Source organism: Vidua chalybeata, chromosome 3 (assembly GCF_026979565.1).
Source record: "Vidua chalybeata isolate OUT-0048 chromosome 3, bVidCha1 merged haplotype, whole genome shotgun sequence".
Classification (NCBI taxonomy): domain Eukaryota; kingdom Metazoa; phylum Chordata; class Aves; order Passeriformes; family Viduidae; genus Vidua; species Vidua chalybeata.
The window spans coordinates 32560341-33000815 of record NC_071532.1 but is presented as its reverse complement, the minus strand read 5'-3'; the positions used below and the strand labels follow the sequence as shown (position 1 = coordinate 33000815).

At 49.8% G+C, this 440475-nt stretch overlaps 19 protein-coding genes across 48 annotated transcripts; 12 read left to right on the top strand and 7 right to left on the bottom strand.

Moving 5' to 3' along the window:
• Positions 1–2622: 2622 nt before the first annotated feature.
• Positions 2623–6729, bottom strand: VSX1 (visual system homeobox 1). The gene is made up of 5 exons (XM_053938578.1): positions 6360–6729; positions 5913–5991; positions 5526–5649; positions 4459–4639; positions 2623–3843 (listed from the first exon to the last, which is right to left on the bottom strand). Exons 1-5 carry the CDS (start codon positions 6727–6729, stop codon positions 3578–3580), a joined length of 1020 nt encoding a protein of 339 aa, XP_053794553.1. The 3' UTR covers positions 2623–3577.
• Positions 6730–32495: 25766 nt separating this feature from the next.
• ENTPD6 (ectonucleoside triphosphate diphosphohydrolase 6) lies at positions 32496–45966 on the top strand. 3 transcript variants are annotated; one of them, XM_053939097.1, is made up of 14 exons: positions 32496–32547; positions 33984–34325; positions 35528–35604; positions 36110–36253; positions 36689–36764; positions 38014–38049; positions 39209–39297; positions 40545–40624; positions 41557–41621; positions 41980–42081; positions 42570–42710; positions 43589–43645; positions 44220–44332; positions 44619–45966. In XM_053939097.1, exons 2-14 carry the CDS (start codon positions 34067–34069, stop codon positions 44706–44708), a joined length of 1329 nt encoding a protein of 442 aa, XP_053795072.1. In that variant the 5' UTR covers positions 32496–32547; positions 33984–34066; the 3' UTR covers positions 44709–45966. The 3 variants fall into 3 exon arrangements, with proteins under 3 accessions (XP_053795072.1, XP_053795073.1, XP_053795071.1); XM_053939098.1 differs by lacking the exon at positions 32496–32547 and adding an exon at positions 32603–32800; XM_053939096.1 differs by lacking the exon at positions 32496–32547 and adding an exon at positions 32603–33030.
• A 245-nt stretch (positions 45967–46211) lies between these two features.
• Positions 46212–63143, top strand: PYGB (glycogen phosphorylase B). The gene is made up of 20 exons (XM_053937612.1): positions 46212–46513; positions 48589–48690; positions 50562–50640; positions 51471–51574; positions 52880–53011; positions 55086–55197; positions 55579–55661; positions 56542–56685; positions 57026–57118; positions 57230–57376; positions 57494–57657; positions 57963–58077; positions 58788–58889; positions 59021–59168; positions 59683–59741; positions 60461–60602; positions 60927–61134; positions 61525–61659; positions 61769–61835; positions 62075–63143. The coding sequence occupies exons 1-20, from the start codon at positions 46271–46273 to the stop codon at positions 62225–62227; spliced, it is 2532 nt and encodes an 843-aa protein (XP_053793587.1). The 5' UTR covers positions 46212–46270; the 3' UTR covers positions 62228–63143.
• Positions 63144–64892: 1749 nt separating this feature from the next.
• Positions 64893–101678, bottom strand: ABHD12 (abhydrolase domain containing 12, lysophospholipase). 2 transcript variants are annotated; one of them, XM_053937618.1, is made up of 13 exons: positions 101432–101678; positions 82061–82185; positions 78483–78588; positions 76205–76324; positions 73373–73403; positions 70925–70970; positions 69559–69688; positions 68092–68129; positions 67828–67907; positions 67193–67275; positions 66409–66487; positions 65995–66122; positions 64893–65572 (listed from the first exon to the last, which is right to left on the bottom strand). In XM_053937618.1, exons 1-13 carry the CDS (start codon positions 101581–101583, stop codon positions 65533–65535), a joined length of 1158 nt encoding a protein of 385 aa, XP_053793593.1. In that variant the 5' UTR covers positions 101584–101678; the 3' UTR covers positions 64893–65532. The 2 variants fall into 2 exon arrangements, with proteins under 2 accessions (XP_053793593.1, XP_053793594.1); XM_053937619.1 differs by having other exon boundaries at positions 64893–65457.
• Positions 100877–134939, top strand: PPP2R5D (protein phosphatase 2 regulatory subunit B'delta). Of its 4 annotated transcripts, none has more exons than XM_053937613.1 (16): positions 100877–101081; positions 108728–108835; positions 115281–115500; positions 116576–116775; positions 117168–117278; positions 118641–118733; positions 119192–119322; positions 119434–119493; positions 120157–120265; positions 121140–121193; positions 123926–124100; positions 125631–125754; positions 128444–128545; positions 131071–131143; positions 131596–131712; positions 132052–134939. In XM_053937613.1, exons 1-16 carry the CDS (start codon positions 100920–100922, stop codon positions 132187–132189), a joined length of 1977 nt encoding a protein of 658 aa, XP_053793588.1. In that variant the 5' UTR covers positions 100877–100919; the 3' UTR covers positions 132190–134939. The 4 variants fall into 4 exon arrangements, with proteins under 4 accessions (XP_053793588.1, XP_053793590.1, XP_053793591.1 ...); XM_053937615.1 differs by lacking the exon at positions 100877–101081 and adding an exon at positions 107855–107943; XM_053937616.1 differs by lacking the exon at positions 100877–101081 and adding an exon at positions 108195–108278.
• On the bottom strand, positions 134818–136197 carry MEA1 (male-enhanced antigen 1). Its single transcript, XM_053937625.1, has 3 exons — positions 135748–136197; positions 135554–135668; positions 134818–135487 (listed from the first exon to the last, which is right to left on the bottom strand). The coding sequence occupies exons 1-3, from the start codon at positions 136096–136098 to the stop codon at positions 135324–135326; spliced, it is 630 nt and encodes a 209-aa protein (XP_053793600.1). The 5' UTR covers positions 136099–136197; the 3' UTR covers positions 134818–135323.
• Positions 136198–136217: 20 nt separating this feature from the next.
• On the top strand, positions 136218–155686 carry KLHDC3 (kelch domain containing 3). 3 transcript variants are annotated; one of them, XM_053937622.1, is made up of 11 exons: positions 136218–136360; positions 142528–142763; positions 144958–145134; positions 147305–147420; positions 148747–148818; positions 149046–149259; positions 149537–149623; positions 150779–150887; positions 154350–154423; positions 154793–154871; positions 155075–155686. In XM_053937622.1, exons 2-11 carry the CDS (start codon positions 142610–142612, stop codon positions 155139–155141), a joined length of 1149 nt encoding a protein of 382 aa, XP_053793597.1. In that variant the 5' UTR covers positions 136218–136360; positions 142528–142609; the 3' UTR covers positions 155142–155686. The 3 variants fall into 3 exon arrangements, with proteins under 3 accessions (XP_053793597.1, XP_053793598.1, XP_053793596.1); XM_053937623.1 differs by lacking the exon at positions 136218–136360 and adding an exon at positions 136562–136729; XM_053937621.1 differs by lacking the exon at positions 136218–136360 and adding an exon at positions 136562–136753.
• A 95-nt stretch (positions 155687–155781) lies between these two features.
• NPAS4 (neuronal PAS domain protein 4) lies at positions 155782–160972 on the top strand. The gene is made up of 8 exons (XM_053937617.1): positions 155782–157663; positions 158214–158380; positions 158483–158619; positions 158805–158910; positions 159053–159299; positions 159567–159676; positions 160103–160238; positions 160332–160972. Exons 1-8 carry the CDS (start codon positions 157563–157565, stop codon positions 160627–160629), a joined length of 1302 nt encoding a protein of 433 aa, XP_053793592.1. The 5' UTR covers positions 155782–157562; the 3' UTR covers positions 160630–160972.
• Positions 160973–161098: 126 nt separating this feature from the next.
• On the top strand, positions 161099–169737 carry RRP36 (ribosomal RNA processing 36). The gene is made up of 7 exons (XM_053937624.1): positions 161099–161296; positions 164449–164587; positions 167445–167511; positions 168284–168388; positions 168511–168585; positions 168687–168804; positions 169037–169737. Exons 1-7 carry the CDS (start codon positions 161110–161112, stop codon positions 169174–169176), a joined length of 831 nt encoding a protein of 276 aa, XP_053793599.1. The 5' UTR covers positions 161099–161109; the 3' UTR covers positions 169177–169737.
• A 1752-nt stretch (positions 169738–171489) lies between these two features.
• Positions 171490–191398, bottom strand: LOC128786527 (transmembrane protein 121-like). 9 transcript variants are annotated; one of them, XM_053939841.1, is made up of 5 exons: positions 191345–191398; positions 190661–190816; positions 186927–187022; positions 174218–174321; positions 171490–173000 (listed from the first exon to the last, which is right to left on the bottom strand). In XM_053939841.1, the coding sequence occupies exons 1-5, from the start codon at positions 191345–191347 to the stop codon at positions 172067–172069; spliced, it is 1293 nt and encodes a 430-aa protein (XP_053795816.1). In that variant the 5' UTR covers positions 191348–191398; the 3' UTR covers positions 171490–172066. The 9 variants fall into 9 exon arrangements, with proteins under 9 accessions (XP_053795816.1, XP_053795819.1, XP_053795822.1 ...); XM_053939844.1 differs by lacking the exon at positions 190661–190816 and adding an exon at positions 188136–188287 and having other exon boundaries at positions 191345–191356; XM_053939847.1 differs by lacking the exon at positions 190661–190816.
• LOC128786526 (phosphofurin acidic cluster sorting protein 1-like) lies at positions 179822–233224 on the top strand. Of its 3 annotated transcripts, none has more exons than XM_053939837.1 (25): positions 179822–180024; positions 213940–214027; positions 218179–218268; positions 218576–218701; positions 218896–219058; positions 219206–219297; positions 221217–221297; positions 222071–222130; positions 222770–222921; positions 226902–226995; positions 227299–227370; positions 227674–227804; positions 227928–228060; positions 228169–228273; positions 229540–229646; positions 229949–230103; positions 230197–230307; positions 230395–230497; positions 230859–230891; positions 231253–231295; positions 231387–231429; positions 231524–231665; positions 231758–231981; positions 232176–232289; positions 232390–233224. In XM_053939837.1, the coding sequence occupies exons 1-25, from the start codon at positions 179828–179830 to the stop codon at positions 232503–232505; spliced, it is 2775 nt and encodes a 924-aa protein (XP_053795812.1). In that variant the 5' UTR covers positions 179822–179827; the 3' UTR covers positions 232506–233224. The 3 variants fall into 3 exon arrangements, with proteins under 3 accessions (XP_053795812.1, XP_053795813.1, XP_053795814.1); XM_053939839.1 differs by lacking the exon at positions 179822–180024 and adding an exon at positions 180061–180565; XM_053939838.1 differs by lacking the exon at positions 230859–230891.
• A 200-nt stretch (positions 233225–233424) lies between these two features.
• LOC128786525 (cullin-9-like) lies at positions 233425–248706 on the bottom strand. 3 transcript variants are annotated; one of them, XM_053939835.1, is made up of 30 exons: positions 248691–248706; positions 247270–247878; positions 244872–245026; positions 243947–244465; positions 243655–243790; positions 243269–243459; positions 242412–242784; positions 241985–242186; positions 241539–241746; positions 241246–241439; positions 240917–241134; positions 240552–240783; positions 240049–240154; positions 239513–239740; positions 239259–239349; positions 239020–239191; positions 238749–238854; positions 238518–238613; positions 238255–238430; positions 237618–237751; positions 237362–237538; positions 236989–237104; positions 236382–236564; positions 235880–236037; positions 235359–235569; positions 235095–235260; positions 234827–234972; positions 234530–234647; positions 233889–234085; positions 233425–233805 (listed from the first exon to the last, which is right to left on the bottom strand). In XM_053939835.1, exons 2-30 carry the CDS (start codon positions 247862–247864, stop codon positions 233521–233523), a joined length of 5889 nt encoding a protein of 1962 aa, XP_053795810.1. In that variant the 5' UTR covers positions 247865–247878; positions 248691–248706; the 3' UTR covers positions 233425–233520. The 3 variants fall into 3 exon arrangements, with proteins under 3 accessions (XP_053795810.1, XP_053795809.1, XP_053795811.1); XM_053939834.1 differs by lacking the exon at positions 248691–248706 and having other exon boundaries at positions 247270–248371; XM_053939836.1 differs by lacking the exon at positions 248691–248706 and having other exon boundaries at positions 233548–233805; positions 233889–234014; positions 247270–248371.
• Positions 248707–249268: 562 nt separating this feature from the next.
• On the bottom strand, positions 249269–250891 carry MRPL2 (mitochondrial ribosomal protein L2). The gene is made up of 6 exons (XM_053937171.1): positions 250612–250891; positions 250391–250532; positions 250186–250301; positions 249986–250096; positions 249604–249677; positions 249269–249513 (listed from the first exon to the last, which is right to left on the bottom strand). Exons 1-6 carry the CDS (start codon positions 250859–250861, stop codon positions 249301–249303), a joined length of 906 nt encoding a protein of 301 aa, XP_053793146.1. The 5' UTR covers positions 250862–250891; the 3' UTR covers positions 249269–249300.
• A 38-nt stretch (positions 250892–250929) lies between these two features.
• KLC4 (kinesin light chain 4) lies at positions 250930–276504 on the top strand. 6 transcript variants are annotated; one of them, XM_053937164.1, is made up of 16 exons: positions 250931–251085; positions 261592–261858; positions 262047–262277; positions 262590–262668; positions 262755–262980; positions 263279–263366; positions 263671–263772; positions 264079–264252; positions 264408–264507; positions 265000–265052; positions 267539–267606; positions 267688–267796; positions 268577–268726; positions 275363–275487; positions 275601–275658; positions 276025–276504. In XM_053937164.1, the coding sequence occupies exons 2-16, from the start codon at positions 261610–261612 to the stop codon at positions 276112–276114; spliced, it is 1902 nt and encodes a 633-aa protein (XP_053793139.1). In that variant the 5' UTR covers positions 250931–251085; positions 261592–261609; the 3' UTR covers positions 276115–276504. The 6 variants fall into 6 exon arrangements, with proteins under 6 accessions (XP_053793144.1, XP_053793143.1, XP_053793139.1 ...); XM_053937167.1 differs by having other exon boundaries at positions 250932–251085; positions 268577–268699; XM_053937166.1 differs by lacking the exon at positions 250931–251085 and adding an exon at positions 251357–251529.
• A 75-nt stretch (positions 276505–276579) lies between these two features.
• PTK7 (protein tyrosine kinase 7 (inactive)) lies at positions 276580–318288 on the top strand. Of its 4 annotated transcripts, none has more exons than XM_053937691.1 (20): positions 276580–276847; positions 305694–305987; positions 306536–306638; positions 307144–307334; positions 307961–308108; positions 309047–309177; positions 309391–309657; positions 309882–310015; positions 310407–310542; positions 310655–310774; positions 310920–311069; positions 311328–311478; positions 311891–312018; positions 312281–312484; positions 315554–315709; positions 315892–316124; positions 316673–316753; positions 316834–316985; positions 317060–317238; positions 317448–318288. In XM_053937691.1, the coding sequence occupies exons 1-20, from the start codon at positions 276688–276690 to the stop codon at positions 317606–317608; spliced, it is 3279 nt and encodes a 1092-aa protein (XP_053793666.1). In that variant the 5' UTR covers positions 276580–276687; the 3' UTR covers positions 317609–318288. The 4 variants fall into 4 exon arrangements, with proteins under 4 accessions (XP_053793666.1, XP_053793664.1, XP_053793665.1 ...); XM_053937689.1 differs by having other exon boundaries at positions 312281–312505; XM_053937690.1 differs by having other exon boundaries at positions 276581–276847; positions 312281–312493.
• Positions 276948–281284, top strand: LOC128785304 (heme-binding protein 1-like). The gene is made up of 4 exons (XM_053937693.1): positions 276948–278854; positions 279656–279797; positions 279939–280122; positions 280271–281284. Exons 1-4 carry the CDS (start codon positions 278825–278827, stop codon positions 280443–280445), a joined length of 531 nt encoding a protein of 176 aa, XP_053793668.1. The 5' UTR covers positions 276948–278824; the 3' UTR covers positions 280446–281284.
• Positions 318289–323863: 5575 nt separating the features above from the next.
• Positions 323864–336782, top strand: SRF (serum response factor). The gene is made up of 7 exons (XM_053938664.1): positions 323864–324361; positions 325731–325997; positions 331024–331282; positions 333414–333533; positions 334244–334435; positions 334967–335043; positions 335305–336782. The coding sequence occupies exons 1-7, from the start codon at positions 323921–323923 to the stop codon at positions 335398–335400; spliced, it is 1452 nt and encodes a 483-aa protein (XP_053794639.1). The 5' UTR covers positions 323864–323920; the 3' UTR covers positions 335401–336782.
• Positions 336783–341094: 4312 nt separating this feature from the next.
• LOC128785269 (cullin-9-like) lies at positions 341095–366430 on the top strand. Of its 2 annotated transcripts, XM_053937588.1 has the most exons (42): positions 341095–341175; positions 341504–341565; positions 342619–343227; positions 344016–344170; positions 344577–345110; positions 347799–347946; positions 348948–349138; positions 349623–349995; positions 350221–350422; positions 350661–350868; positions 350968–351161; positions 351273–351490; positions 351624–351855; positions 352253–352358; positions 352667–352894; positions 353058–353148; positions 353216–353387; positions 353553–353658; positions 353794–353889; positions 353977–354152; positions 354656–354789; positions 354869–355045; positions 355303–355415; positions 355840–356022; positions 356367–356524; positions 356835–357045; positions 357144–357309; positions 357432–357577; positions 357757–357874; positions 358319–358515; positions 358599–358858; positions 358936–359299; positions 359597–359737; positions 361309–361473; positions 361571–361734; positions 361870–361963; positions 362154–362228; positions 362733–362843; positions 364140–364257; positions 364601–364734; positions 364926–365017; positions 365395–366430. In XM_053937588.1, the coding sequence occupies exons 3-42, from the start codon at positions 342633–342635 to the stop codon at positions 365582–365584; spliced, it is 7536 nt and encodes a 2511-aa protein (XP_053793563.1). In that variant the 5' UTR covers positions 341095–341175; positions 341504–341565; positions 342619–342632; the 3' UTR covers positions 365585–366430. The 2 variants fall into 2 exon arrangements, with proteins under 2 accessions (XP_053793563.1, XP_053793561.1); XM_053937586.1 differs by lacking the exons at positions 341095–341175; positions 341504–341565 and adding an exon at positions 341663–342173.
• Positions 366431–390171: 23741 nt separating this feature from the next.
• On the bottom strand, positions 390172–440169 carry CAPN13 (calpain 13). The gene is made up of 22 exons (XM_053938474.1): positions 440149–440169; positions 435622–435870; positions 424693–424762; positions 423702–423820; positions 419804–419937; positions 417765–417939; positions 416812–416880; positions 414998–415083; positions 413572–413646; positions 411987–412156; positions 410271–410416; positions 407033–407193; positions 405415–405451; positions 403763–403825; positions 402676–402733; positions 402092–402159; positions 400529–400597; positions 399485–399563; positions 396575–396691; positions 394157–394212; positions 393067–393112; positions 390172–390652 (listed from the first exon to the last, which is right to left on the bottom strand). The coding sequence occupies exons 2-21, from the start codon at positions 435859–435861 to the stop codon at positions 393086–393088; spliced, it is 2019 nt and encodes a 672-aa protein (XP_053794449.1). The 5' UTR covers positions 435862–435870; positions 440149–440169; the 3' UTR covers positions 390172–390652; positions 393067–393085.
• Between the last annotated feature and the right edge of the window lie 306 nt (positions 440170–440475).

The window sequence follows — 440475 nt, the reverse complement described above, 5'->3', positions numbered from 1 at the left end:
CCTTGCACAGGACAACCCCAGTAATAACAGAGAATGCCCAAGAGTATTGTCCAAACACCCGCTGAACTGTCGGACTTGGTGCTGTGACCGCTTCCCTGGGGAGCCTGTTTCAGTGCCCAGCCACCCTCTGAGTGAAGAAACTTTCCCTAATTTCTAACCTAAACCTCCCCTGATACAGCTTTAGAGCCATTCTCTGGGATCCTGTTACTGGTCACCACAGACAAAAAATCAGCGTTTGTCCCACCGCTTTAATCGTGAGGAAGCTGCAGAACTGCAATGGGGTCTCTCCTCAGTCTCCTCTTGCCCAGGCTGAACAGACCAAGTGACCTCAGCTGCTGCTCACACACCTTCCCCTCCGGACCCTTCACCATCTTTGTAGCCCTCCTTTGGAAACTCTCTAATAATTTTAATGTCTTAATGCAATGTTTTACATTGCAGTGCCCAAAACTGCCCCCAGCACTCGAGGTGAGGCCGCCCCAGTGCAGAGCAGAGGGGACAGTCCCCTTCCTCATCCAGCGGGTGATGCTGTGCCTGATGCACCCAGGACAGGATTGGCCCGCACCTGAAGCAGTCCAGAGAAAGTAAGAGGCTCCGATCAGCACCTGTGCCCTCTGCCAGAGGCTCCTCGTTGTACCAAATGCCTGTTGGGGATGCAAGACGAGGGTAATGAAACAGAAACCTCGCAGGATTCTTGAATTCTGCATCCACAGCAGACGTCCAGACGCGCCCCTGCAGGGGTCTGTGGGAATAAGGGGAAGGAGTGAGGCTTCCAGCTGCCTCTAGGCTCCAGCCAGCCTCCTCCTTTCCTGGGCTGCTCGCCGTGTCCCATCGCCCCGCTCCACACGAGGGAGCACTTACAAAGCGTTCGGACTCGCTCCCTCTGAGCTCCCAGTCTGAAAATCCAAGCTTCAGCTTGGGAGGATTGGCCAAAGCAAAGTGCCACAGATATTAATATTGCTTAAGTTGTACAGATATGGCACCATGAGGATGCTTCCACAAATGCAGCCCTGCAGCCTTCTCTGCTCTGGGCCCATCACTGGGACATAAGAAAAATATGACTACCATTTTATCTCTGCTTTAAAATAAGGGAAATCAAACAGAAACAGTGGGACACCCCCACCACTGCCTTGCATCCCCTGGGTGCCTGGCAGTCAGCTTTCGGTCAGTGAAGAGATCTGCATGTGCAGAACACTGGCTTTGAATTTACTGACTTCTCTTGCCTGGGCCACTGGGAAGGGATCTTCTGCTTGAGCAAGCCCAGCACTTGTGGCTGACGCATCCCCAAGGCTCCTTACAAAGGGCAGCTCATGGTACCAGGCCCTGATGTGGTCACCAGGACAGCTGTGGGGGTCTCACATGGGCAGCAGTGGAGATGTGTGCAAGTGGCAGCATTGCCTTATGTCAGGGTCACACTCTTGTCACTGGCCCAGGCCTGAACCAGCGCTGGTCGAGCCATGGCTGGGTCTGGCTGACACTGATCTCAGGATGGATCAAACCTGAAGCAACAACAAGAGTGTGCTGCCCTACTCCTATTGCTGCTCCAAGCAGTGACATTGGAGGACAGTGGGCACTTCCTTGCCAGGGTTAGTGCAGGCAGCAAACAGTCAAGTGACTCCGCGCTCTGAGGAGGGCACCAGACCCTGTCACCAGGAGCTGAGTCTGGGCAGTCACTGCCATCCACCAGCATCTGTACCCCACAGTCACCCAGCACGTGGAAAGTGCCACAGCCGGTAACTCTCCTCTTGGCTCCTCCTTCCCAGCATGTGGTGAGAGCTGGGAGCTCACCAGGCACTACCAGGAGCTCGAGTGGTCTGCACCCTGTGCATGCTGGAACTACAGTGTCTCCCCTTGTAGCACTCGTGGTGTGACGTGCTTGCTCTCACAGCGCTGCAGCCAGCACAAGGCAAAGAGCCAGGCCATCTGCACGCAGGCAGACCAAAGGGAAAAAAAAAAAGAAAAAAAAAGGATTGCAAGCATCCAGTGCCAGCGTGGCACAGCCCAAATAAAAGGTTTGCAGATGCTGCTCAGGCAGGATTAGGCCTCCAATGTGCTAAGTCTCGGCTCTCAGTGAGCCTAATTGCTGCTGCAATAAGCCCTGGCTGGTCCTTTCCTGAACTGTGCTCCCCACAGCCCCCCCCAGCAAACTTTTTTTTTTTCCCCTGCAAAGCTTGTATTTGCCATGCATATGTTTCTCCTCCCCCCGGCCGCCTGGTGGGCTCTGGCCAAGCAAAGGAGGGGAAAAGCAGTAAATCTGCACATGCCACTTACTGCTCTGCTCTTCCCAGGAACTGTCCCCCCACTCTCTCCCTATCCAGCACAGCCTGTGGCTGCATCTGTGAGAGCAGCCAGGCCCAGCAGCAGAGGCAGGACCAGGTGACAGCATCAGTACCTGGCCACACACCCCCTGAGCTCTATTAAGACACTTTCCAAACTGGAATTACTCAGATTTTAATAAAACCTTTTGATAATTTTCTGTTATGTTTTGGCTGGTAGATGAAACTGGAGGTGTTCCAGAAGAGCTGTCGAGGCATGTGCATGGGCTGGTTCAGCAACTGCCATGAGATGTGTGTCAAAGGAAGGTATAAATTGCAATACAGAGCATGAAAACAAAAGATACACCACAATTTTATTTATGGATGTGTAATAAATAAATGGTGGACAACAGAGGAAGAGCCACATTCAAAAATCCAGATTACTAAAGTGCTTTTAGACATAAATATAGGGTGACCAAGAAACAGCTCTGACAGTAACACTTTTTACAGACAATTACAAAATATCTTCTTATGTCACTTCACAAAATTGTTTAACTGCTCCAGGGTACTATGGCTTGCTTTTCAAAAAGGTCTGTTCAGTCATGCATAGTGTGGCAAGTGACATTCAAGAGTGTACAAAATCATTGCATAAACAAAAACATCCTTACCCCCTTCTCCGAAATACATATATAGTTAAGGAAGAATATAGTTAAGGAAGATACACAGTGTAAGTCCAGTGATAAGGCTGCATTGGCAGGCTAGATCCTCAGGGAGTATAAACCTGCCTGTCTGTCAGGTTACACCAGCTTGAGGATGAGCCATACCATGTTTAAAAACCCTGCTGCTCCTCGAGGTGGAAGATTTGTGTGTTCGGCGTGGAAGGATTCGCACACAGGCGCTGCGCTGGGGTGGAAGCACTTGGAGAAGGCGTCTGTAAACTCCTGTAAACTCCTGCACCATCCTTGCACCTGTGTGTTGGAGGAGGGAGCAACTCCCAGTGTGTTGCTCCTCTTTGTGCTACTGGCTAGCTGGGGAAGTGGTCCCAGAACGGTGGAGAAAGGGGCTCCTCCCCAGCAGCAATCGGTGCTGATCACAATGTGCTCCCATCCTCGCACTGCTCTTGGCCCCTCTGCCACCCTCCACCCTGGCTCTGATGAGAAGTGAACAGCTTGAAAGTGAGGGGGCGAGGGGGTGTATGTGCCAGTTTTAAAATGCCCTGAATTCAGATAAAAATTCTGTTATTTAAGAAAAAATATATATATCAATAAATATTATGGTCTCGCCAGGACGCTGTGAGGTCTGGCCTCCTCCGGGGCAGCCCAAGCTCAGTGGTCCCTGTCGTTCTGCTCTGTGGGGGGGTCCCCATTGATGTACTGCCTCAGCACACCCCTCTTCTCATGCTTGGCTGTCCTGGAGAGGTCGATGGCTGTGTCCTCTGAGTCTTTTGCAGGCCCAAGCTTGTCAGAGCCCTTCTGGGAACTGGCCTGCATCCCTTTGAGTTCCTCCTCCTCCTGCTCCATTCGCCAGCCATCTGCCAGCTTCTCTTGGCTCTCTGCCTTCCTGCTTACCTCCATGGACTTTTTGTGCATACCTTGAAGAGGGGAGAGAGCAAAGCCAAGGGCACTGGTTGCTTATTTCTGCTTGGGATGGCTCAGAATCACCTCCTGAATTACTGCTGCTTCCTTCAGTTCTTGCCTACATCCCAAGGAAAGCTGTCTCTAGCTACCAGCCTTTCCCAACCCACAGCACTGCCACCTGCTCTCTGCAGCCAGGGGGGATGGCTTGTGGCAAAATTAGTCTGTACCTTCCTTGTAGCAGGGAAGGCTTACAGGGAGAGGTGTGCTGTAATGACCCATTCCAACCTGGATTTTGGCTTTGTATGAGCAGAGGGTAGCTCTGAGGTATCTTCAGTTTAGGGGCAGGTGGTGGTGACTTCTTAGATGCCTTGCAACTCCCATGCTGCCTGCTAGCACTGCAGAGTGATACCCACCCACGTGCAGGCACCTGTCTGACACAGCAGTAAAAGGTTTTCCTTTTCCTAGCTGTTCTTAGCAAGGAGGAAATGGAAAACCGAGGGCACTTGGCAGCCTGTATACAGCTCATGGCCAAGGAGGCCCCACTCCCTTCTGGAAAAAGGCAAGGGCAGCCATATGAAAGAAGAAGCTGAGCCCTGATCCCCCCAGCAGCACCCCAAGTTCCCACTCACCCAGCAGCCACGGGGCGCAGGATCCCACCAGGCCACTCTTGGCGGAGTTGATGATGGACTCGGGCAGGGGGATGGAATGCCTCACCATGGCCCCATAGAGGCCGTACTCGGCCATCACGCTGCTCCGGCCCCAGCACTTCTCCCTCTTCCGCCACTTGGCTCTTCGGTTCTGAAACCAAACCTTCAGGGGTAACAGCCAGGAGAGCACGGAGGGGTGGGGTCGGGGAGGAGACAGCCCCCGTGGCCGGGTGTGCAGGGCCCATCGGGAATGGGGGAATGTCCATCCAGGGCCAAAGGTCAGCCGTGGGGGTGCGTGGAGGGGTTGGGTGTGCAGACACAGGGTGTGGACACGCAGGCGGCACCGGGAGGGCAGCCAGGGCGGCGTGTGGGGAGGGATGTGAGGGAGGACACACACATGGGTGTCAGAGAGGGGAGGAAGGGGGGGAGAGGGAGCACACGTTAACATGAGGCTGATCGTGACACAGGAAGGTGATCCCAGCCAAAGTCACCCTACGCTGCTCTGCCTGCCTGCAGGGCCTCCCTGCCTGATCCACAAAGCACCAACCTCTCCAGAAAAAGGGCTCCATAATGCAGTGACCAATGATGACAGAAGGTGCTCAGGTCCCTCTTCCCACCCCACTCCTCTATTTCAAGGGAATAGATATAACCAGACTGCTGCCCAGACCACCACCTCATTCATAAGCCACTGAGCTGTTCCATAGGGGAGCAGGATCAGGCCCTAAAATGCCACGTGTCCCTCAAAGGGGCAAGCTAGTGAGCAAGCTCCTGTGTGACAGCCTGGCCCAGCAGCTCCAAATTGCTCCCAGCTCCTGCCTGACTGGGAGGACAGAGCCAAGTTGCCAGCAATGAGCAACTGCTGGGGCCACCTCAGTCCCCTGGTTCTGCATGTCCATTTAGAGGCTGTTCCATGCCAGCAAGCAGAAGCTGAGCCTCCCTCCAGGCACCCTGCAGCGTTTCAGTGCCGCCACGTTCCCACCACCTGCACCCACTGTCACAGAGCAGAGGAGACGGCTGGATGGAGAGAGAGGATCGCTGCAGCCACCTACCTGTATCCTGTCCTCCGGCAGCTCCGTCTTCACAGCCAGCATCTCCCGGGCATAGACGTCGGGGTAGTGTGCTTCATTGAAAGCCTTCTCCAGCTCCTCCAGCTGGTGAGCTGTGAATACAGTCCTGCCGAGAGGAGAGAGCATTCTGTCACACCGTCCGGACCCTTGGGCAAACAGCGAGGCTGGCAGCCCCCCCACACTGCGGTTTTCCTCCGAAAAATCCTCCCCCCACCCCAGCTGCAGCCCTCGTCTTGCCTCCTTTTCCTCCCTTTATCCCCCTTGGGGATACTGACCGCCCCAGCCTGGGGATCAGAGGAACAGCGAGAGGATGGTGGCAGCAGCGAGGAGGTGAGAAGGGGGATAGCCTGGCTCCCCACAGGGCGCTACCTGTGCCGGCGTTTCTTCCTCTTGATCTGGGAGGTGGACATCTTCAGGTCGCTGCCGTCCCCAGACAGGCTGTCCTCATCTGGCAGCAGCATGCGGGAGGGGAAGAGTCACGTTCCCGTCGAGAGCGGGGCAACCGAGCGCAGCTCCCCAAACGCGGTTCAGCCGCCCGCGGGGAGCGGGCCCGGGGCAAGGAGGGGTCCCCTCCCACAGCTGAGCCCGCGGTGCCGCACCGGTGATGCCATCCCGGGGCAGGGGTGGGAGCCCACACTTGCCGGAGAGTCAAAGGCTCGGCATCCCGGCGGGACGGGCAGCACGGGAGCCAATCGCGCACCGCCGGGAGGATACCGCGTTGCCGCGGCCGCAGGTGCGAGGCAGTCCCGGCAGTGGCTCCGGACGGGGGTCCCCGTGCGCGCCTAAGCGGCCACCCTCGACCCCGACCCCGCTCACCGGAGAAGTTCTCCTTGTGGCGGCGGGCGGCAGGAGGCGGCCCGGGAGGCGGGCGGGGGCCGCGGGCGGGCAGGAGCGGCAGCGGGGCGGGCAGCAGGCACGGGGCGCCCGGCCCCCCCAGGCTGCACAGCAGCCCCAGCCCCAGCCCCAGCGCCCCGCCGCCCTCGTAGCCACCGGCGGTGGCGACCGGGGGGGGGCCGGGGGGCGGCTGCAGCTCGGCTTCCAGCCCCAGCAGGTCGGTGATGGCGAAGCCCTTGGCCCGCAGCCCCGCGCCTCCCGGCCGCGCCGCCGCGCCGGGTGTCACCGGTACGGGCACCGCCACCGGCCCCGCCGCCGCGCGTCCCCCCGACGGCTCCGCCCGGCCCGGCATCGCCGCCGCCGCCGCCTGGCCCGGCCACCACCGCCCGCCGCCCTTTTTATCGTCCCGCCGCCGGTCTCGGCTCCAATCACACTCCAGACCGGCGGGGGGGGGGGGGGGGGGCGCTCCCAATCCCCGGATTAACAGCCTCTGTCCCCCCTCCCGCCCGCAAAGGTCCCGCGCCCCTCCCCCGGCCCTCCCGGGCCACCGCCCGGCCTCCCGCCGCCCCCTCTCGCCGTCCCTCCCTCCGTCCCTCCCTCCGTCTCCCTCGGCCCCCGCCCCTCGGTCTTCACCACCCCCTGCCGGGTCCCCTGCGGTTTCGGTCAGACCCACTCCAGGACCCCCCCTCAGTGCCTGTCCCGCCCCGGCCCGGTCACCCTGTTCCCCCCCATGCCCCACAAATCCCCCTCACACCCCCTTAGGTTCCCTCTCCGGGTTTCCTCCCAGGAACTCCCTGCTGTGTCCCTATGTCCCCATATCCCCTCTTCCATTGCCCGGCAGTGCACTCCCCAGTACCCCCATTCCAGCTCAAGACCCTTCAGCCCCACATCCCAGATGGGACATCCCACTGGACTCAGCACCCTAGAGATAGGGATGGGAACAGGCAGGGGCTGTTGAGCAGGAGCCTCCCTGACCCCAGGTGTCTTGTCCCTGGGGCCAGGGTCACCTCGAGGTGCCTGGCCTCTGTGCTCCCTTTTGCTCCCAGATTCTTGCACCTGGGCTGCAATTTTTTTCCCTCTTCCCTTCATCTGTTGATGGAAATGATTTACAACCGGCTTACACGGGCCGCCTGATCCAGGCCTTCATTGGACGGTCAGATTAACCGAGGGTCCTTCTGATAAAGATAATTACAAGGGGACTCCGCATTAACTTTGCATTATTAAAGAAAGACCCAAATCTCCCATCGCAAGCTGTTCCCAGGATTAGCAGAACAATAACTTTCATTTAGGATAATTGCCGTGGCCGGCACTGGGGGCTGGCGGGGGGGACCCTCTGGACCATTGTGCTTCTCACCAAGAAAGGCAAATGGGTGTGAGGGGAATGGGAGGTGTGGGATTGTGGTCACACTTCCCAAGCCACCAGTTCGGGGTACTCGTGTGCTCAGGATGAAGGGATGCTTGGGCATCCCCACCCAGGATTGCTCCCTGCCCCGACACTGAGCATCCCGGGATCCCCTTGGGCATCTTTGCTTCTCCAGAGTGGTTTTGCTGCAGTTTTGCTGGAATAGGAGACTTTCACTGCTAGGCAGGGAGGATCTGCCACAGTAATTAGAAGTCATAATCCAGCCACCACCCACAACAAATTTCCTGTTCAAGCAGATATTAGTGGTTAAAACCCTAATTTTTGATGTTGTCCCAGAATCAGCTTGATTTCAGCAGTTTACATTGAGGCTGAGCTGTTGGGAGAGATGATGAAGCCTTAAATATGCATATGGCCTAGGCATTTGGAAAGTTTGGGGATAAAGCACGTATAATTGCTCCTAATCAGTTTATGAAACATAAAAGCTCAAACCCAAGAGAAAGCCGATAGATGCAGAAATGGAAATAGCGATTAAATCTCCCCATGCTGGCAAGGTGGCCTGGATATGGCGCTGCTGCCCAGGGCGAGGGTGACCAAGGCCATGCCCTGGGGGATGGGGACACACCTGCTCCTGGGACAGGACAGTGGGATGGGGGGTGGGGACACTCCTGCTGCACCCCTGGATCCCCCAGCCATGGTGAAGATGGGCACCTCCACCGGTCCTTTGGACAATAAATCAGTTAAAGGATATCTTGATATATGCTCATCAGATAGGATTAGCTGGGATTAGACTAATCAGTAAATGTTTCTCTGCTCATTATTTTCTAAGGAAGATTTTCATCTGATTCTCCGACGCTGAAAGATTATTAATCGCTTAAAGAGCAGAACATCAAACATCGCCCCTTGCTCTAATTTCCCTGGGGTTTGCCCCCCCTCTCCATGGGCAGGGTGCCTGTGCCAGCCGGCCCAGCAGCCTCAAGGTGCCCCAGCAGCCAGAATCTCCATGGGGCTCTACCACAGCAGCCCCAGGCCACAGGACCCCGGCCTCAGTGCAGTCCCATGTCCCACGGGGTAAGTGCTGCCTGCAGCTGATGCTGGAGCACCCCCATCCCTGCTGCACTTTGCAGGACTAGGCACACAGAAAGGTGGGACAGTTCCCACATTGTCCCCTCTTCCCCATGGCTGCTCCACCACCATGTCAGACACCTGCCATGACCAATAGGATGGAGGGCACACATGATGGGAGGGATGCCTGGAGCTGTCCCACTCAGAGCCCAGAAACAAGCCTTGCAAGTCCTTAGGGGATTACAGACACATGCAGCATTTCGGTAGACCCTCCTCAGCTGATGACAACTCTAGAGCCAGCATTTGGTGGGTTTTTGGAGTCCCTGTCTTCACCATGGGCTCAGGGAAAGCCCCAGAAGGATGTGCACTCAGCCTGCAACCACCTGCTGTAGCAATGAGGAGGGGGCAGCAAGGAGAAGGTATTGAAGGGCCTGGTTTAGGGGATTAGTAATGGGATAAGACAGCTTTCACCTCCCTGGTTTAGATATGAATCAGGTCAATAATAAAGGACCATCTGACAGTTTCAGGCAGCTCAGGGTGGAAGAGGCTCCTGTGCCCCAGGCTGGATGGAGAACCCATCTCCAAAATCCCAGCTCTTGCTGCACACCCATCCATGGTACCTGCACCAGCAGTTGCAGCCCAGTGGTCCTGCCCAGCTCCACACCCCGCACCTGCATCAGCTCCTGGCGCACCAGCACGGGAGCAGGCTGGAACCTGCTCCCCAGGGATGGTGCTGGCACCACAGCCCTTGGGCGCCTGCTGTGTAGAGCAAGCTCAGCCAGCCTGTTGGTGGTGGGCCTTGCACAGGTGCAGGGTGACCCAGAGGTAGAGTGCAGCAGGGTGAGCAGCCAGCTGATGGCAACACGGACAATTTGGCAAGGGTGGGAACCTCAATAAGCATGGATGGAAGAAAAAGGGCTTTTCTTCTGCCTCCTCCACATCCTGCTGGGAACAGGGGGAAGTGATGCCTGTTGTGAAAGCATTGTCTCTGACACGTGGGTGAAAAGGAACTGAGAAACAGGCCATAGCTAGGGGAGAAGGCAGCAAAGAGGGGGGTGTTGCAGCCAGTCCCATCTGTTTTACAAGGCTAAATCCCCACCTCTAAGTTACAGATGAGCCTCTTCCTTGAAATGCAGGCAATGAGACTTTCCTCAGGCTGCAGCAGGGCTCAGTGGTGGATTGTGTGTGCACTCCTGGCCAGTTAGGAATAGGTATATGTAGTGGCCCAGTACCGACCATTTTGGGGTGATGGATTTGCAGAGGCAGGCAGCGGAACAGGTTAAATGAATCAGGGAACCTGTGCTCCCTGCACTGTCAGGCTGTGGGAAGTGCTTCGCTTGCAGCTCAACAGGATGTTGGTGAAGCAGAGGGCTTGCAGGGTGAGCGCAGCCACAGCTGGCCATGCACCACCTGCTCAGTGCTGTAGCATCATCAGCCCAGCTTACTGCAAGTGTTGTCAGCCCTAATTTGGCACGGGGGGGGGGGGTCCCTTTCCTTGTCCCACTCAACGAAACGCCCCAGAGACATCCCTACTAATTCCTCTGCACAGATTTCTGTCTTAAGGCATTTGCCTTTGATTAAAACCAGAAGAGCAGTCACAGTTTAAGTGGAGTTTAAGAGCAAACCATGTGCCACTGCACAGGGCGCTCACATCTGGAGTGTCACAGATTTAATCAAACTGCTGGGAAGTGCCGCACGCAGACAGCTGTCACAGCAGCCTGGAGCCCATCTCCTAATTAATTCCTAGCCAACACAGGGCAAACAAATGGCCATCAAGGTGCTACACCTACAGCATCAACCGTAAGCATGGCTGGTAGTTGGTGAGCAAGCAGAGCTCACCCTGTATATCTCCAAGGAGCTATAGGTGATATAGCCCATGGAAAGTGCTGTTCCTGCTCCTAGGGAGGAGACTGGGGCTTGTTCCAGAGGTGTGTGTATGGGAACAGGAGGGACAGAGTGTTCAGGAAGAAACCCAGATGGAGTAGGCACAACAGTGGTAGCTCTGATTTCTGGTTGCTCTGTCAGCTGCTGTTTTTTGCTTCCCCTCCTTCTTGCTTCTGCCAAACTTGTTGCTTTCTAGTACCAGTTACCTGCCCATCTGACATCCCCGTGGGTAACCCCCTCTCCTCCTATACAGGATGTATGAGCTGGGACACAGCCCTCCCTGGAGATGCTCTGCTTGATGCTAACCAGGGCCTGGCACCTGATGCAGGTTCTGGGAGAACTCTGCTGCCACAGCCTTAAGCAAAATCTGAGCAATGGCAAAACAGGTCAGGCCCATACTCGGTTCTCCTTGGTGCTCATTCACAGCTCATTAAAGCTAATTGAAATGACTACCAAAGCTGGGTCTATGTGGGTGTTTGGAAGCTCTGGGCACAAGGCACAACTAGGCTGGGAATATCCAACTGTGAGGAGCCCCAAACTAGCCGATGGACTGTCCACTCCAATTAGCCCCACAAAGGAGCTATTATTCCTTTGCACTATGCTTGTCTGATTACTTTATCTTATTTTTTTTTTTGATCATTTCTCCAAAATGTGCTAATTAAACAGAAATCATCAAGTCAATTAGAGAAACACTCATTAAAGCTGAAAAGAAAAGAAAGTATCGGCAGAAGAAAAACGGCTGGGAGGGTCCCAAACACACACAATAGCTGCCACATTCATTAAATCAGCAACTCCCAAAAGAGGCGTAGACACTGTCCCCTCTGGTCTGCGCCCTGGAAATGAAACTTCCCAAGCAACAGAGTCAGATTCCTCTCCTCTCCCTCTCCCTCTCCCTCTCCCTCTCCCTCTCCCTCTCCCTCTCCCTCTCCCTCTCCCTCTCCCTCTCCCTCTCCCTCTCCCTCTCCTCTCCTCTCCTCTCCTCTCCTCTCTGCTTCCCATGGCTTTCCCAGCTCCCAGCCCAGGAGTAAAGTGAGCTCCCAGGCAGCACCTTCTCGATGTTCATACCCAGCTCCTCACCAAGCAGAAGCCTTCCAGAACAATGCTTCCCTTTGCACCTCCCTCCTCTGGCCTGGAAGCAAGACACAGGAAAACCCAGGAAAACATGCTAACCAGTGATTTCAGCAAGTAAAAAAAGGGAGATCACAGTTTGTTCTGACCCCAGAGTGGCAGAGTGTCCAGCTCAGCTCTGGTGCTGCCCAGCCTTTTCATTTCCAAACCAGTTCAGCCATGCCTAATCATAGGCGCTGTGCTCTGAGAACTAACAGAAGCACTTCTCCTTTAATTAATCTCCAAGTTTGCTATCTGAGTGCTGTGCCATATGGTATTGATTTTTCAGCTTGGTATGACAGCACTTGCCATGAAAGAAACTAACCTAATTAAAGCAGGGGACACCAGCACACAGGCAACTACTCTCACTCTTACCCATAATACGGCTTTCTAGATCGGCTCTCCTGAGAGCGAACAGGTGCTGAAATGGGACACCTCTGCTTGCAGGTGAATTCAGAGGTTTTGGCTGTGCAAAGAGGTCCAGATCCCTTTCTCAGCACTGGCCTGGGCTTGCTGTGACAAATAGCACCTGGGCTTTCCCAGCTATCTCCACTCTGCAGCTGAGCAGGGAGGTTTTGAAGCATGGCTTCCCAACACAAACCATTTCTTTTCAGACAGACCAGGTAAGTCATTAATGAGTTTCACAGTGTCCTCCATCTCCCCCACTAACAACTGGACTCCTAAGAGACCTACACTGGGGTCTTTTAGCTGAAGATTGATGTGGCAGTCCCACAAATCCCATTAGACATTACACAAGCAAATGACCCTTTACCCAAGCTATGTTGTCCCAAACAGACCATCTAAAGGACCTATAGAAATAAGAGAAAAATAACATAAATATATTCATTTACATGGATCCTCCTTCCCAGAAGAGTGAAGGCACATGTGCTTGCCTGTCTCATCTTTGTAGGCAAGCACATTATCTGGTGTGAGAAATGCAGATACAGTTCCTGTAGCTCACTGCACCCATTTTACTTGACCCTGCAAGAAAGCTGTTCCTGCCCAGCTTTCCTCCACACACCTAGGGATGTGTTTTCTGTGCTCTGACACTGCATTCTTCAATTTTCTCTTTGTATGCATAAAGGGCATCTTTCAACATGTGGGGACTTCCCCTTCCTGGTTCTCCTTTTAAAGCTTAGCCTTGCTCTCACCAATGTCACTCCTACACCATCTTCTCCTCTATTCTCTTACACTGGCAGCACTGAATTGTAAAACTTGTAAAATTTTCTTGTGTGACTAATGTTTTTTCTACAATAAAGGACAGATTTTAGTACAGAGGACTTTCCAGCTTTTCTACCAGCTCCTGGGTTTTGCTTTGACAGGATTCCTCTAACATAGTCAAGGTGGGCCTTGATGCCAAAAGGGAACATACTGTACAAAATGAACAGATTGAATGTTGCTGACAATGAATAATTATTTAATCATCTCCAACAGGACTTATATTACTGGTATTGTCACACTCTGTGAAAAAGAGGAGGAAGTAAAGTAATAAGAGGAAGAAATAAACCTCTCCTTTGTGGGATTATTGTCTGCAATCTTCCCTTTTGGCTAGAGGTTATGATGGATTTTGAAAGTAGAACTAATGGATTTTCTTCCTATTTGGAAATTGCAGTGAATTGCAGTGAAATTACTCTTAGTTCCTGTTGTTTGATACCTAGAAAGTTTCCAGTTTCTACAGAGAAAAGATGCCTGGTCACCAGTTTCCTTCAACATCCCCCAGCTCAGCCTCCTTTGCAGCTCCTGCAGAGCTCTTCCAGCCAAAGCACTCCCCAGACTCCTGAGAGATGAACACATAGCAGTGACAGCAGAAACCCTGGGCAATACCCTTCCCTCTGCTCTTGTCTGCCCAGGACAGGAAATCTGTGCCTCAGTCCCAATTTGGGTCCATCCCAGCAGGATGCACAGAAAATCAGGTTACCTGCATCTCCCCTCCTGGCTGGGAGCCCATCATCCATCCTTCCCTCTCTTTTTAAGTGACTCCCCCTTTGTTTCTTTAGCTCACAGGAGGAGATGTAACAAAGAGCCCCATGGTCCTGCAAGGTGGCTGAGTGTTCATTTGTTTGGCAAAGCAGCCCCTTCAGCTGGGGGAAGCCCTGAGAATGCAGCTGAGCTGTGTGGCAGGCTGTGGGGCAGCCATCCCCAGGGGCAACCTGAGAAAAGAGGCAATTAGCCAGCCCCTCACCAGCACAGCAGGGGCAGTTCAAGGGGAAAGAAAAGCCGAGCCCTGGTAGTAATGACATTTTTCCACATGGTTAAATGCATTGATCTGTGACAAACAATACCAGGCTGTGCCTCTGGCTGTGGTGCTGAGGAGGAAAAGATGGGAGAGCTTCCCCATGCCAGATGTTCAAGACAGAAGTTTCCTAGATTCCCTGAACGAAGCTGAACGTCTGTGGAGGATGAGTCCCTGAAGATGTGTCCCCAGACCCTGCTGAAACCACAGCAGCCCAGGTCTTGCCCAGGGCCACACTTCCCAGCAGGTGCCAGGAGCTTCACTTTAAAGGCAAGTGCGATGCAGTTGAGCCTCATCCACAGTCCTATCCCACATCCCCATAAAGTCCTGCAGAGCAGACAAGCAGGGCACAGAGCACTCAAGTAAAGCTTCATAACTGAGCTACCCTGGGTAAGCTACCTATTAATGGAGGCTAAGACAGTGACAAATCCACTCCTGTCCCTGACACCCTAACTCACCATGCCAGTTGCCTTTTACCCACTCCCTGCAGGGCGGTGACAGCAGGCTGATCCCATGCTTATAGAGCACCTGAGGTAACACACCATTTCTGTAATGCCCCAACCCATGCCTGGATTGGGGCATCTCTCCCAGGGCAATTCCTCTAGGAAAAACCTAATCCATAAAGGATGAACCCTGGCAGACGTGGACCTCTACTTTGCTTGGAGCAGTTCCTTCTACTTGCCTGATTCCAAAATAGCCAGGTGACCACATATAAATATTCAGACAGAAGTGGTGGGATGTCCCAGGCACATCATACACACTCCGGACTGGGCATCGTGAATGTCTGAGAAGAAACATATAGGAGTGTGTTATTAGTGTCTTGTCATGGAATGGACAAAGTGGTTTAGGAGAGCACAGGGCAAGGCACACATCCTGTCCAAAGAGCTTAAGTTCTAAGCTTTAATCAGAAGAATTAGGGCTTTACTTTGGCTCGAATTTAATCAGAATGAATAGCAGAGATGGTCGTGCCATTTTGTAGGCAGAGTGCTGTCTGCTCAGGACATTCCCTCCTGTCTCACATCAGCCAAGCTGCACCCCTGGGTGATCAAGGTGTGGCTCTGGTGACAGGCACTGTCCCAATGGCCACAGCTAACCTCAGGGTGCCTCGGGTAGCATGAAAGCCCTGTTGGCTCTGGGGGTGCTTCCCAGGCTGGCTTTGCCCTCCTGCTGGAGGTTTAACTCTAGGTGAGCCCCCATGGGGCTGTCTGAGGTCTCAGCCACCTGGATACACCTGCATGCATCCTATGGCAGCTCCAGCAATTCTCCTCCATCTCTGCTCACTCAGCACTCTCCTTTGGGCCAGAGCCATCAGGGAACAGCCCTGGATGGTCGCTGTATTGCCAGCTGGACTGGAGCCTGGGACCTGCTTTAGCCCAGCTTCCATCGCGTATGCAGTCGCATGGCTGGGCCGTGGGTGGAGCAGGGTTGGACCAGATCTCCCGGCAGCAAGAGTGAGCATAAAGGAAGGAGATTTGTTCTGTTCCTGGCAGGCCTCTCCACTCATCACACAGAGCTTGCAGATGCTTTGGCAGGGCAGGATATGTGCACAGGGAAAGGATCTGGGGCTAAATGCAGGGTGGGCATTGCTCTTTCCCCCAACTTAGCACCTGCCTCACCCACCACATCACCATGGGATCACTCCTCCTTCATTTTTAGCTGCAAAATAGCACTTTTGATTGGCATTTCACCTAGTAAGCTCAAAGTCAAGGCAAAGAGCACCAAACTGCAGCTAGTTAAAGCAAACCACACCATCATCTGCTGAGAGCTGCCATGGTCAGAGGACTTTTGTTGCTTACCTTTTTCCACCCTGCTTTTTTGACACTCTCTTCTGTTCTCTTTTGCAAGCACATCCCTCATTGCAAAGCCAAACCCCAGCTGCTCTGGGCACCATGCCACCCTGCCATTCTCTTCCCTAGCCTAAGCAAATTCCTGACCATGGCAGCAGGCAAATATCAGGAACACATACTGGATGTAACGCTCATCCTAGATCCTCCAACTCCTTGCTGCATTTCCAGCTCACAGAAGTGGCTTGGATCTTCCTGAGCAAAATCTAATCAGGTCTGTGTAAAAAAAAAAAAAAAAAAAAAAAAAAAAAAAAAAAATATATATATATATATATATATATATATATATATATATATTAGGAAAGAAAAGCCCTGACCATATTTTTAAATAATACCAAAACCTGTAAGTATGTGGTCGGCCTGTTTGTTCTTACTGCATGGGATCAGCCTGATTATTCAGGGATTCATTTTTATTTCTGAGTTTTATTTTTTTCTCATTCAACAGCTGCACATTAATAAAAACTCCATTTATTGGAGGATTTGGCTGGGATTGCTATAATAAAATAGAAGGATTTGTGCTGGGCACTAAAAGAACTCTCTGCAAAAAAAGTAGTGTTTTTCCTGTGATTAGGAGCACCAGAACATATTGTTTTGCTGTGTAGCACCATCACTGCCAAGGGTGGTGACAGATGTCTTGTGTTAATGTTGAATGATTAAATGCCATTTCTGAAGCCACTCCCTATCTATGTAGCACGGTGCTACCTCACCCGCACAATCTGCCTTCAATCTGTTCCCTTTGCAGAGAGCATCCCGCCCTGCTGACTGTCATGAAACCCCCTACTACCACCCCACTGCACACTGTGCCCCAGAGCCAGCTGTGTCCAGCCAGAGTTGGGACATCAGTCAGGGCAGCTCAGAAACAGAGGATGCAGCCAGTGGAAACAAAGAGACAAGTACAGCTCTTGAGCTTCTCATCCTGCCATGGTGTTCCTCACCCACATCAACAGTGAGGGCAAGTTTGGTGGGAAATATGAGACCAGCCCAAGAGGTCGCTTTTTCCAGCTCTAACTCTGTTAAAAGAGGTGATATATTCCTGCACACTTGCCTCTCTTCTATACAAAGGCCACTGCTTGTCATCTGTGACCAGTGCCCTTTGATCAAGGCAGAGAGCATCCCACCTGTGGGTGGCTGCAGAGCCACATCCAGCTGCAGTAGGGCTTCCACGAGCCCCTAGCACTGGCTTTCTTGCTTTCCACTGTCCTCAACCTATCCCCTTTTACTCTCTTACTCTCATAAACCACTATAGCCCACAGACTGCACCCCACTCTGCCCAAAACCAGGTAGGTAACTCAGCTCTAGGAAGAAAGAGCCTCTGCCCAGAAGATGGACAGACCAGCAGTGAGGTAGAAGTGTTGGCTCACTGCTGCCCACCTGAAATGTAGTGATGTTCCTCTTCTAAAAGCCTGCTCTGGCTTTAGCAAACACACACAGAGACACCCTGAGAGAATCATGCACATGTGCACACACACAGATCCTTGATCAGGACATCTGTATCCTCTGGAAGAATGCTGTCTTCACAAAACCATCATCTGTTTGGCATCTGTTGCAATGACCAGATGCAGAGACAAGTTGCACACACCACTTCCAACCCACCCCCCCCCCCCCCACACACACAGGTGGCATCTGAGTCCCAGAACCACACAGACAACAAATAAGGTTGTTTCCCCAAACAGAGCTGATGTGGTGAGGGGAAGGTTGAAGTTGGCAGAGGAAAATCTGGCTGCTCACATGCATTCCCACAGGCTGCTACAAGTCCTGTCAGTCAAGGAAGGAAGCATGGTAGGGGGCACTTTGGCAAGCTGGGAGTTGCATGAAGATGTTGAAGAGGGGGATGCCCCTGTAGGAAGCCTAGCCAAGGTGATGCTGCTGCACATGCTCACACCACCTACAAACAGCACCTTCCCCCCTCCTCTGTTCACCTGTCTCCATGCATCCCATGGATTTGGGGATGATGTTCCCCCACTTTGTCCCAGGACCAAGTGCCACTGAAGATGTCATCCCTCTGGCTGCAGTGACCTGGCTGCAGAAGGAAGCTGTTCTGCAAAGCTTGAGGAGGCAGGAGGACAAGGTGGTGCCAAACAGCAAGAGGCCCAAATTGACTTATTTTTACCACCTCTCCTTTAAAAAAAATATGAAGCTCTGCTGTCACTTGTTAATCCATCAGCCTGACAGGTCAAGTAAAAGCAGGTTGCCCACTCGCTTTCACTTCTCTCCAACTTAATCTCTGTGCTAAATTACAAGTTGATAATGGGTTACCATTAATTATTGATTTTCCAGATAATACTTGTTAAAGTAGAATTAACGCTATTGTTTCTGAACAAATACTGCCCAAATACTGTGTTTAGTGGGCTTGTAATCAGCTTTACCCACTTCTCCTCTAATCTGATTGAAACAGATTTCCTACCAAATCTTTTTTATCATTTCGTTGATATTAAAAGGTCACATATTTATGCCTGCCCAAAAGTTTAATTTAAGTTACTGCAATTGATTATCATGACATATTCATGCTCAAACAGCAGAGTGTTGATGGAGGTACTTTAATCTAGAGTGGGAATGAAGAAGCAGAGAGAAACTGCGAGGAGGAACACTTTCTGTGGCATTCAGTGAGTGATGTTAGGCATTGTACATTTTAGCTTATTTTCCCAAGCCCTATATTATGATTCTGTTCATCATAATGCCTTTTGACCTGCTGCATTTACTCCATCATAATTATCCTTTAATACTCTTATAAATGAACTTTTAGCTTATCTTCTGTTAATTCTCAGAACAAGCAAAGCACACACGTAACAAACAAAGCCATCTAAATAAAGTGTTTAACCCTTGTGGTGGCTTTCCCTGATTATTCAAAGGTGGGCAGTGTGTTTAAGAGGTAGGTGGCTTAATTACACTTCCTCTCAGAAGGTACAGAATGTGTGATGGCATTTCAGCCCCTCTTCAAGCCAAGCCCCACTGAACAAGTCTCTGAAAAGAAAGCAATGAATTTAAAGCAAAACAAAACTAGCTGGCAGAAGTAACACATATCAGTCTGGGATTTCTCCAGCATTGGGCAGCCCCCTAAGCTGAATGGCACAGAAGACCTGAGATGAGCTAGTTAGAAAGAGAAGGTGGAAGCGACTTGTCTCGAGCACCTGAGAGGCTTCAATTTCATTTCTAGCTTATCCATGAGCTCTCAGTGATCTCCTAGACAGACGGCTCTCTAGGACATGGAGGACATGGAGACCCCTGCCAGGTCTGTCCTGTGCTCCTGTGCATTGGAACAGAGAGGGTTTATTCACAATACAGCCACAGTACTAAACACTATAACATCTCCCGCCTTGCTTCTCCTCCATGCTCAAGCCATGGTGGGAAATGGGAATGCACCAGCTTGCTCCATTTCTGTGTTGCAGAGTTTGGCACATGATCACATCTCAGCAATGGACTCCACAAAGGTTTCTATACACACAAACATTTCAGCAATACAAAATCTGGGCAGCACAAGACCAACAGTGGTTTGCAGCTGTAGCTAGGTGCAGGCAAGACCTGACTGGAGATGTCATCTGCCAGCAAAGTTCTCCTTGCCTTTCATAATCCAGCAGGGACAAGACTCTCCAATATTCCCAGTGCCTTGGACACCTGCCACTGACCCAGCATGTCAAACTCCCACAAACTCTTCTCAGGTGACAAAACGGCAACCCCTCTCTGCTATGACCTGATTTCTCTGCTCCACCTTGTGAGGAGTGTGAGAGCTGGCACTGGTCAGCTCCTGCCTCCCAAGGCAGATGGCAAACACCTGGACACTCACCCCTAGTACAGCCCTGCTGCCTGTGCATTCCTGGACATCCCAGATGAGGACAAGGTTAGTGAAGCATCTGTGGCACAAAGAGGAAGTGACACAGTGATGCAATTGCAGCTCCCCTTGCTGTGCTTACTCCAGTCTCTGTGCTGTGCTTGTTTATTATTAACATGACAAGCAAAGCAAGAGAAGGTCCCTTTCTTGGAGAGTTTGCTAAACCTGGACATACAAGTGCAGGGAAATTAAGCACTACTTTCCCCACAGGAGCTGAGATCCAATATAGGCTGTGGCTGCCTGGGGCTCAGACTTTAGGTGTCTACATGCAACCCTGGAAACCTTAAACACCTTTTGAGCAGCTGGTCAGTGGTAAGCCCAAGCAGCTGCACATTTTCCCAGGACACATGGCAACGAGGTCCTGCAGGCATAGGAAGGAAGAGAAATGGATGGATGCTTCAACCACCAGGCCGTTGTCCTGAAATGACTCCGCATACTGCAGGGACTCATCTGCTTGCGGCGTTTCCTTCCCCACGCACATCCTGCATCTGCCTGTTCTGAAAACAAACTGCTTTCATTTTCCAGCAGTCCATCAGAGAGTATCTCACCTGACTAATGTAGAGGTAGGTAAAGGACAGATCAGTAGAAAATTCTGAAGATCCTTTTTTATAAACTAGGTAAACTGCAACTTGCCAGAGTAACTCAGATTTTCATAGAAATTGAGTGATATTCAGTGAAAAGCTACTGGCACGCATAATGAGAAAATACCTAATTCTCCCAAAGAAGGTTTTATGCCCTTAAGTGCATCGACAATAACCTGGAAGGGTTAGATTACAGCTAGTAATGTCACGCAGACCTCTAGAGGAGATTAACTCAGGAGTTTTGTTATTAAAGGTGTACCGTTCATGAGCCTAACTCCACTACAGTGGTGGACACTAAACAGTACTAAAAGAGGTTAACAGCCCTCAGCAGCTCCACAAGACAACTTGTCCCTATTGGTGCATATTCCAGTTAAAGAAAAAAAAAATCTTGAGAAATGACAAATGAAACCATCATCCTGTTTGGTCCCCAGCCCATCTTATTTGCTCTGTAATATTATTTGTCCTCACAAAATCCTGTTACAGTCTTTTCCCTTGTTTTGCCAGCAAGATGAGGACTCTTTCAGTCATGGGGCTGGATCCTCAGCTGCTGGGGACTGACCCAGCTTTCTCAGCAAACGGGACTATGTTGACTTACATCAGCTGGGAATCTGTTTGCTCTCCTGCTTCACATGGAATGGACTCACAAAGATTATCAGTTAGCTTTAAGACTATCATGTTTTTATTGTAAAGAAATCACTCTAAAAGCATTTTTCTCTATCCAGTTTTTAAGAATCCAATCCTCTGCCATAGCTTAAGGACAAACAATTTCATGATTACCACCAGCAGAGCCAAGGCCAACTTGAGAAAATTTTATTTATTTCCTGATAACATAATCCATATCCCACTGAATTGCCATGTGAAATATACTCCTGTGTAATACCAAAGTGTTAATGGCACAGAGTAAAATGGCAAGCTGGTTTGAAATGCAGAGATTTTGAAGGAAAAGATACGAAATCACATAATGCAGCTCCATAATCGTTTGACAATAAATTATCCTTTTATCCGATTATTATTTCAGTTGCATGTCTTTAATAAAATGCAGCAGTCACCCATTCCCCAAAGCATTTGGACCACAGTTATGATTGAAGAGCAGTGGCCTGTAGCAGGAAAGCTGCATCCTGATCCTTTTTTACCCCATGCACAGCCCGAGTTCCTCAAATCTCAGGACCGTCAGAGGGTGAGACTTAGGATCACAGGCACAATTGCTTTATAGTGCAGCAGCTCCAGGGAAATCATCACACCAATGGGTACCAACTAGGAGGCAGCAACTGGCAAGGACAGACACTGAAATAAAAAGGCAGCACTGAAATAGACCGTGACTAATAGAATCAAAGAAAGCAAGAAGGAAGTTCCTGCTTTTACCAAGAGCAAACTTATCTTCTGTTTGTTAGCTGGCCTTTCTACAAGATGCTGATTGTTGAGCTGCCATTCACAGTTCAGAACAATTTTCTTTAAGCCAATAAACTTCTGCAGTTTCAAACAAGGAAAGAAGCAGTGGTCACATCTTTTGGAGAAAGCTGCAGGTGACTACCTGCTCCTTAACTTTACAAGGAGGAAAAGTAGGTAACTCAATGTGTAAAGAATTTTGGAGAGCTAACACAGCATCAGGAAGTCCTGCTTTTTATGGTTTCAGAACAGACAAATGACCCTTTTCCATGAGATTATAAGTTGGCTCAAAGATTGCAAACATGCTGATAAAATACTACTACAGCTTCTCAGAGGAATTTTATTTCATTCTGATTTAAATAGAAATGAGTGTAATACAAAATTGGCTGTGCCCATATTGGCAAGTTTTCAGTCTATTTGACTGCTAAATCTTCAAATCAACATCAGCCTTTTCTCAGCCCAGAGGAGTTTGGTCAACCACTGAGCTGCAAAGAAACATTCAATGCTACTGATTTTCAATCACATTTGCAAAGGTGATAAATCAACACTAAATAGCACAGGTCAGATGTGCAAGCAAATTGAACCACTTGCAGAAATAGATTTTTGCTTCCAAAAAACAAATCTACCTCTCCATGGAAAAGATGGTGACTGGAGACAGTCCTTTGGGATGGTACCTAAAATACCTAAGAAAATGTTGAATAGAGTGCCTTGGTTGGAAAACATTGCCTCCCTGAAGCAAGATGAATTTGGGTAAAAAAAGAAGGGGCATATATTTCACCACGGATTCCCCAATTTTATATACAGCAGACCAAAAAATGTGCTGTTCTTTACTATGCCAACTATGAACTTGACTGTTCATACATGGTGTCATGTGCACATGGGGTAGAGTGACACTGTTCACCCTCAGAAAGACATTTTCAGAACCTACAGCATAAAGATATGAAGCAGAGATGGATTTCCTTTTATTATTTTTATTTTTTGGGGTGCTGCTTTTATGTGGCCTCTGGCGACTTGAAGTCTACCACATCAGCTTCTGAGATTTTCCAGAAGAAAAGCAAATGCCCATGCAGGACATTCATATCACCTGACCACAGCTTGCTTCTCTGTAACTTTTCTCAGCCTTGGCAGTTGCCACTGGACTACCAAGGCTCTGGACATCTGGCAGGAATGCAGTGGTCCAGAAGGTCATCACATAGCAGCACCTGAATACTTGTATTAGGGCCTGCAAGGTGAGCAGCTGAGCTAAAACCCAGCTCAGGACAGTGAGAGGATGGTGGAGAAACCTCAGCACATTCAAAGCTGGGCAGCAGAACCCTTAGACACCTGCACAAATGAACAAAGCTGGTGAAAGCACAACCTCTTCAGCAGGCACAGATTAATTGGAGTGTCTAACCAAAATGCTCACATATGACAGATACAGTCACCCCTCACCTATACTGTCCTTCTGCTGATTACGTTGCAGTGATCTGCAGTTTGGGTTTTTGAACTGGAGAACTAAATGTGGTGTGAACACTGAAAAGGACTGTCCATTCAGTTAGATTCCTTTCCTTCCAATGTCACTCTCCACCAACTCCAGCAAATTCAGACAAGAATAAAAGTAATGCCACTAAATCAGTCAGAATATATTGGTAGCTCTGGTGTTTCTTTGGCTTCTAAAATCCCACCGTGTGATTTCTCCAGAAATGAAGTAGCAGTTCAGTTACAGGACTGGGGCCACATCTCCAAGCACAGAGCATGTGCACCAGGAATGGCAGTACAAGCTTACAGCTTGTCATGTGTTTTCTTTCACAAAAAAAAAGCTATGAAATGAGAAAAAAACTTAGCATCAACCCAGAGAATTAGAAACACGAAGAGGCAATATCCCGCAGAATCACTCTTTTCCTGCTAAGGGACTCCACCCTCTGCCTGTCCTCGCCGAGGAAGAGGCTCCAACTTCGCGCTGGTGGGGAGAAAGGCGTTCGTCCAAATTACCTTTTTTATTCATGGGCCTTCCTTAACAGCAATGATAAGAATAACAGATCCTGTGGGAGCAATGTAACTAATTCATGCGCGGATGTGCAAATGGGCAATTTGCAAACTAATTGCTCCTGCACAATGCGCTGTGCAGACAGGTTGTCCAAACACTGGCTCTGCGCACTATTTGTAGCCGCGGCTGCCTGGTAAGAGGCGGTTGAAATACTTTCTGGGCAGACAATGGGCTTGCTCAAGTGTGCAACTATTTCGGAGGGAAGCTATCCCGCCCACCCTGGGTGGCGAAGGTTTGTTCTGCCTTCGTCCAGCTGCCGCGTTGTGCCAGGAAAATACAGGGGCCATGTGCGGGACAAAACAGTTTTGCCTTATTGCCTCTGCCAGCTTGGGAGGACGCAGGGAGTATCAGCAGCATATGGGCCCCGGGGGATTTCAGCCATTTAACAAACATTATATGCTCCATAACAAAACAACAAGATTTTGGTACTTAGATCAACCAAATAACTAAATTAGATGCCCTAGACGGTGAGGACTGGTATGCTAATTGGCTTGCCTTGTGGATTTTCTATGTGGCTCCCCAAGAAACAGATTGGCCCATTTTTCAGGCAACTGATTGTTAATTGGAGTAATGAATAGCAGGCTGGAGGGTCCATCACTTCGCTTGGTAAATTCAAACCCCTGTTATTCATGAGGCTAGGAAAAGCGAGTGATTTCCATGGGTGGTGGGCAAACGGCTGGCCCCGGGTCAACTCCAATTCGGTTTTCTTTCCCTTTACTCCAGGAGCACAAGGGGAAATTTAGCACTTGATTCCACCATCCCTCGGGGATGCTGTGCTCTTCAAACAGCTGAATTGTCCCCAAGAAGGGCTTGCCCCTTTGACTGCAGACAGCCAGTCAGACTGCCTGAAAAACCATGGCCCAACCATTCACCAAAGACAATACGATGAAAATTTCAGAAATGGGTCCCTCTAGGGCATTTCAACTACTATTTCACAATTGATGAGATTTTCAATTTGTTAGCTGAACCAAAAAATAGCTTTTACAAATTTAGAGAGATATGCAACTAAAATGTTATAACTTGTTAAAACATCACCTTTCCAGACAACTGTGGTTATACACTCTACTAAAAAGCAGAGATTGTTTCAGTTATTCATTTTAAAAGACATGCACAGTTTCTGCTTCATGTTGAGCATGAACATGGCTCAAACCAGCACACAGGTGCCTAACATCAAATACTTTTCCTTCTGGAAAGAAATGGAAATCTTGCAGCTTCATTTTTCTTCATCACAGTATCAAAGTAAATGAGCTCATCAGAGAGACTAAGATAACATTTTGTAAGAAGAGACTTATTTTGATAAGTTATGTTAGACGACAGGTGACCCTATTTACTGAGAAAACAAACGTAGCACAATAGACTACACTTTATAGTCAAAAGCAATTAATGGATTTTGGTGTCTGCATTTCTGTGTGCACAGGGTGGGTGCTCCTAAAAGTGCAGTTCTTAAAGAGCAGAGACACTGGTGCTGCAAAGTCTTAAAATGTCTCAGGTTGAAGGTTAGACATTTCCAGTGTTTATTTCTCTGAGCATCATCACTGTTGTTTTATAAGTAACAGTAAATTTATCACTGGAGCACTAGAAAATACATTCATTTATAGGAACTGAACTGCTGAAAATTAGCTTCTTCAAGGAAGTTTAGAAATACTGGAGAAGAGTCCTGCAGATCCTGAAGCATAGATGATTGAAGGTTAACAAGAGGCTACCACCTAATATTTATTTGTCAGTAGCTGGTGCAAGACATGGAGAAACTAATGGAGAATATGTCTTTTCTCTCCAAGGTATACAATGATTACTTTACACACAAAACTTTAGACACCTCCTAACAAATGAGAGGCACATATCTTTTCAGAGCAAAAAATAACTCTTAGGATCATTGTCCCTTATGAGACTCTAAGGATCCATTGCTAATATACAGTGCAATTCCACATGGAGGACTGAGACCAGTGAATTCGTCCCCAAGGGGCAGTGGGACAGCAGAGCACCTCCAAAATGGCTCTCAAGGCAGGAGACTCACCTTCAAAATTGTCTCTTAGGACACAAGAAGCAACATTCAACAAAGAAGAAAATGGGTTATATACATAGCAGAGAATTGGCAACCAGCTGTATTTCCCTATTTCCATTTCTACATGTATCAAGCAAAGGAATATTATGAGTATTAAGGAAAGACAGACACTTTCAGTTTTCTGTTTTTCATAATAACTTCAAATTGCTTCTGACATGCTTTACATAATAGTCATTGAAAATATCACAAGACTCACATAGAGAATTCATCATGAAACTAAACAGTGTGAAAACAAGTAATCATCTGAAGATGCAAATAATTTCCTAAATCCCAGGACTACTGTCTGTAGTCATAATCTAACTGGCAGCTGAATAATAAGGGAGGCTTTTCCCAGAGATCTTCAGTGATAGCACAAGAAGTGAAGGCCACAAACTGGAAGTTTAGCAAGTTCCTGTTAGGTATCACACAACATGTTTCACCTTATGGGTTGTTTACTCCAGGGACAGGGCCCCAAGAGTCTCCATCCTTGGAGATACTAAACACTCAGCTGGACAAGGCTTCGAGCAATCCAATCAAACATCAAAGTTGGCCCTGTTTGGAGCATGGGAACCTTAAGAGGTCAACTCGAAGCTAAATTATTCTGGGTTTCAAATATCATGTTCAGAAAGTTTTATTTATTTTTAATCAGAGCATTTTTATCAAAAGCTGAACCTTAACATCATACATAAGCCAGTAATAGCTTTTAAAAGCTTTATAGGAGAGGTTGGGATCAATCAAAAAGAGGAAGCAGAATGATAAGGCGAGAAATTACTTCCTTCTTCCTCAGAATATTCACAATTGACTCCAAGATTGTGACAAGATCATAAAAATCTTTCTTAACAAAAGCTTGTTAAAGGCATGTCTTTTCCAACAGACAAACCTGTGCCACTCAACAACCAGCCTACAAAATTAATAATATGTATATTTGAATAAACACTTTACCCACCAACCCGCTGGTTAAACAAATATTTTTGACTGCCTGGAAGTCAGGCAGTCAAAAATATATGAACATGAAACACAAGGGACAATTTCTGAAATTGCAAACAGTTAAAAATGGCAGCAACTTGTTTTCACTTTTTTCATCCTCCCCACCTAATTTTTTTCTCCAAAACCAGCTACTTGGAGTCAGAGCTATGTGACAACCCACAGATAGGTGCATTTATAATGAATTTGGAGAAGTTAAAAACACAGTGATAGCAGACACAAAACAAAAATCTGGGGAATTCTCCTTAATTAGATTACACTCAGCACTCCCTGTCTATCTGAATGAGGACACGGCAGTGGAAACTGCCTGACAGCGTCACTAATGCAACCGAGGGGGTCTGTGGCAGCAGACATCTGTTTTAAAACCCTGATCCAAATCTGCCCCTAGAGGTAAATCAGCCAGGCTTTGGACATCGGTCTGAAACGTTAAAAGCAATATTCTTACTTGCTGGGAGCAGGTGCAGTTCCACTAAACTCACCGTATTTCAACGGCACCCTGGATTTCAAACAGCTCCAGCAGTCTGCAAGTGCGGCACAAGCACAAGGAGATATAGACCCATTCATTATAAAACACTCACCTATTAGCAAGGTGTAGTAATGCTGCTTCCCAGCCTAGAAAGGTCTCCAAAAATCGACCAAAGTGCAAAGTACACTCAGCCCCTAAACACTGCCCTACAAATCAAAGGCTTGAAATTTTTGTTGTGTGGTGTTTTCTCCCTCATGCTTAATTTTCTTGCATACAGACCTGTTGGAGGATCTTGCATACATCCCCTTACTTAGAAAAGCAATAAAAACAATTTTCATTTTTTCCCCTCTGAAAGCAGAATCTATTCAGGTTTAATACAACAATCCATGGTACATGTCAAATACGGAGGGACCAAGGAGGAAAATCTGGCAATGATCCTCCTGTACATCATTTCAGACAGCAGGCACACACCTCAGAATAAATAAATAACCGCTAAGCCATCCCCATTCATGTTTATAATTAGTGCAATCTATTTAACAAACAGACACATAATATAGGTCAATTATGTAGGTCATGATAAATTTATTAAGAACGTCAGCCTGTAGGGCACCAAAAAGACCACGTTGAGGCAGCATTTCCAAAGTTACAGTTCATTTCTGCACATGGTTTGTGAGCAGCATTGAGGAACAGCAGAGACCTCCTCAGTTTTTCTGGTTTGTGGTACTATAGCCACAACCATCAAGGAAAACATCAGCAGTATCCCCTGTGAGACACCCCCTATGATACAAGCACAGAACTGCCCCTCCAAAATATTGGACCAGTTACTACTTTCAGACAAAATTGCTAGAAGCATAAATGTCTCAAAGGTATTTAATTTCTATGACTTTGTCAAAAACTGATTGGTATCCAGAGGGGAGATAGAGAAATATGTTATTTATGCTTCCTCCATAGGAAAGGAAATGGTAACTCAGCATTTGTCTGATATGTTTGATCATGGCCCTCTCAACCAGGGACAGATGCAGCTGCAGAGAAGTTGCAGTACATGCTAAGTTCTGCCTTGCTAGGAGTTTTGGGAAGAAATGATGAAGAACCACAGTGGAGGGCATCAGAGAGCAGCAGATGCTGTGTGAGGTTTCAGGTAAGAGAACTACCTCAGAATTACCTGTCCTTCTCAGGAATATGGGGAGGAGACGGTGATAGATGGCCACAGAAAAAGCTACACATGAATGGTTTGCAGCAAGGAGACAAATTTATCGTTCAGGGTTCAATGAACATCACACTTTTCTGCTACAGGTCAGCACAAGTATAATTTGTTCTTTGAGATTAAGAGAGAAGATGGAACCTGAATGGAAATTTGAGCTATAGGTTTAGTTGCTGATCCTTTTCCTTAGTATTTCCAAGTACTGCAGCAGACCAACTCTCTCGCTGGGCACACGTCAGATGGTTGAACACCCATGTGCCTCTCTGAGGATGTAGGGACATGGATCATTCAGTGGGATTTGGCCCATGTTGCTACCTGGCTTGCACAACATGCCATTCACATGCAGTTCATGGGCACACTGTGACAAAAATACTGACTTTGTACTTACAGTACAACATAATCTTGTTACTGTTCACAAGAGTTGTGTCCAAAGTGGTGAAACAACCTTTTAATTATACAGATTCTCCTATCTGTACAATTTGTCTTTGATCTCTGTTTATTATTTCTCATTCAGACATCCAAAACAATTATTCTTATAATACGAGAGTGGCAGAGATAATTTCCCAAATGGTTCCTAAACTGGTTCCCAATAATCTGCATTTTACCTCATGTTTGATATATATAATACGCCAAGCTATGAATCTAAATGTTCAAGTATAAGTAATATCTACAATCATGTTCAAGTATAAGTAATATCTACAATCACAATGGAGACATCATACTTGAAAATTCGTTACAAATCTCAGACTGTGTGGCTTAATTCTAAGAATGACCACAGTACTGCGTGTGACACAGTTTCAGGAATGGATCCAAAACTCTTTAAACCACCTACACTCCATCCCAGGTCTGCAGCTGAGGGAAGAGGGTTTCCACAAACAGCCTGAGAATTGTTCCCATGCACATAAGTAATGTTTTTCAGAGGAGGGAGAAAAAAAAGACCAACTCAGTATTACATTCCTATTTCTTTGGAATCTCTAATCCTAATTGTAGCACTCTTTATGAACATATATGCAAGATAGTTCAGTTTCAACTAAGAGAAATAAATACTGTCCTATTTTGCCCCTGTCGCTGGGGAAATGGCGTTCCTGACAAAATACTGCTCTCTGCTGGCCTTGACCTGCTTTTCCCCAAGGGCCTCACCTCCCGAGATCTGCCATCCCTCGTGAAAAGGGAAAAAAACATATTTTGCTGACCTAGCAATCGGTGACAGGAGCATTTCTTTATTTAGGATTGAAAAAAAACCTATTTTGTTAAGGAAAGCCATACTGATATCACTGAAATCTTCTGTCTTGAAGAAAAAATGCAAGTAGTCCTTCACCCCAAGTAACCCTCTAGAAGAATTCCTGTTTTCTTGCAATCTGGAAGAAGAAACTGGCTGTTGATGTAGCAGGATCTCTGTTGTGGTGAGTTCAGATGACTGTGTGTTTCTAAACAGAAGGAACTCAAGTCCTGTTCTAGGTTTCAGGAAACTTTTTCTTCTACGTGGGAATTTTCACAGCAGCCCAAAATCCCAGGGACAACCACAGAATTTGAGATGGGGCTCCCTAGTCTTTTAATTCAAAGGACAACTCCATTCCAGATACAACTTAGATACAACTCTGAGTAGTATCTTTACTTCCTATCCCCATTTTTTTTTTTGCTGTTTTACCAAAAGGGGATCAGAACAAAGCTAACTGAAAACCAGCTTATTTGCATTGAATTTACCTTTACACTGCCACTAGATATCACTGAGCTACATCTGCATGGACCATAAAAAAAAAGAACCATAAAAAATCTTTTTTAGTCTGTCAACATCTTATATTTTGGGGCAGAACAAGGTGATGCCATGCTGCAGACTCACTAAGGCCAGTGACCATGCCCAGCTATGACCATGCCCATCCTCCCCTCAGTCTGGGAGATAAAGGGCATTCACCCAGCAGTCAGGCCTCATCTTTCCTGATGTTCTCCTGTCTGTCTTCTCCCTGACAGGTTTGCAGCTCCTGAGATGCCGTGACTGACAGGAATGCCACAGCAGCAATTTTGGGATTAACACCTATGGGAATTAGCAGAACATTCTCACATGTCTTTTTTTTCTCCAGCAGCTGGCAAACTCATGTTTCTGTGGTGAAACCACACCAGCAGGGTCTTGCTTACAAACCACCAGAGAAACTTAACATAGATTCTGTTAAAATCACATCACAGAAGAGCCACAAATCTTAAAAAAATTAATTCTTTGTACATGAGGTATGGAGAAAGGTACGAAGCAACTCCCCAAGGGCATCCTTTGCTCACATCTGCTCACACTCCCTGCCTCAGACCCAGCCCAAACTTGCAGATCAAGAGCTTCTGGGAGGGCTGGTTCGCACTGGGGTGCAGAAAGGTGCCCAGCAGCCCTGCCAGCCATCTCCTGGTGACATTATCCCTGGGCCATGGGGCCTCTGCCACCACCTGCACAGGCCCCGCTCTGCTCTGTCCCCCCTCACCTTGAGCACAACTCCTGTTATTGTCCACAAAAATCAGATTCATTACCCAAGTGTGCAACAAGCCAACAGTTACACACTCAACAGAGACATCTGATTATTTGCTTCAGAGTTGCACACGCCCGGATGATTGGTGGTATTCTACAAACCAAGGATGCCCCTCAGGACTTTCCAGGCCATTATTTATACACAGATATTTAGTACTAGTAACCTCCCAATTACCTGTAGATGACAACCCAAAATTCCATACTATATTCCCTATCTATCTGTGCCCCAAATTGTTATTATCTCTAAGACCCTGCAACCAGAGAAGAGAGCCAACCAGAGTGGGAGGGGTCACAGGCCCTTTTAAAGTCTTTGTTCATCAGGGGTTAGTGAGATTTAGCAATTCTGTTTCCAGTGGTTATTAACTTTTTTTTTTTTTTTTTTTTTTTTCTCCTGTTGCTGTTTCACTTGTTGGTAAACTTACTTTTTCACTTACATATATTTGTATTCATTCCTTATTGGTGGAAGGGGATTGACTAAAACTAAAGGGAGATAACTCATTTAGAGCATCCACCTCTTAAATTGTCTTAAACCAAGAGAGTACAGCCCCTCTATTAGGACTGGTTAATAACTATCATACAAACTATGTGACCCACATAATTTCCATACATGCTATGGGGAAGGGTCTTTACCTGCCCAGCATCTTTCTGACCTACAGGCGTGACTTTTTGTCCTGGTTTTGGACAAATTAGGGGAAAACACCTCCAAAGGAGCCCCCTATAGGAAACCAAACCCTCCGCAACCTCCCCCCCACCACCGGGTTCGGGAGGAATTCCTTCAGAGGGGAAGTGGAAAAAACTTGTTTATTAAGGCACAACAAAAAAACACTCCCCAGCACAAGAGAAATAGCCCAAGATGACCACAGATGTTTTCACCAGTCCAAGGGGGTTGAGCTGTATCTCTCTTCGCCGCAGAGGGTACGCAGCTTCTTTCGCAGACCCCGGGGGAGCTCCTGCCCGGAGTAGGTCCGATGTCTTCGGGGGGGGGGGGGGGGGGGAAGGGAACAACGGAAACCGGGAAAAAGGAAAAAAAAATGGCAAAAAAGCAAGCCAGCGAAAAGCAGAGAAAAAAAAAAAAAGAGGAAAGCAGAGCCAGCAAAGCATGCAGCCAGCAAGCAAAAGCAGCAAGCAAGCTAAGCGGCAAGCCAGCAGCCAGCCGGGGGAGGGGGGAAGGAAGACAAAACAAACTGAGGACAGGGAACAGAAACCACGATTGGGATAATGAGCATGAAAATGTCCTGTCCCCACGACACTTTTCAGTACCAAAATGAACATATTTCAGCTACAGGAAACAAGGACCTTGAGTGTTTTGCTAAATTGGCAATGGATACATCAACATCTTGATGTACCTCATCCTTAGAGCTCGTTAGCTCCACGGTGTCCTTGACTACGTGACGTTAACTACCACCTGATTCGAGATAATTTTGACACATTCCACACTGTTTCTCCACACCTTTCTGACCTTGCGGCATTTCACCTTTTTAAAATTTTTTTTAAAGCCATTTCCGCGGAGCTCCCGCACTGAGGGACTCGCGGGCCGCTCGTGGAACCGCCCGCCCCTCCCCTCACGGAGCCGCGCGCCCGCCTCGCGCCTGCGCCGTGGGGGCGGAGCCGCCCGCGAGCCGGGCGGCGGCGGCGCCATGGCGGGGCTGGCGGGGGCGGCGTGAGTTTGGGAGGGAGGGAAGAGGGAGACGGGAGGAAGAAGGAAGTGCGGGCGGCGGGACAATGGTCTGTGTGTGAGCAAGGGACACCCCGCGGGGTGGGCGGGTCAGGCCCGGCCTGTGCCGGGCTCCCCTCTCCCGCCTGCGTTCCCGGCTCCGGGGCGCCAGCGGGAAGCTTCTCCCTTGCAGTAAATCTCGGCGTCCCCTGACAAAGGCAGGGAAGGGATAATCGCGATTCTCTCCAGGCAAACGGCGGTAGGGGGTTAGCGCTTCCAGGCTGCTGTGCCTCCTCGTTTTTCCAGCCTCCGCTTTCCTGCGGTGGAGCTCGTGTCTCCTGGAAGGATCACCCGGTCCTGCGGCTTTCCTCCCTCTTGTGACATTCAGCTCTGGTGTAGCTGCAGCTGAGGCCTTCCCGGCACCAGGAGGATGGGAGTGGTCACCCCATAGACCTGCAGCGATTGCCACCTGCATGTCTCTGCCTGCTGGTAGACGCCAGGAAGATTTTTAATTTAGTTGCAATGCCATCTTCCTGATTTCTGTGTCTTGACAGTCTACAGTTCCCTTTCCCTTAAGCTGATCCTTTCTTTATGTGTATATGTGCCTGTGATTTTGTTTTCCTCCATTTTTATGAAATGTTGTCTTGCCTGTTTTTGGAAATACTCTGTAATCACCCTGATTTTAAATTCCTCTTCTTCACACCTTCTGTATGCTTTCTGAATTCACATCAAAAGGTTACATATGTGTAAAAAACCTTGTTTAACTCAACTTCATCAATTGGTTTCCTTTCTCTTCATTACTCTATCAAAAAAGGAAAAATTGTATGTAATTTTTCTCCCCATAAGTTACCACTGACTGTTTTTTTTAATCATCTGAATGATGATATGTGAAGGCTTGTAGATTTTGTGGGTTGTGCTTTGCTGTGGTTTCTTTCCTGGTGTTGGAGATAGGGGAGGAGGGCACTCAATTCCCTGGATCTTGCATCTTGCCTTTCAAACGTTAATTTTAAGCTGTCCTTGTCCAGTCTTCTGGGACCTCCCTCACCATCCAGAAACTAACAAAGATAACTGCCCAGAGAAGCTGTAGGATCTTCATCCTCAGAGTTTTTCAAAGTGCTCTTGGATATAGCCCTTGGCCACATGGAGGGTCCCAACAGCTGCCCCTGCTGTGAGCAGGGTGTTGGATGAGGTCCCCTCCCACCTTAATACATGGCTTCTCTGAACTCTCCTTATTTTGTACCTTATTAGGCCTCTGTAGAAATGGGGGGAAAGAAGATTTGTGCTGCTCCATGCCTTAAAGTGAGCTGTGGGACTGGAAGAGGTGCTAAAGGAGGATGCTTTCCTTCTGTTCATTGGGAAACTAGTGCCCAGTATTGGCACTTTTAGATCCTTCTATCAGGTTGGAAAAATAAAACAGATCCTTTCTCTTCTGTTGGATGTAGGAGTGATGTGGGAGCCACCTGTTCTGCCTGAAGGACAAGGAATAGTCCACTTGATAAAGAGAAGAAACAAAACATCCCATTAAATGGAAGCCATGAAGATATCAAAGCGGTTCTTCGCTTTTGGGATTTTGACATGCATAGCTGTTTATGTTGCATACGTAAAATGGCACTTGGGCTCCAAACCATTTGTGGGAGCCACAGAAGGAGTTGCTGAAAGCAGGGGAGATAAACTGACCCATCAGGCAGTGACCACAGATCTCTCTGTCTTTTATGGAATTATGTTTGATGCAGGAAGCACGGGAACTCGCATCCATATATTTAAATTTGCTCAGCAGCCAAGAGGTATGTCCTGCTCATTGCATGACAGATTAAGTCTTCCATAAATTGTGGAGGAGATTATTGATGACATTTTCCTAGGGTATACTTGAACATACATGCTTCAGGTCTTTCCAGAGAGCCATCAGGAGGTATGAAATGGTTCAGGCATGAGTATTTGGATGAAATTATGAAAATGTTCAACAAGGAGAAAATGCTGTAACATCAGAATATGAAGTAATAACAGCTGTACTTTTAGAGTAGTGTCTTGAAGAAAGGCAGTTTTTCATCACACTGGTGGAAGAGACAATTATAAATTCAAACTGCCTTATTTCCCCAAATTTTTTAGGTTGTTTGGTGTCTCCAGTTCCTGGCAGTGAGCTGCTCCTCTCTACAGTGTCTGGTTTAGTGTATCCTTGGCTTCAGTGTTAGGTTTAAGCTGCAAAACAAAACAAAAATTGTAAATAGTGTGATTAAAATTGCTGTGTATTGCATCTGGACAAAAACTGCTTCTGAGAATTGAGACAAAGTGTACAAAAAAAGCTCCAGCTTTCCTCTGCAGTAGTAAGCTTCATTGTTTGTATGTTGTCAGTTCCCCTTTGTGAAACTCTTAAAGATCAGAGAACCTGGGTGGGTGCTGTTAGTAGGTGATCTAAAGGCTTTGTTGAGGATTAGCAGTGTGGTGTATGGTGTGATTTGCCTTAGGTTTGCATAATGGGTTGGTGTAAGGCTCAGCCACCAAAGCTGTTAAACAACAGTCCATGGATTTCCTTCTTTTCCTGAACCTCCAAGTTTTTGCTTCTTCCTTGCCTGCTTCATTTGAAACACAATTTCAGAATGTATCACAGCAAACTTTATGGAGTGTAAGTGTTGCCGGGACTGCTGGTTTATACAAGGGTCTGCAGCTTTCCAAAGTACTGAACTTTGCATCCCTGCTGCCATTGAAAATAGTGGAAAAGCTTCCATTAGGTTTTGCTGGAATCAAACTGATGTGCATAGTGGACAGCAGCACCTGACAACCACTGATGGCTTTAAAAGTGGTTTTCTCAGGTTCTAATTCCACAGCCAGACCTATATTTAAAGGTCAGGTGGCTGATAATAGTTCATTAGACAGAGGCTTTAATTGACTTCTATTAGCACATAATAATGGAATTTTTAAAATGGTTTTCTTCTTGTGCATGCAAAATTATTTGTACCATTACTTATTTTGGAATGCCGCTTTTGAACAGAGACTCCCAGATTAACCCATGAGACGTTTAAAGCACTGAAACCAGGTCTGTCTGCATATGCTGATGATGTCGAAAAGGTAATTTAAGTTACTTCTTTCCTGTCTCCCTTACCTTCTGGTTTGCAGGGATTTAGGGACTTTTAAGAGCCAGACTTAGACCCAGCTCATAGTATTTTACAAAAGCCTTTGCTTTCTGAGAATTTGTCTTTTGAGCCTTTTGTAGCCTAAAAAATGTGGTGGCAGAGTTCTGTTTCACTGTTTGAAAAAGTGACTCTGTTTTGCACCAGTTGCTCAATATTTCCCATTATATTGTGGGAAATATTATCATATTATATTATATTATATTATATATATATTATATTATATTATATTATATTATATTATATTATATTATATTATATTATTATATTATATCCTTATATTACCTTATGCTGTAGTGGGATAGTGAGTCCTGCACCTTCTCTTGACCCCTTTTGATATTAATTTTTCTCTGTTTTACATTTACAGTGAATCATAGCTCTGATCACCCTTTTGATCTTTCAAAAGAGTTTTTAAGATTTCTTTTATTGTTCTTTGCTCACAGAGTGGCCAGGGAATAAAAGAACTCCTGGAGGTGGCAAAGAAGGAAGTTCCTATGGAGCTGTGGAAGTTTACTCCTCTGGTCCTGAAAGCCACAGCTGGCCTACGGTTGCTGCCAGGAGAGAAAGCTCAGAAATTGCTAGAAAAGGTATTATCTCTTGTCTTTCCATTTGTTTTCGAGAAAACATGCTCTTGTTAAAAATGCAGCACCCTGGGACATTCCTGCAAGCTAGGGTGTCCATCTCCTGCTTTTCCCATGTATCTGTAATACCTTGAGGGTGACCAATTCCATCAAAACAAACGTGATTCCCTTCCCTACCCATGTCCATCCCTTGTTAATGGCATTTCTGAGCAGTCTTCATGCTTGAAATCCCATCACATCCATCCCTGTTTCTGCACCAAACTGTAGGGCCAGCACATAAAGGCTGCTGCATGTTGGACTCTTGAACTTCAAACAAAGTGGTGAGCAGCAGTCAGGATCTGGCCCAAGAAGAGGAGGAGTAGTGTAAAGCTGGGGTTTTAAAAAGTTTGTTTTCCAGCTGAAAAAGTGTTTCTCTGAATGTAGCTTTTATTTGAACTACAGGTGAAGGAGATTTTTCAGGCCTCCCCCTTCTTTGTGAGGGACAATTGTGTGTCGATAATGAATGGAACTGATGAAGGTAAGCAACTTTATGGAGGCTCTTTCTGCAGTTCTGGAAATTCCTCTGCACTGTGACAAGTCCCTGCCTGCTGTAGTGGGAGCCCATAGCAGCAGGTTTGACAGAAGCAGAGTTTTTATGCAGCCACAGGCAGTGCCTGCCAAAGAAATCTTGTGCACTGTTTACCAATTTGAAGTCCTGAGCTCTGTCCTGATCTTGAAAGCTCTTAGTGTTGAGCAGTTCCTGTAGGATCATCAGAAAGCCACTGTGCAGTCAGCACTTTTGGAGAAGCTTCTGAATATCTGCTTCTTGAAATGGTCTTCAACAATTTGGTTAGCCCACTCTGCTCTTGACAATGTTTATCAGAGCTCTCTGGAAGTACTTGATCATAATTTTAATTACAATTTATCTAATGAGTGGGAATGTGAGTTCAATCTGAAAAAAAAATGTAGTATAGGGAAGAAAATACATGCTGAAGTAAGTTCATGTTCATCCAAAAATATTGAGGACAGAATGTCAAAATTCTAAGTAACTGAGTGTTGAAATGTATTTAAATCTGCTCAGAAACCAAGCTTTAAAATAGCTGAAGCTGTTTATGAGTTTCTGTTCTTGCTGCTTAATGGAAGAAAGATTTTCTTTTTAAAGAAAAATCAGTAATAGCAGTGATAGCCTAGGTTCAGCCAAGGATTGAAGTAGGCCATGCTCTCTGGCATGCCTTGAGTTTTAACCACATTAATAAATACTTGAATTTGTTAACATAAGGCCACTGATTCACCTAATTTATGGGGAACAGTTTATAAAACAAGAAGAGGACAAAAATAGCATAGCTCACAAAATTGCTTTGAGGAAAACAGGCAAAATTAGAACACTGAAAGATGAAAATTCTTAGTATTCATAAAAAAAAGTGGAGTGCCTGACATCAAACAAAAGCCAACAGTGGATGTTTTCCTAGAAAATGAACAATGTGAGTTTCAGTCACCTCTTTGTCTTTTAGCTAAGGACTGAAGCCTTTGTGACTTCCTGCCCAAGTTTTTGACCTGTGAAATACAGAGTTCTCCAGGCATTTCATACATGGGGCTTCTCTCCCAAGTATCACATAAGCTCTGATAGAGAAGGCCATTCTCTATGTTCAAATAGCCTAATCTTGAGTTTGTCAGACACTGACAGTTCTGGAAACCTTGTAATATGACTTGACTTACTTGTTGCTGCTGTTAGATAAAATTAAATGTTATGATCTAAGCATGTGTCTTCTGAATCTTTTCCTTATTAGGTATTTCAGCCTGGATCACAATAAATTTTTTAACAGGTATGTGTACATGAGCATGTGTATAAAGATATGACCAATGCTGTGAAATTCCTGGTTTTTTCTGCCCCTGTGTGGAATTTACTCATTCATTGGGGTGGAATGGGAGAAAGAAGGCTCTGAGAATAAGTCAGGAGTTTGTTTTTGGCTTGGCTTATTTAAGTCATTAGGATTTTGTCCATTTACTTGATGGAGTGAGAAGTTTAATCCTTTTTCCTAGATGTTTAATGTAGCTTTTCTTTCAGTTCCCTGTAGGGTACCAGAGCATTTTATTCCTTTTTAGAGCCTGCTGTGACTCTGGCTAAATTTTTTGTGTGAGTATTCTAGATGTGCTTAGTAGCTGCAGAGAGTAAAAGAAAGTGCTATGCTACTTCCTTACAGATTTATAACACAGAAATGCCATGGGTGTTTATACTGCTGAGTGAGAAAAGGGTAGCTGAAGAGTAGAGAGAAAACAAAGCTGAAGACCTCTCTGACAATACATAAAGCACTCTGCCATCCATGTGCTCTGTTGAGCACGCAGTGTGTGGGGCAATGTGCTCTGGGGCTTTTTATGCTCCCAGGAAATACCAGAAGGATCAGTGATCTTCAAACAGCTGCTATCATGAGGTATACTGAGGTACTTGGCACAAACTGTCCTTGACAGAAAGGTGCATTTGAAGGATCTAACTGAAAAGAACTAGATCTAAATGGGAGCAGAGGTCTTGGCTGGCAGCAGGAAGAATTCCAAGAGAGCTGAGTCTCTTAGGCCAGCTCTTTTCAGTCTGTCATCCCTTTGGCCATAGGAATCTGCAAAATATTGCTAAGGGATCAGGGAGAGATGGCCAAGACAACCACATTCCTCTGTGTTACAAAGTGGTTACCAGAGCAGAGTTTGCAAAAGGTCTTTGCATCCAAAATGTTTAGGAAAGCAATAACCAAAGCTGCTGTGATTAGGGCAGGAAAAGCCACTGAAGAAATAAGACTCTTGTCACTTGAAGATTTTCAGGTTTGATAAAGCCAAAATTAGTGCCCAGTATATAACAGTGTAATTTAATAGTGTGCAAAAGCTGAGAGTGGAGTTAGATTGTTTTCTTTCCTTACCACTGTACTTCTGGTTTTGTTCCTAGCCAGTTTTTCACAGTGCCCACCATGGCTTTCTCTGTTCTGTCACACATTTCAGGCAGGCTAGATGACCCACAGAGGAGAAGTGTAGGGATGCTGGATTTGGGTGGTGGATCAACACAGATCACCTTTCTTCCGCGTACCAAGGTAACGTGAGCATGCACTGTTAGGAAATGCTGCTGCAGGAATCTGTAACTGCTCAGATTTCTTTCCCTTGGAAACAGAGCAAGAGTTTTGTCAGTGTGACACGAAGCCACCCTATTGACTTGGTCATATGTGCCTTTTTATAGTCAGTCCCAGAGGCATTCACAACTCTTTGTCCATCCTCTTCACCAGCTCCACGGGTCAGTAGTGTTTGTGGTGAGTCTGCCAGGACTGCTTTATCTTGTGGAGGACACCACATTCTGAAATGTCTTAATCTTTAACTTTCAGTTTGTACAGTTTATAACAAAGAACACAAAAACCAAGGCTATTAATTAATTCAAATCCAGCATATGGCCTACACTGGGGTTTAAGAACACAATGAGGTGCCTTCTCAATCCTTGTTTCTGATTATCCTTAGTTCACTCAGTTGCAAATGAATGCCATTTTAGCTTCCTGATCTGGCATTTTTACAGCTGTTCTGTGAAGCCCTGTGGTTCTGATATTATAAGGCTCTGGCCTGAGCAGAGATAGTGCTCACAGTAAAGCTGCACAAAAGCAGAGGGAGTGTCCCAGCCTGGGATAATCAACACATTGCACTGTTTCAGCAGAATGGCAAGGGATGTGAAGGGTCCAGGATGTGAAAATTCTGGACATAGAGAAGGAGCCAAGATATGAGCAGCACTGTGGCCAGAGCTTTGCTCCCCACAAACACTCTAGCTGTGCTGATGCACTTGGGGAACAGGCTACCCTTTCATTCCTTCAGACCACAGGCTGATCCTTGCTCTGTTCCTTGGCAAGCACAGGGATGTGCTTTTCCTCTGGCTTGTGCAAGTTCACAGATGAATTCACTCGAGTAGGAAGTTAATGCGTGCCTGGCCTTCCTATTAGTTTGCACACAGTTCCTGTAGTAGGGATCATGTGAAGAGGCAGTTGCTGGAGCCTCTGGACAAAAGCAGTTAAGAGCTGGAATAAGGATTCCTTTTAAATGAAAGTAATTCTTTTATACAGTATATTGTTGTGGACACATACATAACCAGTTTGAACCCTGTCATGTGAAGACACTCTTAGCTCCAGGTTTTGTGGCTGTCTTGTGCATCAGCAGTCAAATTGAAATCCTTGCAAATTCATCATTTCTCTCTGAATCATGCTAGGATTGTTTCACGTTTTTCCTAGTGTGTTGGAAGATTACCTTGTTAATGTTTGCTGCTGGCTGGCAGAAACCTGCCAGTGACATCTTTTTCTCCCTCCAGGCAACTCTTCAGACATCACCATCTGGCCACACAACTTTATTTCAGATGTTTAACCACACCTACAAGCTGTATTCCTACAGGTTAGTTGTGGAAAAGAGAGCACAGTGCTCAGATGGAAGCTTTCTGTGAAGCCGAGGAGACTGAGGTGTTTTTCTGGAGTGGGGTCCTTGCAAATGAATACCATGAAGAAGCAGAGAAACTTGAGCCACATGATTTTAGTGGATTAACCTTGGCTGCCCACCAAGTCTCTCTATCACTCCCATTCTATTAACAGGACAGGGGGAAGAAAATATGACAAAAAGCTCATGGGTCAAGATAAGGCCAGGGAGGTCACCAGTTATTGTCATGGGTGAAACAGACTTGACTTTAATTTGATTTATTTAGTATTTAATTTAGTTTATTGCCAATTAAACAGTAAGATAATGAGAAATAAGAACAAAATAAAAAATGCTTTCCCTCCACCTCTCTCTCCTTCCCAGGCTCAGCTTCACTTCCAAATTTGATACCTTCTCACCACTGAGCAGCACAGGAAGATGGAGAATGGGAGTTGCAGTCAGTTCATAATGCTTTGTCTCTGTTATTTCTTCTTCCTCACTGTCTTCTCTGCTCCTAGTGTTTTGGGCCAGCAGCTTCTTCCCACCTGTGTTTGCCATGGGATGTGGTTGGGCACAGAAAGTCAGTTCTGTATGCAGGTGTCTGTGCTGCCTTTGAGGAGGGTAGGAGTACCCAGTGAGGTACTAGGAGTAGAGTTAGAGAAATGCCATTGCCAGTTCTCCAAGAGCCAGATTACAACTGACAGCTATTGCCTGAGCTTTTTCAAAGAGAAATTATCCTTCTGGATAAGGTAATATGACAGCAGGCTGTCACACTGTTCCACTCATGTGCATGAGCTGCTGACTTGAGCCACTTTGCCATGGCTGTCTGGAGGAGACTGGCATGTCCCAGCTAGGTTGTCAGTGGAGTATCAGAGGAAGGATGTCTGTTGCTCACAGAGGCTTTTCTCCCTTTGCAGTTACCTGGGACTTGGGCTGATGTCAGCAAGGCTTGCCATTTTGGGAGGAGTTGAGGGAAAACCCTGTAAGTTATGGGCAGTCCTCAGATCCTGGTTCTGAGCTCAGGATGTATAGTCCTGTGGTGGGAGGAGGAGCTATGTATCCCCTTCCCACTGGGTCAAGGTTCCTGAGTGACATGTGGGCTCCTGTCACCATGGCTGGGTGCATTTGAGACGAATGCGGGAGGTGGCACTGACAGGTCCCAGGAGACCTGGATTCTTGCCAGCCTTAGGTTGGGGGTGGGCATGGGACATCCAAACCATGACTGGGCTATGGAGGGGCCTTGCGGAGACTGCAGGAGAGTATGGAGCAGGGCTGGGGGTGAAGGATCTGAATTTACTCCTTATGTTTTTTCCTAATGTGGCTTTGTTTTACTTCTGCAGTAGGAGAAGGGGAGGAATTGATCAGCCCTTGTTTACCACCTGGCTTCAAATCGGAATGGCAACACGCTGAGATAGCGTACAAAATTAAAGGACAGAAGGCAGGTATAGTGATTTATCACTCTTGCTTTCTATGTTAGCTGCTATTAGCACAGTAAATGATAACACTCTCGTCCTCTTTCAAAGACACCAGTCTCTGTTTACTGTTCTGTCTTGGCTCCTCTTGATGTGCTGTCAGAGATCCTGCAGTTCCTTTGTCATGTGCCATGATGTGTCTGTCCAGTCAGTAAAGCTGCTAGAATTGATGCAGATGGAGTTGAGCAGTCCTTTCTGCTACAGTCCCTTCCTGGAGTTGGACAGGTCTTTCAAGACCCTTCTGCCTCAAATGATGTTGTCCATCTCTGATCTATCACATAGTCCCAACCTGAGAATGGTAGGTGTCTGCCTCTAGAAGAAGATTCAGATTTCAGTTCTCTGTGAAGAGTTTTGCTATTTTGCAAAAAGGTGCCTGTTTCGTGGCAGATCCTAAATAAATTCTATATATATTTAACTCTCAGCCTGTAATATGGTGGGGTTTTTTTGTCTTCTTTTAGGTGAACCTCTGTATGAGTCTTGTTCTAATAAAGTGGCAAAGATGCTCTACAAAAAAGTGCATAGAGCTGAGGAAGTGAAGGACCTGGACTTTTACATTTTCTCCTACTACTACGACTGTGCAGCAGAGGCTGGTCTCATAGGTATGTCTGCTTCTGGGTTGGTTTCATTTTAAATGGCAAGTTATGGAAGCAGTGGGAACACTTGCAAACATCATGATGCTTTGTTAAGCTATTGCGGAAATTAGTCTGTTGTTACACTGCTGTGCAGCATTGATCTTGACTTGATACTAATTTCTATAGAGAAAATATTGGGGCTGTGAAATAGGACCTACAGCCTTTGGTAATGATTTTTAAACAAACTGCCTTTCAGAAATGGTTGTTGCCTAATTAGCTCTACAATCCAAAATAGAAAAAAAACTTCATTATGATAAACAAATTTATTGGGCAGTAAAGCAGTAAAAATTATTTGGGCTGTGTGTTTGCTTCACTGACCTTTTGATGGAGTGAAGATTTTCAGATATTTCCACATGCATTTAGAATGCATCACATCTCTTTTCCAGTGATGTGCTTGTGTACAAGAGGCTGTCATATTCAGTGGTAAAAAGCAGATAATGAGATCTCAAGTTAGTTTGGACAAACACACCCCCCTTCTCAGCTACTCTCTTTTTACAAATAATTTCAGATTTAATGTGTTGCAGAGCACCACTGCCCTGTCAGATCTGGTCACAGGTGTTCACTGTCCAGGCAGCACTGGACAGGGCAGTGCAGAAACAGGGGTCAGGTGAGATGGTCTGTAAGCTCTGTTTCTGTAGGAAACAAGTCTAAAGGTTCTTCATAAACCAAGGTTTTTGAATCTATATTGAGAATCTTTTGAAGGTTCTTTTACCTTTAAAAGCAGTCTGAATTTTGAGATTGATTTTTCGTGGCTCAAAGGTTTGATTTCCAAACAACTTTTATGATTTGAGTCTACAATTGCCTTTATACAAAGATGGTAAAAAAGTGGATTTTTTTTCTTTTAGATAAAGAAAAAGGAGGAAGCTTAACTGTCAGTGACTTTGAAATTGCAGCTAAATATGGTGAGTAAAATACAAACACACACTAGTAATTGTGTGTAAATTCATTCCAGGTGGCAAATGTGAGACATGCTAAGAAGCCCAATGCTTTTAAGTAAATATTGAGTCCCTCTATATAGCATCTAACCAACATTTCTGCTTATTTCTGAAAATCTCACCTATTTTTATATTAACTTTTGCTTTTGCAGTGGGTTTTATTTTTAGTTTGTCTTCTTCTTTTATGTTGTTGGGCTTTTTTTAATTTGTTTTTGTCAACATTTGTTAAATGCTGGTGCTCAAGAAAGGTAACACAGCTGAGGTTGCTCAGATATTCAAAGATTTGAAGTAGATAGAAGAAAGGCTCTTTTCCTGGAGAGATACAAGAAACTGCTGTCTTAGTGGAGAGACAGAATGTCTTGACTTCTTTACAAAGCTTATGTGCTTATCCTAATCTGTGTATGTCGTTTCAGCACCATTGTAACAGGTTCCATCACTGACAAGAGCTGTTTTGTGGATTCATTTGAGATTTTTCACAGCAGGGCTGTTGTTAGACCTGAGCCCACAATGTGCATTCAGATACTGTTTTCTTTCTTCTCAGTTTGTAAGACCATGGAAATCAGCCCTGGAAACAACCCTTTTCTCTGCATGGACCTCACATACATCACCTTCCTGCTGCAGGAACTCGGCTTCCCGAAGAGCCAAGGCTTTAAGGTGAAGCTCAAAATGGATTTGTGGGCAGAGTGGCCAGGAGGGTGCCAAGGCAGGAGTCATCCTGCCAGGAGCTTGGTTCTTGACTTACCTTCTTGCTACAACACATGGTCTGCAATCTTGGTGCAGCAACACTCTCCCCACAATGGTGGTAACTTTGTCATAATCTTCAGCACTGTACCCACCTTGCATGCTTCAGATTCTCCCAGAAAATTGTGTTTTAACTTTTCTGCTTTTTTTTTTTTTTTTTTTTTTTTTTTTTTTTTTTTTTTTTTTTTTTTTTGTCCAGCTTGCCCGGAAAATTGACAATGTTGAAACAAGCTGGGCATTGGGAGCCGCTTTCCATTACATCGACTCACTGAATAGATTGCAGTACTAATGCTCCTAGAAGGTGACCTTTTGGAATTTCCCATTTTTTGGAAGCCCGGCATGGGAGACCCTATTGAAGGGTGTGCTTTTGGCTTCCAGAGTCCTTTGGAAGATCACCATGAACTATACTACTTTCTCCCACCCCCTGCCAGATCCCCACCATCGCTAGCTCTTTTTTACAGTGCAGAGTGTAAAGGAAAAGCCTTGATTTGACAGCATGTGCTGTCAGCTTAATGTAAAAATGGATCCTTTAGGAAGGAAAACCAGGACTCTGCAGTACATCTATGATCTCTATGAGAAAAACACACCTTTTTTGGAATATGCCTTTACTATGTGCTCACAGTGTGCTGAAGTTGCTGAACGGTCACTCCAGAAGGAACTCTTTTCTGTCCTGATTTCAGGGTGTTTTTTTCCTGTTTGTCAGCAGTTTTCAGTGATGATTTTTATTTTACTACTCCTGTGTTCGAAGGTAAACTTGTGTGTGTGCAAAAATGGTGCATTTACACATTATGCTGCTGACAGACAGCAGCTTCGAAACGCAGCATGGAAGTCACAGCTCTGTGTTCCACTTGCTGAAGGAGAAAAGCTCAGGAAGTCTCTAGAACTGGATCCAGGCTTGGAGGCATGAGTTGGAACCTGTGTACCCTGTAGGTTTAAAATCTAATGTTGATTCCCTGGCTGTTGGGAGGTGGATGATGGAAGGCAACATCAGATTTGCTGAATGAGCAAGGTCTGGGAGTTGGGTACAAGGATAATGATGGATTTGACAGTTCTAGAGCTGGTCAGAGGAAGATAAAGGAACAAGATGCAGCCACAAAAATAAACCCTGAGCATGGCTTACTGGACATTGCAGACTTTTGTGCCCTGGCAAGGTTGATGCAGGGCTGGGGATGAATGCATTTGCATGGTATTTTGGATATCTTTTCCTGCAGACACATCTGTGCTAAATGAATGTATTGTGGTTGCAATGAGCCAGGGCAGGGTAGCTGACTTACTCCACTCTAACAGTGCCTGGTATGTGAGCAGGAAGTGATCACAGGGGCTGGAGGGGTTATGCTGTGCTATTTGTAATCTAATTGTGGATTTGTGATGTTTTTAATGAATGTATAGAGAAGACCCAAGTGGTCCATTGGGGGTGCAGAAGAGCCCAACTTCCCCGAGAGCCCTCACTCATGGGCTCAGGGCAGCACTACATGACACGGTGGCGTTCTGTGTGGGGACACTTGAACCTCGCTGTGCCGACAATAAACTCCCAATTTGAAACAGAACGTGGTTGTGAGGAGGCTTTTAGCGCCAGAGCCCGCACGGGGGGTGGGATGAGAAATCACTGCCCTGACGCCATCCCTGACCCCTCGTGCCATCAGTCGCTCCGCCATCCAAGCCCTCCGGTGCCATCCCGGGCCCCTACACCATCGCAGTCCCCAGTCGCCCTCCCGGTCCCCCTCGGCCCGCCTCGGCAGCGGCGCCGGCCCCGCCTCGTCGCGGGCGGAGGAGGCGCAGGCGCGGCGGCCCCGGCCCTGCCCCGGCCCCGGCCCCAGCCCCGGCTGCAGCGGAGGCAGCGGCGGCGGCGGGATGGCGGCGCCGCTGAGCGATGGGGACCGTCGGAAGCAGATCAGCGTGCGGGGCATCGCGGGGCTGGGGGATGTGGCCGAGGTGCGCAAGAGCTTCAATCGCCACCTCCACTTCACCCTCGTCAAGGACCGCAACGTCGCCACCCCCCGCGACTACTACTTCGCGCTGGCCCACACAGTGCGCGACCACCTGGTGGGCCGCTGGATCCGCACCCAGCAGCACTACTACGAGCGGGACCCCAAGGTGAGCCCCGGCGGGACGAGGGACTGGGGCTGGGCGGCTGTGACTTCACCAAGGGTGTCCCCGTCTCTACCTGGCAGGTATCACTGTGGGTGTGAGCCATGGGCCTTGTCCCTTGCATGCACCTGGCTGTGGGGTGCCTTGCCATGGCCGTGCCCCTCATGCATCCCACCGTGACTTCTTCCCTGCGGGCATCATGACACCTGTATCCCTCACACGCACCCTGCTGTTGCTGTGTCCCCGGGGGCATTACCGTGGCTGTGTCCCCATGAGCCTTGCCTCAGCTGTGTCCCTCACACACATCTTGCCATGCCTGTGTCCCCACGGACATCACCACAGTCATGTCCCTTGTGCAGTTTGCCATGACTGTGTCTCCACAAACTCTTCTGCAGTCCTGTTCCACTGAACCTTGCTGCGGCATTGTCCCCCCTCAGACACCCTCATAACTGTGTCCCCCTGCACCTTGTCACAGCCATCTCCCCTGTGGTCCCACTCTGAGCAGGTCCTTGCTGCTGCCATCTCTGCACGGTGACGTCCTGCACTCACACTGCTGCGGTGGTGTCCCCTGTGGGCATCATCACCTCCATGGCTCTGCACAGCTGTGTCCTGACTTCACTCCTGCAGAGCATGCAGGCAGCTCAGCTTTGAGGCTGGAGAGGAGTTTCTTGCCTTGTGAAAACCAGATAAGCTCTCCCAAGTCACCAAACCCCAGGGTTCCTCCCCACTTCCCAAGTCAGGACAGTGATGCTAGAGGTGTTGGGGACTGCAAGACATAACTCAGACTTAATCCTTTTGAATTAAGACCAAATCCAGCATTTGACTGGAGAGCCATAGAGAGCAGGTGTGTACTGAGAAAGGCACGTACCTTCCCAGGGTGCAGGCAGGCAGCCACCTCCCTGAGTCAGCTCTTTTCCTGAGGTGATGAATATTGCCTTGACACAAGAAACAAAGTGCACTTTCACGGCAGAATGGCTGCATGTGCACTGAGAGTTACACAGGTGCATGGGACTCTCCCTTTTGTCCCAACTCACACAAATGTGCCCTGATCTGTACTGCAGCACCAACAGAAGGGATTGCACAGATCCCATAAAGGCTCAGAGGAGCCTGGAGTGAGTTTGCTTACTGTCCTCTGCACTTACATTTTCACTAGAAATGTGCCCATGTGGGAGACTGAAAGGAGCAGAACATTTGTGTGCAATGATTTCGGTCTTTCTGATGAGTCTTAAGGAACAGACTGACCCTTTCAGACTCCCAGCAGAAGTGGCAGAGTGGGGAATCCTGCTGCTTAGCAGGGAAAGAGCCACACTACAGTGGAAAGAGGAAAGAACAATTTGAAGTCAGGTAATTGCTCCATTAAGAATTTTGGTTTATTTATAAAAATATCCATAGTGATGAATCTGAGTGAGGGCAAAAGTTTGTACAGCCTGCTTCTCATCCTACCAACAGGCTTTCATTAGCATTTGCAGCACAGACATGGCTCCTTTCAAACTTGGAAGGTCACTGCACAGTTGTGCCAGGAACCCTGCCACCGATGGGAAAATTTACTTGTTCAACAGGGTGAAACGGGAATGAAACTCAGTGTGGGGTGAGCAGGAGGACCCATGAGCTGGGAGTGCTGGAAAATTACTCACAGGAAGGTGCTGGCCCTCAGCCCAGCCGGCCTGCATGGGGCAGGGGTCTTGCTCTGGCTTTTGGGAGACTGGTCAGCTCAGCCTAGGAAAACCTTAAAAGCCCAGCGTAAACATCACCTCAGCTGAGCCTGACAGTGTATAAATATATCATTCAGCATCCTAGATAATAGTTGCCCTGAGTTAATTAGGGAAACACTTAACAGGCAGCGAGATTTTTCTATAGAAGGCTGTTGGCAGGGAGATGCGTGGTGGAGGCTTGGCTGGCATCCCGCATGAAATTCTTCTGACAAACAACTCTGGTGCATGGTGTTCAGGAGCAGGCACCAAAAACCAGTCTCAGAAGACATCCCTACTCTGGAAAATGCTTGGGTCTGCTCTTGATTTTAAGCAGCTTTGGTGAAAGCAAAGTGCTGTTCTGTGTTTAAGCGTCTCGCTTTGCTTCCCCAGCGCATTTACTACCTGTCCCTGGAGTTCTACATGGGTCGCACTCTGCAGAACACCATGGTGAACCTGGGCCTGCAGAATGCTTGTGATGAAGCCATTTACCAGGTAAAGTCTTGGGGATACCAGAGTCCCCCTGAGGCTAAACCTCTCCACACAGATGGCTGAGTATCTTCATTTCACAGGGCTTCGCCTGAGAAGGTTGTGTTATTTGGACTACACAAAATGAACCTTGGCTCTTTCTTAGTGTTTTTCATTCCCTAGAGAAGACAGTGGGGGGCCTTGGGGTTCCTTGGAGTTGGAGTACATTTTTTCCAATCCACCATTTCCCTGTAGTGAATGAGAGAACCCAGAAGTATATACTGAAATCAACACCCAGTATCATAAATGACATGAGAGTCACAGGCTGCAAAGAGCTTTCCATTAGTGGGGGAGATGATGGTTTATCACAGGAAAGACTGGGACTAGAGCAGCAAAACAACAAATTACAGTTCATACATTGAGGTACACAAGACACAGCAGCAGCGCTGGCAGGTAGAAGTTAATTGGTGGGAAAGGAGGGAAATAATTTGCTGGAAATAAAATGTCCTCAGATGATTTCCATCTTGAAAAAAACACAGCTGGGTGTCACCAAGGCAATCACTAATGTGAAGCCATTATTACTTACTTATATGGTTATTTGCAGACACCTCTGCAACAGCATAGTGACCTTTTTTGACAGAATGAGGTTTTTGGCTTTCTCACCCGAACCCTTTATTTCTCCCAGCTTCCCCTCTCCCCTCTCTCTGCCCTACCAGATTGATACATGTGACACTTTGTAGCAGAAGTTGGGCAGTTCTCTGTCTCTCTAAATCAGGTACTACAGTTGCTGCTGAAACATCCTGGCAAGCACTGTCCCCGCCAAGAGATCTGAAGGGATTTCCAGGGAGGCACCTGTTTCCTCTCTGAGGTATTGTGCCTCAGAGAGCAGGCTGGCTTTTTTCAGGAGCATCCTCTAAGTTCCTTTGCAAGACACTTTCCAAGTGCAGATTTGGCCTGACATGCCAAGGCTTCCCTTGTGGTAGTTTCCAGCCTGTGGAGCTCATCACGGCCCGTGGCCAGGTTTTTTTCAAAGGTCTCGTATCCAACATGGCTCTGTCACTGAGAGAATTCGTCTCAGTTTTTGTGTCCCCATCACTCTGTGCACTTTCCCGCCTTGTGGTTGCAGACCATTGAAGTGCTGGGAAAACAGTCTGGGGAGCAGCCATGCTATTGGCTTGACAGCCCGCTGTCCCCCCTGGCATTAGGGTGAGCTACTGCTGCCCCCTGAGAGTCTGCACCTCTGGACTCCTGGAGAGTCCTTGCTGCTGGCAGCCTTAGCCTTCTTCTGGCAGGGGCCCCCAGGCCATAAAACAAATGGTTCAAGAGATGCAGGCAACCATTTCCAGCCACAGACTGCAGCCAAGGAGCTCAGTGGCAGGCTGGACAGGATGTGGGAAGCACAGAGAGTGATGGTGAATGCTGCAGTCACTGCTGCCAGCCTGGCCATGCCCTTCCTCAAGGACTCAATGCAGGAGCAGAGGAATGACCTCCCCTGCCCAGGCAGGACTCAGGGGTCCCTTGCACACTGGCTTGACCATTCCCCAGTACTGTCTCCAATGTCAAGTTGGACAGTCAAAGGGCATCCTGATCTGAGAGGCTGCTAGGGCATGAGAGTTTTGTCTGAACTCTGTAAGGAAACCTTCATGGGAAAGCAACATCTGGTGATGCTAAATCAAAAAAATCTAAAGCTAAATTAAAATTAAATTAAAGCTAAATCAATTGGGCTGCCCAAGGACTAGGGCTTGGTGAGATGCTTTGGGGGGAGGGGATCTAGAGACCTTGTGGGTTTCATTTCCCTCAGTGTGGGTGGTTTTGGGATGTGTTTGTTGTCCTTGGAGAGCAGCTCAGGACATGGGGTTTGTTTGGTGACATGTTCTGCTGTGGTTTTTCCCCAATAGCTGGGTTTGGATTTGGAGGAGCTGGAAGAAATTGAAGAAGATGCTGGACTGGGAAATGGAGGCCTGGGCCGCCTGGCAGGTAATACATGGGGAGGGGAGTTCCCTCCTCATGCAGAGTGCATGGGGACTGAAGGTGGTATGGCTGTCACACACTCCCCACTGGCATCTGCCCCATAGGCCTTCAGCAATGTGGGACCCTCCTGCCTGCTCCTGGCTGGCCAGAAACATCCCCTCCCCAGTGAGAGCACCCCAGAGCTGTAGGTGTGTGTTCCGCAGTGCAGCAGGCAGGGCTGCGGCTGGAAGAGTTTGTCTGGAGCCTTTCTCCTCACCTCCCCGTGAAATCTCTCACTTCTCAGTGGCACTCAACAGCTCTCACACAGGCAGATTGTTGGCTGCTATTTTAGTCTGCCTGTCCTGTGGGACAGCTGGAGATGAGAGCTCCCCAGCATGGAGTAAATGCTGGGGCTGATCTTTACCAGAACTGCCTGGATTGAGGGCTGGAAGGGTTTCCTTTGGAAGCAATAATAGTTAAGTAGCTGGTGGTGCAACAGGTCGGGGTAAGAAGCTCTGCTTTACTGGGCAGACAGGCTTAAAGCAAAGCAAGTTTAGAAGAGCTCTCACTGCAACAAAGCTGGATGTGGGGTTTTGGTGACCTTTCCTTGTCACCAACAATTTTGGGTGTTTGTGGTCGCTCAGCAGGACATTAATAGAGTCCTGCTGCAGACTGTCTCCTTGTCTCCCTTCTGCACATCGGTTTCCTCTGAGTAATAAACATTTCCAGCAGCACTCTTGTGGCAGCTCCTCATCTCCATGCATAGCACACTGTAGCACATGCAGCAAGCGAGGAGTGAGGTTCCTTGCAGAATGCTCATGCTCTGCTCCTAGAGCTTGTTTCCTTCACCCTTACAGCCTGTTTCCTGGACTCCATGGCCACACTGGGGCTGGCAGCGTATGGTTATGGCATCCGCTACGAGTTTGGGATCTTCAACCAGAAGATTGTCGACGGCTGGCAGGTACTAGGAAAATTCAGGTCCCTCTTTCTCCCTCTCTTTCATGCTGTGGACAAGGCCTGGGTATAAAAGGCACTGCAGTGCCTTGAGCTGCTTTTAAACTGGGCATTTGAGTCCATCACTGGGCAAGATGATGTGGGAGTTGAGCCACAGGACATGCCTGAGACCAGAGGTCTGCCTGCCTGGGTCTCCACAGTGCAGCTTGCAACAACCCCAGAGTCCCATCCAACTTGGCAGTGAGTCAGCAAAGCAGTCAGACTAAGGATGGAGAAGTGCCTAAGTACCTCAGGAAGGTATCTGGCAAAGGATGTGTTTGATCATTATGAAGCATAGTCAAGTGTCTGGGGTGATTGCTGCTCCTGTGGGTTCCCTGGTCAGTGGCAGACAGGGCTTAAATAAGAATTTTCCTGTAGCATTGGTGATCATACTGTTTTCCAGTGAAAATAGGCTAAAAAACTGCCTCAGCTGGTAGTTTTCCTTAGTGTGTGTCTGGAAATGGTTTTCATTAGGAGACTCACCTTGCTTCGGAGTATAAAGTATCTTTTTCCCCTTGAAATACCACTCCATAAGTCAGGGACGATAAGAGGTTTGAAGGTTGTTTTTTCCTGCTTCTCCACAAAGAAGCTGCTGTGCTAGGCCCCATAAATGGTGAAAACAGGGAGGGGAAAGCTTCCCCTGTATTTGACTTCATGTTTCTTAAAAAAGAACAGGGGTGGTGGCATGCTGGGCTGTGGCCCTTCCCCCTGCCTTGCCCCTCCTTGTCCCACTATCTCCCCCTTCCTTTAAGTTCCTCCCCCTACAGCAGAGAAATGCATAGAGGCACAAAGCATCTCTGGATAACACCAGCCTAGGTGGCTCTGTTGGATTCACTTTGTTCCCATTGCCACAGTTGTGAGCTGAGAGGAGAAACCCTCTTTGGCAGAGAGCAGAGCACTTAACAAGACCTGGCTTACAGGGTGTGGCTTGTGGCCAGGAACATCGCCACTGGGTGCCACATCCCACATATTCCACAATATCCACAGTCAAACTGGATGTAAAAGCCTGGAGACAGACCGAATGCAGTGGTCTGTGCAGTTTGCATGGCTTAAACCTTAACAAAGGTCCATAGAAGCTGATTTATTTATACCAGCTGGGATGCAGTCATCCAAATTTTGGACAGCCTAGCTATCCTCTAGAGGCCTCTGCATATCCATTTTTAAAGCCAGCTTGCTGAAGCTGTGCTTTTAAATGGGTCTCCCTTCAAAGAGGCGTGTTCATCCTTTCCATGGAGCTGCAAGGCACTCCTTGACCCCCGTGTGCCTCTTGCAGGTGGAGGAGGCGGACGACTGGCTGCGCTACGGCAATCCCTGGGAGAAGGCCCGCCCTGAGTACATGCTCCCAGTGCACTTCTACGGCCGTGTGGAGCACACTGCCGAGGGCGTGAAGTGGATCGACACCCAGGTACCACCATCAATCTCCCTGCTGGGCTGGGGAAGGCCAGGCAGGATAACCCTGGGCTGCCTGAGGTCTTCAGGCTTTGTTGCTCTCCCAGTCTGGCCAAACTTCCTCTGCTACCCTTGCAGTTATGAAGGTGACCTATGGGGTTGGAGGAGATAAAAGCTTTTGTTGAATTGTTGCAGCAGGATTTGAGAAAAAAGAGAGATCTATTGATCTCCAAGGCAAAGCCCCACAGTCTTACATGGATTTATGCTGGAGGAGAATTGTAGGCTCCTTCCATGCTGCTCCTGGCCACTGCTCACTCACATCCTATGAATTTTCAGCTGGTTCTGGTGCTGCTGCTGTGCAGAGGCATGGAGCAATCCCATGTGTGTTTAACTCTTGTCATGAGAGCATGTTCCTCTTTCCCAGAGCAGCCCAATGGGCAGAGAGCTGTCAGGGGAAGCTGGAGGTGTGGATTCCAGTCTGCCTGGAGGCTTGTTTTGTGGCATCATGGAGTACAAACACTCCTTCAGCCTTTCCCACAGTTGAGGAGGTAATGCTGTAGTCCAGGATCTCGTGCTTGTTCAGGCTACTGCATCATAGGTGCATTCTCATCTTTCTGCTAAAGAAGACGCAGGTTTATTAAAAGGATCAAAGATGCTTCAGCCTTTCTTCTGTAAGCACTGCTCAGAGTGGAGGAAGGAAGGACAATTAATTTCTCTGTGATTCAGGGAGATGACCTAGCCTAGACCGTAATGTTCAGTGGTCTCTCAGCCTGATGAACCAGCTCAGTTAATCTGAGGAGCTCACAGTCACAAAGCCCTGCCATTCTCTTCAGCACCAAGAGCTGAAGCTCAGTTACGGAGTCACCTGGGCCTGCTCAGAGCAGAAATAAATAATTTTATTTCTGGTTGTCAGAGGCCATGCAGTGATCTAGGCCATTGCCAGGATAACAGTGCAGGAGCTGAACACCACAGCCCCAGCACAGCGAACATCTTGGAAGCACTGTGCCATAGCTCTCTGGCCCCCAAGTGCAGCAGACATCCATTTGGGGACCAAGTGCCATTGCATTTCAACATGTCTCTCTTCTGATCCTGCTGGTAGTCTGGGGTTTCAGGGATTCCAAGCACTGTTTCCTACATGGAGGTGAGTTTTCAGATAGTGCTGCTAAGGGAGCAAGTTGGAAAGGTTCAAAAAAGCCAAAGATACAGTCTCCAAATATAACATGGCTGAGTTCATGTGATGTGTGCCCCAGTCCCTGGGCAGGCTCCCTGGCTGCTTCCATGTTCGGAGTGGGTAACAGCAGCTCGGAGAGCCTGAGCTCTTGCTGATTCTCCCCAGAGGGGAGCTGTTGCTGATGCCAGCATGAAGAGGCTGTTCAGGACCAACATGCTGATCTGCCCAAGTTTTCCCTGCTGTGTGAACTGGGAGGTCCAGGGTTACTTCTTGTAGCTATGTGTGGAGCCTCCTGAGGCTTAAGCATCATCTACAAACTGCACAAGGAGTTTCACACTCATGTTCAGTTCAGGTGCTGGACATCTCAGTGGAGTTATCCAGGCAGGTTCAACAAACCCTGAATATTGGGTGGATGGCTCTGGAAATGGTGCTGCCATTGTAGGGTTTGGTGCTGGCAGGTTGCAGGAGGCTAATGGGTAGGATTCAGGCTGTGGAGTTAATCCCAGATGGAAACACAAAAGTCCAAGCTGCCCTGGCTCTACCCAGCACAGACAGAATCACAGTGGGCAGCTGAGGGTGCTTTCAGTGCTCTGATAGGTACCCCAGTTGGTACAGGAAGGTCAGCAGGTTTATTGCAACTCTCTCTTGCGCGTCATTGATGGGGTGGAAAATCAAGTTGGTCAGTAAAGCTCCAGACAGCTCTGGTTCTCCTATGAATGCTTTCCCAGTAGGTGGTGGAAGTGCCCATGACGGCAGGGAAGTCTGTGAAGCTCAGCAGGTGTATTTTAGTGAGGTGAGATTCCTTCCACAGATAGGACTTGTCTTTGTCCTCTGGATTCTTCTTGCAGAGTTTTCAGCCGCTGTCCTACATTCTCTGAGGTCACTGTGCTGTAACCACGGGGAATACTGTCCTTTTCAGGTTGTCCTTGCCATGCCTTATGACACTCCAGTGCCTGGATACAAGAACAACACTGTGAACACCATGAGACTCTGGTCTGCCAAGGCACCAAATGACTTCAACCTCCAGGAGTGTAAGTGCTGTCCCTCCACTGCCTCTCCTCTGGCCAGGCTGGGACACAGTTGTCCCTTTGTGCATGGCACCTGGCACAGCACTTCACATCTGGCCTGCTTTGTGTTTATCTCATAGCTATCTCCAAAACACAGCACAGTGTGCACATCCATGGATCACACTACTCCCCAGCTGCTTCCAGAGCCCTCATACCCCAGGACACCCACCCATCTCCTCCTATCACTCTAGTGCCTTTCACACATGTACATTCCCATCCTGTTCCATTAATACCAGCCTGGATATTCCTGTTACAAAACCTCTCTACGAGAGAAAAGTGTGGTGTCAGGGATCTGCCTGAATCTCTACAGCTGCTGCGGTGCTGTGTGTACTTCTCTCCCTGCAGTCAATATGGGTGACTACATCGAGGCAGTGTTGGACAGAAACCTGGCAGAAAACATATCCAGAGTCCTGTACCCAAATGATAACGTGAGTGACTTGCTTGCCTCTCTTCCCTGTTGCTTAGAATTATCCTTCCTGCAGTTGTATCTCCTTGTTTGCAAACACTGGAAGGTCATGACCATCTGATGCTTGTTGCTCTGCTTTAATACAGTAGGTTGTCCCTATAATTCCCAGTGAACAGGTATGGCTCTGCTGGCTCCAGAGGGTCTTTTCTGGCTGATTGGCAGCAAAGAGTCTGGCCCATGTGATGTAGCTGTTCTGTTCCATGCTGCAGGGAGGGGAAGATATTATTCCTTCAGCTTCAAGGCAGTTGCCAGTTTGCACAGTGGGGACTCATTTCCATCCCAAATTCAAGGGATTTCTCACTGCAAGTGCTGTCCCAGGCCAAGCACTCCCTGGGCTCTGGGTCCAAAAGGGAAGAGCCTAGTCATGGATTGGCATCTGTTCTGGAAAAGCAAATCCCCTGTACTTTACCATGCCCTATCAAACCTGCTGATGTTTTAAAATAGACCAGCAGAAAGCACGGTGTGTGTGAGGCAGCTGGTGTGTCCAGAGACACTCCTGGCTATTGCAGAAAGCCCAAAATCCTCTGTCCAGAAACCCTGCAAAGGATTTTGCCACGAGGGAGGGAACTGTGCTGGCTCTGTAGGAGTAGCATGGATGGGGCAGGCTCTGTTGCTGTCTTTGGAAGCAGCTGTTTGGGATGCCAAGCCCCTTGTGAGTCCCTTCAGCTGCTGTCCACATCAGAGACATATATGAGAAACATCCACATTTGCCCTGGTGAAAAGCCAAACATGTGAAGCCTGTTGGGGAGCCCCTCGGGGCGGAGAGGAGCATCTCCAGGGCTTTGGCTGCCAGGTGGGGATGGCAGCTGCAACTCTGATGTCTGTGGTGCCCCCACTTGCAGTTCTTCGAAGGCAAGGAGCTGCGGCTGAAGCAGGAGTACTTTGTGGTGGCTGCCACCCTCCAGGACATCATCCGCCGCTTCAAGTCCTCCAAATTCGGCTGCCGAGACCCTGTGAGAACGTGTTTTGAAACCTTCCCAGACAAGGTGAGTCTGTGGGCAGAGGCACTGGGGAAATTTCAGCCAGACCAGCCTCTCATGAGGGAGAGCAGGATGCTCAGGACTAAATGGGGGCATTTATAAAACACCCTGGCAATTTAGGTTGTAAAACAGATGATCTCCAGGCCTATTTTCCCAGGGAAAAATTTGTAACTTGGAGCAAAACTTGAAAAGTTTGAATAGCTCTGTTTCTGAGAGGTCTGTCTGTTTCTGGGTTGTGAGTCATGAGAAGAGCCTTGGGGCTGACCCTTACCCCAGCCCCATGCATGCAGGGCACTGTCACAGTCCTGTCACTGCCAGAACTGAAACCAGCAAGTCTGTGTTGCAGGTGGCTATTCAGCTAAATGACACCCACCCTGCCCTGTCCATACCAGAGCTCATGCGGATCCTGGTGGATGTGGAGAAAGTGGACTGGGACAAGGTGAGCAGAGCTGGGAGAACCGTGCTGAACCTTGCAGGGGAAGGACCTGTGAAATTTCCTTTTCCCGCCTGGCCTGGGTGCACGTGCATTAACCTGCTGTCTGTAATGCAGGCCTGGGAGATCACTAAAAGGACCTGTGCCTACACCAACCACACTGTGCTGCCTGAAGCCCTGGAGCGCTGGCCCGTCTCCATGTTTGAGAAGCTGCTGCCACGGCATCTGGAGATTATTTACGCCCTCAACCAAATGCACCTCGATGTAAGGGACTGGTCCCAGGCAGTGGGAACTCTGGGGATCTTGGTGTGACCACCTTTAGGATGGGAATGCTCCTAGGTCCTGTGGCTGTGTCACTCATGTCCCTCTCCCTGCCTGCAGCGTGTGGCAGCTCTGTACCCAGGGGATATCGACCGTCTGCGGAGGATGTCGGTGATCGAGGAGGGAGACTGCAAGCGGATCAACATGGCTCATCTCTGCGTCATTGGCTCCCACGCTGTCAACGGTGTGGCCCGCATCCACTCCGACATTGTGAAGAACTCGGTGTGAGTTGGGACACGCCCAGGCGTGCACCCTCTCCGCTCACTGGGCTTTGCCTGCCTGCTGGGAAGGGTTAGCTGGGGCAGCTGGGTGTCCAGGTCTGCTTTGGTTGCCTTGCTGGGGAGACTCTCTCCCTTTGGAGCTGGTGAAACTCTTGGCAATACAGCTGAGGAAGGGGGTGAGAGGCAGCAAAGTGCTCACAGCTGTTACAGATTGACATAGCCTGCCCTGAGTCAGGACCACATACTGGGGAGGGCCCAGCTGAAGCTCTGGGTGGTGGTGGGTGGCTCAGAGCTCTCTGGTGTTCCAGGTTCAAGGATTTCTATGAACTGGAGCCAGAAAAGTTTCAGAACAAGACCAATGGGATCACACCGAGGCGCTGGCTCCTGCTTTGCAACCCAGGACTGGCTGACATTATTGCTGAGGTGAGTGGTGAGCACGTGAAGTGAGGGGCTGAGTGTGATCCCTTTGGTCACCTCTTCTTGTGGTCTGGTCAGCCCTGAGGGTGACATCTGGCAGCTCCGTGGGGACAGCCTGGGAGGACTATGCTGTGGTACATGTAGGTGTGAGATTGGCTGGGCTCTAAAGTTGATGATGAAGAGTTGGCCAAAAAAACCTGCAGAAATCTGGATCTGGTCCCTGCCTTCATGAGGACTGCACACAGGCACAACCACAGGGTGTCTGCACAAGTGTTCAGCTTCATAGGCACAAAGGAGCTCGTCCCATGGAGGCCCAGCCCCGGTTCTGTCCCTTGTATTTCCCAGGCCCTTTAGGATAGGTTTCTACATCACACTGCAACATGTCATGGCTGAATATCATCCTGCAATTAAATGTATCTTTATGTCCTGCCCATTGGTTTCTCTAGCTGCCAGGAGGCCATGGCACATGTGCACACATCCTCCCTCTTCCTGCTAAAACTCCTTCAGAAAGGGGGGGCTTGTCTGAATTTTTGCAAGTGCCCTGTTTCCATTGGGCTTCTTTGTGATGCAGAGAAATAATCTCACGATAAGAAACTGTGCCTCTTTTCCTGGCCATACTGCCTCTTCCAGTTCCCAAGGGGACTGTGGCACCTCTGCTGGGAAGGGGCAGTTGTGGACTGGGTGAAGTGTCTCATGACATTCCTGATTTGTTTTAGAAAATTGGGGAAGGCTTTATCACAGATCTGAGCCAGCTGAAGAAGCTACTGGAGTTCATCGACAATGAGACTTTTATCAGGGATGTGGCAAAAGTCAAGCAGGTAATGTGCACTGGAGGTGGCCTGGGGGAAGAAGGCTGAAATGCTGCCGGGAACATACCAGCAGCAAATGTTCACTTCTGATGCAAGCCCTGGGAACTTATTTGAGCCTGTTCCTCAAATTTTTCTGCCAGGAGAACAAGCTGAAGTTTGCAGCCTACTTGGAGGAGCACTACAAGGTGAAGATCAACCCTACGTCCATGTTTGATGTCCAGGTGAAGCGAATCCATGAGTACAAGCGGCAACTACTGAACTGCCTGCATGCCATCACCCTCTACAACCGTAAGTCCCCCAGACTCTCACTGCCAGGGCTTCTCTCCAGGAGGGAAGACAGAGTGTCTGAAGGGTCATACAGAGCTCTGGGGAAAAGCTCACAGCCCAAATCTCCAGCCCATGTGACCTCCACATCTGTTCTGCAGCTGTCGAGACTGACCTGGTGCAAGTTAAGAGCCCATTTCCCATGGTATACTTGGGGCCCCTGCCCATTCCCAAAGGGAGGCAAGTCACTGGAGCTCTGCATTGTTCTGGCTTGAGGGGTTCTCCAAGGATCTGAATCCCCAAGGATTCTGTGGCCGTTTTTTGCCCACCACAGCTGCAGCAGATGTCTGGTTGGGCTTCAGGGTGCTGCAAGGTTGATGGGTCCTTGTGACATAGGCTGAGATCTCAGCCCGCCTCTGAACAGGCAGTAAACTCTGCCCAGTTTATCTTCAGTTTTGAAGATTTTAATTTTTTTTTAAGATCAAATCTGAGCTTTCAAATTTGAAACTATTTTGAAGAAAGATCCCTGCTCTTTCAGGCATCAGATGTAATCCATCCAAATCCTTTGTGCCCAGGACCATTATGATTGGAGGAAAGGTAACCTGCATTCCATTCCTCCCCTGCATGCATTCCTCGATGCATGCGTGGCTTGGGGGGTGGGTGGGGAAGGTCCTGTCCCCTTTCTACGGCTTTGCTGGGCTTGATGTAGATTAGCCAGCATCAGGGAACACCTCCAGGGACTAACTGGACTGAGCAAGGCTCCATCACTATATATACCCCATAGCTCAGGACTTCTCCTCCCAATAGGGTGTTTTTCCTAATTAATGCCTGGGAGAATTAGAATTGTTCAGGCTCTGGGGAGACTTTATTGTAGTCTTTCAGTGCTTGAAGTGGGCCTTTTAAGAAAGATGAGGACAAATGTTTTAGCAGGACCTGTTGTGATAGGACAAGGGATTGTGGTTTTAAATTAAAGAAGGGTTAATTTAGATTAGATCTAAGGTGGAATTTTTTTCAATCAGTGTGGTGACCCACTGGAACAGGTTGCCCTGAGGTGATACATGCTCCATCTCTGGAAACATTCAAGATAGGTTGGATGGGGCTCTCAGCAACCAGGTCTAGTTGAAGATGTCCCTGCTTATTGCAGGGGGTTGGACTAGATGTCTTTCAAAGGTCCTTTCCAACCCAAACCATGCTGTGATTCCATGTGAACAGCAGAGGTGAGGCTTAGACTCACTTCAGTGAGAACCCCACACTGTCATCTCTTATGCTCTCCCTTCCTTAAAAGCCTTCCCTATTTCTGGACTGCTCTTCTTCAGGCAGCCCCTGGCTACCACATGGCCAAGATGATCATCAAACTCATCACATCCATTGGTGAGGTCATCAACAACGACCCCTATGTGGGGGACAAGCTCAAGGTCATCTTCCTGGAGAACTATCGGGTATCCTTGGCTGAGAAGGGTATGTCTGGTCTTCTGTAAGCACATGTCAGAAGTTGGGCATGTCCCAGCTGAGCCCAGGAATGGGCTCGCCTGAGAGGCAGTGGTGGCAGGACACTTGGCTGTCCCCTAGGAAGAGCCTGAAGGCTCCACACAGGGCAGGAAGCCAGCTTCATGCAGGAGTGGCAGCAGCTGCTTGGGGGTCATGGCAAAGCTGAACCTGGCCCCAGAGTTGTGCTATTTGTGCTGAGGGCGAGGTCAGAAGGGCCACTGGCAAATGCCAGTCCTGGTTGTGGGGAGCTGCAATGTGCCAAGGATTAACCCCTACCTCTCTTGCACCTGGCAGTGATCCCAGCAGCGGATCTCTCCCAGCAGATCTCCACAGCTGGCACAGAGGCCTCAGGTACTGGCAACATGAAGTTCATGGTGAACGGGGCCCTCACCATTGGTACCATGGACGGGGCCAACGTGGAAATGGCTGAGGAGGCAGGCGAAGAAAATCTCTTCATATTTGGCATGCGGGTGGAGGACGTGGAGGCCCTGGATCAGAAAGGGTTGGTGAACACCAGGGCTTGTGTGATGAGGATGCAGGGAGAGAGCTCTGGCTCTCAGCTCTGGCGGGGAGAGCTATGTTCTCTGGGAGGGACACCTTCCTCTCTGGGTAGCTCTGGAGCAGGAGAAAGCAGGGGGCTAGAGGCAGTCTTTGCCTTGGGCTGCAAGCATTCAGCTCATACAAGCACAGTGGTTGTGAGTGGGACATGGCACAAAGTGTATCAGACACTGCTGCTGGTCTGAGCCATGAGTAGCGTGCTCTGATGGGCACAGCCCTGGGAGCAAGGCCCCTTACTCAGGAGCTGTACCACATCCTTGCCTGCCCTCCCTGCCCCAGACACAAGGTTCCCAGGAAGAGCAGCAGTGCCTAGAGGCTGTCTCTGCTGGCACAGGTACAACGCCCGGGAGTACTATGAGAGCCTGCCTGAGCTGCGCCAGGCCATCGACCAGATCACCAGCGGCTTCTTTTCCCCTCGAGACCCCGGCTGCTTCAAGGATGTTGTGAACATGCTCATGTACCACGACAGGTGAGTCCTGGGAAGTATCCCTGTGGAGAGGGGAGCCCTGCCTGCTCATGGAAAGATGTCTGTCCTGCCTGGAAGGCAAACCCCAGCCAGGCTCTGCTTTGGGTTTCAGGTTTAAGGTGTTTGCAGACTATGAGGCCTACATTAAGTGCCAAGGGCAAGTGGACCAGCTGTTCATGGTAAGACTCGCCCACTGCTGAGTGGGAAGACTGGGGATAACTGGAATGAGTGTGCTCCAGTGGAGCCCTTCTTATGGACACCACAGCATGTGGGTGCCCTGGGGCAGGGTGAGGCAGGTTTGGCTGCTTCAGCAGCCCCACACCATGGTGTTTTAAACTAGCCAGTGCCCTGCAAGGCTGCAAGCCAGGATGGAGCTGGGTGAGCAACTGAGTACTGACAGTGCCTCTCCTCTTCCCAGGATCCCCGTGAATGGACAAGGAAAGTCATCAGGAACATTGCGTGCTCGGGCAAGTTCTCCAGTGACAGAACCATCACGGAGTATGCCCGTGAGATCTGGGGGGTGGAGCCTTCTGCCACAGCAATCCCCCCGCCCAACCTGCCCCGAAATTGATGCAAGCACCAAGGGAAGGAAGGAGGGATATGCTCCCATCGCAGAAGGCCTCACCTGTATTTCACCACCAGTCAGATGGGCTCAACTCTGCAGAACCAAGGCCTTTCCCTCAGAGGGGTAGAAGGATGCTCTGAGGAGGAGCCCTGACTAAAGAACAAGAGCTGGGGGGCAGGAGAAAGGACCTTGTGTTTGCACCTATCTAGCCTGCATGTGCTGCATAGTGCTTTTAGTGAGATGACCATGAATATGTCTTCCACGGCTGTGCTCCATGTTTAACAAGGGCTTTCCAAGTAAACCCTCCCCTCCCCCTGTGTGCAAGGGCCTGGCCTCCTTGACCCTGCCCCACAAGTACGATTAGCCAACACAGAGTGTGTCTTTCTCCTGCAGGGGTCTGCCAGGCCCAAAGCTGGGGGAGGGAGAGGCCAAACCCTGCCCATCCCCTTCGCGTATCACCTAAAGAAGGAGGGGCTGGCTGTGAAAGCAGCTGGCCCCAGGGCAGCCACCAATGTCAAACACTGTGCCACAAGCAGGAGAGCCTGGGATCAGCCACTTCCTTGCCACAAAGCTTACTGTAGCCTCCTACCACACCTCTTACCTAACTAAAGGCCCAGTAACCAAGCCACTCCAAGGATTTTTAGCCTCCATCTCTGCATAGGGAGGGCTGTACCTGCTACTGCCAGCTAGGTAGCTGAGCCTATTGGCTCTTGGCTCTGCAGATACAGCTGTGTGCTGGGTGCTACTCAGGGGGTGAACATGGATCACATCCCTGGCACTCTTCCATAGCAGGGTCATGCTGCTCCACATGTCCCTCCCAGTGCTGGGGGCCCAGTTTAACACCCATAGTGCTGTGTAGTGCACCAGTACTGCCCTGTTTGACACCAACTCATTAAAACAACCCAAACACCTGCTGGTTTGACTTTGGACTGACTTGTGACTACTCCATGCCTCTGGGTTCAGGTTGCAGCAAGTTCAGGCCACAATGCCTGAATCACTGCTGTCCTTCCCCAGCTGTGGTGTGTAGTCCCTTGCAGCTGGCAGGGTGCTGACACCACCATGGGGGGGGCAACATGCCCATGACAGGCTGAATCTATGCATTGGGGTAGGGGTTAGTGTTGGGTTTGCCCTGCAAATGGCACACAGGGCTCCTGAACTAGAAGTCACACAAGCAGTTCCCATCTCCCCCATTCCCAGGGGAGAAGCATAGCCTCAGCTGCAGCCAAACTACAGGCACAGACCCTCTGGGCTCCAGAAGAGTTGCTCCCCTAGAGCTGGCAGCAGCCACAAAGACTTGCCTAGTCCCAGCTGCAAGCTTACCTCCCACACAACCCTAATGCAGCCCAACCCCGCACCCAACTGACTTGCTCAGTGTGGGGAAAATGTCCCAAAAACTGCCAGGTAAGACTGGTAAAGCTAAAGTGATCAGCAGTCAATGCCTTTATTAAAACTATACCACTTTTAGATAAACATTTCAGTTTAAATTTCCAAGCATATCACTGGGCTGCTAACAGGAATGGTGGTGGTGGGACCACCAGCAGCAGTTCTCGTGCTGGACTCCCAGCTCTGTCCCAGCAGCAGGAAGACAGCCAGCCAGGCCCCAGCTCAGGCTGCACTTTGCCCCAAGCCAGCTGCCAGCAGCAGCATTGACTGGAATGTGTGTGTTACTCTTCAGAGCCAGGTAAGTATTTCTCATTTGTCAGTGCGATAAATTAAGGTTGACGCACTTGTATTGAAGTGGCACAGCTACTTTATGAGTAGCAGGGATCAGAAACCACAGGGACAACTGTGCTAATGGCAGAAGAATCTCGGTACAAGAACAAGCTACTGTCTCTTTTGCAACTAGTATGAGCCTGCAGCTATAACTCTGATGCATGCTGAGCAGTTTATTACTATGCTGTACACCCCTGACCAGATCCTTGGGGCAGCACAATTCCCTTTGAGCACGAGTGACTAAACCTACAGCACCTGGTACTGTCTGTATGGACTGACATGGGGCAGGACCCCAGTGAGGCAGTGTGTGACTGACTCCTCTTTCAGTGCAGAGCTCTTCAGTGGCATAAACCAGCCCCACTTCTAGCCCCAAGCAGATCAAGGACATCCCCAGAACCTCTTCTTGTGGGAAAGGCTCATTTCCACTTCTAACTCCTGAACAATGGCTGTCAGAGGGGCTAAGATGTGCTAGTAGAAGTGCACAGAAGGCAGGGGGAGAGAGATGGGGAATGACACCCCAAACTTATTTTTACATCAAAAACTCTATCACTGTCTGCTTTTCTTTTAACCAGTGGAACAGCACTGCCACCAGGAACAGGAAAACCTGACATAAGGAGTTAAAAAGTAGTTGAGGAAAAAAACCTCTTGCCCTTCTCACTAAAAAGCAGCACATAACTGTCAGGGTTTGTACAGGGGTAATGGAAGACAGCCTGGGCACAAACTGTTCATGGAAGAGGAGGTCAAGCAAAAAAGTAATCTCACAGTTTCTGGGATGCCCACGTCTGCAGTTTATATACATGTGTCATTCCAATTGTAATAGGAAGTACTTGTGAAGAAGGGGAGGAGGTCCACAGAGGACAGCAGGGATTGGAGCAAAAAATTATGTTCAGAAGGAAAAAGGTACAGGAAAGATAAAAGAGTGTTAGCCTTTCCCATTAAATAGATATTTCAAAAGGAAGAACAAAAAAATTCTTTCATTTTATTTCCAAATGCATGTAATTACCCCAACACTTGCAGCACACTGTGACTGAAGAGCTAAATAAAAATACCTCTCACTACCTGGATCCTCCATGTATTTGTAATTACAGCCACTGATCGAAAAGGAAAGGCAAAACATGTATTTTCTAGAAAGAGAACACCTCAAACTCAAGCAAGACACCTGCGATAAGGAGACATGGCAAAAGCCATTTGCCTACAAATGTATCTCTACATGATGCAAAAACAGCAGCAGTGTTTAAAAGTGAAAGAAACATCCTTGGTCATGACACAGTGTCCTAGGAACATATGTCCTCAGCAGTACCACAAGGGACGGGCGAGGCTTTGCTGCGCTTACATTTTTCACGGTTTGGTACTGGCTCCTGGGCTGTTACCACCCCTCTGTCCAAGTCCAAAAGAAGCCAACAGCTTCTTCCTTCTGCCGTCACAGATGCTGATGCCAGAAGCTGGAGTTGCCAAGGGTACACATCAGGACTGGAATGGGAATCCCTGACCTCCTCTAGTACCAGGGATGGAAGAACGGCAGACTGACCCACAGGGAGCGGGGAGAAAAAAGAGAGAGGAAGGAAATGAAAATCGCTGTGCTGACAAGCAGACAGTCTTCAGTGACCATGCTCATGTTCAGATTTTCCCAGGAATTCCCTAGAAAAGGAAATGACAAAGCAGTGACACACTTGGCTCTCCTATACTCGGGTGCATGACCTGCTACAGCCTGCAGGTCTTCCCATTCTCCTGGCAAATACTATGGCTCAAGCATTTGCAGCTACAGGGAACAGCACTGAGCTTTGCTCTCACACCCATCAGAGGCATCCACTGAAAGAGCCAAACTGAAGCAACCACTCTGCAAACAGCTCCTCCAGAGCATCCAGCTCACAGCAGAGATGAGCCAGAAAGTGCTCCCAGATTTCTGTGGCTCCCCCTCCCAAAACCTGCTTTGCAAGGAGGTGGAGAGCTCCGACTCCTGTGCTAAGCCAGCTCTGGTATCTCCCCCGGTGTGGAGAGCAAAGGATGCCCAGATGCCCAGCCCAGCCCAGCCCCGCCCCAGCGAGCGAGCTGGCAGTTACCGCAGTATCCGAGGTAGCTCTGGACTCCTGTAGATGTACTTGTGCCGGTAGCCGAGGTCTGTGTGGAAGGGCACAAACTGCACCTTGTAGTCCCGGAAACTCCGTGACGTCGCTGCGATGTTGTAAAGCTGAACCCAAGAGGAAGCAGGTGAGGGACTCGTGTTACTCCAACCCAGCTCCCCCTGCCAAACCCACCAAACCCTCAGGCATGGGTGAGGGGCTCTGGCTTGAGCAGCTTTGGTAGCTCCAGCCTCATTTCACTACTGATTTGCCACCTCCAACACTACAGAATCTGCAGTCCCTCTGGCCTATATGTTTTACACCTTCCCATTACTGACTTCTTGCCTGGCTGAGATGTTGTTCTATCTACACCAGTTCCTCTCACCAGATCAGTTTGCAGAGCCATGTGTGTACCTTTTTTCCCAGATGAAATGGTACCACTGGATCATCCTCAGCATGAAGGATGAGCAGGGAGCAAGAAATGTATTTCACACTGCAAAACAGAAAACAAAGTCACAGAGGCTCAGAGCAATCCCATCATTCTCTAACACCAACACATGTACATTTTAAAGAAAACTGTAATGACAAGCATGTCCTGTGGGTTATTAACTACAATTTAAAACCTGATCTGGGCACCATTCATTTGATATATAGAAAATTTACTAGTGAAAGACATGCTTATAAAATTTTCTTGCTGCTTAGACCAGAGAAATGTGGCTTACTCCACTGTAAATCATCAACCCCTCCTCCCCTCAGGTCTGGTTTAGTTTCAATACTGGAAACTCGCAAATGCTCAGGCTCTTCAATGAAAGACTCAGTGGAAGGAGACAATGTGATTACAGGCAAGGTGGCTTAGGCATATACACAGCAAAGAAGTCTTCCCAAACCTTCCTTCCATGTTCCAATGCTACTGTTTAACATGTAAGGTACGCTTGAAAAGTATAAATGGCATGACCAAATCAGCATATCCCTGAGCAGTCTTTGTTTTCTCTGTTGCATCTATCCTTACTATGAACAATTAAAAAAGACAGAACTCCACTGTGCTGCTCTCAGGGCTGTGAGATTAATTGAAATCACTCCAGTAAGAGCAATGCAGCAAGAAAAAAAGCCAGAGTGTGCAGCCTCATGTCTGTCCTCATTGATGCTTGCCATGGCTTATTGCAGCCACAGCTGAAACCCCAGCAAAGAGGGAACTCACTTCTCATCATTTGCAAATTTAATTCCACTTGTTGTGATGGGGTCCAGGAAGAACCAGTCAAATCCAGGGAAGTATCTGTATATCTGAAAGGGAAAATGTGCATTAGTGGCAGGCACCAGCAGGCCATTGATACAAAGAGCACTAACAGGGCAGGCCACTGCCATCCCATAACGTCCCTTGGCTGCTGACCATGCTCTTTGCAGTAAGAATGTCCTTGTTCCCACCAGCATTATTTTTCCTACCCTGTTTCAGGCCTATCTTACCAGCCTGCTCAGGAACAGGCCCTGTGGCTGCTTGTATGGTCAAAGTCTCCAGGTATCATGCAGGACTGCTGGCAGTAATTCCTGGAAGAGCTTTATTCCAGGGCACCTCACCAGCTTTGGCTGCATCCAAGGCCTGGACTGGGTGTCTGCTCAGTTCAGAGCCAGTTCATTCCTGTGCTGGACACATGGCTCTGGCACTGCTTATTGTGTGTTCCCAGCAGCTGTCTCAAGTGTAGTTCTTTACCCCCCAAGGTTTACAGATACCACAACTGCCCCACAAGTCGTGCAGTTAGCTCAGCTCCAGCACTTCTGAAGGTTCATTTCCATGCACACAATTCCATGCCACCAGTGTGAGTGTCACTGTGTACTTGCCACAGAGAAGGGATGACTCCGCGCCTCCTCCCGTATGTTGGTGAATGGAGATTCCAGGATCAGGGCATCCGGGGGCGTTTCTGAAAAGCCAAAGGCAATGTGCTGAAATACAGGGGTGCAGACAGTCAGCAAGGTCAGGGTCTGCCTCATGAAAGCAGCTGCCACCGCAGTGCACCAAGGACAGCTCTGTCACCGCCCCAAACGTCTGTGGGAATCTGGGACAGAGGCAGGCTGCTGGGAAGCGCATCCACGTGTCACACTTACCTCTCTCGCAGAGGCGCCGCACCAGATTTGTTGCGACTCTGGAAAGAAGAAGGAGCATCGAATTGGCACAGGCCCTCTGCAGAGCAGCAGCTCCAGAGGTGGCACAGGAGCCACAAGGTCGATCTCGCACACTGCTCAAGGTCCGGGCAGCTGGCCCACAGTGACCTGTGTCCCCACCGGCCTCACGTACCCGACTGCCCCAAGTGACATCAGGGGCCTGTGTTTAAGTGAACAAGTCCAAGGAAGAAACACACCAGGCGGCCCCTCGGATGGACTCCTTTCAGGTGGCTCTCAGGCTCTCAGCACATCCATAGCAGTGTGACACAGCCTCCTACCTCCAGATCACAAGGGCTGAGCAAGCAAGAGGGGAATGCAGGGGTATAGGCTGCTGTGTTCCAGGCAGCTGGAGTGCAGCATCCCAGGCTACACTGCAAGGAGCTTCCCTAACTGGGACAGAAAGCAGTAAGGTCTCCCCTATGCATCATCCTAAGGGGACAGGGATATTTCCAAAGTTGCCAAGTCCTCCAAGCACAGCACATTTCACAAACCTTGAACTCCAGATTGGCTGTGTTCACTAGAGAACTCTGCTGGGGACCAGTCTCGGGACACTCTGACTGCAGTGTTGGGAAACATCACAAGCATGCTCTGACCCAGAAAGGGATTCTGAACAGGGCAAAAAATATAGAGGACGAGCCAAGAAAAAGTCTTTGTCTTCTCTCAAACAAAGCAGGGTGTTTAGTGTCACAGCAATGAAGAGCCACTTCCCTGAAATACCTCCCTGTCCCAGCATATGTTCACAGCCTTTGTGGTCTTACAGTTTATCTGTACACAGCTCAACTCAAAGGTAACTCTTGTGTTTGCCCTCTGCTCCTCCATCAATCACAAGGGTAAGAGCATGTGGTGCTGAACATGACTCGCCTCCAGACAGCCATGGAAAGGGAGGAAGCAGGAAATAAAAGTTAAAAACATGAAGGCAAAGGCACTTGACATCTTGAACTTCCCTGTGCCAGGCTTGACCATGCAAATGTCAGAGGTGGCCAGCAGTGTAGTCATGCAGCATCTGCCCAAGCACTGATTACACACAGCATGTTCATCAGGACAGGAGGAAAACCTTTTGAAAGCACAAGGCACACACAAGTGTGGCTGGTCCGATACACTCTTTTAGAATACCAGAGAAGTCTGATGTTCTGCTCTGAAAGACATTCTGCAATCTATTATTATAAGTGTCTTTCTAGTGTGAACCTTCTGGACAATGAAGGTTCAAGATCCATTGCTGCAGTCATTCACTCTGCAGCCCTTCTCACTCTGTACAGTGCAAAGGGGAAGCCACCCTCCAGAAATTACGCCACAGATGCCAAGCCAAGCCAGCCCAGGGATTATTGCAAAACAGCACCTTCATCCAAGGTCAGTGCTTAATATTCTTCAGAAGCTGTTTCTTTAGAAGTACCACTAAGATTAGATGCTTACCCTGTGCCCAGGGAGTGTCCCCATATATAGACAGGGTTGTCTCCACTCCGTGCTTTTATCCAGTCGAAGACATGAAGGGCGTCGTAGGTCATTCCCCTCTCTGAAGGGCTGCCTATTGAGTCACCCCAGCCTGGAACACAAAGAGTCTTGCTGAGAATCGCTCAAACTGCTCAGCAGAAACAGCCAGCTCCTCCCATGCAGCCCATCTGCAACTGCAACGGGGCTTGGGATATAGGTACTTGCTGTTCACTTCACTGTGCAGCTCTACAATTTGGGGTTGAAAGCCCTGATTGACTCATAGTAATTTTATCCAGATGACTGCTGTCTGCCAAGGAGTTTCTGTGGATTTAGTCAACAACAAAACCAAAGACTGGATCTCAAACACTGCTACAACAGCATTCTTGCACGTACCCACCTGCAACAGCTTAGCTCCCAAACCTTCCCTGCTTCCCTGCTTCTGCATGCATGCAACCAATTTGTAAGTGGAGGCTCTGACAGAACAGGAATGGATGCTTAGGGCCAAAACCCAACCGTGTCTCACAGAGCTGTTGCTCTGATGCAACTGATGTTGCAACATCAGTTTGTCTGTGCTGTTCGATCAGTGCCTGCCAGCAATTTTCCACCCTCCTGACTGTTCTGGCTCCATCATTCTTGCAGCACATCCACACATTGTATGCTCTTAGCAGCCAGCACCCCACATCCCTTCTGATACCCAATGAGCAGCCAGAGAAGCAGCTGCCAGCAGCACTGAGAAACAGGGCAAGCTCCTACAAATAAACTTCTCCCAGGTGTCTTCTTGATAAAAAATGCAATGGATTAATTTCTTTCCTGTATCTGCAGTGGCATTACACTGCAGCCATGGCTTAAATACTAAGAAGGTAAAAAAGGAGCAGCAGATGCCTGACTGCTGGTGCAGAGGTACAAAAGAGTCATGGCTTCTGCCAAGTACTGTTAGCAAATCATTTACTCTGTCTGATCTCACCTATGAGCTTTTAGAAGGAAATACATGCAAGTTCAGTTCCCAGTGTGACCTTAGGAAAGTCAACTAGATCTTATCCAAAAGGACTACACCTAGGCAAGCCCATGAGCTTCCTTATGTGCACCTGGGGGCTGCCTTAAGTGGATGCTGTGACAGCCTATGTGCCTGGCTCACTCTCTGCTCCTCAGCTCCCAAATCAACAAGCCCTGTGCATAAGGACAGACAGGAGCCAGAGCCCACCCAGCTGGACATCAGGAAGCAGTGTTACACAGGAAGGCACTGGAAATAAATTTCTGGAAATTCTCTAGATACCCATGAGGGGAAAAAAGAGAAGCAGTAACCTTCTAATTAGCTGGCAGCAAGGGTTTGTAGAAGAAGCCCACATACCTCGATAGTCAAACGTCACCACGTGGTACCCGAGGGAGCTGAGAACCTGGAAGGCAGAGAAGCACTCAGAAACCCATTACAGAGTCTTGCACACCAACCATGCTCTTGCATTAGGCCAAGGTGCAGGGATTCATTTTATAAAATTATTGACATGTTAAATGGCCAATTTACAGCTTTTCAATGTAGTAGGCACAGAGCTTTCCAAACACTAATCTCAGCCCACTGGTTTTACTCCGTTTGTTTCCTGGACCTTGTATCAGGCTACCTAAGATGTTGATTATCCCTTTAACAGCTTTGACCTTAAGAGCTGCAAATATCCTACTGTTTCCCCTACAAAGACTTTCATGTTTTCCAGTGAAAGAGTACAACTGTTTCAATTATATTACTCAAATTGGCATACAGGAGCCAGTGACAGAAGGCTTAAATGTATAGCTCAAAAATGGGCAGTTGCTCTATTTGAAATATTCGTGTTATAGCCAATGGTAATCCTAACAAAATATGTTATAAGTATGTAAAAAAAACTCCACAGTAGACCAACTTGCTTGGAAAAAGTGCCCTGGCAAAACCAACACAAGCACTCCAAGCTACCATTGCGTGATATGAACCTAACAGCTCCATGGTAGACAAAAATCAACAAAAAGTTACAAAAGGAATAAAATGTTTTTATTGTTGTCTATGTATGATACATGATTAAAAAAAAAAGCAATAGTATTATGCTATACTCTAAAGAGGAAATATAAAACTAACACCCTTCCTAGTGGTACTGGGACTAATTGTAGTCTACAAATGAAATTACACCTATCAATTGAGCATTACTTGTAGCATAATTTTAAGAGATTACATATATTGGGTAGATTTATAAACAATGAAACATTTCAAAACCACTTTGAGGCACACAGTATCAAGTGGAGCTCACAGAGACAACCGGCACATGACTGGAAAGGGAGCGAGCACTTCCATTGTCCCACCAGACAAATTAGATGCTGCAGGACAGCTGTTTCCAATGGAATCACTATATGACATTTTTAGATGTTCATTCACACACTAAATTCCCTGATTGAACATGCAAAAGATGAAGTTTCTTCCTGAAAAGTTTGGGTTTTAGCTTTACAATGTGATTTTACTGCTAAGATATATACAATCTCACCTTTTCCAGGCCATTAAAAATTATTTAATCTGTTGAGAGTTCACCTGTCTTCCAAAAACATTTCATGTGTTGGCTGTGTTGAAGGCCTATTAAAAGCACCATCAAAAAGGAGAGCATCCCAAACTGGTTCATTTTGCTGGAATAAACACAAACCTGGAGTTTCTGGAGTGGTTCTGCTAAGCCCGTGTTTGTGCTCACATTGACTGAAAAAGGCAAACTAAGCAGCTTGTCTGGATGTTCTCAGAAGCAAAGAATACCAGACCCAGGAACAGAAACCTAGGGATTTGGTAAACTGTGTTCTCTGTGTATGTACACACAGAAACACACCAAGTCTGTATATTCTGAAGCACTGCTACTCTTGTCCATCAAAATCAAAACCAACTCCTCTGTCTGTCTTGGCCAGCACAAAATGCATCACAGCACAGATGGTTCCAAGAAAAATGACAAAATAGATCAATATACATGACAGTCTCCTCAACCAGTTTTCTGCAACTTAGCTCATCTTTCTTTTCTTAAAGGAAATGAAGTATCACCTGCCTCCTTGGGGCTGCTACACACTATTTTCTAAGCAATCCCAATTTAAAAGATTTTGCAGCAGGGGATCTTGGATTGAACTGCAATTAAGCTTTATGAGTGCCAACACTGACACAAATAAAGAGAAGAACAGACTCAGACCTCTCTGAAATGAACCAGCAAAACCAATTATGTCTCTTTTAGTAACATGTGACATGAGATCAAGAAATTGTGTGTGGGAATTTCAGCCAATACCGAGTTTAATAAAATAAATTACCCCCAAAATCATTAGACAAAACACTCAAAGAAGTTGTGTTCTCATATAACTCACACCATAGTGCTACATCTGGGGAATTCATTGGGTTTTCTACAAAACCTTCTGCACTTGAGATGGCACCACTCATACAAATGTGCTGTGCCTTGAGTAAAGGGGAAATCCAAGCTGAATGCTCTTAAATGGTACCTTAAATTAGTACACTAATCAATCAAATTTGGGCTGTAATTTAATAAAACTTTTGATTTTTCACAGAAACTGTGTTGGTTAGCTCAGCTGGAGGTGGCAGTTAACAACAGCAAATAAAAGCCTTTCAAAAACATCTTTGAAGATGGGAGAAGTGTGCTTGCTCACAGCTTACAGAGCATTTTCCCATATACAGGCTTCCTATTGGAAGGACACAGAGCCCCGAGGGCTGTGCCTATTGGCAGTGGGCTGTTGGAGCTGTCTTCTCAACTCTGTGCACACCTGAGGTGTTAATGCAGCTGTTTGGACAAGACAGGCAGTCACTTACCTTGTAAAGCTCCACCCGGTGATCCCCTCCTCTGGCGACAGATGAAGAAAAAAGGAGAGGAAAAAAAGGAAAACATAAACCAAAAAGAAACAAACACCCAAAAAACCCCAAACCAACCACATATGAGCATTTTAGTTTCCAGAAATATATTTCCCAATTGCCTCAGGCAATCTAACAAAAAATCCCAGACATAAGAAACACCATAAATGCTTTGTCACAGGCTTCAAGGAGACAGTCAGGCTTTGTGGAGCTATGCAGGACATAATTTTGAAGTCAACTTCTCCATGTAAATCTTGCCTCACAGCAGGTAAAAAAGAACTTTTCAACTCACCCTGCTCTCTGCCTTTTCCAAAGCCTGTAATACATCCAGAACAGCCTGTCCCTTTTTGCTCTGCCTACCCTGATCTCTTGCCACAAGTGCTGCCCCTGCCAGCAGCCCTGACTCTCAAACTTTGATGCTCCCAGCAGAAATCATGACATTGAGCCAAGCAGGTGGCCCTTAGATTTTCTCACCTGGCTCCAAGCACAGGGAAATAAAGGGCATGTGCAAAAATGTGAGCAAAGCAGAACTGAACACTGTAAATAAGTCCAGTGAAAGAATCTGCTTTTATTTATAAAATGAAACCTAGACAATGGAAAGGAATATGAGTGTGCTATTACATACCTTAAAATAGACACACAACATAACATGGCTAATCCATACTCAAACTTCAGTCTAGTGTTGGTATTATAGTAAATGTACTCTCGTACTTATGAAAACTCTAAAACTTTCATACTATGACTGGCTTTGTCAGTGCAGCCTCTAAAGCAAAATGCCAGATCTCCCTGTAAGAACACATGCATTTGCCAGCCAAAAGCTGTCAGCTCCAACCATGCTACAAAATACCAAATCCAGTCAAAAACACTCAAGGCAAAATGCAAGGGGTTGCTTGTAAGTAATTTTGAATCATACAAGCCTGAAGATGATGATCCACTTGCTTGAAACGTCACCTTTCACATGCACACGTTTGTGCTTTTCGTGCTTTCCTTGAAGTGTAACAGGAATTTTTTCTAAGGGGATTGAGTACACAACATTTTTGCCTCAGCCCCAGATCACTCAAGTCAAACCAGGAAGCCAAGGCAGTGCCTTTTACACATGGTTAATGCAGCCTGCAGCAGTAAAGCAGCCCTTGGACAAACAACTGAATGTACAGCACAGAAACAAACATACAGCAACATACATTAAATCTGAAATGGCAAAACTAAGACACCTCCAGCTCCTCCAGAGCACAGAGAAACGGGAAATATGTAACTGAGCCCTAGTTCAGTCCTTTATCTCAGTAGCACTTGGGGGAGTTCAGAAGGAAATCTAATCAATACATACACAGCAGATACTGGCCCCAAGCAGACACCATTAAGCTGCAGAACAGCTTCCCTTAGTATCATTTGCTACACCCAATCAAGGCAAAAAACAAAAGTGAAGAAGTATTTGAAAAACAATGCAACAATTTGATTAAACCTTGCAATGCATCAGCACAAGAAGTTAAGGGCAGTTTGCAAAAAAACCATCTGTTCATGCATTTCCTGGGTTGCAGCACACACCTTCCACACAGTGCCCTTGTACCAAGAAAAGCACACTGCTGAGACAAGAATTGGTGTGAAAAATGTTCTTGTGATATAGAAGCTAGCAAACCTTCACTACCAGCACAGCTAAAACAGTTTCTTTATATCATGGAACTTGTTTTCCTGCAATGTTGCTGCTCTTGCAGAGTATCTATGGGCAGACATCAGCTTCAGAAGAACACGCAATCAAGAAAAAAACATCCCAAGAACTGGCACTCAGAACTCAGCAGGGGAAACACTCTTTTGTAATATGCATATTTTTAAGAGAAAAGACAGTGTTCTAATAAACAAACAAAAGCACTGTAACATGTGGAGAGGTGGCAGGAAGAACATGATCCTGAGGAATATCTTCACACTGCATTAATGGTTTTTAGCATCCAGCAACAAAGTACAGAAAACTAATCTACTATTTTAGCCAATAAACAGTCATATATAAAATTACAACTTTTAGAAGTGCTCCTGGTCCAGACAAATGTCCTGGACAGATGCAATAATGAAACAAGATCAGCACATAACCTTCCTCTTTCCTTCTGATTTTCCTTCCTCAGAACATGTTAATTACCAAAATAAACTCACAAAAGGAACTGGGAGGTTTATTTAATGCCTGTGAGTCACATATACAGAAACACTAATACCATCCCATGTCTCAACTCAGAGACTACTATACTGAAAAGAAGTATTTCTCATCACAGCCTCCTGGCTTCTAGCAGAGGATACAAGGTAAACTATAAGATCAGATATCTCTGATAACTGCAATAAATCTATTCCCACATTCAATAATGGAGAGGGATCATTCCATAAAATGCATGTGCCTTCTTTCAAAAGGAGAAGCACCAAACTAATTTTAGATTTTATTTTGGTTTTAATCATAGAATACTTTGGGTTGAAAGAGACCTTCAAAGGCCATCAAATCCCCTGCAACGAGCAGGGACATCTTCAACTAGATCACTTTGCTCAGACCTCCATCCAGCCTGACCTTGAATGTTTCCAGGGGTGGGGCCTCTGCCACCTCCCTGGGCAACCTGTTCCAGTGTTTGACCACCACCCTGATTGTAAACAATTTCTCCCCTGTATCTGATCTAAATCAACCCTCTTTTAGTTTAAAACATTATCTCTTGTCCTAACACTAAAGCCCCTCAGGAGTTTTTCTTGTCTTTTTTAATGTGCTGAAGCTGTGACAAGCCAGGAAAACACATTCTGAAACAAAGCCATCAGTATTTTGTGCCTCACCTTGTTCCTGCATTGCCGTGCAGATAAAGGATTACAGGGTGGCTGGAGCCCAAAGCCTCTTCAAACCACAGCTGGTCCTTCCCTCGGGCATTCTTCCATAAGGCTGCAGGAACCGTGTGCCTGTGAACAGAAGAAAAAATTACACTGTCATGCTGCTACTCAACATTGAAGTGTCTGCCACTTGAACTCTGAGATTTTCTGTTCAACTCCTTCACTCAGGATTACAGACACACCTCACACACACTTTTCATAAAACTGTCCTGATTAGCAGACAAATGGTCAAATTGTAAAGGCAGTGGCTACACTTATTTCTACATTTTCACCTCCATTACCACTGCCTTCAAAACACAGGGCTGTCTGTGCAAGGCATTGAACTTCAAAGGCACAGTTACTGAACTTCCTGCTGCTCTGGCAAAATAATCACAGTTCCTCAGCTTTTATGGCACTTAATTACTTCAATTAACATACTTATATACCATAAACAAGATTCACTGCTAGGTCAGCAGATGTACAGAATAATCAAAGGCAGTTGGGCTTGGAAAGAATGTTCAGTGATTAAGAGGCATATCTGACTTTACAGCCAATCTGAGGAAAAGGAAGAGCCCAGGCTCTGAGGAGAAGATAATGTGTTTTGTTTTCAGGCACTAGGTTCTTGAAGGTGTGACATTTTAGCTGAAAAAGTTACAATCTACAAGAGGCAGGAATTTTTAAGTCACAGCGGTTCTTCTGCAGATAATGTACCTAGGTGGCCTGCAAGAAAGAATTCAACACTGGTGGAACAGAAAGAGGAATGACAGACTGAACAGAAGGTAGACAATTAAACTGGATAATTAGAATACAAACACAAAGCAAGTACATGCCCATAACCATCTGAGTTGTTGAGAAGGGGGCTGGCTACAGCTATCAGAAGTAACTGAAGTACTCACATGCCTTTTTACCTGAAAGGCAGACAAGCTTGCACCTACCAGACCAATCCTCCCCAGATGTAAAGCTCAGAGGACAAACTAACAGGGGAAAAGCAATGTAAAAAGTCTACTTGCTTGTGTGCAGCCAGCAGACACCAAGGTCTTGAAGAGGTAAAAAGCCTCAGTAACTGAGACTCAAAAATTCAACTGTTCTGCCCCAAGACTTTTGCAAACTTATGAACAAAGCAGGCTGAGGACTTTGTTTCATAAATGTACCAAACACAAGACCCTGCACTGGCTTTTAAAAGCAAGGTTCCAAAGTTTTGTGAAAATCTTCCATAAATATCGAGACAGATGACAGCCTCTGAATTGCCACCACAAGCTGGAAGTTCTGTTTTAGCAAAGATACACAGTACACTTGCAAGGGAAACAAAATACAAATCTCAAGACTGCAAAAAAAACCTTATTTAACAGCTTAACAGGTAGAATATTAATTGTCCAAGTGAAGAATCAAACCACTGTTTATCAGCCTATTCTGGAAAGACTGAAGTTTTCAAGTTTCTAAATGTATCATTCACTAAAATTTACTTAAAGGAAAGAAAATGTCCTAATGATGGTTATAAAAATATCTCTATCCCATTTAAAGGTTATGTACCCAGTGAAGAGAAAATCTCTACTGCATTAAAGGACACATCTAAGGTACACACACAACTGAAAATTCCAAATCCTGCACTTCACTGCCTGTATTAAGGGAACACCTCCTTCCCTCCACACCTGACATGATCCAGGGTAACAAGGAGCTAAAATGAATTGTCCCTACCTGGGGCCAGAAAATCATCTTTGTGAGAAAGAAATGGCAAATGAGCTCTGACACTGTCACTTGTTTTGTGAAGAGTGTAAACTGTGTGTTCCGTTCTCACCCACTCTCCAAATCTTACATATGTTTTATGAACAGAATTTTCTTCCTCCTACTCTGAACACTTTGATCTGTTTTCCTCTCTTCCCCCACATGTATTCTGCAAAACAAAATACAAATCAGAGTTGAATGACAAAACATCTAACTCCATGGGTCTGGTCTGATCTGGAGTCAGGATCTTTGCAGTGATGCAGACCTGTAACCTTTATAATTCCAAATTTTGATATTTCTCTAAATGCACAGGTTGTCTGACTGTGTTTTGTGCATTACTGATCCTAGCTCAGATGAGCCCCAGAGATTTGCATACCTTTCAACATGAACTTGGTCACTTGGCAGAGGAAAATACAAGCATCCACAAACGAGAGCATGCACAGCAAAAAGACTGAATAGGCAACATCTAGAACAAAGAGAAGGATAAAGATGCATGGCACATACTGCACAAAACTGGATTCCTTACCAGACTCCAATGGTTACATCCTCCTCTGGCTGCAAGTAATAATTACAGGTGTGGTTTAAACCTTGATCCTGTGGTCTTTTCAAGTCAATGAAATATGGGACCCTTACTGAAATGAAAAGAGAGAAAGAAAAAAAAAATATTTTCTTACACAACTGCTTAACCAAAGCACTGGAGGGTTGTACTAGCTGGTCCACTCTGCTGGGAAGACCTTTTTGTGTAGAAGGCTGAATTTCCTACAGCTGTGATTTAAAACATGAACATCAAAGAAAGCAAGGTGAGAAAACAGAGGCAACCACCAAAAAAAAACAAAAACCAGGGAACAGGCTAAAATTAAGAGAAGGTGGGAAAGACAGACAAAGCCTCCTTTGACAAACATTTAACCACCTCTGTCCAGTCTGCTTTGTGCATCACTCTGCTGCATCAGTGGCATGGGTTAGCTGATTTGGATTCAGTCTTTTCCCATAAAATGGAGCTCCACTACAGCAGAACCAGAAAGTCTGTCTCCTTGAGATTTAGTGGTACAGCAATTAACACACCAAAGCTTTTGTGCTATTGACACAAAGAGAAATCCTGATAATGGTGACAGCCAAATCTCACTTCACTTACCCTCTAAAAAACTGTTAAACATCACACAGACATAAAAACCAATGCAGACAATAGCCAGTGTTAACCTGACAAATGTGGGCCCTCAGACCGCAAATCTTTATCTGTGCAAGTGTCTGCTCTTATGCAAAAGCATATGGGAGAGTCCCAGACAAGCCATGCATGGCACCACAACCTGCTGCATCTCAGGAGGACCCTGGATCCTCCACGAAGATGGCAGGTTCTGCAGTCAAGGTCTGCACAGGCACACAAGTCACTTCTACCAGTGCTCTGGGAAAATCATGCAACTTCTCTGTGCCTTTGTGGTGGTCTGACATCAGCCAGAAATTCAGGCCTCAGATCCTTTGAATCCCAGCTCCAGAACCCCACAGTTTCTCCTTGAGTCTCTCCAGGTACATTTTGCTGGAGACTCCAGGAAGGACCCTTCTCTCCAGCAGCAGAGCATGGTTTTTACATCCTGTCCTGTCCTGACTGGCCCAAGAGCTACTGCATGGGCAGTCTCCTGTTTGATCTGTTCAAAGGCTTGCTGTTGTTCAAGGCCCTCCTTGGAACCATTCTTCTTCCATGTCACAAGATAGAGAGAGCTTAGAGTCTGCTGTCCTCTGGGATATACATCTTCCAAAAACCCAAAGCTCCTAGGAAAGCTGTATTTCCTTCTTGCTGGTCAGTGGGGACATGGCTGCTATTCTGTTGACCATGTCCATTGGAATCTGATGATGTTCATCTTGCCTCCTAAAAACTGAATTTCCTGGGCAGATCCCCTGACCTTACTTTGTTTTGTGGCAAAGCTGGCTTTCAGGAGGATCTGGATTATTTTCTCCTTTTTCTCAAAAACCTCCTCTACTGTATTATCCCAAATGATCATGTCATCCATGTACTGCAAGTGTTCTGGAGCCTCATCATTTTCCAGTGCAGTCTGGATCAGTCCATGGCAGATGGTGAGATTGTGTTTCCACCCCTGGTGCAGTCAATTCTAGATGTACACCTCTCCAGGTAAAGGCAAATTGTGGCCTGCATTCTGCTACTGAAGGAATGAAGAAAATTGCATTATGGTGGCATCACTGATATTTTACCACCATGACAGGTCAAACCACAGCATGCCTCGTAGCGTGAACCCTCTCTCCCAGGCAGGGAAGTGCCTGCTCCCAATAGCAGAGACTGTATTGGCAGGACATGGGACAATTCCTCCTTGAATTGCCAGTGGTCCTCTTTAATTTGGTCCTCTTAAATTTCTTCTTTCATTTAAATTTTTTAATTCCTTGGACAGTCTTTCCATGGATGAGATTCAGGCCCGTACCAGGGAGGAGATGGTTTCTTCATACAAGCCAGAGTTTGGGAACCACATTGTCCACCTTTTGGTCTCCTCTTTTCCATGACATCAGTGCCAATGAGCTGACACAGGACACTGGTATGCTCCACAGGAACTTCCAACACATGGTTTGTGCACACTGGATGTCATCTGGGTTTACAGGGAACTGCTCCTTCTTTGAATCCTTACAGATCACCTCCAGCACAGCTGATTTTCTCAGGTACTGGCTACCTTGCTCCATGGTGTCCCACTTGTCTCAGTGCACTAAAAGGTCATCCTTGCAAAGATATCTTTCCCTTGTGCTTGACAGGAGCCACTTCCAGATGCTGAGAGTTCCTGGTCTTTTCCCAGTCCCCAGCCAATGCATGCATCCTGGGACAGGAAGCCTAATTGCTTGGCTTCCTTGGAGCAGCCAGGTAACCAGAGACTCACCTCCCAGCTCACCTGGGAGTAAGGACCAGGTGACTATCTTTGGCCCTGCCTCTTCCTCTGGTTGTGAGGGCCCTGCTTCATCTTCATCACTGACTACACAAACTGATTTGGTCTTGGATTTCTTGTTCTGTGCAGGGCCGACTGCTCCTGGCACAGGTTCAGCTCTGGTTCAGCTGCAGTTTGAGTCGCCACGGTGCCTGCTGCCCTGCTTTCCTTCCCCTCCCCCTGAGTGTGCTGTCCAGTAATGAGCAGTGTCCAATAATTAGCAGCTAGGGCCCAAGACATTGCAGCAAATTCCCCCTCTTTGGAACTACCATGGTGATTTTCTTCCAAATATTCTGCCACTTTACCAGGGTCTTGTATTAGTTTCATGGGTGAACTTCCAAAACCACTGGAGCAGAATACTCCTTTAAAAGTTGGCCCATTTTCTCCCACTCTCCATGCTACTCATAACTATCCACCTCCAGGGCAGGTTTCTAGACAATTTCCCTAGAAATCTCTGTCCTGACTCTAAACACGGAGTAGACCATACTGAGGAAACCTGGCAAACACAGCAACAAAAACATGCTACAGGACAATTATTTTGGTCACTTGTCAATGAGCAGAGACAGGAACTTCAGTGAGACCTAACAAAGCTCTGCAAAAGCAAAAACACTGAAACCTGCACTATTCAGGTTATGTAGCTGTCAGTTCTCACAATCAAAGCACAAGAGCTGCCCTGCACATGTGCACGCTTCACAGCAACCATGATCCAAGGTGTGAGAACATGTAAAGCATGCAATCAAAATTAGACAAGTTATGTAAAAAACAATGTATCCATAGTTGGTCCTTCTAGCTTCGACAGACAGGAAGATATTTTTCAAAATTTCATTATAAATGCAAGTGAGGTTTAAATGCAAATTTAGATTGCTGGGTTTAATTTCACTTGCTTGCTGCCTATTCATGCAACTGTGTGGAACTCCTCAGAAAAACACACCTGACATATTGCACAGTTTTCCTGAATGAAAACTCTTCTGACTGAAAATTGGCTTCAGTTTGGTCACTCTATTTATATAAAGACATGCTACAGCAACCACCAGGGCCACACAGAATGCTTTCCAAACTACAGTCTGGGGCAGTTTACAACCTGTGAAAGTTCACGTCCTTCACAAGCTGTTCACATGCAGGGTGAAAGTGAAGGCAAACAAACTGAAGACACCCCTCCCCTTGTCCCCTCACCCACCGAGTCACTTACCAAAGTTTAGGAAGACCAGCTTTGCCTGAATAGCAGGGCAAAGTTTTACTAGAAATGGGATGGCTATGTACATTCCCAGCAACCAGAGTATTAACTTCCTCAATCGAAACCATAATCCGTATCGCCTGTATAAAAGAAAAAAAAAATAGAAATACAGAGCTGAATACAGCAGAATTTTTATGGAGCAATTTTCACAATGATCTGCATGCTTGGTGGTTTTGAAAATCTGGTCATTTACACTTTAAACAAAACCTAATTTCAAACAGTTTGTGTAGCCTCAGTTGTTTGAGAGAAGCAGAACTAGCCAAAACACCAGCTGATGACATACAGCTTAGAAAAAGGGAATAGAAACTCCCTAGTGATTACATTTTAAAAGACTCTGTAACAAGAGCTTTTTATTCCTGCTAACTTAACATATTTCAGAATCTCTAGAATGCATATCACATGCTCATCTCCAAAAAGTAGCCCAACCATACTTCCCATTTAGATCACTACCAGATTTGGTTCAGTTAGATTTTCACATATTTTGAGGAACTACATGTAATGAGACTGATAAAGTTACACAAGATCTCATGTACAGACTGGAGCAGACATTCTGCCTTGTCCAGCTAAAAGGATTACCTCTCAATGCCCTGAAAAGCAAGTCTTTCTAAGTTATAAAATACAATAAATTTCATAATCTGCAGCATTATTTTCTAAGAATTGCCCCAACACTGTACCTCAATTTTCTCTTGAGCATTCTGATTAGGAAGAATAAGCTACCAAAAAAAAAAAAAAAATCCTAACCAACAACAAACAAACAAACAAAAACAACAAAAAAAAAAAAAAAAAAAAAAAAAAAAAACAAAAAAAACAAAAAAAAAACCAAAAAAAAACAAGCAAAAAAAGTAATACACAGCAGGTAGTTAAGCGATGTATCTCAAAATTCCCTTTATTGTATCAGAGTAACTACCAAATACACACTCATACATGTGTCTATATATGCACATATGTTTACATAAAGGTGTAGTTGTAATGATTTAGTTGACCAACATTTCATGTGCACTGAGGTTTCTCAACCAGCCCTGCAATCAAGAACTAAAATCCATGGGAAGCCTCCAGGCGACAATTTCTGTTCCTTTTCAGCAGACAGTCTTGAGCAAGAATCATGTTCTATGCCAGTGAGCAAAGAGTTCTCAGTGTTGGGAACTGCAGGCAGCTGAAATCAGAGAACAATTTTTCCAAAAGGCATGAAATTATTAATCTCCCATTTGGCAATTCTTGGAGCTGACACACTAAACTTGCTCTAGACTAGAGCTAAGAGGGTTTAGCCATTGTCAGCTAGTTGAAATTGTCGAATAGAGCGCCTAAAGACCTGTTTTTTACACATTTGTACAAGAAAAATGAGTGTACATACAGAACTGGGATGGAAATAGCTTAATCATGCACCAAAATTTTCAAAATCCAAATAGCTTTTGTGGTCCAAAAGCCAAGATTCGCAGGAACACTTTTTCAGCACAGCAAAAAAAGAGAGATTCCAATCTCGCCCACTCCCCTGAAGTTTTTGGCATGATTGCTAAGGTGCTCACAGTAAAGAGGATATCCTCTCATTCATCCAAAACCTGCTTTCACCACACTACTACATGCCTACAAGTGCCTGTCTGCCTCCTCTCACCCTGGAACCACATTTTGGACTTCAGAAACACTATCAAAATTAAAGCCCTTTTTTTTCACAGGCTAAAGTAACTGCCATTTTCCAAGAAGGGGAAAAATTTATTACTAAGACACTGTCACCCAGCTGTGGCTGCAACAAGCCCACGTTGAAAGGTTCAACAGATTTTTATACCTCCCACAGCAAATTTGACAATGAAGAGGTAAAGAACTCCAAGGCTTCCAGTGACATTTCCACACCTCAAGCCCAGTTTCCTAAAGTAAGAAAAGCAGAAACAGCCAAGAACTAGTAGAGGAAATTATAAAAAACAGAGGCTTCAGAAGAACATTAGTGAGTACCAAAGCCTCAGACCAACCCACCTATGACCACAACTTTGGGAAAAAAAACCCACACAACATTTTGTTTGGGCTAATTACTGAGCTGATCATTGCTCCTTACTCTCAGATTAAACCCAGCTTCACACAGCCACCCCTGCATCAGCACCTAACACCTATTTTCATAGCTGGAATGGATTTGTGGAAGACAAAGGGAGATCACTAAAGGATAGCTGACATTTAGCTGCTGAGCAATTGAAATGTAACTTAGCTCTCTTCAATGAGAAAAGTGAGTGGTTTTGTTAAAATACATTGTCTAGTTATTTTTTCACTTATATCTACTCTCATTCATCTCTTCTTATTGGCAAGAAGGGAGGGGTTAAAGCTAAAAGGGGAGGTAACTCATTTTGGAGTGTCCACGCCTTCAATTGTCTTAAACCAAGACACTCTATCCTCACCACCTTCCCAGTAAAACCAGAGTACAGGTGAGCAGCCAGGTAGGATGGGGCTTCCCAGCAAGTTTTCCTGCCTGGGGCCTTGATCCTGCTGCAGCCAACAAGAGCTCTCCCAGGGGAATTTTGCATATGCCAGGAGTTTACTCCTACAGAATAAAATCCCCACTTACTTAGGAAGACAATAGAGCCATGTCTTAACTCCTCCAGGCACAACCAGAGCACATCAAAACAGGGGCTCTTCGGAGATCTGGGTGGCAAAGCACTTCTCATAGCCCAGCCACAAGCTGGAACCAGGAACAGAAAACACTGAGAAGGACATTGTCCAAGTGATGCTGTCAGAGCTCAGGAATTATTCCAGTTTCTCCTTTTTGGAGACTAAACTGAGGCATCCCTTTCTTTGCTCCCATGCCCCATATCAGATGCTAATCAGCAACATGACATTTACACCTCATCTCCAGGGAGATGTCTACTTACAATGTAACCAGGGCAAAGCTTCTATCCACCAGACAGTTTTTCTCCTGATAAATCAAAGAATATACGCTGAAGTACAGACATTATGAAATTATCAGGTAAATCTTCAGTGAGCAATTTTGCTAAATTAAACTCCTATTGCTTGGTAGAAAAGCTATTTCAGGAAATATATGCCCTGCAAAAGGAAATTTTGGTGTGCTCAGGTGAAAGCAACATACTTGTCACCACCTTTTCACCAGAAAACTCAGCAGGTCTTAGTTGGAAAATACAAGTGATGTAGAAAATAAGGAGCTGCAAACTGAAGATATTTAAGAATATCAGAAATCAATTTCCTGGAGCAATAAAAGCAATGTCTAAAAAAAACCCAAAACAACGAAACATCTCACACAACACAGAACACTCAACCCCAAGTCAGCCCAAAATAAAACAAAATCCCCAACATCACATTTCCCCCCCTGCATTTACCAAAGGCTTTTTCCCAACAACTGGGTTCTGTCCAAATACAGGCAAAACACTAAGTAGTTTTTGCTTCATGCCCTTTCCTGAAGTGAACATGGAAAAGTACATTCCCTCTCCAGACATATTTAAGTCTGACAGAAGAAGCGTTTCCTGGAAGTGTGACATCAAAAGCAGAAGGTTTTCCTCATAACTTACACCTGGATGAAGGTCCCACATTCACCCAGAACAAGAACATTTTGCATTCGAGCACAGTGTGAGTATCTGGCTGGCAAGGAGGAGCTGGGGGTCCTCTTGTGACAGCTTCTCCTGTGAGTGCAGCCCCCACCTCTCCAGCAAACTTGGGAGGTTTCATGAACAACGTCCAATCACCACAATCCTGTGGCACGCTCTTGCATCCCGATTTAGATTAAAATAATTTCTCCTGCAGATCATCTGAATCATTTCTACACCAAGAGTGTTTTCCATTAGCATCTCCTGATCGGATGTTCTAGCAGGGTGAAAGGGCAGGCCAAGGGTGAAACAAGAGACTAAAACTGATCCCGTCAGAGCTGCAGCAGAGCAAGGACAACATTTATCAGAAACACACACAGGCTGTGCTTGCAGTCCCTAAAGGATCTATAGACAAATGCACCCACAGCCCGTGTGCCCTTTGTGATCTGCCTGGGGCAAGGGTGAGACGCCTGCAGACACCAGAGCATGAGGCTCTGTTTTTCAGAGCTGTCACTCTGGCTTGCTCTGGAGTCCCTCGTGTCCCCAGCTCTCCAAACTGCAACCCAGCAGAGCTCTCCCAGAAGGAACTCAGAGCACAGGATGTGGAAAGCCAAGACCTTGATCACACAAGGTACCTCCTGATCACCAAGGTGACAGAAGTGACTTTATGGGTGGTAGAGGGAAAAAAAAAATACATGGCATAACAAGAACATATCCCCCCATTTTCCTAACACAAAAACATATTTTTTTAAAAGAATCAATAGATTTGTTCCCTCAGACAGGGATCAAGAGCATAAAAGCAGGAGGTAGATAAAGACATGAACAAAAGATTCAAAAAAAAAAAAAAAAAGAGGGCCAAAGGAAATTTAAAGGACTGGGAAGATTTTCTGGGGGTAAACAGAGTTGTATCCAAAACAACCTATTCTAAACTTGGAAACTGCAATGGAGTCCCAAGGCATACAGGGGCACAAAGAAGCAATACAGCAGCCATGCAAAAGGCAGGACAGTCCACACATCAGGTCCCTGGCAAGCCTTCAGCTTTCCTTGCTAGCCTTGTTTTGAACAAGAGATGGTTTCTAGCCCAGGTAGGATTATTAAGAGCACTCATCTTCCTTTTCTGCAGAAAGCCTGGAGAGTGGTGTTGTACAGGACTCCTTGCAGGTCCTGAAAGATCAACCAGTCTCCTTTTCCTCCACCACCTGAGCCACATAATCCAATTAAGCTTCATTTTATTTCACTTGTTCCTTGTCAAAAAGTTAAAAAAGAAAAGGAAGAAACCTATCAGTCTTTCATCTGCACACAGAGACAGCCTCTCAGCTCCTGAATTTGAGTTCACAGGCAGTGTCTCCCCTCTCCACCTGGACTTGGTACCAGCAGCTTTTGGACAGCTTGAGCAGCAACACTCAACAATGTAATTTTCCACTACAAGATTAATATGAGTTCTTAACTCTACAGGTTTGCTGCAAAAGCTGCTTTATGTGCAGCTCAATGACACAAATATAAAGGCATTGCTCCTTTCCCCCTCACCCCAACTTGTTTCATAAAACAACTAAAATATCACATACAAAAACTTCATGGTAAACTGCATTCTTAGAGAATTTTAGTTTTAACCAGTTCCTGAAAACTTTTGCTCTTGGAAAGATCTGGAAAATAAAAAGAAAATTAGCTCTACTAGATTCCTTTGCCATCTCTTACAAGAAGTTCCTTAAAATCTTGAACCTTTGCTCTTTCTGAAGAAATATTCTATTCTTCCTTTCAAAAACTAAACTGCAGTATAGCACTACCCCAGCAGAAAGGAGGCTGGGGTGCACAAGAAGATGGGAGGGGACATAGCTGGAACAGCTGACCCCAACTGACCTAAGGGATATTCCAGACCATATGGCATCATGGATCAGCATACACAGCTGGGGAAAGAAGTAGGAAAGGACGGATATACGAAGTGATGCTGCTTGTTTTCCTAAATAATCACTGGATTGCTTAGGAAGACAACTACTAGTCTTAAAATGTGATTATTCCAAGCAGCTGTGTGGTGCTGAGTTGACAGCTGGGGCCAAAACACAAGTATCTCTTATTCAAAATAATGAAGGTACTCTATTGCATATAGCCATGCAGAACATGGTTTTATAAGGATAAAGGACTCAGCAATTTTTTCAGGCATCCAGCAGTGGAATTAATTGTTACTGACACATGCCATGTCTGCGAAAGACATAATTTGCTTTTTGATGTTTCAGAAGACAATCTGATTTTCCAGCTATTGAGATGAGGTAGGAAAGTCTGGGTACCTTATTTGTTCTTTGACAGCTTCTATAATTAAAGTATAAATCCATCTGCATGTAAACCCAAGCATTAAGAGCTGTTGGATCTGTTGTGTGGAATTATCAGTCAATTAATACAAGGTATACTATTATTCTATGCCATCAAAGGTACAGAAGATGGAAGAGGCAAGTTTATATCTGATCCTACTGCTATCATCATTGTAGCATCCAAAATGTTCATCACTTAAAATAAGCATTTTAAATCAGGGACTGTTTTAGTCTTGCCACAGATACATGAACAGCAAAGAGGCTACAGGAGATCCCAAGGAGTCACCCAGTCCCTTCTCCTCATCCTAGAAAAGTCACACTACCTTACACAGCTGTCTGCTTAATTCCTTCCACAAACACTTGGCAAACTGTGACAGCCCACACTTCACAAACTCTCTCTGCTGACCCAGAGCTGAGCTGAATGGGCTAAAGTTTGCCAGGTTCATGCAACAAATCAGACTAACTGCATGCTCACTGAACAGTGGTTTTTCACAGAAAAAAAAGGCTACCAGAATACATAGAAAGTTGAATAATTTGCCCACAAAGCAGAAACAGAAATGCCTAGCCAAATCTCAAAATCTGGCTAAAGCTACTAAATGTTCCTATTTGCATCAATGGAAAAGTGAGAGAGAGAGAGATGAATAAAAAACTAAGCAAACCTTCTTAAATATTTACCATAAAAACTAGGATGAAGCAAGGTATTCAAGCCTCCATTAGCAGAGACCCAGCCCCAGAAAAGCTACAGCACTCCATAGTCTGACTGTACCCAGAAGCAAAGATTTGGGGTGTTATGCTATTTCTCTTTAAATTAAAAGACAAATTAACAGGAATAATGGGCTTAATAAGGTGGGGGAAAGGTAACAAATTTAAAGCCTATGGGGTTTCATTAAAAAATAACCAAAAAGACAAAAGAAAAGCAAGCTGAGCTTTTTGAGAATCTTTTTAAACATGCAAGCTCTACCTTCTCAGAATATTGTGACAGCTTATTTTTTAAACAGACACACTACCATCAGTGATGGAAAGTGAAGGTGTCCCAACAGAGGAAAAAATTCAAAACCCAGAAATTACAAGATGTCAATACACCCATAATTTGAATTTCCTGCCAAATGCTAACAAACAGTTCTAACAACAAAAAACACTGCTGGCTACTGAAATTTATTCTTCTTTGCTACTGCTACAGATTTTTTTTTTTTTTTTGCTGATTAGGATTTTGTATGTTTAAAGCACAGCAGAAAGCTATCATAAGCACTAATTTATTTCTCTGTTTATAGCAGTATCACAGACAGACCATGAAAGCTTCATACACAGCTCCAGAGAAGTGCTGCATGTCAGCAAACAGAACCACAATACTTGGTCTGTATGCTAACCAGCACTTTTAGCACCTCACCCCTTATATTCCATTAAAAACGCCCCATCTAACATCAATCAAATGACTACTGATGCTGCTTTCAGTTAGGCCCTCTGGACTTCTATCATCTTTAAAAATCCCCCCACATCACTTGCAGTCAGAGAAGCTACCTCAGTTCAGTTGACAAGCTCTCCATGAGTAAACTGTGCAGTTTATCCCACCTTCCACTCACTCCCACACCTATGCAGCCGGAAGCTAGCACTGGTTAGTGGGGCCACAAAAACAACCCTGTACCTGCATTGTAACAGTTACATGGAAATACACATAAAATTAGCTTTTCAAATAGGTGAGTTTGTGGAGATTGTTTAGTAGCTGTGGTAGAAACACCTAAGAAGGTTCCAAAGAAGGAGCCCCCAGGACCTTTTTGTTTTGGCCACGGCATCAGTTTACAGAGATTGTACAACTGCTGCCTTGGACACATTCCTTTCCCTCCCTTTATTGCAAACTATCTATTCCCACAAAGCCTACAAAGCATCTCCTTTTGGCTGGGGTAAGAGCTTCAGTGTTTTTCCACCTACCTGAATGCAGGTGAGGTTTGAAACTTCAAGCTCCTAAATTCCCCCACAGGCCCCCACTTCACTACCTCATTCCCCTCTTACAGCCCAGACTCTGACAGACTGCTTCTGTGCCTCCTTCCGATTAATATCAAGTGATTAAGCATTAACTTAAAACAGTAAACAGCAAGAAGGAAGCCATCTAGCCAGTCAAAATTTAGCTCTGTCCCTCCAAGAGTTTTAACTGCAAAGTAAACTCAATTAATTGAGTTTTTCAGGAGGGGCCATCAAGCTCCAGCTATTGAGACTCTCATAAACACATTTCAGCTTGGAGAAGAAGGAAAGATCATGGGTAGGACCTGAAATAATCGAGATCCTTATGCATCACATGGGGGAAATGTGGCATCAGCACTCGGGGTAAGAGGAAAGCACTACTGATCAGGTCGATAGCACTGAAATGCCAGCAAAGGTTATGCCAGGACTCAAAGCGCTGCAGGAAAAAACAAAAACAAGCCCATGAAGGGAGGGAAAGGCAAGTCAGTGTACAGCATTAATGAGCAGAAATAACAGAGCAGCTTGCAGGTAATGTATGGGTCTTTGTCCATGGAACACATTTGCAAAAAGCAGAACAAATTAAGCAAGGGAGAGAGAGGCTCTCACAAGCATTTAACAGAACAGGGACATGGATCATCTGACTTTCCCCCCATCACCACCCCATCCCTTCCCAATGCCATGGCTTAGGCTCTCCTCTTCACAACCACTGTCTAAGCTGACTACCCTAAATGCAGCAATAACACAGCTTGTCTGATTAAATCACTATGCATTGGCTCATCCTTTGAAGAAAGGAGCTTGGAACATCAGTCTTGATAACTTAACATTCCAATTGCATGAAATCTACATGTTTCACAGGAGACAAGAATGGGCTGAACATTTGGCAACACAGCACCAATTTATATAAAATGTATGCTGACAGCATGGCCTAATCAGCAACTATGTTATTTCTCAGTGTTTAGGTACACTGGTTATTAGCATTAGTGTGAACTGCGTGTGGCAAGATTAACCTGAAAGCTACATTTTAAAAAGGAAGGGGCAGATGCTACTGTCATTTTAAGTATGTAGCAAACAACGAATAATTAAACGCTCAGCAAGTGAACAATTGACTTTTGGGACAGAAGAGTAGGCTTGGGGATTAGGGTTTTAAGGTTGTTGACTTTTCCTGAATGCATCTTCTGCAACACCCTCTTAAGTTTGTGCCCAAACCTTTCTGGTACGAGCCCTTGTTTAAATTCTAAGAACACACTTTCTCTAGAATTCACCAGCAATGCTGCTGACACTAATCAAATCTGAAGTCACCCACATTAGATTTTAGTCAAGCTTGGCATTGAGATACAACTGTGGTGGCAAGTACACTCCCTCCAGAGTGTTTACCGAATTCTTAAGTTTTTCACTCATTTCACAGCTGACAGCTGGTTTATATTAAAGGCACAGAACTCTCACTACTCTGTGAGCCGGGGAACACATTAGCTGTCTGCTAATGAAAGAGGAAAAAGCAGAACATTAACACCAAAAGACTGAAACAGCACTGGAAGTGCAAACAGAAGCTTAAGACCAGCTGAGTCTGGTTTTTCTTGAAGCAGGAAATTCTCATTTCTCCCAACCACACTCACCTTCATGGGGAGGAGTATCAAGGTGCACAAACAGAGGTTCAAGAGCAGAACTAGTTCAGACACACAATGCGCCACCACAGCTCCTAACCTGCATTTAAAGCCACTTGCCTGCTGAATGCATACCATAATTGAGGCAGCACACAGTACAGCCAAGCCAATTCCCCCACCACCAATTACCACTTCTTAACGTGCCGTAAACCCAACAGACCCATGTCTGTTAACACAGCATGCATGTGTTAACCTTGCAGCAAGAACAAGAATCCAAATTCACTCTTTGTTCTTGTGGATACATGTGAGGGAACAGATCTGTATTTCCAAGCAGCACAACTCTGTAAGCATGAAATCATCTTTTCACATAGCAGTTCTTGTGAGGCAGCCACACAGCCTGAGAATTACCACTAGTAGCAGGCTCTGTGGCTCTGGCTTTCGTCTAAATCACCTGAGCAAAAGATTAATTTGTGCATTGTAGACATTTTCCCTTCCAAATACATGAAAATGGTCATCTTATACTTTCAGTGAAAAAGCTCTACTTTTGCTGGCAGAGATCAGAAGCCATTCCTTCTCAGAAGCCTGAAGAAAAAGAATGGTTTTGTGTTAGCAGTGATACTGCCACCTTTTAGATTCAGAACACATCGTTAGCAATACATTTTGATTACAATAGACCAACTGTTCCCCGTTGGAAGCATACAAGCAAACAAGAACATTAAACAATGCCAAAACATTACATACGCTGACCGTCAGCCCAGCACAGTTACATTCAGCTGGCAGTCACTGTGTCCTCTGTAATTGTGACCCGTTTAAAAAGGGAGGCTTAACAAACATACATGGCCATAAAACAACAGCCATAGTTAAAGAACAGATGTATGAGCAGATACAGAACTGCTGTTGACCCTGACATACTTTGAACAGGGGGTCATTTTGCATACAGCCAGGCAGATTAATCTGTTTCTGTGTTCACCTGTGCTTTATTCGGGGATTCCAGCTCTAGCTATTGCCTTGTGAAGGAAAGAACTCCAAAATGACAAAGGCTTAAAAAAATTAAGGACAATTAAAACCAAAGCCATTGCTAACACTACAAAACCTTGAAGAGCCAACCCAGAAAACACAAACTCCAAGGTGAAAAGCAGGTGTTGGAGTTTTTACTTAACTGCAGGAAAACGAAACAGATCCATAGAATATTCTGAGTTGGAAGGGACCCACAAGGACCACTGAGTCCAACTCCTGAGCAAATGGCCCATACAGGCACTGAACCCACAACCTTATTGTCATTAGCAACATGCTCTGACCAACTGTGCTAAGCAGCACTTGTACATCAGCCTGCCAAAGTTTAAAACAAAATGCGGTCCCTTCTCTGGTAGTGAAAGGGGAAAACAACACTTTATAAGAGACAGCACAAGGCTATCAGAAACTGAAAGCAAAGGTCAGTCACTGCATTTCTGCTGGATTTGCAAGAACAAGAGAATGGGCTATTTCCAATGACTGGTGCAATTCACAGTTTTCACATTCAGCAGTATAAAACCTGTATTGTCAGCTTTACTCCTGCTTCCTGAAGCTGCTCTGAAACTAATCAAAACTTTACAAAAAGTGAAACAGGACTGCTTTAAGGGAGAAAAGAGTGCCAGACTTCCCTTCCTGAGCATTGTAAGAAATCTTAACATCTATTCAGTTCTTAAACACCTTGAACACACTTTGCTCCACAAGCAAGGATGCTGCAGCCTGGAAGCCCTGACTCCAAATTTCCAGCTTACATCATCCTCATTAGGGTAGGCTCCTCTGTCTCAGAATAGTCACCCCAGGGGAAGCTTTAGTGCCAGGGGAAGGGAAACCAGGCTCTGGATAGGCTAAATGCATTTTCTGTTCTCTGCTCTGAGCTTGCACAATGCCACTGAAGAGTACCCTTCCAAAAGGGTTTCTTCAGTTATTCACGTATTCTTCAGTTTATTCATTTCTTCAGCTATGCCACATGAAATCCTTTATTCTGCACAATTTAAGTAAAAAGGGAGATGAGGCTTCACATGACCTTTTGGCCCTTATTACTCAACACTAATCTCTTTTTCAAGAGGAATTAGCAACCATTTTAAGTGGGTACAAATTGGACAGATAGTTTTGAACAAGGGCAGCCATGGGACTTATCTCAAATGTTTTCAAGTGTTTGTGTTTTAGAAGTTAATCTTCTAGTCTAACAGTCTTTTCTATTGCTCTATTTCTCAGTAAGAGTTACAATCTTGACATAAATCTGGGTTAAATAAACACTTTGATTTGGAAAGTAAATAGTTATAGTTCCTGTTAGCTCAGTGAATGATCAAGGCACTTGGATAGAGTCTAAAATTAGGAAATTCTGCTTTAAAGTTTGAATTGCCTTCAATAAGAAAGAGGCAGATTTCTGAAGCCAAGTGTTGCACTAGTTTCACCAGCTGCTTAGAGAGAGAGAAAGAGAAGGGAAGAGATGTGTGCCAGCAAGGCAAAAGTCCACAGCCTAGAGCTGCCTGGATAGGGGATATTCAGGGACACATGACAGCTTACAGAGGTGACTTACCTGGAACAGCTTCACACTCTGTCACCATTCCTATCCCTGTTACAACCCGTACCCTCTCTCACACACCATCCTGCCTGCTTTACTTGTGTCCTGGTGACCTTTTCACTATTTGGCCATCTGCTTTGAACTGCTGACTCCCCTATCCATCAACCTTTATCAATCCTCTCCTCCTCCCATGTTTATCAATAGTAACTGATAACCAACTCATCCTTGGGATGATTGATATACAAAATTACACACCTCTGAACCCAAGCATCAATCCCACTCTAATTTCCCACTTGTTTCTCTCTCCATTGAGCCAATTTTCAATAGAGATATCATGCTTTCCATTAGCAGTGCAAGCAATGTCAATAAAACTACAGTACAAAGTGAAGTGCTTTGGAGAAACAATTTTACTGCTGATACTTTGATCAACCAGGCTGTAATCTTGACAAACCTGTCACATTTTACAGTGTCCTTCCACAGGACAAATCTACTTTCATTAGTATATATATTTAGCTGTTAAATCTTCTTCCACTGAATTTCAAATTAACTCTTGCAATTTAAATTGCACAGACTCCACCTCAGGCTAATGGCTTTAAAGTCTCCTAGGTCTCCTGTTACCGTTTTAATACAGCTGAAGCACTTTCTTTTAATCTTCTTGTGGTACTGATTCAGTCACGGCCACATTAACATAGTGCTCTCACATTACACCCTTAGTAAACTTCCCTTGCTTGCAGTCACTCACTCCCAATGTCAGAAGCTGGCCACTGCTGGAGCTCCAACAACAGGACACAGCACAGCTACCCACTGAGCTTACAAAACCCCAGGTTTTAGAGGAAAATTGCTGTAGAAGCCTGTTCACTAATTTCACATCCTGACATGATTACCAAAATAATCTGACCTGCCCTTCAGGCCTAGGAGGCTAAAGTAACTTGGCTGCAGCCTCCTAAGCAGGCACCACTGCTCCTTTCAAAGAAGCCCAATCTCAGCAGGCAGTGCTCTTCAAATACAGCAGAAGTCCTGCCAGGGTACACCAGGACTCTTGAACATACAGCAGAAAGGGCATTCTGGAGAGGAAATTATGTCACCATCATTAGTTTTAATAAAAACACCACAATGTTGTTTCACCAAAAAGAAATGCATCTACATTGCATCCTGGAGAAAACTACAGATTCACTGCAGTGACCTGTGACTGCATCTGCAGAGAACTTGACTTCTAGCTCAGCAACCACATGCCAGAAAGGACAGAAGAGAACGTGACAATGCTGTGAAGACCCTGATCTCCACGGGCACCTTCACTCCAGAGATGACTAGGAAGCCTTGTTGGTCCCAGGAGTTACCAAACCCAAGGGAAGTTTAGGTATACTCAAACAAGCAGAGGCAATTCATACAGCTCCCAGGTAAAAAGTATTGTAAAGCAGTAGCAATTAGCAATGCCATGGTAATTATTAATTCAAACATAAGCCATCAAAGCAGAGCAACTGAACCCAGGGGCAAGTATGATGTCAGAAATATGGCACTGCAAGGAAATCAGGAGTTCAAGGAGACCAACACAAAACCAGAGGGCAAACTCTCTTCAGCCTGAAATGCCTGCTTGAGCAGAGGTCTCCATGAGAAATATGGGGACTTGAGGAAACTGCTCAGAGACTGAAAGACACAACAGAGCAGATGCAGCAGAAAAAATGCTGTGCTCTATTACAGAAAATCCAGAGAGTCTCATGGGTACACTGGATCCAAAGAAAGAAATTTTAGGTCATACAGACAAACCTGCAGGAAGATGCTATGAGTCTCAAGGGATGCTTAAGAGAGAAAACCACACCTAGTTAACACCAAAAAATCTCAAAGTAAGTGATGAAAATGGTGAAAAAAAGATAGGCTATAAGAGTAACACACTGAAGCACAGAACTGCTACATGTCAACACTATGGTTTCACAAATCTTTAAATCCTAAAAAAACAAAAATTACAAAATTAAAATCATCCACAATAATAAAACTAATAATTCCCCACATTGCAGGGAATATTGCTATTTTTGCTGAATGACTAATGCGACATTGAGAAAGAGTGGGGAGAAGATGAGTACAAGGAAAGAGAATTATAATGGCTGGAAAAGATGAGCAAACTGGGAAGAAGCTGCAGAGAACGAATACCTAATGCCCCATATTGGTAACCTGGGAGCAATTCAGAGGCATTCCCCAGCCATAAGCTGCCAGAATGGCTGACAATGCACAAGACAAAACAGGAGACAGAGCTACTGTGATACCATTCAATTAGTTAAATTGTTAATTAGTCAAATAGTTAAAAAAAAAAGGCAGACATACATGTGGAAGGAGTTACACAACCATATTTTTGACATATCTGAGCAAAATATTACTGTGCATGCTCTTCAAGAGAACTGCAACAAAAAAACCCAAACAAAAAACCCAACACAACCAACAACAAAAAAGAGTCCCACACACTAAAAAAAGTCCTCACAAAGGAAACTGCTTTTTCATATTTTACCCATTGGAAGGACTGTGATTCAACCTGTATTTACTATGAAAGAAAGAACAGGCAAGCAATTGGAAACCGTTTCACAGCTCCTTTGTGAACTCTGCTCAAGAACAACTGAAATAGAGGCCAGTTACCCAGTAGGAAGGTGGAATTGGTGAAAAAGCAGCATGATTGATGAAATATCTCTATGCAGGCAGCCTCTTTCCTTTTTTGAAAGCCCTGACAAGTAATTGGTTTAACCTGAAGACAGCAATTAAGAGAGACAATAGCATAAGACTCACTTGAGGAAAAAAAAAAAAACCTTAAATATATTGATGAAGACTTGTAGGAGAACAATTCAAGTATTTGTCATCTCTGCTACAATGGAACAGACTGGAATAATCATAAAAGACTCTGCAAATGCTTCTAAAAAAGTAACATGAGAAGAAAGGGGGCTAGGTCTACAAATATAAGGATGGGGTACTGAGAGGACAGAGGGACAGATAATAGTGTTGGCCAAGTTTTCTGTCAGAGGGATGATACCCCTGGTTAAATCCAAGGAGACATGAGAAGGCATGAAGCACTTCAGCTGCTGGGGCAAGATGGCACCAAGGGTCACCACACATCGCATTTGACACGCTTGAGCACACTCACTGTTCCAGGAAAATTCAGCTGCATCAGAGGGGAAGACACGAGCAGGCTGCTGCACCCTCTTCCCTTCAGCACCTCCCTGCGTTTTCATAAAATACCCAGGAAATGCTGTAAAAGCAACCTTCTGCCTCCCAAGAGCAAGCTGCACCACAGCAAACAAGAACAAGGCTGACTACAGTGGAACTGAAACTAGACCAAATTGTAGTGTCAGCCCAAAAATATCCAGCTTGTGGGGTGCACAGGCTGGACAGCCAGCGAGAGGGTCCCAAACTACCTCTTGCAGGGACTTGTGCCAGCAGCCGGGGGTCCCCAGCAGCAAAGGTACCAGGGATGGCTGAAGGGACAGCAGCTTCTCCAGCAAGGAAGAGCACAGAATTATCAAGGAACAAAGCTCACACACATGGGATTTGAAGAGCTTCACTGCTCCACAGCATGGAGAGAGACAGGAGCAAGTTCTAACATTTGCAGGAAACAAGTGTTTGAAGGAGAATTGGAGAATGGCAAAATTCACACTTCACATCTATAGTCTGACTATTGATTGGGATTAAATGAGGATCAGATAACCATGAGGTCACAGAAGTGAGGGTAACACGCACGTGACCTTTTATCACCAGGATCAGGGTTCAGCAGAAATGAGATAGGAAAGTTTGCTCTGGTATTTAATGCCAGTATTAAGCTTATTTGATTTTCTCTATTCTCTGTACTCCCACATAAAGATTTTCCAGATCTATGGCTGCTCAAACACATTTCCTCAGAACATCACAGCCACGGACCACAAAAATGAGTCACAGCAAATACCCAAAACACAACGTTACGCTAATATCCATCTAGCACTTCCAATACTGTCACCTGAAAAATGCCTCACAACAGAAATATTAGAGGAATGGCCATCCACACAAAACACACATACCAGGAAAAGCAAGCACTGCTTATTATTTCTTTATTTACTGCATTATTGCATTTAATCATTTCAGACAAAACAGCTCCTTTAAAAAAAAATCATGTACTTTTAAAGGAGCAACTTGTAAAGTGCTTAGGTAACCATTGTAGAAGATATTACTGATATCCATGGAAGAAAATTGAAATACCTATATTTGTTCATTTCTGGCCGTAAACCACTTAAGAAAAGCCATACTGACTACACTATGCACTAGCCAAAGCCACATAAATCTTATTTATCAGATATCCATTTCCATTACACTTTGAAGCACATGCACACACTTTCTGTAACAGAGTAGTTGCCAGTCAAAATGCACAGCCACCTCTTTAGAATGAGTTTCAGCTCCTGGATGAATGAGCACATTGTGACAGCATGACTGAACAAAAACTGAGGGGCAAATGCAGCGCTGGTAAAATTCAAAAATACTGCTGCAAGAACAAACTGCTGCCGGTAGTAAGCCAGCACTGTATTCCACAAACATCACCTATGGTGCTATTTAGCCTTTGCTGAGGAGATGGATGCGAGCAGGAAAAGCTGTGCTGGAGAAGGGCACACACCAGCCCTGCTGCTGCTCCACAGCCTCCTGGTCTGCAGTTACAGACACAGCTGCCTCTGCAGCCCCCCCGCCCCGTGCTCCTGACCCATGGAATATGCCACATGATCAGCCCTTGGCTGCACAACTACGCAGCCACTCCACACTACTGGGGATTGGTTTGCCTTCCTAGCCAGTGGCTTGTATCGTTTACAAATAAGAGATGGAAACCCACACATGTGCTGCTTCCCCAAGCCTGCAGAGGCTGAAGAACAGCAGCATGAAATGCAGACAGCCCAACTTCCCCTTTAACACGGCATTCATGTGTTGATTTTAACTGTTTCATGAAGGAGAAAGATAAGAATAGTCTGCTGTGGTAAAAATCTCCAATTTCAGATATTATGCCACCTCCACCATCCCAGAAACCTTGCAGCTGAATTTTCACCTTACAGCTTCAGCAAGCTGGGGAATAAAACTGATGTAACCCATTGAAAACAACAATCAAACACTATTTTTATTTCCAGCGGTATAAGGAATGCTGCAATAACAGCATGACCTTGCATATTAAAATATGATGATCTAGATGGTGTAACAGCAACTTGTTGGCCACATAACTGACCACAGCCAGGGTAACTACCCTGGGGAGGTCACTGCATGCGTACCTTCATGTTCCTCCTTAAACACTCCCTGCTGTCCACCAAAGGTGGGATATGGAGCTAGAAGGCTGTCTGACCCAACTCAGGGTGATTGTTCTGGACAAGAAGCTTATCTCTGGGCATCATACCTTCTTCTGCCTGGACCTCCCCTTCCTGCATGCTCAGATTCACAGTTCAGCAGTGCGTTTGTTTTCCCGTAAAAAACAATCCTGGAAGGTATTGGCAGACAGAGACACTTTGCCTGCAAAGCACTGTCTGAAGGCTCACAAGGAGAGGAAGTCAGAGAAGGTTCACTGAAAGTCAGTAAGAAAGGTAGACAACAGAGGACAGCATGAAAGAAAACAAAAATCACAGAAATACAGATATTTCAAAATGGGGAAAAGGAAAAATCAGCTTCAAACAAGATTCTCCTACAATGTCACAAGTTGGAGAAACACTGCTGTGTGAAACATAGTACCTGACCCAAAAAGGACAGGGGGGCAGAAAGCCAGGGGAAAGAGCCAGAATCCATGTAGGACTTCAAGAATTTCTGAAACAGTCTTCAAAAGCAGAATGTGGAGAAAAACAAGGAAAGCCTGACTGCTGATAATTTTTAAATGTGTAAATGGAGAAATAAATGCAACAATATTTTTTGCAGACAGGATGTGCTTTCCCTATTTTTAGCTTGGCCCTCCCAATACAGCTGTGCTGTGTCTGGGATCCACAAAGCACCTGCCTGCCAGACCAAGCCAAGAGCCTGCACTCAGTGCTCTTAGGGCTTACTCAATGCTCACCACCGACAGCATTTCCATTTGAGTAAAAGGTGCTTGAGTGCCATTCATAATGGTGAAGAAACCAGCAAGCCATCATTCGAGTGGCACTGGTCTAGAAGACATCCACTTGGACAAAGAGAATAGATGTGCCAAATTTTAAAATGTTATAAAAGCAGGGCACTGTCGCAGTTTGATCCACTGCACAGTCATGGAAACTGAGAGATCAACTCAGCGCCATTTTCAATTACCAAAAGCTTGTCATAACATGTACAGAGCAGTGACAGCATCCCAAAGGTTTACCTCCAGGGCACAAAATTAAATAGCTATTACCCAATATGAGAAATCACATTTTAAAGCCTCTGTCTTTGAACATGGCAAGTATCCACAGCTATTTTCAGATGCTAATTTTGTCATGAGAACAGGAAAAAATCTCAGAAAATTTAGCAGAGAAACATCCACAATAGCTGATAAGTACCTTTTTTTTTTTTTAATTTGGCTGATGTATTGCTGAAGCACAGCAATTTGGTTTCAGCTGCCCAAATCACACAACTATTTTGCTCATTACACATTCTTCACACTTTGAAAATACAAAGAATACCACCATACTGGTTTAGGTGAAACTAAAAGGTTGTATCTTGACTCGCAGTCGCAGAGGGCCAGGGAGGCAAGTCTTCATCGTGTATTGCAGCCTCCCAAAACCTTGTACGATGAAGGGGCCAGGTGATAAGCACCTTCTATTGCTACAGTCTTTTTAGAAAGGTACACAAACATTTCCCCACTATAAATATGCACAAAACGTTTAAAACGTTAACACAGGTGGCAAAATGCCACGGCTAAACTCCTTCCAACAGTCACGCATGTCAGCTTCTCCTACTGACCCCTAAATCTGATTCATTTATGGGAAAGAGATGACTTTGACAGCCACCAGCTTCTTCCAAAAACGCAGACATCCTACCTGCAGGGCCCTGCTGCTCCACATACGCTCTCTGATGGAAGGATTCCGTGCTAGCCATTTTTGTTCGGGAGAACGCCTGCCTGCTCCAAAGGGGGCTGGAGGCAGCAGCGCCCAGGTACGAACACCAAACCCCTCCCATCCTTAGCTGGCCAGGGCTGGGTCCGCCGGTCCCGCTACCGCCCCGCTCTCCGACCAGTTCTTTGCCCCGAGAACGGAAGGCACCGCGGGGCCGGCACCTGCCCTCCTGGCACATAGGGAAAGCCAGGGAAGCAGGGCTGAGCTGGGGAACATCCCGGGCCCGCGTACCTGTCCGTCCCGCGGGTTCCTCGGCCGGGCGGCGGCGGCCCTTCCCCTCTGCTCGCAAGACCCAGCCCCGCTGCCGACCCGCTCCCCGGCAGGCTCCCGGTGCCCCCGAGACGGTAACACAGGGATAACAAAGCCCGGCGGAGCGACCGCGGCGCTCACCTGCCCAGCGGACGCTTCATGCCGTCGGCGGCGGCAGAGGCAGGCAGGCGCAGGCTTCGCCTCAGGCTGCAGCCCTTGTCGAGGGGCCCGGGCGCGGCGGCAGCGGCGGCGCGCTCATGCTCCACCGTGACCGACTCGTTGCGTTTCCTCATGCCGGGGCGGGGGCGGCAGCGGCGGCGGCGGAGGAGACGGCGGCAGCGGAGCGGGGCCGCGCTCACTCGCCGCGCGCCCTGCCCGGCACTGCCCGGCCCGGCCCCGCCCCGCGCCCCGCCCCGCCGGCGCGCCCGCCAATTCCCGCCCCCGGCCGCGCCCTTCGCCCCGCCCCTAGACCGCCCCCACCAATCCCCGCCTCCGACGCCAGCCCGCCCGCCAGCGCCTCGGAGCGGCCGCGGCGCCATCTCTACTGCGGGCAAGAGCGCGGCCGCCATTTCGCTGTGGGCCGGGGCGGGGCCCCGCGCCACCGGAGGCGCTCGGGGCGCCGAGGGGGCGGCGCTGCTGAGGGCGGGAGCTCTGCGTGCCCGTGAAAGAAACCCCCAGCTGGCCTGCAGGGGTCTGGAAGGGCCGTGAGACCGGCGGCGAGCGTCAGTACGCACCTGGGCACGGCGATACGGCACGGCTGGTTCGGGGATGTGGGGAGAGTCAGAGCCAACCTACTGATAGAATTGGCGGTGAGAACAGCGGCAGGCAGGAAGCTCTTTGATGGCGCACAAGTGTTATGATACCGGATTGGAAAGTAGGTCCTCATTTGACTTATGCCTAAGGAGGCGCCGTACAGGCAGGGCAAGGAAGTTACAGAGCTTCCCTGGCTCTGCGTGGGTGTTGCAAAGTGTGGAATATGTCAAAATTTTCTTAAGAAAGGAAGTTCTTAGATGTTTGATCTTTGTATACTTTTAAACCTAGTCAGCAAGAAAGGCAATTTTCCACGTGATAGAAAAACAAATTAACTCCCTTGTTAAAGTTTAGGTCTTGAGGTGCTTCAGTGATCTCAGACCTAGGGAGAGGTTAACAAAAATTTGGAAAAAGCATACCCGTTGATAGTGGACACAATTTAAGGGCCACAAAGAGACCTGGTAGAACTCCCAAAGGAAGTAAGGAAGAAATTAATAAAGCCAACTTAGTAATTATCCTGTAATCAACTGCAACTGGGTAAAATGTAATTCTGTCAGGGAATTATATCTGTGGCCACCATGAGGCCAAAAAAGACATAGATCCATAAGAATAGAAAGAGTGTGTGTGCAAGCTAGTTAGCATGAGAAGCATTTCTTCTGAATTGTTGCCAAGTGATCCTATACCCCAGATTCCAGAGAAATACATAAATTAAATAATCCCAGGAGGTACTGAACCAAGAAGGAGGAAGCAATTGTTATAATGCCAGCCTGTACTATCTAGCAGTTACAGATAAATAACAGAAAGTAATGTATAATGAACTGATACATGTTTTATCTTGTTTCTACAAGCTTCTAACAGTTGAGATTTTCAGAAATTTTCTCTTGATAAGATCATAATTGCGAAAACTTTCAGCCAGGCTTTCAGAAAGACTGGTTGTACTTTTGCATGCTTTGAGCAGCAAGGGGTATGTTCTTGTCCATTTGATTTGTTCTATTTTCTAGGTCTCATTGGGAAGACTGAGTTCTGCAATTGAGCATTGTCTGGTGACAACAACATGAGTGGTGGTCACTCCAAAAGCAAAGGCTGTATGGCGCTTGGGAGTGGCAGTGTAGTGCTGTGAGGAGGGAATTGCAAGCTGCTCCACAGGCTTTGAAACAGGGGGAATAGACTCAGCTGTCATAAATCCTCTGAAATGCCTCAGAGTGAAGTTTACTACTGAGGACAACTAAGGAAAATTACTTGCAAGTCAGTCTTTGTGGGCGAGTCTTAATGCCAGTTGGCTTTTTCTCTGTGCTAGAAAGAAACAAGTACTTTCCTGTGGAGCCCTTAAGCTAACCTCAGCATTTCTAAATGCTTCCCTTCCTTAACTACACAGGTGTATAAACAGGTGCTTGCTTGGTCTCTCCCATCATAGAAGATATTTAAGATTAAGGAATCACCACTTTTTTTTTTTTCCTGTAATGTCCTCTGTGCTGCTGGTGCACAGAATATTGAATTGTAGAACCATACAATCATTAGGGTTGTAAAAGACCCTCAGGATCATTGAGTCCAACCATTAGCTCAGCATCGCCGTGTTCACCACTAAACCATGTCCCCATATGCCATGTTTAGACATTCTTTGAATACTTCCAGGATAGTGACTCCACCCTGGGAGTCTGACCCTTTCAGTGATGAATTTTTCCTACTCTAAACCTCCCCTGGGAAAATGGCACTTGAGGCTCTTACCTCTTGTCCTATAATTTGTGACCTGGGAGAAGAGGCCAACCCCCGCCTCACTACAATCTCCTTTCAGGAATATGTAGAGAGCAGCAAGATCTCCTCTGAGCCCCCTTTTCTCCAGGCTGAAGAGTTTATAGGTACCCCTTGCAGCACTCCAGTTGTGTGAGTCATCCCACCAGTATGAAGAGGTTATTCCATTTGGGATCAGTACTTGCCCTTCTGACCTACTGAAAGAGAGTAGTGGGCCTTTCTGTGAGTTATTCTCAGAAATTACCACACACACACACACCCCAGAAATCAATGCACAAGGTCCATTTTCAATTCCAAGTTAACCCCCATGGTGGAATTCTGCTTGACTTGAGAGACTGTTGAGGCAATTGTCCACTACAAACCTTACTTCTGCTGCTGTTAAAAGCAACCCAGGGTGAAATTCTGCCATCTGTGGTCAACAAATACTGTATCTGAACAATGCAAAACAGCTGAGGAAATGTGCTGACACAGGATTTCTTACCAGCCAGTAACTTAATGTAGTTCTACAAAACATGTACAGGAAGAACAGGAAAATCGAGTCAGAGTAAAGGTGGGAAAGAATTTGGGATTTCTTAGCTCAAGGCAAGAACAAAGATTACAATAGAGCAATAGTAGAAACTTGTTGCTATGGGCAAGGACACATTCCAAAGCGTTTTTGTATGTGTGGAGTGATCCCAAAGAGGTCTGGAGACAGACCATGGGGCAAGGATACAGCCTGCTGGACTACACCAGTGTCAACCTCCTTCCCATCCTGTATTCTTCAGAGGCAGCTGCATCTGGATTCCCATCAGAGGAAGACTGATGGAAAGCAAAGGACAGCAAATGAGTAGTGATCCTTAGTAACACTTTCAAGAGAAGGAATGAGAGCTGATTTTGGCTGTGGATGAGCTCAAACAAATCTCCTTAGAAGACAGAAATCAGAGCAGGAAATACTGAAGGGACCTGGAAAGACCAGGAGAAAGTTCTGGTTAGGAAACCACTGTGAGAAAAGTCTCTGAAGAGCACAAGGCTATTCAAAGCAGCAGAGAAATCAGAAAAGGGGCAGAGCCATCTTCGAGACGGTACTTGAAAGGGGAACAAAAGCCAAGGTGAGGTAAATTGAGGCAGACACTGCAACGTGCTGCTAAAGGCAGCCTCTGGAAATGCAGAGAGGCCTGCTAGGACAGCTTTCTCTTCCTCAGCACCGTGGGCTTTTTCATCTGCTTGCCCAACCATCTCCTAGCTGGACCATGTAGAGAAAATTATGAAGAGCTCAGATGGAAGGTGGAGCCATGCTTCCATGCTGAATGCATCCTTCCTGAAGGCAGGAGAATCTGCATGCCCCCACACACCAAGCTGCTCCCAGTCCCCCACCTTGTAGTCCTAGGTCAGGGGCTGACTTTGTGGCAAGACAGGACTGCCGGGTCTGGCCCAGCAGGTGCTGCAGGTTGGTGGCATAACAAGGCTTGTGGCCCCAGAGCAGGGTGCAGAAGATGACCTCAGGACTCCATGTGTTTGCCAGGAAGAGGTCACAGGGCTTCTCCTGGATATCAGTACATGCAGAAGCATAGGATTGGCGGAAGCTCTGGCTCAGTGCTGCCTTGGTGGGCAGTCCCTGATGTGGGGAGACCCCGAGGGACTCCCCACTGACATCCTGCAGTACCACCCTTCTGGAAAACTTGGAGATGGGGATCCTCAGGTTTTCTTCACTGTCCAGGAAGATGTTTTCCAGGTTTAAGCCTCTGCAGAGAATAGGCAGCATGTGCTGTGGGCAGGCAAGGGCAGATGGAAGGTGGGCAGATGCTGGGGCCAGGAAGGTCAGGAGGCAAGGAAGGAGCTGTGGGTAAATGAGGGGTCAGGGTGGGAAGGAGAGCTTGGATTGGTAAGCAGTAGTGTGGAGGGAGAATAGGTAAGAGTGTAGTGCAGCAGTCAGATGTGGAGACAAAAAGAGGCTTCCATGAAGTTCTTCACTACCTGGGCTGGGGAACACAATTCCCCAGGCACCTACTTGGGGATGCTCCCCGAGGGGGCCAGTCCACAAGGAGATAAAAGCTGTCTCCATGCCTTGGCTCAGTGAGATGAGCCATTCGGGATCTGTGGACGCGTGGGCTTGGCATGGGACGGCCCTGCCCCCCGCTGGCTCCCCTTTGCCTTGCACCCCCATCCCCTTTGCCTACCGCTGCTCCCCTAGCCCTTGTCAGTCCCCCACAAAGTGCCCACCATGCCTCCATCCTCCTGAAGCTCCCAAGAGCTCCCTGCCCCTCAGAATCCCTGCCCTTTGCCTCACAGTGCCCCCAATGCCCAGGACTCCCCCAACCACTCCCTGCTCCTTTGAACCTCAAAAAACCCTGCCCCATTGACTCATCCAGTAGCACTGCTGCCCATGAAGCTCCCCGAAGGGTGCTCCCATTTCCCCTTTAGCCCCTGATGCCCTGGGGACCCTTAAATGCACCCCCTTCCCTGCAGAACTTCATGATGCTCAAGGGGCTTCTCCTGCTGCCCCCTGATAAAGCCACCTTCTCACCCTGCCTGCATCCAGCGGGGCAGGAATTTCCTGAGGTTTTCATCCAGTGCCTTCTTTTTGGAGATGACCTTGATGGCCACCTTGTGGCACAGTGTTAAGACAGAAGTTAGGCCCAAACATCAGTCACTTGACACCTGGACAAAGTCAGGGGCCAAATACAAGTTCAGTGAAGCTGAGTTTCACCAACGTCCAGGACCAACGAAAGCCAATCCAGAATTCCATGTGACAGCTTATGACAAGGAATGATGATACCTACAAACTCTTCAAGCAAGTGGCTTTTACCTGCTCATGCTGGCACAGTTTCCTGCTCACAAGTGCCCTGATGGTTGTGCTGGGGCTGTGGCCAGGGTCACTTGTGCACGACATAGAGGAAGAACAACATAAACTAGGACCTTGCTCTGCTCCTGGGGATCCTGTGGAGTGCCAGTGACTGTCAGGTCAATGAAGATGATAACCACGCTAACAATAAGCTGATGCACTGCTCTTTCAAAACACTCTTAGGGAATTTCTTCCTCACATGCCACACCAGGTTAGCTTACCCAATGACTGAAAAGACTGTGCTCCTGCTGAAGCACCTCTGATGCCACCTCTGCACCTAGTCCCCTGCTTTTCTCCCCACTCATGTGCCACATTCCATGAGATCCTTACCACTGGCCTGGCTGAAGTGAATGGGAGCTCTTGCACCTCTAGCAACAAACCAGCAGACACAGCTTAAGGACAATGAGAGGAAGGATTGACATTAGACCTTCAAGACGTCATGAGCCCTAATGAGGTGCCCCTTTGCCAGCAGGTCCTGCTTAGGTCCATGAACTCAAGGGCGGCTTGCTACCTGCTGGTTGCTTTTTGCCCACCTGGACCAACCACCAGGTGGGCTTGAAGGTGACACATAGAGGCTGTTGGACATCATCCTCCCACTGTGAGGATCCAGGACCAGCTGCCAATGAGCTAATCGGGCTGCCCCGTGTGAGCAGGGAAGTGTCCTGACCCCCTGTCCCAGGAACAGCCTTCTCCATATCAGCACCCACAAAGCTCTGGCTGTGCTGGGCCTCGCAGTGCTCAGACGCACATTTCCATTCACCCTTGGATACACCAGCTTCACTCGCCCCCTTATTCCCACGGGCAGCCTCCCCAAAACTGTGTATCGGAGCACTAACAAGCACCCGCCCCGCAAAGCTGGGGTGCAGCTCAAGCTGTTGGGGCTCCTCCGCCTCGAGCGAGGCAAAGGAGAGCCGGGCAGACTAAGGAGCCCAGTCACTTTTCCTCCCGCTCTCCAGGAGCCAGCTGCACGCAGCGGGGACCCGAGAGCCCCGGGCAGGCGCTTGCCGCGGCCCGAGGAACCCGGCATGCCCCGGGTCCCTCCCGCTGGAAGAAGCCGCGCCCGGGCCGCTGCCCCGGAAGAGCCGCTCCCGCAGCCCCGCCCCCGAGGGCGTGCCTGGCGCCCGCGCGCCCTCCGGCCAATCAGAAAAATCGGCCGCCCTGCGTCAGCGGCACGCGGCGGCGGCGGAGGCTGTTGCTAGGCAGGCCGGCGCGCCTGGCCCAATGGGAGCGGGGCGCTGCGGCCGGGCCCGGGCGCAGGCGGCGGCGGCGGCGGCGGGCGCGGAGCGGTTGGGGGCCGACGCTCACCATGCCCTACAAGCTGAAGAAGGAGAAGGTGCGGCCCTGGGGGCGGCGGCGGCGCCGGGGAAGCTCCCGCGCGCGGCGCTGCGGCCGACGGCTCGCTCCCGCCGCCCCTCCCCGGCGCGGCCTTCCCTCGGCTCAGCCCTCGGGCGGGGGCGCGCACGGGGCTGTGGCCGGCAGGGGGCGGGGGCGCGGGTGCGCGCCCGCGGCGGGCGGGTCGGGTGGCGCAGGAGGGCGGCGGGGGCGCGCGCGGGCCTGGGGGAGGCGGGCGGGTGCGAGGGGCGGCCGGCGGTGCCTCCGTGCGAGCCCGGCCCGGCCCGCCCTGCCCTGCGCGTTCTGCCGGCCGCGGGGATGCTCCCGGTGGGGGAGGTACGGCCGCACCCACCTCCTGGCCCCGCTGCTCCCTCCGCCGCCGGGGTGAGGGCCCGGATCCGCCTCTGCCGCCGCCCAGGACGGCTGGGCCGGGGCTGTGGGTGCCCTGGCACCGCATATCTCCGATGAGGCCGCGCCCCGGGGAAGGGCTGGGTGGGCACAGGGCCCTGTCACCCGCAGGTGCCCCGCCGGGGTCAGCTAGCGATGACCGGGACAGGAGATGCCAGCATCTCTCCTGGGCTTGGGAGCTTGGCCTCGCCCTGGGCGTGAGCTGCCGCGTCAGCCGATGAGGATGCCTTTCCCAGGGAGAAAGGGCATGGAGTGGATGTCCAGAGCAGGGTGTGCTGCAGGAGTGGTCTGTGGCAGCACACACCTGAGCTCTGCAGAGAGATGCTAAAATTCTGAACCAGGTGAAGTTTTCTCTGAATGTGTTCTCATCCTTTCAGGAGTCTCCAAAGTCTACCAAAAGCACCACAAAGCCTGGCAGCAGCAGCAGCAGCAGCAGCAGCAGCAGCAGTAGCGGGAAGGATGGTGGGGCAGAGAATTCAGAAGAGGTAAGGCTTTTACCTTGGGTACAGCAGTGTGCTTGTGCAAACTCATCTTTGGGGAGGAATTAAATCTTTCATTTTAGCTGCTTCAAGCTGTTCCACCAGATAACACATGTCACCAGGATCTTAAGAAGTCGGAGCAGAAAATTGGCCCAAAGGGAGCAGTGACTATGGATGAGACCAGATGAGTCTCATACACTACAGACCTGCTAAAAGACATTTGGCTCAAAGCTGAGGGCGAGTGGTGCTCACAGAGGTGGGCAGGGCATAGCGAAGTTGGCTGCAGAAAGGGACACTCTATGATTATCAAGGAGGTGGAAGCCTGACAGATGGGAGCAACTTCTGTGCTCCTGTCAGAGCAAAGTGCCATCAACTCCGTTGTCACTTTGTGTCAGAGTGGGAGAGTAGTGAGAAGCAATAGGAAAAGATCTGTTCTTCTGAGGCGTTTTCTGGAGGAGTGAGATTAGGAAGTAATGGATAGGAACACTTGGAAGAATAAACTGCAAGAGATTAAGTGGTTCTCCTTTGGTATAGCAGCCTTGTTGCTGAATGCAGCATTCCTCACAAGAAGGCACAGTCTGTATTCCCAGATGTGCAGTCTCGCTCTCGGTTTGGATGTTGCCAGGGTAGATACATTAGAATGGCCTCAGCAGAATATGATAGTATGATAAGCTGTCCTTAGAATTAGCGCAAATTTGTGTTCAGTGGAACTTTTCTGGTAGTCCTGAGTTTGTCTGTCATTCAGGCAGTAGTGATGCAATTTGAGAATTTGTCTCAGAAGAAGGTTATACACGTCTGAGGAAGGAGGCATGTATGTGTGGTTTATTTATTTTAAAGCTGCAATTTGGCAAACAAGCTGTGCCACTTCTACATCCATAGAAGCTTATGTGCTCTGCTCTTGTCTGGAACACATTGCACTTGTAATTTGGAGGGTTGGGCATGGGAGAGATGTAGGGCTAATCAAAACTAGGAAGAAATGTGTAGTACAGTGGCATGGTTGTAGTCAATATTATTTTAGAGTCTTCTCCAAAGCACAGATCTGCATTTTAGAGCCTCAGAAAATAAACCTGCTATGAGCCACTCAGTTTTGTGCTCATGCCTAACTTGCCATGTGGCCAGCAAGGAATCAGAGTCTTACTTTCTGTGCCTTGCAGCAGAGAGCAGTTTTGTAGATTCTCCATCCTGGCCTTTGCTTCTATCCATTTTGTTCTGTGTATACAGCTGAAAACAGCTTGGTGGGAGACCTGCCTGCAGACTCCAAGGAAGTGAGAGAGCTCCTGCATTGGCATTATGGGGTCAGACTTACCTTTTATTTATGTGGAACTCTTTGCTGAGTTCACAGCTCTGGAAAGGTGTAGGAAAGTCTGGGTCTTGCAATGGATAGCCAACAAAGCAGGTCACTCTAATGTGCCCATCCAAATCAGCAGTGGGCTGTGGCACTGCTCTCCTGGTTACAACTGGTGCAATAAAAAGGAAAGAATGTCACAAGTGACAAGCTTCCTTTTGTGACCTGAAATGGCATGTAATATTTGCCTGGGTGCAGGAGAAACTTAGAAGTGATGTGTCTAAAATTCCCTCCCACAAAACATACCCAGCCACTTCCTCATACTCCAGACGAAATCCAGCCCTCCTTTAAGATGGAAAGCTGTGTCTCCTTTGATCATAGGAACAGAGAGCGGAGCAGAAAGGAGACACCTCTGCAGTGTGTACTGCCACAGGTCTCTTCTTCCTTTCTCTGTGGAGTCTGCAGTGAAGTTTGTTCCCTCTTGGTGCTTTCCTGTCTCTGGAGTACTCTGCTACAGAATGGAAGAGAGCTCTTTCCTTGATAAGAAGAAATGTATACCAGTTTGAATGCGATTTTCTTGCTCTTCAGGAAACACAGAAAGGTATTTTGACTTTCACAATGTGTGAAGAATTAGGTAATGTGTGCTGGGAGCAAAACTCCTTCCTTATGTCAGAAGCAAGAGGTGGTTTGACTTGTGAAACGCTGGGAGTGGTGTTGTCTGGTGGGGTTGATGGGCTGAGCCCAACCTGGATACCTCTGCTGCCATTGTGAGAGTTTCATGCCCTGTGAATTCCCTTGTGGAGTTGTGGTTGCTTGGTTGCCTGTTCTAGGGTGAAAATTGGGTGCACTAAAGAGATCTTTCCTTTTTCTTCATATCTCAGTAGATGCTTAATGGGCTCGCAGCAGGAGAGTAGCATGTGGGCAGCCCTCTTCCAGTTTGTGCTTTTCTCTCTCACACCATGCTCTATGGAGCAGGGGAAAGAATCAACTTTAATTTATCCTGGTACCAGAAAGTTGTGATTTGTTTTGCAGGCAACTTGTCTGGCTGGTGGGATGAGTAAAGCTTGTTGCAGAGCAGCTCTGTTTTGATGGATCTGGGCAAATGCAGTGGACAAAGAGCTCCTATGGGGATCTCGGTGGAGGGAGATGAAGAGGGTAGGAGCCAGTTCAGAACCCCCTAAGCAAAGTGCTTTGTTCTCTGCAGAAAAGGAGCTCTTAGTGGAGCTGATCTGGAAGGGCAGATATGTTGAAAAGCAGGCACATTCACAAGGGAAGGCAGGTGTTGGATTCTCTCTTAAGTACAGGGGTACTGCAGTGCTCTTAGTTTTACTCCAAGATGAGCATGTCTCTGATGTGAGTAGCCAGCAGAGCTTGGCCAGCCCCTGGCTTTGGGGGGGGGCAGTTTACTATGGAAGAGACAAGGAGCAGTGGAGTAAAACATGAGAGCAGGGAGTGGGAAATTAAAGGTATGTTTAATTCAGTCCCTCTGGGACATGATAAGTATGTGAATGCAGAGAATTTCTGTGTATCTATTTAAGGAGAAAAAATAAATGTCAGAGAACAAGGCAGCATTGAATGAGAGGATGAGGAAGAGTTACTCCTCCTGGCCAGAAAGACTGGGAGAGGCAGCTGGGTGGGGAAAAGAGTTAATGACCTGGAAGTGGGAGCAGGCATTAGCAGCAGTAAAGATGGGAGTTGCTCTGCAGCCTCAAGGGCAGCTTGGAGCCTTGCTGATGAGATTTGCAGCTCTGTGAGAGGGTGTACCTTTTCAGTGAGCTGCTGTATTTTCATGTTTTGCACATATCTCCATGGGGCTTGTTACTGCAGTACCTGGAGTTCATTATTCAGAGAGTATTCAGGCATTACAGCGTGTTCGTGTTACTTCTGAGGCAGAGAGCCTCATTTTAATAGGGAAGCTGTGTAACAGCAGACAAAGAGAACAGGTACTGACTTGAGGGATGGGAAGGGAAGAGTCATCTGAGAAGGAGGAGCTGAGAGCAGATCTGGGCTGGGAAGCTTAGCAAGCAGGGGATGCTCAAGGGACCAGTGAGGCAGAAAGGGCTTCCCGAGTGGCGATGCACCCAGCTGCAGTAGGAGTGCCTGCAGAGGTGAGGTCATGAACGGGTAGGGGAGAGCAGGAGGAGCTAGCACAGCTCAGGATGGTGGGGGAAAGAGGATCTCTGTTCTCTGGGGTGGAGAGGAATGGCACAGAGGAAGCTCAGGGCCTGGGGCTCATTGACTTGTGCAGGCAAGTTCCTAACTAGGAGGAGAGGTGGTGGGAACCAGTGGGGAAGAAGTGCTTTGGAGGCAGGGAGCCTGTGTGCAGGAGTTCTAATTCAGTTTCATTTAGGGGTGGCCTGTCCTGTTGGCACAAGGAGCTGCTCCACTGCAGTGGGGAAAGTGGGGCTACCCCACTGTGCTTGGTGCAAACACCTTTGTGCTATTCTCTGGTCACTTCAGCATGTGCAGTGTAACAGCCACAAGCTGTTGGCTTTGTCATGGTGTGTAAGCCTTGCTTGTCAGGAGGGGGCTGAGCCTGTTCAGGTAGAGAGATGCCTGCAGCCATGGAGCAGTTGGCTGGTGTTGGTGTCAGGGAAAGAGTCTGTACATGAAGAGAAAAGCTTTCACGTTCAGTAGTCTGCTGTGTTTTCAGGGGTGGAAACTTCAGAGAAGAAAGTGTTAGGAAACTTAAAATAAACCTCTACTGATTCATGTGGCCAAGGTAAGAGGTGTTGAAGGCAGCAGGACAGCAGGCCTGCCACAGGAAGCACCTCCTGAAAGCAGAGATTCAACTTGATCCCAGAAAGTGCCTGTACAATCAGCCCATCATAAACCCTCTGAACTCTGCAGCATATATCTGACCTCTCCAACCATCAGGTTTTCTCTAGCAATCAAAAGTGAGGTTTTGGCATGTGCATGACTCTTTCTTAAATAGCTGGCAGCTAAACCTGAAACTATGTTTTGTCTCTCGTCATGCAAGATGTTGAAGACTGTGGACTGTTGAAGACTGGTGGACTTTTCCAGCCCCCTGATACAGCCTGTTCACATGCAATAAACACACCATGCTCTGAACATTTGCCTGTGGTGTTTTTGGGTGGGGCATGTCCTATCAGCTAGGAGGGCTCATGTGTCCTGCTTCCTTCAGTGTTACCTGGGAGGACACCAGTGCATCTTCTGCTTCTCTCTGTACCATCTTTGCTCTGTGGTGGCTCAGCATTCAGATTTTTCCCTTCTTCCCCATGGAAGGAGAGTGATGCAGAGTTGAGGATTCCCAAAGGCATCTGGACAATATTTTGAGTGGCTCGCACTGCCCTGATACCGAAGTATTCAGGGTGAGGAATGAGCTTTTCAGTCTTGGAGCCTGGCCATCAAGGCTTTGTCCTGGCTTAAATGAGCAGAGACTACTCTTTAGTATAAGTTGCCTCCAGTTTGTAGTCTGAGCCTGCTTTGTTTGGCAGACACTGCTGTTTTTATCACAAGCTTATCTGGCTCCTTCCTCTCATCATGGACAATGCTGCTCCATGAAGGAAATCAAAACAAATGTAAACTGTAGAGAGTTCAAATCTTGTTGTCTTCCCCCCACCTTGGCTTGGAGCTGAGCTTGAAACAGAACCACTCAAGATTTCCTTCAAACAGAGCCAGACCAGAACCAATTTTTTTTTGATTTCTCATTCAAAGTAATGGCTTGGCAAAAAAAATGATGTTGTGTGTTGGGCCCTGTTGTCCACGGGAAGTCTTTACACTTGCTCTACAGATCCCAATCTGTAGAGCAGCATCTTCTTGTAGGCAGCTTTCCCTGTTCCTACTTTGTTGCCTTCCCACGTGCTGCAGGTGCAGTAACTCTTGCTCTTGCACTGCAGTGCTGTGCTGCACCTCTTTGGAAACCAGTTTAGGGAAAGGACTGTGCAGAGTAGCTGCAGCTCAGCCAGGAAGAGATTTGCCATGTGGAGGATGGAGAGCTGAGCTCCTGCACTCCCTTAAAACACTGCTGGTCACTGTTCTGATGACCAGCACTGTGTTCTATGTGACAGCTGAGAATTATGGGGAAAGAAGGAGGTGATGTTCAAGAATTTCACTCACCTCTGCTCCCCATCTATTGTGCTATTCTTGCTGTATCCTAAACAGATTCATCCTGCAGCTCCTTGGCTTCATGTACCAGCAGGAAGGAGGTGGCTCATGCAGCACAGCCAGGGTAGGCTGGGTGCTGGTTCCAGCTAATCGCTCTGCTTCCTGGCAGGATGTTGCCCTCTTTTGTGCTGAGTTTTCCACTGGTTGGGTCAGTGTGAAATTAAAGGGTCAGTTACTGAGTCATTATGGTCCAAGTGGGACTTGAACCAGGAGAGCTTCAGCAGGGTCAGAAGAGAGCTGAGCTGAGCAAACAGTGGCTTGAGTTTCTGGTCATGTGCTGAACTTGAGAAAGTGCCTCTTGTTAGTGCAGTTTAACAAGAGTGCAGTGGGAGAGGAGAATACAGGCAGAGAGTTTGTGTGGCTAAAAGGAGTGATGTGGGAAAAGCCCATCGACAGAAGTCCAGACAGCAGTGAGGCAGAAATGGGAGAGGGCTGCCATGACAGGCTGGTAGAGCCCACAGCCTGGGATCTAAGGTTGTGTATGTTTGTATGTGTGGTCCATGTGGTTTGTAGGTGCTCCTGGACCATGAATGCAGCAATGATTGTAGTGGTCTTCACTACTGCCTTTCCAAGGCCTTTATGTCTGCTCTGTACTACATGCTTTGCTTTTTCACAGGTGAGTCCCTGCACAAGGACAAGGAAGCACATTGCTGTTTTTTTAAACTTGCTTGTTATGCTGCAGAGTGCTGCAGAGACAGCAGCTGAGATTTCTGTTTGGACCACAGAAAGTTCTTATTTCTGCTTCATGTAATTTGTCACAAGATGTAACTTTGCTTTCCATATCCATAGCACTGGTTGTGCCAAGAGGCTCCGGTGTCTTTGTGGTACTTTGCAGACATGAGTAAAACTGATGTTTACTTTGCAGGTATGCTGCAAAGGCAACCAGCAGCTCCAGAGCTGGTGAGATGCACTCAACTGCAAGTGCAACAATGAAAAACCTGCCTGGTTTCTTCATTCCAAGAAGATGCTGATGGCATCTGCTTATGAGGCTTGTAGGCAAAAGCTTCTGAGTTGTTTTATTCTTTTCTCCCTCACCAGGCCCAGCAGCCTCAGCAGCAGCCTCAGCAGCCACAGCAGCAGCCACAACAGCAGCCAACGTCAAATAAGCGGCCCAGTAACAGCGCTCCCCCTCCAACCCAGCTGAATAAAATCAAGTACTCAGGGGGACCCCAGATTGTGAAGAAGGAGCGCCGTCACAGCTCTTCCCGTTTCAATCTGAGCAAAAACCGGGAACTGCAGAAACTCCCAGCCCTCAAAGGTAAAGAGGCCGTGGGGTGGAAGTGACCTGCATGACAAGCTGCAGTTTCTCCAGGCAGAGTGCAGTGGTCTAAGGACTCTTCCTAAAGCAACCCTTCCAGTGTCCGGCTAGTTACATGGGCAGTGCAGCAAGGATGGTTCTGGGAAAGGTGCTTGGCTTGTTAGCAGGTAGAGAATTGATGGATGGTCTAAAATAATCAGAGTATTCTCAATGCAAACTTCGTACTTACCTTCCCAGTTGAGGTATTTAAACCTGCTTCTGTGTACTGAGGATTACCTCGGATTCTTCAGCAGATTGTGCAGGAAGGTGGTAAAGTGCAGAGACCTTGGTGCAAACTGTCCTTGGTTCCTATATCCACCTATTCCTGGGGAAGGACCAGGCTTCCTCCTATTTGTGTTTCCATTGCAAATTATTATAGTGCAATTGAACCTGTCCACATTAGGGCAGCTTGGTATTAGCACTTAGTGTATATTATGTTGCAATTAAACATGAGTATGGACAAGGAGAAAGCATTTTCAGCAGTCATTGAGGCAGAGCCATTGCTGTGTGTTGCTCACAGACACAGACAAGCCTTTGGGGAAGGCCGAGGCAGTGTGTAGTTTCCAGTTGTATCAAAAAGAGAATCTGTTAATGTGCAGCTCCTGCCATCCTCGCCCCTCTCTTCCACCCTGTTCTCTGGCAGGAGGGTTAGGCTACAGTGTGTGCTGCCCAGCTCCATTTTTGTCTCTGGAGTGCAGGACATGGCTGTCACTGGTCTGTGATGGGAGCTGGTTGAGTTCCTTTTTCAGTGTACTCTGTACACAGAAGAGATCAATGCTTATCAGGTTAGAAACTGCTACCCCATTTGAAATCCTCTCATGGGACAGTTGCTTCAGAGGCCTGGCAGCCTCTCTGCCTTTCTTGCCCCATGTCAATAGCAGGGATAACATTGCCTTTCCCTCTTCCCCTCCAGAAATTCAAGGGCAATGTGGCAGGGGAGGGGGAAACCACAGGGAGCAAACCACAGTGCTCCCTGGGTAAACCAGGAAGATTATCTGCCTGTCTCCAAGACAGATGTCCCTGCTTTCTCTGACAGATGCTCCTCCACATGAACGAGAAGAGCTTTTCATCCAGAAGCTGCGGCAGTGCTGTGTTCTTTTTGACTTCATCTCTGACCCTCTCAGTGACTTGAAGTTCAAGGAGGTGAAGCGAGCAGGTCTCAATGAGATGGTGGAATACATCACACACAACCGTGATGTTGTCACCGAGGCCATCTATCCTGAAGCTGTTATCATGGTAGGGCATGGAGCCAGTGTTTGTGTGGCTTGTGTGCCAAAGACGTAGGGAAGTGTGGGAGGAGAAGGGGATAGGGATTTGTCAGAGAGGAATGTGACCCCAGTCCTACCCATTCCTTATCTACCCACCTCCAGAAAAAGAAGTGTGTGTGGGGGTGGTAGTAGTGACAGTGCCTGCTGTGGGGAGAGGTGGAAGCTCTTGTTTCTGGCACAGACTACACTTAGGGAGGTCCTGTGCAGACTGTTGCCCTACAGACTGCAGGAGGGGATCAGCATGTGGGCATAGCTGTGACAAATCACAGTGTGTGTTGCACTGCAGTGAAGGATTTGCTGTGTGGAGGACCATCATGAGGTGTCAGAATGTCATTCATGCAACTTTTTCACTCACCTCAGTTTTCAGTGAACCTCTTCCGGACACTCCCACCATCGTCCAATCCCACAGGAGCAGAATTTGACCCTGAAGAAGATGAGCCTACATTAGAGGCTGCCTGGCCACACCTTCAGGTGAGGAGAGGTGGGGGATATAGATCTGGTGAATTTATCTCCAGGAAGTTGAGAGTCCATGTGGATCTGGAGGCTGCCAGCCCTGCCACTGCTGCTTCACCAGCCTGCGAGGGTTGCTGGGGAAAGACTAGGCCTGCCACCCAGGGGTCACAGGTGGCTCTTAGGTAGTGCAGGAAGCAAGGATGTCCTGGGAACTGGCTGATGCCTGTATGCAACATTCACCTGCAGATGGCTTTAGACAGACTAGGTAAAAAGGATTAGGAAAGTGACAGTGAGCGTGGTTTAGCAGAGCTCAGCAGTGGAAGTCAGGAGGAAAGCTTGAGACACTTGCACAGGGATGTGTTGTCAAGCAGACAAAGGCAGAAGAAGAGGCAGGTACTGCAGAATGAAGCAGAAAATACAGAGAAGAAATAAGGTGTCATTCTGCAGCAGTGGTTAATCACTTCTCACTGCTGCAGTTGACCTAGGCATGTGAGCATTGATAGAAATAATGTGTCCTCAGCACCAGAGTGCTGTGAATGCTAGGCAGCATTTGTTTCTCAGAATTGAGAAACAAATGGATTTGTGGCAACCGAATGCTGAGCTTTTTGGTCAGCACCTCAGTTTTTTCTTTACTGCTGTCCTTGGCCGCTAGGCCCTACCTGTAGATGCATGGTCCTATCATTCCTTCAATTCCAAAGTCAGACCTTTCAAATACATTGATCTTGTTTGGCCTAGTGGCCCCTCAGAACCACTAGGAGGGATGAGAGTGGGCTCAGTCCTCTCAGAGAACAGCAGGACCAGAAGTTGATGTTTCAGCACTGATGTTTCAGCCTTTTAAAAGCAAGCTGCCGTTTGTTTTCCAAATGGGACACAGCATGCAGCTCTCCTGGCTTAGTGAGGCCAAGCCAACCTTGAGTCAGTACCCAGGAGGCAGAGGACACTGCATATTTTTCTGGGGTCTGTTTAATTTCTCTGCTCTTCTGTTATTCCTTGGAGTGTCTCAAGGACATCCAGTGAGTCTGAGCCTTTGCCATCTCTGGAGATTTCTGATCTCTATAGGGATGTGTGCTGAAGATAGGAGAAGAGTTTCCCAGGCATAATGTCTTAATCTGAGCAGGCGGATGTTACCTTTGGGAGGACCTGAGGTGATGAGATCTCATGCAGATTTGGGCAGTTACATGCCACCAGAGATCCCTGCCCATTAAACGAAGGGCAGCTGAGTTGATCCCACTGGGTAAGGAAACACTGGGTTTTATGCTCTTTTTTGGGCTTCCCAGCCTTTCCCTGAATCCTTAAGGAGGAGGAAAACATAAAATCTGAAGTAAACACTGGTGAGAGGGCAGGGGGATTTCTAAGTAATCTCTCCTTTTTCCCCAACAGCTGGTGTATGAGTTCTTCCTCAGGTTCCTCGAGTCACCTGACTTTCAACCAAATGTAGCCAAGAAATACATTGACCAGAAGTTTGTGCTATCTGTAAGTAATTGTTGCCCCTGCCAGTGTGCACCACCTTTATGAAGGACATGCAGCAGATTTTGGTGCTTGATGATGTGACTTTTCTTTATTTGTCCTGAATGAGCAGACAATTTTCTGTGCAGGGCAAGACTGTGTACAAGCTGTAGTCACTGGAACTCATAACTCATTGTACAGGTGGAGAGGGGCACAGAGGCCTTGCAGGGGAAATCTGGGGAAGTGCAGCTTTGTAGAATGTGCAGGCCATCACTGTGCTTCTGAAGGTGAAAGAAATGATGATGGTTCCAGCTTGTGACTAGGAGGTCATGTGTTTCAGGGAAATGACCTCTGTGATCAGGGTGCTGAAGCGTCACTCAACTGAAAGAGCTGGTTTTGGCCAAACAGGAGCAATGCCTGGTGTTGCTGGTAGCTTTGCTCAGACAGGCAGTATGCAGGCACTGACTGAATTTCTCTCCCCACAGCTGCTGGATCTCTTTGATAGTGAAGACCCCAGAGAACGAGACTTCCTAAAAACTATTCTGCACAGGATCTATGGGAAGTTCCTGGGTCTGAGAGCATATGTGAGGAGGCAGATCAATAATATATTTTACAGGTGAGGTCTTTCTTAGTACCATTTAGACTCCCTGTCTCCAGCTTTTTTCCTTCCTCTTGCTTATCAAACTGTATCCAGCATTTGGCAATGACTTCTCATCCTTCTCTTTAGGTTCATCTATGAAACAGAGCACCACAATGGGATTGCAGAGCTACTGGAGATCCTGGGAAGGTAAGGCCACTTTTGGGAGACCAGAGGACCCGTAGAGTGGCTTCCCAGCCCAGTGTGCTATGTGAAAAGGCAGTGCCTTCTTTCAGCAGTCCTTGCAGGAGGCACCTCTTCCAGGGAATCTGCCTGACAGAGCATAAAATACTCCCCAGCGTGCTGATAAATACAGTGGTAGCCTTCTCCTCCCCAGGATCTGTCTCCTGTTCTTAGGAGTTTGAGTCCAGTCACACTTGCTGTCTTGCCTCAGCAGGCAGTGAAAGAGAAGAGCTTCTCACAGCTCTGAGAAGCCTTAGCAATGGGCAGCCTTCTCCCAGGTTTCAGCTTCCCTTTTGTTTATGACCCTGTTGTGCTGCCATCCTCTGTTCTGTAAAGCACAAGACTCAAGCACTGAGCTGCTTGAGCTGGCCTTCCCCAGAGGTTCTGCCTAAATGTGTGTGGGCTCAGCCTGGCAGGGACAGAGCAGAGTCCAGGCTCCATCAGAGGCATTTCCCTGTGGTGCCTGCCAAGAACACTCTTGCTGAGCTCAGTGTGCAGGCTGGGCTGCAGTGACCACGCTTTTGGTGGGTGCTTCCTCAAGGGGCAGTGAGAGCTAGCGTGTCTTGTGAGGTGAGAGGCACTATATTACTGCTGGGTCAAAATTTTAACTAGACTCTTGTTTCTTCTCAGCATAATCAATGGGTTTGCTTTGCCTCTGAAGGAAGAGCACAAGATGTTCCTCATCAGAGTCTTGTTACCACTGCACAAAGTGAAGTCTCTCAGTGTGTACCATCCACAGGTGAGAAGTGCTTCAAGTTCCCAGGGCAGATTGGGATTTTGCAAAAGCTTAAAGCTATTAAAAGCTCTATATATTTATATTAGTTTATAAGCTAATTGTTTATAGCTATCTACCAGGCCACATTGTACAAAGTTCTTGCTGTGAGATGTTCTGGGCTCTGCCAGTCCATACTGTAGTGGTTGTTCCATTCTTGTGGTGTCTGGGCCTGTGCCACTGGATGATAGGAGTGTATCCTGACATTTCCCAGTGTCTTAATGCTGTAGCTTGCTTTGTCCTTCTGTGCTGGAAGCTTGTGAAATATTGGGGGCCTGCTGAAACCAGAGAGGTAAATTTGCTAGCTGCAGTCATCAGCCCTGTGCATGTGATGTCTCAGCTATTAGTCACCACTGAGATATGTGGAGAAGTTGGCTTGCGAGTCTGCTAGATTGGTTTAGAGATTACTTTCTTCCAATTTTGAGTTGCAGAAGAATAGCAGAAGAATAGGGAAGATGAAAACTTGGGATAGGAAGTGGAAAAAATATGGGTACTAAGTAGAGATGTCTGTTCTCTCAGCCCTATTTCTGTGGGGCAGGGCTTTGTGTCACTCAGGTTCATTCCTCCTCGTTGTGTGCAGCTGTGCTTTCATCTGAATGTATTGGCTGTGGACTGCTCTGGGTGACTGAAGTTTTGTCCTTTAAATTGCACAAATGTCCTGAGCTCAGGCCCTGCCAGCTTGGTCTTAAAGTCTTCACTTGCCATCAGTAAACTGGATTTGTTTAAAGCTGCAGCATAATGGGCATGGTGTTACTTCCAGCCTAGGAGGTGATAGCACCTCTTGGTGTAAGTCTTGGGTAACTTGAGGAAGCTCTAATCTTGCCATGTTTTTTTCCTACAGCTGGCATACTGTGTTGTACAGTTCTTGGAGAAAGACAGCAGCTTGACAGAGCCAGTGAGTAGTCTTGCTTCACTTCTGTGTGACAGTCAAGTCCCAAAAAGCTTCACAGCTTCCTTAGAGCAGCCTTTTTTCACCCTTGCTGTAAAGAGGCTGGGAGTCAGTGGTATTGTTTACTGGGTTTGCCTGGCTCCCTGGGGGTAGAAGGGGCTGTAGTGCTCATGTGCAAGCCTTTAGCATTCTCACCTGAAAGCTTCAGGAAGGTAGGCTGTAATCTTCCTTTATGCTTCAGATCTTGGTGTAGGATACCAAGCTGTTCTAGGGCAGAGCTTCTGGCTAATGAGAGATCCTGCAAAGACAAAATACATGACCATCTGACAGAACCAGAGCTTGTGGGGGCCCTGAAATAGTAAGAGTTCCTCCAGAGCTGCTGGAGTTGGCTGCAGAATTGTGGGGATGAAGTTAGGAACCTGGGACACAACATCTACTTGGGCATGCCACTGTTCCTTCATGAAAGTATTCCCTTCCAGCTTTAGCATCAGTTTGCTACTTTTGTAGAGGTAAGTCACATTGTAGACACATTTACCTTCAGGATATAGTGCTGGGAAACAGCATGTCCTAAAACGTGAGCAGTGTAAATGGTGACCTCACATATTCTAGTTACTGGCTGCACGAACCTGCAGTGTTAACCAGGCTAAATGCCAGCTTGGCAGAGGGTGCAAGAAGGAGACAAGTGTTTCTCCACCCACTGCAGGCCAGGAAATGTCTTCTACAGAGCTGAGCTTCACAGGCTCAAAACAGCAGATGGGCAGAGAACACACACTTCTGTCACTGTAGCAGGGAGCACCAAAAGTGTGAGTGTTTTAATGAGTAATGCTGGCTGAGGTCGTTCTGTTCTCTGGCTCAAATGTGTGTGCTCATGGTGAGCCTGCCCTGTGCTGGGTAGAAGCTGGTCAGCTGTTGTCAGCTTTCTGGCTCCACAGCTCTGACACCAGCAGTGCTGAAGCAGACCTCCTAGCTTTTCCTTTAAACCTGGGTCCTCCATTTCCTTTGTTCCCAGAAGCCTGCTCTGAAACAAACCGCATAAAGTAGCTTCCTGATCGTGCTGAGTACTTCCTGTGGCTGACATCCAGTCCTACAGCCTCCATCTGTCAAAGCACCTCAGAGGTTGAGGGAGAAGAGAGAAATAGAAATCTGTCAATATTCCTAGGCTTCACTTTGCAGCTTATTCAGACAGTAAAGCTCCATAGCTCGTCACGTTTTTCTGGATAACTGTTTAGTTGCCCCTGGATTACAGACCCAGGTCTGGCTTGGTGCTTGTGGAAAGCAGTGGAATGACCCAATTTCACTACCTCCAGTGGATGTTGTGTTGTGTTTCAACCAGGCATACCAAGACCATACTGCCACAACTTGGGTTCTGTTGAAGCGCCTTGCTTGTGAAGGTTTTGAATAGACTCCCAAGATGATTGGTGTTACTGACGTCTGGAAGAATTGCATCAGGGCTTGTGCATCAGCAAGAGTCTGAATGCACAGGGAGATGTTACCAGCAGTGCTGGAAAGAAGCCACATTACTCCCTGGGTCCACACTTGCCTGAAATGGGCCTCCCAGAAGCTTGCTCAGCAAGGCTTGACATGGTAGCTCTTGCCTCAACAGCAGTCTGAAAGACTGCCAGATGAGCAAGGCCTCAGATGTGCTCAGTAATAGTAAACACAGACTCCACACACCTCACACCACCTTAGTTGAAGGTGAAATGACTTCTGAGTCATTGACGCTAACTCTTGCCTGAATGGCAGACATGAATAATGACAAACATTGGAGATAATGGACTGCTGGTTTCTCAAGCCTTGAGTTGGCAGAAACATAATGCTCAGATATCTCTAATACTGTTGTTGCATTGCCCATTATTGTCCCTCTGCTGCTCTGAACTTCCTCTCAAGTGCTGGCTTCAGGATCAAGTAGCTGAAGTACAGAGGTTTGAAAGGGCAGCTCCTATGGCCAGCTGTGTGTGACTCTAGTGTCCACAGAGTAAGCATCTCTTCTTCCAACAAGAGTGTAGGTCTGCAGCATCTTGGATCTTGCCTTTATATTGTCTAGAAGCAGATGGGTAGGACAGGAAACAGCATTGAAAATAAATAAATCTAGTGAGATATAGCCCTTCCCTATTCCTGCAAGCAATCATTTTACTCAGCTAGAAGTTGCATCTGCATTGTCATATTTAATTATAACCATTAGGTGTAAACTCCATAAACTTGTCTGTTGCATTCTGGAATCTCTGTAAAGTCTTGCAAGAATGAGTTCCATAATCCAGTTGCTTTTGTGTGAAGTAGTATTTCCTTTCCTTGTCCCAAACCCATCCATGGCTTTATTTATTCGGTACTCCCCAGTATTCAAGCTCTGTTTTGAATAATGACTCTTCAGAGACCTTCTCTATAGCATTTCCAGTTTTATAGTTGAACTTCTATGGTTACTTTGCACTGTCTGCCAGCTGCTGCCCACTCCAGTTTCACTCTTCTGTGTTAAGCTGTGATGGGGGATAAGAAATTATTGTAAGTTTGGTGCTTGTAATAAGAAATCGTAGCAGCCTAGGCAGAGCTGCTGCCATGAATGTAACTTTGCAGAGTTTGGGCTTTGGTCTTCTTTCTTAGCTGGCCACCCACCCTGACTTACTGAGAAAGTCTATTCTGTTACTTCCTCCCCTTTTGCTGTTGTGACCAGACACTTAAAAATTTATTTTGCAGCTGGTGTTGACTTTGAGCCTCTAACTTGTCTCTGTACTCTTCCCACTCAGGTGATTGTGGGCTTGCTGAAGTTCTGGCCGAAAACTCACAGTCCCAAAGAGGTGATGTTTTTAAATGAGCTGGAGGAGATCCTGGACGTGATCGAGCCATCTGAGTTTGTGAAAGTTATGGAGCCCTTGTTCAGGCAGTTGGCCAAATGTGTCTCCAGCCCACACTTCCAGGTAGGTTGCAGCTCAGGGAGGAGATAGAGCATTGACTTGTAATCCACTTGGCATGTCAGGGTGACACCACAGTTTTGGACTTGTATTTGGCACGTGGAGGTGTGACCAGGGTGACACATGGTGGGAAGCAGTGAGAATCCTCAGCACAACCACAGCGTGAGCTGATCTGAAGAGAAAACAGAGTGGTTCTGTGGAGCCTCTCCTGCTGCTCTGTGCTGTTCAGCACTGTGTACTGCAGCAGGCTGGGGCTGGAGCACAGGTGCTCTGCCACCTCCTGTTCTGGCTAGCAAGGACAGAGGAGATCCATCCAGGGTCACCCTGTTGAAGTAAAAGCAAGCACTCTGCAGTATTGGAGAGAGGCCAACCAAAGACACTATGCTGGGAAAGTCCTTTGTTTTGTTCTGGTAATAAAGAGTGAGAGAAGTGCTGGAGTCTATTTCTTCCTTGTTTGCACTGAAGGGAAATTGGTTGTAGTAGCTGGCTAATATCGTCTCTGTGAATGGTTGTCTTAAGATTTAAAATGTACAGGGTGGTGGGACCTGCTAGTAGCTCCTAGCAGGTGTTCTTGGCTCACTGTTTTAGACTGCCATGAAGAGTGCCCATGAAGAAGACAGCTTGCTGGTCAAACACTGGTTGACCCAGGTATAGGTGGAGTGTTAAAGAAGAAATGACTCAGCCATTTCCCAGTGAGAGTGACTCTATAGTGAGGCAGGCTGGCTTCAGTTTGTCTTTTGGTAGAGAGAGGTACAAAGTCATGTGGGAATGAGTTTTCTTTGAGTGGATTGTGTGTTAATCTAGCAGAAAAACGGTTTAACCAGATCTTGAAAACCAAAAGCTAGGTAAGTGAACACAAAGTGAGTTTCATTTCATTTACTTGTGTGGAACAGTATGTTAAGGGAATGTAGCAAGTTCTGCGTTATCTGAAATGTAAAACTGAGCCTGGATGTCTCTTTTTCTAGGTTTTGAAGCTAATGCACTAAATGCAGAAATTACCTGCACTGTCTGTCACTGTGTAGAAACTTGTTTGACTTGTTTGTCTTGTTAGAGCAGGATGGCTGCCCCAAGATTTTCCATATTTTCACCTTTACTAAATCAGGGGGTTGAATTGTGGGACTGGTGACTGAAGCATGCTTCAAAGCCCTGAGAGACTCTGTTGTGGGAAAGCCGGGGAGGAATGGAACTTTACAGAGGACAGGCTGAGGAAATGAAGAAGGCTTGGAGCTAATCTGAATTGGGACCTGGAGTAGATGACATTAGTGTTCTTAAGTGTTGTGTAAAGGGTGTTGGAATCGTCGGTATATTGACAGTGGGCTTGTCTATTCAAAAACATGAGGTTTGTTTCAGAAAAGTGAGAAGTGTCTGGCAGAGGCTAAGGCAAAGGAAGGATGAATGGCCTCATAGAAGTTCATTAAGGTCAGCCCTGTGCTGTGGGGAAGCATATGGGCTCCTTGGCTGGGTGGTGGCTTCCCTGTGCACCACAGGTGTTACTGGAAGGAGCCTCTTTAAGGATGCCTTTCTCTCCTGTTACAGGTAGCAGAGCGAGCACTGTACTATTGGAACAATGAATATATCATGAGCCTGATCAGCGATAATGCAGCCAAAATCCTCCCAATCATGTTTCCAGCACTCTACAAGAACTCCAAGAGTCACTGGAACAAGTAGGTCTTTCCCCCATGCTCTGACACTTGCTGGATTGCTTGACCCACTGTCAGTCTTGGGGCATGCTGCTGCAGTGCAGCAGCAATGCATGGTGCTTGGTGGCAGCAGCTGCTGAGACAGGGGGTTGGTGGTGGTATCAGCTTGTATCGTGGAAAAAGGAGATTTCCTGAACCCTCTGAGTTTTCTGTCAGCACCCCAGGAAAACCAAGACCCTTGTGCCCAACCAGTCTGCCACTGTCCTATTAGGGGAATCCTTCACTGAACAGTCCTTCTGGGTCAGTTTCAACTGACTTATTCAGGGAAATATGCCAACAGCATAAGAGAAACCACTGAGCGGGTTTTCCATTTTATTTGATTATGTTCCCTGCTGCTGGTAGCTGCCAGTGCCTGGGAAGGACTTACACTGACAGTTCATGGAATAACATTCCTCATTAACATAAAATTGTGACAGGTTAAGGTTAGGGACTGTCAGTGAAAGTATCTGAATGCAAAAACATATTCAAAGCAATTCAGAGAAGCTCTAATTCCCAGTAAAAGTATCCAGTGTGCAGAGTACATTTCTTACCCACAGGGGAAGAAGATGAGTTCAACCTGTTGACTGATCCCAGTAGTTACAATGGAGTCTTCCCTAACTTGCTCCTATTCTCAGCTTACTTTTATACTATTTCTTTATGTTTAGGTAAAGCTTGAGTAACTCTTAATTGTGCATGCCTTTGTTACTGATTGGTGTAAAATTCTCTTGCTTTGCTCAGAGATGTAGTCAATAAAGCACAGAGCATGTGCCCCATGAGGGGTGGTCACACTCTGGGGTGGGGGATTTTGGGAAGGGGATGTGTGTTAATACAATTGTGTTATAGTGAACCGAGCTCACCCGAGGAGGGTGATTTTGCCTTGGGGATGTGCATTAATACAGTTGTGTTGTAGTGAACCAAGCTCACCCAAGGAGGGTGATTTCTCCACAGTTCCTGGCTCAGCCACAAGACAGCTCCTATCTCCCGTGGCTGACAGGCCCTGTGCAGTTTATCAGCTGCAAAGCACCATCGAGATCCCCTCCCTGCCAGGACTCCAAGGGAACTTGGCCACGGTGCTGGAGCAGGCTTTGAGCACAGCAACAGCATTCCATCCAGGGAGCAGCAGCTGCATTTTACCCTGTAAATCCTGTACTGTTGCAGATTCTGTTAGGATGTGAATATAACTTCTCAGAGTCCTCTAATTTTGCCCCAGCCATCTCTCCACAGCATGGAAAAGGGCCACAGCAGACCAGAGTGGCTTGCTTCTGCAAGGGTTGAGCAACCTCCATTTACGAGCCTTGGGGCCATTGAGTCTGCATAGAGTTTGATATTTGCCTATCACTAATGTTGCCAGTCTCTGAGAAGTGTGCAGTAGATTTTCCATCTGACTTCTGGCTGCTTGTTAACTAATGTCCCACCCTTATGTTCTCTGTGACCAGAGAACTTGGCTAATACAGTGCCTGACTCCTTGAGTACAGGAAAAACAGAGAAAGCAGAACTAGCTGGGCAGCTGTTCATGTCAAATATTATTCCCTGTGTCCTGTTCCTAGATGCTACTCTGTTTTATGGTTCTCTTATCAACTTCCTTTCTTCTGACTTCTTAATTTAATTCCTTACCTATTTAATTCAAGTTTAATTAATTTGCTTTAACACACTTCCTTTAGTGAATTAGCTAAAAATCAATTCTAGGAGGCTGGACAAGTCCAGAGCTCAGAAAAGGGCTTTATGTTCTTGTCTGAAACCCTTCACCAGTTCTGTGTCCCTGCAGCAGCTAAGATTCATGATTCTGCTGTTCCTGTCTTTTCTGGTCTGCTTCTCAGTGGTATTTCAGAAGAAGTTCTGAAAGTCTTTTCCTCTTATTTCTCCTTGTCTTTGAGTAGCAGCCACATCTTCTCAGGGCAGGTTGAGTACCTCAGATTCTCCTCTTCCTTCACATAGTTCATCTTTTTGGTCAGACAGCCTGCTTAAGTCCAGGAGGGTTGCATCTTTCTTCAATATTCCATTTGCAGAGCTGGTAGAGACACAGAGCTTAGTCTGCTGAATCTCATCTTTTGCCTCTGGGTCAGGTATTTCAGAGACAGCTTCAACACTTGTTTTCATTCTGTAGGAGAGTCTTCGTCCCATAGGGAGTTCACACACAGTGCAAGCTATCCATAAATCACTAACACAGAGCTGAATTTTCTTTTGTGATATTCCATGTGCTGGTTCCGATCTCTTCAGGGCTGCTGCCTGGCTGTGTTTTGGGCAACTCAGCGGAAAAGCTCATGACCAAATACTGGCAGCCCAAAAAAGTCATTGTGTATATGTGGTGTGAACAGTGGGAGGCACTAAAGCCCCCTCGAAAACAGCCTTGAACAGGCCATCCTTCATTTCCCACTTCTAACTGCAAGAAATGAACACATGAATGTGTATTTTTGCATTCATTAATCTGACAACAGCAGGCCTGTCCCAGGGTCTTCTCTTTCTTCTCCATCTCTTTCCCCCTGTTGTACAGTTCCTGCTGTGTTTATGGAAGGGATTTTGCCTTGGTAAGAGGTGGGATTGTGTGAGAGTCTTTTGCCACATCACTGTAGAATGAGTTGCTGCTGCTGTTACCTCTTGTCTGTGCTGCTGGTGCCAGCTCAGGTGTAAGAACCTGCCCACCACGACTTGTTCTCCTTTCCTCGTTCCTTTGCAGGACAATTCACGGGCTCATCTACAATGCACTGAAGCTCTTCATGGAGATGAACCAAAAGCTTTTTGATGACTGCACACAGCAATACAAGGCAGAGAAGCAGAAGTGAGTAAGAGGTTTTTGCCAAGTAACTTGAGCTCAATTTAAAGTCTCCTTGGGGTACAGTAACAGATGGTAGATGCCAGTAAGCAGAGGAGAAATGGAAAGGTGGTAAGTAATTCTGTCAAAAATTAGGATTCCTTACCCATAACTATGAGTAGGGGTAAGGTGTGCCCTGATAAAAACCCTTTCAGTTCTGCTGAAGCAGGTGGCCTGGAAAAGTTGACAGAGTTTGCCGAGTCATGAGCAAATAGATTGCCACGTAGAGAATACTCAGCTTTGTTCTGCCTTGGAAATACTTACCAGTTCATAAATGTTGCAGTGATGTCAATAGAATCCTATTGCTTTAGAAAGGCTTTTCTGAAGAGTTTTGCTGCAGTGAGCATAATGCATCTTTCATGCCACAGGATGCTTTCAATTTTCCAGTGATAAGGATGGAATGATTCCTGCAGTTTCAAAGAGTGAATGATGGGGATAAAATCTGAGCTCAGCAAGTACCTGTGCCATGATGCTGTAAAGAGAAAAGAACTCCACTTTTTCTGCTGCCTTGTGCTGATTTTGGTGCTTCTATGGCTTGCCTTGGTGAGCTGAGTCAGTCCAGTAAGCGAGAAGGAAACTTTTTTTTCTTCTTCTTTTTTTTTTTTTAATCTATTTTCTGCTGACTTGGTGAAATAAAATAGTAAAACAATGCTCCTCATTCCTGGATGAGCCAGGGCTGCTGGTGGGGAGAGCAGAGCTAATCCTTGCTGGGAGTGTGGAACTCTGGGGTACATTCTGTTGTTTTGTGATATAGGAGTAAATAACTCAATAATAAGTAATAAGTTGATTTATCAATCAGACCTTCAGATGGGTAACCTGCTTATGGAGAAATTAAATTAAGGTTTTTTAGGATCTTAAATAGGAGCAAGCAAGTTTTCTTTTTTTCCCATTCTAGGGTGTTTGTGAAGCCCACCAATAACTTCACATATATTTTAAATCACAGTGGCAGTACATTTCCTACAAGATATACCTAGTGTTTCCATCAGGAGTTTTCTCTCCCTGTTTAGCTGCTGACCTGCTGAAGGTGACTGTTCCCAGCACTGGTGTGTGACTGATGGAGAATTGTTCTGAAAAAGCTCAACAAAACAGCTCAGTGCTGTCAAATAAAAGGATGGGTAGTGCTGCAGTTTTCTATTCATGTTATGATGATTTTTTTTTTTTTTGGTCTAGTGCCTCTGTGCCTAATTAGGCTTCAGAAAAACATTGTGCTGTGAAATAGAAAACAGCATGTGTGGGAAGGATTGCATATGCAAACAAACTCAGGAAATAGGAAATGGGGAAAAGGAGAGAGTTGTATGTTCACTGTTAGGCTGCAACCAGATGTTGAGAGGTCTGATTATGGCTTAGCCTCATTTTTTATTAGGTAACATGCCTACAAGTGACATGCCAGCTCAGGCCTGTCACTGCTGCACCCCTAGCTGTGCAGCCACAGCCAGGGTGGTCATGAGGGACAAACTCTGCAGGGAGATGTGGTGAGGCTGTCTCTCTGCTGTTCAGTGCAGATGGGCTGACTACACCTTTCTAGTCTCCCCAGACACCTTGAAACTGTTTGGATTGTCAGAATCCTTTAGAAAACCAGTGAGGAAGTTGGAGTAGGTAGTGTCTTGTCCTGAATGGATTATTCATTTCGGTTTTTTGGGGGTTGGTTTGTTGGAGGTGTTTTTGTGACCCTGTGTTTTCTGGTGGAGTAATCTGCTGCTTGAAACCTTGGCAACTTCATTCTAAGCCCACATGACTTTAAAGAGTGTGATGTCATTACAGAGTATAAGAACTTCCTTAACATGGATACATATGGCACTAGAGAGACCAGTAGCTGGGATGAAAGTCATGTAGTTAATAGAAATAAAGCAATAATTTTAGTGCAGATGTTTAAAATGTAGAAGAGAATAACAAGGGGTTATTCTCACCTCTTTTTGCAGTGAACATTCACTGTCCTATGATTTGTAAGTGGCCCTGCTGAACAGTCACCTCACATGTGTGCCAAAATCTGTGCCAAGTTCAAGAGCTGTGCCTGGGCTGTTCAGGCAGCTCTCTCGTGTGTTATGGTTAGAGAGAGAAGGAACAGTGGGCAGTGGAACCCCAGTTCTGTTGGAAATTATAGTTTGTCCCTCTGCATCTGGGGGGCACCAGGAAAATGTGTGTTTGAAATTCAGACCGGTGTCAAGGCGTTACCCCAGAAACCAGACATTCTGCTCTACTCCTGGCAGCACAAAGCCAGGCCAAAAGTGCCTGTGCAGCCCAGTGTTGCCACCCTGTGCTCTGAGGTGAGCGAGGAGCATGCCTGCCTACCCTCTGCTAGTCGTAGTGTGTCCCCTCTTCTTGCCTCATCTCACCTGTAGACTTAGAATTAGGTAGAATTAGGGGTCTCTGAATGACAGAGCAGATCTTCCACTTGCCTGCACTTTTCTGCTGTTTCTTGGCTTTTATCATCCTGTGAGTGAAAGCTGCACTTTCCCCAGGAATTCACAATTGCTCTCGCTCTCTCTGTGCAGGGGAAGGTTCAGGATGAAGGAACGAGAAGAAATGTGGCAGAAGATAGAGGAGTTGGCTCGACTGAACCCCCAGGTGAGTGACAATAGGACCTAGAATGAATGAGGCAAGAATGTGCAGGGTCTTGACCTGCTTCCTCAGCCCATGAGAGCAGGTTTTAGCATTTGATCTCAGTCCTGTGGACACTGCTGCAGCAGTGGTGTGTCTCTCCCAAAAACCAGTGTCCTGGGAATGTTGGCAGTGTTTTATCAGGCTGTCCCTCTATAGCACTGACCTCTAAGTACTGCCTTATAGAGAGCATGTATGTATTTATGTACCACACTCTGAAGTGCAGCTGCACATGCAGTGTGCTGGGAGTCAGAGGGCACGGGGGAGGAGACTCTTCCCTGCCTGTGTCCCTACTGCTGCCTTCCCGGGGGCCAGAGAAGGCAGCTGGAAGAACTGTGCCATGGTGTGTTAGCATGCTGGGGGAGAAGGTGTGGTGTTGGATTGAGTGCTGACTATCCAGCTGTCTGTGTTGTCTGCAGTACCCCATGTATTATGCACCTCTACCCTTGCCTTCTGTGTGCTGTATGGAAACGGAGACCCCGACTGCAGAGGATATACAGCTACTGAAGAAAACGGTGGAGACTGAGGCCGTGCAGGTGCGTAGGTGACTCAGGTCCTTTCACAGTTGCTCCCAGTCCAGCCAGGACATCAGCATAGCCAGAACTGTCTCTTTCCAAATGTTATGAAGGTAAATACTCTCATCCCTCATCATGAAGAGATCAACCTGTAGTCTGAAAAGTGGAGTTTATCTAACCTTCTCACTCTGGAAAAAGTGCCAGTGGGACTTTCTTGTGTCCTTTTGGTCTGTGTTTGGGTCTCAGCCTGTTCTGAAGCATGCTGCAGTGCCACTCAGCATAACCTAGAGCAGTTGGAGTCAGAGGCTGAAGGCATGAAGGGGTATGCTACTGATTCCTGACTCCTTTGATTTGTTGTAGATGCTGAAAGACATTAAGAAGGACAAAGTTTTGCTGCGCCGGAAGTCTGAGCTTCCGCAGGACGTCTACACTATAAAAGCTTTGGAGGCCCACAAGAGAGCAGAAGAGTTTCTCACCTCAAGCCAGGAGGCTCTCTGACGGGCTCAGGAGCTGGCCCAGGAAGCTCTGCCCCATCCCTTTCCTCCAGGGGTCATGGAAATGCACTCGGTTCTCATGTATAAGTAAGGAATGAACATGGTGAGCTGTGCCTGTCCTCCACTCCATCTGCATACCTCCAGGGTAGATCTGGTTTTATGTTATAACTTGTATCTCACCACTGTCGTGTCGTCCTGCATTTTCTCCGTCCTCCTGCTTTCCCACCGTGGCTCTGCAGGCATTAGGGGAGCCTGCCTGACCTCTGCTTCTATCAGTCCAGGCAGGACTCACTTCACTGTGAGCTGCCACCTGATTCTTACTCTGCCAGAAAGCCAGAGCCTGGCTCAGGCTCTGTATTGGGCAGAGCCTGCCATGCATGGCTCAGTGTGCTGCTCCAAACTCCCAAGTGCCCGTCTCTGCCCCTGTACTGCCTGTGCAGCTGAGCCCTGCCATGGTCAGAGGCCAGGCTGAGCTTGGGGCAGAAGCAGAGCTTGTGAAGGCTCTGCTGCCTCTCCAGCCTGCCTTGTGGTACAGCTCCACAGCTGAAGGGTCTTAATTACAGTGGAGGAAATGTTTACTTCCACCTTTCTTTTGCTACAAGCCCCTTGTTTTGTTCCCCTGTCAGTGGAGTGGGGGTTCAGTGCTTTGCCACCCCCAGTTAAGCTGGGTGCAAGCACTACATACTATTGCAGTCCTCCCTTTAGAGCATCCTTAGAAGCTCTCTTGTGAGAAAGTGAATTCCTTCTGCTGTTTGTGTTGGTCCGTGCTGACTCATTTCCTTCCCGATGTCTCGGGTTAATTGTGGGCCCAGAATTAACTTCCCGCTTTGTAGCAGGTGTCAGCCACTGACTTCCACCTTCTTCCTCTAACTGCTCAATTAAAATACTCCTGCAGCTCTCCCTTTGTCTCTGTATCCCATCCTTAGCTCTTCAGGACCAGGGTTTCTAGGAAGCTTGTGCTGCTAGTCATTTCCGCAAGCCAGTGGAAGCAATGGCTACACCTCATGGGGTGTGGCTGAGTTTGAGTGTTCAGTTGTCTCCTCATTATTATCAATGGCTAAGCACTACTGCTGAATCGCTTCCGTGGGTGCTCTGAGCAAAGTTCACCTGTCCTGTTACGTGTGCACCTGCTGTGGCCCCAGGCCCTTGTTAGATATCACATGGTGCATCAGGGGCTCGTGCTAACTTAGCATTTAGAAACACTTGCTGATAGCCCAGGGGCTTGTGCAGCACTTGGGTGCTACTGTGATCCAGCTTTCACCCCTGTTGTTTGTGGTGCAGATTTTAGTGCCAGGCCAAGGTGCCACCTCAGAGGCTGGTGTATCATAGAGAGGGAGTCCTTGCTTCTTATCTGCTGCACCTGCTTTCTTGACAGATAAGCTTAATTGGGTTTGCAGTAGTGCAGGGAGCCTGCGGGGTTGGGGCTAGCCTGACACTGCTTTGCAACGGCACGGGATGTTATAGAAGGTTCTGGTGTATCTGCCTGTCCTCACCAGTAAACCATTTCCAGGTCAGAGGATCACCCCCTCTCTAATCTTTCTGCTGGTGTGCAGCACATCTTTCCTCCAACCCCAACAAGGCTGTTTTGACCTGTGTATCCTGCATCCCTGCCCCGTGTAGCTCTCTCCCGGCTCGGCCCTTATCAGGAACGCCACCATCTCTTGGGAGGAGCTGGCGGGTGCATGTGTGAGATCCCTCCCAGTCACGCAGGGCCCCACCTCCCCTCCACCTCACACAACGGGCCAGTTCGTCAGGAGACTTCAGAAACACCTCAGGGAGGTTATTGCTTATTTTGAACATTAGTCTGAGCTCATGATCAGCTGCCAATCAATTACCTCACGCCTGGCACAGCATGTGGACAGGCACCGGGTGGTGCCAGAGCAGCACAGCGGAAATGAGGGCTGCCAGGCTCAGGCTGGGCAGGAGGCTCCTTCCTGTTTCAGCACAGGCTCTCCAACTGGCTGCTTAGCATTGCGCTGTAAGCCAAGACCTCATTTTTAGATTGCTACAGCATGGTGTACCCTCACTTGAGCCTGCTTGCTGCTGGGCACTGGCTGCCTTTCCCTGCTGTGGGCTGCTCTGCCTGCAGAGGGAACAGAATCTTGTGGTGTGCAGGGGCTGGCACTGTCCTGCAGATGATCTATCTCTGCTGGCAGCCCCTGACCCTGGCCAGAGGAATGCTGCTGGGGTTGTGCCATGTGCAGGGGCAGGATTGTAACACATCATGATTATGTGCTGTACAGCTTTGATGTTCCCATAGCTTTTTGTGTCTTGTTTTGGGTCAGGGAACTTAGGCTTAGTACCTTCACATCATCCTTTGTTTGCTGCCTATTCATTCCAGTGTCCTGGACACCTCAGAAGGGGACCATGTGAGACAGGGGGGAGTGTGCTCACCCTCTCACTACGTGTACTGCTCATACGTAGACCTGCATCTGCCATGCTACAGCTGCCCCTTCCTCAATACTTGGTTTCTAGCATTAGTGCTGCTCATTTCTGCCTATGCCTTTCCCCACATCAGCCAAATGGACAGAACTGGAGCTGCCTCTTCCACTCCACCTGGCTTGCTCCTCCCAAGGGAAAAAGCAAAACTACTGCATTCACACCCTGGACACAAGTATTAAGCTGCTTACAGTTCATATGTACATATGGTGTACTTTATTTTCAGTAGAGCATTACATAGTATGAAAGTGTTGGATTTTGTACAGATGTCCCTGTATGTACAGAACTAAATAAAACCAATCTCTTGGAATGACACATCTTGCTGCACCTGTGATATTCCAACACACAGACCCTATCCTGAGGAGGGGCCCTAGCCTGGAGAGTGACTTCTCTGGTACTGTCAGCATGGGGCCAAGTCCAGTGTTTGTCCTGAGGGAATCTGGGCAAAGCCAGCCAAGCCCCATCGCCCCATATGCATCCAGGCATGGAAACCAATCTTCCTCAGAGGTAGAGGAAGCCAACATAAGGTCATCACATTGACTTATGCACCAGCCAGAACCCAGAAAAAGGAGTGGGAAGGGAAATCAGACAATGTCAGTGAGACAAACTGGGAGGTTGATACTGTGTCTCGGAGGCACTGGGCACTTTCAGGGTGGAGGGAGGGCTGGGGTTTACAGCCCCTGTGCCACAGCCCAGCCCTCAATTCCACTGAGGCCGGGGGCCACCGAGGCTCTGCCGGGCCTGCAGCGTGCGCTGCACCACGTCCTTCCACTGCTCCTCCGAGATCTGGCTGGCCCAGGCAGGGATGCCCAGGGTGGGCAGCTTCACGCTGGCCATCGTCCTCTTCACCAGTTCCACATGCTCTGGGAACAGAGAGGCCGTGAGACCGTGGCGGAACCCCGGGAGGGTCCTGCCGGAGACGCGGTTACCTGCATCCATGGGGATGGAGCTGTGGCTGCTCTGAGCCGTGGCGCCTTCGGCTGCCTCCTCCTCATTCTCCTCCTCGCTGTCCACCGGCGGGTCGGGCAGGTGCAGCCTCAGCATCTACGGAGAAAGGCGGGCAGCGGGGGTCGGGACCGCGGGTGCCCCCGGCCCCGGCCCGGCGGGAGGCGCTGGGCGGTACCTGCAGCCGCTCCTGCAGGCCGGGGCCCGCATCGCCGAGGCCCTGCTCCGGTTCCTGGCTCAGCGGCTGATACAAGTACCCGCCGCCCTCCTCCTCTTCCTCCTCCTCTTCCTCCTCATCGCCGCTCCATCCCGCCGCGCCGTCAGGGCCCTCCGGCGGCCCTGGCTCCCGGGGACAGACGCGCTCGGGGCCCATGCTCCGCACCACCGCCATACACCGGGCGCGGCGCCGAGGAGGTGCCGCCGCCGCCGCCCGGAACCGCCGCGGCCGCGGGGCACTGTGGGTGTTGTAGTCCTGAAGCGGGCCGCGGGCGCGGCGGGCGGTGCCGCCGGCACGCGCCGCCGGTGCCATCGAGCGTCGCCATCGAGTGTTGCCATCTCGGTCTGGGCCGGGGCCGGAGCAGCGCGCCGGGGCAGGGCGGGGAACCCTGGGAGCCGCCCCTGAGGGAGGCCGGGTCCCGGCACCGCGGAAGGGCCGGTCGGGGCCGCGCCACTCTGGCGGGGGGCGGGGGGTGCCCGCGGAGCCGGGCGGGGCCACGCTGCACTACAAGTCCCAGGGAGCGGCGGGAGCTCCCGTCGGAGCGGGGCTGTCGGAGCTCCTTGTACGGGCACAGGTACGGGGCCGGGGCCGCAGGGAGCTGGCGGGACCGTGCTGAGGCTGGGGGAGGGTGAGGCCGGTAGGCACCGCCGAGCCCCTCCGTGAGGGCTGGGGGCGCGGGGCCGCCGCCCTGCCCGGGTGCCCTCGGCCGGGCCCGCGGGCGGCGGATGGGGGCGCGGGGCGGCACAGAGCGGGCTCGGGCGGGGAGGGGCGGCCAACGGTGCTGGAGCGTGTCCAGAGTTGGGCAGAGGAGCTGCTGAAGGGTCCAGAGAGTCAGTCCTGTGAGGAGCGGCTGAGAGAGCTGGGGATCTTCAGCCTGGAGAAAAGGAAGCTCAGGGGAGACCCTGTCACTCTCTGCAACTGCCTGAAAGGAGATTGTTGCCAGGTGCGGGCCGGCTTCTTTTCCCAGGTAACAACTGACAGGCAGGTCAAGAGGAAATAGCTGCAAGCTGCACCAGGGAAGGCTTAGATTGGATATTAGGAAAAAATTCTTCACGAAAAGGGTAGTCTGGCATTGGAACAGGCTGCCTAGGGAAATGGTCGAATCACCATCCCTGGAAGTGTTAAAAAAAATCTGTAAATGTGGCACTTTCAGGACATGGGTTAGTGGTGGGCCTGGCAGTGTTGGGTTAATGGCTGGGCTCTGTGATCTTAGTGGTCTTCTCCATCCTTAAAGCATTCTGTGACCCCACAAATCCCTGTCCTCCCTGACAGGTCTGTGTCAGGGAGGCTGCCCTTCTGCCCTGCAATGACCTCTGCTGCGCCTTCTCTCTCCATCCTGTGGGCTCGTGTGGTTCCTTCCACACCATTTATTCTCTCACCCAGTCGTGGCTGCTGTGGGGCTGCATGCCTGGTCTTCCCCAGTCCTATATGCCAGGCAGAGGGAAGGCTGGCATCTGTGAGCCTGCCCTGTGTGTGGCCAAGCCCAGCAGACCACTCTGTGTGGGGTTCAGTGTCAGTGCAACAGTGGGGCAGAGAAACAAACTGATGTAGCCCTGTGTAAAGCAAGAAATTCCCCACTGCCTGTCAGCTCAGCTTTCCTGAGCTTCCCAGCCCAACACAAGGGCTGCCCTTGGCATGGCAAAAACAGCTTAACAGGCTGTGACAAATTCCTGATGGGGAAGTGGGGGTCAAACAGTATGTCCAAAGCTTAGGTACACTCCATAGAGAAGGTGGGGTTTAGGAAGCAAGGTGAAGAATAGAAGCCAGCTCAGCAGGTGCAGAATCTCAGCTAGGCTTTAGGCAAAAGTAAGTCAGCAGTGGGCAAAATATTTGGTGAAAAATAAGATGGTGAGGCTGGCTGTAGGGGGGCCACTGGGATAAATTTGTGCCTGAGCAGCGTGGTCTGTGATTCCCGTGGCTAACATGAGCTTCCAGAGCAGGCTCAGTTCACGAGCTCGAGGGCTGTTCTAGCAGCATCTAATTTACTGGGGCTGGAATTGCATTGTGAGTGTCCGAGCTGTTGAATGTGCAAGCTTGCAGTTTCACACTGCCTTAGCACAAATGCTCCAAGCATTAGATAAATGTCAAGCACGAGTGAAGAAAGCAGGTTGTTCTCATGTTATCTCTAACAGTATGTTGGATGTGCTTGAAATAGAATGGTCTATATGGACTGCTGTGAACTGGCTGGGCTATTTTAAGGGTTACTAAACCTTGTGGCTGGTGTCTTTTGGGAGACGGGACTGAGGCAGCCACACGGTACGATTTGCTCTCTGGAGCAGCTTTGCAGAGTAGGCTGCTTTTCTTGGGGTGCTGCTGTAATTCTGGGGGTTACAGAACAAGTCCTTGAAAATCCAGGCCACTTGCTGCTGGGTTTCTCCCTCTTGCTTTGGGAACTGGATGCAGGAAGGCTAATCTAAGCAGCTTTTAGAAATGGCTCTAGGTTTCCTTCTGTGTGCAGAGAGAAGTGAGAGAGCCCAGTGAGCTCCCTTTGAGCAAAGAAGTGGATCCAAGAATATATGGGTTTGTTTTAAGATCATCACCTGGCTACTGTACTTGGAGATGCTCAGTATCTTTCTATCTTGAATGAAGTATTTTCATAACTAATTGTAGGGTTTGAAAGTACTAAGCCTAAACCAAATAAAACAAATAAGTGAAAAATCTGAGTAAAACCTGGTTTGGATTTTGTTGTTGTTTTGGGGATTTTTTTTTCTATTTGTGCCACAATGCTCAAGTCACCACAACAGTTTTGGAAGATATGCTAGTGAGAGATTGTGTGATACTTTTGTTGATCTCAGATATCCATATGCTGTGTTGTTAGGCTCTTGTTAGGTGTAAGCTGGAGCAGTTGGGATGAAGGTTGTTGCAGGCATTAAGTGCATCTTCAGGCAACAGCACAACCAGAGATATGGGAGTGCTGTCTACAGGTGCTGTATTGGAAGAATGTAGAGCTGAATTAAATCTGATTGTTCCCTGGCTTAGCAGTGAAATGCTTTGTGGCAGAGGAACAATGCACTGTTGTTCTCACGTAATTTCCAGCACCACCAATATCAGGTACTTCACCAGTAAGTGAAGCATGTCCTGATTTTCAGAAATGCACTTATTCCTGGTTAATGACAGGACCTACCAGTGTTTCAAAATTTCTCTGCATCCCCTGTGCTTTACTGTATTTCTGGATAGATCATGGCAGACCAGGGAAATGGGGAGTTGTGAAGTTTGGAAGTAAGAGATCTGTTAGTTTTTGGAGAGTGGAAGTGAGACTCTAACATGAGGCAGTGGAAGCAAGCGGTGGCTTGAACAGAAGCTGTGATTCTGTGTGCCTCATCTTGCAATGCCCTCCCAGTTCTCTAATACAATTTGCCTCTGTCTTATCAATATTTTTGTGTTTTATAATCTACATCACTGTTGCTGGTGTCCTAAATGAGAAACCACAGAATGTATTTTGCATAATCTAATATTGTACAGTTGGGGGAAATTGTTAGTAAATTGTTTCTTATCAGTTTTGTTTCCCTCTCTCCTTGACTGTGTTCTCTGTGATCTGTAAAGAAATCTAAGCTGTAGCTTAATGTCAAGTGCAATTCTCCTACTAAGAAATCCTCATAGAATGAGACTGAAAAGTGGTTTATTTATGTTCTCATTTATATAATAAAAATTACCATTGGAAATCAAACTTGAAATGGAAAAATCAATGGTTGAAATCAAACTTGAATTCAACAGTTTCTATAGTTGTAGGACAAAAAATATTGTTTTTTCCCAAAATGTGTGTCTAACTCCTATTTGCAGATAGTGCACAGAGGGGGCTCGGAGGAGGAAAATGCTTTGGGACAGAAGATTGGTCTAAGGAAACAATTGCAAATAAGGCAGGCGAGGAGAATCTGGAGCTGGGCATAGAAAGCATGGGGCGGAGTAGTGGAGGCAACCTCAGGAGACAAGGCTGTGCAGGGAGGAGGAGAGGCTGGGCCTGTGTGCGGCTGAAAAGGGGCAAACAAATGCCTGGTGCAGGAAGATGTGGTAGTTCCAGGGTAGGGTTGTGGCCAGTGGCAGAAGAGGAAGATGGGAGTTTGCATGGGAGCTTTTATTACAGCGTAGAGAAGAGCACTTGGGTTTGGAAAATCCCTGACAGCTTGTTAAACTCTGTGTTTTCCCGTGACCCTGTAAAGATTACTTCACACTTCTGGTCATTCTCTCTTTGTGAAGTGTTCAGATGAGTGTTTGCTTTTCTTGGCTCTGAGGAGGGGCAGCAGGAGGCTGTGCTGGCAAAGCTCTGTATTTGCTCTAAAGGGGTATCCCCGGACAGAGCCAAGGTGAAGCACAGCCAACTTCCATCCCATTGCCCTTGCCACCACTCCAAACCTGCCAGTCGCCTGGAAAGTGCTCATTTGGGGAAAAACTTTCCCAATAATTGTAGGAAACAGCATTTCAACATTGTTGCTTCAACCTCAGTATCTTTCTTGCAGTGCCAGGGATTGGGCCTGGAGCTGCTGTGGACCAGATTTAACCTCTTGGGATAAGGTGCCTTCTGATGGGAATAGCAGAATTGCTGGGGCAGGGTAGCCAGCTCCTGTGGCAGTGACAGGACCAGCATCCTTGCACCTGGCTCAAGGGAAGTTCCAAGGGTGAGGAAGAGTTTTCCCAGCCTTTCTGAAAGAAAAGGCAGGGGCCTTGGTACAATGCCTGCCTGCTGTGCCAAGCAGCTGTGCTCCTCTACCTCAGTAGGAACCAAGAAGAGAACTAGGAAGTAAGATTCATCTTCTTGGTCCTCCTGGACTGGGCTCAGTCTGAAGGGTGTTGAAAATATTGATACTGGTGATAAAAACCAGTTAAGGTCCTTGAGGAGTCTTTAACACAATCACTTAAACAAGAAGAGATTATGAGGAAAACATGGGTTCGATTTTTCAGGAATAACTTGTGACTGAGGCAGGAAACAGATTTAGATATGTGAAGTCTTCAAAATAGCTTGGAACGTGACTTTGGTGGGTTCCATGGAAACTCATCTGTTCTGTAGCTTTGCAGAGGACTTATTCAAGAGTGCTGTCTGGCTTAAAAAAAAATAGTTGCTTAAGGGTAAAAACCTGCTAGATCTGAAATTGAAGCATAGTGTGTAGAAGATGGGGGCTGTTCCTGGGCCCTTCTGGAGAACCCCTGCTGGAGCAAAGCTTGCTGCAAATTTCTGGGTTACTGACTGCAGTTTAGGTTAGGGTAGTTGCTGCAGGAACAGGCAGGTTTGCAGGAGAGACTCCTGTTACAATAAGGCTGCAGGATGGTCTCTGTTTGGGCTTTGCACATGTCCTGTTGCTGTAACATTTATGTACAGAGCATGAAGACAACTCAAAAAATAACTTTAAAAAGAAGCTACTCAAATTTTTATGACATTTGGAAGTTCTTGAATGAGGTGACTGTTTACTGAATGGTTTTGAACTGTCTATGGAGTCAGTGGATGAAGCTGGAAGCCTAAGCTCTGCTTCATGCCAGGAGCTCCCTGTTGGTGCCATCTCTTATTCTTACCACAGGAGGGGGATAAAATGCGAGTGTGTGGGTGGGCTGGGCGCTGGGCTGGTCAGGCTGCTGATGGGCCTCCTTGTGAGCAGTGATTCCACTTGACTGAAGGGCTGGAGCTGGCCAACTGGAGCAGAGCAGCATGGCACTTGCCCCTCTTGCTGCCCTCTAGCTATTTCTGAAACAGGAGGGGAATCCTCCTTGCCAAAACTCACTACTTTCCAAAATGAAATGGGGCAGAGCGTAGGAATTTTATGTGTAGGAATTTAGTCCTTGTTCAAAGGCATCCCCAAATTTCTTCGTATTCTGCAAAGGCTAAAACTGATTGTGGGATGGGAACATGCTGACTGAATCTTTCAATAACCTAGAACCAAGAAATAAAATAAGAATTTTATTTGTGCTGTCTGAAACATTGACATCTCTTCTAATGGCTGTTTTTCAGCTAGGAGAAAACTGTTAAAAATCAAACTGACCTGCTGTTTTAGAAGCACCCAGGCAGACTCTGCTCTAGATTCTTAGATCCAAAGGAGAATCTCTGCAAGAATCATCTGTGGTGATTTCTCTAAGATATGATCTAAGCCATCTGTTTGAGGAATGAAGAAAATCGGTTCCCTAACAAGATGTGATGTTACGGAATTTTCATAGTTATGCCTTGGTTTGGTGTGGGAGGAAAAGACCTTTTCTGAGCATTAGCAAAGAACTTTCTACCTAGATTAAAGGGTTTCTGCTCTCCTGTGTCTAATTAGATTGAACCCTAGTGTTCAAGTCAATGGGTCTAAATGCTAATGTTGTCACCCACCCCCATAATGGGAAGTTGGTTTCTTTATGTAGGGGTGGTCCTTTTGAGGTTTTTTTGTTGGGTGTTTCGTTTTAATCTTTTCCTCTGCTGTTTCTCAGAACTGGTCCAAAGAGCACACTCTTCCCTCTGGGTTTGTTCTTTTCACCTTCACTGTTGGCTCTCACTGTGTGTTTTCATTCATGCAGACAAATGGCTGTGACATGTATGTGAGATGTGTGTGGCCAAGCCGAAGGTGTTTGGCTGGAGCTGCCTGTGCAGCCACCCTGAGGGGCTTTGTGTGCAAGGGCATCTCTGCTTGCTCCTCTGAGCCTTGCTCTGTGTCCTCTTCCCAAGAGGAATGTTTCCAGTTGGGAAGCGGGTGAATGAGGGTACATTAAGGTAACCTTTGTAGCAGGTAGGAAGACATGCAGGATGGATTTTGTTATCTTGGCATTGTGTCTGTATTGCAGAGCCAGGTGACGTTGCGGTGGCCCCGGAAGCATGTGGCTGTGGCACTGGGGGCCCTGAAGACCGCCTGGCTTGCAGGGAGGAATGCTACGGTGGGCAGTGCACTTGGAAGGTGGGCCACGGAGGGTGAACCACGCGGCCGTGGCTGTCGGGCACAAGGTCTATTCCTTTGGTGGGTACTGCTCTGGAGAGGACTATGAGACCCTGCGGCAGATTGACGTCCACGTTTTCAACGCAGGTAAAGGTGTCCTTGTGGGCACAAAGGACTTCCTTACTGGGCTCAGTTATTGCTTTTCTTGTCTGCTGCTGCCTGGCATGTTATACCCTGCAACATGCTGTCTGACTTAATTTCCAGGAAAAGTTATCAGAGTAGGTAGGAGCCTCTTTCTTGGTGCAGCCTTGCATTTTTAGCTTCAGGAGCAGGACACAGAGGGGCTGTAGTTCATCTGACTCCTAGGACAAGGACTCACTGAAGCAGTCACATAGCCAATGGCTTGGTTTGTCCTTGTTCTCTGTGAACACAAACTCAGCCAGGTGCTCTTTAGGTGATATCAAGCTGGCTCAGGTCCCCCCTCCAGTTTGCAGCATGTCCAGGTTCAGCTGCCCATAGTGTGGAAGGAGCAGGGTGTGAGCCAGTGCACTCAGTTAAGATTCCAGGTGTAGACATCTGAGCTCTTTCCCTGGGGGGCAGCTGACAACTGGTGCCAGCATGATGGAGTAAGTAGGGGCATGTGGCTAGGAGGGAGGCTGTCCCATTTTGGTAGCAGCTACCATGCAGATTCACAACATAGCTTAGAAAAGCATCTGCAACTGGAGCCATTTGTGTAGGATAACCAGTACCTGTCATGAGGCTGAGTTGGAGCCATGGCTGTGCTGGCACAGGCTGTATTTCTTGATTGAGTGCTCCTTGAACTGAAGAGGTTACTGAGCTGGTCCATTAAGTATTTCCGTGTAATTAGGCAGGTGATTAAAAACTACACAGTTGCTTGGGTGGCTCCAGTTAAACAAAGCCAAGAACAGAGAACCAATGACCAGTTTTGGAGGCTGGACAGCATGCTGAATGCTCTGCAAATACCCATGTGTAGACAAACCTAGCTTGTAAGATGCAGTGAATTCACTCCTTTAAGACTGATGTGCAGCAGGGATAAAAGCATTGGTTACAGAGGGCTGCCAAGGTGACCTGCTCAAAGTGTAGAGGGGGTGTAGCTCAGGAGCCTGTGAACAGTGACATTTACCTCTGTCCAGAGGGACTGGCCTTTCACAGTCAACACAGCTGAATGTTGTAGAACGTGCCAAGTAGAGCACTCTTCTGGGGAAGCATAATGACTGTGCCCAAAGGAATGCTCTTGTGTTGTCTTTCCCTCTTACCACTCCCAAATATTAAAGTGTCAGAATGCTGCAGCCACCACATGGGAAGTGACAGTAGCTTCCCAAGCCCTTGCTCAGCTAGCATTGTCAGGTGGCAGTGCTAAAGCCAAGAATACCAGATTGTGAATGATCTCTTGTCAGTCTTCCAAAGATGAAGACTATGTTTTAGGTAGGAACATCCAGTCTAGCTTGACTTAAGCATTGGATGTGCTTCCTCAGTGCCCTTTCTGCCTGTGGGGTAGATGCCCACCTTTTGAGATGCCTGACTTTTCCCTTTCCCTATGTTAGTATTTCAGAGGAACTGCAGACTGTTTCCTGCTATATTTTGTATCAACTCCATGTAGAAAACAAACCTGGAGGCTGTATATGGTAGAAGGAGGGTGACTGGTCCTGTTATGTAATGGCTGTGTAACACTTACTGTGACTCTTGCACTGTCATTAAACCCTGTAATACCTGTTGACTGTTCTGGCTGCTGCTGGATATGACACACAGGAAGGGGAACCTGTAATCCCAAGGAACTCCTATTAGTAATGCAAGGTTAGGCCACCCCTATAGCTTGAAAACCAAAACAAAAGCAAACAAACCCTGTTCCTACAAAACTGCTGGGTTGCTTTAATTAAACTGTGCTTCTGCAAGCCCAAGCGATGCCTTCAGGCATTCCCTTTTGTATTCCTGTGCTGCCCATTCTTCCAGCTTTGAGTATCTTCAGCAATCTCACCAGCTTGAAGTAGTGTCTGCATTCATGGTCACCTCTGTACTTTCTCATTTTTCTTTCCCTATTTGTTTGTGTGTGTGCTGTATCCTTCACTCACAGTCTAGGATGAGCCAGAGTGGAAACCTTTTCAATGAATTGTTGTAGAATAGAGCCTGTTTTTGTCCTCTGGGTCTTCAGAGCTGTATTTCTTAACTAGCTGCTACTCAGGGTCAGACACAGCTTTCTCTTGTTTACTCGACTGCTTCTGCACCTTGTCACGGGGTAAAAAGCACCTCACAGGATGAGTTATGAACTGTGAGCAATTTAGCAGGCCTAGCATTTGACATGGGCTCAAACTTGTGTTTCCAGTGTCTCTGCGCTGGATCAAGTTGCCTCCAGTGTGGACAAACAGCCGAGACCACGTGAGAGAGGTGCCCTACATGAGGTATGGACACTCAGCAGTGCTCATCGACGACACCGTCTACATTTGGGGTGGTCGCAACGACACGGAGGGAGCCTGCAATGTGCTCTATGCTTTCGATGTCAGTAAGTTCCAGCTTCTCACTGTTCCTTGTCACAGCTGTTCTTGATCAGACCTCTCTGCCCCCCACTCTGCTCCCCAGCTTGTTTTCTTGTCCCTTGGTGACAGTCTGGAGGAAATGGTGTCACTGTCTGTTTCAGCAGTTTTAGAAGTGGAGTATGGTGGCCGTTGTGTCTGCATGCTTAAATCTCTGTTAAAAGCCTTTGGGCAGAGGTTGCTGATCCTTTCTAACAATGAAAATGGCTTTAATTTTTCTATCAGCTTTGTGTGCTCTCTCTGATAGTAACTATAATTGAAGCGTTCTCTCTGTGTGATGTAGTATTCCTTAATTGTGGCTGAAGGTTGAAGCAAGAAGGGGCTGGGCTCTTGAGGATTGTGGTTCCTCTCCAGTGTGGTCCTTCTTTCTGAAGGCGTGAAGGAGAGTGAGGAATAAAGCACAGGAGTAGTCCAGGACAGGATGGCAAAATCAGGGAAGACATAAGTCAAGTTAGATAAACCTGAAAAATAAACTCCTTTGGAGCCTTTTGGTCGGCTTCTCCACAGCACTGCTGGAGCACCTCTGGAGAAAAGGTGCCATAAGGAGCTGCATGGACACAGGTGTCAGGAAAGAAAAGGAGTATATCTGGATGCAAGTCCATCTAAATACTGGCCAGTAGCTGTCTTGCTGAACTTGCAAGGAAACTGCTTGCTCTGGTGCTTGGTCAAGGGATCTCTTCTTTACCAGAAAATGTCTTTCAGCTTGTGGCACAGGGTTTTCCCCTTCCTTCCACTGACACGTGCAGCTGAGAAGCCACCAGTAAACCTCTGACTACACAGAGGCTTTGTAGTGGGACCTGCCTAGTCTCCCTGACAGCTCCAGTGCTTTAGCATTAAGTGAAAATTAACAGAAGGTCCTTCTCCAAACCGTCTGCAGCTGTCTATACACACAGGCCTGCCATTCCTGGAAAGTAAGGCTGGCAGTCACAGCCCCATGTCTGTATTGTAAGTTCCACTGTGGGAGTCATATCAGGCTAAATAAAGTCCTGTCTGAGTGCAGTTTTGTTCCTGCAGTGTTGAGCAGATCACAAATTGAGGTCTTTTCCATCTCTAATTTAACATGCTGCACTTGGGTGAGCTGTTGCTGATACAGTGTGACTGAGTTTGGAAGAAGCCCCAGGGAGAAAAAGAACTCAATAGCCCTGAGCTGTCTCACTAGAGGCTCCCTAGGGATTCTGCTGACCTTGCAAGACCCTTTGTGTGGTGCCAGATGGAGCATAGGTGGACAGTTGTGTCCGCAGGCCAAGTTCAGGGAAGTCATCCTCATGCTTTGGCTCCAGTGTTAGGACTCTCTGAAATAAGCACTGTTTTTGGCAGCCAAGAGCCATTAGGGAGGGTGGGGGGAATGTCTCCTGCAGCCTCGAGGCTTATCTGTGCCTCTCGGAGCTCTTGGGGCAGGTGCCTGTTTGCGCTTGGCAGTGAGTTGCTGGCTTGGCTCTGTGTTGCCCTGGCATGGAGAGTAGCTCTGGCAGGATTTTAAGTCATCTTCTAAATCAGGCCAGCCCCTGGAGTGTGCAGGCTAAGGGGCTGAATCTGTCTGGTGCAGGCTCACAGTGAGCACTGTGAAGGGTGGAAAGTGAGGAAGAGGGGATGCGAATGTAACAAGTGGAGCAGATAAGACAGGGAGAGCTGCACTGCAGAGGTGGAGATATGCACAACAGCTAACATGGAGAACTTGTGGTTAAGTGATTTCTATCTGGGTTTGAGAGCTGTTTTTCCTCAGTCATGCTCAGTTACTGAGCATCTCCACGCCATGAGGTCAGTGAGCCACTTAGCATTATTGCTTCATTGTAATAGAAAGTGTGAATGCTGAGTTGATTAGTGACTCACAACTACACTCTGCAAGAGATTCGGTAAAAGTAACATTGTTCAAGCCGTGCTGTACTACTCACAGGTAAAATGTGAGCTCTGGCAGTTGGTGGCCATGCCCAGAGGCTGAGGCTTCTGTCACTGTGTCCTTCTGTGGGGGCTCAGGCAGGTAGCCTTACCCAAAGAAGCTTGCAGCCTCTCTGGCAGAGCAGGTGCTGTGTGAGAAAGCAAGAATGGTTTTTGCCTTAGAAATTAAGAACAGTAGTAATAAAACTATCCCACTCCAACAGTTACGGTGTTTTCTCAGCATTGCCTCTTGTTTTGTTTCAGACACACACAAGTGGTTCACGCCAAAGGTGTCTGGAATGGTCCCAGGGGCAAGAGATGGGCATTCAGCTTGTGTCCTGGCAAAGAGCATGTTTATCTTTGGAGGCTATGAACAGCTGGTGAGTAGTCTCTGTGACTATTAATTGGTGAGCCCTTGGGCAAGAGGGTGTTGATACCCAGGACGCTGATAGAGGCAGGAGGTGTATTTTGTATTCCTAGCCACTGTCATTTTGTAACTTAGCAAAGTTATGGCATTAGTACCCAGGTTATGCTAATTGTTTTGTGGAGAAGATAATTGGAAAAGCAAGTGCAAAAAAGTGTTGGATTTTTTTTTTTTACTTTCACAAAACATATTTACCACAAAGAGGTAAAAATATATTTTTTTTTTTCTGGCGCATTTCTCAGCTAAATGTAGATACACAAATACACAACATTTTTTAATAAGTATATACTGATCTACATTTATTTTAATTTGGCTCAGAATTGAGCCAGAAAAATCACTTTCTGCAGTGTTGCTGTGAGGTTTTGTCCTAGTCTGGTGTATGTTCCCTGTAGTCTCTTCCTGCTCTGACATCTTGCTGATCGCTTTCAGCAAACACTTGGTTGCCTTCCCATTAAGAATACCTTGAGCCAAAGTTCATCCTGCAATAGCTGTCAGTGTACCTAATGCTCTTTTTAGCAAATCCTTATGATCTTATCTTAAGAAGTGGGTAAATATAATTTCAGCCTATCACCAGATTCCAGAAAAGATGTGCAAAGTCACGTCTATTTGTTTGGAAGAAAGGTGGGGCCCTGTTACAGAAGTCTCTGGGTTATTCCTTCTTTTCTGAGGGTGATAGCCAAATCCATTATATTGATTACAGCAGCAGGAGGGGTTCAGATGTGTCCTTTTTTTAACCAAGACCAAATAAACCTCTGGCTGTCTTGCTGCTCTCTAACCTTGCCTGGAAGAGCAGGAGTCCACATTGTTTGTGTAAATGCAATCTTTTCCAGGCAGACAGCTGCAGATGGGTTTTGTGGGACCTCAGAACCTGGAGTGTATTTGCTCCTGGATGTTCAGCTTCCCAGAAGTAACCTTAGCTTCTGCATCTCGTTAGGCGGCCTTAGCAGAGCCAGTTTGACTTCCTGCCTCTTTTTTCCGCTGCTACATGGAGAGGAGGCAGGCTCCTACCATGAATGTATTGTGTGCAGGACAGCCTTTGGAGGAGGAAATGAGCACCAAATAAATGGGAAAGCTGCAGGAAGAGACGGGACACCTTTGGGAAGAAATAGGCTTTGCTTTCCTCTTGTTAAGTGATAAGTGCTGCCTGAGCAAGCACTTTGTCTCTTAGGAAGTACTGAATCCAAAGGGATGCTCCAGGTCTGCAGGGCAGCATCCTTTCTGGGGCTGGATGTGACCAGGCTTCTCAGTCCCTTTGTGACCAAGCTGCTCATGTGTCTTCCAGGCTGACTGCTTTTCAAATGATATCCATAAACTGGACACCACAAACATGACGTGGACCTTAATCTCTGCCAAGGTCAGTGTCTGTTTTTCCCTCTGGTTTGTGGAGGAAGTTTAGCATCTGCTATTCTCTGGGGTAGCTGCCCACACTTGTTTCACAGCTTCTGGCTGATGTGGCTGGGATCTACAGGATGGGAAGTTCTCCAGGAGAAGGCAGCCACCCAACTTCCTCATCAAGATGTGTTATTTCCCTGGCTAATGTGCACTCTTTCTTTTGTCTTTGTTTTTTACTCTGTCCTTCAGGGTACTCCAGCCCGCTGGAGAGACTTTCATTCAGCTACCATCATTGGAACAAAGATGTACGTGTTTGGTGGCAGAGCTGATCGTTTTGGGCCATTTCACTCTAACAATGAGATCTACTGTAACCGCATTAAAGTGTTCGATACAGAAACCAACTCCTGGCTAGACTCCCCTCCCACTCCCGTGCTCCCGGAGGGCCGGCGGAGCCATTCAGCTTGTGAGTGTGGGTCTGCTGAGGGTGGAGGATGGTGGAAGGAAGTTTCTGCCTGCCTTAGAAGGGGTGTCTGCTCTGTTGGGTGGGGCTGTGGGTTAGAAAGGGTTGCACAAAGCCCAGTTTCTGTGGAAAGCTGCTGCTCACCAAAAAGCCTTGCAATCCACTGTACATGAAGGTGGTGTAAGGAGAGATGGACAGCCAGCACCACATTGCTTTGTGTTTGGTGTTGGGTCAGGGACCTTCTGGGTGGCTCTCTGATGTCTGTGCTTACTCCCTACAGTCAGCTACAATGGGGAACTATATGTATTTGGTGGCTACAATGCACGCCTGAACAGACACTTCCATGACCTCTGGAAATTCAATCCAGGTATTTATGCTTTTAACTTGCTGCAGTGATAGTGCTCCAGGCTGTCAGGCATGTGAGTGCTCAGAGGAACATACTGTCCAAGGAAGTACTGCTTGGGGGAGAGTGACTCTTGGCTCTTCTGACAGCAACTTGCTACTGTGCCTGTTCCTCTTCGGGATGTTTCCAAATCTCAGTTAGAAAATAGAAAATGAGGTATTGCTGAAAGGCATATTTCATTGGAAAAACTTTGTCTTGTTCTTAAATGTGCAAAAGTACTGACAGAAGAGAAGATATGAGGAAGCGATAGGGTTAGGGAAGAGAGAGACTATAGCTGGAGAAACCATTCAACTTGAGCTGCAGGATCACCATCTCTGGGTACCAACTCAAACTGTGCAGCAGAAGGGGTGGTTCTTCAGCTGGTACCCTGAATATCAGTCAGCTGTGAGCTGGTTTGGTGTCCTCAGGCATGTTTCACTGTCTAGACTCATTTTGTTTGCTAATTGCTTGTGGCAAGCATCCTTGCCACAGAGAGCAGCAGAAGAACAAAGGCTGCTGTCTCCCGGTCCAGTTCTCCACGTCCCAGCAGCTGATGCACCTCTGCCAGGGTGCTCTGCGATCGCAGCCTGCCAGCAGATGGAGCTGGTTCCTGGATCTCCCTCCTCTAAATCCCGACCGCAGCAGGCTCTGGGGAAGGGAAGCTGCCTGTCTGCTCCTGCAGTTCTGCCCAGTACAGTTCCCTGTGATTTTGGACCTGCTGCCATGGCAGTCTGTGGGTCCTGGTGCTCAGGCTTTGCAAGTGAAAGGCCTTGATGGGTCACTGAGCAACCTGGTTTAGTGCAAGGTGTCCCTGCCCATGGCAGGGGGTTGGAACAAGATGGTCTTTAAGGTCCCTTCCAACGCAAACCATTCTCTGATATGACCTGCAAATCCTGTCTCAGCAGGCAGAGCTCCAGGACTGTGACTGGCATCTAAGTGGCACTTCAGTAACAACTTCATAGAAGTGCATGATTAACCATTAGTGAGGAGGTTAAGGGGGAGGGTGGATATTGGCTATTTGGTGTCTGTGGGGTAGTGGGCCTCTGCTTTTCCTGTGATCTGCTTATATTCATAACCTGCTTATACCTGGTCTTGGCCAGGCTCTTGTGACAAGCTGGTGCACTCTTTTCCTCCTGTTAGTTTCTCTTTCTTGGAGGAAGATTGAACCCAAGGGAAAAGGGCCGTGTCCTCGCCGCCGGCAATGCTGCTGCAGAGTGGGGGACAGAATCATCCTCTTTGGAGGTACCAGGTGAGTTGTGTGAGGTGGCTCCCTGAGAGGCTTTGCCTGTCCCTTCAGCACAGTGTCCCTTAACGCTCTGACCCACTCTGTATCAGATGGACTTCAGAGGTATGTGGCAAGTGTCAGCCTATTTGACAAGTGTAGGTAATCATGTACATCAGATCTGCCCTGGAAGAGACTGAAAGTATCATGTAAGCCTGTAAAGCATCTGGTGACAAGCCATCTTGTACATGTAGAGACAGAAGAGTGTAACAGGCTGCTCAGGAGGGGCTGTGCAGTGCTCAAGCTTTCTGGTAAAGAGGTTGTGGGGATAAGAGAGGAGATCCTGATGTCAGAAGGACATGTATCTCAGTCTGCTGTGCCAGAGAAGACGTCAAACTGACTTAGCTTTGCCTACGTGCTGCCCTGTTTCTCCCACCAGAGCTTCTTTCATCCACTGGCAAGTGTGAGTTCTGCTGCCAAGCTGCAGTGGGATGTGAGCTCAGCTGGGAGCTGTTTGAGGAGCCTACAGACATGACAAGACAATGTTGCCTTCTGCACCAGTGTTCCTTAGCAACATTTCCATTCACAACAGGGACCTGGTGTTATGGATTTAGCTGTCAAACAGTGGAAGTGATACTGTCAGGGTGTAGGGCATCTGGATGTGGCCAAGAGCCTTAACAGCTGCTAAAAGAAAGGAAGTGGTCTATCACCAGGACACACTCTATGCTGTCTGGAGTGACAAATTGCAGCTCTGAAGCACAGTCCTGCTTGCCAGTATCTACCTTGCAGAGACATCTTAAATGCTTTCAGCTCTCCTCATGGTTTGGAAAGCTTTGGGGCTCTCTCTGGGATCTTGACAGTGGCTTTTTGGGGATGCTTCTGAAGCCACCCTGGGGCAGAGAACCAAGCAGGACAGGTTCTGCTGGTGACCTGACCATACCAGTGTGTGATGGGGTGAAGGGCCTTCAGGTTCCAGTTCAGGGGGAGCGTGCTTAGCTGTAGGATGTCCATGTGTCTGTGAGGGAGTGCTTAGTGCAGGTGAGGTATGCAGAGGTGCTGAGTTTATCCAGTCTCCTCAAAAGGTACTAGGTGCTGCTCAGTACAGCAGAAGGCTTGGTAGGGCTTTATGGGAGTTTTGGGTGGTCCCAGATGCTGTCTTACAGCAGCAGCTGAACTTTGATGTTAAGCCTTGGCACTCCTGGGAAATGCTAGCAAACCACAACAAATTTGACACCAGCTTTTTGGAGTTTGGTTCACCCTTGCCAGGCAATGCAGCAGTGCCTTGTCTTCTCCATGAACCACTTCAGAATTCAGCTTGTTTCTTAGGTCAGGCTCAACCCGAATACAGGCACATTCATCAGCGCTAGTGTGGGCTCGGAAGAGCTTCTGGCAGCCAGGAATGCAGCCTGCTTGAGCTGGAGGAAGGGTCTTGGAGGCTGGGGAAGTGGGAGGTGGGGGTGGGCTGTGCTCGCTTCCTGTAACAGTTATCAGGTGTATTCTGGAGCTGCCTGGCGAGATAAGAAGTTTTCCAGGAAGTCGTTGTAATGGAGAACTCCCAGTGGTCTGCCTCCTGACCTGTGCTACCCTGGCTGGGGAGGGGGAGGGGTCGCACAGCATGGGCTGTCCAGCAGGGATTCTCAGAGGATGAGCCGACAGGCTCAGCTTTCTAGGGAAGGCACTGGGGGATGGGCAGGCAAAACCCCTTTGTGTCTGCCCTTCCAGGATTCACACATCCTGTAGACTGCTGAAGAGGCACTTCTGCAGGCTGCTTGCTCCTGTGGCATCCAAAAGCTTTGTTTCTTTGGTAGTCCTTGCCAGAGCTTGGTCTTTTTGCTCCAGCTGTGATCACTCACTGTGGCCAGGAGCAATCCCTCACTTGGGTCCCGTTTAAGGGACCAGGAAGCTTGGTGTTCCCATTAGCTGTGTCACAGTTGTGGCTCTGGTCTGGTTTCCTCCCAAACCCACCAGCAATTTAGTGTGCAGAGACCATCCCCACAGAAGAAGGTGGGGGAGAAGGAATGCTATAAAACAGTTTAGCTGAAGAGATGCTGATCCAGATTTGGCTTGAGACTGTTTTCCCTGACAAGGCTTAGGAATCCTGGCTCTGGTGAGAGGATAGGGGCTGTCACTGAGTGCAGGGTGAGTTGTTTTGCAGCTGGAGTTAGCAGTTTTGCTGGGCTCTGGCTGGCAATGGTGTGCCCTGCACCCTGCTGCCTGGGAGTTGCAGAGGGTTGCCTGGTCTTGAACTCCAGGCTCACCCTGCTACTTTCCTTTTGGTGATTAAAACCACAGACGTGGTGCCTGCTGGCTTTCTTTTGATAGATAAGGGATGGTCTAGGGTTTCCTGTGACGTGGATGTGAGATTAGATTGTGATGTGGTAAGCACACGAGGTGGAGTTAAAGGGGCTCTTGCCTGTATCCGGGCAGATGGGTCCTATCAGCAACAAGTCTTCTCTGCCAGCAGTGAGCTGTGCTCTGCAGCTTGGCCCGAGGTTGTGGGGAACTGGGGGAGCAGGTACTGCCTCATGTCCCATGAGGTGTGAAGCTTAGTGGCTCATGGGTGGGGAAACAAGTGACACTGGGGTGAGAAGTCACTGCGTGAGGTCAGTCCCAGCTAAGAAGAGAGGGCACACTTAAGTTGGTTTGTCACAGACCAAAGCAGGACTTAAAACACTCTTCCTTTCTTTCAAATTCTCCAAACAACCCGAAGCCATGGGAGTGTTTTCCCCTGTTTCAGCACAGACTGATCTGTCTGTGCAAGGAGATGTAGTGTCCAGTCTCTCAGGTGCTTTGGTTGTTCCATCAAGACCACTGTGGCAGGAAACCATAGGTGAGGCTGTCTGTTCCCTAGAAATGCCTAGTGTTGTAGCTCCTCATTAGCATTCCAGGACCAACATCAAATGGGAGTATCAGCAAACTTGAATTGGTTTAAAATGACTGCTGCACTGCTCAATGCTCAGCTACAGTCTTCTGAAATGCCATCCCCATTTTGGCACAACCACTTCAGCTGTGGCTGGAGTACAAAGTGATTCCTGAATCAGACTGAGAAATGTCTGTGCTTGCCCTGCCATGCAGATGTTTTCTAGCTGCTTTCTCTACACTCCTCTTACAGCATCTCAGTGGCAAAGCTGAAATAAATGCAGTAGATCTTAACTACGAGAACAGGAGTGATGGACAGGTGAGGTGAGGAGGAGGTTCATGGCTGGAATCATCATGGTCATCCATGAAAAAGAGGCACATCTCCCATGCCCTGCAGAAGAAATAGTGTGGGTTTCTGCTCCCTGGCTCCTGTGCAGCTCTGCCTACTCTGCAAGGAGCTGAGAAAGTGATGACTTTGGGTGCTGCTTGGGGCATCAGAGGGGCAGTAGGGATCACCGGGCCCCTGCATGGGACAGGCAGGCCAGGAACATTCCTGGGTTTGCTCAGCCCTTGGCGAGCGGTATATAAGAATTTTGGCCCTGACTGACACACTGTGCTTGGTTTCTGCAGCCCATCTCCAGAGGAGGGAATGGGTGATGAATTCGACCTGATGGATCACTCAGATCTCTACATCCTCGACTTCAGTACGTGAGCACTTCCTGCCCAGCCTGTACCTCTTACCACAAAGTGCCCTGTGAGCAGGCCCTGCTGTGAAGCACCTAACTGTGCCCTCTGTGGCTCCAGGTGCCATGTCCTGGAGCCAGACAGCTGTATCTGACCAGTGTGCTTGGCTTAAGGCAGAGCAGCCAGAGGTGCAGCCATGCTTTGTGCACTCCTGCATGCAAGACCTCTTGTGGGAGTACAGAAGCCACCCCAGCCTGTCCCTGGTGTGCGCTCTGCCTTGTCCTTCAGACAAGGCTCTGCCCTCTTTCCTGTGGCACTGATTGCATGATGCCCCATGGTGTCCAGTCAAGGCCTACTTTAGCTGTAGCTAAACTGCTTTCTTTTCACAGGCCCCAGTCTGAAGACACTGTGTAAGCTAGCAGTGATTCAGTACAGCCTGGACCAGTCCTGTCTTCCCCATGACATCAGGTATGGTGTGCCTTGCTGGGAGGTCACTCTAAGTGCCCCTTGACCTTGACGTGTTCCAGCCCTGGCTGAGGGCTGCCCTTGGCACTGTGCACCTTTGAGGTGGGTTGGGCTGGAGACTGTAGCTGAAGTCTGCTTCAAAGCTGCTCTAGCCCTGGGCACTGTGTTTTTGCTTTCTCTCAGTGTATCCTCTTGGTGTGTTACAGATGGGAGCTCTCAGCCATGACAACAAACAGCACCATCAGCCGCCCCATTGTCTCCAACCAGGGCTGAAGACAACTCGTCCTTCTACCACCCTGCCCTCACCCCTCCACATACTGACCTCTTGCTCCACTGCCTGCATGAATTTTTAGCCCTTTCAAGCAAGGAATGTGTGAGCTCGGTTTGTCTTGCCCTAGCTAGGCCTCCCTCTGCCCTTGTCATGCTTTGGGCAGCACAAGTGGACAAGCAGAGCTGGCCACTGAGGGAAAAACTGCCTGGCCCCAGCAGCACAGCTGTGACCCCTCTCCTTGCTGGTGGCTGTAGAGCTTCTTTTCCCTTTGCCTGTGGAACTGCAGCTGTGCTGTCCAGTGTCCAGTCACTTTCCAAGGGCCTGAATCAACTCTTACCACCAGCCATGGCCCTGGGGTTGCCTGCATTGCCTCAAGAGAGCAGGAACGTCTACACCTGCTCCTGCCAGCACTGACAGCTTCCTGGCACTAAATGGCAGGCCCCAGCTCCAAGCTGAGCCCAGTGTGGGGACCTGGGCCCAGCTGGACACTGTCCAGCTCCCATTGTAAAACAGCAGATGGGGGAAGTTTTATAAATGGTGAGGCAGACATGGTTTCTGTGTGTTCTAGCGGATGAACTGGGGGAGAAAAAGCATGAGAGGAGAGAGACTGAACCAGGTGCTTTTCCCTGAAGCTGCAGGCCACTGGTGGCTTGTGGCAGCAGGAGGCAGCAGCTGATGTGAGCCACAGCCCTGCCTGGGGTGGGGAAGGGAAGCTGAGCTCCCCCAGCAGCACTGCCATGGGGTACCTGCCTCCTGCCCAGAGTTGTGTTGTCCTGCAAGAGGACAGAAGGAAAATGGTGTATGTCTCATGAGCTGTGCTGCCTCAGGTAGGTGGATGCTCTGTAGTTTCCTGCTTCAGGTGGAGGGATGCCTGGGACAGCCTTCCTGGGTGGCACAGAGAGCTGTGCTCAAACCCTTTCCCACCAACATGAGGCGTCTGATGTGAAGAGGAGCTCCGGTGGCAACTGTAGTGGGGCTAGTGCGGAGAAAGCTAAGGAAGCACACAGGGTGTTTTGGGGGATGTAAAGTCACAGGGGCAGCTGAGATGGTGGTGGCTGCATGCCAGGAGCCTGGGTGGCAGAGGGCTGAGGCTGTCTCCCCTGCCCTGAGGGCTGGCACATAGCCAGGGTCAAGTGCTCATCCAACAGCACAAGGTTGCAGAGGTGCCTGGGCTCCTCAGCCTGCAGGAGCTGGACAATGCAAGCACAATGGAGAAGTCTGGAGTGGCATGAGAGCAGAGGAATCCCCATGGCAAGAGAACAGAAGGTCTCACAATTGCGACAAGAGCTTGTTCTTCGCACACTGGCAGCACCTCACCATGATAGGCGACGAGCATCATTGGCGTGGAGGGAAACAGGGTGTGCTGTGACAGCACATCTGGCTGAGGGGGAGCAGCCCCAGCCTGGCCTCCTCCTTTGTGGTCCTTGGCACCTGCAGGTTACCAAGAAGACTTAGGTGAACACCCTACCATGTGTTGTCCAGCAGTTCTAACTCCCTTCCTCTATCACTGCCTCAGCCACAGGCACTCTCTCAAGCTGTGAAATAAATGGTGGAGTTTTTTTGCTGTGCACTGAAGCACCAAGCTTACTCTCCTTGCAGGGTGCCAGGCACTAGGAAATGCCCCCTGAGCACCCAGAGTCCCTGTGCTGGGTTGCATGGTGCTGAGCACAGAGGCCCCTCCATTCTGTCCATGAATGGCTGTCACTGGGAGGAATCACAGTCTATGGGGCATGGAGTGGAAACGATAGACCCCAGAAAAGCTCAGCATTCCATGCCAGCTGCCTCTAAGAGAGCAAACCTTTGTGGGGGAGAAGTCTTCTCTGGGAAGAAAAGGGGTTCATCAGGGAGAGGGGTTCTCTTGGGTTCAGGGGTGCTGTGGCTCAAACCTGCCTCTGCCAGGAACCTACTGCAGGCCTGGGCACGGGACACTGCTCACCACCTCAGTCCAGGTGTCTCCAGTGTATTTTCTTGGCTTACCAGCTCCTTCTCCCAGCACCCAGGTCAGTCATCAGTGATGCTGGAGAGCAGCTCCCAGTCAGGCTGACTAGACACAGGATGTTCTGCAGGGCTGGCAGGAGCTGGGCAGATGTGTGCCCCACAGGGAGATCCCTGCTGCCTTTGTCACTGCCCCCTCCTGAGCCGCAGGTTTGCTTTAAAGACCCTGGCTTCGTTTTATTACTTCCCCTCTCAAATTTCAGCTGGTTGAAAGGGCTATTTTTAGCAGCCTGCCTTCTAAAAATAGCCCTGAGCTGTTTGGAGTTGCGTCACAAGAGGTAATTCTCACCAGTGAGCAGCTTGGCCTCTGCACCCTAGGAGGGTACAAAAGGAGGCCAGGAGCAGCAGGGTCAGCAGGTTCAGCCACAGCCGGAGGCGAAGGAGGCAGCGGTTCCCTGCCAGCTCCAGGCCATCCCAGCCCCAGCAGCATGACCATCTTCTGCAGCCACTGCCATCGGCCACTGCAGGCAGAGATGAGCTGCCTGCCCGCGAGGGCCAAGCAGGCGCCCAGCGCCTCGAGGCCTTTCAGGTGAGCTTTCTCCCACCTCCTGCCCTCCCTCAGGGCTGGGATGGCCTCCCAGAACCCCGGGATAACTGGTGTAGGGTCTGATGGCCCTTGCAAGGTGCTGACACCAGCCTGGCACAGCGGGACTGCCAGCCAGCGCATGGGGAGGAGGTGCAGGAATTTGGAGGGGCAGAGGTATTTTGGGTGGTTTAGGAGGAAAGGCGTATAGTACTGGGCTGGGGTGCACATTCCAGCACTCGATGCAGTTTCCATCCTATTGGGGGTTCGTGGGGAGGTTGTGTCACATGGGCTCCCTACCAAAGTACAGGTCATTGTCCAACCTGGTGCCCAGCAGGAGAGCCACCAGCCATACCAGCAGCATGTGCCCCTGGGTAGGCTTTGCTCAAGCCTCTGCCTGTGCCCACAAGGTTTGCTCTCCTAGAGGCAGCAGCTGGCACAGATGCTGAGCATCTCCACTCCATATCCCCGAGCTCACAATTCTTCCCACAATGACAGGCAGGGAATGCTGCCCCTTCCCATCCTGGACATGTGTCCCAAGTGCCTGGCTTTGCAGGTCAACCAAGAGTGCTTCCAAGGCTCGCCGAGACCAGATCAATGTGGAGCTGCAGGCACTGCGCTCCCTGCTGCCCATCTCTGCACAGGAGAAGGAGCGACTCTCTTACCTCCACACCATGGCCCTGGTGTGCCTCCGGCTGCGGGGGGCTCAGCTGTTCCCTCCAGGTACGCTCAGCACTACTGTACTTCACACTTGCTTGGCTCTGTGTGGGGCACTGCCCCTGCCTCATCCAAGACAGCACTTCACCCTCATCCCCCTCCTTCCAGGCTTGGCTCCTCCTGCGGGACCGGCCCTTGGCACAGAACTACTCTCCCTGCTCCCGGGGTTTCTGCTTGTGCTCTCAGCAGACAGCAAGCTGGTCTACATCTCCGAGAACGTGGCTCAGGTCCTGGGCCTCTCCGTGGTAAGGCCTGCTCACTGGGCATTTGCAGTCACTGTCCCCGTACCCATCCTGGTGCCTTTATTGCCTGCACAGCACGCTGCCCCAGTAGATGCTGGGCTGTGGCTCCAGCAGGCTGTGCACCCGCAGTGCCAGCCAGGGCCCACTGAGATAGACACAGTCTCTGAGGGCAGCCCCCTCTTTGTCAGGTGGAGCTGCTTGCCCAGGGGGACACCGTCTTTGACATCCTGGATGGGCGAGTGGGAGAGGATGTGCACAAGAAGCTCCTCCTTGCTCGGGAGGAGCCTGGCAGGGGTAAGGGAGGCCTCTGCTGGCATCTCATGGATCTTGCCACCCTGCTCTGGTCCTTGGCTGTGATTAGAGAGCCAGGGCTAGCCCTGCTGGGAGCAGAGCGAGGGAACTCCTGACCCACTCTGAACGGTGTGTTTCCCTGCAGAAGTCACCTTTGTCAGCGAGATGCGCACGTCCAAGGCTTTCCGGTTACAGTATGGGGGGAATCGGGTCGTGGCAGTGTGCGGGCGCTTTGTGGCCCTGTGCTGGCCACCCTCCCCCTCCACCACAGCCTTCCTGGCCCTCTGCACACCCGTTGTGCAGTCCCCCGCAGATGGTGAAGCTGCTTCCCAGGATGACATATTCCAGAGCATGCATCTCCTGGACATGACGTTTATTGATGTCACGGAGAGGTGAGGGGTGCCTGCTTGCACCACAGCCCCAGCCGTACATCTCAGCTGGCAAGAATAATTTCCCTTCACCAAGCCTGCATGTGGGATGCAGGCTAGACACTGCATGAGCACTGAGACTCTCACAAACACATCCCAAACCTCTTCCCTCATTTACAACTTATTTCTGTACCTCTGTTGTTTCATTCTCCATCATGCAGCAGCTGCTCCTTGCTAACACGGTGCAGGCTCTGTACAGCACTCAGTGCCCGCTCCCCTTGTCTTCCCCAGTGTCACCTACCACCTAGGCTACCACCGGGAGGAGCTGGTCGGTCAGTCGTGGTACAGCCTCCTGCACCCTGAGGATGCTGACCTGGCAGCTGCCCAGCACAGGGCCGTGGGTGAGTGTCATACCCAGGAATGTGCGTGCTGTCCCCTGGCTCCATGGTCTGGTTATGCCTGAAACGTGGCTATCCAGGACAGCAGCGACAAAGGGAATTCAGCCCTCCCTGTTGTGACTCCCCGCTCCAAAAAGGATGAGGCGGGGAAGTGGTTACACACCCCATACACTGTCTATAAGTAGTTTCCAAGCTGGGGGTGGGCATCCTGCTTTGCCACGGTATACAGAAGAGGGACAAGCCCACCTGAGCCCCATCTCTTTGGGAGGGCAGAGCTGCTACGGACCCGACTGCTCTGTGTGGCTTCTGTCCCGCTGGGGCCAGACTAGTGACTGGCGGCAGAGCCCATCGGGGCAGCCTGTGGGCTATCCAGGCACCCTGGGGCCGTGCCCTGCTGCCGGCTCACGTAGTCCCTTCCCTTGCCCGCAGCGCTGGGGGCCGCGGCCGGGCCGGCAGCGGGGACCGCCGTGCTGCGAGTGCTGCGCAAGGACCGCGCCTGGACCTGGCTGCGCGTGTGGGCGCGGCAGGACGGCGGCTGCATCACCTGCACCTGCCGCTGCCTCAGGTGAGCGGGATCTCGGGGGGTGGGGGCTGCATCACCTGTACCCGCCGCTCAGCCAGGGCCCCCAGGCTGTCTCTTACCCCGTGTCCGCCGCAGGGAGGAGGAGGCGGCCCACCTTCGCGCCCAGCAGCCCCCCGCCGCCGCCCCGCCCGCGGGCCGGGATCTCGGCCGGCTGGCGGAGCAGCTCCGCGCCCTGGCCGACAGCCTCTCGCCGCCCGCCGCCGCCGCGCCCCGCCGCTGGCCTCGTCCCGAGGAAGCCGAGGACGATGCCTCTGTCTGCCTTGGGAACTATATGCCGCACCCTCCCCAGTTCCTTCGGTTTCCTTTCGAACAGAAAATAGGTTGCAACATTCCAAGTGTGCTCTCACAGGTGTCGAGCGTTCAGAGATGCTGACATCCCTTGGTCTGCCGGCTGTACCTTTCCTAATGCAGGCCACTGCGTGTAACCACATCTCCTTTCAGCCTGCTGGTCACTTCGAACAGCTGCAGCTGATCCAGTTGGAGGCCATGGCAAACCTTCGTTTCATACACTTAGTGCTTGTATTAGGAACTTAGTCTAGGCTGCGATAAATCTGGCATCGGGACGACTCAATCTAGCAGCGCAAAGGGATCCAGATCTTGCACTTAAAAACACTTATTAACTGCTTAGTTGGATATTGCCACGGCCTTTGTGTACGTGACCTATTCATCAGAAAGGAAGGATTTTTGTAAAAAACAAAACAAACAAACAAACAAACTAAACAAAAAAAAAAAAAGAGAAAACCAATAAACGCCGCTTTCCCACGTGACTGCCTCTGCCTGCGCGTGCTCCACTTCCGGTTCCGCCGGTGCCGCGCGGGCCGTTCCGGGGGCGTGGGGCCGGGTCCCGGGGGCGATGGGGCCACGCAGGGAGGGGCCGGGACGGGGATGGAGACAGGGACGAGGACGAGCCGCCGCCACAGAGAGCGAGGAAGAGGCGGCCGCGGAGCAGCCGCGCGGGAGGCTGGAGCCGGCGGAGGAGAGTTCTGGCTCCAGCGACGAGAGCGACGACGTTGGGAGCGTGGCGGGGACTGGCGGGAAAGGTGAGGGGACCCGGCGGGAGCGACTCCGGGAAAGGCGGCGGCCTCAGCTCGGGGCGCGGCTCCCGGCGCTCGTTCGGTGGGGAAACGAGCTGCCGAGTGGCTCGGTGCCCTCTCGTATTCCAGCTCCCGCATGCCTCCCTCGCCTGCCCAGCTGAGCAGCTCAGGATCACCAGCAGGGTTTGCGCTGGAGCTGGGTGGGAGGGCCCTGAAACAAACATGTGTAGGGGCCTCTTGTCCCCAGTCTCCTTCCCTGTGCGTGGAATCACAGAACCATAAAATAGTTTGCATTGGAAGGGACCTTAAAGATCACCCAGTTCACCCCCCTGCTGGGGCAGGGACACACCTCGCACTAGGCCAGGTTGCTGTGGAAGGTGTCACACATCTCGGGGACCATGCTCTGTGCCAGTTCAGATGTGGCACATCTGAGTGATGTGGCAGGAGCTCGAGAGGCTCTCACAGGACAGGAGAGTGGAAGAAGCGAGCAGTGTGTGGCTGTGGGCACAGCGTGGGCTGAGGGTCGCAGGGTGGGGGTTCTCATCCACAGCAGCGAACACAGTTTTGTTTCCTCATCTCAGAACAATCCAAGTGAGAATGAAAACCTTACAAAAATACAATTCCCTTGAAGGGAATTGTGAGGGAGTGGACACTGGTGTCAGCTGCAGGGCACAACACAGCGTGTCACAGGTGTGAGGAGTCACTGGTTGCCTTGTTAAAGGGTCTCCAGGGTGAGTCTGTGTGGGGCCGTGGGGGAGGCACATCTCTAGAGGTGAGCTTTTGGCAGTAGGATTTAGAGGTGGGCAGAATGCCTCACCATCTGTTGTAGACATTTTGTTTTCCTCTGGTGAGGAAATGGTGAGCAAAGCTCAGAGAGAGGATCACCGACAAGTACTCTTCCCACAGCTGGATGGGAATGGAACAGTAGTTTTGCTTTTGCCATCTGTCAGGGCCCTCTGTGATCTTGTTTCTGGAGCAGGAGGAATTATATGGAGTTCAGCACTGATTTTGTCTCAGCAGGGAACGACTGGGCAGATATCAGGTGTTTCTTTAGGCCATCTGTTCTTGCATCCTGGACACTGATGTGCTCTGCAGGATGTATAGCTCCCTGCAGGTTCAGCTGAGGAAGGCATAAGGGGTCCATGTGTCACAAGAGTCTGTAGGAGGAGAGGAAACACGAGGAGGCTGTGCTTGAGAGCAGGAAATGCCCCTGTTATCAGCAGGTAACAGTAGCTTATCAAGAGGTGCAAAAAGAAGGAAACAATCCACAGAATAATGGATGAAAGGAAAAAATGGCAGGAGGGAAAATTAAATGGACGACAGAGACAGCAGAAAACATGTAAGTTATATTCTAAGGGGAGAAGAAGGAATGAAAAAAATGGGGAAATTAAGTCCTCAAGAAAGAATGCAAGGAACAAGGAAAATAAGCTAATCCTGCCTTTTTAACCAGAACCTTTTCACTCACACAGTTGCCAAATCTGCTGCCCAGCAATGAATGCCTGCTGGGACCATTCACTTCTGTTCCAGAACAGGCTTCTTTTTTTTATAGTGATGTCCAGTGATGTTTTTATCACTGTGAGTGTTTCATTCAATCTCCTCCAAATAGGCAGTAGGATGTATTTTGTGGACTGATACTACCATGTGGAAATCATTTTCCCTGTTAGGTTTCAGGTAGTCAGGTTTGGTCTCCTGTACCAGTAATGAAATACTTTATCATGGAAACTCTGCATGCCTTTGCTTTGTCTGATTTATACCAAATCTCCTTTTGGCATCATTTTATATGGTGTCTTTATCTCATTTTCATTGAAGTCTTTGCTATTTAAACAGTATTGTTTTGGAATTTCAACCAAATGGAATATTGGAGTGAAAGTGATGGTGCCTTGTCTTCATCAAGTGCTGAGAGTATCTTCCACATCATAATTCCTTTCTTTTAATGCTTTCTTTGTCCTTTCTCTGTCCTTGTTCAGAATTCGGATAAGGGTGGGGGGTGCTCAGGGGAAGCAGTGCAATGAAATCATGCTGCATTCACGTTTCCTTTGTCCCTTGTGCAGCAGATTGGATAGTCACTGTTCCTGTATCCCACCTCAGAGCACTAATGAGCGTCATCAGAGCAGAGTTCCTGAGTACTCAGAACAAGCAAAATGAAAACACTTACTGAGGCAGCTCTTGGCTGTACCCATTATGTTTTCTGGATGATGAGAGTAGTTTCTGAAAGTCTTGGTTATTGCCAGGATGAGAGTGCTTGGGATGAGTCTATGCTCTGAGCCAGTGTGACTGACCTCATGTTGCTTCCTGAATTTGGCAGAGTACACACAAACCTTGCTCACAGGACAGTGTTTTGTGTTTCTGTGGGAAGGGTTTGGGAGTGAGTGGGCTGCAAGAGCAGCTTGGGGGGCACCTGGCATCCAGCCAAGGTATCACAGACAGGCAGTGATGGTCCCTGCTGGGCCACAGTTGGTGTGTTTTGTATTGCAGAGGCTCAGAAAGACCATGTGCCTGTCACTGCTCAGAGGTGCTGAGCAGGCAAACACCACCTAAGTCAGTTTGCCAAGGCTTTCCCTTCCAAAAGGGACACAGTGCAAACCCCTTCTTGCCCTTACACAAGAGTGGAATGAGTATATCCAAGTGCTGACTGAAGAAATGCTTTCAGTTGTTGGTTCTGAACACCTAGAAGTATAAATCTAGAATAAAGAATAGTATGATAATAGAGATGACAATATTTTTGCATTCTGGTTATGAGAAGCATTAAAGGTTAGTGACATTAAGGGATATTAAAGAAACATTAAAGTGGGAAAGTCAGGGCTGAAAGGTGACCTCTCAGAATTTGCAGTGCAGAGCTCCTACTGCTCTTTGTACCAGGTAAAAACTTTGTACTGGTCTTGTGTGTGCTGTTGAGTGGAGAGAGAAGCAAAGACACTCTGGGGAGAAGGGGAGGCTGCTCTGTTCTAGTAAGGGGTAAAGACTAAAGTGATCAGTGGGAGAGGAATCAGAGGCTGACAGATGCAGTGGTTTCTTTCTGCCATGCAGTTGTACAGGGATAGCACCACTATGCTTGTGTCACTGTGTCAAGCTCTGAGACATCCCTCTTGGTGGAGTTTGGGCGTGACAAGTGCCTTGAGAAGCTGTTCAGCTCAGGTATACCCTGTGCTCTCTTCCAGATCAATCTGACATGTCTTTTGAGGAACTCCTGCGGGTGCAGAGTGATGCAAGGATGAAAATGAGCAAGAAGGTGCCTGGTGGGAAGAAAACTGTGAAGCCTACCAAAGCTACACTGAAGCAGCAACAAGGCAAAAAGGGGTAAAGAGGCTCTTCTGTGATCAGAAAAATGTGTATGTGTGCTCTCTGCATTCCAGAAATTACACTGGGAGCTCCTCACAAGTAATGTTGCCTTGGAGCTGGCATAGATCTCCTTTAATGTACTGGACAATAATGCCTGTCGTTATAGTTTCATTTGGGAATGGTCTGGTGCTGTTTTCAGAGCTCTCAATATCCTGTTCTCTCCAAATCCCCAGCAACCACCTGTCACTTGACAGTTAAATTGGCACTCAATGCCTTTATACTCTCTGTATTAAGGCACTTGTAACCCTTGGCATGGTGTGCCTCTCAAGCTCTATGACAGTGTCCACTGTGACCTGAAACAATTGCCCTGCTGGTTCCTAAACCCCTTCCAGCTTATCAGTATCTTCTGCCTGGCTCTCACTGGCTGGAGTTACAGTCACAGACAATTGTTCTGGAATTCCATTCATCCTTCTGCTGCTGTCTCATCTGTGGCTTGTCTGTGTTCATTTTCCTTTTTTCCCTCTCTACAGTACTCGCCATCACAGACTTTTCCCTGTATTCAACACAACAAAAGCTATCATACCTTTTTACAGTTCTCCACAGGCCCCCACCGTAACAGCAATACCCTTACCCCTTATTTGCAGTATTTAGCTAGTTTTCAGTCCTCAGAGTGGCACTCAAGTGATTTGAATGGGTTTCCTCTGTTACGCTGGCACTCCCTAACTTTTTTCTGAGTCTCTGCTCAATGCATGAGCAGAGAACACAAAATACATCTCTCCTGCTGTAAAGAGTTGGTTAGGTTAATGTTTCTGCTTTACTTTTTACCCAAGACTCTGGGGGATTTTGTGTAGCACAACATCTTCTCTCAGTGTCTCTATTTCTGCCACACAGTTTGCATAATTCTGCTTTTGTTTAATTCCTCTAATCCTTTAAGTAATGTATTGCTGTAAATCCCACATGCTTTTTCTCATGTTTTTGTTATGGAAGTGAGCTTCTTAAAGAAAGGGCTTCAGGAAAATCCCCTGGCACTGAGCTGGCTTCAGCAGTGACTCCAGAGCATTGTGCAGGGTTGTGGCCTCAGCGGATGTGGGAATACACTGAACACTGCCCTAAGAGGGATTTGGAAAACTTGTGCCTGTGGGGTTGTGCTCCTGCCCCAGTGTCAATTGTGGCTGGCTGTGGGTGCTCTCAGCAGGTGTTACTCCTCAGCTTCTCTCTCACCTGTGAAAGGGCATGGAGAGCAGGAGAAGTGCCTAAGGTCTGGAGGGAAGCCAGTGTCATTTCCAGTTTTTAGAAAGGGCAAGAAGGGAGAACTTGGGAAACTACAGACCAGTCCTGGAAAGGTGATAGAGCACTTACTTCTGGAGGCCATCTCTAAGCATGTGGAAGAAAAGAAGGTTCTTGGGAGTGGTGTGTATGGATGCAGTGGATGTTGTGTGCCCTGACTTCAGCAAGGCTTTTGACACTGACTCCCTTAACATCCTCTTAGGCAAGTGTGGAAGGCTCAGGAAGTGTGGATTAGATGAATGACAGTGAGGTAGATTGAGAACTGGCTGAATAGCAGAGCTGAGAGGGTCATCATCAGTGGCACAGGATCCAGTTGGAGGCCTGTCACTGGTGGTGTCCCTGGGGGTCAGTACTGGGTCCAGTATTGTTCAACTCTTTAATCAGTGGGTAAAGGGGTAGGGTGTCCCTCAGCACGTTTGCTGACAGCATAAAGTTGGGAGGAGTAGCTGGTCCACAGAGGACTGTGCTGCCATTCCATGAGACCTGGACAGGCTGAGCAGCAAAGAACCTCCTGGAACTCAGCAACGACAAGTGCAGGGTCCTGCACCTGGGGAGGAACAACCCCAGCACAAGCACAGGCTGGGGTGACCTGCTGGGCAGAGCTCTGCAGAGAAGGACCTGGGGGTGCTGGTGGACAGCAACCTGTCCATGGGCCAGCAGTGCCCTGGGGGACAAGAAGGCCAATGGGATCCTGGGGTGCATTAAGAACTGCATTGCCAACAGGTCAGGGAGGTGATCCTGCCCCTCTACTCAGCCCTGGTGAGGCCAGTCTGGAGTGCTGTGCCCAGTTCTGGGATCCTCAGGACAAGAGAGACATGGAGCTCCTGGAGAGGGAGGGTCCAGTAGAGAGCAGGGAAAAAAAAAAATTAGGGGACTGGAGCATCTATCCTATGACAACAGGTTGAAGTAGCTGGGACTGTTTAGCCTGGAGAAAAGATGACTGAGAGGGGACCTTATCACTGGAAATATGTAGAGGGCAGGTGTCAAGAGGATGGGGCCGGGCTCTTTTCAGTGGCATCCAGTGACAAGACGAGGGGTAATATTGAAACACAGGGAGTTTCACCTGAATATGAGGAAAAACTTCTTTACTGTGAGGGTGACTGAACACTGGAACAAGCTACTCAGTGAGGTTGTGGAGTCTCCTTCTCTGGAGATATTTAAAACCCACCTGGATGCAATCCTGTGCAATGTGCTCCTAGGTAACTCTCCTTTAGGAAGGGTTCCTTCCACCCCCACCCATTCTGTGACTTCATGAGAGGAACAATCAGTACAACACATTTATTGATGCAGGTGGTGGGTTTTCACTTGATACAGTGGAGCTGTTCCAGGTTCTTTATATATATGGTTCTTTATATATATAAATATATGGTTCTTTTGAACCATATATTGATGTATTTGGTTGTTGTAGCCTTCTGTGGCTTTTGACTGAGTCACCTCTTTGCTTTATATAGGTATCATGGTAAGGATTGAGCTGGGAGAGTCTGTTGTGCAGTAATGTTCTTCTGAGGGTCCAAATGACCTCCCAGCATATTAGCTTGGGCCTCATTCTGACATTTGCTCCCCTTAAATAAATTTTTCTTGTTTTCAGGCCATTGGAGATGTCAGCCAAGAAGCCTGTACCTTTCCTGCGACAAGTCATCCCTGTTAGGAAGAAGGTGGGTGCTGCCCCTTTCCAGTTCAGGACTTCCCTTAGCACTGCTGACAGGGCATGCACTTGGGAATGGAGCTACTGCAGATGGCACAGGCTACTTCTGGAGGACCACTGGGGAGTGCAGACAGTGACAGTGTTTCCCTGGGGAGAACAATGGGTGGGTTGGAGCAGCTGCAGGTTAACTTGAGAGTTTGTGACCCAGGTGTTTCTAGAAGGTGCACTCACAGCCACCAATGACAGTTCCACTGCAAACCATGGTCATTGTTCACTACTAATCCCAGAAGTTCAGATGTCCATCTGCTTTCCAATCTGAATGTAACTTTTTACTTATCATTGCAGGATCATCAGAATATGATAATTTCCACTTTTAGAGACCTCTTTTTGTCCCACCCTTTTTGCATGACCTAACCCAGTTAATCTGTGAAAATCTAGAGAGGTTTGAGTTCCCAAATCTATATCACCTTGACAACACATATTCAGCCAGCTCTTGGTCAGGGAGTTGCAGGTGTTTGACAGCAGCACTCCTGCTGTTATTCCTGGATATTCCTGGGTGGCAGACTCGCATATGGAGATGTCTGTTGTGTGATAAACTTGATGCAGGCATGACTTTGGGGATGCCACCTTGACTGTTGTACTCAATCTTCGCCAACTGCAGATATTTCAGTGGTGGGAGCATAACATTGCTGGGGAAAAAAATTGGCTGATACATGAAAGGAGAGTGAGCAGGCTGTTAACAGGGTAACACTGGCTACAGCTCTTGCCTTCCCTGCTGACAGGTCCAGAGAGACCCTCGATTTGATGACCTGTCTGGAGAATATAAGCCTGAAATATTTATGAAGACATACAGCTTCCTGGAGAGCATCAAGAAGCAGGAGAAGGAGGTGATGCTCTGTGCATGTCCTTGCCTGGGGGAACCTTGCATGGCAGGGGCTACTTCTTCAAAGGCTTTTCACATTGGAGGTGACAGGCACACAGTCATGCAGCTTTCTGCTGTCTTCTTCAGATGGTTCAGAAGCAGCTGAAGAAATGCCGGAACATGGAACAGAAGGAGAAACTTCAGCGGCTCCTGAACCGTATGGTGAGTTCAGTGCAGCATCTCCTCTATGTGAGGCACCAGGAGAGAGAACGTGTGACCTGAGGTCTGCCTCGATGCTGACACAGGCCATCCTTTTTGTATAGACACAGCAGGAACAGGCACAGAAGAAACAGCAGAAGTTGAGAGAGAGGGAGCTGTCTTTGAAAAGACAACAGAGGGAATTGGCCAAGCAGGGAAAGAAACCTTTCTTCCTAAAGAAATGTAAGTACTCTGTGTGAGCATGCTTGCAGGAAGATCGAGTACTGCTGGCAGGAATTCAAGCACTGGGAAGCAAGGTGTCTATACTATTCCACACAGCTGTGGGGGAATTGTTCTAGTGCTGGTACTCAAGGGACAAGCTAAGCCTGGACCAGGGAGGGAGAGGTTAAAAGGGGCTGCTCTGTAGAGATGTTTTGGGCTTCAGTTTAAAACTTGACTTCCCTCTCCTCTACAGCTGAGAAGCGGAAATTGGAACTAGCTGAGAAGTATGCAGAGCTGAAGAGGAGCGGAAAGCTGGAGAGCTTCCTGAACAAGAAGAGGAAGAGGAATGCCATCAAAGACAAGCGCCATCTGCCCTCACAGAAGAATTTGTAACTGTTGGACAGTCATGCTGTTGTCTGGCACTGGCTCATTTGGCCTTGGCCAGGCCTGGAGGATGGTTATCCCTCTTCCCAGGATCTGCCTTCCACTGTACAGTGATGCTGTAAGGCAGCAGAGCAGGGTCTGAACTGAAGGAACTAATGGGTTTTTTTGTAGCTGAAATATCTGCTTTGCTTGTGGTTTAGCTAATGCCTGGGTGGTGACAAGTGTGTCATGCTGATGGTGATGACAGCTGTCTTTGCTCTTGCACCTGCTCATTTCTAACTCTAGCAAGGAAAGCGTGAGTCCTGCCCTGCACTGCTGACTTTACTCCAGGTTCTTTCAGACTTCCACTGAGGCAGAAAAGGATGTGGGACGATCCCTGCTCAGAGCAGCAACCCTTATCAGATTGCCCAAGGCTGCTTTGGTGGGATCTCGTAATGTCCAAGGACAGATGACTTCACCTCTTTTGGCCTCTGCTGTACTGCTTCAGGTTCTCAAGATGGAACTTTTTGTTTCCTCATCCAGGAAACCTGCCTGGTGTTAGTCCATAATAATTGTTTTGTTCTCAGTGAAGTGCCTGGCTCTGTCTTCTAAGCAGCTTTGTCACAGGTCTGAGGGGTGGGTGGGAAAGGGGCACTCTAAGGTCTCCCCAAAGTCTTTTCTTCCTAAGGGTGAATGAATCCTGTTTCCTCAGCCCTTCCTAGCAGTGCTCCAGCCTCTGACACCTTTCACATACTCAACTGGAGTCAGCCCAGTCAACCAACAGTTATCTTTTGGTGGCCCAGCATGGATCAGTATCTGGAAGTAGTCTCGCAAGAGATGAGTAAAGGTGAGAGGATCACTCCATGTGGGCTGCTCCTGGTGATACAGATCTAGGTGTGACTGGCCTTCCTCATACACAGGGCCTGCTGTGATTGCTCAGGTATTGCTGCTTAGCATCGCTCCTTCAGAGCAGCTTGGTTTCTCAGGGTCATCTCCACAGGGTTATTAGTGCTTCTAGGAAACTGATGAAATATGTACCTGAAATATGTACACTGTCAGCCTGTTACAGTCAAAGGTGTTTGACCTTAGGGGAGTGAGTGCCTCTCTCCAATATCCCACCAGCCCTCTTGCTTTTTTCCTTTTTTCCCCTGTCTGCCATGGCTGTGCTGACAAGGGCATGGCTCAGATAACCCCAGTGTGACAGGTCAGAGTGTGCTAGGAGAGTGCCTGGACACAGCTGTGCTGTGTGGATGGCCGCAGGTGTTTGGGGCCTGGGGACAGGCCTTGCTGGGATCAAAACATGGAGCAAGGAGCAGGTTAGCCGGCCTGAGGGTGTTGCTGAACCACTTACCTCCACTGTAGTTCCTGTGGGTGATGCAAGTTCTGCTCTGGTGAGAGGACTTACTGGAACTGGGGGAAGGCAGTAGACATGGAATGTGCCAGCTTGGCTAGAGACCTGCTGCCAGGGCCTCGCTGAGGGGTCACGTGGCATTCCTCAGCATTCCTGAGCCCCTGTGTCCCCATCCCCTGCTGCTTGTAGGTCTGGTGCAGTAGGTGCAAGGCTGGTGTACCCCCAGAGAGGTCCTGCTTTCCCCTCCTGCCCCTCTGGTACTAAAGGTCTTCCTGCTGCAGCCTGTGTCTGTCTGCAATGTCACCTGCTGGGATGTCACCTGCTTCTGCTCAGCACAGAAGCACTGCTCACAGTGGTGGTGAGCAGTGGGCCTGTGGCCTGTGTGCCTGCCAGCTCCTGGGCCCAGCAGCCTCAGCAGGGGAAGCCCTGGGGCATTTCCCAGCTCAGCCAGGGCTGAGGTGCCACACAGGGTATTGGGAAGGAGGCAGCATCACAGCACCAGCTCCAAGGGAAGCCGATGCTTCCAACATCTCCAGAGAGCTTCCTACTGCTGGGGAGCTGCTCTTTCCAGTAGCCTCCCAGCCTCAAGCAGTTGGCTTATTTTTCTTGTTTTCAAGGCAATTTGGGCAGACCTGCAGTGGTGTCCCTCCAGCTGGAGTGTGAGGACTTGCTGTGGGTGTTTCTGGGCATGACTGGTCCCAGTTGATGTGACTGCACTGGTTGCACAGGTGGTGGTGGCTGACAATGCTGCCACACACCCCCTGTCAGCCCCCTGTCAGTGACACCCTCGGAGCCCACTAGACGCTCACAGGATCTGTGGGCCAGGAGGAATGGCTCCAGACCCAGTGGCCTGGGATGCTGTACCCAGCCCTAGGTGGTCACTGAGCGAGCCTCTCCACACGCTCTGCAGCTGAACAGACACCCAGTCACACAAGGCACCCAGAAGAGTGGGGGGGATCTGCCTGCTGGCAGGGACACAGACATGAAAAGGCTGCAGGGCTCAGGTCTTTTATTGCAAAGAGGGAGATACAAAAAAAAGGACAGTCACCCCTTTTTGGGTCCCCCCAGGCCTGCAGCTGGCTGAGAGGGGTGACAGCAGGGGGACGCCCAGGCCTTGTTCCCCCTGCATGGGGACCTCAGCTCACACAGTGGGGAACAGGCTGCTGCCAAGGACTACATTGGAGCCAGGGCCAACCACAACAGAAAAGTGGGTGACCCACTGTGTCCCCGTGTGGTACCCTGGCTGGCCAGAGAGCAGTGCTGCACAGGGAGCACTGATAGGGAGCCTGGCCTCACCCAAACAGAACTCATGGCAGGCGGCCCTGGCCTCGTCCCCTGCTCCGCTGTTTTACCAAGTGGGGTGCTGAGGTTCCAAACTGCTCTGCAGCCTTACAGAGGCTGCTGTGGGGGCCCTCACCATGTGCCCCTCGGGGCCCTGAGCCGTTTCGCCCAGGGAAGGAGGGAGCAGGGTCATTGCCCTCTGTCCAGGCAGGGAGCTCTGCAGCCTGCCTCGGATTTGTAGGTACAGCCAGGCACGGGGATGCCCAGGCTCTAGCTCCTGCTGGCTCGTCACGTGTTGTCCTGGGCCAGCTCCTCGGGGCAGGCAGGTTGGTCCCGGGCCTTGCGCAGCCCCGTGGGCGGCTGGGCCGGGGTGCTGTGCTGCGGGTCCGGCCCCGGGGGAGCGTGGTGCTGGTGCCGCTGGTATTGCACAAACATACAGACCTTCATCCCAATGGCCAGCATGTTCTTGCCCATGAAGATGCTGGAGACCCGGGCATCCCTGAAGAAGACCATGTTGCTGCCTCGGATGAAGATGGTGGCGATGTTGATGGTGAGCATGCTCAGCATGGGGTATAGCATCATCCGGTGCGGCACGATACCGATCCCCTGCATGCTGATCTCGCACAGAGACACGCATGGCAGGACCAGGAGCAAAATGTAGCAGTAGAAGAACATGATGCCCTCAGCCCAGAGTGGCAGCCCTTTCTTCTGAGGCTCCCACAGGTTGGCCTGGATGTCCAGCACATCCAGCATGTCCACAATGACCCAGAAAAGGCGGTTGCGGAGATCTTCCTTCTTCTTGAATGTTCTGACATACTCCATGTGCTCTGTGGCCACCAACAACACATAGAGAGCTGGGATGCAGATGGAGAGCAGCAAAGTCAACGCTTTGCGGGCTATGAGATCCAAGCTTTTCCGGTCAGCTTTATAATTCTGGTATACAAAGTAGACTTTGATCTCCAGAACAAAGACGTACAGGAACCAGAGGATCATGGCATATCCTCGCTTAGCTGTCTTTACCTCTGCCCCGACCCAGATAGCCACATAGCGGAGGACCAGCAGGAAGCATATGTCACCCACTGCCACCATGACACAGATGCCCAACTTCCTGGAGCCCTGGCTCTGCTCCACCAGGTAGGCATCCATGAGGACGAGGCTGGTCATTATGAGCACTGTGGAGAGGCACACATGGGGCTTGCTGACAGGTGGTGGGGGAACCATCCTGCACAGAGGAACAGGCAGGGTCATCAGGGAGTTGCTGAGATTTCCTATTCCCGCCCTTAGGCCCCCTTCTGCCACCCTCTCCTCAACAGCTGTGGATGGCTGAAAGAAGGGAGGGAGCCATTCATAAATTTCTCCCATCCTATGTGCCTGGTGTGTTCCAAACCTGGAGATTTCTAGCCAAAGAGCTCCTGAGACTGACCAGGCCATCCTGGTGGCATGTGCTGGTTGAAACCCAGCTCCTAGGAAGCACATGGTGGGGCAGGCTGGACACCTGGGACACTTTGAGCACTTGGGATCCCACTGCCTCTTCTGGTAGCTCATCACACTGACTAGCCTCTGCCACCATGAAGGCTACATGCCTTATTTTCCGTGGGATTTCCCAGCCGGTGGTACTGCTTATATTTTCCCCCCCACAAGGCAAGCTAGGACTAGACTTATGTGTTTAACCCAAGCAGGCCCTTAAATGCTATGATCCAGGACCTCTCTTTTTAGTCTCTTTATTTTCATGCACAGCACAAGATGAAGGCTGGCCTTTTTTAGCCTGGCTGTCTTGTGGGGTGGGAGGGAAAAAATTGGCCCAATATTCAGTTTCCTTCAGGTTCACACCCCCCAAGAGCTTTGTCTAGAGCTATTTGCCAATGCCCACCCTGCCCCAATACCATAAACCAAAAGCAAGGAAAAGCAGAACAAGCCCAAAGCTCCCAGACACAAGGAGCTCTGTAACAGGCCCTGAATTTCTGTGGGATGCTCAGCTTTCCTGGGCTGGGGCAGAGCAAGGCACTGTCCCCAAAAGCACCTTGTCTGCCTTTTGCGGCACCAGGGCTGTCAGACTCCCTCCCCCTGACCAAGCACAGCTGCACGCAGCTGCCTTCAGAGGCAAGGAGAGAGGACAGAGCTGGGGCCTTACCAGGCAGATCTTGGCAGCTGCTCTGGAGGGGAGCCAGCCCCCCGGAAGAAATGGAGGATGAAACTGGGCTGATGACTGTGTGGCACAGTGCTGCACGAGGGCTGCCCACGCAGAGCCCGCCTCTGCCACGCCTGGGCTGTGCACGCCCGGGACACCATCCTGCTCATCCAGGGGGCAGCGTGCAGGTGGCACTTGACCACGGAGCAAATGCCTGGGAGCAGGATGGAGGCCGCACTGTTAATGGTCACCCCTACACAGGCTCCTCCTGGTGCTGACATTGATGGCACAGGGCCCTGGGCACAAGCTACCTGAACTCCTGCTTTTTGGCTGAGGGAGCAGGCGTCCGGCGCAGTCGTGTATCCCTGGGCCCAGCAGCATCCTGGCACGTTGCGGGAGGCAGCGAAGCCTGAACCTGTCAGACACAGGTGCCTCTCAGGGGGAGGGATCAGAGGCCGGCGGGCATGGGGGAGCCCGTGGATGTGGCACATCTGGAGCATGCCACACGGCCGGGGGCTCACCCGCCTGGCACCCCACGGCCTGGCCGAGCCTCCGCGGGGGCTGGGGGTACGCCAGGCCCCGGCTCAGCACGGCCCTGCCGGACGGACGCCCGCCCCGGGGCCCGAGCCGGGCCGCCCCGCCGAGCTCCGTCCCCTGGGAGCGCTGGGGCACCCCCGGCCCCGCCCGTCTCGAGCCCCCTGCTCACATCGGCTGGGCCTGCCGGGGCAGGCGCTGCCCGCCGGCCGCAGGGGCCCGGCCTGCCGTCCCCCCCGGGTCCCACTTACCTCGGGCAGCTCCCCGGGGCGCAGGGCGGCGGCGGCGGCGGCGGCCCCAGGCCCGGCGCGGCATCGCCCGGCGCGGCCCGGCGGCGGCGGTTCTGCGGCGGCGGCGGCGCTCGGCCCCTCCCGGCGGGCGGCGGGCGGGGACTGCGGCGGCCCCCGCCTCACCCGCGGGCCCGGCGCCGCCCGCCGCTCCTCGGGGTCCGGTCCCCCTGCCCGGGCTCGCTCCCGCTGCCCGGCTGTTCCCATCCGCTCCCGCCCCGCGGCCACCGCCTGCATCCCCACGCGTCTCCAGCCCACGTCCTGCCCCGGCCAGACCCAGACGCCGCAGGGCCGCAGCCCAGCAGAGGCCCCAGGCGAACCAGTGGCGCCCTGGAAAACCTGGTCTGACAAGGATGTCTGCCCTCCAGAAGGGACTGGGGCCGCGACCTGTCCTTGCTGGGTGGAGAAGGCAGGGGAACGCATGACCTGATACCCAGCTGTGCCGGTCTGTAGGGTCCTGGAAAGCCCCAGCCTCGCCGGGCTCTGGTACAGGCAGGCTTGGCACCACCAGCGCCTTGTGTGCAGATAGAGCAGGCCAGGGAAGGCAAAAGGTTTCGATTACCCTGGTGGACATACCTCTCTACAACTGCTCTTCTTATCAGCCTAAGCAGCTTCTTGCATTTAACTCCAAACTTTCTTCTAAGTGATGTAGGTCTTAGCTACACAGGGAAGGTTTTTCAGTGTATTTCCTCTCTGACTTTGAAATGCTCATTGTAGATACATGTATTTTGGAAGACAGGGAAGCTCTAAGATCTCTGGAGATGGGCTATGAGCAAAACCAGGCATAGATCTGAGAGCAAGGACAAGTGCAAGTGACACAGTGCCAGGGGAAGTGCAGCCCTCCTTGCATCCAGTTGCTGACCGAGTGGCTGTAGGTCCCTGTTGGATCTAATGCCCTGGGGCATCTCAGCTGCCACCAGGAACACATTAATCTAACCTGTGGTGTCCTTAGCAAATGGAGACACTGGACCAACATCCAGGCTTAGCTCACGTGTCCCACAGTGGGTGTGGACTGGTTGATGCAGGCAGGTGGAGGTCCTGTGTGAAGGGAGCAGAGCTCTGGGTTAGACAGGTGCAACAAAGTAAGGAGTTTGGCCGTGGGAGCATTCTCCTAACCCAGGAATAAACAGCAATCCCCAGAAGGGCTGAAAGAGCAGGGAAACAAAGCAGCCAAAGCAACCTGCCTCCAAAAATGAAAGAAGACCTTGCAACTCGAGCGGAGAGCAACAAGAGGCACAAGAGGGCAAGCCAACACTGCAAAAATCTGCTTCTTTCCTCCAGGACACAGAAGCACTGGCTCTGACTATCCCAGCAGTCTCTTGCAGGATGCAGGGAGGAGCAAAAGGCCTCTGTCCATGGAGGGGGACACCACAGAGGTATCCACGAGAGAGACAGGACGGGGGTGCCGGAGGAACCTACCAAGCAATGGAGCTAAAGACAAAATGATTCATCCGTGAGCTGGAATCATAAAACCCCTGAGTCTCCACTAGAGACTAGGACGGGAGGTGACAACATTCGCGTGGGAAGCAGTAAAGAGCTGCTTTAACAAGGCACATAAAAATAAGGAGCCAGAGCAAGAACAGATACTTCTGTGCTTCTCTAAAACACGATGCTGGAGCCGGGGTGCCAGAGTTGGTACGTGGATGCATCTGTATCATGGATAAAACGTAAGGGAACCAGAGAGGGTACACCAGGATTCCCAGGCACATAGCTGCTCTCTGGCTGCTGCCAGCTCCAGACCTGGGTGGAGAAGCATCTTCAGCTTAGTCCTGTTCTGCCCATGAAACCTTCACCCCATCACTGGCACTAAAAAGTCCCTTTGGGCAGTGACAGCAATGCACTCAAAGGCTGTTGGGAGAGAGACGGAGAAATCCATCAGTCATGTTAACATCCTCAAAGGGGAGCTGTGGGAAGCAGAGGAAGTTTGTCAGCAAGGAACAACAAGCAGTGGCTGTAAAGGAGAAAGACTGGCAGTAGCCTAGGGACCATGCTGAGAGCTTCAACTGTGACACATAAAATAAGTAAAAGGCTTTTCTGAAGGCACATTTGAAATGGGTTACCTGAATGCTGAAGAGCATTTCCCTGATGTCCTCAAGGATCTTATCCACAATAAAGCAGACCTCAGTGGGTGGCTGGCACACAGAAAGGTCTCAGCATAAGAGGAGCTGGGAAAGCAGCTGAATGTGATGACAACTCTATTAGCCTCTGGTTAAGCTGGAAGATAACCAGGCTTTGGGACTTGCAGTGAAAAACACATGATAATTTTGACCCCAAAGAGTGGGAAAAGCCACCATGTGCAGAAGAGCACACCTGTGGGTAGGTCATGTTATAGGCACAAAGCCAATATAACATGAAGACAGGAAAAAATGAAGAGTGTCTGTGTAGACAAGCCCCCAAATAAATAAAGCATATTGAAACAACCTGAGAACAAATGCATACATTCATCTGTAAAAAAGCCAGAAGGCCAAAAAAACCCCAAATGATCTGCAAATACCTGAAGGGAACTGGCTGGAGGGAAACAGGCAGAGAAATGCACCTCAGTCCTACTGAACATCCTTCCAGGGGAAACACAGCAAAAAAGAGGAACCTCATCAACCAGAAACTGCAAGTGGTGGCTGCGACAGGGAAAGACCATTTATGACCTGGGGACTGTGCCCTCAGAGCTCCAAAAGCTCTGAGAAAGCATCACAGATTGTAAACCATTATACAGCCCCAAGGCAGAGCAGAGGTGGCTGGAAGTGATGGGCATGCTTCAGAAAGGTGGGGGAAAGGAGGAGCAGCAGGACTGCCAACCCTTGGGAAGTACCTGGAAGGCAGTCATCTCAGCAGGCTGCCCTGGGCTCAGCAGGGAGGTGCCTCTGATCTCCTGGAAGTGAGCAGGCATTGCTGAAAACCTGGAGCACTCAATGCTATTAAAGTACCACACAAATAGCCAGGAATGGTGACTCAGACTAGAAAGCAAATGGATGAAAGCAAACAGCTGGGGAGGGACTGCAGTGGGTTTTCTCAGGGTAAATCAAGACCCTAGATTTAGCAAGCTCCTCTAGAGCAGGCAGCTGCTTTTGGGGAAAGGCAGTGGTGACACCCAGCTGAGGTCAAACAGTGATGGGTGAAAATGCTGAGAATAAGGCCATGACCATTGTGTGACTGTTTTTGGCTGCAAAGCCCAGGTTTCCACATTAATTGGCAGAATGCTATGAAAATACAGCTCATCCTTGGTCCAGCTGGTCTTATACAAAGGCCTCTGCTAAGATCCCCTAGAAAATGTTCTTAGAGAACCAAGGCTGTCAAGGGTGAAAGCAAAGGTCCTCTTGTGCATTAATGACTTACTTAAAGGAAAGCAAATGCATTAAAGCAGCAATCAAGCTGTTTTGAGACCAAGTCAGGAGGTCTGGGCAACTCTACTGAGATCCATGCCATTTATCAGATGCAGAAATGGGCCTGGAAGGTGGGCAGGGAACAAGAAGTAAAAATTTGATTATGGTTCAGATTATCCATCTAGTCAAACTGGAATCTGATGTGAATTACCAGTATGTTACTGACCGTAACCTCAACAGCAGAGCAAATGTAGACCTGACAAATGCAAGTAAAAAGAAGAGGTGCAAGGGATAGACTACAAATTATACATCAGTATTCAGGAAGGTGCTCCTGAAATGTTTACTGGTAATGTTTTGAAAACACAGTACTCAAGATTGACAGTAGAAACCATGGATGTTTTAGGCTGCTTTGCAAGATTTTGCTGCTGCCACTTTTCCAAGTCTAATTCCTCCACTGGCATTGAGCCATGTTTTACAGTCTACCTGGAATAACACTGCATCCATGGAAAACTCTGTCACTGCTAAATGCATTGAGGAGCACAAGTCCCTGCAGAAGCTGCTGGCTTTTCTTTGTTTTCTGGTTTGACCACTATTGACTTGGCTGCTTCTTTCACATAGTTTTCAATGCAGTTCTTGGACCATCTCTGCTTCCTTTCAGGAGCCCTCAACCTGTACCACCCTACTCTGATTATGTGATTTCTCTCATGTCCCATTTTTTTCAAGAGACAGAGCCATTTCAGACAGATACTTCTGCTGGAGGCAAGGTCCAGGAGGGGAACTTTTATGCTTTCTACCAGAACAGAGTGCACTTGTCCAGCTGCAGTGTCACAGCTCTGTCCTCAGCTCTGTCCCTAGGGATGCTCTGCCCTGCACATGCTTTATAATCTGCAATGCCTTCTCAGCTGCTGAAGCTCTGGGCATGGTCTCCAGGTCACAAATGGCTTTTGCCCATGACAGCCACCACTTGCAGTTTCTGGCCGACGAGCTTCCTCCTTTTGCTGCATTGCCCTGGAGACGTTCAGCGGGACTGAAGGGAAATTTCTGCCTTTCTCCCTGTAGCGTGTTCGGAGTTCCCAAGTGTTTCGAGGAAAGAGTCAGTCAGAGGTCTCGGCTTCCTTTTGGCTTCAACCCTCCGTGCCCTCGCGTCCAGCTGCTCTGTTCCTCCTCAGGCCCATCCGCTGGCCGGCCCTGCTGTTCACCCCTGAGGGCACCTTCTCCTCGCGACGCTCCATGGCTCGCCATCGCCGCGGGCGTTCCCGCGGACGTCTTCACCGTCGGTTCACCGTCACCCCCGGCACAGCAGCTCGTACACGGCCGAGGCCCTGGCCAGCCCCGGGGATTCTCCGCCGCTGTCCGGGTGGGGGGACGGACGGACAGATGGACCAGCCCCAGCGGTGGGACGCGCGCCCCCGACCGCGCCCCTAAGCGCGCTCCCGCAGGCGGCGACCGATGCGCTTTAAAGGGAGCGACGCCGCGCCCTCCTACCCCCGCCAAGCCGGGGCAGCGGCGCCGCTCCCATTGGCTGGCCCCGCCCCGCCGGCCTCTCCGATTGGGCAGCGGCCGTCCCGGCCTCGCCTCTCGCTCGGCTCCGATTGGCTGTTTGCCATCAGTCGCTGTCCTCGCCCTTTTTCCCGGCTCCGGTTGGCTCGTGCCCACGCCTCAGCCGCGCTCTGATTGGCCACGGGCCGCGAAGGAACGGGCGCGCGCGCGCGCGCGCCGGGGTGGAGGCCGTCGCTGAGGCGAGGGGCTCGCGCCGCCCCCCAGCGCCTACGGCGGCGGCGGGATGGCGGCGATGGCGGCGGCGGCGGCGACGGGCGGTGCGCTGGGCTCAGGCCCCGCCGCAGGGCCTCCAGCGGCGGCCGGCGGGGCGGCGGCGACGGCGGCCGCGATGGCGGTGGCCAGCCCGGTGCCGGTGCCAGTGCCCATGAACCTCTTCGCCACGTGGGAGATCGATCGGTCGGCGCCGAGCTGCGTGCCCAGGTGAGCCGCCCCGCCGCCGGAGCCGTGCGGAGCCAGGACACGAGAGGGGCCGGGGAGGAGGCGGCCCCCGCAGCATCCCTGGCCCGCCGGGCCGCGCTCCTCGGTGGCGGGGAGGCCCGGCCCCAGGCAGGGGCTGATGCGCAGCAAGCCCCGGCGCCGGGCCCCCGCTGTGCTTCCAGCGGGAGCGGCCCCGGGGACCGGCGGGGCAGGGGGGCACAGCACTAGAGCGCGGCTGCGTTGCCTCCATGTTGCAGCCTCTGGCGAGTGTTTGACCGTGGATCTCAGAAAGGGGAGTATCATCGTGGCCGTGCTTTGGAAAGCTGCCTCTTTGCCCCCGAAGTAAACCGTGATGGCCCTGCAGCCGCTTCCGTGAAACCAGGCAGTGGCCACCAGGCATCCGTGGGCCTGTGTCATCTACACTCCAGACGATAAGGGAGCGACAGGAAGGATTCACTGTGCTGCCAGCTGAACTCAGAGTTGTATCTCTGGCAGAGCTGGGAGACAAGCTGAGTGGATGTCATAACTGTCTGTATGGTTAAAGGTATGGTCCAGGCTAGATATGCTTATGATCTTGGAGCCTGAAGGTGCCTGATGTGTTAACGAGGTGGGTGGGTGGGCTTTGGCCCACTCATCTTACCAAGTCTTCTCATAAGAGTTACAGGGCAGATTCAGGAAGTCACCCTGGTTCCTTGTGTCTCTGGGCTGTGGTGTGTTGTCTGCAGTGATGTAGTCAAATGTTTCACAAAAATTAGAGGTGTAAAATTCAAGAGGGGGAAAAAAATCCATTCCTGTAGGGTAGCAGGATACCAGCCTTTGTGAAAGGGCTTTGCTAGATGGATATGTTTGTAGGGGGAAACTCAGTGACTCTGTGGCCATATGGGCTGGAGTAGAAACATTCCAAAATACCCCATCTGCTAGAGAAAGCCTTTGTGATTGTGGTGCCCAAGGGAGTGCTGGGCTCGGCAGGCAGCAGATGTGAAGGACTTTGCAACATGTGTCTGCTAAAAGCCTGTGCACCTTTTGTTGACACATACTGAGGCTGCTGTGTGGAGCAGGAAGCAAGTGATAATTTCATAGCTTTAAAGTGACTTGAGGTGTTGTTCATTTGTGGGGAGGTTACTCCCAAGCTGGAATTTGGAGAGCAGGACAGAATTATCAGGTTGACTTCCTGTAGAAAAAATTTGCATATGCAAAACACAGAACTTAGTGATGGTGAAGGATATGCATGTACATAGGCTTCACAAATGGAAGTGCTCCAGGAGCTTGGGAGAGGAGAACCGCTTTGGGCAAACCATGGACAGATTGACTGAGAATAGTAAGTCTGGGTGTAGAAGTGGGTTACATGGGTGGCAGGATGCCAGTGGGTGACAAGTGGTGTGTAATCAGTCTGAAAGTTGTTTGCAGAACTGGTTTTTGGCCCAGTGAATCCTGTGTCTTCTCACAAGGACAGTTTCCATTAGCACTGTGTAGATGCTTGTTCTAATAATGCATGAGCTTCTTTGTGTGCTGACAGCCCAGGAGGCAGCCTTCTGACACAGCTGCTTGCAGGGAACTTCTGTGAAATTCATCTGAAATACTGTCTCTGGAATATCTTCTAACACAGCATCTGCTAAGATGGGAAGAAGCTGATGGAAGCTGATTCTTCCTTCAGAGGCCATGGCTCTAACATGATGTGTTGTCATGTCTGTAGAGTCAGCAGGTCTGGAGAAGTCCTGCCAGTGGCCACAGTCCACAGTGACCAGTGTGGGACTGGTGCTTCTGTGTTTTCCAGTCTTCAGTTAGCCCAAGCTTTCCTGACTAAGCAGGTCAAGTGTCAGGCAAGCGTTTTAGTTCACTGAAGCTGAAGGGAGCTCAAGCCCCAAATGTGAGCTGTTAATGGCGTATCTGTGCACTGTGCTTCCTTATTGCTTCCCCATGTTCTTTCTCTACTGATCTGCTTGTATATGGTGTAGTCTTGATGTGTTCTTCAAGGCAGGAGCTCTGCTGCACTGTCGCAGTGCCCAGCACAGGTGGTCTCCGGTCTCACTGTGCTTTGGGGGTGGTAGTGGTGGCAAAATTATTTCCATCCATGGGCAATAATGCCCTTGGGCCTCTGTCTCTTATGCATGTGTAGTCTGCATTTTTTCATACTTATGCATATCTGGAGAAAGAAGAACTTTGCACTGGTTTTAATGGTATAGAAGATGATTTCTTTTTCTGGAGTCTTTATTGCAAGTCTTGGCTGTCCCTTGCTCCTTCTTAGGTGTTTAATTTTCTGCAAGTGCAGCTCTGGCTGCTGCAGGAGTGGGGCTGGTCTGGATCAACCTTTGTGGGGTTGCTGTGTGCTCAGCTGTTAATGCAGGATAGGTGGGAGGCCTTCAAGTCTTCAAGCGACCAGAAAGAATCTGTACCAATAAAAATGGTCAGTGGAAAGTATAAGCCCCAGTGCATGGAATGGTTCAGTAGTATGACTGCAGGATTTTTGATGCCTTGCAGGAGGATCTTGGCTTTCTAAGCTCAGCTGTTGCCTGTAATGGAAGTTTTTTTCTGGCTGCATCGGGCATGTGCCACTGAACAAAGTCCACATTTCTTTTTGGAAATTGCCTTGCTCTCCAGGTGGAGGTATCATCCCTCCTGCTGGGGTCTTTCTCTTTTCAGGGCCAAGTTGAGAGAGATCTGTGACCTCTTGATGACCTTCTGATGAACTGGCTCAGCATAGCCTAGACCCAGCTGCCTTTGGCTTAAGTTGCTACCAGGGGAGGTAGAGCTGAATTTTATGGGCAGTGGGCTATTATGCAGAAAGGCAGAAGGAAGTAAACACCTGGAAACTATAAAAAATGTTCTTTGCTTCTTCAGTGGGGCTACCCATTGGCTCAAAATTATTGACTTCCCATCACAGTGCCTTAGAAGGAAAGCAAACCTGCTTAATTCATGATGCAGGATGTGAAGCATGCTTTGGTTAAAATAGTCCATCAATCAGCCTTAACTTCTATAAATAGTTGTCTTAGTAGAAATCTTTATAGCAGTGTTCTGAGGTGGGAGTGTCTTTATTGAAATGCCTTGCTTATAGGTCCCCTTAGGGGTAGTAGCAGATTTTCACTGTGTAGAGACGGCCAGAAGTGGACTAGAGCATTGCCAAGGTAAAATGTCTGTCTGCATCAAGGTGATGTCTTACTGTGTTTTCATTGTTTTGTGTGTTGGTCAGGCGGTACGTTGGGAAAAAATGTGTCAAAGGACTTTGTGCAAACATGCTTGAGGTCTTGTTATTTCCACATAGTGGTATTTTCCACCTCTTTTAATAGGACTGCTCTTTTTATTTTTTTTTCTTTTAACATCTGAGCGTCCATAAATGTGAGTTCTTAATTAGGAAACAAGATAAGATTGTGTGATTGTGTTCACTTTTTCCATGACACAGCTACTGTGTTCAGTGTTATGTGGATGTTGTTTCAGTGATAAGTAATCATATTTCTAGTTAGAGGTGAGAGATACAAGTTGTGTTTTGGTTGCTGCGTCAGTATTGCTCAGGTCAGGCTGCAAAAGCAGATTCCACCTGTGCAGATTATGCTGTGAATGGCACTGCAAGGATTCAAATACACTGCATTTCATCCACAATGCCTTGTATCTCAGTACAATGCATGAGGAAACATTCCAAGTCATGCTGCCACCCCCACAGTGTGCTCGAACACAGTGTCTCCTGTTTATGGTTGTTAGAAAAGCATTGATTGAGGGAAATGCATGTGTTTTGGGCTCACTTTGTAAGACTGTGTATGTGTACCTTCAGGATATTACATTCTAGCAGGTGCTCTGAATTCTCTATCATTATAAATTGCAAACTTTTGTTTTGGAAAATTACAGCCTAATGAATGTCTTCTTGGAGTGAGAACAGTTGCAAGTACAACTGGAAATATACCAAAAGTGCCAGCTAGGGTGATCTTCTCAAGTTCCATGAGGTGAATGCTCTTGTCTCTGCAACCCAGTTTTCCTGTTTGGACAGCCAGTGTCCATTCATTACCTGACAACTCGTGGAGAGTAGGTGAACACTTTATTTGTGCAGGTGTGGTTGCATGCTTTCCATTGCCTGAGGTCCAGGAATCCTTTCAGTGACAGTTCCTGCCATGTGGTGTGAAGTGAAGGAACGTGCTCTCCTCTGGCACAGCTACATGAAGGGGCTGCTATGGGCTCAGGGGTCAGTTTACTCTCAGCACAGAGCATTGCCTGTCTTTTCTACACCCCCTAAGAGTTTTGTGGCAATGAAGAGCCTCTGAACTGGATGTTCTTTAAGAAATGCTTATTCCAGCTGGAATAATATGTATTTATCTGCCTGAGATGTTCTTGAGTGGTTTCCTGGGTAAATTAGACATTTTCATGGTAAACTTCCAACCTCAGCAAATTCTGTTCTGTGTGGATAAGCTACGGAGTTGCACCTCTGGGAATGTTAAATGATTCCAGATTGTTCCTTCAGAAGACACTATGATTCCTTGACAAACCCATGTAGCTTTGGACCCAGAGTGCTTGGGAGAGGACACAGTTTCTTGTAGGGAAACAGTCTCTTACAACTGGTGATATGCTGTGTTTGAATTATGATTTCCTTTCAGTCCTATATAGAAAACAAAATGTTCTAAACAGCCATCAGATGGCTTATTATTCTTGATATCATGGGCTTGGCTACAGGCCTGCAGGATAATATGTCTCATATGTTGTCCACTATCTGTAGCTCTCTGTGGCAGTGGAGCACATTTGGGGTTTCTTCTCTGGCAGTGTTTTGTTTTCCTTCTGAGCATACAGTAATTGAGCAGAACTTGGGACAAATGTGCCTTCCTAATATGATTGATGGGGAGTGTGCGCCTTACAAAATGTTAATAGTGACTTCCCTGAGGGTTTAATTTTATTTGAAGGACCTGTCATGCTGGGTCCTAGCCTTGTTTTCCAGTGCTTCATTCATTAGCCAGGCTGTGTTGCAACAGTTGTCTGATGGCTTATCAAAAATGTTGCATTGTTCTTACTGTGCTAGGACACCACCAATGCACATTCTGCTTCCTCTGGCGTCCTCAGTCACTTGTGGCTGATCATTAGCAGCCATGTTGTTTGTGTACCCTTCTCTGGGATCACAGTCCCCAGACCTTTATTTTGTCAGAAGAAGGAATTGGTGAGCACCAATGGCTCACAGGGTTCCCCTAGGGATCCATTTTGTGCTTAAGTCTGTGCTGATGCTTTTGTGTAGTTGTTTGAACATTGAATGATTCTAGATTGAAAGCTGTGTCTCCTGTCAACCTTAAATGTTGTTTCCAAAAGAGAGCCAGAGGTAAAAAGCATACTGCATTTTATAGCATGCCAGGTGAGCATATGGCCAGAGCTATTTTCCAAATAACTTGTGTTGTTGTTATCTTGTCCAAGCTTTCAGCCTTTCAGCATCCCAGCTGATGGGGAAGCTGTGCTTCTGTGGGTTGTTTTTTTTTTTTTTTTTTTTTTTTTACTACATCAAAGCTGGTGAATGCTGTTTTAGGAAACAAGAAGTGAGAGTATCTTACTCCTCTGTGTGGGATGTGGCAGCAGGAACAGCCTCTGGGGAAGCAGACAGCTCAAGTGCTACTGCTCTTGTAGCTAGAAGTCTCTTAGATAAATGAGGCTTTGTTTGGATACTTCAATATACTCATTGCAGTGTACTGAGAAGAGAGATGCAATATTTCAGGTGCCTGAACACATTGCAACTGTGCTTACAGAGACCACTCCCTGCTCTGCAGTGTGATTCAGCCTCAGTGCACACAGCCCAAAATTACGCTGATGTTTTCTGCTGGCCTGTTGCAATGCCCTCTCCTTTATAATGCTGCCCACTGCCATCTCTCATACCCTGTTTTTCTGTATTGTGGCCTAACTCAGTGAGGGGTCCTGTCTAGTAAATTAGAACTCCTGTTCTATGTTTGTTCTGTTACCTACTCATGCTGATTTTTAAACTTCCATTTCTTACCATATTTCTTATTCTTCAGTGTGAACATATTTTAAGTAGCATGAGATCCAAAGCCAGTGCATGTGGGACCATTTCCTGGACAAAACATGTCCAGGATCCATGTTCAGCTATGTATTTTTAACTGTTTTTCTGCTTATGTGGTAAATAAATTCTTATCCATATAGGCAGTTCAGGATGATAGCTGAACTCATGTCTAGTTCCTTTTTCCAAAACTGAAAACCATTAACAATTAGGTGTTGGACTGTTGCAGTGGTAGCAGGGTTAGAATAAGAATTAACTCCCTGTTAAAGGGTTCTGCTACTCTTTTCCTGTTCTTTGATAGCTTTCTCTACCAGGGGAGAAGATTCTGTTCTTGTAAGGCCTCTCATTGATTCTTCTGCTGTTTCATTTTCAGTAACAATTCAAGTAGTGTCTCTGAATCTGTATTATTTAGATAAAGGTAATTTAGATTTACATTATTTATGTTATTTATATACTTTTAAAAGAGCTCCTGTGTATTTAGGATTTCCCTCCATATTCCTTCATCTGTCTTCTTATATTCTATTTTCTGCCTTATCAATACATTTACTTTTTTCTGCACATGCCTGTGAATGTGATACTTTTGACACTGTTCTCACGATTTTTTCCTTGCTTCTGGCTCGACTTGCATACCTGTAATTGAGCAATCTTTCAAGCAGAGTCTTAATTTTTCCCTTCTCAAAGTAGTTTGATTTTTTTCTCATAATTTAAAGACTATTCCTAGTGAAGCTGTAATGACTTCATCTTGTTCTTGTATGGCTTGTATTTTTTAGCTGGACTATGTTCTTGATCTGCTTGGGTTGTTTTTTAATGGCTTTTACATTTTTTCAGTGTTAATGAATATCAGCTTTTTTCTTCTTCTAGACTTTCTAAACTTTCTTGTATATGCATCCCTGAAATACAGTCCCATAAGTCGACATTTCTTTCAGTTCTCTCATACCTTATTCTCAAGGTTGCTTGTTCCAGGTATTCCTTCCTTTCCTGTGTGCTCCTTTGTCAGAAGTAAACTCTGGATGTCCCATTTGGATTTCACTTGCTGTGTATATGAATAATTTATTAAATTTCTCCTTGATGTTTGTCAAGTCCCTTGACATTTCAAGCTTTTTTTCCCCTGCCTCTTATGTTCCTTAACTTCCATTCAGACAAAAGAACAACATTCCCATTGCTCTGCATTTACACTGTGTTCATCTCATCTGTGTGTTGCTGAAATGTTAATATTATTTGGAGGTGATTTTATCTGTTGCTGTACTGATTTGTGAAAGTATGGACAAGTCAGCCTTGTTTCAGGCTCCTGCTCCACCCACAAGGATCTGAGCAGAGAACTGCATTGTACAGGCACTGGTTGTTAACAGCTTGTGTTGATGAAAAGCCTAAGAACAAATTTGCCAGCTTTGGTAAGAATCACTCTTTTGAGTGAAGAATCCTAACTCTGCAACTCTTTAGAATTAAACTTTTTTAAAATGTATTTTTTTTCTTAATTTTTTGAAGAAGCGTCAAAAATGGATGTCCATGCTGGTTTGACACTCTTTCATGGGCTTGTATCTCCCTTGCCTGTGCTATTGTCACAGGTGTAACTTAACACGGTAAAATGTTCCTGAGCCTGCAGGGATTCAGATCTAAGGTGCTTTCCAGCTAAAGATAAAAGCAGAGGAAGTGGAAGGGATGACAGTCTTGTGTCCTTGCTACTTCAGGAATAGCAAGCTGTAATGAAAAGTGAACTCTACATTAAGCATTAGTAGGAAAATTGTTAACTACGCTTTATAGGGAGGCTGCTGTGTGGCACATGAGTGTTTTTTGCCAGTGTGTGTGTAGATCTTTACCAGGACATTCTGGATAATGGAAGGAGTTGGTGTGTATCAGTGACCTAACCCTGACCTCATTTCACCACTTTTCCCAGCTTAGCTGTGTTGGCAGAGCAGGCTTGGAGGTAAACTGTGCCAGGTGATGAGTGTGAGAATGTGGTCTGTTCTGCATCCCCATTAGCACTTTCTCACTTGGTTCAAAGGTACTTGTCACCATGTCTTAAGCTCTTGTGCTTTCTTTCCTGCAGAAAAGGCTGCAAGTGGTGTTTTTGTAATCACCACTTTGTGGTGGTTCCTTCATTAACACATTTTATTTTAGCCTGGAGACAGTGAGCAGCAACAGGTACCTGACAGGTTGCTCTGGCTGTGGAGGCTCCAAGCAGATGTGGTGCATTTGCACCTTGCCGTGCCACTGACTGCTGCTCTCCGCTAAACTGGCACTGCAGCATCTTTTGTTAAAGCAGCCTTGGATTTGGGGGCAGCTGGTGCAGCAATTCTGCTGCATATGGAGACAGAAAATTTAAAAATCTGTTACATTTGCAAAGAAATTCCCATGACATTAGCCATACTACTGCTGATGCCTAATTTCAGCATGGCTAAAATGAGAGAAGATCAGTGTGATGCTGCAGACTTCCACTATTTCTTGTCTATCCTGAGATGGCTTTTGGGTAGACCCGCAGCGAACAACTGGAAGTTTTGACAGAGTGATTTTAAGTAAAGCAGTGACCAGGTAAAGATGGGATGTGTCCTACCTAGTGTACCCCTTTTATTGCCTAGAAAAGATAATTTTAAAAGTTCACTGCAGCATGTTACCACTGCCCTGTGGATTGCTTAGTAAGCTCTTTTTAAGGTTTCTAGGGAGGCTGTTACGCATCAGCAATGAATTTGGTCATGTGCTCTTTGTTAAACACATAAAAGTTTGAAAATATTGTTTGAAAATAAAGCAGAAAGATGACCTTGTTGCTTGGACACTGAAGTGAGGCTTAGGTCCAGATCCTGAAGTTGCTTGCCCTTCTAGTTGAAGTAGCCCTTTCCCTCCCCAAAGCCACAGCTATGATTCATGTTCCTGTTCTCCCTACTTTGTTCACAGCTGTTTCCATGCCACAGTGTTGCCTTTCTCTTGCATGTGATAGGGTGACTGTGGAGAAAAACCACCTGAGAGTGAGAGCGCTAGCAGAGTTTGCCTTGCTGCCCAGTCTGCCAGATAGGAATCCCCTGGGAGCTGGTGGAATCTAGACTGAGGTTTGGAGAGCAGTGTGTGGAAATTATGTGGACTTTCTGCTGAGGTTTTAAGGGCTCTTTGTGCTGAGAAAAGACACTGCTCCTGGTTGAGGTGGTGAGTATCTGCATAGCTTGCAGTGGAACATGAGAGAGGCTGATGGCTGCGTGACTGGGTAGAATGCTGTGCGTGCTCGGCCAGGGTTCAGGCTGTTTGGGCAGATCCTAATGCATTCTCAGGAGATGCTTCTTGACAGTGTCCCTATTATCTGGAATTCAGCTTGTGTGACAGGACATGCCAGGAGGCTATGGCAGAGTCTCACATCCTGTTGTGGTGGATGCTACACGGTGTGCTACAGTGAAATGTTGCTTGTTTTGTGGGGGTTTTACTCTGTGGTTTGGATAAACATGGGTGAGGGGGAAGCAGAGGTGAAGCAATTCATTCAACAGTTAAAAAGTGGCAGTGACAGATTAAATCTTACATCTCTGCCCGAATCCAGATCTTAGCTCTAAATTGCATCATTCTAAGAGCAATAAAGTCTTGCTGTAGCAGGGTCCAGGAAGTTTTGCTATGTCACTGCAACTCTCCTGTTCACACAGTGGGGCAGCAGTTGTTTGGTATGGTTTGTCCTCAGTTAATTTTCCTTTCTACTTTTTGTCACTCCTTCCCAAATATTTGGGTATTGTGAACAACACAGCCAATGAGTTGTAGCCTCACACAGGAATCTGGTAGGAAATTACACAATGTCTGTCCAGCTCTCTCAATTCTGATCTCTTTGCCCAGTTTTGTACTGTCTTGTCAAGGGCAACTGTCTTAAAGAATCGTATTTCATAGAAATATGTGGTTAAAGGAAGCTAGGAGGTCCTTTTAGGTCCCATGTGGTGGAGAACTTGGCTGTTTTCCAACCCCCTGTTTGCTGGCTGTGTGTGCTGTGGAGGTAACTCAACCATCCTCAGGTTTGCTGTCTTTTTCTAGTGGGGTGGTATTGAGAATCAGGAGGGGGAAAGGAGGAGAGAAGGCAGCCTGGAAAAAGCTGACATGAGTGCAGGAAAGGGGGTGGGAGAGAATGGTGCATTTTCAGGCTAAGCTGTTTCAGCTGTGTTCTCTCCAGTGATGCATCTGTGTGGGTTTGTGGTGTGAAAGGATGCAGAGTCGAGAGATTAGTTTCAAGGAGTCTGTTTCATTCATGGTTTGTGCAGGAAGGTGCACTTGCTCCCTGCATAGGTAAATGTGCCTTTAAATCAATGAGTAGGAGGCAAAATTAACAACCCTGAACACCCCTCTCAAACAATTAGAGTAGGAACAGTTTAACAGCCCCCCACTTGCCTTGTAACTTCTGCCTACTCACAGCCTAGCCAAGATGAGGGAAAGGAAACATCTTAACCTGATTATTGTTTGTGACTATAGGAAGCAATCCAGTTACAGCAATACTTTAATCCTGACACTGTTGGATCCCACTTAGAGAAATCTTGGTTTCATACCCTTGCATGCAGGGATGTGGTGTTTGTAAAGAAAATCATCAAACCTCCCCTTGCCTTGGCCTGAAGAAACTGTGATGAGGCTCCACACTGAGCACTTGGAGTTTGTTGAAAGAGCATGAGAACAGTTGGCCCCAAAATTTGAGTCCTGTCTGTCTAGGTAAGGAATGGCTACCTTTGTAGATCTAAATGTCTTTTGGGGGAAGTTTGAAGCTTTTAGCAGATCCTGATAGTTGTGCGCTCTTGAGAAGAGGAATCTTGAAAAGCATTTTCCGAAGACCTCTTCTGCCATTGCAGCCATAGTTATTTCTCCTCTGGATAGCTGGCAGAGCTGTGAGATTAGGGAAGAAACCAGGCTGTGGACTGTGGCAGCTTGTGCCTGTGACAAGGGAAATGGTGTTCTTTGGATGAGATGCAAAAAATGCAAAATGGTTGGTGATAGACTGACAGAAGTGGTCAACATCCCAGCTAAACACAGCTGTGAACAGAAGGCAGAATAGGAATTGGCCCCCAGAAGATTATTTTCTCTTCTGAGAAATGATGAGGGACTTGTCTTGTGTGCAGTCCTGATTGTAGCAGCAAACACTCCTGTTGACATGAATATGATTAGGTTTCAGGTCCCATGTGACCAAAGATTAATAACTCTGCTTAATTACAGCCTAATTTTTTTTCTAATACTATGAGAGTAAATGGACTTTTCAAGGAGACCTGACTGTGAGATGTGCGTGATATTGGAACTCTCTTTGGGAAGAAGGCAGAATTAAATAGATCAAGGTTTAAAATTCAGGCAAAATTTGTGCGAGAAGCTCCATGGTCTCTGCCTTTAGAGTAGGAGTGTTTTCAGGCCAGACAAACTTACCATTGAGGTTAGCAGTGTTCAGTGTAGATCTGTCCCAGGGTAGTTACAGCCTCAGCTATCCAGGTTATGGAACATCTTCCTTGTGACATCACAGCACTCCAAAGGAGATTATGAAGAGGAAGTGTAGAGTTACATGGTGTTTTGCCAGCAATAATTATAGATTTTATTGTATAAATAAAACACATGAAGTTTCAGAATTCAGTTCCTGTTATCCAGAATAAACATTTGTTGCTGATGGCTCCTAGAAGGATCTCTGAGTTGTTGACAGTGCAGGTGAATTCATATGTGATACAGTTTCTCTGTCTAAGGGCAGACAGCAACATGGGGGGACTTCCTCAGAAGCAGCAGGTAGAACAGCAAATGCTAGAAAAGGGAATCTCCTAGAAAGAAGAAAGGAAGAGAATAGAAGAGAATAAAAAAGAAAAGAGATTGATTGGTGACAGTGTGAGGATTTCTAGATGTATCTTTTGAGTGTCCTTATTTGAGTGTTCTTATTTGTTGACTATGGGAAATTAAGCCATTGAAGGGAAAATAACTTGGTTCTTTCTAGGGCTGAGAGAGATAATCTCAGGGTGCCTCAAAGAAGACTTTTCAACAACTTCTTCCCTTATTTTGCAATAGGAAATACCCTCACTAAATAAGTGTTATATGTTCTGTAGAGCATCTATTGCTCTTTGGGCATGTAACTGAAATACATGGGCACGTGCACACCCTCCCCACTGTCCCCCTGAAAGACAAAAACTGGACCTCAGTGACAAGTTATCACTCTTGTCAAGGACACTTTGGAAATGCATGCACTGCAAAAGGCTTATGGATTTGAGCTGTGGGGGTGTGACTGTTAGTCCTTCCTGCTTCTCTGTACCTGTGGACTCTTTTTGGAGTGCCAGCTCTGTGTGCAACCCGTAGGATGCTCTTGGGTTTGCAAGGGATGGTTGCTGCTTCTGAATGGTACCTGTTGAAGGGGAGGTGATTGAGAGTGTTTGAAAAGCACATGTCTGTACAGAATGCCTGTCTCCACCACCATGCTTGTCCTGGAGATTATACCTGCATTGTACCTGGGCTCTGTCTCTTGCATCCCCCCTTCTCCTGGGACACAGGTGCTCAACCTTTTAGAAAAGCAGTAAATCCATATAAAGTAAACAAGTTGCAGGTTGGTGTTGTCTGTGTCTCTGGTGCAGGTCCAGGGAGAGGGGACAAAAATGGAGAACTCCTATCCTATTGAACTGAAAGACATCTTGCAACTGTGTCATTAATTGTATAATTGTGTGACAGCTGTCAGCACTGTAGAAACTCAAGCCTGTGCCATTTGCTTATTATTTCCCTGGTTCTCACAGTTCTTAAGTTTTTGCTTTATCTTACAATATTTATATTATATAAAGGACAGGAGAGGCTGAGTGAAAGCCAGCCATGTTTTACACTTGCTGATTTTCTTCCTTTCATATTCTCAGGTTTTGTATTACCTTGAGATTTCCCATTTTTCAGCTATGATAGAAATACTTGTGAGGACTAAACCCTTAATGTTTAGGATCAGATAAAAGGGGTGTTGGGGGAAGGAGTCTGTTCTATGCTTGGTGACATTGGTTTTGTGCATGCACATCCTGCAATGTTCGGGAGGAGAAACAGCTCCTGAACAAACTATTCATGGACTAGGTCTGCTAATGACAGATAATTTGGGTTGGCAACTGCCTGGTAGTAAAATGACCAGGCCAGTGAAACAAGATAGCAGAGAGATTTTTTGGGCTTGGGAATTTGTATGAGGTTTAGTACAACTGATTCAAAAACGCGTTTCAGTCATGTATTATCTTGCAGTTGATGCTGCCGAAGTGCAGCCATTGCCAGTCTCAGATCCCCTGAGTTTGGTTTTGACATGTTGTCTTAAGATTTACAGACTGAAACACATTGATTTTTTGCTTGTGCTGAGTTTCACTACACTGTATGACTATCATTAAATTGCCCCAATGGAAGATAAACTTAGAGCAAATTCACCTAAGCTGAATGCTTCCTTTTCTCTGATTTACACCAGCTTTGCCTTGGGAAGTGAACCTGATAAGCTGTCTTGCAGTATGTGCGTGGGTATGCAACAAACAGGCCCTAAATACAATTTATTTTTTCTTCTCTAATGTAAGATCTTGAGATATTAGGAACTAGGAAAAATCCTGCTCTTCCATGTGGATATTGCTAAGAACAAAACTGTTTAGCGTTCCCTAGGACCCACAGCCCTATTTCTTCCTTGCCTGCCTGTCTTCTCTGCCCTTGCAGAATTTGGTATGTGCTTTCTGTTGCAGTGGTAGTAGGAGGTTTCTTGTAAAGCTTTGTGATTATTAAAGGCAGGCTTTGTTTCCTTTTTACTTTGCCTGCAGAGGTTGTGCTGTGGAGGATTGTCATCCTCTGAATAGCAAGACTAGCAGCTTTCTTCTCTTTAAGAATAAAGATCTAATTTTGAAGATGTATGCAGATTTTGCACTGAAGGAAGATATCTAATAAAATAAGGAATTTTCTGTTAGGACAAGCTGCGTATTTCTTCGTGGCTGCAGCTACTAGATGAAATGGATGAGATGCTCCTAAAGCATATGCCTTAGAATCAGAGCTGTCTGTATGCTGTGAATTACTGGGCTACTTCCAGTGATAAAACTGGGTGTAAAATCCTGCTCCTAACTCGACTATTCCGGAAGCCATAGGTCCATATCATAACAGAACCGAGAGAGCTGAACTGTGAGGTGTGTGGTTGAGTTTTCCCCCCTGTCCTTTCAGATGCATTTCAAGCTGTTTCTCAGTGGCTGTTGGCAGACTTCCAGCCTCTTGCTGCCTTGCTCAATCATCTGCAGTGTGAGTAGTTTAGTAACACACGAGAATTACAGCAAGCATGAGGTGGTGTGGCTGCGTTATGTGAACTACTCTGCTGTGCCCTGGGAGTTCCGATGGAAAGTCTGCCTGGAAATGGCGTTTGGGGTTACTGGTTGGTATGAATTTGAGTGCAAATCCACCACTAGCTGCCAGCAGCTGATATCCCTAGCGGGGGATAAGTTTGCAGTAGTAGTTTTCTCTCTTTTGAGTTAGTTTTCTCACCAATCCAAAGGAGAATGGAGTAATGTGGCATGAATGCTGAGAAGCTGCCCCTTTGTAGAAGAGCAGTTTGGGACTCCCTAAAAGTAACAGCTGCCAGAGGGCAAAAAGAGGGTGTGATGTTCCATGGCTACTGGAAGGACGCTATGCTTTTCATTTCTTCAGCCGTGGTAGCTGACTACCATCTTCTTTTCTATGGATCTGGTTTAGTATGTTTTTGGTAGAGAGGAGACAATCTGTCAGCTTTCCAGTATTTTCTGAGGCAGTTGTCAGTCAGTGGGTAGGTGGGCAGAAATGCCAACTTTCCAGGCAGTGGTGTTGGGGATGAAGACCCCTCATCTTTACTCCTCTCTGTCAGGAGATATCTTCCAGAGCTTTGTCCTCCCTCCTTTTTTTTTCCAGAACAGATGGAAAGGAGCATGCAGATTTTCTACCAAAGTAACTATCTCCGACTGGAGAGGCTTCTGGAGGGCTAGGTAATTATAAATGTTATTTCTTAGAAAAGAAAAAACAAGTTTTCTCAAGCCACTTCCTCTCAGTTGCTTCTTCTCTGGGAATATGGAAAAAAGAAAAGCCATCTGCGCCCCTTCTGGAAGTTGCCTGAATGTTTGGCTGACTCTGGTGCGGAGCAAATCCTACAGATGTTCTGATGTCCCTTTGTAATATTGCTGGTTCACATGCTTCAGGTGTTAGGGGAGTATGTTAAGGTATTTGCAGTTCAAATATCACAGAATCCCCTGAGCTGGAAGGGATCCATGGAGATCATCAAGTCCAACTCCTGACTCCATATAGGACAACCTAAAATTCCAGGCCCTGGCACAGGTTGCCCAGAGAAGTTGTGGATCCCCTGTCCCTGGAAGAGTTCAAGGCTAGGCTGGATGGGGCTTTGAGGAACCTGCTCTAGTGGAAGGTATGCCTGCTCATGGCAGGGGAGTTGGAGAAAGATGATTTATAGGGTCTCTTCCAGCCCAAAGCAGTCTATGATTCTGTGATAATTGTCCCCATTTCTGAAGAACATTTTGTCACTCCCTGGCTGTATGTCAGTTCAGGATGAGAATCAGAGCTCTCTAAAAAGTTACAACTGCTTCTAAGTGTAAAGATTTTGGTGCTGTTTAATACAACAATGACTTTGAATGAACTTCAATGTTGAATTCGACTTCCATGGATGAATACTGGACATGAGGCTGCTGTTTTGTCTGTTTGTTACAAGGAGTTGCATTTAATATCTGAGGTGCTTTTTCAGCTGTGTTGCCTTTTTTATTCTGTGGGCATGCATCACAAAACAGGGGGTAAATTTCAGAGATGGCTTGACACCAGCCCAAGTTTTGTTGCTCACTGATAAAGGATGAACCATTTCTCAGCAGGTTTTTGGTGTGTTGCCATTTCTTTCTTGCCTGAGCAAATATGTTTTTTGTCTATGCTCTACAGGAGGTCATGCCAGACATACCTGGAAAAAAAAACAACAATGGGAAGTCTTATATGCTGAGGTTTAGAGACTTACATATTAGATGCTGACATGGAATGATTTTCTCATAAGTATCTTTTCAAATGTCAACTTGTTGTTTTGTTTTTTGTTTTTTTTTTCCCAAAGAGCAGGATTTGCATGGCACCTTTCATGGGCTGTAGTGCAGGTAGCTGGGATGCATGACCCAAAGCTGTTGTGTGAGCTCTCAACACAGCACAGCCAGCATTGTCAGTAGAAATCTGTGCAGCAGGGTGCAGGATTCAACACAGGACAAAATAGGTGAAATAGAGTTACTCAAATAAAGCCAACAATACTGCCTTCAGGAAGCTGCTTCAGGAGCTGTGGTGTGCTGAGGGAGAGAAAGGTGATAGGCACCACAAAGTGGATCTAATTGCTGTTGTCTTATCTTAACTGGAAGCCTTGCATGCCTTTCTGCTGGGGTGCTGGGTGATATGTATGGTTGGCATTACAAGTGCTTCCTTTGGGTGATTCATGCATTGATTGGGTTGTGTTGAAAGAAGGTGGGAGAGCTTTATTCCTTTCTCAGGCCCAGTTCCAGATCCTCTCTACTTACACTCAGCAGGGACACCTGGAATGGCACAAATTGGCAGTTCAGCCTCACAGCTCTGGACTGGCGTGATTATGTGATGAGCTAGCTCAGTGCTGGCCTGTAAGGAAACAACTCATTGTTTTTTAGGCTCATTCTTTGCTGGATGAACAGGCTGAGTCAATGTATCACGTGCTCAAACACACAGTGGTGCTCAGGAATCACAGGGAGTGAAGGATACAGCATTGGGTTCTGGCAGTGGGGATTGGTTCTCCAGCTTCTCTGCCTGCACCCTCTGAGAGGGATTGTCAGGGTTTCCAAAGAAGTGGGATGTTGCTTGATTTCTGTGAGCATCTTTGACAAGGGCCTGAAAATGAGCCTGGTGGGGAATTGTCCAAGCTCCTATGGGACTCCTGGGGGAACCTGGTTATGGGCAGTAAGTATCCCTCACCCCAGATCTGTCTGTCCATGCTGCCCTTTGTGTGCTCTCTGATGGGCACAGCCTGTAGCATAAGATCCATAAAATGGAGCTGTGCTCTTTTGTCTCTGTGAGAAAGACAGTGGTATAAGGAAAGGGTCATTCTGACTTATTGCTAGTGTAAACAGATTAAACCCTCCTCTTTATTTCTTCACATTTTTTTTTCCTTTGATTAATGTGGATAGGTAGCACTCTTTACATTTTGTTTTGTGCTGGTTTCAATTAACAGTCATGTACATGGATAACTTAGTAGAATAAGGTATTTCTCACTGAGTGACAGTTCTAATGAGGATATTATCAGGTGTTCACTTCCCTGGCACATTTTCCAGGTGACTCCTTGAAGAAAATTCTCTGCAGAGATGGAGATATGTCTCTAATTGAAAAAAAAAAAAAATAGGATCTTCCAAAAGCACCAAAGCACAGTGAAGTTGCACTGAAGTATAGGGATTCCCAACGACATTGCTACAGTGTGTGCATATGTAAGAAATCATCCTTTTTCATTGTGTTTGAAGCACTTTACAGAATTTCTTGTGCACAGAGGTGTTTTAAACCCAAATTGCCATGGTGTATCTGGGGCTCCAAGTAAACATCATTCAGCAAATGAGTGGCAGGGATATTCACAAGGCTTTGCAATCTTTTGCTAGAGACGATTTCATCAGGAGTGCAGCTCTCACTCAAGGGTGTGTACTGGATAAATTATCAGTAGTGCTCAGATACCAGCTTTATCAAAAGCAGTGCAAACTGAAGAAACAAGTGCCAGAAACATCTAACAAATACCTCCACAGTCTTTGTTCTATGATTGAAGTACTCCCTTTAAGCCTTTCTTTTTACCGGGGGGGGGGGGGGGGGGGGGGGGGGGCGGAAATAACTGACCTTGAGTCTGAAACCAGTGCTTCAGTGTCTGTGAGCAGCTATTCTTTGAGCAGATAATACAAGTGTGTGAGAGACTGGCTCAGCCTGCCTTCTGAGGAGTAAGCAGCATTAATCTGGGGAGGTGGAGGGCTGGTTCATACACAGGTGTGCACACAGAGTCTGTTCATGGAGACCCAGGGACAGGTACCCTGTGCTTTATGTAGCCACCAATCCTGGAAGCAGAGGTGGCTGTAACAGATGCAGGAGCTCCTCATAGTCGTGTGCCCGATCTCTGTCCTGAGAGTTTGGTTGTCACCTGTATCTTCTGGATTTTCCCTTCATATTTCATAGCTGTTCACATTGCTGGATTAAATCTCTTTTCTTGCAGGAAGAGTTAAACCATAGATCTTAGGTTTTGTCTGTCAATGATACTTGTGCACATTTGGGATTTATTATGTTTCACCTGTATTCAGTTGCAGAGTTTTGGCATCCCACAGCATCACCAAAAGTGAGGCTGGACTTGGTGTCAAATCAGGATATTCCAGAGGGAGGCAAAAGCCTCAGTGACAGAAATGTGAGTGGTAGATTAATCTCTTGTTTCAGGTTATCTCTACAACTGTTGGAATAATTTGATCTTTCTCTGTGGTGGTTACAAGCAGTCAGGGGGGCTGACGAGCAGTTGCATTAAGCCTACTTAACCCTTGCTAATGCTGTGAGTCAGAGAGATTGCAGTATTGTCTGACTGAGGCTTAAGCCAGTTGTTTAATATCAGGTACTTGAGTTCAGGTTTTGAGAGAGGGTATAAACAAGAAGAAAGGGAAAACACAGTTTTATTTCTTTGATTTTGGAAAATGTCGGAAGATCCTCCAAATTATTGTCAGTGTTTATAAAGTAGTTCTGAGGATTAATCACTTGGGTAGGTCTAATTTTATGTTTTTGTTGCCTGTTGTGCTGAAGCAGCTCCGGCTACTTTTTAACGGAGAACAATCTGTGCTGCACACCCCATGTATGCTGCTCTGCTGCTCACAAGTAGATCTCCAATGTATCATTCCCTCAAATAGAAAAACTTGGAGAATCAATCACAATGGCAGTTCAATGATCTGCCTTACAGTACCTTCACAGCTTGGCTTTGTGGGATACTGAGCCTGCACCGGACATGCCAGCTGTTCTGGTGTCCCTTGGAGATCTTCCATTCATAAGATTGAGCTGGGCTGATCTTACTTAGGCTTGCAGTCCTGTTGCCAAAAAACTGGATAGCTGGCTGTCATCCAAGTGCTAAAAGGGCTTTGCTGTCACAGTTTTCTGAGTATGGTGGTCTCCGGTGACATGGATATGTGGAGTTACTGTGGCAACCTGCATAGGTTTCCTCAAGCCCCTGCCTGGTTTCTGGTTTCCAAATTAGCTTTGTTATTCATCTACTTTGGAGAAGGGAGACTGGGGACTGGGTCTTGGGGCAGTTTGCCTGCTGGACAAGCAAAGCAACCTCTGAAGAGGTGGGGGCAGAGAGCTGATGGCTGCAGCATGGTGCCTGCCTGCCTTCCCTCCAGCTGGGTACATGAATGAGAGCCTCTGCCTCTCTGCAGCCTCCCTGATGCCTTTGCTTGCTTATTCCTGCTGTAGTTGTAGTTCAAAAGTAGTTAAAAGTTGTGTCCTGGCCCCATTGCATTAGGTCAGACTGATTTGAAAACCCTATGCTGTTTTCACTTTAAGTGAAAAAATATTAATAACTTAAGCAGAAACATGGCTTTAAAACAGTGCTTGCTTCAAGAGAGGTCATTCCTCTGAAGTTCATTTGAGTGGAACATAGTTCAAAGAAGGCCTTGAGTGAAGCCCTTGGAAGGCAGAATTTTCCAAGCTTCTGAGGTAACTCAGGGCCTGATGCTTCCTAGCTGGAAGTCCATTCCACACCCTGGAACATGCAGCCTTTCGCTCTTGTCCCTTTCACTCCTGTGAGCTCAATGTCCAGCAGTGTTGGCTCCACATACTTGCAAATTTTCTTCTTGAAGCTCCATACCTTCTCATGAGGATGCCTACAAGGTCCCAGGTGATTGTCTCTTCCAGTGTTAAAATGTGAAAGGGAAAAAATGAAACTTCCTATTTTATGTGGCTAGCTTTTAACAGGTAAGCACCCTAATTAATTAAATGCTATACACAGCTCTAATATAGGATAATTAAGGGTTGGAGAGGGATAATTTTTTTTTTCCTTTTATGGGTTATTGTATGCATATCTTGATTGAAATTTTCTCATCTTCTTCTCAGGATCTGGTCACCCATCCCAGCATAATAGTCTTGCTTTCCTGTTTCTTGTGAGGTGCCCAGCACTACTGCATATTTAGTGTTCAGAACAAGCTAAACATGAAGTGTCTATCAAAAGTTGTTCCAGTTTTTATTTTCACTCTTACAGGTTCTTCATAACTGATATCTTGATTGAAATATAAAGCATGTAGTTTTGTTCCGTTTATGTGAAGTTTAGTAGCAAGTGGGGAGAAAAAGTTAAGCTTAGTGAAATGCTACTTGGAGTTCTATGACAGCAAGAGTTACGTATATTTTGGGCTTGATATGCTCTTGGATCATGATCATTAGAGTTTAGAGTTGGAGGTTCTGGACTGTGGACAGCAGAAGTGTCTTTATATTGTCCAAGTCATGTGGTTCACTTAAAGTAATTTTGGATTTAACTTTACACAGACTTGAGTTTGAGATGTTCTGGGTATTGTGTGTCTCTGATAAAAATAACAAAGAAGCAAATATGTGCTCAGGACTGGGATTGTTTTGGAGCTGATAGTGATCTCAGAAACCACGGGAGTGTCATGTTCCTCAGTTCTTAGATGGAGATGCCTTGAAATGCCTGTGTGAAATGCTCCAGGGCATTATGAACCTGCAGCCTGCATGCTGCAGAGACCATACATGGATAAAGAAGAGCTGTTTATTGAATGGTAACACAAGTTCTGATCTTCAGTCTGGGCACGGGACTGTACATGTTAGTGTCTGTGCAGTTAACTCACTGTGAAGAGGGAGTGTGTAGGGGAGCTCTGGCACATTTGAATTGGGTTTGCAGCCCACCTTGGGTCTCCTGGGTACACCACAAACACATTTTGGGTATCCATTCTCCAACTCCTGTGGAGGTAATGAGAAACATAGTATATGAAGGGAGACTGGGGGTGATGCTGGAGGCACCAAATTGCTTTTACTTGTTTCTGCTTTTGCTGTTTGAGAGTAATCTTAAATATTTGTGTTATATCTCATTGCATTCTGCGTCTTACTTGCCAAGACTGGTTGCCTTAGTCACCAGGGCTGTGGTAACTAGGACAACAAGATTAAGCAGGCAAATGTAGAAATAATGGTAATAAGTTTCTCAACTCTTTCTGCAATTGGCTTGTATGAACAAATATCCTGCATGTGGGTGACTTGTGTCAGCAGTCTGTTCTCCCTTTCTGCCTGACACATCCTGAAATCCTGAGGGTGACACTACCCTAATCGAGCTGTGGTGGTGCCCTCCTGCAGTAGGAAATAAGCCTGTCAGGGGGCCAAGTGAATGTTGCTGTCCACCTCCTTCCTGAGCATGGCAGCCTGTGCTGGAGCTGGAACAGAGTGCAAGGGACACTGAAGGCCAGCTCTCAGGGCCAGCACTTGTGTGCTCACTAGCTTGGTGACAGATTCTGAATGGGAAGTATGGGACCAGTGTGTCTGCTGGGATGGGGAGGTTGCCTTACAGTGCTGGGGCCAATTGGTGGCTTCCATGCAGTCACTTTCTTCCATAGATGCTGTCCTCTCCTGGAACAGTTATTTACATGTTGATTTGTTTGTTCACTGTCGGACTGAGGAGGGTCTGGGCAATGGTAATTGTTGTCCTGTCTCTTATTCCTCAGGATACTTGTTTACACTGTGGGTATAGTTGGAGATCAGCTTTTGATGCAATTTTGCTTTGCTTTGAGAGCAGGCTGTTTCTATCCCACCAGGTAGAACCAATCCTGACTTGGGACAATGAAGTTGTATCTCCCACTCCATCTTTGAAACATGTTCCTGGAAGCTCCCAGGGAGCTGCATCTTGCTGTGTCTGCACCTTGTGTCTGCCCTTTCTGCAGTAACAAACCAGTGCTGTGTTCTCTCCTCTAGAAAGCTCCCAGCTCCATGAATTTGGGATAGCAAGGCACTTGTCTAGTATTCCTCACTGCTCTGTGCATTGTTTTCTTTCTCCCTGCTTGTTTTCTCCCAGGTGAACATGATAGGGAGATGCAGTGAGCACAGTAAAGGGATTCCCTTTGGCTTGGGAAAGAACAGGCCTCTTCTTTGTGGGCACCCAGTGCAAGCTTAATAGGCTCTTTTGAACACTCTTGACAATCTCTAATCTTTCATGTGGGGGAGGAATAGGGTGATTGCATCCAAGGAATTGTGCTAACAAAAGACCCTGTGCTTTGGTATCTGCCTTCTCTGGGGAACAGCTTCCTCTGCCTTTTCTTCATATGTGAGTATCCTGAGGAGTGCATTCACCTCTCCTTTGAACTAGCAGCCTGTTTATAGCTGCAAGCAGCATTTCTATTAAGGAACTGTCAAATATTTCTGAACTAAGTTTTTGCTTTGAGTGGTACCATTTTGGTATGTCCAGATCCTGCGCCTTTAGTTATGTTTCCTTCTCTGATGTTGCTTTCCCTTGACTTTTGTCCACTTGAAAACTGTAACTGGCTACAGTTTCATAGTCACTTGCAGTCTTATTTCTTGCACTTACTAACCACTGTTAAATAGAGCCAGATTCAAAGGTGTCCCCTCATAGCTGTTTTAAAAACTTTTCAATATTATTCTGGACTGGAACTAGCTTTTATTTCTTTTATAGGCTTGTTTTACAGTTTGATCAGTGAACCAAAAAACATGTTTTTGTCTCTTCTGCTTCAGTTGGCTGATGCAGAGCTTCCTGTGGGCCAGTCTCAAGGTAGTATGTGCACTGGCAAATGTTTTTCTGGAAGCCTGTGTACAAGAGCTGAGGACAACTCATTTCAGAAATGCTTAATGACTTCCTGTATAAAATTCAGAGTACTTAGAGAGAAAACAAGGATGCTGCATCTGAACATATACAGGACAGCATATGCCAGATAATGGACATAAAGGAGTGCCTCTGTTGCACCAAGTGGTTTTGTGTGCACCTATTGTGCAGGAAATCCTTCACTATTGCCATACATTCCTGTGGGCTGGTGGGAAGGATTGCATGATTAATCACCTGTCCCTCCATTTCCTGAGTTCTTCAATAGGCATTTTGGTGCTTCAGTGAGCACTACAAAACTGTGCTTTAAAGAGACAAAGTTGTTGGTAGAGTGTTGAACTTCTGAAGTATGTTACAAATTTAAATTTTCTTAGTGAGGGTGTCTTTGGATGGCTACCTGTGCCCTGTGTGACTGTAAACAGGATGTGGTGAGGAGGCACACCAAGTTATTTATGGACCCTTTTGCTGGGTGAAATGTGTGCTGTGATAGCTCCTGGCTCTGCTTGCAGCTTGCTGAGAAGGTGAATAGGCACAGTGATCCTTGGAAAGAATGTCCTGTTCCACTGGGACAGTGTCTGGAAGTGAGCAGTTACAGGTGCATGCAGTGTCATCTGTTCAATCTGTGTGCTGCTTGCTGAGGCCCCCAAGGGCCCTGCCAGCCTGTCAGTGACTGTCTGACACTGCTGAGCCCAAGCTGCAGCACCTTGCAGAGTAGGGACAGTCTGCTGGACAGCCTGGCAGCCTGCTGGCAAATCTTGTGGTACCAGTGAGCAGGAATGACTGTGGACAGCAGCTGCCTGCATACTTTGCCTGGAGAGGGCCCTGAGGGGAAATTGCATCTGCTGTGGTCCACTGGAGCTCCAGCTGTTCCCTGGACACATTTATTTTTGCAGCATAGCTGGTTCGTGCTTTTTGATGCCTGCTCCTAGAGAGCCTGATGTTACAGGGTCAATGGACCTGGACAAAAAGCAGCATTCTATTGCTGGGATTTTTTGATAAATATCATGGTATTCCTGAGCTAGGGAATTTAGTGTGAGCCATAGCAATGTGTACTGCCTTGTCACTTCCACTCCAGCTGCATGGATTGTGTGGCATCCCTGCCTCAGAAAAGCAAGCATAGTTGGGTAGAAACAGGCCAGAAGCTTTGTATTGCAGTGATGTTTCAAGATGGATGTTTCTTCCAGGAGGGGCTATTTTTGAAGTGAACTGGTGAGGAGAAGCAGTGCACACTGGAGTGTTTGCAGGTACCTCTATTCTAAAAGGAAAGCTGCTCTGTAGCACCAGCTAAACTGCAGGTCCTTGCTGTGGAGTGTGGGATAGCTCTGGTATGTCTGTGTTAGTGACAGGTTGGAGTAGCCAAGTGTCTTTCTAGGCAGATCTCAGGTTTTTTCTTCATCCTCTGATCTTGTTTTTGTCACTGAATGCACAGTGATTGCTCTTCCATGGTTTTAACAATTGCCCTTTCATAGCTTCTCCGCTTTTCAGACAAGGGTTTGTTGTGTGTGGTCTGCATAGTGGCCTCACTGGTCTAGATCAGCGGCTTAAGAGACCAGTGCAACAGAGAGGTTTATAAACCTCTTGGGAAACAACTACTGGGCAGAGCTCTATATTGAATTCTGCCTGGAGAGAGGAGACTTGCTAGGAAGGGGAGGCTGGAATAGCCCTGCCAATGCTGACAGGCCTTGCTCATCTTGTTTGGGAGTTTGAGGTTCTGGGTAGGTTTGGCAGTGGCAGCTGCTATTTCCTCCTACACTGGGACTGGGACTAACCACATTAGTGGGAATGTCCCCTTAAATCAGGGTAGGAAGGATGTATATCTTATGTGTGATCTGCTCTCCAGGCTGGCAGAACTCGTGGGCGCTCTCAGTCCGCAGCAGGGAGGATCAGGAGGAAGCAGATCTCAAGTCAGGAGGTGGCATGTAGGTTATATATTGATGTTGGTCATCTCTCTGTCTGCTGCCTACAGTGTGCCATGCTTTTCCTTGACACAAATCCACAACATGAACGAGTAGTAGGCCAGAGTGGTCCACTTCTTTTTGAGGCTGCCTGTGTTACTGAGTCTGAAACTGTGGAGCTGTCTGTAGCTATGGAGCCTGTAAAGGACAGTTGTGCTTAAAGAAATCTGCCTGGGAACAGGAAGGGAGCATTTTGTAATATAGGCTTATCTTTGACTGGCTTCCACTATGGTGTTTGAATTGGTTTGAGAAAGCACCATTTGTCTTGTTTAGAAACTATTTGCTTGAAGAGATGCTGGCACACGTTTGCCCATGTGAGGAGGCACGTCCAAACATCAGAGGATAGTTCAGCAGGCTCGAGAAGGAGAGCACATATACTCTGGAGCTGTTGGCTGCAGGCCCAACCAGAGGGAATCCCAGAGATCTTTGCTGGTCTGAGAGCGTCACTGCTGTCCATGCTTTGTACTGGAGAAAAGGGAATACTCCTGTATGTGAGTTTTTCTATTGCAGCCAGGCTTGCTCTGTCCTGGTTTGGGATGTCATGACCTCTGCATTGGCCCTCCTGCTTGGAACAGCCTCACTATGCCATGGACAGCAAACAAGCAGCGGGATCTCAATGTTAGCTCCTGTCCTGAGTAGCCATTCTTTCATTGGAAATGCAGTGTTATGAGTAGTAACACTCTTTGGTGTGCCTTTCTAGCATGGTAACATTTTGGCAGCCCAAAAGCAGCTGAAAATGTGTAGTAGATGTAGCTTCTGGGAAAGAAGAGTGCTCTGCGCCCTGAGCACAGCACTGCTGGTGGTCCATCTGCTGCTCCTGGTGTGATACCCTGGGCGTGGGGCTGGTGTACACTCAGTGATGCATGTTGGCTGATCTCCTTTAGCAAGTGTGTTTCTAAAACAAAACCCTTTGTAACCTTCCTGTGAAGGAAACAGTGGCTGGTCCAGCAACAGTGTTGGCTGCAGTTTGGCTACACATGTCAGATAGCAGTTTTGAAAACACTGAAGAAGAGGATGATTTTGTACATCTTGTTTGGTATGTAGAAAGATTTTTATATTCTCTTAGATAAATCCAACAAATCTCTTCTGTAATCCTGAGTGAATCTTAGTTCTACCAGACAAAACCAGTGAATCCAGTACCTGTCTGCACTTTCCTCCCTTACACCTGGCTGCTTTCACACTGGTAGCAAGCAGCTCTAATGGCTGTTGCTGGTGATCAGTAGTAGCTACTGCTGCTGGCTGAGTCATGCATAGTGTTGTCTTTATCCTTTCTCTGAACCTCCTTATCTCACTGGTGCACCTGACTGAGCCTGGAATGCCTGCTATGCCTTGTCCCGACTGTTTTATCTCTTTGGGATACGACCTGCCCTGTTCTTTGCCTCTGTTGAGAGCAGCTGTGTGTTGTCTCAGTGGTATTGCAGTACTATGAAATACATCTCTGAGGACAGGAAGAGAAGATGCCTGGGAGGCCTCTGGGTGGCAGTCAGAGCCCCTGGGCAGAGCTGTGTGTGGTCCCTGCAGCGGGTGGGAAAGCTGCTTCAGAGTGTGTAACAGAGCAGCTGGGTGCTGACCAAAGCAGAGATCGTCTGCGCAGAGAATAAAGAGTTAGACACTCTTCCAAGGGCTGATTGGAGCAGGGCATGCCCGATAAATGCGCATACACAGTGAGATGGTGATGTTTGATGCAGTTAAGAATGGCCTGCCCGGTCAGATGAGAACAGCAGGGGCTGATGGTGTGGATTTTCCCTTTCATGGGGATAGGAAAATGAAAAAAATTAGGTGCTCCAATTCAGTACAGTGGTGCTGAGGTCCCTTTTAATGCACTGCACTGGCCTCTTTTCAGTGCCTGCAGTCTATCTTGAATGGCCATTCCAGGGGGGAAATGCTAACCAGGACACAAGACTGTGAGAAAAACTCTAGGCAGTAGCAAGAAGCCAGCCAGGAAGACAAGGAAACGTAGATGTATCTGCTTGCAGGACACTTTCCTTCCCATTTGCCTCCTGAGGATGAATTGCTTGATGATACCTTGCTCTTGGTAATGTATATCCTACTGATACTGTTATTCTTTGCCCTCCCCAGCATGACTTTGCCTATCTTTCTTCCCTGTAGTGGAGCCAAGTTGCTGCTGTGAGGACAAGAACCCCCTTCCTTTGCTGCACCCTCAAAGACAAAAGGAAGGAGGGTGTCATCTGTCCTCTGGGATGTCTGAGCACTGGCCTCGGGTTTGGTCTGTCTAGGGGCACATGGAAGGAGATGGGATGATGGAGGGGAGGAATAGTCATGTGGGAAGACAGGCTGGATTTCTTGAGGCAGGCAGAGCTGTAAGCTGTGAAATGCTTCACAGGAAATGAAGGGACATAACAACCTGGACAGGTTTTGTTTTCTGTGCTTCGTGCTTTAGAATTTCCTTTGTGAATGTCACTTGGGAATTGGGTTAAATCAAACCTACTGCAATTTGTAGTAACAGAGCCCTGCTCTGTATTCTGCAGCAGGGCAGACATGTGCTACTGGTAGCAAGCTGCTGTCAGCCAGGATGCAGACGAGCCAAAATGTCCCTTATGGCAAGGAGAGGAATGCTGGTTGGCACCAGGGCTGTTGTGCTGCACACCACCTTGTGTAGCTTGGCTGAGGGACCTGAGACACAGCAGGTATTTGGTGGCTCTGCCCTAGCTCTTTCCTTGGTGACCCCAGGAGGGTGCTGTCATCTCTTTTGGCCTTTGTATCCTACTGTGTTACACCTCTTCAGTGCAGCTTGCTTTACTTGCCCATTCCAGGCTGCAGCAGTTGCAGTGGCTAGAGGGCAGAATGGCAAGAGTGTGCTGGCAAGCCCTGAGTCCTCTGTCTCTCCCTTGGGGGAGTTCTCAGAGCAGGCTGACGCTGGCTTTTCTCCCAGTCCACCTGTGATTGGCACACCTACCTGTCCTGATGCCTGATCTGCAGAGCCTGATGAATCTGCTGCTGTCCCAGTTCGTTGCTCTGTTTGCTGGCAGCAGGGACTTGGCTTCTGAAAGCGGAGTAGGTCTCTCCTCCCCTCTGCGTGCATCAGTGGTGTCTCATGCAAACACACCACTTGGGGCTCGGAGAGGATCTTGCTTTTAGGAAGCTGTGGCACATTTTGGGTGGTGTCTCACCGCTGGCACACAGTTTGTGTGCTCTTCCGTTGACACCTGCTTTGGCCAGTATCCGAGGTGAGCTCTGTGGATGGACACCCCTGTGATCAGATCTGCTTTTACGAAATGATCCGTGCGACCGGCCAGTCTGCAGAGCGTCCCGGTGTCCTGGGTTTGTGGTCCCGGACAGCTGCCTTCTGCCCTCTAGCGGGAACATGTTTTGGGAATAGGTGCTACTCCAGCTGTTGGCAGGGGTACCAGGAGCATCGGGAGCGTCCCGTGCCTTGTGAGCCCCATAGAAATTCTGACATCTTTCCAGAAGCCTAGTCTCAGAGTTTAATATCACCTTGAAGGGAAACCTGAGCTGTCAAAGTCAGGAAAAATTGAAGAGCAGTTAAACTGACACTATTAAAGGCTTAGTCCATGTCTGTGCATCTAGTGGTAGTGCTGACAAGGATGCACAGAGGGCCAGTGCTGGGAAAGGTGGATGTGTTCTAACATTTGTAGGTGGCATGGAAACTACAGGAAAGCCCAAGGCTGCTGCCACTTGGAGAAATCAGTACAAATGTCCAGGGAAGCAGTCTTGTCCAGAGAATGAGCTGCCACTCGTGAGTGATTGGTAAGCCAAGCACTGAACAGCCCAGGATATCAGCAGAAAAAGAGAGCATTTCATGGGCTTGACCCTTAACTCGGGGATAAGGACTGGCTCTGAGGCTGAGTCACAGAGCGGGGTTGGGCAGTGACTCTGGATGCACACTGGGATTTTCCCCTGGCTTGTTCCAGCTGCAGTGGGCACCACACTAAGAGCAGATTCTCCAGATGTTGCACATCAGCTGAAACACTGCTTTGTTATTTGGATGAGATTTTATTTGGATTAGTACTTGCTTATAATAATATATATACTTTTGAAAAAAATTCTAAAAGCATATTTTTATACATGTACATTTATATAGGTAAGAGGGTGGTAAACATACAAATAATATTTGAAGACTTCCTCCAGAATGAGGAGGACTGTTGTAGTTGTTCTTAAGATTTTATTAGTTCTGTTCATACATGGAGGGCACCATCTGTGACCCAGTTTAGTGGCACAGTCAGCAGCAGAAAACCTTATTGCTTTTCAAAACAATATTAGTTTTTTTAACTTGGGGAACACTTTCATTTTCTTCAAGCAGGAAGTTATGCAGAGTACTGCCCAAGCAGGAATTGTTGCATAATGCTTTATATTGCACCTTCAGTGAAAAGGAAAGCAAAAAACTACCTTTTGTTATTGAAAAAAAAAAAAGAAGTAGAAAAAAAAATGCTTTAATGTCCTCTTGCTGTGCTGAGGATTAGGTCCATTGAATCTACAGAGAATTTTGGCGCTTTTACTGCACTGCAATAAAAATATTAAATTGGGTAAATTGGTTCTTGTATAATATGTACATGATTTGGTATAACAAATAATGATAAGAATGCTTGTAAAATAGATCCTATACATCTCTATATTGCTCTGGCAAAAAATGGGGACACAGTGCAGCTCTGGCTAGACTTCAGCTGTATCAAAGTTAAAATGTTTAGGATTTATTTTGAGGAAGGGATAGTGAATGATAGACCCAGGAAGAACAGAGACCATAATTAAGCTCCCATGTCTGCTTTTAAAAAGCATATCCTTTCATATGAGGATTTTTCAGAATCGTGGGATTCCATCGGCTTGGTTTCCTGGGTTAGGGGAATTGACTAAGCCTTTGACAGAGGCAACCAATAATGAAAACATAAAACTTGTCACACAGAGCCCAGAGAGGGAACAAGCTTTAAAAGCAATAAAATGGTGTCTGCTCCTTCTCTTGGGCTCCCAGATTATACAAATCCCTCTAGTCTGTATGTACATGAAGTAAAGATAGTGGAGTGATAATGCAGAAATTGTGACTGCACCACAAACCAGTCGTATATTATTCCATCAGCTTGATTCAGTTTCATTGGGAAGACCAGCCTGTAGTAAATCACTGTCAGCAGCAGCAGCAACAATATTGGAGAAAGCTGCTTCTTTGTCCTGGGACATCCCATAACAGTCCATGTTCCATGTGCAGTGGAAATACTGTAGAGACAGCATGCAACCCAAGCTCTGTTGCCACAATGGGTCATGTACATACATAGGTATGAGCTGATCCTCCTAATGGCAGATAACATCATCTTAAAGGGATGTGGCACCTTGAATTCAGCAGGTCTCACACCTCTGCCTGATGATTTGAAGCTGCACTTTGAATACTGTGTTCAGTTTTGGGCCACACAAAAGACACTGAGGTACTGGAGTGTGTCCGGAGTTAGTGAAGGGTCTAGAGAATTAAGTTTATGAGGAATGCTTGAGGGACCTGGGGCTGTTTGGCTTGGAGAAAAGGAGACTCAGGATGCCCTTATAGCTCTCTACAACTCCCTGAAAGGGAGGTCGGAGGTTTGTCTGTTTTCCCAGGTAACAAGTGACAGGACAAGAGGAAACAGCCTCAAGTTGCACCAGAGTAGGTTTAGGCTGGGTATTAGGAAACAGTTCTTCACTGAAAGGGTGGAGAAGTGGTGGAATCACCACCCTGGAAGTATTCAGAAAACAAGCAGATGAGGCACTCCACGTGTAAATGGGTTACAAGGTTAGTGGTGAACATGGTCGTGCTTTGTTAATGGTTTGATGATCTTAGAGGTCTTTTCCAACCTTAACAATTCTATGGTTCTCCGATGGAGAATATCACCTGTATGATGCACATTTCAAGTAAATCACAGACTGATTTAACTGATGTTCTCTTATATTACCCAAATCTAGTTCTTTTTGCAGATATTTTGTTCTCCTACCTGGAAGGACACTCTGGTGAGCCAGGTAAAAGCAGTAGAAGCAGAACAACTCTTAGCAAGGACAAGTGCACAGGGAGCAGGATTAGTGGCCTTGGAACATGCAGCGTTCTGGGAAGAGGAGAAATGAATTAACATCTCTATGGACTTCTGATATGTTTTTGGGGTGTGTCAGACAGCAGGAAGGTTATGGAAAGAATGGGGATTCTTCACATCAGCAGGGCAGAGTATCTATCCCTTGGAGAAGAAATATTCAGTTTGTTAGAATTAGTACAGTTACCTGAGGTCCTGGATGGTCAGACAGGAAAGCTTCCTTAACAAAAATAAGCCACTGTGTGTCCCCTGTGATCTCTTGATTGGATGCTCTTGCAAACAGCCGCTGGAGGCAGTGCTTTGCTGCTGGCAGTGAATTTCACAAAAAGCGTGTTGTAAGAGCTTTCCTTTTCAAGCTAACTACAGGCCAGCTTGGTGAAAGCATAAATGTTTCAATCAAACTTCAGAGCAAAAGCTCCAAATCTGTCATTTAGTGAGGGAAAGAAGGCAGCATTTTTTAAGGTAATACTGGGGAACAGTGAGTACCTCTCCCCAGTAAATGACCAGTAAATCAGTGTAGGAGTACTGTTCCAGGAGGCTGGCAGACTGCCCTGGTGGAGTTCATTTTCCCTGTTGCTGTCAGTCATTGTTGCTATCAGAATGTTACACAGACATATTTACCACAACTCACTATAGCAGAAGTCCCTACAGCAGTTCCATAGCTCAAGAACAGTTGTTACTTGTGTTTAATTACAGGAGTAAGTAAATCCAGATTTATAATTTGTCTACCAAAAAGTGATTTTCAAGGATCACACTGTGATCAGTTCTGGACAAAACCATGGGGTAGTTGCCATGGGATTTGGCTGAAATGTTCAGAGCAGCATCTGACCACTGTGGATTGATCCTGTCCTGTAGATATCTGCAGAGATTTGTGTGAGACCCTGTCCTACCCTGGACTGGCACTGATCACTCAGCACTGATATAAATCTGGGTGATGCAGGGATTGGTTAAGTAACAGATCAAAAGAGGATCATCAGGGACAGCCAAGCTGCTTAAAAATCGTGTGCTCTTGTGCTGCAAGTACTTTCAGACTCTAGAACATGCATGTTAATTCCTGTGGGAAGGGTTGTGGTATTTTAGAAAGCACTGTTTTGAGAAGGGTTGGAGCTGCAGAATGAAAGCTATATCTTTGAGTACCTTATGTCTTTGAGTGCTGCAGGGAGGAAGAGCAGAGGGTGGAAGGAAGGAATCACCTTCTGGCACGTCCTATGGAAAGGACATGGGACAGACTACAGCGTCTCTCACTGTGTAAAATAGATCTTGAAAGCTGGAGAGGGATAGAAAGAGAAGAGTGTCGTACCAGAGATCAAAAAGCTGCCCAAGTAGGCAGAGCTGACAGTAGGCATTCATTCTTCCCCTGGAAAAAAGACCAGGTACTGCCTCAGAGAGGAGCATGAAGAGCTAATGAGTGAATTAGTTTTTGATAAGGAGTGTGTTTATACACCGACTGCCGGGGAGAATTAAGACCTTTCCACATCCTCCAATTAAGACTGAGTATCCTTATATATAAGTTTTAGTCTTTAAGAGAGAACTTTTCCATGCAGGTAACTAGGTGACTAAATTAGTGCTGCAAGGAGAGTTTGAGTAGATGTGCTGTCCTTGTCTTAACATGTTCAAGCCTCATTTCTCTCAATGGCTTGTCTAGTGACAGTCACAATTAGCACTGGTCAGTGGTGGTTGTTAGCTAAGCTTAGCCTGTTTGCAAGCTTTCCTTCAGTACATCTGATGGAGTTTCTGTACCCCTTTTTCTGGTGAGAACTCAGTCCCCCCCCTCCCTGCCTGAGGGGTGCCTCTTTGTCTTTGGCCATGCTCTCCTCAGCTCACCCCATAACCATGCCTAAGTATTTCTGGGGAGGAAGAAACCTGCTTCAGGTAATAAGGTTTCTCCCTTCCTACAAGCAGAGGCTCAGAGGGGAAGGGTGGACAGAGATGGGATCACTTATTGTAGTGCTGGAGTGCACAGAGTACAAGAGCTTAGGGTCTGTGCTCTGGGTTTTGGCTGAAATAATGCAGCCATCTGGCAAACAAGTGTGCAGAGCTTCCCTGCACACCCAGCTTCCTGACTTCTGGTCTCTATCGGGAGGGACCAGAACATGAAGGGCGGAGCAGCAGGGTTGCAGTCACAGTCCAGGAAACCTTCTGCACAAGCTAAAAGTATTTTAGAAGGGAGGACAGAGACATGATAGGAGGTGAGTGCTTGCTAAGCTCTAAACCTATCCTGCAGTTTGGCTCTGTCCTTCCCTTTTTACTGTCACTCCATCTCTGGGATTGTTCTACACTGCTGCTGTACATCACCATAGCAAGAGCAGGTTTTTTCCTTTAAAAATAAATAAAGCAGGCCTTCAGAGAGCACAATGTGTCAGACAGAAAGGTATCTGGTAATAGCCAAATCTGTTCTCCAGGGAGGGTGGCCTGACTCTCAGGTCCAGCATGCTGATATCCACAGAAGTCCTGGGAACCAGAGTCTGCAGCAATGCAGCTATGGAGCACAGAGGGTAACTTGCAAAACATGAGTGTGCTCTTACTGCTGGTAAAGCCATATCTGGCTTTGCTCCCTGACACAGAGTTCCTTGCAAATAGTCTCTATGGGGGGAGTCCTGCTGCAGGCTCCTAGGCAGGATATTGGAGTAGTTGGCTGTCTCACTGGCACTGACTGTTCCTTCAAGCAGCAAAAGTAGCTCTTCTCACTTAGCTTCAGGATCCTTCCTAGCTTTTTCCTGGAAGTGCCACTTACCATGCTGAGTCCCCAGGATTTGAGCTTGTCAGGGTGGCTGAAGTTGCATGAAGCCTCCTGTGGGGCTGCTTCCCAAGTCAGCTCTGTGTGGTATCGTGCAAGAGAAGAGCTGAGTTGTGATGTCTGCATGGGAATATTTGCCTTAATTAAGTCCAGGATAAGAGTGGATTTAAGTGCTTTAGTTTATAAATAAACAGTGCTGTGGCCAAGGTAGATTTAAGCAGAGCTGGCAACAGCCCTGCTTGGGAAGGGATCTCTTTACCACATGGCCTGCTGTTGGACTTCCTGTTGCATGCTAATCCCTTAAGCCTGCTTTAGCTCTGTTAATTTTCCTTCTTTCCTTTTTTCCCCGATGGGCTGTCTCGGTTGCGCGTGAATGCCAGCGTTCCTAGGCCAAGCTTGTGCCTGCGGCTGGGCCAAGCATCCAGGCTGCTTTCCGAGCACTGGGTACCATGTGGCAGGGCCCCAGGGATGGTGGTGCCTGAATGTGTCCCATTCTCTCTGTCTTACAGGCTCTGCAGTCTGCGCCTGAAGAAACTCACGGTGCTTAAAGAGCTGGACAAAGAGCTGAGCTCTGTGCTTATCGCTGTGAAGATTCAGGTAGGCTCCTCTCCTTGCTGCTGCCTGATGGCAGCAAGCCAAGCCCATCCTTGTGCTGTCTGTGAAGTGCTGGTCTGCATGTCCCTTGCCTACTGCCAACCAACCCCTCTGTCTCAGTCAGCATGCTCAGGGAGATTTTGGCTCTCAGGCAGGTGGAAATGATGCCCCAGGGACAGCGGCAAGATACCTGGTGCTGGCTTGTATGGGGAATGAATTTGGTTAGACAATGGGACAGAATCTGTCATGCCTCCCTGCCTGCCTCTGCCAAGGCCCTCCTCTCAAAGTGCTGTATGGAGTTTGTCATCCCACTGTTCCCTACCCTTTAAGAGAGAGTCAGTACTGGATGGTTTCCAGCAGTGGCTTCCATCCAGATCACTCCCTGGGGAGTGAAGGGTGGGAAGGGAAGGATACAAGGGTTCAGGGTCTCTGTGCATAATGTTCTGCTCATATTTGTCTGATCTCTAATAGCCCTTCCCTTTCCCTGTGCATCCCTGCTAGACCTGGTGCCTCTAACCAGGCAGAAGGGAGGGGAGAGGGTCTTTGTCACCACGGGGACAGGAATTTGCCGCCATCCTGATATGTGCGATCCCTCCACCCTCTCTGCTGCTTGTGGTGGAGAGATGTGTTCCTGGGGGTGCAGGCACATCCTTTCCACCTGCCAAAGGACAGCATGGAAACAAAATGCATCTTGAGTATGCTGTCCTGGCCACAACTTCCCTGACCCAGCTAGGGTGCTGGTGTCCTTCCTTCGTTCTTGTCAGCTGGCACGAAATCAGCTGATCCCATTGAAAGCACCGTGGGCCGTCAGCTCAGCAGCTTTGTGCTCCCACAGAGCTCTTTGTGTCGCACACATTAGGATCTAAATCCTGGATTAATGCTGGAAGCTGCAATATTAGTAGAGCTCTGGGAGCTGGAGTTTGCCTTCATGGCAGACCTGATTCACTCACACAGAAACTGAAAGCAAAATGTATGAAACCTGGGAGAGAGAGTGAGAACAGTAGGAGGAGGCTGTGGTCTACAAATTATTGGTCAGTGTCACACTTTGCTGGCCTTTCCATCACTGTGTGTATGTGTCATTCAGGAGAGCTGAAAGCCCTGAGACCCATACCCCTTTGGTGCAGGCTTTAGCAAGGAACCAACCTGAGCAGCAGAGAGCTGCCTGGCTGGCCCTTGAAAATGAAGCAATCCAGGCTGGGCCACAGCTGACAGCAGCACAGGACTAGGGGGCTGGCAGCCAGCTGGGAGCTGTGGGTCCTACTTGACTGGGAGGGCTGGGGTGGTCCCTGACTTTTCTCCTGCATGGTCAGCCCAAGCTGAATGTGTTTCTCTGCACTGGGGAACCTTGGGTTCTTGTGCAGCCCAGTTATGCTGGGTCTGACATGTGTTGAGTGTGCATGTGCTCAGGTACAGCCCTCACGCTGCAAATGTGGGACTGTGGAAGAGACTGCACAGCTCTTTCAAGCAGACCACCCCCATCCCTGCCACAGGCCAATCTTGCATCTTGATGGCAAAAGAAATGAATAGGCCTCAGCAGTTTGAAGTCACAGGGCCTTCTTGCTGCAGGTCTTCTTTTCCTGTGAGGGAATGGAGGCTGCATCCAGGGATTTAATTTAAACATGGTTACCTCCTCTCTGTGTGGCCACATAGCTGTGGCTGCATGCTGATATAGTCTTCCTGCAAAGCTGAAGAAAACAAGGAGAATGCTTTTGCCCACATTACCCTCTGGCTCAGCATTCCTTGTGGCAGTGGGCTGAGTTTGTGTGCCTCTCTAGGCTGCTTTCCACCTGCCTGACCAGCTGCCTTGGCAGGGTTTGGGACTGCTGGAAGGCAGATGGAGGCTGTAGGCAGCTTCAGCACAGCGTGCCTACAGAGTGGCCTCAGATGGATCCATTCCTCCTGCTCCTCTCCTAGGTAACAGATGAGTCACACTAGTAAGAAACTGTTTGAAGGCTTTCCAGTGAGCATTCCATCTTTTGGATGGAAACAGCTGATGCACATAATTTATAAAGGAACTGCAAATTCCCAAGGGGGAAGCTGGGGACTAGAGGAAAGGAGAACTATATTTCTCTCACTTTAGTAGTAGTTCTGTTAGGGTCAGGAAGTTGCTGCTCTGAAAGGCAGATTGCAAGGAAATAAAACTCTGACCCTGCCTGAATGGGGCTGCCACCTAGGCAATAGCTCCAGTGCTGGAGACAGTTTGCTTAAAAAATGTGCATGACCCAAAGGACAGTGTAACCTGTCCAGAACTCCTGATCTTTTTCTCACAGTGCTCTTCTGGTCTTAAAAGACAGCTTCAAAGGGTGCCATGTGCTGCTATCTGCTCCTTCATCTGAAAATACCACTGTCAAGGGTATTTTCATGTCTATGAAATTATCTAGTCCAGTACTTGCATTAGTTCTCTCTCATTTTCCAGATGTAGTATGCTTCTCTAACCTCAACCCTCTTATAAACCAGACCAATCAGGACAGATTTATAACTGAAATTTGGGATTGTCCCTTGCAAACCAGACATGGGCATCATGTACCTGTCTATTGTAGTGAAAGCTCCTTTGTGTTTTCAGTTCTTAGGAAGCAAAAACCTGTGATCACCGCTTGTCCCTATTGCTTTTCTCTTCCTTGACACTCTTTGTCATCCATGATTTTCACTGTAACAGTCTGATATTAAGTTTTTCTGTAGTATTCATAGGGCTACTCAACTGTTCTACAGAGAAATTGGTCTTGTCTGACATTATTCAAGTTACAGAACAGATGAGCTACATCAGGTGCTCAGTGCCATGTCCAGTTGAGGTTTGAATTTCTCACAGGATGGAGAATCTTCAGTATTTCTATGTCCTTGTCCATGCACTATGATAATGAAGCAGCCTTTGTTCCAGTCCTTGCAATTCCACATGGTTGTGCACTGGCATTGCACTGAGGGTTTGAATTCACCTAGGATTGAGGCTGGGCATGTAACTTCCATAGTGGTAAATGACAGTAAGGCACAGGACAGCGGTGTTTATGAAACCATCACTTCCTGGACACACCACTCAGGATATCCTCACCTTTTCTTCACCATAAGTCCTTCCCCACAAATATCTGCATCTTCAGGAAGAGTAATTGCATTTTTACTTGTGTTTTGATGAAAGAATGAATCTTTGGTGGATCATTTCTCTGCAACAAAGAGCAAATGGTGAATGTGCTAAAGTAAATGGTCGCTGTGACTGCCTATCATCTGTTATCAGAGAAGAGTTCAGGAAGGGTCAGTGTGTACTTGGCCAGGAAGGCTCACAGATGGTGAAGGATGGATGAGCTCCACCTCCTCTCTTCCATTTTAGGAAGACCTTTTGCAGGAAAGCCTTGCTCCTGACACGGTCTCTGGGAACAGCACTGCAGACAGCTTTTGGGAGGATCTGTGGGTTGTGCCACCCTGCAGCCAAGAGGACCTGGTGCATGCAGACAGCATTTTTCTGCCCCTAAGTCATTCAGGGTCTGTATCAGAAACCAAGACATAGAGATGGTAGAGATAAGGCAGAGGTAAAGAGTTGGAGTGGGAACATGATTGGAGTGCCTCCATTACTATACCCTTCTGGTAAAAAACATTTCTATATGTAGAGAGATAAAGACTGTTGCCTGAGGAAAAGACTAGGATAGTGTTTTCTGAGACATAAGCTGAGCAAGCAGGGGGGTCCCTGTTCTCCTGCACATCCTGACTTAGTCCCAGCAGAGCCATCCTGCCAACTGTATTTAGACAGGGATCTGCACTAGGCCTGCCTGCTTGGGGGACAGATGTCTCCAGGACCTGTCCCTTTCCTGGCCAGGCAGTGTGTTGGGACCCTTTCCTTGCCCTGCATGGCTCCCTCTGGCTCCAGGAGTGTCCCTCCACAGCATGGGAGTGGCACTCCAGGTGCAGAGAGCCAGATTAAGCAGAGCAGGCTTGTGAAGAGCAGGTGCTCCCTGGCAGGTGGGCAAGGAGAAGGGGCCTCTGGCAGCTCAGGGGATACTGCAGGCTTTTGCAAAGAGTTGGAAGGCATGTGAAAGATGGCTCTGCAAGGTGGAACAGAACAGAGTCAAGGGATTCTCTCTTTCCTTGTGGACTGTGAACACCACTGTCTTGTGTGTGTGATGCAGTGGAGTCTGTGGTTGAGCTGTGTTTGTCTGTCAATCTTGTTGTAGGGTTCAAAGCGAGTCCTGAGGTCAAATGAATACATCCTCCCGCCTGGGGGCCTGATGGAGACTGAGCTGGAGCTGACCTTCTCACTGCAGGTACCTGGTGTTTCCTGGTCCCCTGGGCTTCCTTACCTGGCATTTTTCAGCAAGCACAACCTTAGGGCTAAGTGTGAAAGGCACAGTCTCTGGGGAGGGGCCTACTGTGGTTGGCCAGCTGCTCCATTGCTCCAGGGATTGTTTTGCTGGGCATTGGGATTTGGAGGATGATGGATAGGTGCAGATGGCCTTTGAGGGGCATCTCAAAGCTCAGCAGGTCAGATCCTGTTGTACATCAGCATTGAAGCAGAGTTTTCTACCTGTGTGTATACCTTATGCTGCCATCTTCTGTGCTTCCCTTTCCCAGTACCCACACTTCCTCAAGAGAGATGGCAACAAGCTACAGATCATGCTGCAGCGGAGGAAGAGATACAAGAACCGCACCATCCTGGGCTACAAGACCCTGGCAGTGGGAATCATTAACATGGCTGAGGTACAGTGTGCTGGGAACAGAGGGGAGTCCCACATGGCCTTCCTGTGCCAGCACTGGGCAGGGAACTGGGCTGGCAGGCAGGGTCTCATTGCTGTGAGTGTTCTGGCTCGTTGGCTGGCTATAATATAGAGAGGGTGGGCTGCAGGCTGCCATTGTGTCACCCTATCAGGGAGCTTGTCTGTCTATCTGTCTAGGTCATGCAGCACCCGACAGATGGCGGGCAACTTCTGGGCCTCCACAGCAACATGAAGGATGTGAACATTCGAGTGGCTGAAATCAGCATCTACTCTCTGTCCAGTCAGCCCATCGACCATGAGGACGGGAACGTCCCCTCAGGTCCTAAAATCAAAGCTTCAGGTGCGTTAAGTGCTCAGACCTGCAGGCAAACATTTGGGGCACAGGTAACGGAGTGTGTCCCCCAGCACTGCCAGCGATGCCAGTCCTTTCACTGGAGCCATGACAGGCATCGTGCTTAGCTGGAGCATTTGCATTGTCCGCTTTCAGATCGCTCCCCAGACATTGATAACTATTCTGAAGAAGAGGATGACAGCTTCTCCTCAGAGCAGGAAGCCAGTGATGATGCTGTGCAGGGTCAGGTAAGGGAGGCCTGGCAAGTTGCTTTATGTCCTGGCCCTGTTTCTGGGGCAAAAGTCAGGCATTGAGGTTCTTGATCACCCTGAGCCCTCTCATCCCCTTGTAAACATTTGGCATTGTTTCAGAGGGCTGAGAGACGTAATACCTCACAGCAAAAAGAACTTTGACAGCAGTGGTGAGGCAAGGGACTTTGGAGAGGCATAGGTCTAATCTGTCTGTCTCTGGAGCTGTCTGGTCTGCAGCAGAAAACCCCTGCTGAGCCCTCTCCTTCTTGCACCATGGTTTTCTCCTTTCTCCCTGTGATAACAGGTCAGAGACTCATCACTGTCTGAGACAGAACAGGGATTTTAGGAAGAAGTAGTTCTGAAAATGGTCAGGGGTGGCAGACCCATCCCAGCCCTGTGATGAGATGTGTCACTGCTGTTTGCTGTGCTCTTGTTGTGGTGCCTGTACTCAAGGGCATGGAAAGCGTGCTGATAAAAAACAGGGACAAATCCCTATTCAGGGTTGTTATGGTCTGAGGATAACTGAGGTTATTGGGGCAGATTAGAGTGAAACAACACTGGATGACCAGTGTTTATAAATATATATCTATATGGCAGGTTTATTTCAGAACAACTTGGTTGCAATGGAAAGGAGGTATGTGGCCATTTTGGTTATTATTACCTAGAGTAATACAACAGTATAAAAGATACCACTTAAGAAAATATAACAGAAAAAGAAAGAAAGAGAGGTAAAGAAACAATAAGAGTAGATAGTGGACAGAAAAGATATCACCAGCTGTGGATTGAGATTGATTATTGCTTAGTTGAAGTAATGGTCATAGTCTTGATGGGGGAAGCCTGAAACAGTGAGTTCAATAGTTAATATGCATTCAGGTTTAGGTGGGAATGCCCAGGTACCTCCGCTGGAGTGGGGACTTTTACATTGTCCAATGTAACTCTGTGGATCTGGTGCAACACTGTGGATTAGGTGCAGTCCTAGGGTGAAAGGCCTCAGAAGTGAGTCTGCAGGTGCTTGGGCGGGGAGGGTGGTCTTTTGATAAGTCGTGAGAGCTCTCTCTCACTTCAGTGTACTTGAGCCAGTTAAACCCCATCAGAAGGGATGAATACCTTCAGGCCTAAGGGAGGGGGTGATGGGGTAGGAAGTTTTACACCTGAGCCAGTTGTGTAATGGAGGATATTGGTCTGATGAAAAGCATTATCCTAGCCAACAGGATCTGCTTCTTGTGGCCTCTTCCTTTATCTGGCTCAAAACCCAGCTTGTTGCTAAACTAAAGTTGGTTTGTCACGGTCAGTCTCTGGTGATGGGTGCTCACCCCTCTGCACCTAGGCTGTTCTTATGCAGATCAGAGGCTTCTCCACCACACATCCGAAAATTCTCCTCCTCCTCCCCTTTGGTTTGCTGGGCCTCAGCAAAGCTATCATGCTGCTTTTGCAAATGGCCATTTGTTCAAGACATTATAATTTCTCTCACAAGGGTCCTCCAGATTACCTGTCCCATCATGCTGGGTTAATACAGCAGGGGCCCAAGTCAGAGACTTGTGCATATTGTTAAAAATGGAAAAAATGGTTTTTTTTGTGATTCATGTTCACTGCTCTCTGAGCTAACTCTGGAGAGGGGAGAGCAGGAGAACAACACACAGGTCCTGAGGAGGCTGCGTCTCCTCTTAATCTTGCTGATACATTCTTCTCTGGAGGGGCCTGGGGACAGAAGTGCTGGGAAAGAAGGTCTGAAGGGGAACAGTGCTAAGGAGAGAGAAGGAGCTCCATAGAGAGAGGTAGCAGAAAAAGACAAGACTTTGGGAGCAGAATGGATCAAAGCTTTTCAAAATGAAGGGCAAATGTGGGTTGGGAAAATTTTAGGAGGTGCTGCTCCATGAATTTAGTTGTTCTAATGTACTGTGACTTTTTGCCTGCAGGATCTGTTTGATGAAGAGGATGACTTGAGGAAAACCAAGAAGGCCAGGAGGAAAATGAGCCGAACCACATCAATCACCAGAGTAACATCAGCATTTACAACATGATCAAAGGGATGGAGGGGATTCACTTTCTCCCCTCTCTGAAGGCAGTGAGGGGTGTTGGGAAGGGGAGATGCTGTCACTGGTGCAGAGGAGGGAAGAGAGCCCTTGGCTCTGAGAAGAAGCAAAACTCTTGCCATTAATGAGCTAGGTTGTTGCTCAGAGCTGTATCCTAGGTCATTGTCTGTACTGTGTTCAGCTGGGCTTTGTATCAGTGGTGATCTGTGTGCAACAGTTTTGACTTGCTGCTGTCACATGGTCTCTTTCCTTTCCTGAGGAAGGGGAAGGTAGGCACAAGGAAAGCTGAACTATTAGCAGCTCCTCTGCATGTCTGCAGAAGGGAGGAGCTGCTCTGCCAGACCCTTGCTCTCCAAACTTCTCATCCCTGTTGACTTCAGCCCTGCAGATCCCTGGCCACCTTCTTCCTGAGTTTGTTCCCTATTTTTTCTTGCTTGAAGGCAGTATTGTTCAACCAGGGGGTCTGAGGAGAGACAGGATTTAAATGAAGTGCTGTTCCAGCCTGTAGCAGAGAAAGTATGAGTCGTTACATCCTCCCTCATGACCAGACCATGGCTTCTTGTGGAGTACAGAGGTAGTCTAAGTCCTACAGCAAATTTAAAGAGAGAGAGAGCAATCATAGCTGACCTTGGATATCTGGACAGCATGTTAGAGGGAATAACCATGGCCTGTATGTTAGCTTGGAAGGTGGTTTGATAGTTTTGTTGATCTTTTATTCTTCCCTTCTTTTGTTTCAGCAACCAAACTTCAAGCAGAAATTTGTGGCTTTGCTGAGGAGGTTCAGAGTGACAGAAGAGGTAAGAAACAGAAAAGCTGCCCCATCTGGTAATGTCTCCTGCAGATGTGTGGGTGTCAGAGTGCAGGTTCCCACACACTGGGACCACAAGGCTCATGAGCTCAGGCATGTGCCAAAGATGGTGTGAGACATGGCGGAGACTAGGACATGGCTTTTCCAAAGCCTTCTTCCTCAAGAAAGCAGCTCTGAGCCTTGTGCTCAAATCAAAAAGCACCTTCCTATTGGGGGAAGGTGCCCAGGGAAGAAGGGTGCTGTCATGGACTGACTGCACCAGGAGCTGGCATTGCAAGGGCAGTCCTGTCCAGTTAGATTGACTGCAGGCTAACATCAGCCTATGGATTGCTTCTCTTGCCTGACAGCCCAGGCTAAGTGTGTAGCACAGCCAGTGAAGGTCCTCCCAGGTGTCCTGACTGCCAGTAAGTGTGATAGGTGTCTGAGACTCCTTTGGATATCATGCTCATGGCATCTTTCTTTGCCCCAATGACAATGTCACTGGATTCTTCCACAGCCTGGATTTGCCTCCCTGAGGTGGAAACAGTGTCATGGTGGTCCTCATGACTGACAGGCAGCTTGTACATGCCTGTTGTGGGATGCAGGGAACTCCGTGTCTTTTCACTGCTCTCTGGGCTTGGTCCCACAGGTCCTGGACTCTGACCCTGTAGACCAGACCCAGGAGGTGGAGGAAGATCTGGGCTTGCTCTATGACAGCCTGGAAGAGTGCAACAACAGTGATAGTGGCCCAGAGATGGAGGACAATGAGAGTGTACACAGCACACCCAAGCCCACCCTAAGGTAAGGGTTGCAGGGAGTCCCTGGCCAACAGCACAGCCTATGGGACCTGGAGAAATGCTCTCCAACACCCTTCTGTTGCTTGGGTTAATGCAGGCATTGTCTTGTCTCCACTCCCATTGCCATCTGCTATTGGCACCACTGGCTCCTCACTTAAAACTGCCCATTAGATCTGACTTCCTTCACATTTAGTCTCATTTTTCTGCCAGCCCAGCATCTGACACTGCTGGTAGAGCCCTATTTGATCTAAGCCCCAGCTGTTCCCAGCTCTCCTATCTTTCTGCCAACACTCCTGGTGTTCTTTGCGCTCTCCACACTGAAGCATGCCTGTCTTTGAGCCCTTTGTGACTGCTTGGACCAGTCCTTGTGAGATGTGCATGCTGTGTTCCCACCCTGTGTGGAGATGTGACCAGCAGCACTGTTCCTCATGCCATTCCCCAGGCACTGGTGACTTGCTCTGCCAAGAACTGCTGACTTAGCACAGGGGTCTCCAGTGGATCATGCAGGGAAACCAGGCTTTGCTCCCATGTGATCTATGTTCACCTGGCCTCTCTGCTCATGGCTCTTGTGCTTTTGTGCTGTCTTTTTGTGAAAAGGTTGTCTTTTATTGTCTTTCTACTTGACTGCGACATAGTGCACTGAATTTCTTATAGTCAAGCCAAGCTTACTTGGCGTTGTTGTTTCTATAGTTTTATATAGAGAATCATAGGATCATAGAAGAGCCTGGGTTGGAAGGGACCTGAAAGATCATCTAGTGCTGACCCCCCTACCATGTAAAATAATATATATATATAAAATTATTATTTGGTTGGTATCCCCACTGAAGGTACTTAGCATGAGTAGCAGGCATGGTTTGCCACAGGGAAACTGAAATTAAATCTGCTGGATTCTGGAACCCATAGGCCACTTGGGAAAAATCAGGAATATGATAGAAGTTGTGTTTTCCACAAACCCACAAGTTATTGTGAAGGTGACAGCAAGCACATGGGCAAGCTGCTTAAGTGATCTGCTTGGATTCCAAAAGGAGTTTAACATGGTCTCTCATCAAAGGAGACAAGGGTGCTGTAGGAGAAAAAGGAAGGTCTTTCTGTGGTCAGGTAGTGGTTTATGTATATAGACTATGTGAAACTGTAAGAAAAGTCTATTGAGAGTATTTAAATGTAAAGACAGACCTCCACCCTGGTTCTGCAAGTGCCTACATGCAAACATCTGATCACTGGAACAGCATTCCAGAGTGAGTGCTGGTTTGTGCTAGTGCCTATCCTTACAGTCTTCCTGGAGTGTTTGGTGCTATTCCTGGAAGGACAACCTATTGGGCTCTGAGCTGTTCTTCATCCTGTTCAGAAAGTATCCCTGGCTTGGGTTGGTCTCTCAATGCCTTGGTTTGGTGCCTCAGTTTCTAGCAGTGCTGAATGTGTATCCCTTGAATTCACAAAGAAATACTTCACAAAATTCTGGGACTGTATTTTTCCTAAGGAGATGCGGAAGCTGCCTGCCAAGGTGCTTCATGTAGACTTTGTCATTCCCAAGTGCTGTGTAGCCTTCTCAGGGGGTAAATTATAGCCTAGCCTGTAAATTTGAGGTGATCCTCACTTGGATTTCTTGTCATAGACAGCCTTGCTTGACACTGTAAACATTTCTGTGAAGCAAGGGCACTAATGGTGTGCAGTCCTTAATGGTGGGAAGTGGCTGGTGCCCTGGGTTGGGCCAATGGTGCTGAGAGCTGATCCTTTTGATCAGCCAGGGAGGCCACGCAGCAGCAGTTTGCTCCTGCACTGGGGCAAAACTGGAGCTGGAACTGAGGCTGTTAGGCAGGACCTCAAGTCAGACCTGTTGATTGAAGGTCAAAGGTGAATGAGCAAATGTCTTCATAGGTGACTGGGAAAATGGATGGGACAAGGGGGGCTAAATTGATTTAGAACAAAAGGAGGCTGTGCAGAAGGACTGGGCTTCACATAAATCTCAGAGTGCTGAGATGTGGGCTCAGTCATGCCTGTAGGAGGAGAGCCTTTAAACTGCAGAACAGGAAATTGCACAACAGCTCTGTGCTTAATGTGATGTCCTTGAGGGATGAAAGCTTCTGAATTGCAAGTGAGAGAGGGCACAAATAAACACAGCTTTCATGGGGAAGGAGGAGACAGCCTGATTTAAATGGAGTGTTGAAAGCCAGAGGAAGTATAATATAATCTAGACACATCCAGTGTCTAAGAAAAAGGAAGGAATGAAGATACCTCTTTGTGATGCTAGTGACACGATGGGTATGTCACATTCTGGTGGGATTACTTGGGACAATATAGAGAAGTGTGGAAGAGATGCTGATTGAGGGGTGATCTATTAGAAAACCTACATGTTTTTCTATTTTGACTCTTAAGTTACTAATGTAGTCTGTATGGATTGAATTTTTGTCTGGCAAAAGGCAAGTGTAGAGTAATGACTCTACAGAGTGCTGACAATGCCTGAGATTTTGTAGCAGAGAATGAAAAGGAAGAGAGAGAAGAAAGATGTTGGTAAAAGGAGATGTAATTTATACCAGTGTGGCCTGGAGAAAATGTCCCACCAGGGCACTATTGTGACTCTAAACCTGAAGCAACTGGTCACAGAGCCAGTGAGGGGAAAATCAAGCCATGACTTTTCCCAAACGATGTATAAACACTGCTGCTGAAGAGCTGCTCTGTGTGGGAACCATCATTTATTTACAGAGGTGGAATGTCCTTTCAGGAGTAGTAAAACCTGACTATCACTGTTGTGCCTGGCAGTACAGTGTGCTGTATACAAATGAGAAAGCATGATAAAAGGAAATAAAAGGAGCAGGCAGGATGTTCGGATGTTCCGAGGAGATATCCTGCAGGAAACTGCAGGTAAATCCTGATGAGAAAAGTAGAAAACAATGGAAAGACACTCTGATAGAGTTCTTCTGATAACAGAACTTCTCTATATCTTATGCCTCAGTGTCCATCCCTGCAACCTCATAGTCATATCTGCACACTAGGCATATCAGGAGAAACATATCCTGGGAGTTACTGAGAGCAGGCACAAAGCTTCGAGGGAATCCAGCTCTGATCTCCTGCAGCAAAGTGACACATTGCAGGTGGATTCTGTTTGCTATAAAGGTCCTGGGAAAACTGGCAAGTGAGATCCAGTGATAGACTTCACTCGTTTCCTAAAGACTAGATTTTGAGCAGCCCACAGGCTGTGAAAGGGGTCCTTGGCAAAGAAATAATGTGTGGAAAAAGGGTAATCAAAGGTAGAAGCTCACACTGTAGTGGCAGAGACTGTCCTGGATTCCCCAAGAGAGTTCCTGTGTGAACTATAGTGTCTTGAAAACAGGACCTTGGAGCTGCACTATCCAACTCTACCAAAGTGTCAGCTCAGAGACCGAAAACTTGGCAAATTTAAGTACTGTGCTACCTGAGGTGTGTTTCTGTGTGCAATACTGAGATCTTCAGAGCCTTGGGAAAGGGGAAAGCAGAAAGGGAAGGTGAACGCTGCAGTTGGAAGTGTGCAGCAGCAGCAGGCAGAGGCAAGAAGCAATCCCTGGAAAAGGGGGAGCAGGAGGGAAGGCAGCAGAAGTCTGTGGAAGCTATGATGGTGCAGAGGAAGCATAGAGATTTGGTGGCACGCTGAAATTGTGGTGTTGACAGAGACTGTATACCAGTGAGATGTGTATACCAGTGATGCAGCTCCTCACCTGCACTGCAGGGATAGGGGATCACCTGAGGCAGAAAACCCCAGGAGACCCTACCTCCAGCTCCCTGAGGTCACAGGGGGCACTGCTGACAGGTCTGCTCCTCAGCTGTGCATCACCCAGACACTTAGCTGTCTGGCCCTGTGTCCCACTGAGGACCTCTCCACAGAGCTCTGTGCTTGGGACAGGCCGGTGGGGGTGTGCTGGGATCGTGGTGACTTTGTTCCTCTCTTATTCCTGCCTTTTTCTCTCCCGTCTGTCTGTCTGTCCGTCCGTTCGTCTGTCTGTTTCTCTGCAGGCGTTTCTTTGAGGGAGTCTCTCATTCTGGTTCCCAGACTGAGATCGGCAGTCTGCACAGCCAGAAAGGGCAGGATCAAGAGTCGGGCAGCCCTGTGAGTTACACCTCCACCACCACCTCTTGCCCCTTTCCCTCCCCAGCCAGCCCAGCACCCCTACAGTGCCCGCGCTCTGAGACCACAGCTCCTGGCAGCGCCTGCCTGGGGCTGCTCCTTTCCTTCTTTCCTCCTCTTTTTCCCAGCACAGGCAGACAGGTAGCGATGGGGGACATCCTCTGGGGCCAGTCCCAGAGATGCCCGACTCCCCCGTGGGAGTTCTGTGAGGCCAGGCATGGGTCACTGGCAGTTGCCCTGCACAGAGTGCTCCATCCTGCTCTGACCCCACTCCCTGTCCCCCAGGGCGAGGCAGACAAGAAGAAGCCAGGAGCACAGCGACTACAGGAAGACCAAGGAACAGAGGTCCCTGCAGTGGTGAGTCCAGGCTACGGGATGTGGAGCTCTTTTAAACCTCAGCTTGCTTTCTGGAGTACCAGGGATGCCCACCAGGCTGTGAGCTGGCTGGGAAGACAAGTATATTGTGCTGGAGAGCAGCAAGAGTTGAAGGAGTGTTAGGGTCTGCAGGACATGCAACCCAGCCCTCCCAAGACCCTGCAGCCTTTCCTCTCCAGAAGGGCCACCTGGTCTCTCTTGATGATGGGCACCCATGGGTGCAGGGTTGCTCCCTGTTGGAGCTAGGATAGCAGTGTGTGTGAAGTGACTCTGTGTGGCCCTCAGGAGCTGGTGGCAGAGGAGTCGTGTTCCCGGCTGACCCCCACAGAGGCTGCCATGAGAGAGGGCAGCATGGACAGACTGGCCCAGCTGGGCCCTGGGACCAAAGCCGATCTTCCCAGTGCCGTATCCCCCAGGTAAGGCAGGTCTGTGCCCTCTCCCAGGGCTGAGAGAGCTCACACTGGCTCCCTGAACTGAGTAGGGGTTGGTGGAGATGAGATTTCCTCACCAGTTTTGCCTCTCTTGCTTCTCCTTCACAGCAAGGCAGAGAGCAAGCAGTTGTGGCGTCCCCGCAGCACCTCCGTGAAGGACCGGCAGAGCTCAAAGGTACAAGGTGGCCGTGCCAGCAGCCTGGACAGTGAGAGCTCTCCAGACTCATGGCATAACACCCAGGTGAGCCCACTTGGAGGCTTCTCATTCAAGAGCTCTGCCAGATCTTCAGGCATGGGCAGTGTCCAAGGTGGCTGACTGGGGTTAACCTCTGTGGTGATGCTGTCACAGGTGCCTCGAAAATCTGTTTATGATCAGCTGAACCAGATCCTGGTCTCAGACGAACAGCTCCCCGAGAGCATCGTGCTGGTGAATGTCGCTGAGTGGCAGGGGCAGGTGAGTAGGTGTGATGGGAGCTAGATGCATGTGGGCAGCTGGAAGCAGAGTGGATTCTCCCAGTCATAGCAGGGCATCCTAGGGAAACTGGCACCAGCTGTACCCTCCTCTCCCCCAGTGTGGGCCTTCCTTCAGGGAGACAATGCATTTACAGGGTGCTGAGTCACATACACATGAGTCAGGTGTCTCCGCTCCATCACACAGCATCACTGGATCCTCAAAACATAATGTCCTGATCAGTCCCAGAAATGCTGGCTAGCAGGCTGTGCCTTAGGCCCTCACTGCTTGGTCCTGGCTTCCAGGAAACCCATGGGACAGAGCTTTGTTGGATTCCCTGTCAAAGAGCTCCCTTCCTCTGTGGGCACCAGGCCCTGGGAAGCAGCAGAGGTATTTCCCACTGAGAGATGGAAGTGTGTCACCTGCCACTTCCAGGGAGCATTAACTACATCATCAGAGCAGGGTGGGGTGTGAGGACAGGCCCAGCCCCTGACAAATACTTGCTTCCCACATACCTAGAGCTCTAAAGTGAAAGGTGAGCAAGGAAATGTACATATGTGCAAACATGCAGTTAGATAAAACACCTGTGAGACCCCTTCAGGATCCTGGAGCTACATCTGGCATCCAGAAAGGGTGCTGGAAAATGTTGAGGCAGAAGAAAGGGTTTAGTGAGAGGCGGTAAAGTCTTGACTCAGGCCATGCATTCTTGGCTTGTTACACTTGTCCTGGATAGGGAAAAAAGGGTCAGTGCCCACTCCCAGAACCAGCCCCCTTGTCCATCTTGACTGCCTATTTTGCCACTGTTGAACTGCATGCAGACACATGAAGAGACAGAAGGATTTTGGAGTGCCACAGTGGGAGAGAGCAAGAAGAGGGAATGAGCAGAGGCACAGGGAGCCTAGAGTAGGGCCCTGCTGTGGGATGGCAGAAAGTAAATCAGAGGGTCCCTGGACCAAACTGCTTATTTCAAGGAAAACAGCCTGGTTCTTGGGACAGCTTTGCCCTTGCCATGGCAAGGGTGGTGACTGCTGTGCTCAAAGGTGACAGCACGGGGCTGGCTGGCCCCTAGAGCAGAGCTGGGAGGAGCAGGGATCCTCAGGATGCAGCTGTGAGTTGCCTGATGGTTTCAGCCTCCCTGCATGGCACGGGTGGGGACAGATGTCCCATCTGTAACCTGGGGGGCACAGGACTCAGGGCAGGCATGGGCTGATGCTGGCCAGCACAGCCATGCTTCCAGGGTGCCTTAACCTGAGCTCTCTGCATTGGCAGTATGTGAGTGAGCAGCTCCAGGCGCACAAGCAGTTGGTTGTATCCACCTGCTCCGTGGCAGACATCCAGGCAGCCTTCAACACCACTGTCTCCCGCATCCAGCGATAGTGAGTACAGCTTGGGATCAGCCTGGTGGCACTGTATGGGTTCAGAGAAGAGCTGGGTATGGCCCTGGGTCCCCAGGGCTCATTAGGACCCTTTGAGGTTGTGGATGGTACTATAAAAACAGGTGTACACCCTGTGGGGAGTGGGGGGGTCCCAGTACTACTTTTGCCCATGGCAGTGCACGACAAGCTGGATATTCTCAGCAATGGGTTTTTGTCAGCTGGCCTGGCAGATCGTGTCCCCTGGCCCACCTGCTAAGCCACTGCACATCCCTCAGGGTCTCCTTTTCCTCTCGCTTTGGCAGCTGTAACTGTAACTCCCATATGCCTCCCCCGGTGAAGGTGGTGGTGGCAGGAGACCAGAGCTACCTGAGCATCGTCCTCCGTTTCTTTGTGGAGCAGCTGGCCAGCAAGACACCCGACTGGCTCAACTACCTTCGCTTCTTGCTTGTACCACTGGGTGAGAGTCATGAGGAGCCCAGCCCTAGGGCTGTCCTTTCCCACCTCCCCAGACTCCCCTGCCTGAAGCCAACACTGCCTTTCTCTCCTGCAGGCTCTCACCCTCTGGCCAAGTACCTGGCCTCGGTGGATAACAAATACAGCACTCTCTTCCTGGACACAGCATGGCGGGAGCTGTTCAGCAGGGCTGAGCCTCCCACCGCAGGTGAGGAGTGGGGCAGGCTGGCATCAGCAGTGCCCTGAGGGGGTGCCCAGCTGCCATCGAGGTCTTCATGGCTCTTTGTGCCCGCAGACACTGTGGACATAGCAGGCCGTGTTGCCCAGTTCATCGCTGGAGCCAGCCTCTCTCACCAGCTCCCCATCTCTGAGGCCATGCTGACCTACAAGCAGAAGAGGTGAGTGTGGCCCCAGGGTGCCTGTCCTCCCTCATGCGGCCCTGGTCCGGGACGTGCCCAGGACAGGAATGAGGGACACGGGACAAGTGAGTGAGGCCCTACGTTCCACTGACGAGCAGCATGGTGCTGAGGGGAGCTGGGGTCCCACAGTGAGAGGCCCACAGCACCATTCCCTGCCACCTCCTGGTGTGCTTGGCCCCTTCAGTAGCTGTGACTGTGATAGCCCCAGTGGTGGGGACCAGCTGCCAGGGCTGGGATGGGCTGGGTGGGGCTGCAAGCTGGTACTGTGCTGTCCAGGGGTTGATGCTCATGTTCCAGCTGCACTCTCACCTCTCCCTTCTCTTGGTTTCTGGCACCCAAGGAAGAGAAGTCTCTATTTTGATTTTTATATCAGGTATTGGCTTGTGCTTGCTGTGCCGCTGCCTGGCCCCTCCCTGCCTTTCCCCATGTGCGTCCATCCCTCTTGCTGTGCAGAGGAGCCGTGCCCCCACAGAGGGGCAGGACTGCCCTCCCGCATGCAAGCCCTTTCCCAGCACTGGAGGGGACAACTCCTTGCCTCCTTGTGTAGTGTGCCCTGTGCTGCCATGTTGGGACAGGGGGTCTCATGGGAGGGAGGGCAGAGGAGATGGTCCTAGTGGATGTGAGCCACCATTGACGCCTGCGAGTGCAGGGCTGCCTGGACACAAGGTTAGTAGTCACATAGCAATCTGTGCTCAGCACACCCAGACCCTGACCAGACTCTCTTCCTTCTGCAGCCCCGACGAGGACTCCTGCCAGAAGTTTGTCCCCTTTGTGGGGGTGAGTGAGTCGAGGGGCCAGCAGGGGCTGAGGGGAGATGTGCAGTGCACAGTCCTGCTGATGCTGGGTATCCTCTGGTTTCTCCTTGCAGGTGGTGAAGGTGGGCCTGGTGGAGCAGTCTTTCAGTGCCTCTGGTGAGTCCCTGGGAATGCCCATCTCTCTTCTCCACAGGTGGGAGGCTCCTGTTGGTGTCCCCCAAACCCTCAAACCCACACTTTTCCTTCCCAGTGGACTCAGATGATGCCACAGTCTGCACCCCCTCCCTGCTGAGTTCAGCACCAGTCTCCAGTGCAGCTGTTCCCTACGGCAAGGAGACCGTGAGCACCCCACCCCCCTCTCCATCTGTCAGCAGCAGCCTCTCAGGTGCTGGGTAAGGAAGCAAGGCCCCCTCAGCCTGAGGCAGTGGGGGGAGAGGAGCAGAGGCAGCACTTGTGTGCTGCATGTGCCGCCTGTGTTGCCCAGGTCTCCGAGCCCTGGTGTGGAGGTGATGGGCCTGCAGGTGGACTACTGGACAACACAAGGGCTGGACAGGAAGAAGGAGGGTGACAAGCGGGAGACGGGTATCAAGAACACACTCAAGAGCAATTTCCGCTCACTCCAGGTCAGCCGCATCCCCAGCACAGGGGAACTGGTGCCCCCCAGCACCATGGCCATGACCGTGGTCACCAAGGAGAAAAACAAGAAAGGTAACCAAGCCCACTCTGGAGCGCTCTCTGCCTGTGGAGCTACAGTCCTTTGCGGAAAGGGTGGGGGGAGCCTGCAGGAGGGCAGGGCTGAGATGTGGCCCAGCAGGGGTCAGTCAATGCACTGGGGCAGGGGCTCCCACTTAGAACCAGGTGGGGACATCCTAACACTGGTCCTGTCTGGCCTTGGTCCCCAGTGATGTTCCTGAGCAAGAAACCAAAAGAAAAAGACTTGGAACCCAAAAGCCAAGTCATTGAAGGGATCACACGCCTCATCTGCACAGCCAAGCACCAGAACACCATGTTGCGAGGTAAGGGCAGGTACCAGCCCCTTGGGGCTGTAGTAGGGCAGACCAGACAGCAAAGGCTGCCTGCAATAGGGCTGTGCCTCACTGCACCCTCTCCTCTCAGTCTCCATAGATGGGGTGGAGTGGAACGATGTGAAGTTTTTCCAGCTGGCAGCACAGTGGCCAACACACGTCAAGTACCTCCCTGTGGGCATCTTCGGCTACTCGAAGAGTGTGTGAGACATTGGGGCATCCCTGGAATGAAGCTGCAGTGGGTTGCAGGAGACAGGGAGATGGACACGCTCTTATCCCCATCTTCTGCAGACCAGTCCCTGCCTGCTCAGTTTGGGGGGATACTATACCTGCACCCTGTGGGCCAAGACCCGTGAAGGTGAGGCCAGTGAGACCGGGTCCATGCACCCTCCAACACCAGCCAGGACAGCATGCCATCTGCCTCCCATGTTCCCCAACAACAGCCTGGGACAAGGGTTGGCACCAGCCAGCAGGGCCCCAGGATGGGCTCTGGGCCCCACTCCCCACAGATGCACCTGCCAGGCCAGCCCTGTAGCCAGCCAGGGTCTCAGCTGGGCTGGACCCAGGCAGGTTCCCCAGTGCTGCAGCCAGCCAGACTGCTCTGTGCAGGGCCAGGTGCTGAGCAGGGCCCACCACCCCTGTACCACCCTTGCCAGCCCCACTGCCAGCCTTGCACTGCTGTGCTGGCCCTGCCCTCTGCAGCACAGCCTCAGCAGCTTTTCCAGTCCCCCTGCAGCCCTGCTGCTGAGGCTGTCCTCTTCATGTCCCCATCCCTTCCCAACCAGCCCTACCCCATGGTGCTGCCAGCTGGAGGTGTGGGATGAGGGCACCTGAGTTTTTTTTTTTTACAAGATTCTATTTTTTTTAAATTTATTGTATGGTTACTTTTCGGGATTAATTTTAATAAATTAATGCTGTTACCATTATGGCAGGGTATGTGTGTGTGCCCTCATGTCTGAGGGCATGACTCAGCACAGCTGGGAGAGAATAAATTGGGGCAGGGTGCAGCTACTACCACCACTCCAGCAAGCACAACTGTCAGGGCTGCTTGAGTGCACAGAGGTATCGCCTGGCCACACTCCCAGCCATGGACCAGCTGAGCTCCCCAACAGACTACAAGGTGGACTGGGTGGAGCTTGGCTCATTTATTTAAATAAAACTCACACTTGTTTAGGAAGAGATAGACTGGATTCAACCTGAGTTCTCCCAGCCAGGTCCTCATCTACCTGAATGTGGAAAAAGTCTGTCTCCTTTCAGCAGAGGCCAGGCTTGCTGCTGTCTTGATCTCTACAGTCTGGAAGGCAACCTGTGGCTGGACCTGAGAAGTAGGGAGCATTGTGGATTCAGCAGAGATGTATTCCAAGACATGAGGCCTCCCCTCCTGGCGCCGGAGATAGCCCTGGTTCAGCAGGTGCAGGATGCAGGACAGCACGTCCACGCTGTGGCAGCAGAAGCTCAGGAACTGCACCCCTGGCCCCAACTCGCCCTTCTGACAGGCATCGATCACCTATGGCAGCAAGGGAGCCCCACTGCAGTGGCTGCAGCCCCCACGCAGCCCCTGTGCCCCCTCTGCCCGCGCCACCCCCGTACCCTGAACACCAGGTTGTCGATGTGCAGCTGCTTCTCCACCTTGAGGATGCGGGTGATGAGGCAGCACAGGACGTTCCTCTTCCTTTCCAGGGCGCTCACCTCGGCCCCCTCTGTCCGCAGGTACCTCTGCTGGGGCAGCAGCCTCAGCTGGCGGCCGGAGCTCTGGGCCAGGGCTGCCTGGTTCAGCCGCAGTGCACCTGGAGCCAGCCCCCAACCCAGGCTCAGCCAAGCCTCGAGCTGGGCCCTGAAGGAGCCCCAGGACACACGTGTGGCTGGGGGACCCAAGCTGGGCCTCCTGCGGCTGCCTGCACCACTGACCTCCCCAGCCCTGTCCCCGACATGTGGCCCTAAGCCACAGCCACGCCCACGGCCCCTGGCCCCGGCCCAAGCCCATACAGAGACCTGGGACCCACCCACCCACGCTGACCCAGGCGCCATGCATGGCCCCGGGCCCCACCCCACCCATCACCCCCAGCCCTACACTGGCCTCAGGCCCCACCCTGACACACCCTGTGCCCCGAGCACCACCACATGGACCCAGCCCCTTCACCAGCCCTACGAGCTCCTGCAGCCCCCTAAGCCCAGCACCCCCGCGGGGTTCAGGCCAGCTCCTCCCCTGGGTGCCCCAGCCCTGCACTCACCCCCTGGTGTGCAGCTCCCCACCAGGACACCCTGGCCGTGGGTCAGCGGTATCAGTGCTTGGTGCATCAGGTCAGCAGGGAGCCCTGTAGCCTGCAGCAGGGCCTCCACAGCCACCTCCTGCAGCACAGGGTTGGGAGGGCAGTGGCCAAGACTCACTGGCCACAGGCCCTGCCTAAGAATGGGATCCTGTGTCCCAAACGCCACTGGAGACCCCACCAGAAGGAAAGGGAGGACACAGCCCTGCCATGCTCCAGTCTCCACTGCCTCCCTGGCCCCTCCGTGGCTCCAGCCCCTACCTGGGCGCTGTTGAAGCACAGCAGGATGTACATCTGCAGCGTGGACACGTGCAGAACGCAGTCTCCAAACTGCAGCTCGGCGTGGCCCAGCCACGTCCACTGCAGCTGACGGGGCTTCGTGCACTCCCAGCCCAGCTGGCTCTGGCCTGCCAGGGACAGTGTCAGTGCCAGGGACGGGGACCAGCCCTGTCAGGCACTCCCAGCCCACCACCACTTGTGGCTGAGCTGCCCTGGAGGGTCTGGGCACAGCCCCGGCCACAGCACTCACTCTGCCGGCAGAAGTCAGCAAACTCATCCAGTGGGGAGCTCAGCACCGCCGGGAAAAACCTCCCAGGGTTATCCATGTAACACAGCGGGGAAACAGGCCAGCAGTGCGGGGACAGGGCCAGCACCTTCACCTCTGGCACGTCTGCCACTGCGGCTGTTCCCAGCACCTGGGCACAGGGGCACGAGGGCAGCTCAAGTCAGGCTCCGGGATCCCCGCAAGGAAAGCCGGCGGCCTCCGGCCTCCCCACGCCCCCATCCCTCTCACCTCCTCCAGACCCGCGTCCAGCTCCAGCAGCCGCTTATCCTGCTCCTGCAGCTGGAAGAGGCAGAACTGCCGCTGGAGCTCCTCCGACTCGGCCAAGTTGCTCAGCATATCTTGGGGAAAGCGGCTGGGGAAGCACAGCCCGATCTGCTCCACGATGCCTCCTTCCAGCCAAGATGGCCCTTGTGTCAGGAGCCGGTCCCCCAGGTAGTGCCTGCCATGGCCACCAGCTTCAGTCAGGGCTGGGCCAGAACCCTGTGGCCATCAGCCACCCACCAGGAGACAAACACAGGTCCGAGCCCGGCCTCATTCCATGGCACATGGGCCTGGCAGCACACACGTGTCCCCTCTCTGTCCCCAGCAGGGACTGTGATTCCACACACTGGCAGCACCCACAGACCCTCCGCACTCCATGATCCCGTAAAAGCAAAGCGGGAGCATCACTGCCACAGCAGGCCAAGCTCCCCCAGCACACCAGGCCACGCTGCACCAGGCCCCTGGTTCTGGAGACACAGCAGCCTCACCTGTAGAAGTGTTCAAAGGTGTGGGCAAACTCCAGGCCACTGAAGACAACAAAAGGCTCCAAGAACTGCTGCAGCCGCTCCAGAGGCCCCGTGCTGCCCACAGCACTGCGGAGCTCCTGGATCTGCACGTCAAGGTAGCGGGCAAACTGCTCACTCACCTGCAAGGGACAGGGCTGGCTGCAGACAGAACTCACCAGTGCCCACAGGGCCGGGATGGAGCAATGTCCCTGCAGGGAGCAGCCGGGAAACTCAGGCACTCCCAGGCAGGGGCCGAGGGTGCCCAGGCACCAGGCCAAGGCCGGAGTGTGCCAGGGCCGGGCCCACGCTGGGATGAGCAGCACGCACCTGCGCTGGGCACCGTCCGGGGTGCCAGGGCAGGGCTCTGTGGTTCAGGGGGAACAGGACACCACCCACCCAGAGCTTGCCCCAGTGCCGTGGGCCAGGGCAGCTCCCCAGCCCGTACCCAGGGCCACAGCACCGGGGCCGCGCTCCCTCGACTCACGTGCAGAGCAGTCAGGAAGGAGAGCTGCAGCAAAGCCCCCGCAAAGCCCTGGCCCAGGGCCAGCACAAAGGCGGCCTGCTGCCCAAAGAGCTCCTCCGTGGCCCCGCGCAGGCGCTGGTACAGCCGGCAGTAGCGCTCCGCAAGGTCCGGCGCCTGCCCCGCCGCCTCCAGGAACCGCTGCACCTGTGGGAGCAGCGCGAGGCCTGAGCCCGCAGCAGGACGTGCCCCTCGGAACATCCCCAGCCCTGCCCTGCCAACACCAACTGCCTGGCTCCCTGGGACTCGGGGCCCTGGTGCTGCTGTGGAGCTGCCAAGGTGGGAGCACCGCTCTGAGGGCTGGCCAGGGGCTGTGGGGGCACTACGGAAACACAGCAGCAGCCCAAGCAGGAAATAACAGCCCGACACCGGACCTGTCTCCTGGCTTGGCTGACAACTCGAGCCGTGCCAGCGTGACAAGCACAGCAGGGCTGTCCCCACATTGCTCTGTGGAGGCCAGGTACAGCCCTGTGCCTTCCCCATGCTCCCAGGGTACTGCCAGACCCCACTCCCTGCTCCAGCCACCCAGGGAAGGTCCCACACCCCTCCCAGTCAGCCCTCCAAGCTCTACCTGCTGCTGCACCACACCACGCCAGCACTGCGAGATTCCCCACAGGCCTCTCGACTTCTCCACCACCGCCTTTGCAGTCTTGGCCGGCACCTCCTTGTTCTTCCCTTCCTTCCCACCTGCCAAGGGTCAACCTCAGGCTCAGTGTGGCTCCATGGGCAGGCCCCGCACACTGACCCACCACAGCAGGGCTGGGGGGACGCTGGAGAGGCACGGCCACTGCTGGGCATGACCACAAGCATGAGCATGACCTGAGTATGACCCGGCTCAGGAGCTCCTGTGCCATAGGATGCTCCCCAGAGGAGCCCCATGGCCACAGCCTGGCACTCTGGAGCAGCGCCCGCCCAGCCCCATGGCAGAGCAGCCCCTGGCTCACCAGCTGCTCTGGTCTCCTCTGGCTCCGGGCCACCGGGGTCCACGTGCACCAGGAGCTGGGTCAGGCGCCGCACGCAGGAAGCAAAGGCAGCCCTGCGTCCTGTGGCACGGCGGGGCAGCTCCACGCTCTCCAGGTACTCACTCAGCAGCCAAGCCAGGGGACTGACACCGTCAGCGTCTGCGAGGCCAACCAGACTCAGAGCCAGGTGCCTCTGCCTGGGGCACGGCACAGGTGGGTCCCGGAGAGCGCAGGGTACCTGGGCTGGTGATGCTCTGCACCAAGGGGTTCACCAGGGCCTCCCAGAACGTCCTGCCCAGTGCCTGGGCTGCCTCGTCGTCGGGAAGGAAGCGGTTGGCAAAGCCCTGCTCGTGCTGCAGCGCCCGGTTCAGTCTGCAACAGCAACCGGGCAGCACACGGTGCCAAGGGCTGGACAACTCCCATGGGAAAGCAGAACGCAGTGGTGGCTCCCTGCTCTGCCCTTTGCCAAGGCACCGTGGCTTGCTGGCCCCACTAGCCCCCAGCAGCCAGGAAGGGCCCCTTGCTGTCTCTGGGGCCTGCCCCCAATGGCCCTTGGGGCCTCGCACCTCCTGCCAAATGGGGGCTGTGCAGTGCCTGTGGCCACGAGATCCTGCTGTCCCTGGCCAACCTCTGTCAGGTCGTGCCAGCCCTGGGGGGACTGGCATCCTGCTCTGGGGGGTTAGCCCAGCTTAAACCCAGATGATCCCAAGGTGGCCTGGCCAGGAAGCACCTCTGGTGGCCAGGAAGGAGGAGGGGCCCCTCCCATCCAGGTGGCACAGCAGCTGCTCCTTTCCCAGCCCTGCAGTCCCCTCACAGGCTGCCAGCCATGTCCCCCCCTCGGGACACCAGGGGGGCACAGCCAGGACACAACTCACCTGCCAAAGAGCTGCAGTAGCCGCCCCCGGTCTCGGCAGATCTCCTGGCTCCAGGCATGAGCCCGAGCAGTGCAGGAGAGGAACGTCCGCCGGCACAGCTGCTCCTTGAAGATGGGCCAGAAGGTGGGCTTGGGACCCAGCACCTCGATGCCACGCACACGTGTGTCGATGCCACCCTACAGGACAGCGGGACCCTCAGTTCCTGGGGCACGGCCCCGACGCCCCACACTGCCCGCTCCCAGGCCCAGCCCCGGCTCCTCTACCTGCTGGCACCGCTTCACCCGGATCTGGATGACGGGCCAGAAGCGAGTCATGTTCTCCAGCAAGATCACTCTGCTGTCCGAGGGCAGGATGGTCACCTGCAGGGAGGCACTGAGCCCTCAGCGTGACAGGCAGCCCAAGGAGGCTCCCACAGCACAGCTCCTGCCATTCCCACCTCCCCGAGGGCACCTCCCAGCGCCTCACTCCACAGCCAGACCCCCACCGGGACTCACCGCATTGAGCTCCGTCCTGATCGTGGCAGGGCTGTCCCCGCCCAGCACCACGACCCTCGATGGCATATAGCTGGAGTCCTCGCTGGCCACCAGCATGCTCAGCTCCCTGCAGCACAGCAAACACGAGGCTGCCCAGCCATCCCTGCCTCCCTGCCCTAACCCTGACATCACCACGCCCTGCCGCTCACATCCCGCTGGCCCCAGCACAGGGACACGGCACAGATCCCCAAAGCCCTCTCCTCCACACACAGCCCTGCCGGCCCAGCCCCACCTGATCACCACTCCACACTGCATGTGCACAGTGATGAAGTGGGAGCCGGTGCTGCCGTTCGACTCCCAATAGGTCCTGGGGTTCCTGTCCATGAGCTTGCTGGCCTGGTGCGAGTTGGAAGAGACCTGCACCTTCTCCCAACACTTGTGCTCCTTCACCTCCATGCTGGAGCCTGTGGACAGAGCACAAGGAGCTTCCAGCCACCAAGCCTGGGCTCAACTCCCCCTGCCTCCACTCACCTTGGCACAGGTTGTGCAGGAAGACATCAAAGAAGGGGATGCTGATGGGCTGGTGGCTCCGGCGGTGCTCCTCAATCTGTCCCAGGACCAGCTGTGGGATGGAGCAAGGCTCTTACCAGGGGCCCCAGGTCCTCCTCCCCTCAGCCCCCACAGGGCTGTGCCAGGCGGAGAGCACAAGGCCGTCCCTCAGCAGCAGGGACAGACCGATGCCCCCAGACCCAAATCCCCAGGCAGCCGTGACTCCCCAGGCCCACCTGGATGCAGCCAGACAAGATGCTGCTCGTCAGCTTCTTGTAGAGGCTGGCATACTTCTCACACTCCGTCACCAGGTCGAGCAGGGCCGGCGCCAACGACGGGACCGTGCTGTGCTTTTCCAGGGCTTTGGACAGAGCCTCGTGGGTGCCCACGTGGCACATCACCACCACACAGTCCTTGCTGGCACTGCCCAGGCGGTACAGGAAGCCAACGACCTCCTGCAGCACCTACTGAGACGCAGCCGTGAGCAGACGGGGCACTGCTGGCAACTCCCTGGGGCCCCCCAGCAGCCGGAGCTTCACCTCCATTCCCCTCATCCCAACCCCACCAGCACCCACCAGAGCCTGCCCAGGCACAGCCAGGCTGGGCACGTGGCCACCAAGACAGGGACGTGGCCAGGACAGCCGCTCCCCACCTCTCCCAGCACCTCGGACACAAGGCCAGGCTGCCACCAGCGGGGCCCTGCTTGCCCAGCCTGGCTGAGGCACAGCCAGCACAGCCACCCTGCCTGCCGGGAGTCCCGGGGCCCCCTCACCTCCCAGCTGCTGCTGTGCGTGATCAGGAAGGACACACAGGGCTCCACACACTCATGCCAGGGCAGCACATCCTCCTGGTAACTGTCCAGGAACTTGTTCAGGATCCTGGGTGATGGAGGGGGCCTGCTCAGGCCGGGGCGCAGGGACAGCAGTGCTTACAGGCAGCCCTGCTTCCCTGCCCCACCTGGAAGGCACCTCTCGGGGACTGGGAACCAAGGCTCCCCTGGTACCTTGCACACTCCACCAGCACCCAGGCATGTCCTCTGCTGCCCCTGCATGTCCCCACCAGCACCCAGGCACAGCTGCTGTGGCCCCACGTGGCCCTGTGCCCCAGGACACACCAATCAGCACCTGCCTACGTGCTGGGGTGAGCCTGCCCCCAGTGAAGAACGCCCCCACCAGGACCCACAAACATGCCCTGTGTTGCTCCCCAACATGACCACCAGCACTCACACACCTGCTCAGGGGGTCCCAGACTCTCCCCCAGTCGCCCTGCACCCACCTGAGGCTGCTCAGGCTCACAGCCTTCTCTGTCCCCAGCAGCTCCAAGCTGCGCAGCAACAGCCTGAAGCAGCTGCGGTCCTGCAGCAGCTGGGCCACCTGGCCAGAGGGAACAGGGCCTTCGCTGCAGAGCTGCCGTTCCAGGGCCACCACCACCTCCTTGGACAAGACGCCATCGTCCAGGCCACCCAGCAGCATCTGCACGCCCTTCGGGTCCAACAGGACGTCTCTGCCTGCCATGACAAGGACACGTGAGCCCAGCCCAGGCACTCACTCGAGTGGCAGCAGCCCCTCAGGGTGCTCTGTCCTGTCGGGCCAGGCAGCCCTGCCCGTGGCACCCGCGGGGCAGGGTGGGCAGCACGGTACCTGCTGCCTCCGGGCCCAGGGGCAGCCCGTGCTCTGCCAGGCGATTGATGGCGCTGAGGGCCAGCACTGCCTGGGGGCAGCCGCTGCTCTGCCCGGCCCTCCAGCAGCTCTGCAGCACCGCCAGGAGATCGCAGCTCGCCAGCTGCTCCGCCAGGCCCCGGTGCCCATCCATCAGCATGTTCACCACCAGCAGGCCGTTCTGCACCCCTGAGGAGCCCCTGCAGGGACACAGCCGTGTCACTCTCCTCCCCCAGGCACAGAACAAGCCACCTGCCCGCCCTGCCCGTCCTTCCCCCCAACCTCAGCCGCTCTCCACACTCTGCCCCTACCCTGGGACCCTCTGCATGGTGCTCAGGGCAGCAGGGATGCTACTCAGCAGGCTGGCAGAGCCCTTGCTGGAGGCAGAGCCAATGCTGGCAAAGATCTCCCGCATCATCTGTGCATCGCCGTGGTTCCAGGGCAAGCACTTCCCTCCAGCACCTCCCGGCTCAGCGTCCGCAGCTCCCACCAGCACCTTCAGGGCCTGCAAGGACGAGAGCAGCGCACAAGGCAGCGGCCCCTCCACCACGCCCGGGGCAGCCCGCGCGCCCCTGCCCACCCCCGGCATCCCCCGGGCACTCACCGCCAGCCCGGCCTGCTGCACCAGGGCGGAGCAGCCGTGCTGCTGCATGCAGGCCAGCACGGCCCGCACGCCGCCCTCCGTGGCAAAGGGCACGCGCCACTCGTACCGGGCCAGCAGCACGGCCAGCAGCCGCAGCGTCACCGCCACCAGCGCCTTCTCTGCCACCTCCGTGCTCAGCAGCTCCACTGACACCTGCACCAGCTTCTCCCTGCATGCGACAGGACACCTCAGGCAGAGCCTCCTTGGGCCCTGCCAGCCACCTCCTTCCCGCCCACGCTGCAGCTGAGACAGCCCCGCCAATGAGCCTGCCTGGGACCAAGGGACACAAAATCCACCTTTCCTCTTGCACATACCATCCTTCACACTCCCACTCCTCCAGGTCCCCCACCCTGCCCACAGGGCCCTCCCCAGCCAGCAGGAGGAGTGTGCAGTACCCCAGCACTCACCCAGCACTCCCGGTGCCCAGCCCACCCTGGGCTGTGCCGACTTGCTGCTCCAGCTTGGGCTCCTCCTCCAGCATCTTCAGGATGTGCTTGAGCCCAGCTAAGCGCAGCCCCACCGCTGAGCTGCTGCTCTGGATCACGTCCACCACAGCTGCAACCTTGGCCAGCGAGCCGCTCTCACTCAGCCCCTTGGAGCTGCCCAGTGCTGGCCGGAGGGACAGAGGCGTCAGGGCAGCGGTGACACCTCCAGCAGCTCCCAGGGTGCCACACACCCACACACCCAGCACCCACAGGCACCCCCACTTCAGGCAGCCCTGGCTGCGTGGCCCCCATGCCCTGCCCAGAGCCTTCCCCTGTGGAGGCAGCAGTGCTCAGCAGTGCTGCTGCCAGCACTGCACCTCTGCCCCAGCTGTCCGTGGCAGGACATTACCTTGGCTCTGCTCCTCCGTCACCTCTGGCAAGAACACCCCTTCCCTCTCCAAGAGCTCGCCGAACAGCTGGGAATCTGACTTCACTGCCACTTCACTGCGGCCTTGGGGCGGCCCTGGGGCTGCAGAAAGGTCTCCCTCCGCTGCCTTGGCCATCATGCCTTCAGAACCGGTGCTCCTGTCACCCTCTGAGGACGCTGTGGTTCTCCCTCCACCATCCTGCTCTGCCCCTCTCCCGAGGAAGTGTCTGGCGTAGACATGGGAGCCGCGCAGGTCACGCAGAGAGCTGCCCTGGCACCGCTTCTCCAGGACCTGCAGCACCTTCTGGGCCAGCTCCGCAGGTACCGACAGACGCATCAGGGCTTCTTCATCCACCTGCGACAGCCACGCCCACGGGGGCAAGTTAATCTCGGGCTCGCCACGCAGCCCAGGCCCTTGTGGCGGCCACTGGCACAAGGGACAGAAAGGCTGCACTGCCAGAGCTGCCCAGGGCTGCTTCCCACTGCCACCCTCCCCTGCCTGTCCCCAGCCCAACTCCCACCAGCCCACACCTCCCCACGCGTGCTCACCACCCAACTGCAACTGGCAGAATGACCCCACGGCCTTGCCTCGCCTGCCCAAACCCTGCTGGACAGTCATCTTCCCGTCAGGGGACACTGCCTTTCCTCTCATCTCCACTCACTGCTCTGCTGGGCCAAGCTCTCCAAGCTTTTGCTGTCCCCACTCACCCTCCCATTTCTGCCCCGTTCAGGCTGTCCCTGCACAGCTCACACTTGCCATCTCCTCTCGGCCTGCTCCCTTCCCTAATGTTCCCTTTGCTCCTCCCTCCCATTTCCCTGCTGCAGGCACTGGCCCCTACCTGCTCTCCCTGGTGCTGCTGGATCAGACAGGTGATCTCTTTCTGCTCCTGTGCTTCCAGCTTCCTCACAAAGAAGAGCAGCTCCCACCATTCGGCACGGCTCAGTGTGTCTGCAGCCTTGGGCAGCCGCTGCCCCAGGTAAGGCAGGGAGTAAAGCCCCCCCAAGGGCTTGCACAGGAATGGCTGTGGAACTGCAGGGGAGCAGAGCAAGGAAGGGCACTGTCAACTCTGCCGTCTCCCCCCTCCTCTGCTGCACACTCCTCATTCCCCAAGGAAAGAACTCATGCTGGGCAGAAGAAGTCCCCAGCTTGCTGGGAGAAAGGAAGGTGACAGGAGGGCAGTGGGAGAGTTGGAACATGCTTGAAGGAGACCGATGGGCTGCTCACCTGCTCTCAGTCTGTGGTTTCGTGTCAGGGTGTTCACCTTCTCCTGGCCCTCAAGCTCCTTTTGTTCTGAAGGGCCAATGATCTCGACCATGTGCCAGTGAACCCAGTACGTACAGCCCAGAGCTTGCCAGTACACCTGAAGAGGAGAGCCCAGAACACACCTAGCTGGTAGAAGACAAGTCCAACCCCACTGTCCCCATGTCCCCCAAGTCCAACCCCACTGTCCCCATGCAAGACTGCACAGGAGAGCAGACACGCCCCTTGGCAACGCCTGCTCCCCCAGTAGCGATACCTGCACCGGGGGCATGCCGTCATTGCTGCGGCGGAAGTCGCCCTCGTCGCCGGCGCTGACCTGCTCGTAGTCCTCGAGCATGCGCACCCTCATGCCGCTCACCAGCGTGGCCTGCACGTACTCCACGTAGCTGCTGCGGCTGGGGAAGGCCGAGCGCGTCTTGAAGGTCACAGGCTCCTTTGCTGGGGACGTGGAGGCTGCTTTGGCAGCAGTGCTGGCCGGGGTCTTGTGCTGGAAGATGGAGCGGGCAGGGCGAGGCTGCAGGTCCCGTTGCGGGAGCGGCTCTGCCTTGTGCCTGTGGCTCCAGCCCATCACGTGCACCAGCTCCGAGATGAGGTTTGCCATGGCCATGCTGAACTCAAACTCCTGCTTCACACAGCTCCTCTCCTCAGGGATAGGGCTGGGCACAACACAGCCCTGCTGCTCCTCTCCCTGCTCCACACCACTGCTCAGCTTGTCCAGGAGAGAAGTCACACACAGGTAGTGCTTCACCAGCACAAACAGCTGCTTCCCAGGGATCTGCAACAAGCACAGCTCTCACACTCTGACCTAAACTAGTTACTGACTCACTGACTGACTCACACTCAGCCTGCAGATCACCTCTAGCCCCCAGCTCTCTCTGAGCCACCAGCTCATTCCCAGTCAGGCTCCCGTGAGAGCTCCAGACTGGCTGGCAGCAGCAGAGACCTCTCAGACCACCCTCCCCTCCCTGCTCACAGACCAGGCTCTCCAGGTGCCTCTGCACCACCCCCAGCCTCTCACCAGGCCCAGGTCCTGTGCCAGCTCTCCCACAGCCAGTCTTGCTCACCTGCCCACCTTCAACTCCCCTCTTGTCCCAGCAAGTTGCCAGCCCTGGCCCCCACTCCCACCCCTCCTGGCCCCTCATGCCCCGCAGGTCCAGGGCTGGTGGCAGGTCTGTCGCTACCTGCGGGAGGTGAATCCCCTCGAAGGACATGCAGTGCTCTGCAGAGGACATGATCTCAGCAAACAGCTCCAGCAAGGTGCAGCGACTGTCAAAGTCCATGTGCTGCTCAATGCCATCCTGCTGGCTCAGGGACAGCAGCACATAGGCCCAGATTCCTGCAACAACATCAAAAACTCTTCAGGCCCCAGAAAGACAACCCTCACCCCACCCTCCCTGCGAGAGACAGAGCTGCAGGGAAGGAACAGCTTTGCTGCTCAGTGTCACCTGATCCACGTTCTATCCCTTCCTCTGGAGTGGCAACATTTTGCTTCACGGTGTACTTTTTCTACCCCTAAAGCTGTGAGATTCTCACAAAGCAGCAACTCCAAATAACTGATTCCACAACAGGGTCCCAGGGAAGAAAGGAAGTCAGGTTTTAACCTGAATCAGCCCCTCATCTGCCCCACTGCAGAGCTGCATGAACTCAGGCACTAGGACAGGGAAAGCCACATCTCCTGTGGGATACACCACAACCAGCAACCTTCCAGGTGCACCCAAGTCTCATCATGCACTTTCAAGCCATGGCAGCTCCTCTTAAATGAGAGAACTGGATGAGGACCAGCCTCTACCCACCAGGGTTGTGTCAAGCCCTTTGGCACTGGTCTTCATTGCAATGGCAAAGGCCATTGCATGGCCTTCATGGAAGGAGATTTTCTGTTCCTCTAAGTGTATCCAGCCAAGGACCTTTCACCGCAAAAAGTTAAAGTAAGAAGGAAGCCGTAAACAAGAACATGAAGAATCACAAACCTGACAAATGCTAATGGATGCAGTGAGGAGAAACAAATCTGGTCAGTCATAACAATTAGTAAGGACATCTGGACAACAATTAGTAAGGACATCTGGCATGTGAGAATGATTATTTTTCAGTAAGATTATCTGATTAACTGGAATTGGCAAGGAACACAAAAGGGGGTGCAGCGAAAGGGCCATAAAAGGTGCCAGTCATGTTTAAACCACGGCTGGTCAGTGTGTTTGTCTGACAGCCCTGTACCTGACTGACACAGTTTGTCCCACTTTCTTATTGAATCTTTACTAAGTCTCTCTCTACCCTGTGTGTGTGCTGCAAAGACCGAGTGCTAGCTGCTGGTGAGACCTGCATGTGTGACATTTGGTACCACGAACTGGAGCCTCACTGGGGGTGTGGGAGCCCTGTGGAGTCAGTCAGTGGAGTGAGTGACAGTTGGAGGTGCTATCATTCTCTGGATCAAATCACGTATTTGAGCTTGGAGTGCCAGTTATCAGGAAGACTGGTGTACAGCTGACCCAGAGCAAATTACTCAGTTCTGATCAAGTGTGTAGGAGTCCCTGGTCTGACATGCCAGCTACTGAGGGAAGTGCAAGGGTCTCTCCAGTGCTAGTGCCTGGAGTTGGCAGGATCCTCAGTCATCAGATACTGGGGAGAGGACAGTCTGTGTTTTGAAGAACAGCTGCTGGAAGGGAGGCAAGTGAGGAGTTCAGCACCAGCAGCTGAAGCAGGACTGCAGTGCCTGGGGCCAGTGGGAAAGGGTGACTGTCTGCATCTTTCCCAACCCTGCTGTGCATGTAACTCATTAGCAAAACTTCATGCTGGAATAGCAAGTAGGAGGTCCTGGGTCCGGACCAAGGAATGAGGTGGGTGGTACTGGAAGTCCCAAGGGATGTGTGAATGTGGACTGTGGAACAAAAGTGCTACAGGTTTATTAGCAAGCATCAGGTTTTAACAAACCAATGAGCAGGGGGATCCCTGAGACTGGTAGAAGGGCTTGGATCCAGGCACATGTTCAGGAGAGAGGGGCCATGATGGAACCCAAGGGATCCATGAATGTGTGTGTACTTGTGAACCTGGAAAATGCAGTGTGTGCTGGCTGGAGTGACCTTCTGTCTCTGCTGGACGAAGAGCAGGAGGGGAGACAGCTGGCTGTGCTTGTGTTTATGTGAGTGCTGTGTGTGTTGTCAGAGTCCTGCCTGTGTCTGTGCTCCAGGATGGGCAATCAGCTTTGCTACTGGTTGAACCTGCAAATGGGAAACTGGCAGCTGCATCTCTCAGCTTGAGAAACTACAGATTCTCCAGGCTGGGCTCCAGCAGTGGAGCAGGAGAGGTGCTGGGGCTGCTATAGGAGCCTTTACATTCCTTCACTCTCCAAAGAGTTAATCAGCATCCCAGCTCAGAAACCTGGCAGGGGAAAGAGTTTCTAACTCCAAGAGCAGTCCAGACAACTGCAACCATGGAAGTCTGGAAGATCCAGACTGATTCTTCCCCTTTTGCCAAGAAGCCCTGAGACAGGCTGCTTCCCAGGCATCTGACCCCTCCCAAAGGCCTGGCACCCCTCAGCTGCCCAGCAACCCCTCCTCAGTGGCACTGAGCAGGAGCAGCCCCCACCTGCATCATGTGCACCCAGAGCGCGCAGCATCTCGCCGGCGCTGCGGCGGATCTGCTTCTCCCTGTGGCACAGCATTGTCGTCAGCAGGTCCAGGGCTCCCGCCTCCCTGAAGGCGCCCGCCAGGGAGCTGATGCTGGCGTAGGCGCCCAGCACGTGCACCGTGCTCAGGATGGAGCACTGGGGTGTCCCGGCCTCGGCCACCTGGCGCCCGGCTCGCTGCACCAGGCTCCTGACATCGGCCTTCATCTCCAGCAGCGAGGCTTCGTCCAGCGAGGCGTCTGTGGCCAACGGACCGGGCGCCTTCTCCTCTTTCAGCCGCGGCCCTTCCGGCCTCCTCTGGCCCAGCAGCGCCGGGCAGCTGGCACAGACCTCTTCTGCAGACATCCACATGGAGATGTTCTCTGCCTTGGTCTCTCCAGAGGAGGCACTGCTGCCGCCCGCTGCTCTCTCTTCCAAGCTAACAACGCTCCAGCGGACCAGGTATTCTGGCCGGTCGTCGTGGCCTCGCCGCTGCTGGAGCAGCTTCTCTGGGTGGGCCTGCAGTTTGGGCCCCAGCTGCACAAGCAGGGTGCCATTGTGCTTCTCATTCACCATGGCAGCAGATGTGTCTGCAGAGACAGAGTGGAAGCAGAAGCTGGGGAGGTGGCTGAGGCATGCTATGGCTAGAGAGCCATGTTCCTGTGTGTCACAGTGCTGGTGATATGGCAATGCAGCCATTAAAATGTGCTTTTATACTGGCTGTACCCAAGGACAGTGCTGTACAACCCTAACACAGCAAGTATGAAATATGGCTCAATTTCTCCTTAGAAAGCCACATATATATAGTTACAAGATAACAGGGCAAAACACAGTGATTTCTGGACTGTCAAACAGACTGTGGGCACGGCAGGAATACGGACAGCAGTGCCCAGGAAGGACAGCTTTCCCCAGGAAGCTCAGCTATAACACCTGGCTGCGTGCTGATGGAGTGAGCTACCCGAGCCACGCAGAGCCCACATGCTGGATCAGGAGGCCAGCGCAAGTCTGCGCTGGAGGGCTCCGCTGCACATCACCCAGCCGGGACCGGGACACGGTGAGGGACAGGCCGGTGCCCGGAGCACACATGCGAAAGGCAGGCGGCATGGCACTGCCATCCCCGTGGAGGAGGGTTCGTGCGGGCCGGCCGCGCCAGCGGTAGCATCAAAGCTCCTTCCAGGCGCGGGCAAAGCGGGAGCTCGCCGGGCACGGAGCTCTGGACCCGGCCCGGTTCGGCTGCCGCACCCTTTGCCCGGCCGGCCGGAGGCCGCGACCGAAGCCTTCCCTAAACGGCCCGGGCCCGTCCCGGGTCGGCTCCGCTCGGGGCGCTCTCCGGCCGCGCCCGGCCGTGCCCGGCCCGCCGCCCTCCCTCCGCCGCGGGGCCGCGCCGGGGCCGCCGCGTTACCTCCGGCACCGCTCCCGCGCCGCTCCGGCCGCGGGCGCCTGCGCAGACTCCGCCCGACGGCGGCCGTGAGGGCTGGGCCTGGGCGGGCGGCAGCGGGGAACTCGGACGGGCGCTGCGGGACTGGGGGCAGCGCTGGGGGCTGAATGAGGCACAGGGAGCACAGCGTGGCACTTGGGGCGCAGAGGGACGGGGCAGGGTGGGACAGGGAAGGCGGCGAGGGAAGGACGCAGCAGCAGTCGGCGGTAGAAGTGGGGCCAGGGAGCAGTGAGGCGCTACCGGGGCTGGGAGGAGATGATGTCAATGATTCGCAGCTCTTCCCGTCCGCTTGCCTTCACTCCTCCACAAGCTGAAGGTGAGAGAAGAGCTCGGGTGTCCTACAGCTAGGTTTGACACGACTGTGCCAATTGACCACACCGGGTCACCCACCAAACTCGAACTCAAGCCAAGGCAATCCAGAGCCCCACACTCATCTCTCCCACCAATCCCACTTCAGCCAGGGACTGAACACAGCAGAACTTGACCCGTGGGAAAGTGAGGAAAGGCCCGGTGCATAAAAGACATCAGTAATACGACAGCAGTGGCATGAAAAACACTTTATTTGCCCCGGGCATCACTCCACTGCTTTGACCCGTGGCAGGTTGACATAGCTTTTCATGGGTGGGAGAGGCTTGATCTTACGCCCGGCCCAGCCACCCTTGCGGTGCCACAAGCCCGTGTGTGGGCGCTTGCCCAGCCAGCGGTTCCGGCCCGCCTTCCCGATCACCCGCTTGTTGTGATCCACGTTGGACACTCGGCCCACCGTGGCCACGCAGGTCTCCAGCACCTAGCGGACAGAGAAGAGCTGCAGCCCTCCATGAGGACACACGGTTGCAATGCCCAGGCAGTTGAGCCAGGGGCAGCACAGCTCCTTTACCTGCATATGCCTTTTGGACGGCAGCTGCACGATGGCTGTCCCATTCACTTTCCGCAGCAGCACCCCACAAGTCCCTGCAGCAGGCAAGAGAGGAGGCAGCTGCCTTGAGCAGCAGGACAAAGTATCCCACTGTGTGACAAGCACGTCCTCATGCTGGTAACTCCCCAAAGCCCCCCCACTGTTGTACTAAATGCAGCACTTCTTGATGAAGACAGAGCCTTGAGGAATCAACAGGGCAGAGCTGCCCCTGCTTTTCAGGAGGGATGTGTTGCACTCTAACATGAGAAGATGGCAACTCCCTGTCACTGGCCACCCTGCCATCCTCTCCACCTGTGCTCAGCCAAACCCCTACAAACAGTGGGTTCCCTGTGTGGGGACATACCAGCTGCCCGGATGTACTGCGCTCCCTTCCCAGGGTGGCTCTCCAGGTTGCAGATCAGCGTGCCAACAGGAAGAGCCCCCAGTGGGTACGCGTCTCCTTCACTGGCTGACACTGGAAGACAGAAGCTGACAAGTTGGGCAAGGAGCAGCCAATGAGCCCCTGGCAAGACCAGCACAGCTGCCCCTGGCCCTGGCGTGCACCTGCCATCCTACTAATGTGAGGTGAGTTCGTGATGCTGTTCCCTGGCTGCATGTTCTCCGTGGCAATGATCCAGCGCTTGCGGTTGCCGCCGGCCACCAGGGCGATGTCAGCCGACCTGCAGGGAGAACCCGCGGCGGGGGTGAGCAGGGGGGCAGGCTGGCGCGACTGCCCGGGCCCGGGGCCGAGCCCGCACTCCGCACTTGCCTGCAAGGGTCGTATCGGACGCTGATGACCTTCTCGGTGAAGGGCTCCGACGGGGCCCCCTCCTCGTAGCGCAGGCGCTGGAAGTCGATCATGCGGTAGCGCCGCTTGTGTCCCCCACCGATTCCCCGCACACGCACGCGGCCTGCGGGACACGGGAGCGGCTGCAGGCGGGATCTCCTGCGCCCAGCCGGCCCCAGCAGCCCGCCAGCCCACCCGCCCACCTGTGTGGTCGCGGCCGCCCGTCTTCTTCATGCCCACGGGCCGCACGGTGTACTTGGCCCGGCATTTCCACAGCGGGTCGGTGGTGCAGCGCGGCGCCGAGCCGCCCAGCCCGCGGCAGGCGGCAGGCGCCGACACCGGCCCCGGCAGCCAGGGCTGGGGGCCGGACGGCAGCGCCGGGGGCCGGGCCCGGCGGGGGCCCGCCGACAGCAGGAGAGCCCCGAAGGCGCGGCAGAGCCCCAGCGCCGCCATGGCCGCGGGAAGGCGCCGCCGGACGGGGCGGGGCCGCCGCGGGCCTGAGCTGGGGCCACCGGCAGGTGGCGCGCTCCCGCCGGCGGGGCTGAGGCGGCGGCCATCTTGGATTTAAAGGGGCTGCGCCGCTGAGAGGGCGGGTGGTGCCGGCCGCGGGTCTCGCCCCGCCCCCGCCGGGACCGGGACAGCGACCGGGACCGCCATCGAGATCTTGCGCCCAGCAGGTTGGACGGGCGGGGTTACGAGGGCTCGGTCGCTTCCCTCGGCGGCCCTGGCGTGGGGAGGACACGCGGAACCCGGCGGCGCAGGCCGGAGCGGGGGCGGCCTTGCCGGGGCGACGCTCCCCCGCCAGCCGCGGGGGGCGGTGGGACCCTCGCGGGGAGCTGGGGAGGCCCCTGTAGTGGGGCTGGGGCTGGGGCTGGCGTGCCTCGGGGACCGTCCTTGCGCGCCCTGGCCGTTGGGGCAGCGGAACGAGCGGGGGCGAGGGCAGCATTCGGGCCGTGCCCACCGTGCCCGCCGTAACGCTGCGGGTCGGCGCTAAGGGCGCTGCCGGCTCTGCGGACTTTGGAGCCGGCGAGGCGCGCCCTGCGGGATCAACCCCCTTCAGCACCGGGGGAGCCGCTCGCTCGGGAGCCCTGCCGGTGCCCGCTCTGCTCGGGCAGCTCCCGGTACGCAGGCTCGGTGCGCCTGGCCTCCCCGCGGACAGGGCCGACTGCGACGCAGGGACGGCCGGCGGAGGCCGGGAGCCCCCGAGGGAAGAGCGGAGTGTGTGTGTGGCAACTGTGGGTCAGCCCAAAGTCCCGGCCATGGCTGTTTCCAGGGTGCTGTGGGCACAGACTGCGGGATTCACTGCTCTATAATTAGTCTGTGTCTTCATTGCCAGGAATGGCTTTCACTGTAACACAAATAATGTATGTTTGCACTTCTGCTGTGTAACTTATGTGACATGTAAGCGTGCCATAGCTGTATGTACCCCCACAGCCAGCCAGATCTACCCTCCAGAACTAGGGAATGGAGGGCAGAAAGGTGCTTTAGGAAAGAAATACGTGTTGTGCGATGAGGCAAGAAAGAACCTGCGTGTCAACATGGCTGGGCTGAGCTGTGTTCCTCCTGGGACACCTGAAGCCCTTCTCTTCTGGGGCAATCCGTGGGGAGGGACAGGAACACCAGTGCAGTACTGGTTCAGGCAGATGTTGGTAGCCGGGGACATCGTAGGGAGCACCATGACAGTTGTGTGTCACTGTGCATGGGATGGCTGTAGCAACAATCCAAGCTGGATCCCGTGTCGTTGTCCTCTCCGAGAAGAGCAGCCAGAGACTGAACAAGTGCTTCCTAGCAGTACGCGGCCCAGCCCCACACTGCGCAGTGTGGACACAACAGGGCTCCAGCCTTCCCAGATCTCCTGAATCTGGCCATTGCTGTGAGCACAACAATAGCCACCATGCAGCTGGAGGGCTCTCGGCAGCTACACCAGCTTGGCTTTGGGGGCTGGGATGGGGTCAGCAGTGGGGACACAGCTGGGGATGGTACCAAACAGGATGGAGGGTGGAATGGAACAGGGCTTTGGCGGGCTGAACAGGAGCCCGGTGGTGGCCGGTGCTGCTCGGGCAGCATTTGGCGGCACCGCGGGGGCTCGGCCTTGCTCCTGGGCGCTCCCGTGGATCCCCGAGGAGGGAGCTGTGAGCTTGGCGTGCGTGGCGCTTTCTGCGCTCCCAGGAGAGCGTCCGACCGTCCTGTTCCCGGAGCCTGTCCGCATCCCTCCCCTCCCCCTGCCGCAGTGTGGTTGGCTGCCGAGCGCCGGGTGCCTGCGCCGCTGCTCGTTCCCAGGGCAGCGCGGCAGACGGAGCCGCGCAGCGCCGCGGCCGCCACTCCTCCGCCGCCTCCGCGAGCACCGGCGCTGGACAAGCCGCTGCAGGCAGCCAGGTACCGCTCCTCTGCGGCGTGGGGCGGGGGACATTCTCATCCGGTGACTGAGACGGGCAGGGTGCCCAGCCATCCTGGAACAAAGGACTGCTTTGATGCGCAGTTTCGGGCAGAGCTGATGAAAACTTTTTTTCCCTTGTGAAGCTTTCACTTAGCCAGGTGGGCGCAGAATTTCTCTGTGGTGGTTCTGAGGGGTGAAGGGGTTTCTCTGGCTTGTTTGTTTCAAGGATACGCAGCGGGCGTGCCTCCTGCTGCCAGACAAAGCCGGAGAAACGATGACGGAGGCAGGTCATACAGCAGTAGCTCAAAGAGCCTTGTTTCGCCCCAAACTGTCTTTTCATTAATTAACTGCTTCCTAAGGTTTTCCGAAATTGATGTGCACCCTACCAAAGGTGGTGGGCTGGGGGAATCGCTGGTAAGCTTCTGTGAAGGAGAGGATGCGCCTGGGAGGAGGTGTCTGAAGAAGAGCTGGGGGATGGTGTTGCGGTAGAATGCTCTGGCCAGGCAGCCGGGAGAAATCTGCACAATGGTGGGAGGCAGCAGCACATTACCAGAAACAGCAGGCTTCCCTGCGTCTTGCATAGCTGGCATCTGGCACTCTGCTGCAGCTCCATGCTCAGCTCTCCTCTAGTGCCCTTGGTCTCCTCTCTGCCACGCCGCCTTGGAGCTGTGGAAAACACCCACCCCTGCCTGTGCTTATGGGGAAAGAGGGTGGTGTTCAGCACACATCAGGTCAAAGATCTGGCCAGCTGAGGTGCAGGGTAAATAAACATGGCTGTGCTTTGCTGTAATTGGCAGAAGGAGCAGGAAGCATGTGTTCTCTCATCTGCTGTTTTGGAGGAATGTCCAGGTTGAAACAACAGCATTAACCCCAAATACCAAAAAGGCTCTTGGGGCACAAAGGACATGTGGCAAGATACTGACCTTGGCAGAGTTGCTGGATAAATGCTTGATTTGCTGGGAAAGAGCCATGTAGCTCCTCAAAGAGCTCGAGCCAAAGATAGAAGAGGTCCTCTGCTTGTTTTGCAGGTTGAGGTTTGTCCCTGTGACTTTGCCTGCCTTGCTGTGGTTTACAAAAGCTGTTTGCTTCTGGAAATAGTAGTGCAGTCTTGCAGCCTGCAATCAGCTGGTCTTTGCGGGTGCCCCAGGTACACCATGGAGGGAGTGTGGGCACACCAGAGTCCTCAGGGTGCACAGAGTGGCTCCAGAGCTCCTGCTGGTCCCATCTGCATCCTGCTTATCTCCTGTATACGGCTCAAGCACATCCAGTGCATAGCCCTCACATTAGATAGATGCCTGCAGAGGCGCTAGCTCCTGCGAGTTACTCTGCCTGCTTTAATACTGCTTCATGCTGTCAGGGCAAGGTAATGGCTCTCGCTCTGTTTTTTTATAGTGCGAGACTCCCAATCAGATTCTGAAGCTGGGAAGAGATGCTTGCCCTGGCTCCATTCCAGCTGCTTAGCTCTTGTCTCCACTAGCCTGGAAATATGTTTTAATGGTGTTTCACTGTAGTCCCAGGCGCAGCAGATGCAGAATGGATTTGGTGAGCTGCTGCAGACACGAACAAGTTTAAAAACAAGGTCTTATCAGCTGATCTGGAGGTGCCAGCATAAGCTTACTGGTGGGAGTGGTGATGACTGCTGTTCTCATTCCAATGGCCTGCTGGAAGGGGCAGGTTTTCCCAGCCAGCTGGGTTTGTAAAAAATATGATGTACAACCAGAGCAAATGATTTTCTGCTAATGGCAAAAATTGGTGCTATTGTTTTTTGTTTGGTTGGTTTTGCTGTTGTTTGTTTTGTTGGGTTTTTTTAACCCTTATTGATTCCAGTATCTGTATTCTTTGGTAGTAACAAATGGAGTGAGACCTTTTTGGTCTTGAAAGGAATGAATGGTCTGATACAAAGCCAACCTGACTACCTGTTCTGTCTTCCTCAGAGTACATATCCATTCTGGAATTGGATGATGCTTTGATAATACAGGAATTGCTTGCTCTGGTCAATCAGAGCAAACACCAGTACCTTTTGTCTTGTTAATTTCCAGCTGTGGGCTGGAAGGTGGGAGGGGTATGGGAAGCTCCCATGTTCCTTCTGTAGTGGTGTGAACATGAGTCACTGTGGCCAAGTCCTTGTAGAGCCACCTTATCACCACCTTGCCTTGGGTTTCAGGAAGGTTATGTGATGTGTGTTTTGTTAGAGGTTGTGGGTGGTAGGGAGCCAAAGCTTCTGGGACAGAGAGGAGTGTTAGGAGGCTGGCTCCCTTTCATGCTCTTTCCCTTCAGCTGCTGTCTCTTTGTGACTTGAGCTGCAAATCTAGTTTCTTAGTCCTTGTCCCCTGGGCCTCCTGCAGCCTGCTGGTTGGCATAGACATTCCCAGCACAAGCCTTCCAGTATCTAGGAAAAAACCCCAGAGCTGGCATGTGTCAGCTGCTGAAAGAAGCAATCCTGGCCATGATCCCTGGACAGCCCTTCCTATCCCCCAGTCAGGGATCGAGGCATATCAACAGCACAGTCAACTTGTACTGTTATACATGACTCTGAGGATTGGGGAAACTGGTTAGGTGAAGTCTTCCTGGGCTTGGAGACTGGCTTCAAAGCCATGTGAGGAGATGTCTGGATGCCAAGGAGAGTCCTGGTTTTGGGGCATAGGAGAATGTGAGGTGAGAACGCTTCTTGCCTTCACTGCATGCTGTGTTGTTGCAGGTGGATTGCTTTGGGAATCCAAAAATCCCTGTGGGACCTTGCTGGAAGGAAGCAGGCACTGCATTCCCTTTCTCTGGGCCTTGGATCAGTTTTTAGTGCTGTGGTGCCTTGCTCCTTTGTCCTGAAGAGGTGTTCACTAAAGGCAAACACATTGAGTTTATCTGAGGAATTCAGATGAAGAATTTTTTTTCTTACCTTTTTTTTGTCCCATAATAGGATGGTTAATTCATGGTAGAGGGGTCTGAAGAGTTTGTGGGATCTCTGTTTTGGGAGATGGTCTTTAGCTAGACACAGATACCTGATCAGATAGCTGCTTTGGGTGAGGGAATGGACCAAAGACCTCTAAGCATTCATTCCAAGTAATACTCTTCAAATAATACTCAAGCCAGATGCTTATTGAGGGAAAAGTTACAACAGAACAGTCCCTCTATAGTACTTGAAGTCATCTGTGTGTTGGTTTAACTCTCTAGACTGTCTGCAGTGCAAGGAAAGGTCTGAGATGGAGGCTGGCATTGGGAAAGAATTTTGGGCAGAAGATGGGACTCTAGGTGTCTCTTTTTTTGGCAGTAGGATGTAGAAACTTATGAGATAACTGGTGGCAGAGAATATTATGGACATTAGAATTTGAGTGACATCTTTTGACTTTACAATTGCAGCTCAGAGATACAGTGGCTATGACCTCCCAGGATGCTGGCTCCTGACTGATGTCCTCTTTGTGTGTTCTTAGTGGCTCTAAGGGAGCATCTAGGCATTTCTGGCAACAGTAACAAGCATCACAGAGCACCATTCCTGCTCTGTGCCTCATGCGAACCCCAGCATTTCCTGTTTTGCCTGTATTAGAACAGCTCTGGAAATACCAACTTGGATGTGGAGCTCAGCAGCACTGGTTTGTCCCTTTTCTGTGCTTCTGCTCCAGGTGGCCTGGGGTGGTAACCCTGAGCACAGTGGCTCTTCTAGCAGTGGTGTGTCAGTGTGCAGGTGTTCCTGGCAGTGTCAGTGTGTCCTGGCTGTGCAGTGGAAGCCTCAGAGGCTCTGCACAGCTCACTGTAATCTCCTACAATCTGTTTGCTTTCTGACACTGGTATCAAAATAAGAAAATTTGTGACACAGCCTCTGTGATGGCTGCAATTTTGTCACTCTGTTTGCTTTTTACAGCTTTTATTTTATTTTCCAACATCCAAAGGATTAGGTCTAGGTTTTGTTGCAGTGTCCCTTAGGAGTGAAAACTCTCTCTCTTATTTGTAGTCTCACTTCTAGCTTCATTGGAGGTCAACCAGTCATTCCAGAGACCCTTTGTTGCAACAGTAATGAGCTGGCAGAGGTCCAAGGAAAAACAAAACAAAAAACCCTCCCTGCTTTTATCAAGTTGTTTTGCTTCCCAAATGTATAACTTTGCTGTTTCTCCAGGTAGCAAAAGCATGTGTCACAGGAGGAGACTGGATAATTATGATGAAGCAAGACAAAGCCTTGTGTTTCCATTTCTAAATGGAAATAATTGCTATCTATCTCCCAAATGTGGTCACTTCTTCTTGCTCTAGGTCAGACTTACTCTTTTCCACATGAAGCTTATTTCCAGACCCCAGCTGTCTTTCTGCAGCTACCTTACATCACTTATATCCTTGGATCACTTTCTCTTACGGAAGAATTTACTGCTGAAAATCTGTTTCACTTCTTCACAGAAAGTGCTGGCAGACCATCTGCAGTTTGAAGGATGCTGCAGTTACTGTCTTGTGCATGCATAGAGACAGTGAAGTGCATTAGTTTAGTTGTTTGTAGCTCTGAGATCACTGTCCTGTTGTAGTTGACTCCTGATTTCCTCAGTGCTTCTTCCCCACCCCACAGTCTTTTCTAGCATTAGGCATCATAACCTAAGCTTTAAGATTGACTTGGACCCATTTAATCTGGCATCCTTGTAGATGTTGTGGGTTGAAGATAGAAGCAATGAAGCTTCCAGCTCTTTCCTCTTAAAGGTCTTGCATGTGGGAGCAGTTTTGAGAGGCAGAAGAATGAGCTGCTGAAATTGCTGATGCTTAGCGATTTCGCGGTTATGCACTTGAATACAGGAGGAAGGTTTTTGCCTGGCAGGATGTACTTGCTGATGGATCTCCAGCTGATTGCTGCAGCTGCCACAAAGCTCAGTGCACGCATGTTCCTTCCCTGTCCTCCAAATGGGAGCAGAAGAGGGGAGATGAGATGGGTGCTGTTGGAAAGGCAGGCTATTCTAGCAGCTCACTGTAAATAGGGAAGACGTGCCAACTAGAGCAGAAACGGGCGGGTGTAGACTTGGGCTGGGACACCTGCAGGTCCATGAGGACTGCAGCAGGATAAGCTGGGAACAGGACTCTCCATCTCTCAAGGAGCTTGGTGGAAAAACATTCTTCCTTCCTGTTCCAGTCTGAGCCCCACCCTGCAAAAGGCAAACCATGATGCGTCCCCTCCTCTCTGCAGTAAAACCTCTGAGTGTTTTCTGCCTGGGTAAAGGACACTCAGGACCCCTTACTGAATGTAAAGGAGTAGGAAGAGTGCATATACAGCAGCCTCAGCCTGCCTGACCTTGGTGCTGGCTGCCATAGCAAGCGTTTCCTCTTTGGAGGGCTGAGCACTGAGACTAGACCTGCCAGCACTGGGGAGAACTAGAAATAAGCTCTCTGGGGGGAAATTCCTGCTTTGGAAGGTTAAGTCAGCTTCTACTGGCGTTTGTTGCTTTTCTTTGCTGTACAAGAGCATTCAAATTACTTCTCAGCAGTCTCCTCTTTTTTCTCTTGTTGAGCAGCTGTGTGTTGTTCTTAGGTTTTGCACCCTCTGTCCAGCCCAGACAGTCCTCTGTCCACCGTTGAGCATGGAAACATGTTGGTACCTAGCAGAGCTCTGCTTCTAGGATGTCACCCTAGGGGAGAAAGGCTGAGATTGTTACAGATGTTTGCACAGCCAGTGAGAGAAGAAAATCCTCTATTGGGATGCTTTGAAGGATCTGAGGATGTAGTTGCAGGGTAGGATGAGTCTTATATGCTGTGGATCAGGATGTTTTGATTTATTTTTCCTTCTCAGTCTGGAATCTTTGCAGTTTCAAAAAACCAGCTTAATTATGAGGACTGTGAAAGGCATGGACATTTTGTGCTGGAAGGGCTGAAGAAAGAATGTTGCTGTAGTAGAGATGCTGATGGTTTAACACACTGCAGTTTCACAGTTGAGGAGTAGTTCTGTGTACAGTGGAATTAATGAGGCCGATTTTCTATGGATCTGGGTCTTGTCTGCCTGACTCTGTTACCTAGCAAGGTGAGAGGTCTGGTGGCTTTTTATCCTGTAACATGTTCATCTTCCCATTGTGTTTGTCTTGCACTTTTTAAAGATGGCAGCAAGATCTCTGTATGGACATAAGTGATGCTGCCATGAAAACTGTCAGCATTTCACAGTTGGCCCAGTACCCACAGGGACTTGTACTGCTCAGCTGTGAGAGTTTTAGAGCAGAGTTCTAGTTTTTTTGGGTATGATGCTGTTCCTGGGTATCTTCTTGTGTCCCAAGCATTGCCTATGGTCCAGAAAACTCTCACTTGCCTGTTTCTCTGTTTGCAAGTGAGTCAGGGTGTGTTTCCTTACAAGTTGGAACCAGTGATGGGGCCATTTAACCCTTTAGCAGTTATTACCTTGGGTTCTGTGGAAGAGGTAAGTGCCTGCTGAGCCTTCCTGGGAAGCTGTCTGGACCCATTTCAGAGCACAAGAGTTCATGGCCATATGAGGCAGTACTAACACCCTTTGACCTGCCAACCTCTTTTCTCTAGGGCTGGGAGTTGTTGCACATTTCTTCACGAGTTGTGCTCAACTGTAGAAGTCTGCATTAAGCAAGGCTTTCCTTATTGCTTTAGCACTTGATCCCACTCCAGGTGTGTTGGAAAGGTGGGAAAAAGAATAACCAGGGGAACTGTTGACCAGAATGCTTAGCTGCCAGTTTCTGGAGAATGAGTTTGGAAGATGGGATATGAGTGGCAACCAACTCTCCGCAAGCCTGTTTTTCCTTTTGAAACAGTAGTCTGTGTCCTCTATCTTGACCTTAATGAGGTTTTTCATGCTATTCTTGTCATATAGTCTTCTCCAAAGGGAACTGGCATAAGTCATGGTCCAGATGAGACTGTTTTGGTATAAAATGTGCAGGGTTAACTGCATGTGGAGCATGACAGATACCCAAAAGTGAAAGATACAGTGAAGTATGACTCAGAATTGGTGCTGATGCTAGATCATGAAGTGAATATGAAGTCAGCATTGTGACTTTGGGGGAGGATGACTCAGTTCTTGTTCAGAGGTGTGAACAGAAACCCAGTCTTCAAGAGACACGAGGTGTTTCTGCCCTGCTGAGGGGTTCAGTAAGGTCTCCACTGTGTGTTGAGGGTTTACCCCGCCCCTTCCTGAGGGATGGATGTACATCATAGGAACAGAAACCAAAGAAGAGTTGAGAGGAGAGTTCAGGCCTATAAAACAACTGGAGGAAGAGTGATGCTAAAGAGGAGGAGATGAATGGGTTTAATAATGACATGTGTGTGCTTCAAACTGTCCCAGTGCTGCTTGTCATCTTCACTTTAAGTACTGCAATGAGGAGGAAGCCAGGCCTCTCTCTTGATCAAGGCCCATTCCCCAGTAGCTCCCTGGCACTTGGGCAGATGCACAGGTGAGGAGAAGAGGAGCCTGCCAGAAAGGGGAGCTCTGCTTGTCCTGTTCCTGTAGCTGGGACAGTATTTCTGTTCTCTCAGTAAAACAGGCACAAGGCAGCTGCCGAACAAAGAGCTCAAACCATGCAGAGGTGGGTCTGGCAGGAGGTCAAAGGCAGATCTGCTGGCTGCGATTCCCTCACCTCCTCCTGTGTAGCTTCTGGGCAGTTTGCCAGCCTCCTGGCAGCAGGGCCCTGGGCACTCAGGTTGCAGAGGCCTCTGCCAGTTCCAGGTAGCAAGGAGGTGCTGCTGGGCACCTCCTGTGCAGGGCATTGCGGGAAGCTGGTTTTGGAGTGACCTGATAGCAAGGTGGGAGGAGGCTTTACTGTTGAGTAATGTGAGGAGGCTGCTGGGGTGGCCCAGCTGGTGGGAGAGGCTGGGACTCTGCTAAATAAGTGAGTCATGGAGCAGGTCTTGCTATTAGAGGTTTTGCCTGCCTGTTGTGTCTCTCAACCTCTGGCCTGTTGTGTTTCCCTAGCTCCTGGACTTTGTATGCAGAGATCTTGCAGACACACTAACATTGTAGGTTGTAGTGCTTGGTGTTACTGTGCAGAGGCAGTAGCTGGGTACTTTCCCATTGTATATGTGGGGGGAACAGGACAGGGAAGGAGTACAGAGTTCTTAGGCCATCCTGAGGAGTCTGTGGGGTGGCAGCAGGGTGAATGAAGATGGAAAAGCTATTGGTGTTTCAACACCTGCACAAGGATTATGTTAGTGTGACTGTAGCGTGAGCGTGACTGTTGGTGTATGTGAGCTTCCCGAGTCAGGCAGTGGTGTGGTGTGTCCTGCTGGTGGCATGTCCCTTGGTGCCACAATGGCAGTTCTGTGCTGAGGCTGCGATCCTCAGGATGTACTCTTCTGGTCAGGCAATATTTTGGCACAGCAATACCACTGATGCTTCCCTCTCTGAGATGCTCCTCTAGGAGATTTTCCTTTGAGGAAGCAGAAAGCTTTGAGCTGACATCCCTCCACTTTGTGTTCCCTTTCTTCTGCAGTCAGAAGAGGTGCTGAGCTTTGACAGCCTCTCTGCATCAGTAGTCTGTGGGCAGAAGGTGTATAGCTTGCAACCCCAGCTGCCAACCACAAATCTCTACTCTTAAATGGAAGCTAAATTAGTCTTCCCCCTGCTGGGAGTGTGGGGGTGTTGGAGGTCACCACTGGTTGTCGCCTTTTTGTCTCCTGTCCACGTAGGCCACCTGCACTGGTTGCCAGCACTCCCAGCCACAAAAGCAGAAGCACGTGCCCTGACAGCTGCCTGCTGCCAGAGGGACAGGGAAAAATGAAGGGGAAGGGCTTAGAGTAGGCAATCAGTTAAATGCTGTCTCTGACTGCTTGAAGGAGGTTGTGATGCTTGTGGCTCTCTGAAACCACGCTGGGGCACTCAGGTTTTGTCTTGGTCTCTGTGCAGGGCTGCAGGAGTAGGACTATGTCCACCATGGTGTACCCAAGGGAGGAGAAACTGGACAAGCTGAGCCAAGAGGAGATAATTTCCAACACCAAGCTGGTAATGCAAGGGCTGGAAGCACTCAAGAACGAACACAACTCCATCCTGCACAGCTTGCTGGAGACCATCAAGTGCCTGAAGAAGGATGAAGAAGCCAATCTCGTACATGAGAAATCCAACCTGCTCCGCAAGTCAGTGGAGATGATAGAACTGGGGCTTGGAGAAGCTCAGGTGAGAGTGGGAGTGATCCCCGAGGTGTTATCTGGGATTGACAGAGGAAGGGTAGGCATGTGGCCATTTCCCATAAGCTATAGGGGTGGGAAGGGGCTAAGTGTAGAGGGCTAGCATGGGTGGACCCTAAGCATGCATGTGAGGGAGAGACAAGACTGTGGTTATTACTGACTGAGACTCTTAACAAGGTGATGATGGCATTGTCCAACCATCTGAACGCTGTGGAGTCAGAGAAGCAGAAGCTGCGTGCTCAGGTGCGGAGACTGTGCCAGGAGAACCAGTGGCTGCGTGATGAGCTTGCCAACACCCAGCAGAAGCTGCAGCGTAGTGAACAGACCGTGGCTCAGCTGGAGGAGGAGAAGAAACACCTTGAGTTCATGAACCAGCTGAAGAAGTATGATGAGGATGTCTCGCCTTCGGTATGCCCCAGTCCTTTTGAGCAGCTGCTTTTGTGGGTCTGGGAGGTTGGACTGGGAGAACTGCCTACATGTGATAACATTGCCCTGGATTTTGCCCCTTCCCATGTACAGCAATGCCTGTAGCTAAAGGGGGCCTGCATGGGACAGAGTCTCTGGATTTTGTTTTGTGGGGGGAGATGGTGGCAGAGACAGCAGGAGAAGTTGAGTGTGTTGGTAGGCTGCAGAAGGGCCAAGAGTTCGGCAACTGACTCAAGCCAGGCTGCTGCTGTCTCTGCTGAAAACCAACAGTATTTGTGATTCTCATTCTCTCAGGAGGAGAAGGAGGGTGACTCCACCAAGGACTCTCTAGATGACCTATTCCCAAATGAGGAGGAGGAGCATGGTCCTGGATGTAAGTGTTTGCTCCTGCATAGGTGCTGCCCATCTCTGTTCAAGCCTGCTGGGCCACCTGTGCTGCATTTATTTCTGTGCCCACAGTGCCCCACCAGCACAGCAGTGCCGTGGCAGCTGCCCAGCAGGGAGGTTATGAGATTCCTGCACGCTTGCGCACCCTCCACAACCTTGTCATCCAGTACGCCTCCCAGGGACGCTATGAGGTGGCTGTGCCGCTCTGCAAGCAGGCACTGGAGGACCTGGAGAAGACATCAGGCCATGATCACCCTGATGTGGCTACCATGCTCAACATTCTAGCACTAGTGTACAGGTGAGCATGGTGGGAAGAGCAGGATTGGGCCAGGACAACTTTCTGCATCTCCTGTTTCCCTTTACAGCACATCCTGGGGCTCCCCAAGCTTCCAGGGGTTTGCCTTTCAGAAAGGATTTGGCCTAGATGGGGTATTTGATTTGTCAAACTTCCAGATATAACTAGGGACTGACTAAAGCAGGGAGGAAAGAAAGAACTGTGAAGGCTGGGTCTGTGTGGAAGGAGCACTGTTCATACTTCTGCCTGCTCTGGGCTGTAATGTCCAAATCCCAAATAACTGGTTGACTTTGCACTGCAGGGATCAGAACAAATACAAAGAAGCAGCACACCTCTTGAATGATGCTCTTTCCATCCGTGAGAAGACTCTAGGCAAAGACCACCCAGCAGTGAGTGTCTCTCTCCTCTTTCAGTCACTTCTTCACCTTTGGGTGCTGCTGGGGCACTGTTCCAGCAGTGTTTTAGTGCTTCAGTATTTCCTGCTGGCTGGTTCAGTATGGCCTGTAAAGAGTTGGCTTCTCTTGGATCCTGCGATATAGGCAGGGCAGCCTTCTGTCTCTGGACCTCCTCTTGAGAAGCAGCAGTACTGCAGGCATGGAGGAAATGGGACAGTCACTGTTACTGTTGGTTGTGCCCCTTGTTTGGTCCTACTGGAATTTGCTTTCTTTCATGGAGAAGCTTCTGTTTCTGCAGGTGGCAGCGACTTTGAACAATTTGGCTGTTCTCTATGGCAAGAGAGGGAAGTACAAAGAAGCAGAGCCACTGTGTAAGCGAGCCCTGGAGATCCGTGAGAAGGTATGAGTCTTCCATGCTCTTTCTCCTTTCAGCTCTCTCTGTGGGCTTTCTCTCATTGCCTCAATGCCCGTCGGAGATCCAGGACCTATCTAGTCTGTTCAGCTGCTGATTCTGCCACCACCTTTCCTGTCTCTCCAGTGTTTGCAGCCCTAGAGAGAGGCCTGCCAGGAGGTGGAAGCTGGAAGTTCTCCTCCTCTCCAGACCTTGGCTTTTGTCTGACATGGGCATATGCTGGGGGGACTCCTGTGTCTACTAACTCCAGGAGTCTGCTCCAGTCCTTGTGGCTTCTCTTCTTTTGTTCACCAGGTTCTAGGCAAAGACCATCCTGATGTGGCCAAGCAGCTAAACAACCTAGCCCTGTTGTGCCAGAACCAGGGCAAGTATGATGAGGTGGAGTACTATTACTGCCGGGCCCTGGAGATCTATGAGAGCTGCCTGGGTCCTGATGACCCTAATGTGGCCAAGACCAAGAACAACCTGGTGAGGCACTGGGAAGAGGCCATGTGGTGTTGGGGAGGGGTGCTGTGGGAGAGGTGAGCATTGCCTGGTGCTTGGAGACAGAGCAATAGCTGCAAAAGGTGGGCAGAAGTAATCTGTTTCCCAGTGGGGCTGGAGCTGTTTTGTTTTGGTTGCAGGCTTCCTGTTACCTGAAGCAAGGCAAATACAAAGATGCAGAGGTGCTGTATAAGGAGATCCTTACCCGTGCTCATGTGAAGGAGTTTGGCTCTGTAGATGGTTTGTACAGCAGAAGTCCTCGGGGCAGGGGAGGGGTTTCCTGGCTCTCAGCCTGGACTTGTCTGGTTCTGGTGTTGCCCAGAGTGAGGGATGGGATGCCTTGCAGGGCCCCTGCTTTGGACATCCCTTCAGATGCTGCCATTCTAGTGTGTTATGCTGTTCCTTCTCTTCTCTCAGGAGTCTCAACCCAGTCTTTTTACAGGGTTGGGAATAGTAAATGGCACAATCATGCTCAAGCATAAGCTGAAGTTTCTCCTGTGCATCTGGCAAATGTACTTCTGCTGGGAGGACTTGTTCTTTCCTTTCCTTGTCCTGCCTTTGCAGTGTTGGTTGCTTTTCTTGGGACTCTGGGCCAGGGACTGGGGGGAGGGTCTGGAGTGTCACTTCCCTCTGATGAGGAGCTAGCTCTGGGGACAGAGTACTGGGCTGTACAGGAGGCAAACAACAGCATGGGGTGGTGAGTGGACCTGTTTTGCATTCTTCCCCACACAGATGAGCACAAGCCAATCTGGATGCATGCAGAGGAGAGAGAGGAGATGAGCAAGGTGAGTCTGATCCCAGGGGTTTGATCTTCTCTTACCACAGCCTGTCTCTTATCTCTTCCTTCCTGGAGAAGGTGCAGTCTGAAGAGCTCCCAAGGCTAGGAAGCATCTGGAGAGGGGGGGGGGGATACAGCACTGCTGCTCCCTGGGCCAGCAGGGAGGGAAGGCCCATCAGAGAGCAGGGTATTTTTCCTTGGGCAGGGCTGTTCAGTCTCTTGGCCATGGCTCCATGCTCTCTCTGCTTTTGTGATTGATCCCTCTTGGACATGCAGATGATGGAAGATGGCAGACGGTTGTGCTGCAAGGCCTTGGCACTCTGTTCCAAAGAGCTGCCAGTATCCAGAGCATAAACTGGTTTCCAAAGCAGCTCTGAGGCTGTCTGGGGAAAAAATGGAGGTCAAGAAGAAACTGCTGCTGTCACCTTGCTTAGGAAATGGAGCCATATCTGAAAAGGGTCTGCACAGGGCGGGCCCTAGCTGGGCTCTGAAAGGGGATAGAAATGGACAGTGCTTGCCTTGGACTAGGCTGAAAGGCAAAGCTACTGTTGCTCCTGCAGCCCAGGCCCTGCTCTGTAGTCAATAAATGGCAGCAGTCATGTCTTTGCTTTTGCCGAGTGTAAGGCCCTGTCTGTTTTTTGGCAGGTGGGTGAAGCAGCAGAACGAAGGGTTCTGATCTAGTCCTCTACCTGCAGTGGGACTCTCCTTTTCTTTTGCCCTCAGAGCAGGCCCCAACCCTCCAGGGTTCAGGCAGCAGTCTGGCAGGCTTGACTTAGTGACTGATGAGTCCCATTCTGTGAGCCCTAGAAGCAGGGCACTGGCAGGTGCTTCCCACAGCATCTGTGCCTTCCCATTGAACCACTCTGCATGGCTCCCAGTGCAGGGCACTGCTCAGCTTTACACTGTTCTGGTTCCTGTACTGCAAAGGCTCTGCTGCAAAGAATCTGCACTTGCTGCAGCACTATCCTGGAGAAATCCAAGCTGGAGTAGAGACCAGGTTCTCGTTGTCCCCTCTGGGACTGAGACTCTTCTGGTGGTATCTTTGGGGAATTTAGGGGTGAAATGTAGATAGCTGTAGTATGAAGCTATGCTCCAGATAATGCAAGCTCTGCCACGGGGCAAGAGAACAGGCTGAGAGACTCACAGTTTGGAGTAAGAGATTCGTTTTACATGTGAGTCTTAGGCAAGGGCTAAACCTCTTTCCCTGACTCTGGGGCTCCTCTCCCCAAGGCAGCTGTGTCTGTGCCCCATGGCAAAGCAGGGTTGGCATTCCTGTCCAGGCAGCAGTAGTAGTTACAGACCTGCTTGTACTCTTGGCCCAGGAGCTGGGGCTGATGTGCTCTGCCTTGTGCTATTTCCATATCTTCTGTTAAAATGTATAAAATTCCTCTGACTAGAGCTTGACTACTTTTTTTCCTTGCCCCTCTTTCCTGGCAGCAGATGGAGGCCAGTTCATGCCATCAGCAGGGCCTTGGGCACAGCTGGTGGCCTTGGCCTTCAAGGCTTTATCTGCCCCAGAGGATTTGACACCTTTCCTATTAGGTTCAGACACCCTTTAGGGTTGCCTCTACAGGAGAGATGTATTGAGTCCTGAACTCCTGTGTCCCTGATGCCTGCCCAGGCTGTGTAGGCTCTGGTGTGAAGAAAACTACATGTGCCTATGGCACAGGGAGACTCTGGCATGTAGGATAAAGAGCTGAGAAGTGCTGTGGGACTGAGTGACAAAAATGGTCCCCATGGAGACAGTTTCTTCTGGGCTAGAGCTGTAACTTGTGCTGTGGAGCAGTGGCCCCCTGCACCTGCTTGGTGTCATGATCCTACCATGTACCCAGGGCTAGCAGCTACTGCCCTGCAGTGTGGGTTGTCCAGATCTTCCTCCTTGAGCATCAAGCTCTGCCCCCTGTGCTATTGCTCTGGCCAGCAGCCTGTTTGCAGATGGCTGGGACAGGGCCAGCTAGCCAGCCTTGGGGTGCAAATGCTGGGCATGGGGAGGGGACAGCTAACTGGGCTGAGCTGCTGTAGGGCAAGCCTGACCTTGTAGGCCAAAGGCTGGGATGTGGCTGGCTGATTCCTTTGCTAGTCCTGGCTGAGGGATTTTGTGCCCATGGTGACTGGCATGCTGGTGAGGTTTTGTCTCCCTTTTGCATTGTGATTGGGGTGTCATGCCCTCCATTCTGCCATGAGAATAGGTTGTGCTATCCCTGCTGCCTTTGGTACCATGGAAGGGGGTAAGGAGAAGGGATTATGCTCCTTCCTGAAACTAGGATATCATTTTGCTTGTGGCCAAAATCTGTTGCAGCAAACATGGTTTTAACTTTCCTACCAGGAAGCTGCTGGGCTTCATCACTGCATTTGCATATTGTGTTTCCAAAGGTTGAGCTGGTGCAGGGGTGCAGCCTGGGTCTGACCCTGGCATCCAGTGGCAGAGCACAGGCCAGAGAAGGGCAGTAGGTGTGGAACTAACAGCTCTCTTCTCTCCTCACCCTATAATAGAGCAAGCACAGAGACAGCGCTCCCTATGCTGAGTATGGTGGCTGGTACAAGGCCTGTAAGGTTAGCAGGTAAGAGCTGGTTTGTGGGCAGCTGTGCACTCTGTGGGGGTGACCCCAGGGCTCTTCCTCACCTTCTCTCTGTTACCACAGCCCAACTGTGAACACCACTCTGAGGAACCTGGGTGCGCTGTACCGGCGCCAGGGCAAGCTGGAGGCAGCCGAGACCTTGGAGGAGTGTGCAGTTCGCTCACGGCGACAGGTAACCCCAGAGGGACCTTCCCTGGTGTGGGGGGTGTTGCAGGGCTTGGGGTGGCACGTTATGGCATTGTCTTTGGTTGGGGTGTGGTGAGGGACTCTCCTGGGCCTCTCTGATGTTCTTGGTTTACGTTCCCGTGACACCAGAGGGCCTTGGTGGTTGGGGATGCATTTGTGCAGAGATCCACACGTGTGTAGGTGTGTGGGGTGGTGCATGTGTGCGTGGATGGATCAGATGTCCAATGTGTGGGAAAGGCATGGCTCACTGAGTGCAGAAATACTGCAGCAGGGTTAAAGCAGGTTACTGGGCTTTGTCAGCTACTGGGGAGAGCTACACTTAGTGGGATGTTTTCTTCATACTAATTTTTTTGTCCAAAGACAAAAAATACCTAGAATTTTTTAGAGTACCTCTTGCCTTAAACTCCTCTCAATCCTCAAATAATAAAGCAGGAGCTGTAAGCACAAAAGACTGAAGGACAGCTGAATCCTTCACACTTCAAAATGTGAAGGAAAGAAGCTGTCAGCTTTGGGGTAGCAAGCCCTTTTTCCACAGGGTTGGTTATGGCCTTGTGAGGACTCATTGAGCTGGGAGTTCAAACAGAGACTGCTACGTGCAGGATGGCATTTGGCTCCATCCTGGTTGTGCTGGGCAGTTTTGGCTGTGATGGGGCAGTGGCCAAGAGAGGGAACAGGAACCAAGCATGGTAATGGCACAGTGGATCTCTAGAGGGAAGGAACACAGAAAGACAAAACACAGCTCTTCCTTATCCTTTCCTACTTGCAGGGCATTGACCCAATCAACCAGACGAAGGTGGTGGAGATCCTGAAGGAGGGGGATGGCACAGAGAGACATCGGAGCCTGGGGGGCAGTGTCAAGTACGAGAATGCCACAGACGGTAGCGAGGAAGTGAGTATGGGCGTGGAATGGAGCGGGGTAAGTACAAGACACCATCAAGAATGGCCTCAGCCGGCTGCCAGAGGGAAGGGACAGCGTGGCTGAGGGCTGGTCCCGCGTGGCCTGTCGTGGCATCCTTGTCTGCCTTCATTCATTCCCTGCACATTTCCTTCCCCTTTCTTGGCATGAGCCAGCCAGCCCGCAGAGGTGCGTGTCTGGGTCTGGCTTCTGGTGTACAGAACAGATATTCCCAGCTGAGGGCTCCTGCTTCCAGGGAGCTGCCAGGCCCTGGCAGTGCCCAGCATGAACTGGTCCTGGTCTGCCCTTAATCTTAGGCTTTAACCTTATTAACATCTCTCCCTGCTGCTCCCCTCTGGAGTCCCTGGCTGAGAGCATCAAACCCATCTCAGGCTCACCCAGCCTGTGAGAGCCATTTGGCTGTCTGTCCTGCACTGTGTCACTGACAATGCTGAGCCTGGGCAGGGTTGTGTGTGTGTGTGATATGCCTGGTGTGTCTGTGACTGACTGACTGACTGCAGGGCACAAGAATAGTCTGTAGCCAGCATCTTTACCGTCCCCCTCTCCTGGTCTTGTGCCGTAGGGAGGTTCTGGCCAAGCTGAGGGGATAAAAGGCAGGTTTTGCAGAATGGCAAGCTGGGCTGACCAGTGGAGGCAAGAGACTGGTGTTAGCTGAGGCACAGACGGCAACCTGAACCTCTCTAGGCTTGCTCTGAGGCCGAAGGTGACTTTGATCACTAGCACTGAGTTTGGAGAAAGGTAATGATCCAGGGCTGGAAGAGGTGCCTTTTGTCTCCTGCAAGCAGGAGGATGGAGAAGAGGCAACAAGTGAGCATGGTGCTGGTGGGTGCTTGGCTCAAGGGCTGCTAGAGCTGTTAATGCTTACATTCCTTCTGCAAACTCTGAAAGCATAGAGTAGCTGGGGTTGTTGCAGCCTGGCACAGGGAAGGCACTGAGCACACAGAGTCATTTGCTGACCCCTCACATCTGCTGTCACTAACCCTTCCCCACCTGGCTCTGCTCTATCCCCACCTGCATGAGCTCCCTCCCTTCCTCTTTTTTCTTCCCTGTTGCCATGACAGCCCTTCAACACCCAAAGCCTGAAGCCTGCTGGCTCTCTTGATTGTGGATTGTACACAGAAGGTGGCTGAAGGGGATCTAAAAAACTGACCTTCAAGTGGACCCAGCAGCTTTACCAGATGCAAGGCTGTCCTTTGCCCCAGGTCTTGGCATCAGGACCAAAGAGGGTCTTAACTCTGGCAAGGCACCAACTCTAGGTCCCTGCACTTGCCATTAGTAAGGGGGCTAGACAAGCACAAGAGGGAGGGCTGCAGGTTTGGATTAGAATCACCGGGTCCCTATGCTGGCTGGTGTCTTTCTGCAGCTCCTCCTGACTGTGCTTGGTGTTGGGTAATCTCTTTGCACTGGTGATGGTCTGGGAGACCTTCCTGACAGTCTCTGAGCTGATCATCCTAAGGCAAGGAGGCAGTGCCACCCTCTGCCACAGCCAGTCCCAGGGAATAGTCCCTGCTCATATGACCCTTCCCTAGGGGTCTTAGCAGAGCTTCCCTGACCCAGACAGATGTAAATAGAGGATTTGAGGGCTGGCTCAGCACCCTGGGGGACACAGCTGCTGCCACATGATTCCTTTTCCAGCCTGCTGCACGCATAGCCAGTCTTCTTTTCTGAGCCAGCAGCCCTGCACTGTACTGAAGCTCCCTGCAAAAGAAGGCTGAGGCAGCTCCTGCTGCTCCTGTCTGTCACAGCCTGTTGTTTTCTGTGTTGGTCCAGAGACCTCAGATGTGCTGCCTTAAAGCAGCCTCTGCTGCCCTCCCCTAGCTGTCCTCTGCTGCAGGCAGGGCTGTGGGAGCCCCCAGGGTGCCCTGTGCCCATAGGCAACTCTGGAAGCACCCTAGGGCCTGCATCAGCTGCTTGCTGCCCAGGTAATTGGGGTGTGAGAGCAGGGGGATGGCACCAGCTCCGTGGTGCAGAGGCCTTGGCAGGAGGCCCAGGAGCAGGAGCCCTCAGAGGAGGAGACCCAGGCTGTTCCTCCCTGAGCTAAGCTGTTCCTGCCAACCCACTAAGCCCACTAGCAAAGAAGAGAGGGGTGGTTTCAGCCTCACAAGACTCTCTCCCTGCCCATATGTGGCCTGGGGTCTCTGCGTGCAGTCTGGGCCTTGTCCCACCTGCTCCCGAGGTGACTTACAACCTCACAGCCTTGTAAATTGTGTCTTTCTCCTCTCTGTGCACTAGGCTTAAATGCCTCCCGAGACTCCCTCTTTCCCCTCCACCGCAGTCACCTGGATGTTTGTGTTGTATCTTCCGACTTTTCCTCCACACCATCCCTCCTTCCTCGGCGAGAACTCCACGCCAGTCCCCCAACCCTCCTGGCGCGCGAGGGCACCGCGACGCCTGCAGAGGAGTGCCTGGCCACATGGCCCAGCTCCAGTCCCATGGCCAGCAAGAGCAGGAAGAATCTGCGAGGAGCTGCCAGCTCCCCCAGGCCAGGGTGATGAGCCACCGTCCCCTTGCATGCCCCCACCCCTGGCCAGCCCTTGCACATCCCTGGGGCCCAGGCCTGCGGGGGATTGTCTTCACTCCAGGCTTGCCGACTCCATTGTCACTAGACATCCTCAGCCCTCCTAGCTTGTTCCCTCCATTTCTGCAGAGGCTCAAAGATGGAGGGCTGTTATGGGACAGTGAGGCCTGGCCTAGGCAGGGCTGTCATGTGCCCAGTTGCTTTCTTCCCTGTAGGCTTAGCTGATATTAGTGCCTTGTAGCAAACCTGTGCTGGTTCCCAGTGAGATGGGCTCTCCCTGCAGCACAGGACAGTCCCCATCTTGCTACCCTCATTCCTGCAGAGCTCTGTAACCCAGGAGCAGTGTGTGGGTGTCTTTGTAGGGCAGCCCATAGAGCTACTGTACATCCAAGATGAGGTGAGGGGGCAACAGCCAAGGACTATGTACAGGAACTGGCCAGCACAAGCATGTTTGGCTGCAGCTTCCTGACTGGAGGTTCTTCATCTGGCATTAAGGGCTGAATCAGCCCCCCATTGCTACAGGGCTCTTAGGTGTGGCTGGTGGGAGAAGTGAGGGTGAAGTTGTTTGCTGTTCCTTGAAAGCAGAGGAGGGGTAAGAGGAAAGGAGAGTTTTTTTGCAAGGGGTAGACCCCAGACCATTTGAAGTGGTTGAGGTGGGGAATGGCCAGGATTTGGAGCAGAGTGATTGGGAGAAAAAGAACGTGCAAAGACAGATTTGAGGAAGCAAAGGGCTAGGGCTGGAGATGCTCTGAGCAGGTGGGAGCAGATGGGATGGCTGGAGGGAGGTTACTACAGGGGTAGGGGCTGGATTGCTCACAGGTCTGTGGAGTGTGCAGTCTGGCTGTCCCTAGCTAAGTGGGTGTGAAATGTGTAACCCTGTTACCAATAGGGTCACCATGCTGACCCTGAGGGGGTGTGGGGGTGGCTCAGTGCCTCTGATGGCTTCAGGCCTTCACAGGGTCTGGTGCTGTTAGTCATTACTGGGATAAGGAATGTGTCCCAGGGTCAGACCTCCACTCTCTTGGGTCTCACATCCTTGAGTGTACACTGTCATCTCACCTCCTATAGGAAGGGAACCTCCCTGGCCCTCCTATCTGGGAATAAGCTTGGGAGGCTGTAGGCAGCACGATAGAGCCCAGGGGCCAGCACAGGACTCCTTATTTATTTAGCTTGATCCCTTCTTTATGCTAGTCATCTGGCAGGTTGTGATACTAAATGTGCTTGTGTCTGTCTGGGCCTGGCTTTCCTGTGGTGGTGCAGAGGCCTTGGGGTACGTGCATGCTGCTCCCCTGGGAGTTTGTGCTTACTGAAAGGAAGCTTGTCCTCAGGACATGGGGTGTGGAGCCCAGGGCTGAGTGCTGCAGGGCTGTACCTTCCCTGCCTCTCTGTCCCAGTGCTGCTCCATGCTTCTGGAGAGTGGTGAGTTCCCAGTGCAGGGTGTGTTTGGACCTCAGGGCCACCTGCCCCTGTGCTTTGCCATGTCCTGGACCTGGTGCTGTAACAACCATACCTCTAATTAAAGGTAGACTGACCCAAATCGCTGCCCTGTGCTTCTTTCCATGCTCTGTAGGCCAGCGTCGGTCAGCCCTGGGGTGGTGGGTACAAATGCTGCTGGAGCAGGTCTGGGGGTGCTTGGTGTCTGTCACTGTGTGTGTACAGGGGCATGTGCTGTCCCCAGGGCTCCCCTCCCAGGCATTGGAGATAAAGGACCCACCTCCACTGTGCTTTTCCCTGTCCTCCAAATTGGAGTTGCTGCTAACCTCAGCTCTGTAACCATGTGTGGCAGGGCTGCCCTGGGGCATCTGAGCTTGGACCTTCCCCAGCAGCCATTTCTATTTAGCCAAAGAAATGCCCCATTTTGTCCCTCAGTGCTGAGCTCTACATGCTGCCAAATCCTGCCCAAGTCCTCTGCCTCCATGCATTAGGCAGGGTGGGAGCATGCAGTGGAGAGGAGCTCAGTGGTGGAGCTGCTTTTTTTTTTTTTGAACGCTCTCATCCTGGTGGGTGCAATGGGGTGGGGGCTCTGCGGCAAACCAAATCCATAAATGTTCTGGGTTAAAAATAACCCATCAGAAAAGGGAGTGGGGGGAGAAGGGAGGCTATTTTTAACCCAGCATGCAGCAGCATTTGGTTCTGGTGTTGGTCTGCAGTCAGTCTGCATCGCTGCAGCTGGGGAAATGTGGCTCCATCCTCCAGCTCTGATACAAGAGCATACTTCCTGGCCTGATCCTGCTGCCCTTGTACCATGGTCCTGCTCCCCTGTCCCAGCTGTGTTCCCTCTTCCATCCCTGGCTTTTGTGCCCTGGGAAAAGCAACAGTGTCTGGCATAGCAGTACCCTGCAGGGAGAGTGGTGACCCGGTGTAAGTCTGGTGGGGAGGCAAAAGACACCTCCCCGTCTTTGTTAATGCTACACACTGATAATCAGCTCATCCAAAACATGCCCGGGATGCCTCGTGCAGGAATCTAATTGTTTACTTTGCTGCTTTGGGTGCTCTCTGCATTTCTGGTGAGTGGGTCCCTTTGCAGCAGCAAGACATGGCTCTCAACTTGGAAAACCTTCATCCCAATGAGAATGTGAAGAGGTTCAATGCACTTGTTTTATCCAAGAAGGGATGAGAGGAATACCAGGAGAAAGTTTTGCTGGTAGGAAATGTCCTGGTCAGCTGTTAGAGAACAGTCTAGGGCTGGCTCAGCTTTGGGTAATCAGAACAGAGGAGCACTGGAAATGCCTTCCCCAAGGGCTACAATCTGTAATGGTCAGCACAAGGGAATGACAGAGGCAGAGACCCTGCCTACCTGCAGAGCTGCTTGGACAGTGCTGAGGTAATTGCTGCTGCTAGCCTGAGCCACAAGGCATTTTGGTCATTTGGAGTGCTTCAAAGGGGCATCTCACATCTTCCTAAGGAAAAAAAGGGCTTTTGCCATCACTTTACCTCCTTTTGTCTGCCCCAATGTTCCAGGGGCCATTCAAAGCAGGAGGAGGGAAGACTGCTGTTATCTGGCCATCAGAGCAAAAGTAATTCCACATCAGTGGTGATGTCACAACCTTATGTAACAAGCAGACCAGGCTACAGGGGAAGAGCTTGGTGGCATGATGACATGGTGACATGGTGTGGTGCCATGCTGGCAACCTGTGCCTTGCGTGCATGTAGAACAAAGTGCAGGACTGGAGCCTGTCAGGGCCTGAGTGCGCCTCACTGAGTACTGGGGACTTTTGGAGGCATGTGGGAGGAAACAGGCTCAGGAACAAGATTTCAGACTGGTTTTGGTCTTCAGAAAAAGCAGGTAGACATCAAAAGCTCTCCCTGCAAAGTTCCACCCCCTGGGGCAGCTAGTGGGGCTGCATGCAGCTGAAGTTGGGGGGCCTAGGAGTAGTGGTGCCTACTTGGCAGCACAGTGAAATCCATCCCCAGTGGAGTTGCCTGAATTGCTCCAAAGACTCAAAGCTAATTGTCTTGAGGTGTTAGAGATGGGACAAGGCTGCGTGTGCAGTGTGAAATGGTCTTGTGTGACGTGAGCGAGCCTGCAGGACCAGGGTGTGCATCTATCTGTATGAGTGCTGGACAGAGAGGAGGAATGGTGATGGTGTGGTGAAGAAGGGCAAGGGGAGGGAGAGGATGAGGATGGTCTCCAGCCAGCAGCAAATGAGGAGAGAGTCCTTGAAATGAAATTCCCAGCAGCCTGTCCTGGCCTGACAAAAGTATCCCTAATCTTGGGACTCCCAACATGGCTTGTTGCCTCTCTGGCCACTGGGACCTCCTTGATAGTTGCTTCCTGAGCTGTTGCAGATGATGGAGCTGTGTCATCTTTGAGCAGGACTGGGCAGATGCCAGTGCCATTTGTATTGTCTGGGTGTTGAGCTTACACTGGGCAGGAGGGAGTATCAGGCTGGATGAGCCAGACAAAGCGGCTGACTCTGTGGTTACCATGTCCTGTGGAGAACCGGGTGAGGGAAAACCATGTAGTGAGAAGTAAGCCTGCTTTGGGCCAGGGCTAAACCCTCAGTGCAAGTGGGCAAGAGGATGTTTTGGAGCCAGTTCCAGCCACTCATGAGCATCATGCCAGAGCCTGATCAGTGCCACTTAGCCATCACCCTGGCTTGTGTCTCTGTGTCCAGGATGGCAGTGGCACTCTCCAGCGCAGCAGCTCCCTGGGAAAAATCCGGGATGTGATACGGAGGAGCAGTGAGATGTTGGTCAAGAAGCTGCAGGGCAATGGTCCCCTGGAGCCCAGGAACACCAGGTACGTGTGAGGGTCAGGCTGCGTACAGGGCAGGTGTGGGCCCTGCCACCTTGTGTGTCTGGGTCTGACCACTCACAGCATGATCACATCTGCTCTCCTCTGCTTTCTTACAGCATGAAACGAGCTGCGTCCTTAAATTACCTGCACAAGTCTAGTGATGCTTCGTTTGAGGTAAGCACAGTGTGAGTGGTGGGGCTGGTGCAGGACTGCGTGAGGAGTCCACTGCGTGGGAGCGGTGTGGCCAGCAGAGCAGGGGGTGAGGGGCATGTTAGTGGGACCCAGGTGCTGAGAACCCCTGAGCTCGTAGCCCCTCAACTGAGGTCAGAGCTCCAAATCTGAAGATGTTGCTTCCAAGTACCCACCTTCCTCCGCACAAAGCTCTGCCATAGATTGGGAGCAAAGGCAGCAGCTACTGCTGTGTGACAGCAGCACCAGAGCCATCCTGGCTTGCAAGGCAAGGGGTGCAGGACTTGGGGTGGCAGCTTTGGGGCATGAGGGTGAATGGCAGGTACTTCATTGGCACTGTATTTTTTCCAGGGCACCCAAGGCTTCCGTGCGGAGAGCAGAGGCCTGAGCGCCAGCAGCATGGACCTGTCCTCCCACAGCTCCCTGCTCTCCTCCAACTGAGCTGGCTGCTCCGCTGCTGGGCACCCTGGCTTCGCGCTGCACGGGGCAGCGCCCGGCACCTCCCCACACCACCTACTCTGTTCTCCCCATCACCGGTTCTCGTGCCACCGTCTGCCTGCCCAGCCCGGCCTCCCCCGGGGGACCCTAGCTAGTTCGGGCACCGCAGCCCGCCCGCATGCTCCTCTGCTGCTCACCGGGGCGCGCAGCTCTGGTGGCCGCATGCTCGGTACCGGTCACACACGCTCACCAGGTAGAATCGCCAGCCCGGGGAGGGGGGCTATCCCCCAGGCCGGGGCAGCGGCGGGAGTGCCCCATGCCCCCGGCACGCCGGTTCCCCGCCGGATGATCGCTGTACTTTATTTTATTAAATAAAACCGACCCTAGAAGCGACCGCGGCTCGGCCTGAGGGGGACGGGGCGGGGGGGGGGCGAGGCGGGGGCGGGCGCAGCCTGCCGCGGGGACAGCGCCGACACGCTCCGCGCGGTCCGCCGGAGCGCCAGGGGGCGCTCTCCGCCGTGCTGGGCTGTGCTGTGCCGCCCCGGGGCGGTCCCCGTCCCGTTCCCGGCGGACGCGATGGCGCGGATCACGCTGGAGGACTTGGAGCGGCTGGGCGAGGAGCCCGCGGCCGCCGAGGGGGATGGCAGCGACAGCGAGGACGACCAGGAGGGGGAGGGACGGCTGTTCGCCCACTGGGAGGCCGTGGCCAGCACGCACCGAGTGAGCCTGCCCCGAGGTGAGCGCCGGGCCTGCCGGGGCTGTGGTGGCACGAACCGGGACTCCTGCGCTGCGGCCAGGGCGAGCCTCGTCTCTCGTGTGCTTTGCCTTGCAGACATGGCAGGCCCGATCGCAGAGATGGCCCGGCACAGGCACGCTCGCGAGCCCGTGCCGTACGTCTCCCTCTCGGAGCACGGGAAGGTGAGGCCCGACCCTCTCCGCACAGCCGGCTTCTCGCCTGCTGCCCGCCCGCGGTGGGGCTGCCTCGGGTGCTGCCGCCCGCCCGGGCCGTTGGAAGAGCCTGTCCCTGGCAGGGACGGGGCCACGTGTCGGCATGCACACACCAGCCTCGCCGGGGCTCCTGCGGCACCGCGCCCGGGATGGCACCTTTGGATCGGTGCAGTATTCTGCCACTCCTGCACCTCCTCCTGTGTAGAGTAATGGCAATGCTCAGCTTCCCGGCCTTTATTTTAAAATTGGACAAGTCGTGCTGCTTTCTCTGGTCTTCTGGCTTCCAGCTACCTCCTTTACCAGCCTGTCATCTTGCTGGGGTGGGCACATCTAAGAAAGTGAACTTTCAGTTCAGAGCCTGCTCCCTTGCCGTTCACCAAACACCTTGTTGCATAGCTCGAAGTCCTGCTGCTGGCTTTGCGTTTGTGCTGATTATGTTGGCTGGTTGAGCTGGCACAATATAAAGATGTGTCTGTGGGGAACACAGGGCCTGTGACCCTGGCTGTCAGATGGGAGCATGTGTAGTTATTTGTCTCAACCACCAATCCAAACATGGTGTCTTTTGCCTGAAGATCTTCTCTTTGTGCTTGCTATTTTGCACACTTACTTGCATCTCTTGCACATAAGGGTGCTTCTGTGCTTTGAGAAATAACTGCTTGTCAGACTGGTTCTTATGTCTCTGCGGGCTTAGCTGGGCTTTCTACCAAGAAGACATCTGTCAATTGTCCTCTATATGAGAAGTGGTTAACCAGTTTCTTCTGGGCTGAGATCCAGCACTCCCTGTAAAACATGTCTGAGCATGTGGCTTATGCAGCTTGGAACTGGGGCTTCACCACACTCCCTCTTTCCTTGTTCTGGGTCCCAGGGACTTAATCTGGCCTTTTCTCCGCCTGTATCAGTCCCAGGCAGGAATGGGGCCCCAAGACTTGGTGGGAACTGAAGAGCTGTTGTTGTTGTTAGCATCCCATCTGTGCCTGAGGAGGATTCTTGGAGTGTGAGGCTGAGTGAGAAGAGCCACTGCCTTACATCAGCGCTGAGAGGACTTTGGAGCTGGGGCTCTTAGGGACACGTTTGCCAGGCTCAGGCAGATCAGTAGGTGAGCTATCCTGAGCTATTGGTGCTACAAGCCCTCATCCTCTTGAAGGCAAGTGAATTCTTATGCCACCTACAGCATTGTGCCCTGTCAGCACTCAGCTCCCAGCTCAGTCAGGGCTCAGTTCCCCAGCTCACATTGCAAGGACCTGTTGCTATTGTGTCTGCATGAAGCATCTTCCATATTCCATATTTCTTTTGGACAAGTGTCATCCAGAGTGGTGGTGCTTAGTAGACCAGTGGACCAGGCTGTGGCACAGCCAGATGCTGTGACTTCACTGGGTTGATTTTATTGCAGGTGGTATGGCAGATGAGAGTTGCAGATAGAGTAGAGGGATTGGTGATTTCCTTGCTTGGAAAATGCTCTTGATCTGCTTTGCTTTGCTTGGTGGGACAATGGCAGGCACGGCCCCAGCTAGGGGGTGAATGCCCACAGTGGTTTGGGGTGCTCTTCTTACTGGCATCCCACTGATGCACACAAGCAGGCCTTCTGCCTTTGGTTTGGCTTTCAGCATAGACACCTGATTTGGGTGGAGGCACAGGGAGGCTGCACCCAGCTGTTGTCACAGCTTCCTGTCTTCTGTCACTGCTGGCACAGCTATGGAAGCAAGAAGTTTGGGAAGATGCCCTGAGCTCCGCGGGACAAGGATGTCTTGTGACCACTCTGATCTGGATGAAGAACAAGCTGAGAGTAGGAATACAGGTGCTGGCTACAACTTCCCAGTGCCTGTTTAGGTTACCTGTGGTCACAGACATGCCATGAGGTGGCCTATGAATATAACCAGATGCAATTTCCCCATTCCCCTTGCCCCCCCTTCTGTATCAGGTTTGTCCAGAATACTGGACATTCTGTGTTGGAAATAGAGATTTTTGACTCATGCCACAAAATTCCACAGCTGGGTTCATGTCTCTTCTTCCTCCTGTCACTTCTTAGTATGGGAGAAGGATCTGAGGAGTTTTATTCCAGTCTTTGCAACTCTTCTGGGTGCTAGAGCTCTTCTGCCAGATTTTCCCTTCTAATGGGTAGGGATGTTTCTGTTATCCTCTGTGCATGCAGTGTTCCAGGGAAAAGGCACTGCACCTGAGAACAACATCAGTCTTACTGGAGGCCTTTGGGTGCCTGGAATCAGGAACATCCTTGTGAGTAGGCCGGACCAAAGAGGAATTGAAAGTCCTGTGCCCCTTGCTGAGGATGTGCTGCATTCCTTGTGCATGCCAGGAGCCTCCAGACCCCCTTGCACCCTGTCCCTTGTCTGTGCCTTTCCTTTTGCTGACTTCTGCTGACCTTTGCCCAGTGCTCATAAGTATCCTTGTCTGAGGTCCGTGTGATGCCAGCTTCCCTCACCTTCTTTGTCCTGTTCTGCCAACCAGTGCCTAGCAGGGGCTCTCCTTTTGGCAGGCTCATGTCTCCCCGCTTCTTGCCTGTCAGTGTTGGTTATCCACCCAGCTGCTGCAGTGTTGTCAGTGTGCTCGACTCTGACTTGGCTTGTCTGGCCTGTTTCAGTGCGAAGAAGCAGCCTACGAGGAGCGGCGGTACCCAGCTGGGAAGTGGGCCTGTGTCACCATGGGGGAGCCCATGTATGAGCAGAGCATCTCCATGAGCTTCATGAAGCTCATGCGCTACATCTGCAAAGAGAACTCTGTAGGTGTGTGCAGGCAGGGGCTGGAGGGGCTGGCAGACTGCACAGAGGGAAGGGCTTTGCCACTGTCCATCTCGAGTGGGGAGGAGGACTGCTCTGCTGCTGCTGCTAACACACCTGTCTCACTTGCTGCCTACCTCTTTCCAGGTTGCCATCTGGGCATGACAGTCCCAGTGCTCAACGAAATCCACCTGACCAAGGAGGGGACTGAGCTGGAGCGTGAGGTCCTAACTGCCTATTATCTCCCAGGAGCATTCCAGCAAAACCCCCCTGTTCCCATGGACCCCGAAATCCACATCATCGAGAGGGCACCACTCCGGGTTATAAGCAGGTGACCCCAGCATCAGAGGTGTTTTCTCAGCTCAGCAGAGATGTACAAACTCCCTGCATGGCTGCTGTGGTTCGTTAGGCAGAGGGATGGGAGCTCTGGCTGTGCAAACGTGCAGGCTTTGTTGCTTATGCTGTTCCCTTTGCTGCAGGGTTTTCTATGGGATGACCACTGAGGAGACAATTCTGCGGGAGATCAGTCTCTTCTGGGAGCTCTTGGGCTCCACAGACATGGTGCTGCGGGGAACCTACATTGTGGCTTCTTATGAAAATCCCAGCATCCCTCAGCGCCGCAATGAGATCTGGTTCATCTGCCAGGCCGAGTGAGTCCCCTCCGTCACTGCAAGCCAGCGTATGACTGGACCCGGTGTAGATGACAGTTCTGACCCAAAGGAGACGGAGCACATCCCCACCCACTACTCACCCACACAATGAGAGACTAAGAGACTGTGGGGTGGGTTTCCAGCCTGCCCTGCAAGGGTCCTGCCAGGAGAAATCCTGCCTGCTCTGTGCTTCGTCTGCCTCCACAGCTGAGGCTGGAGCTGGTACCAAAGATGACCTCTAGAGCAAGCTCTTGATGGGAAGCACATGGTGGGGGCTCATTAAGGCAGTAACCATGTGGGCTTGTGTGATGTGCTAGCCTGACCTGCACTGGGCTTGCAGAGCTATGCCAGGGAGGCTAGTGGGTCCAGTGGTGGACAGCATCACAAGGTGATGGTGTCTAGAAGGTGAATGACTGTGTACAATATGTGGGGCTCAGTGTGGCCTTTAGCCTGCTTCCTGTGAGAGTAGCTGACTGTCCTGAACAGAGCCACTGAAATGCTGCTACAGAGACAGTTGGGTTGAAAGGGGAAAAGGGCTTCAATTCAGGTGTGAATCCTGAATGTTTCCTGCTGGGTGGTTCTCTTTGGACTGTTGGGTGCCTCCCTGGCTGTCACTCACCATTCCTCAGCCAGGACTAGGGCGCTGGCAGCCTTTGTCCATCTCTTGTGGGTGCTGTTTTGCAGACCTGCTGTGAGCTGAGAGGGGTAGGTCCAGAGAGCAGCAGGAGCAGCACCACTGTGTGTTGTGTTGTGCATCGATTAGTGATTCACATCCATGAATACCACCATGCTTTCCTGGGGGAAGCTGGCAGTGCCAACAGTAAATAAACCCAGCTCAAACCACTGCAGCTACAGATCACTGATGGTGGGGATGGAGGGCAGCTGGGTTGGCTTGGGAAGAGCCTTGCTGTCTCCTCCCTGGAGATGCTCCAGGCTGCAAAGCTGTGGCTCTAATTGGCCCAGGTTACAGCTTCCACGTTCAGCCAAGCACAGGCTGCTTCTGTTGCTGCTGCAAGAATTGTGGGCACACTCCCCTGCAGGTAAGGTGGTTTGCCTATTGGATGGGGTGTGCCTCATTTTTCTGTGGTGCAGAAGTTGGATACTGTGGCTGTACTTCACATGGGCACCTGATCTTTGGGGGTGAGAATTCAAATGCAACTCCACATCCTGCTGGTTGGCTGCAGAATCTGATGCACTCCTGCAGGGAAGTGCTTAACGGGCTTGGTGTGGAGAGACTTTTAACTGCTTCTGACACAGTTCCCAATGAGTTTTCTTATGCTGCATGTCTTGTTGCCTGCCACTGTTGCTCAAACTCCAGCTCTGGCCCTTTGTCCCTATGCTGCAGCTAGGGGGTAGGAATGACTGGTAGGCCTGGCCCCCTCTGTGGTCTCACTGCCCAACAGCACAGCTGTTTTCTGCCACTCCTTTCGCCAGTCAGGTGCTGCTTACTGAAATCCACAGGGCTGGCTTGCCCTCTGGCTGTGGGGAGCCTGGATGCCCAGCCTGTAGCTATGGGGAGAGTGGGGCTGAGCATGATACACCATTCTCTGCAAGGGAGGTTGAGGCAGAGTCTGGATAAGCACAGCAAGGGCAGACAGTGGTTTCCTGGCCACCTTGTGGTACAGTTCTTGTTCCTGGGGCACTGAAGGCAATATGGACCCAGGAGATGCAGTCACAGCCTACAACACTGAGGGCTAATGTGGCAAGTGCTCCTCAGAGAATGGATCAGCAGTGCTTAGCTCACTTTCCCTCCTGGAGAAAGAGAAGCAATTCCTTGAAGCTGGGGTTGGGTGGCTCAGTATCACTGGGAGAGTAAAGTCTGCCAGTGTATGTGGGACAGAGACCCTTTCTCTTATCAGCTGTTTTGCTTGCCCTGAGCTTGCAGGTGAAAGTAAAACTTCCTTTCTAGAGGGTGTTGAATAGGCTACCGCTTCCTCTGAGGCTGCTTGGTCCCCAACCAAAACCAGAACAGCTTTTGGTGGCAGGAGGTGGTGGCTTTCCTGTGAGAGGGGAGTGGTCTGTGGTTACTGGCAAAGTTCCACAGCTGCATGCCCTGTGGGAGCAGCTCTGTGGTCTCCCAGGACGTGGTAATAGCGGGCGCTTCTGATGCAGCACCAGGCTGGCGCTGCCGCACAGGGCAGCAAGTGCGCTCCAATCCTTTAGCACAGGTTTTGCTGAGTAAAGGCTCCAGCATCCTCTGTGATGGATCCAGCAGTGCTCAGGGCCATGTCTGATGGCGAGTCTTCCACACAGTACCAAAACCAGTATTTTGGAGGCTCAACAAACCGGCTGGAAAGCTGGTGTTCAGAGCGACAACTGCCAGAGCCGGTGGCGCAGGGGTGCAGCAGGTTCCACCAGAGGCACTGGATCGGGCAGAGAGGCTCCAGTCTGGGCCACGCAGATGGCCAGACCAGCTCTTGCTGCTGTGCCTCAGCTTGGGTCCTGCAGAGGAGCAGCCAGGAGCAGGCAGCGTGCTGTGCATTGGGACTGTGTGTCCAGCCCTCTGCCCATAGCAGGGTGCAAAGCTCCTGGCTCCTCGCTGCCTCGGTACCTTCACAAGGTCGTTCACAGCGGTACAGACCGGGATCTTCTGCCATCAGTTTAACACAGTCCGGCTACAAGGAGCCCCCGGGCGGGAGGGGAGCCGCATCGCCTCTTCGTTGCTCGGGGCACTCCGGGGGCGCTGGCAGGAGCAGGGGGGGGGTTCGCAGGAGCCCGGCGCGACCCTCCCCGTCCCCGTGCCGGCGGGGCTCTGCGGGGGATGGCGCCAGCGAGCCCTGAGCTTCGTGTATCGCGACGGAGGCACGGGGGGCCGAGCTGGGCGCTGCCTGGGGGACCCCACTCCTCCCGACCCCGCCCGGTTTCCGGTGGCCGCCCCTCCTCCGGAACCCCTCCCGGCGGCGGCGGGCGGGGCGGCGGCGGCATGGCTGGGGTCCGGCGGGCACGCTGACCGGCGCGGGGGATGGCGGCGGTGCGGAGGATGGCGGCGGTGCGGGCACTGCTGGTGCTGGGTGAGTGCGGGCCGGGACAGCCACCGCAGCCTCCCCCGCGCAGGGAATGCGGGTCCCGGCGGCCGGGCGGGGGCGGCGGAGATTCGCGCCTCCCCTCGAGTCCATGGCTGGGCCGCGCTGGGGCCGGCGGGCGGGGGTCCACGACCGGCCCCGGGAGCGAAGGTGATGCCGCCGTGTCCGGGGCCGAGCCTCCGGTGGTTCGCTCCCCCCCGGCTTCCCGTAAGCCCGGCGGCGATGGGGCCCGCTCGTCCCGCCGGACTCGGGCGCGGAGCAGGGGCTGCGTGAGGCCCCATCTGTTTCCCCCCCACCCCGGGCCGGCCGCGCCCCCGCCCCGCGCAGCCCCGCTGTGCTGCGGGAGCCGCCGGGGCGCCTCGCCCGGCTCTCCTTCCCCGGCGTGCGCCGGCTCGCCCGCTCCGAAGGGGGAGCGTCATGCCGAAATCCACAGGGATGCAAATACGCCAGACATTTGCTGTCTGGGAGACGGCGAATAGGCGCCCCGGGAGCAGCGCGCACCGGGGAGGGCTCCCGGAGACAGACCCCTTGAGCGGGGCTTGGTTCCGACCCGCTCCCCTCCGGCCCCGTGGGCAGGGTTGACACCGGGAAGGCTGCGCAGAGCAGCGCGTGGTTTTTCCTATGAATTCTGGTCAGATCAGAACCCGGAGGAAAAACAGTGGGCGCGCGGTGAGGTGCCACCCGTGGAGATTGACCTCCCGGCCGCTGAGGGGTTTTTGTCCCTTGCTGAGCGCATCTGGAAGAGCCCTCTGCCCCGCCCCCCCCCCCCGTGCCACCCTTCCTGCCCCTTCCGAGCTCCGCGGCCCCTTGATTTTCCTGGCTGCTGCTTTTCACAGTGTTCAGCTCTCCTTCTCTCGCTCTGCTCCGTGGTGTTTCTCCCCGCTGACCTCCCAGCACCATTTTCCTTCTCTGAGGAGCCCAAGATCTTGGCTGTGCATGAGAGCCAGAGGGGCTGAGCTGTCTTCCAGCCCGGCTTTGAAGGGTCCCACGGCTGCCCCATGCCACATCACCTCGTTATTTCACTTAGGAGCCCTAGCAGTAGCTGTTTGCAGTCCCTTCTGTGCCACCGTGCACAGTCGTAGAGTTTGCTTTGCTGTTTCTGCTATAAAATCAAAAGCAATATTAGCTTAGCACCTGGGAATACTGCCTCTGAGAGAAAGATATCTACAGCGCTGCTGCCCGTCCATATCTGGAGCCGTGGCTGAGCCCTGCTGCCAGGAGGCAAGTATTGTCCAATTTACAGCTGATAAGCACGAAAAGCAGCACTTACTTAGCTGATTAGCACCGTGATTGCCATCCGCCTTGGCAGCCTTCTGGGAAGGCTGTTTCTGGCAGGGGAGTGCGGGGAGTGCGTGCTTAACTTGGGCTCTGTTTTGAAGTCGTAGGGCCCTTTGGATCTGCCACAGCATTCACCTACGTGCCAGCAGGCCACCACTGGCAGCTGGGATGTGTAAACCTGCCTGTGAGGACTGTGTGCTGCCTTTCCTGCCACTCTGCAGTTGCTGGAGTCTCTGTACTGCTCCAATCACGTACACTCCCCCTTGTTTCTCTTGCTGAGCAGGATCACATCCTACAGCACTGGGTGCAACATGCAGCTGTCCAGCTCGCAGACACTGTAAAAAATCTCAAGGCACCATCAGTGTAGCCACAAAGTGCAATTTGATGTCTAGCTTTTACAGGCTGGTGGTAAGTTTTGTAGGCTGCAGGGCATGCATGGAGTTTAGAAAGAGCACTGGAGAAAGACCTGGGAGGTGTGGAGTATCCATGGCTCCATGCAAAGGACAACGCTGGTCCTTTGCCATGTAGGTGTTCCAGAAGTGCTCGGTGCCTGAACTGATGCTCCCTCTTCCTCCACTTCATTGTTCAGTGAAGCTGTAATCTTTCTGGCAGTGGCACTGCAGCATGCCAGATGTGTGCTGACTTCTGCTGGAACATGTGGTTGAAATGCTAGCAGAGGAAATATTTGCTGAGTCAACTTTCCTTTAAAGGAAAAAAAAAAAAAAAACAAACCGAAAACCAAAAGGTCTATTTTGTTCTGGAAATGCCTCCATGTCCTGTGTTGAGCTGTGTGTTTCTCATGCTTCCTAGCAAGCCTGGTCTTAAAGAAGAAAATTTATGAAAACAGGAATGAGCTGATCCCCCTTGGGACTTGGCTTTGTTCAGACAGTGCTCTGGGCAGGCTGGAACCTCCAAGTGGCAGGAGCTTCAAAGGCATGGCAACTCCATAGTCGTGGCCATAGGCAGTTCTTTGCACAGTGGGGTCCAGAACCGCTGGGAACTGGCACTGGTCAGGAGGCTGTCGTGTTTAAAGATTCCTTAAAGATGTGTTCCGAGCTCTTAATTGACCTGGAATGAGACCATCTTCTAAAGGCAGACGGGCAGATGTTTAAACTGCCGCAAGCCCCTGTGTTTAGTTGCGTGCTGACTGGGAGCGTGTTTCCTCCCAGACTGTTGAGTCCCTCTTGTTCAAGGGAGGTGAGGGGATGGCAGCTCACACCTGCTAATTGCTCAAATGGTAGGTCTTGTTTGGCCAAAGGCTGGTTCATGCTGTATCCAAGCAGGTAGGCAGGGAAGGCAGGTTGCACTTCCTCTAAAGGCCATGGAGCCCAAAGGGAATGGAGGGAAGAAGGTAGGAAAGGGTAGGAAGAGAAGAGCCTCACCTTGAGGCAGTGGACAAGAACATAAGGGCTAGTTTGGCTGTAAGTGATAAGGCACTTCAAAAAGATTTGAAGGCTGTGAGGTCTGGTTACAGGTATTTACTAGAGGATCTTTACACTGATATTTTTCTTGCGTTCATTTCAATTCATCTGCTATTTAAGTTGCAAAGATCAAAGCTGTATTCCAGCAAGCACACGTGGGCTAAAGTAAATAGCAGGACCTAGTACACCTCTTCCCAGTGAATAAACACTCTTTCCTCTCTGAACTTTTTCAAGCATACCTCTCAGGCCTGGAATGCAAAATATTTCACATTAGCAGTGGGTGTTTCCACTGCTTTTGATATTCGGGAACTTGGAACAAATGCTTATTTAGAAGTGGACAGACCTGGGCACAAACGTGCTCTTTGTGAAGGCAGTTGCTGCTGTGGTGTTTGGAGGGAAATTCCCCCGAGATTGGAGGACATGCAATTGTTTGTCCAGACCCCAAGGAACAGTTCTCATTCTCCCAACATACAGTGTCGGTGTCAGGGGCTGGGACAGGCAGCTCTTTGGAGGCCTGGAGGGCAGCGAGACTAGCAAGATGCTTGGCAGATGCACAGGAGCATTCTTCTTGATGAGGTTTAAGATGCACAAACTCAAGCTTTGAGTTTGGTGGGGTTTGCAAAGGCTGTGAACCAGCACAGTGGATTTTGCTGTGTAAGGGAAAGAGGCAGAGCCTTTGGCATGGCAGTACCTGCTGGAGAATGCTGATAATGTCTGAGGTGGGAGAAGGGCACCTGTAGTGTCTTCTACCTTTATAAAAATCAACTGTGTCTGTGAGAAGAGGAGGAAGAGAGATGGAGAAATGATAATTTGACAGTTGGTAACATGTTGTTTCCGGGGCTCAGTGTGTTTCAGCATGGCAGAGGTGCCAAGGTGGATGGCCTGATTCCATGTCTTGCTCCTTGCCTGGAAGATACTGGGAGCTCTGGCATCCCAGAGCTACTTAAAAATACTTTCAGTCTGTTGGAAGAGCAGATGTTGTATTGCACAGAGGGGTTAAAGGGCTGTGCTGTGCCTGTAGCATACCTTGTGTGCTGCCTTGCCTGAAAAAAGCAATCACACTGCTGGACACAGGAGGATTTGTTCTCTGGGGGAGACCTGATGAGGAAGGGGTGGGGATGCTGCAGGTTTTCAGGCTTTTCATGTGGCTGCTGCTAGAGTGGTGACCATTCCCTGGCTTTTGTCATGGTTTGGGGGCTCTGCACATGGTTCATGTCTTTTTCCTGATGTCCATGTGAGCTTTCAGCAGTTCAGAAACATTGGGCTCTGTTTTTTAGGGAGGTTGTTCAGAGGGAGTTGCTAGTAAGGTGAGGGGCGCTGGGGTCTTCTAGAAACTTTTTTGCTTGCTTCCTAATGCCGACACTGCTGAGCCACAGCATATGGAAGCAAGCACAAAGATTTTTGATTCTGGAGGATGTATGTTCAGAGTCCTGCACTTTCACCTCCTTCATCCTACCAGACTCTGTCAGGATCTGCTGTGCTGTGTTGACGAGCTGTCAGCTTTCTCCTTTTTCTTGCCTGTCACAGTGGCTGCTTTCCTGCACTGCTGTTGGGTGTTACAGGAAGGAGCAGTGTCAGGTCACCTCTGAGGTCACACAGGACCAGCAAATCCACCTTTGCATTGCAATGGGAGCTGTTGACTTTGCCATTTGGTTTAGAGTGGACAGCTGATGTGCCTAAAAAAGGACCAGACTGAAGGAAGGATCATTTCTGTGGAGAAGACCATCTCCTGTTTCAGTCTTCATGTGCCTTCTGAATATATCACTGTGCAAGCAGGAAGGAAAAGAGTCTTGCAAGGCATGTGGATGGAGGTTGGTTTGGGAGCTAGACCAGGATCTTGCTTTGCAGGAGGCACACAGGTGTCTGTAGTCTCGGGGAGGGAGGAACATGAAGAACAGTTTTTCAGGGTCTCTTTTGGAAATGGGTGAAGACGAGTGAAGGCTGACTGTAGTGAAGCTCCTGTAGGCTCTTGAGGTTGGAGGCATATTCGATGTCTTAAGCAACTGCAGCTCTCCAGGTTCAGGCTCTGGATCCACGTGCCGCTTAAATAGAGGCTGAATAGGTTTGTCCACCATTTCCTATTGTCTCTGCCTTATTTGGCATGGGACAACACAGTGAGGATGAACCCATGCCACCCAGTCAAGGCAAGGACTCCATTTCTGGTCATTCCTTTGTTCCAGGGAAATAGTTGGCAGTAAGCACTGTTCTGTGTTTACCTGTGTCTCCTTTTAAACTGTGCAGCTCTTGATGAGTAGCTGTGGAAGACCTTCAAGCCAAAACACAAGTGGTCTTTGTTTCAAAGCATCAATTTGTGTTGGCAGCCAGGTCTGCAGTGCATGTGCTTTTCATTGACTGCTGCTTCGGCTCAGTTTCTCGCTCTTGCCAGCTCTTTTTAAACTTAATACAGAAATGTTTTTCCTGAGCTTAAAAGGCTGACCTGTACAGTACTTCTAGTCTTAACTTAAGCCTTGTCTTTCTCAGGGAAGCAGTCTCTGTCTGGTCACAGAATAGACTGCTTACCTCTGCTTTGAGAGATGACTAATACATGCTGTCTGATCAGCAAAGAGAGTGGCAAGGGGGGGGCACTTCAGAGTGGTTTGCAAGTTTCTGAAAGCCTGATCTGTGTGCCTGGGATGAGCAGTTTCGGTGTGCCTGCTCAGCTCTGACTTTTCCCAAGCTTGCTTGTCTTAGCAGTTTGGGAAAGTTGATGGGTGGGCGCTATTTTGATACTCTTTACAGACTGTTACTGCCTGGGGCCGCTCCTTTTATTTGATCAGCTTTCAAGAATCCATCCTCTATTCTCTGATTTTGACCTTCTGAAATTGTTCTGCAAGGGCCTCTTTTGACAATGCATTCTAATCCTTAAAAATTTTAAGTGCCATCCAGGCAAGGCCCGTGTTGTAATTAAAATATTTCTGCTGGTAGTGAACAGATGAATGCTGAGGTGTTCAGGTGCCTCCGAGAGCAGACTGAAAACCATCCGAGTCCAACTGTGGAATTCGGGATGAACAGTGAGGAGCGCTCGTGAACTCCTGTCTCCCTGCACAGGGGGCGTGCACAGGTTGTGTGCTAGGAGAGGATGCATGGCTGGTTTTAGGTGACGATTCCTCCTGTGAGATGGTGCTTGCCAATGGGATACCAATGGTGTGTCTCCTCCTTGTCAAACTGTCTGACTTGAATGGAGCAGGCAGGGATTTTGGCACCTGTGAACCAGAGCGTGCACAGGGCCCCTGAGCGTGCATGAATTGAATCCACCACTGTCAGGTGGTCTGCACCTCTGGGAGGTTGGGATGGCTTGGATTGATGGTCGTATTGTGTGGGATGATGAATGAAGAAAACTGATACAAGCAGATTCCTGTCTGGAAGGTGGTGTGACACATTTGATTTCGGGGCATGAACCTTCCCTCTCTGGAAAACAAGGTGTTGTGTGCTGGGAGAAAGCAATGATGTAGGGTTGTCATTGCTGGGATGTCTGTGCTGGGACCCGGTGTGGAAAGGGGCTGGGGTTTAAGTGAGTGAGGATTGCAAAGCTCTTTGTATTTCAGCCCCTGGTTGACCTGTGTTCAGTTCCTAGGTGACTTCTGTCCTGTAAGACAGCAGTGTCCGTGAGCACTGTGCTCAGACCTTGGTGCTAATGCCCAAGATGTTTGTAGCTCTAAGATGTAAGGCTTTGTAACTTTGCCTCTCCTGCGATGCTGTTGTGAAATGAAGCTTGTCCCAGCAGCAGGATTCTACATTTTTTATGCAGCTCAGGCCACCCTGAAGAGCAGCCAAGACTGCACCCTCCTTCTGTCAGTTTGGGCAGATCGGCAGGTTGGCTCTGTCCTCCGTCACTCCAGAAGAAAGCCAGATGGGTCTGTCCCCAGAGCCGTGGTATGTGGAGGCCAAGTCCCATTCTGGTTGCAGAGAGGAGGCTCGTGTGCCTCTGGGCAGGTCTGCTCTGGGGGGCTGTCCTTTCTGAGAGTGGTGCTGGCACAAGATAGGCATGGTATTGCTTAAGACCTGCTATAAATGCTCTCCTCCTTGCAGTTGTTCATTGGCTTCTTTGGAAGCACAAAGGAAGCCTTTGATTCAAACCATACAGAAGCTGTCCAAATGGTTAAGGGCAGGACAAGCTGTTGCTTGCAAGTGCCTTTATTGCTCCACTGCAGTGTGCCTTGGTGTGTGTCCTGGCTCTGCTGGGGCAGCCTGGCACTCCTGTGGCATGGAGCTGCTCCATGCTGCTGAGTCTGTTGAAGTCGCTGGCAGTGCCTGGATCACTGGGAAGCATTCATTGGAGAAAATATTATGGATTTTGTCTTTCCTAGCAAAGACAAGACCAGAAAGAATAAAGCCAGACAGTCTCGTAGGGTGCCACAAAGGGCAGTGCATCCAGTTCTCCTTAACCATTCATGGGAGCATAGATGGGTTTGTGCTGCTGAGTTATGCAGTTGCCTTTGCAGAGGGACCGATACCAGAAGTCTCTTTCAGCAGTTGCAAGAATTGTACAAATTTTCTTAGACAAAAAAACCCCAAGTGAGTTACTTGATGTTCTTTATTCCTATCCATCCATATGGCCTGCTGTAAACACCATGAGCCTGGCACACATCTGAGCACCTGGCAGGTGCAATGGGACTGGCCGGTTCCTGGGCTGAGACTCCTTCTGTAGCAGTGAGAACTTGTTCTGTGATCATTCTTTCCTCCAGCTAGATTCAAGCCGTTCTTTGTCCACCGTATTCCAAGCAAAAGCTGAGCAACAAAGGCAACACATCTGATTTTTTTTTCCTCTTCTGAGTTAACTCCTGCTGGCTCTCCCTGCATGTTGTGTGTGTTCTTGCAGCCTTCTGATGTGTAAGTGGAGGAGCTACTTGCTGGGCCCTCGCCAGCACTGACCCTCCTGCCCCTGTCCTGTCTCTGTCCTGCTGCCTTTTTCTGGCTCAAGTGCAACTGTTCCTTTTCCAGTTGTGCCTCCTATCTCCACCTCTTCCTGATTCCTTTTCTGTATCCAGACCTGCCATGGCATGCCACACGCCCCCTTCTCAGACTTTGCTTTTGCTTGGTTTCTCTCCAATGCCTGCCTCTGGGCACTGCTGTTTTCCCAGGTGTGGCTGTGGCTTCCTCCTGCCATCTTGTCTTTGTCTCCTTGAGCCTAGCCTCCAGTTCACAGCAAGTGATGAGAAGTCAGAGCAGAGCTGGGGCAGGGCTGCTGAGATGTTCAGGTGGTCCTTGGAAATCAGGAGACTTTCTGGATAAGGATTCTTCTGCTCAGCTGAAGAAAAGTCTCAAAGCCATGTGGCCTGAAGCAGAAAGCATTAATCTGAATGGTTAACATTTTGGTAAGGAATTAACGAAAGACCGTCATCCTGGGTGTCCTTCACCATCATGTTTTGTTTCTGTGGCCTTGCTGGGATTTTGGCCTGCCTCTCACTGGCTGGAGATGCATTCCTGCAGACAGAGGTCTGCCATGGGTTTGATGGAACAATCCATTATACCTGGGTTGCTGAGTGGCCACACTGAGCAGCCAGGGACCTGCAGGTATCTCAATACAGCTTTGTGCTCTGGTTGTTGAGTGTCTGTTGCCACTGTTTGTGTGCTTCCTTGGCATTTGGTTGCTTAGGGTGTCCAGGTACTCTTTGTACTGGTGGCTTTGTCACTGTCCAGTAAGAACTGTTTGTTCACCAGGTGTATTGGAAATCAGCTTTTCTGCTGCAATGGAGAAAAGCACTTACTTTTCAAGGAGATCTGGTTAGTATGAATTTCTGTCTCAGTGAGACTTTTATAGCCAAGCTTTTCTTTAATTTGACACAAGGACCTTGCATTAGATTTATCTGTAGCAAACATTCCGCCTAGTTATCGATTTGTAAAATTTTCCAGAAAGTGCCCTGCTGCATAGTCTTCCCACTCAGGGACTTTTTTCCATTTTTAGCTGAGATAATGTAGCAATGTCTCATAGAGAAGCTACCTCTTAATTAATATTGCATAAGCAGAATAAATATTAGCTTCTCCATCTGCTTTCCTATTTTTGTGGCTTTTAATATAGATTCATAAATGGCTTCAATGAAAATAAACAAGTAACTGTTCTTTTCTGTGCCCTCTTTGCTTTCAGAGGTGATACTGCAGGTCCAGCCTCCCTGGTGATGTTTTCCCAGGAGGTAAGTCCTGGACAACAGTGCTTCCCTGCACAATTGTAAATGATGATTGTGAAATGGGGCTGATCTTCAGCTTTCTAGCAATGAAAAGAGGAGGATCTAGGAGAAATCTGCAGACCTGTAGGACATAGCTGGAGGCAGCTATGGGGAGTTGTGGATGGTGCTTTATAGCCAGAAAGAAGCCAGTGCCACACAGATGGAAAATGGATGTGCAGTGCACAGTGGGCAGTGTTTATGAACAAGTGTTCCTGAAACACTCGTGAGGGTTGGCACAGAAATCCCATGAAGCCATCAGGAAGCCCTGGGCAGCCAGTCCATCCTCCTTAAGCTTCAGAGGCAGCCAGAGGTCAAAACCCAACCTTGCAGAGCCCATATAAATAAAAGAGGCACCCATGCAGTTAATGGAGTGAGGCCTATTTCAGGTATCTCCTCAGTGCCTTTTCACAGCAATTTTTACTTTGCAGCACTGTGGTGGCTGCTAGGAAAAGTAATTGCCTCTCCTGGGAGCTTCTCTCCTTCCTGTAGGAGGGGAACAAGCAGGTTTTTACCTATGGTGAAGCAGGATGCTCCAGAGATTCACCATGAGTGAGACCCACAGCGCAGCTGTGCTCTGTAGGGAGCCCAGCAGCAGGATTGCCCTGATCTAGTGTTGTATGGTGACATTTCCCAGCCTCCATGATTTCTCCTTGTTCCTGGGAAGGCAGAGTGGCTGGGTGCATGCTTGTGGGTGGGCTATACAGAGACAGCAGCAGGAAGGAGTAGACAACTGAATCCCTGCAGCAGTTGCCAGAGCATGGGTGTCGTTTTCAAGACCATGGCACTGGATGAACCATTTCTCCCATGAGCTGTAAGCTGTCTGGAAAGCTTGGCCAGCTGGATCTTCATGGCAAATCCATCTGAGTCTCTACAGGCATATAACTAAGGGAAACTTAGCTGTAAATATACTGACATGACCTGGAGAGAGATTTAAAATATTTATCCTAGAGCAGAGCTTGGGATATAAATAAGCTTCCTGTCTGTTTCCCTGCACGCAAGGCTCAGAAGTGCAGCTGTCCCTTTGTCCCCAGCTTGCAGAGTCTTGTTTGGGACCAGCAAGTTGCTTATGGGTGGGCTTGAAGTCCATACAGATGGTGTAAATATGGAGCTGTCAGCAAAATGGAGAGGGTATTTGCAGTAGTGTAGATGGGAATTTTTGACTGCAACTTCTGTCCCTTCATTGCTCCTACAGCTGCTGGCTCTGCTCTGTAGCTCTCGGGGTGTTTGTGGAGTTTGCTGGTGAGCCATGTCTTGGGGTGTGCTGGGTAAGGCTGTAACCCTCTCACTTGGCCCCCTGAGCAAGCAAGATTTGCAAGATGTCCAGACAAGCATACCCAAAGGGAAGCACAGGTTTGGGTGGTACTGGAGATGTTTTCTTCCTTCCAGTGGGTTTGGTGGCAGCACACAGAGAAACGGCTCACTCAGGCACTTTCAGTGGCAAATAAGCTTCATTCTCCAGCAAACAGTCCTGGGGCGGCTAAGAAGGGCTTGCTGGCAGGAGTGCTCCATGCCCAGTGCAGCCTTGGTGACCTCACTGCGTGGAGAGGAGCGGGCTCTGAGCAGCAGCTCTGTCTCCGATGGTGGATGGTGCGTTGCTGAAGCAGCTGGCTTTGCTTGCAGGCCTCATGTGCGTGCTGCTCCTCTTTGCTCTGTTTCCCTTGCCCTGGCCTCTTCCCACCCCCACCCCCACGTCCTTTTGTCTTTACAGCCTGAGCTTCCATTCTCTGGAGCCGCTGGCTGGGGCTCCTGTTTGCTGAAGGGAAGTGCCAGACAGTTTTATGGAGCTTCTTCTGGTTTTTCCCGTCATCTGGAACGGTGTTTCAGCTGGAATAGGAATAATGCGGAGCCCTGGCCAGGCGTTCCATCCACACACACACAGTGCTCTTATGGGGGAATCCCTCTTGGCTGGACTTGGGATGACAGGAACAACGTCAGCCTTTGGCCCTCAGCCTGAGTGCAAGGATGTGAAGATGGATTGGCAAGAGCTGGTGTGATACCTGGAGATGCTGGCCCCAGCTGCCGTGGGATGAGCTCTGAGCCACACAGACCTTGTGGGTGCAGCAATGAGGCCTCACTGCCACTGGGCCTTGCCTCCAGCCCTGGGGCAAGGAGTGATGAGCCAGCCCTGTCACAGCTCTTCCCGGCTGACCCTCCTGCCTGTTCAACACTGCCTGGGCTCTCCTCTGCCAACAGGAGTTTTGCTTAGTAAAGACATTTTCATTCTCACATGGCCCATGCTTAAATTGTGCGGGAAGCATCATCCTTCAAGGCCGCTGCACAGGAAGCATGTGGCTCATCCTGGTTCCCCTTGGCATCTTTCTACTGTGTTTCTTTTGGTGGGAGGAAAGTGCGGTACCTCTGCTGTGCTGGCCAGAGAGCTTAGCCTTCAGATCAGTGTGGCTCCTGCCAGCAGCAAACATCAGGTGTTTACGAGGAAAGCAGGGAATTGCTCAAGGGCTCAGAGCAAACCTGGCAGAGTTGGTTGGCAAGACCGGTGGGTGCAGCAAGTCTGTCAGTGGTGCTGAGTTGCTCTTGAAACATTTGTGTTTCTCACTGGGGCTTGGCAGTGCAGCTGGCAATGTCTGCTCAGGAGCCCTTGGCTGATGCCCCATGGAAGATGGTTTCATTGAGCCAGCAGGATTCCCAGCTCCTGTGGGCTGGGCTTGAGGCCTCCTGTCTCACTTGTTCCTCTGTCTCTCTTTATCTGCTACAAAGATGCTGGCCTGGGAGTCCCATGGCCACCACTGCCTGTGATGCCCAGCAAGCAGGTATGGGCCTACTTACTCAGCCAAAGCTTCCTTTTCCACGGGCCAGGGGCCAAGTGGTGCTGCCAGCACCAGCTGTGCCCTGAGTATTTGGGCAGGAGAAGTGGTGATCTGGCTGCTATCTCTGCCCTGTTCCTCTCCGAGCTCCACTGCAGCGCTGCACTCATGGCTTGGTTGCTCAGGGTATCTGGACTTCTCTTAGGGGCCTGGGACCACACAGTGACCTGAAAGAATGGCATTCTTTCCCTGCTGCAGTGTCCTCTGGAGATGCCCGTGCCCCCTCTTGCAGCAGGTGCCAGGAGCACGGGCGCAGCCGAGCATGGCTCGGAGCAGTGTCAACGTGCTCCCAGGGCAGACAGGCAACTCCTGCAGCTCCAAGGCCAGTTGTTCTGGTTTAGCAGCCCCAGCAGTTTCAGGGAGCCAAGAAGCTTGGCTACCATGGGGAGTTCCCTCTCTTGCTCCAGCTTTTTTCTGTTTGAACGAGGTGCTGAAATGTTGGGAGAAACTGTGGTGCAAAGCTCAGCTCTCAGTTCAGCCCAGACATGTTCTCCATAAGGACCACTAGCAAATCCCATAGCCCTGGAGACAAACTGTGTGACATGCTGTCTGCCCCACAAGATCAGGTCAGCCTGCAGTGGGGTGTTGGTTGACAGCAGCCCTACTTGGGTTGGGAATGAGTAGGAACCTCCCGAAATACTCCCATTGCTCTGTGGCTGCAGAGTAGCACCCCTATTTGCTGTTTTTGTTCATTACCAGAGTAGCAGCTAGTTCTTCCCTCACTCCCCACCCACCTGTCCCTGCTTTCAGAGGGTATCATGACATTCTGCTGCTTTGGATTGGCTGCTGCCTGGCTTTGGGCACACAGGAAGGCAGAGTCTCTGCTCACTTCTGGTATAAAGGTGAAGGCAGGGAGCTCCTATGGCAGAGTTAGGAAACTGAGCTTGGGATGGTCTTGGAAGAAGCAAGCCTGTGGGATGTGTGGCTGGGGAGAGGACTGGGATTCGGAGGGTCTGAACTGGGGAAGTAGGAAGGGCAGGATGAGGAACAGAGGCAAGGAAGCCCCAAACTAGTTTAAAACTGGGCGAGTGAAGTCAGTGCCAGGGTAGCCTCGCTATCCTGACACGTGCTGGCAGCTGCCAAGAGTCTGCAGCTGGTTTCCTGGGCTCAGTGTCCTTGTGCTGAGCCTTTTTGTCAGTTCTAATGGCCTTTTCTCCTGCAACAGATCTGTGAGCAGTACCTGCCTGCCTTGGGATGGGGCTGTGTGCAGCAGAGGCTACCCTGCTGTGTGTGGCAGTGAGCTCTTCGCAGGTCCCAGCTGTACCCCAGCACATCACTGGCAGTGCTGCCTTAGCATTTGCTCCAGCAATTGATTCACTGTTCAAACACCAGTGGCTTTGTTCTGGTTTCTTCTGATAAATGCTCAGAAACTGGGCTTGGCTGTTCCCATATATGGGATCCTGGGCCTGGAAGGGTAGGGATACCCCAGAGCTTGCAGCCTCTCTGAACAGATTTTGGGAAGCTAATGGGAGTTGTGCTAAGTGGTTGCTGCTTTTTCCCTTTTTTTTTTTTTTTTTTTTTTTTTTTTTTTTTTGTTTGTTTGTTTGTTTTTGGTTTTGGTTTTTTTTGTGGTTTTTTTTGCTTTGTTTTTTTTGTTTTTTTTTGTTTTTTTTTTTTTTGTTTCTTTTTCTGTGGGGCTGGGTTTTTTTGTTTTGGTTTGTTGGGGTTTTTTTGTTTTGGTTTTGGTGTGGTTTTTTTCCCATTCTAAAGCTTTGTTTGAAGGGCAGAATTGGTTGGTCAATATTTGCTTGGTTGTGCTCCACACAGAATGCAGTAGAGAGAGGTGCTGTGGGCCACCTGGAGTGAGCTCAGTGGTGGTGTGCAGGCATTATGTCTCTTGCAAATCTGGAGTGAACTGCCACAAAAGCAGAGGTTCAGTGGCCACCTGAGCAGACCCACACTCACAGCAGAGCTGGAGGATCCAGGTGTGTGATACAATCGTAGGGGCAAATAGATTATGCTTTCCCAAGTTCCCAATCATCTAGATCCACCACCTGGAGCTCCTAGGTACTGGTCCAGTTTCTCCTGCCTTGTGAAGCCAAAGCCACTCTAGAGCATTTCTTGGAAGTGCTGCTTTGTGCCCATGATTGCTTTCCTGGGTGCAGAGTGAGTTTTTGATTTTACTTTAACTGGAGTGGGAAAAGATGTAGTTTTAAAAACCTTATATGATGAGTGCCCAAAGACTTTCCAGATGTTGTGCTGCTTGCTGTGTTCAGAGCTCTTTGCCTGAATCAAACCATTTCCATCTGGCCTGGTGGTTTATTGCAAGTCTACCCATCTGAGAGGCTTTCTCGACTCGAACCTCTGGCATGGAGGAACACACTGGCTGGAAATAATTTGGAGATGCGAATATCTCTGGGTGTTTGGCTTGGCTGCTGTTCTGCAGTATCTGCTAAGCAGTGGAAGAGGCTGTGTGTGGAGCAGGCATGCTCCCAGCAGCTGCTTTTTGTGGCTGTAAGGGCCAGTCCAGGAGGCAGCAGGGGTTGCTCACATTTACTGAGCATTCATGATTTTCCTTGCTTGCTTCTATGGCTTCAGCTGGTGCAAGTGAGCCTGCTGGCTCTGTGCTTGTGACCAGGAGGAGAGGAAAAGCTGACCCGTGTGTCGTTCCCTGTTCTGGCATGCCAAAAATCTGCTTTTATACGATCATGTTCATAATGAGCTGTGCCAGGAAACACATGGCTTGCTGGAGACATGAATGGGAGGTCTGTATGGGGCCCTGTGCTCGCTGAGAGCCTCGCAGGGACAAAGAGCAGATGCTGGTGTGCATTGCTTGCTCTGTGGCAGTCTGTGTCCTGTGGGCTGCAGAGGATGGGGAGCAGAAGATGGGATCAAGGTACAAAGTGCTTGGCTGATCCAGAGGTGGCAGAGAGGACAGGACAGGAGGCCAGGTGAGTGGTTTTACTGCCTGCTGCTCTTTGTGGCTCTCCTGGTCTGGAGAGGGCTGGCTTGCTGCTCTGCAGATGTGGCTGTTTGCAGTGAAGGCTGGGTTGGAAGGAACCCAGGCACTGCAGGCAAGCAAAGTGCTGCTAATACCTTAGAATGACAGTTGTGGATGGGGATGAGGGAGAGCAGGAGAGATATATCAAGCCTTATGGGTCCTAGGTTCCATGTGGGCTGAGGGGCTGTGCAAGCTGTGCCTGGCTGCAGCAGGAAGAAAAGGCTGTCAGGCGAGAGTTACAGTCCTGAGCATTAGCAGCACTTCAGTGTCTTGAGTGTTTCTCCCTTGTAAGAAGTGCTGCCAAGCCTGCATGGGCTGAGCTGCTGCTGAGCAGTGCACACAAAGCACACGAGGAGTTAAACCTGCCTGCAGGCAGTGGAGCCTTGTTCTGACAGAGGGCTTGTCAAGTCCTCTGGACCAGCAAGCTCAGGATGCTCTAGCTCAGTGATTTCATTGCCCAGCCTTTGGAAGCAAGCCAGGGCTTGAACACAGAGTTTGCTGCTCTTTGATCCAAGAGTGACTAAAAGCAAAGCCTAAGTGCTGGAGCCATTCCCGAGGACTTGGCAACTGAAGGAATTGCTGCCTGCAGACAATGATGTTTAAATTGCTCCTAAAGACAAGACCTGTTTGATATTGCTTTCTGGGAGTGTGATATTAAAACCTGTGAGAGGCCAGGACCCCAAGCCCTAACACCATCTGTTTTGCTTTTTGTGACTTGGGATGGAGCACAGGTCATGGTCTTTTCTGAAAATGTGCCTATGGCTGCCTTTGACACCACACTTCTGCTGTGGCCTGATGTCTTTCTCAGAGAATAGGTGATAAATCAGTCCTGTGTTTGGGACATGGAACCTGAGTGTGAGCTTCTTAGTCTCTTCTGCTCTTTTTCCTTTGGGGACTGACTTTCTTGTGGCCCCTAGCTCTGCCCCTGGGCTTGCAGGGAGCCAAGTCACCCTCCAAGCTGTGGTTCTGGTTTGTTGGTTTTGCTTGGGGTTAGCAGCAGCTAAACATGCTGCTGAGGGATGCAGTGGCAGCTCTGCCTGTGTCTGCCTTGCCTTGTTACAGGTTTACAGAATTGGGAGCGAGTGTGGCACCGAGATAGGAGTGAGTGCATTAGCTCATCCAAATCCTCATTTTCCTTAGTGGTTTCTCATCAAAGAGCAATAGCCTGTATTGCTGCTGCACAAATTGCAGAGGCTTTGTTTCTTCAGTGGTCTGAGCAGTGGCAGGGGCAGAAGCATAAAGGTCACAGTGTGGATATGGTGGGGTGGTCATGTATTGACAGTGGATCCCGAGGGGGCTAAAGCTGTGATTGCCACCTCACTTTGCTGAGGTCTCTTAGTTAGCTGACACATCCAGAGTTGGCAGCTGAGTTAAAAGGTGGTGAAAAGGTCTCTTAATCCTGGTCTTTCAGTCTGAATCTGAAGTGCTGCAGCCTGGGGATAGATTTGGGCTACTCCTGCTGTTCACAGCTGTTTCTGCTGTTAGTGGTGGGGACTAGTGCATCTCTGGCCAGGTCAGCTTGCTCTCTCCCAGCTGTATCCCTGGACTCCTTTCTGCAGGAAAGTGCACTGTGTGGTTGCTGCAAGGGGCCCAGGGCCTGCCCTTAGTGAACTGCTGTGGTCCTGCGGTGCTGCAAAGGGCCCTGCAGGTTTGGGGAGCCATGGGGACCAGGCTTCCCAGCTGTGTGCTGCAGCAGTGCCTTCCCAGGGAACATGGCATCTTTGGTAACTATGAATGAAGATGGACAGGGAACAAATGTTTAGCAGTGTGTTACACTCTCTCTCCTTCAGTGCTGAGCTGGTGGTGTAAATACATTCTGCTCCTGCCTCCTGTGAGATTTGCACACTTGTTGTGCAGCCCCAAGAAGAGCTGGCTCCATGGTGGAGCTGGGACAGCTGTGAGCTCCTTGCTCTGGCATGGGAACATGTGAGGTCCACTCTGCTTTGAGAGGCCAAACAGATGCTGGCCAGTCATGTCCTCTGCCAGAACAGCTGGCTAGGCCAGTTTTTGCAGCTGGCTGCTTCCATCACATCCTGATACTTATGGGTCTTCGCTTTGTCTCCTTTAAGCCAGGTTTCTCCCCTCCATAGCAGGGGTAGGTCTGAGGCCTCCTGCTGGCAGGGAAGACGAGGATGGTTCCCTTTTGGGGAGAAAGGATGGATGCAGTTTGGGTGCTCTGGGCTTTGCTGTCCTGGGCACTTGAGATGAATTGCAGCTCCTCTAAATTGCTGTTCCAGGTGCAGAGCATTAAAGAAATTGGCTTGCACATCTGGCTGAGCTAACCTGGGGTGAATTTTGCTGAAGTGCTCCTGGAAGCAAGTCTGCAGAATAATGCTCCTGGGGCCTGGCTGGAGAGTGGGGCTGGGCTACAAGCTGCAGAAGCAGCACAGTGCTGGGCTTGCTTTCCAAACCAGGAAACCTTATACTTGCACAAAGCCCTCTCCTGAAACCCATTCCCATGCTTTTAGTTCCTGGTTTGGTTGCAAGCAGCTTTGGGATTACTCATATCCTGTGGTGTCTCAGAGATTGGTAAACTCTTGGGTACAAAGTGAAATGGATCCTCTTCTTCTCCCTTTCTGTCCTTTGTCCAGAGCTCTTTTATTTCAGAGGAGCTGGTGCCCAGGAGCTGTGTGCTAGGCATGCCTGGATGTGGGCAGTTTGGGGTGGATGGAAGCATGGCTCTCCCACAGGGCTGGGGATGTGGAGCACTGCATCGTGCTTCCAGCTGCCTTGCCTGTTGCTTTCCCAGCGGGGCTGTAGGTGAGAGAGGTGACTGTGGACTCAGCAGGGATCTGAGGCTGTGCAGCAGCTGAAGGCTTTGTGGTTGAGGCTGCATTCCCAAGCGATGTCGTTAGGCAAGGAGACCATGATTTTTGGATTGTTTCAAGATGTAGGCAGCCTGGCCTGTCAAGCAGGGCAGGAGATGTGCTGTCTGGTCTCCCCAGCTTGCACGGTTGCTCTGCAGCACCCAGATGGTGTTGGGCTGCTGGAGTGTCCTCAGGTGAGCCTATGGAACTGGCACTGAGGCATTAAAGCAGTGAATTCTAGCTAGCACTTCTAGCTCTGGAGAATGGTCCCAAAGACATTCCCAGTCTGTGCTGAGTCTGCTGCCACATCACTGCATTAAAGCTGTGGCAGCCTTCGAGGGCATTGGCTACCATGGGGCTGGGTGTCCTTTACCAGATGTGTGGAAAGTTCTTTGCTTCCTGGCAATCCCATAGGATTGAAAACTTACTCTGCAGAGCTTTAGACAGCAGTGACTGACTTCATAGGGCTGCTCAGAAGTCTGTACTGGATATGGCTTTGTTGATTCTATTTGTCGCCCTGAAATGCTCTGCATGTGCTCAGGCTGGAGTCTGGCAGTGGCTGAGTCTTGGGGGCATCCCAAGACAAAAAAGTGAATTGAGATACACTTGTTAGAAACTAGAACTGGTAATGCAGATTTATTTGTGTCTCTGTTTTTCCTGGGAAGCTGCTATTTGCCTCCCTAAAAAAAATGAAATTAGTTTTGAGCAGGGGTACTGCTGCCTGAAGGATGCTGTGTTCCTGCACTCAGATCTTTGCCAGAAGGATGATCTCAGAGCCAGGATGGGATCTGAGCCTGCTCTTTTCTCCATCTTTGTGCATCCTACTAGTCCATGTCCCCTCCCTGCAGATTATTTGCTTTTTGGTGTGTGGGAATGATACCCTTCGGACCTGTAGGTACCAATTCAACCTCCCTACACAATTCACTTAACCTTTATCTATTACCTCAACAGGAGGGTTTTGCATTTCAATTAAGTATCCTTTGGGTAGCACACCACTGGGTGTTTTCAAGTGTGCTGCATTTCAAACATGTTTATCTAATCTGGCTGAAGCTTTCCTGAAAAGCTTTCCGTAGCCACAGTTGAGACAGTTTTAGGCCAGAAACGCGTGTGGAGGGTTTCTTTTTCTCCCAGCCAGGGGTGGCTTGTGTCTCATGCATATGCAGAGGCCGGATGTTTGCCAGCACACAGATTTGGGACTGCTCCATGCTGGCATTGGTTTTGCCATGGCTGGCCCAGCTGTGTGGCTGGGGGAGAGCTCTGCACTGGCTCTGTCTTGCTAAGGCTGATGTGGCATTGCTGGATAGTTTTTGAGGTGACTCTCACTAAGGGAATCATTTTGCTTTGTTCAGCAGCTCCCAGCAATGTGTCCCAGCCCAGATGAGCTCATGAAACCACGGCAGAAGCTATTGGGAAGGTGTCCAGTGTGAGCTGGGGTTCCTTCTGCTCTCTCCTCTGGGGTAGCCTCCTGTGGCTGAGCCACACATGGCCATGGCTCTGCCACATAGGAGAGCTGGGAGGTCCTGCAGCTGCTGAGTGGAACAGAGTAATTTTCTTCTTTATTCAGCACAGGTGGAGATTGTTGGCTTTGTACAGGTTTTACCCAAACTCCGACATAATGGCATCCCACGCAGTAACCCTCTCCTTAGACAGCTTCCTTGAGCCTCTGTCCCAAAAGCCCAGGAGGTGGAGGGGGGATGCATGGACCCTGCTGACTGCAGCCTTTTCCTTGGCCAGGGTTGTGCAGCCGTTCCCATTTCCAAACGCTGGGCCCTGGTGCTCTGGATTGAAGTACTGTGAAAAACTGTGTCCAGCTCTGGGCTTCTCATGTCTTCCACCCCAAAACTGTCTGGACCACATCTAGCTGCTCCTGGTCTTTCCCTGCAGCCCAAATGTGCTACATGGTTGGGACAATGTTTCCAGCATATATAGCCAGTTCACGGATGGCACCTTGGATGCTATTGTCAAAACACAGGTTTGTGGCTCTTGCTGCACTTTAACATATATTTATCCCAGTTTGCCTTGACACCTGTGCTCATGAGGTGTTCATCACAGGGATCTTGCGTGAGCTAAAATGGTTGTGTCCATTTTCCCCAGCATGGAAAACAACAACATGAATAATTCATCCTGTTTCACCAGGGAGCTGGATCCCAGTGTTTCCTGACACCTGGTAAAATCCCTGCTTCCCATGTGGGACTTGTGCCAAGCCACCATCATATCCTCTGTCCATAGAGCCGTGTCCTCCTACCTGGACATAGGGCATGCTGAAGCAGCAGGATGCATGTGATGAGGCAGCTAAAGCTCTCAGATGATCAGTGCTGAGTAAAGTGCAGTTGTGCTGTCAGTGGTGGGGTGAAAGCAGCTCTGTTGCTCTTCGATGTTGCATTGGTAATGCTGATGATTTAATTTTAGAAGTGCATGTAATTTAAAATATGACATCTTAATACCCTAATGGTCTGCACCTTCAGAGAGAGGTGTCTCATCACAAACTCCAGCACTAGCATGACCAGTAGGCTGACACTCCAAGAGCAGAATAAATCCATCTCCTGCATGAGCTTTATGTACCCTGCCACTTTGCACATGCTTTTTACCATACAGGTATGGTTTGATGGACATATGCCTGGTGTCCTGAGGCCTGTCTGGGGACAATGACAGACCTGGGTCCTGTAGGTTCAAACCTGAGTGGATTTGACTGTTCTGTTCACCTTTCCTCCTGCCTGTCTGACCCAGCAATCTGTTCTGGTGTGAGCTCAGCTCATGATGTTCTGGAGCTTTTAGGCTATTGAGCACATGGCTGTATTTGAGTGAGGCTGGCTGTTTGCTGCCTTGCTGAGTATTCTCGTTGGGACAGATCTGATGTGACATGTTCCTGCACGTTGTATCACCTTGAGGTGTGTGTTCATCTCGGGTTCATGAGACAGCTGTCACAGACTGATGGATAGTTCCTACCTTTAGGGGAGGTACATGGCAGCTGGCCATGGAGACTTCACTGGACTTTGGACTTGCTGACCCTTGGAGCACAGCATGTTGATGGGACTTGGCTCAGTATGAGACCCAGGAAAACGGGACCATCAGCAGGTTCCAGAGACATGCATGGAGGTGGCTATTCTGCTGCAGAAGTCAGGATAGCCAAATTCAGAGTTCACAGCTCTGGGATCAGAGGAAATTCAGTTGGGAATTCAGTGACAGAAGGGTCACTGCAAAATTCAACCCCTGCTCCTGGCTGATGTGTTTGGGACAGGTGTGAAACCCTGTTTGAGTGCCTGTGTCAGTGCCTTGCTGCTGCTGTGAGTCGGGGAGCTCAGACCAGCGCTGCAGGAAATGTGTGGCTGACACTGGAGTGCCCATGAGCAGTATTGCCTTGGCCCCTGTGCTGTGTAGCAGGCTCCAAAGGCTTTCCAGCATGGGAAGGGATCTTGTGGCTTCCTGGAATTTGATGGTCTTCAAAATGTCTCTTTCGGAAAAGGATTCCTTATCCCTAGTTCTGTCTGACTGAGATGTGTTGTCAAATTGTATCCCTTCACCAGGCTCTTATAGAAATGTCAGGTAGGAGGATGTGGTTGAGTGTCAAAAGAGGAACTGCTTTCAGCTGGACTTGGATACTGCTCATGTAACTTGTCCAGGCAACCACTTTCTGAAGCTGTCTCTCTTGCAGTGGTGGGAGCACACTGTTTTGACCATATTCTTGTTCATCTTCATTCTAAGAAGCTCAAAATCTGCCTGGCTTGGCCCCTTTCCCTGCAGAGCATGGTTCTGGTAACAGAGTACAAGAGCCATCGTCATGTGCTGAATTGCCTTTTGTTTTCTTCCCTTGCTTTTCTAGCTGGTAACCAGAGCAGAGCGCCTGCATGGCTGGCTGTGGGCAGGCAGCAGGCAGATTTGGGAATGTGCAAGCATGGACCCTCAGCAGCCATGCCAGGCACTGCCCAGGGAAGCACTGGCTGCTCTGTCCCCAGGACCCTGAGCTCTTGGGCAGGCATTAGTGTGTCAAGGAGGGCTCTTTGGGGTTTCCTTCTCTGTAGAGAGATGCCTCCAGCCCCTCAGGCCACTACCAGATCCTGAGGACAATTGCAATTTGTTGATTCCGCTTCAACGTGCAAGTGGGCTGAGTCACCAGCGCAAGTTTGTGGTGTCCCTGTTGCATCCTCTTGTGCTGTGTTCCAGCAGCTGCTGTGTTTATTCACATAGATAATCCTTGTTCCACACCAGTGTTTCTCTGGGTAATTGCTGGGGATGTGGAGGTGAGTCAGAGACATAGTCCCAAGGAGAGGGACTTTGAGGAAAATCTAGAAACAGTCTGTGGTATTTCTGATCAGGGACAATCTTGATGCAAGGCTGGAACTTCGGACGCATCCCAAAAAACAGGACAAGAAGCACTCAAAGAAACATTCCAAGTGCCCAGGAAACTGCTTGTTCTCCAGGGTTTTGGTGGCTGCCTTCTTGGCTCATACATTGCAAGTCACCTTTCTGTTCAGGCTGGAAGTGTGACACTCAGTAGTAGGTCGTGGGAGCTCCCTCTTAATGCCCCTGTCCCCAGGGAGCAGAGAGCTCTCCTTGGCTGTGGCAAGCTCAGGCACCCCTGTTCCAGTGATTGCAGCAGACAGGCTTAAAGCAGCTGTGCTGGCATCCAAGCACAGATCTGTTAAAACTCTCAATTAGTTTAGACAGATGTGCTTTGAGTTCTGTTTCTCCTAACATGGCTCTGACTGTCTGGAGACCCTTGAGAGCAGCACATGCTTACCTGATCCATTCTTCTCCTTCCCTTGCTCTAAACATGCCCTCCCTTTTCTGTCTTGCAGCCGTGGGGACCCAGGCAAGCATTCTTTTCACAAAAGAGCCATACTCCCAGGATGCCCTGCACGGCCGCAGTGCCATCCTCCGCTGCGAGGTGAAGGAGCCAGCGGACGTGGAGTTCGAGTGGCTGCAGAACGGGCTTCCCGTTCAGGACACGGAGCAGCGCTTCAAGGAAGGCAGCAACCTCCAGTTTGCTGCCGTGGATCGGCACCGGGATGCCGGGGTCTTCCAGTGCCTGGCGAGGAACGTGCTCACCGGGGAGGAGGCGCGCTCAGCCAACGCGTCCTTCAACATCAAGTGTGAGTGTGGGGCGAAGGCAGCCGGGCACACGCCACGGCCTGCTGCTGCCCATGGTGCACAGGGAAAAGCATTCTCTTGGGGGGGCCCGAGGCTGGAAATTGTTTTTCCAGGCTAATGCTTGTGTGGGTCAGACAGGGATTGGATGGCTTGGGGTGCTCAAGTAGGATTCCTCTCCAGCTGCTGTGTCCGTCCTGCCCTGTAGTCCTGTTGTGTCTTCTGGTGTCCCTGAGGCTGTCAGAGATGCTTTCTCCTGCCCCCTTTCCTGTTTGTGCATATGAAACTGGGACATTACTGCAGCAAGCGTGTCCTGGGCACTGCAGGTCCTTTCAGAACTCATCTTGACCCTCAGAGAACAGCTGCACAGGGCAAAGTGAGATCTCTGCAGTGTGGGTGTCTCTTTACTCCATGCTGGCTTGAGGGCATATGTATCTCTAAGCATGCTTGTGCCCTTACTGCCTCCTCTGGTTATCAGTGAGTCACCAATAACTACCACCTGGGCTCTGTAGGTTTGGAGAGCCAGCTGTGTTGGTATTCTTTGATCCCACAGGGATTGAGACAGGCAGTGTGGTTCTGAAGCAGCCGGCCAGCGTAACTGAGATCCAGCCCTCCTCCACAGTGGTTCTGCGGTGTCACATCGATGGCCACCCACGGTAAGGGTTGCCTCCTGAGGAGTGGACCCTGCCAGGGGCCCCTGCACCTTGGCTGTGTGGTCTCTCCTTCTCTCTCTCTCTATCCCCCTCTCTCTCCCCTGCCACCTTTTTCTTTCTGCTCCTCCCCCACCTCCCCTCCTCTCTCCTGCAAGAATTCAGTAGAGTCAGGGAAGGCGAAAGGCAGGATTGAGCCTGTGGCTGAGCGCCGTGGGAGAAGGCAAACGGCTTCCCCAGAGCCGCGTAGCGAGGAGCACAGTAAGGATGGGCTGTCACAGTCCAGCTGCTGAGCTGCTTGGTGTGCTGCAGTCACTCTCCGTCGCTTCCCAGTCGTGTCCCGTCCACTTTGGCTGCATGTCTCATGGCTTCGTGTCTGTGTCGGGGCCAGCAGCGGGGACGGAGAGCCAGGGAAATGGGCCATCTCTGGGCTGTCTCCTCCGCACACCTGCTCTCGGGGCAGCCCTGACGGTGCCGTGCCCCTAGTCACCTGCTCGCCCCTGTCTTGCAGCCCCACGTGGCAGTGGTTTCGGGATGGTAGCCCCCTCCCGGACAGCCACAGCACCTACTCTGTCAGCAACAAGGAGCGGACGCTGACCCTGCAGAGCGCCAGCCCCGATGACAACGGGCTCTACTACTGCTGCGCCCGCAGTGCCGTCGGCTTTGTCTGCAGCCACAACAACTTCACGCTCAATGTCATCGGTGAGTTGTGTCCCAGCTGTCACACTGCCCTGCTCACAGCCTCCCCTCTGCTGCAGGGGAACCTCAGGCTAGTTTGACTTTCCTCTGTGCAAAGCCTCTGGACAGAGACAGACCCAACAAATCCTGGCCAGGCTGGAACCCGGCCCTGTCTGTGTGTGTTAATTCACCTCTGTGTCTTTCTGGAGCAGATTTATGCTGTCTTCTCTTGTAATGGAGCACCCTGGAGGCCATAGGTACTTCTGGTTTTACTAATGTCATTGCCGTGTGGGTAGATGCCCTGTTGGCCTTTGGAGGCAAGACCTAGGGAGGGCAGGAATTGTCAACATTAGAGGAGTATTTGGAACTGGACAAAGGAATTTTGCCGTCCAGTGTCAGCTTTGATCTGTTCACTAGGAACCAGTGTGCTCAGGGCCTTGCTGGAAACAGAAGGGGTTTTCCCCTTCTGAGCAGCTCCCACATGCAGTCCTGGGCTCTGAGTCTGTGACTCCAGCTTCGCTGGCACGTTTGCCTCCTTCGGGCTTGCGTGGCGCACCCAGCTCTTCTTTGAGCTTTTCCCAGAGCACTGGTATGGGGACGCCACAGGCCCCTTTGTCCCTCTCACCCTCCTGTGGTCTCTGCCATTGCAGACGAGAGCTTTCCTCAGGCAGTGATCGTCCCGCAGGACCTCATCGTGACCAAGAACGAAGAGGCCATGTTTGACTGCCAGTTTGCAGCTGTGCCCCCTCCCACGCAGGAATGGCTTTTTGAAGACAGCCCTGTCACCAACAGATCCAAGTAATAGGGACTCCAGTGATGTGGGCAGGGCTGGGAGGAGAGGGGCACTGTGTTCCAGGAGAGGTCAAACCCTGTCTGTACATGAGGGCAAGCGTGCAACATCAGAGTGGCCATGGGGATTCGTTTCTCAGCTTGACTGGCCTGGGTTTAGCAGGGACTTGGTCCTTGTGTGTGGCATTTACCTGAACAGGACTCAGGGAGCAGTTTGTCTTCACACAAATCTGTCAGTTCTAGATGCCCATGCATGATGGCCCCACAGTTATGGATGTCTCTCAGCCCCAGATGTGGTGATTCTATGGAGCCAGGGAAGCTCAAGCTCCAGACACCCACTTGTGGCAATTCACAGTCAGGGATGTGGCCCGATAGTAGATGCCAATATGTGGTGATCCCAGACTTGGGAATGCCTCCCAGCCCCCAATATCTGCACAGCAATCACTGGGCCCATGGCTCTCTTGCACTTCCATATCCAATTGCATGGTGATCCCCGGAGCCAGGAGTGTTTCTGACCCCCAGACAGCCTAAGCATGGGGCAGTCTGCAGAGCAGGGACAGTGATCCCAGAGCTGGGATGTGTCTCTTGCAGACCCTGGAAAGCAAGCAGTGCCATCTGGGCGCCAGCTGCCCTCGGCCTGGCAGCCCCCGGGCGCCACCTTGTGTCCCCTGCCCCTTCTCCTGGCTCTCTGTGCTCCCAGAACTGGCTCATGCTTGGTGATGCATTTTCTGGTGGGAGCCAGCTCTTCACCAAGAAAAAGACTTCTATGAGCTCATTTCCTCCATGAAGAATGTGTCCCAACCATCTCCTTGTTTATGTGTGGTGGGAAGCTTTGGCATGGCAAACCTCTTGGTTTCACGGGCTCATGCAGGACATCTCAGCACTGTAGCTGTGGCACATGTCCTGCAGAGATGCCCACTGAGCCCTTCCTCTCCCCACGTGCCCAGGACCACTGTGTTTGCCAACGGCTCCCTGCTGATCACCCAGGTGAGGGCTCGCAGCACCGGTGTCTATAAGTGCGTCGGCCATGGGCAGAGGGGGAAAACTCTTGTGCTGAAGGCAACTCTGCGGCTGGCAGGTGAGGTCCTGGGGCTGGTGACAGGGTGGGCAGTGGGTCCCAGAGTTCCAGTGGGTCAATACATGCAGTGGTTCATCATTGCTTGTCTGGATGAGGGGAGCAAACAGTTGGTGTGCTCTCACCTTTAAATAGTGCCTCCCCTGTGAATGATGGTGTTGGTGGGTTGGCTACTTTTCTTGCCCTCTGAGCCCTGTGGTTTCTTGTTCCTCTCAGAGATTGAAGACATGGCACCCTTCTCCCCGAAGGTGTTGACAGCAAACCAGGGCCATCGTGTGTCCTGCACTGCCCCACAAGGCATACCCACACCACAGGTCTGGTGGGAGAGAAACCAGGAACGAGTTCCCACTGCTGGCAGGGTGTACCAAGAGGCAGAGCAGCTCATTTTCACCAGTATCACCGAGATGGATGCAGGGATCTACACGTGCCATGCTGCCAACAAGGCTGGAGAGAAGAAACAGGAGCTGAGCATCACTGTGGCTAGTAGGAAACTTTTTGAAAAGGGTGGGAGCAGAAGAGGGGCTGGATAGGGGGTTAGGGTGAGCTGGGCAGTGGCTCATAACCTCACTGATAAAGAGAGGCACCTCTCGTGGCTGAACTGCGGGGCCCCATGGCTGGCTGCACATTGCCCGTGTGTTTTGTTCTGCACTGCTGCTGGCCAGAGGGGTAGTGAGTGGCTCTGTGTAACCCCTTGCCTTCGTGCCCAGCGGTACCCAAATGGGTGGAAATGCCCAAGGACAGCCAACTGGAGGAGAGCAAGCCAGGATACCTGCACTGCCTCAGCAAGGCCTCCCTGAAACCCACCGTCACCTGGTACCGCAACGGCGTCTCCATTTCTGAGGTGAGGCAACAAGGCAAGCCCCTGCCCCTCATGGGCACTTCTGCTGGGCACCTGCTCTGCTGCTGCTGTTTCTCACCTTGTTCCTAGGCCCAGCTTCCCTGTCACCCCCGCTTTGGCCATATTCCTGGGTCTGGTTCCATCCTACTGATGTGTTGGTGCACAGTTGACTGTCTCTTGCCAGTTGGCTGGCAGTCAGCCCTGTGCTTTTTGGGCAGGGGCGAGAAAAAGGTCCCTGCAGCTTGCCTCAATTCTCCGAGTGGGTCTCAGCAGGGATGTGTTTATCTGAAGCATGGTGTGGCATGTGGAGTGTCAGCAGTGCTACAAGCAAGGGCTAATCCTAGGGCTGGTGACAGCGTCATTTCTGCCCCGCTCCTTCCCCCGCTCTGGGCAGGACTCGCGCTTTGAGATCTCGGAGAATGGGACGCTGCGCATCAACAACGTGGAGGTGTACGATGGGACCATGTACAAGTGTGTGAGCAGCACCCCGGCAGGCAGCATCGAGGGATACGCACGGGTGCACGTGCTGGGTATGCTGACAGCGCCTCACGTCCCTCCCTTGTGGGTGCAGGTGTGATACCTCCAACTCCAGGGTCTCCTGTGGCGGGGAGGGAGCCTAAACATCCCCTCTGTCTGTTGCAGAGAAGCTGAAGTTCACCCCACCACCTCAGCCCCTGCAGTGCATGGAGTTTGATAAGGAGGTTACAGTGTCCTGCTCAGCCACGGGCCGGGAAAAACCCACCATCCAGTGGACTAAGACAGGTCAGGGGGATTTGGTTGTGATATGCCTGCTTCTGACCTGAGGCTGTGGGAACTTCATGTTGTCCCACCTCCAGCATGGGTGAAGCAGCAGTGTGGCCCATTGCATCCTGCATGACTGCTGCATCTGTCCTCTTGTGTCCTGCAGATGGGAGCAGCCTGCCGTCCCACGTCAGCCACAATGCTGGCATCCTGTCATTCCACAAAGTGAGCAGGAGCGACTCGGGGAACTACACGTGCATCGCCTCCAACAGGCCACAGGGCGAGATCCGTGCCACCGTGCAGCTCGTGGTAGCAGGTGAAGGCTCTGTGGCAGGCAGGGGCGTTTCCTGCTGTGCTGGCCTTGCACTGGCTTTGCCTAGGTGGCAGAGAAAGCAGTGTCTGGCCTGACCCCAAGCTGTGTCCCATGGCACTCAGCTGTCTGGTTTGTCAGTGCTTTGCATGCAGCCTGGGAGGGCACGTGCCACTGTGCCACCGTGCTGGCCGTGGTCCCTTGTGGGAGCTTACCACCATTCCCAGGAGCTGACAGCGTTCGTGTCGGTCTCTCTGCCTTCAGTTTACGTCACCTTCAAGCTGGAGCCAGAGCCCACAACCGTGTACCAGGGCCACACAGCCATGTTCCAGTGCCAGGCAGAGGGAGACCCCGTACCACACATCCAGTGGAAAGGGAAGGACAAGATTTTGGATCCTGGCAAGCTCCTGCCCAGGTACACAACCTCCATTCCAATCTGACACGTGGCACAGCAGGATATTCCCAAGTATCCCTCATCCCTGCCCAGTAGGAGGGTGCCAGTGGTGCAATCCTGGGTTCCTAGCTTGGTGGACACATAATTGACTCCACATGCCAGGACCTGGACTCTTCCTGGCCCCAGGCTTTCCCTTTCTGCCACAGCCTGCCAGGCTGTGATTGAGCTGCAGTCATCTGTTCTTAAGTGTTGCACAGCCTGAGATGGAAGCTGATGGCAGTGGGGACATGGGGCTGAGGTATCCTGGAGAGATGGAAGCTGGTGGCTGTGGGGACATGGGGCTGAGGCATCCTGGGGAGGTGGGGCTGCAGGTGCCCCAGGCCTGCCTCTGCCCTCTGGTGTTTGCAAAGAGTTCTGTGTGTGTGGTTGGCAGGATTCAGATCATGCCCAATGGCTCCTTGGTGATTTACGACGTCACCACTGAGGACACTGGGAAATACACCTGCATCGCTGGCAACAGCTGCAACATCAAGCACCGGGAGGCATTCCTGTATGTTGTAGGTAAGGAAGGTGCCCAGTGTTCGGACATGACCTGGAATCCCTGGCAGTTCTAGGCCCTGCTTCTGGCCCTAGTTGTGCCTGTCAGGTAGTAACAGCAGCATTCCCATTGGAATGCAGCAGAATGTGCTGTGAGATGTGCCCAGCATGCTGTGGCTGGGTGAGGAGGTCGCCACAGCAGCAGCACATCCCTCCAGCACATTCTTGAGCGGGATTTGGGAAACCCCTCCACACCCCCATGTGTTGGATGTTCTCTGCCCCACAGACAAGCCAGCAGCAGAAGAGGATGAGGGACCTGGCAACCACACACCCTACAAGATGATCCAGACGATCGGGCTCTCAGTGGGGGCGGCTGTTGCCTACATTATTATTGTGCTGGGGCTGATGTTCTACTGTAAGAAGAGGAGAAAAGCCAAGAGGCTGAAGAAGCACCCAGAGGGCGAGGAGCCTGAAATGGAGTGTCTGAACGGTGAGGCCGGTACGCCTGAGGGTAAGGGCTTCACTACTGGCCCTGTCTCTGTGCTGGAGGGGCTGAGGGGCAGGGAGCTTCCAGGGAATAGGAACAACGACAACTCCTAACCCATGGTCTCTCACTCTGTTTTTTGGCTGGTGGCAGAGACCTGCTGCCAGGTGAGAAATAAACAGGTTAGTGTGAAACCTGAATCCCAGCCTCACATCGTGGTCATCTCTGTCTGCTGAGTTATGTCTCGCTCCTGCATCCCAGCACCTGCACATGGGATCACATGTACCAGGGGAGGGAAGGATCCCTGTTGCAATGTAATGAAATAGTAGTACTCCGCTGGCCTCTTCAAATCAGAGCTCAGCAGCTCCTGGTGCTGAAGGGAAGATGTGTCACTGAACTCCCTCTGTTATGTCCAGTGAGGATTTGTAAGTAGTGGGGTCCAGTTGAGTTTGCTGTCCCTAATTCCCTGGATCTCCCCATTCATACTCCCCATAAATGCAGATGTTCCCCCTCCCAGTTCTCCAGCACACAGCCACATCCTGATATGTGCAATTTGCTGTGAGGGCCTGGCAAAACATAACTGCTGGGTTTGCCTCCTGTCTTTCTCCTTGCATTGGCACTTTGAACAGAGCCAAACCTCCAGAAGAGAAGTCTGGCTGTGGGGAACCTCCTAGGAGCAGGGGATGCAGGAGCATCTCAGCAGCTTTGTGCTCTGCATCTGTCGCTACTGTACTTTTCCATGGAAAAGTCACAGGCAGCTCACCTGTGCCAGCAGGCTCTCGCCAGCATCCCCTTCCTGGGAAAGAATTTCTTTCAATTGTTTCTGAGGTGGTCTCAGATTTTTATCTTGGCCTGTCTTTATTATATTTCTTTTCTGCTAGAGTTTGCCTCTTCTTACTCTCTTCATTTGGAACCAGGTTAGCTGTCAGGTGCATCCTCATTCTTACAAGCAGACCCAGCTTCCCAGATGTCTACGCACCTTTTTGGTACTTCATAGCCTCTCTGGAGAAGTGGTTTGTGTTTGCAGTCAGCTCTAGTGGAGTCATTCCATTCACCACAGTCTTGAAACTGGCTCTTTGCGTCTTTTTGATGTGGTCCCTCGTTAGCTGGGTGACCCAAAGTATTTCAGCACCTGCCTAAGTACCTACAAGTACTCCCTGACTGACCACCAGCTGACTTTTCCAGTGCCCTCAGGATCCAGACAGATTTAACCTCTTCATGGACTTGCAGTGGATCTTTGCTATGGATTTCCTATGGATCTGTGCACTTCTAACCATCCAGTTACTTTCCAAGGTCACATCCTTGGTGTGCCACATCCTCTGTAATGAGAGCTTGCTCTCAGTATCCATGGCTGACTGTGCTGCTTTTTTTTAATTGATGAATACATTTGGGGAGGCTCATAGCTGTGGGGACTGATTTCTGTGCTAGTGTCTCTAGGGCAGCATGGCTGTGTCTGTTTCTCCAGGAGATGCTCCTGTGTCTGTTGCAGGCAGGTGGGCTAAGCAGGCAGCTTCCTTAACTTGGTTCCCCTCTGGACTGCTGGATACATAAACGAAGCCTCCTGTCCCTTTGCTACCAAGTGCCTTGTCCAGGCTCTATGAAACATGGGAATATGTGTTCTCAAAAGTGTCTCTTGTTGCTGCCTGCTGGTGCTGTCTCTTAGTGGCAGCACACTCACTCTGCAACCTTCAGGATTTTTTTGGCACAGTTGCAGTGATCGTCTTGTGTTATCCTCTTGGCTTCAAGCTTGTGGTCTTGAGACACGATTAGTCATGTGTGCAGACAGCACAGGGTCAAACAGTCCTGCTGATAATGAGTGTAAAAACAGGGAGAATGTAAGGAGCATCCAGCTTTTTATAGGATAAGTGGTGTTTTTTGCTTTTATCTTTGCAAATCTTACTCCACCATGTGAGAGCAGACAGCTGTCAGTAGCCATGGCTCTTAAGTCAACATATCTCAGTGTTCACAACTCCAGTCCTACCTGTGACAAAGCCATGGTCCCTGTCATAGTGACCAGGCCTGCTCAGGATGTGCTGGTACCTGTCTTGCACACGTGCATTGTAAGCAGGCATGTGCACACACTGTGATCCAACAGCCTGTGATGGAAACTACAGGCAGTGGGACTCCTGTTGGAGTTACCTCGTGCTGGGTTGTCTTAGTTTTGTTTAAAAATTCCTATTGCGTGGCTGTTTGCCTAGTGCTTATTCCAGGAGCAGCTGAAATGCAGTAGTACAGAATGATGCTGGAGGTATGTGTGACCCTAGCTCAGGGTTGTTCCCGGCTTTAAATTCCAACTCCTGCCTTCATCTTATGGAAAGTACCACTTCCTAGTAACCAGGTCTGATCCAAGCAGTAAACACGTTCAAAATCAAGGTTTGCCATCTGTGCAGTCATTTCCCTACAAGCTGCCTGTAAAATGCAGGGTTTTCTCCTTTTTCAAGGCAATCATGTTTTGTCCTGTTCTCTGGCTTGTGTTTGTGCTAGAGAAATTTCTAGTGAAGTTCCTTTGAAGAAAGCTTGCTGGGGCTGATTGCAAGGACATTGCTTCCTAGCACTGCTTTAACCCAGCCAGTTAAAATCCAGACTGGTCTGGTCTTACAGGTTCAGCACTTCCAAGGACATTCCCAAGGCTTGCTGGGAAGTGAGTAAGGAGCAGGGACATCAGACTGCAGCAGCTGATGTCAGACTTGAAAGTCTCTTGGGTATCAAGAGACTGTGGTTATAGTGAGCAGTGTCCATCTGCTCCACCTCTGCCTCACCCGTCCCATCTCCTGCTGCTGTCCTGCAGAGTTTTGTCGATGGTAGTTTGGATGTAGCCACTGCTTGGGGATGACTGAGTGGGATGGACAAGGCCAGATGGGGCTGGCTGGCTCTGGGACCAAAGCCATTGCTCAGCATCTGATTTCAAAGGTGGCTGCTGGGCTGCCAGAGATGGGGCAAAAACTGAGGCCAGGCCTCTCTGCTGCCTGGGGCTGGAGTGCTTGAGTGTCAGAGCCCCAGGAGGGGTTGAGCCCCAGCATAACTTTCACTGTGTGGCCTGACAGGATGCTGAAGCTGTTTGTGCTTCCCTCGCAGGCGGTGCTTTGCTGCAGAATGGGCAGATGACAGCAGAGATTCAGGAAGAAGTGGCCTTGACCAACCTGGGCAGCAGCTCTGGGGCTAGCAAGCGCCACAGCGCTACTGACAAGATGCACTTTCCACGTTCCAACCTGCAGACAATCACAACCCTGGGTATGCTGGGCCACCCTGGCCTTGTCCCCACTCCAGCAGGAAACCTGTGGCTGAAACCCCAGCATGTCCCAGCCAGAAAACAGGATGTGCTGGGTACAGAGGGCTCTGCAGCCCCTGGAATGTCAAGCACACCTGCTGTCCTAATGCACGCTGCCTTCCCGTGTGCTTGTCTACACTTCCAGGCAGGGGGGAGTTTGGTGAGGTGTTCCTGGCCAAGGCCAAAGGCACAGAAGATGGTGAAGGTGAAGCGCTGGTGCTGGTGAAGAGCCTGCAGACGAGGGATGAGCAGCTGCAGCTGGACTTCCGGCGGGAGGCAGAGATGTTTGGGAAGCTGAACCATGCCAACGTGGTGCGGCTGCTGGGGCTGTGCCGTGAGGCAGAGCCACACTACATGGTCCTGGAGTACGTAGACCTGGTAAGGGCCCTGCCAGCAGTAGAGCAGGGACATGGCAGCAGTGGCTGTGGAGCCTGCGAGTGTGGCAAGAGGCTGGCAGCACAGGGCAGCCAAGGTGTGAGGAGACCAGACTGAGCTTACTGCTGTTTCCAGCCTCTGGAGGAGTTTCAAGGGGAATGGGAGTCTCTTGCAAGACCTGGAAGTGACACTCTCCTCTAAAATCTCCTAATTTCTGGTTTATGTCCTGGACTCGGCTATATAAGCTAAAGCTGTGGGACTCCATGCTGCAGAATGGCTGTGAATGCTAAGGGCTGTGAGGAGTCTGGACTTTGTAGGAGAGAAATAAATTTGGGGCATAAAAAATCTGGAGATTTCAGGCCTACTTGCCCTAATCTTAGCCCAAAAACAAGATACTGGCTTGCCCTACAAGGCAGGGACCAGGAGGACAGGCAGGAACCATGGATCAGGAGATGAGGATCTGTGGGCCTGCCACATCCAGGCACTGCAGGGACCAGTGAGCCTTGTCAGTATGTAAAGGTGCTGACTCTGAATTGCTGTCTGTTTCCCAGGGGGACCTGAAGCAGTTTCTGAGAATCTCCAAGAGCAAAGATGAGTCTCTGAAGCCACAGCCACTCACTACCAAACATAAGGTGACCATGCAGCTTTGGAAGTGCTGTGGGGCTGGGGACCCTAAGGAGGGCAGCCAGTGCTGACAGCTCTCTGGGGTCAGGTATCTCTCTGCACACAGGTGGCCCTGGGCATGGAGCACCTCTCCAATGGCAGGTTCGTGCACCGGGATTTGGCAGCCAGGAATTGCCTGGTCAGTGCCCAGCGGCAGGTCAAGGTCTCGTCCCTGAGCCTCAGCAAGGACGTGTACAACAGGTCAGGGAGCCTGACAGGGGAGTGGGAGGGGATGAAATGGCACCAGTCTCACTGCCTGCCTGTCCTGCCCGCAGCGAATACTACCATTTCCGCCAGGCCTGGATCCCACTACGCTGGATGCCACCTGAGGCTGTGCTGGAAGATGAGTTCTCCACTAAGTCGGATGTGTGGTCCTTTGGGGTGCTCATGTGGGAGGTCTTCACGCATGGGGAGATGCCCTACACTCCACTGGCAGATGATGAGGTCTTAGCAGGTATGTGGAGTACCTTGTACTGGTCCCTGGGATTGTAGCCTACTTGCTTTTCATGTGGTAAAGGGGGCCAGACAGGCTGTATGACAGTGCTGGTCTTGCTGGGGAGGCTGAGTTCCCCAGCCTGCATGGAGAACTGCTGCTCTCCTTGCATCTCCCAGAGAGGATCACACCTTTTGCCAATGGCCCTTTGGACTTTTCTTTCATGCCAGGTCTGCAGTCAGGAAAGACGAAGCTCCCGCACCCCGAGGGCTGCCCCTCCCGCCTGGCCAAGCTGATGCAGCGCTGCTGGGCCCCCAGCCCTAAGGACCGGCCCTCCTTCAGTGAGCTTGTCACCACCCTTGGGGACAGCCCAGCTGACAGCAAAGCCTGAGCACCCCAGCCCTTGCTGGTAAAGGATGTGGCGAGGTGGACAGGGGTCTGTATGTGCCTGGGGAGCCCCTGGCACTCCCACAGCCCCCCTTGCTGAGCCCGACCCCAATGCGCCAGCGAGCAGCTCAGCATCAGCAGCTGCTGGACTCAAAGCACAAGCCAGTGTACCCCAGCCCCAGCCCCCTCCCCAGTGGGTCCCAAAAGACAGCCTTTGCTGCCTCCTGCCCCCTGCCTGCTCAGCCCGGTGCCCTTAGGCTGCTGGTGTGGATGGAGTGCAGCTGCCCCTCCCACGGCGAGAGCTTGGGCGTCCCTGCTCACCACATCCATCTCTGCCGGCCTGGCCCGGCTCTCTCTCCGTCCATCTGTGCTAGGCATGCCTGCCTTCCCCTTCCCCATGGGGACAGGCCAGCCAACAGGAGCACAAAGTGCCTGGCATATGAAGGAGCTCACTACCTTTCCCAGTTACCCTGTGCCTTTTTGGAATTAAGACTCTGGGCAGAGCCCCCTGTCTCCCTCTTCCAGAGCGCTGACTCCTCCCTACCATAGTATTTCTGTTACTGGAATGCAGCCTAGAGTGGGTTAGTTTGTTTGCTTGAGTGGAGGGTACCGCAGCCAAGAAGGGTTGGGTTTTGTTGGGTTTTTATGTGCTGCTCTCAATAAAGAAGGCGCTTTTTTTTTGTTTTGTTTTGTTTTTTTTTGTTTTTGTCTGTGTAAAATACTGCTGTCAGATAGTGGTTTTCCTCCACATGGCTCCTGGGAAGGGTTTGAGGCTCATTCCTCAGGCATCTATCTGCTGTGTTTAACTCCTTTGCCCCCTTCTCAGGTGAATCTGAGATGCTGTTCCCAGCCCTGTGTGCCCTGAGGAAGCACTTTCCCTCAGCACTTACTGTCTCTCTGGGCAGTCATGAGTTGCTCTCCAAGAGGGACTTATCTCAAGAGAAAATGTCCCTCTCAAGACTCCAAGCAAACAACCACTCATGGATATGTTGATATCCACTTCAGGTATTGATTGTGTTTGTGCACCCACCTCTGTGGCCTGGGGCAGCTTCACAGCCCACACTGGGTTGTGGTTTTGTACAGGAGATTTCAGCTGCTGCTTCTTGCAGGATGCTATCAGGGCCAGGCTTGGATGGGGACCCTGGGGAATATCCTCCTGTTACATGTGGTCTGCAGCTCTCTCCTTTGTGCTAATGGCCCAGAACAATGGCAGGGTCCTGGCAGTCTCTTCTTGGGAGAGGAAAGGTGTGCACATGGTGTACAGGAAGCCCCAATCCCCACAGCATGAACATGAGCCAGGCCAGCCTGGGTTTGTCCCTTGAAGCCAGAGTGAAGCACTGGGAGCAGCAATTTCACTTGGCTGCACAGCCCTGTGTTGGGCGGTTATATAGACAGATATGAGCTTTTGCAGGAGGCCTGATGGGGCTGAACTGGAGGCAGAGGTCATGAGCTGCACAAGGGACATTCATTTTGGGTATTAAGGGAAATGCTTCCCTTCAAGGGTAATAAAGATATGAGTCCCAGAGAAGCTGTGGCATCTCTATCATCATCAGATACCCAATCCTGGACCAGAGAAGTCCTGAACTACCCAGTGTAGTTGGCTCTGCTTTAATCAAGGATGGACCAGAAATGTCCAGGATCCTCTTCTCATCTCTGCTACCTGAAGAGGTTATGGAGATGCTGGAGGGGGAAAAGTGGTCATTTCTTGGAATATGTGAGCTGTCTCTGAGCTCAGATTTGGTCTAGGCTTGGAAACTGGGTGCAGGCAACTTTGCTGGCAGTTGCTCTGCCAGTTATCAAAGGTGTTTGTCCCTTTTCCAACACTTGCAGGTGGGAGATATGGACTCTCCCCAAGCCAAGGTTCTTGGCAAGCTACACTGTGGCAATGGCTGGGTTTTGGGCCCCTCTCTAGAGGAGGACAACCAGGTCTGGTTCATTGGTCCTGGTGCTCCCTGGTGTAATAGGCTTGGCAGCGGGTGACTGCCACCCTGACCCCTGGCTGCTTCCATGACCAGAGGGCCTGGCCACAGTGTGGGACTGGTGGCACTGTGCATGCCGGGCAGACCTGTTGGGGACAGAGGGATCAGGATGTGCCTTTCCTTCTACCCCTTGCAGCCTCATGTCCCTCTTGTTGCTCCCTCAGTCCCTCCCAGTGTGTGTGCAACCCTTCTGAAGTGTGTGAGTGTTGTGGCACTGCTGCTTATGTGCTCTCCAACTTGCAAGTGACCTGTCTCATGAATTTGTTGTTGTTTGATGTCCTTTTGTTCCACTTCTCACATCCATTCCATTCCTGTGGACTTTCCTGTCTGCTGTCCTTCCTTCCAGGTAGGAACACTACACTCTGGGCTGATTCCTGCAGCCAGGCCACTTGTGGTGGCCTAGCCAAACAGAATCTCAGCTCTGCCATGGCTAAAGACCAGAGATACCAAGGATCTTGGGGGTACCACCCTTGTTCTGCCAGCTCTATGCATGCAGGCATCTCGTGTGGTGAGAGGGTATACCATGGCTGCAGGGAATTGGTTCTGCGAGCAGCGTCAGGATTGGGGGCTCTGCTTTATCCCAACACATCCTGGAGGCTCCACCGCCTGTTTGCCATGCAGTCAAGACCTGGTGACTACAGGGAAGCACCCAAATGGAAAGTCACCAGAGCTAGGACAAACTCCAGACCCAAAGAGTACAGAATGATGGGGGTTGGGATTGTGTATTTTTGGGAGTGATGTCATGAAAAAATTTGGGGAGGGGAAGAGATGTTGGTCAAAGTAATTGGAAACAGCAAGCTGAGCAAATACAGTCCCAGCTAAAGGCGGTAGAGCAGAGCAGGGAATCAGAGCCCCTGAAGGAGAATGAAAGCATGTGGGCGATTGACAAGAGGTGGGATCCAATTGCCTCAGCCCAAACTGAAGGAACACCTTACAGAAGACCATGTGTGGTATCCAGGGCCAGAAAGAACCACATGGCTCCATCAGAGCACAGGTCCACCTAGAGAGCCACCAGCTGTGACCAAAATGGAACATTTACTGAATGGTGTAAGAGAACAGCAAGCAGATGTGTGTTAGTCCCAATGAAGAACTCCCTAAAGCATAAAGACATCCAAAACAGACATTTCTGGCAGTCCCTGATGTTCCCTCTTGCCCTGAAGTAATCCAAATTCCCCCTGCACCGCTACATCCTTTGAGCATCCCTGGACTATGAGTGCTGTGCAGCTTGAGGAAGGGCTTTTTGGTTTGCTCTGATTTCCTCTGCTGCCCTGTGGCTCTTCTGCAGCTTTGTCAGGCACTTGTGTGGAAACTAATTGTCTTAATTGTCCTGAGCAGCCTCACCTGGGACTTCCCCACACTCCTGAGCTGCATTTAAGCTCAAGCCTGTGTTTTCAGGTTTGTTTAAGCAAGCTTGTAGGTGCTCCTGTTTTGGCCTTGCCTCTAGCCCTGTCTTCTAGGCATGTGTGGTAGCCTTATTATCCAGTCAGGATTTTGGCTCTGTCTCACAACCAAGTGGATGCTGGATTTAGTCTATGGCTTGCTCTGTGGATGGCTCCTGATGCCAATACCCATTGCTGCTCTGCTCAGGTACTGTGGGTTTATATCTGTTCATGAGGACATGGGGTCACCCCTCAGGGAGCAGCCCCATTCCTGCACCTGTCTGTTGAACAAAACAAAACAAAACAAAACAAACATAACCTAGTTTTGCATGTGCAAATGTGCAACAGTACCTCTGTTCTAGTTTTACTGCTCATAGAAGAGATCCAGCTATTAAAAAATAAAGAGCAGCTAACTGTATTCAGCAGCAGTCAGAAAAAGCAGCTGGAGTATCAATAGCAGGAAGATGAGGAACAGGATGGAAACCATCACAACCTCAGCACCCAGCTGCAATATGGATGAAGAGCTGGAAAAGTGTGAAGAAGCATTTGTTGCAATGGCCTAGAGGAGGATTGAATAGGGGAGGTAGAGGGCTGGAGTCATGCTGGCAGCAGGGTCCATGCTCCGTGGAGCTGTCAGGCAGCTTGTCTGGATGGAACTTTGGGGGAAATCAGGTAAGAGACTTTTAAGGTATAGTATCAAGCGCTGTATCCTAAAGCTGTGTAAGAACAGGGCTAGAAATGGGAATTTTATGATGCGGGGATTGTAAATGAGAAAATCCCTGAAGGCTGAAAACTTGCCTTAAGCTGCTTCCAGTTGTCAGTGGCTGCTGGTTTGGTTAAGGGAGGACCTGCTGGTAAACTTGTGTCCTGTGGGTGATGGTGGCTTGGGGACAGGGCTTGGCTCTCCAGGGTGGGTCTGACAACCTTGGTGAGAGATTGGCATCCTGGGAAGCCAGGGTAGGCTGAGGCTCTGGGCCTATTCAGAGCACAAGGACAGGCATCTTGGAAAGCATCCACAGGATGAGGCTTGGGAAGGAAAGGACTGGAGCAGAAGGGATGAGCCAGCCTAGAACGAGCCAGGTCTCACCTTTTGCCTGTGTAGACACTCTTGCAGCTTGGGGAGCAAAAGGCCTTGCAATTGGAAGGCCCAGGGAAGAGAAGGAGGAAAGGTGTGTGTAGCTGTTCCATGAGCAAGAGAAAACCAAATCCTGCTACCTGCAGCGACTGCAGACTCGTGCTAAGCAGGCAGACCACCCTGGCTGTGGCTATCAGGTCCTTGTGCTCATTGTTCCCAGCTTAACTGGTGACCCCAGCCAGGCTGAGGGTCCTGCTGACCCTTTCTCAGCCTGGCAGGACATGGCGAGGCCTCGGTCTCACCTGTGCCAGGTGTAGCTTGTGCTCAGCTTGAAGGGAGGGTGGCCAGGGCATGTGATGGGAGGCATGTGAGCTCCAGCAGCCCTGCTGGGAGCTATAAATGGCATGTGTGCTCACTGGAGGAGCATGGCTGGCGGGAGGAGGGGGAGGCGGTGGTGGCAGTGAGGGGGGTGTTCGGGTTTGCAGTTACTCCCTTGCTCTCTAGGAGGTTGGCCCTGGGCTGTGGGGGACAGCTGTGAGGGCTGGTGCTGAGCGTGTGTGTCCTCTGAGTGATGAGGCAGATATGGCAAGGGCTTGTGTGAGCTGCAGAACCCTCCATGGGGTGCTCAGGAGACAAAATGGGTCAGTCTGTGGCAGGCCTGCTGCTGCCGGAGGTGGGGTCTTGCCCTGGGTTGCATTTCCTGTTTGTAGGACAGGGTGTGGGAGACCCCTTTTTCTCAACTAAGAATTCTCTGTCTGCCCTCACAGCTTGGAGCTCTGGGGCTGTGCTGTCCCTCTCACACCTTTGCTGAACCATGCGCAGTCTGCCTTGCACACGGTTGTTCTGTGTGGGCTGTCCCTCTGCTCGGTAGGTCCTGGGTCACACCTGCACAGAGGATGTGACTTGTGCCAAAATGCTCCGAGCCATCTGATGTGCAGAGCCAGGGTGGGCATGAGCCAGGGTGAGACCAGCCCCTTCCCACCTGTACAGGTGCTCTGTCCCACCCGTGGATGGCCGTGGTACAGAACCCCAGCCTCACCCCCTGCGGGTTTGAAGGTATCTGTGGCCCATCCTGTTAAATGGGACATCTTTTTTCTGCTAGGCAGTGATCAGCCTGTGCCTCAGCAATGTGTGTTTCGGACATATCTGCTTCAGTCCCGTGCCCTGCACGCCCCTGACCACCCACGTGTCCCCCACACCCTCTCGGTGCCTCTGCAGCCACCGGAGACAAATGGACTGCACGTTGTCCCTTGCAGGCTGTGACAACAGCCGGGGTGCGGAGTTGCCTGGAGCAACAGCTGGTGGCATCGCTGGGAGTCAGGTGCGGTGGCGCGGAGCCGCTCCTGGCCGGATCCTGAGGATGGCGAGGCACGCAATCTTTGAGCCACGTGGTGTGTCCCCTACGAGGACCCGAGTGCCCGGAGCTGGCGGTGGAAAGGGGGCCCGAGGCAGGGCTGGCAGCGGGGGTGTCCCAGCTCGTTCGCAGCCCGCGGTGAGTCCCGGCCCCAACCCGCCGCAGCCCCGGGCCGAGCGCCCCGCTCCCCGGGCCGGCCGCGCTGTCCCTTTAAGAGCCGCCCTGCGTGTTCCAACCCGGGAGTGACGCGAGCGCGGTCCGACCGTATGCAAATCAAACGCCAACCGGCAGCCAATGGGCGCCGGTGCTCGGCGGCCGCCAGCCAATGGGGTGGCGCCTCCCGACGGGGCGCCGTCTCGCCCCATATAAGGAGCGCCTTCGCCATAAAAGGCAACATTGTATCGCTTTATATGGGGGCGGTGCGGCGCGGCGGGGGCGGCGGCGGAGCGGGGCCGTGAGCGCGGAGCGCGGCGGGGACATGGCGGGGCCGGCCTGACCCGGCCCGACCCGACCCGCGCTCGCCGCCGCGATGTTGCCGAGCCAGGCCGGGGCCGGGAACGGCGCTGCCGCCGCGCTGGCCCGCGGCTCGGGGCTGGGCCGGTCGCCGGTGCCGCGTGGGGCGAACGGCGGCGGGGCGGCGGCGGGGGCGCCCGGGGGCTGCCTAAAGCGGGAGGCGCTGTATAGCGGCAGCGAGGGCGACTCGGAGTCGGCCGAGGAGGAGGAGCTGGGCGGCGAGCGGCGCGGCGTGAAGCGTGGCCTGGCCGAGGCGGCGGCGGCAGCGGCGGCGGGGCCCGCGGCAGGAGCGGCGGCGGCGGCCGCCTACAGCGGCGGCGGGGGCGGCGGGGCCGTGAGCGGCGCCAAGCCTGGGAAGAAGACGCGGGGCCGGGTGAAGATCAAGATGGAGTTCATCGACAACAAGCTGCGGCGCTACACCACCTTCAGCAAGAGGAAGACCGGCATCATGAAGAAGGTGCGGCCCCGCGACTCCGGCCGGTGCGGGGGGGCGGTCCGGCCCGGTCCGGGCGGGGATGTCGGCCGGCACCCACCTGTCCGTGGAGTCCCGGCCCGGTCCCAGCGCCGAGCAGGCCAGCGGGCTGTGCCCGGAAACGGCGGCGGCTTCCCCGTCCCGCGGGCGGGACCAGGGAGGCGGCTCGGCACCAGCCCCTTCCGGGGGGCAGCGCGGGAGCCCCCGGCGGAGCTGCGGGCAGGGAGCTGGGCGGCCGGGAGCGGGAGCCCCCGGGGCCGGGGGATGCCGGTTTGCTTGGCGGTCCCCAGGCATGTGATGTGTCCGGGGGCGGGGGGGGGCATCCCGGAGCAGCGTCCAGCCTCGGGCCAGAGCTGATCGGTGCCCTCGGGGCCCCTCGCTGTAAGCCACCACCAAAACACCGAGTGTTTGGTGGCACAGCTGGACTGTCCTGCCCTGCCCCCCTGTCCTGTCCCAGGACCGCCTGCTTCGGCCACGGAAGGCACCAACGCCACGTCTTGGCCGGTCCAGAGTGCTATGCGTGGTTTCTGGTTCCGTGGCTCTAATCTGTGCAAAGACAGACTAGAAACTTCGGGGATTTTGGATGCTGCTGGCGGATCTGCATCCCTGTTGATGCTCATAGCATCTTCTGAACAACTGGGTAGTGCTGCATCGTAGCTCAGTTGGGCATCATGCACCCTGGGAAGGTGGGAATGGGTGTGAGGTACTGCTGGGCACATCCTGGAGGTACGGGATGTGGAATGAGGCCGTCCTGTCTGTAGGAGCTTGTGTGAGACCATTGAGTGTGCAGTGATGGCATATGAAGAGTGCACTTCCTAGTCCACAGGTATTCTTCACCTGGGGCATGGTGGCCTCACTGCAGGGGTGCTTGGGTGCAGCTGTGCTCAGAGTTCTGGAGCCTGAGAGGGGAATCTGGGTCGGAGCCTGGATGGAGTGTTGGTGAGGGGACTGAGGTAGCAGAGATGTGTGCCGAGTAACATCACTGAGAGGTGAGGTGAGGGAGGTATCCAGACATGCCTGGAGAAGCCAGTGGGATTTCCAGAATGGAGACAATCCTGTGTCTCTGTTATTAGACTACTGTACTGAGGGGAGCACTCTATCCATGGCCTCTTGGCAGGCACATCCCCTAGGGCTGTGCTAAAGGGGATGGAAACACAGCATGGGGCAGTTCAGCCTGTAGGGAGCCAGTTGGTTTTAGAGGCCACAGCTCCTCTGGGGTGGCAGGGAGCTGAAGCTGGTGTGAAGAGAAAAAAAGCCATTGTGGGAACGTGGGGACATGCAGGGACTCTTGTTCTGCAATGTGTGTTGTCCCTGTCACCTGTGACTCCCTTTTCTTCCCTTGTGTTGCTGGCAGGCCTATGAGCTCTCCACGCTAACTGGCACCCAAGTCCTGCTGTTGGTGGCCAGTGAGACGGGCCATGTGTACACGTTTGCCACACGGAAGCTGCAGCCTATGATCACCAGCGAGACGGGGAAGGCGTTGATCCAAACATGCCTCAATTCCCCGGACTCGCCCCCACGCTCGGACCCCACCACTGACCAGCGCATGAGTGCCACTGGTTTTGAGGAGACGGACCTCACCTACCAGGTGTCCGAGTCGGACAGCAGCGGGGAGACCAAGGTAATGTTCCTGGGCACCCAGGGAGGCGTGGGCTGTGCTGGGAGCCCTGATCATCCCCAGCCCTCTTTAAATAGCAGCGCTGGGAGCTGAGGATGAGTCCCCTTTTGCTGCAACTGCAGCAAGCTTGTGTCATGTCATCTCGGCACTGGTTGGCTCCTTGGCTGATAGTTGCAGTGATTGAAAGAGAGAGGGAAGTGGGTGGCAGGTATCCTGGTCCTGGCCCTTGCAGCGTGGCTCCCCACTGGCCCAGCCCACCCCCCTGGCCAGCTTTCAACACTGTTATCTCTCCCCAGGCGTCTCCATGCTCTCACACTCATTGATAAAAATTTGATTCTGCCTCCATGGCCTTATAAGGCCTGGTTTCCCTCGCCAGAGTCCCTGGCAGGGCCCCTCACATTCCTTATAAGCTGCAGCTGTCTCTTGCTTTGGTGCTGTTTTGGAAGGGGGCAGGGAGGACATGGGGAATGGAAACATTTGGCTGGACAGACCATTTCTGCTCCCTCCCTGTTGTCCCTGCAGACACTGGCCCCTGCCTGCCCATGTTACTTGTGGCCTTTTGCCCAGGGTGGCCTGGCTGTGGGTGCACAGTTGGGCAGAGTCAGCTTTTCCGCTGTAAGGGGCCCGTCTTGTCCCTGCACTCCCTGGCACTGTTCCTCAGAGCTGTGTCCCACATCCCTGCCACTTCCTTTGCAGGCGGGTGCTCAGATCCATAGGTGCTTGGAGATGGGAGGCAGGAAAGTTTGTGGTGCAAGACTGGGATGCCCTGCTGAATGTGGGACTCTGCCACAGCTTCCCAGGCCTGTGTGCAGGTCTGCTGGGTGCTGGGAATTAGAACAGCCCTGCTGTACCTGTGCTGGTGTCATAGGTACCAGGCTTGCTGCAAAAGTGTTCTTTCATTGGCCTTGTCATAGGAGCTCTCCAGCTGTCTATGCTCAAGCTGCATCATTGTTGCTGTGCAGTAGCCTCTAGATATTAAGCAGACAGAACCTGGAGACTTCTGCTGTAATTGCAAGGGTAGCGAGTGCAGCCCTGAGATAGGCCCAACATGTCTGGGGCTGCTGGGGTATTCAGCTGCCTGCTTTTATGACAGCACAACAGTTCTGGTCACGGTGCTGCTGGGTACCCCCTATTCTGCAATGTCTACTTCTCCACATGTGTGCAGTGCTGCACCAAGCAAAGGCTTATTGCTGCTGAGCCCTGAGAAACATCAGCAGCCCCAGAGATCCCTGCAGGCAGAGGAGCTGTGGTGGGCCAAAGTGTGGCTGGAGTCTCTGTGCTGTAGCCTTTAACAGTCCTTGAGAATGGCTCCTGCTGATGGGATCCCAGCAACAGTCCTGGCTGTTCCAGTCTGTCATGTCTTCCCTGGTTGCTAGTGTAAGCTGTGCCAGCCCTATCCAGCAGGCAAAGAAGCCTTCTAATACCAGCAATCTCTCCCTTGTGCAGCCTGTGTCTGTAAGGACTTGTGCCTCCTGGGCTTCTCCTGGATGAAAGGCAAGTCCTGTGGGCATTTTGTAATGAGACAAATTACCTGTCCTTGGCATGAGACTTGACCACATCATATCCCTTTGCACTCTTCCTGGAAGTACTGCTAGTTGGCCCCAAGGGAACTGTGCCCTTGGGGTGCAGTTACTCTGCAGAGACCTTCTTAACACAACTTCTCTATTCTCACTGTCTGATGCAACCCTGAAGGCTCCATCCCAGTGCTAATGCTTTGTGGCCACAGCCAGCATTTGATGAGAGGCTGGAGGAGCCCTATGGCCCTGTCTTCTGTTTGACATTCTTACTAAATCCACCCCTGGCTGGCTGAGAGTTCCTGTCATGGCAAGCCCTGGGGCTGGGGACAAGGGCTGTCCTGTTGTGCCTTCTGCAGGCCTGGAAGCCTGGTGGTGGTTGGGCAGAGACCAGCTCAATTCAGATAGACCAAGAAGTCTTCTAAGGATGAAAGGAGCCTGTGGATGGGCCATGCTGGGTGGCTGGTGCTTGCTGAAGGGTGGGTGGTGCACAAGGCTGGGTTACAGGTGCCTCACTGGAGGAGAGGTGGCAGGAGATTTGATGCCTGGACTGTCAGGTCCTGCCACATGGGATGCTCCAAAAGACTCCTTGGCCTTCTTGTGTGATCTCTGCTTCCCAGATCTCTGTATGGACAAAACCTGCTTGTGTTCAGTGCTGCAGCAAAGTGGGGAGAACAACTCAGCTGGGCTGTCACCTGCAGTCAGCAACCTGCTGGTTATTCCTCTGTGCTACACTGGCAGCAGCTCTGAAATCCTCCTGCTGTGCCAGACCCAAACACCCTGCTGTGGTGCTGGGATTGGGGCTTGCTGTACTTTTGAGACAGTAGCTGTATCCTCATGATGATACCTCTTCCATCATCTGCCTGCATGCAGTCTCCTGGGTATGCTTGTGTGGGAAAAGATATTTTGGAAGGAGCTCAGAGGCTCTAGGTTGGGGTGAGAGCATGGGAGTAGCCCTGATCTGGTCATCTCTCTGGAATGGGAAAATGTGGGACTTTTTGCCACATCTGGAACACAGACTAGGTGTTGGAAACCAGACTGGGATTCCCCATATCTCTGAGGCCTGTTGTCCTGCTACACCTGTATAATAATTCTGTCTAGGGGGTCTGGGCCATGCTGAACAGCATTGCCTCAGGCAGTCCCTAAAAGCTGTGGAGTGGGATCGTTTCTGTCCCCAAGACCCTGCTGTGGTCCAGGATGGGCATCAGCTGGCCTGGTCTGTGCGCTGTGACCCACTCATGCTGCAAAACAGTGGTGAGGGTCTGGGCAGACACCTGCTGCTGTGCTGCACCTCTGCTGTGTGCTACTTCTGCAGACACTGAGGTTTGCACTGAGCTCGAATGGATGTGCAGCTGGATCAGGAAGGGAAGAGCTTTCAGGGCTGCTGTCCATGGCCCCTTGGGTGATGTCTGCTGAAGTGACCTGTGACTTGCCTCATGCATATGGTCTGGGCTTTGCAGGGTGCTGGGAAGAGCCAAGGTGCCCAGGGGATCACTGGGGCATCCCAGATACTCATGAGGAGATGGCAATGGGTGTTCAATCCCAAAGTCTCTCCCAGCTCTCTTTCTGTACTGGGAGCTGTTGCTGCAGCCCAAGAGAAGCACAATAAAATGGCAGGAATCTGAGTCTCAACAGGGTCAGAATAGGGAGGGCAGAGGTGGGCTGTGCATGATTCAAGTCTGTTGCCACAGCATCTTTCCCAAGCACCTTTGTTTTGTGCTGAGATTTGCCCTTGTGCTTCTAGGGAGCCATGAGAATCTCCCTGAGTAGAGTGCTGTGAACTGTCTGGGATGCATTCTCCAAGCCTGGGAGTATGGAGTGTGACTGGGTGCTAAGTGCCCTGGCTGGTTGGGGGTTATATCTCATGGGTATACTACTCTAGAGCTATAGCTGGGCATGAGGAACTCTGGCTTTTCCAACTGGGAGCAGCGCCTGTCCTGCCCAACTCTGCTCTGGCTCCCTAGTGGGTTGGGGAGAGCTCTGCCCTGTCACCCACGTGGGGAGGGCACCCACAGCCTCCCATGTCCCATGTGGGATGGCAGGAGTTTGTGGCTGAGCTAATGGAAAGTGCCTCTGCTGGGCTTTGCTCTGTTATCACGTGCCTCTGCTAATTTGGACTTCAGGGACTGCGGTGCCAAGGCAGAGGGGTGTTGCTCTCCTCCCTCCCTGGGCCCTGGGGCACGAGTGAGTGCCTGGGATTGGATCCCCCTGTCCAAAATGGGCTGCCTTCCCTTTTTTAGCTGTTCGTTGAGCTGTGAATTCCTTGCTCCTGGCAGCTTGACAAGCTGGGAACAAGGCTTAGCACGTGGGAGAGCTGGGCCCACCAGCTGCAGTGGGAGGGGTGGGAGTGTGGCAGCCTTAACTCTTCCCAGGCCTGCTGGCAGCTATGTCAGGGCATGGGGACAGCAGGTCGCCTGTGGTCTGTGACATGGGCCCGGGTGAAGCAGTGCATTCCCAGTGTGCTCTTGGCCAGATGGGTAGGAGAGGAGTCATGGGCACCCTGGGTATTCCAAAGGGGGTTTGGGGGATGGAGGGAAGTTAGGTGATGTGTGACTACCAGAGGCAGCAGGAGTCATGCTGGGCCTGGTTGGTTCCTGGAGATCCAAGGCACATCCAGCCACATGCTTTGTGGCTGTGGAAACGAAAGTGTTACTGCAGCTTGGCACGCACGTTCCTCCCTTGTTTCCACACCTGGGATGCCAGCCTCTCAGGCCAGTGTTGGCCCAGCACAGAGCCCTTTTCCTGGTGCTCAGCTCCTCCGGCGATGCTGTCCTCGGACAGGCGCGGAGCTCTGACGCTGCTTGCAGGGCTGTGCTGGCTGTAGTGAACACGTGGGGTCCTTTGGAAGCATTTGCCTCATGCCCATCTCCTGCCAGTGGATTGGCAGGTAGGTGCTTCCGACAGTCAGATTCTCCTGGCCTCTGCTTCAGGAGGTGTGTGGAGGCATTCCTCAGGGTCTGCCAAAGCTGCTGTCAGGGCTGGGTTTGGGCCTTTAGTCCAGGTCCAGGTTTGCCTTTAGTCACCTCTCCCCTGTCACTTCCAGTGTACAGCTGCTTTTAAGAGCCAGTTTTCAGCTTGTTCTTGGTCGTGTGTTCCTGCCTTAAGGGAAGTGGTGTGTGTTTCTGACAGGAGACTTTATGCCTTTATATTTGTCCCTGCAAGGGCTGCTTTTGCCTGGTGTGTGCCAAAAAGAGGCTATTCTCTTCATAGACATTTTGGGGACTCGTGGGGAGTGGAACGGTTGCTTTGTCCCCTAGTGTGTTGTAGGGAAGGCTCTCAGGGGACCTCTGTGGCCCTGGGCCAGCATCCAAAGTTTATGTGGAGCTCTCTTCAGCTCTCCTCATGTTTGTGCAAGCAGCTCTTCCCTGCTCCCCTGGCTCTGCTCCATGTGCTGGCAGCAGGCTGTGAGGGGTATGGTTTGGCAAGGAGATGATGCAACCTACAGAGCCTGGTTTGGTCTCATGGGCAGATGTCTCATGGGCTGGTCCAAGCTATCACAATCTCTCCTTTTGCAGGACGCCCTGAAACCCGCATTCACTGTCACCAACCTGCCGGGAACAACGTCCATCCAGACAGCCCCGACCACCTCGACCTCCATGCAGGTCAGCAGTGGCCCGTCATTCCCCATCACTAATTACCTGGCGCCAGTGTCTGCCAGCATCAGCCCCAATGCCGTCACCAGTGCCAACGGGACAGTGCTGAAGACTACTGGAGCCAGTGCAGTGACGTCTGGGGGCCTCATGCCGATACCCACTGGCTTCACCCTCATGTCAGGTCAGTGCCTTTAGGGACTGAGGACTGCGTCCATCCATGCCTGCACCTGGAGTGTGTTGCTGTTCTCTCCAGGGGAGAGGAGACCTAGTGGCAGAAGGGAAGCACAGTGGTTGCTTCTGTAAGGTGAGCCCGGCTGTGATTCCGTGCTCAAACCCAGCCAGGCCAGTGGCTGGAGAAAGGTCTTGTAGTGACTGTTTCTTTAGAGTCCTACCAGCTGGCCCTGCTTTTGGGAGGTGGCAGGGAACTGAGCTGGGACCCCAGGGCAGCACCGAGAAGCCTGGAGGGAGTGAAAAGAGCTGGTGGTGACAAAGCCTTTCTTTCTCCCTCCTTTTGGCAGGTGCTTCCCTTTCTGCAGGGACCCCTACCATTCCTCTCACTCAGTTACAGCCGCACTCCCTGGCTCTTTCCAGCCAGCAGGGCCAGCTGGTCACAGGTACAGCTGGACAGCTGCAGCAGGCACAACAGACAGTCTTCCACTTCCCTGCCAGAGCTGGAGGGCATATTGTGTCGCTGACAGGTCAGCACTCGCTTCTCCTCCTCTTGCTAGAGATGGGGGGATGGAGATGTCTGTGGGGTCCTAGGCCTGGCCACAGAGCTGGCCCCTCACTGTGGGAGCACAGAGGAGGCAGAGCACAGGGAACCCTGGCTGTGGCTGCTGAGGAGAGATGGGAAGACAGGGCAGAAAATGCTTTACATAAGCAGGAGCAGCATCCTGGCGGATGCAGACCAAGGGAAGCAGCAGATTTTCAGTCTCATGCCCCAGGGCTTGGCCTGTGGCTAACAAAGGCAGTAGAGGCAGGTCCCTAGTGCAGCTGTGCTGAAGATGAACTGTGCTGCTAGAACTGATGGAGGGATAGCACAGGGCCTGAGGTGCCCAGTGGTTGTTTATTGACTGCTGGCATTTAGCCATGAGCAGCTGCCCTTGCTTCTGTGTTTGTATCTGCAGTCAGCCACTGAACCACAGTGCAGAGGATGGGTTAGGGGAGACCCAGAGCAGAGTAATGGTGCTGCTCTGCTACCTTGTGTGCACTGTCCTTTGTAGGAATTTCTTCTTGTTCTGAGTTAAGGCTCTCCAGTTGTTTGTTCTTGGGCTGGACATGTTCCTGGATGGAGTTTCAGAGTAGGGCAGGGCTCTCCTTTGAGGTGGCATCCATCATCTGAGGACCAGCGCTGAGAGACACAGTATTTCTGGTGTCCTGCTTGTTTGTGCCTAAGTCCATGACTCTGGCAATTCCTGTGCTTTCTTGGAATGCTTAAGGCTCCTGGGGGCCTGGGCTGACAGCAGGCTCCCATTCAAGGGAGCTGAATTTCCCTTGTGATCTGGAGGAGGAGAATAAGTGATGTGTGTCTCTGGGGTGTGATGTGTGGGGAAATACCCAGTCTGAGAAAGCTGGCCAGTGATTATTGCTCTCTGGCATCCCTTGCTCTTCCCTCTGCAGGCAAGACCTCAGCCTTAGGAGACCTTTCTGTGCCGAGCTGTGTTTCTGGATCTGAAGTGCTTTACAGAGAGTGGTCTGGGACAGAGGCTGTGTGGCCGGCACCTTTGGGATGCACACCTTGAGACCGGCTGTTCTCTAATCCCTCTGTAGGGCACTGTGATGTCCTTAAGGTCACAAGAGGGGTGAGAGCTGCACCCTGAGTGCCCTGTGGAGGAGGGAGCTGGACTCCAGAGTGTGAAGGCAGCAAAGCCCAGCTGGTGTGGGCATTTGGGCTCTTGTGTTCCACTCAGTGCAGCAAGGTGATCCTTGCAGAACTGGCTCCCCTCTGGGGAGGAAAGGCTGGGCCGTCTCCTCCCAACATCTGTTCTGTGTCTTGGTGGAACCAGGAATGGCAAGGAGGATCCCGGATGTTCTTAAACCACGGCTGGGAGTTGGGCAAAAGCTGTTGTGGCCTTTTTTTCACTCTTGGAGCTTTGTAGGCCAGTTAACCCCTTCTTGGCCCATGTGCCAGGAAAGAGCAGGTTTTGGTCTCTGCTTTCTGCCACACACTGCTTCTGTATAGCCTCCCCCAGTGCAGCACAGAGCGGTGCTGTGGAGTTGTGTGCAGCCACAGGACTGCGGGGCTTACACGTGGCCCAGAGTGCCTGTATCCCTGTGGAGCCGCAGGCTGACAGGCTCCTCTCTCTCCCCAGGTGGTACCATGGCTCAGCAGGTTCCAGTCCAGGCAATCCAGGTGCACCAGGCACCGCAGCAAACGTCTCCCTCTAGTGACAGCAGCACTGACCTTACCCAGACCTCTTCCAGCGGAACAGGTATTGGTAACCACCTTCTGTCTGCCTTCCTAACCACTGCTGAAAACAACCCACACCAACAGGCCTCATGCCTGCTCCCTGGCCAGTTTCCTTCTTCAGGCCAGCTCTATCCAAGGCTTTCTGACAGTTTCTGAGGCCTAATCATCCCTGTTGTCAGGTCCTGTGGTACACTGTATCCTACGCTGAGCGTAGGGCACCTTACAGGGCATTTCAGAGCCTCTCCAGATACATCATCTGCTCTCTTCAGATACATCATGTGTATCTGCACTTGCAGCATGGAGCTGGGAACAGGTTGCTGAGTTCTCAGGGGGTTTCTTAGTGAGCCAGCATTGCCTCTAGCACAAGGCATCGGCTCACATCTGCTTGGGACTTTTACTGTGCGTGCAGAAGACACCTCTTTGTCAGCAAAATCTGAGTTCAGGTGCCTGGATGCAGGCTGAATCTAATTCAACAGCTCTATTAATTGGGGAATTGAGATAACAGGTTGAATTTAGTCCTGGGATGTTTGGCTACCGTGTTTTCCTGCCCCTTCGTACTCATGAAAGGAGAGGTTTGAGCTCTCCGGCTTGATTGCCCGAGAGCTTGGAAGAGATGGGTATCTCTGTGCACCGTGCTTCAGCACAGCATGCCTGGAGTGGGGGGTGCTGAGCAGGCAGGTGAGTGTGGCAGGCTCCTTTTGTTTGCTCACGTGTGGTCTGTCCCGGTGGCAGTGACCCTCCCAGCAACCATCATGACGTCGTCTGTGCCAACCACCGTGGGCGGCCACATGATGTACCCCAGCCCGCACGCGGTGATGTACGCGCCCACCTCCGGCCTGGCTGACGGCGGGCTCGCGGTGCTCAACGCTTTCCCACAGGCGCCCTCAGCGATGCAGGTGTCCCACGGCCAGGTCCAGGATCAGGGTAAGGCAGCTGTCCAGGTCAGTGCTCCCTGAGAGTGCACTGACATCCTGGTTTTTCCCATCCCGCGTGTATTTATGCTGCATGTTAATCACAAAGGTTTTTCTTCCCAGCAGTCCTGGTGGCCGCACAAAGGCCTGGCAAGGGTGATGCTCGATGTGTGTTTTTAGGTCTTGCCATTCTGTTGTGCAAAGGATTGCATGAGCTGTTGATGGGTAAAAAGGAGGGTGAGGGTTTCTGGGATGGGCAGCATGTGGGGCAGGCAGCACAGGGAGCCAGGAGGCTCTGGAGAGGATATGTGCTTGCCTGAGGGGGCAAAGTAGCATGAAGACACGTGGGCAAGACTTGGATTGAGGCCTTGTGCCTGCTTCTCCCAGCATTTGGAAAACTCTTGCATGTGGCTTTCTTCTGGAGTGTCTCCATGTGTGCAAATAGGCAGCTTTGTCCTTGAGTAGCTCCACAGAGCTCAAAGAAAGGATCCATGGGGGAGCACTTCTTAAGGGACAGTGTCATTTGTGCTTCTCTCTGTGGCAGGTGGTGTCCCCCAAGTGTTCCTGACAGCCCCATCAGGCACGGTTCAGATCCCTGTCTCAGCTGTCCAGCTTCACCAGGTAGGCACAGAGTAGTACTTGCAAATGTTCAGGGCTTATTCTTGCTCTTTTGCCTGCACATCCTTTCTGTGTCTGGGCAGACCTGGCTGGGTAGGATCAGTCCTCAGCTCTGGGAATGTGCTCTGCACTACCCACCTTTGGGTGAGGGAGTGTTGTCCTCCTTGGACCAGTGCCCGGGAAGGACAGTGCCCCCTGGCTGGTGGCACACATGGTCTCAGGGCGTGCTGTCCCCCAGTGGTTCCTCCTCCCTTCTCTCTCTAGATGGCTGTCATCGGGCAGCAGAGCAGCAGTGGCAGCAGCCTGACGGAGCTGCAGGTGGTCAACTTGGACACCTCACACAGCGTCAAGAGTGACTGAGAGGCCTCTGCTGCCGGCCTTCTGTTTCTGGCTTGTCATGCCAGTGTCAGGGCTGGCAGCAACTCCTTCTCGTACAGACTGCACCAGTTATTTATTGTTGCCTTTTCACGTTTCCTTCATCCACACATGCACACACACACACACGCACTCACCCACCCCCACACACACAGGCATGCGCGTGGGGCTGCAGGACCCACCCGGGGTGGAGCCATGCTGGGGCCGTGCAGGGCTTGGGGCATTTGGATGCTGCAATAGCTGTGCTTGTCTCACGCCAGCCAAAGAAATTTGTCTTTTAAGGGGAGGATTGCTCTGCCCTGTAAATAAATACTGCAGGCCATTCCCAGCTGGAGGCTCTGGTTCCTGCTGGGTGCTCTGAGTCACCTTGCCCATGAGTATTTACTCTGCATGGGGCTCAGCTTAGACCCGGATCATCGTGCAGGTGCAGCTTGGAGCAGAGTGGGTTGTGGCTGTGCTGCTGGCCTCAGCAATGTGCCTTTGTGGGGGTGACAGGTCCTGGCCGCAGCAACTCACCCAGGGCTCTGGACAGGAGAGAGGGGCCAGCTTGCATGTGCATCTCTGGGCCTGCATACCCTCTCCCCGGAGGGCAGGGCACAGCCGGTGGCAAGTGGCCCTGTCCTCCTTGTATGCACTACAGTGAGCCCTCTGCCCTCAGTGCCTCCTCGCTGGGCTGCCTGGCAGACTCTCAGCCTGACTGGCCCTGCCCCAGTGGCTGCCCTTGCACAGGTGAGGTGGTGAGATAGATGCCCAGGAACACAAAGATGCCCTGGAGAGCTCCTCAGGGGCCCTGTGCTTGGCTCAGCCCCACACTCTCAGCCCTCGCACTGCTTCTGGACTCCATACACCCAGGGGAACGTGGCTGGGTCTTTCCTACATCCCCCTGCAGCTCCAGCCAGCGCTTTCTAAATTTCTGTGTCTGATGCAAGGTGGAGAAACAACTCAAATGTCAAAGGGAAGAGCCCATGGCGCACTGAGCTGCTGGGCAGGTGGCAGGCTCTTCCTCTGAGCACTAGGGTGACCTGCGGGCCATCCTGGGCTGTGGGGGAGCAGCTGTGATGCCTGTACAGGCTCAGTAAGGCTGGGGGAGAAGGGCTGGGGCATGCTTGGTCCTGCATGGGAATTGCTGTGAATGGCTCTGCTACCTAGCCCTGTCCCTGGAGGGAGAGTGAGCAAGTGAGAGAAGCTGCTGAATCCTTAGGAGAAGAAGCAGCTACTGTAACTCTTTTTTTTTTTTTTTTTTTAAGTTAAAGACAAGCCTTGGAGAGAAAAAAAAAAAAAAAGAAAAAAAAGAAAATTACTTTATTTTTCTAAGTGTTAAACTCAGTATTTATGTAATTCTTTAAGGAATAAAAGTTTGGCTCCTGTACAGTTTTAATGGGGTTTGTACCAGGGGGATGGGAGAGGGGTGGGTGGGCGGGCATGGAGGCAGGAAAGGGGCCTTGCTTTTGAGTTTGTATTGTAACCTTGGACATGTTCCCTCAGCATTAGCGTTTAAGCTGCACTCTCCATCCACCAGCATGTGCCGGGGATCAAGCTGAACCGAGTGGGATGCTTGTTTCCTACCTACCTGTAACGAGGACTTCATACCCATAATTTTGGGCTTAATGGGCAGAAGGCAAGTGAAGACTAGCAGTGGTTGGTCTCTGGAAGTGGTAAACCCATTCCTCAGAAGCAGGCAGTTTGCAGTGTGCTCAGGAGCCAGAGGTGGGCTGGGTTTTCCGATTACTGCCCTGTTCGCTTCTGGTCCAAGGACCTAGAGCTGTTCTGTCACTGTCACTGCTCTTGGCACGGAGCAGTGCTGTCTGTGACTGCCTAAGGGATATGGGTGTCCCCACTCCTCCCTGTGGTGAATGACCAGCAGTGGCTAATCCCTGTTCTCCCTGCTTGCTGTGCAGGCAGCATGTCCTGAACTCCTGGGTGACAGTCTGGGCTGTACTTCACCCTCTACAGCCATTCTGCAGCGCACAGATGGGGACAGGTCTCCTCCAAGCTCCCTGTGCAAAGAATTCCCAGAAGAGCCTTTCAGTGCTTGATCTGTCAGCAGCCTGGGAAGGGCTTGTGTGGAGTGGCCCATCTGGTGAGGGTGATCTTGCATGCTGCCTCCAGTTAGAATTCTTGCTCTAAGAGTGATGCAAACCCTGCAGCTCAGAGCATGTGGGAGTGTTGAGCCATGTCCCATGGCTCGGTGTAGGAAAACTGTTCCGTGATGCTTCCAAAACCACGTAGGTACCTAGGAGTTCATCCAGGGAGAAGTGTGGGATCAGAGTTTGCATTGTCCTTTGCCCCAGCACATCACTGTGGCCTGGCTTTGCTCTGCTTTGCTTCTGCTGGCACTATGGAGCAGAGCTGTTGGGCCAGAATGGCAGGAGAGCCCCTGCTGCTACAGGGTGTGTAACTGCATCCCCTCCCTGGCTCCCCAGAGGCAACTGCTGGTTAAACGCTAATGGTGTATTTTATTTAAGTGCAGACTTGTAAGAACACTTGTGTATCAGGGATGAAATGGCATTTATTGTGTGGTGACATTTTTAGTTCATTTTACTGGTTTGAGGGGTGTGTGTGTGCGCGTGTGTGTGTGTGTGTACGCATAAGTGTGTGTGGGATTATTTTTTTTTCCCTCCAGTTTCCAGGGTTGTGTTTCTGGAAGGATGTGGAAGTAATCACAGTACTATGTACAGAGCTTTCTTTTGTATTAAAAAAAAATTTACTCTTTCAATAAATGTTATCATTTTGTGCACAGATTTGGGGTCTTGACCATGCTTTGTGGGAGGGGATGACGCACACCTTAGGGCCAACAAATGGGGATCAGGGGCAGATTCCTGCACCTGCTTGTGTTCTGAGGAGGATGGGGAGCTATCTGAGCATGATGTGGCAAAAAGGGGCTCTTTGCAAAAGTTTCTATTCCTACTGCCTCCTGCACAGGTTATTCCTGACCACTTGGACTTAGCCTCTGGAGTCTCAGCCTAATGTATGGGCCAGAGAGGGCCAGTGCCTGACAGAAGAGCTGTGAGGGCTCTTTCCTGAAAGCTCTGGAACAATCTTCCTGGTGAATAGGGCATGGTGTCAGTCAAGAGAAGTAAAAACTAGCAATGAGGAAGAACGAGGAATTTTGAAAAATAATTGTTCTAATTCATGGGTGTTAATAGGGAGGAACAGGGAGGCTTAAATTCCCTGCAGAAAACTGCTATGGGAATGATAAGGGATTATTCAAAATGCAGTCTGGAAAGACATCACTTAGGCAGAGGCCTAGAAGCCAGATCAAGGACACATAGAGGCTCAGTAAAGTGTCCAAAGGTGTAAATAAAAGCAAAGAGAGAGGCTTATTGCAATCATCAGGGCTGCTGGGGCCAGAGTATGCCAGTTAAAAATGCAACTGCTGGCCACTCCATAGCATCAGATCCTGGAGCAGATGCCAGTATAGTGTGAGGAAAGCTTAGCTCTGATAAAAGTGTGCAGCTGGGGAGAAAATACCTCAGGAGGGAAGAGGAATGTGCAGAAAGTACTTAGGAGCAAAAGACAGCTGAAATGGCTCTTTCCCCATTAGGAGGTGAGGTGCCTCACTTTTACAGTACAACCTCACTTTTAGCCCTGTGCCTACACAGGTGTGGCTCGTGGTTCAACACCACAACCACCCTTTCAGCACAAGCAATCTCACATCACCTGTGCACAGGGGCTTGCGTGTGTTACTTCTACACCATGGAGCAAGATATCACAGATACATATATATATCTTTATTTTTAGGATAAATGACTTACTAAGCACGGTGTGGAGACCATCAGAGCAAAGACATAAGCAGGCTGTGTGAGTACCACTGAAAACCTCCCCTTGTCACATACAAGATGTCTTGGTAGTGAACAGGGAAGGAAAATGACATATTAATTGGAAACAGAGATTTCAAGAGCATCCGTGGGATTCTGGAAAGAAAGTATCAATAGCATCAACAGAGATCACATGTACTAATGGAGCAATCAAGAGTGTGGCTTGGAAACACAATCCCTTACAATCCAGCATTGGTGCCACAGGTTTAGAGGATGGTCTCCACAAACTGATGCAGCACTGCACTGTTTTATCCAGCCTATAATTAATTGCAATTATATTGTTTGGATTAATTGCTGATTGCTATTGTAAAACATGGACATTGTCTAATCCATTGCATTAGTACTGAGAGTAGAAATTAGGTTGGGGACATACAAGTTGCTCCATGATCAAATAAGAAAGCAAAGTCTCATCCAGTTAGCGGATGATTTTAATGACTGTTTATGATTTAAAACAAGTCTTATCAGACTGATAGAAACCTGCACCCCAAGGAAGGGAAGTATGGGCAAAGGATAAGAATTTAGATTTTACGGTATGGCCATTTCAGATCAGTGTGACACCAGAGCTGGAAAAGAGCTGGAAACAGGCCACACTTGTGTGCAGCTGGCTTCAACTGGCTCTCCAGCAACACTGAGAACAGGGCAGTCTCAGAGCCCCAAACCTACCAGGAGCCAGCGCAGCTGTCACTGAAGCCAACAGGGTGGATGGAGGGTGGGTGCAGGGCTGGAACCACCCAGGGCCAGAGGCTTGACATTGCTGCACTGTAATTCTTGATTAATGGTGCATTTCCAGTAATAATATTAGTGCTGACACGACATGCTTTTAGCTTTCCTGCCACCCATCCTGCTACAATTAATCACCAGAGAAATGGAACCAACACACAGCACAACATTACCACCTTACCAAAAAGCAGCTCACTCTAGCAGATGCCTTCTTCAGCTTGCAACTTCCATTTGTTCTCGTTTCTAACATTAGCCAGGGGAATCAGAAGATATTCCAATCTTTCATCTTTTTCCACTGCTCATCACCGTTACTGGTGTGGGGGAACAGCAGCTTTGTGACCCATGGCCACAGACCGGCTTGGGTACCAGCTCAGGCCTGGAACCCCTTTGGGAGCCACGAGCTGTCCTGAGGGACCCTGTTGGGCAGCCAGCAGTGCTCTTGTGGCACATTCCCAATGGAATCCTGGGGTGCATTAGGAACTGCATTGCCAGCAGGTCAAGGGAGATGATCCTGCCTCTCTACTCAGCCCTGGTGAGGCCAGTCTGGAATGCCATGTCCAGTTCTGGGATCCTCAGCACAACAGACACATGGAGCTCCTGGAGTGGGTCCAGCAGAGGGTGACAAAGATGATGAAGGGACTGGAGCACCTCAGTTCTGAGGAGAGGCTGGGGGAGCTGGGCCTGCTCAGCCTGGAGAAGAGACACTGAGAGGAACCTCATCAATGTCTGTCAGTGCCTGCAGGGAGGGGCCAGAGCATGGACCAGGCTCTGCTCAGCGGGGCCGGGCCATGGGTCAAGAGGCAATGGGACAATGGGGCAGGAACTGAGGCTCAGGAAGCTTCACCTGAAGATGAGGAAGACGTTCCCTGTGCAGTGCCCGAGCACTGGGACAGATTGCCCAGAGATGTTGCCACTTGGACACTATCCTGTGCCATGTGCTCTGCGATGACCCTGCTTGAGCAGAGAGGTTGGAGCAGATGACCCACAGTGGTCTCTTCCAACCTGACCCATCCTGGGATTCTGAGGGACGACGGGGACACGCACCTCCCGCCATTCCCGTGTCCCTCGCCGCCTCCCGTAGGGGCCGCGGAAGCTGCGCGCTGCTTCCGGCGCCTCCCGGTGGCGCCGGGGCCGCTCTGCACCTCCGGCCGGGGCCGCTCCGGGGGCTTGGGCAGGGTCGGACCGGCGCCTCAAAGGCCGCTTCCTTCTTCCCGCCTCGGGGGTGAGTTGGTTCCCCGCGTACCGGGGCTGGGCCCGGCTGTACCCTGCCCGGCTCGCCGTGGCTTCGAGGGCACCGGGACAGCGGTGAGCGGAGGGCCCGGCACAGGGGCGCGGCTTGCCGGGGTGTCCGGGACGGCCCGGAGGAAAGCCCGTGTGTTCCGCAGCGCCAGGACCGAGGAACGTCGGTGCGAGCTGTCCTCTGTGTGTGTGTGCGCTGTACAAACTCATTTAAGGAAAACAATTCTTTGGCTTGTGGTGTCCTATCTAAAGACTGTTACAAAGCACAGGAGAATAACTTTTTATTACATATATATGTCTTTTTATTACAGAGGCTGCAAGAAGATTCCCATCTGGCATGCTGCAAATTCCAAGGAAGGTACCACAATCGAAGGTAGGTATGAATGTCTTGGGAGTTGAGGCTGCTTCTCTTTGCACCTGGAAAATATTTTTAATGTGCCTATCATAGTCTTTTTTGGCTAGTATCTTCTTTGGTTAAACATGGATTGACTGTTTCTCTGCTATCTTGCTTCACTGCTTCTCTTGCCAGTGTGTGTAAGTGGTAGGAGCATTTCCCACTTCCACCTGGTGGAGCTCCTTCCTGTCAGCCTGATCTGGAAGCCTTTGTGAACTCAGTCCCTGGTTTTGTCTGTAGCTGGCTTGCTGATTGCTGGCACTCAGTCTTGGACAGCAAATTATTTCCATGCTGCTTTTTGCACGGATGAAAGCAGAGAAGCAATTGTCTTCTTTATGGTCCCAAGATGCAGAACTGTCAGGTAACAGAGAGTAGAAATCTTTTAGTTCTGTGGAATTTGTCCATTGATGAAACATTGTAAAGGCAGAGAATTCTGAGAAGAGGGCAAGGAAGAAATACTGAGAGACTTTCAGGTAGTGAGTCTGATTTGATGTGTATGAACTAGATCTGAGAAACTGCTCATTATTTTCTTCAGGGCCTGGTGATGTGAAGGTTGTTGTACACGGTGAGAGTACCATGAGCTCTAGGTAAGCTCACACTCTAAACAATTATAAATGATAGATAGGAAGAGGGAAGACAGGAATGCAAAAGCAGCAACTTGTAAGAGTCATGTTGTGGACAGTGGCAGGGATGCAAACAGGACTAAAATCTCTTGTCATTATTTGCTGTCGTATAAAGGGCCCTATTTTGCCTTCATGTTTTGTGTTAGTTTTCTTTTTGAGGAGAACCTCCTTCTATGTGTGTCAGTAAGGCTTGGAACATTTTTTTTTAATGAAAAACTGCCTTATTTTCTTGGAAGGGGAATGTGAGCCTCTGCAAAGTGGGTTTTCCTTCAAAGCTTTATTCTGGGTGTAGGATCTCAGGATCAAAAGCTGTGCCATGACCACCTCTACTGTCAGTGCTGGCTCATATTTTCCCCAGCATGCAGCTCAGGAATAAAAGCTTGACCCTGCTTCCCCTCTGTCTCTGCAGACACATCTGCTGCCATGGTGAATGAGAAGCACAATGGCACCCTGCTTGTGCAGCTGGGGCCCAAACTGCAGGCCCACCCAGAGAAGCTGCTCCGGCAGCGGCGAGGCCACGACGACCGGCCGGAATACCTGGTCCGCTGGAGCGTTGTTAGCTTGGAAGAGAGAGCAGCGGGCGGCAGCAGTGCCTCCTCTGGAGAGACCAAGGCAGAGAACATCTCCATGTGGATGTCTGCAGAAGAGGTCTGTGCCAGCTGCCCGGCGCTGCTGGGCCAGAGGAGGCCGGAAGGGCCGCGGCTGAAAGAGGAGAAGGCGCCCGGTCCGTTGGCCACAGACGCCTCGCTGGACGAAGCCTCGCTGCTGGAGATGAAGGCCGATGTCAGGAGCCTGGTGCAGCGAGCCGGGCGCCAGGTGGCCGAGGCCGGGACACCCCAGTGCTCCATCCTGAGCACGGTGCACGTGCTGGGCGCCTACGCCAGCATCAGCTCCCTGGCGGGCGCCTTCAGGGAGGCAGGAGCCCTGGACCTGCTGACGACGATGCTGTGCCACAGGGAGAAGCAGATCCGCCGCAGCGCCGGCGAGATGCTGCGCGCTCTGGGTGCACATGATGCAGGTGGGGGCTGCTCCTGCTCAGTGCCACTGAGGAGGGGTTGCTGGGCAGCTGAGGGGTGCCAGGCCTTTGGGAGGGGTCAGATGCCTGGGAAGCAGCCTGTCTCAGGGCTTCTTGGCAAAAGGGGAAGAATCAGTCTGGATCTTCCAGACTTCCATGGTTGCAGTTGTCTGGACTGCTCTTGGAGTTAGAAACTCTTTCCCCTGCCAGGTTTCTGAGCTGGGATGCTGATTAATTCTTTGGAGGACTTAGGCCAAAGAGATTGGCAGAGTGTGGGGTGACTCTGCTTCAAGCTATCAGTTGGAAAGTCTCTGGCCTATTCTTGGCAGGGAGCCTTTCCTCAGGCCCTGGATAGAGGCTAGTCCTCATTTAAGAGGAGCTGCCATGGCTTGAAAGTGCATGATGAGACTTGGGTGCACCTGGAAGGTTGCTGGTTGTGGTGTATCCCACAGGAGATGTGGCTTTCCCTGTCCTAGTGCCTGAGTTCATGCAGCTCTGCAGTGGGGCAGATGAGGGGCTGATTCAGGTTAAAACCTGACTTCCTTTCTTCCCTGGGACCCTGTTGTGGAATCAGTTATTTGGAGTTGCTGCTTTGTGAGAATCTCACAGCTTTAGGGGTAGAAAAAGTACACCGTGGAGCAAAATGTTGCCACTCCAGAGGAAGGGATAGAACGTGGATCAGGTGACACTGAGCAGCAAAGCTGTTCCTTCCCTGCAGCTCTGTCTCTCGCAGGGAGGGTGGGGTGAGGGTTGTCTTTCTGGGGCCTGAAGAGTTTTTGATGTTGTTGCAGGAATCTGGGCCTATGTGCTGCTGTCCCTGAGCCAGCAGGATGGCATTGAGCAGCACATGGACTTTGACAGTCGCTGCACCTTGCTGGAGCTGTTTGCTGAGATCATGTCCTCTGCAGAGCACTGCATGTCCTTCGAGGGGATTCACCTCCCGCAGGTAGCGACAGACCTGCCACCAGCCCTGGACCTGCGGGGCATGAGGGGCCAGGAGGGGTGGGAGTGGGGGCCAGGGCTGGCAACTTGCTGGGACAAGAGGGGAGTTGAAGGTGGGCAGGTGAGCAAGACTGGCTGTGGGAGAGCTGGCACAGGACCTGGGCCTGGTGAGAGGCTGGGGGTGGTGCAGAGGCACCTGGAGAGCCTGGTCTGTGAGCAGGGAGGGGAGGGTGGGCTGAGAGGTCTCTGCTGCTGCCAGCCAGTCTGGAGCTCTCACGGGAGCCTGACTGGGAATGAGCTGGTGGCTCAGAGAGAGCTGGGGGCTAGAGGTGATCTGCAGGCTGAGTGTGAGTCAGTCAGTGAGTCAGTAACTAGTTTAGGTCAGAGTGTGAGAGCTGTGCTTGTTGCAGATCCCTGGGAAGCAGCTGTTTGTGCTGGTGAAGCACTACCTGTGTGTGACTTCTCTCCTGGACAAGCTGAGCAGTGGTGTGGAGCAGGGAGAGGAGCAGCAGGGCTGTGCTGTGCCCAGCCCTATCCCTGAGGAGAGGAGCTGTGTGAAGCAGGAGTTTGAGTTCAGCATGGCCATGGCAAACCTCATCTCGGAGCTGGTGCACGTGATGGGCTGGAGCCACAGGCACAAGGCAGAGCCGCTCCCCCAACGGGACCTGCAGCCTCGCCCTGCCCGCTCCATCTTCCAGCACAAGACCCAGGCCAGCACTGCTGTCCAAAAGCCTGTGCTGCCTTCAAATCCTGGTCCTCACAAAAAGCAGGGCTGTACCTTCCTGACTGCATCAGACTTCGCAGACAGCAGTGACTACACCGAGTACTTGCGGGCGAACCTGGTGCGTGGCATGCGTGTGCGCTTGCTGGAGGACTGCGGTGACGCTAGAGCTGGGGAAGAAGGCAAGTTTCTCCAGAGCACAAATAACATGCACACAGTACAGGTAGGTCATGGGGAGACTTCTGGCTGGAATGGCAGAAGGGAGTGACCGGGTTGACGGATGAATTCCTAATGATACTTTTATGTGCAGGAAATTGGACAATAGGCGTGGCATAATGTGTATCACTGTCTGCATCTGTCCTAGCAAAATACTCACCTTTCAGAGCTGGAGGGGTGGGTTGCATGGAAGGCTAGTCTGATTTTGTATGGGTTGTGCCACTAAGATTTCTTAGCCTCTAAAACAGGCTGTACTAAAAAGCCTCTCCCCATCTTTCTTACAAGCCCCCTCTAAGTACTTGAGAGGTCACTGTAAGGTTTCCCTGGAGCCTTCTCTTCTCTGGGTTGAACAACCCCAATTCTCTCAGCACTTCCTCATAGCAGAGGTGTTCCATCCCTCTTACTGTTTTTGTGGCCTTCCTCTTTACCTGCTCCAACAGGTCCATGCCTTGTACTGAAGTCTTCAGAGCTGGATGCAGTTCTCCAGGTGGGGTCTCACCAGAGCAGGGCAGAGGGGCAGAATCACCTCCCTTCACCTGCTGGCCACACTGCTTCTGATGCAGCCCAGGATATGGTTGGCTCTTTGGCCCTGAGTGCACGTTACCAGGTCATGTCCAGCTTTTTATCCACCAGTTGTGCTAAGTCCTTCATAGGGCTCCTTTCAATCCCTTTGTCCTCCAACCTGGTTTGGTACTGGGCTTTGCCACAACCCAGGTCCAGGACCTTGCACTTGGCCTTGTTGAACCTCACGAGGTTCCCACTTCTTGAGTTCATCCAGGTCCCTTTGGATGCCATCCCATCCATCAGGCATGTCAACTGCACTGCTCATCTTGATGTTGTCAGCAAACCTGCTGAGAGTGCAGCCAATCTCACTGTTGTCACTGAAGATATCAAATGGTATAGGTCCCCATACAGACCCCTGAGGGACACCACTTGTCACTAACCTCCAGCTGGACATTGAGCTGTTGACCTCTGAATATGACCATTCAACCAATTCCTCATTAACAAAATAGTCCATTTGTTGAATCCATATCTCTCCAATTTGAAGAGAAGGATGTTGTGTGATTGCTGTCAAAGGCCTTACAGAAGCCTAGAAAGGTGGCAGCCATAGCTCTACCCTCAGTCACTCATGTAATCACTCCATCATAGGTGGCCAGTAGGTTAGCCAGGCAAGACTCTCTCCTGGTTTTCTGGAATCACCTCCCTGTCTTCCATGTACCTCAGTTAAAAGGCTTTTCTAGTTCTGGTCCATGCATTGATGATGTTTCTGTTCAGGCCTCCTCAGCTGAATAACTGCTTTGCATCTTATTTTTAAGTGGTTTATAAACCTCTTTTATAATCCACTCTGTAAAGATAACTTGCAAAGGAAATGTATTTCATACTGATTCTCTCTTTGTCCTTATAATATCTGTGTTTCCCTAAAATTATGATATCTGTTTCTTATAAAGTTGTACTTGCTTTTACTCTTAATGAACTGGGTACTTGGAACGACCACCAAGATCCTTTCATATTTTTCTCCTGTTGCCAGTGGCATAAATTTCAAAGGGTTTTCGCTTCAATGTTGAGCTAAGGTGTACTGTTAGCTTCCATTCCCTTTGTCCTGTTGATCCCTTGGGTTCCCTCTTCTGTCTATTTTTCTGTTTAATTAGGTTGAATGAATTTGCAGTTGCTCCATTCAGGCTTATTTTCAATAAATTATTTGTAAGGCTCACACTATTAACAAAACCAGATCTGAATGGCAATTGGGCCAGTCCATCACAGCTCTGTCTCTTACCTCGTCTCATCTTTCCTTTGTTGCTCTGATTTCTGTTGCTTTCCTTGCCTCTCCAAAGAAAGAATTTCACTGTTGTGTCTGGTCCTGGAGCCCTGTCTTTCCATGACTCCTTTGAGATGGCATTTGGTAATATAACTAGTTTAGGTCAGAGATACTTTGAAGACTATTTGGTGTTGTGTGTAGTTTAACTCAACTTTCTTCCATACAGTGCTTTCCAAAAGTCAGTCAGCATCTTGTCTGCCCAGCACAATGGGTTCATAATAGCACTGGTGTAACTCCAGAAGAGCTCAGTGAAACAGGCAAACCATATGTTTTTCGCTGTTTTTTAAAGCTACTGACATGTTGTAATTGCTGTTTGCTGGGTTCTCCTTCTACTCAGAAGGTTAAATGCAACACTATGGTATGAGAAGCCATAAAAAGTCCTTCTGATTTTTGAGAGGCAACTCGGACAAAGCAGAGGAAACAATTGCTGCCTTTGAGACATGCTTATCAAGAGCCCAAAACCTGTTTGAGAGGGTTGATGAATGACCAAGGTTATAAAAGTGCCTTGAGGTACTTTATATAAGGCTCATCTGCCTTGAGGTAGTGTTGGTTATGTCCTTTGTCTGCTTTTCCCAAGGCACCTGCAGCTTGGCACTTTTGGAACAGGTGTGATTAACTGGATGCACTCATGCCTCTGCTGCTGTACTAAGTGAGATCTGTAGTGGTTGCAGGCAAAGTTAGTGTTTCTTTAAAAATAAAGATCCAGGTGTAACCAAGGCAAGAAGTTAGTAAAGATAGTATGCCTCAAAACAATGTGTGTGCTGAAATCTGTACAAAAATTGTGTAGTCTTCTACTTCTTTGGGAAATGGGAGGACAAATGTACCAAGAGGATTGAAAAAGTGAGCAGATCTGATTGTCTGGATTTGTTTCACCCATAGGTTTTACGGCAGTCAACGGGTCAGACCTACTGGATGCGTTGGCATGCATCTCCAGTACTGGAGATTATTGGCTTTGGGGACCAGTGGGAAGATCCTGCTGCTCAGGAAAAGGAATGCAGTGTGAGAAAGAACTTCAGTGTAGACACAGGTAAGATTGTGATGCCTGTGTATATCATCTCTTTCTGATTATCCTGTGGGATAGGAGTGGGGATCTTTATATGTCCAAACACACAGCAAGTAGCAGGCTGGGTTTAGAAAGCACTATCAGTTTGTGTGACCTTGTAAAGCTGGTTAAGGAATTGCATGGCTTGTGATTGAATGGAGTATTTTTGAACCCTAGACTTGTGTCAAGATGTATAATGCAAGTAATGATATAAAAAGTGTAAAATTTGATTTAAACTCCAACTGTCAAAACTTTGTGTTTGAATTAACTTACTGAACTGCCAAAACATGAACTTGGAATTCCTCTGAGATGAAGCTGTATGGGGGCACTCAAGTCCCCTTAAGTAAGTGATAAGGATTTTTTAAAGCATTAACATAGCAACAATTTGTTTAACCTCAGACTGTTAAGCTTTTAACAAGGTGTTAAAGTATTAAGAAACTGTTTTCGTAAGACATCTGCAGCGTATCCTAGAATCATTTAACATTGCCCTTGTACAGGGAGAAAATGAAAGGCAGATTCCAGACTTCAGATACCCCTTTCTTGTTCAGCATCTGACATGATTCTAGCCAGGGAAACCTATTAAAGTAACTCTTTTATCACAGCTCTGGTCTTCTAGAATATCTTTTGTGTAGAGTGGTTTGGATTTGCCAGCTGCAAGAGAGAATGTTTATGAGATCAGCAGCTAATTGCACACTTTGAAACTATTCTTTTTGATGGTTTCTTAAATGGCTTCTACCTCTTGTATTTAAAGGCTTAACTTCATGTCAGTGTGCTGCAGTGTCTAACTTAAAACAAACTTAGTTAGATTTCTCCTTTCATGGTCTTTCTGATTTTGGGAGAAGCAGGAGCTCTGTTTCACTTCTGTGTATAACTCTTTCCAGGCATCATATTCCACTTAGAATATGAACTGAAATGTGGGGTGTGCAGCAGAGGAGGGGGGAGACGGCAGAGTTGACAGTGCCCTTCCTTGCTCTGCTCCCCTGCAGTTCCACAGCCATTCCTGTGCAAGCCCTTGGGGGGGCTTTACTCCCTGCCTTACCTGGGGCAGCGGCTGCCCAAGGCTGCAGACACACTGAGCCGTGCCGAATGGTGGGAGCTGCTCTTCTTTGTGAGGAAGCTGGAAGCACAGGAGCAGAAAGAGATCACCTGTCTGATCCAGCAGCACCAGGGAGAGCAGGTAGGGGCCAGTGCCTGCAGCAGGGAAATGGGAGGGAGGAGCAAAGGGAACATTAGGGAAGGGAGCAGGCCGAGAGGAGATGGCAAGTGTGAGCTGTGCAGGGACAGCCTGAACGGGGCAGAAATGGGAGGATGAGTGGGGACAGCAAAAGCTTGGAGAGCTTGGCCCAGCAGAGCAGTGAGTGGAGATGAGAGGAAAGGCAGTGTCCCCTGACGGGAAGATGACTGTCCAGCAGGGTTTGGGCAGGCGAGGCAAGGCCGTGGGGTCATTCTGCCAGTTGCAGCTGGGTGGTGAGCACGCGTGGGGAGGTGTGGGCTGGTGGGAGTTGGGCTGGGGACAGGCAGGGGAGGGTGGCAGTGGGAAGCAGCCCTGGGCAGCTCTGGCGGTGCAGCCTTTCTGTCCCTTGTGCCAGTGGCCGCCACAAGGGCCTGGGCTGCGTGGCGAGCCCGAGATTAACTTGCCCCCGTGGGCGTGGCTGTCGCAGGTGGATGAAGAAGCCCTGATGCGTCTGTCGGTACCTGCGGAGCTGGCCCAGAAGGTGCTGCAGGTCCTGGAGAAGCGGTGCCAGGGCAGCTCTCTGCGTGACCTGCGCGGCTCCCGTGTCTACGCCAGACACTTCCTCGGGAGAGGGGCAGAGCAGGATGGTGGAGGGAGAACCACAGCGTCCTCAGAGGGTGACAGGAGCACCGGTTCTGAAGGCACGATGGCCAAGGCAGCGGAGGGAGACCTTTCTGCAGCCCCAGGGCCGCCCCAAGGCCGCAGTGAAGTGGCAGTGAAGTCAGATTCCCAGCTGTTCGGCGAGCTCTTGGAGAGGGAAGGGGTGTTCTTGCCAGAGGTGACGGAGGAGCAGAGCCAAGGTAATGTCCTGCCACGGACAGCTGGGGCAGAGGTGCAGTGCTGGCAGCAGCACTGCTGAGCACTGCTGCCTCCACAGGGGAAGGCTCTGGGCAGGGCATGGGGGCCACACAGCCAGGGCTGCCTGAAGTGGGGGTGCCTGTGGGTGCTGGGTGTGTGGGTGTGTGGCACCCTGGGAGCTGCTGGAGGTGTCACCGCTGCCCTGACGCCTCTGTCCCTCCGGCCAGCACTGGGCAGCTCCAAGGGGCTGAGTGAGAGCGGCTCGCTGGCCAAGGTTGCAGCTGTGGTGGACGTGATCCAGAGCAGCAGCTCAGCGGTGGGGCTGCGCTTAGCTGGGCTCAAGCACATCCTGAAGATGCTGGAGGAGGAGCCCAAGCTGGAGCAGCAAGTCGGCACAGCCCAGGGTGGGCTGGGCACCGGGAGTGCTGGGTGAGTGCTGGGGTACTGCACACTCCTCCTGCTGGCTGGGGAGGGCCCTGTGGGCAGGGTGGGGGACCTGGAGGAGTGGGAGTGTGAAGGATGGTATGTGCAAGAGGAAAGGTGGATTTTGTGTCCCTTGGTCCCAGGCAGGCTCATTGGCGGGGCTGTCTCAGCTGCAGCGTGGGCGGGAAGGAGGTGGCTGGCAGGGCCCAAGGAGGCTCTGCCTGAGGTGTCCTGTCGCATGCAGGGAGAAGCTGGTGCAGGTGTCAGTGGAGCTGCTGAGCACGGAGGTGGCAGAGAAGGCGCTGGTGGCGGTGACGCTGCGGCTGCTGGCCGTGCTGCTGGCCCGGTACGAGTGGCGCGTGCCCTTTGCCACGGAGGGCGGCGTGCGGGCCGTGCTGGCCTGCATGCAGCAGCACGGCTGCTCCGCCCTGGTGCAGCAGGCCGGGCTGGCGGTGAGTGCCCGGGGGATGCCGGGGGTGGGCAGGGGCGCGCGGGCTGCCCCGGGCGTGGTGGAGGGGCCGCTGCCTTGTGCGCTGCTCTCGTCCTCGCAGGCCCTGAAGGTGCTGGTGGGAGCTGCGGACGCTGAGCCGGGAGGTGCTGGAGGGAAGTGCTTGCCCTGGAACCACGGCGATGCACAGATGATGCGGGAGATCTTTGCCAGCATTGGCTCTGCCTCCAGCAAGGGCTCTGCCAGCCTGCTGAGTAGCATCCCTGCTGCTCTGAGCACCATGCAGAGGGTCCCAGGGTAGGGGCAGAGTGTGGAGAGCGGCTGAGGTTGGGGGGAAGGACGGGCAGGGCGGGCAGGTGGCTTGTTCTGTGCCTGGGGGAGGAGAGTGACACGGCTGTGTCCCTGCAGGGGCTCCTCAGGGGTGCAGAACGGCCTGCTGGTGGTGAACATGCTGATGGATGGGCACCGGGGCCTGGCGGAGCAGCTGGCGAGCTGCGATCTCCTGGCGGTGCTGCAGAGCTGCTGGAGGGCCGGGCAGAGCAGCGGCTGCCCCCAGGCAGTGCTGGCCCTCAGCGCCATCAATCGCCTGGCAGAGCACGGGCTGCCCCTGGGCCCGGAGGCAGCAGGTACCGTGCTGCCCACCCTGCCCCGCGGGTGCCACGGGCAGGGCTGCCTGGCCCGACAGGACAGAGCACCCTGAGGGGCTGCTGCCACTCGAGTGAGTGCCTGGGCTGGGCTCACGTGTCCTTGTCATGGCAGGCAGAGACGTCCTGTTGGACCCGAAGGGCGTGCAGATGCTGCTGGGTGGCCTGGACGATGGCGTCTTGTCCAAGGAGGTGGTGGTGGCCCTGGAACGGCAGCTCTGCAGCGAAGGCCCTGTTCCCTCTGGCCAGGTGGCCCAGCTGCTGCAGGACCGCAGCTGCTTCAGGCTGTTGCTGCGCAGCTTGGAGCTGCTGGGGACAGAGAAGGCTGTGAGCCTGAGCAGCCTCAGGTGGGTGCAGGGCGACTGGGGGAGAGTCTGGGACCCCCTGAGCAGGTGTGTGAGTGCTGGTGGTCATGTTGGGGAGCAACACAGGGCATGTTTGTGGGTCCTGGTGGGGGCGTTCTTCACTGGGGGCAGGCTCACCCCAGCACGTAGGCAGGTGCTGATTGGTGTGTCCTGGGGCACAGGGCCACGTGGGGCCACAGCAGCTGTGCCTGGGTGCTGGTGGGGACATGCAGGGGCAGCAGAGGACATGCCTGGGTGCTGGTGGAGTGTGCAAGGTACCAGGGGAGCCTTGGTTCCCAGTCCCCGAGAGGTGCCTTCCAGGTGGGGCAGGGAAGCAGGGCTGCCTGTAAGCACTGCTGTCCCTGCGCCCCGGCCTGAGCAGGCCCCCTCCATCACCCAGGATCCTGAACAAGTTCCTGGACAGTTACCAGGAGGATGTGCTGCCCTGGCATGAGTGTGTGGAGCCCTGTGTGTCCTTCCTGATCACGCACAGCAGCAGCTGGGAGGTGAGGGGGCCCCGGGACTCCCGGCAGGCAGGGTGGCTGTGCTGGCTGTGCCTCAGCCAGGCTGGGCAAGCAGGGCCCTGCTGGTGGCAGCCTGGCCTTGTGTCCGAGGTGCTGGGAGAGGTGGGGAGCGGCTGTCCTGGCCACGTCCCTGTCCTGGTGGCCACGTGCCCAGCCTGGCTGTGCCTGGGCAGGCTCTGGTGGGTGCTGGTGGGGTTGGGATGAGGGGAATGGAGGTGAAGCTCCGGCTGCTGGGGGGCCCCAGGGAGTTGCCAGCAGTGCCCCGTCTGCTCACGGCTGCGTCTCAGTAGGTGCTGCAGGAGGTCGTTGGCTTCCTGTACCGCCTGGGCAGTGCCAGCAAGGACTGTGTGGTGGTGATGTGCCACGTGGGCACCCACGAGGCTCTGTCCAAAGCCCTGGAAAAGCACAGCACGGTCCCGTCGTTGGCGCCGGCCCTGCTCGACCTGGTGACGGAGTGTGAGAAGTATGCCAGCCTCTACAAGAAGCTGACGAGCAGCATCTTGTCTGGCTGCATCCAGGTGGGCCTGGGGAGTCACGGCTGCCTGGGGATTTGGGTCTGGGGGCATCGGTCTGTCCCTGCTGCTGAGGGACGGCCTTGTGCTCTCCGCCTGGCACAGCCCTGTGGGGGCTGAGGGGAGGAGGACCTGGGGCCCCTGGTAAGAGCCTTGCTCCATCCCACAGCTGGTCCTGGGACAGATTGAGGAGCACCGCCGGAGCCACCAGCCCATCAGCATCCCCTTCTTTGATGTCTTCCTGCACAACCTGTGCCAAGGTGAGTGGAGGCAGGGGGAGTTGAGCCCAGGCTTGGTGGCTGGAAGCTCCTTGTGCTCTGTCCACAGGCTCCAGCATGGAGGTGAAGGAGGACAAGTGTTGGGAGAAGGTGCAGGTCTCTTCCAACTCGCACCAGGCCAGCAAGCTCATGGACAGGAACCCCAGGACCTATTGGGAGTCGAACGGCAGCACCGGCTCCCACTTCATCACTGTGCACATGCAGTGTGGAGTGGTGATCAGGTGGGGCTGGGCCGGCAGGGCTGTGTGTGGAGGAGAGGGCTTTGGGGATCTGTGCCGTGTCCCTGTGCTGGGGCCAGCGGGATGTGAGCGGCAGGGCGTGGTGATGTCAGGGTTAGGGCAGGGAGGCAGGGATGGCTGGGCAGCCTCGTGTTTGCTGTGCTGCAGGGAGCTGAGCATGCTGGTGGCCAGCGAGGACTCCAGCTATATGCCATCGAGGGTCGTGGTGCTGGGCGGGGACAGCCCTGCCACGATCAGGACGGAGCTCAATGCGGTGAGTCCCGGTGGGGGTCTGGCTGTGGAGTGAGGCGCTGGGAGGTGCCCTCGGGGAGGTGGGAATGGCAGGAGCTGTGCTGTGGGAGCCTCCTTGGGCTGCCTGTCACGCTGAGGGCTCAGTGCCTCCCTGCAGGTGACCATCCTGCCCTCGGACAGCAGAGTGATCTTGCTGGAGAACATGACTCGCTTCTGGCCCGTCATCCAGATCCGGGTGAAGCGGTGCCAGCAGGTAGAGGAGCCGGGGCTGGGCCTGGGAGCGGGCAGTGTGGGGCGTCGGGGCCGTGCCCCAGGAACTGAGGGTCCCGCTGTCCTGTAGGGTGGCATCGACACACGTGTGCGTGGCATCGAGGTGCTGGGTCCCAAGCCCACCTTCTGGCCCATCTTCAAGGAGCAGCTGTGCCGGCGGACGTTCCTCTCCTGCACTGCTCGGGCTCATGCCTGGAGCCAGGAGATCTGCCGAGACCGGGGGCGGCTACTGCAGCTCTTTGGCAGGTGAGTTGTGTCCTGGCTGTGCCCCCCTGGTGTCCCGAGGGGGGGACATGGCTGGCAGCCTGTGAGGGGACTGCAGGGCTGGGAAAGGAGCAGCTGCTGTGCCACCTGGATGGGAGGGGCCCCTCCTCCTTCCTGGCCACCAGAGGTGCTTCCTGGCCAGGCCACCTTGGGATCATCTGGGTTTAAGCTGGGCTAACCCCCCAGAGCAGGATGCCAGTCCCCCCAGGGCTGGCACGACCTGACAGAGGTTGGCCAGGGACAGCAGGATCTCGTGGCCACAGGCACTGCACAGCCCCCATTTGGCAGGAGGTGCGAGGCCCCAAGGGCCATTGGGGGCAGGCCCCAGAGACAGCAAGGGGCCCTTCCTGGCTGCTGGGGGCTAGTGGGGCCAGCAAGCCACGGTGCCTTGGCAAAGGGCAGAGCAGGGAGCCACCACTGCGTTCTGCTTTCCCATGGGAGTTGTCCAGCCCTTGGCACCGTGTGCTGCCCGGTTGCTGTTGCAGACTGAACCGGGCGCTGCAGCACGAGCAGGGCTTTGCCAACCGCTTCCTTCCCGACGACGAGGCAGCCCAGGCACTGGGCAGGACGTTCTGGGAGGCCCTGGTGAACCCCTTGGTGCAGAGCATCACCAGCCCAGGTACCCTGCGCTCTCCGGGACCCACCTGTGCCGTGCCCCAGGCAGAGGCACCTGGCTCTGAGTCTGGTTGGCCTCGCAGACGCTGACGGTGTCAGTCCCCTGGCTTGGCTGCTGAGTGAGTACCTGGAGAGCGTGGAGCTGCCCCGCCGTGCCACAGGACGCAGGGCTGCCTTTGCTTCCTGCGTGCGGCGCCTGACCCAGCTCCTGGTGCACGTGGACCCCGGTGGCCCGGAGCCAGAGGAGACCAGAGCAGCTGGTGAGCCAGGGGCTGCTCTGCCGTGGGGCTGGGCGGGCGCTGCTCCAGAGTGCCAGGCTGTGGCCATGGGGCTCCTCTGGGGAGCATCCTATGGCACAGGAGCTCCTGAGCCGGGTCATGCTCAGGTCATGCTCATGCTTGTGGTCATGCCCAGCAGTGGCCGTGCCTCTCCAGCGTCCCCCCAGCCCTGCTGTGGTGGGTCAGTGTGCGGGGCCTGCCCATGGAGCCACACTGAGCCTGAGGTTGACCCTTGGCAGGTGGGAAGGAAGGGAAGAACAAGGAGGTGCCGGCCAAGACTGCAAAGGCGGTGGTGAAGTCGAGAGGCCTGTGGGGAATCTCGCAGTGCTGGCGTGGTGTGGTGCAGCAGCAGGTAGAGCTTGGAGGGCTGACTGGGAGGGGTGTGGGACCTTCCCTGGGTGGCTGGAGCAGGGAGTGGGGTCTGGCAGTACCCTGGGAGCATGGGGAAGGCACAGGGCTGTACCTGGCCTCCACAGAGCAATGTGGGGACAGCCCTGCTGTGCTTGTCACGCTGGCACGGCTCGAGTTGTCAGCCAAGCCAGGAGACAGGTCCGGTGTCGGGCTGTTATTTCCTGCTTGGGCTGCTGCTGTGTTTCCGTAGTGCCCCCACAGCCCCTGGCCAGCCCTCAGAGCGGCGCTCCCACCTTGGCAGCTCCACAGCAGCACCAGGGCCCCGAGTCCCAGGGAGCCAGGCAGTTGGTGTTGGCAGGGCAGGGCTGCGGATGTTCCGAGGGGCACGTCCTGCTGCGGGCTCAGGCCTCGCGCTGCTCCCACAGGTGCAGCGGTTCCTGGAGGCGGCGGGGCAGGCGCCGGACCTTGCGGAGCGCTACTGCCGGCTGTACCAGCGCCTGCGCGGGGCCACGGAGGAGCTCTTTGGGCAGCAGGCCGCCTTTGTGCTGGCCCTGGGCCAGGGCTTTGCGGGGGCTTTGCTGCAGCTCTCCTTCCTGACTGCTCTGCACGTGAGTCGAGGGAGCGCGGCCCCGGTGCTGTGGCCCTGGGTACGGGCTGGGGAGCTGCCCTGGCCCACGGCACTGGGGCAAGCTCTGGGTGGGTGGTGTCCTGTTCCCCCTGAACCACAGAGCCCTGCCCTGGCACCCCGGACGGTGCCCAGCGCAGGTGCGTGCTGCTCATCCCAGCGTGGGCCCGGCCCTGGCACACTCCGGCCTTGGCCTGGTGCCTGGGCACCCTCGGCCCCTGCCTGGGAGTGCCCGAGTTTCCCGGCTGCTCCCTGCAGGGACATTGCTCCATCCCGGCCCTGTGGGCACTGGTGAGTTCTGTCTGCAGCCAGCCCTGTCCCTTGCAGGTGAGTGAGCAGTTTGCCCGCTACCTTGACGTGCAGATCCAGGAGCTCCGCAGTGCTGTGGGCAGCACGGGGCCTCTGGAGCGGCTGCAGCAGTTCTTGGAGCCTTTTGTTGTCTTCAGTGGCCTGGAGTTTGCCCACACCTTTGAACACTTCTACAGGTGAGGCTGCTGTGTCTCCAGAACCAGGGGCCTGGTGCAGCGTGGCCTGGTGTGCTGGGGGAGCTTGGCCTGCTGTGGCAGTGATGCTCCCGCTTTGCTTTTACGGGATCATGGAGTGCGGAGGGTCTGTGGGTGCTGCCAGTGTGTGGAATCACAGTCCCTGCTGGGGACAGAGAGGGGACACGTGTGTGCTGCCAGGCCCATGTGCCATGGAATGAGGCCGGGCTCGGACCTGTGTTTGTCTCCTGGTGGGTGGCTGATGGCCACAGGGTTCTGGCCCAGCCCTGACTGAAGCTGGTGGCCATGGCAGGCACTACCTGGGGGACCGGCTCCTGACACAAGGGCCATCTTGGCTGGAAGGAGGCATCGTGGAGCAGATCGGGCTGTGCTTCCCCAGCCGCTTTCCCCAAGATATGCTGAGCAACTTGGCCGAGTCGGAGGAGCTCCAGCGGCAGTTCTGCCTCTTCCAGCTGCAGGAGCAGGATAAGCGGCTGCTGGAGCTGGACGCGGGTCTGGAGGAGGTGAGAGGGATGGGGGCGTGGGGAGGCCGGAGGCCGCCGGCTTTCCTTGCGGGGATCCCGGAGCCTGACTTGAGCTGCCCTCGTGCCCCTGTGCCCAGGTGCTGGGAACAGCCGCAGTGGCAGACGTGCCAGAGGTGAAGGTGCTGGCCCTGTCCCCGCGCTGCTGGCCTGTTTCCCCGCTGTGTTACATGGATAACCCTGGGAGGTTTTTCCCGGCGGTGCTGAGCTCCCCACTGGATGAGTTTGCTGACTTCTGCCGGCAGAGTGAGTGCTGTGGCCGGGGCTGTGCCCAGACCCTCCAGGGCAGCTCAGCCACAAGTGGTGGTGGGCTGGGAGTGCCTGACAGGGCTGGTCCCCGTCCCTGGCACTGACACTGTCCCTGGCAGGCCAGAGCCAGCTGGGCTGGGAGTGCAGGAAGCCCCGTCGGCTGCAGTGGACGTGGCTGGGCCACGCCGAGCTGCAGTTTGGAGACTGCGTTCTGCACGTGTCCACGCTGCAGATGTACATCCTGCTGTGCTTCAACAGCGCCCAGGTAGGGGCTGGAGCCACGGAGGGGCCAGGGAGGCAGTGGAGACTGGAGCATGGCAGGGCCGTGTCCTCCCTTTCCTTCTGGTGGGGTCTCCAGTGGCGTTTGGGACACAGGATCCCATTCTTAGGCAGGGCCTGTGGCCAGTGAGTCTTGGCCACTGCCCTCCCAACCCTGTGCTGCAGGAGGTGGCTGTGGAGGCCCTGCTGCAGGCTACAGGGCTCCCTGCTGACCTGATGCACCAAGCACTGATACCGCTGACCCACGGCCAGGGTGTCCTGGTGGGGAGCTGCACACCAGGGGGTGAGTGCAGGGCTGGGGCACCCAGGGGAGGAGCTGGCCTGAACCCCGAGGGGGTGCTGAGCTTAGGGGGGTGCAGGAGCTCGTAGGGCTGGTGAAGGGGCTGGGTCCATGTGGTGGTGCTCGGGGCACAGGGTGTGTCAGGGTGGGGCCTGAGGCCAGTGTAGGGCTGGGGGTGATGGGTGGGGTGGGGCCCGGGGCCATGCATGGCGCCTGGGTCAGCGTGGGTGGGTGGGTCCCAGGTCTCTGTATGGGCTTGGGCCGGGGCCAGGGGCCGTGGGCGTGGCTGTGGCTTAGGGCCACATGTCGGGGACAGGGCTGGGGAGGTCAGTGGTGCAGGCAGCCGCAGGAGGCCCAGCTTGGGTCCCCCAGCCACACGTGTGTCCTGGGGCTCCTTCAGGGCCCAGCTCGAGGCTTGGCTGAGCCTGGGTTGGGGGCTGGCTCCAGGTGCACTGCGGCTGAACCAGGCAGCCCTGGCCCAGAGCTCCGGCCGCCAGCTGAGGCTGCTGCCCCAGCAGAGGTACCTGCGGACAGAGGGGGCCGAGGTGAGCGCCCTGGAAAGGAAGAGGAACGTCCTGTGCTGCCTCATCACCCGCATCCTCAAGGTGGAGAAGCAGCTGCACATCGACAACCTGGTGTTCAGGGTACGGGGGTGGCGCGGGCAGAGGGGGCACAGGGGCTGCGTGGGGGCTGCAGCCACTGCAGTGGGGCTCCCTTGCTGCCATAGGTGATCGATGCCTGTCAGAAGGGCGAGTTGGGGCCAGGGGTGCAGTTCCTGAGCTTCTGCTGCCACAGCGTGGACGTGCTGTCCTGCATCCTGCACCTGCTGAACCAGGGCTATCTCCGGCGCCAGGAGGGGAGGCCTCATGTCTTGGAATACATCTCTGCTGAATCCACAACACCTCTTGGCGGCCAAGCACAGATGACTTTCCAGTGCAGGCCAGCTCAGGCATCTCTGGAGGAGGACGGCAGAGACAGCCTGCATTGGTAGGGGGCATATTCACCAGGTGTGGAGGGGTGTGCATCTCCACCCTGTGTGAACATGGCACATTTCTCCATGTCAGGCGGAATCCTGGCACAGACAGGGCAGAAGAATATCTCATGGCAATGCTGCAGGTGCCAATGGGACACACGCTCAGTCCAGAGGAGGCAAAGCTGCTCATGAGCCAGACAGTACAGCAGGTCCAGGATACTCTGAGCATACCGGATGATGTTGCTCAACACCTCCTCATGCACTGTAGGTGGAATGTGGATTTCCTGATCCAGTGTTATGTGGAGAACTGTGAGGCCCTGCTCATCTCCTCAGGGCTACAAGTGCAGGATGTCCAACCTCCCCCAAGCCCTGGAACCCACTGCCCAGTCTGTGTGAGCCAGCTGTGTCCCACTGAGAAGCCACCAACCCTTTGCTGCATGCACTACTGTTGCAAGGTGAAGATCCTGGGGCCTTTGGTTCCTGCTACTTGACAGGCAATTGCTGCTGTCTACTTGGAGCAGCTGTTCTTTGTCTGAAGGTGTTATCAGGGGATTTTTCAGAGCTTATGCATTCTCTTTTCTCAGCTCGCTTTTTTATGATCCTTCACTCACTGGTTTGTCTGTTCCCATTTTTGTGCTTTGGCGTACTTACCTGTGATCTGTGGGGTTTTGTGCACCCTCTGCTGGGTGGGGAGGGCTTCCAGGGTCACACGGCCCTGCTTAGGTCTGATCTCTCCTCTTGTGCCCTGACAGCCCTGTTGGAGGGAATATCTCACAACTCGCATTGAGCAGAACATGGTTGTCAACTGCACCTGTCCCATATCCGAGTGCCGTGCTCAGCCGACCACAGCCTTCATCTACTCTATCGTGTCTTCTGAGGAGATTATAGCCAAGGTGAAGCAGGAGGGGTGGCTGCTGGGTGTCCCAAGTTCTCTTGCATTTTGGTCAGCACTATCAGATGATTTTGTTGCTGCTTTCCCCCTTCCTCTTTCCAAAACTGGCAGCATGATAATGGTGGCCAGCCAGATCTTGTCTGTTTTCTCTGATTATGGTCAATACCAGCTGTTCAGGAAAGTATGACATCAATGAAAGAGCACAGTGGTATTTCCTCTGAATGTATCTCTAGCAAGCAACATTTCAGGGACATCATTAGTTCAGGACTAGATGACAGCCATGGTAGCAGCTCATGACAAGTATCCTCTACTGGTATGCTGGAAGCAATATAATAATAATAATAATAAATCATCAAGGCCAAATGAAAACATGAGCAATTTCATTTTACTGCTGCATCAGTGACCCCTATGTCCTTTCTCTTCCATTGGTCTCTGGTTTTGAGCAGTTCAGGTTTTTGTGAAGATGGCAGGAATTACCACATCACATTAGACTTAATCTTCACTGTAAGTCTGTGTGAGTCTGCAGATGTATCTAAACCAGGCTTTCTGAGCTGTGCTTACCTTAGTGCTTGGTCATCAGGCTACAGCAGTAGATGCTTGTTCTAAAGCAGAAGCTACTTTTTTTGGTTTTTTTTTTTTTAGTTTCTAGGGCTGAATGCCCTCCGCACCTAATGGCAGAGCTGTAGCCGTCAAATGACAAACTCTTTTTGTTAACTGCTAGGAAGAACAGTCTCTTTTCCACTGCTCTATTCTTTGACAGTTATATCTTTTGTCTTTTTTTTTTTTAATAGGAAGTGCTCGGAGAATTAGTGCATATATCTGGACAGTTAGTCCTTACTGCCTTTGCAAATCCCCTAGTCACACCTGTCTGAAAGCAGGATTTAGTAGTCTGTTGCTGTGACTGTTTTATAAAAAGAAATAATTATTGCAGATTGACATAAATAGCAGCTAATTTTAACAGGTTGCTCTGATGCTCTCACTGAAAAGTTATGTTTTCCTTTTGATCAGTAAGTGGCGTGGCTGGAATGTTAATGTCTGATGCAGAGTCACACATACAGTCATAGAATATTTTGGGTTACAATAATCTGTGGAGGTCTCTGATCCAATCCTGGGCTCAAAATAACTAGATTATTGTATGAAGATCTAATGCTGGAATTATATTTAAACATAAGAGAACTGTTTGTTGGGGTTGGGGATTTCTTTCCAATAGTGAGGGTAGTGAGACATGGTACCAGTTTGAGGGGAGAGGTTTGTAGTCTCTGTGCTTGGGTATATTCAAAATCCAACTGGACACAGTCCTGAGCAATCCTGCTTTAAGCTGGAGAGGTTGAACAAGGTTTTATTTCCAGAAATACCTTCCAACCTCAGCAAGTCTATGAAATGCTTCCAGATATGACATGGGGGGGATAGAAAAATGAACACAAAGGGAATGAAAGGGTAAACTGACTGAATGCTGTTTTGTTGTGTGCAGCTGTTTGGTGAGATGCATAGCCCAGAGCACCAGACACTACTTTTAAGGCCTAACCGTGCAGCTTCTCAGATTTAGATCTCTTTCCTGGCTTCTCATTACAGTATGAAAAAGCCCTCCTTAGACGCTATGTTGAGTGCTGCTCCAACCTGACATGGTGCACCAACCCTCAGGGCTGTGATCAGATCCTTCTTAAGGATGGACTTGGTTATGGAGCAGCCTGTTCCAAATGTTCCTGGATATCCTGCTTCAACTGCAACTTCCCAGAGGTGAGGCTGAGCTGGATCACAGGCTGTACTCTCTTAGGTTTGGCACCCACCCTTCTGCTTTTATATAGTTGAATGATTGTGTTTTCCTCTCTCTCAGGCCCATTATCCTGCCAGCTGCAGCCACATGTCTCGGTGGGTGGATGATGATGGATACTATGAGGGAATGACAAGTGAAGCCCAAAGCAAACATCTGGCTAAGCTCATTTCAAAGCACTGCCCAAACTGCCAGGCTCAGATAGAGAAAAATGAGGGGTGCCTGCAGTGAGTATACAATTTTGTTTGCTACTGTGTTTGTGACTGGGTGGCACAGTCCCTGGCTGTGGTGTAGGAGAGCACTGTCAGCAACTGTCTGCCAGTGGCTGTCAGGACTGAGCAATTCCCATTGTCCTTCTGCAGTATGACATGTGCAAAGTGTAATCACGGTTTCTGCTGGCGCTGCCTCAAGCCCTGGAGGCCGAATCACAAGGATTATTACAACTGCTCTGCTATGGTGAGTGGTTTGCTGTATCTTCTTGGTTCATGCTTGTGTTCAGGGGCCCCTATAGCCTCTCAGAGATGGTAAGGATCTCCACTTGGGCCCTTTACTCTGGACTTTGTCAATTTGCCTGTAATACTGGCATTTCCAAGTAGCCCTGCTACTCGAGGGAAATTGCTACAAGTTCCTGTACCTTTCCTTTCAGGTGAGTAAAGCAGCTTGGCAGGAGAAGCGTTTCCAGGATTACAATGAGAGATGCACCTTTCATCACCACGCAAGGGTAAGGCCTCCTCCTTCCTTTGCAGATGCTGACTGCTGCTCAGCCCTGGTGAGCAGGGCACTTTCTTGTTTCAGTGACACTTTTGTGTCAGTGTCTTCTCTGCTTAGAAGCAGGCTTCACATCCAGACTGGGATCACTGGATGATCATTTTGCCCTGGCTCTGACATTAAGGAGTAGTCCTTGGCTGCTTTCTTCTGTCCAGTCTGTTGTGGAAACTGAGCACCTGACTTGTGGTATTGAGGGGCTCAGAGTGGTGCAGAAGTTGGAAGCAATGGTGACTGAAGGCTGAGCTCTGCTCAGAGCTGAGGTGCTGTAAAAGGTTGAAGTGATGGCACAGTAGAAATTACATAGTTGGATGCATTAAATACTCTTCTGCTCCCTGCATCTTCTGGATGGCACTTCAGAATGCTTAGCAAGTATTTGTGTGGAAGGTGTTTTTTTTTCAGTCTTGTGGAGCTTGACAGTGACATTGACTTTTTTTTCCCCCTCCTTTGGTTTTTGCAGGAATTTGCTGTAAGTCTGAGGAACAGCATTTCTTCCATCAGAGAGATGCCAAAAATTAGGAACTTGACCTTTGTTCTTGATGCCTGCAAAGTGCTAGAACAGGCACGGAAGGTAAGGCTGGATAATATAGTCTTGCTGAGGTTTAGACTTAATTCTGCTGATGTGAGGAGACACCAACCTTGTTCTTCTCCAAACAAGAGGAGATAGAGAAAGCTTGAGGGGAGGAGTAACATCAGGACAGGGGAAGAACTCATGTCTGCCCTTCACTGCTTTGAGTCTGAGTTGAGCTCTGTTTGCAGTGTTCCTTACAGTCAGGTCATTTGGAGCTCAGTTTGGATCAAGTTGACACCATGGAATAAAGACAAGGTCAATATTTAGGGTTTTCATCCACTGGGTTTGGTCCATTCCTATTAGAAGTGCCCCAGTGAAGGCACTTTGAAAGCTCTCCTGATGGTGTGTTACAGTCAGGAAGTTCCTCTTGATGCTCGTGTTATGATTTTTTTCTTAACTTCATTTCATGAACTATAGATATTTTGGAAGCAGTGAGTTACCCACTGCATGTCCTCATAGCCACATCAAAAAGGATTTGTGGTGCAGCCACTGTGTGTGTGCAGTAAGCCTGTGACACCTTAGGTGTGTAACGCCTGCTCTGTCCTGAAACATCGGCAGGAAGTGGGAATTGTCTTGGAAGGAGGTGGGAATTGTCTTTGCAGTACTGACTTTGCATATACACCCTGGTTTTGCAGGTAGGCTTGATTTTGAGAGAGGCATGTGAGACAAGGGTGCCTGACCCTATTTTGTCTTCTCAGTATGGTAGCCCCTTAGTTTTCTGGAGTACATATCATTGTTGCTTGTTGTTGCTGCTACTGAATTTTCTGGCCCATTTCTTTAAATGGAAACAGTGATCTCATTCCCTACTGGGTGCCTATATGGCTTTAGGGGTCATTCATTTATAACTGGAGTTGGCCACTTGTTGAAATGCCTTTGTTGTGGGCTCTTGGTGCTGTACAGCACCATGCCTGCTTCCCTTTGGGCTCCATTCTCTTTGTTGTTCAGCCTGGGCTGCCCAGCATTGCCTAGTCCCGTGTGCTGATGGGTTTGACTCTGCCCGCTGGTCAGTCACACTTGTTATGCATTTATAGTCTGTGTTCTTGTGATGGTTTGCAGGTGGGAAAAATCAGTTACTTTAGACTTTGATATAAAATAATTGCACATTCATTTCCAATCCTGCCAGTAGCTTGAGTTAGCCTAGCACTGCTGTCTCTTGTCACAATGGGTCATTGGGCTATGGCCACAGGCCAGAGGCCACTGATAATAATGAGGTCTGGAAGGGTTTGATACTGCTCCCTTCTTGCCCACTCTGAAGCTGAAGGAGGGTGCTTAGCAACATGATCTGTACTTTTCCAGGTGCTGGCCTACTCCTGTGTGTACAGCTACTATAACCAGGACACCGAGAGCATGGATATTGTGGAACAGCAGACTGAGAGCCTGGAGATGCTCACTAATGCTCTGCAGATCCTTCTGGGTAAGTCCTGGGGCCTCTTTGCAGTTGTGACTAACATTTCCAGCTGTAGTCAAAGGGCAGCAGCTCTAGTGGGGCGATAGCATATATACCAACACCCAGCTGGTCTCACTTCTCCCAGTCCAGTCCTTGCCTTCTTGATGTCATTTCTGAGAAAGTCCACTGGAGCAGTTTGGCTGCCACTGGAGACTGATGCAGTATTGAGCAACATGTTCTGTTCTGAAAGAGGGATGCATTTGCACAGGAGATCTAAGTAGCTATGGCTGGCTTCACACTCAGAGCTAAGGACTTGGTCTCTGCTCAAGAGTGTGGGATGCAGCATGACTTTGTTGGCCTTGAATTGCAGAGGAAACCCTGCTGCGGTACCAGGACCTGGCCACTTCTCTTCAGCTTCTGAAAGCAGAGCACTTCTGTGCGGGTTTGGAATTGGTGCGGCAGATCAAGGAGCGTCTCTTTGCAATTCTCTGGCACTCCACACAGGTGAAGGCCACATGGCTGTTCGTGGCTTGTCTTGCTGCGGTCTAATTTGACTGTGGGCAAACTAAAGGGCTTGATCAGCTGAGGGCATAAACTCAGGATTGTGTGTGTGCATGGCAGGGGGTTGCAGCACAAAATACACCCCAAATTACATACTGTTTCTGTCTCTTTTGTCTGTTCTTTCCTGCTAACAGGATTTCCATGTTGGGCTCCAGACTTCAGGTGATGCTGTTCAGAGAAAGCTGAAACTTGCAAATGTGCCTGCTTCAGCCCTTGCATGTACAGGGTGAGTTTTCTTAGTGGGGCAACAGAGGAAGGTGAGTGAGTACAGACAAAAAGCAGGTGAGCAGAGTTTTCTCCCGTGCTCACCACCATACAAAAGAGTGAATGACAAACACTGATTACTTGTGTCCTGTTTTGTGGTTTGAGGTAGCAATTTAAGTGACGTGGTGGTGTAGGGAAATGAGCAAAACCTCTGCTTGTATGCAGCTATGATAAAGAAAGCTCCATCACTGGCAGACTCAGTTATGGAAGTTGCTCTCCCTGGACTCTCCTGAGTTTCTTTGGCTGGGGATACTGAGACAATGACAGTAGGGTGTTGTGGGGCTGGGTTGTGGCTGATGCTCACAGCAGTCTCTGCTTTTATGCTCTGCTCCTCAACAGGCAAAAACGTATCATCCTGTGTGACTCCCCCAACACAGATGAAGGTAAGGAGGTTGAAGATGAGGAGTATGATCCACAGTGGCAGGAAGACTATGATGACGATGATGACCTTGATGAAGACAACTTTATGATTGATAATAATTCAGATTGTGATTCTTACTTTGATGATAATGATAGCTATCGTAGCTAACACTAGAGTGTTCTGTCACCTAGCCTGCCACCTTGGACCTCTGCCTCTACTTTGTCTCAACCAGTTTGTTACTGTGTTACTGTTTTTCCTCAAAGGCAGGGAGGAGCTCTCAGATGGAACAAAACATTTGCTCTGGGAGGTTTCTTGCTCAGTGACTCTTGCATATGCAGGAACATGCTCTGGGCAGCTGGTCTATGTTATTGTGGCCACCTTTCTCAGAAAGACATCTCCTTGCCTTTTTCCCTTGTCTCCAGTTCTGCCTATAGGTATTTAATTGAGTTAGAAAGCCCACCTGCAGAGTGAGGACCACTTGCCACCTGTTAAAGGGCTGCTCCTTGTCCTTGGTGTGCTGTCCCCAAGGGCTGAGCAGAGGGGAGGGTGGCACATGTCCCAGCACAGCACTGTCTAGCAATGGCCAGTGTCTAGAAATGCTGTAAAAAGATGCATTTACACTCAAAGTCTCCCAGCTGGAGCTGGTGGGATTCTCTCCAGTCACAGATAGATGTGGTTTGGTTCCTCGGGTTGAGAGGAGCTGCATTTTTGCCGTTTGTTGGAGTTTTCTTCTCTGTTATGAAGCAGGAAGGGCTACTATGAGTGACACAAGTTTGCAGGATTGTTTAAGTTTATAAATATATGCACACACATATATTTTATATACATATATACATATATATATATGAAGAGGTTGTTCAGATAATCTGTATCTTTGAAAAAAAACAAAAAAAAACAAAAAAAAACAAAAAAAAACAAAAACAAAAACAAAACCCAAAAACAAAAAAGAAACACCACCCTGAGGAACAAGGGTTGAATAAAAGTTCTGTTTAAAAAATAAACAGTTTTCTTCCAGCACAAGCCTTCTTGTTGTCTGTGGGGAACAGGGGAGTGGAGGAACAGCAGGATATCGTCAAGTGAGGATGTGACCAGGATGTGCTTATCCCAGAAGTTACTTGTGAAATTAGTTATTTGTGAAATTAATTAGAAATCACAAATGAGTTGAGTTTGGAATCCTCACACAGACCACACAGTCTGCCCTGCAAAATGGCTTTTCCTTCCTAGGCAGTTCAGGGAACAGTGAGAGGGTGTGGGGAGCGATGGGAAAGAGGGCAGGGGACCAGACCATACAGAGTAGTGAGGCTGGTGTTTCTGGGACCAGGTGCAAGACAGGATGCCTGCATGTTGATAGAGGTGGTAACATCTGGTGCCCAGCAAAAGGCATATGTGAGACTGCTATCAGGGCTTGAGGGGTGATTTGGGGATTGTTTTGGAGATACAGGGCTCTTAGGCCTTGAATATCATCTGGAAGGGATGTGGGATTCTTACGGGATGCTAGACAGGGAGCAACTGCCAGACAGACCATGAGGGAAAACTGATTTTCCCACTTCCCTGCAGCTGGTAGCTCCTAGTCCTGCTGAGTCTGTCATGGTGGAAATCGCAACCCTGCTCCCCATATGTGGCAATGGGTTCCCTGTGACACCTCTCTGGGCCCTCTCCTCAGGGCTCCTTGCAGGAGCAACCTGAATTTCCCAGGTTGTTGGGGATGGAGCAGAACATTGTAGATGCCAAAGCTGCTTATGTGGAGACTCACACCTGCAGTTCCTCATTCACTGTCTCCTGGATGTCTGCTTAAAACCCAAAGAATCAGGATTGTGAATCTCTGCTCTCATTGAGTGTTTGTACTGAACATCATGATCAAACCTTGTTCTCCTGCTCTGTGGGAGATTTCTGTCCTCCTTGAGCCTGTAGGACACCCGTGTTAGGGTTTGACAGGACAGTTTGTGGTGTGCCAGTCAAACTACCTACCTGACACTGGCCAAGGAGTCAAGGACAACAAGAAGGGCTTCTTCAATTGTCATTCCTGTACCACATGCTCTAGGACCACACTCCTTGAGGAGGAGGTTGGACCAGGTGACCCACTGTGGTCCTTTCCAACAACGCTCCTTCTGTGATTCTGTACTATATGGGGTGTACCTGAGAGTACTGACAGTGTTGCCAGATGCCACAAGGCCACTTTTCATCATCCTTAGAAGGTCATGTCAGTGAAGAGGATGCTCCTAGTGACTGGGAAAAGGCAGATAATATATCCATAGTCAAGAAGGACAACCCAGGAAATGAGGCCAGCCTCACCTCAGCCCTTGGGAAAGAGATGGAAATGCAAATTGACTGCACCAAATTGCCAACTCCTCTACTAAAACTATAAAATTGACAGTTCATCAAGAAGGTATAGAGAATTAATTCAGAAAGTTGTGGATTGCTCCAGGAGGAGGGGACAACCAAATTCCATCAATCTGGAACCAAAAAAGTAACATAGTAATTCCAGAAGCAGTCTGTGGTGAGACCCTAGTCTCTGAATGGAAGGTTTTCTCTCCAAATATCATCCTTTGGAGATGTAGGGACTGGAAGAAGTATGAATTTTTGCACTGTACTAGATTGCCATGTCAGGAACATAAGTGAAAGAAGCAGTAAGATACAGTGTTATATAAAAATTAACATAATACAATTTATTTCACTGCCCATTATCACTGAAAATCAAACCCCCCTGATGCATACACCAAACTTACCCATCTTCCCACATTACCATCTTTGAAAAGGACAAAATTAGTAACAACTGGAATGCATTAACATTTCCCTCCATCCATTGGAGACATTCCCAACAAGAATATTATTAGTGCCTTACTATTTAGAATGACCAATATATCCCACAAGGTAATTTCTAGTTGGAAGTCTGTTGCTCACCTCTTAGTGGGCATTGCTCTGCAGATCAGGAACTGAGGATCAAAAAACATAATCAAGAGTGTGTTCTGCTGCCTGTAGAAACTCAAAAGAAGGATTGGCAAGATTCTAACCAGTGACTCCAAAGAGATCACCAAAATCATCCTTCAGGGATCCCTGCTCAGAGGACTTGGTTATTACATAATCCCAGGCACCAAAGCACCCAGCATCATGCCCAACCCCATGCTGCTGGGACTCAGTGTTGCCTGCCCAGTAGGCTCTGTGGTCCTTAGTCCCAGGATTCTGCAAACTTCAGGGACCATGGTCCCAAGGATACTGCTGAGGCACTTTCTGTAGGTCCTCACCTTCCCTTTGTAGTCCTTTTGTGTGTTGCTTTGTTTAAGAGTCGTTAGTTTTTGGTATAGCAAATAGTGCTAAAGAGAGGGTTACGGTTATGGTCAGTGTTAGGGTTTTAGGTGAAGGGTTTGTATTGTAGTTAGGCTTGAGTTTAAGGTTAGGGTTACAATCATGAGGGGTAAAGTTAGAGTTAGCTTTGCGATTAGGGCTAGGGTTACTGTTTATAGGGATAGCATTAGGTGGTAGAGTTAATATTAGATTTACAGTAATTTTGGTTACATTTAGGATTATAACAAGTGTTGGACTTAAATTTAAGGTGAGAGGTTAGTTGAAATATTTTTAGGGATAGAGATACAGTCATTAGGGTTAATGCTAGAGTTATGTTTAAGCTTAACTCTGTTAACTGGGTAGAAGTTTCAGTTGTTAGGGCTGAATTTGTTAGTTTTTGGGGATATGGTCATCTAGGTTTATGGATTTTGTTGGGAGGGATTTTGGTTAGTGATAGCCATAGAATTATTGTTAGGGCTTTTCTTTGGAGTGGTGGAAGTGTGTTTGGTGAGTATTATGTGAGGAGAAGGCACAGGAGCAATCCTAGTAGTGAGAGTATGACAAAGACTGTGTCTGTTTTGGTCATTATGTGCTTAGTAAGTTTTTCAATAATAAGTCATTTAAAGAGGAATCCTGGCAGCAGGGGAAGTCCTGCTAGGAAGCCTAAGACTAATATTGAGATTTTACTGTGTATGTGGATGTTACAGTGATTGACAAGGGTGTTGCCCAACCAAATATCTCCTAAGGCTGCAGCCAATCTCACCGGCCAGGACCTGAAGGGCTGTGGGGTTCAAACCAATGAGAGCATCCAGACCATGTCTTTCGAATGCCCTATATAAGGGAGGGGTTGGGAAAGTAAAATCTTCTGTAGTTTTCTGTTGCCACCTGAAGTTTGGGGTAAGTGGTCTCTATCTCCCGCCCCCTCAACACTCTCCTCTCTCCCCCCTCCCCCCCACCTGTGACCTAACGTGGATATTTTCATTCTTTAGGCCATTATCATTGGTAGTTTTTGAACTTGGTTTGCATTGAGAGCGAGGACTGTTGTGGCAGTTATAAGGAAGTATAAGTAGAAAGTTAGTAGTGGGTGTTTGGCTATTACAGCCGTAATAATTATTAGGCTATTCAACCCAAGAGAGAATTCTTAAGACTTTTTAAATCTGTTTTTGATTTAGTCCAGTTCAGTCTTCAGTCTCCTAGAGCTGCTGAGGCAAGGATTATGGTGATTAATAATTTTGAGTAGAGTGATTTAGGACAAAAATGGTGATGGGTGACAGTGAATTTAATTATTGTTGATAGCCCAGTTGTTGATAATCCCAGTGATTGGGGATTAAGTACTTCTGTGAATCAGAAATGGAAAGGAACTGGAACTAGTTAGACTGCAATTGCTATTGTCAGTAGGGGCAGGATGTTGCGTGGTTTGATTTGTTAATGTCACACTGGTTCTCCTTCAAAAGATGATGAATGCTGAGGCGGCTGCTTGTACTAGGGAAGTACTTGATTATGGCTTCAGTGGCTTGTGGGTGGTGGGATTTGCAGATTTGGAGGTGAGTGGAATGGTAGTGAGGGTGTTAATTCCTGTTCTTGTTCAAGCCATGATTCAGTGGTTGCTCAAAATTGTAATGATTGCTCCTAGAATTAAGGTTGAGGAGGAGAATCACTTTGCATGTTACAGCTCTTTGTTCACCTTACCACAGTGGTTCTTTATGTTCAGGCACATTATCCTTAAGGAATGAGACAGGGCTGCACAGCTGATTGGTATGCTGGTGCCTGCCCCATTCTAGCTTGGATTCACTTTCCAAAGCAGCTCAGTACAGAACAGTGGGATTCCATTTCCTACTGCTTGAGTAATCCAAAGGGGTCTACAATGTTTGGGCCTTATTTGGCTTGTATGTAGGATTTTTCATTCTTCTAATATTAAGAAGGCTAAAGCAATTAGAATGGGGATACCATGGGAATAGGAACATGACAAGATAAAGATATTTAAAAGTAGAAAGTCAGCTCAAGAGTAGCTATAGTGTGAAAAGAGATGAGGTAGGGAGATGATTTGAACCTCTGGATAATGGGATTAAACCTTTTGCATTTGCTGACCTCTGCTATGGGAGCAGTCCTTTTCCAGGACTGGGATAGTACTCACTTGGTAGTTTAGTTGAGTTTATTACTCATGATTGCTTGTACTCACTTTTTTCATCCTATTGTAAATGAAAAAGTTCATTGTAGGGAGAAAATGACCTGCATTGCTCTGGTCTGAACAGAGCTTGAATATACAAATCCCTAAGAGCAGCTGCTCCTTTAGGATGTTCTGATACAACATTGAAGTTGTAAACTTCATGTCAAAATGGGCTCTTGGAGGACATTGAGCAGTTTTCCCTGGGTGGTTTGGTCAGTTGCAGGGAAGGGGGAAGGATAAAGAATTTGGGCTGGGGTTGAGCTAAAATGGCATTTTGCTGCTTCAGATTTCCTCACAGTTTTTGCAGCAGGGTGGCAGCTCCATCCCTGCAAGCCATTCCCTTCTACAAATTGGTCCAAGGTTGTCAGTGCTGGCTCTGTGTCAGAGTAGGTAGCTGACAGCTACAGATGACCCTGCAAGGACACCCATGGCACCACAACATTCTATCATTAGTTTACTCTGCTTTCTCCTTTTTGACAGTGGCCAAATCACTCACACTGTCAGCCAGGACAGGGACTGTGGCCACAGCTGACCTCATATTGGACATGGTCATGAGATGCAAGTCCTGTTGCTTTCTTTGCCATCAGTGTCGGCTCTCACGACAGATAAATTTCCCCTTCTTCCTCTCCTTGCTGATTGGGTCCAACATTGAGGATCATATTACAGTGCTATAGAAACACCAATAAGGCCCGCCTGCTTGCAGAGAGGTCTTTGTGGTTTGCAGAAATAGCAGTCACAGCTGTGTGGATTCACAGAATGCCAGCCTCAAGAAAGAATCTTTTTTTCCCCTCTTACTATTGGAGCCTTCCACCTTTCCCTTCAGACTTGCTAACTCAATACTGCTCAGAGGAATTAAACACAGGCTAGTTCCATGAAAAATAAAACCAAATAAATTTCCTCAGAAATTAAAAATTGCTCGAGAACCTCCCCCATTAGATGTGTTGATGATAAATGTGGGAGTTCACCTAACTCACTTCTTCCCTTGAGAGCATGGCTCAGCCTTACACAGAGGTGAGGTGGGAGCTGGGCTGCTCTGTGGCAGGAGGAGGGTCTTGTGCCAGCCCAGATAACCTGTGCACATTGCCAGAGAGAAGTTGTGCCCTGCATGTGCCCCCTGCAATGAGCTGTGCTGCTCCCAGTGCCCCGTGGAGCTGTAGGGCTGCTCAGCTGAGGGGCAGGGAGAGGAGCAGGAGGGTGCATGTGCAGCTGAGCCATTCCTGGAAAGCACAGGGCTCTGGGCTCCCTGCTGTCCCAGGGCAGCCCAGAGGCCAGGCTGTTCCTGTGGCAGCTCTGTGGAAGTGGGTCAGGGTTTTCCCTGTGGGCTGCTTCAAGTGGCTGCCAGCAGGAGCATGTTTCCCTGTGCAGATGTTTAGAAGCTTCCAAGGTATCTGTCCCATGAATTATGGAGCTTCAGATGCTTTAGGTTTGCTTTGCGGCCTCTGTTACATTTTGTGTCTCCACATTGCAGGCCTGACTGGCTACCCTATTGCCAAGAGGTTTTCCCTGGCAAGTCCCTTGATGCTCCTTCCCTCCAAACCATTGCTTCCCATCCAGAAGAGCTCTCCTTCTACCAAGCCAATCAAGATATGCAGCAGGGAGCAGGAGAATGGGAAAAATGGCACCGGCTGTAATGAGGAGAGTAGAAAAAAACAGGAGCTGAGTTCAGAGGGGAAAGGACGTAAGGTAAAGAGACCAAGCTAAGTCCTGTGTGGTAAATTTTCCGTTTATGTGCTGTTGGCAGAGCTCTGAGACCTTTCCCCTGACAGGAACTGAGCCTTTCACTGACGTTTGAACAGATCCTGGTTTGGCTCTTTAGCTGTTCCAGAAATGATGGGATACTAAGGACGGGTGTGCATCTGCCCCCGCTGCCTCCACCCCCCTTCCTGGCCATGGCATGAGGGCCCTGGAGGAACTTGGGCAGGCAGAGACCTTGCAGAGAGCAGCAGGACAGGGAGCTCTGCTGAACTTCCTAAATGCCAGTGAGCCTGAGGTGATGGATGTGTGGGAGCTGGAGAGCAGCGAGCATCCTGAGAGCTCAGCAGCATCTGGGCTCAAAGGCTGCTGGGGAACTGTAGGAGGGAAGGGTAGCAGCAGAAATGAGGGGCTGTTCTGGTTTGAAAGCAAAACCAGTGAGAGACTCCAAGTCAGAAATACAATTTATTGGGAAAATGGAAAACAAAAGACAAAAATACACACAATGATACAAAAGGAAGACCACTGGCAAAGTCAGAATACAACCTGACACCCGCTTTGGCCAGCGTGCTGGTAGCAGTCCAAATTGTCCAAATTGGAGTGGCTGCAGTCCTCTTGGAGTGGCAGATGTGGTTGCTGTGTCTTCTTGGAAACCTGTGGAAAGGCTGCCTTTCTGTCTAGAAATTCCTGGATTTATCCAGGTGGGAATGCCTAGCTTCTCCCCCTGGGCGGAGCATCTCACAATGGGCTGATGTTATTTTGAGTCACAAGGTGTGTTCTTAATCACCTGTTAAACAGAACTGGCTCTTGGAGAGTGTTATCTCTGAGTCATGAGGCGAGACATTGATGGGCCTATTAACAGGAGATAAGGAAAACTGTCCAGATGCAACTGGTACTCGGATGGTAATAGGAAACATCTTGGTGCTCAGTCTTGGACAGGGGCTTGAGAAAAGCAGGTTTTGACAACCTGCAGAATGGCTTTGTGGGGCCTTGGTTGGAGATCAGCACTGGCTGTTAGGTAGCTTAGGGGCAGGGAGAGAAGAGTGATCTAAACCCACTCCCATGCCATCCAAAAGGCCAGTGGAGGCAGTGGCACCCCAGAACATCTTGATGTCAAACATGTAGATGCAAACTGGGAACGCAGCCACACTTGCACCAAAGTGAGCATGAGGGGAGTGCTGGGAAATGTGTGACATGGTCTCTCCCTCACCAGCTCCCTTTGCATTCCCCATCCTGGGCCAAGTTGCTCCATCAGTCTGACTTGTCTTTTCCTGCCAGGTCCCAGTTGAGGGCATATCTAAATGTCTTGAGGCATTAATGGGAGCAAGGCTGGATGCTTGATCTGAGTGCTCTGTTCTACTCTTTCCAGGCTTCCTTGGTGCATTCCAGTGGTGAGGATATGAAGAAGGGGTCTTTGGGACAACCTTTGATTCCCCCAATACGCAAGGCAGGAAGTCTCCCTGTTAGCAGTGCTGCAGGGCCTCTGCAAAACTCTCCCCAGCTGGATTTCCCGGAGTCCTGGGAGATGAGGTAAGCCAAGGTGTCTGCTGCTCCAGTGTGCTGTTCACCTCGCTCTTCCCATCTCACGTGGTTATTTTACACAGTCAGCTGTCTCCTGTATTTAGGCAAACCACTGTGTATCCATTCACCAGTTTGCCCATCTATGATGATTCGGGACAATGTCAAACCAAACACCATTGTCCCAAGATCAGAAGTGGTGGTGGGGAAGAGGAGGCAGGGCTTCAAAGCACCTCAGGACAGGTCCTCTGCAGGACATGGCTATAGATTCCCTCTGTAATGGTTGTGGTGTCATTTGGGAACTGTTTTGCATGGGTCTGGATCCTGCAGGTCTTTGAATACTGTGATCCATGACTGTCAACTTCTGTAGACATAAGAATATGCATGGGCCAATATTGGAGAGGTGTCTGCAAATTCAGGTGCTGCTTCTGTAAACATCAGGTGTCGTTTCTCTGTTTCTTGGCCTCCACTGTGAAATGAGATCCCAGATAAGTTTTAGGGTATAGATGTATAATATGATCAATGTTTAATTTTGGTCTGGGCTTAAGACCAAAGAGGGGAAGTTGCTAGAGAAGAGTTACAGGACTGTACCTGATGGAAAGATATTGGCTCGGGTATGTGTGAGAAAATGTAGCTGTCCAGCTTATCTGAGTGATAACAATAAAGAGGGAGTCACAGAAGTATCATTCCAATTGGAAATCTTTGGTAGGGCTTTTAAAGTGCAATCTGAATATTGTCCCCTAGCAGCTGAGTTGGAAAGAGCCTTTTTGTTCTGGAAAGAGCCAGGAGGTGTAATATCACTCTCAGGAGACAGCAGTGCTCTGACCACATGTAGCACGAGGCTGTCACCAGGGTAAGGCACGAGCAGGCAAAGTCAAGCTTTGGCAGCAGTACAAAAGTAGCTGCCCTGCATACAGACTCGTGTCTGAGCTCAGCAGCTCTGACTGCTTCAGAGAGGCTGTAGGAGCCACTTGGCTCCAAAAGGAGAGACAGCAGAATTGGGGAGTTCTGATGCAAGTTGAAGAATGACTGCTGGTGGTGGGGAAGAGGAGCCAGGGCCTCAAAGCACCTCAAGATGGCTCTTCTGCTGGACTTGGCTATTGTTTCAGACAGAACTTGGCCAGCTCTGGTGACTCCAGAAATGAAAAGCTTAGGGAAAATTAATCAGCTTTCCATCATCTGGGAGAAATCCAGCAATGTTGGCAAATTTTTGGGTCGGAAACCCACTGTCAGCCACTGGGAGTAGCCACAAATGGAGGCCATTTTCCATGTGTAGAAGAAGTAATTTCTCCAGGCTCTGGGTATCAGCTCAGAGGTGGCATTTGGGGCTGTAAGGGAATGCTTGGTCCTCTGTTCTGTAAGCTTTAGTTTTGGAGAAATCCTGCAAAGTTTACAAATTTTGAGGTCAGAACCCCACTGTGGGCCATTGCGAGTGGCTGCAAATGGAGGCCATTTTCCATGGGAATCAAGAAGTCATTTCCCCAGGCTCTGGGTATCAGCTCAGAGCTTGTGTTTGGGGCTGAATGGGAATGCTTGGTTCTATTTACTGTCAGCTTTAGATATGGAGAAATCCAGCAAATTTTGCAAATTTTTAGGTTGTAACCGCTCTCTGGGCCAGTGTGAGTGGCTGCAAAGGGAGGCCATTTTCCATGGGAAAAATAAGTAATTTCCCCAGGCTCTGGGTATCAGCTCAGAGGTGGCGTTTGGGGCTCCAATGGCATGCAGGATTCTAGTATCTGGCAGTTTTAGTTTTTGTGGAATCCAGCACCGTTGCCAAATTTTTATGTGGGAACCCCACTGTCAGCTAGTTTGAGTGGCTGCAGATGGAGGCCATTTTCCATGGGAAAAAGATTTCCTCTCCTCAGGGTCTGGGTGTCAGCTCAGAGATGGCATTTCGGGCTCAAATTGCATGTAGGGTCCTACTATGTATCACCTTTAGTTTTGGAGTAATCCAGTGAAGGTTGCATATTTTTATCTTGCTACACCTGTGGTGGCCAAATGCAGCATGAGTTCTTGGTGGGGGCAACTTTGTTTTGAGAGAAATCCTGTGCCATTTGGAATTTTAGGTGGTGGAAACTCCCTTAGGTCCACAGGCCCCTGGGCAGTGCACGGAACCTTGGACTTGAACTCTGGCCCTTTTCCCTGTCAAACAAATCTCACCCCCCCAGTGTGTAAATGTCAGTTCGGTAGAGGTGTTTGGCACTCCCAGGGCAGCCTGAGTTCTTGGTGGGGGCTGCTTTGCTCTGGGAGAAATCCTGCACCCTTTGGAATTTTAGGAGGTAGATGGCCACTTGGCACCATAGGCCCCTAGGTGGGGCGGAGGTCCCTAGTGGCGAATGCTGGCCCTTTTCCATGGGAAACCCACAGCCTGGCCCCTCCTGAGCAGTGGTGTGCTGGATTACTCTTGGTAATGGTGGCTCAGGCCTTTGGCCCTCTCTGTCTCGCACTTCCTTGGAATTTCTTCTGGCTGTTCCCTGGCAAGCATCTTCTCCCCCTTCCCTGTTTTAAATCTTCCTGTTCCAAATCTCTGCTCTGCTACCTTCCCTCCCCTTCAAACAGGAATGGGAAATGGAAAGCCCTTTCCTGGGGCTGGTTCCCAAGGGTTCCAGATCAGCTGCAAAGAAGAAGCCATGGTAGGAATGATGGGTGGTGGTGCCTCTGGAGGGCTTTTAGCACCCCAGGGCAGGTGCTGCTCTAGGCTGGGTGATTGCTGGTAGGAGCTGGGGAGGGTTGCAGGTGATTTCAGAAGGTGCATTTCCCAAATGTGCTCATTAGCTTGTCTGAAGGCCACCAGAAAGCCAAGAGCAGTTTCTTGATCTAAAATATAAACTTGAAAGGCATTTATTTCAAGCAGATCCTCATTCCTGATCCTGGGATATGCCCTTCTCCCTTGCTCAGGAAGATGTTCAGCCCAAGGAATACAAGTTTTTCCTCTAGCAAATCAATGTCCTTGAAACATCTAACATCTTTTTAGCATAGCTGGGGGAACTTTTCCTGTGAGAGGCAATAATGATCACAAAGTTGTGATTAAAATTGATTTACTTTTTGGCTTTAAATTAACCTGTAAGCTAGAGGATTTTGTATCACCCAAGGAAAACTATATGGTAATATTGACATTTCTTATTTCCTAGGTGCTAAACCTTCAAAAATGCAAAGCTACACCTGTGCAATTAAAAAAGAGGTGCAGCACATTTTTGTGCCACGGTTACATCAGTATTACTTTGTCTAGAGCAAAGAGCTGCCACTGCTTCCTTCAGCAAAGCCTTGGGGACCCAGAGGCAGAGGGGAAGCAGCAGCAGGCCAGTGGTCAGGCTGGGGTCTTTCCTTGCCTGCTTCCCCTGGGCGGTGGAGACACCTGTGACCTAGGACTGGCATAGCTGGGTACCTCAGCAGAGCACAGTCGGCAATTTTCTTCAGAATTTCAAACTTTTGATTTGGAAATAGGTGCCAAATAGGAAAGTAGACCCAGTCTAGCAGAGACTAGAGTTAATGTGAGGGTGTGGTGCTAACTGATTTGCCTTGCAAAGGACCCAAACTCCCAAGAATCCAAGTCCAGGTCTCACTGTCCTATCTAGCACTCTCATGCAGCTCCTCCCTCCCACTTCAGCTGATGCCTGACATGCCCCTTCCTGCAGAGACAAGGAGCTGGACTTTGACCTCCTGATTCAGAGCCAGAAAAGTGGGTTCAGTGTTTGGTTACTAATGCCTGTTGGCTAAAACTCTGGGGAGCTGGGCACTGGGCTTCCGTTGAGATGTCTTCCCTAAAACTGTCATCCCAGCTTTCATGTGTTCAAAGTCTCTCCTGTTTATCTGTTTCCCTTAACCTCTCTGCTGTAGTGCTTCATTTCCAGGGAAGATCAATAAAGGACTTAAGCTAACTGGGTCTCAGGGCATCTGTAACAGTGGCTCTTCCACTGCCATGCTCTTTGGAGGATTTTCATTACACTACTCAAAAACACTCCAGTGTGTTTCAGGGCAAAGGTTGTTAGATGTTCTTCACTGACAGATTTTTTTTGTGCTTCTTTTTTCCCCCCACTAAATAAAATTTATGATCCAGCTCAAGTGCTGGAGGGCTGCTTACTGTAATGCTTCTAACAAAATCTATGCTGAGATCTCCTTCTCCCATGTCATCTAGTTCCTCTGGTTTTCCTGGAAAAAAACAAAACAAAATCCCACAAAAACATCAGTGAAGCCAAACACTGTGAAACAGAATAGAAATTTAACAAGGTAGAAATCCATTTCAGATTTAAGTGAAATGTGCTGTTTTAAAGTCTAGTAACTCTACTGTGCTCAAGGCTCCCTGTTCTTGCAAAAAACTTGTACTCACAAAATTACCTCAACCAAAGAAAAAAATGTGGACTTCAAAAATAAAAAGAGCTCCTTGAACTTTGAAAGACAAGAGCCTAAAGCTGAGGCTGCAAGAGATGAACAAAATAACCAGAGAATTCTCTCTGTACAAGAACTAATAAAAACTAATTGTAACTAATTACTAATTTGTAATGCGAAACCAGTAAAATAAATATGCAAGAACCTATTGTGAAACTCTATGCATATGTACAAGTAAAGAGAGTAAAAAAAGTTTAAAATTTCTCAAAGGCACACAAGTCCTTTAAGAAGAACAATCCCCACATGCGCCCAGCGCTAAAATAAACATACCAGCTTTACAACTTTTACAAGTTGTGAAATAAGTTTTTTTTCCACAAATCAACTGTGTACCAGCAGCCAAAGCCCCATCCCTGCAGGTTACTTGCCAGCATGTTCACATCAAGCTTTCTGGTGTGTTTGCTTTTGGACTGATGGGGCTGCAGATAGAGAGGGAGAGCAGGAGCAGATCTCTTCAGGGTGGGAGAAACGGTCCCTGTGGGAGGCACGGAGCGGGGGGACCAGCAGAGCACTGCATGATCTTTGCTGCACATCATCACAATCCACAGAAAACTGCACGGTCAAGCGTCATGTGCTCTTGAGCAAAAAGTCTTTGGGGTTAGTCCAGGAATAGATGAGAGACCTCCCAGGAAAAAGAACCCTCTGAAGAGCTTTCCTGGGTTGACTTCCCTGTCTGAAGCACTGCTAGTCTGGGAGTGGGATGCCCACCAGCCTGGAGCAAGCACTCGGCTCCCACAGCTGAGCATCCCTGGGCCCTGCATGTGGGGCAGAGGCAGGAGCTGTCGCACATGAGGGCAGGGCAAGAGGCAGAGATTCCCAAGCCACAGCTGGACTTCACAGATGCAAAACCTTTCTGCTGAAAATGATGAAGTCAAATGGCTGTATCCTTTCCTGAAGCAGTAAGCACCTGGAGGAAGGTCCTGTCAGTGTGACAGTGGTGCTGCTGTGATGAAGCAGGACAGAACAGCCCGTCACAACCATCACCAGGCCTTGCCTTACCTCTTCTCCTGTTGGTTTACCTTGCTCTATGAGGTAGGTCTGAAAAAATAGTGGAGAAAGCCCTTTGCTCAGCCTTTTTCTGAATTAGAACAGATGACTCTGGCACACAGCAGATCCACATTACTTGGGATGAGAGCCACTGTTCTGTGGAGGCAAAGCTCAGCCAGTGAGGGCTGGAGGCAGTCACTGCCTAGGACATGCCATGCTAAGAGCTGTGCTTTCACCCCTGGACACGTGTGCATGGACACACACACAAACACACACACGTGTGCCCAGCTGCCTCCTCAGGGCCCTCCCTGCACATGCAGCCATAAATGGATTCCAGCATGATAGCACGAGATTTGGGAATAGGCAGATTAGAGGGCTAACCACAGGCAAAGGCAATTATGGAAAAGTAGTCAAATAAATAGAATCATGCTCCCCCACCCCAGTAAAGGATTCTAGCCGGGCTTTGAGTACATTTAGGGTAAGGGGAAATCAGGCACTGGACATGGAGATTATCAAGGATCTGGAAACAGGACATGCTGCTGAGAGAAAAATCCCAACAGCTTTACCTGCATTGGTCAGTGTTTGCTTGGATGCTGCTTTGGACCAGGCTGACCCTTTTCCAGTGTGGAAAGCCAAGGCCAGCATTGAGGTAGGTGCCTTCTCCCTGTCCCCTGCCGCAGCAGCAAGCCAGGGCAGGGCATAAGCAAAGATCAGACTTGTTCTGCTTTCTGGCCTGTCAGTAACCAAGTGACTTTTCTTCATTTAGCTACACAAGGTGAAGAAGAGCTTATTCTGCCAGCATAACTTCACCAAGCACAGGTGATCAGAAACATGGACTATTCATTTCCTGTAGTTATCAACCAACAAGCAGCAGATTTTTCCACCTTGATAGTCCTCTTCACTGGCCAGCAAAAAAAAAAAAAAAAAAAAAAAAAAAAAAAAAAAAAAAAAAAGACTCCAAACAATCTTAAAAATTATCTCACATCAGTACATGCTCCATTTCCCTTGTAATGTCACTCTGAGCACTGCACCTGTCTTTTAAATACTTGAAGGGATGATGACCCCCATCACTTCCCTGGGCAATCAGTTCCAATGCTTGGCAAACCTGTCCATGGAACTTTTTTTCTAACATTCAACCTAAACCTCCCTTGGTGCAACTTGAGGCCATTTCCCCTGTTTGTAGCAGATTTCATAACCTTATAACACTGGGAATCTGACTACAGACAGGAACACTGAGTCCTTTTGTCCAACCACATCAGACAGCAGCCTAAAGACCTGAATATCAAGTCCAGTCAGGAAGAGCATAAAAGGTTGTTTGGCTGATGCCAGGAAGCCAATCAATGGACTTGAGCAATTTTTGATTATCATTTCCTTATTATCTAGTTGTTAACACTGGGGCTTCAACACTTCCAGGGTTTAGTACTGAGATCCTGCTACTCTTCTCTATTGGCTTTAAAGGTGCTGCTGCCACCATCCCCACCATGCTGCACTAAATCTAACCCTGAATTAGGGGTGCTAATTCTAACCCTAATTAGGGCTATGAATTAGGGCTGTACCCATATAGCCAACTGAGCCTAACTAAAAAGGGGAAAGAGTTGTTTTTTCCTCAAAGAGAAAATAGGTTTTGTGAAAGGCACTAACTTGAACATTGCTGGTCTGATTCCTATTTTTCTCCTGCTTCTCCCTCTCCTCACACAGATCCAGACCCATTAACTAGATCTTTTGGTAGGAAAGCCATTCTGAACCCAGGGTTTGCTTGCTCTGGCCTTGCTCTGCACTTGGCTAGCGAAGGGCAACTCAGGAGGCTCAGAGTGGATTTTATCGTGTTCTGCAACTACCTGGAAGGAGTTTGTAGTGAGCTGGGGGTTGGTGTCTTCTCCCAAGTAACAAGTGACAGGACAAGGATATTAGAGAAAATTTCTTTACCAAAAGGGTTGCCAAGCACTGGAACAGGCTGCCCAGGGAGGTAGTTGAGTCACCATCCCAGGGGGTATATAAAGACATGTAGATGTGGCACTTAGGGACATGGCTTGGCACTGCTGGGTTGGACTCAAAGACCTTAAAGGTCTTTTTCAACATAAATGATTGTATAATTCTGTGACACTTTACAGCTCAACAAGCCTAACACCAGAGACTCACCCTGCCTTTCCCTACTGGTTCAGTGCAAAGAGGCTTAAGAACACAGTACAATGCTGTCATCCCATGACTTTGGAAACCCCAACCCAGGAATCCCACCTTTGCTACTTCAAAACCCACTTAGAGGTCAAAGAGAGATTATTTTTTATATAAGTACATTTTCTGATCTTCTAGCCTCAGAGCTCATGCAGTGTAGCTGGGTCACAGCTCTAGTTTTGTCCTGGAAAAGGACTTCTGAAATTTAAAACTGAGCAGCTCACAGCATCCCCTAAACTGCATCCCCAGGTCAGGGCCACCAAAGTCCTGGATCAGGCTAGCTGAAAGTCTCCTGTCACCAGCAGCAGACCCTGGGAAGGGCTTAATGCCTGGAACTAATTTCCTCATGAACAGGAGGGGATGCCTTTGAGTATAGTACCCCCTGATTGATTCTTCTCTATGAAGCTGCCCAATCACTTTTCAAAGCTCTGCAAAGGTTTGGTAGCCCCAGCACCTCAGAGAGATGAGCTCTACCATTCCAGGCCATGGAAAGCAGGACCTCATCTGGCCTATTTGAACACACCAGCAAGAGATTTATCTGCTGCTCCTGGTTCTTCTAATACAGGACAATGAATGGTCTTTTTTATCCACCTGCTCTCTACCATCCTTGTAAGCAGCTCTTCTCCAGACTAAGATAACCTTATATGTTTAATGATTTCTCAGCCAGAAGCTGCTCAGAAGACTTTCATTAACTTTGGTGCCTTTCTCTGTACATTTTTTTTTACTCTTTGTGTGTGGAAGGAGGTGGGTGCAGCACCTTCAGGGCAACCCCTGTGGTACCAGCATTTGCTCTGCGTTTGTGGAGGAAAATAATCTTTTTTTCAAGAGGGGTTTTACATCTCCAAAGCCAGCTTTGAGCATGGTATTCCCAGTCTCACGGTGCTGCGTGTTCCTTGGTCCCTCGGCTGTAAGCATTTGTTGGTTAGGAGAGCCAAGACCGCTGGTCGGACCGGAGTCTGCAGTTCAATCCTGCCATCTGCAGCTCCCAGCCAGAACTGCGGCAGCATCTCCTGCCCGCCTGCAGATGGGCAAACAACGCCTTCTTTAAATACTCTTCTCAGGTGAAGTTTCCGGGCTTAAAATTCCCGGTAGAGAGAAACAGGGCTTGAAGAGGAGTGAATATACTGTAAATGAGATGAAGTCTTTTATCAAATGATTAAATAATTAAAACACACACCCCTGACAAATTAAGATGAGATTAGTCTCGAGGGTGTGTCTGCTTATCAGCAGTACAGGGGGCTTTTAGCTGTGTTGTTTCCCAGAAGTTCTTACACAATCTTGCCATTTCAAGGGGGGGGGGGAAATGTTTGTTCAAATACTTTGCCCAGGAAATTCCAACTTGCCAAAACTTTGCATGCCTTCAATGCTTTTTTCATGAAATCATAGAATGGTTTGGATTGCAAGGGACCTTAAAATCAATCCCCTGCCACTAAACCAATTCTTCTGCTGGCATGACCCTCTGAGCCATGCTCATCTGGATCCCAGTTTAACTCTGGGAGCTGTCATCATCCCCATCCAGATCTCACCACTTCAGATCCCTGTGCTGGAGGAGAACATTTTACTCCATCCATCTGAACTCCTGTACTAGCATGACATGGCACATCCCTGGATTAATGAAGTCTTCATTAAATCACAGCATATCTCGTCAAAGAGAAACAATCTGTTCATGACCTAAAATTTTCTACCTCTCACTTTCTGCCACTGGGTACTCTTGAGTCTCAGGCCTCTCTAAAAACTCTCCCATGTTCAGTTAATAGTAAAAGGGAGTTTTGGAAATCCTGTCCTCTTTTTTATTGACTCACTTTGGAGCTAGAGAAGGAAATAATTCTTCTATCCCTTGGTTGATTGAACAGAATCAATACATCCATAAAGTGTCTTGTAAGCCATGAATATCTGCATAAAGGCCTAATGCCAGTTACTTTTTGTTAATGCTGTGTTAGAAGTACATCATTATATTCAAAGGCTCTTGCTTAGTATCTCACTCAAAATTCCCATCTCAGTAACAGCAGTCTGTTCAATAGAGAAATGATGTTTTTGGATGTGTGACTCATGAGTCCCTCTAATGTCGGTCAGTGGGAATGTGTGTCAATCCACCACTGGCCTGGCAGCACAGAGGGCATGTCCTGAGGCACAGCCCTGATGGCTCAGTGATGATACCACAGCTTCCTGAACCTTTCAGCAGCTTTGTGAGCAGCTCCTGGCCCTTGTCTTCCTCAGTTTGGCACTTTCAGCTCGACAAAGCAAAGCTGTTTGCACAGCCTGCTGCCTCTTGGATGTGACTGCTGTCCCACAGCATGACCTTCTCCCAGCCTTGGGGTCAAGGAGAGTAATAAGGCCTTAAAGTGAAATTGCACAGGTGTAAAAGCCCAGAAATTATTTTTACAAATGTGGTTTAATGTGAAAAAGCTTCTTCTATCCCATATTCTGATGTTGGCTTTAAACCCAGCCTGCTGTCTAGGAAGTGCCTGCAAAGCCATGCCTTCACATCTCAGCAGCAGAGCTGAGTGATTGCAGATGTCTGCCTTTCCTAGGAGTTGTTCACATGAAGTGAACATGAAGTAGGAGAGCTGGATCCATCACCTGCTCCAAGAGTGAGCCAGAGGTGCTGGTTCCCAGCATCTATTAGCATGGAGCTGTCAGGTCAGCTGTCTGTTGGTGCCTGGAGGGACACGGGCGTTGTAAGATCTCCAGAAGGTTCTCCCTGTCAGCACCAGGAGCAGCGGCAGAGCCTGCAGGAAACATTTTCCCATGGATGTGGTGACCCAGGCCTGCACACAGGAGTGTGCCAAGATCTCCTAGTTTGCCTGGTGTGACTTTCCCAGGCCCCATGATTTTTCCAGGGCAGTAAAACACAGGAACCTCCCCAGAGTATCTCTGCAGTCACCTCTGGAATGGGCACTTGCTGGAGGGGCTGGTGCTTGCATCAGGAAACTTCTGCAGTGGCACAGAAAGTGCTGCCTTTGCTCTCCTGTACCCAGGCCCAGCCATGCCCAACTTCATACTCACTGCTCCTCCTTATTCCAGCCAGGCCACCTGGTGTCCTGCCCCATGAAAGTGCTGGGAGCTTCTGATGCCTCCTTTTGGGAAGGAGGGATGATATCAAACCATCCCCAGGCCAGAACCAACACCCAGATGAGGGGTTTTAAATGCTGAATGTTACAAAGGCCACTTAGAAGTCCAGAATTCCCTTCTGCTGCCTTTAAGGAGAATTCTGCCTGGCAACCAGGGCCCAGAAGAAAATGTCCAGGTCCACCACAGCACATTGTTGCTTTTGGCTTCCTAAAATCTTCAGACTGATGTGGAAGGCTTTGTCCGAGGGACTTCTGTGGTAACCAATGATATCTAGGAGCTATGGGTAAGGTGTCCAATTCATCTTCTAAATTTGATTAAACATTGTGCTGGCCTTCACTGATCACCCTAAAAGCTTGAAACTGTTTATTTTTTTCCAGTGAGGGGAAAAAATCCTTTGGTTTCATCTGATAAAATAATAAAAAAGGAAAGCTTTTATGCCAGTGTCTAGGAGGAAAAAAAATATTAGAAAAAGAAAAATCTGGCACTCACAGCTACAATTTTCTTTTATCCATTCTTCCTCCAATCCAGTAAAATCAAGACAGCCTGACAATCTCAGTTTCATTTCATATCTCCTATCACCTCTGAGTTCTAGAGCACGTGGAATGCTGGTTTGGAAAAAAAAAAAAAAAAACAAAACCAAAAACCAGACACATTAACATTTCTACACGTTAATGATTGTGTTTAGGTCTTGCAAATCATATACACCATTGGTAAGCAAAGCACCTTCCTGCTCCATGGATGGAGATGTAACCTGTGTGCCTCAGAGAAAAGGAGAAGGGGTTTAGGCCATGAAATCCAAGGGTGATGGAGAAGGTTCACCCCACAGCTGTGCCTCCCACCTTGCCTTGGCATTTCTCCCTGCATGGAGCTGGGAACCAGCATTACAGCCCAGCTCCTCAGCATCAGGCAGACAAAATAAGCAAAGAGGAGAGGAGGGTGGATCTAAGACACAGGATGGGCAAGAACCATTCCTCCCACTTTTCACTGCAATATTCCTGCAGATTTTTTTATTGTGAGAAAGCTCTACTCCACTAAGCTGCTTTTTCCCCAATTTCAGGCTAGAACATCGTTTGCAGTCTGCTCTGCTGACTCAAAATGCCTATGGGATATCACTCTAGAAAATACTCATTCTACAGAATACCAAGTACCTTTCATATAGGCAATAGTATTCCCTCTCTCTCTCTCTCCATCTAGGTATTTCTGCTCAAACCCTGGGAATGCTTCAGGAGATGCATTCATCATCTGGCTGAATAATTCAGCCTATGGAGATGATATATTTCCTCCCTTTTTCTTGAATGCATTGCTTTAAAATGCATAATACTGTTTGCACAATTATCTTTCATCTTGCACAGCCAGCCATGATACAGAGGTATTTCTGTGGCAGCTTTGCCTTTGATGCTGGATGGCATCAAATCTAATGGATGGCTTGTAAAGCAAGGAAATAATATTTCCTCAAGTGGAAAGCTGTATGTAATGTTTAACCAGCACCAGCCTTACGTGGACCACTTCTTCTCTCAGGGAAAGGACATGGGCCGGCTCTCCCAGACCTTTGGTATTCCAGAAACAATGTCAAATTTTCTTGGGGTGCTACAACGAAGATCCTTCCCACGGTGGCTTAGGGAAGAAGGGGCAAGGGAAGGATTGGATTTAAGCCTTGCATCTCCTTCCTTAAAGTACTTCAGCCCTTCCCAGGGGCTTTGTGAGGAAGAGGTTTCTGCTTGCCAAGAGCTGCGAGCAGTGAGACAGGAGCTGAGGGCAGGGAGCCTCTAGATGTCACTGCCAGACAGCAGAAATGGACCCCAGAGCCACGGCGGGCTGGGGACACCCGGCCCAGGCACAACTGATGGCACAGCTGGTGGCAATTCGCCAGGCTAGTTGGGGGCATTGGGAAACCTGCTGTGAAGGGGCTGCTGTGCTTTGGGATTGCCTGGGCATCCCCCTCCCCAGGGCTGAAAAGGTGCAGCTATTGCAGGGTGCAACCAGGTGCAAGGAGAGCAGCGAGAAATTTCAGGTTAAGGTGTTTCGTGTGAGGAATTGCCAGGTAAGAGTGAAATGTTTCAGCTGCAACCCTGCAGCAAAGAGATCCTAAATACAGATGCTAAGGCTAGGCTCCATAGTGCCAAGTAGACCTGGCAACCCCCAGAAGAGAAATGATCCCAGACTATTTGTCTGTGCCCCTGCTGAGCCACCTGAACATGGGGAGGGGTCTCTCTTGACAGAATATCCATCTGCTTCCTACTCAGAGAAGGACAAGTACCTCTTTTGAGAAAGGGTCACCATCCCACTGAGGGCAGCAGCCAGACCTGAGCATTCCCAGGCACCCCTCCAGGCTGGTATTCCTCCACTGGAATCCCAGTCCCTCACTGCTGCACCCCTGCTTGAGACAGGCCTGTGAGTCTGCTGCCCGCAGGCAGGACATTTGCTGTGGCATGGCACGGCTGTTCCCTGCTTTGAGAAATGCACTGCATTAAGAAACAAAAATAAAAACCATTAGTCCTCCACCATAAAGGGGACAAGCCAGTGGGCTGCTCACAGGCAGGGTCTCACCCAGCCTTACCCTCTCCAGCCATGTGGTTATGGAATAATGAGCTTTTTTTCTTTTCCTTGAAAAATGTTTTTGTTTTTCTGTATGAACTGCAGCAGCAGTTTCTCTGTGAGAGACCTGAGGCACAGCCAAAGGGAGAGAGGGAGGTTCAATTGCTCCAAAACTGGCCATGGATACCCCCAGTTTCCCATGCCACAACAGCAAGATGTGTTCACTGAGGTGTGGGCATCAAACCACTGCCTCCAAGGTGCCTGGGAAAGCCTTGACCCAGGCTGCTTGCTCAGGAAACCGACCCTGTAGGTAAGACATGTGAGAACTTCCTCCTCTGTCCATCTTGGCATGATTTGGGCACATCCTTTGGCAGGCAGATGAAAGACATGGGGCCTTTGGGTCTCAGGAGAAAGGCAGTAAACAGGAGGGCTCCAAGATCCGGAGATGCAGAGATTATTCTTGCAGGGTCAGCTGTCACCACTCTGCACCAAAATCCTTCTAAAGCCAACGGTTGGCTTAGATCCTACCTAATTTCATCAGCTCTATATCCCATCTCCCGTGCTAGTGAGTTTAGCATCACTAATCTCATCTGCTTCAGCCTCCTTCTTACCCTCTTGAGGGCTTTAGCCTCATGAAGATTTAAAAATAGAGCATTTGTTCGAGGTCCTTCTCTTCCATTTCTAACAGCAGATTCTCTTAGGGCTTCTCAGACTTGTGTCCCTGAGGACTAGGAACTGATTTTAATCAAAAAAATTAGAGAGGATATTATCATAATTGGATGACTCTCAGAGCCTTCACAAGTGCCAGAAACCTCATGGGGGCTGCACTCACATTTCAGAGCTGGCAAACACAAATGAAAGGGCCTGAAGATTTTAATAGGGGCACGATCCCCATAAAGTTTGCCTTCACAGCTTAATTACACAAAGATGAAATGTAGAAGTTTTCTCTCTTTACCTAACACCCCACTGATCTGAGCTGCCTTTGTTTTCAGTGTTGGCCCCCAGTATTTGTGAAATGTATTAAGCTTCTTGTTGCTTTTGGAAATAACAGTCACCGCTGTATTATGGCCAAATCATTGCTTTTCTCTCTTATTGACCCCTTTTTTTCTTCAGGCTACCAAACACCCTTGACTTTGTTCATGGGATGGTTAATCAACAAGTCTGTCACAATGATGGATTCCTCCTGAATTGTTGCTTAATTAGCTTGGTTGGAGGTATAAATCAAGTGGAATACAAAATCTTCCAATGCCACAGACAGGCAGCCATGCTCAGCTTGACAGCAGTGAGTTATTACTCTGCCCCAGTGCAGGATCAGCCTGCAGGCACCAGCCTGCAAAGCCAGAGGGGCCAAGGGTTGGTCCCTGAGAGTGCTGGTGTGCACAGAGCCACACACAGCTGGGTGAAGGGCTGGTGGGATGGAATTGAAGGTGGGCTCTGTGCCTGGGGACACTTTCCAGAGCATCAGCCCCAGCAGCTGCTCACAGGGAGACAACTCATGGATAGGTCATGTTTCTCAGCAGGGGTGCCTGGTGTCTGTGTCTGCTTTTTAATGAAGAGGAAACATTTCAGTCCATGGCCAGGCTGAGTTATGAGACACGGATCTTTTTCTCCTGACAGGCAGAATTGCCTTCCACAGAAAGGCAATTATGCATCTCAACAAAAGGAGAAGTAATACATGGGCTGCAAATTAAGATTTTTAAGATTAATCTTAATAGTTGGTATTTTTATAGATGAGACTTTCACATAACAAGAATTTAAGTATATAAACTAGTTGACTTGAACTGAATTTTGCAACTTGAACAGAGATGACTTCTCTGTAGCTACAAAGAGCTTATTTCCATCAGGTCTGAACCATCTTGAGCACTGCTGAACTGTGTGGTGGAAGTCATCCAGAGGTACTTGGAGTTTTTTAATTATCCTTTTTGAATTCCCAGGCTAAGCTACATAAACCTTTCTCTGAAATTATTCTACTAATAAACCTGTTTAGCAAGGCATATTTATTTTTCCATGGCCCCTTTTTATCTTCTCTCTTTGCCAACATTTGCAGAGGGCTTAATTAATGATTAACGATTTCAGGTGGGATGTGTAAGTCCCACTCTGGAGAAGGAATCCGCTTGTTCAAAAACTACTGAAAAAAAAATTAAAATAGTCTAATTTTACTGATTTCCCCTTGCTCTAATTTTCAGTAGAAGAGTGGGTTCAATGGCCGCTCTTGCCCAGGACATACCTACATGAGTAATGCTCTCCAAGCTGCTGAACAAGGCAGTGACACAACACAGACTGTCCCCATGATAACAAAGATCTGGGTTTCATCTTTACCTTGTGATGTAGTTGTTGCTCCAGTGTGCAACATCTGCCTGGAAAATGGGTAAATCTGTTGCTAATGTGTGGATGCCTCAATGGAAACCTGTGCAGAGGGTCTGGGTGAGGCACGGTGTGAATTATATTGCCATGGCAACCTGGGATTTCTTTCATCCATTGACATTTGCATCCTTCTTTTACAGCATTTTCACAAGTACAATCTTCATAATTTTTTTTCCAATAGCTGAGTGAAATAGATCACTAAATTTGCTGTTTATACCATGATAAAAAAGTATGGAAGTGAAGTTCATGTGTGGGTACAGAAAGGTTACAGTTATTTTGCAGGTTTAAGATAAATTTCTGAGCAGGAATTATGTCTGAAGTAGACCTATATTTTTAAAGACATCAGGAAAGAGGAAGAGAATGCAGTTCAGATAAACTTTTCTATTCCCAAACAGTCCTAATATAGATTCTGGAAGTCAGAAAAAAGCACTGAACAATCTGTTCTATATCTCTAATATGCCACCCTATTTCTGTAGCAAATAAAATGGAATACCTATAGTTGATGAACTTAAAAATGCCTAAGACTTTTTTTCTTTCTAATTTATTAATAAAAAGTATAAAGAAAATTAAAAAGCTTCTGGCATTATTTATGAATTATGACTAATTTCTTCAATCATTTTCTGGCATATATAAATGGCACACAAGAAAATTAAGCAATAATTAAAATAAAACTGTGTCTTAATTGTTTATGTAACCTACATCTTACACATTCCTTTCACACAAAAGGCATGGGTCTGTTCTTTTTCATAATGGAATTAATGGAGCTGTTCCTAACTTCTGTACTATTTATAGGCAGATGAGAAGAGATTACACTCAACACTTCCAGCTTGCCCAGACCATTAAATACTACCAGCCTGCCCATGGAGTACTTTCATTAGCAATTCTTCTCTCTCCCAGGCACCTCCAGTTTGCCTGGAAAGGACTCTTCATGCCAGCATCTGAGTGCCACCAAGCACGAGGACACCTGGCTTCACTCCTTCACAGTGGTTTTTCAAGAACTCCGTGGATGGCTTTTGTATGGGATGGCCTTGGGCGCTGCTCTACTGAGGAGGAAGAAAAGTCACCTAAAACAGAGGTAAAGAGACTCACTCAGAACACAGCCAGCTTCAGGTCAGCCTTTAGGAATCACTGATGGGAATATTTTTGCCAAGAGAATTTTTTTCAGCGAATTCCAAGGGTGTTTTCCGACATCAATCACAGTTTGTTAGGCTCCAGTTTTAACAGTTCTGATCCTCTGAAGGTCCTGTGCCACAATTGCCCAGGCTTCAGCTGCAAGTGTCAGCTAAATTGCTCAAGTGAACTGCTTACAAACACCCTGCAGGCAGGATTTCATTCTAAACTAGTAAGTGAAAATTATGATTAATTATATATTCCCAGAAGTTATGATCAGTTTATGAATGATTCATGAAAAAAAATACTACTAAATAGACTATGAATATAATTTGCAAGCAATAATTTAAGCAACTTCATCTCCAAAGGCAAGGTCCTTACTTAATGATAGTCTGCAGTGCAAGTGCTGGGTGCAGTGTTGTGAATATTCTGTTTCCACATACCAACACATCAAAATGCAGGTTTGCACTGTCCACAGCTCTGAATGCAAAGGGCAGACTTTCAAACAACTGTTTGCAGGCAGAGTTAGGGGGGTGAAGGCATCACAGTGCTGAGTGCTGAAGCTCAGCTCCTGCCACAGCTGGACGCACTGGGTGTAACCAGGAGCCAAGAGGGAGGAGCAGCAGGGCACAGATACTGTCCTGGAGTCAAGGTGAAAGACATGGAGCCATCACTGCCTTGGCTCTGAACCTACCATCCTTTCTCCCTGGGGGAGTGTAATTTACACCCCTGTGATACATTTCCCCTTCCAACTTCTCACCAAAACTGGCATCCAATGCAAACTTCCTTCAGAAACAGGGTGTGAGACACCAGAGATGCTGTTCCTGTATTACTTATTATTGTAATTCCTTCTGTAGGAAGAGTTAGCTGGATGCAGCTCATGGATTTCAAATAATGTAATGGATTTGAGGTTTTTACTCCATTTTTGGACCAGGCTGATAAGGGAAGTGTCTGATTTGCCCAAGGATGCTCCACAAATTCCTGGGGTCAATTGCCCCTCCACTGCACATTTTACTAAGGATGTGGTGTCTTCCCTGCTTTCTCCTTGTCCTAGGGTGACGTTATGGTGCTTGTATCCCCAGTCGTGTGTTCTGTTTATGCCTGATATTATGTTCTGTGTCTTCAGGGCTGACTCTGAAAAGTGAAGGTTTGTTTTGTCTTGTTATCAGCCGGCTCACCTCCCGCCATGGTCTGTGTCTAGGAGAGGCTAGGTTTGCTTGCTTGCTTGCTTGCTGGCTTGCTTGCTTTCACTTTGCCCTTGCTTTTGCTTTTGCTTATTAGTTAGTTTAGCTAGGCAGTCCAATTTTTACCCTAGACTGGTTTTTTTTCCCCCTTTCCCTTTCCTGAATATCATCTGAACCTGCTCCAGACCGGGACCTGGGAAACACCAAGAAACACCGAGAGCCTGCATTTTGTGACCTGCAGCAGCCATTCCCAGTGCCAGGGACCGAGAACTGCGCGACCGCTCCCAGGAGAGACTTTCTGAATTTGTCATCTCTTCAGAGCGGTGAAAGAGTTTTGTCATCTTTTTTGTATTGGAGAGTGTTTTGCTTGTTGAATAAACAGTTTTTTTCCCCTCTAAGGAAATTCTTCCCAAACCAGGTTGGGGAGGGGCCAGTGGGGGGTTTGCTTTCTGGGGGCTCCTTCTGGAGGTTTTCTCCCAAATTTGCCCTAAGCTAGGACACTCCTTAGTGACAAATGTTTGAGACCAGCATTAACACTTTAACACACTACCATTGGAACAGTTGCATCACAGAGGGTTAGCAGAAGCACCATGGCCGAGATGGTTCTTGGATGTATGAACAGCACAAGTTTTGCAGGAAAAGGCAGAATCTTTGACAAGAACCAAACAGCAAAATTGGGAAGTCCAGAGGAAAAAAGTCCCTCTCTAGGCCTGACACAAAGGCAACAAAGATCAAAAGAAGCATAAGGTAGGGACTGCAGTTCAAATGCAAACCAAATCACATAATTCTGTTAAAAATGTGAAATCAGACTGACCAAGAAATCTAAGTTACTTCATATACCCACCCTCTATTTGACTATACATTTGCTGCTGTGTAAAATATGCAGAGGTAATTGCACCCCTCAGAAGCCAAAAAGTAAGTTATGCTCTCTCATCTATTATTTCAGGCAGGGGCAAGTTTCTAGCCAAGCCATTGGTAGTCTGCTTGATGTGTAAGGTCATCAGCAATTCCCCAGAAAAAAATAGCCCAAAGTCCAATTCCCTTTGCACTCCTTCTCATGCTGCAGGTCTCATCTCTTTCCCCCTTCCTCTCACAGCTTCTTGTCTCAAAACCCCCCATAACTCCAGGCTGAGCTTCCTGCAAGGGCCCCACCCTCTCTTGTCAACACTGAGGAGATTTCTTACCATGACCTCTGGCATCTCTCTAGGTGTACATGACAAGAGTCAGCCACTGGAAGAAGGAAAAGAAAAGGTGCATTTAGACAGTGATGGTACACCAAGTCCTCAGACTTGTCTCAGGACCATCAGGGGTGACCCAATGACTGTAGTCCTTTTGTACTGCACCGGATAGTTAAGGGATTTTGGAACTGCCTCTTTCCCTTATTACAATTCAGACCCAGAAACTCTTTCCATATGTTGTTTTCCATGATAAATTATTGCAGCAGCTGCAGCAGGAGCAATTGCTGGGAAAGGGTGGCACCTGCCTGATTGCAAGTGGAAGAGATAGCAACTTCTGGGAACCTGGCTGTCCTACAGACTACCCTATAAAATAGGTCCAGGTCCTCTGCTTGCAACCTGTGTTCTGCCCTTGGTGCAAAACAGATTTAATGAACAATGAGGCTCTGCACTAACCACAGAGTGTAAACAGGAGCTGGTGAGATTGTAAAAGGCTCTTTTAAAAAATCTTTTTAAACACTGGGTTGTCAAATAACAGTCCCCAGACTGATAAAATGCAGTACTCAGGCATATCGCTATGGAGCACAGCAGGATTTTTGCTTCAGACTAGCTGATAAAAAGCCTGATGTATCCCCATTCAGTGAGCTATCCTTCAGGCTGTGCTTTTAAGACAAACAGCAGCAGCAAGCATTTGTTTGCTGTTTCTTTCTTAAAACCAAGATGTTTTGCAATTCAGGATTAACAGATGGGGCAGTAAGAAATGAGGGCATGGATTGTATTTTTTTTTTTTCTTTTTTTGTCACTTTCTCAAAGTCACTTTGTGCAATGCTTCCAGCAATGACAGGCTGGTGTCATTAAGGGAAGACTCCATGCCTTGGCCAGGGATGGCCACCTCTGAGCTGTGCACCAGTGGGGCCAGGGAACCCCAGGGAAACACCTCCCACACAGGTTGTACTTCCAGCCAGGCAAAACCTCCACCACTATTTGCTAGGACAGAAGCCTAGCAACACACATCACATATCATCTTTAACGTCACCCTTCTGCTAACGTGTGCTCCCACTTTGGATCTGGAGAGAAGAGAAGGAAGGGGCATTCTTACCTCCGTTGCTGTCATCGAAATTTGTGATCCACCCTCTGCTAAGTTTTGGAATGCATCTAGGGGCAGAACAAAAAAACCTTATTTTATGAGGAAGAAGCAAGAATGCAATGCAGACATAAGGCCGTGGCAGCTGAGGAGCAGAGTTGCAATCCCTGTGCTGGGATGCTCTGCCTGGCTCAGGTGTCCTGCCTCGCCACATCTCACTTCTGTGCTGTGTTTCCCTTCTGCCTTGGCCCTTGCATCACAGCCTGGGAAGGCATCCCAATCTTGGGGCCAGAATTTGGCAGAAGTGTAGGGACAGGCAGTGCTCAATGTGGCTGCTTTCATCTCCTCTCATAACTTGTTTCAATTGTTTTCCTGCCTGAAGAGTGACAGGAGGACTGTGAACTAATGAAACACATCGTCCCACAGGGAAACTTTCTGTTGGTCCTTTTCCATCATCCGTGGCAGTGAGTGATCACAGTGTGCCCTAAAGAAAGTGATTCTCTTGAAGTCATTAGTATGCCTTGCAAGCCTTTTGCAGGGAATATAAATGCAGATGCTGCTGTTATTCAGCTAGAGTTTGAAATTAACATTGCTGAAATTTTTTTTGACAGAACACTTTGCCATCAGGAAATTTAAATCCATTCAAATATTGTTATTCTATGTGCATATTTATACTGCAGTATGTCTAGGAGAAGTCTTCAAACCCAAGTGTTTGGATAAACTCAAAACACAGTATTTTGAGGGGTTTTATTTATTTCGAAATTACTTTTCTCCTAGAAGCGTGCTGTTATAACAGTAATAAAAAGTTGAAACAAATTTAAGTCTGTCCATCCTTGAATGACACATTTCTCTGGGAGCCTGGAGTTTCCCACCCTGAATGGAAAAGACTTGTAAGATTACAGGTGTTTTGAAACCTGCCCAGCTTTAGGAAAAAGTCTGCTGGGAGGGGGTAGGAACAGGGCACAAGGGCTCATTGCTCATCTGCCCCTTAGGAGGCTACCAGAGCTACCTGTATGGCCCAGAGCAGGGAGGAAAGGTGGCACATCCAGCCCACACTGCTCTGAAGAAAGGCACAGAACAAGGAAATCCTTGTTTTGTGCCCAGTGCCTTGACAAGACTGCAAATGCAGGGCTGGGCTTGCACCCAGCAGTCTTTTTAGGAAAAAGTGGCAGCGCTGAAATTACCTCCTCTGGGCAGAGGTAAGTGCCTCTTTACTGCTTCATTAACTCCAGTTAAATAGAATTTGCAAAGAAGATGCTGCTTTTGGTTTGGGTCTCATCTCTGGCTATCTTGAAAGGATGAATAATGTTTTAATGGGATAGATTTTATCTTCCCCGCTGCATTCACATCATCATAAAGGTTGACTGCCTTTTATTCCTACTTGGCACCCTTATCCTCTCCTGTAACAAACTTTTTCACAATGATCTAAAAAGTTTGAGAAATGTATTCCACATTAAACCCTCTGTAAAAGGAAAACTGAAAGAGTGGAGAGCATTTTAAGATTCTTATTACAGACAGCAATGAAACTTTTAGATACTCCTTTCCACATGGATGCAAAGGATTTGCTCATTGGTTCTTAAAATGTAAAAGGATCTTTTTTAAGTGAAAAAAAAAGATACCGTGGTACTAATTTAGGCATAAAACCTTTCATCTACAGCAAGTGACATGTATAATCACAAAAAATGGGTGTTTACAAGCTTTTTTTTTTAATGAAAGCATTAAAATCGGGACACGCTCTCATTTTACAATGCTTTCAGAGCTGCTTCTGCTGTACTCCCTTGAAATGGGATTTTCAGCAGTGTCATCCAAGCAGATCTGCTGACCACTATTGGCCCATTAAACATCAGTGCTACAAAACACATGGGAGAAAATGAACGCTCGTTTCCATGCACTGTTGAAACCCAGCTCATTCCAAAGATGAAATAAATTGCTGTAGCAATGTTCTAGTGCAGGGTCACAGTTGCTGACTTTGTTTAACTATCAATATCTCCAGTCAAAATGCTTATTATTAGAGTAGCAAAAATTATGATTTTGTAAAACCAAATTTAATTTCCATTCAGGCAAAAGCTCATTTACAGACACTCCCTCCTCGCAAGTGCCAGGCAATAGCTGGATGTGACACGGGGAATGGGTTTGTTTATCCACAGAGAATACTGGACTTTCTCCTTACCAGAAAATGGAGAGAACTTTACTGAACACTGAACTGCTCTCTAGCAGCCCGTTGCTCCAGTGCACAGGAGATAAATCTGGTTCCTTGCTTGCAGGCTGCCCAAAGAGCTGCTGGGCCACACCTGGGCGCGGGGCAGGTGTGTCACTTCCAAGCTACTCTTAGACTGGTCTTATTACGCCTCGTGTCGTGTCCCTTGTCCCTGCTCTCAGCCTGGCTTTGCAGGCTGCCCTGCTGCCACATGCCCTGGCAGTGCTGGCACTCACGGGTCATGGTGTCGAGGCGCAGCATGCAGCACACGAAGTCGGAGAAGCCAACCCTGCCGGCGGCATTGCCGTAGCGCAGCATCATCAGGCGCAGCAGCTGCGTGTCGGTGGCCAGACCTGCCGAGGGAAGACACGCTGGGAGGGGATGGAGCAGCTCTGATGGCCTCCTGCACCCTGCCAACAAGCTGGGGACACCCTCAGCCCCCTGCCCTGTCGTACATTCCTGGACAGCTTTTCCCCGACTTTGTGCCTAAGAGTCGGGGTAGGGTAATGGAAAACCAAAGTCGCCTTACTCACTGACTGCCATGGCAGCTTAAGTCAGCAAGCTGCAAACACTGAGCTAACTAATCTAGTGTTATCTTGCTTTGCCTTTCTAGTTTTTATTTTCTATAAGAAAAGGTGATTTTCTTTGGCTCATAACTGTAAAAGTCTGAGTGTATAATTTCCAAACCACTGGCTCTTTCTGCTAAAGAGGCAGATGCTGCATTGCTGCATGCTCAGGTATTATCCTGCATAGCATGCTTGAGATTCTTAATTTTTACATTTTCTCTTCTATTAGAAAATGGTGAAGGGTGCATTTCTTTTTTATTAGCTGATTATTCAGTATTTGTGTCGCAGTCTGTTTGGATGGAAATTGGTATTCAATTGAATGAACAAAAATTGCTTTTTAGAATGATTCTTTTATTAGTTAAATAAAACTACCCTAAATGTGCTGGCTATATAAGAAGAATGATTTAAATATATTTTGCACTAAAAGCTGATTTGCAAAACAAAAGGGAAATTTTCTGCAGAGAGCTGGACTGATAGCTTTGGTTTAATACCTTCTCTGAGACTTCAGAAAAGTCTCATTTGCTCACTCCAGGTTTTAGTAGCTTAGCTGGATGTGAAGTAACTTCCTTGCTTTTTCAACCAGCTCTAAACTTTTCTGTTTTAAATGAACTCATCATGGAGCTAAATTAGTTGAAAAAGCAGAAATAAAAGAAATGGCTTTTCTACACCTATGTAGGGAGAGAGAGCGCCGATGGAAGTGGTTTAGTACCACCATTGACAAACTCTGGTTGCATGAGCCTAGTTGGAGGTCTCCAGCAGGAAGCAGGTGCATTATGCTGAATAATTAAAGAATGGAAATACATTTGGGCTTAAGATACATTTCAAATTAAAGTAAACATGATTTTATATTCTTTTCAAATGAGATAAAGATAGTAATTAAAAATTAATCTAATTAATTAAATGTCTTCTTTGAGTCTGGTTTTAAACCAGTGAGCAATGAATTCTATTTTTAACCTTTTGAAGACAGTAGGAATTCAATCAAGCTCTCTCCAGACACTGGATTCCAGCAAATATTACTTATGGGATGCTACAGTCAAGTTTTACATTAGTAAAACACCAAGAATTTGGCCTGGTCAGTCTGGGATACACTTGCTCTGAAATCTGCTCTCTTGGCAATGTCTCTAAACCCCATCAACCAGACTGAAGGGTCAGTCCTCTCTGTTCCCAAGACTTTTCAGCTGATTTGTAAGACTACTCCCCAAACCTTTTATCTGCTGGATTCCTCCCTCTGGTGTTAGCCAAGGTTTTAATTACTGACTTGATGTTTCCCTATTTATAAAATTTATTTTGAATCATTTGCTCTTGCCAAAGAGGAGTCTGTAAATATATCAAGCCAATGCTGCTGTATTTCAAGGCAGCACTTCTGTGAATGCAGCTGGCCTGCTTTACTCTGATCCATTATTATTATTATTGGAAGCATTAGGAAAACAGTGAAAATTAAGCACACACTGCAGTGTTTTGTTGGGGAAAGCACTGAACACTTCAGGGAACAGCTGGCTAGGAGCTGAATTTAGATATATTAATACCATTCCCAGAGGTAGCACCAAGCTTCCATACGCCTTCTGGGGTTCCTGCTCAAAAGCCAGGACAGGGATCATCGTCCCATTGCCAAGCCAGATTCAAATGCAGATGTCTGGCTCAGAGGGCAGCAAGAATGAGCTTGTAATTTTCTTCCGCACTCAGAACTACTTGTAGCCAAACATGCATTGAATTTGCCACTTAACAGTGCCTTTTTATCCCTTCAAACAGCTGCATTGTTCTGGCTGACAGGACTTTTCCATGTACAATTTTCCTCCCAGTTTTACACTATAGCATCTTTCTCACAGAATGGCCTTGACAACTTCTCCTTTGACATTTGGCACATCAGTGCTGCACTTCTCAGACAGGTGCTCATGCTTTCCCCAGCTCTCAAAAATATTATATATGCATATATAAAAAAGCTCTCTTTGCCCAGCAGCAAAAAAAAAAAAAAAAAAAAAAAATTATATAAGCACCCCCTCAGCTTCCAGGGATAGCGATTGTGCACCAGTTTCCTCCTGGGACAGCACCCCTCCGAGCTCCAGGCAGCCAAATGGGAGCTTCTCTACTGTACTATTAAAAGGGGATCGCTGCCTCAGAGAGGTACTTCACGCCAGTCTCCTTCGAGACGACTCAGCTGAATGAAATACTTCACTCGTGCACTCACTGAGAGTTTCAGCACTCAGTAGCCAACAGAGGTCAGTGCAAACTAAACAAATGCCTGTCGGTGTGGCTTTCCCGTCTAGACTTAGTCACTGCCCTGGAGAGAAACTGCAGGAACTGAGACAAGTGCAAGAATCCACTCTTCTTTTCTCCTTTCCTCTCTACTGGATGTTCCATCCATGACCTAGAAGCAGGTCGGGTCAGTGCTGCACTTCTCTGCATCTCTCTGCTGGCTCCCCAGTACAGACCTCTCAGCAGAGCTGTGATCTAACTGGCATCTCTGTGAAATCCAAGCCACTTTCTCCCTAAAAATATTTTTTAATTTACTCTTTCTTTTTCATCCTTTCCTTCACTGCCACAGGGAAAACAAAGGGAGCTGCTTGGCACCTCTAGGCGTACCTGCTGCCTGTATCGCATTCTCCAGTTCAGCAACATCAAGAAATCCAGAATGGTTTCTGTCTTCCTTGAAGAAGATATCCTAAAATACAGTGCAAATGCAGATTTCAAGCTCTTACCACCATTCCCCACATTTACTACTACAACCAGTTCTTCTCCCTTAATAAATATGCTGCAAAGAAGTTCAACAGGTGAGATGGGGTGGCTGTGACAAGGGAGACCCATTTTCAGAAGGCTCTGACAGTGCTACTGTGTAAGAAATCCCACAGTTTGGGATGGGCAGAAGCCTTTTTGCTTTCCTAACACACCACAAGCCACATTTGAGGTGCTGTCAGTGGGAAGAGCACCCTTATCTAGATGGGGAACTAGGTGGTCTCAGACCATCTCAAGAGGAATGGAATAAATTGGAGTCCACCCAAACCCGAGTCTTGAGAAAACCCTCCTGTCCTGCACCAAGGCTGAGGGAGAAGGACCTGACACAGAGAAGCTGCCATGCATGCCCTGAAGAAATTAGGTGGGACCCTAAATACCATGTCAATGTTTCCAGTGCTTATCCTGGAGCAGAAACATTTCTCCCAGACAAACTCTCATCAGATCCTATACATATCCACTAGAAACTGCAGAAATGAGGAAATGACATTTTTCAGATGACTCTGTTCAAGAAGTCATTTCAGCTTAGAAAGCTTTTCAAATTAAAAAAAAAAAAAAATAAAGCAAGCCAGTGGTGGCACAGAGGCACAGACATAGAGATTTCCATCAGATTCTGAGCCTAATTGGCCTTCCTACCTTTTTCCTCAATGTTCTCTGTGCTGGAAAAGCCTGGGCTGCTCATTTGGAGCACTTTACACACACCACTGCCTCCCTTGCGTGAGAGAAGGGAACTCTGACCCGCTAGGCAAGCAACCTCTGCAAGGCTTCTCCCTGCAGCGCTCTGAGAGCACGGAGCATCTGCTCCCCGCTGCTGGAAAGCCCCGGGGTTCAGAATCCACAGTATCCACATAATCCAAAGTATCCACAGCCAAGAGAGAGCCACCCCCTCCCCCATACCATGTACTTAGTGAGGCTCCGCCAGAGGCTCCTGAACTCCTGCAGGGTGAGTCTTCCGTTCGAGTTGAGCTGTGCATTTAGTTAAGAATCGAGCACTTAATGAGAGCTGAACCTGGCTGTCTTTGTTGCTGGGGATGCTGCCTGCACAGAACTGAACATATAAGATGCAGCCTCTTCTGTCGGTTACTTCGTGCTGAGAAAGCTGAGAGTTTTCCTGCTCTCAGTCGTGTTTAACTCCATCTTCTTTGTCACATTGTACAGCTGCTCATGCCTGTGCTCACAAACCACAGAAGGTTTCTATTTATAAGGCGTCTTTAACCACAGGGGAAGCTGCGGTGACATTTAGCCCTGGAGCACGGAGTCCCCTGTGAATGAACATGACCCCATGGTCTTGCCTCTGCACGGGGCACCACAGGGGGAATCTGCTCTGCCTGGATCCTCCAGGAGAACAGGCACTGAGGAGTCAAGAGCATGAGGAGATGATCCTGAACCTGCTCCCCTCCATAGTCCACCCAGGAATTCTGGCTGACACACAGCACCCACCCCAGTGCAGGATGGTAAAACCTCCCCGAAAGCAAAACTCATCACCAGTGAAATACAAGCAGATGAACACCACTGTCATGGAACCTGAATGAAAACAGCTGATCCTGGCTTTGCAGGCCAGGATAGGTCACACTGTACATGGGTTATCTGCAGGCCAGAGAATTAAAAATCCATCCTGAATTATAGCAGAGCAGAGGCTTTGTCAGCTCTTGGCACATGCCATGCATTCACAGTGCCCCCTTATCCCAGGACAGGCTTTACAGAGGAGGAAAAGTCTCTTTCACTGGCTAGATGCTGAAAGCTGGAAAGAGAGAGGGACTTCTGGTCATTTTTATTCATTCTCTGGCAGTTTTTAAAGGTCTGCAAATGTTTCAAAGCTTTTTCAAGGCATGGAGGGAAAGAGACAATGAACAAGCAAAGGAGAAGAAACACATGAGGGAGATGTATGTTTCCATCAAGGAGTCCTCTTGTTCTACAATAGCCAGAAATGTATTTCTTGTGTTGTCTTGTTAAAAGTAAAAAGACTGGGTCATTCAGGTAAGTAGGAAAGATAAGACCAGAAATGTACTCTGGGATGGCCTGCCAGGCCAGTGCCTAGGATTCAGCAGTGACCATGTTTCTGCCCCTGACACCAGCATTGCTGGCAGCCTGCTAAAGTGCCACCCCAGGCCGGCATGGTACAGCCACCACAGAACAGCTGAGCTATGCCTAAACTCTGTTCTGCCTCCTTGTCTCAGCTCTGCCTAAGACCCCTACCCAAGGGTGAAACTTAGCCAAGCCCCAGAGAGGGCAAAATGAGAGCAAAGATGGTAGCAGAAGGTTGATCCTTACCTTTCAGCAGACACACCAGAGCCAGGGCATGCACAACAAAGTCCTGCATGGACTATGGGACAGTTATTTATAGAGGATTGGGGCTAATATTTACTTGCAGGTTCTCACACTGGGATGCTCAACTCAGCCATAACTCAAGGCAAGGATGGGCAGCACCAGGGAAGTTTATTGCTTCTGCTGAAAGGATACATCCATCAGAGCTAAAATGCCTCTGCATGAATCAAAGCTGAATCTCCCTCCCAGGCTGGTCATTTCATCTGCAAGGAATGACAAACCAGAAGGAATTAGCAAGAGCAAGGGCTGTGACAGGCATCAGGACACCGTTCTAAGGGAAGGAGGACACCAGGCTGAAGGCTCACACAGCTGAAAAGCCCCAGCTCTGGTTCAGGATCTCAAACAGCAGTAAGGGCTCTGTGCCAAGCTGAGGGAATCTGCACATCTCAGACACTTCCACATTCCCCAAGGACAGGTGCCCTGTTTGGGCACACTCTGTACAGTCCGTGTCCACGGACGGAAACACTTCCCTCTTGAAATAAGGAAAATGGCAGTGACAAGAAAGGCCACTTATGCTGATTTAGCAAGTCCTAAGAGCACTTTAAGCCTTGTGCATAGCTGAGTTGGCTCCAGCCCCCAGCTGTGCCCCTCTCATGCTCTCATCCCACAGTGCAGTAAGCCACAATAAGGATTGTTTAAGGACCATCAGGACACCATTAAAGCCTATGTCTAAGGATAGGGAAGCACCAAAAACAGTAGTTGGGCTGTAAAACCTTTACCTTGCAAGATCACTTCATTAAGGAGTTGTTGCAGCTGCGAGGCATCAATAGCTGAGCCCTGATGCAAAATAAAACACAGAGAGATGTCTGTGAGCATAAAGTTTTCTCCTGTGTCACTTTTCCCCAAAACCTTTTTTTCTCAGGCACTGTGGCAACTAAGAACCTCAGTTTATATATATCAAAGGAGCAGCAGCATCCCCTCTGGAGCATAACAGGGCCCTCCACGCTGCTGGGCCACTCCAGGTCCTTCCCTACAGCTGCCAGGGAGTTCCAGGCACTGCCATCACCACGGGTTTTTTTCTGCAGGGACGGGGAACTGTGGATGGGCAGCACAGCAGGCACTGTGTGAGTGGGCTGGGAGCACAGACACTGCTGCCCATCAGCCATCCCGGCCGCCTCCCTGCCGAGGCACCCCCAGGGCACCTGGCGTGGCAGCCCTGCTCATTTTCACCTTCATGCATTGATATAACCATTAACTGCTAGAGGTTCATTGTGCACAGGCTTTTGACAGCGAATTTTTTCCTCTTGACTAAGTCAAGGAGTTCTTTATAACAGTTTATTAAACCATTAAAAGCATCTCCTGTGAACACAGAGCTTGGCTCTGAAAGAGCAGGAATCAATTACTCAAACACTGACTGATGTCTGGTTTCCAAGTGCTGAGAAGGCAAATGGAAAATGATGCTGATGAGCGCGGGGGGGGGGGGGGGGGGGGCGGGACTACCCAATGTTTTCTAATTGCTTTCAGCAAATAAACAAACCAAAGCAAAAAAAGAAAAAAAGAAAAAAAGAAAAAGTACACATGCAACACATGCAAGCCCATCACCAAGTCAACTATAAATCTCCAATATTCCACTGATATATGGCACTAGACAATCTATCCCAGCTGAATGTCCCATTTTTCTGGGAGTTTTGGCAGGTCAATCAATACCATTTTCAGGGTATCCACTTGAGGATGGAGCTACATTTAAAAATTAAAAAAAAAATCTAAAATGGATTTGTATCAACATCATAGATCAATTTTTCTTTTTACAAGTTCACATGTGGTTTTTAAATTATTTTTTTCAACAATATGTTCTAGAGAGGGTACCTGCTCAGCGTATCTTAGGAAAAGAGCCTTATAGGAGCTGTCCTGGTTCTGTCTTGGTACATCCTGCATCAAAAACAAAGAGCAGTTAATAAATAATTCAGCTACAAAACAACTGGAGGCAAAAGTCTGCAGATCCAAACAGCACTTTAGAGGGGAAGGGAAGGTACAGCACAGGCTGCAGTTTTCACACCCCCAAAATAAAGTGGCCTAGGAGTGAGCAACTGCTACTGCAATGAAGGAAGAAGCATATTTTGGGTGTTAGCAGCTAGTACAACCAGGGAGGAGCAGTTCAGGTCTTAAGGAAGGTGACAGAACACATCCAGGGTGGAATTCAGCAAGTCAATACATGAGTATGGAGATACAAGACCTGATGCTTATTGGTGGACCTTGGTTGGGACCACTGCTCAGGGCATGGGAAGATTCATGTGAACCAAGAAAATAGAACACAAATTGACTTTTTCTTCCTCTTGTACCTTCTCAATCCCAAGACAAGCTTGGACTATACCTGAGCAATTGCAATTCAATGGTTAAGTGATTTTTTTTCAACCTTCCAGTGAAAAGATCCACCAGGCACTAAGGGGAATTATCCTTAACATTATAAAGTTTTCAGAAAAAATCTAGGCCCGAGGCCCAATGCCTTCATCTCTGTGTGAGATACTTCATACCATAGAAGCCCAAATACCTGAACAGGAGCAGAAACTGTGGGTACCACAATTCATCAAAGTCAAAACATTGGCTAAGGACAACAGCCAGGTAAACTGACAGCTTGTCAATGGAAAGAGATAAAATGTCACCATTTACACTACCCCTCTAATGGGGCTTAATTGTGTGCTGGAAAATGAATCACAAGGAAAGGACTCAGTTTTCTGTTCTCCTGAAGTAGCTTCACACCTCTGGCTTCAAAGATCTGTGTCTTTGAAGGTTGTAAATAGCAGCCTCTCAGTGGCAGAGTTTTGCTGGTGGGACCAGCAGGGGCTGGACCAGGCCTGGCAATGTGCACAGCTCACAGCAAGAAGTCAAAAAACACACGGTAGCTGGGCTGGGGAGGACAAAATGTGGGTTGAAGTAGAGGTGCAGCCAGTTTCAAAGTGTAGTTTGCTTTATGTCTCTGTCTCTGAAGATATCCTAATGAAAATCAGCAGAAATCTGATTTGAGTCTCATCCCTATGGACGCCTGTGCTTTATAGGGTACAAGCACTTAAATGGAATCATTCCCATGGGGAAGGCATGTCCAATCCCATTCACAGGAATTGTTTCCCTCTCTCTCCCCCCCATAGATACATACCCATTTTACAGACATTGAAAGAAATTAGAATCTTTTAAGTGTTCTCTCCCCTGCTATATTTGGTTTGTCAAAGTGTTAAAGATGGTGAGGTGAAAAGGACATTTGGACACACTGACAAAGGGACTGTATAAGATCTGTCTCCTCAAAAATCAGGCTTTGAAATAGACATATGAAAAGAGGAAGGGCTTTGTTGTCACTCCCATCTCTCCAGAGAGGTGTCCTGCCCTCCCAGCAAGGTTGCAGGGTTCCAGAGTCAAACTCTGGGACAGTAGTAGGTGGTAAAGGGAGAAAAGAGCAGATGAAAAGGAGTCACTTGAGGTAACCAAATGATCACCACCAGAACCTACACCAATTTTCAGACTCTTACCATTGGCAGCACTGGGCTGGTCAGGGAGACTGAGTTCCTAGAAAAGAGTTACAAGAATCAAACTGGGAGAAAAGAGCCCTTTCCAGAGCACTGATTTTCAGCTGTGGTGCAAGGCAGGCACCACCAGCAGCACTCACCCAGCCCACAGCCCCACAGGATGCTCAGCACCCATGGCCCAGCCTGGCCCAGTTCAGCCAATGCTGCTGCGCCAGTCCTGGGTCTCTCTGTGCAGACAGATCTGAGTCTCCAGCTGCTCTGGGGTCACTGCCCTCCCCAAGCCAGCTCTGTTGGCACCAGCAGAAGAGAAAGGGTAGCTTATCTCACCCTGAGCATGCCAGGACTAACCTCACCACACAGAACACAGAACCCTACCTTGAGCCACAGAAATTTTTCACTTCCTTTCTCTTTGCTCACCGTAACAGTCAGGAATAAAAACAGCACCCAGGCTATTAAAAGGCAACATCTAAATGTCTGCAGACTGCCTGGAACTGGGCCAGGGTCACCATTTCTAAGACACACTTAGCAGCCACATTCAGTACTTGAGTTTTGCTTTCAGTAGAGAAATTAGACAAGCCGTGTTCTATTTTTATAACTTCTGTATAGGTAAGTGCTGCAAAGACCCACTGGAAGGTCATCTCCACACTTGGCCGAGCTCAGGAAGGTCTGTGAGGGTCAGAGGCTCTCCTGAAAAGCTCACTTCCAGGGCTGAGCTGTCTCACATGACTCACTCTGCTGAAAGCAGTCCAGCCCACAGCATGGACTCCTTGTGTTTGCTTCTATAACTCAGGAGCTGCCTCAGTTGGTTCTGGGCTATTTCTGCCAGGGGCCAAAGCCTGGAAAGCAATCTCATTATTAAGATATGGGCCAGTGAGGTAAGAGCAGCAATCACATCCACTCTAAAGCTTGCTGAAGGGAAGGCACTGCACGGGTGATGCTTGCAGGTCTTTTGGTGAGGCTGAATGCTGTGACTCAAAGCTTGCTTACCGGGACTAAACCACACCCAAATGTAATACCACGTTCACGTGATAATGTGAATGTGTTTTGTGTGTGCGCGCGTGTGTGTGGTAATAGCTGCCTTTGCATGAACTCAGACACCATTTTCCCACTAAACTTATCTTCAAGGCTGCTCTCCTGCCTACAGGGAGCCCTGCCTATCTATGAGGTGGCTGAGTGAAAGGATCAAGGCCTCTTGGCTTCTCCAGGTCCCACTCCAAGCAGAACGGAACATGATCCATCTGTCCATCCAGCAGAACATAAGAAACTACTGAACAGCCGTTAAGAATTAGTGAAAACAAGCTCCCAATGCTCCTCTCAGTAAAGAGAAATGTCCCCACAATCAAGGGTAGAGGACAGACCTCACAATTATTGATCTCTTTGTGCCAAAGCTGAGACCCTTGGTGGCTGCAGATGAGCTCCTGCCCTGCTCTGCAGTGGCCACCCTTGTGCAGCTGAGTGTACACCTGATCCCCCTCAATAGGTTCTTTATACTCCTCTGTGCCTTCCTCATCCTCCAAGGATACACTAAAAGCAAAATGCCACATCAGTTATCTTGACATTAAATAGTTATTTCCTGGCATACTGTGAGTCTGGGGCCTTTAAGGAGTGTGTATGATCTTACTCATGGTAGTCTTGATTCTTTATGAAAATTCGTAAGAAAAATTTGAATTCCTGGTCCTCTGTTGCAGCAGGAACAACGGCGTAGGTTCCTGGGTTCAGGATAAAATACCTGGTCACATCTCGAGTCTGGATAAAGATTTGCTTCAGAACTCTGGAGTTCTCCTGAAAGAAAAATACAGCTGGCTGTCTTCCTGTTAGGAACCAAAGTAAATCAGACAGCACACTCACAGCAGCCTGCCATTCCCACACCTCTCTGAATACACATTGCCTCTATCACGCCTCGACCCCCCCAGTGCCTGAAAAGCCCCTCCAGGGGACAGGCTTTTTCCAAGGACATATCAAAGTTGCTCAAAGGTGGAGAAAGTGAAAGAAACAGAAGCCAAAATGAATGTAAGGAGATTTGAAGAGAACTTCAATTAACATTAAGCAGAGTTCACGAAGGAATCAAGGATGAATACTATTACTAAAGATTTCCCTGAGATCTTCTGTGACTCAAAGAGGTCAGAGAGCCCTCTAAGCATGTCACCCAGGAGACAATCCTTCAAGAATCCCAATCCAAATTAGCAAGTGTCACAAGAAATCGGAGTATTCTGATCTTTCATCTGTTATTCCAGTATTTTTTTGCTGAGATGAAACAAATATAATGCAACAGCTATTACTATGATGACATGTAAAGATAGCATAATAAAAATCCCTTCCTTAACATATTCCCCAAAATATATCAGTGTGTATAAATTCCATTTAGAATGGTTATACAGCGTGGCAGAGTTATTTATGAGCCATGCCTTTGGGAGACAATAACATAAAACTGCTATTTTGGAAGGAAAAAAAAATAGGATGACTAGTGTTATAGACGGCTGGGAGGTACACAGACTGCCAAGTATTATGGGTCAGATCTTGAGCAGAAATGGGCAGTGCTACAAAGAAATATATGGTGTAATACTTCCCCCCCCCCCCCCCCACTTTTGAGCCTTATTCCGCATTCCTTCTGGTAAAAGGCAGAAGCAGATTAATATCTCAATGGAATCAAAACTGGTGTGAGATAAGAATCAGCCTCTATACATTTCTCAGCTCTATCACACAACATTAAACTTCCCTCACAGCCACGTATTAGTGTTCCATGTCTATATTTAATCAAAGGCTTCCTAGAGCTATCAGATACGTCCATTCTGCTTTGCATCCTTGCCTGCACTGCATTCTCCTCTCATCCTGCCAAGGGATAATACTCCTTTTACTTCACAGCAACAATTTGATGCATCTCAAAAGGTGATCTCAAAAGAATGATGCTGCTAATGAATCATAGCAGAGAAAGCAGACCTGGGAGGAAGAGTGAAGCCACATGAATCTTGCCAACTGCACTCTCCTTGTACAAAGAAACCCCTTGTAAACTTTTCCCCAAATGTGTTCTGACTGCTCTCATGGCTGAACACGGGGAAATAAACTGAGGGAATGGCACTCACACCCAGTCTGGTTTCAGCTCCTGGGCTTGGCTTTTGCTGCTACCAGGACAGAACATCAGGCTGGCTGTGAGGAGCTGGTAGAGCAGCTCTCATATTAAAGTACTTAGTGTGTGTCCATGAGGGAATGTTTTTTGTATAATCCTCAGCAAGAATGTGCACCAGTATCATTAAATTGATAAAAGCTATGGTACAGAGCAGCATAACTGCTCCCTTGCCCTCGCTGCCCAGGTGCTCCACAGTAATCCTGGTGCCCTGCCCTCCAGCTCCTGTGTAGGAGGAGATCACATGAGTGTGTAGGAGGTTGCTCATAAGGTCAGAAACCCAAGTGACCTGAGCCCAAAGGGAGCCTGAGGTGAGCTATGGGCTGGCAGCCCACAGAAGCCATGTCATCCAGCCTTGACAAACTCATTGACGTTCATCCATCCTTGATCCATCTCATACCAAGAGAGAGAAAACACATCTGAGCATCAACTGGAGGGGAAGAAAAATTTTAAATATAAAGCAAGAATAGAGAAAATCTGTCTCCTAGTCTGCTTCCTGATTAAATAACCCCTTTTTTGAGGGAACCAAGACCTATATCATCACCTCCCAGTGAAGGTCATGCATGTTAAAATGGGTAACTAATCAAGGTGGACATGGAGGAGCATGAGAGAGAACTCCATGTGCAGGAGCAGAGAGAGAACTCCATGTCTGGTGACTTTTGGGGATGCTGGAAGGAGCAATTCCCGTTTCACCAGGAGCATCAGCTCTTTCTGAGTGGCACAGCTGGCCTGATGGAGTGCTGCAGGCTTGATACTTGCACAGGACAGAGGATATCCTCCCACAGGGATAGTGAACTCCACTTGCTGGAGGGATGCCCTTTTAATGACACCTTTTATTTCTCAGACACACTTTTTTTTATGAGCTACAACGCCATGCTCTTCCTTTATGAGGAGCTGTTAAACTTATGGCATCAATTATTTAAAGTCTGGGACTAGGGCAAACCTCTCCAGTAATGAGGAGAATGAGGAGACATTAGGGTAATAGCAATCCCTGCTTCCTTTTTAGTCTTTGGGTTTGGAGCAATAGCTTCCCACAGTCATCAGCCAACAAGAAAAATACTGTGGGAAAGGTTAGCATTCATCCACACTAGCAACTGTGCTTTCAGTAAGCCTGGTAATGCTCTGAGAACAGCTTGAAAAGGCACCTCTCTGGACAGTCACCAAGGAAAAAACCCAGAGAAATTGTAGTGGAGGTCCCAGGTGTCTGAGTGGATTTCCACTACACTGGTCTCCAGCAAAGGCTCTCATGTATTTCATAAATGTTTCTACATGGTTTTTCAGACAGAAAACAGGAGGATGAGTAAGACAGGCCCACTCTGGGTAATGAGAGACAATCTGCTTCCCTACTATACCTGGAGTGCTGCTCGAGGGCTGTGGCTAGTGCTGGCTGTCATGCCTTGTGCTCAGCCAGCACGGCATGTCACCCATACTGCTGGTACAGAGGATATCGCTCTGGCACATCTTCTAACCCAGGGACTCCCTGAGTTTCCCAGGGCTATTCTGGGATGCTACAGAACTAAAAGTGCCACCTTTGTTCCTTAAGACATGAATAAAAGAAACTAAGCCTGCTTAACTCTGTTTTTACTCTGAGTTTCTACAATAGAAAGCACCCAGAAATTCACATCACATACTGACTTTTTAACAGGCCAAAAGGCAATTCAGTCTTGCATTCCCACATACAGGTAAAATAAACCACACAGAGAACAACAGTGCCCACATGATATCTGATTGTGCTTACCGTGGTAATGTAAAAGCCAATCTTCAGTTTTTTTTCATCCTGCACATGCTTGGCATGTTTTTGCATGAGTGAAATTACTACATTAGAGGTTTTTGGGTTGTGATCTAGCACTTTGAAAAAATACTGAGGGTTTGTTGAAGCTGCACCTGCTGAGAAAGAGTTAATAGGTTAACAGTAGGCTCAGAGATGTTCCAGCAGTAGCCTGTTGTGTAAGATCTTGCTTGTGTTGACCCAGAGGAACAGGCAGTCACTGCTCCAAGATCCTTTCATTAGAACAGAGCACTGTAGTCTCCACACTAGCACTAGAAATTGAGGCATCTGTAGGTAAACTAATTGCACATTTATCATTTTAGAAATTTCTGGCAAAGTCACGGAAGTCGTGTGGATTTCTCAACCCCCCTACATCTGCTTCACCTGCATGGCAACATGGCACACTTTCCCAGCAGCAGAAAAGCAGTGGCTCTTAATCAGGCACCTGACCCAGAGGCTGAGCTGAAAAGGGCTGTGGCTTTGAGATGATAAAAATATAGAAAAGGGCAAAATGGTGCAAAGCTATCCTTTTCTTCCCTGCTGCTAATGTTTGTGATGGACAGACAGACTGTCAAGCACCAGAGGGAAACAGCTGCTTCTTGGCCAAGGCTTTGGTTAACAGGAAGAATTCCTGATTAAAAAAAAAAAAAAAAAAAAAAAAAAAAAAAAGAAACAATGAAGTGCTTAAAGTGGGAAAAAAGTACTGAGATGGCAGCAGAGTAGAATTTAAGCCAGATCCCTGTGTTGGGTGGCCTTGAAAGTTGCAAATTCAATGATTGTACTTGGACAGGGACTTTACTAGAGGGCTGTTGGGAAACACAGCTCCAAGGAAAACAGCTCTGCCTGCACACTCTGAGTTCAGGGCCTTCTCTGGAGCTTGGCACCCCCCATCTTTCTATTTTGTAGCCCCTTGCCTACAAGAAGCCCCTGCACCTCCTTGCTCATTCCCAGTGACTGTGGTGTGCAGCAGCACAGGCATTACTTTGTTATCACACCTTGAGACCTGGTGATCAGGTTAGGAGCAGAAGCCTGAATTCTGTAAGCCATAACCTGTTTGCTGCTAAGTGAAGGATTGTCATTTGAGAAAAAAAGAAGCCTCTTCACTGATCAGATACTACCATCCTAGATTAAAAACACAAAGCCCAAACACTGATGCAGCTGTAAAAAAAAAGTGAGATGAGATAAGATAAAAATGTAAAAATATACTACTACCGATTGGAGCTTACAATGCCAGAAGAGTTCTTGCACAGGCAGTAAAACCACTGGTCTTATCAGCCCAAAAAGACCTTTTTACCTTAAAAAATAGAGCTTTGTAGCACAATTTTTAAATTCCATATCCATTTAATTTCAGAGTACTTTTTTCTCTGTAAAATCAACAGCATATTTGCCAGACCAGACTTTCTGATGAGGTCCCCAGTAACACCTACTGCAACTGTCTGAAAGAAGATATACAAGATCATTTTGACTTAAAGAGTCCAGGGTTCCTAAATCACAAGTCTCCCTTTTTAACTCAGCAGCCAGTGCTATTGCTTTGTTTCTGCCTGTTTAGCTGATAAGTGCTGTAATGGGAAAAGGCAGGCATTAACAGCTGGCAATCAATACTTGTGCAATTCAGTGCTCAGAGTGAATGCTTCACATCAGTGGAGAGGAGGAGTCAAGCAGGTGACTGCAGTGAGCATCCATTACCTGAGGCATAGCGGTTCCTTCTGGTGGGAAGGCCTGGTCTCCACAGGTTGGTGTAGCTGTTCAGAGACCACGTTGTTGCGTAGGGCTCATCTCCAAAGTCCAGAAATGATGGGGTGTTGTTACATATATATAGCCGTGAAAAATGCTCCTGGAAGTTCTTACAGGACATCCTGCAGAGAAGGAGGGAAATCTCATCATTCAGTTTAAAACAGAAGAGCATTGCCAACCGGTAAGGGAGGAAATCCTGGCCCTCTACTCAGCCCTGGTGAGGCACATCTGGAGAGCTGTGTCCACTTCTGAGCTCGTCAGTACAAGAGAGACATGGAGCTCCTGGAGAAGGTCCAGTGGAGAGCAATAAATATGATCAAGGGAATGAAGCATCTCTCTTATGAGGAAAGGCTGAGGGAGCTGGGCCTGTTCAACCTTGAGTCAGAACCTCATCAATGTCAATATCTGAAGGGAGGGTATCAGAGGTTGAACCAGGCTCTGCTCCTTGGTGCCAAGCAATAGGAGAAGAGGCAATGGGCAGAAAGAGATATACAGGAAATTCCACCTGAATATGAGGAAGAATTTCTTTACTGTGCAACTGACCACACTCTGGAACATATTTCCCAGAGAGGGTGTGGAGTCTCCCTCACTGGAGTATTTCACAACCATCTTATCACTATCCTGTGCCAGGTGCTCTGGGATGACCCTGCTTGGGCAGGAGGCTGGACAAGATGACCCGCTGTGGTACCTTCTTCCACTCTGTGATTCGGTGAAGACACCAGTTGGGTATCCACAATCACCCCATGTCTTTAAAAAGGGATTGCTGAGAGCACTGCAGGCACCTGCAGCTCTGCTGGCTGCTACCTTGCAGAAGAGCTCAGCTCTCAAAGCATTTTGGGCTGCCCTAACTGCCCCTAATGCCCCAGGGTAAACCACAGGGCATGTTCAGGGCTATCTTGCTGGAGCCCTGACATCTCCAGCACACCTCTGCCACTGTCCCTTGCCCTTGTACCTCCACAGTGTTCTGTCCCACGCTCATGCTTCACATATGTATTTCGGACCCACCTGCTGTTGCCCTGCTTTCCTCAGAGCCCCACAGGGCACGTGTGCACTTTCTGAATAATCAGTTTTTCTAAGGGACAGCCCACACATGGCTAAGGTGTATCTGGGAGCAATCAGAGGCAGTGAAAAACCACAAGCACCTGCAGAGCAGTCAAGTGCACAAGCTCAGTGACCTGCTTAGCCAGCTGTCCCCTTCAAGCATCTGTCAGTCCAAGGTTCAAACCATAGACTTCATGAGGAGAGGTGGTGTGACAAAATGACCGGGTCTCAGAGGACTGGATTTTTAGTTCTCTCACTTTTCTTTTCTTTTCTTTTTTTTTTCATCAGCCTGTCACTTAATCTTGGCCAACTCAATTTTTTCACATCTTGTTTCCATTGAAACCACAGGGTCAGGACAATGTCCAATTTGCTGCTTGCACATAGGTAACACAGGGTGCCTTGAGCCACCACCAAGAACAGAGAACTGCCAAAATTACTTTTTCCATAATGAAGGCAAATAGAAAACCCAGTAGACAAAGAATCAATGGGGAAATACCAGAATTCTCCATCATCCTTATTTCTGAGGAGGCTTTCTCTGTATTTAGGCTCAACATGGTCCCATTGAGGAGAGCTGCAAAAAAGAACAAATCAACAAGATGTGAGGCACAATTTTTCATCTTTGGCCTATTCCTCTAACCAGCCTGTCAGGCCATGAGGGATCAGGAGGGATGAACAAACTGCACATTGGAAACAGGACTGTGCGTGATAGCTTCACAGCCAAGGCCAGCAAATGAGCTTCTGTGCCTTTGCTGTGCCTGAGCTGCCCTGCCTGGGGTGGGGGAGTCCTCCCTGCTGTCCTGGTCACCTGTCCTCGTGCTGGAGAGGGTAGTGAGGCACCAAGCCACAGCACTCTGAAGCACTGATATTCCACTGACACGTAGAGAGCACATTACCCAGTCAAATGTGTTGTTTCCAACCAGCATGTATATAATTAAGTGATAATTGTACTTTCTGCAGAGTTTAAGATAAATAAACAGCACATGAATCAATAATTTATTGATCTGTGCAGCTTACCTGTGAATGTACTACTGACATTTCAATTACACTTAGGATTGTAGTCCACCCTTCCAAAAGGATGGGAGGATGCTGCCTGAGCAGAGAGCTGTTATCCCAGCCTTAGACACATCCACACAACCCACCAACCCTTCCAGATGCAACACTCCAACCTGACTTTTCTCAGCAGAGTGCTTGTGTGTGGTCCTAGCAACAGGAAGGGGTGAGACGCTATTAAATAACCTAACAGTGACACAAGAACATCTCTCTAATCATGGAAACACTGATGCAATTCCAAAAGGAAAACTAAGACCTATTTATTTACAAAATACTGTTGCAGTCTATATCATTCCATTCTTCAGGAAGGAGATGTTAGATTATCACACAGGCAGCAAAGTGGTCCTGCATCCCCAAAGCTGCATGAAGGATCCAAAAGATGCGTTCAAGCCATTCCCTGGCACTTTGCCTCTGGAATAACCAAGGACTCTTTCTGTCCCTCTGTGTTCAATACTGTCCTGCTCCATGGACTTGTCTAACCATCCTCTTTCCAGAGTCACACTCATGGGAGCAGAAGAAAGAGGAGGAAGGTGGATGTGTGGTTTCTGCAGGAGAATTCAATAGAAGCAGCCAGTCAGCATCTAAGGACATGGTCAGAGCTTACTCCAAGAAGTAAGAGCTTTTTCATCCATGACTTCTGTAGAATTATGGACTGGGTAAAATGCGTATGCATGGACAAGAAGGGACACCTGAGCCTAGCAAGGCTGCATTAGTTTTCACCTGAATTGGATTTCTGCAGGCAGTTGCTATGCAGATGGAAATAATGCTAATAATTAACTGATTTGGAAATATCTGTTTAGTTAAAATGGGTGTAGGGCATAAGTTCTTATAAAAGATTGATTCCCTATGACATTAAAGCTTTAAGACCCTACTCATCACTCCAGGGCCCCTTCCACTCCCCACGGCCCCATGGATTCCAGATCCTGATGATATGTTTCCAGCCATTCTTGTAGGGGATCTGTAAAGAGGAAAGAAAAACAAACTCAGTCACAGCTTTTCACAATTGTGATATTCAGTGAAGAGAAAGGTAATAAAAAGGATCTTCCTCTACACCTTAGAGACGAGATTTAAACTCTGATCTAATTTTCCCAGCAATGAAAAATCAGTGCCTTCTGCTACACTGCAAAAGAATGATGTGTGAGAGAAAACCGCGCCCATTTTGCTTTTCTGAGGATAGTGAATAGCTGACACAGAGAGAAGCAGCAGCATTCCTGTCACACTGCATGAATTCAACAGCCTTGGGAAATTCCAGTGCCTATTTCTGCACATCTGATGCTGTGAGTCAGCAAAGGCAGAGATTTTGAGGAATGAGGTCACCAGACTGCCTGGAGTGAAAGCCAACAGTCAGCACAGAGAGCGGACGATGAACAGAATCTGTGGGTCTGTATCTACAATGCTGTGGTTTGCAGCAGCTGGGGTTTCCGGTGCTTTCCTCCTTTTGCTGCCACTGATTTAAGTCAGAAGCAATTAACTTTTGCCAGTGAAGTCAAAATGGTGGAAGAGGAAAGGAGAAGCAAGCCTTTGTTTTCTGGCTCTCCTTATGCACACAGGCAGTGTTGGAAAAAATACCATGGCAGTCTCTTCCCAGGCAAAGGCCCAGCCTCTAATAATTTCCCCTCAGGACAACCCCTTGGATGTCTTGGCACTTCATTAAGTGGGACAAAGACTGTTTCTCCTCTCTCACACACCAGGAGCAGCAGGAGCCTGGAACAGCCTGCTTCTCCTCCAGGAGAATTGGGCACCCTTCTGTCCCTGCCCTGCAAAGAGACAGCTGGGGCCTCCTCTGGAGCTTGGCAACCCCCATATTTCCATTTTGTAGCCCCTTGCCTCCAAGAAGCAACATGCTGGCTGTGATGATAGCACCAAGAATGCCACGGCACAAGAAAACCAACAGAGAGAGCGGGAAAAGGGAGAAAGTAGCTTAGGGAAAGCAACGTCCCCTTTCCAAGGTACTTTAGGTTCCAAGATTCAAATGTTTTGTAGCTATCTTGCTTGACAGCATAGCTATTGTTTGGTTTCTTTCTTCACTGTTAACTCTCCCTGTGTGCACTACAGCTTACTGGGCTAAGCCATGTTCTGACTTCTGGCTGTAAAAAATCCTTAATTTCTTTTGATCCATGTGATAAATTGGTTTTCAGATCATCAATATTAATATTCAGCCAGGAGCAGTTCTGCATGAGTACAACAGCTTTAAAAGATGGAGAAATGCTGTTCTTGAACCAGCGATTTACTTTTCACACAGTGATTTTTGGCAGCTTGTGATTGAGCTGAACAAATGTAGATTTGCATCATATGACAAATCCCACAATTTCAGCCAGTGCTTCTGCTTGCATTTGAAACACAAAAGCACATTTTTAAAGAGTCAGCATGGAACTAAAATCTCCAGAAATCTCCATATTTGACACACTGGTATTGTATTGTATTTGGGACACACTGCTGAAGTGTCCCAAAACAAAAGTAAATTTCAGTTGCATTTTCCATTAGAAAACAACATGGATTTAGATATCCTCCCTCTTTTTGTTGTGCCAGAGTCCTTCCATCTCTTGGAATTTGAACTACGTGCTTTCAACAATCCCCCCTGAGTGTGAAGCTAATTCACATCACTCTGACTGGAACAGCAACACAACTGCCCTGTAGTGGATCATCAGTACAAGATCTCCAGGCAGGAACAAGTCCCTGACCTTACCTTCACAGTTCCTGTGATGGTGTAGGCATGGCCCTGTACAATCCCATTCCTCAGCTCTATGTTCCTCGACTGCAGAAGGGAGAAATCACAGCTTTTAGCTCCACAAGACACGGCCACCAGCTCCCAGAACTATTTGCCACGGCACTAAACAAAGCCTCGGGTCTGACCACAGCAGTATCTCAGAGATACTCCACAGGAATGTGGCTGTTCCCACTGCAGCCATATGCAAGCCAGGAAATTTAACAAAGCTACAGATCTACACTTCTTTGCAAGTCCTTCCACAGTGCAGAGCTGCTGCAACTGCAGAATGACCTGGACTGGGTGACTTGCAGTCAGGCTGGGGGACTGCAGAATTTCCCTGCCACTCACAGCCAGGTCAGCCACCTGAGCAGAGGGAATAGTCCTTGGCTTGTTTGCAGCTGCCAAGCTTCCTGTCCTGAGGAAGCAGGCACTACAGGAGCAGTGTCACACACTTCACAGTCACATATCACATACTGTAGGGGAAGATTTGGAGACATTTTATCAAAGGTACTTGCTGAATATCACAAAGCCTTTTGCAACTTCCCAGCATTAATAAGCCTGCAAGCCACAATGAGACAATTGCATCCTTTCACAGAAGAGAGGTGTGTTTTGGCCTTGCCAGAGTTGATCACAAAGTTAGGAGGCCGAAATCAGGCCTGCTGGAAGAGGACACCACTCTACCGCAGTGGAATTAGCCAGGAGAGAAGCTACAGCCCCCCGTGGGACAGAGCAATCCATCTACATCTGCCCAAATGTCTTTACAGTCCCTACCAAATAATCTTATCTACTTTCTGCTGCCAAGATCCCTTTGGGCATCCATAAACTGTAACTATTTTACAGAGTGATTACGGATTTCCTTTTCCCCTCCAAAGAACAGCCTTTGTGCAAACACATTGAACCAGGAAAGGAATGTGACTGGCCCTGTGACTCACCTGGCCCGAGGTGCTGCACCCCATGAGACACCGAGATTTGTCAGCTGCTATCAGGATCTCCTCCAGATCAGGAGGTGGATCCTTCAATGAAAACTGCACTTGGATTCCACCTGTGAGATCTACTAAAGCATCTGAAAGGTAGCCTCCACTCAAGTTCTGGTAGGAGCCCTGCAGCCTACGGAAAAATTTAAAAATATTAAAAAGAAAAAGGAAAAAAAAGAGAGAGAGAAGTTAATTAGTCCTTACACTGTTTTTATAAACAATACACAGTGCTTGCTTTAAAAATGAATGTGTGCATTGAGGTGGTGAGCACAGGGGAGCCGGGGTGTGTAATCATTGTGGCCAGGTAATGAAAGGAAACGTGATCAAAATACTTGGCCAGGCACAACACATGCCCTGTGGAAGGAAGGAGACCAAGGGGGAGCTTTTTCTATGCCTTCATCCCCATCTGAGGCAGCTGTCCAGAGCCATTCACAGACAGTGGAAAATAATAAGGTGCATCTCATGCCAACACAGGCATTTTTGGGAGATGAGCTGCATCTCATCTTGAAGCATCCAGTTTCTTTTTTCTGAACAGGAAGGGAGCCAAGGATGACTAGTTCAAATGGATGTTTCAGGTCAAATGGAGCTGAACTGTTACTTTCTACATCCTACTTATACAGGACTCTTCACAAAAAATGGCCAATATTCCTTTTGCAAATGAGAAAAAGGAAAAGAGAGGTGAAGGTATTTACCCATGCTTCCAGAACAAGGCAGAAATGAGTTCTCAGCACTGTTCCCAGTTCACTCTGCTAGAGCACAATAATAGGATAATAATTTAATATTGCCAACACAGTCCTTGTTGTTTTTATCGTGTGGTTTTTATTGAGACAGCAAATAAGCTGGAACATGCTGTACTTAGAGCAGGTAGAGCATGCTGTTAAACCCCACCATACACACTGTATTTAATGAATGTAATCAAATGAAGTCTGCAGCTAATTGTATTTTGAAGAGTTGTCCTTGTCCTACACTGATGAAAAGAATTTGTCTTGGGCACTGGGGAATAACCTCTCCAATGGGAATCTCATAAACAGCATTGCTTGCAACTTTAATTTAATAGAGGTTTGGTATGCATTGTAATTAAAATCTTATGCAGCAAATTGATACTGAATCCTGAGTCAACTTTTCTGAGATATCTCAGGGCAAAATGCATCCTCTTCCTGAGTCATTCTCATGACGCTTTAACACTTGCTTATTCCTGACCAAATCTGCCAAAATTATTATCTCTTTTCTTCATCTCCTCTTCACTGCATTGCAAATGCTACATCAGCTTCAGGTACCATGTTCCAGCCCTTCATACCACTCCTAACACAGGACTTTTTCTTCAGCATTTTTAATAATGGGAAATAGGCAAATGCTAAGGGTCCACAATCCAATTCCTTCTCTCTCCAGAGGATTAAAAAAAAAAAAAAAGCCTTATTAGGCATTATTTACCCTGCATATTCTGAGGACCTCACCTAAGAGTCAGAGCTGTCTGTGAAGTGAGAGCTGATCAGAGAGTCCTAGGAGTGCATGTGTTGTGCCTGGGCACGTTCTTCGACCATGCTTGCTCTCATTGCCTGCTCCAAATATCCACATAATCTCTGATTAGTGACTGTAAACACAGGTAATCTGTGCTTAGACTCTGCAGTCTTAAACAGAGGACAACACAGAAAGGAAAACAGAGACAAAGAAGTTTGACTGAAATCAGGAGGACATTCCAGGCCCCTTTGAGTCACCATTGCCCTGCTCATTTTACTTCTCAGGCATTAACGTCCCAGAGCTGAACTGGGTGGATTTAGGGCTGGCTGCCTTTAGGGTAGGGTAGAGTTAGGTCTAACCCAAGGCCAACATCTCCAGTTTATGTTGGCCCTATGTTTGCTGCAGCCAACATAGGCACAGTACCACATAGGCAGCGGTCAGCCTGAACTCTTTCCTGTGTGCTTTGCACAAGGCAGAGAGTGAAATCACCCACAGAAAGCACTCAGCACTAGGTGGAAGAACAGAGCAAGTGTATTTACTTGGCATATGCTTTTTCCAGCAGGGATGGCCAGAATTCATTTGAAGTTCGGGGGTGTACAGACAGGTATTTTCCATTTAGGAATGGCAGCCGGTCATCTATCACTACATCCACCCATTCTCCATATTGCCAGAACTGGAAATAAAGAAAATAAAAATATATTTTAAAGAGAGAGAGAGAAAATAAAATAACAAGCCTCTTTTAAGCACTAATGTCCATGTCAAGAAAAATCCTCCTGAACTAGCACAGGAATGAATCTAAAGCATGGATATGTGCAAGTTCTCTCCTGAACTGCCTCAGGCTAATGGTCCCCATTGTTAAACAAGCCACCAATTGGCTGGATTTCCCAGTGGCAGGGAAAGTCCTTGGGGAGTATAGCTAGTCCTGCAATCAGTGGGAGGAGAGATTCAACACAGGGAATATGCTAATATTCTTGGGAAAAAGAAATAGCAAGATTTCAAGAAGATAAAGAATGATCAGCAGGTGGATTCCATGAGCCTCACTCCTCAGCCACACTTGGATTTTTTCCCACAGTGCAGCTCTTGGCGAGAGAGGCTTTGTCAAGATCCAGCCTCTAAATTTCCTTTCCTCTGTGTTTCAATTAAGACTCTGACACGCTGTCATGGATGGAGACAGTGTAGTGACTAAAGACTTTTTTGAGGTGTTATCCATCTCCTTGATGGATGAGAAAGACACAGGCAGTCTCTCCAGCATGTGGACAGAGCAGGTGTTTCTCCAGCTGATCCAGCTGATGAAACTTTTCAAGGGAAAATACAGGAATAGAGATCTGCAGGGATGAACTAAAGGAGCCATTTCCAGAGTCATTAGCAGATTAATGTAGCTTAGCATGATTTGAAATCATAAGAGGCCAAGCTCTTATTTGCAGCAATGCTAAGGACTCTAGTGGAAGTATGCCAGCAATAGATTTAGTCTAGCATGATTTTATTTCAACAGCTTCGGTCAATGAAAAACCCCAGAATGAGCTGTTCTGCTAGAAAAGCACAAGACCAGATCTGCCCAGCAGCAAAGCAGCTTACAGACTGCTCAGCTGAAAGCAGATCTGATCCTACTTACATTTCTGCCTCACCCAGGCCTCTCCCTTCCTACACTGGTGGTGGCAGGAGGCAGCAGGGTTGGAACCTCCAGCTTGAGCTCCAGGAGAGATCTGGGGCTTCTGCTTGATTTTGGCTTGAGGAAAAGCCTTCCACTGGCTGTCCTCTGCCCGAAAGAGAGACAGGCAAAAGGACTGTCCAAAAGGAGATGTCCTTTCAGTCACCTAAGGAGCCCGTCTGCCACCAGCCAGCACCTAGGAGCAGGTCTGTATGGAGAAAAGGCGTGGCAGCCAGGCGCGCTTCCATCCGGGGCTTCATGTGCAATGAAGGCTTATTTACAACAGGTAAATAAGCAGAACATACAGAACTCGCTGTGGGGATCAATGGCGTCCAAACCCACTGAGTGATGTTTTTCCAAAAGTCAAGTTCCTTGGCCATGTTTGCTAGGGAGCTCAAGCTTGAAGTTTGTCTGAATGCAGCACTGTGTTTTTCTTCAGCTGGATAAAGACAGCTGCTTTTTTCCTGAGTGTCACAGATCTTCAGATGGTGGTCTCATCTGAGCTCAGAAGGACAGGAAAAGCCACAGTGGGAAAAAGAAACCTCATGGGAAATCCTAGAGTGCTCTGGAAGTACAAGAGTGGTACAGCAGAAGCCATTCTCCTGCATTCAGAGGGGTTCACTTTTTGGCTTGAGTCTGGCTTAATGAAATTTCTTTATATTCCTTTATGGGATTTAAGTACTGCAGCTGTGAATGTGGTAGTAAATAAAACCAAGAATTGCTATTTAGGCAGGATGCAAAGAGGGAAGTTCTTCGCCTCTGCATTTATGATAAGCCTTTTTAATCAGGACTTTATTTTCCTGGGCCTAAGAGAAAGAAAAAGAAATGGACAGTCCCAAAATGACAACAACATATCTAGGGTCCTGAAGGTCAAAGGGAGAATGCTGTGGGGTTATTTTGCCTCCTTTGTTCCTTCCCAGACAGAGATCTTAGAATAATCCAGTTCTGAAATTGAGTAAGGAGAAAATCACGTGTCTATCAACTATCAACTGACATCAACCTTTTGTATGGTGTTTAAAAGCACTTTTTGGATGCTTCCTGAAATTGAGGTCTTGACCATTTATGATCTTTAAAGATTTCATCTGTTTCTTCCTGAGAGCAGGGACATTAACACCCAGGGCAGATCCCTCCAGTTATGAGTTGATGCTTTGTGCAATAACCCCCTGTAGTCCCCTGGAGAACACATCTGTTTTTTTCCCAAGCTGAGGTGCTGCTCCTCACTGTCACAAGGAGTGACACACTCTGCCTCATAGGTACCACAGCTTCTGTGGCAGAGAAAGGGATTCCTATACAAACATGGGATTAACTTAATCCCTAGGGAAATAACATCACTGTAATTATTCCCTAGATAAAAACATTGCCCATTTTATCTACACCTGATGAAGTGCTTAACACCCTTGACTCTTGCAGCTGAACAGCTTGTGCTGTACAGGAACACTGGAGCAGCCCCTTGTATTCCTGAGAGGCAAGATGCTCTAGTTCCAAAATGGTGGGGAAAAAGTTATAAGCTAAATTTTTTCTATTAGCATATGATATGCCTAGTTTGCGATTCTTCACTGAACTGAGGACTGGTTGCTTAGCCTGTGGATGGCAGTAAAATATCTTTGATGGAATAATTGAAAGGCATTGCAGAGAAGCATTTCCATTCAGAGGAGCTTTCTCAGGGGTTTATTGCTCAAGGAAAGCCAGAAACAGTTGCATTGATTTGCAGATGAGATGACAGGGAAAACATTTTCAAATACTGTAAGGTATTTATACTGCTTAAGATTTAAGGATTGTGCCTAACTAATCTTTTCAAAGCTCCCATGAAAGACAATCTAGCTTGCATCCTTTTAATGTGTTTTAAGCAGGCTGGTGTCCCTTCAGCTGGTTTATCTCACAAGTGTGTCAGTGTATGCTGGAAATGGGCCAAGATAGAAACATCTGGTATCCTAAGAAGCAGAGGAACAGAGCAAAATTTAGACTGTCCACAAGATAATCCTCCTGGTGCTGCTCCACAAGAGCCTAGGAGGTCAAAGAAGTCCCACTGCCAGAGCTCTTTGTTTGGTGCTGAACTGCATAAAACAAAACAGATTAATGAAATAAGGGGGATGAGGAATGGCTGAGTTTATCCTGATTTTCTTCACATCCAGTTTAGCTTCTGGAGTTTAATGGTGCTGCAAGCTCTTCTAATCCCACCAGATATTTGTTTGACTCAGACACAAGCAAGCAGAGCCTGGCAGTTGCTACCCGAGTCACCCTCCTGGGAGACTCAGACAGTTTTAGGTGTTGGTAGAAAGTGGGATTTACTAAAAAGCCTTGTTCCTCTCTCTGAAACAAATCTCTTTTCAAAATATCAAAAGCCTGTTCCTCTGATCTGTCTCCAAGGATTTGTAATTTCCAGCCGTTTCAACAAGCTAAAAGGGCAAGGTGAAGTGGGAAAACAGAAAATGAGCCCAAATAGATAGTGCAGGTGAGATGACAGCCATAACAGACTGCCCAAATCAAAGCAGCCACCAGAATGCCATCTAAAACATGTATGTACACAAATCTATCTCAACAGTTGATACCACTGCCTTTGCAGTCATAACTTTCAGAAAAGGGCATCAAATTCCCTGAAGTGCAATGGCAACACCTGGAGCACAAGGAATAATTTAAAAATTCAGGATTTTCTGCAAAGTTCTGAACTGGGAGTCAGCATTGAAGAACCAAAGCATTCAAGCGTGTTGAGATGTGGGGCTGCAGCTTGGACCCTTCTGCAATCCAACCAGCCAAGCTCAAGGGGTACCAAAACCACAGGGAATACATACCCGGAAATGAAAAATCCCAGCATAATCGTCCTGGAATCCTTGGTCCTTGGGTAAAACATTTTCCAAAAAATGTTTTCGCAGTGTCAGGGAGCCCAGGGCAGCCAGCATCCAGCAGTCACCTCAGGGGAGGGAAGAATCCAGTGCATTCAGTCAGATACTTGCTGTTCTGGATCACAGCTGACTCTTTAGAAAGGGAATAGGCTGCAACATCTAAGAACCACTTTGCTAAAAGCAACCAATGTTCTTCTGTCTCCTTTTCCCCCTCCAAAATACTGAAACACTACCCAGGATTCACCAGCAATGTCCATTGGGAACCCTGCTATCACCCAGCCATCCTTTTCTACTATCAGGCTGCTCTCCTATCTTTTGCACTCATGATGAGACTTGCAGTCTAAAACACTCTTTAGGAAACCTTCAAACTTCTCAGTGGAGTGAGAAATGGAAAGGCATTTCTTTCTACATGGGAGCAGAGCTGCTCCCAAAGACAAACATGGCCAAGGGGCACAAGATGGAACAGACACAGGGTGCAAATACATACTCTGATACTGGGTAAGTATGGCAGGAGTTGAACAGAAATATCCACAGGAAAGAAAACACTGGCAGTCAAATGAAGACATTTGGATGGAAAGAAAATTCAGCCCTACAGAAGTTGGAGCCACACCTATTTACCTACTTACACTTAACTGTGTTTGACCCTGCTTCCTGAAGCATCTGCCTGATCTCAGCTGGATCTCCATTTCTAAGCTTGGCATTACACAGACAGAAGGCAGATGCCAAACAAAAGTAACAAAGATTTGAGCTGCTGCATTTGGGAATCCTGTTAAATATCTGCAATAAGTTGTGTGTGGACTTGTGCCAGTCTAGATTGACCTGCACTGATTACTGCAGCTACCATGGTCCACATCTTCCCACCGAGCACTTGGAACATGGCAAAGCAGTCACAGGTTATTGCTTTGTGCAGATCTCCTCCAAATAAAGAATATCACCTTACCTATAGCTCCTTGCATGATGTCAAATCTACTAACGCCATCCCTGATCAAATAAGGATTTTTCTGAAGTTCCTGGAGGAAAGAAAATGCAAAGAACAATGTGAGTACCCAGCCTTTGCCAGCAGTATGTTTCTCCCCGTTGAAGACCTTGCCTGCCTTTTCTAGGTCTGAAAACTGCTTTTCTTGAGCCCTGATGTTTTGCTGCCTGCCACTAACAAAACCAGAGGAGATACTCACTCATCTCTTCTTTAATCTGCTCAAATATTCCTAGGGATGGGGATCTGGGGGTGGGTGCTCCCTGAGTTTTCATTTGGGTTTCTCTAATGCTACTGACACCTTTGAGAGAGAGCTCTGAGCTTGGCAGTGAAATCATGCAGTTTCCTGGGGCACAGCAGGGCAGAGACACACATGTCTCCAAGCAAAGTGGAACAGGGTCTATACTTCAGCTCAGCAGTGGGTCTGGGAGCATTTTACACTCTAAGCCTTTTGTGTTTCTTTTCAGGTCTAATACAGGTCAGCCTGGGCTGCTTTTCTTCACTCTGGTGAGGAAGATATAGAAAGAGAGCTTAATCTCTGTCTGCAAAATCCCATAGGCCTGGCTGACATTTTTGATTCAGGGAGAATTTTCCTTGAGAGTCTTGCTTGGGCAGTGAAGAGGGAAGCACTTCAGAGCTTGGCTTTGCACACAGAAATGTGAACTGTTCTCTCAGCTGTGTCTGCTATTGGCCTGGGATATCTGAGTGCTCAGGAGGGAATGGCCTCAGCATCCTCCATGAGTAACCCTTGGTACTCTCCATCATGGTAAGAGTCTGTTTTGAAAGAGCAATCAGCCTGAAATAGGCAAGTCATTACACATGTAAGAAAACAAAGAGATAAAAGGAAGGAAAAAAAAGTCCTGGTAAGAAAAAAATAATACAGCAGCCCTTCCCTGAACAGGTCCTGGCACTCCTTCTCCCCATTTGATCTGACATGCTGCACAAAAATGAGACCAGCTCACAATGTGACTCATGACTTGCACGGCTGCGTGAGCTCAGCATTAGCAAATGCTGTCAGCTTTCTCAAATGGCTTCACAGGGATCAAACCCCTCTAAAAAGTTTCCCTGTCAGGAAAAAATGCAATGCTCCAGGCTGGTGAGCAGATCATGCTCCCATAGCACTGCTGATGTGGGGGAAAGCAGCCTCAGCAGGCAAATTCCTGGAGATGTGCTTTCCTACAGCCATCCCCACCTATCCCAGGACTTTGGGGGATTTGCAGCAAGAGATTTACCCATGGTATGGGAGCAGGCCTAAGACGTGTGGCCACCAGCACGGTTGCTCATTCTATAAGGAAGAAGAAGCATTGAACCATTCTCCCTTCTGCTCTACATCCATTCCAGCCTCATCTTCTCCCTACCTCTATTTCCCAGAGCAGTTTGTGCCCTTCACCTGGGTGAACTTGAAACTTTCCACAAGCAGGAAAGATTAAACTGCATGGCGAGGCTTTGAACTTGCCTGTGCTTTTGTGTGTGTCTGACTTGCTAGTAGTCATCCCAGAAAACCAACAGCATAAAGGAATGACTATTTTTGTTTCCCCCATCACTTCTGAGGGCTTTGAGGTCTGACTTCCCAGAAGCAGGGTGGCTGGGCTACAGTGCATAGCTGCCACAGGGGTAAGCACCATCCAGAAGCATGAGCCTGAAACTAATGGGAAGGCAGCTGTGTCTTTATGGGATCCCCGAGGAAAGGGCTGATGCCATACTCCATGCCAGGATGCTAAAGCTCAGAAGTGCTCTGTGGATCCTGCTAGCCTGTTGTGGGGACTGGCTCAAAAGTTAGCCCATTAGATGCCTCACCAAATATTCTATTGCCCACCAAGCTGTTCGACTCCCCAGAGAGCAAACAGGCATGAGCTGAGTCATTAAGCAGGCTCCTTGCTGAGAGAAACTGGCAATTTAGTCTAAAACCAGAAAAGACATGATCTGAAGTCAGCCCCAGCCAACCCACCTCAGCTGTGCACACAGACATCTCTGTGGCTGGCAGAGGGAACTCTCCAGTGCTGTATTCCCCATAGCACTTGGACCTCTGCTTCCAGGAGTTTGCACTCCCCACAGGCTCCGGGGCAGTAATGGAGATACAATACAGAGTGTGTTGTTTCCACTAGCCAGGGGAAGGGGCTGCTCAGCAGCTGTCTGGACCCACAGAGGGCTTCTGACAGAGCACAGAGACGACATAATTGTGATGGAAGTGCTTTGGAAATCTGTACCTTTTCAACTGGGAGGAAAGGAAGTCTCCAATTAGCTTCTCTTTCTTCAAAGGCAAGAATACAGCAGTCATAAAACACCATATTGTCCATTATTGCAAAACAGCGAAACACATAGTTACCACTACACAAAATGTGCAAGCCTCACTATTTCCTCCTGGTCAAATTGCATGACAAAGAGAGGAACCACAGCTTTAACTATATGTCTGTCCAGAAGCAGTGCCCTGTTTCACTGAGAAATGATGAGGCTCTGTGGCATTTTCACCAAGACTTTTTCAGTTTTAGCTGGAAGGGGAAAGAAGAGGGAGCTCAGGGAGGCATGTGGTCTCTTCTCGGAGTATCCATGAGCCCAGCAGTGAAGGCAACCATATGGGCTGCAAGTCAAGCACTCTGCCTGAACTCATCCCCCCAGGACAAAGCTCTCATCGCTTGCTTTCCCTGGCCCACTGAAGACTTCATTATGTATTCAAAAAGAAAGAGAAGTTCAAGTTCAAACGAGTTCATCCTCTAGAGCATGGTCTTACCACAGAAGTACTGTTCCTCTAAAGGGCAAGACAGAGAATTAATCTGAGAGGTGGAAGGAAAGTGTCCTGTACATGCATTTAGCTCTAAATCTCATTTTATAATTGCTTGGAATTTTTAGGGAAGAACAAGTCCCCAGAAGGAGCTGGAGGTGAGTAGTGTAGATGTAGACCACATGCAGACATGCAAAAGACACAGTCAAACAGTTCTGTGAAGAATTGGAAGCCTGAGGTGGGATTTCCTAGGCAGTGCAAGCCAGTCTGACTGCAGGTTGCTCTGTTTGGGTGCTGGCCACTTTCTCCCACATTTCCCCAATGGCCCAGCATGAACCTGAATGCAGGCACAAGGCCACTGAGGGTTAAGAGGCTGGAAGTGACTGTTTGCAGAGCCACCTCTTGGTCAGTTCACCTTAACCCTAAAATAAAATCCCAGCCCTGTTTCTGTTCCTGCCACAGGTCCACATCTTTCCCTTCAGCTACACTTGCGTTGCTCCCCCCTGCTGCAGTTCCACCATCCTTACACATCCTGCCATCATGAGTAATGGTGCTCCTTGTTCAACACACACAAATTATGACAAATAAAAAGGCTGCCATTTATTGAAAGCCAAACTGTTCTCAGCTGGACAAATGTTAATTCAGCAGCACTGCTGTGCCTGTAATAGTGTTGCTGTGGATTAAGAAATAAACACAGTACCACAGTTCTCTGGGCTGAAGGCCCTGCCCAGCAGTGTGCAGAGGAGGGATCAGTCACACCACTGTCATACATCCCATAGCCACAGGAAACTTCCACAGAAATAAGACAGTTGGGATAACAAGGGAGGGCAGAACAAAGGACAAAGTTAGTGGAGGGTCTGGAGCACAAATCTTATGAGAAGCGGATGAGGGAGCTGGGTTTTTTTTTAGCCTGAAGAAAAGGAGGCTCAGGGGGGTGACTCCACATCTGCCTGAAAGGAGGTGGTAGCCAGGTAAGAGCTACAGAATCTCTTCTCCCAGGTAACAAGTGACAGAACAAGAGGAGATGACTCCAGGTTGTGCCAGGGCAGGTTTATGTTGGATATTGGGAAAAATTCATTCACTGAAAGGATGGCTAAGCACTGGAACAGGCTGCCCACAGAGGTGGTACACTCACCTCCCTGGAGGTATTTAAAAGACACGCAGATGTGGTATTGGGGGACATGGTGGCTTGGCAGTGCTGGGTTAATGGTTGAACTCTATGATTTTAAAGATCCTTTCCAAGCCATACAATATAAACTGTGCCAGGCTACACCAAAGATCTGACATGCAATGACTTGTCTCCGACAGATCGGAGAGGGAGAGGATAACTGAGCAAGCCAAAATTAATAGGAAAAACCAGACTACTCTCAAGGGGTTGGCTTGCACTGACAGAACTCAATTCCCTGCTTTACAGCAGAATAGCTCAATTCTTAATTGTCTGATTTCAATACAAATGCACTGGTTGCTTCTGAAAGCCATGCTCTGCTCCAGTTCTCTTTTGCATTGGAAGAATGAGTTCACCAGACTCCACACAGGTGTGGAGCCCACGAATGTGAAAGCTAAGTCCTGCTGAAGGATGGACTGGTGCCAACAACCAGACAAAACCAGAAACCAGCTTGGATTTTACCTGAAATCTGTTTGCTTTGTGTGGCTCACTGCTAAAACAAAGGAGGCAAAGACAAAGCAGGTGAACAAGGGAAGTAGTCCTGTGTACCTGCAGCCTTTGAGAGGCAGTTTCCTTAGAGGTCTTGGAACCTCCCCTGGGATCATACAGTAAAAGCTGGAAGTGCCACGCTGTTACCAACCACCCTCCAGCTAACACAGCCACATAATCCTGCCTAAGACTCCCCAGCCTGAGAAGCAGGGCAGTCAGCAGACCTTCACAGCAGCGCTGCTTTCCAATCCACCTAGGATGCACAAATTCCCCCTCACAATCAGCTCACCCCAAAGATCAATGGAGTCGAGAAATACTTTGCAAATAAACATTTTCCATCTTCCAGAAGGACAGATGTAATAGCTGGTGATACACTGCAGCTTCCCCAGCCCACAGGGATGAACTCCAAGTCGAGGTCAGGTGCAATCAGCTGAGTAAGCAAGGGCTGAGACAGTGGCAGCCTGGGGATGCTGCTCCCGTTCAATTACCCTGATTGCACACGCACACTTGGGAAGAACAAGGCGGATTGATTTGGATTTTCATCACGGAGAAACACTGAACAGGATCCAAGAGCCTCCAGGCCCCTGGGAAAGTCTGAAGCTGTGAGCTCCACCACAAACAGCTGGTGAGCAGCTTTGGCTCATGGCAGGGACTGCTGGCCCCAAAGTGACAGACCTGCAGGACACCACTATCCCTCCCTGCCACACATTTCCCATGACTTCCCTCATTAAAGCAGCTCATGTGACAACCTGCATTTCTTTTTCCTCTTCTTTTTGTTTTTGGTAGGTTTTTCTTCGTCTTTCCCCTCTTCTATTAGAGACTAGTTTTTGGGTTAACTTCAAATTGTTGTCTAAATTCTTGTCTGAATGAAATCTGCTTTTTAATTCCCTCCAGCTACAGACAGGCCAAGGCTGATGCAGTAGGAAATCCAGCTCAGCTTATCCGTCTAGAAAGATGCGAACTTAAAAAAAAAAATTTTAAAGGGTCCATTTTTAAAAGTCAGTTGCTGGATTCAAAATCCCTTAAGGCTGATGCTAATTCTTGGAAATTTCTGGGAAATAAATAACAGGCTAAGGAACAAATTAATCACCAAAACCTATGCAGGATAACAACAGATACTCTGCTCCTGAAAGGTGGTTATGTTTTCTTTGGGAAGGGACAGAGGAAGGGAATTAAAAACATGAGCAAGCTCTTTTACAGAGTGAGTGATTCAAATGATGTATCACTTTTCCCAGCTAACAAGAATTGGCTCAATGAGTATAATTTTCTCCAATGTTTTTTAGGTGCTGAGTGCAGTAGCACAGGGCTCTGCTATGAGAACAAGGTGTATCCCTTGCCTGAGTTCACACTGCCTCTTTCTGCACCTTCCATCCAAGGAATTTTTTGGACACCATCTTTCTCATCACCTTTATGCCTTGTAAAGTCTGACCTAGAACAGAGGCTAGACAGAGTTAAAGAATAAAGTAGGTATTTATTAGAAGGCCTCAGTCGATCCACCTTGGGCAGTACAAGAGCCCAGTCAGGGCTACACTCAAGATGAACCCAAAATGGTCATAAAATGGACGACCGGTCACAAGTTCTCCCACTTTTATAAGTTCTGGTCCATTTGCATATTGGAGTTAATTGTCCAGCTACAGCTTTACAATATGAAGTCCAATCCTTCTTGTTTTTCTCTCTTCATTCTGCCATTCTTTATGCTCTTGGGCCTGAAATTTGGATCATTTGTCCTTGGTCCCCAGTTAGAGAAGGAATTGTTCTGTCTACCTGCTCTGTGAAGAGAGTTTACTATCCCCTAATATGAAGTTCAGAATTATACACTAAAGCAGTACAGAATCTGAAAAATACAAAAGCTAAAACCTGAGGCATCAACCTGATCCCAGACACCTGAGACCAGCACCCAAGGAGTCCGTGCCCTGATGCTCCAAACAGACTGATGATGCAGACAAAGCCTCTGTCAGCTCTTTCAGACAGTCCTTTCACCAGGCACATCCCTATAAGTCACATCAGAGGTACTCAGGGATTCCTCCCATCCTGATCCTCAAACTTCCACTGGCCACCTTGCAGGTTTTCTTCCAGCTGCACCCACACACAACTGCCTATGCTAATCAGAGGACAGATCTTCTTATGCCAACTCCTGCTCAGCATCGCCTCATTACATAAGGGAGCTACAGGGTCCCCAGGAGACCAAGGGTGAGCAGGGCAGGAGCAGTAGTCTGCAACCTTGAAGACCCTTCAGAAAAGCCTTCAGCAACTTCACCCTGTGCCTATTTTAGCCTTCTTTTAAAGCATAAGCACTGAAGATCATGGACTATCCTTCACATTTACAATGGGCACCATACTGAGCCCTGGCGCAGGGCTAAGGCACTGCTGCACAGGTGGTAATCTCTCTGTCCTCACATACACATATCTGAAAATATAACCAATGTTAGCAGAAATAAAGCAGTCCACATTTAGCATCACCACAATTCACATCATCTGGACCATCCTCCTTCAATTTCTTTTTGCATCTGCACAGTATTATGCACTATGATCAGAACAGAGAGAAATCTTTAGCCTGAACATTAATTGAATAAAAATGCATATTCTGCAACAGTTAATCATTTCATGGCTTCCTTGATTCCAATCAATAGCTTGTGTGAAGGAAAAGCAGCAAACAATGAAAAAGAATTGTTCTGAACATTTTAAAAGGAGCATCTCTGTTTTTAAAATCTGACATAATTCTTCACGGAGAATTCCGCTTTGATTGATCTTCAGAAAAGCCTCGCTATAGAAAATACTTTATTCAGTCTAAAACATAACTTCTTTTCCATTTCTCAAAACTCTTGGTGAGCCAAAGGAATAGTTAATTTTGAGGTCCTGCTGTATTTGGCACCTTCAGCCTGACATCTAGTAATGCTTGAAATACCACATGCAAAACCTCTGTTACCAATTGCACATTTCAATGGACATAGATTGAGGGCCTGGGGATGCAAACACAGCCTGAAGCAGTTCCCATCTGATGGGAAACTGTAACTATTGCAGAGTTGGGAAAAGTGACATTTCAAATGTTGTCTTGGTGCTCCTGATCCACCTTCCCTCCCTTTTCAGGCACATATCTATTAAACAAGATGAGTTTACAAGTCAAAAAGTTGTTTCTGACTATCACTGCTGACTGTTTCTCTCTGAAATCAAGCTGTTTTCTCTCCACTTTATACATTACCCCCAGATATGAAGACTCCAAACTCTGAGCGTAATTGGCAATTCTCTTGACAATGTACAAGGTAAAATAGAAGCAGCATGTTGCTCAACTGCTCAGTTGGATCTGGAGCAAAGACAGCAGCTATAATTGCTATCTACCACTCAAATAACCAGATACTGCACGACAGTAAATGGAGGCTAAGAGATTATTAGGACCGAGATGCCAGTCACAGGTACAATTCCAGACAAATTTATTTTAATGTCAGAGGGAGCTAATGGTGGAGGCTGGGAAAAATACAGATATAGGTTAAATTGGCCATGATTTGTCAGCAGGATACAACTGCACTGAGTCTCTGGGAGATGTATTCAGGATGAAAACAGTCTCTCTTGGGGAAATTACAGATATCTCTTGGCTGAGTTGTTTAGGTAGCTTGAACACCTGGCATCACATATCCTTAGAGTTAGCACTGCAATGGCCTAGGAACAAAGATTGTACAAACATTTCTGCATGGCTGAAAGGTGCCCAACCTGATATCTTCTGATACCTATCTCTTCCTCCTGAGGGACCAACTCCCAGAGGCAACTGGACACAGCATTGGCCTTTCAGGACTTATGAAATGCAAAAACAGTTTTATTTGCTTCCTGTCCCCTCACTCAAAACATCTGCAGCTCTATAAATGAAAAGGAAACACTACAATTCAGCAACATGTTCTACCCCTTCTTCATTCTGTCAGGAAAGTGAAGCCTCACTTTGATGTCACCATGACACAGCATGGCTGTTGTGGAGATGTTTGGGAATTGATTGCTCTCCTCAGCCCTTTATCTTGCATCTTGTCTGGCAAGGTGAAGCCTGTATGGTTGGGAGACATCTACAGGTGAAATTTTTGGTCAAACTGAGGAAAAAAATGGGGTCTTCTTCAGCACTGAAATCCTGAGTTTCTGTTCCAGATGACCCAGTTGAGTTGGCAGTCTCAACTTTTGTCCTTTGTCATAGAAGGGCAGCTGATGATGCTGCTTTAGCCTCTATAAAAGAACAAAAGGCTTTTCAATGCTCACGTCGTGAACCCTGGGCCATGAGCATATGGTTTAATTTTTTGAAGGAGAGCTCTAGCAAAGCCAAGGATTTTGATCCTGCTCCTTCCTGAAAAAACACTCTGGAAAATTTTTGGCTGCTGTAAAAAAATTCTTTAGAAGGGAAGTTCTGGGATGGAGAGGATATATGTAAATTTTTGAAATCAATTGCACAAACACTTTTATTCACAACCTTAGTATTCATGGATTCAGCAAAACAGAAGGGAATTCTCCAATACCTGCCTCACCTGACAAACTTCAAGCACTAGCAGCAGCAGATTCTGCTTTTGGCAAGGTACGTCAGTCCCTTTGCACATGAAATAACTCTCAGGATATTAGAGTAGGATAGATGTTCATCCCACAGCGCAGTGCCTCAAAATCTGTGGTATTTGGGTTTCTAAGTCACTCTGTATGCTTCTGTAGTCCTACACTTCTCTGCTGCAAAAGCACTGGGGTGTTAGCACTTAAGAGAATTGTATCATAACATTTTATTCCAGTTTATTCATCTTTTAAATGCCTCTGGAGAGTCCTTTCTAATATCTCTGTTTGTCTTTTGTGAGTCTAATGCTTAGTTATCCTGTTTTTTCTCTCTCAGACAGGAAACAAAGGCAACTAACTCTTCTCCTTTGCATTTTTAGTTACTTTCCTAATACAACCAAATTTCAAGAGATATTATTCCCACCTGCTGTGAACCCATAAGCAGAGTGCTGGTGTAAAAAACACAGCACCAGCTGCACTCTCTCCAGACACAGATTTTGAAGGAAAACTGCCTAAGGACATTCAGCCTGTGGTAGAAGCAGCTTCTGCAGAAGAGAATGATCTCGTCATGGCACCTTCACAGAAGACACCCAAATATTTGCATCCAGCACCTCCACACCTTCCAATCCATATGCTGTGTTTCCTGCCTTTCCATGCGATCATCCACATTTAGCAGCTCTGCAGGCTGTCCTGGCTACTCTGCTTCCCTTCTGGGATCCATGAGTTTTGACATCCACACTGGCTGCATCCTCTGCTGCTGCTGTGCCAAGGCCACCACGCTGCCAAGCTCCAGCACACCCTCACTGCCCTAACGCATCTGCCATCCAAATAAATATTTTCCTGTTGTTTCATGCTGTCTCTTTACAGTCTCAGAGTCACTATCTCTACACCCTGAGGCACTGTCCCAACCCAGGGAAGCCAAAGGCCCCAGGCACTAGCGGTGTGCTCAGCAAAACCCAGAAAAAGGGCAGCAAGTGGCTCATCCAGGAGATGCACCAGCAGCAAATGGCACACAGCAGTGCTCTACTGAGCAGTTGAACCACGGGAAGATTTCCTAAATTAGGTCCTAGGATAAAAGAGCTGAGCATGTGATTCCACCTCCCATTCTAAACTTCCATATGCCAGATGATAACGGCCTATTAAATTGCAACTGGGAATCAGCATACAAACGTGCTTCATCTCCTGCCTTGTCCCAATTACTTTAAAATAGGTATTGCTGACTCAGTCGCCTGGATTACGGAAATCAGAGATTTTAATAGAATTTAACAACTTTTCAGGTTTGCACAAAGTCCTCTAGAAGCAGATCAAAGTGGGAACAGTAGTTCTAGTCAGGTTCACAGGTAGAAGCAAACTTCCTACAGAAATGTACCTAATGAAATAATGAATGTTGCAGAGTTTATGTTATAGATGAGTAATATAATAGTTGTCTCTCACAATTGAGAGATAGATATTATGTAGATGTTAAAATGCATAGTGATGTTATTGTAATATGTTCCCCCCATAGTCCTCTTTCCCCTCCCCCTTGTAATAGCATCAGTAGTCAGGGCATTTAGAGAGGGCCAGCTTATCACCAAGAGGCTCAGTGTAACAACACCTGACTTTCAATCAAGATATAAGAAAGTAATCTCCACTAATGGACAGCAGAGAAAGGGTTCACTGACAAAACTTTGGGAGGAGCTAAAGGTATAAAAGGCAAAGCATCCATTTTGTAGACAAGGATGTGGCTGATAGTCATGGGGGCTGATAGACATTTAGTCCTTTTGTTGTAATTTTTGTTAATGTTTAATAAACCTTTAAAATTTTTAAAAGCGAGCAATCGTTTCTTACAGGTTATCTTCCCTCCACACATCCCACAGCAAGGATCTCTCCTTACAACTGTGCTTCCAGTGTTCCCCTTGAGATTTGCTTTCCTGCTCAACACAGACCTCCCACCCTAGAGTGCAGGCCTTTAGCCACTGGCCATCAGGGGTCCCATTCAGCAGCAGTGCTACAAAGCTCCCCAGCTGGTGGAACTCACCGTTGGTCTCTTCCATTGGATCTTCCGGAGCTTCTCCTCTGGGAGCAGGGTGGGACCAATGGAGCTGATGTGAGCGGGGAAGGTGGCATCCTCAAAGAGCAGCCCTTGGCTCAGGCACAAGGCTCTCAGGTCTCTGAAGTCCTGTCTGTTAAATTTCTTAATGTTCTGGAGGCTTCCTGTTGCTCCTGTGGTTTGCCAGCCCTGCTCTGGCATCGGAGCGGAGCTGGGGGCGAGCATCATGCCCTTTTCCTGCGAGGGGAAGACAAGGACTGCCATTAGTTTCCCCGTGTAAAGTGGTGCATCAGGAGTGTGTGGGATAACACCATCCCCTCCTCCCACCAGGAGGACTCTGGAGCAGCAGCTTGCAAAACTGAGGGCAGCCACAGTGACAAAATCCTTATTAGCTGGAAATGCATGGGGAAAGAGCAGTCGTCAAATCCCGACTGGTTTATCTTAAACCAGTGCTGTCAGTGCTACAAATTCAATTTGGAGTCTTCCCTGAGGACAGAGAGCAAAGCTGTTAGTGAGCTGCTGTATGAGCACTGAGGTACAGCTGCAATATAAGCGAGCACAGGGGATGGAATGGGAGCTGCACATGCAGGGGAGTGTGAGCAGGGATGATGCCCACAGGTAGCCAGGACTCTTCGGGTCAGGTATCACAGCTCTGCCCAGAGCACAGGATTTCCAGCTGCTGTTTAAACTGGGCAGTCACTGCATGGCATCTCCAGGTATTCCAGTCTGAAGCATGGGCGAACCCCTCTCTGTTAATGTGTCTAACAGAAAGGGGCGCTTTTATTAGGAAAATGAACATTTCATATGTGCAGTGAAACCCTGGACTGAAGAGACCTGCTAATACACCTGCTAGCACAGATAGGGATGGATGCAGGAGCCAAAATCTCCTGTGGAGGGCTTTGTCACTTTACAGGAATCAAAAAGCACAGCAGGATTCTTGCCATCAAAGATCTACTTTTGTTCCAAAGGGAGGCAGCTCATCTTCCATGGAGACACTGGACTGTGGGATGGCAGAGATTTTAGTACAGGAGTGGGAGAAGGACACAAGAAAAAGGAAAACCTGCACATTTGGAGGGACCAGTGGCACTGGAGCTTAAAGAAAGCAACTTGTTCTCTCCAATCAGTTTTGAGGTGTGCTCCCAGAACCACATGGATGTACAGACACAAACCTGGGCACCAACTCCTGGGGATGTCCCTTCAGCTGAAAGGCTCTGCTATGGTTTCAGGGCTCAGAGAAGTAGCAGGAAGGTTGTGCAGCCTGCCTTGCCTCCTGGTTCCTTCAGCTTCTATTGTAACACAGAATTACATGTTTCTGGATAAACACATGACTCAGGGTCCACACCATTTTTCATCCTTCATTCCCATTTGCCCTCACAAAATCAAAATATTAACTATCCTGAGCTATATTTCCCCTTTTGCCTCTTTCTCTATGAAAAGGGAAGCCCTTTATCAGCAGACTTTTAAAGGCAGAATCCCTGTAATCCTCCTCTGCCATCTTGCTTTATGGATACCACCACACTTGATCCAGGGATTCCTGCCCCCAGCTCCTGGCTTCCATAAATAAGCACTGGACAGTCCACCACATGCCCTGGGCAAGCCTCACCTCCAGTTAATTAACTTTGCTGTGCTAATTTCTAGCTTGAAGTCACCTAGTTTCACTTTCCAGCAACCAGATGCCATAGCTCTTTTGGTTGGTTGATTTTGTTTGCTTGTTTGATTTTTTTTTGGTTGTTGTTTAATTTTTTTTTGTAGATTAAAGGGCTCTTTTTTACCAAGCAAACTTATCTGTCGATCTGAGATGTCCCTGGTGCTGCACAAATAGAGCAGATGGCTCCAGTAAGAGCAAAGCCTCAGGTTTGTATTGTGAATTCTTCCCACATGTCAAAACCACAGCTCAGCTGCAATGAAGGTGTGATACAGCCCCCCACCCCCCTCCCTACACCCTTTTTACTTAGTCTCATCACCTTTCTCAGTGCTTCAAGTCACTTAGCCTCCTGGCATGGTAACAACAGCCTAAACAAATAAGTGGTTTTGCATCTCATTGTTTTAATTAAAAGCCCCACAAAAAAATCCAAAACCACCCTCGACCAACAAGAAGAGAGAGCATTCCCCTGGGGTTTGCATTTTTTAATACAATGGAAATAAATCTTATGTAATGTACCATAACATGACAAGGGAATGGCTTCTTAACAAATACTCATTTGAAGCTGTGCCCAGGCTCCGTGCATGCTAAGATCTATTTCTTGAAACAGTGTTCTAGCAAAACTGATTACTAATTCCAAAGCTCAAATTAAAATTAACAGAGCTTGAAGGCTGGGTCTGACATGTGTTCCCTCTCTTCTGACAGAGAACAAGAGTTTTTAGCATGTGTGTGTGTGTGTTTAATTACGTTGTTTAACATATCGGGATTAAATTAGCAACCAGACTGAGGAAAATAACACACTCAACTACTATTCCCTTGCAGGAATATCTTCATCAGCACAGACACAGGAGTTCTACACCCACCCATGCCCCCCTGCAGCTAGTCCATGGGGTCAGGACCTGGCTAGCAGTGCCCTGGCTGCTCCAACACGCTCTGATGGCCATCTCTTTTGGAGCAGTATCCTGAATCCTGGCCACAGCTCTCCCACGTGGCTCTCACGGGTCCATCAGCAACAGCAAAGGTCACAAAAGTTCTTAAAGCTGAATATTGACTGCTTGGCTGGGGAGCTTCTTACTCTTACTGACCTTGAGAGCCAGAAAGGCTTTCAAGGGACAGAGTTATAATGGAATGGATATCTGAGATGTTGCCCTTGGACTGCTGCCTGCCACAAGATGCAAGGAGAGAGGGAGGGATTTCAAACACTCACAAAATCTGGTTGAGACATATTGTCAAACTCTAAAGAAAACAAAGAGACTGCCACTCAAGTAAGGAAAGAAATTATTCAGAAGGAGGTAAACATTCAGGAGGGGCTAAACAAACATTTGCTTAGTCCTGGGATCTCCTTCATTCAACACACATACTTACCTGAAATGGAGAAGGGACTCACACCCAACTTTGCTGCTCTTTTTTGGTTCCTTTTCCTTCTCAGCAGAGGGACATCCGTGTTATGTGTCCCTGAGAAAGGGACAACACCAAAGAAGGAAGAAGAGAAGGTAAGCAGAGGAAAAGCTACAGAGAGAAGGATAAAAAGAGATCAAGTGTTGCAGCTGGAAGGGATGGGAAGGAAAGAGGAGTCTCCAAGCGTAGCAGGGCAAAAAAGTTGGTGACTCCTGCAGAAATCCATGGTGGAACCCCAAGCAGCCACCATTCTCTGCACTGAACAGATTAAAAGGCAGCAGTGAAGGTGTGTCCTGTCTCCCTCCAGTTCTCATTCAGGAAAGACGTCAAGCCACGACTATATTCAGGTACTCAATGGTGGCAAATGCTACTGACAGCTAATCACACTTTGCATAAAGATTTATGTCACAGTACAGACATCATTTCCTTCAATGGCTTTGGTATTTTTCACAGAGTAGAAAGTAGAAATAGGCAATTAGAAACCATGTGTACTTCATAGCTGAACCTTCTCCTCTCCACTGATTTTCTCAAAACATTTGCATTATATGTTGGCTTAGCTGAATTTCTGTACTTTAGAAAGAGCAACTAATTTTCTCAAACACAACGAAGAGTACCAGAAGAGCTGAAAAGCCAGCAGCCCTTCTTTTCATGTTTCCTCTCAAACACTCCAAACTATCAAGCTACATTTCATCTCCCCATAATATTCAATATATGCTACAATAACCCCAGCACTCTTTCCTCTAAGATCCTGTCATTCACATACTTGAAGCATTGTAGAAACTTCAGGGACTCAGTTCCAGAATTATCTTATAATGAAGGAAAGGGTGAGTTTATTATCCCTCCTAGCATTCAGAGGAAGAAACAAATGAGAGCCAGCAGCCTCCTGCAGAGACAGAGCGCTGAGGATGCAGTGCAGGGACCAGAACGTGGGCGTCCCAAACCCCAGATGGACAACAGCTCCTTGTACACACCTTGTGCAAAAGCCTTGAGTACCACAGAAAATCAAAACCAAAGCCAGGCAACTCTGGCAACCCTTCAGGAGATTACTTTCCCAGTGGCATCTTGCACGACCTTCTGCTCCAAACAGCCTGTGAAGTACTCCCTTCTGGCTATTTATTAAGTCAATTTTCTTCTCATTTTGCATACACAGCATAGGACAGTTCCAGATACCTTTTTTCTACCTCATTTAACATCAGCCTACAGTAACTATAGAATCCTCCTCATCTTAGAATCTCTACTCCCACTTGATCCAATTACTTCTGACAACTTACCGTTTTACAAAGGAGGCTCCTTCTAAGATGGCAAATTCATCTTTTCTTTCCCTCCAGGTAACATTAAGGATAGGGACTCTAATTTATTCTGTCTCTCCAAGGCAAATCCTTCTCAATGTGTCTGTGGTGCTTTTCCAGCCCTATTACTTGTATTTCACCTGCTTCCTCTTATGCTAAATAAAACAGCAAAGGGATGTTTTTTACCTGCAGTGCCTCGGGCGTAACTCCAGCCAACACCAACAGAGAGACACGGGCTGGCCCAATCCCTGCTCTCCTTTTATAGGGAAGCTTTTGCCACGCCTTGAGTAAACGTAACCAAGCTGAAGTTCAACAACCAATCTGGCGTGGGTGTAATAGTTTCATACAGATATCACAGCATGAAGATACACACATATATAGATATAGATATGCACACACATACTTCTGTTAGCCACGCACAATGAATTGTCTGTCGACCTACATTTGTGGAGAGCATCCTGTGGCCAACTGTGGCTTCAGCTGCAGTTATTCTAAGAGGAAAACAGGTTTATT

Coding starts and splice junctions, on each gene's coding strand:
- PPP2R5D (XM_053937613.1), top strand. CDS start 100,920: ATGACTTTGACAGCCACCAGCTTCTTCCAAAAACGCAGACATCCTACC. Junction 119,323..119,433: donor ATCAATAATATATTTTACAG/GTGAGGTCTTTC, acceptor CCTTCTCTTTAG/GTTCATCTATGAAACAGAGC. Junction 124,101..125,630: donor CAGCCCACACTTCCAGGTAG/GTTGCAGCTCAG, acceptor TGTTACAGGTAG/CAGAGCGAGCACTGTACTAT.
- CAPN13 (XM_053938474.1), bottom strand. CDS start 435,861: ATGATGCTCGCCCCCAGCTCCGCTCCGATGCCAGAGCAGGGCTGGCAA. Junction 423,821..424,692: donor CATCATGCAAGGAGCTATAG/GTAAGGTGATAT, acceptor CCCTCCCCTGAG/GTGACTGCTGGATGCTGGCT. Junction 419,938..423,701: donor CTGGGATTTTTCATTTCCGG/GTATGTATTCCC, acceptor CTTTATTTCCAG/TTCTGGCAATATGGAGAATG.
- PTK7 (XM_053937689.1), top strand. CDS start 276,688: ATGGCGCGGATCACGCTGGAGGACTTGGAGCGGCTGGGCGAGGAGCCC. Junction 310,775..310,919: donor CATCCAGTGGACTAAGACAG/GTCAGGGGGATT, acceptor TGTGTCCTGCAG/ATGGGAGCAGCCTGCCGTCC. Junction 315,710..315,891: donor GCAGACAATCACAACCCTGG/GTATGCTGGGCC, acceptor CTACACTTCCAG/GCAGGGGGGAGTTTGGTGAG.
- MEA1 (XM_053937625.1), bottom strand. CDS start 136,098: ATGGCACCGGCGGCGCGTGCCGGCGGCACCGCCCGCCGCGCCCGCGGC. Junction 135,669..135,747: donor GCCTGCAGGAGCGGCTGCAG/GTACCGCCCAGC, acceptor CTTTCTCCGTAG/ATGCTGAGGCTGCACCTGCC. Junction 135,488..135,553: donor CTCCATCCCCATGGATGCAG/GTAACCGCGTCT, acceptor CTCTGTTCCCAG/AGCATGTGGAACTGGTGAAG.
- NPAS4 (XM_053937617.1), top strand. CDS start 157,563: ATGACCATCTTCTGCAGCCACTGCCATCGGCCACTGCAGGCAGAGATG. Junction 158,620..158,804: donor AGGTCCTGGGCCTCTCCGTG/GTAAGGCCTGCT, acceptor CCTCTTTGTCAG/GTGGAGCTGCTTGCCCAGGG. Junction 159,300..159,566: donor TTTATTGATGTCACGGAGAG/GTGAGGGGTGCC, acceptor TGTCTTCCCCAG/TGTCACCTACCACCTAGGCT.
- KLHDC3 (XM_053937622.1), top strand. CDS start 142,610: ATGCTACGGTGGGCAGTGCACTTGGAAGGTGGGCCACGGAGGGTGAAC. Junction 148,819..149,045: donor GGACCTTAATCTCTGCCAAG/GTCAGTGTCTGT, acceptor TCTGTCCTTCAG/GGTACTCCAGCCCGCTGGAG. Junction 149,624..150,778: donor CCTCTGGAAATTCAATCCAG/GTATTTATGCTT, acceptor TCCTCCTGTTAG/TTTCTCTTTCTTGGAGGAAG.
- MRPL2 (XM_053937171.1), bottom strand. CDS start 250,861: ATGGCGGCGCTGGGGCTCTGCCGCGCCTTCGGGGCTCTCCTGCTGTCG. Junction 250,302..250,390: donor GTCCGATACGACCCTTGCAG/GCAAGTGCGGAG, acceptor TTCTCCCTGCAG/GTCGGCTGACATCGCCCTGG. Junction 249,678..249,985: donor GCAGTACATCCGGGCAGCTG/GTATGTCCCCAC, acceptor TGCCTGCTGCAG/GGACTTGTGGGGTGCTGCTG.
- ENTPD6 (XM_053939097.1), top strand. CDS start 34,067: ATGGAAGCCATGAAGATATCAAAGCGGTTCTTCGCTTTTGGGATTTTG. Junction 36,765..38,013: donor AATGAATGGAACTGATGAAG/GTAAGCAACTTT, acceptor TTTCCTTATTAG/GTATTTCAGCCTGGATCACA. Junction 41,622..41,979: donor AGGAGTTGAGGGAAAACCCT/GTAAGTTATGGG, acceptor TTACTTCTGCAG/TAGGAGAAGGGGAGGAATTG.
- KLC4 (XM_053937164.1), top strand. CDS start 261,610: ATGTCCACCATGGTGTACCCAAGGGAGGAGAAACTGGACAAGCTGAGC. Junction 262,278..262,589: donor ATGAGGATGTCTCGCCTTCG/GTATGCCCCAGT, acceptor TCATTCTCTCAG/GAGGAGAAGGAGGGTGACTC. Junction 265,053..267,538: donor AGAGAGAGGAGATGAGCAAG/GTGAGTCTGATC, acceptor ACCCTATAATAG/AGCAAGCACAGAGACAGCGC.
- LOC128786525 (XM_053939834.1), bottom strand. CDS start 247,987: ATGGCTGCATTGCCATATCACCAGCACTGTGACACACAGGAACATGGC. Junction 245,027..247,269: donor TCTGGGTGCACATGATGCAG/GTGGGGGCTGCT, acceptor ATGTTGTTGCAG/GAATCTGGGCCTATGTGCTG. Junction 238,614..238,748: donor TCAGGACGGAGCTCAATGCG/GTGAGTCCCGGT, acceptor GCCTCCCTGCAG/GTGACCATCCTGCCCTCGGA.
- LOC128786527 (XM_053939840.1), bottom strand. CDS start 190,948: ATGTTGACCACTTCTGTCAGTCTATCACCAACCATTTTGCATTTTTTG. Junction 187,023..190,660: donor AGACATTTAGATCTACAAAG/GTAGCCATTCCT, acceptor TCATATACACAG/CAAGTGAAATCCAAATGGGA. Junction 174,322..186,926: donor CAAGCAACCTTGAGAATAAG/GTATGAGAGAAC, acceptor TGTGTCTGACAG/GTTCAGGCTTCGCTGCCTCC.
- LOC128785304 (XM_053937693.1), top strand. CDS start 278,825: ATGAAGAACAAGCTGAGAGTAGGAATACAG. Junction 279,798..279,938: donor CTGCAAAGAGAACTCTGTAG/GTGTGTGCAGGC, acceptor ACCTCTTTCCAG/GTTGCCATCTGGGCATGACA. Junction 280,123..280,270: donor CCACTCCGGGTTATAAGCAG/GTGACCCCAGCA, acceptor CCTTTGCTGCAG/GGTTTTCTATGGGATGACCA.
- PYGB (XM_053937612.1), top strand. CDS start 46,271: ATGGCGGCGCCGCTGAGCGATGGGGACCGTCGGAAGCAGATCAGCGTG. Junction 46,514..48,588: donor ACTACGAGCGGGACCCCAAG/GTGAGCCCCGGC, acceptor TTGCTTCCCCAG/CGCATTTACTACCTGTCCCT. Junction 53,012..55,085: donor TGAAGTGGATCGACACCCAG/GTACCACCATCA, acceptor TGTCCTTTTCAG/GTTGTCCTTGCCATGCCTTA.
- SRF (XM_053938664.1), top strand. CDS start 323,921: ATGTTGCCGAGCCAGGCCGGGGCCGGGAACGGCGCTGCCGCCGCGCTG. Junction 331,283..333,413: donor TGGCTTCACCCTCATGTCAG/GTCAGTGCCTTT, acceptor CTCTCTCCCCAG/GTGGTACCATGGCTCAGCAG. Junction 333,534..334,243: donor GACCTCTTCCAGCGGAACAG/GTATTGGTAACC, acceptor TCCCGGTGGCAG/TGACCCTCCCAGCAACCATC.
- LOC128785269 (XM_053937588.1), top strand. CDS start 342,633: ATGGTGAATGAGAAGCACAATGGCACCCTGCTTGTGCAGCTGGGGCCC. Junction 353,890..353,976: donor GGGTGAAGCGGTGCCAGCAG/GTAGAGGAGCCG, acceptor GCTGTCCTGTAG/GGTGGCATCGACACACGTGT. Junction 361,474..361,570: donor TCAACTGCAACTTCCCAGAG/GTGAGGCTGAGC, acceptor CCTCTCTCTCAG/GCCCATTATCCTGCCAGCTG.
- RRP36 (XM_053937624.1), top strand. CDS start 161,110: ATGGGGCCACGCAGGGAGGGGCCGGGACGGGGATGGAGACAGGGACGA. Junction 168,389..168,510: donor TCAAGAAGCAGGAGAAGGAG/GTGATGCTCTGT, acceptor TGTCTTCTTCAG/ATGGTTCAGAAGCAGCTGAA. Junction 168,586..168,686: donor AGCGGCTCCTGAACCGTATG/GTGAGTTCAGTG, acceptor CTTTTTGTATAG/ACACAGCAGGAACAGGCACA.
- LOC128786526 (XM_053939837.1), top strand. CDS start 179,828: ATGGCGGCGATGGCGGCGGCGGCGGCGACGGGCGGTGCGCTGGGCTCA. Junction 218,702..218,895: donor GAATCATTAACATGGCTGAG/GTACAGTGTGCT, acceptor CTATCTGTCTAG/GTCATGCAGCACCCGACAGA. Junction 227,805..227,927: donor CCCAGTGCCGTATCCCCCAG/GTAAGGCAGGTC, acceptor TCTCCTTCACAG/CAAGGCAGAGAGCAAGCAGT.
- VSX1 (XM_053938578.1), bottom strand. CDS start 6,729: ATGCCGGGCCGGGCGGAGCCGTCGGGGGGACGCGCGGCGGCGGGGCCG. Junction 5,650..5,912: donor AGGAAGAAACGCCGGCACAG/GTAGCGCCCTGT, acceptor TCCTCTCGGCAG/GACTGTATTCACAGCTCACC. Junction 3,844..4,458: donor CTGCGCCCCGTGGCTGCTGG/GTGAGTGGGAAC, acceptor CCCCTCTTCAAG/GTATGCACAAAAAGTCCATG.
- ABHD12 (XM_053937618.1), bottom strand. CDS start 101,583: ATGAGGAAACGCAACGAGTCGGTCACGGTGGAGCATGAGCGCGCCGCC. Junction 70,971..73,372: donor ACCGGGTGGAGCTTTACAAG/GTAAGTGACTGC, acceptor TCTGCCTTCCAG/GTTCTCAGCTCCCTCGGGTA. Junction 66,123..66,408: donor CATTTCATCTGGGAAAAAAG/GTACACACATGG, acceptor TCTTGGGTTCAG/CTTTACAACATCGCAGCGAC.